This window comes from Callionymus lyra, chromosome 5, assembly GCF_982586985.1.
Source record: "Callionymus lyra chromosome 5, fCalLyr1.hap1.1, whole genome shotgun sequence".
Lineage (NCBI taxonomy): Eukaryota > Metazoa > Chordata > Actinopteri > Syngnathiformes > Callionymidae > Callionymus > Callionymus lyra.
Genome location: NC_141822.1, coordinates 19,818,324 through 20,386,857, shown reverse-complemented (window position 1 = coordinate 20,386,857; position 568,534 = coordinate 19,818,324). Strand labels below are relative to the sequence as shown.

The window sequence follows — 568,534 nt, the reverse complement described above, 5'->3', positions numbered from 1 at the left end:
AATAACATTTAAGAACTAAATAACACTTTTGAAATTATAACAATACTTACCAATTGAGAAAAAATATATATATTAAAAATAGAACCCAATTTCCTGAAGGAGATCTCCAGAGGGATTATTAAAGTTTATCTACTTGATTCCTATGGAACCTCGATGTAATACCTTCGCTCACCACAAGATGGATATGAGCGCTATTTACAACATATATGTGTGTGTCAGTTGATTCTTTGTGTAAACTGTTTTAAGGTCACCGTGTTTGCTAACCTTGCTCCTCTTCTTCAACTGCTGATCAAACCGTCTGCCTCCCACTTCCTCACTCGTCCTCCCGCTCCAAACACTGAGCTCTACCTCTCCATCTGCAATCCATCAGTGTGTCACTAACACAATAACATCCCGGACTTTCAGACATTAAAATCTAACTTACCAATGTTTAGTTAAGTTATAACTTTTCATTTAAAGGCGAGAAGACAATGATTCCGTCTGTTAACAGACTCCGAGTCACCAAGAGTTCCTGAAAATTTACCAATTTGCTAAGAGAGAGAAAGAAAGAGGCGACTCTGCTAAAGAACAGCTAAGTCTGCAGATACTGACCCCAAATAATTTCCTCTTTTTTTTGGGTGGAAATTGTCTGGAACATCTTCAATTCATAGAAATTTGATAACATTCCAGAGGAAGTGAAAATATTTCAGAATGGTTCAACAGATGTGGAGCGTTTCCTGGACGCCTTGGCGTCTTCTGATTTTCTTTTTTGCTGACTTTTCCATGTTCAAATAATATTTTTTTTTAAAACTCAGAGATGTGGAGTTTTCAGTTAGCAGCCCCTTTTCCGTGTCGCTGCAGCAGCTCATGCCAGACGTGTCTGGGTTCAACAGGAAGGCATGAGGTATATATCAGTCAACTGGAGGCTTGAACTTTTGCAGTAGAACAATAAACATTTAAACACACACACACGGTCACACACAGCTTCCTATGAAAACACAGTGAGTCGGTGAGAGGGATGTTCTCTACTCTACCGAAAACTCACTGCTCACTACCGCAGCGTCGATCACCCACTTGTAGAAAACTTGTCACATCTGCTTCATATCACAGCTTACATGCCTGAATGTAAAGTGACGACTAATGTTTAGTTTCAAGAGAGGAAATGGCTGAGAGTGCTTTTGGTTTTGCTTCTACATTTCACTCCCCTTCACCTGATCACTTAAAATAAGAAATAAATAAACACGAGTAAAAACTTGGACCAAGATAATCTAGATTTAATATTTGGTGGGATCTTAGTCATGTATACAGTATTTATTTTGGACTTTATAGACAATAAGAGCAAATAATTTATAATAATATAATTTATAGTATAAACGAGATACATAAACTAAAATTAGATAAAATACAAACCTCATATGATGATGTGGAAAATTAAAACAAAAAGTGTGTTAAAATATCTGAAATAATTGCTTTAAAACACATTTCTGTAATTTCTAGAGGTAATAAATTACAGAAACGTCATGTTTTGGTATTGTACTTACTGTGAATTGCAATTACAGTAACTTAAAATGGTTTTGTTTTCACTGAGATTTAACTGTAAACTTTAAATATTACAGTTAAACACTGTTTGTTTATTTAACGATTAAGAAGAGAACATGACGTTAATGGTGGATGAAGGGCGAGTCAAGCGCACGATATTAACCTAAAACTTTAAAATCAGTTTCAAGTAATAACAACATGCAATATTATTTGACCTGTTAGTTAACCTAAATCAACCATTTAGTTGAAGAAAATTCGTGATATACAGGTCTTTGCATATTTATTTTAGAAATTAAAGTTAAGTGTGTTAAAATTGAATAGAAAGCTGCGAAAACAAATACTTAGGTAAGTCTTACAGGCATTTTCTTTTCTGTTTGACTCTATATCGCATCGTTTTATTCATCTTAATGCTGTTTTTTAAGAAATGTTTATGTACTCCACTGCTTTGCTAGTGTTAGCAAAGAAAGCGGTTAAATTAAGCTAACTGAAGTGACGACCCAAATTAGCTCACACTGTACTACATTTCCTGTAATATTTACACCAATTACAACAAGCAGTAGCTGGCCGCCACCTTCTCTGCTGGCCTAAACAGAATCCGAAAATACATTTAATCCTTTCATCCAATCATATTTGAGCAGCCGGTCATGTGTTACCCGAGGCCTTCAGTCGTGTCAGAGATGGCCCTTGTTCGTTGAAATCAACGGCAGCCGAAGGATTGTGTTAACCAATCACATTTGAGTTAGCGACACAACGTACGCTACCCGCGTCACAGCTTTCACGATGCTGAATGCGTTGAACACGAATTCATGTCCTCTGATTGGATAGCACTGAGATTATATACTTGCGGATATACTTGCAAAGCCATGAGACAAGAGCCAAGATGGACGTTGCTAAGAAGTTATGCTAACTCTGAGGCGAGTCTTTTACGAGCTTCAAATTATTTATTTATTTCCTCCATGAACTAAATGAGTAAATGCATTTTTTTCTAAATTAAAATTAAAGTGTGTGTGTGTGTGTGTGTGTGTGTCATGGCCATGGAAACCACACAGACTGTAGTGGGAGTGCCATTTTGATATAACTCATTGATGTTCATTTGATGATAAACGTCTTATTGACCTATAACGGTACACGTTCAGATACCTGTGGTGTATAAACAACCTTAAAATGGTTATTGAGAGGTGGATTCATTCAAACGTGCTTCACTAAAGGCCTATCAGTGAAATGCACGGCCCGCTACTGACAGTTAAGTACTGTATATTGAAATTAAAAAAACTATTACAGTAAATGGCTGCAATTGAATTACAGCAAAACTGTAAAATAAATGTACCAATAATCATTCCAGTAATTTACTATAATCGTATTAGTATTAATCTCTTTGTAGGGAAAACAATACAGGAATACTAAATAGGAAATATAACACCAGGAAAAAATGTAAGACATAATAAAGACATTTTTAGAATGAAATTATTATTGAAAAATATAGGAACAGCAGGACATAAAAAAAATAATTCTAGATCATTAGTTTTATTCCTTGAAACCATTGTCACATAGGCTGAATATATACAGGGCCTCATGTGGCTCTGAGCCAAGTTTGCCCATGCCTGCTCTAAATTGTGTTTCAGTAAACAAAACTGTTAACTCTAGTATGTTGGTTTGCTAATTGAAAATTTAACAGAAAACTATACAAACAAGCCCTGTTTTTTCTAGAACAATGCTGAGCCAGCACTATTGCAGACGAGTTGTAAACATAACTTCAACCGCAACTTTCTGTTTAGGGACATTCTCACTGCACAAATAGATGCGTCACTACGGATGAAGACCGAACACCAAAACACAATTTTATTCAATTAACACTGAGGTGGGACTATTTATTATTTATAAAAACCATATTTTAACAAACAAAGATGCTTTCAAAGCGTAATAGAGACATTTGACTGCAAGACTAAATTGTTAGAAAGAAGGAAGGCACTGCAAACTTCATGTAAATTAGGCAAAAAGTGTCTACAACAACATCACGATACAAAAAAACAATGGTTCACACATAATACAACACATCAATTTACACACAAAACACTGTCCCTTTGGTGATTAATCTGGCAAATATATATGTATATACATTCACACTGTACAGATATACTTACATTGGTATACAAGAGTGACACACTGGTAAACGAGCATAAAACAGTTTAGTTGGTTAGTTACATAAGTTACACAACCTGATGATTTGATAAGTAATGGTTACAGTGGAGGTCAGACGTGGTCTCCTGCACAGAACATATTTTAAACACTTCAAGAACACGATACAACTAGCAAACAAACTCTTCCGTTAAAGCTGATGACCAAAGCAATTGCAGTGCATGTTTGCGATCATCGCGTGACAACCTTCTTTGTCGTTTATTCTAGCGAATGATTATTGACATTCTGGGTTTTATATTTTCGTGAGATGTATCCATGATTCGGAAAACCCGAGAGTCTTCCTAATGGGTTAAGGATACACATTTTTTGGCTTTGAGAAAGACAGAAATATAGCTCACAAGATTCTACCACTGTCTATGTTGCAAAATAACTTGGTGTCTTGATGAGTGACTTGGACACATTTCTGACCCTGAACTGTATTTTCAGGGGACTTTTCGGACCAAAAACTGAAAAAAACTAACCATGATTTTTAAGATTTTCATGTATCCAGGAGAAGTACTTCATTTAAAACTGTTGTCCCTCTTGCTTCTCATTGGATTCAAATACATTTCCTGATCATGATTAATCTGAAATTCAATGTTAAAAGACGTGGCTCTTAAATGAGAACAGCTGTAACTGTTGCACTGACTTGCTGAAGAGCACTGGGTGTGCCGACCCTTAATAATGGACATGAACGTATTATGAGGGTTAAAGGTTTAGTTCACCCAAAATTCAAACTTCACTAATTTTCTACTCACCCTCATGTCGACTAAGGGTTGGGGTTTTTTTCCCAGAAGAATCTGTTCCTTTTTAGAGTTATAGGCAAAAATGCATGTTCATTTTAACGTAGCGAATGATGCTCAGTGGTCTTAGTCTTCATCATCCTCCAAAATAACACACTTAAAAACATCCAAATACCTTCATGAGACCATACAGAAGAGCCACATTGGATTATTTGGGGGGTGAAGACGAAGATAACTGAGCTCCAAGGTCACCACATTCAAATTTATTAACATTTTTGCCTATAACTCTAAAAAGGAATGGATTACTCTGAAAATAAAACCAACCCTACGTCGACAGAAGGGTGAGTGGAAAATGAGTGAAATTTGGGCGAACTAAGTCTTTTACCTAATATGGACTCTGTTTTGAATTAAATGCCAGATGGAATCCTCTGTACAATCAGTTTACTTTCATTGTATTTTAAGAGCTTAGATAAAACAAGTCTATTAAAGTCCTGGTAGACATGATTTCTTCTTGAAGGTTGGCTGTTTAAACTGGCCATGCAACAGTTAGAATCAAACTGGTGAATACTCTCTGGAAAGAGATATGTATTCAAGCATCATAAGTTCCTCTGAATCCATCTGGTACTTCTCAGAAGAAAAGTGAGGATTTAATGCTTTCACTTGCGATTTAGCTCGACTGTTTTCCATATGCCAACTCGCCGAGAAATCCAGTAGCCAGCAAAGAGTCTAATCTACCAGCCTTCCTTCAGAGGTTATCCCGCTGGAAGTGGATCCAAGAGGAGATAAAGACCAAATGGGAGGAATTATGTCTCACGGCTGGCTCTGGAAAGTCAGGAATTTAGTGTAAGACTTGTGAAAGTATTGCTACCGCCATGAAGCAACACGACTTTCTTCGATATGATACTTTGAGAACATCATTAGAAATCTAACACATTGTGTTTGACAACCGGACTGTTATACAAAGTGTGGAAGTTATCGCTACTGATGAACAGAACGTTCTTGCCTTGGCGCGCAAGGAAACAAAAACAAGAGATAAAACATCGGAGGAGTCAGCATATCTAATGCAAGCTGATGGTCACAAGATCGACCCTCGCTTTTTTTCTCCGCATAGCTCAGAAACAACAAGTGAAACCTCCTCTTCCTCCCATGTTTTGGTTTTTATCTCTAGAACAACTTGTCATCATACATGAAAACAAAAATGCTGGAATTAATTCAATGAGGCGTTTTTGTTGCAAAAAGAGTTTCAACACTCCCAGTTGGCCAAATGATTGATAAAATACCAGAATTACTTAAAAACAGATGTTTGGATTAAATAAAAGTTTTAGGGTGGGTTAGAAATTGACTCTTTCACAAGCTATTCCATTTTAGTGGTGATCTGCAATTTCACCTTTTTGTAGTAAAGGTTTCATCATTACTTGTATGTATTTGAAGCAACATCTGATCTGATTTGGTAAAACATAGGATATAACCGACACGCTGAAAAAAATAATTAAACTTTCCTGTGATTGTGGTACAAAATATATTGTCATTGTTCATCCGACACTGCTTAAAACCTTGTTTTAATCTCTGGGTCAAGGTGATGTAATGTTCTGAGAACAAATATGCTTGAGTTATCCCTTGTGTTGCCTCCGGGTCAAGGTGAACGGACTACCGGGTCACCTTGACCCAGAGGTAACACAAGGGTTAGAAACACCTGGAATGCACCAGAGTTATGCTAAAGCTAAGTTCCCAGATTAGTGAGCAAACACATTCATGGAAGTCGTTTTAATTCATTAAAGCGTATGTTTTGTTTTAAAAAGTCCTTCTAAAAATCAAACTCCTTGGCAGAGGTATGCACTGCGTATTCCTACTCACTTTTGCTATACAGCAATAGCGGCCAGATTGAAATGAAAGCACTATAATGTCAGATATTCAGTTTTTGCATTAAAGCTGCAGTTGCTTCATGTCCTCTGATACCACGTTACGGAACAGAGGTCAGTGAAAGGACGAGGCATCATGTGTGTTATTGTAACCTTCTGTCATGATAGTGTGGATGTTTATCTTCCCAGCAACAGGAATAGGGCTTACATTTTTGCTCATGTCAGTGAGGATCAAATTCGGAAATTTTTACTTTTGTCAAGAACTAAGAAATGTAAAGTTTATGTACAGGACTGAACATTAAAAATACTGGCACAGTCCGTTTTTTTTTTTGCACATAAATAGCTCACTGTCGCCACAAAGACGTGTTGAACACATTAAAAAATAATAACATCTATGAATACTGCCGGCAACCTATTCCTTCATTTCTGGATTTACTCCTTTATCATCCCCCTTCATTTTGAAATTCTTCATTACAATTCTCAATTAAAGTGAAAGTTCCTATTAAACGACCGAATGTTCATTTTTGTGCTGGTGGTGCGCCCCCCCGCTCAGCACCGTGTGGTTGATGGACGAAGCGGATCGGTCGGATCCCTCGGCCACCGTCCCGTTGACGTTCTCCTGACGCTGGCAGCAGAGGATCTGCCTGAAGGTGGCGCTCATCTCTTTGTCGCGGTAGGAGTAGATGATTGGGTTCATGGCCGAGTTGAACTCGGCGAGGAGCAGGAAGAACTTCTCGTACGTGAGGACGTTGCAGTTCGCACAGAACACGTCCAGAAGGAGAATGACGAGGCCGGGGGTCCAGCAGATGATGAAGGCGCCTGTTAGGGCAAAAGAAATAACGTTTTAATACAATCATGGGATCTATTATAACTTTTAATAGACCGGTTGCTAAACTATCTATGCTACTTAGAAGATCTATAATGATTTCCTGTAAGTCATAAATTATGTACGTCAAGCTCTTATCTCAGTAAAAGACTGTGGTGAATAATACATTTCAAACTTTTCAAAGATGGAAATATTTAATCAGAAGGAACATTTAAGAGAGCATCATGGGTAATTTGATCTTAAGCACTAATGACAACAATTAACATCCCACTTCCATACAGTTCCGAAACAACTGTGATCGGAACTTATTACTGTACATCTATTTGTTTCTCCTTAAAAGCTACTGAAAGGTGAAACAGGAACTCCAGGAGACTCTAACCGATTGAGTATCATGAAGCAAAGTTGTGTCCTCGCTTCAACCTCCGGTGGAATCTACTTTTTAAGTCAAACTAGAAAAAACATCTGCGAAACAATTGCTCATTAACATAACTTTAGGAAAGTAAAATTGTATACAAGATGCTTTATACTGTATTTTAAAACCTCTTTTCAAACAGCTTCTTCAAGAATTGTAATGTTTATTTTTTAACCTACTATTAACCATCACAATCTACATAGTATCTCAAAAATGTACATTAGGTCACCTATAAGCACTTATTAGTTAGTTTTAATCAAAATAATCTTTAACATTTGCATGAAGTTGATCGATTTCAACTTTGCCAGAATAAACCCAGAAAACACACAATGCAAGAGACTTAATACCGAAACTAACAGAAACCTGAGTCAGTAAGAACCACAAATACAGTTTTAAAGAGAATCATTTTACCGAAATAAAGTGACAATATCGTCACTATGTGTTGCTAATGTAGGCAGGACTTTTGTGACATCAGTGAAAAACTCAAATCTCCACAGGGTGCCTGAAGAAATCAATACCAATCTTAAAAAATACATTCACACTCAACACTTAAACGTCCATCGTCTTCCCATATATGTCCATTTGGCCGTCTTTGCTACATGACTTGTCTCTTTAATACTCTCATGTGCAACCTTGACACATTTAGTGAAGCCCAGTCTGAAAATGCATCTTGCAGGACTATCGTTCATGTTATCATCTGCTTGTTCTGGTGAAGCCAGCTGCAAAATAAAGACAACCAATCATATCGAAATAACTTTAGAGCCATCAATTTAACTCTGTATGAGCTAGGATATGGGGGAGGAAACCCACAGAGCCGGGGGGGTGACATACAAACTGGAAAAGGACAACGGTTCACACTAACCCAGAGTTCAAAGCAGTGACCTTTTTTGAATAGATTTGTTTAAAAAAAAGAAGGGGTGATTGATGCATAAATATAAACATTAATAATGAAAGCTTAATCCTTTTGATTTAGGCCTCCCAAAGGTTACCACGAGAGAAACACAATCACCTTCATGAGTTCATCTCCATAAATAACAGAAGACAGAGGGGTGACTTCAGCACGGGGGGTCGTGACTCTCAGGCGCCGTGTTTTAATTGTGGATTGAGACAATAGCCGTTATTCGTCTGCATGGAAGACAAGCGTGGAACATTAGACTCTGGAGACCGAGCAGCAAAGCGACTCGGTGAGAATGGAGGGAAGCGGAGACAACTGCGGGAGGTAATATTGACGGGCCGGTCTGTTATCTGTTAGTCTTCTGCGGGGCGGCAGCTGCAGGCTTGACCTCACTTCCCAGCTATGCAAGCAGACTCTCCGGAGCTAGATACATTGCTCAAATGTCTCAAAAGGCCGGCACGAAAAGCTATGTGAACTATTTGTCTTTGAACAGGACAACAATCAGCAAAAACTTAAAAGATAAAAACAAGTCATTTGACACTTGCCTGATGTAGAATAATACTCAAGATATACATTGTGTTTAAAAAAACATTAAGCAAGACTGAAGGGAAACATTATGACCTTTGACACAACTTCTGTTCCTCTGCGGAAATGATGGATCCAGTAACATGCTGCACTCGTGTAGATAGATGTCGCCCATTTATCAAAAGATTATGGGACATGAACAGTTACAACAAACTAAAACACCGATATATCACAATTTAATCACCTGAATCTATTTTTTATATTACTATTTAGATATTTGTTAATCTGGCTTCATGTAAGCCTCTTTAACCCGTATGTTATCTCAGGGTCAAAGTGACCCGACCTCCCTTGCTTCCATAGATACATATGAAGTGGTGGAGGTTGTTCACCTAATCCAGAAGCCAACACAAGCCTCCGGATCACCTTGACCATGAGATAATCACCATCTATGTTATCTTAGTTCAAATGGTGTGTTATCAATCACTTGTGTTAACATGATTAAACCCGTTATTAGACATTGAACACAGAAACTGACATACGCATTGGACTGCAGCAATACAATAATCTCAGGATGCGATTCGCTTTATGTAGCTCATGATACAATTTGATACACTTGTGTAATTTACAGAATGAATTTAGGTAACACTGAATTCTAGTGACATCTTGTGATTGTTCCACTTTCTTTTTGTTAAATTAATAGAAATTGAAGTTAAAATATATCCAAACATCAGCTTTAAAAGCAGTGGGAGTCGACTGTATCCTCTCGTCCTCAGTCATCGCATAGATTTTATTGTTCCTTCATCTGCGTAGGACATAATGAGTGCCGCCATCTAGCGGCCAGAAGTTTAAATCCAACACAAAAGTGATCAAACTCTGTATATATTACTTTTTTTACACACTTTATTGATATATAAACCATAAAATAACAAATATTTACTTCTTTTTTTTTCCCCACTCGCCCCATATATAGGCACTTTCTTAATTCCAAGTCCATGAAATATGAGTCAATCTTCTGGGGTCTAAAGTTAGTGCAAGGTCAAAATTGGGAATCAGAGTTTCAAAAAATAAGTATTTGGATGTTGTTGTCTCTAGGTTTTTTGTTTTAATCTCCTTATAGCTTGATGAATTCACTCTCTGAGCTCTGACTGGTTGTCGCCAAAGTTCTGATTTCTGAACTTAAACATTAGAGTAACTGAAAGAGTTGCTTGGAGTGCGTTTCTTGAGATGCCAAGGACCCTGTCAGCCAAACATTTCAGGTACCCCACCCCTCTCAAAAGTTTAACTTTTATTAGTTACATTTTCTAATGACAACTCCAGTCACTTTATAAGTTGGTCTTTTCATCTGGGATCTTAAAGTTAAACATTTCCGTTCAATCATTTGGATCAGATTTCTAACACCTTTGCATTAGCGATGGCTCTTACGCTCTCATGTGATATAACCGGGGAATATGGGAACACTTATGAGGAAATAATGAAGAACAGGCCACAGCAGGGACCCTCCTACAAGACACACACACACATATAAACACACACAAGGGCGGACACATAAACACTCACATATGGAGACACAAACACTGGCGGCCACTCACTTTGGTAATTGCACGTGGCACACATGCAGAGGGAGGAGCGCGAAAAGCGTGACGCGAAAAACATTTAGAAGATGTTGAGAAAGAACATCATGTCATCTTTAAAAAAGAAAAAAACAGAAACACGCACTTGCTGTTGTTGATTAAGAAACGCATCAATATCAGCTTATGAAGACGACCTTTTTCACTTAACCTCTGGTTTGAGAGTTATTGCGTGTCACTTCGCTCTAATGGTTGTCGTGTCAAGTTTCTCCTCCGAATACAATTGGCTTTGTGAGTTTGTTTGCAGAGTTCTACTCCAGACAAGGAGGCTTTATTTTCTTTTTGTTTTTTCTTGTAATGCGGTTCCGCTGTCAGTTAGTGAAAATTGCAGTGAGCGAACATAAACAAGTGCTAATATTGTGCATGTGGTGTGTTTTGCATGTTTTTCGAGCTGGGAAATGACTCGACTGTCACCAAGTTGTTTGTTTGCAGCTGTCAGTCGTTTAAATCACTGCAGGAAAACTCAAGTCGGAATTGCTTTACACACATCAAAACAACATTGTTTTGTTCTGAATAGAAAACAGTGTTGATTTTAAACTTATATAGATGATTCTATGGACATTTTAAAACACTTTTACTGCTTGAAGATTTATGGGATCTAGAAAATTCTAGAGGCATCTGAGAGCAGAGCTATCTGTCTTTAAATGTTGTAATGTCAGCTCTGCATCCCTGCTTTTCAGCCCAAACCAACCGATACAAAGAATTATCCATGGCATGTGCACCCAAAATAAGAATCCACTAAAGACACACACAGCTAGAATGATGAGTTCACTGAGAGGGAATGTGATAGAGAGAGTAGTGTTGTAAGGTCCTTAACAAGGACAATAGTAATTAAAGTTATTTTCTGTCTTCTCAGTTGGCATTTTAACATTTACAAATAAGCTTCCCTTCTTTTTTTTATACCAATTTTGCTGGCCTATTCTTTAAGTATCTTGTGACTGAAACAAGCATATATATATATATATATATATATATATATATATATATATATATATATATTTTTAATAAAACACCTTTCAGGCTTGATAGTAATATGGATCAGTGCTTAGCCAAGCCCTGGGGTTTGGGTGTGGTCTCTGTCGTAAGAGAGATTGTTGTAATTGGCGTATTAAAACTGAATAAAAAAAAAGGCTGGACATGAAATTTGAAATTGTGTATATTTCTGTTTCTTTTAACATCCTTAAAATCATAATATACCCAGACAACTTGTATATAATTCTAGTTGCAAAGTGGCTAAAATGAACCTTTTCTCACTATCAAAGATTTTTGTAGGATGAGAGAAAGAGGCATTTCTACACTGGAGTACATCGTTTCCTTTTAATACCATATTGTCTTTAATAGTAATTAAGTAAGTAAGTAAGTAAGTAAAGGTTATTTGTAAAGCGCCTTTCTAGACCAGGGTCACAAAGCACTTTAACAATCAAAAACAATAAACAGTTAAAATATGTACTTTAAAAGATCAAGACACATGATAAAAAGGTCTTAAGATGTTTCTTGAAGGAGTCAGTAGATCCATCAAACACAGAGCGAGAGGAAGATCGTTCTAAAGCTGAGGAGCAAAATCCTGGAAGGATTTCTCTCCTCTGGTCCTGAAGCGTGTTCAGGAACCATCAGTAGATTCTGATCCACAGACCTCAGAGCCCGAGCTGAAAATAATATAATATCTATCTTTCTATAATTAAGACCATCACAGCTAATCTGCTATAAAAAAAATGTTTACTGGAAAAAAACAAACGTACTTTTCAAAATACTCTTTTCAGAATAGTGCAGTATTCATGACATCATCCTGATCGATTCCACATGCCTGAACATTTTTCACTCATGACCAAACTGACATTCCTGAGTGCTGAATTTCTTGAATCATTTCTTGAATGACCACAGACTACTACATATTCGTCATAGATGGCATGAGTCATTTCCTACTCAAAAGTATCCTATCCCATGTGGCTAATTCTCCTTGTGTAACATGCAATATTATATTACCATCTCCATACTTCAGTAATCGTACCCATCCCAATCCCTATCACTCTTTCTACCTCAAACCTGATGTAACATGTGTTGATGTCGAGAACACAGAGCTTTAATCTCAACATGACTCAAGCAGCTAGAAACCACACGAAACAAATCATCATTTGTACAGAAAAGTAAAAAAAAGTTGTCTCAATTTAGACATGGTTTTAAAGTTTTTTTTTTTCCCTTTTAATAGAAGACAGGGTTTAATTAATGACTCACCATCTTTAATTAATTGATCTAATGAAACTCATTTTTAATCTCACCTACAAAGATCTGAGAAAAACCCTCTTTAGTTTTTATTTAATTTAAATTCATTCATCCTGGCAAATAAAAAGATTGATATACAAGAAAAGAAGTTATTCGAATGGACTTGAACAGTTGCAGTTCCAGTCATTTACAGTACATTCTTCTCTATTTAAAGTATATATGTATATAGTAGTATAAAGTGATGTAAATGAGAAATATTATTTACAGTATAAAGTATTATAGAAATCACCAGTTCAATCCACTTCAGCGCGTGACTAACTATTGTTTCCAACCGACTACTCAAGCACAAAAAGATCAACACAAAAGAATGTTTTAACAAAAAAAGAAAACTATAAAGTTATAGACTAAACAATAGAATTCTGTCATTAACAGCTCTAGTAGAAGAACTCACATTTCCCTGATCCTTAAAACTCTGCATTGGCAGCCAGTTTCTTTCAGGATCAATTTTAAAATTCTGTTTTTTACTTTCAGAGCTATTCATCCATTCATCCAACCTATCCCCTAAGCTCACTCTGAGCTGGTTGCTCCCTAAGCTTTGGAATGATCTTCCGCTCCCTGTGCGTTTGATGGATCTACTGACTCCTTCAAGAAGCTTCTTAAGACCCACTTATTTGTGTAGGCTTTCTCTTTTTGGGGGGGCTACTGTGTTTTGTATTGTAGTTTATCTGTGTATTGTTCTGTTGTTCAAGCACTTTGTGACCCTGGTCTGCGAAAGGTTTAACAATTTTAAATAACTTAATTACGTAACCAAAAAGCAGTAATTAAGATGAAATCATCTCAAATAACTACATAATGTGACATCTCTACAGTATATACTATCATATTCCATAAATTTCACATCTCCTTCTATACAACAAACACTGTTAAAGACATATGGTGCAGATTCCAAGAAAGCATTAAAGGGAGCGTTGTGTGATGTGTTACGCATTTCATTCATAAGCGTCAAACACATTGCACATATCAAAAACAGGTGACATATATTTCTACGCTGACATCAGAGGCTCTTGGCTGTGACTCGTTGCACAATTCGTACAACTGCTTCTTGTGAACATACTTGATTCTTTGTACAGTGTTTCCGGACACAAGCGCGGGTCAGGGTTGTGGCATTTCTGATTCCACCGCGGTATGTGTTGGAGCCCCATACAATGATGAAGTACACGGCCACAAGGGATTGGAGATAATCGAATCATTCACAGAAGCTCCCTTCATAAGCCGGGCACCTGACAAAAACATGTGTTGATCAAGGGCCGTGGTTAATTTGACGGAGCTGATGATGGACGAAGAGAATTTGTATAAGCAGCACTTGAGATGCCACAGCTGCCGCATACTACTGTAGAATCGGAATCTGCCAATTGAAGACAAGACCAGCGTTTGTCCAAGAACAGAGTCCAAATGGTACCGTCTATAATCTCTCATTTTATTTTTTAATCTCTTCTATCTAAACTTAACAATCAAAGCTATTAAACTTTATTCATTAGCCATCTAACGGTGTACAAAGATGGAGTTATTGGCTCAGGCAACAAATTAAAACTTTGATGATACTCTGAGATGATGGCCCTCCACTCAGAGTATCATCTCAAGGGCCACGGATAGCCAATTTGGAGTGTCTGTTCTAAAGATTCAAGTACATTTAGATATTAGATAATGTATTAATTTCTTATTTTGTTGTTTAAAGAATGTTAGAATCCAAAAAAAAACACATATTTATCAGTTCTGTTGTGTATAATTTATAGGTAAAAATATTGTAAAATGTGGAAAACTTATGTTACATGCAGTACAGTATGCACTGTAAGAAGGGTTGGGTACTTATACCCATGCCATAATAGCACCTGTTATGACACAAACAGAAGTGACCAGATCACAAAAAAAAAAACCTCAATGTCATGAATATCGCATCACTTGTTTAAGGTTTCAAGAAGCAGTAATCCACAGTATCTTATTTCTCTCCATACCAAAATCAAAGCCTCTCAAGTTGTGAGATATCATTACACTGACAAAGTCTATTTCAACAGAAACAAATTCCAAGTGTTTGTTTTAATTTTACAAGTATTGCTTTTATTTTAAAAAAATATATATCATAATGGAAAAACAGGACAAATGTTTTCGGACAAAAATTGCCAGTTTCCCATTCTTTACTCACCATTTTAGCCATTTAAATAGTCAGTGATCAGTATCGCATCAATTCAACGTAAACAATAGGACGAAACAAGGACGCTCTGTCACTACATTCTGATACACAGAGAGAAAAGTTGTCTTTCCTGTTTTTGTTTTTTTCTTTACCCGCAGCATCTTCCAGCACAGAGACTGGACTTTATTATACTTCAGCGAACTCAAACTGTCGCTTAGACTTGTTTTTGTGCTCTTGTGGATTCCGAACATCAACAGCTTCTTTGAATCAAGCAGCTGTACGGAGTTTTTCGAGTGCATCAACAGCTTGTTTTTCCACTAGAGTCCTGTACTCCTGAGGAGAAATCAACCGTAGCAATCTTCACAGCGTCCGGAAAAGACCTAACTAGAGGACAACAGGCAGCAGGGGAGCAGTGATGATTCTCATCTGCTTAACAGATGGGAGAGGATGGACACGTTTAGTATCTAGTCTCGTACAAGAAACACAAGTTCGGAGTTTCAAGCATATTTCTTGATACAGCTCCTATTGATGGAAATAGGAATTTGACCGTGACTCACGGGTTATCAGGTTTATCAGAAATAGGCTTTAATGTGAGGAAAGTACACTGAAAATAGATGTTTTTGAATCTTAAACTACTCTAAGTATCTTTACAGAACTAGATTTATTGGATGAAATGCATCCAATGGACATCAAATCAGTCTCACGCATATCCATTTACGTTGTTTTGTTTTTTTTCGATATCTGCACGAAACAGCCATAAAGACTCCTGGAAATGTTTTCAAAAGTGAACGAGAAAACAGCTGCGTGAACAAAGTAAGATCAAATAAACAGCCGAAAGTGAAAGGATATAAATTTGAAGCTGAAGTTAGGACAACAGAAACGGCAGGATGAGATAGCAGGCAGGAGACAAATCACATGAAATCCTTTGGTATGTTTTGTCTGGGACCAACACATCCTGCTTTTCTATGCTGCACCACACCGTTTTTCCCACAATTCACCCTGAAACACACTTATCACTTGGCAAGTTTTGGAGACATGTGAAGTGGAAAGCACAGCTTGGCTTCAGAATTGAGGCAGTCTAAACACAGCATGTAGGAGAAGCCTGCACATCATAGATAATTACAGTTCAGGCCATAAGTAAGTGGACATAAATCTGTGAATCAATAAAAATGTTGGGATCACATTAGGTAGCTAGTGAAGGGGAATTCTCATAATATAAACTGAGATAATTGACTTTGAATTTAATTTTACATATTTATAAAAACAGTATTTTTTTCTCACTCTGACATGTGTTTTTTCAGGGGTTTTTTAGCTTGTATGGTATGATTTGATGCAGTTGCTAAACCAAAAATAACCCCATTATTTCATAATGTATGATTTTAGAGCAGACTCAGACTAAAAAGACATAATGCAACACTACTCCACTGGTCTTGTAACTTAAAATGTATCACTACCTGATTCACTTTTTAACTAAACAAATCATCTCTAATGCACTTTGTAAGTGAATGCATGAAGAAAACTGGCTTGAAGTTGATTTTTTTTTTTTTTAAACCACATTCCGTTATCATTTACTTCTTTCAAAAACCATGAATTTGTCTTCTCGCATAGTTCATTTCGAAGTTATTTTTACTAAAAAAAAACATGTAACTACTGACTATGTAATTATACCCTGTTCATGGGCGGTTTGTAGTAGTAGTAGTAGTAGTAGTTTAGATAACCCATTAGATGTGATATTAAAAAATGTCAAATCAGGTTGGCAAGGAAAAAGTTTCAATTCAATTCTCAGTTCTGAGGTGTACATGTATCGATCATTGCCTTATGAAAGCCTTTCTTCTCTGCATTAATGCCTCTTTTTTAAGATGTTTCATGAAGATAGTTGATGAAAGAATACAGTATCAGAAGGTATCACATACTTTTTGACAACCTCACAAAATCCATGGTGGGGGGGTCAGTCATTGTAAGTAAGTCATTAATATTTGTAAAGCGCTTTTCCAGACCAGGGTCACAAAGCGCTTAAACAATCAAAATAATACCCAATAAAATATATACTTAAAAGGTCAAGATAACACCGAAAACAAAATATTGTGAGAGGGACATTCGATTTCAAATAATAGCAGACCATAAAATGTACGTAGGTATGTGGGTATGTAGGTACAGAAGGTTGGTAGATAGGTTTGTTTGTAGGTAGGTAAATGTATATGTGGATAGGTAATTGGCTGGTTAAGCAGTTGGTTGAATTGGTGGATGGATGGAAGAATGGATTAATAAATGAATGGGTGGGTAGGTAGGTACGTACAGAAGGTTGGTAGATCATTTGACGGATGTATGAGTGGATAGGTAGGTGGCTAGGTGGATGGATGGTTGGATGAAGTATGCATGGTTAGGTTGTTAGTTGTATTGATCGACCGATGGTTAGGTAGGGTTGGTTAGGTAGGTAGATTTTGGCTCATGCGCCATGAATTTTACATGATCTCCATTTAAAAGATCTGTATCCAATAGACCGGTAAACAAAGAATAACTACTTTCAGTGTTAGTTATAAATGTTAACAATTTAGAAAGACGGTAAGGTAGTCGGGCGGTGTGCATAAAAGAGCTATATTTATATTGCATAGGCGAGAAAATAATTTGGAGGAATCTTACCTAGAACAATCGCGACAGTTTTTAGCAGAGACATCATGGTATCCCGATTCCGTCGCGGTCCGGAGCTATGTCGAGACATTCTCATGGTCCTTTGGCGCACGTAAACAAATATGTGAGCGTACAACGTCACCATGACGACAAACGTCACAAGGTTAAAAACGGCCCAGAAGATCAGGTAGGAGTTGCTGTAAAGCGGCGCCATGTTGGAGCAGGTCTCGATGCTGCAGATACAGTTCCAGCCGACACTAGGGATCATCCCCATGACGATCGACATCGTCCAAATGATGACGATCACCACCACCACGCGCCGATTGCTCATGCGCGTGTGCAGCTGCATGCGGAACACCGTGATGTGACGCTCGATGGCGATGGCCAACAGGTTGGCCACGGACGCCGTCAGGCTAGTGTCGATCAAGCCCTGACGCAGGAGCCAGGTGGAAACAGTCAACCGCCTCGTGTTGGGCCCCGTGTTGAACATCAAGTAAAAGTAGGCCAGTCCCGCAAAAAAGTCAGCAGCCGCGAGGTTAGCCATCAGGTAGTAGATGGGGAAGTGGAATCTCCGATTGACGTAGATGGCGATCATCACCAGGAGGTTGGCGAGCATGATGAAGATGCACACCGTGATGCCGAGACCCATCACTAGCCTGCTAACCGTGTTCCAGTCGGTGGCCAGGTACTTCCCACTGCGGTTGTAGAAGAAGGCGATGGTCTCATTGTAGTAGCACTGTTCCTCATCCATAGTGGTAGAGGGTTTCCTGTAAGGAAAAAAGGCAATTATTTTATAGACCAAAATGGTTTGACCTTTCGGGTTTTAGACAATTAAATGTCTTAAAGTTTGAAATGTTTCCTTCATAACATTCAAAACAAAGATTGGCTTCAAAAAAAACATGTGATCTTAAGCCCTCGTCCATAACATAGAGGAATAAATCCCCTTTGACTTAACCTGATTGCTTGTATGAGCGTGTTTCCCGTAACAGGATCAGCAGCTTCACTGGAGCAAATGAACAAAACCGTAATTGTGCACAAAAGTGTGTAGTGTTTAGATTGTGTTTGTGTGCAGCTGTGGATGTTTGTGTGCACGCCTGTTTGTCTGCACATATGACTTAGTGAATAAAACCCAGTGTTTCATGAAGCTAAAGCATGTTTTCTCCATCTGGTGAAGTTTAACAAGGCTTCCTGTTTTGTTTCTCTGTCCGGGGCAACATGGATCACCTCTGCCGGAGCTTTGAATGAACTCCCACAAACAAACAAACGCACATGTAAAATCAATATTCTCGACAACATGGCTCTATGTTAAACACAGATGAGTCAGGAAACTCTACAGGAGTCTATGAAATGCAACGCAAGATAATGAGAAGTAGTTCCAGAGAAGCTTATAAAAACTAAACGATGCATTATCTACACAAGCCTACAAATATTCCAGTCGTAATTCATGGACTTCCAAAAAACAAACTATACTTGTTGGCAGATCTACATGACAACCAAACTGATTTAAAACAGTGGGTCAGAGATATCTTTCTTTTCTTTTTAATATTTTATTTCTGGGTGTTTTTATTTTTCTTCTGGTATATTGCTCTTGCTGTTTGTTAAAAAGAATTTCCCCTCGCGGGATAATAAAGGGATTCTGATTCTGATTCTGATCTTAATGGCTAAAGTACTGAGAGGACTCTTTGAATTTTCCGGGAAGATAAAACTAACCCTAATAGAGCCTTTCTCTCATTTTGCAAGCAAAACTGATGGAATTCTTGTTACATGTTTATGCAACTACATTGTAAAAAAAACTGGAGAAGCCAAATGTGAAACAAAATAGTTCAGCTCAAATTTAAAATTCATTCATTTTCTACTTAAAGTCGACTAAGGTTGGGAAGAATTTTCTGAATAATAGGTCCCTTTTGGAGTTACAGGTAGAATGGAAGGTATGTTCATATGATCAGTGGTCCCCAACCCACAGTACTGTTCCTAACAAACACAAACATGCTCACACATTGGCACAAAGTCTACAAAAGCTACAAGACACACACATACACAACACCATCGTCGGCATAAAATCAAATATACATAGATGCAAATACACAAACATCTTGTTGTAACCAGTCCAGAGCTCTTGCTGATTCAGCACTAGTCTGATTTTTTTCATGCCCATATTGGTAGTTTTTTCCGAAGGTCATGCTATCGTATTTCTTTATTTTGCTATCTGAACGTCGGTTGGTGAATATAATCCTGACATTTAACTGGTCCCGCAGTACAAAAAAGGTTGTAGATCCTCTGCATATGATGGTCATGAACAGGGCTCACTTTTCTTTGTCTAAAAAGGACTAAGGACTGAAATTTAAATTTGGGATGAACTTTCACTTTTGACAACATTTTTTTTGCTCTACCAGTGTTTGAACTATGTAATTATATGAAATTGTCAAAAACGCTCCAGCACTTCTTCATTACTTTTGTTTTTGAAATAAGTTTATTGGGGTTTGTTTTCAGTTAAATTTTCCTTTCAGTACTTTTGCCAATTTGAAAATTCTCTCAACCCTTAGTTAACATGAGGGTGAGAACAAAATGAGTGAAATTAATCTTTTGAGTGACAAATAATTATACAATATTTACAGTTTAAGAAGACAAAAAAAATTGTGAAATGCAGAAACTTTATCAACCAGACTGCGGGTGGATGATCGTTAAAGGAAGTAAAGCAAGAAGACAAAATACAAAGAGTTGGGTTGCACATGTCTTAAGTCAACTACAAAAGCAGACATGCTTACGGTCTACGAAAGTAAAAGAAGCATCAAACAATACATTACAAATTAAATAAGGAAATGGTAACAACTAAATTAATATGACTAGGTGATATATTAAGACATGCCTTATTATATTAAACAGTTTAATTATTTCTCTCAAGTTTTGAGGTTTTGTAATCAAGAATCCAGTCATGGAGTGAAACATCTGAGTCCTAGCATCAACCCCGAGGTCCACATAAATCCCCTAATGAGGAAGCTTCGCTGACAACGCGTGTAACAGATGAAAGCACTGACTCGTCTGCTTGTCATCTGTGGTTTACGGCTGTTATGCATCTGGACTCAGCCGCCACGAGGGCAGTCGACGCCTGTGAGTCAGTACTAGAAAGTGAAGGAAGTATCAGTGCCGTCTCTGTACACATTCCCGAGACTTTCATCAGAGTCTTGGAGCCTGCAGTGAGTGAACCTGTCATTGTAGGAGTGCTCTCCAGAAGTGGCCAGGGTTTTGTACCGTTAAAGGTTGAGTAATCTTGAGGACAGGGAAGGGGGAAAAAAAAGAGGGGGATTTGAGATTCCTGTTTTCTAACACCCAGGAGTAAAGAGTTCTTACAGGAAGACTTAGAATGACTAAGTCGTTAAGGCATTTTCAAGTGTGAACAAGAGAGCGACATATCGAGTGTTTGTGTGTGGCTACAATCAACAATGTGCAAAAACCACGGGTGTTGGAGGCAAAGAACAAAATACGCAGTGTGTCTTGGTGATTCAACGTACTTGCTTCATGCTTGTTAGCAATGTGTGATAAAGTCTGGCAGTTCAGAGACAGAGAATAAAGTATGCTTTGTGCGAGTGTGCCTTAACATCCAGGAAGGGACCACCCATACACCCTTGCACAAGCTGGAATGAGGTCATTATCCAGGATTTTAGACATTTAACCATGGTTCTATAGTACTTTTACTATGATTTCTATTAATAATTATAGCCCGACTCTAGGTTATGGATTTTAGTTGTGCTTTAAAAACCTTCAATGTGCTTTACAAAACACTTGAATTGTTGTACACACATGTAATTTATAGAAGTATAAATGGATGGATGGATGGAATGAGGACAGAAGTACGACTGTTTTGGGATTTCATAGTGGCTGGATGTAATTTAGCAGACTCGGCTTCCAAAGCTATTGAGATGCACTGACAGGTTTGAGCTTTTGCCACCATCACAAGACTTATTGAAAGTACTTTTACTGCTCTTTATTACATGAACTCCTACCAAATGTTATATTTTATAGCACTCAATTGATCTATAATATCAATTAGACTACCACAAATGTCTTTTTGCACTTTACACTGCTACTACTACTACTTCATGTTACAAATATTTTTACATTGCATGTATAATCTGCTTTTAAATTATTAGGATCAACAGGTGTTTTAATTGGTATCTGTTGTCCTTGTGCACCTCATCTATTGGGAACCATTTTCCCAGTTTTCTTTGTATGTCTGGTACATAACATATACATCAAAGCTGACTTTTTACTTTGACTACAATATTTCCAATTACACACTTAAAAAAATAATTATTTTCTGTGTATGATTCTTTTTTTATCTTGTGAAAAATTATTTAAAAATAAATTAAAAAAGCACAACCTTTGAATGTAGAAGATTTGAATGTAGAAAGAGCTAAAGATCCTGTAACCAATATTCTGTATTAATTTGACTGTTCAATAACACATGGTTCAGTCCTTGGTTTAAACTAACAATAAATTGACTGGAAATTAACTTTAAAAATGTGTGGAACAGAGAAAAATTAGTGTTCCATAGTTTTTCAAATTGATCCGTTGATTGACTCTTTTGCATAACGTACGAAAACAATTGTTTTAAAAAAAAGAAAACAAAAAAGATGAATCATGCAGAAAAGCGAAACACACATGGGTTTATTTAACCCTGTTTCATCACTGACAGCCACAAACGTTCCAAGAAACACGTGAAGAAAGGAGACGCCTTGAAGTGCACACCCATGCCAACTTGCCTCAAACAAAACAAATTGAAAAACACAAACACAAATACTGTCCAGAGCAGCTTTGAAGACAAAAAACAATCATAACCTAACTAAACACACAACAGCCTTTGAGCAGTTTCCAAGAGAAAACACTGAGATATATACTATTTGAAGAGAGATTTATGCTGAAAAAACAATAACACATCATATTTAAGTCTCATTTGAGGATTAAAAAAGACTAAACTTGGTGTTTGATCTAAGATATATTGTCGAGGAGTGAAAAAGTGGGAGTCTGACATACATTTTCCCTTTTAATCTTTGAGATTTAAGTGAAATCTCAGGAAGGTCAACACGAGGCTCATGAATCTACAGTTGCAGTACATCATCTATTAAGATAAGGAAAGCTGCAAGATTCAAAGGCCATATATTTGTATCTGCTTTAAGCTTATTTGGAAGCTTTGAAGAGGAACAGAAAGTTTTAAAAAAAATGTGCTGCATTGAATAATGGGTTTTTGATGCACTCATTTTTCAGGCTTGTAGTAAAAAAGTTTCAAGTAATGCTCTCTGAATCATCAAGTTCTTGCTCACTAATATTTCAGAGCCTATGAGGCACGAATGAAACAAGTACTTTGATCTCACACACACAGAAAGGATTGGCATTGGGCTGGGCTGAGCACTGGCATTTGTCGAGGGATCTTTGAAATGCCAGCGAAAGATGCCTGTACTCAGATGCTCTGAGACAGCTCCCTCTAAGAAACTGGTGAAAAATGTTGGGAGTGCTGCACTGTTTGTCCCTAGCACTTGTTGACAGACTTTCTTTTTTTTCCATGCAACAAATGTTTGATGCGTTTTTTGAATGTCCTACAAACCAATGTGACCAGATGTCCCCCAAACCATTTTAGTCCAGAAAACAAAGCAGCTGTCCCGAATAATTCTAGTATAACTAGTCTTGAGCGAACACTGAAAGTAAATGTTGCAGCAGATGCAGGTTTGTGTTTTATTCATTGATTTAATGACGCGAACATTGTTAAAGGGCAACTACTATGTCGAATTTAGTGTCTCTTAAATAGATCTTGGACCTCTATTTTATCATCAGTATGTGTCTGTTTGAAGGGGGAGAACTTAATAAAGAACTTCATAAAGTAATAACTTGTGTTAGATGTGTCACTCATTTGTGCATACAAATCTTAGACTGATTTACAAACAGGAATCTTGGTTAATATTCCCTTTTATTTGGTCTAGTTGATCCGATTTTTGTTTTTATACTGTGGCAGAAACAAAAACCATTTCAAATTAGAACCAAATATTTTAATGAGATGAGTTGAATCCATATTGTAAAGAGAATAAGACCGTACAAGGAAATCTGGACGCCATTGCTAGAAAAAATGTCCAAATTATTCTGATTATAATCACTCAAAGGAAAACGTTTCATGTCTGACTGATTGTTAACGGTGCAAGATCAAGGTAACAGGTGTTTGTCTGGCTCAACTGCGAATAAATATTTCTAATAATGTTGTTTCTTTATCCGTTCATTTCCCGTCCTGAAGTTTCCCCACATTTTCTTACCCGACCTGCTCTTTTCCTCTTTTCCTCACCTCTTCTTTCAGCTATTCTAACTCTCGGTCTGTCATGTTTTCCTCTCCCATCACCTACTATTTCTTCTCCCTCTCTCCTTCTCATCTCCCTCGCACCTCACTCATCCTCCACCTCCCCTCATCTTTTTTTTTCTTTCTGCCAAGTCCCCACACAATGTGCCCATTGTTCCCTTTTCCCCCATCGGAGAAGAGAGGAGCAGCCTCTCCGACCAAAACTCTGCATCACACACACACACACACATAAGTTCTCTGAGACATTCATGCACACTGGCTTTCATTCTCTCCCCTCCACCTCATGCACGCTCGCTCACACACACACACACACACACTCCAACAGTTGCTGCAGTCAGTGGATTGGGTACAAGGGCTGGATTGAGAGTCGGTGTTGAGTCATGTGTGACAGCAGCCGTGATGGGATTCATGGCTCGTTAGTGGACGACACCCGACAACCACTTAAGCGCTTCCATTTCAGCGCTCACGCATCACTCACTGCGTAGAGGGGGTCCATTCCATTCCAAAAACCGGGCCGATGTTCTGAACTAAACACGGTTCTCAACAGCACCAATGAACCGGACAAAGCTCAAGTATAACTGTCAGTATTAAAAAAAAGGATTGGTAGAGATATTCATGATGCGTTTCTCTTGTTTATCATAAGGGGTTACGTTCCAGGACTAGGGCTTGGTAGCGAACTTAGGTTCTTTCATGTTTCAGTGACAATTTTGGTCCCCCACGCAAGATCAAAACTTAATAAGTGGATCTTTCTGAAGACAAACTAAGACCCCGTTCATACTAAGCCTATCGTAACCGATTGAATAGGCCAGAGGTGCTTAACTGGTTGAAATAAGCCTACTATGAACGCAAATCAAGGTTAAAATCCGGTTAAACACCTCGGGAGTAGTTTTGGTAAGGGTTTTCAGGGGTTTGCCGTGGCGAAAACCCTGGTGTGAACGCTAAGGACTAGTTAGCCGGTTCCGATTCACGTCATACTTCCGGAGTCAGAGGTCAGCATCCGAGTTGTGTGGAAAACTCTTGCACGTATGCAATTCCCGCCAACTTCGATCTTGATCTTGAGATATTAAATAAAATAATCTTGTGCTCTCCACTTTCGATTTGTATCAATGTCAGGCAATTCTGTACTCGCGATGGAAGCAGCGTACACGAACTGGTCTGAACCTGAGACAAGGCTCTGTATATATTTATTTGGGGCTCAGGATACGCAGAGAAAGCTGGGGGGAGTGTATAGGAACAAGAATGGCATCTAGCCGTTTCTAGTTAAACTACATTCAAGACCACAGGCTTCATTGTAGCCGGATATGTCAATTGTGTATGAACGCAAGAGGTTTTAGCCTGTTGAACCCCGCTAATTATGCAGAGACTTTTCAACCTGTTACGATAGGCTTAGTATGAACGGGGTCTAATTACTTAACTTCTTTTGCACTTGAAATTCATTGTTTTTATTTCTGTGAGAAAAAGGGCTTAGAAAATAAACCAAAGCTCAAGTATAAAACTTTTGTTAGAATGGATCTCATGAAATTGGTTTCACAAAAAGTATTGCTCAGTTAAGGTATTATATAAGTTCCAACATCGCAAATTTCCAGCCCTATCCAGGACCTACGGCATTCGGTGAAATCCACAAAGTAGTGGCACAATACTTATATTGAGCCCTGTACAAGTACAATAAACATTGGTTCAAAAAGTAAATTGGTGTGTTTGCCATTGAAGACTGCATTGAAACTTCAATGATGGTCAATTTGTTGTCAAGTCTGATGGGGATTAAGATGCCGAATACTGCACAGGGGTATGTGTTGCTCTCTTAGTCAATCAGCACCCAGGATACATAACTCAAGCTCCTCTGTTAGCCAATAGCATGGCGCCTTATATAGTCATGGCGCATCCCACAACCCACAATATGACAGAAAATCCATAATATTTGGAGACATCCATGAACTCGAATAGAATCTGTGAAGTTTTGATATGAACCGCACTTAAACAAGACATTTCATTGTCAAAACATCTACAAAGAAGTACTTCCCTTCTGTTTAAGTAGAAACATATATTCTACATTTTTTTGTTGAAAACAATTGGCAAGAATTACAACAAGGCTTGTTGTCAAATGCAAAAAAAAACAAAAACTGTGCCCCAAGCCAAGGGGCGATAACTTCAAGATTTTGTGAATATGTTGGAGAACTTGATCTTTTCAAAACATGTATGCAATTAAAAACCCTGACAAGCAAAGACACAATTTAAATGATGTTTCTGTCTAATCAAGTTGCTGATTTATCTCCAGTTTGTTTCAGGCCAAATCGTAAATCAAGAATGTGACTTTTTCCAACTCAAATTTGGAACAGAGTCTTGATCGTAACTTGGAAAAGTCTGCCTAAATCCAGCTCACGGGTTATTATCCGAGGAGCATGTTTCACCCACCCTTTCATTTCACAAATGACCATCCAATGAGCTTATTTGTTTTAGGTTCCGTCGGCTCTGATCTCTTCCACATGTTGGTTTTGTGAGTAAATGACTGGAACAAGAAATGCATATATAACACTTAAATGGAGCAGAAAAGGCACCGGACGGTCTTTAAAGGCTAGAATAAGTGGATGTTGTAAAAGAATAAATAGATTACTTTATAGCTACATGATTTAGGAAGATGGTTAAGTTTTATTATGATACATTTCCATACTATAAATGAAAGTTATAAACAGGAAAAAAAAAAGAAGTAATGGTCGATTTCCAACAAAAAGAGTAAAACGGTTGAGATATTAAGAGGAAGATCAAGTCAAAGCTAGAAGTGAGAGGTGTTTGTCGGGCGTGTTCCATTATCTCATGAAATCATTCTATTGGAAACAGTTTTCACACATTACATCACCGAAGCGAGGTTACATCAGACGTTGCTCTGTTGTTCGGTTCAAATGAAAGCTGCTTACATGAGGTTGTTGTGCACTTATCCTACTAAGATTACATATGAACCATCCTGAACTATGCTCCAATCATGCCAGCTAAACTTCTTCTTAAGGTATGGAAAGAAGTTCATGAATAAACTCGGGGGGGCAATGGTATAAAAAAAGCGGATTGTATATTTTTTTTCTATTATTCAATCATTTGAGGGGATTCTTTTGGGACAATGTATGAACTTCTAATGGTACCATGAGCGCCAGAGAGTTAAGGTTTCTCTTTGCTCACTCTTAGTGTTGTTTCAGTGTCCGACGCTCCTCTCAGAATGACATTAAGTTAGCGAGGAATGAAGCAAAACTGAGACGACTTGAGAATCACAAGTACATGCACTCAGACACATAGTTGCTAGGTGTACTGTGTTTTATAAACAGTGCTCAAATGTCAACAGTCATGACACTTATGTTAGAAGGCAGCAGAGAAATGAACAATTACACACATAAATTAAAGGGACACAATCCAATAAACATGGAATTAGTTGAATTACAACTCTAAAATGGTAAAAGAATAACATATAATCTGATCGTTTCTGACTATTACATTCCCCCAGAATGCACCTCGATTGTGTCGCTGATCTGAGGAAGCCTTGGATGCATTAATGTATTGAGGCAAAGTATTTGGTTGGTTCTTCTAGTTTCATGTAAAAAAAAGAAGAAGATTTTCTTTAACCCTTGTGTTTTCTCAGGGTCCATGTGACACAAAGGCCCGCAAATAAAAGGTGCTTGAGGTATCCCTTGTGTTGTCCCTGGCTACCAGAAATACATATGCAGTGGTGGAGGTTTTTCACTTTGACCCAGAGAACAATGAGTTTTCTTATTATGCAGGTCTGCCAGTAACTCAGTGAATTCATCATTCAAATATTCATATTTTGTATTTTTTTTCTTTCTGTATTTGTTCCTGTTTTACTTCTCTTTTTTGTCCGTGGTCTAAGCTACTTCCCACCATTAACCAAAGGAACTCTCATCACATGAAAGAAACGTTATACGAGCTGGCAAGAAAATAAAAAAGGGTGATGACTAAGTCTACGTGTCGTCAAATGTGTTTTATATACAGTATCATCTGATGCATTGTGTCTGTGACAATGTGTCATTGTGGTTGTCAGTCTCGACAAGTCAGAGTGTGAGTCACTCAGTGAGTTTTCAGTCATGGCTTTGGTAACCATCAGCTGACTAGAAGTCTGGTTTCAAACGCAAAGCGTTGATATTGAAGCTTGAAACACTTACACCTGTACTAAAGGTCTTTAAATAATCCATATAACACCCTTTTTTTTTCTAACAAAATTCCTCCCACACTAGACAAAAGTTTGGTCTCAGGATGAATGACCGTTTAAAAAAGCTAACATGTAGTGGGAGTTTGGAAGAGCAGGTTGATCAAGAAGTAAGCATTGAACTCGAAGTTGGACATCATAGTGTTATATCTCAGCAAAGTGTTAAACTCGCCACAATAACTCTCAAATGCAACATTGTTACCTGGATGGATGTGGAAACAATCTAGACCTTGGTGGAGGAATGGGAGGAATGTGGGAGCAGAGACGAGGGGGAGGAGTAATCGCACTTTAAGTAATCACAACACAGATGTTTCGAGACCCCTTTCTTTGACGGATGTCAGAGTTAGTGTTGGGAAACCCAAAACACTCTTCACTGAGTGATAATAACTCTTTGCTGAGGGGGGATTTGTTTGGGGCGGTTTTCAACTACGCCGTCAAAACCGGGACCATCAAAGTCCCTGTTAACAATTGAGATGACCACAGAGAAGGATCCTCACCATCATACACAGCCCTGTCAAATCCATCATGTTTATAGTGCCATGATTCATCAGTGCTAACCGAGTGGTCTTATGGTCGCTCTGGAAACCACTAGACGCTCCCGAAAACCAACAGCCCTGTTCATATTTTAACTGATGATGTGCCATACACGGGATGACAGGGTGGTATTAACCCAAAAATAACATTGTTAATCACACTTTTAGTTATTTTTTTGGTAGATATATGGATTATTTAAGATGTCAAAGTATAAATCCATGTTTTTTACTACAATAAAATGTCCCTTTCTTGTTTGTGTATGCATTATTCCAGATAGTTTTAAGGTCTTTTTAAGGTCCTTGTCTGAGATTTGACATGTTTTATTGCATAAAACAAGTAAAGAGAAATATGGAATGTGTAACATCATTTATAGAAATAAAAACAAAACATTTTTATGCTATACAATAATTCTATAATAACAGCCAACTTGGGTGTTGGAGTTTGTTTAGTCTTTTGGAGTAATACACAATATCGATGTGTGATACAATCTTTATCCATCTGATCAATGGATAGAGGGATATATATATGTTGTTTTTGAGGCTTCACAGCTTCAACAATCTTGGCTGGAAGTCAGAGGTCTCCCAGGACATCCTACCGTACAACGTTTACACAAGGCATCTGGATTGGATTTGAGCTTGCTGAAGAAGGACTTTTTGTCAAAGTGACAAATGAAGAGCTCATATACGTTAGTCGTCCAGTAGTTGTCTGACCTTTTGGTGTGCAGATTGAACATTTCCCCTTTCTCTTATAGTAAAGACAGTCTGATTTAAAAGACAGCGTCAGTGTCAAAGATTGGCTTGTTTTGGGGTTTTGGACTTGAAGTCAGGACCATTTAGCACCTTCACTGCCATGCAATGTATATTGTTGCATACTGTAGCTGAAGAGAAATTTATTCAAAGTTGAAATAAATGAACCAAACATAATTTATCCATTAATTTATATATTTATTACTTAATCCATGCGTTCATTTGTTCATCGAGTTATTACTACAATTACATTTTCCTGGTGATGTTATTGTCTCTATAGATGATGTTACATTTTTCTTGGTTCTCTCCTTTTTTTTAAAATTTAAATCGAACAGGCTTTTGTTCATTAAAACAACAAAAAATTAAATAAAAACGAACAAATTTCCAATACAATACAAGCATCTGCCGAGTTAAACCCGAGTTGATTTTGCCAATTGAACGTTTACTACTGCTGCCTCATTATAACAGGTTCCTCCTTTGTTTCTGTGAGTTATATAATCATCATCTGGTAAACAGTGTCATAAAAAGGAGAAATGATCTGCAAACAAAATATTTTTACACATCAAACTTAAATACCTATTATTAGTGGTCTAATGCAGTGGTTCCCAAGCCCTGGTACGGGCACCGGTACCAGTCCATGGGACATTTGTTGCCGGGCCGCAGAGAAGGAATAACAATTTGTATTGTTGATTATTATTGACTGAAATGTGTTTTCTTTTTATGGAAATGTGGCATTTTCTCCAAAGTAATATAAGCTTGTGGCTCTTAACATGTCAGGACACCTGGTTAAGTTTATTTAAAAAGATAAACCTGTAAACTTATGAAAATTAGTAAAAAAAAAATTTACCGCTTTTATCTGAAGGTCGTCTGTGAATATAAGGTAAGGTAAGGTAAGGTAAAACTTTATTGATCCCTCAGGAGGTCTCCTTTGGGAAATTGTTTTTTTTACAATAGCCAGCAATTTTTCATAAACAATAAAAAATAATACATAAAAAATAAAATAAGAAGAACATAAAGAGGAAGAACAAGATGACACAATCTAAGTCTAAAGACAAAGACAAAGAACATAGGTCAAGGAAAGAAAAACAACAAAGACAAAGATACAAAGACTAACATGGAACAGAACATCCAGATACTCTCACTCCACTCCTGCCCCCGAACTCAGAATTGTACAATTTAATAGCCCGAGGGATGAATGAGTCCCTGAGTCTATTTGTTTTGCACCTGGGTAGGAGCATTCGTGCACTCATTCTGCTTCTCTGCTCACTGATGACAGTGTTCAGAGGATGACTGTCATCATCCATGATGGACAGTAGTTTGTTCAATGATATCCTCTCAGCAACTGTCACCAGTGAGTCCAGCTTCATTCCAACCACAGAACCAGCCCTCCTGATCAACCTGTCCAACCTGTTGACACTCCTCTTGGACACATTTCCACCCCAACACACCACAGCATAGAACAGGAAACATATAGTCCCCAATAAAGGTTGGGGACCCCTGGTCTAATGGACAACATTTATCCTTTTTTTTTTATGTTTTCATATCATAAAAATACTTACCATTGAATTTAATACTATCAACATAATATATTAAAACTGATCACCTACAGTATTAGTGTAACATGAAACACATTTTGATAAACATTTGAAAGGGGAAGTTCACAGTCAGACAGATGTAATCTTACAGAATTTTAATTAAATTGATAAGAAATTAAAGATACACAAAAAAATAATTCAAAGAAATTTACCTCAGATATGACTTGTTGACTAGCAAAGATGGCAAAGAATATATTCAGTTTAAATACCCTTAATGTCTACTGAAATGTTCCTGCTAAGGTTTGAGGGGTGTATCTTAAAGAAACAGGGTCTTTGTAATTGTTAAAAGGTGCAACTGTTTAAGGGTGGTACATGCTGAAGAGGCGTAGATGATTTTTTTATTTTAGATTATATACTTTGTTTTAAAAAAAAAAAGAAAGGTTATGAAATAACTTAACGTTAAGTTCAAAGATTTTATTCATTTATTTTTCTGATAAATCGTCTGACCACTATAGGTTCGGTAGAATGACCCAATAATAACTTTTAATATTGTTTTTTGACACACTAGGACATATCTATGACTCATGCACACAGATGTGCTGGGATGCATACGTTTTGAATGGATTCAAGACCCCAGTGAAGAAGAGAAAATTCCAAGCATGTTCCTTGACTACGGGATCAGCGTGGAAAATCAAGACAGATGCCAAACGTCGACTCCCACTTGATCCTACCTAAACTCTGCGAGACTTCACTTCTCTTATCCTTCTTCCTGCAGACGTTTTGCGGTGCATCTGCTTCTTCTATCGCTTTTTTTTTTATCGCAACCAAATGTGCAGAAGTCGACGTGGCAGGTAAAACTTTGATTATGTAAAGATGTGCGAATGAAACTTTCCACTCAGGACCACAGAGACGCGTCTTTTTAAAACAGATCAGATACTCACAGTGTTTTTCCCGATCAGAGCAAAAACAAACAAAAAAAAGAGAAAAAGACTGTTTATCCTCCCTGGCTGGTCCTGGAAAGTTCCTGCAACGGGGGAAAATCCTTGGAACTTCAGCTCCGGTGTCAAAGTCGCAGAGGTGCGATGACAGACTCCAAATCCAAAATGCAGCCAGGTAACCCTTTCATTTTATCCCCAGAGTCAAGAAGCACTGTTGCTCTCCTGAACACGCTGGTGTTCCTCTTTTGACTGAACTTTCTTTCTCCAAAAAGAAAAGAAAGGGCAGCTTGTGAAGGAGTCTTGATGCTGATCGAGTCTGGGTCTGCTCGCGCTGGTGTCAGACTGACTTTGACACACAAGCTGTGCAGGAGAGGCGCTTTGTCTGCCTCTGACGTCACACACCCCACACCCCCAACCCTTACACTCTCTCGCACACACTCCAATACATCCTTGCAACGCGAATTTAAAGACAAGAGCAAACTCGAACAACTAAATAAAACATGGTAATTAGTTGAGCATTACTTAATAAATAAAATCATAAAGTTCCCTTTAAAAAGAAAGTTTAACTATGACTGCAAAAAAAGGAAAAACAGGTTCCACATAATGAGTGACAGTGGTGAGGAAGAAACATTAAGTAGAACCAGGCTAAAATAAAAGACAAATATGTATTTGGTCGATATGATTTGACACCTTTTTGAGCATTTGAAATACCATCGCTAGTAATGAGCTCCATGAACAGCAGGAGGCAGTAGTGAAAGCAAGAATGGGAACCGGAGCTGCAGGTTCATCTGCACCACAGAGAGTGATCATTATTGAAGTGATCAATTAATCAATATACTTTATTGATCTCCATAGAGAAATCTCAAGATTTCAGGAAGTAATTTGTTAAACCTTTAAGGTTAAAAGAGTTTGTTTATTTCTGCCCTTTTATCAACCCATATTTGTTTCTTAAATCCATTTGTCCGTTTTTTAGTTATTATGCTTTTTCATAGAAAAAAAGTTTTAAAAAAATAATTATTTATATAATAATATATAAAAAGTGGAGGGAAAAAAGTTTGGATAATTTTAGGAAAACAAAAAAACTGTTTGCTCAATCATTCTTTTAACAAACTCAAATTCTGACTTGTGAGAATAAAACAAATTAAAATATATAATATAAGGTCGTTTTAACAGACTAACGGCGGTACATTAACCACCAAAAACCAACAGAAGACACAACAAGAACAACAGACTAGCTAACACAGTTGCTAAACGCTCAAATAAATGACTGTGACAAGAAATGTCTGTCCAACCATGAATAATACGATCGATAAGATGACTTTTACTTAATTATTAATTTAATCTGAAGATATGAGCAACAAAGTCGAAATTAGAGTCACACATGACCAGGAATAAAACATTTTAAATCCAAACATACATACATATATACACTTAAATTATCAGTGAAGCATGTATTGAAAGTGTAACATGTACAATAAACATTTTACTGGGAATCAATGGAGAAAAATTGTGATAAAAAAATTATTTAAAAAAAATTCAGTCAATAATATGGCGTTGCAGAAATAATAATAGATATTTTCAGATCCAAATGATAAAAAAAAACTGAAAATAAAGCAGACGGTGACACGCGATGACTAACTTGTTGGAACATACAGTTTATTGTTTGTCTCGTTTTACCAGAGAGTCATCAAATTACAATCCTTAAATTGCAGTTTTCAGATCGGTGGTCAGTCGTGCTGGATTTGTGTGATTCAGCGAGAAAATGTGTTGAAACTAGAGCTGAATTTCATCAGATATCATGAAGTGTCCGAGCGTCGCTCTTCTGCTCCTAATTGGAAACATATTTTTTTTTCTGGTTCTCATAGAAGTTGAGGAACAGGAAGGAGAGGGATTCAAAGACATTCAGTATCGTGTTCCTTAGTGATTAATAATTGGAAATATTTCCTGCTGTCGATGCCACACATCCAAGTACGGACAAATGTAGGTTCTCAGGTTATGGGAAAGAATTCGGTCCGGGGACATTTAAGTCTGCCAACGTGGGTCCATCTGTGAATACTTACTGAGGTGTTTGAACCCACAGCTGCAGCCTGGTAAAGTGTTGAGGCCTCCCCAAACAATCGGCCTTCTTTGTCGTGTCATTAGGAGCCGATTGCTGTTTACAAAGAATTAAGTCCACAATTGGTGATCAAGTGGGTTGCACGCTACATCAGGCAAGAAGGTGAGGAACATCCTAGAAGTCGCACACCAGTGCTGTGTCTCAAATCGCATACTAATCTTAGTATGCTAGAAGTTAGTATGCATCAGTTTAGTATGCATACTAACTAGTACGCAAATTCTCCGCAGATAGTATGTCTCAAATCAAACCCTGAAGCTACACACTAACCGGAAATCACATGACAGCTTCTTCTTCTACTTCTATTTAACGATGTTTCAAGCAGCTGTTTGAACGCTATCGCCGACATATTGCAACTTTGGAAAAAGAAATAAAGAAAAAATATGAGAATCTAAATAATCGCGAGATATTTAAGCTGGTATCAGCAGCGAAGACGTGTTTATCCTCCTACTGCTGCTGAAAATACACATTTAAGTATATGCATATATATGCATTTATATATGACGTAACTTCCGTTTAAAACGTCACTAAAATGGCGGCTGTTTAGTATGGTTAGTGTCCATCGAACCATGCTAGTTTTGTGGGCGTGTTAGTATGCCAATTTAGTATGCATGGCGCACTAAATTTCGCATACTAAGAATTGAGACACACTAACGTACTAAAAATACTAACTTTTAGTACGCTAGTATGCGATTTGAGACACAGCACAGGTCAGAGTGGAAAAACAAAGACTCTCTCACACACACTTTAAAGTTTGAACTGTTGGAGGAAAGCTGAGGGAAACCTTTAAGAGAAGCAACTTTCACACACAAATAAACCATTTTTACAAAAAAAACAGAATACTTCAGACAAGGCTAGTGTACTCTATTCAAGCAAAGGTACATTTTTGTGTGGATTAATTCAGTTTTACTTGAATGTCTTGCTTCAGACCATCGCTATCAAATCACACTATTTATGCTCATTGTCTCAGTGTTGTGTCAGAACTAGTTCATTGAACAATAGTACATTCATTTCAGACGAACGTGAACTGACCATAGTTTTTCATGTTTACGTTAATCTTTGATAAATGGGTTTGCAAGATTTCTACAGAGACTTAAAGGCAGAAACGAATGAATACAGCAGCATGTGTTTTCATGTGAAGTACACAGACTTTTTGAAGTTACCAGTTAAATAAAAAAAAGAATAAAAACTGACACAACAAAAGCCTTCATCTTGTTTTGTGAAAACAAGTACATACTGTTTATTGAATCTGAGCTTTCACGACAAAGCAGTTACACCGTTTCGACAATTGGGGGAGCTAGAAACATGTTTTTTAATGTTATATATTACTGCTTTAAGAGAAAGCATAACATATGTTTGTGTGCTCCAGATCTGGATCCACAATTCTTGTGTGTATCTATTTATTAATGTTGCTCCAGTCAGGAGGAACATTTAACTCATATTTGACATAGTGACATTAGATCATTTTTAACATTTTAAAGAAAAGTCTTTAATTCATCAAGTCAAATTTCAGGTAAAATTGTATCTTTAGAATTTCTCTTCAGCAACCATTAAACTCTTCGCAAAAAAGCCCCATAATTTAACATTGATGCTAAAAAAAAAAAGTTGCTTTTCACATCCGCAAAGTTTGATTTGTTTTTTATAGGGTTGTGTGTCGCCTCAACCCCCTGAAAGGCCTCATCTGTTGCTTAAATGTACTTCTTCATTCTCAGGTTCACTTGAGTTTTTGCCACCCATGATGATATTTAGCGGTGGCGGTTGTCATACATGCTCGCGGTTCCTTCAGAATCCCTTAAAGTGGAGCGCTCATAATCATCGTAACGTGGAGAATGTCATGTTTGTGAGCGGCGTCTTGTAATGCCTTGCACGCCTGAGGAGGGGAGAGGACTGAGTGGAACCACACGGAGCGTGGCGATGGGAAAATCTGTTTGCTTTGAGTGACTTGTCCAAACACTTGCACGACCGCTCGGCTACATTTGTGCTCCTGTTGTGATAGAAGCAGCACTATTTCACACGGACCTGTCGGGCCAAATTTAAACTGTGGCGTCCCACAATGGAAAGCAAACATTTTTGATGGGGAAGGTGACCTCAGGTCAATGTGTACTCACTTGTGTGTGAGCAGTTCCATCACACAGTATTGAGTAAAGCGATCTACTCCGAGTCCCAATGATGACGTCTTTTGTTTTCTTTTAAACAAGTTAGAACTTTACATATTAAACTTGAAATGAGTGTCTTCAGTGTGTTAACCTACTTTAAAAGATATTTAGAATATTTATTTTTGGACATGTTGGGTATTTAGTCATGTTAAAATATAGATGTGCAATCAAATTGCAAAACAATTAAATCTGTGAAACTGAGCATATGACTTATGTTTCATATTTTTCCTCCCCAGATGCAACACTAATAGACTCAGGGACTCATTCATTCATCGTACTACATCCAGCTCTACTGCTCTTTTGATCCAACTGAGCCCCAGAGGCTGAACAGCTTAGTCAATTGTTTGCTAGAAATCAAACAATGGCTGAGTGAAAACACTCTACAGCTAAATGTGTCCAAAACTGATACTCTGGTTGTGTTATCAGTTTTATCTTGATCTTTAAAATATATACTTTATTGAATATTTTTTTGATTGTTTAAGCGCTTTGTGACCCTGGTCTGGAAAAGCGCTATACAAATAAAAATTACTTACTTACTTAGTATTAGACTTTATTCTCTGAATTTGGGGGCAGGAGCAGAGTGAAAGTATTATGTATTCCATGTTAATCTTTGTATACCTTTGTGTGTGTTATTTCATTTTGATCTACAGTATGTCCTTTATACTTGAACTTTGCAAGCCCCTGCTTAATTTACTTCACCAACTAACGTTATTGAAAATGTAGCTTATTTATTTATTAGTAATCGACTTATATCTGCCAATAAAAAAAAATACATAACTCATTGTAAAAAATATTTATGATGACTATCACAAGTTCTATTTTTTAGAATTTTGTAACCCTGAACTACATTATTGGCCTTTTAACATGTTTTTTCAAAAATTAAATTCATTGTCAATCGTTTTAAAAAGTATCTAGAGAAAATCAACGTTAAAAAAGAAAGAGTGAAACCCCAAATTTAACATCACATTATTCACTTAAACTGGAAGAGAGTCGTGTACCTGTCGGACAATGCTGGGTGCTGATTGGTTGGCTGACCCGGAAGCGATTGACTGATTCGGTGCCAGATTTAGTACCAAATTATTAAGACTTCATCCAAAATTAACACCTCATCCCTTTTGTTTTTCATTCAACCCTCAGGGCCACCGTAGAACTGTGTATATAATAATAGACTGTAATTTCCAATGTACTAGAAACTACCATCACTGGTTTATGAAGTGCTGACCAAGTCAAAACATGTCTGATTTACTGATGGTTCTGGAGCAGAGCTCTGGAGTCCAGACTCATGGCAGACTAGTGGCAGCATGGTACCAAATTGAAGCCAGAAAGTGAAAAAGAGTGAGGGAGGGTGGGGGTGAAGTGCGGAGAAAGAGAGGAAATGGAAGAAAAACAGTAGATAGGGAGAAAAGGCTCCACAAACAGCCCAGAGGCAGGGAGGTGGCGTCATGAGGAGAATACCACTTGAGGCCGAGGGATATAACAACGGTACACTTCCTTTCAGCGATGATACGGACAGAGTAATAAAATAAATGTCAACAACTTTTGTGCCTGTGCGTGTGTGTCAGCGTCACGCACTAGAGAGCAATGGAAGAGGGAGGACAGATTAACTGTGGTTACTTCCTTGATTTCAGCTAAAGAGAGAAGATAACAACTCATCTCTGCCAGAAACGCTATCAGTCGGTAAGTATTCTTGCGCTAATGGATGATCGTAAACTTTACGGGCCCTCCTGTTTTATTCCATGGATTGTTTTGATACTTGGCAAGAACATCTTTATTGAAAACATTGTATTAATGATCAAAAACGACAGAAACTAAAAACAGGTGTGTATTGGCAAGAATCTGGCGATACGACACATATGATGATACGACGATACAATACATTGTGATTCTGTAAAAACAAAGATATATTTGTAGTATTGTCGAGTACTTGACTCTGGCGTTGCACAATTTACAGGCTGAATGACTCTGGACAAAATTTTGTTTCAAAGTAAATAAAGCAGTTAAGCCTTCTCAAAACATCAAACTTGCTGTAGTCTACTGTATCCTCTTGTTCTTAGTCATCATCGAACTCTTACCAGATTTCAAAGGTAATCTAGCGGCCGGAAGTATTATAGACACCGAAAAATGACCATGATGTTTATAATAGCATTAAAAAAAGTTGAATTATTTTACCCTATAAATATAAAAGAGCAATGGAAACATATGAAATGATTCGCAGGCCAACATTCTTTTGTTTTTATTTCTTAATAGAGTACTGTCAAATATTCTACAGTATATTGGGGGGGATAATTGGCGATATATCGCCACATCACTATTTTATCACCCTTTCTAAAAACTTTAAAGTAAATATTACTTTTCTCACAACCATCATTTTCAGTTTCTTTCCAAGAAAATTTTGGTTTCTAGCAATCACATGTCATCATAAAAAAGGATGGTATCAACTTTACTGGTTCTGACAAAGACAGAAAATAACAAATATTTTGGTTTCACTTTTATTCTTTCTTAAAACCATTTATCTAAACATACACGTATAGAAGAAATAAAAGGTTCTGAGAATCACTGATTGGTCTTCCTTTATCTCAAATACCTCATGCAGATACGATTGGGACTCAGAAAAACACATACAAACACATGAAATCTGCTACATTAAAAGAAAATGAAAAATAATGTCTTCTTAAAGTATGCTATTCTTTAAAAGCCATGTATGTCAAGAATTATTTCTCTATTCAATACTTTTTGCACTGCTATCAAACCAAACTTAAACTTTGTCTATACTGATTTTTTCCTTTCTTCAGATATTGTAAGATTTTGTGCAGAAGTTAAAAAGAGCAGATAAATATTTTATAGAAAGCAAAATAATCCTTCAGTAGCAACAACACACATTATTGAGCCTCTTGGCTCTGCTCGACGTTCGGGATCCATTTCACAAATGGTATTACAGTTGCTCACTGGATCTCTTCTAATCGTTTCACACCAGCTAATTCACCCAGAATTGGATTTAGAGGTTTAAGAATCTCAAAAAAACTCCCCAGAATGTAGATTTTTGATACCAGGCGGGTCAAGAGTGAGGATGGTATGCTAATGTGGACCCCTCTTAAGTAACTCAGCATGGAAAAGCCATTACAGCTGACAGAAAGGCCTTTTTATTTGGAAGAGTAAGTTCAGGTTCACATCAGGAACCAATTACATTCAACGACTCTGCTCCGTAAGCAGCTGAAGACCACCCCCCACCCCAATACATACACCTACCTCCACCGGTCTCCATCCCCCACCTTTCTTCTTCACTTTCCCCTCTCTCTCTCCATGGCTCTGATTTATACGCTTCCCTTTCTCTTTTTCCATCCCATCAGCAGCAAACTCGCTTTTTTGGCCAACCTTCCTTTCCTTCCTGTCTGTCTGTCTATATCTGCCTTCGCTCCGTTTTCTCCTCCACCCTTTCCTGGCACCTTGGCTCCAAAAACTAGCGGCAACCAATTCCACTAGTGAGAAATGAGGTCGGTCACTCAGATTGTTCCTTTAAATAATAATGTCAATAGATATGTTTATTTGATACGAATACCTTTTCACAGACATTCTTTGATTTGAAATTCTGAGGCATGGTTAAGGGAAAAATGGAGTTAGCATAAAATAGCATGTAAAGGTTCCCAATCGAATTTAGTAAAAACCTTTCAAAGATTTACCGTCTTCCTTATAAAAATCTAGCTTTCCAATTAAATAAAAGACAGAAATCAAACACACTAACAATATCTTAGGAGGCATTAACTTCAATTATGCCAATGCCAGAAATCAGATTAAAGACCATATCCCAGGTGAAGTCTAGGGGGCGCAACATCCGAGAGGGCTTAAGCTATAAAGTCCGCAGCACTGACCCCACCACTATAGCGGTCCAAAACAGTGGCCACAGTATCTACGATGTTGCATTGTGTCCCAGCTGAGGTTTCAATACATTAGTGCATCCTTTTAAAGACATTAAGACAGAAATTGGAGTGAAAACATTGGCAAAGATTAGCTATTAAAAAACACAAATCAAGTGAGCAATAACTCCAGAAGTAAATATGTTAGAAAGACATAACAGGTTGAATATCTAAAGGTGGTAGCAACTCATGTTCCACCTGTCCGCTCAACTGGATCAGCGAACGTTCCCCCACAAAAACGTGTTAGCGCCTCAAAATGATGAGTTTCACGTTCGACTTGATCCGCAGGAATGCCTGTGGTCAATGTTTTAGTAATAAAGAACACACCCGGCTGCTGCCATGCTAGTCCAGCAGTGCCATGTCTGTGGTTCAACTCCCTGTGGTGCGGCAGCATGTATACACACACCACTCAGTGGCATGGTTGTGGTGAGCCTCACACTTCTGACTCTGTGCCCTTTTCTTTCCCCTGTTCTTGCACCATCATGACAATCACTAAACAAACCTCTATCTCTGTGACCGACAAAACAAGGACACCAATTTGATGATGAGTGGGCAAGAAAACATTTTCTTAGAAAACGTCAAATGCAGGGTTATTTGTAACGTTTGAAGAAAACTGTGCTGCAGCAAAACATTATAATGATACTAGTACATTCATTTTCTACAGATTATTCCCTCATGGGGCTGGGACTATCCCAGTTTTTGTCGGGCGAGAGGCAGGGGTCACCCTGGACAGGACATCAGTCTGTCGCAGGGCACACAAATACACAGTACAATCATTCACACACACTCATACCTACGGACAATTTCCCAAACACGGAGAGAACATACAAACTCCAAAAAGAAAGGTCACCAGTTACCGCCCTCCAGACCCGGAAGCGGACCTGCAACCTTCTTGCTGCAAAGGGATCGGGCTAACCCACAGTAACCCTAAGACAATGTTGAATACGTTTTTGTCTCCACAGTTACAAAGTTATATCAAGGATTTGATGGAAATCTGTGTTTTGTTAAATAAAATTCACCGTCATTGTGATAGTTCTCGACAGGTTAGAAGTCATGCAAGTGAATGACAAATCCTTCAAAACGTCCTTGAGTCCAGATGGAACTATTCAGTAGTGATGGGCTAATGAAGCTTCATGAAACAGTGTCATTATTATAAGGGCTCACTAGATGAAAACCTCTGCTCTACTGGTTCTAACAGCTTTTCCATTAAAACCTCACGTCATTTTCAAATAATGATACTGCTTCATGAAGCTTCACCAGCCCATCGCTACCATTCAGTGAGGTGATCATCGGGATGAGTTCACATTGTTTAACCAAGACCTGAAGCTACACCTGTTGCAAAAATACTTTGGCGTTTCGAGAGTTGGCTAACATGTGTGTAACGCTGTTCGTATAAAACAGGTTTTATAGATAATGAGTCAATTTAAGAATCTCTTCCATGGCAGATTTAGCTAGTGAGAAAAACAAATCTATGAATAAATCACTACTTAAGTTGAAGAATCTCCTGCCCGGCACATGTATGCAGATGACATCCAAATGATTGTAGGAGCTTAGTTCAGAAAACAGATTTTATGTGTTTAGCTGGTTCCTCTAACTCTGTTTAGTTTTTATGAAGGATTGAATTGAATCTCATTGTTTTCCATTAAAAATCCTAATTGTGCATAAACCACTGCTAAAGAGTGCCAGATATCACAATCTATCTCAACACATTTCAAGGACATATTCATTGAGGATAAAAGAGTTGCGACTAATTGTGTGATGGCTGCTCTTTATCAAGGACACATTTTCCCCCGGAGGCGCACAAACACAGACGCTGTTGGATAAAAGCCTATTTGTTTTAATGGCTGAGGGGAGGATGTGGATCTACCACCCATCGTGACACTCTGCTGACTCTGGTTGTTCTCAAGGATTTTCGTGCAATAAAACTGCTCCAAAAATTGGGTACAGCCATGCATCAAAAAGTTCCTTTAAGGTTTCGCGAAACACTTCTGCGAATCTGAGAAGAAGCTAAATCAGATTGTTGTGTCATAATTTCCATATTGACACTGGAGATATTTAGTTTAGATAAAAGCCTGCTGTCAGGATTCGAAACAAAAAACTTAATCTCATGCCTGTTGTAGGAAAAGCCAGACTAAATATATGGAACTCATTAACATGAAAACAAGTACTGTGAAATCACTCTACAGAATCTTAGGACATCCATCTTTGGCGCTCTCTGCTTAAAAAGTGAAAAGGCTTCATTCAACGAGTCGTTCAGAGCCAAAGATTTTAGAGAAGCAAGTGTTATCTTTGACACTGCATCATGAAACCTTTAGCTGGTGGTCACCTGCTGTTTCATGAAACCTCGTCAACACTTTTCATCTTCAACTGTAAGTTGGCAAACAGTAGATTCAATAAATTGAATAATTAAATATACTTGAGTAAAAGAACAGTATAATTCCTAAAGGATCAGACATACTTTAATAACTATATCGCGTTGTGACTATAACTAGCTAATGTTTCTCTTCAGGTTTGCTTCTAGAGGAATAAGTTCAGCACGAAATGTTTCGTTAAAGTCATGTTGAGATGCTCGCCAAGACTTCGCTGAAGGGGTGAGAGAATATTTGATGCATTTCATTAGATCTCTCTGACATACAAACTTCAGCGACATCACAATTATCTTGCCTATGTTAGACTCTTTTGTATACAAGAATCTGGAACAAACTAGTACTGACAAGATCTCCAGCCCTGGGGAAATTAAAATGAGTGAAACGGCTTTAAATACTATACATAAAAATTAAACACTTTGCACAAGAAGAAAACACAAGAAGTACCAAAAAAAAAAAGAGAAAAAAGAATGTATTTCTTAGTCCAAAAACTAAAAATGTGTGTCGATTGAATGATATAAAAGGAAAATATAAAACCTCATTGTGACTCAATGATTGATTTCTTGTTCTCCAAATCCAGTAAACTCACGTCACACGGCACCGAAATATGGAAAAATTCTCTCCATTAAAGTCGGCATCAATTGCAGAATTTGGATTGAACCGTGGACCTCAAAGTTCCATTAATAATTGCAGCTGGTTCCAAGATCTTTAAACATATTCCTGTATTTGTAGTTGTTTTTTTTTTTTTTTATCAATATCCAATCGTATCCAAGAATATCTTGGATATCTTCAGGGATAAACCCCAACAGAGACACACAAGGTTCAGTTGAGAGAAGCTCCCTCTTAGCAGGTGGTTGACTCAGATCTTTTTTTTTTGTTTCTTAGACTCCCCGAGCACCTTCATAACTGATAAGACTTGATTATATAAAAGCCTTTTGGTGGATATGTGGTTCAATAGGGCTGTAAAACATTTGAGAACAATGAGTGCCTTTTTCGGTCTTACAAAATTACAAAAATGAGTTTATTGATTGAAAGACTTTTCAAACTTCAGTGGAACCACAGCACATCACCTAAAGTGAACCTTGTTGTTAAGATTGAAAACCTTGACAGTTTAACATTGACAACATAACTGACATTTGGAGATTCTACTGTAAAACTGATTTAAAGCCCATGACGTCTGAAAATGTGTTGAAAAACGTGGTGCCAGACACATGAAAATAAAGATGTTGGCAAGGCTGGTGATGTATACTAAAAGGGGGGATGAACATGCTTGTTTGGGAAGAGGAAATGAAAGATGTATGAAGTTTAAAAAAGAGATGGAGGGAGCGAGAGGGGGAGAGAGGCAAGAGGAAATGGTCCCAGCCCAAAGAAGTAAAAGAACCCCTTGTCTGCTCCAACAAAGTCACATTTCAGTCCTTTTTACTTCTTTATTTCAGCTTGATGTTTTACTTTTCCATCATCTGAACATTTCATGGACACTGAAAGTTATGTTACGCAGGGAAAGATTTTTAAAGGCAAATGATGTGCCAAAGAAAATATTTTAAAACTCTGCAAAGTGGAAAACAAGGGGTTTCCAGAACACATTTAATATATTAGGTAACAATAATACCTTGAAAGAAAACCATTGAGTTACGGTTTTTAATAAATTCTCAATAGGTGAAACAAGCAGGAGCTTTAAAATATGCAATAATGACACAAAATGGACTCTCAAAGTAAATTAGGATACTATAAGAAAAATGATATTATATAAAAGGAACCATTAAGGATTCTATACAAAAATTTGTACTGTAATTTTTTTTTTGTAAAAATCGAAAAAAAGGGATAAACCGAGATGAAAACTATTTTAAAAAAACACATGCAAAGATATAAAGTCATCATTTTATTTGTTCAAATATTTCTATTTAACAAGTATGTGCAGTGTGTCCTTTACAATGAAAGAAGTAGTTTTCAATGAATAATAATACACAATTATTTTGAAAGCAAGTAAGAAAAAACAAACACGCTATTAATTAATTCTATACAAAATGTACTAAACAGTAAACATGGCTTCGTAGTTATAATTCTCATGAGGGCCAAAAACATGAATGCAAAGGGCTGTATATTTCTCTCAAGTCGAACTTTCCCAAGCTGAATTAGTCCATCCATCCATCCATCCATCCATTTTCTACCGCTTATTCCCTTATGTGAGTAGTGGGGGGGCTGGAGCCTAGCCCAGTTTTTTCAGGCAAGAGGCTGGGGACACCCTGGACAGGACGCACAACCATTCACACACACACACACTCACACCTATGGACAATTCCCCAAAGTTCCCAATGAGACTCTGTATGTTTTTGGACTGTGGGAGGAAACCCACACAACACAGGGAGAACATTCAAACTTCACAATAATAAACGCATACACAGTTGATTTATTTTTAATATTATTAGAAACAATGTGGCAAAAAAGATAAATAAATGTTTTGCAATTAAGGTAAAAGTTCACAGTCCACGCTGCCCTTCACTTAATGTGTGTGTAAGTTGCAAAAACGAAATAAAAGTAAAGTGTTTGCATCCTGTTTTACAACTGTAGCACATTGAGATCTGTTGACCAAATGCAAGTAAATAAGTAAATAAGTAATTTAGATTTATATAGCGCTCTTCCAGACCAGGGTCACGTTTAAACAATCAAAACAATACTCCATAAAATATATACTTAAAAGGTCAAGATAACACTGAGAACAACACAGGAGTTCCAGAAAAATCAAGGAAGAAGCCTGCACGAATAAAAATGTCTTAAGATGTTTCCTGAAGGAGTCAGTAAATGTAATGTAAAGAGCAAATGCAAATAAAATCCATTATTATTTTTGGCTCACATCCGCACATTTGATAGTTATTATGGTTACAAAATTGTGTCGTATGGAAACAATATGAACCCATGACGCCCGTCACGGTTATTAAAGAAGTCGTGTTTGTTGGTGTCTGCGTGTGGTATGGAGGTTTTTGGGGAGTAGAAAGTGGTTTACCATGCAACCCCTTGTGGGCAGCTCTGTGTGACATTCTATCTGGCATGTCAAGAATGTATGGGAGAGCAAACGCACAAACACACACACAGGAGCTGTTGTGCTTTACATCAAAGTAGTGACATTTAGCACGCCGCTTCAATAGGAGGTCGAAGGCAGGGGATCACCCACCGTCAAAACGGGCGATGAGAACGCCACTCTTTATTACCGCGGCGTGCGCGGGAGATGCTGGAGAGTTGGGGAGTGAATGAAAGAGTGAGATGGAGAGAGCATCTGTCTTAGTGTTTTTTTGTGTCAAGAGGTCATGTGACCCTGTTAGCTTCAGCTGTCAGTGACACACTCGGAGACGAGTCAATGATCCTACCTGATGCTCCGACCTAGAGTGAAGTCACTGAACTTTGTGAAAGTTATTAAGCAGACTCACAACATGGGAATGATCACTCCCGACGTCAAGTCTTCAAGGGAAGTGGATGACATGTAATAGATGTGTGTGTGCGCTTAACAGCTGCTCGCACAAACGTGTAGTGCTGGAGGGAAGAGGATTTTTCTCAGTTCTGAGGAGTATACCAGTACATCGATACTAGTGAGTCAACGTTTTTTCAAATTGCCTTCACCACAATGAATATTTTGTTAAATTAAAATGTTAAATAAATTATATGTATGCTCAATATCATAGAATATTCAAAATATAGAAAGGGTCATTCAACAAAATCCCCAACCATTTCCTATTATTATTCTATTCTGAACAAATGTATATTAATATCCTTTTTATGGTGACCTAGGTGTCAAACTATAGGTTTGTAATTAAAAGGATGAATTAGATTCAAATCGTCAAAATATAAAAAGAGCCGATGGAAAAAACCTTGTCCACACATCAATTGTCATCTTTAACAGTTGGCAAAGGTTTGAAAAAAACAATAGATTAAGTAACTCTCTAGGAATTAAAAAGTTATTTTCAAAAATGTTTATTACTAGCTAAGCTAGCAAGTACACAATACAGTTATTTTTAAATGTAATTAATTCCTTATATATACAGTATATATATCACATTTTGTGGGATATTGAGGCTCCTGTATGGATTTGACTGAAGTTACCTGCTATGTTACACGTTGCGATACAAACATTACTGGTCAGCATGTAAAACCACCAACCAAGAAGTATCATAAACTATCAGTATCATGATTTTAATAATGAAATGCATCACATTTTGGTTAAATACAGGAATATTGAAAGAATATCTTATGTTCTAGTTGTATGTGGTCCTTTGAGAGACTGGGAAATTGCCCATGTTCTTTGAAAAAAACGACTAAAAGGTGTTGAATTATATTCACAATGATTTTGAAACATGTACTATGTAACACTTCAATTAAGAGTTTTACCAGACTTTTTTTTTTTTTTTTTTACAACTTCATAGCTTGTGAAATAAACAGAAAACCCATTGGTTTTGTCAAACAATGCAATATGATACAATTTTATTTTCCCATATTTATATCACTCGTTTCACTTTTTGATTCATCTGGCCCCTAAAAATAAAATATTATTTAAGAAATCGTTTGAAGTTTGTCTCACTTGTGAGGAAAACAGTTTGGAATATTTGCTGTCATAATGCTTTCTTGGTTTGAAGTATGAATTAATAAATGACTCACTGTTTAATGAAAATCATCTTGAAGGTCTATTAAATTAGTCCTGGCCACTGAATAACGTTGTTTATTGAGAATTGTAAAGCCCTTGATGTTCTTTTGACCTGAATGAGTGACCTGAACAGTAGGGGGCGTAACATAATTATTTACAGAGACAAATCCATGCTGACATTCCATTTTTGCAGCTTTTTTTTTTTTGTTCTTCCTGCAAACTGTGAGTTGTGTAAAATAATGTGAGATTTAAGTTTCAGGGAAGAGAAATCCCTGCTTTGAAATATGGTTTGTATTAGTTAAAGAAATATAACTGCGGGGAATAAATAACGCTCACAGATAAAGTGCTGAGTCGGATAAGAGGCTGTTGGACTTTCATAAGTCAAGCGAATAATCATTTTCTCTCGCCTTTGATAATGACTTCTTATCCATGTGAATCATGGTGATCTTATTATGCAGAGAAATTACCTTCATGTGTCAAACTGAACGTTAAAAATGGGGGTACGCTTTAGCTAGAAAACCAACATTTATTTAATGATTTTATTAATTTTGATTGAATGTTTTCCCAGCATCCTGGTTTGATCTTAAAGTTACCTGGAACATTTTAAAGTAAAAATAACCAAGTGTACTTACCTCAGTCAAATATGCTGCAAATCCCCGTTTAGCTAATGTTGCTTTAGTTCCATCATGGCTACTGTTAAATACCTACTCAGTGGAGTTGAGCTACTTCTTCTAGTCGGACTCGTCTTTATTGTATGAACTTAATATGATCAGCTTGACTCTGCTCATGTTGGATCATGAAATAACAAAATATAACACACAATAATTGTTACATGGTTATAAAAGTGTTCATTGTCAAGTTATTTGGGTAAAACTGAAGCTATGTTTATCTTTCAAAAGGCGGCTATGACGAGCATTCTTACTCACGGTTCCAAGATGTTGTTTTTTTTTTGGTTATTGTGCGGTTCGCTGCCTTTCATTGACTCACACTAAAATCAAAATGAGGTTTAACACGTAATAAATCACTCACATTATTCTCGTAAAATATAGTAATATTCTGTTGCGCATTGATTTCTGTATTTTATGGCGTTTACGCACATTTACAACTTTATTGACACTACACATTCACGCAGACGTTTGTGAAAGTCCAGCTGATTGGATCAGTGTCTCACGCCTTTGTCATCAGGTCCAACCATTGAGTGCTGAACAGAAAATCTTTGAGATTTATTTTTCCTTTTTTTAAAGGTCGGTCAGTGAATATAATGCTGACATTAAAACGGTCTGCGGTGCAAAAAAAGGTTGGGATCCCTGGCGGATTTAAATTAATTATATTATTCCATGTTACAAAAATAACCACTTTTGTTGTGAGTGAAACAGCCTTTCTGAAGTTTTTGCAGGGGACAATGGCAACTTAACTTAATTTATTCTTGGACTCCACAAATGCTTTTACTTATGGGGCACAACCACCAAATCCCAGAAATACTTATGATTATGTTGCTTATTATAACCAATACAATCTAAATAATACCGATTATGTGGGCCAGGCACGTATGGTTCTCATATCGCACAATATGAATTTCCAATCGTGAAAAACATTACCTAAAGATGACCTTATGACCTCGAGAGATAGTAACTGGCTGGAAGAGGCTGATCAGGAAATGTTCGTCTGTAATGGGGAAAAGTGTGAACTCTGTGGGAGCAGTGCTGCAGAAAAGAATGAAGGCTCTTATGCAGGGCGTCTGGAGTAACCCTCGACTCCCTCTGCATGACACTATGGCGGCTCAGAAGAGCAGCAACAGGCTCCTCTCCATGCACTGCAGAACAGTTTTAAGACACCCTTTGTTCCTTCTGCAACAAGATGCTACAATAGAACTTTCCCTCATGGTTCACATGCATTTTTACCCTTTGTTTTTACTTTTGAATTATTTATTTATATCTTTGTACATGTTTGTATGTATTTATGTATTTATTTGATTGTTTTTGCATGTATTTATGGATGTTTGTAAAGATGGATGTGTTATTGCTGCTGGAAAAAAATAATTTCCTCTCCAGGGATCAACAAAGTATCCATCTATCTTTATTTTAGTGCATTCTTGATTTACACAAACCTTACACATGGTCAGGAGCAGATGTAGATTTTGTGAGTTTCTACGACACGATCGGAGCCACTAAAAAACATTGATGAATGCCAAAGTCCCGTAAATTTCCCGTTTTATACACAAATTCGTGCTGCTCATGCTTCATAAATGAGATCCAATGTCTGCAGTCAAAGGCTTTCTTTAAACAGTGCAGATTTAATCCTCACTTGTGGGCCAACATTGTCGTAAACAAAGCTTTTGGAGGACATATGCTGACAATTTGCAGGCGTGTGAGGGCGTTGGTATAATTGCTTATTAGCTCCACTTAGAAACTAAACAGTAGAGAAAACTTGGATTTTGAAGTTACAACAATTTCACCTTATTTGATTAACTTAAAAAAAAGAATATAAAAATCAAATAACCAAGCAGGAGTTTGTGTAGATTAAGGAGACAACTTATTGTGTAGTGGTTGTTTGACTGCATCAGCAGTAAACATACCAGTGACAGAATGGTCGCATCCACAGACTTCCATATAAAGAGACATGAACAAGGAAAATGGGGAAAACAGACCAGTTATTGTGAGAATCTTCAACTCGTGACAACAACAGCTGTTATCAGTTTGCTTGCTTGCTATTTATTTGGCAGGATAACATTTGTGTTTGTTATGTTTCGTGGTGGTCAGCAGAGCTTCTTCACTGGTTCAATCTAGGGTCAGGATAAAAAAAAGTCTTGTTCTTTTTGTATTATGGTTTTCCTTGACATTTCTGCTTAAAAGCACATGATCCACGTGACAAAGAGCTGCTGTGGAAACCTGCAGACGAACAGATGTTTGCTTCAAATAAAATGGTGGAAAAAGTATTGGCAGGGCAAGAATGGGAAAATATATTTTAGTGTAACTCTATAGAATTTGTTAACAAAAAATAGGCTTCTTCTTATGTACAGATTTGTATATATAGGACCTGACTTTAATGTATTTGAAAAAAGGTAAATCAGTCCAATGCGTAATGTAAATATCAAGATAAAATGTGAATTTCCTAATCTTATGTCTTGCCAAAAAATGGGGTCCATGAAGTCGGTTATCCAACCGTTTGCTAAAAAAAAACAACTGCATTATAGTAACAGGAATTCATCGTGAAGGACATTTGTTCATAAAATCCAAAACGTGACCATGTACTTCGCAATGTGTCCTTTCCCCTCGATGCTGACGGTTCTGAAACCATGCCTTCCTCCCCGCCTGTTATTCCTGGCACTGGTGCGTCTCTGATGATAGCAAATACGATTTTCAAGAAAAAAAAAAAAAAAAAAGGTTCCAAGGAAGTGGAAAGAAAAACAACCACTGTCTTCTCAAATCTCTACTCTTTCATTTTCCTTCACCACCTGACCTCTTACACTCACACCCTTCTCTCTGTTTGAGCGAGCGGTGCGGCGCGGTAACCAGATACAACCACCGTGATGCTCAGACCTCCAATTGTGGCGAAGGGATCTCGGGACTGGTTTAGGGCCATCTTGGATTTGATGTATCAACTTCATAAACACATCAAAGACCTGAGGTCTATTTGAATTTGCAAATGATTGAACAGATACAGATAGTTACACCTATCTAAGTTCACTGTGTTCAAACCTTTGCATAAAACATGGACGTCTGTTAAACAGCTCATTACCTCCTTCATAACAAATTACAGATAATATTTTCCCTCAAACAGTAATAGATACCGCTTAATTTTCTAAATCTTTTTTACCTTAGACTCAATAGCTGAGGTTCCCAAGCAGCTTAGCTCGATGGGATACCCATTGATTGTGAATAATATGGACGTAGGTAGATAGTACAAATACTTTATCGATCTCCAAAAGAAATTCAATATCTGAGACATCACCCGCCAGTTACCGAACAGTAGTTTATGGATGCACTCTGACGGTTTTGCTAGACTCTGATAAACAGATTAAGATCGGCCAATGAGACAGCAGCTAATGCATACTCACTTCTTTGTCGACCACACCCTTTAATATGCAAATGAAGGAGACCTAATGAACAGATATATTACAAAATGGGGAATTTTGGAAAAATACCCAAGGGTTTTAAATACCAGATGTTGCCCCTTGTACAAACACTGAACAGATTGCCAGCCTATCGCAGGTCGACCCAACTACAGACAATTAAGAGTAAACTAACCTCTGTACTTTAACAGTGGGAGGAAACTGGATTGCTTGGATAAACCTATGCAAGCGCAGGGAGATCATAAAAACTCGGGACAGGGAGCACATTGCCTCATGCTGGATTGAAGATACCGCTGCCTTGGCTAGATTCCATTGTTAGCAGCTCACACAACCCAGTAGAACTCAGGCCAGAAAGTCAAGATGGTCGTTCAAAACCAAAATATAAATATCTGCCTGTGATCTCGTTCCCTTAATATGTAATTTGAATTTATCCATACCTTTCCTTATTACAGGGGGGACCCCTGTGACCCCAGTATAAGAGATCCAACTAAAGCTGTACACTGAATACATCCACACAGTCAATGTGTATCTGTCTCGGCTGATAATTCAATAACAAAAGGGTGAGCTAGGCGTTAACCATGGGCGTTTAAATATTAGAAACAGAAATCTGAAACTGAAAAAATGATCCTAACCCGTATTAAAGTCAACACGGCATAATTTGAACAAAATGACTTCATCCTTTATTTCTAGTGAGAAACGCAATCCATAAAATCAAATTAAGTTTATTGAATTCACTGCTGCTGCTACTATCATGTTTAAGATGGAGGGAGTCACACACACACAGACACGAGCAATATAAACCAGGGATTTGAAAACACGATTTCCTGTGGAAACGTTGATGTCATCACACGCACACGATCGCAGTGTAAATCAACCCGAGCGAGTCTGTTAATGTCATCAACCAAGCTGCTCACAATATCGTCCACTGAAATGATGCAGAAATAAATTTCACGGTGGATTGAGACCTTATATTTGGCTTTTCCACAATTCATTTACCATGTATCAACCTGTACATAGTCAAATTTAGAGAGAGAGAAACCATTTATCCATGTTTTTTTTAATGTAATCTAATACATCAGGGAAGTATCAAACCTAGAAAGGATTTTTTTATAGTTTTATTTATGATCACACTAGCACTAGTACCACATTAGTGCCCAAAAAACACTAATGAATGACGCCAACCTTGTTAAGTCATCGCCAATATGCTCATAGCTAAACTTCTGAATGGCTTTGGCTTATTTGAATTTTTTCCTGGAACCGTTTGCGATCAAATGAATACAAATTAAGCTTTTATTGATCGAATTGTCCCGATTTATTTACAGTTCGTAAACTGCCTCGGCCTAGCAGTGCAACATCTTAAACACATAGAAAGTCACAGACTAAATCACGTTTTAAAATGAGTTTATGTTGAAGTCATATGGTGGTTTCACAGCATTCTAGAGCACATCTTCGTCTGAAGCCTCCGTCCTCCAAGCGGCTCTGTTTTTTTCCTTCAGCTTTCTTGGCAGAGCTTCATTTCACAGGCTTTGACCTTTCAGTGCCCTTTTTTTTTGTTTTTTGACCACTTGATTCTGGAGGGCTTTCCATTTATATTTTTTCTAATGCCTTCTCATGGATTTCTCTCACCACTCACAGAAGAGTTCTGAGACAGGTTACTGTTCCAAACCTCAATTCATCGTCAACATCTACTACTTTGTATGAGAATGTTTATTTATGTTGTTCCACGCACTTAGACTTCTAGTAAACTTGCAGCTCCACCACATTTTTTCACGCTACAATATCTGGGAAGATATTACCATCTGAAAGAGTACAACTAAAGGCCCAGAATTGGCCAGTTCAGATGGCTTGGATGTCTTATCCTAGCATGTACATTTAGGAGAATAGATTACGTCTCTTTGTGGTTTTTGGAAACTCCTGAAAATCTCCTCAGAAGAGTCGACACATTTTGAACTACTGCCCCGAATTCGAAAATCGATTGAGGTTATAGGAATATAAAACCTGATCTTTAAAATATATACTTTATTGAATATTGTTTTGATTGTTTAAGCGCTTTGTGACCCTGGTCTAGAAAAGCGCTATACAAATAAGAATTACTTACTTACAAACAGAACAAGAGCCTTTGGCAAAAAGTGCAGCTGCAGTTACACCCTTCTGACACTTGGGGTCGCCATAAATAATGTTTCTGACGTATTGGGCTTAAAGCAGTCACCATTACTCCAATGAAATTGCTGAAGTACAAGTTAAGTAACGAGCTTAAAATATACTTGAGGACTATTGAATTGTACAAAAATTACAAAACGGAAATCTCAATCTTTCCTTTTTTATGTCACATAACACAAATACAATGTGTCACCGTCGTCGTGTTTGAATTAGGAACAAATTCTCCTTTTAATAGGAGAAAGTACTACAGGAAAGTCAAACTGTCATGTTTGATCTTTGATTATACAAATGTTCTACATGTCGGACAAAACTTTAAGCAAAACTTTTGTTATTTAATAGCACTGTGTCTGCATTTTCTTGCTGCGAACAGCTACTCTTTGCAACCAACATAAATCTCAGGGTCTCATCTATGGAGCTTTAAAAACGAACAACCCTTCTTCGTGAAGTTTGCCTGGTACTATTCCTTTATATCCATCCTGTCATAACCACATGAGGTTCCTAAGCCTGGGGTCAATATCTGGACATGTGCCACATTTCCATTGTCATTATGTCAATCAATGGTTCAATTCCCATAATGCAGTGCAACAGTTGAACCCATTGCAAAAGTTGTGTTTTTTGAGATGTAATAAAAGCTAAAGGAAAACATATTCTCTGTTTTAATACTTCACTCATCACTTCATTGTTTTCCTCCTCACTCTGTGACCTCTTTTATTCATCATCTTTTGTTTTCATCTCGATCTTCCCGAATCCACACGAGACAAAATGCAGGAGAACCACAGCCAAGTGAAGAATGTGGATTCTGCTGGCTGACTCCATGACATCCGTACAGAGAGAGTATTCAGGCTTCTCAGGGAAAGAACCGGATCGGGTTGCAACGTTTCGGTCGGTTTCAACGTGACAAAAATTAAAGATAAAGTCACTTCCAATGAAAATATAACAGTGAGACTCTTCACAGAAGTTCTGGAAGGGTCAGCACTGGACAGAGTTTTTTGGGAAATTTCACACTTGAAGTTCACACCCACTTCCACGTCATCAGGCGAGAGCGAGCACACACACTCTGTGGTGGTGCACGTTCATGAAAGCATCTTTGATCGCGTGTTTACGCGTGTATTTATTACTAGCATGCTGACCTTATGCTGTTGGACTGTGACTGCATGTGTTTGTTCACAGCGGGTCTGTGCATGTGTTTTGAGGGTACAGACGACGATTGTTCTCGCTGGGTGTTAGCTTTCGGTGCAGGAAGTGCACAGTCAGGTCAGGGGGGGGATCTAGGCACGCTCAAGTCTGCCCACATCTGTTCAAATACCAGAGACCCTCAAAGTCACACAGGAAATCTTTTTATGCATGTGTGCACTATAGAAGCTGATCTTTGTGTGAGAGCGATTTACGAAAATACCTGACCTTTTGGAAAATTGGTTCCCACAATAATAAGGTGGGAAATGTGGCACGAGGTGTCATGTTTTTCTAAAATGGGCAAACAAGTCTTGAGCGGGAAAACCTTCCTCGAGCAACAACATAGTGGTGATATTATGGAAGTATGTCAGTGCCATTAAAGTATTGAATGGTTCAGTTTAACATTTTAAATTTGTTAGACAGTTTAAGTATTCCATTTGTTTTAATTATCGCATTGAATAATTTGTATATTGAGACATTGCATTTTTTAATTTAAAAAATATCTAAATATATATTGAATTCCTTTGATTTTTTTTTTTATTCAAACAATTTTATAAAATGTCCTTAAAATCAAAATATTTTCTAAATTAAAGAATATTTAAGTTTACTTCAAAGGTTGAATTCAATTATTCAGAATTCAAATATTTAAATAAAATGTCATTCAAGTTAAAATATTTTTAAAATTAAAGAATATTTAAATTTACTTTAAAGGTTGACTTAAATTATTCAGAATTCAAATATTTAAATAAAATGACATTCAAATTAAAGAATATTTAATGATTAATTTCCATCATTTGTATATCGAAAGGTTGACTTTATGAAATGATAAATAATATATCTTCTAAATTAAAGTATTTTTAAAATTAAAGAATGTTGCACAGTTTGATATTTGCAAAAATTTAGAAAATAACATATACAATATAAATACATTTTCTAAATTTAATATTTTTCATTGTTATCCTTTTGAATTCAATAGTAAAATGTGGAGAAAACAAATGAATGAAAGCCCACACACATACTAGGTGTGCTGCAGTGTGGAAAAAGAAAATAAATCAACAATATCAATCAGCAAGCAAAATATATATATATATATATATATATATATATATATATATACACACACACACTTTTGCTACATGATGACCAGGAAATCACTGCTAAAACCATCACATGTGGCATCATGAAAATGGGACAACATCACAGATAACTATCAATGTGTTTATGAAACATTGTCCTTTTATTGGAGCCAAGTAAGCAAATTTAGGTTAGGTTTCAACAAAATGTCTGTTTGACGCAAAAATAATACCTTCTATTGTTTGGGAACATTATATGAAGCTCCTACAACCCATCATAAATAAGAAGAAAACAACACGATGATTAGGCAACTTGAAAAACTATAATTTTAAATTTAATTAGTGCAACACTACTTTAGAATTCTCCAAACTTATATACACATCAAAGCAGATTCCTTTTACAGCTGAAGGTTCAACTGCGCTGTTTAACAACAAAAACCTAAACAACCTACCATTCTTATCAATTTTTATCATTTGTTAATGTCACAAAGCTTTCATCTTCAACACCAGGTTTAGATGATTGACTATTTCCAGAGTCATGACAAAACAACCAAGAAAACTTTTACAAAAGCAACATATATTAAAGCTCAAGTTCAGTGAAATTAAAATCATCAGTCGGGTGCCAGACTGTCCAGTGTGGCATCCTGTTTATCCGGGTTTAGCAAGACCAAACTACTGTGTACACACACACACACCACTAACACACACATCATGGAGCCATGGAGTTTGACAGTGGCAATAAAAGCGGTCTGCTTCAAACACACCCTGTTGATTAAAAGTCAATTAAAAAAGTGTCTGAGACGAAGGGGGGGCATGAGTCGAGTGTTTGGGAATGAAGGGACTTAATGGATTTGTCTAAAGGCAAAGTGACGCTCACGTGAAGGAGGATGTGGTGAAGGAGAACACAAACCTTTCATGGAATAAGGAACTTGATAAACCACAAAACACACGAGGCGAACAACACAATTAGAGCCGCAACAACTGGGAGCGTTCCAGAAATGCAGCATCTCTTCCTGCATCTCCTTTCTCCTCAATTTATGGGACAGTCCCTCTATTCTTGAGGGAACAAAAGCCTTGAGAAACGGACCAGTCGGGGACTGCGTGCCACGTGAAGTAGCCGATATCATCTTGTAAACAACTGTGGAATAAAATGTGCTCTACGAGTCGTTGCGGTTCCATTTATATTCCCATATGACTTTGCCCTTTTGAGAAAAACACAAATGTTCACAGACATTATTAAACCCGTTTGAAGTCTGCGGAGACCCCAGACCTTAACCCCCTGATGCCCAAACAGTTTAGTTTTTTCTAAGACAGTGTTATATCATAATGTTTATGTTATCCTTAATTCAGAGTTGGAGGCACTGATCTTCATGTCTCTTTCACCATGACCAGTGAAGGGTTTAAATGATGTAAAAAAAAAATGTTGATTAAACCTGACATCTAGTGGACATAATGTGCACATACATTAGATAAACTGCAAAAATCTCTGAAATTACTTCTTATTCGTTAATTATCCGACTCGATCTCCTGGGTCAGAATAATAACACTAGACTTTATGATTTTATTAAAACATTCAGAGGGAACACATTATGAAGTCAGCAGTGAGACTGAACTATTGATAGAAATGGGAACAGAACTTGGTCATTTTCCGTTTTGATCAAACTTGTCATGTGTCAGTGTTATAAAAATGCTTTTAATGCATTTATGGAAAAAAAAAATGGAACTTAAAGAATCATCCAGCGTCACTTTCAAGAAAAAAATAAATGTACAAAATTACAATTTACTATTACACATACTTTACCTCAACATATCTTTCATGAATCGGATCAATCGTTTATTATTTATGCTTTTCTATGTGATAAAATATCGTATTTATTTGGACAATGCACTGACACAATTCATTTTAACACTAAATAAACAACAGCTAGATCATCATATATTGTCACGGAAGTCCAAAACAAGTGTACAAACTGATGGAACAAATTCATCTTTGAAAAGACTTAAATTGTATTAAAACAAAACGAAACAAAAACCTGCGGTTTTAATTGTTTTTAATACTTTGTAAATTTATTTCGCGCTTCCAAGGCACCGTAGTCATTGCTTCGTTGAGCCAGAGATCTATTAAACCAAATAAGTAATAATAAAACAAACTTACAAGTGTTTGCACATGCCGTGTGGATGAATTAGATGGCGGAAGTAGATGTATACAGGACAGGAAGTCAACCAGAAAACGAGGTTGATGCAGGATTTGTTTCAGGTGTGTGGATGCTTCTCTTCTCCTGATTGGTTGACAAGTGTCTGCTCTCCTCGAATCAAATTTGAAAGGCGTATTTATTTATTTTTAACAAAAACTTTCAAAAGCAGAAATTTTCCTTTAAAGTCTATATCATTCACATTTTCCCCCATTTTTTTGTTCTTTTCTTTTTTTTTAAATATATAAAATTGTGCTACAAATAAGCGTTTGACCCGGAAATGCATGCATTTAGCAATACTGTCCACTAGATGGGGCAAACATTTAAGGCGAAGACGGATATGCGTGTGTGAAAAACAGTTTAGTAATACATTTTGCTTCTTGTTTTAATCATTTCCTTCATTTATTTTTATGTTTATATGTATGTGTGACGTGTTTCACACTTTCGAGGGAATTATAAAAAATGCACCTCTCGATATCACAACACTTAGTTTATCTAAAATTAAAATTATTTTAAGTTTATCTAAAATAAAATAATAATCATGAAGAGAAACTGAATTGTTAATGGTTGTGTTTACTTGCCTGCTTGAAATCTTGGCTCTTGCAATGGGGTTATTGTGTCTTCATATAATATAAACATGTCAAGTTCATGTCCGTTTTTTTTTTTTTATTTCAACACCATTTTGCTCAGATTTCATTTATTTGTTCAAGATCTCGTGGGATTTAAAAAGCTAGAATTTATCACGCAAAAGTGGGACTAATAAGATAATAAAATAAAATAATTCCCACTGATCTGAACCGTGTGGAGCAGATTGTTGTGAAACTATCCTCCATTATTGACCCCTTTATCAGTGGAACCTTGATACCTGACTCAGCACTTCTGATAGTAAATCTGGAAATCGACATTTTATGAATGAATCAAGTTCCCCACGTGACGCTGTCAGCCAATCAGCTGCGCGTACCTGCAGCTCTGCAGCAACAAGAGTCCAGTCAACACGCACACGCACCAGGAGAAGCAGAAGCAGCGGCAGGAGGATCCGGATTGAGATCCTGAACCAGAACCAGAACCGCAGGCCCCTGCTCAGACACACCATGCCGCTGAAGAACAGCCTGGGCGTGGAGAGGCGAGTGGATCTGGCGTCTCTTTTCTGCATGATCGGCCGCCACGGTCCCGCCGTGGCTCTGGCTGTCATCGCCATGGTGTCGGTGCTGGCCGGGTTCGTCATCTACCGGAACGTGCGGGGGAAGAGGAGGAAGGCCGAGGCGGACGCCAGCGAGGACCGGAGCCGCGGAGAGTCGAGGGATGAGGCGGTGGCGCAGCAGGAGAGACGAGCCGCCGCGATGACAGGTACCAGAGGAGTTATGTCATTCTTGAATTAATCTTTTATTTCTGCGCCAGAACTGGACCATAAATCCGCAAATAGTTTGACTATAACAGACTATCTTAGTGGCAAATTCTGCTGGTTGTGTTCAACGTGACTGTGTTAATATTCAACAGTGAAAGAAGATCCCTTTTTTAAATGTTTTATATGGTCAGATTATCAATTAAATTTTAATATTGGTCGTGTTCAATATGAGGGTGACTTTAAATTGATAATGGGTCAAAGGTTACCTGTTGCAAACTGTTTAGAGAGGGACTCTAACTCTGACCCAGGTGCAGTTGGAATCACCAAGATTGACTCAAAATGAAGTCACCTGTGGCTCATCTGATTTTTGGAAGTACTTTGTGAAGTACTGGCCACTGCAGACTGGACACAAATCTACGGCTTGAGAAAATGAAATGTTTATTTCAGTCCAAGACCCTATCAGATCTTTGTGAACCAGGAGTAGGATCTCGACTGTCCATATGGTCTTTGGTGTCACTTGACACAAGGACTCAAAACTGACTTGGACGAGGCAATTCAATACCTGGGTTTCCCACTGAGCTCTATTTAAGTCGTCGTTTGTGCACATTTGTTGGGGCTTCATCTGTTAAAGCATTTTCTTTTTACATTTTTTACTTAAATGTGTTGAATGAGAGAACATTTTTATAGTTTTAATTAAAATTGTATTCATAAATTGCTTTTTATTATCTATTAAAACCATTTATTCATGAAGCGAGGGTCAAAAATGACTGAGGTTAAGGTTATTTCTTAATAATTTCTCATTATTTTTATTTAAGAAATGGTGAAGTCAATACAATAAAAGCTTAATTGTGTAAATATAGTTTATTTAGAAACCTTTTGCCGTATATTTTCACCCTATATTTAAATTTTGATGAACAGTTTTGCAAATCCTGAAATGTATTTTAAATAAAGTTTGTTTACATTTAAATGTTTTTTATTTAGCGTCAGCTGATGCTGAAATCTATTCATTGTCTTTTTCCAGACGAGAGCGACGACGACCTCTCTGACGTGGCGAGGAAAGCTCATCTCCTTCAAAGCGATTTCGCCTTAAGAAAGCGACATGCCGAGAAGAACCCGACATCTTATTCTGCTCCGGAGGGTGAATTTGTAAAAGGCTTTGTCAGAGCAGAAGATGTTCAGACCGAGAGTCGGTACTGTGGGGATCAGAATGAGGTGAGGAAAAAATGTGGGTCTATATCATTCCCTGACTAGCTTTGCTGTTTAAGCAAAATTGCTGCTAAACCCAACGTTTCTCTGTTGATTTGTGCTTTGTTAATGTATTTATTTAAAGACCAAAAAACGAACATTATTTAACTTTCTGTGGAAATGTTTTATGTGGTAGACGTGGGTAGAGTGCAGTCAAGGAACAGTCTTGTTGAGATGTTTACGACAGATCTTTTTTATTTTTTCATTTTGTGCCCATTTCCTCACACAAACTAACTTGAAGGATTATTGGAAACAATGTTGTGAATTTATTAACAAAATGTAATGCTAAATTATGTGAGTATTTAATGCATTTTTGAGACATCAATATCATACTAATCATACTAATCTAAGGGCTTGTATTCTAGACCCAGGAAGAAGAGGGTGTGAAAGAAGGCACTGATATACCGGATGACAAAGTCAACATGCAAGAAGAAGACAAACAAGAGGCTGTACCGGAAAAACATCTTTGTTTGGATCCAACAAATGATCTTAACCAAAAGATGATCACACCACAGCTCCTGCCAGACGAGCTGATCCTTTCCCCAAAAGTTGACGACTGTTTTCAGGATGAGTATAAAAGTCAGGATAGCTCTGGATTTGAGGAATATAATGGTAGTGCTGACGAGGAACTGAAAAGTAGTCTAAGTGAAACGGAAGAAAAGTCCATCGCTGATTCTCCCGCCAGCGACATTGAGATAAAGATCACGCTTGTTGAGTCGGAAGAAAGTCAGTCGACGTCACTCGAGGATCAGTGGGATCTCGTTGCGCCGTCCGAGGACGTTGAAGAAAATTCAGTGGAAATAAACGAACTGCCGAATGAATGTACAGTCAAGCAAGAAGCTTGTTGCTTTGATGGTGAACAAGCAAATGTTGGTTCATCAGGTCCATGTGTTCCTGGTCTATCATCAAGTATCACCTCGGCGGGAGCCGGTATCCTCCAGCCAGTGGAAGAGGTTCAAAAAGTGGAAGAGAACGCTGAGACTGAAGGAGGATCTCATGAAACGGAAGATGAGCTGGTTAATGGTTTAACTTATGTGTCTGATGAGGAACACGATGCACATGTGACGGTTCCATTTTGTGATCTTAGACCTGAGCCAGCAGAAGATACTCATGTGGTTCCTCCTGGATCTAACATGGATGCTACGGAATCCATTGCAAATGAAGAGGATAAAATGGACGAAACTGTTCTACAAATTGCTGAATCAGATAAGCCGACGGTAGCAAAGATTCAAAACCCTCCTGATGAAGAATCTCCAAAGATGGACTCACTCGAAACTGCAAACATCCAAATCGAAGATGCTCAAAGTTCTTCTCAAAAAGTGAAGGAGCCACAAAGTAAAGATTGTAATGTGATGTTTGAGGAAGAAAATGGTGTAATTTCTCCATCTTGTTCTGAGGACTTTGAGCTGAATGTTGACCAGACGAGTGACGTTGTTTGCACTGGAACCGACCCACAAACTGATGGCACAGGCTTGGAAACCTCAGAAAAGAATGTCAAAGTCACTTATGATTGTTCCGTTTGTGCGACATCTGAATTGAATGACGAGTCGTCTCATGATCTGGTTCTGGATAAGTCATGGGACGATACACAAAACCCATCAGATGACCCGGTGCTTGACGTGAAACCTGATTTGAACATTTGCGCAGAAGACCCAAACAAAGTTGATCCAGAACAGACGCATTCTCTCGTGGTTAAGGAGGTACCAGTTTGTGCGCCAGATGTATGTCAGGACCAGCAAGATGATGACATGGATTGGAAAACCTCTGAAACCTGCAGTGACGTTGCGGCAACTGATACGGCTGAGGAGCCTCCGAACGATAATTCTACGCCTCAATTACCGACGGAGGAAGACATCACTGAAGTTGTTACGGCTGAGTTTTCCACCCTGACTGTTGTTAACGATGTGCCAACTATCACCGTTATTCCAGACACAAAAGTTACTGAAATCGACCACACGGCAATTCAAGGGATGGATTGTGAGGCTGACACCCAAACCAGCCTCTATGCAGATGATTTAGTGGAGTATGTTGCCAAAGTGGAAAACAAATTGGAATCGTACGTTAATGAAGATTCATTCGGGAACGAGATTGAGGACGGCTACCACAAGTTGGTTGAAAAGTTGATGGAGCAGATTGCTAGTACTGTGGTTAGCTTTACTGATGCTAACCCCGTTGAAAAGAAGGAAGAAGAAAGTAGCGACAAGAAAGAGGCCAGCAAAGAGAAGAATGACGAAGAAGAGGTTCGAGAAAAGACTGAAATAAGTATAATGGAAGCTACAATGGATCATAATGAGTGGATCACTGACGGTAACTACCAAACTCTGCCCTGGATGAACCTTCCTATATCTGCCAAAACTGACCAGTGTCCAGCTATGGAGAAGCTAGGGCATTCTGGCACAGATGAATCGTCCATGGATGTAGAAACTACGTCAGATCTGAAGCTGAGCAGCCATCCAGGGGTTGTAGATGACGGCAAAAAGGTCGTCGCAGTCCAACCCATGCCTCAGCATATCAACGTCACCTTCCAGATCCACTACGTCACCCACTCTCCATACCACACGCTGGCAGTCACCGGGAACCAACAGGAACTGGGAAACTGGACGGAGTTCGTCCCACTGGAGAAGAGTAAAGACGGACATTGGACGATCGTTCTCAGCCTTCCGGCCGAGAGCCACGTGGAGTGGAAGTTTGTGCTGATGGACAAGGGTGAGGTGTGTCGGTGGGAAGAGTGCGGCAACCGCCTGCTCGAAACCGGGTGTGGGGAGGATATGCTGGTGCACAAGTTTTGGGGGTTGTTGTGAGGGCGTGGAACCAAAAAGTTGCTTTTTATATCAATATTTTCTTCCTCTAGATACACGTGCACATGCATTTGAAGCAACAATCTAACTTCAAGGAGAAAAAAATGGAGCTAGTTTATATTCACAACTAATGTCAAAGAATTGTTTTGGTACTTTTGCACTGTAATCCACAAGGGGAATATTCACATTGCTTGGTGATTCTAAATGTTTCTTTGTTTTACATATACTGAACATTCATTGGTTGCAAAAGGGTTTTGAGGTCAGTAATTGTAAGATAATGAAATTAAAGTTGAGTGCACTTCTTAGGATTACTGTACACTCTTATTTTGGTTATTTCACTGAAAACAAAAAATTCAAAATGTATTTCTACCAAATTATGTATTTTTAAACTGTAATTCAATGTTTTTTATGTGACCTAGCTTACTGATGTATTCTTTTAAACAATACACCCAATTCAATGTAAAAGAAAAAAGGCATGATATCATCATAAATATTTGTAAAAGGAATAGACACAATGACCTGTCGTTTTAACGGTGTTTGTAAATATGCAAGTTCACATTCACAACTCAAAGTTGTATTGATGAATGTATATATAATAGATACACGCACGGTTCACTCTTCCAACAGCAATAGTCAAAGCAATATTGTGTGAGTCGTCAGGTGCAATTCAAACCGTTTTATCTTGAGCTGCTTGTTTCCTGCAGGACTCTCTTTGCATGCAATATTGTCATGATGCTCTATCGATGTGCCTTTTTTAATCCAATGGTCAAATCTACTTATTTTATTAAGCATTGTAAAATGATTTGTTGTATTGTATTATGCAATATTGTAATGGTCCAGCTGCTCTGGAATGAAAAATGAAATAAAATAATATATTGTCTATTTCTTTGTAGATGACTTCATTCATTAACTCATTGTGTGTTTAATGTTAACGCATTACAATTAATGCCTGTTTCATTGTTAGAAATGAACATTTTCTTTAACTTATATTTTTTTTGTAAGGTTAAAAAGCTTAATGATCAAGAGAATTCCAAATGTAGGTCAATCGGTTGTTTTTTGTGAGCTGGCCCTTGGCAACGCCCTCCCTGCTGAGATAAGATATACCTGCACTCCCTCACGTAAACACAACTTGTCCTTTCTCACACTGACGGAGGAGGATGTCGTGGTTGTACAAGTATGATTTTTGCCAACACTTTTATAGCTTTTAACAAACGACATGATCGTCATCTACACCAGTATACTTCAGCAACCCTTCATGAAGGCCATGCACTGCAGTAAACACAGTTTTTGCTTCATTACAAGAAAACTAAAATAATAAAGTTTTTCTTTGAAAACCATAGTAAGTAATAGTTATTTGTAAAGCACCTTTCTAGACCAGGGTCACAAAGTGGTTTAACAATCAAAAACAATATACAGCTAAAATATATACTTTAAAAGGCCAAGATACATAAGACAAATACAGGAGTCTCAGAAAATCAAGGAAAACCTTCACAAATAAAATGTCTAAAGATGTTTTTTGAAGGAGTCAGTAGATCATCAAACACAGAGAGAGAGAAGAAGATCGTTCCAAAGCTTAGGAGCACCAGCCTGAAAGGATTTCTGTCCTCTGGTCCTGAACCTTGTGCGAGGAACCATCAGTAGATTCTGATCCACAGACCTCAGAGCCCCAACTGGGGTGTAAGGCTGGATCGGATCACTAATCTAAGGAGCCTGACCATGAATGGTTCTGAAAATAAGAACCAGAATTCTAAAATTGATCCTGAATAAAACTGGCAGCCAGTGAAGAGTTTTAAGGATCGGGGAAATGTGAGTTTTTCTACTAGTGGGCCAGAATTCTTGCTGCAGAGTTTTGTATTAACTGCAGGCGAGACAGCTCCTTCTTATTTAGACACGAAAATATACTGTTACAATAGTCTAAAGAAAATTTAGAACTACGGAAGTGTACTTAAAAAAAAAAGAAAATCTGCTTTTTCAGGGGATTTTAGTTTTTGTAGTAATGCCTTTTCTTTTTTTTAATGAATAAATCTATATTTATAGTTTGATATGCTTATATGTTTTATGGTAATTCCTTCAGTTTATATGAAAAATTTATTTTATGTTTTCCTAAATTCTTCCTTTTTTTTTTTCAAGCAAATCTTTTCAACCTGTTTTTTGGGAACCTCAGACCTCCTGGCAACAAGTTGCCATCCCATCTCCCGCCTCCACGAGATAATTCCCAAGGAAGCCCCAATACATTCACAGGAGTCGTCTGTAGTTTGGACGATATCCATGGATTGCAACAAATCGTGATAATTCAGGAAGAAAAATACAAGTCCAAAAATTGCACAAAAAAACAGAAAAGGAATTAATACCACAAAAAAATGCGTCTGTGTAGAAGTGATAAAAGAGGGCAACACTATAATAATATTTTTTGTAAAATAATCCTGTACCCTACCTTTGCTATTGGTTTTGTTACTAGAATAAACATTGATCAAAGTAAACAAAGGTGTTTTTAGAGGATGTTTTTCCAGACCTTGATGGTGGCACTGAAATATTAAAGTTCAATACAGCCTCAGTTGTCGACTCCTGCAGGGAAGATATGAAAAGCGGCAACGTTGTTTGATAAGGAAGTGCGTTTATTCTCCTTTAATTCCAGCTCTGGATGCAACATACCGGTGGGAATGTCTGCGTAACACAAATGCACTTTCTCTGTTTAATTTCAGGCACAGTCAAGTCCTGTAAATCATTCATCTGCACTGCAGTGCCCTGATGTTGATATATGAGGGTTGGCGGTGAAGAAAACCTGCTTAACTCTCTGTTTAAAGCCACACACATGTAAATATGAGCACCAGTGAAATAGGATCTCTCTTCTACTTCCACATTTGGCTGCCTCTGTCTGATCACACACACAAGCTGCTGCTTTCAGATATCGAACGCATGCTCTCTTTAGCCAAACAAGGCCTCGGGGACTCTTCTGACCCACATGTGAGGTCAATAATCTTGGTCCACTCGGGAGTCGCGTGATATTTTTGTTTATTCTTTTTGTTTCCTCACAAGAGTTCAAGGACTTTTTCAGCTTCAAAATAAAGTCATTTCAAGTCACACATAGATGTGATAGGTACCAGGAATCCTTGACAAATCCTAGAAAATGAGTGAGGATCTGGGAACATTGTCGCTGATAATGCGGCGACTGGATGCGTTTGCACTTTCTGAGGTTGAAGGTAAATCCTTTATATAGCCCAGCAGGCTTAAAGCTGACACCACTAAGTCTTTGCTTGCAGACAACACATGCACACCCGAGGCTTGTCGAACAACATGAGACGACGTTTGAGCTCCGCTATGGCAGCCGAATTAACGCTGAGTCATTATTCTAATTCAGGATCTAGTTGTTTGATGTGTAGTTTCCTTTTTTTTTTTTACTACTATTTGAAGCTAAACAGGCCCCAGGGCATGAAGTTTTTTTATCTGAATGTCTTTGACAAATGCGATGTTTATTTGGTTGTTTAATCTTTTAATGACTTTTTGTTCCATCTTAAAGTGATTGTCACCCGCCATCAAGTCCATTAAGGGTTGGTATTATTTTCAGAGTAATCTGTTTCTTTTTAGAGATATAGACACAAATGTATGTTCATTTTAATGTAGAGACTAAAGTTAATTCGTCTTTAACTTCAAAAAGACACGTTTAAATGATCCAAATATCTCCGTGGTGCTCGTCTGTAACGTCTATTTTCTACTAAAGCCTTGACGAGAGGAATGGTTCAGAAAACTTGGTTTACATTTTTGCTCTTGAAAGGATCAGTTACTTTGAAAATAATCCCAACCCTTAGTCGACATGAGGGTGAGTAAAAAATGAAGTTTGAATTTCTGGTGAACTAATCCTTTAACTATATAACCAAAGCTATATAAATGATTTGATTTGATGTGATGATCTTTATTCCTTCACCATCTAACGGTGAACATTAAATGGAGTATCTTGCTCTTCCAACACTCATAGAAATTTAACAATAAATGGAGGGCCACAGAATGCTATCTCGCGGGCCGCAAATGGCCCGCTTGCTGCAGCCTAAATGTTATTACGTTTAAAATTTTTTGAATGATCTTTATTCCTTTCCTACCCCTTCCCCCCTTTTCTGTTTTCCTGTTCTTCAGCCTACTCTTTAAACAAGTAATGCCTTTTTTCATTTAACATTTTGGGAAACACTTCTGCTTCCTGTAATTCAAAAAGAACAAAAAGAATAAAAATATGCTAAAAAATAGATTCACTTTTATTCGAGTATATGAACATAATATAGAACGGAATACCATTAAAGGTTTATATTAAAAACGTTGTTGCAGACTGACTATTTTTAATGATAGTAATTCACAATTTTTAAGGTATTTTTCTTTATTTTTTCAGTCTTTTGGTTTGACGGTCCCTAATAACAGTCACAGTTCAGAACACAAGTGTCAAACTCAGAGTAATGTTCCTGTCGATGATATATTAAGATGCCAGTACAGAAACTTTCAATAAGTCATGTTGAAGGAAAGTCATTTAGTGGGAGACACTGATTGTCCCTAAATTGACAGACTTTTAAAACAACCTTTAAGAGTTGAATTATTGATGAATTAAATTAGTTTTGGTACAAAAGCGTCTTTATTGAACGCTGCTCACTTCAGATCAACGTGATTTCTAATCTCTTTTGGACCACAGGGTGAGAAAATTCCCATCATTCACTTCATGTCTCATCTTACAGGAACCGTCCCATCGGATCAAGCTACACTCTTCGCTTTCGACCTTTGCCTCAGTGAGGATGATTAAGGACAACATCGATGATCGATGAAAATTCTGGACGAATAAAGCCTTTTCTAAATCTGTTTCATAGAAGTCTCCACAATAGAAGCGTGTTCCACCTCTGATCATCAACGAATCTGTGTATTGTTTATCTTTTTGTTTCTTATATTGTCAGAGTAGTAGATATTCAACACATCAGGATAACATCTTCTCTTTCATCTATAAATAATTCTCAAGGTTTCTATTTCGAGCTGCTGGACTATGAATAAGTCATCGCTCTGACGATGTCATAGCTGTGGTTCCCACGTGGCTATTTGTGACGCATACCAGCTTCGATATGCCTCGACCTTCAGCGCAGACAAGTTTGCTAGCTTAGCAACAAGAGGAGAGACCCGAGTGAATATCTATTCAGAGCTTAAGATACTGGCTGTATGACATTAAGAAACAATAAGCTTCAAATGTTGGTTTACGGTTCATCAATACATGTACACTTCTTTTTGTTTAAACACAGACAAAACATGTAAATATGATACAAAAGCCTTTTTTTCTGGAGACTGGAAATACAGCAGACAAAAATGTTTTCAAAAAATTACAGAAAATCTAGTCTTGTAACAAAGAACATTTCTGCCATAATTTAATTTTAAATTAATCTCAGAAAGAAGTAGTAGTTTGTGTGTACCTTTGTCCATGTGACATCTTGTAACTTGTATTTTCTCTGGTAGGAATTTTTAGCCTTTATGTTTTTTCCGTTTTTGTTCTTGGAGGTCAAAGTACTCAATCACCACTACATCCCCATAATGCACATGTATAACTAGTTAAAAATATTGTTTTTTTTCCCATTTTCTTGGGATATTTTAGGTAGAATCTATGGTTAGAGGGGATTACTACATGGATCTAAGAATTGTACTTGGTGGTAAATACATTTACTCAGTTTCAATTGTAGATTTATTTTCAAGCACCTGCAGACAAATTTGTGATTTGCATCCTTCACTTTACAAGCACATTTGTATTGTTTGTCAAACTTAATTTAGTTTCCTTTGCAGGACATTTTAATCTTAATGCTGGATGTGTTGTTGAGACACTAGTGGTCACCACTGAGTCGAAGGTTGTGGGTTCCTAGTGTGGGCCTGTTGATCCGAAATTGATTTTTGATTAGAATAAAAAGTGTCCGATAAATGATAATGTGAGCAAAGAAAAGTCTTTATTATTAAAAACATGAAGAAAGAAAATCTTTGATTTTTTTTCCAGGGATTGTAATGGAAACAGAGTTTGATGAGAATCAGCTGATCCGTTGACACCATCATTAACGTGACACTCAACACGTGAAGTCATCCTGAAGTCTCCGGTCTAAGGTCTGGTCTGGACCTCCTCCGGCTCCTCTGTGATGGTCCGGTACGTCTGCGGCTGGTTCTGAGCCAGCGGGGAGTCTTTCCTGGGGGAGAAGAGCGGTGCCCTCCTGAAAGGCCGTTTGTTCAGGTAGTTCTGCGAGGTCACCAGGTTTCCGTAGCCCTGGGCGTGAGAGAAGGCGTAGCCAGACCGTCGAGTGCTGATGCGTCTGGGTCTGAGGCGGCGAATGGGCTGAGCCTGAGGCAACTCTCTTCCCAGTTTGAGTCTCACCTGGGAAAGAAAATATGGTTTGAACTGAGGAATACATGGAGTGAAAACAAAACTGAGAAGACCTCAAGTGCAGTTTCTCACCTTGTCATTGATTGTGGGCTTCAGCTGGATGAAGATGAAGCGCAGCGCCACCACAGGCAGGATGCACAGGAGGGTGGTCACGAGTATCGTCAGCCACACATTCGGCTGATTCAGCGAATTTCTAGCGGTGCCTATTAAAATTCATCATACTAGGATCAAAATTAAAAAAAAAACAACCCTGGAGACACATATTAAGCAATAAAACAGAACCGACGTTTGCACATATGATGAATTTATAAAAAAAATATTCCACCTCGGACAACTTTCGGTTTCTGGCAATACTTAAGTAAACTTAAACTTAAAGAAGTACCTGTAACTAGTGATGGTCTGATGAAGCTTTATGAAACAGTGTCATTAGTGTCACTAGATGGTGGTCTCTGCACTATTTTCCTTTGTTTAAATGTGAAGTCACATCATTTTTTTAAACTGATGGCGCCACATACTGACCTCTTAAAACATTACACTGCGTTCTGAAGCTTCATCTGCCAAACACTACCTATAACCAATAATCGACCGAGTTTATTTTTACCCCCAATATTTACTATATTTTTGCAATGCCAACGTTTCGCCACAGGGTGACACAAACCATTTGCATGACCTTCGCTCACGTTTAAGACCATTTAAAATGAGAAATATGATAGTAAAAAAAAAGAATAAGAGTAGTACCATGAGTGAGATATAAGTCTGTAAATTGACTCATAGACCACTTTAGAAAAACCTCTCATTGAGATTTTTTTTTTTTTTTTGGCTTCTGAGAGAAGTAATTTTTCAAGAAAATTGCTGGAAATCCAACTTGACGATGCAGGAAAACTTGCATAAAGTCTTTTTGTGCTTAAAAGGGATTCCTGAAGAGGGAATATTATGAATGAAACGCCAAGCCGGAAAAGGCTTTGTGACACTCTCGTATAGATTGTTATCCTTTGAACTTTAGGCCAAGCTCAAGGTGAAAGTCAATGAACTGCTCAATTGCTGAACTGTCATCACAAGTGCAAGGAAAAAACAGCTGTAAACTAACTTTAACTTAAACAAAATATTTCATAGATCTCAATACATTTTGTAAGTTAATTTCTCAAGATTTCCTTATCCCCCAAACTTTTTCCTGCGAGGGCCATGTAACTTTTCCCTTTTTTTATTTGGGGCCGGGGTCAGTTTTTAAGAAAAAGTTTGTCGATTGCAGGAAGCCACACATAACCAAATATCCGTTTCCGGTTTTTACACAGAAAAAAAGTCCCATTTTCATCCATTCCTACTGTGGCAAAGGGCGCAGTGGACTTACCGACGAAAGGAAAAGCGGAAGTGAAAATGAGGAACATGCCGTTGCTGAACATGGTGAATGTTACTGCGAAGTAGGCAGCCAGACTCCCCCAGACAAAGAAATGGTTGATGGCTGTCCAGTAGTGAGTGTCCAGACACAGCTGGTCGATAATAAAAAAAACGTTATTATGAGATCTAAAAATGTGTCAAACCACTTTGTAGTGATCCAATAACAACATGTTTTTTTTTTTAACATCCTTCCTCACCTGTATGCTCACGACGACAAGTAGCGACGTCTGGGCCAGCAAGGCGAAGGATTGATAATCAGTGATGTCCTTGCCGTCGTCTCGAACCGTGTCCACCATGGCGGCCCAGGGTATGAAGAAGACGATGAGGGAGCTGTAGCAGCTGTGCATCATGCATTGCACGAAGATTTTCTTGCTAAAGTAGCGGTTCAATGGGCCCGGGGCGTACAGCTTCGGGTACTCGAAACTCACTCGGTCATTCACATCCTGAAGACACGTGGACGGGTGAGTTTGCAAGGACGGTGTTTTAGCACAGTCGTCATGATTTCCATACCTGATCGAACATGCCCATCCCGAGGACAGGCAGAGCCGTGTAAAGTAGGTTGTAGCAGGTAATGAACCATTCGTCGTACACTGTCTGTGAAAAAAGCAAGACATCTTCTCTCGCTGTTGATATAAACCCTGAGATCTTCTTCTTCTTGTCAAGCGAGTGAGTGACTTCGACTCCAACAGAAAAATAGTATTTTTAGAGAAAAACCATAAGAGCCAGAAGGCGCCATTATGGCAAGTCAGCAGGTCGGGGGATCTACACAAAAAGGTCCAAACACATTTCTAAGTCCAATAAACTCGAGATCTGAGCTGCCTTTTATTTTGAGTAGCAAGCTGGCTAACCACCATCCAATAAACACTTTGTTATGACAAACTATACGTCTGGTGCAAAATAAATATGGACCGTTATTAAGATGATAATAGCCAAAATATTGCAATTCCTTATGGATTCTTCTATACTGACAGTTTTAATTGTTAAATAAATCTAATTGATCTACCTTGTTAATAGGAATTGAACGAATAAATGATACAAATGGATTATTCGACCAATTTCAGGATTTTCCATTTCCTTTCTAAAAATTCCACTTTGAATCCTACCACCTCAGTCACGCTCATGACGATCCATTTTTTTTGGATCAAAGTTATCCAGATGTTCTGGACCTGGATCCTAATGTAACAGTAGGTTTAATCCAGATTAAAACTAGGTTGGGATTACAATCCGATAAGAATTGTTCTTTCCCTTTTCAACAACAAGATTTTTCCTATCTAGAACTGGTAATCGAACCAGATTACCTTTGGAAAACCGACCCGAGAAGATTAGGTAGTCAGAGCATGTGCGACTTTGGGCATTTATGATCATATTTTTATAACCTTGGCAAGTTTCCCCATCTCGTCACGTAAAAATTTGTGCCTGTCAGATGGAAAATATGGGCTGGAATTTTTCGGAAGCTTCATAGTTTCATCATATATTAGCATTTATTCCTAGACATACAGTTTATGTTAAACAGAACTACAACATATATACGATTCAAATATAAAGTAAAGTTCAAAATGACATTGTTTTCTTCATTTTTTGTAATTTTTAGGTCTGTTAAGCGTCCTATGGTTACTCTGTGTTACAAATTGTACAACATCTCGCAGAGTGTTTAGTTTATACTTCAAAAAGCTGTATTCAAATAATGGACCAGATTTAATTCCACATGACTGCAACACCTACCTGAGCAGAGAAGCCGCAGAAGAAGGCGTACCAGAAATGCACAAAGGTGAAGGTGAAGTTTTTGTAGAAGAAATAGCGCAGGAACTGGCACATGCGCAGGTACGACCAGCGGCCATGAACCAGCAGAAGGCGTTGCAGGTAACGAAACTGTGCGAAGGAGTAGTCGCTGGAGAGAACCGCCTGCATTCCTTCCTGACCACTGATGCCGACACCGATGTGAGCAGCTGAGAGACACATCCATGAGCAAAAGTCAATGTCGAAAAATCAAAAAAGTTAATTTTTCGGTCGTGGCTCACCTTTAATCATGCTGACGTCGTTGGCACCATCGCCGATGGCCAAAGTCACAGCCTGCTTGTACTTCTTCACGAGCTGGACCACCTGAGCTTTCTGCAGGGGCGTGACTCTGCAGCAGATCACAGTCTGACACATGCAGGCCGTTCTTAACAACTCCAGCTCCAGGTCTTTCTCCAGGCCATAGGCCTACAGAGGAGATGGTTTAAATTTTACCATTTATTTTTTAAATAAATCTATGGCTAAAGTTTCTCACCAGACTATGTCCATTGATGACCAGTCCGTATTCTCCCTCCACCTCCTCGTCGTGCACCGACTGGGTTTTCTGACTCCAAAACAGTCCTGATCGAGATTTGGTGACCGTTGGTGTCTCTGGCCCTCCGGGGTTCATGTCTCGCCTCGCATTTCTATGAGAATGAAGATACAGGTTTAAAACAAATCCATACATTTGACTTCCAGTTATTGTCATTCATCTTTTTACATCTTGACACTGTAGGAGTTTTTCAAAGTTTCCTCTTCATTGTTTTCAAGGAATTACAAATTTTAACAAACATCACTTAAAAAAAGATTAATACATTTGATTTTGGTCAGTTAAAAATGGTGGTGGCACTATTATATTGTATTACATAATTTAAAAATATATTTTTTAACGTCAAAACACTGTCATTTATGGTTCCAACATGCTCCAGGGATTTCCAAATTAGGAAAAAAAACATCTGAAAGCGACCAAGTTAAATGAAGAATACAAATCATTGTACTATCATTAACAAATCATTGACTGTTGCAATGCATTAGGGGACATCATGGACAGAAGACATTGACATTATTGCAGCATAAGAATCTGGCATTATAAAATGAAAATATTCTATTCCAAACCACTTTCTGCCAGATTTGTCATGTAAATTCAAGGGTAAAATCGGGAATTTATGAGCCAGTTGTTTGCCGTATTGTTTGCCAGAGCATCACATGTAAAGCCTACTCAGTGTTTGTGTAGAGTTAAGATAAGCTAAGTCAAGATAGTCCTTTATTCATGGAAGGAAAATTGGAGTTTAAGTGCCGCTCGATCGTGTACACATCTGGACAAGCTTGAAAAACAATATATTTTCGAGAAAATAGTCGTTAAAATGTCAGATTGAGAGGTTAAAATGAATCCTCTTACTGTAACTCCTCCCTGACTCCTTCTGCAGTGTTCGCTGCCACGATGAAAATTTTCTTCATCTCCTCCCTCAACATGTTGCAGGAATAGCCGATATTTTCTGCCGTCTCTGCCAAAGCATAATATTTATCACGGGAATTTTTGCTTCAAAATAGTGATTTTTAATTGCAATTTCAAACCTTGTTTGTCTCCTGTCAACACCCAAATTTTGATCTCGGCTTTGGCCAGTTGCTCAATAGTTTGCGGGACTCCATCCTGCAGCTTGTCCTCCACAGCAGTGGCGCCCAACAGCTGAGGAGCAGAAAAATGCGTTGATGATACAACAAAAAACTTCTAAAAAGCTTCAACAAACCAACCTGTAGATCTTTTTCTATTTCCTCATAAAGCTCGTCAAGCATCTCCTCTCGGCCGTCCATGGCAGTGCTGGCCTCATGATGGCGCTGCATCCACTCGCTCACGTAGTCGTCGTCTAAATCTTTGTAGGCCAAGACGAGGGTTCGAAGGCCGTCTCCAGCGTACTCCTGTTTTCGGTTGAGCATGGTTTTGTGTCACACAGGAAAGAAGGGGAGCGTTGAAATGCTCAATATCTCACATTGAGGTGTCTAAAGGTCAGACCCTTGAGCTCGCCACAGGAAGGATCCAGTCGCTCACAGATGATGGTGTCGGCTCCTTTGCAGAACAACATCAACTTTCCTTCAGGGTTACGCACTGAAAAATACAACAAAGTACAATTGTTTATCGTTATCCCGGAATCCATATTATGATACTCGGGATTAGGAATATGTATCTTTGTGTGTTTTTTTTGTCACACACCTATGACTGACATTCTCTTCCGCACGTTGTTGAAGTCCAAAACTGCCAGCAGGTCATAGACCACTTTTTGGCCCATTTCAAACACGGTGATGCTCTCTGGCGTGCGAGAGCGGAACACAAACCCAAAGTTTCGCGCCGCGGTCACCAGAGCGCCCTCGTCTGGAGACTGGGCCTGATAGAACAGCTCCCCTGTCAAATAAAAAGGAATGAAGATGAAGTTGCAAATGACTCCCTTCATGTATATACAGAAGATAAAGAACATTGTTTTTGTCAGTAATGCAAACATAATAAAAACAGGAATTAATAGAAAACAAGCAAAAAATTAATTAAAAATGATCATAAACAATGGTAAATAAGTAGTGATGAAGCTTCATGAAACAGTGTCATGTTGTTTTGAGGTCAGTAGGTGGCACCATTAGTATGAAAATGATTTGACATTTTATTAGAACGGTTGTTAAAAAAAATGGAAATAGTGCAGAGACCGCCATCTAGTGGACTCTGAAAATATTGACACTGCTTCATAAAGCCTTAGACCATCACTATGAATAAGATAGGAGACAGAAATAAAATGTAAAAGACGACGTAGTTGGGGCAAGGGAAAGTCTGGGCCTACTTGCTGAAGCTGCTGCCCCCGCGACCCGAACCCCGATAAGTGGAAGAAGATGAGACGAGACAAGATAAATATCTATGTTATACTATAATAAATTAAAACATTCTGGATCTTTAGTAATACCTGATTCAGGACTTTCATGTATGAAAATCAGCTGTTGTCGCTATTATATAGTGATACAGTGTTATCTGAACAGCGATAACGCTGTTAATTTGACACTTTAAATAAAATGTTATTGCTGTGTTTACTGAAAAAGTGATTTTAAAAAGGTCTATTGTGCAATTAATTATTCGACTCAAATGTGTTGAAATAGAGTAATACACCAGTTATTATAACTCATCACTTTTTTTCCTCCGTCTTTGTGATGCACTAAACCATTGTGTTTGAACTTTAAAATATATATATTTTTTACATATAAATAATAATATAATGAGTTGAAATAGATATAGTTATACACCAGTTATTATAGGTTTGGAGCTGGAAAGATGTGAGTCTTGGAACAAGATCGAATTTGTCACGACAAAAACCGTATCCAACACTAAAGAAAAGTGTGTGAGATAATTTAATTTAAAAAATACCTGCAATCCACAACCTTATAGTTGTTTTTGTTTAATTATTTAGTCATTTGATGCCACTCACCTTCTTTCTTTTCTTCAGGCATGACTGTGTGACAAAGGGCGAGCAATCTGAAGAACTGATGAGCTTCCCTGTTCCCGTCCTTCACCGTTTCCAGCAGACTGTGATCGTGGAAATTGAACTTTGGATCGGCCAGTTGGTTCCACCTAAAGTCAACTTTGGGAGTCTCCTGCAGTAATACATGAAGGAATAAAAGAATAAAATAGGAGAGACATTTTGGCGTGAACTAGAGAAGTCTACAATAATGTTGTCACCTCAGTTATTTCCACCCTGTGTCCAGAGAAGTCAAACACGTCTCCTGCAGGAAAAACACAATAAGCTCCCAATTAAAAAAAAAAAAAAAAGATAAGTTCAAAACTCTTACCGTACGCTTTCCCGTTGATGGAACACCGATTAAAAGTCATGATGTTTTGGGTCAGAGTGCCGGTCTTGTCGCTGAAGATGTATTTGATCTGACCCAGCTCCTCGTTGAGCGTGGTGGTTCTGGCCTGAGCGGGCGTGTCGCTCTTAGGGTAGTACATCTTCCTGTCCCAGTCGATGAAGAAGCTGTTTCCCAGGCGTATGATCTCTACACTAACACACACACACACAGGAAGAACGTCTCACACACACCATCACAAACCACACCAGAGGCTGTTGGCTCACCTGACGTAGAGAGAGATGGGGACCACCGTGTTGAGGACGATGACGTACGACCAAAAGGTGAGGAAGATGGACAGGGAGGTGTTGGCTCCCGGGGGTCGAGGCATGAACGCCAGGAACACCGAGCCTTCCATCTCCTCCCAGATGGCGTTGCCAATAACGAGGATGGAGCACATGGTGGCCAGGAAGCCGAAGATCTGATCATGGAAATGTTGCGGATAAACTGACTTTGTTTGATACACTCATAGTGTTAATGAACATCTTGGACTTTAACTCACACACAACACCAGGATGTTCATGAGCTGATCAATCCTGGTTCTCTTAAACGTGGTCTTTCCACTGTTCTGCATCAGTTTGGTGTCTGGACCTGGACAAGAACATGAAGACGGTTTAAATACAGATATTCGTGTCGTCAATAAACGCCCTTCGTTTCTGATAAAAGTAGAGGCAGTTGATCGAGTCTACAGGAAATTGTCTTTACTCTTAGAGAACTATTTTGGTTATCCCCCCCAAAAAACTCTTTTAACCACCCAAAATTCAAATCTTTTACTCTGAAAAAAGTCCCAACCCTTAGTCGACATAAGGGTGAGTAGAACACAAGTGAGGTTTGATTTCTTTGGGGGAACTTTTCCTTTAACATATGAACTATGGGTTCTATTGTTAACCTAATATTATAGTATTTGTTCCAGGTCAAAAAGTAACACAACCTCCAATGTTTGTTTATCAACATCTTTTTCATTTACTGGACTAGATTAATGATTCAAGTTAGTAAAACGCTCTGAATCTTTTATTGGTGTTTATTACAGTGTCTAGATCATGAACATGTGTAATTATTGTGGAAAATATTTCTCATATCTTTGCTAAATTACAACGTTGGCTGAGAGTGACAGTTGAACCAGTGTTTAAAAGAAACTACAATTATAATCTTTACAATATAACTTTAAACTTTATACGATTTATACACTTATACTGGGTTCAATATTATTATATATTTTATTATATATCAGATAACACATATTATATTGAATTTAAACTCAAATTCAAAGATATATTGCTTCACCTAAACATTGTAATTCACTTGTAATCATTACTAATCACCTTCAACACTCAGTATGTAGGACCTGCTAACAAAGAAATTCTGAGTGTGCATTTCCGCCATTTGTCTTAGTCTCTTTTGATAGAAAATGTTTCCTATCAAGTCTTGTCATTATGTAATGACCTCCAATCCTCGCCCTGATCATATACCAACACTTTGCTGCTTTACCTCCAAAGACCACGAGGCCGAAGCACCACTCGGTATTTCTCAGCGTACATCCTCGGAGGAGGATTTTGTCGTTATCCAGAGAGTATGTTTGTCCGTCCAGAGTCAGCTTCCCTTTAAACTTGTCCAGCCGGTTGTTTGGAGGCTCACAGACAACTTCACCTGCAGAGAATGAAAGTCGAAACAGAGAAATATCAGTTGAGAAATAATCTCTAGTCTTTTTTTTGAAGTTAATATATAAGGAGGTAAATTATATTTGTAGAGCGCTTTTCCAGACCAGGGTCACAAAGCGTTTAAACAATCAAAACAACACTCAACAAAATATACACGTAAAAATATTGTTTAATTCATTAATAATTTATTTAATTTAAATATAGTTGAGATGATGTTAATAAATACATCTGCCGTCATTAAAGCTCAGCCAATTTAACTTATTTAGGTCGATTTATATGTAGTTTAAGTATTAAGTATTAAATGTAGCAGATTATATTAACACAATCCTCTGAAATTTAATTTACAATTTCTATGGTACATAACATCCAATCTATTAGAACTAAACTCATCAAAACATTGTATTTATAGAAGTCAACACTAGTGATGGGCCGATTCACGAAGCAGTGTCATTATTTCCAAGGCCACTAGATGGCACTCTCTGCTCTATGATACATCTCTTTGAACAGCTATTGTATTGGAAATTGTTTCAAACAGAGGGCGCCACCTTCTGACAAAATATGATACTGCTACATTAAGCTTCATATCTAGCTAACTAACACTTTACAGCAAGAAGGTTGCAGGTTCTATTCCACCTTATGTGAAGTTTACTCTAGTTTCTTCCCATAGTGAGTGAATATTATGTATCATTACATCACCTTTAAAACCGGCTAGAGCCTCGATAGAATCTCCGATCTCTCCAGTCACAGTCAAGGCCTGTTTCACCTTCAGGTTCGTTTCCCTGAGACACACGGAAGCTAAACTGTCAATCACGCAGAAGCAGGAGATCCTACTCCAGGACGTATTCACGTACCCGTCCAGTTCAGCGGTCTCCACGTAGACCAGGTTGAGAGGCTCGCTGCTGGAGAGCAACAGGAGGTCGGCCTGAGGACGATCACGAGGAGATGGTGAGATAAGATCCAAGGAACTTTGACTCGGGTTAAGAACCTACCGTGACAAACTCGTTACTCTCCAGCCTGATTATGTCTCCGACTTGAACGTTCCTCCATTTGTCATCCCGTAATCTGTAAGAACACGGAAGAATCCAAATATGTTCTACGTCTGAAAAGAAACAAGAAGACTCACTCTCCATCCACCAGGACGTCCACTCTGCGGTTATTCACCTGCTTGTCACTTTTGTGTCTGTTCTATTATACAGAAAAAACAAGGTTACGCGTTTAAACACTTTGATAAAACTGAAGCGTTCCGAAACTCACGACATCATCTGAGGCGTCTTTCACCGCCGTGATGGAGAGCACCAAAATAAGAGGCACTGCTGTGGTGAACCAGGAGAGGGAAGACACTTGAGGGATCAACTGTTGACACAAACACACTTTATTATCTCGTATCATAACTGACTGTATCTGGAGATCGAGACTATTCAACGGTTCACCTGCAGCATCATAAGGAAGAGGAAGTAGGCGTTGGCGAGCCTTCGAAACTGCTCGAAGAGGTTGAGCGGTAAGAAGGTGAAGATGTTGTACTTTGACGTGTTGATGGCATTGTTCTACAGAGGAGAGAAACACAATGTAATGCTACAGAAATAACTAAATTTGCACAATAGCTCAATATATTGAGAGTATTTCATGGTTTTAGTCAGTTGGTGTTAGCAACATGAAGCTAAAAGTTGCTAAATAAATCAAATGAATGACAATAGAAATGCATCCACAGTTAATGGTATGACATAATATTTGGCAATACAAATGAAAATGAAAAGGCAGGTATATATGGTGGTTTATTGGGATTACATTAAAAATAATTGTGATTAAATAACAATGTTAATAAAGTTTAAAACATAATACTTCAGCTCAAAACAAACAAATTACATTATATTTCAATAAAACAACTTCCCTTCTATATATCCATCCATCTAAAATATAGATTTTTGTTACTTTTAATAAATAGTAATGACCCTTAAGAAGAGAGTTTTTGTAACGCCTTGAATGTGTCAAACAATTTTGTGAGCAATAACCAGTGAAACATACCACAACTAGATTTTTAGAATATAAATTAACAAAATATTAAACACATTTGTTTTGGTAAACTAACATTATTTTATACACCACAAGACTGACTGCCAAGGAAGGTATTTTCTATTTATTTGTTTTTGGATTTAAGAATCCTGCCAAATTAAGAGTTGTTTTCTGATTTAAGAAAAATAATAAAAATGAAGATCCATCTTTGCAACTTTCGATGGGTTGCAAACTCACAGCATATTGGTAGGACAAGTTGAAAGGCCTGTCGTTGGCTCGCAGAAGTCTTTCTTCCTCTGCAGATCAATAGAAAAAAAAGTTGAGAAAATACAACTGATAGAAAAAAAGATCAACAGTTGGTCTTAACCTCACCTTTCTTCTGCTCCTTCCCACACAGACTCCCAAAGTATGACCCCATCTTTAGCTCAGCGTTTCCATAGTTTGCACCTACAAATTATTTTCAGTTTTAGTCAGAAAAATTCATGACAAGTTTCCAGATTTTCATGATCAATTTAACTTCATTCACATACTTTATCCTGTCAAGTAGTAGCAGCTTATAAATATATACCTATAGGCATAGCACTAATCTTTATATCAGAGACAAATTTAACTCATATTTAACCAGTTCATCCTCTTCCTCTTCATCTCTCACTCAGGAGGATTTTATCTACGACTGCTCTCTGCCACTCCCTGTTCAACCTTATGAACCAAAATAAAAAGAGTTTAAGATAAACAATAACCGTAAAGATTTCACCGTAGATATGGCCTTTACAGAAGTGGTAAAAATGATAAAAAATAAAACTATGGTCAAAATGCATGTTTCGTTGCCATCTTGAATCAATGACTTGGTTGATATGTTTAATTCAAATGTTTATTTTCAATAAGAATAACATGTTCGGTTTGAACCTGTGTATCGAGTTTGAATGAGAAGAAAATCAGGTACATACCTCAAACAAAAGTGTTTCCTGAGTCTTCACAAAAACTCATCCACTGGCTTCCATTAAAGCAACATTCCATAAACACAAGTTTTGAAAATCAAGTAAAATAAATGGATAATTCAATATACCAGGATGAAAGTCGTCGAGCGGTCAGCTTAGAAAAGAGGAGCACAAAGGAGGATTCAAGTACATACAGGAAGAGCTGGGATTTCACCCCCCAACCCCCTCCAACCCTACTACAGCCAGCACTTGAGCAAACACAGTCGCGATCTTTGGACCTGTATGGTGAGACGGTCGTATAATAACAGCACAGGTGAAGAGCAGCAGCCAATCACAGAAGAGCAGTCGTAGTTGTGTTGTTAGGTTGAACTACACACCTGTTGTGGATCAAACTTCACATTATCGTACCACATTATTATGACACATTATTTATTTTTATTAAGTGATTAAAAACCGTCAATATGAAAATCCTTTGTTTCCGTCCAAACAAACAAAAGTGTATGAAGCAATGATGCATGGATGATCATTTAATGATTAAATTGATCTTATTGCTTTTAAAAAAAATCTTTATAGACAGTGATGACTGTAGTACATTTGTAGTTCATTTCACATAAAAAGAGAAGCTGAAGTTTGAATAAGGAAGTCCATGAGGCAGAGATGAATGTGAAAGTAGAGACGGAATTAAAAGAGGACAGTGCACTTTCTATACTATTTGACATAACACCAATATCTTGATTATCTTCTTGTAAAAATGTGCACAAAACAAGAGAAAAGAAATGTCAGATCCAGGAAAGCGATGTGGAGTGACCACTAGTTGTAAATAGTTGTAAAGACAACTAAATTGGACGGCGCCACCTACTGAGCTCTAACAAAAAAGAAAGCACTTCACTGCTCCGGATGAGGCTCCGATTATTGGTGGTGGGAAAATGTTCCATAAGATTTTTAACAACTCTTAAGGTTATAAAGCTTTTGTTATTCATGTTTATAATCTTATAATATATAGGCCTTTGGAATTTTCTATATCAAGTTCTTTTATTTGTCTTATTTTGATGACCTATGTATGTATTTGCCTAAAATAATTAAAACAAAAACAAAAAAATAGTGCTTTTATATTAATATTGACTTGTTATTATATATTATTTAAAATATACCCAAATTTAAATAATATACAATGATATACAAAAATGTTTCAATAACGTCACACGATTAAACTTTGAAATACAGATTTTATTCCTCTCAAGGTAACTGAAGACTTACTAAAACAGGCTTGGTCTACATGCAGGAAATTCATTTTTTATTATGTTATTTTATTTTTAATTTCACTCTTTTCCTCAAAAGTAGGTTTCTCTGATTTGGAGAACTGGTGGCGCCACCTACTGACCTCTTAACAACATTACATCGTTTCATGAAGCTTCATCAGACCATCAGCAACTGTGATGTCACTAGCCCTCGTGTTATCTGAGAGTCAAGGTGACCCAGAAGCAACACAAGGGATACCACGTACACATTTGTTTTCGGACCTTCTGGGTCACCTTGACCCTGAGACAAAACGTGGGATAGAGGTCCAAGACTAATTGGTAGAATGTTAAATTATGCATCTGAAGATTTGGGTGCCAAAAATAAATAGATGAATAAAGTTCTCCTTACATTGCTTGTTTCTGTTTATGTACATGGAATTTGAAGTTTTCCTCATAATCGTGCTGATACTGATGTCCCTGCAACATGGCAGCACATTACAAACATTACATAAGACAGAAAGACAACAACATATATTTAAGATGCAAAGTTTATGGAAAGAAATGTTCGAAGGTAACAGTACAGCTGAATTTTAACACGGAAAATCTAAATAATGAAACACAGACATGAAACTTCAATCCATCAGTGACAGGTGAGGAGGTGTAGAAATCAGTGAATAATAAAAAAACAAAAAAACTTGGCACAGGGATAGAATGGCAAAAAGGTATTTTGGAAACAGTTTGTGAAAACATTAAGTAAACTCATACAGTGGTTCATAGATCCGCACACACAGTGTAGTGTCATAGGAAAAAATATACATTATTCAACAAGAGTTTATTCAACATTTAACTGGCATTAATTGCACTGATCAATATAACAATCAAAAGATTTTACAACGAAATCTAAAATCTGCAAAAACTATTACGCAAGATCACAGAAAGAATTTAATAAATGAGAGGAGAATACTACTCTGACAAATTAAGGCCACTATTAAACAGTATAAAAGACATTAAAATGGGTGAATGTACATTATTATTCTCTTAAATATATTGTGTTCTCATACGCACTCTGGTAACTTTCAATTGAACTGAACTTCAGCAGCAACATGTTCTGTCAAACACTGTGCAAAGTCTCAACATGCTGCTGTGACAAACGTCTAAAACAAGTAAACAACATCATACTGGTGCTCCTGGAAAGCACTAAGATCAATAAATATCTTTATAAAAAATAAGTTAAATGGCTATAATGGCTGTCCTGGTTAGAGTGTCGTAGTTTGCTAAAAACAAGATTAATGGACCTTTTTTTTATTTTGGTCCTGTATTTCTGTAAGTCTTGAAAATGGCTGACATTATTACTGTAGTGTAAAAACCTCACAGAAAAAAGGCACACGTTCATTTACCACGTGGATCGAGGGATAAAAAGGACTACAAAGTACCTTTGTTGCCAGGAAACAACGGAGTTCTTTCACAGCTTGTTAAGGCATCAAACACATGGCCACATCTGAAAGGGTCTACGAGGCTCTATTGCACAAAAAAAATCATCAGGCCGGTTCGGGACTTTATCAGGACTCGAGATGAAGTCTTGGCAACCAAAGTTTTCCATAAGTCAAGAAAGTGAAGAGGAACAAGAGGTGAAGGCAAAGCGAGTGGCGTTAACCTTGTCAAACAGGCGTCGAGATGAAGGTCGAGTGAGTCATTCCAAGGGGGGGGGGGGGGGGGTTGTGGTGGCGCCACCTAACAGTCGACGGCCGCTATGACGAGTCACAGGTCGCTTACTTTCCCTCCTCGGCCGATCTCGTCTCTGACTTCAGCCGCACGAACTCTTTGGCCACGTCGTCGTTGGAGCGCTGCGAGAGGATTCTCATGGCGGTGAGGCCGGTGTCGTCCATGAAGATGGACTGACCCAGTGGACACCAGCAGGCGCAGTTGCCCTTCTCCATGATGTCCCTCAGCTGGATCACGGTTAAACCCACCACTCGGTCCGCTCTTCCGAAACAGTAGTCTTTGACACAGACTTGCAGCTCGTAGCACTCGAAGCCGTCCTGTTTGCCCAAAACACTGTTGAGGAAAAGACAAAAAAAAAAGAAGTATATTTTATCTCTATGGACTAATAATAAAATCCATCAGGAAGGTTATAGTATATATTATGTTTAATTTGCAAAATGAATAAAAAAAAAAACAGAAAAATTATCCATAATCTTTTTTACGATGTTTCGAAGTAGCAACTGGATCCAAAACTCTCTAGAGTTTCCTGAACTCTACTGCTTTTTACTGTCCCTTTAAGGTTATGATTAGCAACAATATCTCAAAAGTTCAAAAGATATCAACATATACAACTATAGAATATATAGAATAATTCACAACATTAGTAAAAATGTGCAGCTTGGCATTGATCACTGTTTGTCATTTAATGTTTAATGGATTTTTGTGTGTTTTCCAGTGTGAGTTTTGGGCCATTTTAGTCTAATTTTATTTGAACTATCTGTTAACAATATAAGAGGATCCGTATAAACAATAATGTTCGATGTGATGAACTTGTTCGTTAACCATCCGACGTACAAAAAAACCTTTAAAATCATGAAGATTTAGAGCAAACACATGGTTCATTTGGTGTTTATTTATACCTAAAAAGCTTAAATAAATATATGAATAATTTCTAGTCCAATTCCAATAAAGTAGACATTACAGCATGTAGCATCCGGTTTCTCTAACTTTGTTTCTCAAAACACAATTACCAAGAATGTTGGTGAAGTTGCAAACCAGCTCGGCTAACAGAGAACAACAAAACCTTCACAATATTTATGGATCCAGATGTAAGTAAGTAAGTAGGTAAGTAAGTAATTTTTATTTATATAGCGCTTTTCCAGACCAGGGTCACAAAGCGCTTAAACAATCAAAACAATACTCAATAAAATATATACTTTAAAGGTCAAGATAATACTGAGAATGTCAACTTACTACACTGAAATGAAATGCATTCTTCAATTTGAATTAAATTATTTTGTTAACAGATCATTTAACCTCCTCTGCAGGCGTATACATGGACAACATGCGAGTGTGATGTCCCGCTTACAAGTGGAAGGTCTCGTTAAACTTCGGGGACCAGCTGTTGTTCTTGGACTTGGTCTGGAATCTCCGCTTCTTGTCCCCCAGATGAGGCCCGATGATGGTGGTCTCCACGAAGGGGCGGAACATGCCGGACGTCTGCCACTTCAGATCGCTGGCTCCCATGACTGCACGTGAACACACAACACAAAAGATGCTCAAGAAGGTACGTGGAAGAGACGCAAGTACATTGGAACAGAAATACATACTTTTAGCTGTAACTTTACGTTCTCCATTTTTGGGGTGAGTGTAAAGCTCGATCTGAACAGACACTTCACCGATCGGCTTGTCCACGCCGGAGCCTGCATTGATATCCAACAAAATAGACATTATTGAAAGATAAAAAAAGAGTCAAGATAAAGCTCAAAACCACCAGACTGAGAGCAAGACCACAGTATGACATGCACAAATAGAGGGCAGTCATTATCAGACAACCTACCCCTGCTGGGCTGTATTTTTTCATTGGGAGTTAACCTAATACCCTTTCCATTGTGCACTGGCACAGAGGCAGCACAGGGAATAAAGAGAAGACAGTTCATGTGATATGTATTAACAAGTGCTGAAGTTATGCAGTGATCAGAGAGTCAATACACACAAGTGTCGTCACCAAACTCTTTGAAATACCTTGTGCATGTTGAGAAGTCACGAAGGTCTGGATCAGCGTGTCGGTCGTCTGAGTGTACAGCGACAAAGCATGACGAAGAGATGACAGCTCAGCACTTTTCTCCAGGAACGTTTTCTTCAAACCATTTCCTCCAGCATGGAAATATTGCTATAAAAAGTGACATCAATGATTTACAAAGCTTTATATAATGCTTTCAATAAACACAAAAAAAAGTGTAACAGTGAATAATTTTGAGTTTTGTTGATGTTAACATGATGTTTCAAGCAGAGTAGACTGACTTTGATGGTGTCCAGGGCCACGTCCATGACGGCACACTGCCTTGGCGAAAGGCTCTTGGCTTCCCCAGCCATGTGATCCTGAAGAAAAAGAAAATAAATGGGCAATTAGATACAGTACATATATATTGAAAAAAAAAGGTAGTGTTTACCTTAAGTTTGGAAAGTTGGCCCAGCTCTTTAGCAGCAGAGAGAATCTGTGCTCCCTGCAGTGGAAGCTTAGGTTAGTACATCCACTTTTCAGATGTGAAGTTAAGACAGAAGGTTTAAAATCTTACAAATGTATCGTTTCCCTGAGGCAGCACGATGGTCTTCTCCAGACTGCTCATCACAATCCTCCACAGCTCCTTCAACACTCGTTTCAGGACCGTTTTCTCACACACGGTGGCGAACAGAGTCAACCTGCACACACACACACACGAGTTATAGAGAAGGATGCGAAAAGCTCAAAGAGAGACACAGCGGGAAACTCACTTTCCGTCCAGGAAATCCATAAGTGGCCGAAGCATGTTGTCGGAATCGGCCTCGACTTGGTTCTTGTTGTTGGCGTTTAGCTGACCTTTGATCTGACAGAGCAGAGAAGCCATCTGTCTCATGCACTCGTTGATTCTCGTTTGAAAACTGAAAGAAAAAAGTGACGGGTCCGTAAATAAAGGTCAATATTTAAAAGTAGTGTTCGAGGCGCTTCACCTGTTTCCGAATGTGCGGCTGAGCTCATCCAGAACGTTGTTGAGCTTCACCTGCAGCTCGTTCAGCAGGTCGCTGGCCTCACCGTCCATCTGTGACAGAACGAAGACACGAGAAAGAATTAGAAAACAAGCAGATACAAATGTAGAAAAATACAATATGATTCAAGCAGAGTCATTGCAAGATTTGAGTAAAAGTCATAACAGTAATCATAGGAGATAGATGTATAGGGGGAAAAGTACAACGCATGATAGTTGACAGTTTTACTTCCTTAAAGCCATAGAAAGTATTCGTAATTGTTATATTATGCAAGTAGTCACATGTAAGTTGAAGTGAACATGTTTCTTAAAACAAATCTATCCAACAAAACTCACCTTCTAATTTCCCATTAGAAAGGCATAGAGAAAAAAAAGGGTTGTATCATAACAGTGTTCAATGTTGGTGAAATATTTAAAAAAACTTTGAAAGTCGGGAAACTTGGGAGTTTAAAAAGGATTGTAAGCAGGATTTGTTCAATGAGGAAAAATAACTTATGGTATATATAGGATTGAGGGAAAGATTTGGGCAAGAAAACAAGCATAAATCTATTAATTATGTTGGTCTGGGATGGCTGGGGTGATAAAAGTGTTTAGGAAGGTTAGGGTAACTGGCGTTGGGGAGGATTATATGTTACACCATTCCTACCTTATCTAGTTTTGCATCCACCTTTAAACGTTTGAAATTAAAGGAGTTTGAAAAAAAGATTATTAACAGACTTTTCTCAACAGCTTTAATGACAGAGGAAGGTTGGATCTTTTGATCCGAATGAGCAGTGTCACCCACCTTTTCTTCATTGGTCTACGACACCAGAGCAAAAATGCAAAAGGAAGACACAATATTTAGAAATAACCATTTGCTAGTTTTTGACTAAGGACATTTGGAAAAGTTTGGGAAATTGAGAAAAAGGGGTCGATCCAAAGAGGTTCAATTACTGATTTCGAACCACTACAGGAAAAGATTGAGGATTTTTTAATCACAAATCACTGAGGTGCTGGTTTAGGATAAAACAAACCTCATTTGTCTCTCCTAACTCTTCCTCCTCCTCCTCACTCTCCTCATACTAGACGTGGCATTGAAAACACAAAACACTTGTTCATAATATATATATATAATGGGTGGTGTTGAGAAGCGTATATGCAAGCATGTCTTCAAACATGGACGCATATACAGAAAACTTGCCTGCCATGCTAGCAATCTATCGTTTGACTGGAAAAGAAAAGATTTCAAGAAGTACATCAAAGAACATGATTTACGTGAGGAATGTTTGAATAAACACAAGATATCTCAAGATATAACTTTTTACCAAAACTTTACTATTTAATACTAATATAATTTAATAATTTAGCTTTAATATTTGAAAATGAACCATTTGCTTTTGATTGTAATGAAACCATCAATAGACTTTCAAGTGTCCAAAAGATCTTTTTAGGAACAATAAATACACAAATTATCAACAGAAGAAGAGACGGTTTAAACATACGCATTATTGACCATGATGTGGGTCTGAATAATTAATATAACAAAACCAAATCCTCTGAATTAATTTAACATTTTTTCATTTTATTTTAAGCATAGACAAAGTCTTTACAATGTAAAAATAACAAATGATTATTAGCTCTGTATTAACTCAAATATATTGCTTGATGTATAAAAGTGTCTAAACTAAATACTAATTCTCCAAAGAAAAACCTTAAGAAACCTTATCATATCAGGAGGGTATTTGTCTTGCAAATTTGGTACAAATACAAAATATAAAACAATTTTAAATGGTATGTTTTTCAATAAATAATGTAAGAAAAAGGGAAACAAGGGGATTTTAAAAAACACCACAATAGACAGTGAACAGTTAAATAAAAAATATTTCTATACTAATTTCTCTCCATCTACTTGACTAATTACTAACTAATCTAACACATCTTTACTATGATCCAAGTACGCACCATTGATTTCTTATCCTCAGCAATGACCTGCTGGGCACCACAACAATTCATCAAACTAATGTGACACATTCCAGTCAGTTTTGACTGCTATATAAGAGAAACCTACTTCTTCCTCCTCCTCCTTCTCTTCAGGATCTTCCACCGACTCATGACGCTTCAGTTATAAAATAAACAAACTAGTTGATATTAAGAGAAACAAGCTTACAATCTTTACATATATGGCGCATGTGCCAAACTACATTCGTTTCACACACTTGAGCTCCATGATAAAGACACTGAGAGGGTGAAGTTTGCGCCCCCTATCTAGAGTTTGTCGTAATTTCACCACAAATGAAACTGACTGCAGGAGTTCATTCAATTATGCTTCCATGTTAATGCTTTTCAGCCTATCATGAATGGAAATTTAAACACAATGGATTTAGGATTTGAGCGTTTCTACAGCCGTCACCACTGTACGTACCAAAGCTTCCCCTCGTGTACCCAACAAACAAAATGATCGGTGCAAATGTGACTTACTTGTTTGGCACCCATGGACTCGAACATCCTTTCCAGTTGAATTCGTAGCTGCTGCACATTATTCAACAGGACACAGGGCTGTGCGAGGGGAAAACTCGTCAACAAAAAAACAAAAACTACTCCATCGTCACAGATGAAAACCATGAACACATGTAACTTACTATCTTTTCCTTGTCAACGTAGGATGGAAAACTTTTAGTCAGAATGGCACTGTACTTCAGGAGAACTTTCGCAATCGTCTGTAGACATAAAACAGAACGGAAAAGTAAGAAGAAAAGAAGATTTTTATTATTCTCAATTGGATGTTAAAAGTTAACACATTTGACTCAATTGACAATGAACCATATATTGACAAAAACACTTTATTGATTTATCAAAAATTATTATAGCAACAATATCTTAATAATAATTGAGCTTTCCTTGTTTTTATAATTAAAAATAAATAATAAAAATAATTATATTATCACATCTGTTGCTCCTATGCTTTGGAACGATCTTCCTCTCTCTTTGCGTTTGATGGATTTACTGACTTCTTCAAGAAACATCTTAAGACATATTTATTTGTGCAGGTTTTTCCTTGATTTTATGGAACTCCTGTGTTGTTCTCAGTGTTATCTTGACCTTTTAAGTATATATTTTATTGAGTATTGTTTTGATTGTTTTAGTGCTTTGTGACCCTGGTCTTGAAAAGCACTCTATGAATATAAATTACTTACTCACTTGTGTCAAATAAAATAAAATATATATATATATATATATATATATATATATATATATATACAGTACATAAATCATGATAATAAAGTATTTATCCATCAAAGATATCCCTTTCCTAGTTGTTTCTAAATTAATTTCACCTCATATTATGGTTGTTGCTTTTTTTTTTTTTAAATGTCTTTACAATATTCTTCACCAACTAAGTCTTGTTTTTGACAAAAAATTATATATATAAATATTAATTATAAATAAAGTAAAGTCATCTGCACTCACATGAACTTACACGTCAATCACTTTAAGCCTTCCTATGGCTTACCTTCGAGAAACGGCGACTGTACTGGGCCATGACATTTGGGTCGGGACATTCCAGCTTCTTGATGATCTCAAAGCTCTGGTTGAGCTGCGTGAAAATGTCCACCACCGAGCATGAGAAGAGGGCGTGCTCGGACGTCTGCTGGAACTGAAAGAAACAACGGTAAATTAAGCTTAAATGTATACATCTGATGCTGACAAAATAAATTGGCGTGTCGACTCACTCCGTCCTTTTTGTCTCTCTCCAGGGCCCCGTGCATGAACTCCACCGACACGTCCTCGTTTTCATCCAACCACTGCAGCACAAACTGCAGGAACCATCTAGATAAAGCAAGAAAGCATGACATTTACAACTGCTTTTCTATGAAGTGTTTTAATGCTTTCTACACCAGAATGAATTAAACGCTTTACTCACGATGGATAATCAGGAACAATACTTTGAAAGTTTGGCAGCTCCTTCACATATTCATTATAAAGCCACTTGACTTTAAAGTGTAGGTTCATGTAGTCTGTGCTTTTACACAGTCTGTGCTTCTCGTGCTCTGCAGGAAACAAAACAAAAGTGTTTCAGTAGGTTCTGATGAAGCAAAACATCTTTAATAATGTTTAATATTTTAATCAAATACATGACACAATAAAGAAACTCATAATCAAAAGAATTGCTTTGAATGTTGCGAGACATTTAGTATAGTTAAAATAAAAGGTCTGAAATTAATAGGTAAAACGTTGTTGTATTTACATCTATATAACTTTATATCCAAGAGACAAATTGACATTAAAACCTGAAATAAATCTGATTGTTTCTTACCCTCCATGGCATACTTCATGTCCTGAGCAAACAACGTCCACATGACCTCTGCGGAAACTTTTCCCACATTCAGTTCTTGAGGAAACCTGGATTGAAAAGAACATTTTACAGGTCGGCTTCTTTCCGTGTTCGTAGAGTCTAATCACTCACTGGTTTAGAACAGACGTGTAGGAATTCCTGTCCTCTTCAATGATGGAGACGATGAGCATGATGAGTTTGGGCCAAAAGTCCAGATTCTTTACACTTGGACCTTGCTCCTCAAACGGGATTTCTTCTTTTGTCTTAAAAACGATAATAAAACGTATTATAATTAAGACTCTAAAATAAAACTACACGGCATTTGTTCAACATCAGTACAAACTCCTTACTGCGTCTAAAGGCTGGTACTGTCGGCTGTAGAGCTCGTGGCAGTTGTTGAAGATGTAGTCATACGTGGAGTTGAGGCAAGCTTTCACACAGTCTCTGACCACTTGACTGGCTCTTGGCGGGGACTGCAGTTCTTGAACCTGAACACCAGGTAGAGCCAAATACATTCTTTCAATCTCAATTCTCAAAGTAATACCATTTTTAAAAAAAAAATCATACCTTCATCCTGAAGAATGTGATACTGGTGAGAAGATCGACTGTTGACTTTAGGTCTTGCAAACGATCCTTGTCACTGGCTGGGAAGTGGTTCTACCAACACATTTGTTTAAAATCAAATGAACGAACATTCATTTTGTATTATATTATATATTGATGAAGCTTAAGAAGAAGCAGTGTCAGTGATAGTGCTCGATAGGTGGCCCCCTCCCATTAAAAATTATGTGAGGTTTTTATAGAACAGCTGTTCAAAGCAATCATTAAAGAGCAGAGTGACATCTAGTGGGCTATAGTAATGGAAGTTTTAATCAACATTTAATAAAATGTTCATGATGAACTAGCTCCAACTAACATGCTTTAACTAACTACTACTTAGTTATTAAGGCTTTGTTGATATTTAGAAGCACTGTAGAAATTGTTACATTTTTGATGTAGCATGTTTTCCCCATATAGGCTAAATGTACACTCTACGGAATGATAGAGGAAAAATAATCATTAAAAAGCTGGAAGATCATTATTTGAGTCTGGTTCTGCTACAGGTTTCTGCCACTGTGATTCGCTGGGACCCGTTTTTCTGTTCTTTAAATTAAAGTGATACTTAAACTTATTTAAAGGTGTCTTGAAAATTGTGAATTTTGATGTTAAATGAAAATGTATTAAATTGAAAGATTTAAATTTGATATTTAATCACAATTTTTTTCCATTTAAATAAGTTAACAAATGTAAAATATAAATGCAGATAATAAGGATTTCACCAATCTTACCCTGTATGTGGAGAGGTCAATGCGCAGAGAATTGTGTAATTGGTCCAGAAGTTTCACAAATCGTTCTTTCTGTAATAAAGACAAAATGTAAAATTTTAAAAGAATGTCCTAGGCACATTCTTAAGTCTTTTTAGCGTGTGTATATGGGCACAAACCCCGAAATTGGAAGCAGCAAAGCGGTCGCAGGCAGACACATTGGTGGAGGCAGTGGTGTGGGCGTAGAAGGCGTTGATGTTGGCCAGCAGGGTGCTCATCACCGCAGGAACACCAGGACACATGTACTTAGAGGACAAGCAAGCGAAATGCCTGGATAAAGAACAAGAGATGAAATCTTAATTAGGATACTGTTCACTCAAGTGTGACCCATCACTGTTGTATTTCACCACAATCTATTTTAAGAATTATAACGTTATCCCCCCCCCACATCACTAATTTATCATGTTCAGAAAAAAGCAGGTCTCATTTAGAGGTGCTAAACATGAACTATGGTCTTAGGGACTAGTGTAGACCCTGACACTTCCTGCAGAGGAATCCATCTTCAACCCCTCTAACCATTGACTTTCTACCGTTTGAAGGCTGACATGATGAGATAACACCACTGGGAGCAGGAGGGTGAACGACCAGGACGCATGAAGGAGTGACAAACGCACACGCAATCTGGAGGAGAGCATGGTCATATCTGACTTACGTCATGGCCTGATAGATGGATTCGATTCCGTAGCGCATAGCAAATTCATCCACGACGTCCTGTGGCACATCATCGTAGTAGACCTTCCATCCGTCGTCTCCACGGGACTCTGGAATTTTTACCACTCCATGTCCATGCACATCAGTCAAATAGTGGAAAAGATTCTAACAGGAAAAAAAAAAGTGAGAAAGGTTGAGGTTATTTACATTTTTAATTCAGGGAAACACAAAGAAAATCAGTTAACTACAGCTGCCTTAAAAGGTTTTTTTTATTATTGGTGGATTATCTGAAAATGGGTTAATTTACAACCATATTTAATTGATTTTTTTGTAATTATAGTGCATTATAACTAAAATCTAATGTTTGAAACAATAACATTTTGCAGAAAATATGTAAACAACTTCTGGACTATTTGGTTCTACTACTCCAAAGCTTAAAAAATATACATCTTAGGGTAAACGTCCTTCAGGAGGTGCTCTAGCAGAAAGTGAAAGAACGAGACAGACAGGTGGAAGAAATAATAGGCAAAAAAAGACATTGGAGACGGCAGCGTAAAGAGTTCACTCAATGTAGAACGGTGATAAAATCTTAGAGGAATGATTATTATTTATCTTCTATATATAGCCGTTTTACTGCACTGTTACAGGCTGGGCTAAAATTAAATAGCATTTGTTAAATTTAAAAAATTGATCACATGCCTGTAAATCCGCCGTTATATAAGTATTATTATTTTTTAAATGTTGGTGTTGCAGCTTATAAAATGTTTATATATGCAGCAACAGGAAGTAAATTGTCTTTCCATTTTTGTCTACCATAATTATTATCATAATTAATGTATTTCCATCAGATTGTTTATGTTTATTTGAAATCTTTATAATTGTTGGCATCAATAATATTTGTCACGTAGATCATCAAAATAAAAAAAACAAGTGTTACAAATAAATGATTATTACTATAAAATACCTCATGCAAACAGGTGTACTGCACGTGATACGGTGCCACCTTCTCTTCTCCTTTGATTTCCACATTGATCTGAAGGCGAATGGCTCCTGACACAGCAGACTTGTCCGTCCTTTTCTCTATAAACATAGAAAACATTGTTGAAATTATTCAGCTTCATCACCATATTATTCATTCATTAATATATCTTAATAAAGTGGACACAAAGGAAACCTTGCCTGTTAAAACAACAGTAATTACAGAGAATTAACGCTGCCACTTTCATTGTCGTTAATACGAGTCTTCCAGCTGAACCTGCGAGAGACAATGGCAGTGGGATGCACAGATTTCCGCCTAATGGCCAGAGACACTTGAAGTCAAGCTCTCTTGGAGGTGGAGTGCTTGGCGGCCTAAACCTACCATTTCCCTCTGACAAGCACACCATTGTGGGTAATTTGAGCATCTTAAGCCTGGTGTATTCCTGACTAGGCTGCTGCTTCTTGATAATCACACATCGGAGTGCAATAAGCCGAAGAGGGAGGTGTTTAGAAGCAGGCTCGAGGATTGTAAAACCAATGCGGAAAGTTGAAAAAAATTTGGCCCACTAGTAAATGTAATAGTACATGGAGTGAATGACACACTGGGAGTTCAAGGATAAGTAACCAAGTAATGTATCCTGGACCCTCTTATGACATTCACCCCCCTCAGGAGCCTTGAGTTGAACCAGCTGACATAACGTAGCATTATGTCCAGCAAATTGTGAAGGGAGAACTTGAACTGCTGATTGCTTGGTGTCAGGGAGACGGCGAAGGCTCGTGCCATGTAATTTAGAGGACAGCGACAAACAACCTCTTATCACAACTGAGACGCCACAAATGCACCTAAAGAGATCCATTAACCCAAAAATGTATGTAGAGCAGACTTAGAGCGTGTAATGTATGAGACATTTGTGACGCCAGTGGGGACCTCATGAAACAAACATTTGATCCTGAGGCCATTTCTAGATTGAAAAATTATGGAAAGTGAGAACCTATGCAGCATTCTAAATAAGGAAATAACACAATAAATCAAACATTTGTGAGGATAATGTTGTATTGTTTATAGAACAAAAGAAAAATGTAACAGTATTTGACTACAAGGCTAAATGAAACTTAAAGAGCCACTTTAATGCCATACTTTGACTGTATTTATGAGGCCCTATAGAGATTAAAGTAACATTATAAAATCAAAGATCATGTGAAAATGTTTCCAACAGCTTACTTACATTTTAATTTTGTATAAATTTGTATAATTTATTATTAATTTAATTTTAAATCTAACTTAAAGTATGAATTCATTTACATTTTCTTCCTAAAAATAATTTGAAAAAGTTATACAAGTTTGTCATACAGTAAATCACGTTTACAGATTTTATATATATTTTTATACAATAAGAATAATAAGAAGAATAAAAATACATACACCACTTTACTCATCATCTGAGGATATAAACATTCTTAATAATGTGTGCAAACAAATACGAATGCAACAGATTATCAAGAACAACTGACCTAGATTGTACCAGACATCCATTTCCCCGCTTAGCGTTCGAACTTCGATTATACTTTGACCCAGAAAGTCATCCGATTCCCTCTTAAGCCTCTGTTTCACCCTCGATTTTATGTCGTCATCCTCATCCCACACACGCACTTTGATACGGTCGGATGAATTATGGCATTCGCTATATAAAAGAAAAGAGATGGTAAACAAATCAGTTTAATCTTTCAAAAATAATAAATAGTATAAAATACTCACAAGTGATATTTTTCCTCCCAGACAGGGTTGAGATTGCCATAAATAGTTTTGGTTCTTTTCTTTGTCTTGCCGACTTGCACGGTTACGTAAGGATCACTTGATCCTGTTTTGTCTTTAGCTTGAAGTCCTTGTGCACAAACGACTAAAAGAAAAGAAATAGTGAGGATGAAAAAAGACAACAAATGAGTAAAACCTTTTTGTTCCTGGAGATTATTTGCAATTACCTGTGATGGTGATCTTGGCAGACCACTTTGAGGTACCGTCCAGCACGCTCTGTTTGATGGTCTTCATGTGCTGTGCGTGTATAGTTTTACTGATGACAAACACTTCTCGGATGAGATCAAAGATTTCGGGTTTATTTCTCTCTCTGATCTTCATCCTGTCCTTCATGGCCATGATGATATTCTGAGTCCTGTCTTCAGCCCCGTGTTTGGAGCTTTTCTCTGCAGCACCTGAGTGAGTGAGTTTTAGTAAAAGTTTAAAGTTCGATCCACCGTTTTTTTGGAAAGTGTCAGTTTTCGGAAGTTTAAGGAAGATCTTAAAAAAATTAAACAAGTCTAATACTTTTTGTCCAAATGAAGTAAACTGAAACTTTATACAGCTTTTATATATACAATTGTTTTTCATTTTAGACAGTACCCAGGTGGTACCTTGTCTCTGATTCTGAATTTAACACATTTAACAATGACAACAGAAATAAAGATTGTCCATAATGTTGTTCAAATCGAGAAAATGTCCTTGGAATATGTGTTTATGTGGCCCTCAAGAGGTCTGAGTAAAACAAAAAAGTATTTTTTGGAAACTTATGTGCAACTTAATACCAGTTCAATATATACAACATACAACTAATGGTAACAATAGTGTAGCTACAGAATTTTTAAAGAGTTGGTTTTGCCGATTTAAAGAATCTGATCTAAAGCTCTGAGCATCAGCAGTGGGTTAAGACTGTTTTAAAGGTTTATTTTCATGTCTAAACAAGAAGCATTGGAGTTAATACAAAACTCTGCAGAGAGAATTCTGAGCTGCTCTAGTAGGAGAACTCGCATTTTCCTGATCCTTAAAACTCTGCCTGCCAGTTTCTTCAGGGTCCATTTTAAAATGTTGGTTCTTACTTTCATATCTATTCATGGTCAGGCTCCTCCTTACATCAGTGATCTGATCCAGCCTTACACCCCAAGCTCTGAGGTCTGAGATCTTAAGACCTTTTTAAGTGCAGGCCTTTTCCTAATTTTCTGGGGCTGCTTTGTTTGTCCCTATGTTGTCTTGGCCTTGTCAAATTTTTAAATTTGAATGTACTTCAACTCTGTATTGCTTTTGACTGCTCAAGCGCTTTGTGACCCTGGTCTGAGAAAGGCGCTTTACAAATAATGAGTAATTACTTACTTAACCTATTTTCTTCAATTTCACCATTCAGTCATAAAATTACAGACATTTAAAAAAAAAAAAAAAATGCAATAAGTTAGATTCTTATTTCATTGAAAGGACTCACGCTGCAAGCAGTCGGCATTGAGCAGCTCTTGGCACTTTTCATGACACTTGACCCCACACTCGGAGCAACGCATGCCCTGCCGGGCGATTCCCCACAGCAGCCCTTCACACTCGTAGCAGTACGTGGGTGTCGTTGCCGTCCACACCTCGAAGTTATGGGGTGTGGTGCAAGATATCGGGTATATAAGTGCCTGCAGAGTCTTCTTGTAGACATGGGTTTTCTACAATGACAAAAAAAATGGGTCAGTCTTAGATAAATGGAATTTGGAAAATAATAGAACAGTTTACACACCAGCTCTTCATCCTTGATAGAAGACCGGGCCGCCATTGTAGATGCAATTCCTGCCTTTCTGGCTTGAACAAGAGACTGAGAAAACAAAACAAAACAAAACACATAGTTAAAACTGCACAAATAATCTTTGGCTTTTAAAAGCTTAAAAAGGTGAGTTTCTAGGGCAGCTACAAGGATTCTTACAGCAAGGTGAACACCATCTGCACTAATAAGTGAAAGGATATTGTGATTAGAAAGCCAAAAACCAAACCAAAAACCAACATGTGAGTGTGTTATCAGTGTGTGCTATTCTAGCAAATTTAGCTTGATGTAAGTCACCAAACAATTAGGTGAAAAGTCATTAAACATTAAGACAAAAAAAATGATGTAGGTGTGATAAAAGACTGTTAGTGTTATCGATTTTGTTTTGTGTAGTGATTTACAATCAAGATCTTTGTGCACAGTCCTTTATCATAAATACAGAAAACAAAAGAAGAAAACAGTGTATTAGTGAGCTAATGCATGCATATGTTGTATAGGATTGCTGGTAAAATGAGTGACATGCTTTAAGGAAGTTTGTTAAAATCTCTATTTGGTGGTCTGGAAGGAAGTGGAGGGGGGGCTATTACTTCCAGTCACTTACCATGGCCTGATCAGGCACAGAGAATGCATAGAAGAGAGTTGTGGAAAATTGTTTTGGGTTTAAAAGAGGAGGGAGAGAGAGATTAGCAATCAGATGTTACGTCGTCTCAATGTATTGAGAACATTTTCATCCTATAAATGTTAACTTTTTTTTTTCCCAATCAGAGAACCTACAAATAAACACAGATATAAAGTCAAGGTGATACTGACCACGTCGCTGACCAAGGGGATGGGCTTCCTTTTACGCAGGTCTGGCATGCTGTCAATTCCATAAAGACCGGATCCATCACTACGACACAATACAAATGTTTAGTCAATTTGTTTGTTTTTGGTAACAAATCCTACCACTTGTTAAAATGCATGACTCTAAACACTTACCTAGTTTTGATCCAGGCATGTCGTACATTTGTTTCTTCATCTCTAACCTGCATTGTTTTTAAAATAAAAATACATTACAAGTGTGCATATATAAAATAACACATTTACAATAAAGAAAAAACAAAACAACTTTGTTGAGTTTAACCTCTCTTATTGATAATATTTGTCCTCAAAACAAGGCATTTCCTATACAAGTATTCATACAGTAATAAGAGAATTAAGCAGTTCAAAGATCCACAATGTTCATATGAAATCAAACGTTGAACAAAAATATGACACACACAAAAATATAACCGCACAACAAAGGCTGAAAGGAAAACAGTGGTGGATGCAATACAAGTCCATTTGCATGCTGATTATGTATACAACCAATTCAATGACCGTGACAAAAACAAGCAGAGAAATGAAGTAAACAAAACTATCAGACAATGCAAATAATTGACTTATTCTCAATTAAAAGATAATAAAAGAAAAAGAGCTTAAGGCAACCTGATTTTCCTCTCTCCAGGTCTCTGTAAAGGCAATGAGACAAAATGTTGTAGAAATAGATTACATCCAAAATATGTTCATCCATGGAAATGCACATTTGCAGTAGGAAGACTGATTTGTACGAATTAGAAAACAAATACCTGTGATGTATTCGTCTTGAGATTGGTAGGCCTGTGACCCTTCAGAGCCATTAGACCCAAGAGATCCCAGAGCAGACTGAGACAGTTTGTGGCGTGCCAGCCTTTTTTCTCTCAAAATCCGTTGAAATCTTGCTATACGTTCTTTGTGACCATTGTCAGTAGGCATTTCTACGACCTCCTCTCCTTCATCTCGGATTGTATTTAGTTGCATCTCATCCGTCTCAAGTGCTAATCCTTGACAGTCGTTAGTAGTGGGACATTGTTGTGGCTGACAGTTGACCTCGAGATCCTGGGTACTCTCTCCCCAAGAATCCTTTGCTGGTACATAATCCAAAGAGGTAGATGGAGATGTTTTACTTGGAGATTTGTGACAAGAAGAGTATTCAGGTGGTTGCCCACAGTTCACATGGAGAGAAGCCTCTTCATCTACGATAGGGGAGCCAAAATCTGAATATGAGGTCTCAATGAGGCTGACATCTCTAGTGCTCTCTCCATCCATTACATCTGTGATGAAATTATCTTCATTGACAGAAAAACATTGCTCGGAAAACATGTCATCTTCACAGTTTGGTGTTTCAAACTTCTTTAAGGCCCCTTTCAGAGCCGATCCAAATGAAAACACAGCCTTGCTTAACGTGGCAACATCGAAACCAGAGGTGGCTGTGCTTTCAGGATCAAGTTCTGAAGAATCTATCGAGAAGCAGTCCCTTGACATATCTCTGGAAATGGTCCCATCTGTCCATTCTCTGTCTAAACTTTCTTCAGATCCTAAATCAAGGGTGTCCCCAGAGGAAGGAAAGTCGTCACACAACGAATGAGTCCCAATGCAGCCATATTCACACTCCGTCAACAGAACAGTGGAACAGCTTCTGGATGGTCCACTGCTCTCCGGAGTCATACAGGTGGCTCTCATGTAACCTCCAGGTAAAAAGGCACTGTCATCAACAAAGCTGCACTCCAAATGTTCTTCATTGTTTTGGTGAATGGTGACAACCAGGTCAGGCTCTGACGAGGCCCCTAGCAGAGAGTTGTGGCGGCTAGACAGCAATGAGGGATGGTCAGAACCATTGCCTTGACACTGTCCATGTCTTTCCTCAGGAGTGCAACCATTCCAATTAGCAACTAAGGTTTCTGGTTGTCTTCTATAATTTGTGCAAATTTCATTTGCTCTTGAAAGAGAAGTGTTGTTGTGATGTAATTCAGGCTGCCAGCCGATACATGCTTCAACACCAGATAGTAATCCAACTTCCAAATATCTGCCAGGGGGTTGTTGATTGTTCCAGAGGTAAGGCTTGTTGTAGCCAAGAATTTGCACCTTTGAGCTCAACAATGAATTGTCTTGGTACTTTAGATCATCTGGAAGCGGGGTATTCCATGTCCTGGGTGATTGAAAGGATTCTCCATATCTTACTTTTCTCTGATCAACTGTTGAGGTTGAATCTGCTTCATATGGAGACTCAAGGGCATCCTGTCTCCCTAAACTTGCTCTTCGCAAGTGTGAAGCTTGAGAAACTTGTGCCAAAGCTGAGGCTTGTGTACCCCCAGAGTAAAGCTCTCCAATTTCACTGAGGACAGCATCCACACAACAAGATACTTCATCCACTGAACCTCGGACGGATGTGAGGTAGTTCCTTAGGTCGGAAATCTCCTCCTGTATTTTGTCAATCCCATTGAGCTCCTTTAGGATATTTTCAACAGAGTTGCCTGAGCCATTGTCAACAGTCCTATTTTCAATGTCATCGTCAACAAGTGTTGTATTTTGTACATTTCCAACGTTGGCCTGAGAGTCAGTTGGATTGTTCATTCTAGATATGACTGGAAAAAATGGGGAAAATAAATGGTACGGCTTTTATGAAGGCTTGAAGTTCATGAGGTGTTATTAGGCAGTTTTTAATGTTTTTCTCATGCTTAAGGCAAAGCAATGATTTCCCAAAATGAAAAACTTAATAGCAAAGAGATAAAGTCGCATTGTTGTAGAGAGTTCATCTTGTTCATTTAGTTGTCCTTTGGTGAACATTCCAAGAGAGATGGGCCCTTTATCAAATCCCATGGACAACCCTATGGCTGTACTCAAAACATCAATAAGACAATACCTGCATTATAACAGACGAGAGAAAGAAAGTGAGTAACTGACATGTGGTTGTATTTGCATAAAATTGTATTAAACAACGATTACATTTTTCTTTTTTGTTGAAAAAGTAATGAAATACTTTGAAACTTCAGAGTTTGCCTGTGTTATTACTTTTATATATACTAATAAGTAACTGAATTGTTGGAAAAAGAGACTTCTTTGTGGTCACTTGCCAAATAAAGACTCTGCAGCTGTGCAGATTAGTTGCATCTGTCGAGGCAACATAGCAATTACACAACGGAAGAAATCTCTTTTTTTGTGTTCTAGTGCTTAATTAATATATAGATGCCATTTGTCAGCTGCATCAATACAAACATACAATGTTTTTTGTTTAGTAACACAATTAACTTTTATACCTTATCAGTTTATTTTTCATGTAAATGTACCAATTAAAAAAATAAAACATCTTACTACTGATGGTCAATTATTTAAGATTTTATAGTTTTAATCAAATTTTACTTCTTAGCTAGTGCCTGAATTAGACATTTTAGATAAATCATTTAGATATTTTTGAATAAATTTGAATGTATACCCAGAGTAGAACAAAAATCTAAAGGCAATTTCTTAAATCAAATGGAAAAGTATTCCTACCTTTTGTGAAACACATGCAGATTGCAGAGTCAGCTTCCACTATCGACGGAAACCTTTTTTTTTTGTAAAAATTAAAGGAATTCCTACGCAATTAAACTGGATGATTGGATCATTTGCTGTCCATACCCATGTAGTGACAAACGTTTTTGAGGATCCATCTATACACCACTTGTAGGTCAGGAGCTGTCCCTCCCTCTCTGCTTTCTTGTCCCTCTCTCTCCCCGTCTTTCTCTCTCTCCCTCTCTTTTTTCCCAACAGACATTTCCACATGGCAACAAAAATGTTTTTACTCAAACATGACAAATAAAAATCTTTCGACTCATTCGTAAAGTGGTATAGTAATTCTAATGCTAATGTGGGCATACATTGATACATAAAAAAAAAAAATTACAAAGCGGAAAAAAATACAGTTTTAATCTCAAGCATTTTAGGGAAGTAAACCTCTATGTAATTATCATTGATATGCATGTTGTAAACTCAAAAGCTGAAAATGGACAAAAAACATACATTAAATCCAACATCTAATTAAGACAAGAAGCCATTTGTGTTCAGCCATAAAATCTCATGGAGATCATAAACAACGTCCTTTCATTCCACTACTTGACAAAACATGTGTGCTCTGGTGCTGTGACTCGAAGGAATTCATCAAACTGATCAATGGTGCTGCTTGACAAGTTAACGACCAATTTTTATGCATTTAGGTTCTTCCTAGTATTGGAGTAGTGTCGTCATGTTCCAATAGAAATCGAAGGTGGACAGGTTTTCACCTTGCCTTCCATTAAAGTGGTCATCTTGAATCCGTCACCATTTGTATCTCTGGGTGGTTTCAACCAGATCAAACTAATCATCATAATGGAGCCAAGTGAGAGCTTCACAAGCTCCTCCTTTACTGCCATACCATAAAGGTTGACCCATAGGACATGAGCCAATAAGAGCTGTAAGAACATGACGACTGTTCGTTATGTCAGCCATCTATGGATTTATGACTAGCCGAAGATTCTGGGGTAGATGTTTGTATTAAATTCTCAAGGGGATTTTTTTTTTAGAAACAATATAGGAGTTTGGATCAACAATATATCTGAAACTGCTGCTGGTAGAAAAGTCCTGTGGAAATCTCAAACTTGGGAATCTCATCTTCTTAAGATGAGGAGGCATGGAAAGTTGTTCATTAGTTTCTGTCTAATATGCTTTATGCTATCGCTTGTTTACAAATAAATTGGATTAGTAATAATGAGCTTCAATAATGCCACACAATGAGTTCCTTGGAGGTGGAGATGTCCTGGTTGATGACGCGCATACCTTGATGCTTGATTAATCACAGCAGAGTAGGTTATGGCATCTCCAGAAAAAAGCGTTTTCAGAGGAAGGGGCTTAGGCACATTTTCTAATGTAAATATTTCAATGAAAAAAAGAGTTTTGTACAAACATAAACATACTGATGGGTACAATACATGTTTTTACACCTGGCAAAGTAATACCAAGTGGTTCCTAGTCAGTATGTACAACCAGAATTCACACATAAGCCGTACGGGACTACAAGGCGCACTGTCGTTTTTTGAGTCGCTTTTAAGTGCGCCTTATAGTCCACCACACTCAAGAAATATGTAAATATTTTAAATATATTTAATTGCTTTGTGTTTCAATTAAATGCTCAACTTTCAACCAAGATGTCCTAAGATTCATTGGACTGCAATGCATTGTAATGTATGCAAAATACATTTAGATTTTGAAAAAGAGAGGTTATACTCAACAAGAGTTGCACAACAAGGAAAATCAAAAAAGTGAAATTACAGCCTACCTCTCGCAGCTGAACCCTGACTTTATTGATAGCCTTGAGCCAACGAAGTCTTGACGCAGTGAAAGGCAATGGAGGCCCGTCATCATGAAACCTATAGTAGTGGAGTTAAAACGCAATGTACAAGTAAATTAGTAAAAATCATTACAACAACATCTGATACGTTTTTAAAATGCATTACCTTTGAAGTTTAGTGAATCCTCTTTCAACTGAAGTATCACTTTTTGTTTTAATATCTGAGAAGATGTCTTTTCCAACCTTCTCTTTAACTGGTGTTTGGCGATTTGTGCGAGAGTTGCCATTTATATTGGATACCACATTAACAGATGGGTGAGAACCGGCACTGTGGTATGCATGGAAAGACTCCTCGAGTTCCGACCCTCCAGTGCTCTCCTGGCCAGTCTCACTTAACTGGGAGCTGGTCTGACTCAGATTTCCTGATGACCCAAAGCGACTACTTGCCCCAGGACTACAAGTTGAAAAAGAAGACGAGGAAGTTAGTTAGCATACTTTAACAGAACACACATGTTGATGAAAAATGTTGTTTCTAATGTTTATACTACATTTTAGACATAAAAATATTAATATTTTAAATAAAAACAATGTTCTTACCAGAGATAAAATAAAAAGATACACCCATATTTATATTGAAAATACAAAAAAAAGATAAAGAGAATTTAGGAAATAAATACGTCAACAGTCAATAAAATTACCATTTATGACTGTACTATTTTATCTGATGCTTAAAGTGTATAGCACCTAATTTAAATATGCACTTTTGCTAATAATACATTGGAGATTAAATAATTAATTTAGCATTTCAAATGCACACCTTACATATTTATACGACTAACTACTAAAAAGACTGAGTATTCAAAGCAGTAGTTTTTCTTAAGTATATTGGATGAGTACTAATCTTTTTGGACAGAGACATGATGTTTAGGGCAATATTTTAGGCATACATATACTTGACCACGATCACATGACCACACTCACAAAAATACAATAGGTATAGTATTCTAACTCAGCTAGTTAGGGAGGATTGCAGAGCTGGACAGGGAATGAGGGGAAATTTTATAAATGTCAATGCATCATAAATGGTTATGGGAGATACCATTTATTATGCTTTTACTGGCCTTTTCGCAATCAAATGATCCATCTTGGACTGCTTGTCCAGCTGCACTTCAGGGGTAGCACCTGCAGAGGGGGTTATCTCTACGACGGTGTCCTTCTCTTTTGGGGTCTGGGAAGCTGACAGGTCTACTTCGGGAACAGAATTTGGAATCTGGGGGGGATCTATGCCATCTGTTGAACCTACCAATTCAGGTTTTTGAGTATCAGTTGTAGGAATAGTATGCACTGGTTGAATTTGATCACTTGTTGGCGCTGTGGCAGTTTTGGGTTGTGATGTTATCTTTGCCGATGATGTTTGCTGCTGTTGTTTAGGTTGTTCAGCCTGCCAAGGAAAACTTATTTTTGTCCCTAATATTGAAGTGGGCAGTGTCTCTGGCTTTCCAGTATTTGGTTTCTCTTCCTGAAAGAGGCCACCAGAAAATGTTTTTAATCCTGACAGGAAAGAGCTTCCTGGATCTTTCTGGGGTATTGATTGGGTGCCTGTTGGCAATGCAGATGAAAATAAGGATCCTAGAGACTTTCCTGAATCAGCTGGGGCTGATATGAACCCAAAAAGTGACTTTGTTTGAGTTTGCTCTGAATTGACCTTCGACTGATCTACTGGAAGAACAACACCAGGTTGAGCAGTTTTTTCTTGATCAGTACTACTTTTTTCAGTTTTATTAATCATCTGGTTATCCTCTGTTACCGATGTTTTTTCTTTTTCAGTTTCTACTTTAGGGATGCAATCACTTAAGGCACCTTTAGTATCCTCTGCAACAGACGTGATAACAGTTTTAGAACTTTCCTGATCTCCTACTGAAGTTGTATTTTCAGATTTTTCTTTAGGAACATTTGGCAAGATTGAATCCACAATTTCAGTGTTAGATGGAACTACTTCTGATGATGCACTTGGGAGTTTTGGTACAATGGGTTCTGGTTTTGGTTCTCCTGATGGCTGTGATGTTGGTCCCATTCCTCGGAATAAAGACCCACCTATACCACCTATACCTGAAGATCCTGTCTGGGAAGGTGCAGACTGAGCTGTGATACCACCAAACATTCCTCCCAGTAAAGATCCTCCAGCCTGTGATGCTGTGGATGACCCAAACATCCCACCTAGCAGAGATCCCCCAGTCTCAGGTCCTGGAGATTTAGCAGGAGGTCTGCCTCCAAACATTCCACCTAGAAGTGATCCACCAGTTTCAGTGCCTGTAGACTTTGCATTTGATGCACCACCAAACAGTCCACCTAATATTGAACCTGTGGTACTGGCTGCAGAGGGTTGATTGCTAGGCTGTGATTCTGGTCCTTTAAATAAACCTCCAAGTAATCCGCCTTGCTGGGAAGTGGTTGTCTGATTGTTGGAACCTCCAAATATACCTCCTAGTAAAGAAGTACCCATCTGTACTGGAGTTGTCTGTGGAGCATTTCCCCCAAGTTGAGAATTGTTGGGTTGCTGCTGTGAACTTTCAGTGACAGTAGATGCTGGTTTAAATAGAGATGTCATGAAGCCTGTAACTGACTCTGCCGTTATGTCGCTGACATTTTTATTGTTCTCCGGCAACTTCTCTTGCTCTTTGACAACAGGCTGTGGTAAAGAAGGTAGGGCAGATTTTTCTAGATCCATGGGCTCAGTATCTTGATTGGATTGAGTATTCTGTTGATCTTGGCATACCATTTTTTGGTCGAGCTCTCCTTTAGATTCTAATGATTCTGATAATGTGACAGCGATCTGTGGATCTTGACATTCCAAAACAGCAGAATTCAAAACGTTTTGGGAAAGGTCTGTTTCAATGCAGGGGGTTTTAGGGGTTGATTGTTTTAAAAGCCTTTCTTCGCTTGCCATCGCCACATCAAAAACACCCATTTCATTAGTGTCTTCTACAATGTCCCTAGGCTTTGGTGACACATCAATTTGCATTGAATTTAATTCTGTTGTTTTTGTGACATGCGTTTCACTAGGCCGACAATCTCTTTCAGGTGGCACAGCCTCACAAACATCGGCCAAACCCGTTAATGACTCCTTCTTTTTCACTGATATACCCATATTTGCAGAAGTTGGTTGTGGTGCCGACCGACCCAAAATGCCTCCCAATAAGGAACTGCTGTCTTGAGGTCCTGGTGATTGAGTAGTTGTCCCACTTAAAATTCCACCCCCAGTTACAGTTGAGTTAGGTGCTGAATTTGTAGATGCTTGCGTTCCAAAAAGCCCACCTAAAATGGAAACACCAGTCTGACTTCCAGTGGACTGGGGAGGTTTTACACCAAACAAACCTCCTAGTAATGTTGCACCTGTCTGAGGTCCTGCAGATTGTGGAACAGTGCTTTCTCCCTTTATAGGAGCAGATTGTGGAGGATTTGGCCGAACAGATCCTCCAAACAAACCACCCAATAATGACCCTCCAGACTGGGATGTGTTTGCTTGTTGTGAGGAACCTCCAAACACAGCCCCTAACACAGAGCTGCCCGTTTGAGCATTGGACTGTGTCGCAGAATTTCCAAACAATGAAAACAAAGAGTTACCTTGCGGCTCCTTGTTGTCAGATGTTTCAGGTACTGGCGAGTTTGTTGAGGATGTTTGGTTGGCATTAGGTTGAGCAGTTGGCCCAGAAAATAATGAAAGCAAGCCTTTGGAAACACTTTCTGATATTGATGATGGTTCAGGTTTGGCTGACTGTGTTTCATTTACAGCCTTGTTGCTTTGAGGAACACCAACAATGTTGGTCTCGTTTGTGACTAGGGACTCACCATTGGAGACATTTGTGGGGACCCCCTTCTGGGTCATTGAAAGTCTACTTGATTGTTGAATACAAACTGTTGTGTCTGGAACAGGGCTTCTGGATAATGATTCTATTTGAGAAGCACTGCCATTTATGGAGCTGCCTGGGGGCTCCTTATCAGAAACAGTAATGGGTAATGTGTCACTACGTGAGTGAGGGACCGGCATTTTACTTTTTAATTCAGCTGTAATATTCTTTGATCCTTCTTTAGCAGGTGTAGCCCCAGTATTGGGCATTCTTCCGCCAGGTGCTTGGGCTGATGGTGTATTAGAACTTCCAAACATGGAAAATAAATTCTTCCCCTGGCCTTCACCAGAGGACGATAATCCACTTAATAATCCACCAAACAAAGAGGAAGCTTGCGGTTCAGGAATCTCTTGCTTTGGTTTGCCTTGTGTTTGCGGAACACCATGAGGGTGAGTGGGCGGGTGAATTTTCTGTGGTTGAGATTCAGTTCTTGGCTGTGATTGTGTTGGACTGGGATCACTAAACATTGAAAAAAGCCCCTTGACTGGGTTCTCAGTTCGATTTGAAGACCCGGGTAGGATTCCTCCGAGCACCGATCCTGTCTGGGATTGGCTTTGTTGATTGCTGGCATTACCAAACATAGACAGAAAACCAGAGGTTTGTTGGCTTTGGTCTCTTTGAGTATCTTGTTGTTGGACAGGAGTAACAGGCTTGGGTGGTTGAGGGGGTTGAGAAGGACTTGAAACACCAAACATTGAAAGTACATTTTTACTAAATGACTCGGGCTGTTGGGAAACACCTGGTATGGATCCCTGTTGTGGTGCAGTTTTATTTTGTGGTGGATCTGGCCCACTAAAAATTGATAATATGCTTTTACCAAGAGATTCTTCCTGTGGGGGGGCAGTTGACCTCGATGCTTGGGATGCACTTGGCTTTGTTCCACCAAACAAACCAAACAGTCCATCGGTTGGTTTATGTCCATCCTTTGAATTTTCCTCAGTAGGACCTTTCTCAGAAAAGCCTTTCTCTGGCGTTTGGCTTTGCACCATGCCTGGAGCACCGGTTGTGGAAATTGTTCTTTGTCTTTGTATACCCTTTGGTCTGGAACATGAGATATCAATTGAAACTGGTTGTTCTTGTCGTTTTTCTGGTTCTGTATTGAAAAGATTTGTAATGGAGCCAAATATATTTGTTACCCCAGAGTTTTCCTTGTTTGAAGAAGTTTCAGGTAATGAAATACTGCTGACACTTTTATTTGGATGAAAAGATGTTTTAGAAGCGGCCGGTGGCTCTTTAACGTCTTCTTCAATTCCTACGGCAGATTTCAAAAAGCCCATAAAGCTGGACTGTGCTTGTGTTGTTGGTGTTCTGTCCAATGTTTTTTCATTCTGTTTATTAGCAACGATTGCCATTTCTTCAGGTTTCTTTTTAGAATCCTTTGGTTGAGATGGCACTTCTACATTCACTTTGGTTGACTGGGGATATTGTTGTGCCATAGTTGCCTGGCGAGCTAGCCTTGGTTTTTGTGATTGCATTGGGGTTTGTGAAACTTGTGTAGTTGTGGGAACTGTGGGTAGAATTCTGCCAGTCTTTACAGGTGCTTTACTGAAATCCTGCTTTTGGCTGCTATCAATGTCACATGCTGCAGTGGAATTTTCTTCTTTGACAAACTTTGACTTCAGGCTTTGGAAACCTGAGGAAATCACATTCTTTGGACTTATTTCTGCCGCCTTATTTTCTAGCGATTGATTACTAGAAGTGAGATTAGTTTTCTGTAATTTTGTGTCAGCAAACGAGGACAAAATAGAAGAGAGCCTTGCTTTACGATTAGGTTGCTCCTCTCCTGGGGAGACCATCTTTCTCCAATCTTCTTCCGATACTTCGTCAACATGCTTAACAACGACGCCAGTGGATGAACGCCGCCGCTGATTTGGCTGGTAGCAACTGTACAGAACTTGTTGATTTAGATTGCCGGTTGGAGAGGAGTTTAATGAAACTGCAACCTTATGGGAAAGGAGAGCCTTCATTTCCTGGTTGTTCCAACTTGGTCCGATGTGTTCTTTTTTTTGACAAGAAAGGTCCATTGCATATTTGCAATCATCTTCTGGTATATAACTAGGGTGCTGGTTGTCCATTCTAACTTTATTTAATCTGTACGATGCAAGGTCCATGTCTTGATGGCTTTGTGTAAAAAATGAGTTTTCAAACATGTGTGAAAACTGTTCAAGATTCAAATTCATAATCTGATTCCCTTTTCTATATGCTGCTGACAGATCCAACGGTGCGTTAAGAAGTTGAGGATCACTGTTGTCATGCCCAGGCAACCATAAAAGCTCATCCTCATTATACAGTGGCAATTTAAAGCCACATACAAGAACAGTGTCATTGTACAGAAATGCATTAGGAAAGGCATCAGGTTCCTGTCTATTCTGTGAATTTTCTCCTTCAGGGGCACAGGTATAAACATATTCCCCTGCTGCATCTGTAAGTAATGCGTATATGTACTCATGATCTGTATAAACAAAGTAACCACAGTCACCATCTTCTGCTGGCCACCACATCCCTTGCTCCAACAATGTCAACCATTGTTGATACCATTCTGTGTCTTCAAGGTATAACTGGTCTTCCATCTCCCCACTGGGATTTAACTGGGAATTGGGAAATCTATTTTTTTTCAAATTGTAACTATGATCTATCACACCATCTGTTTTGGGTTTATTTGAGATTGAATTGTCGCTTCCATGTTGCCAGTTGGCTGAATAAGATAGACTTGGTGGAGTTTCTTCGTAATAACCTTCGTGATACGAAACTCCATTTAAGCTGTAACTGCTCTCATCAACACACGACTGCCATTTCCCAAACCTTCCGCTGCATTGTTTGGTGGACAAGTTTAAAGCGCCATCTGCATCAGAGTAATATTCAGGCTGTCTTATCTCTTCGTAACTGTTCCACAGCTTTTTCTTGGGAAAGGCACTTGGTGTCCTGTCACCTTCCAATTGATAATCCAATTGTGCCGGCTCACCAAAAACACTCGTCATTGAATAATTCGAGCCAAGCTGCTGGTTGTTTGAGTAACTTCTGCTTGTTGGTAGAGGGGTAAATGCAGTTCTTTCATTTTGTAGATTCCCCTCATTCATTTCAAGGAAATTCTGGTACATGGATCCATTCTGAAACTGTTGCCAGATGACACTTCCACGGATCCACTGGTTCTCGTCATAGGAAGAAGTTGAGCCATGAGGTGATAACTGACTTTGGTTTCTCGGTGGTGCATCGTACAAGGAGGTTGTACTACCACTATTATTAAAATCTGTATTGCATGTAGAAGCATTGGTCTGGGTAATAAATGGAGTATTTCTAGAACCAAACAAACTTGGTTGTAGTTGATAAAATTGAGATAGATTATCAGCACTTATGGAAGAGTACGCTGACTGACTTTGAAAAGATCTGCTCAAAGATGCAGAGACTCTTAAGTCTAAACTTTCAGAATCAATTGATACAGGGACATTAATACAAGCATGTCGGCTCTTTTCAGGAATCCTAGTATCTCTGTGACTCCCATCACTTCTTAATACCAGATTAGAGTCCGAGTACACATTTTTTAATTTATTCAAGTGTGTACTATATTCCTTTCTCTGTTCAATCTCTGGTTGTTGAGTTGTTCTAGAGTCCTCAGTTAGTTTTCTTGACAGCATACCAGACAGAAATCCTTGCCGGACAGATGGTATCTTAACATCATCATCTCTTTTATGTGATTGTGAATATCTTTCTTCAACATGTGAGGGTGTCTCATGTTGTGTCTTTGATGGAACTGAATAATGACTAGTTTTATGATGCATTGGTTGGTATGATGATGTCTGGCAAGTTGCTTCATCTGGCTGATTTGAAAACCTGCTAATCAAGCCAGAAAAACCATCAGACTGACCTGATGAGTCTTCATGTGATGGAGTACTCTGGTTACATTGACTTTGAACCTGTTGCTGATACTTATTTTGAATTGTGTTATGTTTTTGGCAAGTATCATCTGTTGATGTGAATAATCCAAAAAGCCTATTTCCATGTGTGGGTTTTTCATGTGAACTACTTTGAGGAGTACTTTGTTTGACTGGAGGGATATTTTGAACCATCATTGAATCAATATGTGATTTGCTAGAGCTAATTTCTGACTCGCATCGCTGTGTATTTATGTTGTCTGCGGAAGCAAATTTAAACAGACCAGATAGAATGCCACCTTGGCGGGATGGTGTGTTCTGGGCCGGAACAGTTTGCTGTCTGGTAACACCTGATTTAGTTGTGTCCTGTAGGTTATCGTTTCTTCTTACATTTTTCAAAGACTCCTTGCTGGAGAGTTGTGTTGTTTGGTTGGGAAAATGTTGGTTTTGGTCTCTATCGTGGTGCATATGGCTTGAGATACTGTCAGCAGACTTGTATTTAAGTGAGCCAGAAAACACTCCCCTCTCTGGATATGTTTGCTCAGATTTTATAACTTCTGAGGGTGATTTTTGTGTCAAATTGTCAGCAGACGAAAACTTTAATAACCCTGAAAGAAGGCCACCCATTTGCGTTGCTTGTGTATTTTGCTCTGCGGGAGTTTGACAAGGTGTAGCGAATGTATTGGTCTTTGTTAGTGATGGATTTTTGTAAGTACCCTGCTGTTGTGAATTAACAGTCAAGTCACTGGCAGATCCAAATTTAAGAAGACCAGATAAGAGTCCTCCTTGCTTAGCTTGACCACTACCATGTTCAGAAACATCCTCGTTGGATCTCCCTTTAAAGAGGCCGGTCAAAAAACCCTGGGCCTCTGGCTGCTTGACAGGATGTTGTGTTCCATGGGAAGGTGGCTTTGGTTGAATATTTTGCATGTGTAAACCAGTATTTTGAACCTGTGGATTTACATTTCTGACAAAACCAGACGCCGTATTTTGCTTTGAAAGACAGGCATCCGTTGAAGCATGTGACTGCGTTCTATTTTGTGTGTTTGATGGAGAACGGACATCTTCACTAGATGAGAACCTTAGTAAGCCAGAGAGAAAACCTCCTTCTGCTTTTGTATTTTGCTGGGTGGCCACATTATCCGAGGAGAGAAATGGAAGCTTGACTTTTGTATTGAATGATGTTTCATTAGGTCTTTCGATCCCAGGTTTGTCTGATGGTCCAAACACTGGGTAAACTGCTATAGGTGGAGGGCCATGTGGTGGAATGAGGGAAGAAGCAGTGGGTGAGATCAAAGAACTCAACGACTTCTTGAAAGGGTTAAAGAAACTTGAGCTTTCTGTTTGTTTTGTATCATTTGGTCTTTCAGTGACCACACTTTCTTGTTTGCAATTATTAAATGTATCTTTCCCATATTCAGCTTTGTCCAGATTTTGCCTGAGCTTTTCCAATGACAGATGCTCATTGTTTGAACCTCGAGCCTCGTTCTTTGGTGCCGTTTTATCTTTGTGAAGTGTTGTTTGCCTGGTATCTTGGTGAGGAAAGTTTGATTGTGGCTCGATCTTTTCAGTCGAATTTACCGTTTCACCACCTGAAAACAGCTTTAATGGATTGAATTTTCCAAATCCCTTATTTTCAGGAGACTTATGGCTGTCAGAAGCACTTCGGCTAGGATGCGAATCCAAAGATGGAAGATACAACCCACTATTATTAACTTGTGTCTTGGAATCATGAAGTGGCTGGTTAGGAAAGTTATTAAAGACATTTTGAGGCGTTTCTACGGGCGATACTACAGCAACTGGTGCTGGACTTGAAGATTTTGGACCAAAAGAAAACAGTTTAGCTATTCCAGATTGTGAAGATTTAGTAGATGGGGCTGGTGGGGCGGTTGGTTTCGGGCTCACACCAACTTTGTCAGTGAGATTGCTAAACAGGGAGCTCATTGCATTTTTCACCCCTGCAATGCCTTGATTTGAGGAAGTGTTTGGGTCGTTTTCTCCTTTTTTCTCCTTCAAGCTATTTGGATCCTCTCCCAGTGAATCTGTTCTCATGCTAGCTTGCGATGAAAGTCTTGATTTACTTGATTTTGGAAGGGAGCCATACTTGCTAATTTCTTCTTCCTTTTCCGCCAGATATTCTGAAACGGTTTCTACGAGACATTGAAGTTCATCCATGGGGTCAACATATTCATCACTGGGTTCTTCCACTGGAGAGAGCATCGCGTCCCCTATCCATCCACCACTTTTGTTTTTTCCACCCCTTTTGTCTGGAAAACTGTGACAATTCTCCATACTGTCATAGGAGTAAGGATACCTTTCTTTTAAATGTCCTTTGAATGAAAGCTCTGAGTGAAAATCATCTGCTGGAAAATCAATGTCTTCCATATCGTCATAATTTCTTAGTGAACACTGGGGATTAGAATCTACCAAATCAAAATCAAAACGTGATCGTACCCGAGCTTCTTCTTGCTTTTTGTAGGCTACATAATTTTCCAAAGTGCTATCAAGTTCGTTTTTGGCCCACATTCTAGTTTTGTATAGAAGCCCATCTTTTTGTGGCGTTAGGCATGTTGTCATTCGCTCTTCCTCTTCTTGCATCTGTTTTACCTGCTGCATAAACATTTCCCCTCTTCTGTCATGAAACAACGTTGGGTCAGAGGGATATGTATCACTTTTCGTTTTGTCTGCATCCGTATTAAGCAACCCACGAGGATCCCAAATCTTTTTCTTCCTCCTGCGATCGATGGTGTCATAGCTGCGAGGGTAGGTGGAAGGTAGGAAACCACTTTGATGACTGTTTTGTTTAATTGGGATGCTTGATGGCTCAGTTCGTCCCATTCGAAGAATAATGTTGTTCTCGTCTTCATCTAAAAAGTCGCTCAGTTGAGGCTTGCCTCGCCTTTTGTATTTTGTTTCCCAATCCTCAAACCCCATCCCTGAGTCTACGGGAATAATACGGACCCTCCCCTTTTGGTTTAATCTAGTTGGGGTTAAATAATTCACAATGGAAAGACATTTTATGATGGGAGGCAAGGAAGAAAAACAAGGTGAAGAAAGAAGAAAAAGATGGATAAAAAGAAAGAAAGAATTAAATAATAATGTGAATCACAGCAAGCATTTCTCAGTATACAAAGCAACAAAACAGAAAAAGAAGTGTAATGGTAAAAATGGTGAAAAAAATTGTAAACAAAAGTGATCATGCTATGAAGAATAATCATCTGGAATCTCAATGGTTTTGTTTGTGTCTACCTGGCTCCTCTCTGATCCCTGTAGTCCAAGTCAAAGCTGTGCACCGAGTCTGTGCACGAATCTGGATGGTGGTGTGGCCTTGAGCTCATTGGATACTGGTGCATGGATGAGTTTGGCTGCGCCGTTGTGTGGTAACGTGGTGGCAGACTATTACTGGTCTCGCTGCGGTAGTCACTGTCCCGGTCATCTACCGCACTGTCCTGGTCATCCAGTGCTGTGTATGAATCACACAACATGATCATTACTGGACCAAGTGCAGTTAGGATTCCATAATAAAATAGACATTGAGATGGTACAAAAAAAAACATGACATGAAGAGCAACACAATTGGCATTTGTGTGATACAATGGCAAATATCTTGGTAATATAATGGTAAAAATAAGGCCAAAAGGTTACGGATAGAAATAGGGTTAAATGATTAAATGCATTTGGAAATGTAGGGAGCATAAGAGAAGGAACCGGGAAATCATTGAATCCAAGTTTGTTTTACATACTCAGAGTTTCAGTCCATCCAAAATAGTTGCCTGATGAAAATGCAGACGTAACATGAGAGATGTACACTCATAGGAGCATCTGTATGACTTGATCTTTAGATATATTAAACTCAATCATCAAATATTTGCAAGTAAGGTTTAACATCCTATATCAAAAGGCACCAGACTTAAAAAAAAAAAGGAAGATGTTTTTCTCATGATATAATCTAGCTAGTTAGTTCCATCTAGTGGTAGAGAGTGACACTTACAGCACTGGGAGGCAGCCAGAGGGAGCATGTGGCCTTGACCATCATCCTGAACCGAGTGAGATAGGAGAAACATGTATTAATCATTACTATCATTAACAATTCATCATGCAAAAAAACATTTGACCAACAACATTTTAAGATTATTTATTTAAATAAGAATGAAAGAGAAAATATTTAATATACATTTTTCTTTACCTCATCATGTATTCTCATGGTGTTAATGCGGTCCAGTTTACCAGTCCAGTATTGTGCCTCGTCATCTGGGATTTCTGGAATAACATTAATGTAACCATTAAATCAAAAACGACAATGTTCTACTAGGAAAAAATATCAATAAATACATTTAATTCAGCAAGTTAAATTATAAGTGATACACGATGTGGAAAATGAGCAGTTTATAGTGTTTTATCTTCTTTATCATTCATGTTTGTCGTCTCTTGAGGTGAAGATATTAAATATAACTGTTGTATTCTTTTTACTGTCAATCATATTTGGATGATATTTACTGCTCTTTACACATTAAAGGGCATTCAAAATGATTATGTCTTCAAAGACTGAGCAGCACACAGGTTGAATAGAGTCATGGTGACCTCCTGCCACAATGAAAGGCATATGTTTACCACAGAAGAAAGGTTGCATCCACACAGTGGACAGATGCCTGCTTTTACCGCTAAGCTTCATAATCACACACATTTTCTGTAAGGATCAACATGCTTCAGATTTATATTTCATGACAGTACATCTATAATTTTGGGTGTGGATTTCAGGGGAAATCTATGTAAATGTGATAGTCTGTATAGTCTGTATAATCTAAACTGAACCTTAATTGTATATATTTATTTATTGTTGTATAACATTGAAGATGTTTTATACATACATTTGAATCCCTTCTTTCACCAAATTGCCAAAGATCAGAAAAGTAATACCCCTAAAAACCCCTTAATACTCTTCTAGAAGCTACAATGATCCAAAACAACCTGAGATAACTGGTCATGTTGGAAAAAGCTATCATTACAGTTCAAGAAAGCACTTTATAACTTAAACAAAGCAACGGGAAACTGTTTCCCGAGCATGACAATTTTGTGTGATTTTCAAACTGATTAATCTTTTCAGGCAAATATGAAAAAAATAAAATAAATTAATACGGAAAAATTTCTTACCAAAAGGCATCTCAAAGCGAGTGTCCAGCAAGACTCGGTGAGGCGTTGGATTCTTGGTTCCATAGATCTCATCCGCTTTCATCAGGACTTCAGCATCCAAGGGAGTCCATTGACCAGATCCCTCCTAAAGAAGAATCAGAAAAAAATGCATCTTTAAGAATCAGTCTGAAGCCAATTTACACAAAGCATAAATAAAGGATGATGCTTATAAATGACTATTTAAAAAAAAAAAAAAAAGATAAATTATAATGTATTGTTATCAATAATTACTAAGAAAATGTAATCACTAAAACGGTTAATAACAAATCTAAATAGATGATTAAATTATGCATAAAAAATTTAATTAAATAACAGGGACAATGCATATACTGTATACCATAAAAACCAAAATAATAATTATATATATAGTGAAATGCTATGCAATATTTCTCCCATTTGGGAGAGTGTTTATTTTAACTTTGTTCTAAAACATAATTCAACCAAACACAAATATAGAAAGAAATTGTGTTGATGTTTTCCTTGAGCCATCCTGCTCAAATATATAATAATTGTATTATTTTAAACACAATCGAATATAAACTAATTGATTGATATTACCTCCTCTGAATGATGTACACATGTAAGGGGGATCCATGCTGTCCCCACCATTGTGTCCCAGATGAGACCTTTGTTCCACACCTCCACGATGAGACCGAGGTCCAACCTGTTGATCTCACTGGAGAAAAATACATTCAATTATAAAATATAGTTTTGATCTTAAATTAATTTGTACACTAAGGATGTGAGCACAGATTTAAGACTTTTAGATTTAATTACATTTTTTATAGACACCTGAAACATTTTATTGTGTCATTCTTTAATAGTTTCACATTCATTTTCTCTGTCACACACAAGATGTCACGTTCCTCCCCGGCATTGCGTTTCCTTTCTATATCCAATTCAAAAGGCTCAAAAACATCTTGATGACGGCATAAAAATAGATTAATTATTTGAAAGGAGCAGCACAACAGGAGGATTTGCATATTGTAATTTGGAGCGATTCATAGCTTTTTAAAATGGCGGCTAAAAAGAGGACAAATAATCAAAGGGATTACTTAATATGAAGATCCAAAAAAAAAAAAGGGGGAGAATGAAGCTCATTTAGAATCTCCAGGTGCAGACAACAGCGAACAAACCAGGTCGGTTAATGAGGGAACAATGATCATTTTAATAATAATAGTACATTTTAACATCATTAATCACGGTTTGTCTCATTAAGAAACATGTTTTTTTATTGATAAAAGTTTGATAGAACTCTTAAATTGGTGGCTGACTGATTGAGGAGTGGAAATACAAACAATGTCATGACAAGGGTGTTTCTGAAAGACAAACAATTCATGCGTGTTACAGCCTCTGTCACCATGGGGACCTTTCACATGGAAATTGAAATGAGGAAATTAAACCAATAAATTACAAGACGGAAATGTGGTGTTTGTCTTCATCATTTCTCCGAAATAAAGCTGTCCAGGGATTATAATGTTCTCCCAGACCCACATTGAGCAATACATAATTCATATAATGATAATAAAACACATTCATACACATCTTGTTAAGATACAAACCACAGTTCGTAAATCAAACAATCGGAGAAATCCTTGGATAGTTACATTCATTAATGTTATGTAAAAGTGTGATACTTACAACATGAAGTCCTGCTCCCAGCACGGCTGGTCACCGCGGACTGTGATTGTCGTGCTTTTGACATTTTGCACCTTAAGTGTCACATAGGTGTTGTATTTGTCTGAAACAACAAGGTTAATCCATTTAAACGATGCACTGTAAATGCCCTTATAGTATTGTATAGTATTATAAGTTACTGATTTGGATTTGACTTCTTTACCATCAATATAAAAGTGAAGCACTCAGAACTTCTGTTAGCTTATTTTTTAACTTTATAAATAAACTTTACACAATAAAATGAATAGAACAACTTCCACAATTCTGCTTGATAACTTTCACAGCTTGAACAAAAGCACATTTTGTCAACCATTTAGCTACCAGTGACAGGAGGTTGGGTTCATTTTAAGGTCCTGGTACCTTAATCAAGTCTCACAACAATTGGAGAATTTTCTCACCGAAATCACATGATGTGACACTTGTAAATCAAGCAGGAACACTACCAAAAACTGACATTCCTTCTCCCATTATCAATGTTTTCAGAGAGTTTTATTAAAAATGTTTATACACGGTTAAGTTGTTTTCATTGGAAAAAAAAAAGTCATTCACCAAAATGAAATTATTTTTAAAATAAATAGTTTCTTTAAGAAAGCAGTTGATAGAAGCCATATACGTGAATTACACATCCTTTAAAACACGCAGGAACACTACCAAAAAATGCCATTCCTTCTCCCATTATAAATGTTTTCAGAGAATTTTATTAAAAAGGTTTATACACGGTTTAGTTATTTTCATTAGAAACAAATATTTTTGTCACCAAAATCACATGATGTGCTTTTTAAAAATAAAACAGTTTCTATAAGAAAGTAGTTGATAGAAGCCATACAAGTCAATTACACATATTTTAAAACATTTGTAAATCAAGCAGGAACACTAACAAAACTGCCATTCCTTCTCCCATTATTAATGTTTGTGGAGAGTTTTATTTTAAAAAAAATGTATACACCGTTTATTTATTTTCTGATAACATGACTTTGCAACTACATCCATCAGGATTTTGGCCCAATTTGGTAATAGTTCAATTTTGGAATATAGCGAGAGTGTTAAAAGGACAATTGATATCCACCTGTAAAGACAAATATATTATTTTATTTTTTAAAGTAAAATCAATCAAGAAATAAAACAATCTTCACTATTAATTAACTAAGAAATGTCCCTGCAGTCCTACAATAAGAGTTTCTGCGCTGGACACGAGTGACCTTCCGAAGCCCAAAAGAAAGGTCTCTGTCAGTATTTGTACAATCAAATAGGAAATATTGAATTATTATATCATATATAATAGGAGTTACCTGTTCTTGTTTTCATACGAATACAACGGGATATATGATTTTACATTTCTAACACTTATACGTTATGCAACTCTAGGACCTAGTGAGTGACACTAGTAAACATCGCCTGGTGAGAATGGTGTTTCCTAGCCCAAGTCCTGTCTGCGCCAGCTGTCACCGCTGGGTGGAGTTTGGGGGAGGGGAGAGGAAAAAAAAGGGGGATTAGACGGCCTGACACAGCCACCACTTCCTATCTCCGACTGTGGTGCATGAGAGTAGTAACACGTGCCAGCTCTGTCATTCTTAGCTCAACGTTATTCTAGACGTCAAGCTTAATACAAACATCAAGTGATCTTAAGTAAAACAAACAGTGGGAAGAAAAAACATGATGATCTGAAACTACTCCTCAAAGTTAAAAGGAAGGAATAGGAAAGAAAACATTATAACAAATGTACTTTTAACTTGTATTATCTGTACTTTCGTTTCCTCAAACCTGGACGAAGAATTAAACTCAATATAAAAAGGGTAAATTGCCTTTTGGACAGTCATTTTAAGTACTTAATTTACTCTCTGTTGGACTTCAAATATGGATGAAAGAATGTCTAAACTACTGTGCATAATGAGATTATGGAGTGCGAAGGTAAAATGAAAACAAAACAAACAAAAAAAAAGAAAACATCTGGTGTGCTGGCCACTAGATAACGAGAAGAGAAGAAAAAAAAAGATTGTCCTGGTTGCTAAGGCAACATGCAAAAACAGTTACCCTGTATGTCATACGTCAGACAGAAGAGCCAGATAAGCAAACACAACGGTTTTTACAAAGAGACAATAAAACGCTGACCCCGGCAACACTCCAATAACACAGGATGTACAATTGTTTAAGCACTACAGGATGAAATGAGATTAGGCCGTAAAGATAAAACAATAGAAACCTCAGTGAGGTTTCTGAAAGCACTCTCCACTTTCAGTCCACTGACCCAATTAGTATCCAGTTACCATTACAAAATCTTAAAAACACAACAGTACCAGAATACAAAAAGAAAGCCAGGGGGGTGTTCAAACCTTTCACTAATTAGATAGTCCAAGTCCTGTGCCATACTTAGACCAGCAACCATTAATAGACTGGGTAAAAGAAGATGTATAGATTAGATTAAAGTCACTTAGTGGTCGTGGGTGCATGTCAGGGGGTTTCTACAGATAAATCAAGCTGAACTGTTGGGATGGATGTCATACGTGTAGTTACTCAAATGACTCTTACTCACTGTTGAGTAAGAAAATTAAATAAAACTGCATGTACTTGGTTATATGACTTGGATGGCTATACTACACTTTATAATCTATAAGCCTCTGCATTTGTTTTTAATAACCGATGACGCATAAGAAAAAAATGAGGTGGTTCAAGACAACAGGAAAGAGAATGAATTTAGAAAATAAAGGAAGCAACTTCAACTTATAACAAACACATGCATATAATAATAATAATTAAAAATACAATTATAATTATCATTATTAATATTATATGTTTCAACTCATGCATTTCCAGCACACATTTGGGTCATTACTTTAGGTTTGGATGTTAGTGCTTCATTTACTTGTGCGTCATCTCAACATCCAGTAATACGTCTGTATTATTGAACAAATCTGTTTATGTTTTATGTTCCACAGTATGGAAATGCATTATTTACACCAACTTGTCAGAGCATGTTTCATCCATTATTTAGGACTTCTCAAAAATGGGAATTTGATGTGTGTGTGTGTCAATTAAACATCTTAACAATATGAACAAAACTCACCTTTTGTGAAATGTTAAAGAATATAGAGTATATTTCTAATTATTTTAAATGCAATGCATACTTATTCAACCTATATTTTTGTATTTTCCTTCTCAGGAAGGAAGTGTGCCATTTCTAAGCAATTTCCTAAATCCTTTTGGTTTGTTTTTTTTGCGTTACATATACATAGTAGGTACATGCTGCTACCATAACTATGAATATGTAGTTTCTTATTTAATTAATAAATTGACCCAAAGACAGTAAAAAATAAAAAGAACGTCAGAACCTTCAAAACTAAATACCAAAATACATGATGTAATCACACAGAATATAATAATCTTTTCCTTGTCCCACTAGTTTACGAAAGATTCTATTGCATTGTATTAATCTGTGGGCGGACAGACAAACAGGACGAAATAACCTCCTTGGATTATGAAATGAATTGAATTGGTTCTGGAGTCAACGTTCCACACATGTTGCAATATCCGAGAGCACACTTTGAGGTGAGTCAGTGAGTCCAGTCATTGTTTGGTGAGGAGGAAGAATCAGCGAGACAACATGCTCTACTGGTGTTTTAAGATGCACTGCCCTTCCTGCGAAGAAGTCACTCGTCCCCAAGACCCATCTTCATCATCCATTATTGACACGAAGAGCCATATTTTTCAAAAGATTACTCAGGCGGATGCAAGACTGACATTTCCAATTTAGAGGCACTCATCAAAGTTGCATTCAGCAGAGGACACACACACACACACACACACACAGATTTTTATTCATTTGATCTCTCCCTCTCAAGGTCTACATCAGCCAGACCTAGTTCTTAGAACCGTACCTCTTATCAAGCTCCTATTAACTTCAGCAGAAATATGGACAGCTGCCGCTGACTCATGCCACACTTCTGTATTCTCCCGGAATGGCTCTCCACAGGTTTTTCCAGGAAGTCAAAAATTCCGTCGAAGTCCCCTTACAAAAGGTGTGGTGAAAGTGCACGGCAAACACCCACTTTAGGCCGACTATGATAATCCACGGACCCACCAAAGGACAACATCGGAAGTAAACAGATGCAGAAAGCGATTTACTTCCTGACACTTATCATCTCTCATTACAGCTGCAAAATATATATTTTGAAATACTACAATAAAATGTATGCAGCATTTATAAATCCACCTCTGCATTAAAGCCTTTTTATAAGAAAATATAGTTAAATTATCCATAAACAATGAACAAGTCATATATCATAGATGGCAGGTAAATCCATGGAGACTTCTGGATGTTGCTGTGCCTGCTGTGCAGCCATGTATTTTTTTTCCAACTAATGGCTGATATTTAAAGTAGGCTTAACTAAATTACTACTGATGTTTGCTTTGCAACAGGTGCTCTACGTAATGTGGTGTGGGCGAGGGAGGGGCCGGCACAGACAGGAATCAGAAAATCTAATAGATTAATCGAGGACAGCAGAAGCGCCTGCAGCAAAACAAATCACAAGACTACAAAAGGAAAAAATGGGTTGATGTAGTGTACACGGAAAAAAAACAAAACACAGGGACCTGACCTGACAACCAGTTAAAAGTCACAGACAGATCCAGAGCTTACTCTTAATGTACTGTGTATGCTGAAGCCAGAAACGTCACAGGGCTTAAAAAAAGGGTTTGGTGTAAGCTAAACACCGGCGATTAACTCAGGTGGAGAGTGTGGGGATTCACCTGCAAGTGATCTAAAGATGACCCGGCAAATGAGGACAATGTTATATAACGCAAAATCAATTAACCCTGTCTGGGAGGGAATAAGCTTCGGGATCTTAAGTCAAATGCTCACTCAGGCAAGAAATAGCAAAGTCACACTGCATTTGTTAGAATCAATGACCGTGCAAATACACAATAAGTGATAATGATCTGATATTTATCAATATTTACCCAAATAAATATATATACATAAGATTTACAACAAAAAAAACTTGATAGTTTAATTTAAATTTTACTCATGTTCTACTCACCCTCGGGTCGACTAAGGGTTGGCATTACTTTCAAAGAAATCTGTTTCTTTTTAGAGTTATAGGAAAAAATGTACGTCCATTATAACGTAGCAACATGTCTTCGTCTTCGTCCAAAAATGGCACACTTAAAACATTCAAATACCTCCATACTGGCCACCTTGAATTAAAGTCTTGACATGACATGAGAAATTGTTCCGAATAAAAAAAAAGCCTAAAATATAGAATGATTAAATGTATTTTGGAAGAATTGCTAATGTCGAGGCTTCATTACAAGATGGCCGTCACGAACGAGCACCATGGATGTATTTGGAGGTTTTTAGGTGTGTCTTTTAAGACGAAGATGATCAGCTCAGCATGTGTCACTACATTAAAATGTACTTATATTATATTATATAAGAACTCGAAATGATTTCATTCTTAAACAACCCAAATCCTTAGTCGACAAAAAGAATTACAAAACTGAACTAAGTTAATTCAGAAAATGAAATGAATCATGAAGAATGAAATCAAAGATGAATAAATATAAGGACTGACTCACCTGGATTTCCTTGGAGCTTTGCTTTTTTAACTGAAAAACAGTAAAATGATGAATTGATTAGAGCAGACCATCAGAGACAAACTTCCCTTTTTTTTTTTAAAATGTATAATAATAATAAACGCATGTGACATAACATAATATAGAACTTTGTACTGACCCCACGTGAAAAGAAAAGGTATGCAAGTAATATCGTAAGCTTTGATGACGTAACCCAGCGGCCATTCGTTAACAGAAAAAGGAAACGGAAAGGAAATGTAATACATTTGGATAACATGGTAATATCATTTTTTTTAATACAACAATAAATGGGAAAATGGGATTGAACATGTTGGCATAATGTGTTTGGTTTATATTTAGACTGCCTAACCTTAGTTCTCTCAACCATACAATATCATTTATGGGATTGGGGAGTGCTTAAGAGAGGATTAATTGTGATTGCTTTGCCGATGTAGAATCAGCCAAATCCCTCTAGAGCAGTATAAGGCAGATGGACGAGTGATGGGAGAAGAACAAAAGAGACTGATTTCTCTTTTTTTTTTCTTCAGAAAACTAGAAATGTCAACTTATACGTTTGAGTCTCTTCATGCTTCATTACATCTAAGAGTGTTTCTGTGATTCAGTAAAACCTAAATACTGAGCACTTCATCCAAGTTTCCCACCTGGAAACAATGGAAAGACACCATTTGCTTTCACTGCCTTTTCCGTTCATTCCTGTTCCTTTTGTTTTTAGTGTCAGAAGGAAACACTGGGAGTAGCTGGAGGGAATGTAACTGTAGTGTGGAAACTGATGCTTATCACGTCCTGTCCATGGTGTTACAGGGAGGTAATTAAGCTTTCTATAAAGGTCACCTAAGTTAAAAAGTCTTATTTTCTCTTTCCACTGAATTTCCAGATTATGCTTGTATTGCATAGTTTACAGCTCAATTACTTTCCAGGAAAAGTATTACAACTATTTCCTCAGTCAGGTCGTCAACAAGCTCGGAATAATTTGAATCTTATTCAATTTCAACTTTTAAAAATGTTTGCCACCAAAAGTCTCAGAAACAGAATAAAACATGCATACAAATGTTAGGTCCATCTCAAAATAACTATTTATATTATTGGGTTGTAAACATGAACCATAATTAGGGAACTATTACACTAACTCTATAAAGTGTCCAAAATCCACATTCTCAATACAATTAAATAAAAATTCTCTCATGTTTGTTATTGAAGAGGTACATTCCTGGACTTTTAATTTGACAGCTATCAATCATGGTAAAGAAATAAAAAAAAGGGACAAAATCATAAAGTGAAGGGTATGGAATAGCAGTTGTTTGTGCATTTGTAAACCACCCTCACTAGATATACTAACGCAGTCAAATGCAGTGACACATGCACTTCTACTCTGTCCTGGATTCTGGAATTGATCAAGTAGAGAGACAGGACGAGGTGGGGTGAGACAGAAAGGGTTTGAGAGGGAAAGAGACCGAGCTGAGCGAGAGAGAGAGACAGATGGCCTGGGGATTACCCTCCAATCGCTAAGCACTCTCCATCTCTGACAACCCTGACTCTTCCACCCATAATTCCACAACTCCACCATAGCAATTCAACTTAAAAACAAAACATACATGTGATGTAATGAATGTAGTTCAATGCTGAATCTACCAACAACAAAAAAACAACACGTCAGATGGTTCCAATATTTCCGGAATGCACCTCACAATCTCCAGTATCTAGACATTCTGCTCTTAAAAGGGATCCAAATATTTTTTCAAGTAACCCCACAACCCTAGTTTAAAACTAGCATCAACTGGCTAGATGCCTTTTAACATGAAGGTATGACAGAAGACATGTTTAAACATCTACCTAGAGACTGATATTTGCCTTTTTGCAAATTCAAAGAGCCATGCAAATTTGCTGACTAGGCAAGTTGCCACTATTGTATCTTTAATGTTCTACGTTGTTCTGCGATTTACATTTTAAAAGGGGAAGAAAAGTTTGTCTTATTGTGAAATATACATGATGCACTGAAGGTTGATGGTTTGCATCCAGACTGAGGCAACCTGTAGCCTTGTTTGGTGTTTGTATGTTCTCCCTGTGTTGTGTGGGTCTCAAGGTTTACTCTAGATTCCTCCCACAGTCCAAAACCATACGGAAGTTGATTCAATTTGTAGTCATGTGTGTACGAGTGTTTTTTTTTCACTGTGTGCCTTGTAATCTGCACAAGTTTGTAAATTCCCCCAAAATAATTTACCGGAAGTAATTCATACGACATCAAGGTATTCAGGCCAAATCTACTCCGCCTCCTCCCCCGACCCTATTACGCCTGATATTAAATAAAATATTTCTGAATGTATTAGTAGTTTTGAAGCTTAGAAACAACCGTTTGTCCAAGTTTCTTAGAAATATACTTATACAGTCACAAAAATGTCAAAACAATTGAATGCTCTTATAGGTCAGTGGCCAAAACACTTCTACAAGTCTCATAAAATCACTCTTTAAAAAACTTATCTTTAGAATCAAATTTGGAATTTCTGACTACTCAGAATCAGTTTGGGAAAATCCAATAAACGTTAATCCTGTTTGGACAGTGACTTGTATTTTTCCCTGGCCTCCCTCTCTGATTGATGTTGACACATCAGATTTGAGACCGAGATTGTATTTTCAGTAAAAAAAAAACAACTTCTGTATTGTTGCCCTTTTATTGACCACATCAATCCAAACGTGTTCAAGCCATGTAAACGCACGTCAGCCTCATGATCGAAACCATGTGAGCCACACGGATCCTTTCAGCCCTACATGACTGCCAGCGGGAGACCACCTCACATGTCCTCTTCAAACTAAAAAAACAAGCACTAATATGTTATATAATGATGTTGCTATGGAGATGTATTCATATTGAGTAACAATATATTAGCAACATTGTCAAGCCGTATGACCAGAGGATGACTCACGTATTCAGCTAATCACACCAACCTGACCCCAAGTAGGCATTTCTGCTCTTATCTCTGGGCTCCATGCTTTCATTTGCCGGGTTATCAATTAATGCATGCTGCACACGCTTACTCATCAAAGGCTCTGTTATAATACAACAATATACAGTCCTCAAAAGCACCAGGAAGCAGTAGATATAGTTATTATTCAAAAAATACTCCCATTATTCTTATTATTAAAATGGCTTGGATACATCAGACACTATTGTGTCAGGCTACTTGAAAAATATCTTCATCATTTATTTATTGACTGGAATTTAATTAAATAACAATGGGAAATACAGATGTTGGCGTTTATTCTTTTTTTCTCCACATGAATTTGAGATCCCCAATGGGTAAAATAACTTTTTCTACTGGGTATCTATGTTGAGAAACTTGAAACTTTATTTTACATTGTGTTTTGTATAAAATATGATGAGGGTAGCGTCCCAAAATGTGGTTGATAAAATATCATGATATTTAGGAACAAACATACAGAATACAGATATTGTATGAAAATCCCATGGTCTTGGGTGGTAAAATGCAAATATAATATTTTTCTTTCATGTTGCAAACAGAAAATAATAATAATAATTTTTAAAAAGGTAAAAGAATCCAACTTTTAAGCTTTAAAAATACAATTTGAATTAGTCTCCTTTTGTTGACGTTGAATCCATGTTGTGTAGTTCATGTCCACATCACATTCAATTCTTATTGTGGAGCAGGCGAGTTCTTCCTTTCTGGTTTGATTCCAAAAAAACAACAACTCATGCCTGTTATTTTAACCTTAAAGGGTTTCAGCATGGCAATGGTCAAAATGAAAAAAGAAAGCACCTTTTAAAGTTCCCTTTTCACTCTTCAAACAACATCTAGTTTGATTTTCGTTCACTCTCAGTTGTTTCAGTGAAAGACTAATAGAACAAAAGATTTAATTTGGCACAGGTGTCTATCAACAGATGTCTTTCTATCTATACTCATCCACGTTCTATCATACTGGACTCAACTCTGAATAAAAACCTATTAACAAAAAGGTCACCCTTGCCACTTTGACCCAATTCCATCTTGACTTAAAGCTTAATATTATATAAAAAGCTTTGTTGCATCAAAAAATGTGAGTCTTTCCCTTGCCCCCACCCAAAAATAAATAAATAAATAAATAAACTTCACACAGCCGGTGCTTTGAAAAACCTGTAAGAAACAACTTGCCTGCAAAGAAAAAACGGATTAATTCGTGTTTTTCTGCCCTATCCTGTGTACTTATGAAGTGAAACATTTTCTTGTAGTCTTACATAATCCATGGCTTTCGAACGATGGTTATATTTCAATGCGTTATGAATTCTTCAAATAAAGTTGAAGTTAACCATTATATTCAGTTGTTAAATTAAAGACGTGTCTGCGATTTACACGACTCCTTCACTAAAGTTTAATATGGTGTTACACGTCTGACAAATGTGTTTGTTTGGTACTTCAGCTAAACAAACATCTTAATTTCATCTCTTTGAAGAAGTCACAACACGGTGATTATGAGTTAGAAAATAAATGCATAAATAAGCAATTCATTTAAAACTATAAACTGTATTTTATGAGTTTAATTGATATAATAATGTACTAGAATTAAGATGTATTGTCTAAAAATACTATTTGATATACATCATTAAGACACTAATAATGAAACCACATTTTATCTTGTACAACAAGGTTGTGTTTCATTTATTGTATGGGCTTATAAACAATGATGTGAACATTTTATCGATTAATGAAATAACAAATTCACTACGTCATAGGTGAGCGTTTCTTGACCAGATGGTAGACATCAAACGACTTCTTTCGGATACATACTCAATTATTGACACTAACTAATGTCTGTATTTTGATTTAAAAGAAAAGGACAATGTAGTTTTAGTTGTTTTTTATTTTTATTTGATATATTTAACAGGAGTTTTTTGGGTTTTAAAAATACATATAAATCACGACCAGTGGACTCGTGTTTTCATGAGGGGGGAGATCTGTCGACAAAACCACTCTCTGAGAGCTTTTATTGAGATTATCAGATTAAAGTATATATTTGTCAGGACAAGTTAAAAAACACAGAAAAAAAGAAAAAACCTACCTCTGACACACAGTAAAGACATGGCACGGCGCGTCCAGCTCTTACAGTCCCAGTAGTTTGTCACACACTTTGCAGCGAACACAAGTGGAGGCGCATCATAAAAGTCTCATGAAGTCCGTGTTCTCCCGTCAAAAGATGCCTACAGGTGGTTTCCTGACGACACGTTGAGGTGGAGAGCAGCGGCTCTCTTCATCGGACACGCCATTATTTTTAGAAGAACCCTCCTTCACACAGGTCCGACCGACCTGAGGGGGCAGGGAGGGCGTGGCCAACCACCTGTCACCGAGAGATGATGTGGCCAATGAGAACGAAGAACGGCTCTCGTGGGGCTGGAGTTGAAGAAGAAAAATAAAAAAAGTGAGGAAAAACAGATCGGATGGAGGTAAAAACCTTTATGAACATTGCAACACATTTAATCAAATCCTTTTTTTTTTTTTGTATTTTTCCCCCCAAAACTTGAAACTTTAAAGGGCAACCAATAAAAACCCAACTTTCCTGACTTACTCTAGATCACACCTGGGGCCATATTCGACCCTTTGACTGTGTTTATGCGGCCCTTGTAATTTGATCATGTATAAATGGTTCTAATGCATTAACAAATGTATTTTTGTATTTATTATTCATTTACATTTTCACATAACACTTCCCTCCTTTTTGTGTGTAATTGTTTGTGTATATATTAATCCCTCAAAACATTTTTTTTAAGTTAATTGAAGAAATGTTTTGAAAAACAAACTCATCTATACAAGAATACAATTGCAGCTTATTTAGCTTAATAAATGAAATGTCCTAATGACGCATGTCCTTTTTTTTCGTCTTTCTTTTTGCTTGACGGCCCCTAACAACATTCACAGAATTGAATGTGGCCCTTGAGGAATTTTAAATGCCCACCCCTGCTCTAGATGTTTCAAATGCTGAAGTCTTCCTCTCCTCTGCAGTAAGTCCCTCATCATTATGATTCTCCGCTCTGAAGTTCCTACCTAAATAAAGTTCTCCACTGACGGAAATCTTGGCGAACGTAAGATTACAAGAGTAGGTTCGACGTAATGATGGTTTTCACTCCTCCTCCAGCCAGCTGTAATAACGCCCAACTTTCTGTATACAAGGAGTCCATTGAAGGTGGGGGACTTCTGAGATTGATGACGCTGTGTGACAAACCTTGACGCTTGGGCAATCACAGCAGAGTGGGTGTGGTTATAGGAAACAAGATTTAATCTCCAGAAAAACAAGGTATTTTCAGTGGGCGTGGCTTAAGCACATTTTCTAATGTAAATATTTAAATTAAAAGAGAGTTTTGTTCAAACAGACACACTAACACATTATTTGCCATTTATGTATGATGTATAATGCTCTTGTAGTTCATGACATTTGGAGCCATGAAATATCATCTATTGAGCACATTTAAGTTTCAGAATGCATACTTTGTTTTCCAAATAAAAGTACTATTTATGTTGGAAAAAAGAATGACTATAACCACAACTACTGGGATTAATAAACATAAAATAACATGGAATCATGTTCCATGTCTACTCTTGTATTATATGTATATAAATTATATACTTATGAGTTTTAATGGCTCTACATATCCATTTTAATATTTAAGTTACAAATATGATATGATTGAAGTCAAATGAAAAGTGCTTTTATGAGTAGATAAATAACTTGAACATTTTCCCCAAAATAACCCCCTTCCAGCTTCTAATAGTAAACTGGTAATATATATTGACGTATTTAATTACTTAATAACATCCCCTCTATATTCCCCTCATTCTTTTGATTTTAATGTGACTCTACCTTCACAAATAATATGAATGTATAAAAAGTTATTGAGAGATTCTACACAGCCCATCGAAACAGTTCCCCCCTCACAGCTTCCAGAGACAAAAGCGACCTCTAGCGTACGTGATGTTGAATAGCATGCTTAATAATATCAAGCAATATATGAAATATTTCGATCAAATAATTTTTTTTAATAAGAGTCCCTATAACTATAACAAGTAGTGATCCGTTTTATAAAAAATGATATACATGTAAATATTGATGTGGTAAAAAGCGGCTCAAATGATATATACAAATAACTTTAAAGTATACTAATATATCAAAGTCATATTTTCCAATTATAATAATTTTAACAAAGCTCCTGAAATTGTAAAACATTAATAAATAGATCGACACATGTGGGCTATGCCTTAGTGGAACCGTTTCTGCTGATCTTGTTTCCACTACGGCTTTCTTCGTTGCAACAGCGTTGACGCAACGTTCCGTTTCCTGCTCTAGAGGGGTCACACATGATTCTGAGTTCCCCGTGGATGGAGATCGTTCTTTGAGTGTCTAAAAAAAAACCATCTAGATTTACAAGTAGTGATGGCGAGACGAAGCCTCCCAGCCGAGTAGTTCATTTTTGGAGCAAAGCCTCGTGAGGCTTCATTTGCACTACTATGCCATCATGTGGACAATTGGGAGCATTGCATATTTTGTGCGCAAATGATTCTGATAATAAAAAAATGTGCTCGACTAACTTGTTTTCTGAAATACTTATTCGTTTTTATAAAGAAAAAACAAAAACAGTGCTTTGCTTCAGTCTGTTTCTGTTTTTAAATTATTTCACCAGCTTTGGAAGTTCCCGAGCGATTACCGAACCGGTCACGTGACTTCGACACACGCTTCGAAGCCTCGACACAGTCGGACACATCACTATTTACAAGACACAGAGGAAGAATGCTTCGAACACTGGTTCGTACTGGTGGCGCTCTTTTGCGGGTACTTTTAAAATAAGTGTACGTTAATACAGAAGCGTTGAATAAAACGACAAACGATATATTTCCATATAAGACACATTCATATTTTTTTATTTTCTTTTTACAGTTGGTCCTTGTTACACCGTTTTTATTTCGTGTGTGAAATGGCTCGGTTAAACAAAGCACTGTTAAGTTTTATTTGACGTTAAGTATCTTTATGAAGGGACTGATTTTCACACAAATGTTTATCCATCGATCATAATCTCGCTATGGCATAATCTCGAACAATGGATATGTGTCATGTATGGATTCCCCTGTTGATCAATGAGTTGCAAACATATGAGGTCATGATGGATCAATTACTGGACGCTGTTTTACAACTGTATTTACTTTTTGCATTGGCATAACATTTGAGTGAGGGAGAAACGACAAGGAAAAGCATCTCTAAAGATTTGAGATCCAGACAACGATGTGCATTAATCCAACATGATTAAATGTTTTTTTAATTCACACTTCACATTCACACATTCACTCACTCATTCATTCCTCAGGCTATTAAGAAGACATCAGGGATCTGATGTCTTTTCAATGAGATGGTAGAAACTTTTAGATCTGATTACATCAGACAACTGGTAGCAGCAAATAAGAAAAACCCCAAAGTGTTGTTTGACACGATTAATTCTCTCATGTCTCCTGCTCCTCAAATCACGCCTGTTATCTGTGAAGCTGACAGCAATGCATTGTTGAGATTTTTCATTGACAAAATTAAATTGATCAAAGAGAAAATCTCTCCCCCTTTGTTTGGAACCCCTACTGTCTCTGAGCCCCTCTCCTCCTCTTGGTCTTCCTTCACTGCTCCTTCTTTGGGGGATATTTCGGCACTAGTGAACAAGATGAAACCCTGAAGTGGGACTGTCTGGGTCTGTGTTAGAATGGTTCTCATCTTACCTTTCTGGGCGCAGTTTTAGTGTATCTGCCAATCAAATGAGGTCTGAATCGGCAGATCTGTTGTGTGGAGTCCCTCAAGGTTCTGTTCTGGGTCCTTTATTGTTTTTGCTGTACTTGATTCCCCTTGGTAAAATCATTCAGAGATTTCCAGATGTTTCTTATCACATTTTTGCTGATGACATCCAGCTCTACTGCTCTTTTGACCCAACTGAGCCCCAAAGGCTGAACAGCTTAGTCAATTGTTTGCTAGAAATCCAACAATGGCTGAGTGAAAACACTTTACAGCTTAATGTGGACAAAACTGAAACTCTGGTGATTGCTCCTGATGATAAGATTCCAGGGTTGAGTCAGTACTTGGGTGACTTAGGTCAGTCTGTCAAACTGAGCCTGAGAAACCTGGATGTTGTATTTGATAAAGACATGTCTCTTGTTCAACACTGCAGAAAACTGACCAGAAACTGTTTCCTTCAACTGAGAAAAATCTCTAAACTTGGGAAAATGTTGTCACAACATGATCTGGAGCTTGTAATCCATGCGTTTGTTTCTTCTCGTCTGGACTATTGTAACAGTTTGTTTTCATGTCTTAACAAGAAGGAGCTGTCTCGTCTGCAGTTGATTCAGAACTCTGCAGCGAGAATTCTGACCCGCTCAAGTAGAAGAACTCACATTTCTCCGATCCTTAAAACTCTTCACTGGCTTCCATTTTCTTTCAGGATCAACTTTAAAATTCTGGTTCTTACTTTCAGAGCTATTCATGGTCAGGCTCCTCCTTACATCACTGATCTGATCCAGCCTTACACCCCAGCTCGGTCTCTGAGGTCTGTGGATCAGAATCTACTTATGGTTCCAGGCACACGGCTCAGGACCAGAGGAGAGAAATCTTTTCAGGCTGTTGCTCCTAAGCTTTGGAACAATCTTCCTCTCTCTTTGCGCTTGATGGAGTCTACTGACTCCTTTAAGAAACATCTTAAGACGTTTCTATTTGTTTAGGCTTTTCCTTGAATTTCTCGAACTCCTGTGTTGTTCTCAGTATTATCTTGATCTTTGAAGTATGTACTGTTTTGAGTATTGTTTTGTTTGTTAAAGCGCTTTGTGACCCTGGTCTCGAAAAGCGCTATATAAATAAATATTACTTACTTACTTACTTACCCTCTTCTTGCTCAGATGACGTCCTTCCTTGTAGGCTTTTTATCAAAGTATTTGATGTAATTGGCCCCTGGTTTACCAATATGTTGAACCTCTCCTTTTCCACAGGGGTTTTTCCCAATGCATTTAAACATGCCATTGTAGAGCCTCTGCTCAAAAAGCCAGGCTTAGACCCAACTGACCTCAGTAATTTCAGGCCTATTTCTAAGCTCCCTTTCTTGTCCAAGATCTTGGAGAAGGTGGTGTCTGAGCAGCTGTCTTTGTTCCTGGATAAGAGCGACATCCATGAGAAGTTTCAGTCTGGCTTCCGTAAACATCACTCTTCGGAGACAGCTTTACTGAAGGTGTCCAGTGACATCATGATGTCGGCTGACTCGGGTAAATTCACTGTTTTGGTTCTTTTGGATCTGTCCTCAGCCTTTGACACAGTTGATCACCAGATGCTGCTGAGAAGACTGAGGGCAGAAGTGGGACTGTTTGGGTCTGTGTTACAATGGTTCTCATCATACCTTTATGGGCGCAGTTTTAGTGTACCTGCCAATCAAATGAGGTCTGAATCGGCAGATCTGATGTGTGGAGTCCCTCAAGGTTCTGTTCTGGGTCCTTTATTGTTTTTGCTGTACTTGATTCCCCTCGGTAAAATCATTCAGAGATTTCCTGATGTTTCTTATCACATTTTTGCTGATGACATCCAGCTCTACTGCTCTTTTGATCCAACTGAGCCCCAGAGGCTGAACAGCTTAGTCAATTGTTTGCTAAAAATCAAGCAATGGCTGAGTGAAAACACTCAGCTAAATGTGGACAAAACTGAAACTCTGTTGATTGCTCCTGATGATAAGGTTCCAGGGTTGAGTCAGTACTTGGGTGACTTAGGTCAGTCTGTCAAACTGAGCCTGAGAAACCTGGTTGTTGTATTTGATAAAGACGTGTCTCTTGTTCAACACTGGCCATCATTAAGAGCAGCATACCAGACACACTGGACCCCCTACAGTTTGCCTACCAGTCCAACAGATCCACCTCAGATGACATTGCTGCTGCCCTCCATTATCACCTCCTCCACCTTGAGAATAAAGACTCCTATGTAAGGATGCTCTTCATTGACTACAGCTCCGCCTTCAACAAAGTCATTCCCCACAAACTGTCTGCACTCGGTCTGCACCACACCCTCTGTGACTGGCTCTTGGACTTCCTGACAGGCCGACCCCAGTCGGTCAGGATCGGAGACAAGACCTCACCAAGCATCACGATAAACACCTGTGTGCCACAGAGATGTGTCCTCAGCCCCATCCTCTACACCCTGTTCACCCATGACTGCATCCCACGAGGACAACATCATCTTTAAGTTTGCGGATGACACAGCAGTGATAGGATGCATCACTGGCGGGGAGGAGGCGGCCTACAGGAGTGAGGTGGCCAATCTGGTGGGGTGGAGTGAGGACAACAACCTCAACCTCAACACCGACAAGGCGAAGGAGATCATAGTGGACATGAGGAAGAAGAGGAAGCCTCATCAGCTACTATATATCCGATAGCTTGAAGTGGAGAGGGTGAGCAGCTTCAGCCCTCAGGCCGCAGGTACAGGAGTGTGAAGTGCGGAACAACAAGACTGAAAAACTCTTTCTTTCCAACCGCCATCAGACTCCTCAACAGTTAACCCCTTAACGCTGAGTGTCGCCATTTCGCAACAAACCGCTTCCATTCAGAATGCAGCATAGATCGTGCGCGAGTTCACCCAAAGTTGGTTCATGCCTCTTCGATAGGAACCTAGGAATGTTTTGCAATCACTAGTTTCTCGTAGGACCAATCAAAGTTGAAAATACGTCCGGTTTACGATCTCGTTTCTTTCCGGGTGTTGCGCAACCCATTCAAAGTTGGAAGTAGGTAATTAGGTAGGTAAAACTTTATTGTTTTTTTTCCAGTAGCCAGCAATTTTTCATAAACAATAAAAAATAATACATACAAAATAAAATAATAAGAAGAACATAAAGAGAAAGAACAAGATGACACAATCTAAGTCTAAAGATAAAGACAAAGAACATAGGTCAAAGAAAAACAACAAAGACAAAGGACACAAAGACTAACTTAGAACAGAACATCCAGATACTCTCACTCCACTCCTGCCCCCAAACTCAGAATTGTACAATTGAATAGCCCGAGGAATGAATGAGTCTATTTGTTTTGCACCTGGGTAGGAGCATTCGTGCACTCATTCTGCTTCTCTGCTCACTGATGACAGTGCTCAGAGGATGACTGTCATCATCCATGATGGACAGTAGTTTGTTCAATGATCTCCTCTCAGCAACTGTCACCAGTGAGTCCAGCTTAATTCCAACCACAGAGCCAGCCCTCCTGATCAACCTGTCCAACCTGTTGACACTCCTCTTGGACACATTTCCACCCCAACACACCACAGCATAGAACAGGACATTGGCCACCACAGACTGGTAGAACATGCAGAGGAGCTTCTTGCAGATGTTAAATGATTGAAGCCTCCTCAGAAAGTACAGTCTACTCTGAACTTTCTTATGTACATGGTCTGTATTGCAGGACCAGTCCAGTTTACTGTCCATCCACACACCGAGGTACTTATAGTTGTCAACTATCTCCACCTCGTCGCCTCTGATGGACACTGGACGTGGCTTTGTCCTGGACCTCCCGAAGTCCAAGACCAGCTCCTTGGTCTTTGAGGTGTTCAGCTGCAAGTGGTTCCTCTCACTCCAGTCCACAAAGTCACGTATCAGACTCCTATACTCGTCTTCGCTGTTGTCCCTGATGCATCCAACAATGGCAGTGTACTTCTGGACGAGACTCAGCTCTGAGTTGTAGCAGAAGTCTGAAGTATAGATGGTGAAGAGGAGAGGGGCCAGTACTGTCCCCTGAGGTGCTCCTGTACTGCACACCACAGTGTCAGACTTGATATCCTTCAGCCTGACATACTGTGGTCGATCAGTAAGATAGTCCGTAATCCAGGAGACCAGACCAGGGTCCACATGCATCTGTGTCAATTTGTCCTGCAGCAGAGTGGGTTGGATAGTGTTGAAGGCACTAGAAAAGTCCAGGAACAGGATTCTCACTGAACCGCTTCCTTTATCCAAGTGGGAGTAGGTCTGATACAGGAGGTGAAGGATGGCATCTTCCACACTAACTGCTGGCCGGTAGGCAAACTGCAGGGGGTCTTGCGCGTGCTGGATATATATATATATATATATATATATATATATATATATATATATATATATATATATATATATATGTATGTTTATTTTTTACTGTGCACTTTTGTTGCGGGTACAAAGTAAGAATTTCATGGTACGTAGTACCAATGACAATAAACACTTTGAATCTTGAATCTTGAAGGCTGAGCTAAAAGTATATTGTAATATTTACCAACCTCATATATTATTGTACTGGATCACTGCTTTTTGTGTTTTTTTTATTACTGCTTGTGTGGTTAAAGGGTGTGGGGAGAACAGATGAGTTTGTGCCAGGTCCCTGAAGGAGTGAACACTTACCCCAACCTTGAACGATAATGGCTCATTCAAGTTTGTGTTTGGTTGAAACCTGTGAAGTAAGCAACAGCTGGAGTTGGAGGGAACAAGAGAGGCTGCCATTAATGTGGCTGAAGTTTCTAAACAAGCTCAGGTTTTGGCCTCGCAGGCTGAAAAAATAGAGCAGATAAATAAAGCAATAGGTAAGGCCAAATTAAATGCAGTTTTTAGTTCCATACAACCTTGTTTGCAGGTCTTTTGCATGAAGTAAAAAAAAAGTTTACACGTTATGGTTTGTGTTCCTCAAGGTAAAGCCCAAGCAGTTACGGCCAAAGCTGAGGCGAAAGCAAAAGCCATCTGTATGCTCTCTGATGCACTGACTCAACAGGTGAAATACTGCTTGGTTTTATTGTATTGAGTGTTGCCGTTTTTTATATTTCTAAAGTTTAACAATTAAAGTTGTTAATGACTAAATTATCTTTTGCTTCCCTCAGGCAATGGCTATTTACGGTTCATTGGCTTAGAAAACACAAACCCTGCCAGCGGTTGAAGAGAAGAGTAAAGCGATGATGAACGGCAAAAAGAAACACCTCAATGATTTAGAAGCAAGAAAATGAATTCAATAAATGTAAACGTGAACCAGATGGAGTCATTTATGTGAAGAGAGTGTCAGTTTGGACTTTTTTGGACTTTAATACAAGTATGCAAACGGTAGTAAACCATGTTTAGAGCGTATTGTAGCTGTGTTGATCGGTGTATGTTGAGTTTAATGAACTTTTTACGACCACAATTGTAAGCGGAATGCTAAACGTGCTAGCAATGGTCAATACAAGCGATCTATTTACGTGCTTCTTTGTTGTTGTTTTAATACAAGTATGCAAACGGTAGTAAACCATGTTTAGAGCGTATTGTAGCTGTGTCGATCGGTGTATGTTGAGTTTAATGAACTTTTTACGACCACAATTGTAAGCGGAATGCTAAACGTGCTAGCAATGGTCAATACAAGCGATCTATTTACGTGCTTCTTTGTTGTTGTTTTAATACAAGTATGCAAACGGTAGTAAACCATGTTTAGAGCGTATTGTAGCTGTATTTATCAGTCGTTAATAGGTTTACCATCTCGCTTACATAAACCTGAAGTTATTTGAACATATTTTGAGCAGCTTTTACTCAAACTATTTTATTTGGATGCACATTTCTAATGTTGTGTAATTTTCCTCCTCAGACTGGTTCTCTCTCAGTGTACTGCAGAACCAACTTCAACTTGCCCATACTACGGTTATGGTTCAACGTGGAAGCTGACCTACGGAATGATTTCCGCCTTACCAGAAGGGCACTGACCAGTCTGCAGAGGCTTCTACGAAAAGATCAGTCACATGGCTGGGGAAAAGATCTAGAGGTTCTCGTATACGTCTACTGGCTGGCTCATGGAGTGTCCTATAAAGTGGTGTGCAGGATCTTTGGTATTCCGAAAACGACCGTCCATCGAATCATCCACAGAGTGGCACAGGACATCTTGGAAAACTTAACCAGAATAATTTCCTTTCCACTACCGGAAGAGCTGCAATCAGTTGGTCAGGGTTTTGCTGATTTGTCCAGATGTCCTGCATTCAACAATGTGGTTGGAGCAATTGATTGTAGCCACATACGGATCAAACCACCAGAGAAGCACCGATTGGACTACCTGAACTATAAAGGGTTTTATTCCCTGAACATGCAGGCAATTTGTGATTCTCGTGGCAGGTTTCTGGACATTTTTGTTGGTTACCCTGGGTCTGTTCATGATGCTAGAATCTTGAAAAACAGCCCATTTTATAGGACGAGATGCTATCCCCCACCTGGCTACATCATTCTGGGTGATGGTGGGTATCCTTGTTTGGAGAGCCTCTTCTGTCTGCTTCCACCCTACAAGGAGCCGGTGAATGGGCCAGTCCAGCGGCGGTTCAACTTTCATCATGTCAGGGGCCGAAGCATTATAGAGAGGGCCTTTGGTATGATGAAGACAAGGTGGCGATCAACTCTGTTTAGGACACTGGAGGTGAAATCTACATTTGCTTGCGATGTAATTACATCATGTGCCATTTTGCACAACATCTGCCTGGACAATGGGGACACACTTGAGCCAGAGGTTGAGATTGTAGATGTCCTCCCCGAACCTCAACCTGAAGCACGCCAAGAAACATCTGGGTCAGCTGCCAGAGACAGACTGGCTGCCCAAATGTTTGAAGATGTTCCTGAGTAAAATTGTGCCCTTTTGTGCAAAATTTCCTTGAGTTTAAAATGTTGTGAGTTTTCAAGTGTTTCTCATTAAAATGTTTATATTAACATTTGTATTTGCTTTTATTGTACTAATATATAAATATTAACATTTAATAGAATGTACATATGTATTTAAGAATGACACAACTAGAAATTGTAAAAAAAAATCTTCATTACATCACAGCAAACAAGCAAAATCAAAAAGTGTTCAAATTAAATATATAAAAAAACAACACACAACGACCACACAACACTCAGGACACTATGTGGTCCACAAGCCTTTCTAAAAGGTTACCAAATCGGACATTGTGGGCCTCTGTTCTTTCATTATGTGTGTCCTCCTTTGCGGCCTGCTCATAGAACCGCCGTTCCTCGCGCAGGTTTGCTTCTTTTAGGTATTCCAGAACAGGATTTCTTTTTCTTTTCCTCATGGGTGTTCCTGGGCTCCTTGCTGGGCTCCTTGCTGGACCGGCGCCGCCAGATGTGCTGGGACCTGGGGAGTGTGGGCGAGGTGTCCGAACTCCCGATGTGCTGTGACTTGGGGAGCGTTGTTGTGTGTCGGGGCAAGCTACGGAGGTGCTTGGACCCGCTTCGGAGGATTCAGCAGCATCCTGTAGAACATGGCAACACAAATTATAATCCAGACATTCAAATAATGAAAATGATCAATAGTGTTGCTTTTATGAGTGAGCAGCATTACTGTGGGACAAACGACCGAGGCTATCCGGCGGGGGGGGTCGACCGACGGCCTGCCACCTAGCACTTCGTGCATTAGGTCGAAATACTGCCAGTTGGCAGCAGTCGTCTCGCCCCTGTCCGTGCCACTCCCCGTCTTCGGTGTCCGTAGTTCCTGCCGCACATGCAAAGAAATGGAGACACAGGGAGAAAGGACAAACACATTTTTATTAATATAGAACTAATAACGATCATGAGTTTTGTTTTTATTGTATTTATAAGTCATGAATGAAACTACTACCTTGTATTTTCTTTTCAGGTTTTCCCATTTTTTGGAAACCTGTTGGGCCGTGACCTTCTCCTCCAGGCCCAACTCTCGCAACAGTTCCCTAAAATAGACACAACCAGCAATGTAAACTTACAGATTCAACAGAATAAAAGAACATGCTAATGAATTATTAAACTCACATCCATAGTGCTTTAGAGGTGTACTTGGACTTCTTGAACCGGTCCTCATTTTCCGTGCGGAAATTTATTAGCCTCCTGGTTTTCTCTGGCGTCCCTGTGTAATATCGGATATGTTTTTTTTTTTAAATATTTTTAATGGCCAAGTATAGAGTGTATAGTAAAGAGTGTACAAAAAATACACATAATACATACAAAAATACACATAATACATACACAAATACTTTGCTTTAATTAAATACAAAAAGAAATAGCAACTTCACTGTTATCTCTTAAAAGTTTATTAGCATGGAATATCGTCGAAAGAATGCTTAAAGTAGCGTCAAAAAACATTGTTTTTACGTGTAAAAAACAACAATACTTTTCACATGAAATACACAAACAACTAATGTCTTCACTGTTAAAAGTTAACAACTTTTAAACGTGTATTTTAGCATGGAATATCATCGAAAGAATGCTTAAAGTAGCGTCGAAAAACATTGTTTTTACGTGTAAAAAACAACAATACTTTTCACATGAAATACACAAACAACTAACGTCTTCACTGTTAAAAGTTAACAACTTTTAAACGTGTATTTTAGCATGGAATATCGTCGAAAGAATGCTTAAAAGTAGCGTCGAGTAAACATCGTTTTTACGTGTAAAAAACAACAATACTTTTCACATGAAATACACAAACAACTAACGTCTTCACTGTTAAAAGTTAACAACTTTTAAACGTGTATTTTAGCATGGAATATCATCGAAAGAATGCTTAAAGTAGCGTCGAAAAACATTGTTTTTACGTGTAAAAAACAACAATACTTTTCACATGAAATACACAAACAACTAACGTCTTCACTGTTAAAGGTTAACAACTTTTAAACGTTTATTAGCATCGAATATCGTCGAAATAATGCATACTCAAGTTTACGAACAAACAATTGCTAACGTTAGCATCTTCACCGTGTGTTTATATTTTAGCAACATGGAATATCAGCAAAAACAATGCTTTCACATGAATTTTATGAAGAAACACTAGTTTTAAAGCAAGAATACTCACATTTATGCACAAGGTTGCTCGCCATGGTTCCTTCTCCGTCAGCACACGGTTGCGAAGTGTGCCTCCGACATCACTACCTCTAGTAGGGAGACCTGGCACTACCTTGAACACTATCACTACGCCGAAAGTAGAATTGGGACTCCACTACACTTCGCGGGCACGCGCAAACCTAGTGGTAGGGCGTAGTTGTAGTGGTCAAACTGAGAATTGGAATCGAGCCTAAAACTACTTAATATATGTGATTACTTGGCGGAGATTGTGGAAGCGAACCACCACAAACCAAGGGTATTATTTTGAACAATAGACTCTGTTTTAAATGACCCCCAGTCTGATGACTTAGATGCATCTCCTGTATTGTGTAACCGCTTCCTGCACTTGCACTGGGTAAGGGCCATATCAAATGCAGTTTTTAGTTCCATACCACCTTGTTTGCAGGTCTTTTGCATGAAGTAAAAAAAAATAAGTTTACACGTTATGGTTTGTGTTCCTCAAGGTGAAGCCCAAGCAGTTACGGCCAAAGCTGAGGCGAAAGCAAAAGCTATCCGTATGCTCTCTGATGCACTGACTCAACAGGTGAAATACTGCTTGGTTTGTGTTGCCCTTTCCTATATTTCTAAAGTTTAACAATTAAAGTTGTTAATGACTAAATTACGCTTTGCTTCCCACAGGCAATGGCTATTTACGGTTCCTTGGCTAAGACAACACGAACCCTGCCGGCGGTTGAAGAGAAGAGTAAAGCGATGATGAACGAATGAAGTCCAGAGAAAGCTGGCACAAATGTAACTTGTCGAACTCCAGGGAAATACCAAAGCAAGTTTTCAAGCCCCCGTGGTGGAAGCCACGACACCATCCCTGCCCCCAGAACTGCTAACAAATGCCGCACAAGAGAGTGAAAGTTACCCACAACAGCCCTATGGTGGCCGATATAACCAGCCATATAACCAGTCAAGACAAGCCCCATACCGCCCATCACAGAGAGGCGCGTACAGACAGTCAAGTCAACCTACAGTAAGGACATGTTATAAATGCCAAAGACCGGGGCACATAAAAAGAGATTGTCCAAACAATGTTCCTGAAAGGATGGACGGAGGAAGAGGAAACCGACTAAGGCCACGATAATGGGACGGTACTAGAGGGGCCCAGAGAATCCTAAAGGGGAGAGTCAACTTTTAATTAAATCACTCGCCAAATCTGGGCGAGAGTCCAATGGTTAATGTTAAAATTGAAGACAAACAAATTCTGATGCTGATAGACACAGGAGCAACATACACATGTGTTACACCAATTAATGCTACAGACCTCCCCATGTCCAGAAAATGTGTAAAAACAATAGGATTCTCGGGAACAACACAAATCCTCGAAATGACCGATCAGTGAGACTTGCCACAAATAATGACAAAGTCCGTATACCAATTTTGGTGTCGGACCAACCACCCATAAACCTAGTGGGACGCACTGTGAAAATTCAGAATCAAGATTTGGTGCACGCCTCAAGGTGTATATATTGATCACAGAGGAGTGGACCATCAAATGTTTCAACAAATTGAATGCGCGAAAGTGCACTGGCTTGGTGATGTCTTGGAGCCAGTGGCTGAGACGCTCAAAACCTGGGAACTGTACATCAGAGCTCAGATTCTACAAGCGACCAAACCTATGACAGATTATCACTGCACGATGTATTACTAGGGGTAAAACAGTGGAAATAAAAACAGACAACATTATCATTGGAAGACAAGGGGCAGCCCTGAGTGTTGAAAATAATGATTTCATCAGACAATGGTTTAATGTTACAGAGTCAGAACCACACATTACCCTATTTGTAAATGAGGGATTCAAATCCAAAGATGTAGGGCCTAGGTCGAGACACACCCGACTCAAAGTGTCAATTCGTGATGACACGCCTCGCTTGGCCATCACTGGCTGCAGATGATAACGTTACATTGCTTGGCCAATCAGTGCTGCGGGGAATTTAGTGTGCTCAGTAGTCAACGTGTGACAGTCGTGGTAGTATGTTGTGTGATTTCTTTCTTGATATTTTAATCCATGCTAACTATGTCGATTCACATGTATCACGGAACGTGATGGGACCTAGCATCCTATCTGCATGATTTGCAATGCCAAGTTGAGCAACTCTAGTCTTGCATCGGCAAAACTAAAGGAACACTTCTTGAAGCTGCATGGAGATGGGGAATACAAGAGCACAATGCTTGCTGAATTCAAGGTGAAGAGAGCAAGATTCGATGAAAAGGCCACTCAGCCTGCTTTTGGATTTGTACCCCTTAACAAACAGTTCCTCACAGCATCGTACGAAGATGCTTACCTGATCGCAAAGCAGGGCAAGCCACATACCATTGGTGAAACACTCATGAAACCAGCTGCGTTAAAGATGGCGAATCCGATACTCGGAACAGCGGCCGAAGGTAAATTATCCCAAATTCCTCTTTCAAATGACGATCAGCGACAGAATAGAGAATTTGAGTAAAGACATCTTGGCTCAAGTAGTCGCAGATCTGATTTCAAGCCCGGCAAAATTCAGCCTTCATCTCGACGAGTCGACAGACTTTTCTAATCTAAACCAGCTTGCTGTTTTTGTGCACTATGTGAAAGACGACAAGAATATTTTTTATTTTGTAAGCCTCTTACAACAACAACTAAGGCAGTCGATGTGAAGAAGCTTGTGGATGACTTCTTCAGAGACAACAATCTTTCCTGGGATATGGTTTCTGCAGTTTGTACGGACGGAGCTCCAGTCATGCTGGGAAGAAAGCCTGGTTTTGGCGCGCTAGTAAAAGCCGATGCACCACACATCATTGTTACGTATTGTATTCTGCACAGGCATGTGTTGGCAACAAAAACCTTGCCTCCAAAAATGGCATACGTATTAAAAACTGTAGTGGAAAGTATGAACTATATGTGCGAAATAGTGCTCTGAGGCACCGCATCTTCAGTGAGCTGTGTAAAGAAATGGGCTCTGAATTCGAGGTACTTCTGTACCATTCTAATGTTCGGTGGTTATCCCGGGGACAAGTGCTGAATCATGTTTTTGCAAGAGCAACAACATTGTCATGCAGATTGCTTCAAAAATTCTGAGTTCATTCTCATTTTAGCATACATGGCTGTTAGATTCAAAATTATTATACACCATACGTATACGCCATACTTAAATTAATGCTAAAAGATCATCAAAATATAAAGTATAAATTACTAGCTTCATCTAAGAGCTTAAACGTTTGAATACACATTCACAACCAACATTTCACTCCAGACTGATACACTGTTTCAAGAAAAGCTTGGAGCAGACTTAGAGCCATAACAGCGATTACTTGAACATCTGTCCGTCTGCCCGTTTCACACCTGGGAGCGTGAAACAAAGAGCAAAGCACACCCAAAAAAGGGGGGCTGGAAGACAAAGGCATCCGCCCACACAACAGGAATGCAAGGAAGTTACTCTCCAGGTGACCCGCGACATGAACTTGAAAGAAGCACTGCCCCAGAAGAGACGACCCCCTGGACAGTAAACTTTCCCTTAAATATAGCGATGCTCTATAGTACTGGACCGTCTTTCCCGGAGCTATTGAAGTGTAGAGCTGCCGGCAAAGAGTGTTTCAAATCGATCGTAAAAGTTTGTATCTTTGTTTGACTTGAAGCGGCGAATAAACGACCCGTACACTCTGCATTTGACCTTTTCTCTCCATAAAGCAAAGTATTAAGACCCGGAGGTGACGTCGTGTAGGGGCGACGGAAACGGACTCCAGTTTTAACCGTTTTATGGCTGATATATTTGCAGCTCTCAATCATCTCAATCAGCAGATGCAGGGTGGTGGAGTCAACATCATGGAAACGGAAGAAAACTACCTTTCAAAAAAGCTACCATTATGGAAACGACGAACATAGAACAATAACTTCGCAAACTTTCCTGTTCTGGACGACTGTGTACGTAAGATCGAAGATGTGTCTGGAATCGGAGACATTTCTGTACCCATGGAACTGAAGCAAAAAATTGCTACGCACTTAGATGAGCTTGCAAAGTCTCTAGACGGATACTTTCATACAAGAGAGTCATATCCAGCATGGGTGAGACAGCCGTTCACGTTTGCTGTTGAGACAGCAGATGTCAATGATGAATACCTCGACGAAATCATTGAAATTCAGCAGAGCCAGGTTCAACAGCAACTCTTCAGAACAACGTTTGGTGTCAACAAATGGAAAGTGTCCACAAAGTATCCAGTTATTGCTAAGAAAGCCCTGGAATTTTTTATACCATTTGTTACAACATATCTTTGCGAGTGTGAGAAGTCACACTGATTTGCAGGTATGTAATTTGTTGTGAGTTCATGCACTGTGTTGGTTTTGTTCTTTGAACAAGGTGATATTCATGCACGGTTCATTTTGTGCACCAGTAAAAAAACATATACCTATGTCTTGAATTTGAAAAAAATCACATTTTATTTTTCACTAAAGTAGGGTTCGGTGAATGCGCATATGAAACTGGTGGGGTTCGGTACCTTCAACAAGGTTAAGAACCACTGACTTAGGCAGAATAATTGCACATGGAACTGTCACGATCACACAGACACAATTAGAAGGTGTAAGTAAGGAACCCCGACCAAGAACAAAAAGACAGATGATGGTGTTCTTGGAATTACTGGATTTAACTCAGAGTGGATTGAAGATTATGCAAGGAAAACTGCGCCACTAAGAGAGTTAATAAAATAAGCAGGAACAACAATGCTAAAGGCACAACTGCAATGGACAAATGAAGCCAAAGAGGCGTTCGAAGAAATCAAACAAGAGATGCAGAGAGCACCCTCTCTAGCAACTCCAGACTATGACAAACCATTTTTACTGTATGTATCAAACAGACACAACATGTACGCGTCAGCAGTTCTGATGCAAGAAACATGTAATGGAAGACAAAACAACCAATTGCATACTACAGCACGAAACTAGACAATGTGGCACAATGGTGGCCACCATGCTATCAAGGGTTAGCTGCACTACACTATGCCTATGAAAAAGCATCCACAATCACAATGGGTTATCCAGTAACAATCTACACACATCACAAAATTACTGAAATGATAAACCAAGGAAAGATTGTGGTAACACAAGTGAGATGTTTACAGTTCATGCCACTGTTGACAAATCCAGACATAACAATTAAAAAATGCAGCACAACAAACCCAGCAGATGTTATACCATTTGAGTTTGAGGGAGAACCGCACGAGTGATTGCAGAAACGTTGAAATACACAAGACTAAGACCAGACCTTGAGTCCATCCCACTAATGAATGCAGAGGATATGTATTTTGTTGATGGGTCATGTTTCAGAGACTATCGCAGCAATCATGCAGGATATGCGGTTGTAAGACAGCAAGGAGATCATTTTAAGACTGCAAAAGCAGAGAAATATGACCAACCATGATCAGCACAGTTGGCAGAATTGAGAGCCTTGACAGAAGCATGCAAACTGGCAAAAGGAAAAGTGGCTAACATATTTACGGATTCATTATTGTGACATTATCCTATTATAGTATTCCTGAAAACTGTGACAATTATGAAACTGATATTGATTGTGTATTATTTGAACCAAGAAATGACAAGTATATGTTCCTGTGTTTTTGAAGATTCATGTTTATGTTCATTATTCCTTGTATTATATGTGCCTGAACTTATTCTATTGAATTTCAAGTGTTCATTCGAGTGTTATAACGAGTGTTCGAAAAACTATTACAAGTTATGTTTAAATTGAATATGCTAAAGTAGGAGCTAACTGCTAATCATTTTCTTGTTCAGTCGTACATCACGGAATTAACTTTTTGTCTTTGGCACTTCCGGAAGTGACCTACTAAACTTTCCTGCGACGGTACTAACATTCCTACGGGGTATACACACATTTAAAGGTAATTCACAAACCTACTGAAAGCTAGTCTTTGAACATACACACGCACTTAAAGGTAATCCACAAACCTACTCAAAGCTAGTCTTTGAACATACACACATTTAAGGTTACAACCTACAGACAGTTACTCTCGGTCATATAACATATACATAATCTAAGACCAATATAAACATTATCAGTAGTGTTAGTTGAAACTAACAACGGCTGGATATGTTGTGGCGTAAAGGGTTATTGGTCCAAGATCACTGACATCATCCTAATGACTTTTCCATCTACTGGAGAAACCAGAAACACACACACACACACGGAGAGACAAACATCTTATATAATGAGATTGGGAAACATCTTGTGAAATCACCTGGCCGACTGTCCAGACATCGTCATGCCGAGGAGTGTCCGGAGGGCGGACCCCACTGTGCACTGTATAAAGACAATGTGAATGTTGTAAGACTTTGATGGTTTCTGGATTCTAAGCTTGTACGGATTGCTTGTGAATTATCTGCTGGGCTTCGACCCACAGTTAATAAAATCCATCATCCCGTTGACCTGGTCTGTGTTCACTCATTTCCAGTCGACAACCTCTGGTTCCTTCTTCAATATTTTATCCACCGGGTCTTCTCCGGAGTCCTCCTTATCAAACCCTATTAGGGCTTTCAGGTGCTCTTTTATTTCATGCAAGGTTCTCTCCGTTGTTAGTGCGACTTTTATGCACTGCCTTTTGTGCCACCACCTGCTTGGTCCTTTTCCCGGTATCTCCACCTTAACACTATAATCAGAGGTTAAGATTACCAGAAAATGACCCATCCACCTTGGTTCACTCCACAGCCTGCTGTGGATCCCCCTCAACACCCATTCGCCCACTTCTACGACCGGTGGCAGTGTGGAAGGTGGTTTTGGAAGAAAACACTCCTGTACTCCTTCAGAGAGACACTGTACAGCTGACTTTAGGCGTTTCATATACTCACCCATCTCCTTGGAAAAATCTTCCAGATGTGTGCCAACATCCGGGCCGCAAGATTGAGGCGTACGCATACATCGTCCAGTCAACACTTCATGAGGTGAGAGGCCATGACAGACCGACTCACCAGATCGCATGCCCAACTATGCAATTGGAATAGCATCCACCCAATTCAAATCTGTACCTTCCATGATCTTTGCTTCTGTTGGCTCTTTCAACAATACCCTGTGAAGAGGAACTATAAACACTTCCAAAATGATGCGGCAAACCAAAGTATTCTTCAACTTTTTTCAATTTATCAACAGTGAAGTGGGTGCCGTTATCTGACCTGACCATTCTGGGCAAGCCGAACTATGGTATCAATTGCAGCTCCTACTGACAGGAAGCTAACTACTGAGTGTCGAGTATTTATATTAACGTCACAGTCAACAGTAATGTGTGATACTCCATGCAGTGCCATGGCTATAGCACAAATGATCCTTCCACATTGGTTAAGTCCAAGTTGATGCAATGCTCGCTTTCTGAGTCGGAGTCATTTTCGAATCCTTTGTGCGTCACCACTTTGCCTAGGAAAACAACTCTTTTCCTGCACAATTGCATTTTGTCTTTGCTCACCTTCAGACCTTTTTCACCCAACCATTTCAGCAACTTGATTGTCACATCTGCCACCTCCATCTCAAATTCCCCAGCCAACAATAGATCATCTACATACTGTCAACATAATCACTTTCCGTTCTTTCACTTCCTGGTCTGACGACACACATGACTTTGAGACCAACGGAAGTGTCCGCGCTACATGTGACGAAGCCGCTGATTGGCTGAAGCTGTTTTACTATTAATAAAGCACAACTGTACAATGAAATACAAACATTCGAGTTCCGAAATAATTCGCTTTTCAAATAAAAAAAATGTTAGGTTGAATAGTCCCCTTTCAATAACTTGTCTGTAGTTCGGATCATAAACACCTCAGTAATTATTTAGGTTTCATTTCGATTTTTTTTTTAAATCAATTAAATCAATTATTAAATGTACATATGCCCACTTTATTGAACGAGTCATTTTATTTATTTATTTTTCATTTGTATAATGTATGCAATACAAAAAAAAATCTTGTTTTTTTTAAACACTACTGGCAATAAACATTTTCTAATTTTCATATTATTGAGATTTGTTCTCTAAACATAATACTGTTGGAATATAACCTCCTACATTGCTTTTTGTTCTCAATTGTAAAGGGGCTTGTAGAACAATGGGGAAACATGTTTAGGCTGATTTTTCCAGTTGCATAATACGTACAATTCTACAGTTAAGTCTGTTTATTAACACTTCAACACAAACAATTAATAACAGAAACAATGATGAAATGACAACAACATTTAATAATTACGACCTTTCAGTATATTCATGAGCATGTGGCCTCTAGGTCACAACACTCAACAAACAGTAATAAACTGTCTGACCACCAATGGTTCATAAAACGATCAAAACAAGACACTTCCGTCGCCCCACCACAAAGAGTGTAACGGGTCATTTATTCGCCTCTTCAAGTCAAAGAAAATACAAGCTTTCAATTCAATTCAATTTTATTTAAAGTGTCTTATCATAACAAAGTTATCTCAAGACACTATACAGTTGAAGTAAGACTATAGTTGATTAAGGAAAAACAGATCCCAGCAATTCAACAATGAGCAAGAAGCAAAACACGGTGCAGTGAGCTATGGCGAGGAAAAACTTCCTTTTAGAAGGCAGAAACCTCGAGCGGAACCTGACTCATTGTTGACGGCCTCCTGCTTGACCAGCTGGGAGGAAGGATGGGGGGGTAGACAGATGGATAAGGGGAAGAGTTAGGGAGGATATAGTGAGAAAAAAAAGAGGAGAGTGTAGGAGAGTCCATGGAGGTGCTGGAGAGAACTCGGGATCTGATGACGTGGTGAAGCTCCTGGATCAGCAGCAGCTCTGGAGGTTGAGCCCTGGGGCTCCGGGAGAGAAATAAAAAGGTGTGGGTTTAAACTGCACAGGTGATGAATGTAATGAAGAAAAGAAGGATATACAGAGCTTGGTGTCTAAAACTCTTCCAGCATTCTCAGCCTATAGCAGCTAAGATAAACAGAAAGATTCAGGCAGAGCCCGAGTCAGTCGAAAAGTATGGTTTTAAGATTGTTTTTAAACTTAGAGAGGGAGTCTGCCCTCCAGAGCAGAGGGGCTTGAAAAATGAAGGCCCTGGTTCCAAATCTACATTTAGAGTGGTATAAGTAATAGATCTGAGTTTAAGGATCAGGTCCTAGAGGGTTGATAAGTTTGGATTAGATCTTTAATGTATGTTGGTGCTAGACCATGTAAGGCCTTAAAGGTTAAGAGAAGAATTTTAAATTATATTCTAAATTCTACAGGAAGCCAATGTTCAGACACAATACTCTCCTGAATCCTCCAACTTGGGAACAATTGGAAAAAAGCCACCTTACCAGAATGGACAATGGAGACTGGATGTGTGCCTATAGGCAAATAACTGTGAAGGCAGAGATACATGGTAGGGAGTGCAACTATTCTACACTATGAAAATCTAAAAACAACTTACTTTTGCCTATGGCATTAGACTGCAAAAATGACTGCAGTATTCGGAAACTTCTGAGTAAAAGGCCTGCAGATCTCCCCTTTTTCAGGTCCCAGTGTAACCTATGGAAATTAATATAAAGGTTATCCATTTTTATGTTCAAAGAATGACCTTAATGTACAAGTGTGAGTGAATCTAAGCAATATAATTGAACACGTTTACCTGGTAAACTGTTTTTGAATTCCAGGCCACACCCGCTGCAGGAGTTGATCGTGTACATCCTGTAGAAGTCTTTTCTGAAGGATGCAGAGTTTTTGCTCCAGGTATTAATGCCTCAGGAAAAGTAAAAAGGAAAGTTGTAAGAAAAAGGTGTTGGATAGGATTTGTGAATACATGCATGTTGTACTTACTATCAAGCCAGTGAAAATGTGTCCGTATTCTGAAGAAATCTGAAGAAACAGTGTTTCTGAAAGTGGTGCACACCAGGCTCAATGTTAGGTATGCACCATCTCCCACCAGTAGGATAACATCAAGGAGGATTTCTGAGAGGATCTCCTTTAGCAACTGCAAAATAATGGTTAGATGCAATCCAGAGATTGAATGTTATTGAAAATCATTTTTTTAAATGACATGAAACAAATACATATCTTTTTGACATGAGTGACATGAAGCATCAACTATGTTTTTCTCTTTGTAATATCTGTTTTTCAGAGCAACATAATATGAATTACAATTACCTCCAGTATGAGACACCTGTCAGCCTTTTCAGTCCGAACCTTTAAACAGTTTTAGTGAATCAATGTGCAGAAAAACTAAAGTTGAATGCAAGTCACTTTTCTATTATCTTACTTACCATGTGCATCTTCTTTTGGGACTTTGGGACCCTGTATATTGGTTTCAGTGTCCCTTGAAGCAGAACTCTTGGCTTCATTGGTCCAGTAGGCAAATATTCGTCCATGGTTTTAAATTTTGATAGAGAGCAGAGATAGTGGAATTAGGGTTCATTTATTGAAATCTTAGGAAAAAAAGGTATTCAGTCTTACCCTTCAGTCTCAAATCTTTGCATCAGGGTTATACACCACCACTTTCTGATACGTGGTATCTCATCCTATTAATATAACATTTTTGTTATACCCATTACATGTTCAGTACTAATCATTTTAATATCATATTTTATACATAAAATCCTGACCTCAATAAACCAGAATGGAGATCCGGTGGTTAGATGGAGTGCATACTGTGAAGATAATAGGTCAAGTTTCTGATAATCCAAAAAATAAAATAGTGATACTAGTTTACCATCAACATGAAAATTCCACAGGAATTCCCAGAGGTTTCTTGAGGAAAGCCCTGTAAGACAATAGATTAAAAGTTGAGTGCTGTTGTTGGGGGTTATAAAATAAAATACTAGTGACAGAAGAAATGCACCTCTAGGTCTCGTCCAAACGTTCTTGTCCACTGGCCAGGAAAAATGTGTTGAGCAAGGTTACTGTAATTATTACAAGAAATAAAAATTATAAAATAGTCAATAGAATGCAAAAAAAAATATCAAACAACTTATGTAAGCCTTTCAAACGAGGCACACGCCTTTGAAACGAGGCATCAATTAAGGACAGGGCCGTATTTATCCTACGTATGACTTTATATTTATAAAGTTATGAATTATTTTAATTCTTTAAAATTGACATGCAAAGCAAGCCATTGAACACGGCTTCAGTAAATTTACGAAACCTTATAATGCTCTGGTAGGAACTGTCACCAAACCCATCGGGTTTAATGGAGTCAAGAAAGAAAATCTCTTCTTTGCTGGGTTCAGGACCTGAAATCATTGTGAGAAACAAATGGAATTTCATGCATTCTGAAGCATTTAGGTAGTATTAGGTAGTATAGTAGCAAGTAATAAGTATAGCAGGATTACAATAAGATTAATTAATACATTTTTAAATTGACTCACTGCCAGCAAATAGTGATCTGCTCTTCCTGGCTGTCGGCTCCAGGCAGGAATGACAATCATATCTTTTAAAGACAGATCATCCTATAATTGTAAACAACAGAATTAGATATGCCATGTCACAGGTAAAAACAGGACTGTGGATAACTTACAGGAAATGCACTTTTTCCTATCTTCAGTGTTGGCACCACATACAAATCCATATCATGGACATGTTTCCCCTGTTGATTAAACACACATTCAGTATTTATGCTGCTTAAAAAATAAAAATAAGAAAACACAAAGGAGAAAGGATTAAGTGGCCTATGTCTTTCTCAATGAGAGTGGAAAAACCTACATGACGTCGAGCAGCTTCCTCAACAAGCTTAAAGCATGCATTTCCAATCTGTCACAGGGTAAAGAAAAAACAAGTGATGCATTTGTCAAGAATGCAATACAATTTTAAAGTCCGCCTACATTGGCTTCCAAACATTTAGGAAGGGCCAAGTTCCAAAAATCCTCACTGGTAAGGCACACAGATTGGTCTGAGGTCATCCAGCACATAGTCAAGCTAGAAATAGTAGTTTAGGGAAAAAATCACACATACATCACAATATAGATATATTGCAAATGTAACATTTTCATACATACCAGTAGGACTATCCAACACCTGACCAGTAATCATGCTCATGCATTGAACCTGGTGATGGTGAATGCTCCGATGTGGATACTTTTGAACAAATCAAAATATAGCAAATATTTGTTATTCCATATTCTTTACATACACCATCTCACCTAACCAATACATAAAAATGTATTAGTTAGTCTTATTGTAACCTTTGTTAACCTGCTATTCTTATTACTTGCTACATATTAGCTAAATGCTTCAGTATGCATGAAATTCCATTTTATTAAAAGTAAACTCCTTGCTTTTATAAATGTACCTTGTATGTGTTCCCTCTGTTAATAATTCAGACTGTAACTACTCTTGTAATAAAGAAATTACTTCTACCTCTTAATTCTGGTGTGATGAAGGGTTTGAGCTGGGAAATGTTAACACTCTGTTTCAGGAGAGATCCTGCAGTGTTCGCCAGCATTGCCACACCTTTCCCTGAAATGGAGGCAATAACATAGGGTCCAGACCAGTTGCACTCCAAACGCCCTCCTTTGCGGCCTTCCTTCCTCTTGTTTGCCTTAAGGACCTCATCGCCCACGTCGAATTGGAAAGACTTCACGTTTCTTCCTTTCCAAGCCTCATATGCCTTCTTTTGGCTCTCTTGGGCTGTCTTGATGTTTTTGTGGATCTAAAAAAAACATACAAAACCAAATGTTATTGGATACTTGACATTCTTTGCTTCAATACATGAAGTTTTCAGATGATCATTAAATTAACTTTGGCAACTCTGCAACTGTTGCAGCCTTTGCCTCCAGGTTTTCTTCTGAGATTTCAACAGACACGGATGTAGTTTCCATCTCACTTGGCATAGCAATAATTACACCTGGAGTACGGGGGTTTCTTCCAAACAGAGCGTAAAACGGTGTGTACTTGATTGACCTCTATAAAAAAAACATTTGATCTATTTAGATTTTTTTTTGTCCACCAGAGTACTTTGTGGCATGTTAACTGTTTGGATGTGTTAATGCCCGGAGATGAACATCCCAGTCATTCTGTTCATCTCCACAGTATTTGGCCAGCGCTGTTTTTATGTTTTTGTTTGTCCTCTCTTCCTGACCATTGGCTTGTGGATGGTAGGCAGAGGTGATGCAGTGCTTCACGCCAAGAGCCTCAAAAACACTGCTGTTGAGCTGAACACAGATCAACATAGAAACATTGTAGGGATGATCCATTACTCACATTAATTGCCATATACAGTATATATATCACGTACTTCATTGACGAATTCTCTGCCTTGGTCTGTAATAATCTTTTCAACAAGTCCAAATTCCTGAAGAATGTTCACAATCTTCTTGGACACTTCATGGGCACTTTTAGTATAAAGTGTTTTAGCCACCACCCACTTGGTGAATAAATCTGTGGCCGTCAATATGAACCTACAAGATAAATCAAACATTTTTAGTAAGACATGCTGAAGGTCGTATGGCAATTACTCTTATTTGTAAGTATCGGTTTACCGTTTTCCCTTTGCGGTGGTTGGGAGGGGACCAATCAAGTCTATCCCAAGAACAGTCCATGCCTCCTTTACTTCAATGGGATGAAGTACTGGAGCAACAGTCTTCAAAACCTCATGATGCTGGGAGGGGGGACAATCATCGACCTTTGGAAAAATATGTTACAGACCTATCTTATGTTGAGTAAAATGTCACCAATTCTCAAAAAATCTCACCCATTTGTCCACATCTTTTTGAAGATTAGTCCAGTGGTATGATGCTGTAACCTTTTCATAAGTTTGGCGTTTACCTGCATGATCAGATCATTGAGTGTGTCACTGGTATGAGAGTTAGGCATGTTGGAGAAATACAGAAGGAGTGGAGTAAGAAAAACAATTAGGTTAAAGAATATTGGACATACAAAAGAATAAGAATAAAATATATACTTGGGTGACCCCCGGTACCAAGGTCGTCATGGCACATCTTCAAGACTTCACACACCTGGTCCCGTGTGAACAATACCAGGCTTAGAACATCATTGTAGCAGTAATACAACTGGCCATCTTTTAGGTAAAAATAGATAGTAAATGAATTAAGGTGAATATTAACAAATGTAACCATTTTCTCATACATATACAATAAAAAAGCAATCAGATAAAACTTTTTGGGTGAATTAGAAAGATTTTCCCTACATGTATATTTGTTTATTAGAAAACAAAAATTAAACATATATTAAAATCATTTTCTCATACATATACAATAAAAAAGCAATCAGATAAAAACTTTTTGGGTGAATTAGAAAGATTTTCACTACATTTATATTTGTTTATTAGAAAACAAAAATTAAACATATTTTAAAATCATTTTCTCATTCATATACAATAAAAAGCAATCAGATAAACCTTTTAAGGGTGGTTAACTAAGATGTTCACTAAATTTGCATCTATTTATTAGAAAAAAAATGCAGATAACTTAAAATCTAGTCTTTAAGATACATATAATTAGTGCTTACCTTTGATGGTGTAGTTCTTTGCTGCTCTCCTAATTATCCTCCTTCTGTTCTTAGAATTATCACAGTCAAGAGTAAGGTTGTTGTAGTCGTTATTGAGCAAGAAATGGCGAACTTCATCGTGAAAGATTTCCATTTTTCGTTCGGTACTTGATCACTTAAAAGTAATCAAGCGGGAAGAATTTGAATTTCGCCTATTTTTCTTATTACTTGCTACATATTAGCTAAATGCTTCAGTATGCATGAAATTCCATTTTATTAAAAGTAAACTCCTTGCTTTTATAAATGTACCTTGTATGTGTTCCCTCTGTTGTTAATGGATGCTGCGGACAAAAAGACATTAGGTCAATATGTAAATATAATTCAGACTGTAACTACTCTTGTAATAAAGAAATTACTTCTACCTCTTAATTCTGGTGTGATGAAGGGTTTGAGCTGGGAAATGTTAACACTCTGTTTCAGGAGAGATCCTGCAGTGTTCGCCAGCATTGCCACACCTTTCCCTGAAATGGAGGCAATAACATAGGGTCCAGACCAGTTGCACTCCAAACGCCCTCCTTTGCGGCCTTCCTTCCTCTTGTTTGCCTTAAGGACCTCATCGCCGACGTCGAATTGGAAAGACTTCACGTTTCTTCCTTTCCAAGCCTCATATGCCTTCTTTTGGCTCTCTTGGGCTGTCTTGATGTTTTTGTGGATCTAAAAAAAACATACAAAACCAAATGTTATTGGATACTTGACATTCTTTGCTTCAATACATGAAGTTTTCAGATGATCATTAAATTAACTTTGGCATGTAACTCTGCAACTGTTGCAGCCTTTGCCTCCAGGTTTTCTTCTGAGATTTCAACAGAAACGGATGTAGTTTCCATCTCACTTGGCATAGCAATAATTACACCTGGAGTACGGGGGTTTCTTCCAAACAGAGCGTAAAACGGCGTGTACTTGATTGACCTCTATAAAAAAAACATTTGATCTATTTAGATTTTTTTTTGTCCATCAGAGTACTTTGTGGCATGTTAACTGTTTGGATGTGTTAATGCCCGGAGATGAACATCCCAGTCATTCTGTTCATCTCCACAGTATTTGGCCAGCGCTGTTTTTATGTTTTTGTTTGTCCTCTCTTCCTGACCATTGGCTTGTGGATGGTAGGCAGAGGTGATGCAGTGCTTCACGCCAAGAGCCTCAAAAACACTGCTGTTGAGCTGAACACAGATCAACATAGAAACATTGTAGGGATGATCCATTACTCACATTAATTGCCATATACAGTATATATATCACGTACTTCATTGACGAATTCTCTGCCTTGGTCGGTAATAATCTTTTCAACAAGTCCAAATTCCTGAAGAATGTTCACAATCTTCTTGGACACTTCATGGGCACTTTTAGTATAAAGTGTTTTAGCCACCACCCACTTGTTGAATAACTCTGTGGCCGTCAATATGAACCTACAAGATAAATCAAACATTTTTAGTAAGACATGCTGAAGGTCGTATGGCAATTACTCTTATTTGTAAGTATCGGTTTACCGTTTTCCCTTTGCGGTGGTTGGGAGGGGACCAATCAAGTCTATCCCAAGAACAGTCCATGCCTCCTTTACTTCAATGGGATGAAGTACTGGAGCAACAGTCTTCAAAACCTCATGATGCTGGGAGGGGGGACAATCATCGACCTTTGGAAAAATATGTTACAGACCTATCTTATGTTGAGTAAAATGTCACCAATTCTCAAAAAATCTCACCCATTTGTCCACATCTTTTTGAAGATTAGTCCAGTGGTATGATGCTGTAACCTTTTCATAAGTTTGGCTTTTACCTGCATGATCAGATCATTGAGTGTGTCACTGGTATGAGAGTTAGGCATGTTGGAGAAATACAGAAGGAGTGGAGTAAGAAAAACAATTAGGTTAAAGAATATTGGACATACAAAAGAATAAGAATAAAATATATACCTGGGTGACCCCCGGTACCAAGGTCGTCATGGCACATCTTCAAGACTTCACACACCTGGTCCCGTGTGAACAATACCAGGCTTAGAACATCATTGTAGCAGTAATACAACTGGCCATCTTTTAGGTAAAAATAGATAGTAAATGAATTAAGGTGAATATTAACAAATGTAACCATTTTCTCATACATATACAATAAAAAAGCAATCAGATAAAACTTTTTGGGTGAATTAGAAAGATTTTCCCTACATGTATATTTGTTTATTAGAAAACAAAAATTAAACATATATTAAAATCATTTTCTCATACATATACAATAAAAAAGCAATCAGATAAAAACTTTTTGGGTGAATTAGAAAGATTTTCACTACATTTATATTTGTTTATTAGAAAACAAAAATTAAACATATTAAAATCATTTTCTCATTCATATACAATAAAAAGCAATCAGATAAACCTTTTAAGGGTGGTTAACTAAGATGTTCACTAAATTTGCATCTATTTATTAGAAAAAAAATGCAGATAACTTAAAATCTAGTCTTTAAGATACATATAATTAGTGCTTACCTTTGATGGTGTAGTTCTTTGCTGCTCTCCTAATTATCCTCCTTCTGTTCTTAGAATTATCACAGTCAAGAGTAAGGTTGTTGTAGTCGTTATTGAGCAAGAAATGGCGAACTTCATCGTGAAAGATTTCCATTTTTCGTTCGGTACTTGATCACTTAAAAGTAATCAAGCGGGAAGAATTTTAATTTCGCCGATTTTTATATAGACAGGTTCAGCCAATTCAGTGCTAGATGTGAGAATGATTGGCCACTTCAATGTTACAATTAAGACCGTAAACCCCAATATATTACAACCGTTTTTCAATAATATGACAACAAATCTCAATAAAATGAAAATTAGAAAATGTTTATTGCCAGTAGTGTTAAAAAAACACGATTTGTTTCTGTTTATATTTAAGTTAGAAATATGATATGATTGAAGTCATATGAAAAGGGTTTTTATGAGTAAATAAATAACTTGAACATTTTCCCCAAAATAACCCCCTTCCAGCTTCTAATAGTAAACTGGTAATATATTTGGCGTATTTAATCACTCAATAAAATCCACTCTATATTCCCCTTATTTTTTAGATTTGAATGTGACTCTTACCTTCACAAATAATATGAATGTATAAAAAGTTATTGAGAGACTCTACACAGCCCATCAAAACAGTTCCCCCCTCACAGCTTCCAGAGACAAAAGTGCCCCCTAGTGTACGTAATGTTGAATAGCATGCTTAGAAATATCAAGCAATATATGAAATATTTCGATAAAATATTTTGTTGTTATTTAAAAAAAAAACAAGAGTCACTATAACTATAACAATTAGTGATCCGTTTTATAAAAAAAAGATATATATGTATTATTGATGTGGTAAAAAGCGGCTAAATACAAATAACTTTAAAGTATACTAATAAATCAAAGTCATATTTTCCAAGTATACTAATATTAACAAAGCTCCTCAAATAGTAAAACATTAATAAATAGATCGACACATGTGGGCTATGCCTTAGCGGAACCGTTTCTGCTGATCTTGTTTCCACTACGGCTTTCTTCGATGCAACAGCGGTGACGCAACGTTACGTTTCCTGCTCTAGAGGGGTCACACATGATTCTGAGTTCCCCGTGGATGGAGATCGTTCTTTGAGTGTCTAAAAAAACCATCTAGATTTGCAAGACACAGAGGAAGAATGCTTCGAACACTGGTTCGGACTGGTGGCGCTCTTTTGCAGGTACTTTTAAAATAAGTGTACGTTCGTACAGAAGCGTGCTACTTCTGGAGAATGAAAATCGTTACTTTCACTATTACGTGTTACTTCCTGTCGTCTGGCTGCAGGTTAAAGTTTGAATAAAACGACAAACGATATATTTCCATATAAGATATTCATATATATATATATTTTACAGTTGGTCCTTGTTACACCGTTTTTATTCCGTGTTTGAATTGGCTCGGTTAAACAAAGCGCTGTTAAGTTTTATTTGACGTTAAGTATCTTTATGAAGGGACTGATTTTCTCACAAATGTTTATCCATCGATCATAATCTCGAACAATGGATATGTGTCATGTATTGATGTTGATCAATCCGTTGCAAACATATGAGGTCATGATGGATCAATTACTGGACGCTGTTTTACAACTGTATTTACTTTTTGCATTGGCATAACATTTGAGTGAGGGAGAAACAACAAGGAAAATCATCTCTAAAGATTTGAGATCCAGACAACGATGTGTACTTTGGTGAAGTCAGTCTGTCAAACTGAGCCTGAGAAACCTGGGTGTTGTATTTGATAAAGACATGTCTCTTGTTCAACACTGTAGAAAACTGACCAGAAACTGTTTCCTTCAACTGAGAAAACTCTCTAAACTTAGGAAAATGTTGTCGCAACATGATCTGGAGCTTGTAATCCATGTGTTTGTGTCTTCTCGTCTGGACTATTGTAACAGTTTGTTTTCATGTCTTAACAAGAAGGAGTTGTCTCGCCTCCAGTTGATTCAGAACTCTGCAGCGAGAATTCTGACCTGCTCAAGTAGAAGAACTCACATTTCTCCAATCCTTAAAACTCTTCACTGGCTTCCAGTTTCTTTCAGAATCATTTTTTAAAATTCTGGTTCTTACTATCAGAGCTATTCATGGTCAGGCTCCTCCTTACATCACTTATCTGATCCAGCCTTACACCCCAGCTCGGGCTCTGAGGTCTGTGGATAAGAATCTACTGATGGTTCCATGCACACGGCTCAGGACCAGAGGAGAGAAATCCTTCCAGGCTGTTGCTCCTAAGCTTTGGAACGATCTTCCTCTTTCTTTGCGCTTGATGGAGTCTACTGACTCCTTCAAGAAACATCTTAAGACATTTTTATTTGTTCAGGCTTTTCCTTGATTTTCTGGAACTCCTGTTGTGTTATAGGTTTTATCTTGATCTTTAAAGTATATACTTTATTGAGTATTGTTTTGATTGTTTAAGCGCTTTGTGACCCTGGTCTGAAAAAGTGCTATACAAATAAAAATTACTTACTTACTATTAAATTGTACAATTCTGAGTTCGGGGGCAGGAGTGGAGTAAAAGTGTCATGATGTTCTGTTCTATGTTAGTCATTGTATCCTTAGTCTAAAGATAAAGAACATAGATCAAAGACAAAGATTGTATCATCTTGTTCTTTCTCTTTTTTTTTCTTTGTTCTTATTTTATTTTGAATATTTTTTATGAAAAATTGCTGTATTTGCTGTGGATAATTTGTAAAAAAAAAAAACAATTTCCCGAAGGAGACCTCCTGACGGATCAATAAAGTTCTACCTAACCTAACTTGCATGCTTGCAGCAATCCCAGCGAAGGGCACCAAAGTTGTGGGTGACGCCGGGTCAGCAGCGATGGGCTTCCGGCTTGCCCATGAATACGGTGGTGATGTTTGTGCCACAACAAGAAGCCTGGTTGGTGGAGCGAATGGGTCGCTTTAATCGGATCTTGGAGCCGGTAAATATTGTTTCTCACTTTACAAATGGTTTATTTCTTACTGGAAACGAATATGGATATTCTTTGTCTCTTTCTAGGGATTAAATTTCCTCATTCCTATAGTCGACAGAGTCCGCTATGTGCAAATTCTTAAAGAAATTGTTATTGATGTCCCAGAACAATCTGCTGTTTCCCTTGGTAAGAACAATTTTGTACTCTGTTTTGATTAAAATGAGATGATCAACAAATTAATTTCCTGTTGTTGTTACAGATAACGTAACTTTACAGATTGATGGTGTACTTTTTTTAAGAATCCTTGACCCCTACAAGGTGAGCATGTGAAAGTGTGTTTTTTATATTTTGTGCGATTTCCCACTTTCTTTTTAATGGTAGTTTTTCTTTCCAATCATATCAACAGGCCAGTTATGGTGTTGAGGATCCAGAATACGCTGTCACACAGTTGGCACAGACCACCATGCGTTCAGAACTGGGCAAACTAACGCTGGACAAAGTGTTTATGGTAGGTCACTATTATCTTCTTATTTTGTATCTCATTTATGGTGCGTTCATATCTTACGTTTTTTATGTAGGAAAGGGAATGCCTCAACGCCAACATCGTTCACTCCATCAACCAAGCAGCAGAGGACTGGGGCATCCGGTGTCTTCGTTATGAAATCAAAGATATAATGGTTCCCCCACGGGTGAAGGAGTCCATGCAGATGCAGGTGCGTTTTAACCCATGACTTCGAGGGCATCACAATACCATCAACCTCTTAAATGTAGCTTGCCGGAGTATTACTGATGGGAAGGCTGAGCTTAAAGTATATTGTAATATTTACCAAACCACATATATTATTGTACCCGATCACTGCTTTTTGTGTTTTTTTATTACTGCTTGTGTGGTTAAAGGGTGTGGGGAGAACAGATGAGTTTGTGCCAGGTCCCTGAAGAAGTGAAGGCTTACCCCAACCTTGAACGATAATGGCTCATTCAAGTTTGTGTTTGGTTGAAACCTGTGAAGTAAAATAATTAACATTTGTGTAAATGAAAGAGGATACAGCAACAGCCTAACGGCTTTAGAGAGAGATCGAACAGACTATGTTCTGTATTGCTCTCTCCTTCTGCAAGTGAAATGATTCTGACTTTAAACAAAATCAGATATCTTTTCTTTGATATTCAGCTTTAATTTAGTTTTTTTTAGCCAGAAAAGTACTCAAACATCTGTGTGCTTTGCGTTTGTTCAGGTGGAGGCCGAACGTAAGAAGAGAGCCACTGTGCTGGAGTCGGAGGGAACAAGAGAGGCTGCCATTAATGTGGCCGAAGGTTCTAAACAATCTCAGATTTTGGCCTCTGAGGCTGAAAAAATAGAGCAGATCAATAAAGCAATGGGTAAGGGGCCATTTTAAATGCAGTTTTTAGTTCCATACAACTTTGATGCAGGTCTTTTGCATGAATTAAAAAAAAAAGTTAACACGTTATGGTTTTTGTTCCTCAAGGTGAAGCCCAAGCAGTTACGGCCAAAGCTGAGGCGAAAGCAAAAGCCATCTGTATGCTCTCTGATGCACTGACTCAACAGGTGAAATACTGCTTGGTTTTATTGTATTGAGTGTTGCCGTTTTTTATATTTCCAAAGCCATGTCAAATGAAAGATGTTTGCGAAGTTTCATGGGTTTTGCTTCCTTTTCTTACAGAATGGAAATGCTGCAGCATCTCTTGGTGTAGCTGAGCAGTACGTGGCTGCTTTCTCTAACCTTGCAAAAAAGGGCAACACAATCCTTCTACCATCCAACTCCGGGGATGTCACGGGCATGGTCACACAGGTCTGTATTTGAAGAAAGCAAGAATTTTTAAATGTGTATATATAATTGAAGTTGTTAATGACTAAATAATGTTTTGCTTCCCTCAGGCAATGGCTATTTACGGTTCCTTGGCGAAGACAACACAAACCCTGCCGGCGGTTGAAGAGAAGAGTGAAGCGATGATGAATGACAAAGAAACACCTCAATGATTTAGAAGCAAGAAAATGATGTCAATAAATGTAAACGTGAACCAGATGGAGTCATTTATGTGAAGAGAGTGTCAGTTTGGACTTAAAACATTTTGTTGGGTTTATTATTTGGGTTGAATTTTATTTTAAAATAAGAATGAAGTCATTTAAAGGGTTACAGTTTTCAAAAACTGTTTTCAATTTCCCCTGCTCTCTCTTAAACTTCTTAATAACTGCTATCCGGTCTTCAAAAAGTTCATCCTTTCAAGTAGAAGAGGTGTCAATATACATGCTATGAATAATATCAGTAGTATCTTTTCCATATGTTCCCCTTGTCTTATTTATGTTATTCTGCATTTTAAAGAAATCCTAATGAATTTCAAACGACAGACCCTTTATATTAAAAAAACAAATTTGAATCTAGATTTCCTTTTATTAATGTATGTGGCTTAAAAGATCTGATGAAGGTATGAATCGTTTTAAATATTTCTGTTCTTAATTATTTCTCAAATAAAGACGTTCCTTTTTTTTTTTTGCATCTGTGTCGTGAGTCATGGTACTATCTGTTGATAGTTATGTATTAACAACTAATAATACGAAATGAGGAGGAAACGGTAAACAAGTAAATGTTAAGATTAAAGTTATCCTGCCTTACACCCCAGCTCGGGCTTTGAGGTCTGTGGATCAGAATCTACTGACCAGAGGAGAGAAATCCTTCCAGGCTGTTGCTCCTAAGCTTTGGAACGATCTTCCTCTCTTTGCGCTTGATGGAGTCTACTGACTCTTTCAAGAAACATTTAAAAACATTTTTATTTGTTCAGGCTTTTATCTTTAGACTTAGATTGTATCATCTTCTCTTTGTTCTTGTTCTTATTTTTATTTTGATTATTTTTTTATGAAAAACTGCTGTATTTTCTGTGGCTATTGGAAAAAAAAAACATTTCCTGAAGGAGAACTCCTGAGGGATCAATAAAGTTTTTACCTTTTACCTTTTCCTTGTTTTCCTGGAACTCCTGTTTTATTCTCAGTACTATCTTGACCTTTAAAGTACATACTGTATTGAGTATTGTTTTGATTGTTTAAGCGCTTTATGACCCTGGTCTGGAAAAGCGCTATATAAATAAAAAATACTTACTTATAAGTAGTGTAACATTAAAAACGGTAAAAATAATTCGATTTAAACTCGTGACCTCTAACAAATGTAACATTTAAATAATAAGATGAAGTGAAGTTCTCATAGTAGTTTCAAATATTGTTTTTATTTATTGTTTTTTACTTTTGACGCGAAAAGTTCATCCTTTAAATAATATAGTTATATATAAATAAAAACAGTGAGAACAAAAAATAATCACTCCAGACTGATTTGTTCTTGTTCCGGGGAAGGCATTCATCCTGGTCCTTCACTGAACGTCTTCCGCCGCGTACTTCCGCCGGCGCACTTTTTCGGTTCCTACCTGACACCCAATGAACCCGAGTCCCAATGAAGGTGAGCTAGATGTCCCTGTCGGGGTGTGTTTCCACGAGAACACCTGCACCGAGACCTTACTTCCCTAAACCTGCCCCGTGCCCGCCCCCTGCCCGAGAGACGAGCAGCCCCGCTACAAGGTCAGTGGTGAAAAAGAGCTAGAACGAGCTAACAGAACCAGAATCCCCCCCACAAATGCTAGTTTATAGCCGCTAACATTTGAAGTTTCTTCGAAAGGATGAAGCGTCTTCCGGTGCTGCTCCTGCTCCTGTGGATGTGCTCCGTGTACTTCGTGGGAATCTACCTGTTCGTGGGCGGGTTCCTGCTGGTGCGGCTGGAGGTGAACCGGACCAGCACCTGCGGGGACGTCCTGAAGCCCGGCGAGGAACCGGGCGACTTCTGCGGCATCGAGCCGCGTTTCCAGCGGGCGGTGCTGCTCATCATCGACGCCCTGAAGATAGACTTCGCCCGGTTCGACCCGAACAACACGACGCCGAGACCGTACCAGAACAAGCTGCCGGTGCTGGAGGAGACCGCCGCGTCCCGGCCGTCCCACGGTCGGCTGTACACGTTCCGCGCCGACCCACCCACCACCACCATGCAGAGGATCAAAGGGTTCACCACCGGGTCTCTGCCCACGTTCGTGGACGTGGGGAATAACTTCGCGTCCAGTGCCATCCTGGAGGACAATCTCATCCATCAGCTCGGGCAAGTGGGTGAGTAAAGAGAGCAGGAAATTTAGACAAAAACTTTGAAGACATTCCAAGGGACGCAGTGTAAACAAAACGTGGAGTTGTAGTCATCACACACACTTTAGTCAAGGTCACAGTGTCCCCTGTCATCGAGTCATAAGATAAGTTAAAGATCAACTAATGTGTTGATTTAAAAGTCTCTTAAATAGATATTAAACCTATATTGTACTCAGTGTCTGTTAGTTCAAAACTCTCTTTACATTGAAATATTTACCTTAGAAATTTGCTTCACCGAAAACACGTTTTTCAGAAGATACAATCTTGTTTACCATAACCACAAACCCCTCTGCTGTGGTTAGTTAAACATCGAGGTTTGCCACCGCGTGTCAGCAATCCCATAAAATCTCCACCTCCGAAGGACTTGTTGTATAAACAAAGTGGGGTGTGATTACGGCTGACTGGAGGAGGAGAGTAAAGAGCATTTTTACGTCATAATAGACTCGGCTCTCGTGACCTTGTTTACTATCCTCTTGTTTTACTTTGAGCTATGTTTTTTGTCTTTATCTTTAGACTTAGATTGTGTCATCTTGTTCTTTCTCTTTATGTTCTTGTTCGTATTTTATTTTGATTTATTTTTATGAAAAATTGCTGTATTTTCTGTGGCTATTGGAAAAAAACAATTTCCCGAAGGAGACCTCCTGAGGAATCAATAAAGTTTTACCTTACCTTACCTTACCGAGATTTCTGACGGGCAGCAACTTTATAAAGTTATAACTTCAATACATGGTCATGATGAGGGACTTACTGCATCTTGGAGAGTTTAAAGAATATAAATTGCATATTACATTAAATTACATTTAGTGTAAACTGGAGGTATTAAGAAAATGTGTTCAAATTAAAATTTTGTGTCATCTCTAGGTCAGGATAATATGATGGCCCGTAAACAAATGTGTTTGGGGTATCCCTTGTGTTGTCTCTGGGTCAAGGTGACCCGATGGCCTGAAAACAAATGTGTTTGGGGGTATCCCTTGTGTGTTTTTAGGTGTAGTAGAATGGCTGCCCAGGTTTCTAGAAATACAGTGGCAAAGGGATAACAAACAAACAAGTATGTTTTCGTGCCATCGGGTCACCTTGACCCAGAGATAGGAGAAGGGTTAAAAAATAGATGTCTTTCGTTTTATTGTTGTATGTAATTATATTATTTACAAACATTTCTTTGGCCTTCAAAGATTATTCCCCTTTGGGAATTGTATTCATTTCTTTCTTGGTTATTTCTAAAATGAATATTGATATTTTAAATTCATAACATTTTCCTTTTTTTTTTCTTTTCTCAGGCAAGCGTGTGGTATTTATGGGTGATGACACCTGGGAAAATCTGTTCCCCAAGAAGTTCTACCGTTCTCTCCCCTTCCCATCCTTTAATGTCAAAGACCTGCACACTGTGGACAATGGGATCCTCCAGCACCTTTACACAACCAGTATGTCTTTGATTTTTGCTTTGCATTTTTCACGATAACATGGTGCCCCGAGTGATGCAACTCTTTTATCTGTCTTTTGTTGTTGGTTTTGACAGTGTCTGGTAACGACTGGGATTTCCTGGTGGCCCACTTTCTTGGTGTGGATCACTGTGGTCACAGATTTGGCCCCGACCACCCTGCGATGGCGGACAAGCTCACGCAGATGGACGGAGTCATTCGGTAAGAAAATAGAAAATGTTGATTCTTTAAATTTTTTTATAGATTTTGTTTCTATAAAAAAGTTTCTTTCAGTTTACTTTAGGTACGTAACTCTTCATTAAAAGATCAATAAAGAGATAATTAAGTTATAGATTAAAAACATTTTTTCAATAGTAATAAATAATAGAACTACATGATTGCATTTGTTATTTGGCTCTCGGAAATATTTCTAAATGATCAGATGATTTTATTTTGACGTTATTGGAGTCATAATAAGTCACAGTTTGACCAGGTCTTGTTAACAGAGATTGAACCTTAATTTCAGTTATGGCAGCTGACATGATTTAACATGATCCTTTCAAATTAAATTCAGATTTTGTGTAACATTTTTCACATTTTCTTTTAATATTTTCTTCTTTTGGAAGATAAAACCAAAAATTGACGATAACAAGAGCATGTCTCACATTTTGCAGAAAAGATCCACTAGTGGTTTGTTGCAACGACGCAGCAGAGAAGCCACAACATTAACATTGCACTTTCCTGGCACTGGTGTGAGCCACGAAAATATTTAGAATCTTATTTTGCTCTCAATGATTTTTCCTATCTTAACCATCCTGTGGTCTCTGGGTCAAAATCATCCAGAAGCTGAAAACAAATGTGTTTGGGGTATCCCTGGTGTTGTCTTTGGGCCATGGCAGGTTGTAGAGTAGTTATTAAGTTTGAAATTTGTTTAAAAGTAATTTGGCTTTTTTTGCTTTTAAGGTAAGGTTAAGGTAAGGTAAAAGTTTATTGATTGATCAATATTGATTTTTTTCTCTCCAGGTCTGTGATTGAACGTTTACAGAATGACACACTTCTGGTGGTGATGGGCGATCACGGCATGACGGACACGGGAGACCACGGTGGCGAAAGTGAGAAGGAGACGGATGCCGCCATTTTCCTCTACAGTCCGGCCCCGCTTTTTCCCGGACCACCGTCACAGGTTTGACTTCACCATAAGATAATCCGCTTGACATATGCATGGTTTCACCGATCATCGAGCTTTCATTTTGTTTCATTTGTAGAGCGAACCAGACGTGGTTCCACAAACGGACCTCGTGCCGACCCTCGCTCTCCTGCTGGGAATCCCCATCCCGTACAGCAGCGTGGGGCAAGTTCTTCTTCCCTTATTCCCGTCCCATGGTCACGCAAAAGGAAGAGGGGATGGTCTGAGCCAGTTGGAGGCGCTGTGGATCAACGCAAAGCAGGTGCTGCCGACTTCCTCAGAAATAATAAGAGTGATTCAATCTTGAAACTACATATTTATTTTCTATTTCTTTCTATAGGTGAACCGTTTCCTGGAGACGTACTCCGTCATGGCCAAGGACATCCCCCCGGATGTCCTCGCCAAGCTGAAGGAGGACTTCTCCCGCCTCTCGTCGGAATACCTCTCCTTCGTTCAATCCGGTCGCTCTTCCTCTCCGGAGCTGACCGCCTCCGTGCAGGCCTACCTCACCTCGGTCCGGGACACGTGCCGCGCCACCTGGGCCAAATTCAACCCCCTCAAAATGGCGGCGGGGTTAATCATCCTGGCGCTGGCGTGCGGCATGTGTTTCACGTTATCCGAGCTGTCGCTCTTACTGCTGAGCGAGAAAGGACCCAGACTGAAGTCGTCGGTCGCGACGGCCGCGACCGTCGGCGTCGCCGTGGCTGCCGGTCAGCTTCTCTCGCAGGGCTACACGGATCTGCCCTGGTGTTTCGCCGCAGCTACTCTGAGCTCCCAGCTCCTCTTCTTCTACAAGGCGTATCATTCCAGGACGTTTCCCGTGGTGAGGAACGGATCGAAGGCGCCAAAGTTTTCTAGCTTTTTATCCCCCCGTCACTTGTTAGTCGCCCATTTCGCGGTGTTGTTCCTGCGCTGCGCCTCGCTGCTCTCCGACAGCTACGTGATCGCCGAGGGACGCGTCGTTACCTTCCTGGTGTTCTCGTTTGTACTGTACATCCCCCTGCAGCTCAACTGGGACGGCTTGTTGCTGCCGCCCGGGCCCGACCTGTCCAAGCCCGCCGGGCTGCTGCAGACCTCCACGTTGTCCGCGTCCACCATGAGAAAAGAGAGCGGCACGCTCCTCACCTGTGTCGCTCTGCTGATAGGCAGCGTCTCTCTCTCGCTCTCCTTCCACAACTGTCGGGAAGAACAGGGCGACTGCCAGCCGTCGTCCTTCCTGTCGTCGCTGTCGCGCATGCAGGACAGTCGGCTCAAGAACATCCACTATATCCTCTCCGTTCTATCGCTCGGTTTGTGCGCGTATCTCCTGAAGCTCTGCCTGCGCCACTATGGGAATCTGAACTCGTCGGGGGCGACGGTTTTCACGGCCCGCTGGATCCTGCCGTCGCTGTCCGTGTGTCTGGGCCTGCACTGGGCCGTCGGGGCGACCCAAGAGGACAGCTTCAGGAGTTTGGCCGAGCTCATCGGCGTGGCCCAGCTCGTCCTCCCCAGGACCGCCTTCTGCCTCCTGGGTTTGGCGCTGCTGCTCATCTGGCTGGACCCTCTCACCGTGTTCGTGAAGAGCCGGGGCGCCGCCTCCGCCAAGGGTCCGTCCCCCCCACCGCCGAGCTACCGCGCCAGCACCGGCATGAGCCCCCAAGCCGAGCTCCACCACCTCATCCCCCAGATCTACCAGCGCATGAGGCAGTCGCTCAACGACGGGGAGGCGAGCGGGAGCCGGGAGGACGACGGGAGACCCGCCGTGGAGGCGTACGGACTGGGAACCATCTACTCGGCGCCGCTGCTTCTCCTCTGTGGCGTTCTTGCAGTGGGTCTCCTGCTGCTTCACCCGGAGGGCATGGCTCCTGCTTTCCTTCTGCTGATGCTGCAAATGGGGGCGCTGTTGTACATTCACGCCTCCTCCACAAACCTCAACAAACAGCTCGGGACACAGTCTGGTGAGACATTTCCGATGACTCTTATTGATCGGCTGATTCATTAAAGTGATAGATCATATAAAATTCAAATTTAAGTCGTGTTCTACTCGCCCTCATGTCGACTTGTTGGGATTATTTTCAGAGTAATTTGTTCCTTTTTGGAGTTGCAGATAGAAATGTACGTCCATATGACTATGATTTAAAGTGAGCCACGACTGTCATACAGACGTACATTTTTGCTTTAAGTCCAAAATGTAACTCTGAAAATAATCCCAATCCTTTGTCACACACAATGATGTTGGATATAGATAAAATTTGAAATTTTAGGTGAAGTATCCCTTTAATTCACCTAAATTTCTCCCACAATGAAGAAGCTCACAGCAGTTAATAAAATTGATTCAACATACATACACATTATATTAAGACAATACACACAACGTGATGAAATTATAATAAATGCAATTATAAAATGGATTACATTTTTTAAATTAGTAATAAATAATATTAATAAAATACAAAATAAATGAAATGATGATAATATAACAGTAACTACAAACACACCTGCAAGTACTAAAGTAAGTAAGTAAGTAATTTATTTTTATAGAACGCTTTTCCAGACCAGGGTAAAAAAGCGCTTAAACAACAAATGTATACTTAAAAGGTCAAAATAACAAAAGTGAAAGTAGGAAAAACATTTAAATTATTATTAAATTTAAACACAAATTAAAACATTTTAAAAAAAAATGAAAAATTGTCAGCAGTCGGCAGAAGGAGCGACGGAATCTCTTTTGTCTGGCACTGAAGGTGCGGTTCAGTGCCATCATCGTGTCCTGTTTTTTTTATGTAGTTTAAAAGAAATCTGATGTATCCTCCTGTGTTTTTCCTCACTTCCGTCAGGTGGCTTTAACGTTCCCTGGGTCCCCATCGTTTTGTGGTCACTCGCTGCCACTCAGTTTTTCCACGCAACGGGTCACCTTCCGACCTTCCCGTCCATCCAGTGGAGCGCCGCGTTCGTGGGCTTCCCTGACGGACACACTGGAACGACACTGCCAGCCACGCTGGTCACTTTGAACACCTTCGCATCGTACATCCTGTTTGCAGGTACGTGATGCCACTGATAAAGAGGAAGATTCAATGCAGTAATTACACGTTATTTCAAACATTTCCATGCCACCTTTGACCTCATTAGCTGTTTTAATAAAACCTCATCAACCCAGCTCTGACACAGGGTTCCAACTGAGGCATTATATTCATGAATCTATATAAAAAACATCCTTTAATTAGAATAAAAATGTAATAAACCAACGTTTAAGTTTTTCCAAGTGAACACATGATAAGTAAGATGTTACTATATCTGGAAAATATGTATTTAATTTTTTTTAGTTACATTTCTAAAGATGATTCACACATTAGCGGAACTAATTTAAACAATAAAACCAAGTTTTACTACAATGGTGTTCGCCTAGAAACTTTAAAAAAAAGGGATGTTTGCTTAGGGCAACATGAAGGTGTGAATTCAACATTATTCTTCATGGATGTACACACGTACCATACAGTTTTATTTATAAAGCTACTAAGATCAACACACGTTGGCCACCAAGTGCTGTACAAAAGTAGAAAAATCAAACAATAAAACACACACAAACAATAATAACGTATCTTAGGCACAGTTGTTTTGTACAAAACTTTCATCAAATTCATAATTAACATGCGTTTTTTTATTTTTAATACGATTAAGATTATTATTTAATTTCCAATGATATTAAAAAGCTTGAGAAATATTGAGTTTAACTTAAAGCCATAGGAATACAATACAATATATGTGACAAAAACACTTGTGTTTCCTGCAGTGGGCTGTCCTTTGCTTTTGTTCTGGCCCCTGGTGTGTGAGGTGCGAGGGGGCCCCAGCAGAACGGCGAGGGCCTGCGGGGACGAGAGCGAGGATGCTGTGATGGAGATGAGACTCCGGGAGAACCCTCAGCTCTTCAGCGCCGCTCTCCTTCAACTCTCCGCACGCTACCTCTTCATCCAAGGAGCTCAGGTGCCGACTTTTGTCGTCCTCGCCACCGTTGCAGGATTGTTTATCAGCCAGACGTCATGTCGCATCAACTCAGGATCCTCGTCTGCTCCACAGGTCTTCGCTTCGGTCTGCGCCGCCGCCATTCTCCGGAGACACCTAATGGTGTGGAAGGTCTTCGCACCCAAGTAAGTGCATGTTCGGATTTTCCGAATCACAGGTCGGAAACCATCAGAGACGATGGAGTCGATGTACTGTGATAAAAAAAAACCCAAATGTAATCTTTCGTGCTCAGGATTGTAAGAGCGTCTGCTTTCTTCTCGCAGGTTGATGTTCGAGGCGTCCGGGTTCCTGGTTAGCAGCGTGTTTCTACTGGTGGGTGTGACGTTTGTGCTGCGAGTCGACGTCGCTGTCGGCCGCTGGTTTAAGAAACTCATCCCAGACGCGTCGAGGTAGCAGTTCCTCGTGCGGCCGCCAGGGCGCAGTGTGCCACAGACGGAAAGCAAACTCTCAAAGTAAGGACTCATTAAACACGTGGAGTGAGGGTTGGTGACTCCCTGTGGAGGGCGAAGCTTTAAATTAAACGCTGACATTATTTTCAGCTGGATGTCAAATTAATATATTTTTAAACCTGCCTTGCTGAGCTGGAAAGGGCAAGGGCCTGAAGTTATGTGTGTTTTGTGGATGTTTTTCTACAACAAACCAGATGGTTTTTTTTTTCTGTGGCACTGTTGCAACTCCTCACCTCACACAGTTTACATTCTCTGCTCCAAACATGACGATAGAAGGATTTATAAAAACAATTTGAAGAGTCTTAGAATGTATTTTTTACTGCGTTTAAATTGTGTGGCAGACTGTTCAAACTGAAGTGAGCCATCTTTGTTGTCTTGTTCTTTATGACAAAATGGAGGCTTGAGTGACAATGACGTAAGGATCGTAATACCCTGTTGTAATTTAATGATGAATACAATTACGACATCCGTTTCATGCAATTTAAATGAATTATTTAATATAAATGGGCATTTTATGAATGTTTTTCTTCATGATATTTGAAATGAATCAGCTAATCGTTTACCCTCCTGCAGGGTTACTGTAATAATCTAATGGTGAAATATTCTTGATTTTAAAAATGTGTCAAAATGTATCTTTTTCTCTTAATGATCAGGTTTATTTTTCAAATCCACATGAAATAGTATTTAGTATCCATAAGTCTCGGGTACAAAGATAAAAAGACAAATGGTTCCTCATTTATCTGCTTTTCTTTATTTGCCTTATTCTTTCCCCGACGCCGACCTGGTTCCGCTCGACTTTTTTCTTTTAACAACCTGTTAAAATGTAAATTTGTCTCAAATTTGTATTTTAAACATTGTTAAACTGAACCAACGGGAAAACGACAACTCGGTGCCATTTCATGAGTAATTAACCCTCACACTGTGGCCTGAAGTGTGTGTATGTGTGCATCTGAACATTAATTCATTTGACGACCACGGGCAGTTAATTCATCCTCGCAGGATGTCTGAGTCAGTGTCCGGTTTGAAACCCGTCACCGTAACGCGGCGGTCGTCTGCTGCTCCAGCTCATTAAGTGATGCTGACGCTGGTCTGGAAACCACTGCTGTGATGAAAGAATAAACATGTGGATGAACTGCTCCTGATCTTTGTTAGTTTGAGTGATGATTTGGTTTGTATCATGACATGTTGTTGTTTTTTTTAAACAAAGTGATTAATTTATGAATGACTATGTTACAAACTGAAATAAAACCTTTTTACACTTTTAGAAGGTTTTCCTTTTTTTTTTTTGTCCAATAGTTGTGTCGGTCTAAATAAAAAAATGTGTTGGTGAAATAAACTGTCAGACAGACAAAAAATGTAGACTCATAAAATGGAAAGAAAAATCAAGTTATCCACAGTATGTACTGTAACATTCATTCAATAATTCATTTTCTACCGCTTTATCCCTTGTGGGGGTCACAGGGAGACTGGAGCCTATCCCAGTTTCATTGGGTGAGAGGCAGGGGACACCCTGGACAGGATGCCAGTCTTTCACAGGGCACACAAAGACAGACAACCATTCACAATTCACAAATTTCCCCAAGTTTTCAATCAATCTGTTTGTTTTTTTTGGACTGCGGGAGGAAACCGGGGTACCCGGAGTTAACTCACGCAACACAGGGAGAACATACAAACTCCACACAGAAAGGTCACAAGTTGCCATGGCCTGGAAGCGAACCAGCAACCTTCTTGCTGTGAGGCGACCGTACTAACCACACCAATTCACGCGTTGAAAAAGCTTCATGAAGCACTGTCTTATTTTGTGGAGCCCAGTAGGTGGCGCCTTCCATTTCATAATCCTGCGAGGTTACAATAAAATAACTGAACTGCTTCATGAAGCTCCATCAACATATCACTGTTATTGAGGATATAAATAAGTAACATGTAAAAAGAAGGTTTTTTGTTTTACTTATAATAAACATATGAATTGAATGTAAAACATTAGAAATATTGCATGGTCACCTACAGAGTTGTCTTCCTCCCAAGCTATTTGTTGCCATGGAGTCGACAGTCGCGGCAGTGACTAATCTAATATTCTGAATTCATGCTCACATCACTCATCAGGGGCCAGAGATCAAGCGAGGAAATGGACTAATAGGTGTCGCAGAGCAAAACATTACGTGACAGGGAAGAACTGCACTTCAATGATACACAGTGTCACTTTACTGACACACTGAAAATGCATGTAAGTGAAACCATGGATGTAGGTGCATGATAGGATTAAATAGTTTTTCAATATGAAGTTTTGACTGTAAAAGAAGCACTGTTTGAACATTTAATAATTTTTAAATGGAAGGGCGCCACCTACTGAGCGTTACTAAACATGACACTGCTTCATGAAGATTCATCAACCCGTCATTAAATAATACTTCATTCAGAGGTGGAGTAGTTGGTAGAGTTGTTAGTTTGGGTCGATACCGTCTGTGAAAGGCACGGATGCGCACACGAGAAGTTATTACTTGAAAGCAATTACAGGACAGAAGCGAGGCAATGGTAGCTCGGAATATAAATGGCTTATTACACATAATGTGTCCATATCAGGAGTCCTTGAAAATGTTACATTAGTCAAAATGCTTTGTCAGTGTAAAAATTCCTTATTACCAAAAATACGTGCAACTTTGTCGTGTCCAGAGAGTTGAACTTTATAACTAAATGTAAATGTCTTAAAATATAGATACAAAAAAAAACACAAATTTGAAATCACCCAAGTTTAACCAAATTAACATTATTGAAAAGACAACTGATGTATTGATTTAAGTCTCTTAAACAGATTTGGACTCTATTGTACTCATCAGTATGTGTCTGTTTGTACAAAACTTTTCATTTTTTTACATTAGAAAAAGTGCTTAAGCCCCGCCCACTGAAAACACTTTGGTTGGTCAAACATCAGGGTTGGTCACGGCGCGTAAATCCCAGAGATCTCCACCTCCTAGGGACTCGTTGTATAAACAGAGCGGGGCGTGATTACAGCTGGCTGGAGGAGGAGTGAAGCCATTATTACATCATAATGGACTCTGCTCTCATAACCTTTCGTTCGCCCAGATTTCAGACGAGGGGGGAGAACTTTATAAAGCAATACATTTACAAGTGAGCAGATTGATACACAAACAAAATGGATCTTGTCGTTTCAGACTCTTGCACAGAACACCCTGTGAATCCTTGTCTATTGAAAGACTTGTCGCTGACTAAGGAGTTTTAGCTACAACCACTATTTCTTATTTTTGTTGTTCATGAAACAGCCTGCTCGGTGGGAGCATGTAAACTGGAGCTGACATCAGAGCACCAGGTCCCAGGAGAATTGAACTGTCACACATTATATCTCTACAAGTGACTGCACCTTGACTGACTTCCCAGAGTGCTATTCTTCAGGTGAGCCAGGCTCAGTGAGCCGCATGCAAATTTAGATTCACTCTCAACATTTGTCATGTTGGAAGAGGAAGTGTTATCGCTTTTGCTGATGCTTTTATGTCAAAATCTGGTAGAGAAATATTAGTGTTATAAAAAAAAAGAAAAAAATGTATTAAATAAATCAAGTCTCACAGACATCATTTATTTTTCAAGAGGCTTTGAGGCAAAATTGAATCATAAAAGTGTCTCCAGTGACTGTCAACTGAATTTTCAAACTGGAACCACCGAGAAATGAGTCTTAATTTAAGAAGAGGCAGAAATAAACGAGAGCAGCTGCTGATATTTATGTTGCTTCAGTCGAGTCAATTTCATAAAGTAGGAAAACAGACAGAGAGTGAATTAACGCAGCTGCAGCCAGTTCCAAGAAACAGCTAAATGTCATATTTGTGACGACATTATTGCGCCGTATTTGCATTTTGCCTCAACATGGATGCTCTCGCCGTCAGCGCCATCTGTCAGAAGAAGAAGTCTGGGCGTGAGTTAAGATCGACAACATCTTTTTTAAATTTAGACCAATACAACTATTGGACAAAAAAAATGAAGAAGACATAAAACATTGTAAAAGTTTAAAAAGATTTGTTTTCAGTTTTCACTCTTACTTCTTCTCCTCTGATGATGTTCATTGGCAGTGATTTCCTCCAGTCATGGTATAACAGTGAATTGGACAGAGATCATAACTCTACGATCATGAATGGTTTATTTATTTTATACACCATTCACATACACGTAGCACCGAACAAGGACTTTGTGTCTGTCCATGCATCCATCCGGCTGGACAGCCCTCTGTCCGTCCAACCATCTATCTATCCATCCCGCTGTCTCTAAATTCATCCAGCTGGATGTCCATCCATCCATTATCCATCTGGCTGTGTGTTCGTCTATCCATCCATTTTTCCATTTGCTTGGACGTCATTCCATCCATTATCCATCTGCCTGTATATCGTTCATCATCCATCCATCCAGCTGGACGTCCATCCGTCTCTCAGTCCTTCTATTCATCTCTCTCTCCATCCATCTATTCATCTCTCTTTCCATCTGTCCATTTGTCCTTCCATACATCCATCCAATCATCTGTCAGGGCATCTATACATATATTATCCATTTTGACTGTGTATCCGTCTTAAAGTTTATCAGTCCATCCATCCATCCATCCATCCATCCATCTGGCTGTGTGTCTGTCTAACAGTTTATCCATCCATCCATCCATCCATCCAACCATCTATCCATCCACCTGGCTGTGTGTCTGTCTAACATATTATCCATCCATCCATCCATCCATCCATCCATCCATCCATCCATCCATCCATCCATCCATCCATCCATCCATCCATCCATCCATCCATCCATCCATCCATCCATCCATCCATCCATCCATCCATCCATCCATCCATCCATCCATCCATCCATCCATCCATCCATCCATCCATCCATCCATCCATCCATCCATCCATCCATCCATCCATCCATCCATCCATCCATCCATCCATCCATCCATCCATCCATCCATCCATCCATCCATCCATCCATCCATCCATCCATCCATCCATCCATCCATCCATCCATCCATCCATCCATCCATCCATCCATCCATCCATCCATCCATCCATCCATCCATCCATCCATCCATCCATCCATCCATCCATCCATCCATCCATCCATCCATCCATCTGGCTATTTGTCTATCATCCATCCGGCTGGAAGTTCATACGTCCATCCATCTATCTATCCATCCGTGATTCCATCTAGCTGGACTTCAATCCATCCATAAGGCTAGAGGTCTATCCATCCATTATCCTTCCACCTGTGTCTTATTTATGTCTCTGCCTCTGCATCCAACCATCCATTTCTGAGGAATATGCCAGAGGTAAATCTTCACTCATTAGTTCTGCTGAAAGATTAGAAGCAGGACTCACAGCTGAGGTAGAATCCTGTAGTGACATCAGGTGTGATGACTGTTGGTGGATTTTCGATGGCTCCAAACATTATATAGGGATAAATCAGAGAAGAAGAAAAAATAGTTTACTTTTGATAAGAGGATATTTCCTGACAAACGGTTACACACGTGGCAATCATGACAGGTCAAACCAAGCTGGGAAAGCGTGGCTGGCTAAGCATGTCTGAGAGAAACATGAACATGTGCAGTGAGGCGTAAAGGTCAACTTGCATGTCTGGTGTCACATGGGAAATAGAATAGTCAACATGAAACTCCCTTTTTAAGCCTTCACTAGTGTAAATACAGAACTCCAGTTGGCAATGGTTTCTTACTCAATCCTGATGAGCATCTAGGGTGGGATTTGTGAAATCTAACTGGATTTTCAGTCACAGAAGGCATTTGAAAACCTTCCCCCTCACATAAACACAAACACAGATTGTTGGGCAAACAAACCATTCCCCTCCTCTGCACATGGCGTTGAAGTATTCTTCTCTGTGTTTGGGTGATGTAAACCAAGACAAAACAAGACGACACAAGCAACATACCAGACTCCGGCCTACTTTTTCTGACTTGGGCAAAGAAGTGTGACCGTCAAGCTACCTGAGCCCCCTAGCTAACAATGTTTCCACTCAATGAGTAACATAGATGATGGAACATATTTACGGATCCAACGACAAAGAGTTTGAGAACTTAGTAGCATCATTGGTGTCTGAAACATACAATCATTTTAGTACGTTCAATAATATAACTACGTCAACTACAAATTGTTTCACATCTGCAGGAAACCTGTTTTATGCTGTGGTGTCAACAGGTTGGACAGGTTGATCAGAAGGGCTGGCTCTGTGGTTGAAGCTGGACTCACTGGTGACAGTTGCAGAGAGACACAAACTTCTGTCCATCATGGATGATGACAGTCATCCTCTGAACACTGTCATCAGTGAGCAGAGAAGCAGATGGAGTGCACGAATGCTCCTTCCCATGATGTAACACTAATATACTCAGGGACTCATTCCTTGTTCTATTAGATTGTATAATTCTGAGTTTGGGGGCAGGAGTGGAGTGAAATGATGATGTATTCTACGTTAATCTTTGTATTCTTTTACAATCTTTGGTGTTTTCTCCTTTCATCTTTGGCCTTTGTTCTTTTTATTTGCACTTTGTTCTTGTTCTTGTGTTTATGAAACTTCTGTACCGTCTATTGTCTGCTGTGAACTGGAAACCTAATTTCCCGAAGGAGATCTCCAGAGGGATTAATAAAGTCAATCTAATCTAATATAATCTAATATTATAAAACTGCAGGGACTGGTCTGGTGTCACGATCCAAACCAAAAGCCACTAATCCAAAATGCTACCCTTATCAATGTTCAAAAGTACATAAAGAAAAGTATTAATTACAACTGATGAAGCTTCATGAAGCGGTATTATTATTTTCATCATTCACTCTATGCTCTATAATCTATTTTTTTTTGAGCAGACATTCTATTGTAACCTCATATCATTTCTTAAACGGAGGGCTTAGTGTGTCAAATGAGCCCTAAGAATTATGACAATGCTTCATGAAGCTTCATCCGCCCATCGTTACCTATCACTTAGTTACATTACAAAAACCTTTATTATTAATTTTTAAGTAGCAATTAAATATTATAATTTATAATTATAATTATTATTTTACTCTAATATTCTTTCTATAGCATATGTAATAACTATGGGTTAAGAAATGAGTAATAACATTTTTTTTATAATAATTCTCTATTTTATTTTCCATAAACAATTATCAATTCTGTTTTGCCAGCAGTGTTTTATTTTATTTTATATTTTTCAAACATCCCACACATGGCAGCAGTTACATTCTATATGTTTTTAGAAAAGTCAAAAAACAAATAAAATGCTCAATCAACTTTAGTTCATTTGGTAGTTGAATCTCTTTATTTTTTAATATTGTTGTTGTTATTATAAGAAATAATGATCATTTTATATATGATGAATATATGGTTATTATTTAAAATATTTGGGTCATTTCTGGGGGTATTTGTAAAGATTAAAAAACATAGCTATGAAAGACATATATACATACACACATACCAAATAGTTTTTGGGTTAATTTACCTATTTTATTTTATAATATATCTCATTGTTCTTTGTAATTGATACTGATAATAAAACAACACTCTTTTTACACTTTTTCCTATTTTCAATTACCAATACTGTTTTTTTATTTATCCAAGTACGTTTCCATGACAGCAGTCGCATTCTAGATGAAAAAAAAAATCACTTAAGTTGCTGTCAGAGACAGACCTCTGTTCCCAGATGAAGATAGTTAGGATGATTTGGTAAATGTCCGTCACAGCAACACAAGAGGCAAAAGGTTGAAAGCGAGGTCGGCTGCTTCCGGTGCTTCATCTGAGAACGTGTGGCCTGTGAGCATGTAAAGTCAAAATGTAATTGACTCTTATGACACTAGAAGTGGGAGAGAGCATTCATAAATGTGCTAGTGATCATTTAATAAGTGACAGCAGCTGCTCTTGAATAAACACCTGCATCTACTCTAGGATCCCCCTCTGATCTTTGAGCAGTGAACTCACAGTAGAAACAAAGCAAAAAAAAGAGTAGGTATCAGTCAGATTGAGGGAAAAAGTTACCTCCTTGGCAGAGGCAAAAAAATACAATTTTAGCATGCTTTCCTGATTAAAGATATGATATTTGCTTTTCCTCATAAAGCACCTCCTTATATTCCACGATTACTCTTGTAACAACACAAGCTGAAAGCAATTTATTCTTCAGTCGTTGAACTACTTTGAACTCAGTTTCCCCCTGTGACATTTGCCTTCGAGGCATTTTGGCAGCTGCATCGTGATTTTCAAACCCAATGAAGACACATCAGAGGGCAAATTGCCTTCTGCATATTTACAAATACAATATTAGACACCACTGGAAACTGATTAATGTGTTTTTGAGGATATTTGAACACTGAAGTGTTTGAATTTACCATCCATCCATCCATCCATCCATCCATCCATCCATCCATCCATCCATCCATCCATCCATCCATCCATCCATCCATCCATCCATCCATCCATCCATCCATCCATCCATCCATCCATCCATCCATCCATCCATCCATCCATCCATCAATTCATCCATTCATCCATTCATCCATTCATCCATATGTCAATATAATCATTCATTCATCCATACATGAATCCATCCATCCATCCATCCATCCATCCATCCATCCATCCATCCATCCATCCATCCATCCATCCATCCATCCATCCATCCATCCATCCACCCATCCAATCCATCCATCCATCAATTCATCCATTCATCCATTCATCCATTCATCCATATGTCAATATAATCATTCATTCATCCATACATGAATCCATCCATCCATCCATCCATCCATCCATCCATCCATCCATCCATCCATCCATCCATCCATCCATCCATCCATCCATCCATCCACCCATCCAATCCATCCATCCATCCATCAATCAATTCATCCATATGTCAATATAATCATTCATTCATCCATACATGAATCCATCCATCCATCCATCCATACATGAATCCATCCATCCATCCATCCATCCATCCATCCATCCATCCATCCATCCATCCATCCATCCATCCATCCATCCATCCATCCATCCATCCATCCATCCATCCATCCATCCATCCATCCATCCATCCATCCATCCATCCATCAATCAATTCATCCATATGTCAATATAATCATTCATTCATCCATATATGAATCCATCCATCCATCCATCCATCCATCCATCCATCCATCCATCCATCCATCCATCCATCCATCCATCCATCCATCCATCCATCCATCCATCCATCCATCCATCCATTCATCCATCCATCCATCCATCCATCCATCCATCAATCAATTCATCCATTCATCCATTCATCCATATGTCAATATAATCATTCATTCATCCATACATGAATCCATCCATCCATCCATCCATCCATCCATCCATCCATCCATCCATCCATCCATCCATCCATCCATCCATCCATCCATCCATCCATCCATCCATCCATCCATCCATCCATCCATCCATCCATCCATCCATCCATCCATCCATCCGTTCTTCCATTCATCCATACATACGTCAATATAAGCATTCATTCATCCATACATGAATCATCCATCAATTCATCTATTCATACATCCATTCATCTACCCACCCTGCCATCCATTCATCCATTTATCTATTAATTTATCCATAAATTCATCCATACATCCATACATCAATTTAATAATTAATTCATCCATATATTCACCCATACATGAATGCCGCCGTCATTTCATCAATCCATCCATCAAATCAATCATCCATTTATCTATCCATTCATCCATCCATCTTTTCATCCATCCATCCAGAATTCTCTCTGGCTTCATACACTCTCTTCCTAGTCTGAAAAGTGTTGACCTTCAATTTCCTTTTAATAATTAACAGGGTCTCTTGCCATTTACTAATCACATCATTTTTTTTCAAGCTGCAATTAATGAAAATTGGATATTGTTTTTTTTTTTTCAAGGACCCACCAGCGAAATTTTCGCTGTGAATGCTAACCAGCTTGAAAAATAATGAATCCACCACCTTGTGTTCTTACAAACACACGAATACACACACACTAATAAAACACGTCTCGCCTAAGGACACACAGTGTACCTGTCACAGGAGCCTCGATGAGGTCCTTCAACCAGCTTTCATTGCCCACAGATGAACACATATTGAGCGTGACTCATCCGATGTGCATCACGTTTGTCCAGACGGAGGAGCGGCTCATTGTTTGCTGTGTGAGCGACGTTGAGTAGAAAAAAAACACAAAGGCACATGTCTGCAGGGAGGATGCTTGAAAAAGATGGACATCTTTGAAGAAAGGCTATAGAAGGTCAAATAAAAAGAGAGCGCTGGGGTCAACAAACCAGGGGTTGCAGAAATTCTGTATAGTTGAAAAGGAAAAGTAAGAGATTCAGCCAAGAGACATCCCTGCAGGGATTTTCTTTTTCTTTTAAAAATTTGTTTTGAAAAGGTTTTTTCCGCTAAATGATTAGTCAGTGGGTATCACTGTCATCAAAATGCATAAGATTGTGTTGTTTTCATCAAAATAATTTGAAAAGGAAATTAAGTAGTTGCCCTTTAATATAATTAATAAAATATCATAAATAGCATACTTTTATTTTCATAGTTGAATATGTATTTCTCAAAACAAAAGTAAATCTGTTCAAAACTACCTTTTGCAACTTATTTAATTTAAACTGTTTTGCCTTTTATCCTGTTTTTTTATTGTTGCTTCTTTTTATATTTTGATATGTTTTAATATGCTTTGATATGTTTATGATGTTTTAAATATATATACATATACATTTAAAACAAATGAATGCATGCATTTTTCATGTCTTGATCCTTAAGCCATTGAAATGCTTTTATCGTACTTACTTTTTCTAATTGTTGCTTTAATTCAGGTGGTAGCCTCTGGATCCAGAAACTTCATCAGGATCTGGTTGATAGATTTTATTCTTCCAGCTCACGCTGCACACATTGACAAGGTGAATCAGAGGTCAAAGTCATTGTTGTGACAGAAAAGAAAAATCTCACATCATTATTTTTCCCACTTTGGTCTTTTTCAATTACACTAAGTCATTTTTTTTCTTCCATAAAAGAACAGCCTTGAACATTTCACAATAGAATCATGTTCTGTATGTCAGGTCACACTCTTGCCTGATGTTTCAGCAGAATCCTTGAAGACGGTTCAGACGTAACGCGTCATTTAATAATTTTAAAACAAAATAAACAAGAGAGAAGAGAGACAGGCGTCTATTCGGGGAGTCCAGCATCACAGCGTCTTTAGCTGCAGACATGAACTCTCCTGACTTACTCGCATGTTACAATTGTTGAAGTCTTCCTCTCCAAAATCCGTCCGAAATCTTCGGCGAACGAGGGGTTATAAGTGTCAAGCCTATTATGACGTGAGAAATAATAATAATCACTCCCTGCTTTTTTTCATACAACAAGTCCCTTGGGGTGGATACTTCCTGAATTGATGACACGTGGTTATAAATCTCAATGCTTGACCAATCACATTAGAGTGGGTGTGGTTATGGTGAACGAGATTTAATCTCAAGAAAAATAAGTGTTTCGAGTGGGACATTTAGAACATTTAGTTCTAATGTAAATATTTCAATGAAAAAATAATTTTTTACAAACCGACAGATACTGATGAGTACAATAGAGGTCCAAGATCTATTTAAGAGACACTTAAATCCACACATTAGTTTAAACTTTAAAGAAAAAGAATCATCAGTGCAAATGAATAAATAAAGATAAGGACAGTGAAATAACCTAAACAAATATATTCTTTATGGTCCTACGTTCTTATTTTCTACTCTCGCTCTCTCATTCAATCCTCCCTTCGACAAAAAAAGGCGTTTCATCCTTTTGAAAGAAAAACTCATTTTCTTTTTCGAACGGTGATCTCGCCTGTAAAATAAATTGTGCACGCTTGCTCACGAATTTCAAAACGAAAGCAATCCTTCAGGAAGGGAAAAAAAAAAGAGTTGGTTGTTTGGCTTCTCTTCTGATATGTGATCCTAAGAATTAGTCTCAGCTGTTTTTTTGCTCGACTGATCCAGGATGTGTTCTTGACTCATGAGGCACGTGGACTCAAATCAACAGATGAGTCCTCTTTGCCTGGAGCCTGAATATACACTTGAAAGACGAGGAGAAGCTCTCATCAGACCACAGGACATTTGTGTTGAAGTTCATATGGATTCTTGAGGAGGGGATGTTTATAACACAAGTATAGCTATTGTATCACATGTAGGGCCCTTGAACCAATCAACAGTCAACAAATTAGAATTAATGAAAAAAAAAAACGCCTCATTGGATAAAGTTGTTTGCACTTGCCAATTACAACAATAGCAACCATCTTTAATTGCGAACCCAAAATATTCGCTTTTCTTGATGTTTACACGACATGGACCTTTCAGCAGCCTCGACATCTGTCTTGACATCTGCTGCAGGGACGGCAGCAGATGTGTTCTGAGGCGGCGAATGAATAGAGGAGCAGAAATAAGGCCATCCATCTGACTGCTCAGATGTTAGAGATGGAAAGTATCTTCTATGATATTTGGAAAATACTGTAGGTCACTCAGTGCATCTTTTTTTTTTCAAGGGTCAAATCAAATCAATAGAACAACTTCGGAGGTTTATAGTCACCTTTGATTCTGGAATGAATGTCAAGAATTGTATATATTTTTCCAGAGAGAATAGCACACATGAGCAGCAGTGACTATACAAGTCAAAGATGGATCTGTATAAACCATAGTCAATATATAATATGGATTTAGAATCTGTGACATTGCCTGTTACTAAACCATGCTTTTGAAGCGAATCGTTGTTCATGGCCATCTTAGTAATTCAGTGAATACCTGAAAAACAGGAATATATACAGTAAGTAAGTAAGTAAGTAAGTAATATTTATTTATATAGCGCTTTTCGAGACCAGGGTCACATAAGAGGAAAATGCTTCACCAGTCTGTGATTATGTTTGTATTGCCTTAAAATTCAGTTGTATTTGCTGTGTGTGTCCATGACATCCAGTCGTCCTTCAGCCAGCCTCAAGTGGACACTCTATGAACTGCATATTTTTGTACTTCTTCATTGGTTTAAAAGCAGATGTGCCATCCATCCATCAATCCATCCACCCATATATACATACATCCATCTAATATTCACAGTGAAACTATACTACATCCATAAACAAACTTTAAACAACAAAATATAATTCAAATCTGTCAAAGATGTACAGAAACAAAACTGCTTAAAGACCCCCCAGCCTGTGGCCCAGTCTCCGCAAGAATCGACCTTTAGTAGTCCCAGACCCCATGTCTAAAGCATTGTCAAGTCAATTTAAATTAAACCATTTGCAACGACAGCACCAAGGTGTATTGTCGTGGGAGATTTCCTCTTTCTTGTCTTAAAAGCCTCCTGAATAATGCAAGAACGATGGTTATCTGACGTGTGTCCACTTTAATCCATTAAACAATTCCTTCACTCACAGGTCTGCAGTTAATATCCCATTTATGTGGCAGGTAAGGATTCCATCATTCAACCTTAATGCACAACTAGTTTCAAACTGCACAAAGCCAAAAGACTAACTCACCACACCTGTGTTAGTTCACAAAAAAACTCCATCTATAACTGAAAACATACTTAACATCAACATCCCACTTGACTCATAATGAAATAAATACATTTTGAACCAGATTACTTATGATGACTTAAATATGAACTATGATGATTTTTGTATTTTACTCTTTTCTTGATCCTGTTGGATTCTGGATTCACCAGCTAAGAAAACAGATAAACAAGTCACAGGGTGGAAGAGAATTTCATGAAGATGAAGTATCACACTTTCAAAATATACATGCACTTTTTCAATTTCATCTTATCAGCAGTCTTGTTATTGGACATACTTGTTGCTCACAAATAAAAAAGTATGAACTGTTTTTTTTTTACAACAAACTAATGTGGAAAAAGGTAAAAGGTTTTTACTTTGCACCACTGTTTTAGAAAAAAACATCTCCCTAGCTTCACTGACGAGACCAGCAGTCACTACGGTTGCGTGGAGAGAGAGAGAGAAACACACATTAGCCTAATGGATGGAGCCAAGGTCTAGTGCTCCTCTACCATCACAGCCTCCAAACTCGATCTACAACCTTTTTTCCACTAATGTATCAGGCATCACAGACATTTTTGCGCTTCCTGCTTAGGTGTGTGTTAGTAAGTGAATTTATCACCTACAGTTATTGGTGTTCAGGAACGATAAAGGGTTAACTGGAGTCTGTATTATTAGATAGTGCTCTAGGAGAGTGGCCACTTATCGTTTATCATTTGAAAATTAGGCAGCACACGTGTTGAAAACTATTGTTGAATAATGAACACGTAGACAAAATAAGCTTGTGGTGTTCCTCCTTCCTAACGTGGAGGTTCTTATGTCACAATCTCTTGCCTTTTTTTTCCCATTTTGAGTTTAACTGGTGAAGATGTGGAACAGGGCTATTCAATTAACATTTTCTGAGGGCTTGATTTTCAAAGGAATTTCCAGTCTGCGGGTTGGTCAAACCCTTTACCACTATATCCTGTTGAATGACAATGGATACAGAATGGTATACATCAGTGGTCCTCAACCAACGGTACTGGACCATATGGTATTGATGGGGGCCACAGAGGAAAATAAAATAAATTCTTTAATTTTATTGATTTTGTGTTGATTATTACAGTCTGAAGTATGTTCTAATATTGAAAGAAAGGACCAGATTTTCTGATATAAAGTCACATAAGAATGTGACTTTTGAAATGTCGAGAAGCTATTTAAGTAAAATGAGTCAAACACAAATTCTATACGGGACCGTCTTGGGGCTCCTGCCAACTCAGCGTTATGGTGAGATGGATTTTGATGCTCTAATCTTGTTTTTTGCAGGTTGTGCCATTTTATTTCTGATGTTTTTATCTGTAAAACCCTGTCGTAAAAAAAAAGTTGGCGACCACTGATATACATTATTTAGCGCTAGCCATACGTTGCATAACGGTGCAGACATCGTGAAACAAGATAAATGTTTTTCAGTACATTTGTCATTAAATCTTCAGGTTTCTGTGTCAACTTCATGCCATGTTGCATTATCTAAACTGGAGCTGCTCTGCCTACTGTAATACACAGTATCTGCCATAAGCTACACAAAAGGTTGCAAAGTGAAACTACATTTATTGGCTTTTTAATAATGCATGTATTTTTTATAGGCGAGTGGACCACCTTAAGTGGAATATCCCTGATATAGAATACTTGTATTTCTGAATAAGATATGATAGCGACACAGATGTAGCATTCTTCCGAAAAAGTGGACAGTGGATTAAGGTGTATGAGGCTGACTTGCTAATGGAGAAAGACAAAAAAAATGTTTTTTTGTTCACTGGACATGTGTTGTATTATCTTATCCTTTAAAGTCGTTTGTCTTCATTATAAATGTAGATTATTCTTGTGTGGGCGGTCCCCAAGTTCTCACCAAGCAAACACTGTTTTTTTTTTTCCTTGGAAGTCTGGAAAATTATTCAAATCATTTGGACACAACAAGATGATTCATTCGTTTCCATCTTTTCTTTGAATTTAATTGTCACTTATTCTCTGAACGTTTGTCTTGTGCAGTGTTAAACTTATCCCTGGTTAGTAAGAAAGGCTGACAAGTAAAGGTTGAAGGACGACCTCTTGTTTGTTGGTTTTAGTCGATACTTGATAAGAAATGATCCTCCTTGTAGCTGATGGAGCTCAGGACTGGAGGAAGTACTTGTTGTCAATTGTGCGGTAAATAATCTCTCTGGGCTCAGATGAAAACGGGTGTTTGCTGTGTTTCCTGTGGTGAGAAGTCGTGACACAACCCTTGACAGAGCTGATCACGGTCCCTGAGACCCTCGGGGACTTTAGCCATAATAAAGTCCTTCAACTGGGCCGATATTGTCAACGTCTGTCCATCAGAGCTACACGTGGAAGGCAGCGAGGAGATGGATGTGAGAGTTACGGCGGATGCTCTCTCACCCTAGCCACTCCTGTTTGGAGGGAAAGATCAATAGGCTTGCTGAGATTTATAACCTCGGGACAGGATTATTTACACTGGAATAGCTTTCTATCCCACTTTTGTGATTTGCCCTTTATCTGCGACGAAAATAAAGCAGGAAAAAAAATCTTCTCTAAGCCATCTAATTAATACTGCCCCTTTCTATGTAAAGAGAGGGACGGCTGCTTAGTCATCTGGCTGAAATGTCGCACTAGCCTTCACCGATGCTTGTCGTCCAATCATATCTCACCTGTTTATATGTTTTAAAAGTATGTTTTTTTTTAATTTCCTCACTAGAGCATTTTATTGCACTCCTTTCTTTGATGATTACTCTAAGAATTTACACACAACAGCCTTCCTTGATGGCATAGACACTTATTTTTCGCAACAGTTATTGTGTCATTTTCACAGGTTCTGAGAAAAAAGAGCATTGTTAAATTATCTTAATGCATGCAGTGTCAACTGCTAGCTGGCTGTTTAAAATCAATTGGAAAAACTGTGTTTGTTGTGTTTTTTCAAATCAAAATCAGTACTATTTAATTAATATATGTTACTAATATATATTATTTTGTCTTTATTAGATATTTATTAAACGTAATGTTGTTCACATTGCATCCATCTATTTCTGAGTTATTGTCCTTGATGTTTAATTTAATATATTGAATCAATTATTAACATGAAAGACTACAGCAATTTTAGGTAGGATATTTAATATTTCATTATGGAAAACCTAATGTTGGGAGTAGCTTTTAGGACTCTCAGGAATCAAAATCAGTTTATTAACATAAAAGTATTACTGATTAATACAAGGAGATGGACAATGGACAAGGTTAAATTTACCTACAGTTTTTACATTGTTTAAAACTTGCAAACTTAACATTGCATATCAGTTTCCATTCCTCTCAACAACTGGGTCCTTAACAGCTCAGATGATGCTTTGCCGCCCAGCCAACCAATTGCAGCCCAACATCATATTTGACATAGCAACATGGATTCTAGAAATTAGGTACAATAAATAAGTAAAAGAAATAATAAGAACAACAATAACAATGGAACCTAATGATGCTTAGTTATCACTTGTTGTTTCCTTTCCATGTTAATTTAAACACACTTATAAGTGACTGAAAAGAGGGGTTTATGGGATGTATTCAACTAGGTAGCACTGGTTGTAATAGTAACTTTTTAAGGTCAAAATATTTCCTGTTATTATTTTATTCTCCTACAATCTACTGCTTCCTGCTTAAGACCATTTTACGGCGCATTACACAATCTTGAACAGCGATAATTGTTTATTCACTCTCAGTGACTTACACCCTTGGGAGCTTGTGTAATATGACATGAAGAGAACTCTCCTAAGACATATTAGCTTGTTCAGCATCCTGACAAAGTACCCATGGAGAAAACATTACACTCGGGGGACTTAAAAAACCCATGGAGACCAAAACTGTCCTCCTTAATGGATTTACTTTCTTGCACAAGTGCAGACTGTTTTTTTCTGCTGGAGACTCAAAAAGTCAACCTTTTATGCTTCTGGCTGTTTGCTGAAACAAAAGTATTATTTTGATCCCAGGTGTATTTCTCAGCATGGTGTTCCACTGTGACAATTATGCTGCTACGGTCAATAGCCATGAACCTAATTACACTCAGCTCCACAAAAGCTGGTTGAGATGTAAGAGGTTTGAGGACATTTTATGTAACATAGCATGTAAGTTATGAGGTTACAAATGCCCATAAAAACCTATTTAGCAAGTCCTTTGTTATGCTAACTTAAAATAAAACAAACCCAATTTAATTTTCAGGATTATCCTTTGGTTATTTTGGAAAGGGAAACCTAAATTTATAGGAATAAATAAATAAATAAATAAGAAAATATGTATGAAACCTTTATTAAATGTAATATTTGCTTTTCTGTCCAATCAAGAGTCTCCTTATTCATTGTATGGCTTCTAACTGCTGCTGCTTGTGTGACTAGCTTTTGTCAGAGGAACCAATGAAAACAATGGCTTTATTAAAAACATACTTCACACTAAAATCGCCAAAATAAAATAAGACTGTCGTGTGTGAGTGTCAAACAAAATGTGTTGTTCGTACAACTTTGTTTCGGGGTCGCTGGATCTAGATGACATCTTCACCATTCTTTGAAGACATTTGTTTGATTTGATATAATTCAGGGGTCTCAAACTCAACTGGTAAGGGGGCCACCGGAGGTCCATTCTTGTGGAGACTAAGGATAAGCTGTTTTTGACTGATTTGACTTGATTTCATTAATGTTTTGTTGTTTTGTATTTTATGGATTTTTTTGGTCAAATGTTGATTTGTTTAAGAAATATGTTTAATTTTAACTATATAATAAAACTTTATAATAATAAAATCAAAGCTATATAAATGATAACATCGATGCTCTGCATCCACTCATAAAAACTTACAATAGTAAATATATGAAACCATTTTAATTGAGGCCCTTAAAGGACTTCTGTTTCAGTGCTTTTGTAGTTTATTCTATATACTTTTAAGTATAAGCATCACATTGTTTAATAACTCAATCTCTTATTGAATTTGAGATTTGAGTTATTAATTAAACACTATGCACTTTTTATTTAGCACTAACCCCGCAGCTAATAATCTGAGAATCAAACTTTTATTACTTTTTCTTCGCCCTCTTCAGTCTGGCTTTTTTTTAATCACACTTTCTGTATCACCACTTCGGCCTTTTGTGGCCCTAAGGCTACAAGGGCCATGGATCTGACTCAACTCAATAAAGAATATGGACTGAAATGACTTGAAGCCATTAAAGATTTAACAGTCATGGTTCTACGTCGACATGTTTTTCCTTTTTTCTTTTCTTTTTTCTATTGACAAAACTCAATTTAAGTTAAGGTGAGCTCATGGAAGGCATTTTATAATCACATTTCTCGATAGCACTTGTTATGATGTCCATTTATTAAGCCTCCATTTTAACCTTTTGACCACCGAGTGCGTATTTGGCAACTGCCAGAGCAGCTTCACACGAGACATCCATAACAGCCCCTTCTTCAGTAAGTGGAAGTCCATTTCCTCTCACATTAGGCACCGGCCAGAGGGAAATGTTTTTCCGCCTCTTATTGCGCAGAGCAACAACACCATCTCCGTCTTTCATATGATCCAGTGACTCGATCAATTATGCATGCAAGCTAAGCACGTCGTTCCTGCTCAAGTACACGACGGCATCACAGCTTGTGTAGTTCAGAGGCGCCAAGGTGTTTGAGCATAATGACCAACTTCCATTATTCTCTTCTGCCAAAGTAACCTGGTCTGATCTTTCTATTGTTTTACCACAAAGATGCTGATGCAAATCAATATATTTAAATAAATAAATACAACTTTAAAAGACTCATTTTTTCGCCTAACAAATAAATTGTGGTATTATTTGAAATTAATATCCTATTTTTAGCCTGGACCATGGACTCTGTCAATTCCAGTTGAACACTCTTGACTCTAAACTAAGCCACACAAGAAGCCAATATGTAAAGGAAATAGTAGTGATGGTCTGATGAAGCTTCGTGATGCAGTGTCATTATTTTCAGAGCCCCATTAGATGGGGGTGTCTGCATCATTTTCCTTTTTTTGGATCAACCGTTCTAATGAAAAATTACATCATTTTTTAACTGATGGCACCACCTACTGACCTCAAAACAACATGACACTGCTTCATGAAGCTTCATCAGCCCATCACCAGTTAATAGTCAAAAACTATATTCAACATCTGTTTTTTTCTTCCTTTGTCATACATTTCTTTCTATTATTAAATCCCATATAAACGTAATCAGTTCATTTTCTACTTCCTATTCCCTTCCTATTGGGGAGAACATAAAAACTCCACAGGCTGCCTCAAGCTTTTATTCAGGTTTACTGTAGGTCTAAATTGTATTTATATTTAGTTTCTTTATAGCAAACATTCACTGGGTTAATGGAAAAAAGGTCAAAACTGTAAGAGAATGTTTTCAAAGGATTCATTAGTGTTGGTGATGCTGTTCATCATTGTGTTGATACATTGACTAAAAACTAAAAAATATTTAGCTTTCTTAAATTATTTGATTTATTTACATAACTTAAATCGGTTGCTTTTTGATTACAATTACAACAAGGAAGCAGTATGGTATTCTATAAATTCCATGATCTGTTGCGACCTACTGTGTGAAAGCATTGATACATTTGCGAGTTAAAATCAATTGTTTTGGGCTTGGCGGAGCTTGTTCATAAACGAACTAAAAATACATTTTGTAAATGTTTCCACTATATACAGTTTGTCTCGATATAAAAATAAATCTTTAAATTTTAAAGGCCACTAAGGCTGATGTTGTGAAAACCGTGTGAAGTGAGTTTTGAAAATGTGTTAGATGGATCAAAGATGCCGAAGTTTTTCTATAATTGGAAGGGAACCAGCAACCACTTTCCGTAAGGATTTAGCACTAACCACATTATTGATACAGTGTCCTTGTAGCTTTCACAACCTTTGATGAATATCTTATATCTCCAAAAATCCTGATTTCACAGCAATATATATTATTTATCTCTACACATTGCAATCTGCTCGTCTCAGCTGTGTTCACTTTAGTCCGTGTAAATAATGCATCAGCGTCAACTGAGTATTTTTTAACTAACCACACAAGTCTGTTACCAGGTTGATTGTCCCTGATTCCATTGATTCTAGCTGTAATTTAGCTCTCGTCAACACCAGCACCATCTATTATCTTCTGCTGTGTCTGAGGGGACGAGGAGGTTGGATCACATCCCAGTTACACAGGGCCAGAGGTTGCCGGTGCCATGTAAAGCTTGCCAACACAGACAGACAGCAGGTGAGGCAAACAAACACAATCTGGTTTGAAGCTCAAAACCAGTGCAAAACGTGCTCTCATAATATTGAAAATAAACTAATATTATACTTAAAAAATGAACAAATATCTGCTCAAACAACCAAGTTAATATCGTGTTCTCTGACAGATGAAAACCTTTGACTGCATTTTGTCTGCAACTTGTTTTTCTTTCTGCACTATTCAACTGTTGCGCAAGATATTTACTTACTCTATTAACCCAGATAGAGGTCTTTTGCAACAGCTGTGTTGTAATTGTAGAGGATGTTCGGAGGAAGGTAATTGGATCAGTGTGACACTACCGATTGCCTTCAGCTTTCGGTTTCCTCTCCCTGTGCAAGACAAGTGTCCTTTTCTCTACTTTCACAACAGTTCTATCGCTTCTATAGTCGGCTCCAACTGTTCAATCACACCTTTTTCCACAATAGCTTGTTTAATGCCAGGATTATCCTCACACAACAACAACAATGTTGTATAACAGCAGTTATGAATTCACTCGACGTGTTGCATCTATCCACTATTACAGTCGTTTTTTTGTTAAAGAAAGTAACTCAAGGAACATTTACTGCTAAACTTTCAGACCTTGACATTTTATAAATAGCATGGAACACCTTTAAAAAATGGTATGAATTACACACTCATGACCATGATGCAATTAAACAAGTGTCATGATTCAGAAAAAGATCTATAAACAAATAACTAAAAAAATAGCAAATTAATTTACATCTAAAAATGTTAACATATTTTTTTTGTATATATATTTGCATATATTTCTTATTTATTCTCTGAGTTATTTCTGAATGATGATACTCCTACACATCTGTACTGAAGCTGTTATAAAAATGAAAACTGCTGCAAATACACCAAGCGAGTAAACCAGTTATGTCCAAATTCCTGCATGGGTGCCATTTGTAGACCTTGAGTATATTTCAGTTGGTCTGCAGACTTTCTTATAAACCGTATTACTCAACAAAAGGATGTAAAATACCTAATACTTTTGTAAAAACAACACTTTTTATGACAATAGTTGGATGATTACACCACTAAATTGATCCGATAATCCGTGTATTCATTAAAACCTTTTATGTTGAGCTGAAAGAAGATATAAAGCTTTTAATTTTTACTTCAGAATGAGATAACTCCTCTTTTTACTTCAACTATAATTGCTCTCTAATCAAAAAAAGGTTTGGACGCCCCTGGAATAAAAAATATTGACCCCTTTAACAAAGTAACGATGGTTATCAAAATAAACCTTATTAAAAATATTACTTTGGCTTTTGGCTACAATTTTATGAACCATTTGTGATCATTCTAGATTTTTATCATTTATTATCAAGATCAATTACGTCTGCTACCATTCCCATAATGCATTGCCAGAGTTTTATTTTACCTTATAAAGAACCTCAAGGTTACAATGATACTTATATTCCTGATTTTACAACTGATTTCTTTCCTGTTTGGCCAGCCACTGGGTCTTTTTTTCTTCAGTTTGTTTGGACCCCTTCTGTGATCATGTTTGATGAACGTGGTGTAAAAGGAGCAAAAGATAATGATTAACTGCTGCTCTATGTCCAGGGATTGAGACGTCCTTGAGCAGTTTTATGCAACCATAAGATCACTGGTCAATAATCTTCTTAAAAATTCACAATTTGTAGTTAAAGAATTCATGCACAAGGTTGCAAGACATCTCTAAGCGGATCTAAAATGTGAACGGAATGATAATTTAAGTTCACAGACAGCATCAAATTATAGTCTGTTTGGTATTATAAAAAACCCCCAAAAAAACCCATTAATTATAATAAGCATATATGGTTGTTATTATTATTTTTTAATTAAATAAAGAATAATACATTATTGGCTTATACATGAATATTATGCTGGCTTTAATTACACAACTTTTCAATCTGAGGAACTTTGCTGTTAACTACAGCTCCAATATGCTGCGCTGATCCACCACCTAGGAAATGGACTTGTATTTATACTCAAAACATTACATTGCTTCTAATTTCTGGATGACTCTGCACAGGCAATGTTCTTGGAAGCCCAGCTAATGGCTTTTCCTTTCATTACTGTCTTCCTCTTGAGTGCACACAATGAAGCTCCATATTTTTACGGGACGACGCGTATACAAGGTGCGGAGACGCTCTATAAAGTTCGTCCTGACTCGCACCCCGGCTAGAAGTTTGGGTCTGGGATGGTTAAAGGATTCAAGGATGGCCCACTCTTGGTCACTTTGAGGTGGTGCGAAATCATCGGACTTAGGAAATATCAATGTGGCGATATAGCGCAATGTTTATTTTTCAATTTCAAGATACTGTATTTTTACTATTCTTTTTAAGGTTTACGTCAACATGTTAACATTCACTGTGCCTGTTCATTTTTGTGTTGCAATGAAACTTTTGGCCGCTAGATAGCAGCAGTCATTATTTCCTCGGCAGCTAAAGGATCAATTAAATCGGATCCCGGCGATGACTGAGGACAAGAGGATGCAGTCGACTCTAGCAACTTCTGAAGCTGATGTTTGAACATATTTTGGTTTAAAAACAAAACCAGTTATGCGGTCTATACATTTTGCTAAGCCAGAGTCAAGTAGTCAAGAAAAAATAAAATACATAATTATAGAAAAATATCCTTGGTCCTAAAGTTTTGCAATATAACTCAATGTATCATATCGTTGTCCCTGTATCATATTGCAAGATACACATCCCTATGTGAAAATGGATTTAAAGCATGACTTGAACTCGTATACTATAGTCTTCCATAAGGGTATACAAATCAATCCAAAACAACTTATACTGTTGATAATATTGTGGAATCCAACAAAAAACAAACAAACAAGATAAGGCTTAGTAAAGGTATTTTGTCTCTTTTTGCGCTTTAAATGGTTATTTATAATCATTTCAATGCATTTTTACAGGAAAAAACTTACTTTACGCAGTTTTATCTAAAGTTCTGACAGTCCACTGTACAATCTGACTAATTGGAGAGTTGTGTCAAAAACACTTTCAGCTCATTGCCTTAAAACTTCAATGTCTGTGAAATCAGGGCAACTATATTTAGGTGATGAAAGGATGATGATTAGGCACAAATATTTATCTATCAACTGTTAAAAATACTGGATGTTCAAAGTGTGCTATTTCTGCCCTAAGCTTTTTTAGAAGCTGCCAAAACTGAGGAGTAAAAACCTCTTTAAACTGTTGGAAAATAGCGCTTCAGCTTGACCTGGACCATCACAGCCATTCATTTCTTTCAATTGTAAATAAAATCACCTTTTTTTTTTCTTTTTTTCTTGGAAGGTGCTGATTATTATAATTCAATCATTCACTCCGCAGCTCAGTCTTCTGCTGTTTCCATGAGCACACGGCAGGTTTTATAACATGAGCTACAACACCCACAATAACTCTGACATCCTCTCCTCTTGCTGGTGGTCATCTCTGTATCATAACAGAAACTGTTATTCCCTTTAGCCCTTTCTTTCTTGCTTATCAAGTTCTGTCCAGCTGACAGAATTGCCCACAGTCATTGCTTACCATCCTTTACGGCTCTCATGGCAATTATTCTGATGTTATTCATCTTGTTAGTCCTCTTTGATCTCTTATGTGATCTCATTTCTTTGTTGAAACCATGACGGTTTCTTCTGCTGTCAGCTCTCCCAATTTGTCTTTAGTGTTCCCTTGTTACGCTCCCCCATAGTTCTCCCTTAACACCCCTCATTACTTACATCCATCAGCTTTTAAATGTTACAATATATCATCAACTTTCAAGTAGTGATAGTCTGATGATGCTTCACTCAATCTTTTGTGTAATAATCTGCATCACACTAATAAGCTAAGCATTTTCAAGAATTAAGCACATTTGTTATGTCTGCTTTTTCAGTGTTGCCTTTACAAAAAGATCAACAGTACATCCCTTTGTGTAATATTACCTTTTAGCTACTAAATTCATGGTTTCTCGATGTCAATTGCACCAGGCATTCAACAAAATTACTTAAACATAATTTAAGGTTGCGATATTTTGTCGCTCTCTCTTACAGGTTTATCAAAGCAGGGTGTTTTTTTGGTGTTGAGTGAGGCCGTAATGCAATATGAATTCAAAAAACGATGTACATTTGGCAGGAGAAGCAGATGTGTCTCACATAAAGAAGGTTAAAATTATTTTGAACTAATTTATAATTCCATAGAATCCATTAGAAACCAATGAGGAAGCAGCCTTTGAGTTGACTCACATAAGACCTGAACCCCATACAAAACGCACAAAGTAAATTTTACGTATATTTATCGACCTCCTAACCTTCTTAGGGAATCTTCAACAAGTGTTGGGCCGTTGGAGCTTCATGAAGCAGTGTCATTGTTTTCAGAGCCCACTAGATGGCAGTCTCTGCTTTATAATATTAGCAGAGATTTTTGGCCTGAGAGCGCCACCTGCTGAGATCTAAATACTGATTCATAAAACGGCCCATCAAGATCATCTGCAAAGATGAAATGCTAGGGTTGTGATCTATTGACGTTTAGATGTAATCTTTGATCACTTCACTTTGACGTTCCATTTTTTTTTTCTTAATTTATTCCTATCTATTTATACATTAGTGTAATACTTTTGTCTTCAAACAGCCCCAGTGAAACCGTTTTATCTACTTATGCCCCAACTTTGATCTTCCCCAGACGTATCAAAAATAGAAAATGGAGCACAGCACGTTTCAAATCGAATTACACGTCCTAATGTATTCCACTGTAGAGAAACAAGACGTGAAATATCAGTTTAAAACTGAATTATTCAGTCTGGACATCTTGGGACAGAATATGTTTCAATCAGGGATAAAAAGCTTTCTGTGCTTGAAATTAGCAAGACAAATGTGCATTTGTCTAAGAATAGATTCATTATTCCAGCCAAATTATTACGCTCATTTCATTGCTAATCTCTAACCCAATTACTACTACAAAGATGGGACATGAATCATGTTGAGGTCTCCCGATGATTGGCTCTCATGTTACTATCCATGACATTTTATTTATTCTTAAAAGTTGTATTAGTTCTTAAATAAAATGGAAATTGAGTTGTAGAAAAGTATTTGAATAATGCTTTATCAAAAATTGGTTTTGTTTATTTATTTACATATTTTTAAGATGAGGGATAGACAGAAATTGGGTGAAAGATGATCTTCTGTTTCCATTTTGGCTCTTATCCTTTCTTTTCTCATTCTTTTTTCTTTCTTTATTGGATATGCTGACATTCCAGAACAGCTTCAACAAAAAGAAAACAACTTTTTACTGTCACTATCTTAACCCGTTATAATATTATTATTTGAAATAAATATTTTCGCCACAATTTTGTTAGCAATTCACAAAGTCAATGATTAACCATACAAAATAATGTCATTATAAACATGCAGTATATGAACTAAAAATAATAAACAAAACAAAAAGAGAAAGAAATATATATATAAAAATAATAAAACCCTAATAAAAGTATAATAAATAAACCAAGAATACAATTTATAATACTGAAAACAAAATAGTACAACATAACAACATGTTGAGAAAATCTGTTAAAAAATATATTGTTAAAAAAATAAATCAAATAAATTGTGATTGGGAGTAAGTTTAGGGACTTTACTGCGACCTTTCGATAATATCATAAGATGATGAAAATATAACTCTCTGCGATCTCCTGGTGCTTTTCTACATAACAGTATGCTGCAATTTATTCATAGCACAAAACTCCTGAGAAAAAAAAATCACTGTATTCTTCCTAAGGGATCTTGTGATTCTTAACATATCCTGTGGCGATGAAATGTGTTTTGTTTTCTTTTAGCTGATGGCTGCAGTGTTTCTTGTGGGCTGTCTAAGAATTGCTGAATGGTGGTAGTTGTCATGACACTCCATCAATCTGTAGTGCATGAATAATTTGTCATATTTTCTCAGTAAACCACAGCAAATCAACATCCATTAAATCGTTGTGAGAAGGAATTACATTTCCATAGCTGTGTTTCACCTGACACGGTGTTAACACCAGAACTTTGACTGGAACACAGCAGGTGGGAAAAGAAAAAGCTTACTTTGACATCGCTACTTAGCGGGTACAATTAAGTTGATGAGAGCAGCAACAAAGAGCTGGATGGATGAAGCAAAAACATGGGGATGATGAACAGGTAGATAAGCACCCAATAGACTCTAATGGATTTTCAGTGAGAAAAGAAAAAGCAATTACCACTTTATTCAATCATGTTTTGAAGGCATATTTAAGTCCATAATAATAAGTTGGAGGAAATACTGTATATCATAGAGCTTCTATAAAAAAAAAAAAATGTATATGCTGGACTATAAATGAACAAAATTGAGACACGGTTAAATAATATTAAAAGGAACGTTTAGCGTCACAACATTTATGTAACTGTGGTTATTACTACTTATAATGAGATTTTTGTTTTATTTGTATTGTTTAAATTGTTTGTTTCACATGTGTGACCATTCGTATTATATTAACATATTTACTTTTAATATTCTTTAAAGTTTTCACAGTGGATATGGAGAAAATACCATAAGAGCTCACACATTCCAGAGAAATGACAAAATAAATAAACTATAAACTTAAATTGTACGTTTTAATCACAAATAAATGGTCTTACGTAAGAAACAAAAAAAGAGGATTTATAATTGATTCAAATTTATAACTAAAATGATAATAACGACAGATACTATTTCTATTTGTCCAACTTGATTCTTTAAAATGGAACAAAATCAAATATTTGTATCAGTAAGTCGTTCTTTCAGAGAAAATCTGTTTTCTTTTTTCCAAATGAAACACATTTTAGTCAGTCATACTAAAAATAAAAAAAAATTTCTACATCTAGTAAAACATTTAGAAGGATTGCCATTTAAAGGAAGAAGTTGGGAAAAGAGCGTCTTTTAAATGATAGTATAAATCGACGAGGGTTTCTTTCAACTCCAACCTCTGAATTACTAAGGTCTAAGAGTCTTCTTCTCCAAGTTGCAGTAAGTCTCTCATCATGACGATGTTTTGAAATTTTTACTTTATAAAGTAGTAGTCTGAAATATCGATGAGCAAGAGGTTACGAGAGCGGAGTCCATTATGGCGTAATTATGGCTTCACTCCTCCAGCCAGTTGTAATCACACCCTGCTTTGTTTATACTATGACTCCCTTTGAGGTGGAGTCTTCCAGGATTAATGGAGCTGCGTGACCAACCTTGATGCTTGACCAATTACAGAAGAGTGGATGTAGTTGGGGTAAAAGAGAGTATCCAGATTTGAGAAAAAAAGATGTAATATCACTCTTGAATCTTGGGAAAATCTAAAGTAGTAAAATCTTCATGTCAATTATGCAAGCATTTAAATAAAGCCTAAAGAAAAAGAAAAATAAAGGATTTTTTAAAATATTTAGTAAGCCTATTCCTGAGAATAGCATTTCTTATTAAGTCTATTGAAAGAAATGATGTCTCAAAGCTGAACAAAAAGAAAAATGTATTATTCTTTAGTTAGTTATGTAGCAGAGTTACCAACTTGCACAGCTGTTCTGGTTCTGGGGACGTGGGCTTGTAGGTCGTTAGAGCCTTTGTTTGCCACGGACACATTAGTCTCAGCTTTGCAGACAGAACTCTGCTTCTTCACGACCCCGGTGAAAACAAATGTACTTTTTTTCACATTTCGTCTGTAAAAGCGCAGTTGCATTTTTGGCATTTCTTTCTTTTTTCTATCTTGAATTAATACACATCCATCAGTTGGATGTGTGTTTCCAAATGACCCATTGGACATGTATGGTAAATACAATGGCCTGTGATGTGGAAACACTGCAGAAAGTAATAACCCATTTGACATTTGAAGTATTTTCTAAACTCCAACAAACAGTTCCTAAGAAAGGGTGTCCAGGTAAAAGAGGACCTCAGGCAGGGGTGGGCCGTATTATATTCAGCCACTGATGTGAGGGGCTGACAAAAGAAAGACAAAGAATAAATGATTGGAAAGCTTAGTCACAAGAACAAAAATAGAACAAAGAATAATGAACTGTGTTACAGAGAGTAATTGTATGATGATTAAAAACAAAATAAGAAAAGAATATGTATTGGGTGATAATAATAGATTTTAATTTAGATTTAAATCTAATGGATAGTACCAATACACTATGCCTTAGTGTTTCCTGTTCTGATATTAATAGTTTAAGGTTTTATGTGTCGTCTTTTTCCAAAATATTTTTGTCTAAATACAAACATTTGCCATGTATCTACACATATAGTTATGACAGTGGTTCCCTGCCACTTTGGAACTCTTCTGGTAAAGCCCATCATGCACCATGCCTCAAGCTCACACAATTTACTCCACAAATTCCCACAAAATTTAAATACTTTTCACATTTCTGTCAAAAAATGACATAAATATCACTTTGATCTTTGTAATTGGCCAAGTTTTGGCCCATGCTTAAGCATTGATACTGACATTAGATACATCCTAATCTATACCCATATCTAATTACCAAGTGAATATGATGTAAAAGTTGTTTAATTTTCTCAGAAATATTCATAAATAACAATGGATAAATAAAAACAGGGAAAGATATATGAAAACAAACTGCTGATATATATATATTTTCTTTCAATGTAAACTGAATTATAACAATTAAAATTAATACTAAACATTTTTGAAAAATCAACTAGCGTTGGACAGCAGTGACGCGAGGCCACGCTTATTCAAAAGGTATCTAAATTATTGCTGATAAATGAGAATTGTGACGACACATAGAAACAAGAGTGATGTGTGTTTATTCAATAGTATCAACGAAGCGTATCCAAGATCAATCTGCAAATAAATGGTTGATCAATATGATCATTAAAATGAATCCCTGAGGTTCACCGAGCAGACCTTGTGTGTAGCAACACCACATTATTACCACTGTGTTATCTCTTAAAAATGTGCTTCGGATTATTTTTGGAAAAACAGAAACATCTCTCCTTAAGTGTTTTACGATAATGTGACTCAGTGGAGAAGGTTTCTGCTGTTAATTTAATGGCAAAGCTAAAACAACAGGGCGGATTAATTCAATCGCCTGAGAAGGGCAGAAGCATTTATTCGTCTGAGACAATGAGTCTTTTATTTCCTTGGAACTGACTGGGCAGCAACTTAAAATCTTAATCCCACTCTCCTAATGTTGGAAATCATCGGAAAAGCTCATCTGTTTCCTAGCAACAGTGGTGTTACTGTTGGCATCTAGTGGTTTGACAAATTGCACCAGATCAATCATGTGTTTAATGAGGTGCTGAATATCTTGAGACTTAACATAGCATTTAAATATGTTGCTCATTTTTGTGAGAACTATGTTCAAATAAACTCAAGGATAATTACTATTTTTCTGTCCTTTAAAGGGAAACTAATGTGTTTATTTAAGTGTGTCTTAAATAGATGTTGGACCTCTATTGTACTCATCAGTATATTTCTGTTTGTACAAAACACTCTTTTCATTCAAATATTTGCATTGGAAAATGTGTTTGAGCCTGCCATCTGAAAAAATGTGTTTTTTTCTGGAGATTAAAACTTGTTTACCATAACCACACCCACTCTACTGTGATTGGTCAAACATTGAGGTTTGTCATCAGGTGTCGTCTATCCCTGAAGTCTCCTCCTCCAAAGTACCCGTTGCATAAACAAAGAGGGGCGCCATTACAGCTGGCTAGAGTAGGTGTGAAGACCGTTGTTATGTCATAGTTGACTCCGCTCTCGTAACCTCTCGTTCGCTGAGATTTCAGACGAAGAAGAACTTCATAAAGTACTTCAAAACATGCTCATGATGAGAGACTTACTGCATCTTGGAGAGAAAGACTTCAACATTTAAGATGTGAGTTAGTTAGAAGAGTTGGGTTTTCACTTTAGTCGCTTGTAAATGTCACTTTTAAGGCAAAATATGTCGAAAATAATGTCCTAAAACAGATGACAAAATAAAGTGGCAGATTAATTTTAGCAGTTTGTATTCATTAAAACATGTGCCAAGCTGTTTGCTCACACTAGTTCAAATATTACAAAGGTTTCAAACACAATAATGTGCACTAGTTGGTATTTTCGCCTGCAAATATATCTTTTTTTTTTTTTATTATTTTTATTATGATGTTTCAAAAATACATTTACAGTTTATGTGCAGCATTTTTTACGCAAAAAGAATATTTCTCTTGTTAATTTTGATTAACAATATAACAAAGTGCTGCTATAAATACAGTATGTTGACACACAACTCGATTCATATGAGTAGCAGAGAATTGGAAGCAGTAATCCGGAGTATATTTCTGTGAGATGCCAGTAAAAATGTCTCTGAGCTTTCGCAGATCGCTGACATCTACAGTTTCAATGAAGATCAGGCGTCTCGGATTTTCTTTTCAAAGTACCACACCAGGGAGCTGCCTTTGGAGTGACGGTCTCTGATGTGTGTAATAAACCATTTTAACGCTTTTTGTGTCTATGTGTTTGTGTTTGATGACTGTGTCTACGGTTTGTCCTAGTGAAGAATGTTGGGAGCCTGACATTCTATTAAGGCCCAAGAATTATGTCCCAAAGATGTATGGACAATCTGAAAAAATGAGGCAGCTATTCTGAATCGTTCCTTTTTCCTGAAGGGGAAATGTTATATTATCATGCATCAGTTTTTTTTCTTTTAGTTTTCTTTGTATATAATCAACTATCATTTTTGTAATTTCCTTTGATGTGTTGTGGCCAACACTTTGCTCTTTGTAAATGGGTCATTATGCGTTGATGAAGTGTCATTATTTTCCCACTAGACTCTCTGCTCTAAAATATTTAGCTTTGAACTTCTATTCTTTTGAAACACTTTTTTAGTGAAAATTACAACCTCAACGCAAACATATAAAGTATAACATTTTACATCCCTTTCAAAACTTAAAAAAGATTAATACATATTTATTCGGAAAGGCAAATATTTAAATATATATGGCCATTTCTGTCTGTCTCTGAGATATTAAAATTTTATCAAGAGTTACATTCAATTAATTTTCGCTTTCATCAGAGAAAAACAGAGTCCATAAGCGAATTAATAGTATTCAGTGGCGCTCACTTTTTTTGCTACATAAAAGGGGATTTAAGATGACCTCTGCAGCCTCGCTGTGCAAAAACATATTCAACCTCCTTTCATGTCAAATCTGACACAAGCCCTTTCGTCAAATACATTTCATCGGGTACAAAGAGTTGGGTCGTAAGATCATCGATGAGTGGTGTCGGTCGGGGGAAATAAGATTCTCTCTACTCAATGAAAGTCGGACCTGAAATTAGAGTCACCATGACATCATGAATGAAGCATAGAATGAAAATGGTAATTGCTTACATTAACAAAAGTATATTATAAAAGGACAGTCTGGTTTCACTAAGAATAAATCCAGAATATCAATAAAAAGAGGCTTAAACATACATTTACACCTAAGACATCAAAGGATACTAGCTAAAGGAAACAGCGTTGCACTGGTATAAAAATAAATTATAGGAATCAAATAACCAAAATAACTCTGAAGAGAGATTGATCATTGATTAAAAGTGCACTGGAACTTTGCTTTATACTTCGTGAATTTAAACGTCAACGTCACTAAGATGGTGGCCGTTTAGGGTAGAAAGAGTCCATAGAGCGGTGTGTTAACATGTCGGCCATCTTGGTACAGTGCCACTCTCTCCTACAGTGAATTACGTCTATAGAGGAATGCTGTCTTTACATTATAAAAGTGATCATAAATCTCTCATTTGTCAAGCTTTTTTCACTGGATTTGTTTTTTAAACCTCAGACCAGGTAGACAGATATTATTATAAGGAGTATTTTTAAAATATCCAAGCACCCTGTATCATAGCTACATGTATGACGATTTGAACGGACCAAACCGTCTGTCCAGAATTCAGCGAATAATTGTATTTTAAGATTGAGATTATTTACACATTCGTCTACAGTCGATGCGGTGTCTATGTATATATGTCTATGATACTATCCATGTGTATGCTAACGCTAGCTGTATGTATGCTAATGTTATCCTTGTATATGCTAATGATAGCTGTGTGTACTCTAATGCTAGCTGTGTGATTGCCAAATTAACTGTGTGTATACTATGATAGATGTGTGTATGATATTTCAAGATGTGTCTATGCTAATTCTAGCTGTGTGTATGCTGATGCTAGCTTTATGTTTGCTAATACTACCCATGTGTATGCTAATGATAGCTGTGTGTATTCCAATTGACAGCTGTGTGTATGATATTTTAAGCTGTGTGTATGCTAATTCTAGCTGTGTGTATGCTGATGCTAGCTTTATGTTTGCTAATACTACCCATGTGTATGCTAATGCTAGCTAGGTGTATGCTAATGACAGCTGTGTCTATGATATTTCAAGATGTGTGTATGCTAATTCTAGCTGCGTGTATGCTGATGCTAGCTTTATGTTTGCTAATACTACCCATGTGTATGCTAATGCTAGCTGTGTGTATGCTAATGTCAGCTGTGTGTATGCAAATGATAGCCGTGTGTAAGCTAATGCTAGCTGTATGCTTGTTAACATGCCCTGTTCCTCAGCAGATTTTAAGTCTGTAATATTGTTACTCTATAAATTATAAAGTTATGGAATAAAAAGACATGACTATAATTGCCATAACCTACCGTCCAACAGAGTTAAGGCTTAGAGTTGCGAAAAGCAAAATGGTGGAGCTACTGAGCCAGCGCAGACCTTATTCCTCCTACAGTCATCTGGCTGGAAGCAACAGTGTCTTAACAAGAGCAGATGTCTTGTGTCTAATTGGAGATTATTTACTGCAATATGTAAACTTTTCTTTAAACACAAAATGTGTCATCCATATATAAAATGCAATTTCCGTCATTTCCTTTATTGTTTTTGTTTTGTTCATTTTAGTGTCTCATCAGGAACAGTCTTCATTCTATTTGCTGGGCAAGATCTTGATTTCAAGATTTCCTACCCGAGCGTATTGTTCTCTCCTATTTTACCACAAGGAATAATTATGGTCACAAAATTAAAGGTACTTATTAAAGTCCTTTTTCTTCATTGCTCTCTGAATACCTTATTATGCTGATAAGTGCAGAGATATTAAAAAGCTCTGACCAGGTAAAAAAAAGAAAAATGGCACCACAGAAGGGAACAAGGATTATCATTTAAAAAGGCTGAAAGATAACAACTAACATATACCTACAGATCTATGCAGACACCGTCTAGCAAGCAACCTGGAATGTTACTGGTGACGAGCTATTCCACAGAAACTATTCTTCAAGAACCCGACTGCTGTTTGGATTCGCAAGTAACGGAAGTGGTCACTGTCTTTATCGTTTAAAACCTTTGACAGTGAGTTATACATTTTTTTTAAACTGTGATTTCTCTCTTTCTTCATCCCAGAGACTACTCTGCCTAAGGACTGAGCTCTTCATTCCGATGATGCACTCATGTGATTCACACAATTCAGAACTTTGTTTTAATTTTTGTTTTTTTTTGTCACCCAGATGTCATATATTTACCAACCAGTATCAGACAAGATGCACTTTATTTCAGACATAATGAACAGGATAGAGAGGTTTAGAGAGGAATCATTACTGCAGCCCACTACTTGACATCAAAGTTTAGTGTTTCTGGCCACCCACACATTTTTTATTTTCTTTTATTTTTCCACATACACCTGAGCTCTTCAATGTGGCCCTGGGCTTTAATATTTTATGACTTTTCAGCTCAGGTTCGTGACAGCCTTTAGTGATGTTTAATGTCCCCACAAAATTTATTTTCAAATCAGCAGTAAAATAAACTGCTAACACTTCTTTGGTTTATAAACTTTACCATCATCAATATGTAACTTTGAATGTATTAGCTACAATCTACTTATGCTTATATAACAGTAGGGGGCGCTATCAACTTTTTTTTTACTTCACAACCTTCTGTTATTACAGGTTATCAATCAAGTTAATTAGTATCAATTACACATCAGCCCAACTTGTTTTACTAGCATATGTTGACAGCATACAACCACCAAAATTGTCAATTTTTAAATAGCTGATGACCACTTTATGTTGATTATTGTCAATGTTTTACGATAACAACAGGGACCACTTACTTAATTTCTCCAAATAATCTGCCTTTTAAAGCAAAAAATCTGTTTCAAAAACAATAATTCCTCTATCGATACAGACTGTACAAGGTGTTTTTTTTTCCAAGTAATATTACCATTCTGATTATTTTCCATTTCATAATACGGGGCAGGGTTGACTGGACTGATAAGAGAGGGTGAATTAGCTGCTGTAGCCTCGAGCTAAATGGGCGAACATTCATCATCACCCCACCTGAACCCGGCCACTTGATCGAAATCTTTCTGAACAGGAAGACAGCATTTCCAAGATGGCCGTGACCTCAAAACTGGCTTCCTCAAACAGGTCACAGACACTACACCGATATTACAAACCGTATTTGCTAACACATAATTAAATATATATGTAGAATTATATATATAAAAATATTATATACAGTATATATTATTCAGATGACAAAAGGAAGATCTACTCATAGTTAGGTTTCTTTTACAACATCACAACCGACAGTTTCAGAGCATTTCACCCTCCTGCTGAGAATGGAGGCCAAGCACCTTCCAACCAATAGGTCAGAACACACTTGCCTCTTCTTTAATAATTCATCAATTTCCATTGGAACCTGGGGGGGGGGGGGGTTGAGAAACAACAGACATATGGACATATAGCAAGCACTTGTTCATATATTAACCATGGACTGGGATGGACAAGGGAACATATGCCATTTATAAGTATTCACTCCAGTGTTACCTTCGAACAGAAAAGTACATTCAAATATCTCGTGTTTTTTATGAAGTCATGCTGATACACATTCCTGTTTACTGATGGATCACAAATAGTAAAGTCAGAATTTTTCAGTAAAACAAATAATAATACAGGGGACAAAATAACCTTTTTTATTATTACTCATAATCTTTTCTTATCATTTGATGATATACTTCTACACAAGATATCTCCAGGAGAACCTTAGCAAACTTAAGGGGTTGAGTCAGATATATAGCATTATTTATACAATTATTTTCCTCTTGTGTTCTCCTCAAGAAGCAAGTCATACAAGCGCTTTAATATAGTTCATCTGGAGTGCCATGGATTCCTCTCTCAGGAAGGAGAGGCTGATACAGTTATCAGGAGCTCTTAACAGAAGCTTTTAAGACGATTCTTTTTCAGCTGTCTCTAAGAAATACAAATAAAAATCCAAACGACGCCTCGTCTTTACTTTTAGCTTTTTCAGTCCTCTTTGTCTGGAAAGTACCAAATGAAAAGAAGACATACTCATGGTGTAAGATAAGGAATGTATAGATTCCCAAATATATCCCAAGGACAAGATGTTTAAAAAAAAAACAGACAGAGCTCCTTTTAATCCGGAGCGCACATCACATCATGGTGGACGGGTATGGAGTGATATTACTGCCACCGGTTTGAGCAGGTGTGTCTTGGTTATTGTACACTCAAAATCACTCTGGTGCTCAATCAGTCATACACGTGTGTTCAGCATGTCATATATGCATGCTCTAGCTGTCATACACTTGCTCAACTTCACTGCTGCTCGCTCAACATTTGTCTGTTTACAACACCAGTCTCGCGCGTTGCTGCTTGGAGCCTTTCAAACATCATTTGAACATTGTTACCATGGGAGTGAACGGAGTTGTCAAAACGCTTAATAAAGTTTGACTTTATATGACTGTTTTGTTGACATTCATTTTAGCACAGCTTTATTTAGTAACCCCAGTCAAACATTTGACTGTATCTTTCCTTATTCGTGCCTTATAATCCGGTGCGCCCTATTTATGAAAACAGTCCTAAAATAGGCCATTCATTGAAGGTGCGTGTTTGTTTTTTTTAATCGGATTGAAAATATGTTTTTTAATGCTGTAAAAGTCAGATTATTAGGGGAAATTACGAATGTGTTCCCTAAAAGATGATGGGTTTAGGTGTAATTGATACTGATCAACTTTATTGATAATCTGTAACAGAAGCAAAGGTTGTTGAAGTAAAACAAGTTAATAGAAAAGCCTACTTATAGTAGCATAAGTACATTGTAGCTAATACGTTCAAAGTAACATTGATGATCGTAAAGTTTGCTAACACTTTTTTGTAAACCAAGTGTTTTTGAAAAGGATAATAAATGTTGTGGTGACGTTAAACCTTACTAAAGGCTCTCGAGGACCTGAGCTGAAATATAAAAGCCCAGGGCCGACATTGAAAACCTCCGGTGTATGTGGAAAAACTCAAAATAAAAAAACGTGTGGGTGGCCAGAAACACTAAACATTGATGTCAAGTAGGGGGCTGCAACAATGCTACCTCTCTCTCCCATATTTGCACCTGCTAGATTTGTTGTGAAAAGAATAGAAAGTCTTTATGTTAAAGTCTTTAATAATTATTTTTTCCAACACTAACTACACACACAAATGTGTTGTCAATTTCTTACCACCCTTTATCACCCACACATCAGTCCGTGGTTAATTGATTAGTTGATTTATGGTCACTAAATTTTAACAGTTTTCTTATTTAATATGTGTTGTGTGCTGGTCAGGTTATTCTTAAAACAGAAAGGCATAAGAAGGAGGATAATAAAGATATTGCACTGTCAAAACAGTGTAAGATAAATGCTGTGGGTCCTCTGTTGCGCCACATATATTTGTTTATACAAAAAGAGAGAAAGGCAGTTGCTGAGTCAACTTTCTGTTTTACCTTCCTGGATACTTAAAAGTCTTCTCAGTACTTCAGCCATTTGAAAATGCTGTTGCATTTCTACAACCGGTAAAGGTTGCATGATGAGCTATTTTAAAATAGTTTTACTGAACAAGTCAAGACTGCTTAAAATAAAATCGTATCATTAAATATGGTAAATAAATAATCAAACTACCAAAAGCAAATTGTGTCTGCGATTACTTTTCTGTGACACAGGCTCAAAGGAAGAGTTTGAGTGATAGCGCCCCCTGTCTATGATGTCATTTAAAGAAACAGTGTCCTTTGTGCATAAGCATTATGTGTATGTTAAAGCGTGGGAAAATGATGGATCATAATTTCAATCAAACCAATTAACAAACAAAAATAAGGTATATTATCAAGAGTGTTGTCGTCAAATTTCAAGAGGCAGTTTTTCCTCGCAACAGTAGTGTTATCGCGAGTTTACGTTATTAGAGCAAGCTTACAAGCTTACTAACAATCTAAATAATAAACCATGAATCCACAGATTCAATCTTAGAGTAAATGATACAAGGATCGCTCACTTAAACACATACAAATGTAGGCATGTGCAGCTCAGGTCCAATATTTAATGTACCTCAACAACAATAACTTAGCTTGAACTTTAATCAAAAAATGCTCAAAAAATGCTTTTGAACAACACCTCACCAAAGGATAAACACAATACAAATATGCCATTTTTTTGCATTTATTTTACATGTTAATATAATCTTATATATATATATATATTATAAGATTATATTAACATGTAAAAGAAACACAACAAAATGGCTTATTAGTATTGTGATTAAGTTAAGATTTTATTAACATGTAAAATATGCATATATATATATATATACATATATATATATAAAGTTAAGATTATATTAACATGTAAAAAAAAAATACAGCAAAATAGCATTGTGTATATGTGCATATATTTATATATATGTTAAAAAAAATATATTTAAAAAAACATTAAAATATGTATTAAATAAGTGAACGTTTTTTTATTTCATTTTATTTATTTTTTTAATTCCTTTTTTTTCTTTCATCAATCTTAGAGAGCAAATGTAATGGCTTTGAGCAGCACCTACATATTTTTATAACATTCATTTTTGCTAGAAAAAATAATAGTATTGGTTTTAGAACTACAGGTAATGTATATGATAAAGCGATGTAGTTCATTTACAGCTTAAAGTGTAAACAAAAAATAAACCTGACGTCCATCGTTTATTTTCAGTGAGTTAAGTTATTTTATTAATTTTTTTTAACATATATATATTTTCTGTCCCTGACCAATGATTCGCTGCGATCCATTGACAACTAACTGGCTGCTGATCAGAGACACGTCACCAGCATCTTGCATGAGTCCACAAGTTCTCCAGCCCCGAATGATCGAGCCTGTGTGTCCGGAAGAGGCGTGGTCTGCGTCCGAGGAATCGCTGGGTGATTAAACTTGAGTGCTCCGTGTTTTTGTTTTTTTTTGTGTAGAGAGAGAGAGAGAGAGAGAGAGAGAGAGAGAGAGAAAAGCTTCTGCGTGGCTGAGACAGGAGGCGTGTTTTTTTTTCAGCACCGGAGCTGTCCACTTCTCTAAGACGAACTCTCCATCTTCGACTGTAAATATACTGACCGTGGGGATAATAAACAGCCGTGCCATCCATCTCTGCGAGTGTGCGCGCGCGCGTGTGTGCGCGTCCTCCGGCCACACACACACACACTTTCTTTTCGGGGCAAAAGTCTTGCCATGCTGGACGGACGGGATTGAGGCAGATAAAGTCCCAGCATCACCGCAGACGGTAAGGTTTTTTTAATTTTATTTTTAATATATATATATATATTGTGTAACAAGTTCATGGTTTAAACGGTCATTTTTTGTCATATCTTAAGAGAGAGAGAGTGGATGGATTTTCCAGGAAGTCTCGTTAAAGATAAATGAGAAGCATATTTAGGTCACATGGGTGTGTATGTGTCTTTCATCAAACTACAAGAATGTGGATTGGTTTTTAAAATGATGTCTTACACAAATTAAAGTAGAATGACCATTCAATTCCAACCAATTTTTCAAATGTTTTTTTTTTCTTCTTTTTTTAAACTAAGATAAACTACATGCTCAAACAAGGCTTTAACCTTGGAGAGAGTCCTGGTACTCTCCGTCTGTGACGGATCCCTGCGGCTCGGTTCCTGTTCTGTGCTTATTGTCAGACGGTCTCGGAGTGTTTGGTTGGCACAGCATTTCTGCCTGGCAGCTTGTGAATGCATCCAGTCTGACGATGCATTGAGATTTAGATTCCCTTCTCTCTGAGGGAAGGCAGCTGAAGGGCTGAATCAGAAAGCTCCATATGCATTTGGGCATGTTCAGCCTTGCAAGGATTGTGGCAAATGCAGGCAGAAATTGCAAATGTGATTCTGTTTCTGCAGATTTTCACAACCAATTACTATAAAAAGGGCAAATCCAAATTGTTCTTTTAAACATTGCATTTATTTTGTGTACATTTCACAAGCTCTTTCAAAGGGAAAACCAGTTCCAAGTTGTTGGATTTTTTTTCTTCTAAATAATATTGACAATATCCCTATGTGAAGAACATCTCCATATAAGTTGAAGTTAACATATTAATTTTAAAATAACAATTAAATGATAAGTGGCAGTTTGATATAAAACTATGCGTTTGATACTGTACTATTATGCTTTTGTTTTACCTTAAAGCAAAAGTTGCTCACATCAGAAATCCGGATTTGTTTTTGTTTTTTAACAAAGCCCCTGTTGGGCTAACATAGAACTCCTATTACAAAGACGCTGTTTCTCTGAGTACGAACACAAACAGACAGTTACTGACATCACTTAATCTTTTGCAAGAGACAATGTCTCAAGCACAAAGTTATTACTTTTGCATATCGTTATCACCCTTAAATAGATCTTTAGAAACTGTTACAACAATGCATGTTTTTAAACTGTTAAAGGAAATTGAAACAAATGTTTATACTTCCTTACTTATCAAGTATAATATACTACCTTGTAATACTTTGTATTTATTTATTTTGATGATTAAAATCTAAAGTAAAAATGTATATGATTAAATAAAGACGGCAAAACACAAGATATTTTTTTTTGTGTCTTTGATTAAGTAAATGTCTTCGAATCTTTTTCTTTTTTTTCACGAGGAAGAAATTGAGGTAGCCAGACAAAATAATAGTTGTACGCTAATCATCTTGATGTTCATTGGTTCAACTGATTCATCTCCATGTGTCCCAGTGCACGTACATCTGTGAGTCGACAACATTTGCTAATGATTCCACTCGGTGACTGTTGGAAGGCTCCGGGTGAACTCATTAGTGTAATTAGTTCCAGGTCTTTGCCTCTCTAGTCCGTGGGTGAGCTCCACGACTTAGAGGGGGGATTCATTCCCATGCTTCGTGATGCCCCATTCTGAATTCGACCCCTGTTAGTTGAACAGGGGGGGAAAAAAAAGGAAAAGAAAATGGGCAATGAAAAGGAAAGGAATGGTTGGGATTCTAATCAACACATGCCAGCGACATCACACGCCCACTGGAAGCTGTAAACAATGTAACATGACTTGTAAGGTCTTTGAGGGAAAACATCACGGAGGAGTTTGGTATTAAAAGTCTGGATTTTGATTCGCATGCCTTTGAATTATTGAAAGAGAAGAGCTACTCTTACATGTCATACTAACAGTAAGACAAAAAGAGTTAAAAAACCTTTACAAAATCTTTATAATATCTATATTTTCTGTTTTTTAAAGAGCGAAAAAACAAGTGCCTGACTAATGAAGCTTCATTTAAAGCAGCTCTGGGTAGTTTTGGGTACCTTAATATTTTTGTAGTAAAAAAACTTGTGACGACACATCAACTTAAAACTAGTTGAATGACTCATATACAGTGATTTGTTTTGTGTGATTTTTATTTACACTGTAAAAATTCTTCGGGATGGTGTGAACATGCTACATAGTGCGCTGGTTGTGGTGATGGGGGGGTTTTGCTTAAAACCGGGACATGACAACTTTTGCAACGTTTAGCGAGTGCTCATGGGAAACGTGGTCTCCTGTCGGGCTAAACACTACCACTTTAGTCCACTGGTGTCGCTCGACTTAAACTCGCATCAAGCTGCTTTGAGCAGTGTCATTATTTTCTTAGCCCACTAGATGGAATTTTGTTTCACCACAATTTAGGGCGCCACCTACTGAGGCCTAAAAGTCACAACACCCCATCAACCTAGCAAGAGTAAATTGATCAACCTTGTGCAAAAAACAAAGATTTCACACCTTTTCAATGACTATAAAATGAGAGATTGTGTGCAGTTCTTTATTCCTTTTACTTCTAAAGGAATGAAAATAAAAAAAGAAATGTATGTATGTAAGGTTGAGCCTCTGGAATCATTAATAAAGTTAATCCTGGAACAAATATTGATTGAAAAAACAAAAGTGCTGGCATTTCTCTTTTTCCACGCTGCAGGATAAAGAAGTCATTCAACTGCAACAATGATACATTCAGCACGTGCTGATTCTGGATAATATAACACATGAAATACTTTTGAGACGTCACTGATGAGGGGTTTCTTTCAACAGAGATAGTCTGTGGGAATAAAACCATATTCTCATAAAATTTTCAACACTTTTTATTTCAAAGTGTGTCATCATCAGTCCCATTTTGAATGATTTGGATCATCGCGAGGATATTCTCTTTCCTAAGTCAGGAGATATGAGATGAAATAAGCGTTGGGTAAGAGCACATCTGAAGCAGGTTTGAAGTCGCACTGGGAGTGGCGTGACCTTGACACTACGTCTGACTAAGAGTAGTACTTGGATCCTAGCGGTTAATGCCGACAACCTCACAGCAAGGAGAAGGTGATGGGTTCAAATCCCTCTCGAGACGATGGCTGATGTCTGTGGTGCGCAGCCCAGAGACGCCCGACCTGAAGATCAATTTGCAATCACACTTTTTCAAACCTTCTCTGTGACATCAAAACCTCGCCTTCATTTCAAAAGGCAAAACAACGTTGCAGTCGGAACCTTTCAACTGACAGTGATGGATGTGGGTGTGTATCAACATGCTTGTGTTTCAAAAGACAGGTAAGATCCGGGTAGACTACAAAAGAGATTTACAGCGCACCCACAGGGGGTTGGATGGGGCTGAAGGATCGGAAAGAGCACAGGGGGCTTACCGGCTTGTAAATTATCAATACTCTCGAAAGAATTCCGATGACGTGGGAAAGAAATGTTTTGAAGTCGAGATGGTTCGTTAAAGTCAGATAATTGAATAAGAATACGTTGACGTGGTTCAGCTTTAGCTTCTGATTAAAATAGGCACTCGTTTGCGGGCTTCTTTTTATATCTTGGGGTGTTTAAATGATTTAAAAGGGTCTGCAACGAAGAGATGAGGAGCGGCAGTAGTGACAGTTCAAGCTTGAGTGGCCTCCAGATATAGAAGGATTGGATGATTTGCTAGCCTCACCGGAGTCTTCTCTGTTCGTTGCTTTGGCCTTTATTGCAGGCAGCGATCTTGATCTCCGGGCTATCTGAGTTGACATTTAAGTGCGGAGTCAATGCAGAACAGGATAAATACATTTAAGATAGGATGGGATATGTTAGGAAATGGAACAGATGTTTGATTTCAGAAAACAAGGGCAACGAGGTTGGTCGGCTTTTAAAAAAGAGGCATTTTGTGCTCCGGTATCCCACTGAGGAAGGTCATCTTGAAAAAGTTATCCATAAAATATCAGGGGAGTGAGCTTATAGCTTAAAAGAATTGACTGAAAATAACTGTACAAACATTTACAAGTCAAGGTTGTGTAACATTTTTTCATTTATTTAAGACAGATTTTGATGATCTTCCACCTGTTTCATAAGACTTGAAGAGGCAAACAAAAGCCATGGTTTTAATCTTTCTTGGAAATTATATCTGACGGAAGCAAGAGAGAGAGTTTTGTGCGCATCTTTGGTTGCCCAGCCTTGCTATTGACTTACTACACACAGTAAAGACAGTGTTAAATAAAGTATATTATTATTAGAAGATTTTTTGGTGGGTGTACGTGTCCGCATAAAAAACAGATCTCATCATAGAAGTAATTCAAAGGAATCCGGCAACATGCATTAATTGTTTTTTTGCGATTTGTATTTTTTGTCTTCTTCTCAAATCAGGAAATATTACCTGGGTTTCCTTTTCCCAAGTAATTGTGAAAATATTCAAAAGATAGTGTTAAAAAAAAAGGATCTTTCTTTATTGAAATATATAGCAAAACTCTTTTTATGGAATGAAATGTCAGAGTGTCACGTGACGGTTTCACTCTGGAAAGCATGGCGTGATACAACATACCCCACCAAAACAAAACCGCCTTGTCACAGCTGTGTTATCATAAATAGGTAACTTTGACATGACTTATTAAAAAGTGGTTGGTATCCCAAATCAATTATTATTATACATTTAGAATTCTGTTTTATCTTTGGTTACTTTAAACCGTTTCTGCTACAATTATTCGGTCATTTATTCTGCTGTTGATCAATATTTCGACGGAGACCAGGAAGCAGGAAAGGGTTAATTATAAGCAACAGTTCCTGTTGGTGGCAGAGCTCTTCATCCATCATCCCCCAGGGAAGAGGCCAAGCCTGGCCAGGAACCTTATTTTAGTTTGTTTGCGATCTAGATTTTGAGATCATGCCTCATGAGTGCAGCTGTTAAAAATTGATTGAAAAAAGAGAGCTTCTTGTCGTCTCAACATGCCACGCGGAACAAAGTCGCTTGTGAGGTTGAACCATTGATAGAAAATATCTACCTGTTTTTGTCGGGGAAACAAAGAAAATATTTAAATTAATTTCCCAAAGTGTGTTTCTATTGATAAGGGCTGGATCCTCGTAACCCTTATAAATTATAAATCTCTTTCCACAAGACCTATTTTTGAAAATCAAAAGGTAGCAAAGGTTTCAGTAAAAATCTTTTTCAGTTTGATAAGAAATCTTTGCAAAAACACATTTTAATAGAAACTTTTCCTTTTCAAAGCAGTGAATGATGGGCCGCGAAGGTTACAGCTGTTACAGAGTGTCAGAAGAGATGGACATGATTAGTTTCTGAAGGTGCTGCAACCCTTCTTTATGGATAGAGTTGAGGGAGTGGCTCTCAGTTTTGTCCCTGGTCGTCCTTTCCATCACGTAATCCTTTTTCTTGCTGGCCTTCTACACAACCTAGTCCAGCCTCCTTCAGCGAGCCACAGCCTCCTGCCTTCAGATCATCGACATTTAGTATAATTTCTAACTACACTGCTTGACTGAGGGAGTCTTTTTTTAAACTTGAATCTTTGTTTGACTGGCCTGTCTCACCGTCAACTCCTCCAAGTACATGTTATTATTTATAGATGAACCCTTCATACAAAAATAGACTTCTAGACTCCATAAATAAACATTTCAACCTTCCCATTTCTCTTTGTAGCGACTACATCTCAGCACTGCTCAGTCGGGATGCAGGTGCGGAAAATCACAATAACAGACACACGAGGTTTGACAGATTCTACAGTAAGGATCTCAGAGTTTGCAAAGTGATATGACAGCCTCCTCATCGTCCGCAACATATCAAAGTGTGGCATTGACCTATTTGTGTCACAGGCAACTTCAACATTAGGGGATGAAATAAACATAAGGTCCCTATTTAAAATGCATGAGGTAACCTGCAAGTGACAAGGTCTTGTGAGTGCGCTCATTTCTCAGCTCCATGCTAATATTCCCCTTGCATTCATTGTTTATCACCCATCTAATTTCCTCCTACATGCTGGACTGCCGCTCGTCCCATTTGTCAAATTATGCAGGGAATTTAATAAAAGCTTTGTTAGCGTTTATCAATATTTTCCATCTCTTCGTTTCATCATCATCATCATTGTAATGTCTTTTATGGCTGAAGATTATTATGCTCCGTATTTGTCAGCGCAATTATTTTATTTGGACTCTGAAAAGTATATATTAAATATCACATAATTCCTATTTAAAGTTTTACATTTTCCAGCTTTCCAGCTATATTCCTCATTTTCTAATTTTAGTCCTAGACCCTCTGCTCTAGATCCTGTTGTACTTTAACTTTTCCCACTAGAAACGTCTTTTATATGTTAATGGAATACTTGACCTTATTTTCTGGAGCGAGGAGTAAAAAGAGTGTTTTCTCCCTGGGTGTCAATGAGGCGCTCAAACACTATTTTTCTCCACACATTGCCTTAACCCTTGTGTTATCTCAGGGCCAAGGTGACCTGAAGGCCTGAAAACAAAAGTGTTTGTGGTATCCCTTGTGTTGTCTCTGGGTTAACACGAGGATTAACGGTCTTGTTGAATTTTTTTTATAAATATGTTGATAATAGAAGATGATTATCTTGCTTTTCGGAGGTTAGTAAATGGTGTTATTGATTTTAAAAATGGTTAAAAGTTATGTTGAAATTGTTATTAAAAGCCGAAGATCATTAACAAAGTGTTTAATGAGGCTTTATCAGCAAAAATAAGCAAAGATACATTTATCATTTTCCTATTTTTTGTATTGACAGTGTCATATATAAAATAAATGTCTATTGGTTGTTTTTCTCTGCTACTGATATGCTAATGAAGCTTCATGAAAAAGTCTTTCTTTTTTATCAGAGCCCACTGGATGAAACTTTCTATTTTTTCTGTTAAATTTTTTAAACAGAGGGTGACACCTACTGATCTCTAAAAAATATGACCCTGCTATATAAAGCTACACCATTCCATAACTAATTATGGCTACTTCTAAAAAAAACATCAGCTAAAGTTTCTCAATGTTGTTGCTTTTTATTCCATCTACCTACAGTTCCATTAAAATGCATTCTATTTCTTCCTTTAATGTTTTTTTCTGCATAAAGCAAACAATTGTGCAGTAGTCAGCTCGCAGCTTTCAAACAATCTTTTTTTTCTAAAAACAATACCTTTTTACCTTCATGTTTTATGTGTCTTATAGTGTATTACAAAATTTCCTACAAAATGATTTGTTCCCTTCTATTTCTTGATAAAAGAGATTGAGGTCTATGTGGTGAACACAGAACTAACCAAAGTGTGTTTAATGACTGATGCCATGGAGCCTCTATGCTGCGTGATAAAGTTTAAAATGTATTAGAAAAGTATGAAAAATAAAATCAATGAGGTCACTTAACAAAATACACCACACAGAACTAACTGAAAACAGAACCATCATAGAAGACAAGAGGGAAAGTAAGACACCACGGACTGGAACTAAGATGCTTCTGTACTATCTGAAGCAACATTCAGGTACAAGGAGACAAGTGACCAAATGAAAGCAAACACAAACACAAATCATGATACTTATGTAAGCTTCCTGTTGGTTGATAAAGCTTCCATATATTGACCCACTTCTGTTTGGATAGTATAACCGAGACTTCACAACAGTAATATTCTAATGACCTAGAATGGATGTGTTCTCATGCTCATAATCATTATGTTTTCAAGAATTTGACAGATCAAGGTCACATTACGAGACGCCCTTGAGAAACACTATTTGTGACCATTATACCATAAATTGAGATTAACATAGCTTTTCCATCCTCGGTGTTCTCAATGAACACAAACGAATACTTTCATACTCTGTATTCACACTGAATCTTCTGCAAATAACTTTTTGTTTTGGCTGAGTTGACCCTTTGATATCCACTCAGAGTTGTGTGTGCTGTGTGCAATGTTTTAATCTGTGATGATTTAGAATGCTTCCAACCATTGATGCATGCCATGAATATAAAACATAAACTCTGCAGCTTTAACCTCCAACTGTTCCAGGGATACAACCTTTTACATCAGTACTTTCTTCTGGATAGAGTCCAAAGCAAAATATAGCCTTGTTTACGTGTGGGTCATACAAATGAGTGTTGTGTCCAATGCAGTCCGTAAATGAGAAGTTCAGAGCTGGCAGACGGAGACCATGAGACCTCAGCAAGCCATTAGAGAAGCCAGGGAGAAAAAAAAATAGTCAGGAAGACTCCGATTTCACTCCTTAGGAAAGACGATAGAATTTCACGCACTTCCAAGGAGCGAGGATGGATGGTTTTGTGTTTCACTGTAAAGACACTTATTAGACCTTGTATAGGTCCTGTGATGTACCTTTCAAGGACAGTTATTATAAAGATGAATTCTTATGTTAAGAATATGAAAGGAATAAGATTCCATTGTCGTTCCTTTTACGCTGGCGTCCGTCTTTTTCTTATTAACTTCATTTGCCTTTTAATAATATGAGGTACGTCGATCCTCAATCAAAGCACAAGTGGCCTCAGCAAAAATTGATTACGATAAAAAAATAATAAAAACAAAGAGATGTACACAAATACTGTTTGAGTTTTCTCGTCAACTTAAAACCATGAAAAGTTTTAACCTTCCATGAACAGCTACTACTGTTCACACAAATGAAAAACATCATTGATGATAAAATGAAAGTTAATGGCTGGAATTTAAATTTTGCTGAGAAGGAAAAAAAAAGAAAAAGTAATACATTCCCTTAAGTACGTTCCCATCATTGACTGAAATGGAAATGTAGGAGATTACACTTCATATTAGCCACGCTAGTTTAAGTCCTGCATTAAACTATAATATTTTCCCGTCGTGACAGAATGTGGCTCCTACCGTTTCCATTTCTATCCTCTCCGCTGATGCTTTTTGGAGTTTGTTGGCAGGTTTTAATGTCAGAAAACAGATTGTGTCTCCATGAAAGCATTACATTCAAATACTGCACAGCACTGAATTTACAGTGGGGACTTGTGAGAACAGAGCGAGGCCAAATATACCCAGAGGATGATGCATGTTTGGAGGCGACAACTTGTTTGGAGAGAAATATAAACTCACCAAAGGCAACTTGATCATATATTATATCTTGAGCACCTAAAGATACAGCATATCAGTTGTTTTTATTTTCTTTTTGAAATATTGGAAATGGAAAGCAGATCATGTACAAGACAACTTTCAGGCACGTCTATTTATTTCAATGAATTATACACCAGACAGTCAGCACAAAAGTTAGTCACTTAAAATGTCATAAAATAAGTACAAGAACCACGGATAGAAGTGAAGCTTGTAAGAAGCAAGGTACCCAAAAGAGTGTCGAGACAGTGCATACCTCTGCTAAGGAGATAATTTCAATTGGCTTTTTTAAAACCTAGGTACATAAACGTCCTTATTTCTGGGAATCAAACCTGCACTGCTAGTGTGATTGGGCTGTGTTGTAACCCTAAGACCACCGGAGGGTCAGTAGTAATGGGTTGATGTAGCTTCATAAAGCAGTGTCATTATTTTCAGAGCCCACTAGATGTCACTTCTTTCTCTAGTATCATTCTCACCGAACAGCTATTCTACTGAGACCTCACAGCCATTTAAACTGAGGGGCGCCACCTACTGAGCTCCTAATATATGACACTTCTTCATGAAGCTTCATCAGACCACCACTAACATCAGGTAAGTGTCATTAGAGTTTTAAAAGCTCAGAAAATGTAACCATTATTTTATTGTTTAAAATAAAGAAAATAATAATTACAAAACACTTTACTAGACCAAAAATAAGTTGATAAAGATCAGGGCAGGGTGTTTTTACCACTCTTCTTAATCAGTAAACATCTAGGAATTCTAAAATCTTTGCCCTACGTTGCATGATAAATCAAAATATGAACTATCATGTGTCAAATTCAACCACAGAAGTTGCCAAAATATTTTTTAACAATGTATTTGGGGGGCAGAACAAAGTAAATAATATTAACCAAAATGTCTGTAACAGGAAGTGTGAATATTGTCTTTTCCTTTTTGGAGGATCAATTTATCTTTATCATCTTCATATTTTTAATCAATTCCTAAACAAATGTTCTTCCTTTGAAGACAGTTTTAACTCTGATGTATTTTTATATTTGTATAACTGTAGCTATGAATAATCTCTGTTCCCGATCTTATATTAAACAGGGCTGGTCAGTTCAGCGATTACTACATTATGTACGTATTAACTAAGTATTAATCTAAAGACACTAATGGTTCTTCGTCCAGCTACAATGCAGGCCAACACAATGGTATCAGACTTAAAGGAGACTCAGTTGCAGATCCTGGACATGCTCATAGGAATTCATCTATTGACTTGCCTTAAAAGAAAACAATAGATTCCAACAGAGAAACTGGAGTTCTTGGTCTCTTTGATTTGACTGCTGCCATCTGCCAATTAATAAATGAAAACGATTAATTAATTTAGCTAATTTATCAAGCTTTATTTTGTCACCAATAATTCCAGGTTTGGTTTATTGTAACTTTCCCCTGCAGAGTATCATGAACAAGCGTTTGTTTTTCTTTCCCTCCATCTGTCCGCAGCCATGGGAGTGCTCATGTCAAAGAAGCAGCAGGTGGAGAAGGTGCAGAAATGCACCGCTGTGGTCTCAGCCTTCCAGTCAGGGGTCAAGGAACGAACCGCTATAGCCAAACTGTCAGAAGGAGATGCAGCTGAGAGCGAGGTTTCTGCCAAAACATCGACCAGCCCCGAGGAAAAGAAAACAGAGGAAGGAGGGAAGGAGGAAACGGAGGGCAACGCCGCGCCGTCAACCTCTCAACAGGTCTCTGGGGGGACCAGGGACAGTTGCAAGGTGAACCAGGAGGCCTGGTCCAGGTTACGGGACGGAAAAGGAGTGGAGCCCGAAGACCTGGACAAGACCCATCAGCTGACGCCGCCTGCTTTCGTGCGACCCAAAAGGGAAGCAGACGATGATCAGCCTGTCGCGGTGGACCTCGGGAAAAAGGAACAGGTAAATGCATTAAAGACACTGTATTCTTTCTCCATAGCAACAGTAGACAGTAGCAACATTTTTCATCTGTAAGACTCTCAATGTGAGTTTAGATCTGTACTTGATTATAACACAGTGTCTCAGGAGCAAGTTTAACAGCCATTAGTTTACACTCTCGCTGTGAACCGATGTGAGAGGACGTCTAACAGGGAGCGTCCTGTGGTCAGATTGCTTTGGCCCTCTGGGGAAGACGACTGGAATTCAGGATGAAAGACAATAAATGTTCACAGCAGGTCTGCACAGACAAACACCGCATGAGGACGAGCCACTCAGAGCTTCTAATGAGATAAACAGAGAGCGGGTATCAGAGCCGTTTGTGACTCAACCCCGCAACCATAACTCTTGTGTTTTACAACACACCAATGGCGCGTCGAGAAATCATGATTTAACTCCTTCCACGCGCGGCACAGAAAAATCCTGAGAAAAAAAAAGGGACCAAACATCCTAATGGGTAAATGAGTGGAATAGATCGTGTTTATTCACTAAAACGATTACATAAACGGTTCCCACATCTAATTATGTTTTAAGAGGGCTTCAGTGTTAAAACATTGCGAGGGGGAAACAGAAAGGCACCTGCTGTGAGAGTGCCAAATGACTCATGTCCACTCCAGCTCATTATTAGTGCCGGATTTCTTGTGTGTATCCTCGTGATAAGACATGACTGTGACAAGGTCTCATCTGTGCTCAGTGGCCGTCGCTGTAGCTGAAATGAAGATAAGAGACAGAACAAGTCCATAACAAGAAACGACAATTGTTTTTTTTTGTGCTTCTATCCAGCTGAGCGTCATCCTGGCTCGACTGTAGGAAACAATCTGGACTGGAAATAGAAGCGATTGAAGATAATGACAGCCGCTTCAAATAAATAGTGTATTTTCTGTTGTAGAAACACATTTTTGTCAAATACATATATCATTCTTAAACATTTGTGATCTGACCTATTCAAGTCATTTTACGTGGCCCACTGGTTGGCGGTCTTAAACCCAATGTAGATTAAAGTCCATGTTCATATAGTGACCTATAAAGATGTCAGTCTTTAAAATAAGATAAGGGACATAGATGATGGATTTCTACCAAAAGAGTGAAACTAATGTTAAATCAAAGGGATTTGTTTTTGAGGAGAGGATAAAGATGCTCAGATGTACTTTAGATTATTTGAGCCTCAAAAAATGAAAATGCAATATCACAACCATACTGTCTGTTAACCCTTTTTTTGTCTCAGGGTCAAGGTGACCTGAAAACAAATTGTTTTATTCCTTGTGTTATCTCTGTCTTCTTCTGATTCAACACAAAATTGAGAAGGTCTTCGCCGAGAGACAAAGATAGATCCATCGTAATGTTGAAATATACTGTAATGTTTAAGTGAACTGATTCCCGGAAAGGTTTTATATTATTAAGACTTCTATATTATATATTGTAAGTAATTACAGGCAAAGTAAGTGGTCTAAAAATGGAATGTATAATAACTAATACATAAGATTGAAAATATAGTTTCTGGCTCAAGCCTGTGTCAGAAGTCAAACTGCAATTGTGTAGCTCTGTCGTTGCACTGTTACCAGATGCTGCATGTAGGTTGTTTTTTTTGTTTTTAAAAAAGCTCAGTTGTCCCCAAGTTGTTCAAAAATACAAACTAAAAATATAATGTCCCTCTAATATTGAAGTCTTGGCATGAGGAATTGTTCAGGAAAAATGTCAACAAGTCTGTTTTTTAAGCCAGTTTGCAGTGGAAGTTATCATTCTCTCAGTTCTTTGCAAAATTTAGTCTTGTTTAACAATTGTATATGTTGCGTCTTCAATACAAGATGGACGTTAAAGACTAGAAATTCCATACTGGTATCCATACATGGATGATTTTAATTGTCTTTTTGGACGAAGACAAAGATCAAGACAACTGAGTTCAAGTCTCTACATTAAAATCGACAACATTTTTTAACCTATAACTCTAAAAATGAACGGATTACTCTGAATATATTCATACACTTGAAAACATGAACTATTTCTTTAATAAATGAATAAAATAAAACATTAACCAATGAGACAGCAGGTGGCAGGAGCGATATTCTTGAGTTCAGCAGTGGCTCATTCTACAGGATACCTATAGTTAATTAGAAAACCACTGAAATTAACTAATGATTTTTCTGTACCACCTTAAGCACAACCGCCTTGAGAGTAAATTAAATATATGGTTCAACTTTAAAATGGATACTGCCACCTGGTGGTAGGAGGTCTTCATCTTCCCACAAAATCAACAGCTACTGTCGGAAATCGCTGTAATGTTCAATGTGGACTTTAAATTAATATATAGTGTTCTTTCAAGCCAGACATTTTAAATAAAATATAGTGCTGGACCCAATGTAATAAAACAGCTGCCTGGACCAATGTGGATGTCATACCTTGTTACCCAGCGTCATATTCTACCAAATTAAGATCAACACTCTGACACCTTGTCCGTTTTTGTGTTGCTTCTTTCACCCCACAGCCAGCAAGTGACGAGATGTGTGACGTGTGTGAGGTGTGGACAGCCGATGACCTTTTCCCCTGCAGGATCTGCACTCGCGTCTTTCACGACGGCTGCTTGAGAGAGCTGGGCTACTTGAGAGCGGAAGCTCTGCAGGAGATGAGAGATACGGCGCACACTGTCACCGGCTGGAGCTGCTACTATTGTGTGAGTAATTATGGCTGACACACATCTCTGCGTACATCTGTAATTAAAGGAGCGTTCGGAGAAGCAGAGAAATCCATGTATGGATCAAACCTTCCAACATAATGTGGCAAACTTGCACATGATAGTTAGTATACCTCAGATAAAATGACGACCATTGTGACGGATGTATTTTTAGGCCGACAGACAACAGGATCAATTGACTTTCAAGGTTTTTTCCTGCAAGAACAGAAGACATTCTGTCCACAGTCACCATGGATACCTTTATCTAGGACATTTCAGGAGGGGTTTGTGTCGGTCCAATTGACAACATACCAACGATTATTCTTCACTTGTGATGTCGTGTCAACTCAGGAAAAAACACTTTTCATCACTTTGTGCACAAGATTATTTTTAATCCTTTAATCCCTTTGATGTCAGCTTTTGATTAGAAGTTTGTGGACGGGTGGTTTTTAGTTTATTAGTGGAGCACAAACATAAGAACATTCAGGTGTATTTAAGGTTTAGGAAAGGGTTTTTAAATTAGTATCAAAGATGAAGCATATTTTTTAGTTCAGGCTGGTGGATAACTTGCGGTTGAGTTGGTTCACTGCGTTGGCGTTTCTCATTCATTAAAATTGTTTTCTTTGTTTAATGGATTAATGTGTTTTGTCACTTTTTAATTAACACAGATGTTTTTATAAAATATTATAATAATAATAATAATAATAAAATAATAATAATAATAAAATAATAATAATAAAATAATAATAATAAAATAATAATAATAAAATAATAATTAATAATATAGTATAATAGTAAATACATATAATAATGTAATATATAATAAACAACATCAACTTTATGGCCGAATTTGTCTATTCTCTTTATTCATAGGAACTTGTTACATCATCTTAGTAATATGATCAAAGCTATACAAATTATAAGATTTAATAATAATGATGATTTTAATTTCTCCATCCATGCCTTCATTCGAATACACACTTTCTTATTTACTTACAATTTGTTTGAAGCCTGCAGAATTGAATCCCACAGAATGCCAATTACCCACTATGTTTGAGACCCCCTGCTCTTGTTAGATACATCTTGTTTAAGCCAAGTTTTAAAGATTAGCTGATATTTTGGCAGAAGAGATGTGTGAGTTTGTGGCTAATGGTGGCCAAGGCAAGGGTATATCCTAATGGTGAGTGAAGCAGTATCAAAATAAGAACCCATTAGATGGCGCTCTCTGCTCTGTTACATGTTGCTTTGAATACAAACTCTATTGAAACCTCAAACATTTTTTTCAAATTTGGGGCACCACCTACTGAAAACAATGACACTGCCTCATGAAGCTCCATCAGAGCATCACTACAAGTGGGAAATCTCGGATGTTAAAAAAAAAATCATGTTCACAGCAAGAATTGTTTAAGATTACTTTGGTTCTATCTGTGTTGTGTTGTATGTTCTCCACCAAGTGAGTGGGTTTACTAATGGCACTCTGCTTTTACTCCCACGGTCAGAAAACATAAAGACGTGGTGATTATAAAACGTCTGTAGGCGTGATTTTATGTGTATAAATGGCTATAAATGGCTGTATATGTCTTTTGATGGACAAAAATGTCATGATTATTACAACTACAGCACTTAAAATAGCTTAATGTTATTCAAACTAACTTTGATCTGGAAGAAATCACTTTTCTGTTTTGTCTTTCGTTCGTAGAACAAATGTTCGGCATCTCACTTGAGTTCGCAGCCAGAGCCAAAAGCGACATCTCTCATGATCGCCGTGCTCCTAGAGGAACAACTCTGTCTGTACAACTTCCAGCCTGCTGCGTTTTAAGAGTCCTTATTTCCTGAAGAGCCCTCCAGTGTGAAGGGCTTGTGCTGGATTGCTGTGGAGAACTTGATGAGAATTCAAATAACTTGCCAAACTTTGTGCCTTTCACACATTCTGGGAAGGGAAATTGAAAGATCCTTTTCAGTCTGCCAGGCCCATTCAGTGCATGAGAAGAAGGAGATAGAAAATGTTTTATTTAAATTGTGTCCTACAGACACCAGGAATTTCTTTCTGGAGACAGTCAGCTGTTACAAATCCTCCATTTCTGTTGCATCTGACATTTAATTTCACACAGGCACCAAAGACTGCTGCTGGCAGGAGGGGGGGTTGGGGAGTTTCTTGAAAATGGATTTACAACGAGCTCTCAAAACAGACACCAGGGTCTCAATGACAGCCAATAAACACATGTTTATTTTCAGCTACACACCAATTCCGTAAATATTTTCATATGTGAACGACCTACAAAAGCCTCAAAAGACATTCTGCTAGGTTATGAAGGCAGAAAGCAGCATCTATTTGTGATGGCATTTCATGGGTAAAAAAAGACCATTATTTAAATGTAAACATAAATATTATAAACCACTTATATTTGCCTCATGATGAAATAACTGGTAATGGATTATTCAAGAGACATTCACACTATGTTAAATACAGAAAAGTTCCAAACTATTCTTTCCTAATTAATAATATGCTTTTTTATTAATACGAGTCACTCCATTAAACACAAAATGCATGCCTTTTTTTTAAACATATATATATTTTCCTTTCAGAACAATGTTCACAATTTGATAACGATGATATTGTTTATACAAAGACAAGAGTCATGGGTTAATTTCACCTCAAAATGACTGCAGTCAGGATTTTTTTTTAACCCATCACACCATTCGTGGTCAAAAATGATTCAATAAACATTTTATTTGACAAATAATTAAATAAAATGAAAAAAAAACAGTTTTTTCATCTCTCATGTGTTACAGTTGAGCATTAACAAAACATATAGAAGCTACAAGTATCTAGGATATAATTTTTTGGGTTTTTAAAGATCAAGCATGTTTTTGACATGAGTGAAATAAATCCGAACGTGTTATTAAGATTTAAACGAATTAACTTGCTGTGAAATTGTTGCTGTTTTTGTTAAAAATGTCCACGTGTCCTTACAACATGTGACCAGGTAAAGCTAGACAGAGAGCAAACCAATAAAAAAATGTAAAAAAAGATTTGACGCGGTTTAACTGAAAGGTACAAGTGTACAAGTGGTTTTAAGTTTATTAGTGGAGCACAGACATTCAGGTTTGGGTTCATTTTGAAAGTTATTTTTAAAATATATCCCATCCTAATCTGGGATAGAAGCAAAATATATGTACAGTATACGCTCGTATGCGTGTTTGGTGTGGAAATTGAATGTAGCAAGCTTATGCAAAGGTTAACTTCAATTGATGTTTAAATTAAATACATCTGTAACCTCAAACTAATGGACATATAAATTACAAAATCAAACGATCCCTGTGGTTTAAACATTAAGAGCACATAAAGTCTCATTTATTGATGTGTCATTATCATCCTCAGATTTTTTTACACTGTGATGCTAACCTGAATTTACAAAGAGAGTTTATCTCACTTTTACCCACAACATATCATTTGCACTATGAACCTAATTAAATGTTTTAACTTAATTACTTGATGAAGAATGTATGCATTTCAGGCCTGAGAGATTTTATCTATAATGACTGTTACACTGCTAGTGTTTGTGTCGTTGACTGCTGCTGTAGTAGAAAAAAACTTTTATTGAAGTTGTTATATCATCCTGTATGTTATATAGAAAAGTGTTCCTTAGTATTTTAATCTTTGTATATGATTAAAATCACAGACATCCATTCCAATGCTTGTTATTTACCATATTTGAATTTCTATAACCCTGAAATAAGATGATTGATGGTATGATGATATCTCACTAGAGGATTATGGTTGGCCTTTCCGTTCAAATTTAAAAGAGATATCTTGCCACATAAATCAAGATTCCTGACATATATTTATATCACTGTTACATGTGTCATTCAAACTAGCCTTATCGTACATTAGGTGAATAAAGAAATCGAGTTTGTCCTTCACTGTCACTCAGCTTTGTCACCTATAAATTCAAACTTTAATTAAGATTAATGAGGACGGGGTGACCCAGACTGTGCACTCCAGTAAATATCGGCAGAGCAGATGTGAGTGTCTTATTCTGCTCCATTGTCCTGGTCACACATCCTTGAATTCAAAAGTAGAAGAGTGGAACTTTATTGAATGAATACTATTTATCAAGCTTCATAAAAAGTCTGAAGGACTCTGGTAGATGTTTTTGTAGGACAATAAGTGGAATAGAATACAATGTATCACAAAGATGGGCTCAGAGTGAACTGCAAAATAATAGAGATAATAGAGATAAAGACAATACATCCTGATATCAGTTTTTGTTGTAAGTTGATACTAGAAAGTGTTTTGCTTGTTCAGCAGCTAAACACTGAGAATGTTGTTACATAATAGATTGGTTTTACCAACAGCCCTAAGGGGGATCAAGCAAAAGAAAATGGGTGGACAGGTGCATTTTATATAATAACTGTAGTTAAATAATCACCAATGACTGGGATTTCGACAGTGAAAAATTGTTAGGCATCCAAAGTTTGTGCTGAAGTTTTTTCTTTTACGACCACAGCTTAGTTGAGATTGATACACTGCAGAGACTGCAGAAGCAGTAATTCCAAAGCTTTACTCACTAACAATGTCAACAACAAAACCGCAACAGAGTTTAATGTCTCAAAAACTTCACACAAAAAATAAAGTTCTTGCATGATACCTTTCACGTTAAAAGGCATCCTAACCCTAACCCTAACCCTAACCCTTCACTCATGCATTTCAAAAGGTTGTGATATATATCCTTCCTAAATTAGAAATGATTGTGGGCTGATGATTCTTCATGTATAATGTTATATTATTTTATTGCGCACTAGACCACTCTGCTCTTTGATCTTTAAACAGTTGTTCTTTGGAACTTATGTCATGTTTAAACTGAGGGCAAGTCTTGGTACACGAGGCAACAAGTAATTGGCTCTTCTTTTTTTTTGTTCTCCTGGTGAAGAGTTAAGTTATTTTAAGAAATTGTAGAAATTGCCTAACCCTAACCCTAACCCTAACCCTAACCCTAACTATAACCCTTAACCTTACCCTAACCCTAGCCCTAAGCCTTACTCTTACCATAACTCTAAGTAGGACAGCAATCCAGGGCAGACCCAGGATAACTGGGGATTTTTTATCTCTCTATACAACTGAAGGAGATTTCTGTGGAGAATGAAGTGGCTTTAATAAAAAAAATGTGCCTTCTATACCTCATATGTGATTGTATTTCTTATATTGAATGCTCTGATATAAGACATTATTGAATAAAACTCATTTTATTTGACTTTTTCTGTAAGCTAACCCTGAATAAATTTACACTTTACAAACCTTAACTTCTAAGACCTGGAATACAGCCCTCATTTGTACAATCATATGTTGAAAATAAAAGTGTTTCTTCCAGAGAGCTGACAACGCATGCTTATTTCCTGCACATCCATTAAATCAAATGTGCCTCTACGTGGTTAATCTGACGTGACGATTAGTCAGCAGGACGAAACTAAGCAACTGATTCAATTAGCTAAGTAAAAGAAAGATCTGGTTGAAGGATTCAGGACTGAACCTATTGAGACTGTGCAGACGAGGTCCAGGACACGCAGGAAATTACACATTGAGTGATTACTTAGACATAATTACTCCACAAAATATGAGGCAGAATTCTCAACTTAGAACTGAGGAGATGGCTACACTTGGAGAACATCACACTAAAATAATATTAAAGACTTTACTTTTCTTTACAAGATGATTAATGAGTGAATTTGTCAATTTTCTCTTCTTTTCAGGACAATTTGAATCTTCTGCTTACAGAAGAGGAAATGTACAGTCTCATGGAGACATTTAAACAGTGCAAGATCATCCCAGGTAAGTTTTATCACCAAGAATTATAATTGCATCCCAAAATGGAAACTTATGGGTTTAAAAGATAATTGGATCTCTACTTCCACCATCTGCACCCAATGGAAAGAGCTTCTCTCTAAAGAGCTTGTCTGTGTATATTATCCTCAAGTTAAATGAATATTGTTCATGGAAACAACAGAAACTTATATCGCTGGGATAAATTATTAAAAACTCTTTAAAAGGAAACGTTTAATATCCCTTTCATTTCAGCTCAATTTATTCTCTCCGTGTTCTCTTTAAAGTTAATTATATTCCCAAAGATATTTGATTTGTTTTACCCCACGGTGCAAATATGAGGAAAAGAAAGATATAAAGGTTTATTAACATTTTTCAAGCAGCTTTGCCTGCTGGGGGTTTTCTTGTGCCTTCGCCGATTAAATGTCTATAATGTTTTTTCTCCGTCTAGAGTCGTGCCTGGTGTCAGACGAGCTGCTGCAGTATCATCACTTTGTGTCAAAGCAGCAGTTTGACCAGGACCTGACGGACGAGCAGGAGGAGGAAATTCTGGCCCAGTTCGCGGCTTTAGACCCGGAGAAGAAGGGCCAGATCGAGTGGACAGACTTTCTTTATTTTGAGTCGTTGGCTGTGCTGAAGAAGTTCCGCACGGAGGTAATGGACGACGCCGACTTAATCTTTGCTCAATTATCTTGAAAATTGTTCTCCGTTTTGTCAAGCAGCCCTTTCCGTTTAATGAGAAAATAGCTTATTTCTGTCCTCTTTCCAAGAACTCGCTGGTACGGCTGCTGACTGCTAAAGAGAGGGACAATGCTCGGTCAGTGTTCCAGGGACTGGACCTGGATAAAGACGGCGTCATCTTGAGAGCAGAATGTCGCCAGGCCCAACCGTCCTGGTTCAACAAGCTTAGCAAAGATTCACAATCATGCAACGTGAGGTGAGACCTGTCCATGGATCTATATGCAATCAATCTAAACTTTATATATACTGTATATACAAACCAAAAAAACGTTGAAACAAATGTAAAAACTTGTGAAACTGCTGAAACATTATACATTTGTTTGATAAGTAAATTTGTTTCACAATGTTATACATTAGTTTCAGGTTAAGTACAGTATTTATTTGAATAATTAAAGTTTGTAAATTTGTTTCAATAGTTTCTTCAATATATAGTTTTTTTGTTTCCAATAGTTTGTGAATGTGTTTCATGAATTTCCAAATGTGTTGCATGAGATTTTAAATTTCTTTCTGATTCAAGACTATAAATTAGTTTGTCACTTCCCAGCCACTGTAATTTTATTTTTATTTTATTTTTGTCTTCTTCCCCAAAAACATTTCGCTCCCCCGTTCATTTCGCATCCACTCATTTCCCTGCCGATCATTTAAAAAAATTATACAAACATTTTTGTTTTGATCAAATAATACCCGAAGAGAAAGGATAGTTTTTATATAGTTTTTAAATTAAAGTGTTTGCCTTATTGACCACATACAGTAGGAGCTTGGAGCTTGACGTTTTGTTATATATATATATATACATGTATATATTTTTTAAGTAGGCTTTAATGGGATATGGACTTTAAATTTAAATTGTTATCACAGTCATTTCAGTAAGATAATGTTTCCACATTTTGCTTTGAAGAGTCAGTATCAGAGTGAAGAATCAGAATTGGATAATTCTCCACACATAATGCAATGGAGTGTAACTCAAGATTTAGGTTCAACTACCATCATAAATATTAACCAATATCCGTCTTTTTCAAGTCAATCTGGGTCCTTTCTGTGCAAACGTTTGCATGTTATCCTTCAGTGAATGTTTCTTTACCATCCACCCCAGTTTCCTCTCCCAGTCTCAATTCCTACAGTGGTTATTGGTGTTTCCCGCGAGGATCTGGGATGATCCCCCGCAATCATGTTAAGGGATTAAACCGCGACATTACGACTAGTTAACATGCTCTCGTTTTTTTTTTTTTTAATAGAATGCAGGCTTATGTATATATAATCAGCCTAAATGATTTAGTTATTATTGTACACCAGATAGTAACACGTTTAGAATACAGAAATTAAAAATTAATTGTATATATATGTGCAATATTCTTTTATGTCTTAAAAAGCATTCCAACCCAGGGATTAGTTGATATTTTCATTTCAAATTCCAAATGTACTTTTTCAGATTTTTCTTTTTTAAAAGACAAAAATAGGAGCTCATCGCTGTTCATGAGTGTGATTGTCTGCTTCATCATTTCATCTCTCTCATTCATTCTACATGCCACACCCCTCACAGACTCATGGGGTTCTGCTCTCCTCTGAATTGTGGGTGAGTGTTTTTTTTTTTTTTCTCCCTCCATCCTGCTTGCTTCTTCCATTCCGCTCACCCTTTCAACATGTGGGCCACTTTATCAAGGAACAGCAATCAGCTAGTCGTGACTGTGAATGAGGTCTGATGAAAAGAGTCTGACGTGTGCGCGATCGATCGACTGATGTGTAGTCAGAGAGAAAATCCAGGATTCTAATTTGAAAGGTTTCCTAAAGAGAAGCTTCATCTGGAGAGGCATGTTTGTTGCACAGGCTGGATGTGTCTGTGTGTCTTTCTCACATCGTTCTGTCACTCAGCTCAGCTCACGTCAATCACTCGACACACTTGCATCTTAAACTTAGAGTTTATACCTCAATAAAATATAAATAAACTGGATTTTTGGGTTTACAATTTTAGTTAAGCTTGTGATCAACAAGTGACTCTTGCAGTTGCAGGAAGTAGTGTTTTTATTTTTGCATCATTTATTTCCCTTTAGGCTCCTATCAATACACTGTGTCCCTAAAATGTTTGAATCCATTTAAGATTTCCTTATCAGTGACTACATGAAGAAATTACATTTTTATAGCGTTTTACGTTTTAGACATGTTTCTTTTATTTGACACATTTTTAATGAAAAAACGTAATTTCTTAATTTTGGGGAAATTCCCCTTTTAAATGATAAAATAAATGAATAAATACATAACTCTAGAAATGTAAATAAACCTGTGAAAAATATAAAAATGTAAGAAAATGTATAAATTACTTCTGATTTTTCGTCAAAAGAAAGGTGCTAATTCTGTGCATATCTAGATGTATTAATTCCTACATTTTAACTTCTATTTATTTTTATGTTTAATTATGTATTTATTTCATTAGTTAAACAAGTATTTATACATTTATTTAGAATACATTTATTTATGTCGGCATTTGGATACATATAAAAACATTTAATTATACATTTAATTTATTTTATTTATTTATTTATTTATAATCATAGTGATGAAGCTTCACGAAGCAGTTTCCTATTTTGTAAAGGTTGTTTTCAGTTTCAAAAGAAAAGCTGTTCATAAAAATAGGTTATAGAGTAGAGTGCCATTTTGTTGACACTGCTTATGAGGCTTCATCAGCTCATAATAATTACAATTTAAAAAAACATCTTTGTTATAATAAACAACATGTCTATTCCTTAAAGCAGAAAGATCCCATTTTTATGAAGTTTTTGGGACTCCGTTTGTTTAATTCTCATTTGGATTTAGTATTTAAATAAAGTCATTTAAAGTGATTTCAGTGTAATTATATTCTAGACCAAAATGTTCAACAGCTTCCTTTCATTTAAAAAAAATAATTTCCGTTAAAGGACAAAAAACTGTGATGTGACATTATCAAGCAGGGCAAAGATCAGGAAAGGTAAGAGGAGTTTTCAAAAAAACAGACCTAAAAAAAAACCCTGAGGGAAATGAACAATGGAACAAACTCATAATTGCTCATTTGGATGAATATTCGTCCCTTTCTTTTGTCTACAGCATTAGTCATGTCGGACCGATTTGTGAGAGCAGTCCGGTCAGCTGCAGCAGTGAACGCAGCAAAAATGACGACAACAGGTCAGTAATGTAAATCAATTTTATATATATATATATATTGTCTTTCTCACTTATTACTGCTCGTGAATATTCCCAGTTTTCCTAGGGAAGTGGGTCAACATGCAAAGGTTTGTCTAAGGCAATGATTATGGCTGATCTGTTTAATTCTACTTGTACTCTCAGGATCAGTCTTCGCAGAAAATCTTTGGTAACAAGGTTTCCTGTGTGTGTGACGATCGAAAATGTTGATGGAAGATTACAGAGTGCATTATTTTTGAGAAAATGGTGAAAAACACATGAGTTTAAAACCAAAAATAGATTTATTGTATTATTGTATTATACCCTTGTTTATATATCTTTTTTTTTTAAATAGATGATTTACACCCATCAATACTAACCACCAATTCACATGTCCTGGTTAAGAATGAATCTGTGCTATAAACAAAACCTCTACATCACGATGTATGGAAACAAATGTGTTTGTGGTATCCCTTGTGTTGTCTCTGGGTCAACCTCCACCACTGCACATGTATTTCTGGAAGCCAGGGAGGCCGTTTTTGACCCAGAGACAACCCAAGGGTTTAATGATTATATCAAGATCATGGTGGAATTATGTCTTTTTTTTGGATAAAGTTGATTAGTGATGGGTTGATGAAGCTTCATGAAGCAGTTTCATTATTTTCCAGAGCCAACTAGATGTACCTTAGACTCCTGATCTCCAAAAATTAAGGATACTGTATCATGAAGCTTCAGTAGTGCCATCGCTACTATTTGGGAAGATGCATCACTCCTTGGAATTTCCTGCAGGAATTTTGTAAACACAAGACAAGGAATTTATCGTGGTGTAGTAGAAAAAGACAAACAATCACAAAGGCTGCCATTTGGGCGTCAAAACCAAAACGATACTGCCACCTGCTGTCCCATAACCATTTATTTAGCAATAATTCATCTTTTGCTTTTAACAGTTAATCAATTTACTGTGTTAAAACCGTTTTTTTTATACATCTTGAAATCTTGTGAATGGTTGAATAAATTCAACAAACTTGCATTTGGGTCAAAAAAAGAATGATCTACATTCATGTATTCAGTTCATTTATAATCTTACATTTATTTTCCTTTCCAACAGGCCCACCACCTGGGCAGACTTCTTGAAGGAAAGTGCCATCTATATCCTTGCGGCACGTACCAACAGCTCCGCCATGCACATCCGTCTTCCCCTATAGGACCGTGGAGCGACCCTAACGGAGCAGAGGGCGAGAGGGTGTGTAAGAGCTATGGCCGACGGATGACGACAACAGGAAGTCGACAGGAAGCCGAGAACGTGAAGACGCACACGACACGTGCCGATCAAGCCATTGAAAACAGATAATCTCCTCCGTGTCTCCTGACGACGACGACTGACGGAAAGAAAGTGACCGACATAGAAATTGCCCCAAAATCTGAATGTGAAGCATAAAAAAAAAAAAATCCAGTTTTCAGAGTTTTGAGTGAAAAAGATCATTTAAACGCGCCGGCTACATGTGGACATATCCGTGTTAAACGTTCTTCTGGGGGTCCATTAAAACCCATGAGAACTTGTGATACTATAGGACTGTGTTTGTTTGCCATTTTGCTCGCTACTGGTTCATTACTGCTATTGTTTGACGAGTGGAAGCCCTTCTGTGAAATCGACCGCACTGCTGCCAAACACTTCACTATCCTATGTGCATTTATTAGACGATATCCAGCCACACTACACATTATTATCTTGCATCATGAAGCTGTATTTATTCCTGTACTCCCCGGGTGTATCCTTCGTTGTTCCGTTTTGGGTCTGAATTTCTCTGTGAAAAAGTACGACTGACGCCGGATGAACCGTGACCCCGATGATAGACGTGTATATATCATTATATATTAAATTGCTCCTCGTATGCTCGGACGTGACCAGCCGCCTTCTTTCCGGCTCTTATTATTTGCACCTTATCGTGTTAGACGAGTGGCTTATGACGGTGGAACTTTAATGAGTTTGAAATTTTGAAGACGCGACGGAAGAAGATTTAATTCATTATTAAAGATTGTTCGACAGTTAATTGCACAAAAATACTGACTATAGAATCACTGAAGACATACTTAAACCACTAGAGCAACTGTAGTGAATATGTCATGTACTGAAGGCTTTATAACAGGTCCACCTGCTAAACTATCAATGTGACATGAAACGTGATCAACTGAGGGATTTGTCACTTTGCTAAAATAAATGCATGGCATTGACTCTCCTTCGTTTGTCTGATGTTTTTATTGATCCAGCCATCCATCCATCCATCCATCCATCCATCCATCCATCCATCCATCCATCCATCCATCCATCCATCCATCCATCCATCCATCCATCCATCCATCCATCCATCCATCCATCCATCCATCCATCCATCCATCCATCCGTCCATCCATCCATCTGTCCATCCATCCATCCATCCATCCGTCCATCCATCCATCCATCCATCCATCCATCCATCCATCCATCCATCCATCCATCCATCCATCCATCCATCCATCCATCCATCCATCCATCCATCCATCCATCCATCCATCCATCCATCCATCCATCCATCCATCTTTCTTATACATCCATCAATTCCCCCAACCCACCAAACTCCCTACCTAGGGATCCAGCCAACTACCTACCTACACATCCATCCATCCATCCATCCATCCATCCATCCATCCATCCATCCATCCATCCATCCATCCATCCATCCATCCATCCATCCATCCATCCATCCATCCATCCATCCATCCATCCATCCATCCATCCATCCATCCATCCATCCATCCATCCATCCATCCATCCATCCGTACATCCATCCATCCATCCATCCGTCCATCCATCCATCCATCCATCCATCCATCCATCCATCCATCCATCCATCCATCCATCCATCCATCCATCCATCCATCCATCCATCCATCCATCCATCCATCCATACATCCATACATCTATACCTACCTACATTCTTACCTACCCATCCATCCATCCATCCATCCATCCATCCATCCATCCATCCATCCATCCATCCATCCATCCATCCATCCATCCATCCATCCATCCATCCATCCATCCATCCATCCATCCATCCATCCATCCATCCATCCATCCATCCATCCATCCATCCATCCATCCATCCATCCTATACCTACCTACCTTCTTACCTACACATTCATCCATTGAACCATTCTCAAACTCAAAGGAATCCAGAACATGTTGCAGGGACTACGTCTAGATATTTTCCCTGAAGAGCTGGAAGAGGTTGAAGCTAAAAGAAATCTGGTCCGTGCACAGGTTTGTATTTCACGCCAACGGTGTGTATTATTGTCTGAAGTTTTAACTGCAAAGAAATCAATTTTTGGGTCATCTGTACTATCTGGTCGAGCGGGCATTGAGGTTAGTTGGCAGGACCCGACTGAAATGATTGGAGGTCGAGCTGCTGGCAGAGATACTGTCGACTGGTCAGTTGCTACTGTGGGCAGAGAGTACAGAGCGTAAACAGAAGAGCCAATGTGGCTGTGAGCTCTGGGGAGGCAGCACCAGAATGATGCCCTAGTAAAATGTCAGCCGGATAAGCCCAAGCAACAGATTTCCAGCCTATTGTCTTGCTTGTGATAGCCAACATTTTTAAAATCCCAACCATTGCTTTGAAAGTAGACAGGAGACATTAAAACAAATATCTCGCTTAACTCACACTTTATAGCAGCCTTCGTGCAGCTGGCAGAAGTCCAATGCCATAAAAAGCGTCTGACCTTCAGCAAAATAAGCCAGATAACATAAATAATTTGACCTTAGCAAGTATTAATAATGGTCATTAGGTTGAGACAATGTGTCGCACTTATCAACGGAAACTATCTATTGAGAAGCCATTTTTGAGCTGCTATAAACTACACAGTGCAGTCTTATAAAGAGCAATTTATAGTTGTCTTCTCACCCTTACCGCCACTGTTCACACTTGTCAGGCGGGCACAAGTTTTTTTAGCTCATAATTATGTGCAAAAAAAATGAACAGTACCCCCAGTACCCCATGAAAAAGTTCTGTTGAATAAATTTTAACGAGGACAATTAAAGATGGTCACCTTAAGACTGTCATAATCCTGTTTTAAATCAAAGTGAAATTGATTAAAGTTTTGAAGTCTGAATAGAATGCAATATCAGTCTTTGTTTCGATTCTTGAAAGATAAATATAGCATTAAGCGTCTCTTTGGTAACAAAGGTCGACACTGTTTTAATTATTATTGAACAGAAACTAAAACATTTCCATTACAACCTTCAGCAATCAGAGACATTACAACAAATAAAAAATGAAATAATAATAAGAATAAAAAAAACACAGAGCATTTCCTCCTTAAAATAGTGTTATTAAATGAACATTTATGAAAAGATAAAAACAATAAACACTGTTCTATTCGACCTCGATCTATTCGAGTCCAACTTTGACAGGCACTACCATCTAGTGGTTAGTAAGTAGTATTACATGATATATTTATTTTATGTAATCAGCCTTCCGACGATTTGACTGTTTATAAATAAAATAAAAAGTCAAATTAATAAATAAACGAACAAATGCGGTGTCTTTCTCCAATTTCTAAAATGTTAAAATGTATTTTAACGTTTGCTCCAATTGTGACGTCACGTCATTTCCTCTGTGGCGCATGCGCAGAGGGCGGGGACTTCAGTGTGTTTTGGTTGAGATAAGGACCTAATGGCAGCTACAACTGGTCCCAGAAGAAACTGATAATTCCTATCCGAGGTAAAAGACTGCAAACTGTTAAACTTGCAACAGCGATTCTAATAATGTTTAAATATTGACACCCATCGACAGATCAAGCAAGCGACACAAACACTGTTAGCTTGTAGCTAAATAGTTAGCTTCATGAACCTAAACATCGATTTCTTATTTCGTTGTTTTTTTTAAACTCAAATTATTGAATTAGCCTTCATTTAGTATAATTCGTCAGCTAACACATGTTTCACTTTTTTTAAATGTATTATTAAACAGAACCGCAGCAAAGTCTCTTAAGTTCTACTGTGTGTTTATTATTTATTTAGCATCACAGAGAAGTTTGAATGTGTTGATCCACTTTATTTTGATGACATCAAGAAGTTCACATGTTTGTCTGGAGTCACAGGAAAAAAATACACAAAAATACTCACTTAAAGCCCAATCCATTGATGCCCCAGAATCCATGTAGAATTTGAAATAGAACCATCAATGCATATTTCTTAAATATTTGTTTTTATCAAAGTGTGTTCCTGTTATAAAAATAAATTATCCATTTGTCACAATTTTAAATTGTCCCCCCCAAAACCCTACTTCAATTGTTTGTATAAACGCTCAACAAAGAACAGTAATAATTATTGAAACCACTCAAGTAATTTGTCAATTGTTTTTATTTTTTATTTAACTAATGTTGCACAAATAATCGAGTTTCAAAAGCATTTGTTTTTTTTAAGACAACTACTGCTGCATAATATGCCTTTACTTATGTCCACAGATGGAAAATGTGTAGATTAAAAGTAATAACATTTTGTTAGTGTAATATGAGGCACTTTCTCAAATAAATTAAACCGATTCATTCCATCTCATGTCTTTTAAAGTTGGGGTAACAACAACACACTGCTCAAGAGTTTGAGTTTGGATGTATTTTACAGTAATTACCCATATCTTACTAAATACACACAGACTATTGTTTTATTTATTTTGATAACTTGATCTTTCTCATGAATGCATATAAAGTTGACCCACGATTTCAGCATTTAGTCACTCGCTTAATTTGTTGATCAATCTATAATAATTTGTACAACACTAAAGCCTGTAATGCTTAGAGTAACAACAATAAAATCACCTTATCGGATCAGTCGTAGCGTCCACATTTAAAGAGGATTACAATACAAATTAAAATATTGTTCCCAACTATGCTTGTCTGGTAATTGTTACAAAGTTGTCTTTGTCAAGATAAACAGAATTAGAACTATTTAATTAAAATGCTGTCTTATATAACCAGTTTCTTCATGTAGTAAAATTGAACAATAATATATTTCAACTTTCAGTTGCTACTATAATACAGGAAAAACTGCTCTTGAAAATAATACATTATTTCAGTAAAAAAAAACAAAGAAATTGTGTCTGCAACTGTTATGACAAAATTTTTTTAAAAGGTGCAACTTTTCCCCCTGGATTATGTGTGTCAAAAAACAAACTAATGATTTTTATTTCCTATATGGACATTTCGATTAGTGCTCCCTGTGTTTCCTCTCACACTGGAACAAACGTTTGCCTGAGGCGCCCGTCTGCTCTTCGGAAAGGGGGGAAACTGTTTATGCAAATGTGCGGCAAAGATTAATAATGTATTAAATGTCAAACCCTGTACAGGACTTTTTTCGATTTTCTGATTTGTTTTCCAACTTTTCGTGACAGTCACCTTGAAGCTGACTACCAGCGCACGCAGTTATGGGGAACACGAGCAGCGAGAGGGCTGCCATGGGCCAGGGGGAGAAGGCTCAGCGTAGAGACAGCAGGGGCACCAAGGAGGGCGAGAGGCCAAAAATCCTGATGGATAGCCCAGAGGACACGGATATTTATCACAGCGAGGACATGAAAGTAAGTGACCTTGAGAAGTTGTTTGTTTTGTTTTTTTCCAGTCGGATGATTTTAATTGAAGATCTGCAGTTTATGTTTGCTTATTTTTTTTTGCTTTGTTTTAAAATTTAGGCTCCGTTGGAGAAAGAAGAGTTCCTCGCATGGCAGCAGGACTTGGAAGCGGAGGATAAAGGACCCACTTTGGATCGGCCGACGGTCTTCCGATGGACCGGCGATGGTAAGGAGGTCTTCCTGTCGGGATCCTTCAACAACTGGTCCAACAAGATTCCTTTGATTAGAAGGTGAGTTTCCCCTTATATACCTGTTACTTATTCAGACCGTACAGGGGTTCGAGTTAAGAGGAAACTCATTTTTCATTATATTAGATTGACTTTCAGTTGTCTTGCCCTGACATGGGATAGAGTTACTGTTTCCGCAGGCGCAAAGTGTCCGTTACGATGATTCTTATTCTATTCTATTCTATTAGTTCTTCCCTTCCTTTCCTCTCCTCTCCTTTCCTTTCATGACGTATCTTAACTTGTGTGAGATGAATAGGTTTTTCCTCTAGGGACATGCTTTTTTTATTGTCTTTTATTTTTAATGTGTTTTCACCGTCTCAGCCAGAACACTTTTGTGGCCATTGTCGACCTACCCGAGGGTGAGCATCAGTACAAGTTTTATGTCGATGGCCAATGGACTCATGATCCCGCTGAGGTAAGATCGTAACAGCACTTATGAAATACAACACTTGCACAGAGTCTAGACTCTCTTTTTTAGAGTTTCTGTCTAGACTCTCTTTTGATAAAACATGTCAAATTCTTTTTCTTTTTTTTTGTCTGTGATGTTCAATTGTTTCTTTTCATCAGCCTGTGGTAACCAGCCAAATGGGAACACTCAATAACATCATTCAGGTGAAGAAAACTGACTTTGAGGTCTTTGATGCGCTAATGGTGGATTCACAGAAGTGCTCTGACATGTCAGGTAATTACTGACATCTTCTCTTTTGCTTGTTCAAACTCTGAAAATGCAAAAGAAAAGCTCAAGGATTAATAGTATTTCTCATACGGCGTTCATCATCAGATCTCTCCAGCTCTCCTCCGGGACCCTACCATCAAGACGCATACGTTTCAAAGCCAGAAGAGAAGTTTAAATCACCTCCAATTCTTCCCCCACACCTGCTACAAGTGATCCTCAACAAAGACACTGGCATTTCGGTAAGTAGCCTCATTTTAATTCAATTCAAATGTATTTAAAGGGTTACATCATAGCAAAGTTATCTCAAGACACTATCAAAAATAAAAACAGATCCCAGCAAATTAACAACGAGTGAACCCCTAGTGTGACAGTAATGAAGGGAAACTTATTTTTTGGAAGGCAGAAACCTAGAGCAGAACCAGACTCGGTGTTGATAACTGTAATACAGTATTGAAGTTATGTTAGCTGAATAATTTCTTCTGGCTTTACTGACAAATACAGTTGAGTGTAATCAGCATAACGGTGAAAGTTTATAGAGTGTCTTCTGATCAAGTTGCCTTATGAATAGGTTTGGACCAAGAACAGAACCTTGTCGGACACCACAGCTGACCTTAGTGTTTTTCGATAAGAGTTGGTTGACATGTGCATAATGATTCCCTTTGAGAGATAAGATTTGAACCAGTTTAAAGCAGTTCCACTAATGGCGATTTGGTTTTCAAGTCTTTTTAATCGTGGGCCAAACATTTTATTGTCCTACATGTAATACTAAATCAAATCAAAATAATCTAATACCTTTATAAAGAAAGGGAACTTACGCTGAAGCTCTTTCTACCAAAGAGAGTGACAAATACTTCAAATGGTTTGTGGCTCCAGGTGGTAACCAGGAACACCACCAGCAATTATTTATTCTTCTGCCCATTTGACATTTTTTTAAAGACAAATACTAAACCAAAACATGATAACGGTGTTTATAAGTTTTCCTGTGTAGTAATTAGCCTTTTTTTTTGTAGTGTGACCCTGCACTGCTTCCTGAACCAAACCACGTTATGCTGAACCACCTTTACGCCCTCTCTATCAAGGTAAGCCTAATTTATATACCATCATCATGATTTTTATCTTTTGTGTGTGTTTTTCATCCTTTTTTGTAAAGCGTCTCTGTGTGTCCCAAAAAGTGCTAAATAATTCTGATCATTATATAAACAATTTGCCAAAGCAGACCTCCAGAGGGATCAATAAAGTTTATCTATCCATCTATCTTCTATTAGGCTTATTTGCAAATGTCAGATTTCAATTTATGATATGAAATTAAATGAAGCTTTATAGCAAAATAATAACATTTTATCAGGAACACTGGACCTTGAGGAAACCCTGGAGACTTTACTACTTTGATCAAGGAACTGCTTACTAAAAAACAAAAACACAATTGAGTAGTTTCTGTCATAATAGTTTTCTAAAATCCTTAATAACATAGTTTCAATTACAAAATGCTGTAGATTATATTTACCCAGCATCCTTTTCAAACAGAGCAACAATTAACTTGCTGTGTAATTACTTGTCTTTGTCTATTAAAAGTCTCACAACGCATTGTGGCCCTAATGTTTCTGTTGTGTTCACCTTGATAAATCGAGGAAGATCAACTCGTCTCCAACAGGTTCTCGCTGCCAAGTCTTTCTCCGCATTTGCATCTAAAAACACACGCGGGTCTATTTTTACCACCACTTGGCGTCGACCTTGTCTCTTGTCTCCAAATCTCATTGAGAATGCTTGACGGCCCATTCCTGTGCCATCCCTCTCCTTCGAGCCGCTTCACAATAAAAGCCTCTCGGTGGTGAAAAGTAGCCGTAATCATTCAAGAGGACATTTATAATCCAAGTGGGACACTGATGCCCGTCCACTTATGTCTAGTGTAGTAACGTTTTATTTCCAGATCCCTTTCTAATTATGTCGCCGGGCCGTAATTCAACTTCAGCGGATATTGTCTCTCGTCTCTGTCACAGGATGGAGTGATGGTGCTGAGTGCGACGCATCGCTACAAGAAGAAGTATGTCACCACCTTGCTGTACAAGCCCATCTGAAGACTTCTCTGTGTGGAAGAAAACATTCTTTACTATTGTTTTGAAGAGCTTATCATTGCACATGACACGGAGATGCTCAAGCTGCTGAGAGCGATCTGTTCATTTCACCATGAAGGACTCAAAAGTGGACAGGTTTTTAGATTGATTGTTCAATTTCGGTGATCATAGTTCACCGTCTTCACTTCTTGATCTACTAAATGATAGAGTCAGCAGTAGTTTTGAGTCCTTTAGTTTTGTCACTGAATTTTTGTAGGCTTGAATGTTTGATAACGATGCGATTTATTTGTAAATATAATGTCAAATCAGACAAGAACTGAAAGTGTTCATTTATTTATTTTCCGTAGGCTAGACGACAATCAAAGGTTGTTTAAAAAAATGCACTCCAGTAGTTTTTCACTGATGTTAAACAATTGTTAATATATTCAGTTTATCGTATTTATATCGTTTTATTTCTTATGTTAATGTTTTTGAACTGCAGCGAGAACACGCTCTAAAATACAAATCATTTTTCTGATGTCATATCAGGACTTGACGTGTTTGATGAGCGTCACTTTTGCATATGAAGGGATCACACTTTAATATTGATTTATTAAAATCACTTCAGTATTCACGCCTCAGACACTTGTTCATACAAGACAAACACTAAATAGAAGCGAGCTCATATCACTACAGGATACATAGTTTAGACTTCATTATGGCGTTTCTTTCAACCAGTCTGTTTTCTGTTGTCTTTTATTAACAATGAGGAAATCCATTGTAACATGCTGTTGACTATCTGACCTGTATTGTATGTTCTTATTTACAAATATTTATAATAAACACGACAGTCTCAAACCTTCTTTTTGTATTTCATTTTTTTTTTCCAGTCCTCTGAGTCAAACAGGATGTTGAAAGAATGTCCTACCTGAGTTAATACTTAACATCAGCTTTTCTGTTCGTGGGATTTTCCATCTCTTCAAACACCTGGTTTGTTCCCGAATACATATCCGTCGGTGTATTTAATGTCTAAATATACCTGTTTTATTTTTGTAACACCAGGCACATGAGTGATATCACAGTCTGTCTATTTGCTCTCGAGTTAAATATTATTGTCCTCAAGAACATTTGCGGATGTTTGTGTTTCCACTTGTTTGAGGACCTTTTTTTTCTCATCTATTTCTTGCCACTTAAAATAAATAGAAAATGTCAAATATTAAAAGAAATTAACTACGTAATTTAATTATTTAGTTCTTTAGTTCTTAAGTGATTAATTTTTTAATAAAACAAATGAAAACAACGAATAAATGGGTTTTCTAAATGTATTATAAAATAAATTATAAAATCCTTACTTTATTGAACATTATTTCATTATATATATATACAGTTTGTACCGGTATATATACAAATATTACTGACTTAAGAGCAAGACAAAACAAACAAATTATTAAAATATATAATTGACCTTGTTTTGCTGTGGTAAACCTTTTTACATGATTAGTTATATATTTAGATTAGTTATAGTTTTTCTCTGACCTCACAAGGACCACATAAATACAGTTAAAAGCCAGTCTCTGTACTATTTTCATTTGTTTTGAAAACATCACATCATTTTTTTTACCGATGGTGCCAACTACTGATCACTAAACAATATGACACTGCTTCATGAAGCTCATCACTATTATATAATAGTGATGGGCTGATGAAGCTTCATGAAGCACTTTCATTATTTTTAGAGTCCACTAGAGGGAGGTCTCTGCACTATTTTCCTTTTTTTTTTTTAAACAACCGCTGTAATGAAACGTCACATGATTCTAAAAATTATTGCGCCACCTACTGACCTCTAAAACACATGACACTGCTTCATGAAGCTTCATTAGCCCATCACTAATATAGGAGCTGGCCCCTAATGAAATTAGTAATATGGACGGACGGACGGACGGATGGATCCCTCTGGAGATCTCCTTCGGGAAATTTGGTTTCCAGTTCACAGCAGACAATAGAAGGTACAGCAAGTTTCATAAATACAAGGACAAAGTGCAAAGGATGACAAAGTGCAAGTATCAATGTGAGAACTAAGTACTAACTAAATAATGAATCATAAAATTCAGAAGAAATAAAGAGAGGTCAAGTGTGTAAACGTTTCCTTTGTCAAAAAACTGCTGGTATGAATAAGAAATATCTTCTTCACATTTTCACCCTGAATTTTCTTTTTTACTTCAGCTCTTTAGGGGTCTCCAGTACATCAAATATTTGTACACACACATCCGTGGGTTCATTGAGTTCATAGTGTGAGAATTGGAAACCTTTCTTACACATGTTGTTCGGATGTTTTATTAAGTTTAAACTGGGCGTGTGACCAAGAGTGCTCTCCACAGCTGACGGCTGATTCCAAGGTCCCAGAATTCTGTATAAAAAGTGATGCTTCTATCGAGAAAGTATTCCTGAGCGGATTTAGCATTTCAGTGGAAGCATGAGAAGCCTCCAGGCTCTGGTTGTCGTGGCTGCGAGCCTCGCCATGGGTGAGTACTCCCGTGGCAGGGGGGTCAATAGAACGACTTTGACAATCCTCTCCTCCTTCAGTCAAGTCCTTGGACTACCACGCTCTGAACCAGTTCAGAGACATGATCGTCTGCGTGAATCCGACCAGCTGGCCCATCCTCGACTACGCTGACTACGGCTGCTACTGTGGACTGGGAGGAACCGGTGAAGCCGTGGATGAGCTGGACAAGTAAAGCCTCTATTATTCAGCAACTCATCGATCAGTCTGATTTTATTCCCGTCCTCAGGTGCTGCCAGGTTCACGACCAGTGTTACACTGACGCTATGCAGCACGACGAGTGCTGGCCCTTCTTTGACAACCCGTACACCGAGTATTACGCCTTCCAATGTGACGAAGAAAACAACAAGGTCACATGTGATAGAGGTCGGTGCGACATTATTCAACTTCCTGCCGTATTTAGACGGCAATTGAACATAATTTGAATATTTCTGGCAACTTAAAATCATATCATCAACCACAGATCTTGCTGAGTTCTCTGCTTTGCAGATCAGATTCTAAATCTTTACTTAAATATTATTTAGAAAATCTAACGATCAACATCTCATCCACAGCCAACAACAAGAACTGCGAGCACATCATCTGCGAGTGTGACCGCAAAGCTGCCGAGTGTTTTGGCAGAGCGACATGGAATCCAGAGCACGAGCATCTTCCCAGTGACCAGTGTGAATAAACATCACGCACATGTCCCAAAACTGAATCTAAATAAATCGTATTGTTCCATTTCTTGCTCCTTCATCGGCTAATGATGCCTTGCCTTCATTTTTTTTAAATTATTTGTAATTAAAGAAACACATTAGGTCCAAATTACGGTGTAAAACAAATTATGGTTACACATTTTCTTTCTTATATCTATTGAAAAGCAGATATTAAAAAGTATGGTTGACGTGAGTAAAAACGCCTTTTTCGCCCTCCATAATCCTTAAATGGAAAAATTTTGGGACGACCAGAACTCTTCTTAGACCTGGCCGTCCAGCCAAACTGAGCCATCATGGGAGAAGAGCCTTGGTAAAGAAAAACACAAAGATCACTCACGGCTGAGCTCCAGAGATGCAGTGGGGAGATGGGAGAAAGTTCCTGAAAGTCAGCTATCACTAGAGGCCTCCAGCAATCGGGGCTTTATAGCAGAGCCTCTCCTCAGTGTAAGACATATGAAAGCCTGCATAGAGTTTGTCAAAAAACACTTGGAGGACCCCCAGACTATGAGAAATAAGATTCTCTGGTCTGATGAGACCGAGATTGAACTCGTTGGCCTCAATTCTAAGAGGTATTTGTGGAGAAAACCAGGCACTGCTCATCACCTGCTCAATACTATCCCAACAGTGAAGCATGGTGGTGGCAGCTTCATGCTATGAGGGTGATTTTCAGCTGCAGGGACGAGGACGTGTTAGGTTTAACGATGCTGAACCCAAGAGCAGACAGAGGCGATGTTCCAGGGAATACAAAAAGGGGTTTATTGAACAGGAGGGGAGCAGGTCGTGGATGAGGAAGCCGGAGGGAGAGCGAGGTCGGCGAGCTGGAGTGAGTGATCCGGGTTACAGCAGGCAGAGGAACAAAAGTTAGGTGAGGTCCAAAAAACAACAAGAGACTAGAGTACGAGAGCGAGGTAGCAAATAAACTGAGCCAGGCACGTATAGTTACCACAGTTGTGCGTAGTACGATCTGGCGCCGACGGAGAGAGCTGACGGAGACTGGCTTAAGGCGAGAGACATGGAAGGTGGGTTGTACGCGCATGGCTGGAGGCAGCTTGAGTGTGACAGCTGAGGGGTTGACGATGGAAACAATGGGGAAGGGACCAACAAAACGAGGGGTTAGCTTCTTGGAGCCAGTCTTTAAGGGGAGATCCTTGGAGGACAGCCACACCTGTTGGCCCACCCGATAGGCAGGAGCGGGAGCCCGGTGGCGGTCGGCAATGCGCCGGTTATGCTCGGCGGAGCGCAGCAGAGCGGAGCGTGCGACCCTCCACATCTTGCGGCAACGGCGGAGATGGTGTTGAACCGAGGGGACGGAGATGTCCTCCTCCTCGGCGGGAAACAAGGGTGGCTGGTACCCCAGGGAATACTCGAATGGGGACATGCCGGTGGCCGCGCAGGACATGGAATTGTGGGCATACTCAATCCAAGAGAGATGGTCGCTCCATGCAGAGGGGTTGCGCACAGCCACACAACGAAGTGCGGTCCCTAGGTCCCGGTTAGTTCTCTCAGCCTGCCCATTCGTCTGTGGTTGGAATCCTGAAGACAGGCTGACAGAGGCTCCAAGCCAGGGGTAGGGAACCTGGTCCAGAAAGAGCCGCAGTGGGTGCAGGTTTTCGTTCCAACCATTCAAGAGGACACATTTATCCAATCAGGTGTCTTAGGAGTGTAATCAGTTGATTGTCAGTCTGGTGTTGCTTGTTCAGCTGAAACCTCATTGGTTAAACTGTACATGCTTGATCGGTTGGAACAAAAACCTGCACCCACTGCGGCTCTTTCTGGACCAGGTTCCCTACCCCTGCTCCAAGCGCTCGGCAGAAAGCCTTCCAAACTTGGGAGATGAATTGGGGGCCACGGTCAGAGACGAGGTCAGTGGGAATCCCGTGGAGGCGGACGACATGCTGCACAAGCAGCCGGGCAGTCTCTGTGGCAGTGGGGAGCTTGGGGAGGGCAATGAATTGAACTGCCTTCGAAAATCTCTCCACCACCGTGAGTATCACAGTGTGGCCCCTAGAGGGAGGAAGACCGGTCACAAAGTCCAGGCCGATGTGAGACCAGGGCCGACCAGGAACGGGAAGGGGACGTAGCAGACCAGCAGGAGCTTGATGAGACGACTTGGCCCGAGCACAAACCGTGCAGGCGAGCACGAATGCCCGAGTGTCAGCGTCCATCGCTGGCCACCAAAAGTACCTCTTCAGGAGGGACAGGGTGCGGACCACGCCAGGGTGACAGGCAAAGCGCGATGTGTGGACCCACACCAGAATTTTGGAGCGAACCGCACTGGGGACGAAGAGACGGTTAGGAGGACCGTTACCCGGATCCGGTTCGGTGACTTGGGCCTCCCGGATGAGGGACTCGATCCCCCAGGTGACGGCAGCGATCCTGAGGCAGGAAGGGGAGAGGATAGTGTCAGGGGAAGCTGGTGCGTCCTCAGGGTTGAACTGACGAGAGAGGGCGTCAGGCTTGACGTTACGGGAACCCGGACGGCAAGTGAGGGTGAAATTAAAACGCCCAAAAAACAGGGACCATCGGGCTTGGCGGGAATTAAGGCGCTTCGCAGCCTGGATGTAGGACAAGTTCGGTCCAAACCACGAACGGTTGTTCAGCCCCCTCAAGCCAATGGCGCCATTCCTCCAACGCCAATTTCACAGCCAACAGCTCTCTGTTACCCACATCATAGTTGCGCTCAGCAGGTGCCAGCCGCCGAGAGAAAAACGCGCAAGGGTAAATCTTCTCGTCAGAGGCAGAGCGCTGGGACAGGACCGCACCCACCCCCGTGTCAGACGCATCGACCTCCACGATGAATTGCCTGGAGGGGTCAGGTTGGATGAGAATGGGGGCAGACGAGAAAAGCCTTTTAAGATCCGAGAAGGCAGTCTCCTGGGTGACCAGGCAAATGGGAGGGCAGGAGAGGTGAGACGAGTGAGAGGGGCTGCAACCCTGCTATAGTTCCGGATGAACCTCCGGTAGAAGTTTGCAAACCCCAGAAACTGCTGCAGTTTCTTGCGGGAATTGGGGATGGGCCAGTCTGTCACAGCACTGACCTTCTCGGGGCAGGTCCTCACTTGTCCGCTCGCTATGATGAACCCAAGGAAGGATACAGAGGTGACACTGAACTCGCACTTCTCGGCCTTTACATAGAGTTTGTTCTCCAACAGCCGCTGAAGAACTTGTCGGACGTGCTGGCAGTGCTCCTCCTGGTTCAGAGAAAAAACAAGTATGTCGTCCAGATAGACAAAAACTGAGCTGTTGAGAAAGTCCCGGAGGACGTCATTTACGAGGTTCTGGAACACAGCAGGGGCATTAGAGAGACCGAAGGGCATGACCAGGTATTCAAATGGCCGAGGGGGGTGTTAAAAGCAGTCTTCCACTCATCCCCTTCACGGATGCGCACCAGGTGGTAGGCATTGCGTAGGTCCAATTTCGAGAAGACTGTAGCGCCCTGCAGTGGCTCGAATGTGGAACTGATGAGGGGCAGGGCATACTTGTTCTTGATCGTAATGTTGTTGAGTCCCCAGAAGTCGATACAAGGACGAAGAGACTTGTCCTTTTTGGAGACGAAAAAGAAGCCAGCACCAACGGGGGAGGAGGAGGGTCTTATGAGGCCAGCTTAAAGAGAATCTTTGATATACTTCTCCATGGCCTCCATCTCAGGCCGGGACAAGTTATACAGGCGACTACTGGGCAAGGGGGCGCCGGGGATGAGATCAATGGGACAGTCATAGGGGCGATGAGGGGGCAGTGTGAGCGAAGGACACTTGCTAAACACCTCCCCTAGGTCATGATAGGCTGGGGGAACCAAGGAGAGGTCGGGGAGTACCTGGGGCGAGGGAACACCTCCCTCTGATGGAGGCAGTGCAGATTGAAGGCAGGTGGAATGACAGAAAGTGCTCCAACCCATCACCTTGCCAGACGACCAGTCGAAATGGGGGTTGTGCCGCTTGAGCCAGGGGTAACCCAGGACCAGAGGGGTAAGAGGAGACTGGATGACGTGAAACTGAAGTTTCTCATGGTGATTACCAGAAACAATTAATTCAAGGGGCTTGGTACGATGAGTAATAAGGGCCAGGTGGCGGCCATCTAAGGCGTTAGCGTTCAGGGGCGAGGGTAATTGTTCGAAAGTAATGCCAACCTGAGATGCGAACTTGGCGTCAATTAAGTTTTCGCCCGCTCCCGAGTCCACCAGGGCGGATACCGGCAAGGGACGTCCGAGGAACAGAAGAGTGGCATCCAGGAGAGAGCGTGAACCGAGAGGAACGGGGACGGAGGGGGGGTGGCTCAGCAGGGCCCCGAGTCTCACTGCTGGGCCTTGTCTTTTGGCAGTGACGAACAGGTGGAGATGAGATGTCCGGGTTGTGCACAGTACAAACACACCCCGGTCTTTAAACGACGGGACCGCTCAGCTTCGGTGAGACGAGTGCGCCCCAGCTGCATGGGTTCCTCTTCGGGCAAGGCACATCTCACGGGGGCAGAGGGGGTAGCTCTCGGGAAGTGTGGGGAATAGGAAGTAGAGAGTGCTGGGGGTACGGAACTCCCTGTCTTCTCCCTACGCCGCTCGCGTAGGCGGTTATCCAGCCGGATGGGAACGGAGATAATTTTGTCCAGAGTCTCAGCCTCCTCCCTAGTAGCCAGCTCATCCTTGATGGACTCACTGAGACCGGAAAGAAAAAGCCCACGTAGTGACTTATCATTCCAGCCGATTTTGCTGCATGGGTCCTGAACTCTATGGAGAACTCAGCTACACTGCGGGAGCCCTGGCGTAAGGAAATAAGGCGTTTGGTGGCATCCCCTCCCTCCACGGGGTGATCAAAAACCTTCCTCATTTCCGCAACAAAAAGATCAAAATTATCCCTGACTGGAGAATCACTGTCCCATACTGCTGATGCCCACGCTAAGCCATTACCCTTAAGTGACCCCATAATGTAAGCTATCTTAGCCTTCTCAGTGGGGTAGGTGAGGGGATGTTGACTGAAAACTAGGGAACACTGGATCAAAAAGGCCCTGCACGTACCCATGTCCCCAGCGTAGCGTTCGGGCGCAGGAATGAGAGGCTCTCGGGCTCGTGGCAGGTGTGTTGGGGAAGTGGGGGCAGGCGGAGGAGTCGTAGGCAGTGGGGGTTCCGGTGTGTGGGGAACCAATGCGTCCAGTTGTGCGGCCATCAGAGTGACTCGGGTAGCGATGTTTTTGAAGGCTTCCATAGCGTCCCGGAGGGCTTGGCTGTGCTCGGCAATCTGAGTGCCTTGAGCTGCGAGAGCTTCGTGGACTTTGGCCATGTCCGCTGGGTCCATCTTGGCCAGATCGTTCTGTTAGGTTTAACGATGCTGAACCCAAGAGCAGACAGAGGCGATGTTCCAGGGAATACAAAAAGGGGTTTATTGAATAGGAGGGGAGCAGGTCGTGGATGAGGAAGCCGGAGGGAGAGCGAGGTCGGCAAGCTGGAGTGAGTGATCCGGGTTACAGCAGGCAGAGGAACAAAAGTTAGGTGAGGTCCAAAAAACAACAAGAGACTAGAGTACGAGAGCGAGGTAGCGAATAAACTGAGCCAGGCACGTATAGTTACCACGGTTGTGCGTAGTACGATCTGGCGCCGACCGCGGGGAATCCAAGGGTTTATGAAGGGGTTTGATTGGGGATCAAGACCGGGTGAGCGTGATTGATGATGAGGACCAGGTGTGAGGTGAGACGACAGGGGGAGTGGCAGACCAGGAGGAGGAAAACACAGCAGACTGCTGTGACCACAACAGGACGACTGGTTGCAATTGAAGGAAAGATGAATGAGGCCAAGTACAGAGATATCCTCGAAGAAAAAGTTCTTAAATGATTGATCTTTTAATAACACAAATAAAAACAACGAATAAGTGGGTTTTCTAAATGTATTATAAAATAAATAATAAAATCCTTTCTTTATTCAACATTATTTCATTATATATATACAATTTCTACCGATGTATATATACAAATATTACTGACTTCTAAGCAAGATAAAACAAACAAATTATTAAAAGATATAATTGTTTTGCTGTGGTAAACCTTTCTACATGATTAGTTATATATTTAGATTAGTTGTAGTTTTTCTCTGACCTCACGAGGGCCACATAAATACAGTCAAAAGGACTTCCTGTTGCCCGAGAACCATGCTTTGCCATTGTCAGGGTATAATCTGACCAAGTCTCTATATTATTTTCCGTTGTTTTGAAAACATCACATCATTTTTTATCCGATGGTGCTACCTACTGACCACTTAACAGCTAGAAGCTTCATTAGCCCATCACTAATATAGGAGCTGGCCCTTAATGAAATTAGTAATATATATGGACGAACGGATGGATCCCTCTGGAGATCCCTTTTGGGAAATGTGGTTTCCAGTTTACAGCAGACAATAGAAGGTACAGCAAGTTTCATAAAAACAAGAACAAGGGCAAGGAACTAAGTAAATAATGAATCATAAAATTCAGAAGAAATAAAGAGGGATAAAGTCTGTGTAAAAGTTTGCTTTGTCAAAAAACTGCTGGTATAAATAAGAAATATCTTCTTCACATTTTCACTCTTAATTTTCTTTTTACTTCAGCTCTTTAGGGCTGACCAGTCTGCAGTACATCAAATATTTGTACACACACATCTGTGGGTTCATTGAGTTCATAGTGTGAGAAAAGGAAACCTTTCTTACACATGTTCGGATGTTTTATTAAGTTTAAGCTGGGCGTGTGACCCAGAGGGCTCTCAACAGCTGACGGCTGATTCCAAGGTCCCAGAATTCTGTATAAAAAGTGATGCTTCTGTCGAGAAGGTATTTCTGAGCGGTTTTAGCATTTCAGTGGAAGCATGAGAAGCCTCCAGGCTCTGGTTGTCGTGGCTGCGAGCCTCGCCGTGGGTGAGTACTCCCGTGGCAGGGGGGTCAATAGAACGACTTTGACAATCCTCTCCTCCTTCAGTCAAGTCCTTGGACTACCACGCTCTGAACCAGTTCAGAGACATGATCGTCTGCGTGAATCCGACCAGCTGGCCCATCCTCGACTACGCTGACTACGGCTGCTACTGTGGACTGGGAGGAACCGGTGAAGCCGTGGATGAGCTGGACAAGTAAAGCCTCTATTATTCAGCAACTCATCGACCAGTCTGATTTTATTCCCGTCCTCAGGTGCTGCCAGGTTCACGACCAGTGTTACAGTGACTCTATGCAGCACGACGAGTGCTGGCCCATCTTTGACAACCCGTACACCGAGTTCTACGCCTACAAATGTGACGAAGAAAACAGCAAGGTCACATGTGATAGAGGTCAGTGCGAAATTATTCAACTTCCTGCCGTATTTAGACGGCAATTGAACATAATTTGAATATTTCTGGCAACTTAAAATCATATCATCAACCACAGATCTTGCTGAATTCTCTGCTTTGCAGATCAAATTCTAAATCTTTACTTAAATATTATTTAGAAAATCTAACAATCAACATCTCATCCACAGCCAACAACAACAACTGTGAGCACTTTATCTGCGAGTGTGACCGCAAAGCTGCCGAGTGCTTTGGCAGAGCGACATGGAATCCAGAGCACGAGCATCTTCCCAGTGACCAGTGTGAATAAACATCACGCACACATCCCAAAACTGAATATAAATAAATTGTATTGTTCCATTTCTTGCTCCTTCATCGGCTAATGATTTTCTTTGCCTTAATTTTTTAGTTATTTGGAATTATAGAATCACAAATTAAAATATATTAAAAGGTTTGGTTGACGTGAGTAAAAAACGTATTTTTCCGCAAAATATTGCTGACAAAAAAAAAAAAAATCTTTTGCTAAACTTATATTAGACAAAAAAGTACTATGAGAGGGCATACCCCTGCCAAGGACCACAATTAAAATGACTTTTTTTTAAATGCCACATGAAATCTAATCAATAAAAGATCTGTGACTTGTGTTGGGTACAAGTGTGACAGTGATATTATTGTATGCTTTGTTCCATTTTCCTTTCTTCTTTGGTCATAGTTTTGAGCATCAATATAACTTATTGTGGTCCCTGCAACTCCTTAATGTACAATTATTGAATGAAAGTATTAAAAAACAAACAAATAATAATAATAATAAAACGTGAATTACCTATAACTTTTTAGTTATAGGTAATTAACTTTTAGTTATAGGTAATTAACTTTTAGTTATAGCTAATTAATGAAAGGGTCTCCAACCGTTTTTCCATGAGAATAAAAAAAAAGAAAACCAAAATAGCATGACCGAAAAAAAATAAACTTATTGTAAACACATAACAATTACATCTCACAATAAAGCTGAATCAGCGAAATCCCTGGGCTGGTTGCTCTGAAACATGATGGCCTCATATAGATTTGTTGTTTTACTAATAATATACTGTACATTTTTAAAGGTTTATTTTTTGAGTACGCTTGACCAAAATGAAGGGTTTTGAGTCACAGGCTAATGTTGTTTTTATTCTAAATAATCACCTTTTGGACAGTAATAACTTGAAAAATGAATATTCTTAAGGCTTATGGTTCAATAGTCTATATAAAAAGTGGGTATGGAAAGTAATCAGACCCCTTTTGATTTTTCACTCTTTGTTTCATTGCAGCCATTCGCTAAAATCATTTAAGTTCATTTTTCTTCCTCATTAATGTACACTCCCATCTTGACATAAAATATAGAAATATTTTTATTCATAAGTATTCAGACCCTTTGCTGTGACACTCATATGTAACTCACTCATCATGAGGTCGAATGCCTGAAAGAGATCAGGGACAGAATTGTGGCACAGATCTGGCCAAGGTAACAGAAGAATTCATGCAGCACTCAATGTTCCTAAGAGCACAGTGGCCTCCATAATCCTCAAATGGAAAAAGTTTGGGACGACCAGAACTCTTCTTAGACCTGGCCGTCCAGCCAAACTGAGCCATCATGGGAGAAGAGCCTTGGTAAAGAAAAACACAAAGATCACTGTGGCTGAGCTCCAGAGATTCAGTGGAGAGATGGAAGAAAGTTCCTGAAAGTCAACTATCACTAGAGCCCTCCAGCAATCGGGGCTTTATAGCAGAGCCTCTCCTCAGTGTATGACATATGAAAGCCTGCATAGAGTTTGTCAAAAAACACGTGGAGGACTCCCAGACTATGAGAAATAAGATTCTCTGGTCCGATGAGACCGAGATTGGACTCTTTGGCCTCAATTCTAAGAGGTATGTGTGGAGAAAAACCAAGCACTGCTCATCACCTGCTCAATACTATCCCAGCAGTGAAGCATGGTGGTGGCAACATCATGCTATGGGGGTGTTTTTCAGCTGCAGGGACGAGGACGACTGGTTGCAATTGAAGGAAAGATGAATGAGGCCAGAGATATCCTGGAAGAAAACCTTTTCCAGAGTGCTCAGGAGCCTTGACCTAAACCCAATCCAGCATCTCTGGAGAGATCTGAAAATGGCTGTTCATCAACGTTCAGCATCGAACCTAACAGAACTGGACAGGTTCTGCAAGAAAGAATGGCAGAAAACCCCCAAATACAGGTTTGGAAAAACGTATTCCCAAGAAGACTCGTAGCTGTACCAGCTCAAAAAGATGCTTCTACTCAAAACTGAGTAAGGGGTCTTAATACTTATGACCATGTGATATTCTTTATTACATTTTCAAACATTTCAGTTTTTTTCTGTCAAGATGGTGGAGTGTACATTGATGAGTAAAAAAATGAACTTGAATGAATCATGAAACAAAGAGTGAAAAATCAAAAGGGGTTTGATTACTTTCCATACCCACTGTACATATAGATAGTTAATTAATTCATGATTAAAAAAATGGGGGGCACGTCTTCCGCTTCCGGGGGATTTCTCGTCGTTAGAGGAAAGCGTTAGAACATCACAACAGTTTAGTGTGGATTTGCCGTCATGTCACTCATATCCGCGCGTCACTGCAGCTGCGAAACAAATCCGTCTGTGGGCTGTTGTTCAGGCGAGAGCACCAGCATCTGGTGACCAGCGGCTGGATGGCAGCCAGATGTGATCACTCCGGGGGGCACGGGGATGATGAACGACCCCAAAAAAACTGAGAAGAAAGGAAATAAAAGAAGGACTATTCGGATTATTCATGGTGTAAACAACAATAATAATGATGATGGAGACGATAGGAATAATAATTAAAAAATTACAAAAACAACAACGACACATATAATTCGTTAAACACGTTAGAACAAGCATGTCACGTTTCGAGTCGGTAGCAAACACGTACACAAACATGTGCGCTCACCGCACGTTCGGTAAAAACATCCTGTACTTTCTCAATGACGTTACTGCACTTGGACGTCTGACAGAGACGTGCAGCAAAGGTAGAAACCGTCTTGACAGAAGATGAAAAGCGAGTTACCGGTCCAACTATAACAACAGTAACAAAAGCGCCGCACACACGATCTTCTCACGACCACACCCTGGCATGTGAACACAAGCCTGAGAAGAATGCAGTTGTGACGCTGCTGCCATGACGACCTCCTGTTTTTCCAAAGCGAATGAGATGTTGATGGCTTTGTTCCGGGTCACGATGTTCCCAACACTCTCACCCTCCCTTGTTTCTTTTAGCAACATGTCGCTGCTTTTGAAAAAAACAAACCAGATGTTCACTAGGTGTGAGACTTTGTTCAAAGTCGAACTGGGTCAAACATCTATTGACCTAATGCTTTGAAGAGATATAGAATTTACTTTTAATTTTTATCATTATTGAATTATAAGAGCTTTACAAACAATATTGGTGAATTTAGTATCACTTTTTAAATGTATTTCTATCAATCTGTCTCACTTAAAATTAGCTTTCTGTCTGTCCATTCGTTTTTTATTTATCTGTCTGTCTCACTGTCCATCGGTTCAATTATCCATCTGTCTGTCCATCTATTGATCTGTGTGTCTGACCATCCATCTGTTAATCTGTCCATCCTTGCATTCATCGATCTATCTGTCTGGTCATCCGTGTCATCATCGGTCTGTCCATTCGTCCGGTTATCTGTCTGTGTGTCCATTTACCTGTTTATCTGCCTGTCAAATCCATGAATCTTTCTGTCTGTCATCCATCTGTTTATCGGTCTGTCTGTTTTCGTAATCTGTATGTTTATCTATCTGTCTGTCTCTCTCTGTCCATATTTTTTTGATGACCTGTCCGTCCATTCATTTGTTCATTTGTCCTTCCATCCATTTATCTATCTCTCTGTGTGGTCTTCCGTCTGTTTCTTTTTCTGTCTGTCTCTCTGTTGGTTTGTCTCTTTATCAGTCTCTCCATCCTTCATCTATCTGTCCCACGGTCCGTTTATCAGTCTTTCCAGTTGTTCCTCTGTCTGTTTATCTATCTGTCAGCTTATTAATCTGTCTGTCTGTCCATTCATTATCTCTCTGCCCATCCTTTTTATCTACCTTTCTGGCTGTCTGTCAGTCTATGAGTTTACAGTTCTGTCTGTCCGTCCAAACGTTTATTTATTTAAATAAATGTTGCCGTTGTCTTTCAATCTATTTATCTTCTCATCTTCTCATATTAACAATTCACTATAGTACCGGTAGGTTAATTATTTAACTTTTAAGTTTAGCCTCATATTACCGCAGTTTTTAAATAATATTTTCTATATTTTTATTATTTTCATTCTCACTGAAGGGTTCTCACCATAAGTTTAATGTCAACACAGGACTCTGGCCTCCATCTACAAATAACGTAAAGACATTGGTTGTAGCATTCTTTTACATATTGGTCATACTTTTATGACTCTTTTCTTCATTATTATACAACTAGTTAAAGTGTCATCAAGCAGAATTGCATCATTTGTGGACTATTAGTCATGCTTGTAACTCTTAACCTATAAGAATACTTGCTTCATTTTTCTGCAGCATTGTTATTGCCACATGAAGGATGATTTGTTTCCTATCATCAGCAGAGGCAGCATTTTTTAAATGAGAACGTGGCTGTATTGATGAGTCTTCCACAGATGGATGGTTCTGTTTTAGCAGGGACGCAGTACATTAAAATCTCATAAATACCTATTTAATTTCACAGATTATTCACATCTTTGAACTGAAACAACTCTTCATGAGACCGATGAAGTGAAGAAAAATATTTATTTACACATAAACAATATATTAAACTATTTGAAGACCCAATCAGGTGGCTCAGATGGTGTATTTGGCAGCATAAAGTCCTTCAAGTCTACTCGAAAAACGAGGAAGATACAGCATGTCGGCGGAAACGTGGGGTTGCCACGACGGAGTCTGCTTTGCAAGCATTGAAAATTGATAGTCGCTTGGTGCAATACTGTCCACGTGCACGCCGTAGTTTTGGCCTCTGTTGTCGTCCCAGTGGACTATGGGCGCGTCAGGTCCCGGCTTGTAGGACACGCGAAACTCAATCTTCTCGCCGGGATCCACGTCCTGGGGCAGGCTCACGTCGAACGTGAAAACATCCGACCCGGTTGCGCCGCATCGCTCGTGATACAGGAACGCGCACGGTATGTCGTGATGGCTCCTCCAGGAGTCAAATGTCACCTGGAGGTTGACGATCTTCTCGGGGCTCGTGTGGGACACCCGGACTCGGCCGCTCAGCAGGTGCTCGGAGAGGCTGCAGCTCTCCAACTGCACGTTGGTTTCTCTCAGGCGAGCCAGGAAGCTGCTAATGTCCGCCGCCGGCTCAGAAAAACCCAGTCGCAGCTTGTATTTCCGCTGAGTGCTCGCCACCTCGGTCGTGCGTGGGAGTCGGAACATTGACGGCTGCTGGAGAAGTGTGGACACGGGGCCGTGAGTGTCCGGGATGAAGAGGCGAACCGCAGTGAGAGCCAGACCTCTGGTGTCGGCGAAAACCACCCGCTTCTTGTTCAGACCGGTGTTGTCGCGACGGAAACAGCTCCTGGGCGAGGAAGGGCGTTGGTGGTGACTCTGAGCGCCTGTGCTCAGAAGGCGGTCCATCGGCTGATAATGGCGCACTGACGCTTTCGGGGGAGCTCTGGAGGTCAAGCGGGGAACCGGTCGCCGGCGGCTCAGGCTCATGGCGAAGTCAACAGTGGCCGCCGCAGACGGGGGGCAGCTGCTCAGAGCTTGAAGGACTCTGGAAATAAAAGATAGATTTGTGAGTTTACTCAACAATATTGTATCAAACTTTGATAGTAAGTCATGAAATTACCTTGTACAGCTCATCTTTACAGATTCTTTAATCTCAGTAACACCTAAAGGCGAACAAGAAGAAAGACACAGTCAGAACAAAACTTCAATGGATCAGGTCTGATAATAAAAGTTGCTTAAATACTCACACTTTCAGAAGCTCTTTGCACCTCTTTCCGCAAGGATGAGGTTTCAGTGCCGTCTCTCTGCTGATACTGGAGATAATGTCTGAGTGAGTTTAGAAAAGAAGGCTGTACTTATAAGTCACTCATTGCAGGAGTCGAGCCAATAATGTGGGAAGTTCACTCCCCAAGTCCTGCCCATCGAAGGAGTGCACGTGTGAACGGTTTCAGACTGAGCCAGGTTTTAGAGCAAATGGTTGTTTTGGACTGAATTGATGATGCTGTAAATCAAGAAAAACACTTTTTTTTTTTTTTTGATAACAGATTTTTTCTACTTAAGATGGAATAGTTTTTTGAGAAAAGTAATACTTAAAATATACAAAATGGCCCAGTTTTGGTCTGTGTTTATTATTTGTAAATATCCATTTATTTTTTGTAATGCTACAAAAAGTTCATCAAAAGAATACACAACCATCTATAGATCAAATTTTGATAAATAACTTCATAAAACAGCTTAAAAGATGGTCTATAAAATGTCCTCCACAATTGACATGTTAAGGCCTCTTAGCCTGTGGCCCAGACCCCAAGAAAAATACTTATTTTACTTCTAGAGATCTGCTTCAAATGTTCACAAACTATAATATAATTTGACTTTTTGCAAGCTGGTGATACTTACTTTTGAATTGAAAAAAACTAACACAACAATAATACTTTTATTATATGCTATTTACTTTTAAAGCTAAAACAACAACAAAGAATAGCTTTAGGTATCCAGGCAAATGACCTTTAAACAGCGATATTACTTCTAAATCCAACCCTAGAATTTAAATCCCTACAACAGGGGTCCTCTGGATACACTGGCTGGGGGGTCAACTTGATGTTAGTCCATATCAATACTGGGGCGCTTAGTAAGGGTTATATCGTATGTCTTTTTCTGCACACCATTGATCCAAATTTAGTGTAGTGTACTTTAAAAAATAGGAATTATGTATCAGGCTAACTTTATAATCAAAGCTATAACATTGTAAAAAGATGGAGACCTTCGCTCGGGCCGGCTCGCAAATTGGTTTGAGACACCTGCACTTCTTCATCTGACCCACGTAACCTCATTCACAATCTGTCACTCTGTCTGGAAATCTGTCCCATATTTTAAACGTCTGGTATTTAACCTTATGTCATCTAAACCCTTCCATCAACTATGAAACACACGAAAAATATGATAACAAATCCCAAAACAAAAGACGGATGATATAATCGGATTAAAGGGATTATTCACATTTATCACGACGGCTGAGCCCAGCTATTTTGTAGTCCGGTTCGTGCGAGGACAGGCTTGGGAGTTGCCTCCACTCTCTTCACAGAGAGAACATTTGCACGTCTGGTGAGTGGGAAACAGGTTCCGACTCATCTGGGTGACATACATCCAAGTCCTAGGACATCCTTTTACGGTCTCAGGATTCAAAAACACGATTGGCTAATCCTCGGTAACCATGAAAATTAGGTCACTCAGTGAGTAAGGTCTCTGACATACCCGGGATATCAGACATTATATCAGTCGCTCGGTTTATTGCAGCATTTGTCAGCCGTGAGCTGGAACATATTTTACGGGGCTTCAGATTGTGTCACGATACATTTTATATGCATTTTGTAATCCAGGTGGAATGTCTGGAGGTATATGAAAGGGAGAGGGTGTTCAAACATTTGTCACTGAAGTCAGTTTCTTTAGAGAAACTAAAATCTGAAACTAATCCGAAAACTTTTTAACAGTCTTGGAGTATTTTTTGTGGTGACATTAAAGAATAAACTAATGAAATAATATGAATTAAATGAGATGAATCTGTGTGTTTTTAAGTTATAGTGTGGAAAGAAAAGACAGCATCACAAGTCAGTTGTGAATAGCTTCGAGCGTTAGAGAATATCTCGTGTGCCTAACTGTCGGCGGTGCCAGTACACGTGCTGTTTACAAACGCGTGGCGACAACTCTGCCAAATTGGCTTCTTGGGTTCTCGCTCACATGTTTGAAGTTTGCAAAGGCCTTTTGTTTTTCTCTGGCAACTTGCTGGAGCACATGCAGGAAGTAAGCAATGGATTCACGTGAAATAAAATTGAGTGAGCCAGGTACAACCTGATAAGGTAAAGCAGGAAGAAAAATATGACTTCACCAAATGAGCAACAAATGACTCCGTCCAACCTTATCTTGATTAGAAGTCTCAAATATCTTTTCTTTTTTAAATTATGTTGACGTTTGAGCTACAACATAAACTTATAAAAAAGTTTTGGGAATTTATTTATATATAATCTATATTCATTTTTCACAGATTATGTTAAACTACACTTGGGGACTGAAGCTTTAATCTAAAACAAACAAAATGTAACTCTTCTTTTGGGCAAAAAAAACACCCAAATAATATACTTGCATTATATCATGATTCATCCACTTAGAAAAGCATACAGGATACATTCAATTAAATATCATGAGGGTTAAGATTTTGTGAAATTTGGTCAGTTTATATAATCGAGCCTTTTTCATTTTTATATTATATTTTTTTGACTAAACTAAACTAAACAAGTTTATTTTTCTTTCAATTCCGAAATTACCTTTTTAATTTAAAAGGCAATATATATAGATATAGATATCTATCTATATCTATATATAGCTATATATATAGCTATATATATATATAGCTATATATATATATTATCAAATAAAATGTATTTTCATTGATTAACACAGTATGAAAGATTTATATTTTGTGTTAGCAGTACCATTTCACAGGAAGAAGGTTGCAGGCTTGCAGCCTTACACGTAGCACTCTGGTTTCCTCCCGCAGTCCAAAAACTGTACAGAGGTAAATTCACAAGTTGGTAGGTATTTGTGAGTGGTTTGTCTTACAGGCTGCTTAGGGTATCTTTTGCCATATAACGCAAATAAACAGTAGAAAACTTATGATTTAATATTTGGTAAAACATTTTTTAAATATTGTTGATTTATTGAAGGTCTTACTTATGCATTGTACGTTCCAGAGAGTGTCTATATTCATGAAAAACAATGATAAAAAACGTTGTATTTATACACAAAATTACATTGAAACCAGAATCAAATATTTACAATAATAAGTAAGTAAGTAATTTGTATTCATATAGCACTTTTCCAGACCACGGTCACAAAGCGCTTAAACAATCAAAACAAAATTCAATAGAGTATATACTTTAAAGGTCAAGATAACATTGAGAACAACACAGGAGTCCCAGAAAATCAAGGAAAAGCCTGCACGAATAAAAACGTCTTAAGATGTTTCTTGAAAGAGTTGTAGAGTAGACTCCATCAAACAGAGAGAGAGAGGAAGATCGTTCCAAAGCTTAGGAGCAATCGCCTGGATTTCTCTCCTCTGGTCCTGAACCGTGAGCGAGGAACCATCAGTAGATTCTGATCCACAGACCTCAGAGCCCGAGCTGGGGTGTAAGGCTGGATCAGATCAGTGATGTAAGGAGGAGCCTGACCATGAATAGCTCTGAAAGTAAGAACCAGAATTTTAAAGTTGATCCTGAAAGAAACTGGAAGCCAGTGAAGAGTTTTAAGGATCGGAGAAATGTGAGTTCTTCTACTTGAGCGGGTTAGAATTCTCGCTGCAGAGTTCTGAATCAACTGCAGGCGAGACAACTCCTTCTTGTTAAGACATGAAAACAAACTGTCGCAATAGTCCAGGCGAGAAGAAACAAACGCATGGATTACAAGCTCCAGTTCATGTTGTGAGAACATTTTCCTAAATTTAGAGATTTTTCTCAGTTGAAGGAAACAGTTTCTGCTCAGTTTTCTGCAATGTTGTACTAGAGACATTTATTTATCAAAAACAACACCCAGGTTTCTCAGGCTCAGTTTGACAGACTGACCTAAGTCACCCAAGTACTGACTCAACCCTGGAACCTAATCATCAGGAGCAATCACCAGAGTTTCAGTTTTGTCCACATTTAGCTGCAAAGTGTTTTCACTGAGCCATTGTTTGATTTCTAGCAAACCTGCAGGCCCTGTTTTCATATTATTTTCATTACTAGTCCGTCTTTCTCGGCTACTCTAATGTAACAATTGTGTTTAATAATAACACTTTAATAACAGCTTTGCTATTTTTAAATGTATTTATGCATTTGTTTTAGAGCTCATGACCCACACTTATTTATTTATCTTATATTAAACTTTTCCGAGCTCGAGACCTCATACCCAAATCTCACACCGAAGTAACATTCTATGTATGGTCATGTTTTTTGCCAGTGAGACTAAAACCAATCAGACTGGCTTCCACAGGTGGCAAATGTTTCACAAATGAGCTCACCTAGACTCACCCAGAGTCGCTCATGAATCATAGTCTCTTGCGTCTGAAGGTAAAGGTGTGTGTGTCTCTGTCTGCATCAAACAAGTTAATGTGTCAATGGCTGGGTGCAATTTTTTTTTTGTCTGGGAAAGTGTTTAAAATATCCCAAACACAACAGATCCACTGTATAAATCATTTAACTCTCGATACTATTCATCGCCATTAGCATTGGAAGATGCATTTTCTGTCGAGATCAGCTGGTGCTTACACATCAGGGAGCTTCAGAGCCTCACAGAGAGTAATTTCATTAAATTAGGCCTCCATTAAAATTCTTTGAAGGATGTTTAAAGAAGCATTGGCTCAGGAGCAAGTGAGGAAAAGAGCTCAGAACTTGAAAAATGTTGCAAAAATATCCTCAGTGTAATCAAGATTCGGTGAGACAACATACTTTTTCACAAGCAACCACTGCATAGTCAGAAACCTGCAGGCCCAGTTCTCATATTATTGTCATTACTGGTCCGTCTTTTTCGGCCACTCTTATGTAACAATTGTGTGTAATCAAGTACATTAATAGTTCCTACAAGCTTCGACATGTATTCGCATATGTACGGGTGTGATGGTTGTCATAATAGCTCCTGGGTGTTTCTGCTGGGTAATGAACCAGCATTGTTTCTGTTGCATAAAGAATGCCACCCAGAGGAATTAAAAGATTAGATTACACAACATTGTGTAGCTGTTAGACGAAAACTATGACGCCATGTAATACTAAAATGAAGACATTTTTTACAAGTTAGGCAAATATATTTAAGTCTTTCTAGGTTTGGTCTGACAAGCATTGAGTAAGTGATACGTTGGTGAAGCTTCTTGAAACAGGGTCATTATTTTTAGAGTCCACAAGATGGCACTCTCTGCTTTACAATTCATTACTTTGAACAGCTATTTTATTACGAGCATTTTTTAAACTTAGGGCACCATGAAGCTTCATCTATACTTTGAATATCACCAACTTTAATTGGATGATTCGATGCAGTGAAAACAAGCAGTGGCCAAATGTAAAGTGACAGTGATCTCGTTCAAAACTTCCAAATAAAAGCTCTTTAGTCTTCGACCATAAAGAGAAGAAAAAACATTTTCAGTGTTTAGAAATGAGTAGTAGTTCTAGAAATGAAGCTTCGTGAAGCAGTGTCATTATTTTCAGAGTCAACTAGAGGGCGGTCTCTGCACCATTTCCTTTTTTTTGTAACAGCAAAAAACCACATCATGTTCAAACTGATGGCGCCACCGTCTGACCTCTAAAAACAATGGGAATATATAGTAATTAAATTATGATTTAATATTTTATATTCTCTGGTCAAATAAAATAGATTATAACAAAGACAGGGGCCGCATATAAACCAGTTTAAGGGCCACAAATAGCCACCTTACTGTGAGCGACGCAGCTTCATCATCACATCATCTTTGTAGGTGAATTCGTAAAGGGAAACAAAAATTTTAAATCTCAGAAGACTCCTAAAATGTAATGTAATAAAACAGCTAAAAGCCATTTAGAAATCCGCATTGTCTCGGTCAATGTGTAAGTCATTTGGAAAAAGAAGTATATATTTTAAATATACAGTATATATTATTATTTACTCGAAGGTTCAAAGCAAAACCTTCGTGAAAAATGCATAAAGATAATCACATCTTCAAAGACTTTCTGCCAGCAGCTATTAGGCTTCACTCCTAAATGAAGCGATGAAGGAGCTGGTGTGAGCTTACCCGGTTAGAAAAGCAAATTGCTGAGTGCGATCCCCCATTACCACCCACCGGGGGGTTTGTGCCCCACTGGACCTCCGTCATCACTGTGCAGCGGAAACAGCCATGAAGAGCAGGGGAGGGTTGCCCCCTGGCAGGTGGAGGCGGTTCCGGGATGTAAGAGTCATAAAACAAGCTGAAAGGGAAATGGCTTTGAAATTCTCATCTTGAGATGTCTGTGTGGCAAAGGTGTTGAACACCTGCTATTTTCGTCTCTTTGTTCTTCCTGCATAGAGAGAAACAGTCTCAGCGAAGGATTCGGTATCAAGTTGTTCACGTGTTCTGGTTTAAAATGTCCCACTTTTAGATGCAGAAAGAGCTATTCAGGGAGATTACTGCAGTGAAATAGATAGCATGTCTATCGGAAATACAATATTATAAAAAGTCAGTGCCGGGCAGTTACGTTTCCCCAGGCGCCATATTTTATACATTGACTGTTGTGAGGGATGGTCCCTCAAGAAAAAGCAGTGAAACGCCTGAAGTTACAGAAACAAATCCAATAAAATTATGCTAAATGGTCAAAATTAATTAACTTTTATTTTCTTGTATTTAATATTAGCTTCATTTTGTTATTATAATCTTATGTAAAAGAACACAAATCAAAAACAAAAGCCCTATAGTCATATCTAGAGTTAAACTATTAATAAATAATACTCAAATAACATTATGTTTTCAAGAAACAACATTTCTACGTGATCTGTCTGATGGGTTTTTCTTTGATGGACACAATCTCTTTCCTACTTCCTGCTTTGCCTGTTGCCTCATCTGATGTGGTCACAGGTGCATTCTTACAGGGTTTGGCAGAGACACACGGCGATCATACAATCAACCGAGCCCTATTAAAATGCTGGTTTTTCTGCACACCATCGTCAGGTCATTTGCGGTCACACCCTCTTTGCTGTTCCTGTTTGCTGCAACTCCCTAGTTCCTTTGACCTTTGTACTCCTATATGATTTCTATTTTATTTTCCTTTTTTCAGTTAGTGTTTTATTTGACTTTGTCTTTGTTTCCTCATTAGTGGAGTGTGGAACTTACTTCCTTGTTTTCCTTTTTGTTTCATTGGATTTATTTTTGAGATAAAGGAATGCTTTGTTGTACTGTTTATTGTTGTTAATTTAATTAAATTATCACTTGTGTAGCTTTCACATCACTCCGGTGTATCTTCAGTCTTCCGAGTGTCACATCGTGGTGAGGTCACTTGCCCCTCCCTCACCTGTCTGTCATCCCTGATGACCTATTGCTTCCACCTGTTCCCTATGTCTTGCGCCAGAGTGTTTCAACTTGATGATTCACCGCAGCTTGCATTCATGTCAAAGCCACAGCATTGCTCGATCACGTAAGCCTGTTTGTTCCTCGCAAAAAGTGTTTTTCTTTTGACAATTCCTTAGCCGTTAGTTTTCCTCCTCAGGAGTGATTTACATTTTTGTTAAGATCACATATTTCACCATAGCGCGTCGGTTTTTTTCAGGAGTTTTTGTTTTTCTTAGTTTTTCTGTTAAGTCAGGTTTTCCTCCAGCCTGAGAGCAGTTTGTTTAATGTTTGTAGCCTTTGAGTTTTTCTCCCTTGGAGTGATTTTCAGTTGTTTTTTTGAGACGAATAAAGCCTGCCTTACTGTCCTCCTCTGCACCTGAGTCCTGTTTTAAGTCCCAGACTGACACTGTGTTTAGTTTATGTCGCATCAAGACGAACGTGTTGCATTATCTAAGGCACCTCATCATAAAACACAGCCTTTGCTGAAAATGGATGTTAAAGGGCAAAGTGTCACAAAGTGACGCAAAGTTCAGCCTGATAAAAACATTATTTATGGGTGGGTCAGTCTAAAATGTATCCAGCCTCAGTTGAATATTAGTGCCATGGAGTGTCACGACCAAGACTGAGTCAAGGAATAAGTTATATCAAGACCTCATGCACTTTAACCACAACCACATTGTTCTAGTAGAAGAACTCCCATTTCCCTGATCCTTAAATCTCTTCACTGGCTGCCAGTTTCTTTCAGGATGAATTTTAAAATTCTGGTTCTTACTTTCAGGGCTATTCATGGCCAGGCTCCTCTTTACACCTGTGTACACCTTTGAGGTGTGTGGATCAGAATCTACTGATGGTTCCTGGTTCAGGACCAGAGGAGAAAAATCCTTCCAGGCTGACTAAGAAACATCGCAAGTCATTTTTATTTATGCAGGCTTTTCCTTGATTTTCTGAGACTCCTGTGTTGTTCTCTGTGTTATCTTGATCTTAAGTATATATTTTATTGAGTTTTGTTTTGATTGTTTAAGCGCTTTGTGACCCTGAACTGGAAAAGCACTCTACAAATTTAATTTACTTACATTGTTGTTTGTAATGACTTTAATAGGACAGTGGGTGACAGTAGTTTTCACTCACTTACTCGAACAAAACAAAGCATGCAAGAACATGAAAGTGTTGTTCTGCTATATAGATAATGATTATTACCTACAGATGGTAATCTATAACACCACCACAATTTATTAGCTTTTTTCTTAATATATATATACTTCTGAAAGTTTAACCAAAAGCCTTTAAATCAATCCCGAACTTCCAGGAGATTTAATTCAAAATAATCAAGAATTATTTGCAATGTCATGACAGAGTAATATAGTATACATTATAATCGAATTCAACCATTTTTACTTTGTTGTCTCATCAAATAACTAAATACAAAGCAGCTTGACAGATGCTTCAAATGATATTGCTTGTTCAGCTGATAAAGGACAATTTAAACTGTTTTTTTGTGACTTGACAAGGTGTTAAAAGTCTTCCTCTGACATTTTGATGTATTTCTGACCTCAAGTTGTGTTCGGGCTTGCGGTTGATGTTGGGAAAAGATTGCAAAAATGTCTGCTCCGTAGGCGGTGTACCGCGAGCCTGATAGATAGTCAAGCTGAGAGCAAGTGTCAAATTCACAATATTTCCTCATGCTCCTCAGCACGAGGACTGGAATGCTCTCTTACATCTCTCTTGATCCAAGCTTCACTCCGTCATTGTGGAAGCATTTATCTAATAATAACAGAATCAAATGTTTTAGAAAGATAGACAACTATCCAAAAGAAAAACTAAAATTATTTTTTAATCTTAAAAAAAATGCAAGAAGCCTCTCAAAGTATTGCCATTATTTGAGAGACCACTAGATGTCACCCAGTACAAATATAAAGAACAAAGTTCAAAGGATGACACAGTGCAAATAAAAATAATATAGATCAGAGAATATAACACAAAGGAAAAAGGATACAAAGATTAACATATAACATCTTCTTTCTCTGCTCCTGCCCCAAAATTAAGAATTAAAAAGTCTAATGAATGAGTCCCTGAGTCTATTAGTGTTGCATCTGTGTTACATTAAGTAGAGGGCGCCACCTACAGAGGCTTGAAGGTTTAACTTTATTTCCATATAGTTTTTCTCTGATGCAGCGTCCAAATCTTTGTTTGGTTGTTACGATATATTTTTTTCAGAGATTAAAAAGTACATTTTTTTTAAAGAGTGAAAAATCAAAAAGATACAAAAGTGATATTGCTGACTGCACAAATATTATAGTATTATTCATTCATCATCCATTAATTTTCTGATGCTTTGTCCCTTATGGGTTTCACAGAACTTCACACAGAATTGTCACTATCGGTTGTTTAGATGTTTTTCAGAAGGTTGTAAGAAGTCCACCTCTTGCTGTAATAAATTATTCAGACACCAAATGGAGTTTTACTGACAAATAAATCCAATGATTGTACTCTGTTTTTACAGTACTGAACATTCCACACGGGACTTAAATGTGTTACTAAACAATTGAAATAATTGGCTGCTATCAGGGTGTCAATATGATTTAAATGAAAATAATAAATGTTTCATAATGAAAAGAAAAACAAACTCCTTTTGTACCTTTTAAATCGGCTAATGAGGCTCTATGAAGTAGTGTCTTTATTTCTACAGCTGACTAAAGAGACCTATATTTGAACCTTATTTTCATAAAGGTTTTTTCACCCATCATTACTAAATGTGGGGATAAGACAAATGTATCATTTACATTTATACAATAATGTCATTATCATTTTCATTTACATGTTACAATTTTCCTTTTTTGGTGTGTACATCATTTATTTTTCTGCCCACACATTCATACACACACACAAAGACAAAACAGGTTTTTATATTCATATTTAGTTTGTATTTTGATCCTCCCAGTATTCGCCATTCTATTTTCTAACCCATCAACTTTTATTCCCCCTTTTTTTTATTCCATTTTGTGGATATGTTCTACTTTATTTCTGTAGTCAGTCTGTAAAAGGCATTCTTAAAAATATTCTTAAAATATATTTAATTTCTTATCTGCAGAACCCATGTGTACTTTGCTCACCAGCTGTTTGGCGTATTTTCTGCAGCTGTCTGGTAAATGGAGCAGTCAGGTGAGTCTATGTGAGCGATGCACACATCACCGCTTCCACCTATTTTTAACCTTTAAATAAAACTGAATGTCAAGACAGTTAGAAAGATTGAACAAAAAAACGATCACAGCTGGACTCAAAAGCAAAAATGGACTACATTAAACACATTTTCTTCACTCGAAAATATTCAATCATCGTAGATAAATACTCTTCAAACTATTCACAATGGCTTTCTACTGGTGAACTAATGTGCAGTTCCACCGCGCTCCACTTGAGGGCAGTAGTGTTTCACCCAGGGCGCCTGCGTCATTAAGGGGCCACATAATCCATAGGAAGAATCAAAACGACACCCTCTTGAATATGGGTAGCATAACCAGACCTGACTTGAAGCCCGCAGATGTGTTTGTCGCAGTCATCTGACTCAACTTTATAAAAGGCTCCTGAAAACCTTGCACACAAAAAAAAACAAGTTCACAAAAGGACTTAGAAGCTTTGTGTGGAACACTACATAAAGACAGGCAGTGACTCCCAGATATTCTGTAGAGCATTGGGCGATTTCCTGTTTCCGTTTGAGAAACGTTTGATAGCCCTTGGGTTAAAAAAAAAAGAAATGACAGAAGAGTGAGTACACAACTATTTTTGTTTGCAAAATGCCATCAGGTTTTCATCTAAGAAAGAAATAAAGATCAATAAAATCTTCAGAAGTGACAATAGAATAGAGGCGTCTTCAGAAATAGCAACATATTGTTTACACAAAAAATAATTATAGTTTAAATGACATTTCATCGTGGTAATACTTTTCAAATTCTTAAGATTTTTTTTTTACTTATAATTGACAACTTTTTGTTGGATATCTTACTTTTAGTAAATGCAAAGTTCACTCTGCAGTAGTTCTGTGATTATTTTCTTCCAAAATGTCTAATTCAAATCTCTGTCACCTTCAAAGAAATCCTACATAATATAGAACCATCAGAAAATACTTTGATACTGTGGTAGAGTGCTTGTCACTTTGAGTACATATGCCCAGTCTGATTTCATAACGTATCACCACAGATGCTCAATAATATATTGTTCCAAAGAGCGAGTCAAATGAAACCTCACATTATTTTTAAACTGAGGGCGCCACCTAGTGAACTCCTAAAACAATGGCCTTTTTTCAAGTGTATTTCTAGCTCCACTCCAATGAGTTACCTTATTAGTAGTACGTTATTTTACGACTTTTGTTGCTTAGTTTGTTTGTAAAGGTGTGACACCCCTTGTATAGTTTCTTGTAGCTGCTCCTGCACACAACTGGTATAAAAAGTAAAACTAAAATTTGTATATAACATGACTTTCGGTAAATGAAATATATTAAAATAAATCAATTTTCACGTAACTGTGCTGGCAAAATGCGTAGGTTTCACTCAACAGTTTGCTGACAGACTTAATATAGCTTTTACTATCAACATTCAACTCCTGTTGAATATAAAAACTTATATTATAAACAGAAATACAAAAAAACACATTTCCCTTAAACCTTTATTCCAGTAAAGCATACAGTTGTGCTTATAGAGATGAAACAAGTATGCTCAGACATTGTGAAAAGTTTTTTTTGTAGGCTGTCGCAGCATGTGTCCTCAACTTTAACATCTATGAGCATCATCGGATGTCTTCCTCTCCTCCTCAACATTCTTCATCTGTTCTCTATTCACTATACGATCCCTTCCAAACTTCTCCTAAGGAGCTATAATAAAAAGCTATATCTATTTGTCAATATTTTCCATTGGTTTCCCCCTGCTGGCACTCTCTTCTTCCCCTCCCTTAGTCACTGATCTTAAGTCTTCAATTCAATGCTTGTTTTTGTTTTTTTTCTCTGTCATTTTCTTGTTTTTTGTGTGTAATTATTTCATTTTAAAACACTCAAAAGGCTGCTTTTTTGTAGTGACGGTCTGATGAAGCTTCATGAAGGAGTGTCATTATTGTCAGACTCCACCAGATGGCGGTCTCTACACTATATTCCTTTGTTTTGAACAACTGTTCTAATAAAACATCACATTATTTTTAAAACTGATGGCGCCACTTATTGACCTCTAAACAACATGACACTGCTTTATGAAGCTTCATCAGCGCATAACTACTTTTAAGCTTCACTCTATAGTGAATGAAGTGGAAATACACGACAATAAGTCAGTTTCTGAAGGTTAAAAGATAATGTTGTCTCTTTATTATTTTCTAAGACATACTCCATCCATAACCAGAATTAGTTACGAGTAGTAGGTAATGAGCGGGTGAAGCTTCATGAAGCAGTAGCATTATTTTTAGGGCTCAATTGGTGGCGCCCTAAGTTTAAAAGTGATGGGAGGTTTTACTAGAATGATATCTGAAAACAATGACACTGTTTCATGAAGCTTCATTAGTCCTATGCTGGATTTCTAGCTCAACTAAGTACCAGCTCAACACTGAGGCTGAGTTCCAAACTATTTTAAAGTAGATTTATTGTTTATTGTCCAGGATAATGAGCTACTAAACTGCATAATGAGAGGGAACATATAAGTGAACAAATTGTGAAATTATGCCGAAAAGAAATATCCTGTAGTCATTAGTAGTCCCACTTGAGTCAAACCAAAATTCACTCTGCAGTATGTTTTTCCCAAAAATCTTTAAAAGTTAATTATCGTCAAATACTGGCTGAGCTGAGGAACATTCTGTCTTCTTAGAGATCAGAGAACAGGTTGATGTGTGAAAAATGATTGAAAATGATCATCTATTTCACCTTCACTGCATGAAAAACATTTTTAATTGACAATACAATTACATTAGTGTTACTGGTCGTCAAGTAGGGAGATGGATTCTATAACATACATATAGCATGTATCATAAAAAAAACGTTTTGCTTAAAGATAAAAGCCATTTTGAAATCCAGTTATTGGCTGGGATTCATCTACTGAGTGAACAGATGAGCAAAACTTTATAGTCCCCTGAGGAAAGTAGAGAAAGCAAGGAGGAGAAAGAGAGAGAAAAAAAAATGCTTTTGACTGCATGATTTTAGTGAAATGAGTTTGAGCTCCCATCGTTGTGAGAGATTTCTCTGCTCAAAGGTCCTTTTCAACTCCAGACCGTGTTCAGGCAACCTGGGAAGAGATAAAGCAATTGTGTGGCAAACGCTGAGTGTGCACTTTCTGTTTTAATTAAAGCCTGAACTCATCAATGCAGATTGAGAAAGAATTTTAAAAAACATTTTATTTTATTTCAATCCTGTCACTTTACAATTGATGTAGTTCTTGTTGTTTAATACTGATGATTGTTATTAGTTATTACAGTTGTGATTCCTGTTTATAGATCCTGTTAAATTGTTAAATTATACACCAACAAAAATCAATTAATCAAATAAAAGAAAATGGAATGCTTTGATTTTTTTACTTCTTCATTTTATAAAAACAAAAGATGACTCCACCTTTTCTTGGTTCTTATTTGCCCTTTGTTCTATTATTCACCCTTTGTTCTTCTTTTTATAAAACCATCGTTTGCTGTGCACTGGAAAAGGAGATCCCTCCAGAGGGATTCATAGAGTCTATTTTACCTAATATAATTCTAAACTTCCAAAGGGATCTGGAGTTATGGTCTGATGAAGCTTCATGATACAGTGTCATTATCAGAGCCCGCTCTGTGCTCTATAATCTATTGCTTTTAACAGCTTGATTATTAAAAATCCCATTGTTTGTAAGTAATTAAGAAAATAGTTTCTGGTCAGTTTTCTTCAGTGTTGTACTAGAGACATGTCAAATACAACACCTAGGTTTCTCAGGCTCAGTTTGACAGACTGGCATTAGTCACCCATGTACCGACTCAACCCTACACCGAGGGCGCCCCCTACTGACTGAAAAAAAGGAATCATTATCCTCATTGTGATAGTAAATAAGAGCTTTTTAGTTTCTACTTCACCTCCATTGTTATCCGATTGTTTCTGTGAATAGACCAGGAGAGCAAACCTATTCCCTCAGTGACTATATGAGCATATTCAAGACAAAGAGTTTTAGTCACACCTCTTTGACATGTACGACTTTGAAGTGGCTGATGTAAGCCCCAGTCTCTGGCTGAAAAAGAAAAAGAATAATGGCTTCAAGCGGTAACTCCTGTGACATCTCTGCCAGTCCAGAGACCTTACAAATGATCACACAAAGGTTTTTCTGTTAGTTCTTCTCATAAATCCAGGCAGTCGTCATTTCGACTTTAGTTTCAGGTTCTTTACGTGAATTATTGATGTGGCGATACAACTGACAAAAGACCAAAGCTGTACTCTGTTCAACATTTGCTTAACGCAGGTTCATAGCTGGTGATTTTTAGAGATCTTTAGTTTCATGAACACCTCATGCCAGGCCAGCGTGGAACCTCCCACTCAGGTGCCTTTTTCTAACACATTCCGGTGCTGCAATATGCTGCATTCAGGGTGAGTTCGGGAATAGAACTATATTATTTACAGTAGTGCCTATGTGGCTGGAACAACTGCCCATAAATAATAGATTATTAACCTGTGAAGCACGGACAGGAGCTAAAAATCTCCACTGATATTCCTCACTTTGACCCATTTTGCCAGTGTTGGTTGTTGACCTTGGCGCAGACGGATCAGCCTGGCTTTATTTCAAGCGATGCCCGTCGCGATCCCTTCGGCATTGCATGGCAGAAGCTCATAGAGATGCGGTGGATTTGTACATTATTGAAATGACTTGCATCACTTCATTTCCGGGGCTGATGGAATGCGATGGTGTTAATTAAACAGTGCATTAACTCTGAAGAGCTCTATATGGAGCACACCTTAACAGTTGGTCCCAGAGGAGCATGTGACAGAAACCTTGCTGTTATGAAGGATGTTAACTTCTGGAGTCACATCAAACGTTGACGCCACTTCAAAAAAACGCATCAGGATCAGGGGGGGGTGGGGGGGGGGTGTCAGAACATGATCTGAGGAAACGTGTGTTTAAATCAGACAGGCAGATTTTTTACTGCAGTGGAGTGTTTACTGGCTTGTCTGTGCAAAACTTTATCAAGAGAACTGTCGACATCTCCATATCTATATTTAACATTTCCAAAAGTTTTAAAATATATTTTTTGGTAAACAACTACCCTAAACTTATTTCTAATAATAATTTCATTAAAGAAAAATATTGGTGAAAATAAAATAATGAAATTCATATTTATTAACGTATAAATAATATATATTATTTGAGATGTAAGACTTGGTTTGTGTATTAGTTTGACTTTAAAAATGTGATTATATTTACAAACCCTGACCCTGACATTTTGTCGTCCACTAATATGATGTAGTAATAACCTATGATGGGCAGATGAAGCTTCATTAAACCGCGTCACATTTGTCATGTTCTCGCCATGCTGGAGCACAAACACCCTGAAAAGATCATTTTTGCCTGCATAGAACCAGGGATACATGACAGTTGGAGGTCATTAAACCGATGGTGTTGCCGTGTGGGAAACGTTGGATAATGTACTCAACTCATCATAGTGTGAAAGAAACTGTTGTTCACCCGTCACAACCATGATATCAAGCCTATTCACGTGCTAAATGTAAGTAAAATATGCATAGGCTATTTTGTTTATTAGCTGTCCTTCTTTAGAAGAATATATTATTGTAAATAATGGAATAAATAATAATTATCTGGTGCACTGACTGGTTCCAACAAGAGAAATGATGTCTAGAGGCCAAAGAAAACAGAAAACAAAAATTATATTAATGGATATTTGCCTCAGCCTCACACCAAAGACTATGTGGCCCATGGAAATGGATCCAGTCGACAAATGCAGTGTCTAATTTAAAATTTGCTGATGCATTAGGTTTCGACAAGCTCACATTTGAAAATTAGGAATTGTGGAGAAGAAAAACACTCACAGAAAAACTAGAATAAGAAGTGGTAGAAGATGGATGGATGGATGGACAGATGGGTGGAGGGATAGGGATACAGTAGGAATGGACGAATGGATGGGTGGATGGATGGATACATGGACGGATGGATGGATGGATGGATGGATGGATGGATGGATAGGTGGATGCATGGATGGATGTTTGGATGGATAGAAGATGGATGGATGGGTAAACAGTCTGGTTGGATACATGGTAGGGGTGGAGAGCTGGATGGATGGGTATTTGGATGTAAAGATGGATGGATGGATGGATGTTTGGAAGGATAGATGGATGGATGGATGGGTAAACAGTATGGATGGATAGATGGAGATACATTATGGATGGATAGATAGACTGATGCATGGACGGATGCATGGATGGATGTTTGGATGGATAGATGATGGATGGATGGGTAAACAGCCTGGTTGGATAAATGGAAGGGTTGGATAGGTGGATGGATGGGTATTTGGATGTATAGATGGATGGATAGATGGATGGATGGATGGATGGATGGGTAAACATTCCGGTTGGATAGATGGAAGGATATATTGATGGATGGATATTTTGATGGATAATTGGATGTATAGATGAGTAATAGATGCATGTTAAATACATAGATCGATGGATATATGGATGGATGCTAGATAGACTATTGATATACTGATAAAAGGATGGATGATATATCGATAAATGAATGATGGGGGGAAGGACAGATGGATGGATGGATGAATGTATGGAGAGATGGATGGATGGACAGATGGGTGGATGGATATATTGATGTATGGATGTGTGAATATACTTTAGACAGCATAAATGAAAGTCACTTTTAGTTCACCACACTGATGTCTAAACTCACATATTAACATCTAATATTTGTTTAATTGTCAGATGATGTGTCAAAGGATCAAAGGAAAGCAGAGAGGTCGGTCGAGGACATGATGACGACTTAATGTAAAAGGTGTGACCAGGGAGGATGATAGAAAAAAGTTCAGATGGTCAAATCTCACTTAATATGATTACCCATGGTGGGAAAAATGTGATTTAAGGATTCAAGGTGCACGACAAAAAAAATGCATGCATCGACCCAGTTTTCCAACACAAGCAATGCTGCAGAGACCGAAGCATCTGGCCACGAGTACTAATGCAATCTGTTCAACTAATCTATCAGATCTGACTTTTCTCCATGTCAGTGTGAGTCAGGCGTTCTTTGGCTTGAAGAGATACAGTTGGATTTAAGTCGCCTTCTGGTTAGAGAGATGGGGAGCGAATTATCTACGGGGGCAGGCAGAGTGGTATTCAAATTCCCTCTTACTGCCTCATTCCCTGTGATGCTGTTTGATCTATTTCCTCCACTTTCTTTTTTAATCGCTCCTTGTTATTGTATCTTCCTTCATCACTTCAATCCTTCTGACGAAAACAGTCGTAATGATATTCACCGGAGTAATGCGGGTGTTGTTGGTCGTTCATTTAATAATTTAATTACTTTATTTGTTCGTTTATTTTCAGCAGAAATCAGTTGGCTATACAAAGGCGAAAGTCCACGGAATGTTTTTGACCTGAAGGTTTGGTCCGTGTTAGGAGATAACAAGATGTTTTCATGAAACCTTTGAAGTAGCTGACTTGCAAATAATTCAAGAAAGTCGGCTAAAATAATTTGTTTCACTCAAACAACATCCCTGTGGCTTTTTTTTCCCGCCTGCTTTAGGTCTGAAAACTTATTTCAAAGAGGGGTAGATTTTTAAAAAATGAAGGGGGAGACCACTGACATTTTGAGATGATCAAAATATATTGATTTAATGAATATCCATCCTGGGTCAGAAGTGATGTTTTCGTTAATGATGGTCTCATAAAGCTTCATGAAGCAGTGTCATTATTGTCAGAGTCCACTAGATGGCGGTCTCTGCACTTTTTTCCCTTGTTTTGAACAACTGTACAATTGTTTGTACAATTTGTACAAACAACTCATTTTAACTGATGGCGCCACCTACTGACCTCTAAACAACATGCCACTGCTTCATGAAGCTTCATCAGACCATCACTAGTTTTCGTCCCCTAAATTTAAGTAAAACTAAATATATATATGACAAAATACATATACTAAATATATACTCGAATACCAAAAAAGCAACAAAAAACAAACAAAAAAAGGTTATATATATATAGGTACAGTATACTGTATATATTTTATATATATAAACTAAATATTGTTCTGAAAATATATATAGAATCATATATTTATTCATTTATATTTACTTTGGGGGAGTCTGGAGCCTATCCCGGTCTCTTCAGGTTAGAGGCAGGGGACACCCTGAACAGGACGCCAGTCTGTCAACCACAATTTCCCAATTAACCTCTTTACGTTTTTGGACCGTTGAAGTGACGTGAAGTACGTTCTTTAAACGCATACAAATCAAATAATTATTTGTTTATTTTGTCAATCCGTTTGTTTACTTTAACAAAGAATAGAAACCAGGTTTAGTCTCACATTTTACTTGCAAGTGAGAGAAAAGGACAGAGTTAACTTGTCTGTTTGAATTATTTCTAAAGCTTCCTTACTATGCTGTTTTATCTTTGTTGCAGTTTCACAAGCCGTTGATTATCTTACTCGAAAGGTTTCAACCAAACACAAACTTGACTGAGTTTTTTTATCATCCAAGGTCGGGGTTTGAGTTCACTACTTTCCCACAGAAGCAGTGATGAAAACGCCAGGATTGATACAGTTATAATAATATCATAGATTGGTAAATATGATAACACAGTTTTAGCTCAGATAGTCAGCAACATTGTTTAGTAATGGGGCTCATGAAGCTTCTAGAAGCTTCCTGTGTTTTGTTTCGTATAGGTCAGTAGGTGGCGAAAAGAAGTATACTTTAAAGAAAAAGGTGTGTAGGTAGAGATGTGTTGATTAAGCTTCATGAAGCATGTCATCATTTTCAAAGAACCACTAGATGGCACTCTCTGCTCTCCGATCTTTGATCAGCTTTAATATTAAAACATCACATATTTTTCAAATTAAAGCTCCACCTACAGAGCTCTAAAATAGTGCTTCATGAAGCTTCATGATCCTCTCACAAGTGTAGAAAGCATAATTTCTGTGACTTCCTTCATGAGAAATGTTGAGAGAAGAAGAGTTTTCGAGGATCCATTACATACATAATGTCACTGCCAAGGAGATTAAACTGGTGGCTAACACATAAATCCATTTTTTGAGGACCAGCAGAGAAACTCCAGCTGGCTTTGAGTGAGAAGACAGAAATAACCCATACAAATCTCTGACATAACCTTTACTTTTTTTTTTGCCGCCAGCATCAATTGTATTCGAATGACAAGCATCTCCTAATTTTAACCATAGAACTTTATCTGAAACTTAACATTTACTCTTTTGTGGCTCTGACTCCATCTATTAAACTGTCACTGATGTTTCACCTTTTTACATGACACTTTAATAATGTTCCTGCTTCCGTTCAAGGAAAGTGAAAGAGCAATTGAAGTCATTCTTTAAATGTTTTTTATTAACGTGCATTTATTATTACTTGAACTTCTTAGAAATGTATATGTTTATATACTGTATATATATATATATATATATATATATAATCAGCCCATTTTGTGTCTGTGTTGTACGGTCTTCACTTTTTTTCACTGAAGCTACATTTGCTTGGACAAATATAGAAATAAGAATATATAAAATATAATAATTAAATGATAAGAACAAAAATAGTCCATAGTTAAATTAAGGAGTTGATATCTAGACATTTTCCATGTTTTTTTTTTAAATAACCAGTTCTTAGATGAAAACCCATGACATTTTCTAAAACAGATTTTAGTCATTACATTATATTTAATCACATAATACACACAAGTGTAACTACTTGTGTCGAGGATTGTCCAACATGAACCACAAACATTTATACACGGTAAAAAAAATAAACTTCTCCTACAATGGATGATGAGTTCAGCTCTGTATGGGTGAACCAGCCCTTAAGTATATTTATCTGAGGCTGAGAAATCTAAATCTCGGCTCTGGTTTTCAATTTCTGTGTGGCATATTGGCATGACATACATCCACGCCTCCATCTTTTCTCCATCTGAATTTCCCGGCGTCGGCCTAATCAGTCAGAGGCAGAAATGATCTGCTAACATTTCATTTCTCCATGAATATTTGATTGTCAAAAATTGCCCTCAGGGCTGAGACTGGGTCGAAGGTTCAGTTTTGATTTGCGATTAACCTATCAAGAAATCAATTTGAAATGCTTTGAATAATTTAGAGATAATGGGATGGGAAATGGCACGAAAAAAAGGGGCATGGGACGCTCTCATGGGTGTGAGGTGGCTGCGCTTGTGTAAGAAGGGACGAATGGTCCGGCTGGTTTTTAAACAAGTAGTACTCCTGTCAATCATAACATTATTGTTCACTAATACAGCCAACTGTTTTCTCATCTTAAGCATTCAGAGTGTAAATAAATGTAGCTTTGCTTATTATTCAATTTTAGAGTTGATACAATTCCTTCTCCTAATCATCCGTTAAAAGGTTTCTTGATTTGTTTTCACAGAAAAATAAAAATCGCAATTATTCATGATTGTCTACAATAAAGCCAATTTAAGTTTATTTATTCAAGACATTTTGGGAAATTATTATATTAACGATTTGTCCTGACGCTTACCTTAATGCTAACCCTGTTTTTTAATTAAGAATATTTTTTTTAAATTACGTCAGGTTTTATTAGAATAGCTGTTCAAAGCAAAATATTGTAAAAAACAGATAGTGTCACTAGTGACATCTGAAAATAATCAACCCATGACCAAATGTATATGGAACTTATGCGGAAAATTAAATGTCATTGTTTAAAACAACTTATTATTTTGTGAAACAAATGTATCAACCTGTAACTCGTTTTTCTTTCCACAAAAAGAAAATAAATTAGAAAATGTAACTTTAAAACTCGAGACTTCAACACACATTACCCCTGAAAGAAAAATACCTGACATAATAATATTGATCGTGAACAACTAGAAAAGTTATTATTTATCAGTAAATATATGTATATTTTTTTTAACGTACTCCACAATGTTTTTGCTTTCATCTTTAACCCTTTTGTTATCTCAGGGTCAAGGTGACCCAAAGGCCCGAAAAGAAATGTGTTAGAGTTATCCCTTGTGTAATCTCAGGATCTAGGTGACCCGAAGGCCCGAAAACAAATGTGTTAGAGGTATCCCTTGAGTTATCTTCGGGTCAAGGTGAACTTCTTTTTTTTTTTAGGCCTTCGTTAAGAACATGCTGTTGTTTTTATTCAGGTGTCTACCTTTTTTGTCGCGCAAAAGAATGTTAAGGAAGAGGAGATTATTAAAAAGGAAATATGGAAGAAACTTTTTGATGTTTTTAAGATTTGTTATTTATTTAATGATTATTTTTCCTTTTATTTTTGATATTCTTAATGCATAACTTTATTTTTTTTGACATATTTAAGTTATAAAATATGCGATAAAGGATTTTAGTTACATAGTATAGATTACAGTTTTGTCCCTAACGTTCAGTCTAAGGCATTTTCATTTTTAAAAACAGTTTGAGAGTTGATATACTCAAATATAAACAAAGTTCTATCTGGAGACTGGCCTTTATGATGCATCCTATAGAAGATATGCTGGTTTATTAATTCATTTTTATTTTAAACAAGCTGTTCAGCTTCCATATCAGTGAAGAAATCTTCACTATTTAATTGCAGCTTAAACATAAACAGTAGCTCTTGTGAACTCAACTTCTTCTCTCTCCCAGGAGTGAAGCAAGTTTAAGACCATCGTCTGTACTCAGCAGCGATCCTTTTACTGTGTGCCCTGCTCAGCTGGTCATAGAGAGAGAGATGTGGGCGAGCGAGCCCATACTGGCAAGTTATTGAATCTGTTTCATCTGGAGCTTGTAAGTACTGCAGTCAAACCCGATAAAAGATCCTTTGTAACTCGTTCTATATGTACTTTGGGAATATGGGAACAGCATAAGACAGTTATTCCATGTATATTATCCTTAGTATATAGGTGTAATATGAAACGATATGAACTTAACAACCATCAGTGAAACTTAAACTTGCAAGCACTATAAAAATACTCATCTGCAGTGCCATATAAAGGATATATACAAATATAAATCTTGAAAAAACAGTGACATTTACTTCCCCTCATTGTTTCTTTTCCCACCATAAGTAAATTCTTCCACTGTTGTGAGACTTTAAAAATACGAACATCTTACGAAAGCACCACAGAGTTTTTTCTCTATTTTGATTAGGTTCATATGTTTTTGACTATACCAGGCACAGGCGGTCAGGGGAGGCGGGTGAGGCAGTGCCTCACCTCTCAATGCGCGATCCATCACAAACTGCAATTGACAAGCGCTGGCTGCCGTATCTCTGAATGTCGCCAATAGAATGCTCACAGATATGTTCATTTGCCTTGATTTGCCACAGTCTAGCTGATGTTTTTAACCATCAAAGTTTAATGTTTGTAAGCGTCTTATCAATAGTTTGTGATTTTTCATACATAAAGTATTTATTTTGAAAGGACCTTAAAAGCAAAAAACACAAAAACAGACTAAAGCGAACAGTCTACAAAAATCAGCATGTTGAAACTCATAATAAAATGATTGCCATCACTCACCAATGAACACCAAATTAAAACCCTGAGAGTTTTAGAATGTTAATTTTAAAAACAAACTTTTGATTTTTTCCCTCAAAATGAATTCTTCACCGGCTATTGAGATTCAGAGAACGAATGTTACCTTCAGAATGACAAGAGAAAAACGAGACACTGCTATTAAATATTAGATCAAACCATGTCCTCTGTATTCTTGTTCAGCAGGTTTTAAACCATAAGTAACTGTGGACTGTGAACATTATTGTTTTTATACCCTGTAAGTACACTGTATATAATATATTACTTAATGTAAGCATGATATACTTTCGTTCATACAGTATAATGTAGCGATATGTTTGAAAAACAATAGCTTGCAGCAACGAAATGACTATGAACTTGTTTTTTTTTCACATTTGTGAACTTAGTTTAAAATTTAATTATGAACGATGTTAGTTCATTTTAAAACTTGAACTAGTTCACGTAGAAAGTGAACAGTTTTTTTCCATATAAAAAGGGTTAGCGTTCATTGCTTAAAGCGCAACTTATTCTTAACATCTAAGCTTAGTTCCAATGTGTTTTTTTCAGGGACCCTCTAAGTGATTTTAAAAGCAAGGGTTCTATGACAAGAATCTAATCTTTCCATCTCCGCGGATGATTGGCCTCATGGCCTCATCTTGCAACGTCAAATGCTAACCAGGAATGAAAGCTTTTTCCGAAGTTGATGGAAATAAAAAGGACGCTCGAGGGATTGCATTGAATCCTACATCAGAAAGGGCAGAATCGTGCTCATCTCTCGCACAAACGTAAAAGGCGAAAGGTTCAAGAAGACCCTTTGATGCCGCCTCGTTGCTTTGAACCGCCTCTTCATCCCGGAGTGGTTTATGAGATCTTGTCGCCGCCTGCTCCCGTCCGAACCCAACAAAAGGGTGGCACTGTTGTTTCTCTAAGACACACGGATAACCAGACCCGTACTGCAAGCTCACGGCACGAGCCGACAGTCGGTGAATTAAATCAGCGGATGTGTTGTCACAAAGCAAAGAAGTTTGATACCCAACTAGAGCCAGAAGCCGAGGTGGAGCCTGTCAAAACAATCTGAGCACTGGAACGAAAAGTTTTCAAAAAAAAAAAAGAAAGAAAAAAGCACGGCCACTGTTCCTCCGCCGTCAAAGTTCCCTGTTCGACATTTGATCTTTATTTTGGTTAACCTTGAATCGGGCTGATAAAACGCGTCAATAGTGTCACTGGCACGGAATCGTACCTCAAGGGCACGTCACCTGTTTGATTAGTGATTCTCTGACATGTTCTACCTCCAGATGTATTTTTGAAAACATCATCGTTAGCGTATTTTGCATCTTATATAAAGCACGAGAACTTTTTTTTTTTTTAATGAGGGGTATGTTGTTAAAAAAAATAGGTCAGGGATTGGGATTTTACAAAATAAAAACCTGCCCAAACTAAAAACTAAAAAATACCATCTAACTTGGCACTCAATAGATACCATCATTTTATACTTTCATTTTTTTTTGTCTTTTCCTCAGATGTGTACTACACAGTGATTAGTTTTCTTGGAAACTGTTCATATAAAATGTACATTTTTTAGCTTTAAAACAGCAGCAACACAATATTTTGGATGAAATTGTAATTTAGTTTACCAATGTAATTTTAGTTTTAATATGAATCACTTCATCCTGTCTTTGGTTTTATACGATGACTATTATTATCTCTTTTTACGTGAGTGGTTGTTCAAATGTTCTCTGCGACAGACTTGTGAACCGTTGCTCACCTCTGAGATTGACACTTCTCAAGTGCAAACCACATCGATAACTATGTGATTCTCTCAGTGACCCAACAAACAAATAGTGACACTGTGGTTCCAGTGTAGTGTAGCATGTAGAAGTAAATAAATGTTTCATTTCTGATTATTTTCCTTCCTGATTTTAGATCCAAACAAGGCTTCTTAAATCTGTGGACGAATGAATCCTGACTAGAAATTAATTGAAAGATAATTACTTTTTCATTCTTTGCATTGACAGTACATAAACAGTATTTATCTTCCTTATTTTGTTTGTTTCTTCATATCTATACTGTATATTTTGTGCGAACAAAATGCAGCAACAGCAACAGCACATTTAGAGTTAAATCATGGGTGTTATTGATGTTACTTGTTTAAATCTTGATCAAAGGTTTGGATGTGTGTGTTTTTTAAAAATTTATATTTAATGCAAAAAAATTACATTTTGGATTTTATTTGAAAAATTGACCAAGAAGATCTTCAGACCTTTGCCCTGAGAAACCTTTGCAACCTAAAAAAATCAGAATTTGACTTGAAGACCCCTCATTTCAACTTCATCTTCAGTTTAGATGTCTGTTTTTTTTTTATTCAAGTTTAATGCAAAAACAGTACATTATGGATTCAATTTGAAGAATTGACCAAGAACATCTGAAAACTTCAAGTTCAAACCTTTGCCCTAAAAAAAACCTTTGCAACCTCAAACTTCAGACTTTAACTCGAAGACCCCTCATTTCAACTTCATCTTCAGTTTGGTGGAGGTTTTGATGCAGTGACCGCGGGGCTTATGAACCAGCATAGGTAATAAATTAATTAAACACTGGGTATGAATGCAAAATTGATATTGCAGCTCAAGAGTAGTTTGGGTCCGAAAAAGCCTGTCGAGAAGTGTTGACACACCATCAAACTGAGACTGATTGCTTGAATAATTGGTTCGTACCTAATTATATTAGAGTGGCCTCTCGGGTGTGTGTATGATTATATGTGCACAGGCTTCTTGTGCTCCTCTATGGTCGGCGCTATGAGCTAGCCGAGGGACTCGTGCTCCAAGGAAACTGCCGGATTAGTTCTCGGGGCTGAGGCTTTCGATCAGATTCAGAAAGCAATTCTCCTGGACCACAATTAAATCTTTTCACTTTACAATCATATTAGCGTGTCGTGTGGAGAGCGAAGGGAAGTGCTCGGAGTGTGACCTGATGGTGTGTTTCTGAGCCGGTGATAAGAAGGCAAACCGGTAAGTGAGTTAATCAGAAATAACATTGGCACAGCTGTTGTTCTATTAAAGACCCCTTGAGGACGGTTTTTTGAGGGTCTGTGAGGGGTCTCGTTGCATCTGTGTGCCAACAGACTTGATTGCAATTGTGAGAACTTAATGGTTAATCTGTAGATTGTGAAAACAACATAGAATTACCTACATATCTTTCAAGTGCTCATTACCATGCTTTAACAAATGTTTTTTATCATTGCTTGCTGTTGTTTCTTTTTCACAATTGGATGATGTAAATATAGCAACTAATCTCAGGTTTGGATCTGGAATTTGGATTTAGAAGTACAAGTCTTGAAATAATTTCAAAAATCTTCTTTCAAATGCAAGCAACAATAATAAAATGACACCAACGAACGACAAAAATGCACGTTGAACATGCACTTGAACGTTTTTAGAGTTAAAGACAAAAATGTATTTCCATTTTAACGTAGAGCCCGTCTCTCACCTATCTTTGTCTTTATCTTCGTCCAGAAAGACATTTAAAAACATCCAAACACCTTCATATTGCTCGTCTGTAACGCCACTCTTCTATTGAAGTCTCGACAATTGTTCCAGACAAACTTAAATGATTCTATATTTTAGGTTTGTAAGTTATCAGTCTTTCACCTCCAGCTAGAAGTCTTTCCTCAGCCAAACACATTAAAATATAGATTTGTTATACAGTCTACATTTGTGGAACAATTCCTAATGTCGAGCATTCTATAAAATATGCAGATTACAGATGAGCGTCATAGAGGTATTTGGATAAAGATTTGGATTAAGTTTGTCATGTTGGACAAAGATAACGATGAAAACGATTGAGCTCCAGTTGTAAATTAAAATGAACATATATTTCTGCCTTTAACTCTGAAAAAGAAAGGATTACTATATAATCCCAACCCTTAATCGACATGAAGGTGAGTAGAAAATGAGTACATTTTGGGAGAACTAACCCTCTAAGTGCATGAAAAATACAACACAGTATGACGATGAATCAGCGAAAACTCCTGGGTTAGTTTCTCTGCAACAAGATCGCCCCATATAGTTTTTACATTCTACAAATGTTTCGCTTATTTACTGTCTTACATTTTTGAGTACATTTACTGGAAACAAGAGTATTGTCAATGGTCACATGCTAATGTTGAATAGCCTATCTTTAAAAAAAAAAAACACCTATCAGAAAGTGTTAATAAATAACACAGATATTATATAAACGTTACTCTGTTTATCACAGAGGTTCCACATCCACTTGTGACAAGTAAAAATCCTTAAATTTCATTTACAAAAGTTAATCCAATTGTTGACCGTGATGAAAATTCAATGATGATGCATTTGGTGTGAACTAATGGTGGCGCTGAAGATGATGTTTATTGCACAATGAATTAGATCTTCACTGCTCCTGTGACGGCGCCGTTACATGAGGCGTCAAGAGATGCATGTTCCGTAATTCACAAAACCTTTGACGAAAGTAAAAACAACAAACACAGACTCGTCTATTAGCCAATAGCATGGAGTTTTATATGTACACGGTGCTTCCTGCAATACTGCAATATGGCAGGATAATATTAAATGCCTCAAAGGCCAGTAACGGGGCCAGGATCCAGTGGTTCTGGACTCCTGTCCTACATGATAAGGATCATAATTATGGCTTCTGTATTTCCTAGTTAATGCCACTATAATTATTCCAATGGATCTAATGCGATACCCAGCAGGGATGTAAATATATGACCAGTGGCATTGTTGTAAGCATCTAATTTCCAGGCCTTTATAAAATGGTATATGTTGTCCACATAAACTTCGCTTGTTTACTCGTGTAATGACTCGCGCTCTCTCTGGAGTCAAGTTGAAAAGCGGTGGCAGGAAATTACATGTTTTTCTTTGCCTGACACTAAGAACTTGTAGTTAGAACTCTCCCAGGTCATGCAGAATAATGCAGATTTGTACGTGTTATGCTTCATGAATATGCCATCGTTAAACAAATACAGGTTGATTCAGATCAGGTCCGATGGTTCAGTTCTGTCTATAGCTGTACTGTTAAAAAAAGATACATTAACAAAGCCTCAATCTTAGCTTGTAATCTGACATCTAAAAATTTCAGATCTACTCCTCTGCTTTCAGATTTCTCATCCAATGTTTTGTCACTAAAGCTGTAGAGGGTAGAACATTAATCTCATGTTACGAGTCATTTCTTTGTGGACTCCTTATCTTGATTTGCACTAAAGTTGAAATAAAACACTGAGTGCAGCCTTGGCAAAAAAAAAGAAGAAAAAACTAAAAGTATAAATTATATCTGACATTTAAAAGCCTTGGTTCTACATCCTTTTATCCTTAAGCCACTCTTAGAGTGATAAAGAAATACTCCTATTTCACTTTCATTATTCCAATTTTGCTCTGCTGTTTTTACATTTCACCAGAGGAGAGAACAAAAGTGCACCAAGGTTATGTGTTACATCTTATATCCATGATATTCAGAGAAAATATTTCCAACCTAACAAAGTGGTATGATTTATATTAAGTATATAATTATTATTGTTAAAGAAAAAAACAGCTCAGTCTTTTGTAGGCAAGTAATGACGATTTCAAAAAAAAGGGTATAAAATGAGATTCTGATGACTTTCAGAATTCAATTTTTGATGCTATGCTTTGTTATTCTATTCAAACTTCAAATCTTTTTTAAAGAGAGCGCCACCAACTGACCCTTAAAAAAACATGACACTGCTTCATGAACTGTATCACGACAAAGCAACCCATTGCACGTGCATAAAAGATTTAAGAAAAAAATAAATGCATAAGCTAAAATCTATCATCAGTCATATTACATCAGTAATATTATTATTATATTTTTTACTGTATTGTAGACCAGGCCCTCTTGCACAAACGTATTGGACCAGCGGTCTCAAACTTGTCGCTTACAAGCCCCAAATTAAATCTGCAACCTTAAAACTATGTATCTAAATTGAGCATGGCACTTCCTATATAAAATGGTTGGGATTATTTTCAGAGTAATGCGAAAGCAATAGGCAAAAATGTTTTTTCATTTTAATGTTGTGACTGGAGTTCAGGTGTCTTCGTCTTCATCTTCGTCCAAAATTACGCACTTACCAACATCCAAATGCCTTCATGGTGCTCGTCTGTAACGTCCATCTTCTGTAGCGAGTGTTGATATTTACAGTACTATTTAAATACTTCCTGTTTGTGTAGAATGGTTTGCATTATAGCACTTGTTTAATTTTTCTGGAACAATTCCTTTTGCCGAGACTTCAATACAAGATGGAAGTTACGGACGAGCACCATGAAGTGAGTCTTTTTGGAGGAAAATGAAGACGACTTAAAATAAAATGATCTTACATTTTTGTCTATAACTCTTGAAATTGAGTAAAGTTTGAACTTTTGGCGAACTATGACTTTAATGTGGTGTGTCATTTTCTACGTTGATTTTTGTGCAGCGACAAACTACATTGCGCTTGTGGTCAGACCAGGAAGTAAAGCGTACAGAATAATGAAAGTGATCAAGTTAAAACAATACGAAGAGAAAAACCTTTCTTTTGATATTAAAAGCCATCAAATCCTTTATTTTAAGTGCAAGTTTAAATAAATATATAAAAACAATTGTAACTACATGGGGTGACGTCATCACTAGTCGCCAAACTGAATTCAGTACAGTGGTAATAAATGCCTCATTGACCAGTACTGGACCAAATGCCGGAACATGTTAAATTAATTTTTACTAATTTTATTGTACTTTCTTCCTTGTATTTAATTCAATAATGTGAAATTAGATTATTGGTAGTGTTTTTCTGGGGCTTCTCTAAACACTGTTGTCCATTTTGAACTTGGATAAAAAACGGCGAAACCCAAACTTCCTCATTCTTATGATACAAATTATTTTCTAAAAAGAAAGGAAAGACAACAAATTCCCAGGATTCATCTTGTTTGTAATGTGGACACCTGTATTGTTTTCAAACACACAATTACTCAAGTGGTACCGTTGTGATCGCAGCAGGGGTGGCACGTCTACCTCCCGACCTGGACCTCCTGATTGGCTCAAGATCACTAAAAAACCACCGCTCGTGTTCCAGCGCGATGCAGCCGCTCGCCAAGCAGACACGTTTTGGAGACAGATGGAGTCAGAGAGCGTGGCGGGCCTGTCTTAGATGAGGTTCACATCTGCCGCTCAACAAGAAACCGGGCCACAGATGGAGGGGCGAGGTTGGGGGGGATTACACAGTGGAAATGAGGGAGTCAGTGAGAATCTCGGTTCAACTTTCACCTTCTTGACCGAGAGGTATAAAAGAAGGCGAGCGACAGAGCAGGAAAAAACCAGAGAGACAATCCACACCCCGGAATGAGAAGATGCATTCATGCAGGAAAGGTGAGATGAAATCTGTCCAACTTGCAGATGGATCTTAACAGTGGTGTCTCTACCGTATCATAATAAGACAAACATCCAAGACGATACTTCACGTTTTCCCTTTATACGACCTCATTAACGCCGGTATTAAATAATTAGAAGTGATGTGCTCGCAGTCCAGCGGATACTTTGGTGTAAATTGTTTTAAATGCATTCATCACACGAATGCTAATTGCATGACAGCCGCAGTCGTTGCGAGGGCAGCAAATCATGACGTACAATTATGACTGCGTGAAATTTAGTTAGTTATCCAAAATCTCTTCTAATTATTCCATGTTAGTCTATTTAATTATCCGTTGTTAGCTTCTGGCTTCACACGTGGAAAAAACGAAAATGTGGGCTTCATGGCCAAATAGTTAAAATGGGTCACATTATATAACACACGTTTTAACACATTTTGTGAAGTATGCAGGCAATGTAAGAAAAATGAGATAGAGTAGACTACTTTTTATTCCCAGAGGAGTCGCCTCCTCCAGTTACAGTGAATTACAGGACATATAATCATTATTTGAATCTGAACTATATGTTTCAACTCAAGCAATCAATTATAATATACATTTCACATCATCATAAATAAAGAATATATTTACTCAATATAGTCTGATTCATTTGATCATATTTTGCGTTTATCCAAATATCCTCAAAAAGGCAACAATGATTACATGAATGATCCTTTTCTAGAAAAGTGCATCTTTACTGCAGCATTTTATAGAGCCCCGGAAGCTGAATGAAATCACTGCTGCGACACAAGTGGCGTCCAATCTTTCTGTGCAATTGAGCAATAGGTGACATTCAATAGTAGGAACATGTCAGAGCGACATAACAAGACAATTGCACGAGAGAGCTGTGAGCACTCTAAGATGGTGTCATGCTTGGGCTCTTTGTAATGCAATAAACATCCAAGAATATCAAACCAATGGAACAGTGAACTGAATATATATTTATCGTCAGTGTTAGTGTAGTTAGTATATATATATATGCAGTATATAAATTACTGTCTTTGGTTCCACATAAATTTAAGAAAAAATACCAAATATATACTTATAAAGATTGACAAAAACAAATCGCACATTATGTCTTTGAATGCTTTCGCACTGAGCCTCAATTAATCAAGTAACATGTTGAATGTTGAAAATAAATCGCTGTTTTTCATTCGAGGAAAAGATCCGCGCAGCATTAGCCAACTGTTGCGTCTGCTAATAATCCACATTGTTACTGGATTAAAAAACAAAACAAGCGTCATGGTTTCATTGAGTCTCCGAGACATATTTTGAAGAGAAGAGTTGGAGCATAATCTCACCAAAGGAGGCTTTTTACTGCGTAGATAAGCAGTCAGAGAACTGATTTGTACAGTACACAGTGAACTATCACCTCAGAGTTTTCTGTACTTCTTACTTTTTCGTGAAGCCACGATTTGTTTTACTTCTGGATCTCCATAGGAGGAGAGCAATGAAGACGTCAAATGCAAACTCATTGTGACCAAGACAGAAAGGCTTTCTTTGCATAGTGTGACAGGAACTAAATGGAAACGTCAAGGGGAAAAAAAAAGTTGAATGTTAGCATAAGGGAAGCCAGACTAAGATGGATCAGCCACGTTGGGGAGGCAGGGGACATGTTGGACACGTCCCAGGTGAACAGGGAGATAAACAATTCTTGTGAATGAAGGAGAGTAATGTTGGATTAGCAGCCAGATGGATACAGCATGTTCAGTGACAGGGAGCCATAACAAGAAAGTTATTTGTTTTAGTTGAAATCATTTGATTCATTTCGACTGTCCCTGATGCTCTTGAACTTTAACTGGTGACACAATGAAGGCGTGTAGAAGCTCCGTGTCCAGTTAGTTAAATGGGTGGAGATCTCAGGGCAGAGCGAGGACGGATTATATCATACTAATGGTGGTCTTTTGGGAGAAGGATGTCACATTTGCAGCAGACTGGGGTCCTGTCCAGGGTGGCCCCTGACTCTCTCCCAAAAAAACATGGGATAGGCTCCAGCCCCCCTTCGACCCCTGGTTTAAGCGATAGAGAAAATGAATGCATTTTCAAAATCACATAATTTATAAATTTAGAGCGCCACCTATTGAGCCCTAAAATGATGACATCCTTAGGGAGTTTCATCAACCCATCAATACCTAAAGGTAATATACAATATTTCCTAATGTACTAAATATTGGACACATAATAACTATAAAAAACTAAAAAATGATGGTAAAAAACGTTTAAAATGCAACCCTCAACCCCCGAATCGAAAGCAAACACATTGCATTACTGGAGGTCATGAAAGATTACATACATTTTTCAGTCTCAATATGTAAAATGTGGACTCTTTTTTTTGAAAATGAAGTCATGAAATGAATGAGAAAACACTATAAAGAGAAATGATCATACCAAACCTGCATTTTTCTGCCTAAATAAAATATTTTCCTGTTGATATATTAATTTACAGTGTAAATAGGGTACCACATTTTTTTATCTACTTTTTTCTGGGTTTTTAGTCGCTAATTAAGACGTACAAGCAAATATAACTTTCAAATAATTTTGGTGGGATTGAGGAAGGATTCAGAGGAAAAACTCTCCTTCAATCATGCTCCAGTATACAGTTTTGGCAATGCTTTAATAACCCTCTAGCATCTTAAAACATCTGATTGATTTTGGAAGAATCTTTAAACATGATCTTTAAAGCTTCTAAAAAATATCTGATATATTATTATATGATAGTATCTCAAAACTGCAACTGTTATTTATTTTAAAAAATCCTAATGGGAATGATTAAAAGAAACTCAGTGGAAGTTTAATTATAAAAGTTCAATGGCTAAAGGGTTTTGCATTTCAAATAAACCAATCATCGCACTGTACCTGAGGTTCCAACTTATATACAAATTATATAAAACATTAACAATGGATGTTTCTTTTATTTTGAGCTCTCACTTCCTGTTCGCTCATGTCCCTGAGGTCAACTAGTGGCACAGAGCTGGACCTCATGAGTAATCAAGAACCTTCATCTTTTTCAAACACTGAGTCCAGACTTGTGATTTCCTGCGCTGAAAATGTACTTATATACTTTTTTTTTTTTATCTGGACCCTTTTGTATTTTTTCCTTCTTATGCCCTTGTTGCCTGAATGTGTTTCTTATTTCATGAGTGTTTTGACCCTTGTGTTTACTGATCTGTTCCCAGTTATTTTATTTTGTTCCTGTTTGCTCCTCAGTTCAGTTTGTTTTTATTGCACTTTGTTTTATTCATTACATTTTTTTTTTCTCTGTAATTTTCTGGAATTGTTGTCTGTTGGTTACAATCACTTCACCTCATGGAGATATAGACATTTTAATCAATATTAATTTATTCTCTGCTTTTTAAGCTTACAGGATAGAATGGATACGACAAAATACAATCGTCTGGACAGCATTTGATTGGCTTGTTTGGCTGAATATTTAAAGCAGATTAAAAAAAATAAAAGTTAATTCATTCATTGTCTACCTCTTTATCCCAGGGTCGGGGTTGCGGGGAGGCTGGAGCCTATCCCAGTATCATAGGGCGAGAGGCAGGGGACGCCAGTCTGTCGCAGGGCACACACAAAGACAGACAATCATTCACACACACACTCTCATAGCTATGGGCATTTTCCCAAAGTTCTCAATCAACCTCTGTATGTTTTTGGACTGTGGGAGAAAACCGGAGTGCCTGGAGTAAACCCACGTAACACAAAAAAAACCCCGGTATTGTTATATTTCTTTGCATAAAAGATAATATTACACAATTCTACTGCAATATAATGTTTCTGGCAAACAAAGAAGCTGGTATTGGACTCAAAAACAGTACATTTTAAGGTCAAACAGTGTTTTATTTAAATTTTATATTTTACAGTAAAATGTTGAAATGAGCATTTTGTCTAAAATAAACCAGCCAAAAGTTAATGACAAAGTGTTTTTTTCGCCATTTAGCGGTAGAGATTCAGCAACAATTGCTTGCACTTGTTTACATGCTATTTTTGGATGTTTTTGAACAATATGCTGATGTCATTTTCAGTCATTTAGTGTTTTGCTTGTTAAAATTAAAATCCTAGAAACTATATAATGAACACAGTTTATTTTCAATGAATTAAAATAAAATATAGAAGCATTTGGCAACAAAATTACACATTTTCAATTGTTCTTACACAACCAACTGGTCTTAGCGAGATTCAGTTTCAACGCATTTTAGATGCCGTCCAAAATTGTGCTGACATACAAAGGATCCTGTTGGTGTTAACAACATTTTTAGGAGTGCATAATGAACCAAACATGAACTTGTGAGCATCTGTAGTTTCATCCACTTTAACTGACCTGATGTTCACCCAAACAAAAAGAAATTGGGATTAGGACGGATGTCCCATTGAATATTCTGTTGAATTACACGGATAACTGCTCAAATACTTTTGGCCAAATGCATGTATCCATGTGAACCTTTCCTCAAAATGTAGAGTTCTACCTTACCTTACCTTACCTTACTTACACCTGTTCATCAACCTTGCCACACATTTCATATTGCAGTATTCTCGCTAGAGTCTCAGATTTAATGAAGTGCATTGTGGCATGTGTATATTTTTCTTACGCTGCAAGGATATGGCAGCGGAGGCTCATAGGGGGAATGGAATAAAACGGAGGGAAAACAGCAGGACTTGGCATTCATTCATAGCAGGGCAGCACAGAAGAGAAAGGGCAAATAAGGAATCCTAACAGTGAAAAAAGAAGATGGAAGAAGAAATGAATAAGTGTGGGCAGTCAGCGAGTCGTCTGATCAGAGGGACGAGCTCCCATCACACACATGCTGTCGACGCAGGGAGGAGAGGGCCCTGATGGATTCGGATGATAGATGTGTGGACGCTTGGATCCTCGGCCCCAGCTGCTCAGCTTAATGAAATGTGTCCCACTACAAGATAGAGCGCTCAGATTTAAACACTTCCTGCTATGCTATTCCTCTTCTGCCTAATACAGCCAGAAAGTGCAGACGCCACCATCAGGCCCTTTTCTGTTAGTCTTCCTATTTGAAAGTTAGCTTTTTTTCATTTTTTTTTTTTCATTTGGATGCAATCTGCCGGCCTCACCCTGGAATGATACTTTTATTCCATTCCATGAACCTGGAGCTCGGTGACGGAGCTCTCAGAGACTTTAATTGGATCAACTTTCCCTGCTCTGCTTTGTAAATTGAAATGGTTAACATTGACTTGAATTGAATAATGCAGTAAATGTAAGTTTCTTTTAATATCCTTTCTCTGTCCTTCATTCTGTGTCACACTCGGCAGGTTAACCACACACTCCTGGCACCCATCAACAATCAACACGGGCTGGCTGCTGCACAAGCTTCCTGGTTCCAGTCCGTGGTGTCTGATCATCGTCATTCGTATCCTGGGAACATTGACCTCCATGTTGATCTCATTATATTAAGTATTCTTATTTTTTTTTTTACCTAGATACGTTTCATGTTTCTTTCTAGATTTATCTCTTGCCTTCAATTTCCTACATGTGCCCTTATTTTTCATTATTTTGAACTGTATCTATTCATGTTTTCTACCTAGGTCAATAAAAAACAAAATGTATATAGGGATTCAATTTAATACTCAAACCTCATTTTATTGTATTTGTTGTTTTAAATCAGATCTTCCAACAATTAGTCCCTGGCTACAAAAGGGTTCAGACTTCAATCGCTGAAAACATAATGTCTAATCATAGATTCATAAGAATCATAGGAATATAAGGAACATTAACATTTTTTGTTATCCCTAATTCAATTATCCATTGCAATGCTTCCCATGAAACTAAGGAGTACATTATTTTAATCCTTAAATTCTGGTGTTACTAAACGTTACATCGATATGGTGAAAATCCAACTTTTCTTTTTCCATAAAGGCCTGGTTTGAGAAATGGTGAAATCTATCATCAGTGATGGGGTAGTTAAGCTTTATTAAGAAGCGTTTCAAGCGTATTCAAGTGCTCAGAAAAATATATATTTTGGTCTTGTTTTCTCCCTGGTTCAGTGGACGTTTAATTTTTGGACTCTTGAAGATATTGGACTCTTGTTTACTTTGTGTTGGACTACATGTCAAAATCCCTTAAATTGTTGTACTCCATAAAATACAAATGAATATACAATATGTCTTTGCATAAAATGTAATATTTTACTCAAATGAAATGGTTGAATTGACATCTTTTGACACTTCATTGTCACTTTTTACGATTCATTTTAATCTACACAATGGATTTTTCATGGTAAGGTTTTAAGGTTTAGAGCACATTTTTAAAATGTAAAACATAATGCAACAGTTTTACCTTGAATGACAAAAATGTTTTAATTTGAGTTTTGACAACCATGCCAGACCTGTATATTTACTGTAAACAGAAGGTTGTTTTTTTTATAGGTTTCAATAGACTACCTAGTGAAAAGTTTAAAGAGCAGAGAGTGGCATCTAGTGGCCCTTAAAATAATTTATAATTAGTCTTGATCAGTTCTACTATAACATGGTAGCGCATGCTATTTAAACTTCAGAAAAATCAGATGTTGAATTTTAATAAAGGAAACAATTTCTTAAAAAAGGCAGGACATCATCGGTCAAACCACATAAATTAAACCATAAATCAGGCGATGAACAAAAATAAATAAATAAACGTAAATCATTCTATTCAGTTTACCTGTCTAGCTGTCCAGTCTACCTGAAAAGAACAACCTAGAAAACACCTTTTTCGGTCAAGTTACCTTGGCCTGTCATTTATCTTTATTCCATTACTCCCTTTGCTCTTGGATATATCTCTCTCTGTCACTTCACTCCTTCTTCTGCCTCCTTTTTTATCTGTGTATCTTGTCCCCCGGGGCTCAGGAGTTGTGGTTTCCTGCAGGGGTCCAGGGCGTTAGGCCAAGGAGAGTTCTCGTCAGTCGAGTGTTTACAAAGCTTTCTGCCATGTCAACAAGGACAGGTCCGCTTCTGCCTTCCTCCGAAAATTCAAACAGCACTCCGAGTCGTTTCATCTCAAGGTCGGCGGGCATCTCAGCAATCATGGCTGTTCTCTAACCTTGTGCATATGTGAGCTTTGTCAAGCCCAGGGATTTTGTTCATGTGTGAATTGGATCCCGGGACCCCCAACCCTCCTGCTTGGAAAATTGATTTCACAAATTGCCAACTATATTTTATTCTTAGGGAATGTCGCGGGCGTAAAAGAGGATGTGAGAGCCAAGAGATTCATTTTAGGCTCAAAGTCATCTTCATGAAAATTAAATACCTTCTCTGATGATAGCCTTTCCCCATTACTTGGCTGAGCTGCGTCCCTTGAGCGTGATAAAGAACTGGGAATCCTCCAAAACATTGCAGTGATGACTGTTTGCTCCAGAGCTCCTGCACCCACACAGAGCCCTCTAGCATTGTCAGCTCCAGCTCCCGTTTACATGGGTGATGTGTTTTCGCCTACATCATTGGGAAGCTCTGAACCCAGAGAGAAGACATATGCTCCCTTAAAACAATGCTCAGTCATCTTCCAGAGGCTACAATGACTCTCTTTTTTTTCCTTTTATTCTTTTTTTTTTTAAATAATAAGCCTTCAAGTGTTCCTGACTAGTCACTCTCTGATACTCTCGATGAAACAATTGCTTTTGAACGTTCTCCCGAGAGTCATCAAATACTTACAGCTATTCACGATAAATATAAACTGACAGATCGTGTGTGATTGGTTCAGAATAGACACCTTTGGATAATGAATACAACAAATTGTGTTGCTTTGAGTTGAAGGCAGACAGACATAAAGCTCAGTAGAAAGCCTGGAGGAGCACTAGAGGTTTGTTATGTCTGGATTGATCCGATGTCCCTTTATGTCTTAATTACTGGCAGTTTGTTCATCGACGTCGTCCAGTTTTTCTCAGTCTGTGTAGATGTTGTCGTGAGATGGTCACTGAGTGAGTTAAAACAACTCGCTTCATAGCTTCAGGCGGCTTTTACCAGGGTGAACTTTATTTGATTTAAGGGCATAAGAATATAATCATGACATGTACTGGCAAATATTGAGCTCTCTACTGATTGGCAGTGTCATTACATTAAGAGCGCAGTAGGTGGCGCCATCAGTTTAAAGTTGATCGAAGGATTCGTTAAAATTGCTATAGAAGCAAAACTTTTATAGAGAAGGGAGAGTGCCATCTAGTGGGCCGTGTAAATAATGACACTGTTTCATGAAGCTTCACCAGACAGGCAAATACATTTATTTACGATATTTCATATTCAATTATTTAGGTCACTAACCAAAGATTGCAGCTGATCAACTACCTCATTCAAAACGTTGTCTTTTGGCTCAACTCTCTCTTCATCTAGTCATGAACTGATGAAGCTTCATGAAGCATTGTCATATTTTTATTCATTAGTAGGTGGCACCCTTCAGTTAAAAAAAAAAAATCTGTATTTCAATAGTATAGCTGTTTAACAGTTAAGAAAGCAGAGAGTACCATCTTGTGGGGTGGGTAATTAATGACACTGTTTCACAAAGCTTTATCTGCCATGCAGTGATAAATCATTATAATCATTTTTTATAAAAATTATTTGGGTCACTCATCAAAGCTTCTTTTGGTTCAACTCTCTATTCATCCAGTTATACACTGATGAAGCTTTATGAAGCAGTGACTTATTTTAGAAGCCAGTAAGTTGCGTTCAACAGTTTAATAAAAATATTATTTCAATAGAATGGCTGCTCAAAGAATCACGGAGCAGTGAGTGCCATCTAGTGGGTTCTGAAAATAAGAACACTGACACTTCATGAAGCTTCAATGGCTAATGCACATTCAGCGCATGGAAATCCACAAATCTTACAAATGCCAAAAAAAGGCACCTAGATATATTATTTTAACACAATTTTGTTAGTAGAAATGGCACTATTTACATTATTTATTATCATAAGTGTTTATGTTTATTATTAGAAAGAAAAATACATATACAATAATAATAATAATTTGTAAAAAAAAATATATTATACAATAGATAAGGGGTGTGTTGTATCATTTTGCAAATAAACTATCCACAGTTATCCAGGTACTTGCAATGCAATATTAGTCAAAGAAGTCTAATGGGATTTGAGACAGCAAATAGCTCATCCCGTGCTCATAAATCACCCATTAAAACATTGATATTTGTTAAATAATGTCCATTAAAATTCTAGGTTCCCTTTGCAAACAGTCAGAGAAAAAGAAATATAGATTAAATTCGCTGTGATTAATGATATCTACACCGTCATTTTAATTTAAAAGCCAGCACTTGCACCTAATTTCACTTAAATCTAATTAATTTTTTGGAATGTGAAACACCAGACACATCAACCCCGGGAGGCCATTTAGGAACGTTTAAAGCTTTTAACTTATGGAGGTGGATAAAAATCTTTGATCCGGAAAATGTAGGTCAAGGTGTTCGGGGGACACTATAATGAAGTTACTTACAAATTACCACAACTCCCCTGGGGGCCGTTTACACTTTTGCATTTCAAGGATTTTTTTTTTCTCCCTCAGTATGACCTTTAAAACTTTATTTATTCACAACAAAGGCCCTGTGGTGCTCGAACTGAAGTGTGAATCTAGACAAATACACAAAAGCCAAAATAAAGTACAGTTTTAAACTTTAGTTTCAGAAACTTTTATAGACATTTTAGAGAACAAGGTTGTTGTATTGTGTACAATCCCACTTACAGTAAACATTTATTTATTTTTTAATATTTTAAGTAAGCAAAAACATTAGCATGAGACAAAAAAACAACATTATTTAAATTAAGGAAAATAAAAGAAAATAGAGACATTACAACAACAAAAAAATAAATAAACAAAATAATATTTAAAAAATAATCCACATAAGAAAACTCCACATTAGTATCAGTTTGAAGTGGGCAACAGAACACATTTATATGTTCTTTTTTTGTTCTTCTCCTGCTTCTCTTAACCATAGTCACATTGATTGTATCCATGAACCTCTTCATCTATACCAAGTACTATTTCTAAACAATAACCAATAGTTATACACACTCATGTTGCTCTTTTATTTAGAAACTGCTCATGGAGGTTGAAAAAAACCCTCACGGCCACTCACTTCACTTAATACTAAGAGAAGGCTTCAAGTCCAGAAAAAAAAAAAAAAAAAACTCTTCAACATAAGGATTCACTTATAATGCAATTTTCCATAAATAAAAAAAAAAAAGCCTCCCTTCTCAATCATATAAAAAAATGAATGATCAAATGAGGGCAGGGTGATTATTTTAGGTCACGGCTGTACGTATATTCTGGTTCAAACAGATGACAACCAAATTAGTGGAAACGCATTTTATCACCATTCGGACCTTCCGGGGGTTTTTGCGATCCATGCCAGAGTGTGCCTGGGGATTATCTATGCAAAATGTCCATTAATGTTAATGGTGAGCCCGCGTGATCGTGCAGAAGTGGAGAAACAGAGGGCTAATTAGAAAAACCATCATTACACCCTAATCATCTGGGGTTGCACACCGAGAAATGAAAATTACGACGCCGCCGTGTTTCTTTCCCGTCCCCCGGGGTCTGCGGCGACTGTGCCTCCCAAGCTGTTTCTTTTTTTTTTTGTGTGTGTGTCACGCTGTTGTTTCTTCTAGCACCCACCCCCTTATTTTACTGTATCTATTTCAATTTTTCCCTCACCGTTTTATTGTCCCCCGCCACCCATGAGCCGTTTTGGAAGCTTTTAGAGGTTCAATTTTTCCTGGGGTAAATCAGTGGTGTGACAGCAGACAGGTTGGAGAGACCCTTGGGTACGGACGCGAGGGGGAGAAACATCCCACGGTACCTTGTCGAGCAGAGCTCCCGCTGCTTTATTTATTTATTTTCCTTCTCCTGGGTGGATTAATGGTTTGTGTTGATACAAATATAGACAATTGGACGGGATTCCGAGTAGATAAATAACTAACTATAGATTTCTTCTCAGTGAAACCTTGATAAAAAACAGAAAGGCTAATATATAACTAAATGCAATCATACACACTCCAACATAGATACTGGACACATACATTTTTTATACACCTGAACGTTTTCACATTTGAATAATGTATACATAAAATGAATAAGTAAAGACTCTATATAATTTGAATTAAAATGTATTATTTAACAAATTTGTTTTCTTCAATAGTGAAGGTATATTAAGATGACCGCGATGGTGTTCATTTATTTTATTTAGTTCCCTTTCCTTGTTCCATTTCGAGTTTCTTGGGCTTTGTGCAGGAGGACAGCGTACGTTTCTGGAGAACACCGGGACCTGCTTAAAGAATCAGGACCGACAAGAATTTTAAGTCCAGAGAACACGCAGTTGGTTCAACGGTTGACATGTAATTGGCCCCTTGTTCAAAAGAAACCTGACAAGATACAGCACAAATCAATGTTCCCTGCCTTATCAGTATGACGCGCCACAGAGAGCGTTTAAAATACTGATGGGCTGAAGCTTCATGAATTCGGTGTCACACTATTAGCTCAGTATGTGGCGCCCTCAGTTTCATTTTTGGAAATGTGAAAATTATTCTTCTTCATGAGCCTGTCTCATGTTCTACTTTTTATTTTCTCCCTGAATTTTTTTTTTATGTGTTCTTTCCGTATTGACCATCACTTATCTTTTCAGTACAATGAACATTGTCAATTTGTTTTGTTATCCTATGTTAATTTGTTTTTAATTTTTTACTCAAGACTCTGATCTTTGAATTCTGGTTTGTGTTTGGTTTATTATATTGTCAAATCCTATTTTAAATTGTGTTTTTATTCCACGCTGTGTATGTTTTGCGCAACGACATGAACTTGAAAATGTTTCATTGACTAGAGCTGAAAAGTATGTATCTGTAATAATAATAATAATAATAATAATAATAAACCATTTTAATTAAGACAGCTTTTCAAGGCTCTTAAGGAAACTGTAAAGGTAAAAGAGTTATAATAAAATCACACATAGACAAGAGAAATGTGTTTTATTCAAAGTGTTTGATTGTTTAAAACATTCTAATTTACGGATGAGAAGGACAAGATGAGCTTGAAATATTTAAACTACTACTACTTATACTACTATAATTGTGAGCTTCCTTAATGATGTTAAATAGTCACTTAACTCACTTTGACCCAGGACTCCCAGGAACAAATCCACCGTGTTTCCTCTCTTCTTTAAAAAAGATCCCCCTGGTTCACAGCTGATGTCTGTGCTTGTGAGAAACACATTCGTTGCGGACCTGATCAGGGCTCAGGTGAAAGATTACAGAGCGGATGTCTTTGACACGAGTTAAATGAACTCACCAAGTCAGGATCCGAGCTTTCTTCTCAAGTTAAGTGTCGAAAAGAAAGACTTGTCATCGGGAAACGGAACTGTATTTGTTGCGCAACACTTTTTTCAGAGAGAGCTCTCCTTGAAAAGCAATAAATATAGTTGGAAACAGAAGACAACTAGTGAATAACTGCTGCCAGAACGGATGCACCAAAGATTACAAGGACAGCCAAGGAGAGAGAGAGAGATAAGAGACGAAGGGAAGATGGGCAGATAGAAGAAAAAAGGGAAACTCAACTGTTTTGACCTTCTTCAAAGTAGGGCTCGATATTAAGTTCACGACATAAGAACAAATATAGTAGCTTTGACTTGTGTTCATTTTTGATTGATTTGGGAAATGATCTCAGAAATGCAGTGCAAATACAGAAGCGAACAAATGTGCAATAGGCTTTAAAGTTTTGTCACTCGATGAGAATTTATCATTAAAAAAGGTACCAATAATTTACCCATATTTTTTGCTGTACTGTGGTCCACCTTTGTGTCAAACCAAGGTCTGACAATCATATGTTGTTCCCTGTTGTTGTTATCATTTGACCTACAAAGTCTCCGGCTCGACAGGAAGTACACACTTTTCTAATGATGGAGACAAAGACGATGTCGTAAATGTCACTGCCTTCTTGTTCACTAAAAGGTCACAGTCATTAGACTTCATATATAGATCATGGTACCTTTTAGTGTATCTACCTTTTTTTTCTAAACCTTTTTTTCACTTGCTGTTTTTGTTCTGTCCAGAAAAAAACAGTTTTCCTTCCATTAGTACAAATGCTTAATTATTTTCTGCAGGTTTTCCTTGGCGTATACTTCTGATGGGCTGAAGCAGTGTCATCATTAAAGAGCCCACTAGATGTCACTCTATGCTCTTTAATATTCCGTTTTAACAGGTTTCTTTTTTTTTTAAACTGAAGACGCCCCCTATTGATCTCTAAATATATTACGCTTAATGAAGCTCCTTTTGAAAACTCGCGCTGGGTCATATTTCTTTACTCCAACGACTCCAACATTAACTTGCAAACAGTAAATTCCCTGCACATCATGTTTAACAATAAATAATAATAAGATTGAGAAATATATTTTTTTACTTTTGAGGCATAAGGTCACATTTGCCCCTATGTATGTTTTGAAAGGTAGAATGTACATTAGTGTAGGAAACACCGTTTTTTCCCTTTAATACAAAAACCATCATAACATATGCCAGATTTATTCCTAATTTAACTATTATTTTTAGCTGAAATTGTATTGAAACCATCTTTTGTAATGAAAAAAAAACATGTTTCACTCTCATATATTTGTTTAAGCAGCAAAGGTCCTGGTTTAGATATAGTTTTCCTTAATAAACATTGAAAAAAAAACTCACATGAATTTGCAGTTAAAACCTGCTGCCGTGGGCTGAACTTATCATTAAAAAAGGTATCAATTCTTCAAGAGCTCTGAACTGTGCTGATTCATTCACTTTGGTCCATCTTTCTTTCCTTCACACAGATTTAGAGTCTCTCTCGGGATATTCCGGATTGAGATGTGATGAATTACAGTCATATATATTTTTTAATACACATTTTGATATATGGCTTCCATGTAATCGGTGGTGCATGTTGTGCGCTTCAGCTCCTACACACAGACAGCCATGTCTTACTAGTTATTGGTTTATGGTTTTAAACATATTTATTCGTGGGGCACTTAATACCTATTTAGTGTGAAAAAAATAACTTTTTTTCATCACTAAAGGCAAGAACAAGGGTTCTTTAATCATGTACCAGCAGATTAATGCCTACGTTCTTGAGATCACAGAGAATATTTTGTTTTAAATTCGTCCAAGTCTACCTTTGACTCACTGCTTTAGCTTTAAACACGATATAAATTGTCCACCTGGGGTTATCATCTGATGATGATTCATGGAGTGGTTAAGTCGTGTTTCCTAGGAATGGGTGGGAAAACTCAATGGAGATTCTAACACAAGTCTTGTGACACTTCTTGTTTTGTCTCTACTTGATTGAGTTTGTTTAGGGCTGTCTCCCAAAATCGCACACTTCTGCACTTACACTTAGTATTTTGAGTACACAAGTGCGTCCCAATTAGAAGTGTGGGAAAATGTAGTGCGCAATGAGCACCAAATTGCCGCACTCAATTGAGTGTGGATCGATGGACTCTTTCCACTCTCAACGACCGCCATCTTGGTGACGTAGATGACGCTAAACCGAAGCTATGTCACCGACGACGCGTCTTTAGAGCAGATACCAGCGTAAATGTCTCGAAAAAACACTAATTATACCACAAAACAACACGACAACAATTTTAACACAATGAAACACAACTAAATAATTTGATTTAATTTGCAAAAAATACTGTCAAGTATTCCAATATCCGGTTGCGTTAAAAAGTAGTAGAAGAAGAAGCTGTTGAGTCATTACCGGTAAGTGTGTAGCTGCAGAGTTTGATATAAGACAGTACTATCTGTCGAAAATTTACACACTGGCCAAGTACGTGCACTATCATAATGTGTACTATAAACCAGTGCACTCGGAGAAGTGCGCAATTTTGGACACATCCCAGAACCTCCGCCTGGTTTATGGTGCGCTTTAAATTATATTGGACTATGATATGGACACTGACGATTCTGGACAATTCTTCTTGAGATTATCTTGACTGACAATCCGATGAAGATTTATTTGGCAGTTTTGTACTTTTTAAAGCTCAGTTTAAACAATGTTTGAGAGATCATGCAAAGATCACTTTCTGTATTTAGTTGTGTATATAGTTTTTAAATTAGTCAATGAAAATATTGAAACATAAACGTATACCTAGTTATTTGAAATAGTTATACTAAAGTACCTTCACTGTTTTCTTAACATTTCCTTGTTAACAAAATGCATTCCAGAAAACCATTTAACGGATTTGCATGCAATAAGTGTTGCAATCATCTGAAGCAGACATTACTGCGACTTGAAACACTATTTCTGACTCAGCCTGATATCAAATTCAACTATGAAACGAAAAAGACACAAATGCAAAGTAGAATGTTTGGAAAGAAATGTAACACATTTAATGGATTTTTGTCACTCAAGAGGAGAAAAAAAGCAAGACATATTAACATAAAATTAAATTCTTGAAGGGCATATTGGATCTGGGAGAAACAATTTTCTCTATTAATTTCATTTCTGTCTCCTTATTATTAGTCCAACCATGGAACCCAAATGAAATAACCCTGTCAGGTCTAATTCCAGTAAGACATTGCTCACATAGCACAAAGGACACATATATTACTGAGGTGTGCTGGAGAAAATATCCAATCAGGATTCCTGGCGTGGTATTCCTGCAAAGCTTTCAATACAGCAGGTCTGGGGATGATTCACACAAAAGCAGTTGAACCATCATATTCTAGTGTATTTTCTTTGATCCGCTGTAAACATTTTCTAGATTAAAATGTTTGCTATCACTCTGTGTTCTGAGGAGGTTGGCAGGTCTAAGATATCCTCTCATCGATGAAGACCAAATCGCATCGTACTGTAATGTATTCCGCTCTTCCCGACTCATTAGAATGAAACGAGGGCACTTCTTATTAATATTAGCAAAGTGCCAGTCGCCTCTTCTTTTTTTTTTTCAAATCCCCGAGGTGGGAGCAAATCTCTTTTAGGCAGCTCAAGTCCTCTGTTCCAATGCAGGACAAAAAGGAAGGTAAGACATGAGGGAAACTAGGTCAGATCTGTGACTGGGAAACATCAGTAGTTGTAACTCTATGACATACATTACACGTATTCATCACCGATATATACAGTATTTTATCTGCCAGCTATGCCAGAAATCAGTAATATGAATACCTGAAAATGCAATTTTACAAATGGTATTGGTATGTACATTATATTCTGATAACCTACCCTATTATATGATATATATATTAGGTAGATAGATGATCTTTATTGATCCCTCTGGAGACCTCCTTTGTGAAATTGTTTTTCCAGCACACAGCAACACATCTGACAAATCTGGGTATAAAGAACATACAGTAGATCAAAGAAAAATAACACAAAGAAAAAGGATACAAAGATTGACATGCTCTACTCTATCTCTACACACTATTCTCTAACTCAGAATTATACAACCTAATAGCACGAAAAATTAATGAGTCCCTGAGGCTATTAGTGTTGCATCATGGGAGGAGCATCCGTGCACTTCATCTGCTTCTCTGTTCACTGATGTCAGTGTTAAGAGGATGACTGTCATCACCCATGATGGACATTAGTTTGCCATCTTTTGCCAGACCTTAGTATAATAAATGCACATATAGTTGAAAAAATGTTGATTCACTGATAAAATTAAACAAAAAAAAGCAAATAAAGCTATTTGTCTGTTAACTATAGGTTTAATGAAGCTTCATAAAGCAGTACAATTTTTAAATGGCACTCTCTGATCCCAAATATTTTGCTTTGAACAACTTCTATTTAAACCTCACAACATTTTAAAAACAAAGGGCGCCACCTACTGATCTCTAAAAAATATGAAGCTTTGAGATGCTATTGTCACGTCCCTTTTCAAATGGCTTTTATTTTGTATCATGGTTTCCTGCTCCTGTCTGCTCTCTTTCTTGACAGTCAGCGAGGGCGGGGCTCTGCGAGAACCACAGCTGCCGACGATGAGCAATCTAGTCTCCGGCCTGTCTTTTTGGACTCTGCCTTGAACTCTTGTTGATCGTTTTCCTGACCACAACGCTTTTTGTTCTCTTTGGTGAGTTGGATTTATTTTTGGCTTGAGACTGGCAGCCACACCCGCCTAAATCGTCTCTTTTATTTACTGACTAGAAAGGACTCTAGTTACACTGCCACCATCTGCTGGACATTCGTTGTATTTGCACTGTGTCTTTGAATCAAATTTGTATTTTTTGTCATGTTAGCCGTTGTAATTTTTTTGTCTTCCGCATCTGCGTCACTTTGTTAAGTATTCTTTGACAGCTATCTCTTATTTCCTATTATAAATTGCCACATAAATGCTTTTAAAAAATATTATTATTACTGGAAAAGGCAACGATGACATCATATTGATACTGCTGCACATACACACTCCATCCAAGGAAGACAGACTCTAAAGTTTGCCATCAAGATCTCTGGGCCGCATTAAACCACAAACAAACTTTCTTCTCTGCTCTCCGATGACTCTCATGCTGTCTTCTTTCCACTTTTTTTTTCTATATCGCTTTTACTCACCAGCTCATTATATCAGTGTAAACAGTAAAAAGTCTGTTGCCCAGCACTCCAAATAATTGGTTTTCACACCACAGTGTCCTGGTTGATTCCGACGTTATGCTCACATTGTTCGTTATGTTTCAGCAGATCCATTAATAACATCAATGTCTTAGGTCTCTGTCAAGGTAAGTAGAGACTCAAAGATGAAGGTGAGCTTCCGTGTTAAGATGTCGCAGTGTGAAAAATCGTTCTTTTCTTTACTCGTTTGTGACAGAACACAACTCAAAAAAGTTGCAATACTATGGCAAGATTTTCAACGGTAGTTCGTTTCTGTTTAAGTTTGGTAGGTAAAAACTTACCTACACAAAACTCAACCCTTATTATGATGTATGGTTTAGAGAAAATTGCACTGATAAAATTAAAGATAAAAAAATGCTCATGTTTTCATTGGGAGTGACCAGGAAAAAAAAGATAAGAAATTAGTATATAACAGGGACCATAAATAAAATAAAAGCTTGTTCATTTCTGTAGTTGGGGAACAAATCGTACAATTTTGAGATGCTTCATTGTCAAGCAGATATTTCGGCACAATGAAACGATTTGTCCTTCTATCCCACACTGACTCCAACGCGTCTCTGCACAGATAAGAAACGTAGGCTTTTTTTGGGTGCATCCAGCTCCGTTTGCACAATTGTCTCCAACAGACTGTAACCCCTGAACCACCCACTGATAAAATAACAATAGGATTTGTGAAATCTGAGATCACTCTCAGGCAAATCCTATTTGATGAATGATTTTATTACAGATAAGTACACTTGGTTTTTCTGTGATTTAAGTGGAAGTCATAGGGCGTGGACGAGAAGCGGAGCCTGAGGCTTAATTTGATCTCCTACCTATCTTTAAAAAAAATAATTAACAGTTAACCTTCTCATGAAAGCGAGACTATTAAACTGCTGCAGTTATTTTCATCCGACCGACCAGTCAGTCCCGTGGCTTCATGCTTAGGAATTTAAAATACTGGCAGCTCTATTCATACTTTATAAACCTTCGAAGATTACAACCACCACCAACCACACATTCCTGTTGTTTCCATGAATATGAATTGAAGGAGTGACCCACTCATGTTTGTATTTATTTTTCTGTAGATTCCAGTGTTCATCTTATTGTCAAAAGTAGCAAAATGCTTTTATTGTATTACTTTGCCATACCTCCACCCACGCCCATGCTGCACTGAGCTGAATTGATTTATTTGTTCTGTAGCTGCAGCATAAAGATTAAAGCTTTACTCGCCCCCTGCTGAGAGCCTCAGTCGCCGAGATAGATCCCAGACATAGTCGTTGTAAATTACCACTTAGATTAGAAAAGGTTGCAAATTGGCTGCATCTTCTTTTACGTAACAACGTAGACGCATGAAGTGTTACATAGGCCTTTAGAGAGCCCTTAATCGTTCTATTATATTTTATTTCTGGACTTCTGGACCGGCACGTGAAGTCCTTGTATGTCTTACCTTAACAAAAGCAGAAAAAAGGCTTTTGTCAAGACTCCTTTACCTTCTGCACTTCAGCCATGATTGAAATGATTGAAATTGCTATCTCTGTTGCACAGATTTAACCCTTGTCTTGTCTCTGGGTCAATGTGAAAAACCTACCTGGCTTCCAAAAATACAAACGCAGGAGCGGAGGTTGTTCACCTTGAGCCAGAGACAATTATCACAGAAAATATGAAAAAGCATTGTGATGTTCCATAGTGTAATCTTGAGTGTATTCAAAAACGATAAAACTTTTAAACAATATGACATCATCAAACCATAAAGAACAAGCTTCCTTTTAGTTGACATATAAAGTGATCAGAAAATAGTTTTTAGTTAAGGTGGAATTGAAGAATAGATGATTGCAACACATATTTTAGACACTATACAGAGTCCACTGATTCTGTTTTTTTTATTGGATATTTGTTCCCTGGTATGTTTGTTCCCCAGCATTCTGGACATCAGTGCTCTAGAGATGCTCTCTGTTTGCATAATGAGGAGGTAAATGGGCGCTGGATGCGACGGCACTGGAACTTAACGTCTTTAGACATAGTGTGATGCACAATCTGAGTTTAAGCTTAATCTGCCTGAGCTTGATGGCCTGTGTAGGCTGCTGTCTCGCTGATGGGCTATAAAAGGCCTGGCAAAACTCTTGCTTTATGAAATATTAATGTCACAATATTTCTCCGGTTGCAAAAACAAAAAGCTTTTACTTAGGCCGTCACTAACAATAAAAATGAATGAGCACAATTCAGTTCTGAAGAAAATTGATGTTCGCACTTAATTTGATTAATTGGGGTTTTGTTCACAAGTGAGGGAAAGATGGAGAGTGGAATTTACAGATGGATCACTCGCAAGTACACTTTTTCAGAGAAGAAAACCCAAATAGAAAGACAATCTTTAATTTTCCATTACTATGATTAATGATATAACTATTTTGAAAAATGTCATTAACACATGATTTTAAATCTAAAAATGGAGCATTCGATTTTGTTCAATCCTACGATCCAGTCTTCATATTAATCACAATCTCATGATAATTACTCTCTGCTGACCTGATCTAATTGCAATTTTAGGGTCATTTTCTAGTAACCCCTAATTAATGATGATGATGGAGGAAATAAGTTTATGTTTATGACACCCACAGCTGCATGTGTAATGAGGTCTAAGTACGGTCAACAATCATCAATTAAGCACCATTTCAAATCAAAGAACTTTGGAAAGAGAAGCAGAAGAACGGCTTGAGAATAATTATTTTTACAGTTATATTATTGCTGCTTTGAGAAAAATGTTAAGCTAATCATGAAAACATGAATCTAAAATATTTATTTTTCTATATTCTCGTCATCCAATTGTTGGACTCGTGGAGGAAAAGTCAACGAGATTGGCTCATTTTTGGTTTAATGGTGGAGTCAGGACTGTAGACTTGGTCTTATAAGTCAGTGCATCTTACACTGTCTTCATAGCTGGTTTAAAGGATATTTGTTTTTTAACTAGTCGCCAATATTTTATTGTCCCTTTCAAAATACTTGTGTGGACTTCAAAGGGGGCTAGCATCATTTTTTTTTTTTTTGACGAAAGTGACGCCTTCCAAAAAATGATGCGGAAGCTGCCAAGGGCTGAAATAACGTGTTTCAAGCAAACTAATGAAGAACTTGATTCACTACAGTTCTTGGTCTTTTTTTCACCTTTGTGGACGTCAAAAAAACTGGCTTATACGGGACACAGAGCCATTCATGGCGGTCATTTTAACCTGAGAAGAGTTGTGTAGGACCCCTGTGGCACCAGTGAAGATGTTACCAAGCTGTTTCTTGTTTTTCTATTACCAAGTTTTTCTGCCTTTTTCTCTTATAATAAGACTGTCTTTCTGACCATCTGTCAATAGCTTTTCAAAAAGCTGACTGTTATATAGACAAAGTTTTGCATCCCACGCTTTTCCTGAACTCTTGAAGGTCAAGTGTGAGTCTTTTTTATTTTATTTGTTGTATTTGTCAGAGCAGTGTACTGTATGTGTGAGCAGTGTTCCACAGCTGAACCGTCCCCTGCAGAATCTTCACCCGGATCCTCGGACTTCCCATAACGCTGCAGCCTCTCATCCAAGTTTTATTTTTTTTAACATTCAGCTCATGGTTGATTCCCCACTGAACTGCCACTCTCAAGTTGATAAATCATTCAGCTATCATTCACCACAGACAATGTCGGAATTGCCCTGTCTGCTGCTCGGAGGCTCCTTGTTGGAATTACTTTCGATGAGTCAGCACTTCTGATAAAGCATCCTGGTATGGATTTGCTCCCTGACCCGCTGTGAGTGCTGCTATTTAGTTAAATCCGAACACTGTTGGTGTCCTCACCTTTTCCAACAGCATTCAAAATTCTATCTGGCGTGCCGCTCTAGGCCTTTAAGGACTGGAGACAGCTGTGGTAACACATCGCTGTGACTGTGAGTTTGTTTACTGCAAACTTTACCACATCGCACAGACTGTTCCGGCTCAGTTGCCGAATACTAAGATTGAAAAAGCAACAGAATAAAAAGCTTGACTTTGTTTCTCCTTGTTTAAATCTGATTATATGTGGGGTTGTACTTTGTTTTGTTCTCATAAACCAACATATTTTACATAAATTCTTGCTGCAGATTTTTCATTTTATTGTGTTTACTTTGTTTACTTTAATGTTAGAACTAAATATACCAGCTATTTAGATGTAAGTGCAGCTTTTTAATTGTGGCTAAAATATATTTTAACCTAAGTGCGAGAAAATCTTTCTTCCAAGCTGTCAACACTAGGAGCTGAAGCAAAAACACCACATTGGCCAAAATTCTTTCTGTACGAACTAGGTTATGTAATCTATTGTTGGAAAAATAACTTTTACTAAATGTTTAAGACTGGGGAGAAGTTTTTAAAGTAATAACTTTAAAACATCGCCATTATGAGGGACTTACTGCAACTTGGAGAGGAAGACTTTAACATTTGAAACGGGTTAGTGAGTTAGAAGAGTTGGGTTTTAACATTAGTTGCCCTTTAATGCTTTTACTTCCCTGTATTTCTGTCTAAATCCTTTCTGAAGCGCTGAGCTTTTAGTTCGCTGTTATATCCTCATCATATCATAATTATCACTCAAGGTCAGGGGTTAGTGTTCACTCCTAGAAAGATTGTACCTGGCTCGAAGTAAGTGATACATTTATAATAATCTGATGAGCATACTTTAGTTTTGGTATTAGTTTAGGTCTTGGGCTTCTTTTTAGGATGTGTTCTGAGCATGTCTAATTGAAATTCCGGACACAATAGGAAGACTATATTTGCTGTCGGGCATGAGAATGCCTCGGTATCCTCCCAAAAAAGCACAAAGATGCTTTAGCTGTCCCCTGTAACCTCAGATAAATAAATAACTTGATCTTTAATTAATCAAACACTGTTTATACTGTTGAGGAACTCGATGTTCTTTACTTGGTAAGTCATAAACAGCCTGTTATGAATCATACTCTATCTTGGACTTTCACACTCACACATGCATGCAAAAGTTTTAGGCAGGTGTTAAAAAATCCTGTAAACTAAGAATTCTTTAAAAAATGATTTGAAATGAAATGTTGATAGTTTATTTTCATCAATTAACAAAATACAGTGAAGGAACAGAAGAGAAATGTCAATCAATATTTGGTGTATCCACCCTTTGCCTTCAAAACGGCATCAATTCTTTTAGGTAAACTTGCACACAGTTTTTCAAGGAACTTGTCTGGTAGGTTGTTCCAAAGATCTTGGAGAACTAACCAAAGTTCATCTGTAGATGTAGACTTTCTCAAATCCTTCTGTCTCTTCATGTAATCCCAGACAGACCATTGAGGTTGAGATCAGGGCTCTGTGGGAGCTATACCATCACTTCCAGAACTACTACTACTTCTTAACGCTGAAGATATTTCTTAATGACATTGACTGTATGCTTGGGGTCATTATCCTGCTGCAGAATACATTGTGGGCCAATCATGCGCGTTCCTGATGGTATTGCCTGATGGATAAGTATCTGCCTGTATTTCTCAGCATTGAGGATGCCATTAATCCTGACCAAATCTCCAACTCCATTTGCAGAAATGCAAAGGAACCTCCACCCTGTTTCACTGATGCCTGTAGACACTCATTATTGTACCGCTCTCCAGCCCTTCGGCAAACAAACTGCATTCAGCAACAGCCAAATATTTCAATTTTGATTCATCTGTTCAGAGCACCTGCTGCACCCCAGTTCTTGTGCTTTTGTGCATAGTTGAGTCGCTTGGCCTTGTTTCCATGTCCGAGGAATGGATTTTTGGCTGCAACTCTTCCATGAAGACCATTTCTGGACAGACTTTCCGGACAGTAGACAGTAGATGGGTGTACTTGGGTCCCACTGGTTTCTGCCAGTTCTGAGGTGATGGCACGGCTGGACATCTTCTGATTTCGAAGAGAAATAAGCTTGATGTGTCTTTCATCTGCTGCACTAAGTTGAAAGACTACTGCGTCTACATTCCTCAATGTTGCCTGTTTCTTTGTGCTTCTTCAGAAGAGCTTGAACATCTTGAAACCCCAGTCTGCTTTGAAATCTTTATCTGGGAGAAACTTTGCTGATGAAGTAGAACTACTTTGTGTCTTGTTGCTGTGCTCAGTCTTGTCATGGTTTAATTGTTTTAAGTGTTTAATGTTTTCAATGTTTTGCATCATTGGTCACAGAGGGCCACAATTTCATTTATGCTGTATGTCTCAATACATGCATATTTGACTATGAAAGAACTTGACTTGTATATTTAGGAGGACATGGGAGGGGCTACCAGGGGACCGCCCAAGTCCGGAGCCAGAAACACGGACATAGTGTGTAGGTAGGTAGGAACATATGGCAAATGCAAATTGTCAGCTCTTGATTGTGTCCTTGGGTGGGTATTCCCAGAATGTGGAAGACAGGCGATTAAAGTAAAGAGGGGAGATGACTCAAATACATTTTTTTTTTTCAGATTAAATGAGTAGAATATATTTTATAAAAATATGAAGGATGGATGGAAATATTGTCAAGCTTGGTGGCCTGGAAGTTGACTCCACAATTCCTAAAATAACCTGGCTCTGGGTATCCAAATATTGCTTGGTGTTCAAAACCCATTTGTTGATCTCCTCTCTACAACTTGGAATAACCGGTAACATAGGTATTAAAATGAAGTTTGTTGTTTGTATCAGTAAAGAGATCAAATCTATTTCCTATTAATGATCTTTTGCCAATTCCCTTTACAGTATAAGGGGTCGCTGATGCTGTCATGCATTTTGTCATTAAAAGTTGGATTTCACTTTGCATGGTAAACAGGTGTCAATAGAAGATGACGACTTTGAATAAACTTACTGAGTAAAAAAAACAAAACATCGTCTCATCTGTTCAAGGTTTTTTATTCTTTCTTTTGGGTAAAGGAAATATGTTTGGGTTCATCTATGAAAGGCAATGGGTTACGTCAAGTATTTTCCAGTTGTTGCTAAGTAGTCAGTTGTTGCTAAGGAAACCTGTTTTCATGGCCATCTCCTTTGACATTAACAATATTCAACACATGCAGAGAAAGGAGATCGTGAATGGAAAATAGACTGCAAGGTCTCCAATCAGAATCTATCAGAATACTTACTTGTGTTATGGTTTATTTTATTACATATATTTGCCACCGTCACATTAGGGATTAATAAAGTTGAATCTAATCTTATTCTGAACTCTCAAGGATGCTTGAGGGTCGGTGTTAAAATCAGCAAATGGAGGTGAAAGAGGTCTGTTCTCAACGGCCCTATTTGAAGTTCTGAATGTGATGACAGAGGACAGTCTGTAGTTGAAAGCTGTTAGAACAATTATTACAACAAATTACACTATACGACATGACATGGAAGAAGAACTCTGTTTTCAACTAATGTCCCTGTATAGCTTCAAGTTTTAAAACTCCTTAAAAGCAATGTCCACCCCAAATACTTTATGCTGCCATCGTTTTTTAAAAAGAGGAGTTCAAAGTAAAGACTTCCTTTTGAATCTTTGTCTTTCTTTGCTAAACACAGGGTCGCAGGGATCCTCTCTGTAAAAGGAAGCTGCAGGAATCAAACGTTAACAGCGAATAGGGCAAAAAGTTGTTGCTAAGGCAACTGGTTGTCAAGGTCAACAGATATTCACAAAATGTCCTGCGTATTGTTTAAATCATGCAACAAAACTGGCAAACATGCATCGACAGACTCCTACGGCAACTCATTTATTTGTAATTGCGCCCATTTACAATTAGTCTAATTATATTTGAAGGAGCATCTATTTTTGTAACGAGCCAGCATTAACATTAACAAATTAAAGTAACCATTGTCTGTTCTAGAAGGGTCCATTACAACATCTTCTTATGGTGATGAGCTACGTCACATACGGTTAAGTCTCATTTAGTAGCAATTTGCAAATTACAATCCTTGTCTGACACCAAAATAACTGAAAAATATGAATGACAAGTCTGAACCAATTGAAAATAAAATTATTTTTACATTTATTCTAAATGACATATTACAAGCATTATAAATCTTTTACCATGTTCCGTTTAGATATGTATTTCATATCAGGAATGTGTTTGTATTCCCATGCTAAGGAAGCATGGTAGCAAGTTAGAAAAAAAAACAAAAAACATCAATGACACCAGCTAAACAGCTTTTGCGGTATTTACATGGGAATTTAGTAGATTATATAAATCCTTAAGCTCTGTGATCTTATGATATTTACATAGAAATTATGAATTTTGTAAACACGGTTTTGCTCACTGATGTTAATCGTCCGATGTGGTGATGTCCAGAATTACATGTTAGATAACATCAATAATTTGAGTCAAAATGCAAAAATGAATATACATCTTGATAGAAGTGTTTTAATGCATTGCAACCTATGTATAAGAAAAACCAAAAAAATTGAGTTTGAGTTGAGGGGGAAAAAAGAAGTAACGTCCTCTCCCTTTTCCAGATTTGAGTGTGTCAAACACTAATTCCTCTGGATAGAAGCTCAGCTCAAAGGTATTAACTCAAACATGGACGAATAATACCGTGGGATAAAACGGCTTTCAGCTCCACTTATAGAGAAGCGGACACTCCCACAGGATAACAGGGGGGCCAGGACACAAGGCATTAAATTGTCATAGGCTTTGATACACGAATGATGGAAGCATATTTGAAAGACACAACAATACAGGCAGATATAAATCATATACACAAACTGACGTGAGCATCATCTTTCTTGATCTGAATCCTGGTATTCAGTAGTGATGGGCTGATGAAGCTTCATGAATCACTGTCATAGTTTTGGATTTCAGTAGGTGGTGCCCTGAGTTAAAAAATGATGTGAAGTTTTTGAAGAATATCTATTTAAACCTTACTATTGTAGGTCATAGAACTACCATAGTTAGAAGGGTATAATAAGGATAGTTCACTTGGTTGTCTGCCCTCACACTAAACAACCTAAACACTTCTCACGACTTTTTCTGGAGACAGTAAGTTAATGTTGGCAAGTAAAATACAATTAACTTGTAAGATCATGTTGGTTAATCTTTGATTAACCTTCTGCAATATTTAATTTGTCTTTCAAGCATCATATGCCATTTTGAGTCTCCCATTTCAGGCTACAACACTATTAATATTTATTGTGTGTTTTAGTAACTTTCTTATGGTTCACCTCTCTCAGAGTTTGTACAAAACTCTTTTTTTAATTCATATACTTGCATTAGAAAATGTGATTTTAGCCCCTCCTACTCAAAACACTTGTTTGTCAGGCAGCCTCATCGATCCAGGAAGTCTTCACCTCCGAGGGACTCGTTGTATTAACAAAGCGGGGCGTAATAACAGATGGCTGGTGAAGCCATTATTACGCCATAATGGGCTCTGCTCTGTTAGGCTCTCATTCTCCGATTTATACATAACAAATTATACATAACAATTTTACTTAAAAAAAAACCCAAAAAAACTTACTGCACGTTAACAAGGAAGACTTCAACATTTGAAACATGTAAGTAATTCAGGAGAGTTGGGTTTTCACATTAGTCATTAGTAATCATTTAAAAGTATTTTCTTTGAAATTACATTTAAGTAAAATGCTTCCTAACAGTTGACCTGGCAAGCATACATATAGTTTAAGTATTAAGGTAATGTTCTCTTGATTGGAAATGTCACCGACTAGTACATTTTCTAATGTAATATAGTAAGTGAAACCCATGATAAGGCTAATTGGGTAACAGGCAAAGAACAACCTGGACATGTTCCCTGTTCACACCATCCCCAATTTGGGACTACAAATGAGCTACTTAATTTATGGTGGGTTGGAGGAAACCAAAATGTCAACTTGCAAACTCCAAATAAGCAAAACTCTTCAGAATTGGGCTTCATTACTACCTCTTCTACAAGTTTTTATAACAGTAAGTCTCCATGTTTGATCAAGGCATGATATTCTCAAGCATTGTTCCAGACATCATTATAAAAGATTGTTTTTTTTCTAAAGAAAAAAGGCATAAAAAATACTTGCCACTAACAAGAATAGATATGTTTATAAAATAAAAATAAAAAATTGCATTACATAAAGTCGATTGATAATATATCGTTTCATCTAAGAGGAACAAACTGACATATCGACTCTTTTCTCGACTGTAAATAATCACCATGTGTCTGCAACCATTATAATCGTTGCTACTGACCTTTCTTTATCTCACTAAACCTACTTCCATTACCGTCTTTCACTAACATACCATAAATTCCCCTGAAAAGCTTGACAACCACGTCCATAAAAACAACCTGCTGTCAGATTCTAACTGTTATAAACCAACACTGTCTGCATCAACATCCCCCGAATACCCTTTTTTATTTATTAGAAATAATTTTCCAGATCATGTTGTCTTAAGTGGAGCCAAAAGAACATTATGTAGGTGTAATCGTCTACACGGACTGGAGCATTGATGATCTTAGTGTCTTCGTCTAATATTTCTCGCTGTGGATTCTTTGGCAATTCTCATCCATAATAATTGGGAAAAGGTCACAGAAACTCTGAATCACTCCCACTGCTAAGACTCCCACCTCTGTCGTATTCGAGCCTGAAGTTGTGTACACCAGAAGAACATTTCCATCCTTTTTCCTAAATTTGCATTTTAATGCAGTCTTGGTTGGTGCCTAAAATATAAAAATGAATAGTTTGGTAAAGGTTAATAGGACAAATGCTTTCAATCGGAAGCTTAGAAAGATCTGAAGATGGAGTTTGACCATGAATAAATATGCAAATAAGTTATCCCATAACCAGTGATGATGCAAATGGCGCTTTAGTGTTTAGCTGTTTATGTCAGATAATTCCGTCTCATATTTCTTTGGATATTGCTCAGTGTCCATTAACAGACTCTGCATTAGATGTTGGGTATTTAAACATTCCCCCAAATATCTGTTTTCATGGCAGGCTTGAAAAAAGGACATCATGTAATCTCCTAGAGAAGAGTTTAAGGACACCGATATTTTCCTTCATTAGAGCAGATAATAGCGTAGTTGGCTTTTGGCCCTAGAAGTTACGGGTTAAATCTCAGCTCCGGGTGAGATCGAGGCGTTGTGTCCCTGAGCAAGACACTTGAACCTGTTATAGTAATAGCTGAGCAGGCGCAATGCGTTGCAGCCTACTCCCATCAGTGTGCGATGGTGTTTATAAATTATAAAAGGATGAATATGTAATATTAAGCGCTTTGGAGGCTAGAAAATGGGTTAACCCTAACCCTAAGCCATTTAAAGGGACATTTCACCCAAACTTCACTCATTTTCTACTCACCCTCATGATGATTATTTATCGCGACTTCTTACAGAGTGCATAGAGTCTACTGTCTACACTGTAAGTACTTTCTATATTTCATTATTATATATACTATATTACTATATTTATATTATTTTCGTTATTCTTTCAACGTCTGCCACAAACAAGCCTAAAATATTGACTTTTTAACCTTCTCCGGAAGAATTTTTTTTGTCCAGGCCTCAACACAAGATATTTTTAAGCATATTTTTTAGAGGAAGTTTTTCCCTGGGCACTCAGTTGCTTTGTTAAAATGGATGTAGATTTTTATCTACAACTCTAAAAAGGAACAGATTACTCTGAACTCAACTTAAAGACATAAGGGTTAGTAGAAAATAAGTAAAGTTTGAATTTTGGATGAACTATGACTTTAACATTATAAAAACACTGAATATCATGAAATGACATTTTTATATGAACATTCATCACAATGTAAAGTTGTTTAAAACTTAAAAAGAAAGAAAGAGATCCTTAATATTTACATGCAAATCTTTTCAGACCAATTGCCTGAAACACTTGAGTCACATCAACCTTTTTGATGTTATATTCACTCTGTTTACATCTGTTAGTAAATGTGGGTTTGAGGTTGTGGTGGGTGTGCCTGTTTAAAAGTTTATTGAGACACAATATTTCACAAACCAAAAGCATGGTGTACATTTCTGCTGCAGCCTGTAACCTTGCAGTGATGGGATAGTGATAGACAGTCTAGAAGGTACTTTAACACCCCTTGAAACAAATTGTACTAGACTGTCATTATAGTTGTTCCATTTCACAGCTTTCTGGAGGGTCCTATAAAAACCTTTGTAGTGGCGATTGAAAGAATCTTCTCAAAATACAGGATTGTTGCCAAAAAGCAATATTTGAAGTGCTCTTGAGCTGTTATACTTGAAGTACCATCTGCCCTATTCTTAGTACTGTCACGATCCGATAAAGACAGAAGACTCAGATGCAGAAGCAGAGAATAGATCCACAGAGGAAGTTTTTTCCAAAACAGTCTTTAATAACTCCAGAACGGTCCACAAAGGGGAAAATAGAACAAACAAAACAGGCACTTGGGACAGAGGCAGGGCACGGCTGGAGATCAGGGTCTAACCAGCAACTTAACAAAGACAAAAACTCATGTGAGTAAAAACAAACGCTGACAATGTCAAGAACAGTCCACAAGAGATTCAAAAATGACGATCCAATACGAGCGAGAAAGTGACAAAGCCAACCCTGGTCAGGAGACACAATACTCTGGCGAGTTCTTCCGGGTAGAAATGCTCTTTATCAATGGTCAGAAGCCGCAATTCAATCATCCCCACCCGTGCCTGCCAGCGTCTGTCAAGTTAAGCAAAGGAAACATAAAAACAGAAAAACACTATCAAAATAAAAAACGGTAAGAGCAGAAACAAGTATACCACTCACCCATGGCTTTATCCTACCACAAGCAGCGCCACATGTACCGAGATTGTATACACACAAAGTTATATGGTTGTTTTTAGAATACAATGAATGAAATAAACTCTGATCCCTTTAGACTATTTGAGTTGTTGTTGATGTAGTCAGAAACTATTCTCTTGTACAAATGATGTCAAAAGAGTGTGTTATCTGTTCACTAACATCACTCAAAAAAGAAGAAGCGGCACAGAGCAGTGGAGCATACAGTATCATCATCATCATCATCATCATCAGTATACAGTATCTCTTTAGCTGTTTCATGCCGTTGTTGTTTCTGTTGACGGGAGAAGGAGACATTGGGTGTCATTCCTGAAGTAAATCCCTGTGCATATTCTAAAAGTCTCCACAAATTTTAACCTACTCCTGATTCATGAACCAGTCGTAACCTTCATATATCACCGTAAACACTTGTGTATTTGATGAATCCACAAGTAATAGTTCTGGACTTGTGACAGGACAGTCATGTGACAGATGGCATTGATGATGCTAACATGAATGTAATATCATACGATAAATATATTGATGATCCAATAAGATCCCTAACATCCAAAAAAGCTTTTGGAAGTTCCATTGGCAAATATTGGACAAAAACTCGGCTGGTTACGGAGTTTACCTGTTAAGTCATGCCTCTGTAAAACTAAGAACAAATCACGGATGAAAGGAAAATGATTTGAGATGGAACTGTGGGAAAATAAATGCACAAAACACTTATTTGTGTCACAGGAGGAGCGATCTCATGAATCAAAATGTCACCTCCTGACGTGAAAATTGCTCTTATTGTTGAGGAAACCCGTCGGTCAGGAAATAAACCTGACTATTGTGGACATGATATGTTATTGTAGCCTATTTTTACCCCTTTTTCTATGTTTTATTATTATTATTTAATAAGCATTTATCACGTAATCTAATGAGTCGATTTATATGGACAATTCACATTCATGAACATAATCTAAACCAAAAGTAATTTAACTAAATTTAATATATATTTTTTAATTTTTGTCAGGCATCCGAGTATTGTTAAGGTAACAAAGAGTACGAAAAATAAATATGTCCAATACTGACGAACATTTGCGTTCTTGACGTCTTGAAGTTAGCACAAATTTCCTGCTGTTAAAAATGTACACAAATTTGTTGTTTCTGCTTCATGATCTCTTTTTTGGTGAACTCTCTTAATTAAAGTGAAAGCTTTCCATTTAGTGCGCATGTATGAACATTATTTTAGCAGATGAGATATTTTCTTTGACTGTTTATTTGCTGTCATATTCGGAAAGAATGCGACAGTTGACAGCTTCATGCTTATTTACTCTTGCTGATGATTAAATGAAATATTAACAGCATCGTAATATTTTATTTTGACTTTGTTGAATGTTTAAAACACATGGAATGATTATTATTTGAGGGTTCTGCTTCTCTTTCAGTTTAATGAAAATATTATTTCACAGAGAACGTAATGCAATTAAGTGTAAAACTATTGAGTTTAAGAAAAGAGATCCACACAATTCCCTGTACATTAGGCCCCTGATAAATACATATCATTGCATTAGATGGTGATGTTCCTAATTACCATCTGGCTCCAAATACACTTTTGCAGGATTCGTCACTAACTTTCTCTGCAATTCGTTACACTCGGAGAAAACCCAAACAAAAGATAACATGCATTACTATAAAATTCCATATTAATAAATGATTAATAATTAATATTAAATGTATTATATTGTTCAAAAATGTAAAGTTTTATTTAATTGTATTTAATTTTCATAATTCTTTTTAGTTTTTATTTACATGCCATTTTATGTAAATGTATATTATTTTATTTTAATTTTCAATATCTTTTTTAACATTAATATATATATATATATATATATATATATATATAGAGAGATATTATATGCTGTTATGCCACCGCCACAAATTTGTTAGTTGTGTTAACGAAGCTGGCAATAAAAGTTTTCTAATGGTCTTCTGATTCTGATAAAAAGGATAGCAAAATGTGAGATAGTGTATAAGGGAAACACGCTCAATTTTTTAAAAGTACTAAATGATGATGCAAAAAAAAATGATTACAAAACATTATTATTTTGCACAAAGGTGTAAAGATTGAAAACGGTCAATTTCTTTGCCTCCAGTTATCGTTAATTACTATTGATGCAATTTGCTGTTGATGCAAGTCAACACAATAGCTCAAGTGATATAGACATTGTTGTATTGAAGCATGATATGTGGCTGTTTACATCACCCAACAGGATGAGCCATCCAACGTAATATACTGCAATATTTGATCCTTTTTATGGATTCCTGCGCTGAGGCGGAACTGTTCTCAACAATATCTCAATGGTTTCGATGTGTTAAATTGATTTTTTTTTTTTTTCCTTTCCCTCTCATTCATTTGAGCTCACGATGAGAAGCAGATATTATTGTATGTTCACTCTGAATCCATGTGCGTGTGTGGTCTGTGTTCTAAGAACATCTTGTGTAATGTAAGTGCATGTACACAACACTCTTCTGCCAAGCATCTCTGCTGTGAGTCATAATATAGAAACAGGTTCCCCTCCTCAAACCAGCCCTGCCTTCTCTTCCATGCACAGCTCTTAGAGCTGCTGCATAAATCACCTCTAAGTCGCCTTAAGTCTAAATCCTTGTGAGCTTTGAATGGCATCTCGCAGTAGCACTGTGGGATTGCAGGAAATTGAATTTTAGTTCTGCGTATTTACTTATTGTTGGCGAGGTGATCATCCATGCATTCGCTTTAGTTTCACTTGATTTTTCTTATTCCATTTTCGGGTGGTTATACAGAGATTTACTATATGTATGCCGAAGAGTGAACCTTAACCCTTCATGCCGTTGAATACTTCCAGAGGCTTTAAAAACTCCATTTCTATTTTCCCTCAAAGATGGAGCCATTGACAAAACAATTGCATGTCAAATCTTCTTTATCACCCTTTTTTTTAAAGTTCAACTTAAACCTCATTTTCGTGCTTGCATCAAAATAAACCATTGGTGACTGTTAACAATAGTACTGTGGATATATATATATATATATATATATATATATATATATATATATATATTTATTTATCATTAGTTTCACAGTTATTGTGATTTTCTTTTTTCTGTTTTACTAAATGCAGCAATATGGAACATTTTGACATTATTTACACCTTTTCTACCGGTAGGTCAAGCATCAAGGTATGTCACCAAATGTTATTAATCCCAAAAGTCTCCACCTCCAAGGGACTCATTGACCAATCACAGCAGAGTGGGTGTGGTTTCAAGATTTCTTCTCCAGAAAAACAAAGTGTTTTTAGTAGGCGGGGCTTAAGTACATTTTCTAATGTAAATATTTCAATATAAAGAGAGTTTTGTACAAACGGACACATACTGATGATTAAAATAGAGGTCAAAGATCAATTAAGGAGGAGGAGAGGAGAGAGGAGTTGCAGAGAGGACATCACTGGACAAACTACGCTCCATCATGGATGATGACAGTCATCCTCGGAACACTGTTGTCAGTGAGCTCCTTCCAAAATGCAACACTAATAGACTCAGGGACACATTTATTCCTCGAGCTAGTAGGCTGTTTAATTTGAGTTTGGGGGCAGGAATGAAGTGAAAAGATCCATGTTAATCTTTGTTCTTTATCTTTAGATTTAGAGTGTGACCATCCATCCGTCCGTCCGTCCGTCCGTCCGTCCGTCCGTCCGTCCGTCCGTCCGTCCGTCCGTCCGTCCATCCATCCATCCATCCATCCATCCATCCATCCATCCATCCATCCAAATCAACGCAATTGTTGCCTTTTAAACATCAAGGTGAGTATTTACAAATATATTATAAATATACTTTTATAAACTTAAAAAAGTTCAAATTTAATAATTATTATTATATTATAAATTTAAATTAATATGGTATTGCAATGTGAATTTCTGCTTACGAATCATGTTTTTGCATCATGCTATTTCCTTGGAGGAGGTAACTAAACACCATTAGTCGATAGTACATTAGATGTAAGATCAAGAGGAAAAAACACGTTTTTAGGAAGGTTAATTTGTGACATGTTGCTCTAGCAGCGAAACACCTTTTGTTCCTGATCCTAAACACATCCAGGTCAGTCATGATGATGCATTTCAATGTATAATAATAACCCAAGGCATTACACATATTATTAAGTTGATGAAAAAAAAAAGAAAAAAAGAAGCTTGGGCTATTGGTGAGCGGGTGTCTGATAATCCCCCCCCCCCTTCTTGTAATACGATACTTATTTGCATCGTCAAGGACCCACAGGGATGCTTGTAATCATGGTTCCTGCTTTCTGCACAGCAGCGCTCTGTCAAGAAAATAAATTGTTATTAGCATAATAATTCAGCAAACTGTCATAGCGGAGACATAGGGGATGATTTGGCAGGTACTGTCTATTGACTGGTGCATGCCCATTGGCAGGGCCTTTAAACTGCCTCCGGCAGGACGTCCATCAATAACTCGATAGGTGTGCCAGCGCAAAGGTAAACAATGGCTGTAATTAGGGGAGGTCTGCAGTGTGGACAGGGAGATTAATGAAAGGCCAGTCATCTCCACTGGTGTCCAGAGACTAGAGGTCTCTCACGATGACAGAGGTGCACGCCAAAAGTGTGTGTCCGTGTCTGCAAGAACAACACCCGCAGTACTTTGATTCATCCGAGTCGGTTCATTAGATAGATATAATTATCAGTACGTTTGTATGTGTCTGTAACATTCTATGTCAATTGCACTACATCATTATTTTTCCCCCTCTCTGGGTCTTCATGAATGATTGATCATGGTGCTTTTTTTTTTTTTCCTCACATTTTTTAGCCATTACTACTCATTTAACTACATCTTCAAGCTATTTGTATTTTCTTTCGTTTCCAAAAGGAAACAGCTTACAGAGCTTTTACATAATTAAGGAAAAGGCGTCTACGGTGAGATCCAACAGCAGTAGGAAAGCAGCAACGGAGGAAAAATGTTTGTCATCATATGAGCCTTTTTTTTAGGGAGTGATGCACATCATTGCTCAGTCTTTCCCTTCTTCTCTTCCTCCGCATTCATCCACCTCTCTGTACCTTCTTCCCACCTTAGCCCCATGAAAAGAATAGCTTTCAGTTGCCCTGCTCCCAAATTCTGAAACACTCAAAAAAACTGTGAATCTATTCCTCTCTTAAAATCAAAACTAAAAACACTGCTCCATCTAGGATACCCAATTCACTTTTACTGCCATTTTAATCCTACTGACTTCATGTTTTTTAACTATCTGATTTTATCGTATTATCTGATTTTAGTGTCCCTGTGATTCCTGAAAGGCAGTGCTGCAAAAATCATTATAATTATTATAATTATTATTAATAAATGTTACTGTTGGACAATTATATTTCACATCGATTGTGATTTGATTGTTTTTTTTTAATGTGTCTTTCAAAAAAATAAGACGACTAAGAAAAAAAACCCATGTGTTAGATTTCACTGTTGCACTCTTTATAATCTAAAATGTTATAAAACAGAGTTATAAAGCTAAAAAAAAAAATGGCGTTTCAATTTCTGACAATAGGTACGTTTTTCCTTCTCCTACATTAAACCTGGATGAGAAGTTTGCGAAGCAGTTCTCAAAACTCATTAAGCCTGCTTCAGCTGAACGCGTGCGTGGGCTGCAAAAGAGGTGTTTTGGGGAATGCCGGAAGAATGAATAGAAACCCTCTTAGAATTCAGTTTCACATAAACACGAAAAAAAAAAAAATGTTTGGTCCCTTTTGAATATATATTCCAGGTTCATATGTTTGTTGCCATTAGAATGCATTAGAGTACAGAGTGTAGATGTGTTTTATAATGTTTCGGTTTTTGCCAGCTCATTGAATACCCCTCGTCCACATTTATCCTTTTGAAGTTTTTCTTTCTGTGCCACAGTCATTGTTGGGAAAGTTCACTTTCTATGTGAAGTAGTTCAAAATGTAGCTCACCTATTTCAAAGAGAAATAGCTCAGTTATTGTTCAGTATTGAAAATGTTCAAAAGTTCAAGGCTCCAAGCTTTACTAGTTCATATTCATTTTTTTCTATATGTTGTACGAGCTCCTTTCTTTTTTAAATTATTGCCAGAGTCCACATATATAACTAAAGTCAGCAATTATTATGTCTGTTTTAACATTAAAATGATCATAAAAAAATTAACATTTATTGTCATTATTGTAAAACAAAGGGATTTGATGTGTCGTTGTGGAATACAGTATATAATATATTGAAATAAATAAAGATACATTAAACAAGATGGAATACAATAAAATAAGTGACTAACACATTAACATGGGCATATTAGATTTACAGTCATGAGTCTTGACATCCTATTTTGAACCCTAAAGAACTATAGGTTTACTTTGGGACAGAATTTCTGTCTATTCAGTCACAGAAGCAGTGATGCGTTCGCTGTCCTGACGCGTCACTGGACAAGTCTGCAAATAAATATTACGTTTACAATCCTCGTCGACCTGGTCATGAGACTATCATATATCTGTCGACCACATGCTGCCATAGCCTCGCCGTTGTTGCTCTTTATTTTGAAGGCGTAAGTGTTGGTGCGCCTCTAGGGGCTAGTGTTGCCAAATTTGGTGCTTTTATCCGTGAAGCTTTAAGACCTGTTCACATTGTGTTTTAGTGTTTTAGTAAGGCTGTGTAGACATCTGGCAACCAATTAGACGAAGATGAACAGAGAGACGTTCACAGACACCAGGATGAAGGTTTTTTACCACATCTTTACTCTGTCAAATCTAATCTTTTATTGATAAATTACTCAAAATAGTTTAAGAGATATCAACAATATGTTTTTTTTTAAACTGACAAGTCACAGGTTCAAATTTATTTCACATAGCTCAGCTCTCCGACGCACATCGACATGCATTATTGAGTTTATTTTTTTATTCAACTGCAGTGTAAAATCAGCCATTTACATTAAATGTATACGATTGGAGTAAGGTACATTTTATGTTGTTAAAACAATATAAAAATAATTGAGTGTATATATATGTATTTTTTAAATGTAGAGAGTCACAAAAAAACGTTTTTTTCTAAACTGTTTCTAAAGTGTTCAATGCCATACAGATCTAATTAGTTGTCTTAAGCTTTTACAATGTGTTTTCCGCTTTTGAAACGAGCAAAAATAGCGACGGTAATAGGCAGCAACACCTTTGAGTTGCCAGACAGGGAGAAGGGGAGTTGGTTGAGTAGGCTTATATTTGTAAATGTTACCCTTTAAAGACCTCATGGTTTAGCTGCCGCCTTAGGTGGCGGCACCAAAATGAGAAGAGACACTCACACAAAGCCATTACATGTATATCCCATGATTCCGTCCCCGGCTGCAATTTGTCAGCCTTCTCCCGCCGGCGATCATTCATCATGCCGTCACAGACAGAGCAAGGTGGAGCGGCGCTCGTGTATCTGGGCTGCACGGCGGCTTGCTGGAGCTGGCACGGGGGGGCACTGCATAATCATCCGGTTTCTTTTTCTGCCGACAAACACCTCATCTGCATTAATTTCAGTGCATCTGATTAATCTTATCTACGGCGAATTGATTTACGGAGAATCACGGCGATTGTGCTGCAGATGTAATCAGGTCCTCTACAAAATAAGCTGAAATGCCTGAAGTCAAACATTCGGAAGACTTATGGAGATTGTGGTAATGGGTGAAAAGTCCACTTATTGCTGCATTCCGCTTGGAATCTTGGTGATCTCGACAAGCGTAACAGTACACAGCCTTAGACTTGTGGAATGAATCAGGGAAAAATTAAATTATATTTGTACAGCCACCCACGGTTCACATTGCCATTGGTGAGAATCGGAAAATAAACAGATTAATAATGATGTTGGTGGGAAAATGACTGAGAAAGAACATTCTTCAACCAGGAAGCACTTGCAGAAAACATTTTCTTAATATTTGTATTTCCACAGCTGCCACATTCGACCTGATTACCTTCACAAATATGCTACAAACTCGTATAGAAAAACAAAACCAAACATAAAACATGATTACAGTTGGTTTATTTATATGGAACTGACCGTATTGTAGCGATCACCATATTTGGCTTTTATAACGTCAACTATAAGAGCTTTAATTATCCGACAGCATCATACAGTGAGGGTGTGGGAGTGCTTTCAGCTGTCAGGGCGTTAATATCACATCATCAGTATATATAGAATGCTTGGCCATATGCAGTATGATTATATCTCAAGAGTGATTGCATTAACTATTCCTCTTGCTCCTCTACCAACACAATTTTCATTAACAAGTCGCTGTCAAAGATGAATATATGCAGTTATATATATATAAATGAAAGCCCTTTATAGCGGTGGTCTGGCCCCCACTATCAATTCTTAATAGCATGCTAGAATAAAACGGATTCAATTAAATATAAATAATTCTACATCTTTTGTGCAATGGGGTGATACAAACTAAATCCGATTGTTATACACATAGGTTTCAAGTCCTTACAGTCACCAAGTTATTTCCTGATCAAGTCCCACATTAGATGGGACATGGACTGATGGACTGAAGCTTAAGAAGGGAGTGTTTGTATGTTTAAAGATCAATAGATGACACAATCATTTAGTGCCATCTATGGGCTAATGTCACAGCTTCATGAGGCTTTATCAGGCAGTTAATATATACAATAGGTATCACTCATTCTAACAATATATAATAAGTAAACTACCTTTCCTTGTTTTGTCTTTAGATTCTTCCACCTCTATGTGCCAGTAGCAACCTGCTTACGGAAAAAAAAGAAAATAAGTTTGTTTTGTTGTTGATGTTGTTTTAATTGGCCTCGGCAAAACTAAAAAAAGAGGACACGGATCGAGGCATTGTGAAGATGTTGTCTCGCTTATGTACCAACAACAACTAGCATGTCAAGTGAACCGTGTAGTTAGACAGTAAATAGCAATGTGAAACTACCCTAAGATCCGATTCATATTTAAGTTCAAGGGCAAGATATTTCTGCTTATTTAGACAACGTTTGTGTAAGATTCCCTCAGAAGATTAAGTTTTATATTATGGTTTAAATAGTACCTGTTCTTAAACTACATGTTAACAAGGCTTGAAGTCAAGGACTGTGATGAAAATGTGTTCTTCATATCATATTATGCATCAATTGGTCTAATTCCATTATCGTATGTAGGCCTGGGAAGAAGAGTTAACGCTGGTGGTTTCTGTGCTTTAAAATATATTCTATACATTAGCATTACAGTAGCTAAGTGAGTAAGTAAAGGTTATCTGTAAAGCCAATTATTACACCTACTGCCTAAGAATAGACTACACTTTACTCCATAATAATCCATCACTTAGACTCATTCATTGTCCACTCACTCTTATCTCGAAAATGTACACCGGGTTACAGTATATTAATACCTGATTTGTATACAATGGTTATTATTTTTGCTTTCATTGATGTAACTGAATGCTGACTGCTTGTACCGTGTGTTCATTTTCAATGTAACCAATAGCTATGTGATCAGTTATAATGCTTCATGAGTTTAATCGAAAATCCTCACGTTATGTACAGTGTCGTTGCCTACATTTGGTTGCTGATGAAGCTTTGTGAAGCATCGTCATTATTTCCTGAGCCCACTAGATGGCACTCTCTGCTACATAACTGTTTGCTTTGAACAGCTATTGAAATCTACCATTATATTTCAAACTAAGGGTGCCACCTCTTGACCTTAAATTTAATGAAACTGCTGAATGAAGCTTTATTAGCTATAAGGACTATTATTTGGTTTATGTTTAATTGAGTTTAAGTTCAGAAACTACCAGTGCTGTCCTGTTTAAGTCTAAACTCGAATGAAGTGTTGGCATTCTTATTATTCTTTGTACTTTAAGCTGGTTCGTTTATTTTTTCGTGAAACACAAGGTGAAAGAAATTAGCTCGGAGCGATGCTAAAATTATACGGTAAACATTAAGCTTTCCAAAATTTAACAGTAAAAAACTCAATTGACTTTTAAGTCTTTTTTTTTTTTTTTTAACTGAGCTGTCAGCACCCGACATTAAATGCTTCCACTGGTTATTTCTAGCTCTTTTATTTCCCTTCGTTTGCCTGGGGCAGCAGTTTTATCTATCGAACGGCTCCTTTTTTGGCGTTGCACCGTGTTTTTAAGGCTATTTTAAACCACATCTTAAACTGTCCCCACCAAAGCAATGTGTCAAGCCTCATTCTCACACCCTCCTGGTTGCTGTCGTTGCTTGATGGGTCACCAACAGACGTATTACCCAGCACTGGTTGTTCTTGTCGCTGATGTACAGCCCCGAGACATCGCCTTCCTTGTGTTCACAGCTCCTCAGAGTGTTGTGTGCAGTGTAATATGAGTGTACACCTTGTGTCTAGGCCGTGTCTGGAAGGGACCCTTGAGATAAAGTGTGTGTGTGTGTGTTTGTGGGAGAAGAGGGGATAAGATCAAGGCAGCTTGTCTGGTCCCTGAGAATAGTCCATAGCGTCGCCCCTTGACGTCCTCACGCGTCCCCAGATGTTTCCAGACCTCATGCGGCCAGAGGAGTTGACGGGCCCAAGAGACAAGAGCGTCGTAGCATGATTAATCACCACACACACTGCTGCATGTGGCTCTGCACCCCCTGTCTCGCTGCCCGATACCCATTCACCGCTCTATAAAAACATACAAGACACAATTCATTTGTCTCGGAGGAGAGGGTTTTCAACGCTGTCCCAGGATACAATTTTATAAAAACGAATAAAGGCATACGTGTAGAAAGTTCTGCAGTCAGTCAATGGAAATAACTTGAATGCTAGTGATGGACTGGTGAAGCTTCATGAAGCAGTGGCGTACATTTAAGAAGTCAGTAGGTGGCGTTTTAAAATGATATGATATGTAACATTACAGTAGCACAGCTGTTCAAAGTGAATTATTATAGAGCAGAGAGTACAATCTAGTCGGCTCTGACACTGCTTCATGAAGCTTTATTAGCCTATGAATTATAATATATAATATAATACATTTTTAATTGTTTTTTCCATTAACATGTGTAGTACGTGCTTTATTAAAGAACAAGAATATGTTTATTACAAAATGAAAAACAGGATATTGGTAAAAATCACCAATTGATAAATTATTGTTTTACAATATTTGATAACGGCTCTTTTTGTGTCTTGGTTTTATCTTCCTGTTAATTTATACATTTCTCATGATAAAATGTTGTCCAAATTTGGAAGCTTTTAGTTGTAACTTATTTTTGGATGTGGTCACCAAGGCAAAGACACAATAAAGTACTGGAAAAGTGTGTATTTACCAAACTGTCTCTAACCAGGATTACCCAATTAAAATGAGTTTGACTGAGTGTGATTTTAGCATTTGACAACCACTTTTCGGTATGTATTTTTAAGTCAATGTTTTCTTATCTTACCTCGTCCTCAGAAATACTTTTCTATATACAAAGAGAAGCGTATAACACCGTTTTGAACATTTCTTTTACATTTGTATCTCTGTTGACTAAACTTAAAACAACTATCATCAAAGTATTGTTTTAAACGAGTAAACGTTTCTGCTGTAAGCCAACAGGACATTTCATCCCCTATCGCTCCATGATTTATCTTTATTGTGCCAATGTCTTAATAAAACATCTAATTGTATATTCACTGTTTGCATCTTAAGAATGATCCAAACTGAGAAAACAGCATTCCTAAATGGAGTTACAAAACTATTAACTGGCTCTCCCATTGATCGCCCAACGGGAGCTTTTGATGAGCTGTAACCGTTGAAAATCCATGTGCAAGAATAATGTTGACTCGGATGGTACATGTTTGTGGTTTATACACACATATATTAGTTCACACGATTTGTCATATGAAGAACAAAGATAGGACTTGTATTTAAAATCTTTCAAAGCCAAATTATATTGTAGTCGCCCAAAAATACCCTTTTTTTTTACACAACTTCATGTTGGTTTAAAAGCGAGTTGGTGAGTCATTTACATGAATGAATAAACCGGAAAAAAATAATCTAATAATCTCTGAGAAAACAATTGCGAACGCATTGGAAAATCCATTAGTGCTCACTACATCAAGGAATTGCCTGAAGGTCCAGTTCTGTGGCCATGAAATATATATATTTTTTTGGTTTTGTTTTTTTGATACTTTTAGTGGGTTTCTAATGATTCAATTTAACGGGCTGATTGTTGGTTCGAGATGAGGTCGGGGTTGGCTGAAGCTTAAGGAAAGTATAAGTGTACAAAAATACAGTTTGTTGGGATAATGAGTTCCCTCTGGCATAATGAACTTTGAGTGAACTCCCAACACTATCGTTATCCACCAGGTTATACTTATGTACAGTAGATAAAGATTTACAAAAGAAGATAAGAATGTGTTTGAAGATTATTTCCTTCACATTCATCTTAGGCTGCTCGGAGGTTCACGAAACTCCTGAGCATCACCCAATAAAAATGCACGTTTGCTCTTCTATCTTCAAGAGAACATGTGATGACATGTAGGATAAAACAACGCAACTGGAATTTGTAGTTACATGTACTTCAGAAATGGGTTCCGAGAATCTTTGCTAAGTAGAGGGCACGGCAAGGGGGTCACTATGTAATTAGATCCTTAAGCCCTTTGACATTTGAGCGCCGCGTTGGTCTGAATGCCTCACAAGCTTCGTCTTGTATTGTACTGAGCAGATTGAGAAAGTTCATTAGCGTTGCTAGTAGACGCCGTTGTAGATGTGCGTCGTGCCTTTTGCTATGGAGACCGTTTACATGCGAGTCAACATCCGGCTTTGCTTCTACGGTTCAATACCTACTTGGTTTAGAATTCTAGGGAGACGTTTCACCTCTCGTTTGAAAAGTTTCTGCAGTTCAAAATCGGATCCTGGGATGAGAGGTCTCCACTTGTCTTTGAACCACTTTGGATAACCATGACCTGGATTTTTATTCATTTTCAAATGCTTTCTCCTGTCTCAGGCTGCGGCCTATCCCAGTTTCTAACAAAAGGGCAAGGGGCAGGGAACACCTTTAGCAGTTTGCTAGCCTGTCAATCATGTATGCATACAATCACACCCATACAGTCAATGTACACTACTTTACCTCTGGCTGTTTTTGGACTGCGGGAGGAAACTGGAGTGCCCAGAGTTTACCAACACAAGCATGTACAAACTTCTTAGGAAAAGTATAGGAATCAGAATTCTTTATTAATGCCATCATTAGTCCACTAATTTGGAATTTGTTACGGTAAACTTTCCAACGTCAAACATTATGGAATAACATACTAAACATAAATAGAAAAACAATTTAGAATGGGGCTATAGATTCAGGTTTCCTTAAGCTGGAAGCGAACCTTCTTCTGTGACGTGCTAGCGCTAAACACTGTGCGTCCCAGTTATTATCTTTATTATTTAATTTTTAATTAATTACTATTATTGTGAAATAATTTAAAAAATCATGCCTGGTTATACAGATTTGTGCCAAAAGATGTTGCAACTAACACAATTCCTGAATCATTGAATTCGTTTCATTGATTTAATTGAATTTTGCATTTTTATCAAGACATGAAATTACTTATTTGGTGTATTTATTGCTGTCTCATTCAATATCATTGGATTTAATGAAAAGTCAAACAAATATCCATCTATATATAATCCGGTCAAGTTTTATTTATGCATTTGTTCTTTATATGCACCCTGAGAATATCGTAACAGCGCCATATAAAGACTGTCTCTAAGTATGTCAGTTTATTTGTCGCCGTTCTAGATAAAGAAAGAACACTAGAGACCAATAACTCACTCATTTCATTTACTATTTACATAATCCCCCGTCTTATCATGATTTCAGTACATAGAGAATTCCCAGAGGTCTGGTGAATGGATTTAAAGTGTTGTCAGATAATAGCATATCAGTGACAAAACAAATAAATCACACAACACAACTCTGCCTATAACTGGCAGCTCAATAATGGCTCATTATTCAGGAATCCCTTTACGAAAAGCTTATTTTTTTTCCAACAGCGAAAGCCATGTCAATGTAATAAAGCGAAATGGAAGGAAATGCAAATATTTCTGTCGACAAACTGCCACACTTGCTCTCGGTCTTTTCCTCTCCAACGAGGTCAACCTCGGCCTCTTCTGTCAGAAAGCTGTATGACCAATTAAAATAGAAAAAATACCACTTTGACTTTCATGCCCAGCATTTGTTTTCATGTTTAGAATGTTTTCCACCACGATCAGTCGTAATAAAAAAAAAAAAGACAAAGGCAATAATTGACTCTTGCCCTGTAGCTCTGTTTCGCAGAAGTAGGTGCTATTTGATGTCAGTGTTCTGGGCTCAAAACAAACATCAAAGCCGTGTTAGGAATGAAAGGAAGTTGATTTCTAACAGCCGCTTCCTGGATGGTTCCTGTTATAAGTGTTGCAGATGAAGCACTGAAAGGTGAGTCAGAATTCGAAGGGAAATGTCAGGCTAATTTCTTTGGTGTATCGTCGAGAAAAGTTCCACATAACCTAACGTTCCTGATCAGGTCAGTGTCTCAAATCGCATACTACTCTTAGTATACTAGAAGTTAGTATGCATCAGTTTAGTGTACGTACTAACTAGTACGCAAATTCTCCACAGATAGTATGTCTCAAATCAAACACTGCTGCTACAGACTAACCGGAAATCACATGACAGCTTCTTCTTCTACTTCTATTTAACGATGTTTCAACCAGCTGTTTGAACGCTATCGCCGACACCTGCTGGCAGCACGTTTTGCAACTTTGGAAAAAGATATAAAGAAAAAATATGAGATTTATTCGCAAGATATTTAAGCTGGTATCAGCACCGAAGATGTGTCATCCTTCTACTGCTGCTGAAAATGCACCTGTAAGTATATTAATATATATGCGTTTATATATGACGTAACTTCCGTTTAAAACGTCACTAAGATGGCGGCTGTTTAGTGTGGTTAGTGTCCATCGAACCATGCTCAGTTTTGTGGGCGTGTCAGTACGCCAATTTAGTGTGCATGGCGCACTAAATTTCGCATACTAAGAATTGAGACGCACTTACGCACTAAAAATACTAACTTTGAGTACGCTAGTATGCGATTTGAGACACAGCACAGGTCTGGAACTAGCACAGGTCGCTAGTGATGGGCTGATGAAGCTTCATGGAGCAGTGGCATGCTGTTTAGAGGTCAGTAGGTGGCGCCATCAGTTTAGAAATGATGTGATGTTTCATTAGAACAGTTTGAAACAAGGGAAATGAGACTGCCATCTAGTGGGCTCTGACAATGACATTGACACTGGTTCATGAAGCTTCATGCGAACATCACTACAGGACATCTTGCTTCATGTTGAATTAATTCATACAACATGGTAAATATATCCCAGAGCAGCACACCTGAAGCGTCTGCCGAATAAATGATCGGGACAGAAGTTGGCGGTAACAAGCACTTTCTTTTCATTTTTTTTTAAAAATTGCAAGAGTGTGTTTACTGTAACGTGAAAGCAGGATAGTCTCCTCTGATAAATGTTTTTTAAAATTACTATCATTCTCCAAAGAGAAATGCTTCCTGCAATCACACAAATAACATCTACACCAAAAAATAAGAAAACATCTTTAAGTGGGAAAAATGTTTGTCAAGGGTTTGTTGCACACGTTTCAGTTTAGGCTTTTTATATTGGAATAATACAGGTAGAATAAAACAACTAAATAAAATCACATAAAAAAAATAAAATAAAAAAAAACGGTGTAACTTGATAAATACAATTTCAATTTTAACTATAATAATTAGAAATTAGATTCTGCATTATTAGAAGAAAAAAAAATCCTGTAATAAAATAAATATACCTTTTAATTTGCCATTCTTTACTGCTTTGACATGACAGGATTTACTTTCATCTTTGATAACATTTGGGTGTCTTTTAACCTAATTTAAGGCAGGAAAAGAAAAAAATTAACCTGGCATACAGACAATAAATCATAAATGCAATTTTACATTCTTTGATATAATTTCATTTATACATTTCAATAAAAAACGATTATAAACCAAATAAAACATTTAAATTTAATTATTTTATTTTCCGATTAAATGCTTCATTCTGGGATCCAAATGGGTTTATAATCTTAAGTATAGCAGAGTAAAGTTAATTTATAAACGGTAAGCTGATACACGTTTTTGTTCAACTAGTTGAGTTATTCTCATTTTACTGCTGTGTCACAACTTTTACCTCGTTTTTTTTTTGGGAGCTCCATCGATTTCACGGTTGTCTACAGACTCCCCAGGAGGGAAGTGAGTTTGATATGCCATGATAGGGTCGTCGTCCCCTCTCTCTCACCCACACTTTGTTGTGCTCAATAAGCCCCGCAGCTGTATCCAGCCAGATGAAGAAAACCGCGTTGAGTCCTAATCTGTGTCGCCCTGAGATCTTTTCCACACCTCAGCAGCAACATGAACCAGTGAGTGCAGGCGTGGAGGGCGGAGATGATCCGTTTGTTGGCTTCTTGTCATCGTCGTGGCGACGGGCAAGGGAGTCGCTCGAGAGAAGGGACGACATAATGTCGGCTTTTTTATTCTTCCGGCGTCCGGTCCAACCTGCTGAGCTTTTTTACCTCTGTACTCGTAGATGACCTGGTACACTTGTGTTTGTTCGATTCAGTGTGTGCTGGATGTTTTTGTTTGAGTTTCAGATGTCGAATAAAAAAACATTTTATTGAAGTGGAAAACATACACACAAAAAGTAAGCTCAAAGAAAGTTCAAATCAAAGCTAACAAAATCAACTTTGAATTCCACCCCAACATCCACTTTCACTCTTGAAATCGAAAATAAATAAACACATATTTTACAACAATTTTATCAGTTTGTTTGGCAGCAACCAGAAACTTTGTCTTGAGTGAATTTCAGTGATCGGATCGACAAATCGTGTTTACATTTGTATCTTCTCAATATGTTCTGTTGCTGTCTGGCCATTAAACAGTAATCTTTTAAATTACTTGTAATTTGAATTGAAATTAATTAACTTAATTAATCTCATTTGTGCATAAGGTCCCCAAATAAATAATTTGATTTCTAGGACAAAAGTGACACCACTGTCAAGTACGGGTGCTGCCAGGGGCCAAGTTTAAAACACACGTGTCAGTTTAAAGTTTGCATTGAATTGCCAATTGATTTTTAATCTGGGTTCATTTGTGTTCATCAGTTAATAAATCTAATACATAATCTCAATGTATTTATGTATATTGAATTGTTGAACATTAGTTCTGGCTGATAAGAAACAATGAACAAATTAATAATTACATTTGACGTTTTTTGACTCAATATGTCACTTGATTCATTCTTGAGGGGATCACTGTTATAATATTTTGCATACGGGTAAGGTAAACATTTGTTTGCTATACATTTGCTGAAAATTAAGTTATAATTTGCTTTATTATGCTACAATGCATTATTAATTTATTAATTACATGTTAAATGCAAACCACTTCCTAAACAAATGTTCATGCAGTTTACAGCACTGCAATTACATTATTTTGCCGATAGGGGAACCATAAACACGTTTATAAAAGTGATGGATAGCATATTAATTGACAGATACAATTCTTATTAGCCTTCTATTCCTATTAAAATTAAAGTAACAGGTCACAGGGTCAAATTATTTTATTAGAAGATGTGATTAAGTTGAATAAAACCCAACTAAATTACATGATTATAATTATTTAATGGGACAAATTTTTGATATATTAATTTGTTCATTGGTTAAAAAAAAAGAAACTTAAATTGTAATGGTTACAAATGTTTCAGTCTTAAAAGCATATGAATTACTTCCTTTTGCATGATACGGACAAAAAGGCAAGCATAACTATTTTGTGTCGGCAGGAGCCGTGCTAGTAATCTGAGCAAATCATATCTTGATGAATATGACATCACAAGTTTTCCTTCACCGCACTCATTAACAAATCATGTCACACCCCCGAAGAGTTTAACGTCTCCCCCTCGGTGCGGCTGATGAACCCCAAACTATAAATTAGGCATATGCATGTGATGTGTTGGACATTAGCACGTTATCAAACATGCTTCATTTAGTTTCTACTTAATTTTAACTCCACCATGAGCTCTTGTTTTACTACCTCATTATTTGCATTATTTCTACTCCGTATGCATCTCCACATGAATTTAATCTCCTGAAGTGCAGTTTTTTTTTTAATGTGAGGCATTTAACTGAGCAAACACACACGGTCAAAAACAGAAAATGCTACTAAAAGTCCAAGCAAGTCACTGTTGGTAAGATTTTTATCAGGAAAAAAAAAAAATCTAAATCCTAAATACATTCTCTTATAAAAATGTAACCTGTTACTATTGAGAAAAACATAAAAATAACGTTTATTTTAACCAACCATTAACAATATTAAAATGAACAAATACAAAACGTGCATCTTAACTCAAATCAAACTCATTACGTTTATGCGTCTCCCTCAGTTTGTGATTTATACGTCAAGGATTTCCAGTCAGAAAAATCAGCCCCCTGCTATAATGAAATGAAGCGAAAAGTGATCTATGGTGGGAACTTAAAGGAACAAGTCCTGACCCTCCACCCTTTAATCATTTTGGACAACCTACTACAGCATAATGCAAGAACCCCCCTTACCTTTTACTTTTTTTTTCTTCTATATTTTAAACTGATTTTATTATTAAAGGTCACTGTTGTGGAAAATTGCATTCACTGTTACATGCCTCTCAGCTAAACGTATATAAGTTTAATTAGGAATGACTGTGATGCCTGTTAAATTCAAGGCAAATGATTTAAACCAGCGAGAGATAAGGTTGTTAGAAAACACAAAAACACAAAGGAGGACAGGAATGTGTAACTAATGTTCATTACTTGAGCATGCAATTATACCATCTAATGTCACGATTATCCATGCATATTTCAAACTTGTTTTCCGAAACTGCCTTCAAAGATTATTTGCAACTAATTGTTTTATTGAGTCGCTCGATGGAGAGAGGCTTTGAGGACACAGAGGGACGTGATTAAGTGTCCAAATTTGCTTGAAAAAGATGTCAAGAGCAACTAATGCGCCTTAATTCTTCAAGCACTTCACAAGCTCTCAGTGATGCGTCCGCAGTTTTTAACATTCATAAATATATCAGGATAATTATCAAACTTAATTTAATGTGCGAGTTGATAAATAGTTTCACTAAGTCATGCTCGTATTTAATTATGGTATGCTGGGAGACTTGAAAATATACTGAAGTTAATCAAAGATGAATCAGATGAATATAAATGTTTTTTTCTCAAGTATATGTTCATATATTAATAATTGATCATTAATACTTTTGTTTATTGGATTATTATAATTGTTTTGCTTTCTAGTTGTTCCTTAGACATTTAATGGATGATACATATCTTCTGATTATTATATTATTATTGGGCTGATGAAGAAGCATCATTTTTAGAGCTCAGTGGGTGGAGAGGGTGAGAGTTTTTCAATTAATTAGCTGTTATTAAAGAGAAAAGACTGCCATCTAGTGGGCTATGAAAGTAATGACCCTGCTTCATGGAGCTTCATGAAGTGTGTGTTTGCATGTGTGTGAATGTTGAGTACACAATTGGTTACATGTGTTTTGTTTAGGCTGTATATATATATATATATATATATATATATATATTAGTTTTCCTTCCATTATTTTGTAACGTTTTTAAAAGTTAAATATTTGATTTTTTTCAGTTAAAATAAGCAAGATAGATACAGTTAATAGATATTACTTTATTATTCCCTTTGAAATGTTCCTTATTTAACAATGTATTTAATTGTTAAGGGGGAAATAAAAAAACAAAACATCTGTTGTATAGCTTTTAACCCTTCGGCACTGAGGGAGAATGAACAGATTGAGGTGACCGGTCAGTTGTTGATCAACAATTTTAAAAAGTATTAGAAAAATAATGCAGAATATTCTGCAAAAATATATATAGAAATATAATTGGGCAGGATTTCAAATGTGTTAATTTAACATTGCTCTAAATATTTGAGACCTGAGAGGAAAGAGAGGAAGTGACAAGAACAATGGAGCATAAATGTAATTTGTGGAAATAGAGGAGAGCAGGATATATGGGCAGAGAATCAATAGGATAAGAGGACATTAGCTGGGAAATGTCACTTGAAGCATTGATCATCATCTCCATCGACTGCCGAGGCATGTGAATACATGAGGGGTCACAGCGGCTTATCAGTCATCACTGATGGAACACTCAAGTGGAGAGGAAGAAGAAAGGGAATTCTTGATTTGGGAATGATGTACTATACAATGGAAATAATGTTGAGTATGCATTTTTTTTTTTGTTTAAGTGAATTAAACTAGATGGAATTTAAAACAGTTTAATACATGGACAAAAAACAATTAAAGCATCCTTAAATGACCCTGACAGCTATCGTATTAAAACATCACATCAATTTAAAACCTAAAAAAAATAAGACACTACTCTGTGGAGCTTCATCAGCCCATCACTAGTTTTAATCTTATCCTAGATTCCAAGAGTCAGCAGGGATCAGAGGTAATTCATGTCACTTCTTGGCATGGCTGCTCTGAGCGACCCCCACACACAGACCAGTCAATGCAGGCAATAGATAACGGGACAAGATTGCTCAATAAGTTTGTTGCAAGCGAGAAACATAAAACTACCTGACTCTGAGCAGCTGGAAAAAAGAAAAAAAGTTACATTTCAAACTCAAACCAAGCAAATGAGTCATATTGCTGCTTGAAGTAACAGCGTCTGATGATTCCAAGAAGCTGGATGACTGGAAAAAAAAAACAAACATGCAACGCTCTAGAAGATGAGAGACGAAATAGACATCAATGATTTCAGCTGTCAGATGTAAGTGTTCTCTAGATGAAGCTCCTGGATTGGGAAATCACCAAAAAAACACTTGGTAGTTAAAGTGGCTCATAAACGGTTTTAACTTTCACCTGCATCAGTCAGTGCTTGCTCACGCTCACCTCTGGCTGTCTGCTGTACGTCACAGATAAAGAAAAAGAGCCTCCCTCTTCCATCCAGTACAATAAAGTGTACAGGTTAGGATTAAAGCCGACCCTTCTTATCCTCCTCACTGTCAGAGATAACAGCTTCTCTCAGTCCTGAGGTTACAGAAAAGGTGAGACGCTTTTTTTTCCAGAAAAGTTGCTAATTAATAGTGTACTCGGGCGTCTTCCGGTGCACTTTCACAAAGACAAATTCATTCCCGCATTTCACACGCATTAGTCTACCTGCGAGATTGCAACCTCCTCTAGAATGTCATCCCGATCATCCAGATACAAGAGAGGAACGTGTAGCAGGAGAAGAACAGGATGAAAGATAAGAAGGTTATGATTGGATGGAAATGTCACGGGCACATTTCATTAAGCATCACTTAAACAGAAAGCTGAACTATATTAATGAGAGAGGGATAGAAAAGAAAGTCACAGCCCTGCTTTCTTTCCAAGATTTTGCAATAAAATAAAATAAATGACAATAAAACAGTCGTGGTTGGTGATTTCTTAGGTTAATACATCTGAAGTCGAAGTTAGCATAGATACATGTTAGCAAGTTAAAGACCACCAGCAGAGGCTAAGACGAGCAACATTCATCACGAAAGTAGCGTGTTAACCACAATTAATTATCATCTTTAATGCAGGCTACAACTCAACTATCACCCGTTAGTTTAAAAAAGTAAAGTAAGATATCACAATGAATTTTAATAGCCTGTAAGAATTAGCACCCTCGTATTAACACCTTTGCAAATTGTAATCATTCCGAATATGGTGTTGGGTACTTTTCGGAGTAGCAATAATTTAAACAACCCTACAATTATATATAATAGTAATATGTTACTGATTTGCTAAGTCCTCTTGTGTGCACAGAAAAAATGGTCAAACTACTTATTGTTTCATAAATTATCGGTCATGGACGAAAATGTAAAAGTTTTCTTTTTATTGAAACATCTGTACTAAAATGTTGTAAAAATGTGACCGAAATGGTAAAGAAAATGCAAGTTATTAATTTAACGGCTTTATTGAATGAAAAGCGGGTATTAAATCTATGAAATCGCATAAAAGATTTTTAATTGTGTGTCAATGCTCCAACAGACTTAAACACAAACTATTTTTAACAAGGTTGTATAAGGGACAAAGTTTAAAAGTACTTGTTTTTCCTACTAAATTGTTTGATAGGTTGATGATTGATTTAGTTGATTCCTTACTTGCTAGAGATTATATTAACAAAATGTATTCTTCCAGCGCAGAGGTTTTACCTTTTCGAAACACTCCCTTTCACCTTCACTTTTTCATTCAGCGGTGGAATAAAATGGCTGACATGGATGGCTGGAGTGGGAAAATCACTTTTTAATGGGAACCAGAGTGTTTTTGTATACAGTCAACAATTTAATCACACAGTGTGAAGCCACATTTCTCAGTAATCATCCCTATGTGCATTGTTTTTCGTGCAACCGAGTGGCACTGTTGCTAAATATCGCGACCCACATTACTGCAGTGTAATCCATTCTTTGATTATGATGTGCAAAGCCAGCCAAGCAGGGTGCTTTAATCAAAGCAAGTGATCCATTTCCTGCACCATCCATCAGGCATGCCAGCAAATCAAGCTTCAGCAGTCCCACACCAACCCAAAATGATACGAAAGGGTAAAAGTGGGGAATGAAAATAAGTAAACCAAGGTCAGTTAAAGTGATAGTTCTCCCAAATTTCTAGATGCATTTATTTTCTACTCATCAATGTCGACTAAGGGTTGGGATTATTTTCAGAGTAATCCAAGTTATGAGAAGAAATGTACGTCCATTTTTAACATAGCGGCTGGAGCTCAGTTGTCTTCGTCCCAAAAGACACACTTAAAAACATCAAGATACCGCCGTGGTTCTTGTCTGTAACATCCATCTTGTACCGAAGCCTGTATTTTGAGATTGTTTTTAGCAGACGCTGCTACACATCCTACACAGACAGGAAGGAAATATCGTGAGTGCTCCCTACTTAGATGCTTAACATTTCATTTTCATAGTGTTATGAGAACAAACCTATAATTCCTGCATGTTTTATTGCATTTTGAAATATCCTATAGAAACATGTACAACAGAATTAAAAAAATATAGAAATATTTAATATAAAATGACTTGCGAATATGCATCGCAAGACATCCATGTGAAACCACTGAAAGAGATTGAGATGAATATGTGGATAAAGAGGCAGAGACAAGGTATGTGTGTCTTTCCGACTATTTTAAAAGTACAGACGGATAGTTGATACATTCATTTTGTTAGTCCCAAGATACACACAGTTTATCAATTTTCTTTAGCTGTAATCCGATTTGTGTCGATGTAATGTCAGGAGTTGTCTAAAAAACCGGGGTTAATATAATAAACAAACCTTGGATTGTCAACTCAGGAGTGGTGAGGATTCTTTGGCTTTTAGATTTAGTGGGTGTTTACCCAGGGGGAGAAACGTGGAATTACAGATTTCCAAGTACAACCAGGCATACACCATTATTGTCCTACATTTATTTTTATCCCAAATCTTATCCATAAATTATTAACGTTGATAATGTCAAATTAAAATGAGCCAACAGGCAGCAGCAGTGTTTCGGAAGTAGTGAATGTTCCCTCAAAAAGTTCATTGTCCCACTTGTGGTGTTTTGGAAAGTTTAATTAAAATTCATTCATCATAATCATATTTGTTAAGAGATAAACAGACCAACGACCACATAACCTCATTGGGAATTTTTAATGTCGACCCATATACTGCTTAACTTCCAGATTAGAATTGAGAGTTGATCATAGGAAAAAATGGAAGTTGTTGTACAGAGGACTCGCTACGAACTATGATGTTTGCTGACAGTATAGTGATTTGTAGTAGAAGCAAGAAGGAGTTTAAGAGGTGGCAGTATGAGCTTGTGAGAAGATGAACGGAGGTCAGTAGAAGCAAGACAAAATGCATGTAAATGAGAAAGGGGTAGTAAAAAAAAATGGGTTCAGTCATCCTGATTAATGGACACATGTCAAGGGCGGTGAAAACGACAGGCAGAGATGGTGACAGAAGAGGAGCAGTTAGAGTGAAAGACAAGCTCTATAGGACGGTAGTGAGGCATGAAGTATAGGGTTGGTTACTCTGAAACAAGAGGAGCGAAGATCAGTTGAGAAATAAGCTTGTGTTCGTACATGATATTACACAAAATATTTGTTCCGTTACGAATTAAAGTACAAGAATAAAGTTGGTTTAACTAAGTTTCTAGCTATACATGATCTTGCTTGAAAAAAATAATCATGTAATATACATGTAAAGGTTTTAGAAAATTCTCCCCTCTATCAACAAGTGGGTTTCGGTAAGCCATACTGAGAGTATTGGGATTCGGTTCCCCTTTTTAAGTCCACCCTGCAGGAAAACAGGATTCCAGTAGAGATCAAAAGACCGCCCAGAGTGCCACTGAAAGTGCAATTCTTCCTCTTTCACTTTTTATCCACTCCACTTTGTTGCACTGACACCAGTGCAAGCTTGCACTCCAGCTACATTGTTCATCAATCTTGCTCAAGTACGCTAGTGGGAATATATGCCTGAATCCAAATTAAATCTAAGTTGGTTAAATAGTTTAGCCTTGAATGTGCCAAATGTATGTTTTATACTATTCATACTGTATTTAAAGGTATTTTTAAGGTATACGTTATATTGGCTCTATATTAGTACATTTTCTCTTCCAACACTGTAGCTATATGTTTTTATTTTTTATTTTATCTCCTTATTAAAATTAGGTACAATGAAAAATATCTCTAAACTTTGACAGAACTTCAGCAGCATCACTACCACGAGGACGGGAAATGTTCTCCATGAGCTTTTACTTGTTTTTAGATTCCCATTTGATGGTTTTATAAAGCTGTTAAAGTCCCTTTTATTTTATTAATTAGATCTGCGTTAAAGTTATCTCCCATCTCTTACCATCAGTTTCTCATTCCACATAAATCTTCTTAAAATGTAAAAGCTAAAGAGAGAACCCGGAAAACGTCCAAGGCCCAGAGTTTTCCTGACATGACAGTTGCAGTTTAAAACAATAAAAGACGCATTCTAAGAAATTTATATTGAGAAACATTAATTAAATGCATTTTTTTTTTCACTTGGAATCTTGGATTTATATTTTGTGTTTGCTTTATTTATATATCTTTAAATACAAATATTACTATAGAGACAGTTGACATCTTAGAAAGACAGTACCAGTGTTATCAAGGGTTGTCAACTTAAACTTTAAACTAAGGTTAACAACCAATTGCGATAGAAAACAACTAGCAACGCTATGTGTAGGTGAAGGAAATCCTGTAGGAACAGCTGCTGCCTGAAGATCCACAAGGTCAGGTTGAAGTGTTTGGAGATCCTGCATGAGGCACAAGAGGCGTCTCTGCAAGAGGGATCTTAAAGGAAAGCAAGAAGAATGAGGTGGGAGATGTGTCTCGGTTAATGTGGAAATAGACCTGCATCTCCAAAATAACCTACAGATGTGCAACAGGATTCGCTCCTAATGGATCCAAAAGGGTGAGCTAACTCTGCCCCTCGACCCATTGGCACCTCTTACAAGGACTATTAATACTGTTCACGTTTTCGCAAGCGACTTTCGATCTTAAGAGTAATCTGGAAGAGTGAAAAGGTTGTGGAGTAGTGGATATATGTGTCAGCTCCTGGATCAAAGAGAACTATTCCAAAAATACCGACCAGTATTGTTTCACTGCTGAGCCTGGAAGGGAAAGATCTTCTTCAGCATTATAGAGAGACAACTCTCTTCCGAACAAAAAACTTCATCTACGTCTCAGTGCCAAAAGAGGTCATCTGTGGAGTATTACAATGTCTTGAACCTACAGGAGAGCCATGAGCAAGTACCATGTGCTATGCCATGTTGCAGAACCTGGATTATGATGATCACTTTAGGATAAGAGTCTTGATGGGGAAGGTAACATCTGAGACCTGTCAATCTAGAGTTAGAAATATTAAAAATGTAGACTATCTCATTGGTTCTGTTTACACTTGCAATTCAAATTATTTTAAAGACAGGTGGGCCAAAGTGCTGTGGACACCTGATCCTAGCAGGAATTTCGCCAACCTCCAATGACGGATGGATGACAAAACAGTCACCACCGAATCAGTGCCTGGTGCAGGTGATGCGGTGGAAAGGCAGTTGAGGATTCCCCAGCATGTTGTGAGCACCAATCTGAGACAAGACACACTCCACTATCCTTTGGATGATGAGAGGAGGAGAACAGAGTATGAACATTGAGGGTAAGCTGCAGGGGATTCATAGGGCACTCGCTCTACAAAGCCCTCACTGCTTTGGGTTGTCAAGATAAAGCAAGAAACAGAGCTACAGTTTCAGCTGAGAAGGCCTTAAGATGTAAGATTGTGTGGTCTTTAATCGTAGGTTAAGCAGTTAAAATAAATACAAGGACAAATTGACCAGGGTTACGAAAGCATTTCTCTCAATGGAGTCCAACTGAGCCACTGTATGCGACTGTGGGGTTTTCATCAATGGGCATTGACGAATACAGAATCTTCTGAAGCCTTTTTCAGTGGAACGATTATCGCTCTGTAATTGCTATGGTAACTGGTACTGAATCTGCAAATGCTTGTTTGATCTTCTGTTTCTTGTTCTTTCTCTTATTACTTACAGGTCATGACTTATGTACCTTCTTCTGATGAACTCCACAGGCATTATGTAACCGCACCATTGTAGTTTTTCTAATTGCTAAATATTTTATTAAAAAATAAAATGGCCTCATTGCTGCATGCATGAAAGGAAATCTTAACAAAAAAAGAAAGTTGAATTACTACTGCGCTCGCTTATTCTGGTTTCAGGGACATTTCATGAACCAGAAAATTGGTTTTAGTATTTCAATTTGATTTTCAATCAATCAAATCCTGAAGATACAACAACAAATAATGGCAAGAGATCACGCAGGACATGTTGTCTATTGTCTCTATTAAAAGATTGAAGTGTATTCAACTGTTCGTTTTAAAAAAGCCATATAAAGCCCTTTTGACTGTTGTTGAGTCCAGACTCAGTAGTTATGCAACCTTCAACTGTACGCTGATCCTTTATCATTGATTTGCAGTGGGCGCATGGTGCGGACAATATTTATGATTCCATATCATTTCGTTCTCAGTTTCAAACATTCATTTTAGGAAAGGACATAAACAAAAGATTTTTCTTTTTAACAAATGCATTTACAAGGTTTTCAGCAAAAAGGAACACACACTGGACCTGACCTCTCTAGCTGAACGATGGTTCATCCAACCCCTACCTTTTCTTCAGCCACTCAACCAGCATCTAATGATCCGATTTTATAACCAATGTTTTCACTTTAGTTTGTTTTTATCCACCAGACAGCTTAACAGCAGCCCCCATGTTGAAAGCAACGTTCTTATACAACAGTGTGTTTGTCTAATTAATGGCGATAGTCTCCAAATAAGAGTTCAACAAACAAATGGCTTCTTTTGCAGATAATTAACAAGCTAATTAGCAATCTTTACAATTCATATATAAACATTCTCAAGGCAAACTAGCTCCTGTGGGAATAGTAATTCAGAGTTCATCTAGCAAATATGTTCTGCATTAGGGCTTTAAGGGATTATTCGCCAACAATTAAAAACAATCTCAGTATTTGTTTAAGTACAATGACACTCAGGCAATTGCAGGAGCAGGCTAGTTTAAAATTACAACATCCATTATTTTCTCTTTAGAATAAGCAATACTTAACATATATATTAAATATAGGCCTTTTAAATACAAAAATGGATGTTATATTTTATGATGTGAATATTTTTCTATCCATTTTTATCTCCAATCTTGTACTTGCTTTAAAGAAAAGTAAATATGGCTTGCAGGACATCCATATGAAACCCCTGAAAAGTAAAAGAACGGATGTAGTACATATGCCAGGCCTGTATGTGGCAATGTAACTTAAACGGTTCAGTAGGTTGCACATTAAGTTTAAAATTATTAACAAGTGTCAATGGCAAACCTGTTCAAAGCAACACAATATTATGGCGCAAAGAGTGACATCTTGTAGGCTCTGAAAATAACGACTGCTACATGAAGAATTGGACAATTATTTTTGAGTCTTCAGCGTCAAGAAAACATGTCATTAATTTCAGAACCCACTAGGTGGCAATCCCTGCTCTACAATGTTTGGCTCTGAAGAGGTTTTCCTTTGATAGATCCATTTTTTTTGGCATGAGCTTCAGCCAGGAGTATCTCATAATTATTCAAAATGAAATTCATTGTCTCTTGGCGCTACAATATGTTACCTTTTATTATTGCAGAAATAAAAACCACTGTAAAATAAAAGTATTAAAGGTGTAAGAACTTTTTATTTCTTGAAATATTGCTACCATTAGAAGGCAAAAAGGCATGGCTGTGCTCTTTTATATTCTTTTTTTCCTGTGTGTTGGCAGTTGTTGAGCAACAACCATGGTCAGCAATCATCAGTGTTGAAATGTATGTCTGCAGCTCAAATTTAGTTGATAAAGCATATACATCTCAGGGTCATTTTCAAGGACATGTTTGAAGATATAGTTAAACCAAAATTTTAATTTCACTTATCTTCCACTCCTCCACCCTCATGTCGACTAAGGGTTTGGAATATTTTTTAGAGTAATCCTTTTTCTTTTTTTAGTTATATTCAGTCATGTATGTCCGTATGTTGGTAGCGACCAGAGCTAACCTTTCTTCGTCCTCCTCGTCTAAAAGGACAAAACATCCAAATAACTCCGTCCTGCCCACCTTATTGTCCAACTTGTATTTAAGCCCCAACATGGAAAATTGTTCAGAAGAAAATTTAACAAATCTATATGTTAGGCTTGTTTTGGAAGAAGCTAAAAGGCTAACATGCATATACTGTCTACACTGAGAGTGTTTCCTGTATGTGTAGTATTTTAGCATTTTAGCTGTTGCTGCGAACTATAATATTGACTCGTCTTTTTTTTATTTAAAACATTTTCACTTTTCAGGTTATGATTAAATGAAGGACATTACGGACCAGCAGTATAGAGTTATCTTCATGTTTTTAAGTGTGTCTCTTTGGACGAGGCAGCGAAGAAAAGTTAGCGACATTTGCGACCGCCATCTTGACATACATTTCTGGCTGTTACTCCAAAAATACATAAATTTCTCATAAAATTCTACCTGGGTGAACTATCTTTTTTTTTCATGTCAGTAGAAAGGTTTTTTTTTTAAGTGGAAAAGATAGGAAATAAATCTACGGAAGCTATTTTAGACAGGTAACTGAGGCGGACCCATTTTCCCCTCTTGACAATTTTTCCATCAAAATGTAATCACAGTAGTTGGTGTTGTCCAGCTTGACCTTTGAATGTTTGTAAGGACAGAATCCAGACCAGTGATTGTTTTATAGGGGAATTCTGCAGCCGCAGACACAAACTTTGCAGGGTGGGTGAAGGGATATGAAACGTCAGATAGGGCTTGGCCCCGAAATGTCAGGATAGTCTCTGCAATATTGTTTACCCGTGTGATCTTAAAAGGCCAGACACCGGTCATCCATCAAAGCAATATCCTTCATTTAGGGAGGACTATTAATGAGATTTTCTGCTGAAATCCAGTATTCATTTAATTGAGACCTGTCAATGGACGCTCAATTAATCAGAGTTCTTTTGCGCGACTGAGATGGAGGAGATAAATCTAATTGCAGAAGAGGGATTATGAAAGTCTAGGAAATATTAAAATCAATAACGGAGAGAAAAAAAAAACACAGACTAAGCCAAAAAAAGGCTTGATGTTCAGACTGCTTGCGTTGCTGCTAACACAACCCATTTAGGGACTGTGGGACACATTATAATTCAAGCCTGCTGGATTATATTCTGCATGCTGTTCTGCGTCCTGAGGCAGCACACAGGTCAACTCCATCCCTTTTTTTCTTTTAACTATCATCTTGGGAGGTGGCCTCGGCTGCTAAAACTTACATGTCATTCTCACACTGGTCGGTGCCGTTTGCTGATAGCGGATGCTAGTTTGAGGCGAAAATATCCATGAAAACACAGTGGGCAACTTAGGAAATGAAATTCAACATGGATCTATCTCGTCTCATGCTGAAAACGCCTGAGGTAAGTAAATGCAAAATAAGCTCAGATTTGCTGCTCGAGTAATATCAGTATGATTGCAAGGCTGGAGGATGGATGTGGACAGTTTAATACGAGACGTTTTATACTCAGCAAATCTCGCAGGGGTAAGAGAGTATGAGGAATAGGATGAGCATAAAGCATGCATAAATGCTGTATAAGTGTGAGCGGTGTTCATGGTTAAGTTGTGATTTGATTAATTGGAAGGTTTGCTTGTCATGCTGAGTGACTGGAGAGGCAGTGAATCCTTCATCACAGGTGAATGAATCATTCATTCATTCTGAATTGGAAAGAGGTTCTTGTGCCCCCATGGAACCAGAAAAATGGTTTCACTGTCAAAACACTGACAATATGTTGCTAAGCATTTAACCAATAAGAAGGGTTGAGGTCATTCAAGGAAACGCAACCCTACCAGTGGGCCGCGCCCCCCTGTACCTGTTTGAGGCATACGTTACCAGCTAAACAAAATAAAATATATATATATATTCTTTTATATATTGATGAATATGGAATTTATATTTTTATGAGTCAAGTTTATTCCAAAAAATAAGCCTGTAAACAAGTGAAAAGGGATACTGCTGATTCAGCATTGTGTTGAGAAGTGATTTTCATGAACTTAACATTTGTTTATAGCCATTATTTTTTGTTCTGTTTAAATGTAAGAGTTGGTATGTGAAATAACTTATAATTATAGTATTATTGTTAAAGTTCATGTTTGTGTTGTGATTGAACTTCACGCGGTCATTATGTCATCTGGAAGGGTTAAATCCTACGAGATCCCAGCTATGACTGAGGATGAGAGGATACAGTCTACTCCAACAGCTTTTAAAGCTGATGTTTTAACATATTTTGGTTTCAAAACTAATGGATGCAGTTCGATTTCAAGAGTCAAGGGGTCTGTAAATTCTGCGGCAACAGAGGAAAGTACTCGGACGATTCTACTAATATATACTTGTTCCTGCTGTGTAGTTATATGTTGCAATACATAGTCTCTCCTGTATCGTAATGTGTATTGTATCAGAAGATTATGGCCAATACACAGCCCTACATGACTAATTGTAACTTTAATTTGCCCAAATCTCTAACCAGAAAATATAAATAACAGAAAAATATATTAAATCAACTTTTTTTTACCACGTATATTCTACCATTTTTGCCCGGCAGTCCTCGTACTCAAGCGAGAGGCGTAAAAATATCCACCAAACCACTAAATATGTCAACGGTGCTCAAGCTTTTACTGCAAAAGTTTCCATGTTAACATAGTCCTTTAAACTATCCTTGTGCCAGCCACGGTCAAGTGCATCCTTTTGTTCCACTCATGTTGCGGTAAATATTCTAATTCCCAACGTGAGTCATCAGGGGAACAGCACCCTGGAGAAGACTAATAATCGAGCCGCCTCAGGTCACATGCTTGCCTGAAGATTAAGTACCTCCATATGGCCATGAAAGTTGTTTTCCAGATATACAGAGTTATTTATTTACCATGATAATTAAGGGGAAGATAACATAATCTTGTTCTTTCAGTCACTACCCACCAGTCATACACATAGGTGCCTTTTGGCTTAGCTCTCTTTTTACCACGACAGATCGGTGACCCAACCTTCTTCCTCTCTTGTGGACAAGACTTCATAGTAGCAGTCATTTGAAATAAGGTGGGGAGCCCTCCACAGGCAGGCGATGAGATCTAACTCCAACTGGTGCAAAAAAACTACCAAAAATGAGAAATAAAAGAGACCACATATTAAAAAAAAACATATAAGTGGATACCGATTTTATATAAAATAGAAAAAGTCATATGTTAAAATGGTGTCAATAGCTCATTGTCAAAGACAGTGTGACGACAGTGACAGTGATGAGGGAAGCCTGAGAAACACTTTAATTGAAGACAGTGGGTTGACGGATAGAAGGTGAAAAGCAGTGTCAGATATAAAATGGACAGTGAATGAAAGGAATCCTTCTCGGGTGGTGGCTCAGTTCTAGATCTGGGCAGGGAAAGTCATTCAAGCAAAAGAGACAGCGTCTGCTTTCCTTCTCGTCTTGAAGCTGACACTTCTCTCCACTGCGAGGTCATAACCCTTTCGCACTTCACTGCCTGCCACTCACCGATATCACTTTTAACAATCTGTACTTCCACCTGCCACGAGGACATACGCAAAGCCCCTGAATATGAATCCTTGAGAGAGTTTATCTTCACCTACATAAACTAATAAATAAGTAAATTTGTTGGCTGAAATAGCAATACATGTCCCATGTTTCCTGAAGCTTGGTTAATTGATGGATTTCATTAAGATGAGTGGAAAAAGCAGAAAAATAGTGATGGGCTGATGAAGCTTCATGAAACGGTGTCTTAGTATTAACTCAGTTTTATGAAGGATGTTACATTGTATACATTTATATTAAGTTTTAAACACTTAACTAAATTTGTAAATAAATATGTGAATACATGTCAAATAAAAAATAAAATGTGAAGCTGACAGCAATGCATTGTTGAGATTTTTCATTGAAAAATTTAAATTGATGAAAGAAAAAATCTCTACCCCTTTGTGTGGAACCCCTGCTGTTACTGAGCCAGTCTCCACCTCATGGTCTTCCTTCAGTGCTGTTTTTCTGGCTTATATTTTGGCACTGGTTAGCAAGATGAAACCCTCCTCTTGCTCAGACAATGTCCTTCCTTGTAGGTTCTTCATCAAAGTGTTTGATGTAATTGGCCCCTAGGTTACAAATATGATGAACCTTCCCTTTCCACAGGGATTTTTCCCAATGCATTTAAACATGCCATTGTAGAGCCTCTGCTAAAGAAGAAACAGGCTTTGACCAGACTGACCTCAGTCATTTGAGGCCTATTTCTAAGCTCCCTTTCTTTTCCAAGATCTTAGAGAAGGTGGTGTCTGAGCAGCTGTCTTTGTTCCTGGATCAGAGCAACATCCATGAGAAGTTTCAGTCTGGCTTCCGTAAACATCACTCTACGGAGACAGCTTTACTGAAAGTGTCCAGTGACATCATGATGTCGGCTGACTCGGGTAAATTCACTGTTCTGGTTCTCTTGGATCTGTCCTCAGCCTTTGACACAGTTGATCACCAGATCCTGCTGAGAAGACTGAGGGATGAAGTGGGACTGTCTCGGTCTGTGTTACAGTGGTTCTTGCCATACCTTTCTGGGCGCAGTTTAAGTGTATCTGCCAATCAAGTGAGGTCTGAATCAACGGATTTGTTGTGACTAGACTACTTGGGTGACTTAGGTCAGTCTGTCAAACTGAGCCTGAGAAACCTGGGTCTTAGTATTGGACAAAGAAATGTCTCTATTTCAACACTGCAGAAAACTGTTTACTTCAGCTGAGAAAAATCTCTAAATTTAGGAAAATGTTGTCACAACATGATCTGGAGCTTGTAATCCATGCGTTTGTTTCGACTCGCCTGGACTATTGCAACAGATTGTTTTCATCTCTTAACAAGAAGGAGCTCTCTCAACTGCAGTTGATTCAGAACTGCAGTGAGAATTCTGACCTGCTCTAGTAGAAGAACTCACATTTCTGCGATCCTTAAATCTCTTCACTGGCTACCAGTTTCTTTCAGGATCAAATTTTGGTTCTTACTTTCAGAGCTATTCATGGTCAGGCTCCTCCTTACATCAGTGATCTGATCCAGCCTTACACCCCAGCTCGGGCTCTGAGGTCTGTGGATCAGAATCTGATGATGGTCCATCGCACACTGTTTAGGACCAGAGGAGAGAAATCCTTCCAGACTGTTGCTCCTAAGCTTTGGAATGATCTTCCTCTCTCTGTGTTTGATGGATCTACTGACTCCTTCAAGAAGCATCTCAAGACATTTTTATTTGTTCAGGTTTTTCCCTGATTTTCAGAGACTTCTGTGTTGTTCTCGGTGTTATCTTGACCTTTTAAGTATATCTTTTATTGAGTATTGTTTAGATTGTTTAAGCGCTTTGTGAGCCTGGTCTGGAAAAGCGCTCCACAAATATAAATTACTTACTTACCTTTCTCCGGTCGTCATGGTGCGAGGTTTCAATAGAATAACGGTTCAAAGCGAAACATCATAGAGCACAAACATGTAGGCGGCTTTGATAATATAAACAGAGCTTGATAAAGGTTAATCACTATACATTACATATACATTTAATTGAAGATTATCATGTTTAAAGGTTGAAAAACACTACAATTATAATTCAGGCTTATTTGGTAAATCATGATTATTTTAGGTGGAGCGAGCCTGTGATTAAACTAGACAGGCACTTTTATCGCAGCATGAATTTCAATGTTAATTATGGTTATTTTCCTTTGAAATCTGGGTCTAAATAATTTATCAAATGCTAGTTAGTTCCCTGTGAAATGTGTGGATTAAAAAAAATCAGAAATGTTTTATGATTGTTTTCGTAATTAGCAGTATTTGCTCTAGTCCAAATGAATAATAATGAAGAAATAAATCAATAACATCACATAAAATTAAGAATGATTGAAGTGGTGAAGTTCGTGTCAGGTTCTAGGTCAAATTCCCATGAGAGCTGCTGCTTAGAATGAGAACTGGATCGGTTTATAGCTAGAGGTTTGGTCTTAATGGACCGCAAAAGGGGGAGTTCAAAGTGGTATTGTCCACAGGAAGAGAGGTCAGCTGTGAAATGTACCTGCTTGCCTTAAGGACCTGTGGGTGTGCAGGTCATGAAGAGATGGGAGAGAGAAAGATAAAAACCTCATGGAGAGCAGGATTTTAAATGTTTAGTTACAGGATAAATTGAAACTTTTAGATACACACAGAAAGTCAACACAAACTGTGATTTCAATTGTTATAATATATATGGTATATGTTTGTGTTCCCTCGCCACTCACTTATCTGTTGCAAATGCAGTGAAGGAAAAAAAAGCTGATAAAAGTTTTTGTTAATTTTTGGGGTTCATTGCACAGGTTAATTAAGTGTTTTTCACTGCAACCTAAAGAAAACCATTTCTTCATTCCCAGCTACATATTTTTTTTACCATTAGCATTCGATATATTTTACCGCAGATTGTACCATGTCTGTGGCAATTTTTTGGAACATCATAAATGTATCTACTCAAAACCTACCTTTTAAAAGCACTTTAATATTTTTCTAATTTAAATCTTATTATATTAAATAATGTTTTTATTTCACTATCAAATATTTGTGTATGCTTATGCAGTATTTTTACGTCGCATTCAACAAAGCAACTTTATTGTGAATGGTTGTTTAAGTTTTCACACCAAACCTGAATTAAATCTTCACTTCATCCAATACATATATATGTTGTTTTTTATATAAAAAAAAGTATTTCATTAGAATTACAACAACTTTCTGACCGTTGAACACACTGTAATATAAACTATAAAAACTTTAATATGCACCATGTTTTCAGATCCACGTGTTCAAGCTTGTAACACAGGCATACTAACACCTAGATAAAAACAAACCAAAAATCTTACTTTAGCAGGACATTCAACCAACATTGCTGTTGTGCGTGTATAAGGAAATGTTTGTTCAGTTGCATGCATCTACTAACTACTATCTGATCGGGCAGGTTTCTCAAAAACCTAGTGTTTGTCAATGAATCATTACCTATAATGCAAATTTGATTCAGAATTGATCAAAAGTTGTTCCTACTACCAGTAAATAAAGAATAGTTGCGGCAGTAGGTCCTCTAGATATTAAAAAAATAACTGGATCATTCATTGTCAAGTTCAGGCCATCTGCTTTTATTATCTTTGAAAGTTTCCATTGTCTTTTTTGAATCAAGTCAGTTCTTTACGCTGCCGTCTCCCACCTCTCCACAGTAGTAATGCCAGGTTTACGTGCAGCATCTCCATTCCTTTCTTCAACAACCAAATTTCTACTTCATATGCATTACACTTTGTGTTTTTGTATTTTGGCGGTATGAGCATGATGCACAAGTTGACTATTCAAATGCTAATCAATGTAAAGTTTTTTTCTTTAACTGCGTCCAGCTTTTGATGCATTACCGCCACCTCTTGTTTCTGAAATTATCTTCTAAGCTTTGCACATTATTGTACACTTGTCAGTGTCATTTTAATGAACTTGTAAAAATCTGGAATAGTTCTTCTTTGTGAAAAGTTTCCATCACTTGGGTAACTCATTCGATGCTATTATAGGTGCATCAATTAGGGGTGGGTTTATTTTTGAAACTACATGCTCATAAAAAAAGAAAAATGAGATGTTTGTGGCCGTCAACCAACACCTTTCCTTAACGTGTCATCTCTTGAGGCGTGCAGGCACTGGAGCGTGAAGGCGAGCACCGCTACCGTTCTCATCTGAGATGCCAGACATCTCCTTTGGTGTCCTGCAGGCACAGCAGCAGCCGACAGACGTCGGGGAGAGGCGAACACGAGAGGACAGTGAACTTATACCAACAAAAGTGGCAACAAATGCGAGACATGAGAAGGCACAACGATCGCAATCACTCCATCGCTGACTCACAACATTGGTAGGGCGGGTCTGTGGGGGTTGCTGGGGCAAAGGTCACGGTGAATGAAAATGGCAAACTGAAAGTCAATTCTCACATGAGGATGTTTCTCCAGAATCGCTGCTTCTCTTTCGATGATATCCCTCCCTCAAGTCGAATCCTTCATTTAAATAATTGGGTGTGATGAACTAGAAACAGAGAATCACAGGCCCGGTATTCACTTTGATAGGCAATCCAAACGGAATTATAAAGTGACAGAAATCACACCACTCATCTGATTCTCACCATGTACATGTGGGGAGCTCATTGAAGATTAAAATGTTGACTCAAAGAACATTTGAATTATGGTGTAACGGGTCTAATTCATATATTAATCTTGTACTCCTAATAAAAAACAAAACAAAACAAAAAAAAACTTAAATGACTTAAACATGAACCATTATTCACATTTTTTTGTGAGTGAAATGTTGTTTTAATTGCCATTGTATGAGTTCCTGTTCAATATTGTGGCCTCAATAAGGTGTGAAGCTTCATGAAACTGTAAGCTATTCACAGTTTTTGCACTTTTTTAAATGAAAAGTTTGTGCTTCTAATCCACTCCTCAGCACCATCTCAAATCGAGTCAGGAAAGGATTGGGAAGGATTTAATTGTGTTTCCCCCGCTGCCTGATATCTAAGGGTTGTGTTTTTCGACTGTGCTTTAAAACCCACTTTTCCTTTCTCGGCTCTTGGAGGGATCAGTCTAACATGCCAAAACAATGAATCTGCAATATCTGTTTTCACACTTCACACTGTTTTCTTTTTTCCCACCTTCCAAAACCAAGAGATTGTGACTGTCGACAAGATGGGAAGTGTACCTGGCAATGTCAAAAACTTCTATCGATTTGTTCTTTTTTAAGCACCCGAGATAAGTCTAAGTGTTTCTGCTTTCTTACCAGATTATTTGTTTCTTTGGGACACAATTGAAAAAAGTTTTGGAGTTTCTTATCCACTGTTATTTTTAGTCCTGATGAGACAAAATGTATGTTATTTTCTTATCTTTCCTGTTCTTTGCGACAGGGTGTGCGTGTCTGCCCCAGTAGGATAAAAATACTTCTTCCACCTGCTTCTCTTGTAAAAAGCTGACCTCAGACCATAAATTTCACTTATGCTTTGCACTTTATCATGAAAATTATTAATTGTTTTATTGGAATAAACATAAATCAATGGAACCTTATCCAAAAAAAGTACACACATATTTAAGTCTTATAGGCAAATTTAATTTATTTAGTTATTTTTAAAAATGTTTAAATGTCCTCTTCTGAATCAACCAGATGGTGGACAAAGTTCAATTTAGTGTTCAATGAGATCCAGTTAATAATGATGTTTCGTTATCAGGAAGCGAGCGAGAAGCCTCAGAGAGGGCTGAGAGGAGAGAAGATAAAGGGATAGGGATGGCTGGGCATGGGAAATTAGATGAGCTTCAGGACAAGGTGATCCAGACTGGATTCCTTAAGGCAGAAAAATACTCAACAAAAAAAGAGGAAGTGGTAGAGGAGGAGGAGGACGAGGAGGAGGACGAGGAGACAGTGGCACAAAGCCCGAAGCCTCGGGTCTTAAAACATTAGTAACATGGATAGAAGCTCTAATTCCTCATGCTCTATTTTTGGCCACACTTGTACATGTTATGTGTATGGCTTCATTCATACCCTCACCTAAAAATATAAGTAATGTGTGCCCTTGATTGTGTTTATGAAGACACTGGACTTGCGTCACTTTATGGAATGTAAACTGGTGCCATTGTTTCTTGGAATGTTTGGTAAAATTAAAAATTAACACTAATGTTGTAAATTCTCAGACTTGTCGTTTTCAATTAGCTGCAAGTACATAAGTGAAGTAAGCTTGTTGTTCTATCTTAGTACTTCATATAAAAAGCACTCTCTCCGACCCACTGATAAAAGACCGTTGGTGGTCACATGACACTCTCATACTCTCCAGGTGGGTACGTCCAGAGAAAGTTACATAGTGAAGAGCATCATTAAAATAATAGCGAGAAAGTTCTACTACATAAAACATGACTGGTATTATTTATTGCTTTAAATCGATTAAAAAATTTTTAAAAAAAATAAAATTTGATTCGTATTATGACAATGCCATGATTGAAAAAGTTTGAGAGTGTTCAACTTATCGACTAACTTACCAACAAATTATATTTAGGATGAAACTGTCGAATCTTTTCTTCTCCCGGAACAAATATGTAAATGTTCAAATATTTTTCTCCCTGGTTTAATATTTGCTTTCTTCTGATGAATCTTGATTCAGTTCATCAAACACGATTGCTTGATGTGGGATACATATTCATGCTGACTTTGAGTAAATCTTTAGCAAGGCATGGTGCCATGTACATAAGTAAGTAAGTAAGTAAGTAATGTTTTCTTGTAAAGCGCCTTTCTAGACCAGGGCCACAAAGCGCTTAAATAATATTAAACAATATACAGCTAAAATAAATGCTTTAAAAGGCCAAGACGCATAAGACAATGCACAGGAGTCCCAGAAAATCAGGGAAAAGCTGCACAAATAAAAAGGCCTCTAGATGTTTCTTGAAGGAGTCAGTAGATCCATCAAACACAGAGGAAGAGGAAGATCGTTACAAATCTTAGAAGCAACAGCCTGAAAATATTTCTGTCCTCTGATCTGGAAGCGTGTGCACTGAACGATCAGTAGATCCACAGACCTCAGAGCCCGAGCTGGGGTGTAAGGCTGGACCAGGTCACTGATGTCAGGAGGAGTCTGACCATGAATAGCTCTGAAAGTAAGAACCAGAATTTTTATATTGATCCTGAAAGAAACTGGCAGCCAGTGAAGAGATTTAAGGATCGGAGAAATGTGAGTTCTTCTACTAGAGCAGCTCAGAATTCTCGCTGCAGAGTTTTGTATTAACTGCAGATGAAACAGCTCCTCCATGTTAAGACAGGAAAATAAATCTAATCTAAAATGTTACCACAGTTCAAATGAAAAGACACAAACCATGGATTATAAACTCCAGATCGTGTTATGACACCATTTGCCCAAGTTTAGAGATTTTCCTCAGTTGAAGGAAACAGTTTCTCGTCAGTTTTTTGCAGTGTTGTTCTAGAGACATGTCTTTGTCAAATACAACACACAGGTTTCTCAGTTCTGTACTGACCCTGATACTTTATTGTCAGAAGCAATAATCAGAGTTTCAGTTTTGTCCACATTTAGCTGCAAAGTGTTTTCACTCAGCCATTCTAAAGTCGCCATGGTATTGCTGTGCACTTTGTTTTGTCTGTTATTGTCTATTAATAGATCAACTGCGTACTCTTACACCCATATAGAGCTACTTAATGTAAGGTTTATGTATATAGCTAAATCGTAAATTGTAAATGTTATTGTATTTATTTTTACATTTTTATCCTATAATATTTGATGTTCGTTGACATATGTTCAATTCAATTCAAGTGTTTTATCATAACACAGTTATCTCAAGACACTTTACATTTGAAGTAAGCTATAGTTGATTAAGGAAAAACAGATCCCAGCAATTCAACAATATGTTGCACAGTTGACAAACAAATTCCAAATAATGGCACAAATAAAGAATTCTGATTTGACTTTAATACTGAATAAACAGGCCCTTTATGTCTCTTTGATGTATTGTTCATTACATTTTTTTTATTTTTTTTTATGGAAGGACAACATAGCTAAACTATGCAGCAGGTTGCTTGAAAAGCAACATCTAGTACATCCACAAGGTATCATTATATTTGATTTATTATTTAGAATAATAATAGTTTGTATCACTGTTGGAAATAACATGGAAATTGGTGATGTGATGATGAGGCTTCATGTAGCAGTGTCATATTTTTTACTGTTCAGAAGATGCCACTCTAACTAAAAAAAAAAGTGAGATTGTTTTGAAAATTATGCATTATTATTATTATTATTTTATATTTGAATATAATATCTCTTCAAAGTTATGGGCGCATGCCACTTAGTGAGCTCGGAAAATAGTGACGCTGCTTCATGAAGCGTCATCAACCCATCACAAGTGAAAATACAATATGCACTTCATCACGTCTACAGCAAGTCCTCTAGAGATGAGCGGCATCAGCGAAAGAAAAGTAAAAGATCAAAAAAACAATCAATTTAAAATGACTGAGAAGATGATCGAGGCAAATAAATGTAGGTGTCAATTAACATGACTAGAAAAAGCACCTGTTCATTTATTCATGCAAGTTCGTCCGGTGAATCACTGACACTAACATTAACCTTTAATAGGCTTCCAGCCCATGCTGGAGGGTAAATGTAGCTCACGGAAGATCAAGGTCGGTCAAAGGTGAGCAGGGTAGACACATTAGTTTCACCATCTGAGTTATGAAAGGCTGATGGCAGGACAAGGTTGGTCCTGCCAAAGTACACCTTCTACAGATATTCAATTATTTGAAACCCACATATATAATATTGTGTAATATTAATCAATATTAAATAAACATAATCCATGTCTGCGAGCACTGGATAATAAAAAACTAATCTGTAGTTTGGTAAATAGTAACACAGCAAACTGACATATTATCCATCATAAAATAGATTTAAAAAACAATGTGACCTACTCTAACATGCTTCCTCTTAATTTGATGGCTTGTAAGAGTCCATTGCAGATCACAGACAGCAGCAATCTGTTTCCTTTTGAGTCCACAATCATTACCATCCTTCTTGTTTTTTTGTCTACACTGGTTTTAATGCAACACAGGGACAGAGCATTAAACTTCCAGAATTGCACTGGTGGATAGAGATTGCTATCTCAGATGAAAGTTAATGAAACATAAGCAAAAACACTTCTCTTTAGACATGACTTACAGGAAACTTTTTAATGTACTTTGGATAAATGGTCGCTATAGATGCATGGAAAAAGACTATTATGTCTGAATGAAACGATTTGATACGAAGCAAAATGACACATAAACCTAGAATAAACTGCATTACGTAAACACAATGAGGGTAGAATTCTAAAGTCAATGTATCATACTCCACAAACAGAGGATTGTGTCAGAAGCTAATATGGACATACAAATATATTATATTATTAAATATTAATTTTAAATATATATTATATATATATATATATCAAATCATATGTTTTATAAAACATATATAATATATACAATAAAATGTATGTTTTCAAGATCCCATCCTTCATTGTACTGCCTTTTGTACATTCAATCCAGTGGAAGCTTTTCTTTTTTTTTTAACCGGTATATACCTTTACAAGGTAAATGCTTTTCTAAAGCTACTTCATGAGCTTATTCTATACTTGACCACAATGTTTGACCATCTCTTATATATTGGTAGTTGTGTACTTCAAACAAGAACTAAATCTATATTTCATTCTGCTCACTTTTTTTTTAGGCAAGCCATGCTAGCATACGACCATGAGTATTAATAAGTGTTTGTTGTAAAAAAAATAAAAAAATAATTGCAGACCTTGTCCTTTGGCAGTATAGCTGCTGGCCACTGCACTCTTAGACACATTTTATGTTCCATAAAAACATTACATGATTAAAGTGATAGCGGGGCTGGATAAAAATGGCTGCCTTGGATTCTTAAATTGTAACTTCGACTACCCAGGAAACTAAATGTATAGTTGTTATTGAGTCTCAGTCTTTTTTATTAGTTATTAGTTAGAGATTATCGATCGATGTGCCAAATACATACTGAAGGTGTGCTTTTATTTTTGCATCGATTAACATTTAATCTACCATTCTTTAAAAATGTCCAATAAACCATTATGGGGACATCAACGGACCGGGAAATTGTTTTAATTAACAGTCCTTTTTGCAGTTTCATTTAGGTTCACATAGTCCAGGTGTTTAGAATAGAAGACTTGGAGACTTATTTAGCTTTGTTTGGATGTCAATGCATAGAGCTTTCTACCAAAAGGGAGAAGTAAAAAAAAAAGAAAAAAGGATGTATTCTTGAGGGGGTGCAACAATATACTGGAAGCCTGTACCAGGAATACATTTTTTTTGTTTGTTTTTGAAAGCATTCAAGCATGTAAGATATAAGTCCAGCTGTAGCTTTCTGGCAAGCTCAAGCAGGTAGATCAGTCGAATTGAGTTTCATCAGCCTGATGACAAATGTCTTGATCAGACCTATCAGTTGGAAGGAGACATATCCAGGCTCCAGATGTTGTGTAGCATAAATCTACACAATTAAAGTGAATTGGTTCGTGTCATTGAGTTGCCAAGGATGATCTCAGTTTCTTTAGAGAAAAAATTGACCTTATAGCGTGTACTATAAATAACTTCTAGTGTGTTCAAGGTTTTACCTGAATAATTTCACCTGCCACCTTAAAAAAAACATGTTAACTCGAGGGGTTTCTGTATTTTAACTTTAAAATTTGAAATGTTGACATACTAGAGTTTTGTAGTTGACTCAACTTGTATTTGTATTTGAAGTTACCAAAGTTGATTTAAAGTTTTAACTCAACTCAACTGGATTCAGTCGACAGAAAAATTAATTGTCAAGATATTTGACTGCTAGGGCTCTGAGGTCTGTGGATCAGAATCTGCTGATGGTTCTGCATACACTTCCGGACCAGAGGAGAGAAAATCTTCCAGACTGTTGCTTCTAAGCTTTGTAATTATATTCCTCTCACTCTGCGTTTGATGGATCTACTGACTCCTTCAAGAAACATCTTTAGACATTTTTATTTGTGCAGGCATTTCCCTGATTTTCTGGAACTCCTGTGTTTGTCTTATGTGTCTTGACCTTTTAAAGTATATATTTTAACTGTATATTGTTTTTTTTATTGTTTAAGCAACACAATAGATTATCAGATTTAGTAGGATTAAATGATCATCCTTGTTAGCATACATTTATATTTTTTACATTAAATCACTACAATTATTTCCCAATTAATTCACAAACTTGATTGACAGTTTGTGTTAATCTATCAAATATCTAAAGTAACACAATATCATCATTTTAAATATTGTTTTATTTACATTAATCACTGCAGAATTTGGTGTTTAACCTGTTGTGAGTGTGTAAAAAATACTGATTTTAGTTGATTTGTTTACTTCATTTGTCATTGGAAGTTGGATCTTTTTTGCTGTAGCCTTGTCTGACATGGTTGTATATATTAGGGGCAAATAATCCATTTCTCTTGGGCAGAATTGCTGAGAGACACAAACTAACCCACCAGTAATGTATCACTTTTTTTCACCCATTTGCTATCATAATGTTTTGTCAATTTATGCACATTAGCCACGGAAAGATTGACATAAATTGTGTAATCGTCGGTTACGTTGACAATGACTCAAGTGTTCTAAGCACAGAATTTTCTGACACTCATTCCATCAAGCGTCCTTAAATTTGGAAGAAATCTAAAGATATGAAATATGTTACAGTCATTATGGCTTCCGTTTATATCTGTGTGTCTTTGTAGATGCTTCACGTGATTAAATAAGATACATCGAACGATGAAAATATATGTAGACCAATTTATAAATCTGTCAAAGAATGTGTTCATATATTTAAAATAAAAATCGATTACCATTTTCTATCCTCTAATCTATACCTCTGATACGAAGAGAGGCATCGATCCAATTTCAGTGAAATTGAAATAGAATTTAATACATATTAAATAAGGATGATTTCCATAATTTCAGATGCCTCCTCCGAAATGCATTTGGGTCCGCCAAGCAGCCAGACCACGCTGCTTGAGAGCTGCCGGACTGCTACACACGAAGCGTTTGACAGGATTATGCCGGCATCCCAAAGTACACGGCTCTTAGAGAATCAGGTATTTCACTAATTCATTTTAGTGCTGTGAGACACGGTGACGCATATGGCCCAGATTTGGAAGAATAAGATCATATACTTGTCATGACGCATTCTTGAGGTGACCGCATACGTCTTGTCATGTTAAGAACACGGATAATGGAATGGTTCCAGGCTGATACGCTCACGTATGAACAACCTAGCCTCAGACGTTCTGCCTCAGCCATTGAGTCACATTGTATCGAGTCGACGGGAATGTGGCTGCTGGGCTAAAGTGTTGGATAAACGATGTAACCGCTTGGCCAGGAGGCAAAAAACGAGGTTGTGACATTGTCTGGAGAGGGCCTGTGGCCGTGTCAACACACTCACTTCAGGCTTTTTCCGCTGTACTTCCAAAACAGCTGGCTTTCAGGTGCTTCGATTCCTCTTCCCCCTCTCTGTCCTCTCATTAAGCTGCCTCTGGGGACAGACTTCTGGCCAGCTCTTTTTCATGCCCACAATGATAATGTTGATCCTCTAGGCTTCCAGCCAAATGCAGGAAACTTTCTATACTTGGATGGAAACATCATAGGGTTTGCACAGAAATAGCCTCTACATAACCATGGAAAATAAGGCCGGGCAAAGAATTTAGGGGTTATTCAAGCTTAGTGAAGTAGCAAGCATCTGCTGTCTGATATGTCTTCGAGCCATATCATATCAAAATAATGAGGCCAGATATTCTCCAGACTCTGCCAAGCATCTATTAATATATTCCCTCATACAATTCATTCAGGGACTTGCAGTAGATTGTAGAAATCCTTTCAATGATAGTCAAAATTAAAAAATCCCCACATGCATTAAACATACACAGACGCGTAATAAATATGCTCTGGAGGTTAATACAGTATTAACATGTCACTAACAGAAAGATTTTAGAGATTAATACCCTCTTGGAATTAGGTGTCAAGTGACACCCAGAACAGCAGTGTGAAGAGATTAGCGGCTTTCTAAATGCTCAGACTTTATCTGATCATTTACTTGTTTCTAATATTACCACGTTCATTGTAGTACTATCACGACAACATCTATACTCCCCCTGACGGACATCAATACATGGAAAAATAAGTAGGTTTTAACCAATAATTTCCTAAAACTAACACTTCTGTCAGTGTTTAATAGTGACGTTCATTCCTTCAATCAGCACTCCATCAATCGTTTCCTCTTGGACTTTAACATTTTTCATTATTTCTTCATACTCAACAAAAAATCCAGCTATGACAGAATTCATTCATAAGTATATATCAAATGTTGTATTCATTATTTGAGTAAAAATTAAGAAAAATAAACTTGAAGAAGACTATAAAATATTCTTGTGATAGTTTTGAAAATGTTGTTAGTAGTTCAAATGTTTTTTACAAACATGTCTGGTGACTCTTCTAATCTTCAACTTCAATATGTTTCTCCTAAAGAACAATTAGAACATTCTTCCATAGAGAATTTAGCTTCAATGATCCTCTGTCTTTAATCAAAATCACCCAAAAAAGGCCAGTGGGTTTCGATGAAGTTTAAATTACATTTGTATTAAAGGTCAAGAGATAAATTACTAAACATATTCATTACTATATTAACGGAGCCTCACAAAGAATATAAAATCTTCAATTTGCAGAGAGTTTTGTAAACATCATCACCAAAAAGCTGAGTATTTTGTGGGTAATTTTTGAGGAAAAATAGGACAGAGTGATTAGAGTTGAACAAAGGACTTCTGCCGTATGACTCACAGATCCACAGATGTTACTTTACTTTTTTTGGATGAGTTTTGACAGTGCTGGTCCTCTGTTGTTTTTTCTAAAGTTTCCCTGAGATGTTTGTTTTTCATTTTAGAGAACTAACTTCAACAATTACTTCTCTACTTCTTCTGTAGAGAAGTAATTGTTGCAGATGGTGTTAGTTGCCAGCTATTCTTTGTTATCTGCTTCATATTAAAAAAAAAAAACCATGATATTTTTTGCGAATAAGAACACGGTTATATATTCACAGGAGCAATTGGTACAACCAGCCACCTTCCAGGTATCAGCATTACTTTGCTTGTATGTCAACTTAACTCCTCGTCTGCATTAACATGAATCAATTTTCATTTATCTAATTTAATTTAGGCACATCTCACAGTATTGTGTCATCAACAACTAAGTCAATTGTACTTTTCTAGAGTTTCGCACTTGTATGTGATTCAAATTCAACAGAAAAAACTATTAGATACTTTCATAATTCGTATGTGTACATAGTTCCAGCATCATATGATGTACCATTTAATGGTATTAATGGTGTGCCAAAAAAAATTCCTGATTATGTGGATAAAATATATACTGTGTGTTACACAATAATATTAGGATATATTTTTATTTGATGATTACTGAAGTATTAGTTTATACTTAAAGTTTCCTGTATTCAAGAAACATTGGAAATATCAAACATTGCAGAGGAAAATGTGGACGCAGGATTGCTTTAGGTTCTGGCAATCCAAAGGTTGCCGAAACATCACACTAGATATTGTAAAAATCTTTTTAATGTTCTCACACACAACCGTGGATGAGATACCATTAAAGCAGACAAATGCAAATAACATGTGTCATTTTGCACCTTGTGTAGAATAAATAAAAGTTTGAAAAAAGATGACCTGTCCTCTTATATATTCAAGAGAAAAGTGAAAGTACACAACAATCCCTTTTATAAGTAACAATAGTTTCTCCAGCGGTTGCAGCCAGAGCTGACTTTGCTAAACTATTGGAATGTTGGACAATAAGATTGTTTAAAGCAAGCTTGCATTGTTTTCCTGAATAAATAAGAATGAAAAAAGAAGACATATCTCATGATCATGCAAGTTCATACCCTTCACCTTAGCCTCCTCAAACGCCGAGGCAGCCCTTTGAATACGATTTGATGTGAAGAAAGCAACAGTATTTCAGCAGCAGGAGGTGCTTTGGCAGGAGGAGACCACATTTTACAGAGTGCTGTGCAACTTTGTCAGGTAAACGTGACTGCTAGGGACAAGTGAAGATTGATGGAATCTTTTTTCCCCTTGGCTCAGCAGTCTTTGATATCCACGGCACAAGGAGGGGAGAAGGGTAGTGGGAGGAGAGGAAGAATGATAGATAGGAATTCATGTCATTTATAACCCTGGGTCCGTTTATCGCACAAGTGACTTGGGAAGGGAGAGTTAGAGAGCGAGAAGGAAAGGAGAGTAACGTAAAGCATTCTATATTTAAGTTCCAAAGTGACATTGGCATATCTTTATTAAAAAAAAAAAAAAATGTTAATACATTAATACTTTACACTCATATAGGGGTAAAATAAATTTGAAATGTGTTCAAATGAAATATGTTTATGTCATACAACCTAGTCTTAGACAATACCATTTAAGTTTTAACAAGCTTCTAGACCAGACTTGATGAGCGGGAGCCAAACATAAACAGCAACATTATACCAAGAGTAATGTCATTCCATTATTTATCTGGTTAAACAAGACAGTTTAGGAGAATCTAGGGCCGGAATTGACAACTGAGCCTTTTATTTTAAGGCTTATTTTTTGTCGTATTCTTTGGTCACTGGCCACCGAAATATCCATTGGTGCGAGTTTCTGAGTGATGTGCCAATGAAGCTTCACGAAGCTGTGTCTTAATTCCCAGGGCTCTAAAAATATGACACCCTAGAGGGCTTCATAAAGCTTCATTAGCCAATCACTTCTTCTTCTTCAGATTCCGAACATTAGCCAGGGATAGTGTTGGGCTGATGAAGCTTCATGAAGCAGTGTCATAATTTTAGAGCTCAGTAGGCGGCGCTCTTTATTTTAAAATGATGTGATATTTCATTAGAAAGCTGTATAACACGTTGGATCATAAAGCAAAAATGTTTATCTAATGTTTTGAGTTGAATCAGAAAATAAAATAGAGAAGCCTGTTATCAAGTGTCTATGCAAACATTTGACAACCGATATTTTTCCCTTCACAGGTGAGTCCTCATTACTTTGATGCTGTTATTAAATTCAGCCCTCGCATGAACACGCCAAAAAACGTCACCGGGTTAAGGCTGCACTTATACTGTCCGTATTTCAGTTTTACTTAAACTCTTAAAAACATAGTGACAGCTTTAACAAGGATGTCATTCTAAAATTGTTCTTAGCACATTTTTTTGTCCAACATGGCAATTTCCTTATGGATAATCAATAAATGATTACAACTTCAAATGTACTGCAGAAAATCCAAGAAAAATGTTACTGTACATATGATCTGCATGTGTTCAGGAAAAGAGTCGGACTAATTCTAGGTAAGCACATCTGTTGGATCTAACTAGGTTTAAAAATCCCTCTGAGCTACATTGGCTTGTGGTTGTCTCAGAGAATACGTATTATTCATCTCATTGTGGACATCAAGTGTTTCTCATAAGTGAACATTTTGTTCATATGCAAATTCAGCCCATTTAATCCCCCATAATTCTGTATTTGCATGCGTTACCGCAAATGCCTCCACAAACCCTTCCCCGAACCCGCCTTTCGTCACTGAAAATAAAGGTGTTTACACAATTCAGTGCAGCAAATGCGGCAAGACACACGAGGCACTGCGGAAATGCAAATTAGAAACCGGTGGAAGATCTGTTTTCTTTGCTTATTCACCAATTTTGCTAAGTTTCATTACATTCAAATCTAGTGATTTCTTTTAACTTTTATATATCAGTTTAAATATGCCAACATATGTGAATTAACTAACTAATTTAAGTAGTCATTTAACCATTCACTCAAGTGAAGAGTGAAGATATATATTCAAATATAAAGTTATTTTATGAACATTTGGGAATGTTCCAGTATGATGCTGATGTTGCAGTTTATTGGTTTATAATGTGACACTCGGCTCTCTATTGACTGAAATGACTCTCACCAGGAGATGAGGCATGAGAGTGTTATAATTGTGGAGACACTCAAATGTCCGGCAACCATGGTGACCAAAGCCCTCCACTTTAATAAAGTAGTCATTTTGTGATCTGTTGTTACCAACGTTGGGGTCATTAGGAGAGTTCACCAGCCTTAGTTTTGTCTATTTTTCTAGGATTTTATTTCTACCTTCAGACACATGCAGTGTTCTGTTTTAGCAATTCTGAAGATCAATGATGCCACGAAGAAAGAGGAAATTGATTCCTCAAACTTGTAGAAAATATCTTATTTAGAAATAAGTGATATTCAGGGAGAGTCTTCTTGTTTTTGTTATTTTGTTATCAACTTTAAAAACGCATATATGGCTGTGAACTCTGGGTCATAATGTTTTGGAGGACTTTAAAATGTATCAATAGAGAGATGGCGAGATTTAACGGATTCATATAAGAAACGTTTTGGCACATCAAGGGTACGTTCGATACAATTTAGGGGACAATTAACTCCAGTAAGTAAGTAAGTAAGTAATGGCTACTTGAAAAGCTTATAGTCCAGGGTCACACAGCGCTTTAACAATCAAAAACAATACACAGTTAAAATATATACTTTAAAAGGCCAATACACATAAGACAAACACAATGGTTCCAGAAAATCAGGGAAAAGCCTGCACAAATAAGAATGTCCTAAGATGTTTCTTGAAGGAGTCAGTAGATCCATCAAACACAGAGGGAGAGGGAGATTGTTCCAAAGCTCCAGAGCAACAGTCTGGAAGGATTTGGTCCTCTGGTCCGGAAACGTGTTCAGGCACCATCATTAGATTCTGATCCACAGACCTCAGAGCCCAACCTGTGGTGTAAGACTGGATCAGATCACTGACGGAAGGAGGAGTCTGACCATGAATAGATCTGAAAGTAGGAACCAGAATTTTAAAATTGATTCTGAAAGAAAAACTGGCAGCTAGAGAAGACTTTTAAGGGTCGGAGAAATGTGAGTTCTTCTACTAGAGCAGGTCAGAATTCCCACTGCAGAGTTTTGTATTAATAAGAATCATAGGTGATTAAAATAATAAATAATAGAATTAATTGAATTATGTCATTACAGTTTTTGTCAGACTAAAGAGCTTCTGTATCTATTAGATAGATCTATTAGAAAGTAAAGAACAAAAAAAGAAATTACTAGTTCCCCATAGATTACTTATCTTAAATAAACCTTTAAAGATGAGTTAACATCTATATGACCCTTTTGTTATTTTAGGGTCAAGGTGATCCAAAAAACAAATGTGTTATCCCTTGTGGTGTCTCTGGGTCATGGTGAACGACCTCCCTGGCTCCCATAAATACATATGCAGTGTTGGAGGTTGTTAACCTGGAAGGATACCACATACACATTTGTTTTGGGGCCTTAGGTCACGTTGACACTGAGATAGCACAAGAGTTGAGTAATCAGCCTATCCCAGCTACTTGGGGCGAGAAAAGGACCTCTCTGAACGGGTTGCCAGTCTGTCGCAGGAAACACAGAGCGACATTATCATTAACACACACACTATAGACGGTTTGAGGTTCTCAATCAATCTCTCTATCTACACCACAGGTGTCAAACTGGTCCAGAAAAGGGCCGAGACGGTGCAGGTTTTGGATCCAACCAGTCCAGCACATATGGTTGAACCAATCAGGCGTCTGAAGACGGTAATCAATTAATTGTCAGTCAGGTGTTGCTTGTTTAAGCCGATGCCTGATTGGTTAACTCATGTGTGCTTGACTGGTTGGACCAAAAACCTGCACCGTCTCAGCCCTTTTCTGGACCAGTTTGACACCCCTGATCTACACATATTAAGATGTTTAAAATCATCTGGAAGTATGTTTAAGAACCGTAAAAAGTTCAAGAATATTTTTTTCAAATTAAATATGTTGTCTGTGTGGAGCAAATTTCATAGCCTTGACTTAGGTTACAAAAGATTTTACAGCCTCCAGTTTTGTCAGTTTACAACTAATCCGCCAGAAGCACTTCTATAAGTGAATAACAACATCCAAAATAAGAAGGAAATGCACGTTCTTCCAAGCTTTAAATCCATCTATGTTGTAGGTGATATTCCTCATGTTGTTGTTAATCCAAGACATCTGTTGTATCTGCTGTCTGAGCTTCAGCGCACACACAAATCCAGTCTAACTGTCCGACTGTGAGGGATTTCATAGACTCCAAAATGCATAATTCGGTTTTTCAGAGCGTCAATAAAGTTCACACAGCAGACACAAACAGCCGTCTGACACAAAGAAGAGATTTTATTTGCCATTTAAGACTAAAACCCCACTCCCAGAATTCTCCAGAAATTAAACATCAATTCTTAAACTAAAATATGTTTCGTATTATGTGTTAGCAAGCAATCAATTTCCATTTTAAAAAGCACCTTTTAGTCATGGAGGCATGCAGTTCTGATGATGAGTAAACAAAAAGAATAAAAAAATTGAAATAAAGACAAAAGGCATCTTTCAATCTCCTCCACACAATACACCATTATCCAAAACAACAAGATATTTTTTTCAGTTTCAATAAAGAAGAAATAACAATGACCGAGCTAGGGAATGAAATCTTCGTTTTTTGGAAACACAGGAGGAGAGAGTAATGTCAGAGATAATAATAATAGGGGGAAATGTACCTGAAATGTTTATTGTAGAAACAAGTGAGCCTCTTTGTTGCACTTAGCTCATGGTTTGGTGATTAGAAAATGATGCTTCTCACTACCTTATACTAAGATTGATGAGGCTTCGTGAAACATGGGTCATTAAAGAGCAGAGAGTGCCATCTAGTTTGTCTGAAAATAATGACACTACTTAATGAAGCTTCATCAAACACATCACTACTTTAAAGAATCTCTAAAATCAAGAAAATGAATGATTTTTGTGTCTAAACAAATAAGGTGTCTCGCCTGCAGTTAATACAAAACTCTGCAGTGAGAATTCTGACCTGCCCTAGTAGGAGAACTCACATTTCCCCGATCCTTAAAACTCTTCACTGGCTACCAGTTTCTTTCATTATCAATTTTAAAATTCTGGTTCTTACTTTCAGAGCTATTCATGGTCAGACTGCTCCTTACATCAGTGATCTGATCCAGACTTACACCCCAGCTCGGGTTCTGAGGTCTATGGATCAGAATCTACTGATGGTTCCCTGCACACATTACCTGACCAAAGGAGATACATATTTCCAGACTGTTGCTCCTAAGCCCTGGAACGATCTTTCTTTCCCTCTACGTTTGATGGAGTCTACTGACCTTTTCCCCTTTTTTTATGTGACTCCTGTGTTTGTCTTATGTGTCTTAGCCTTTTAAAGTATATATTTCAACTGTGTATTGTTTTTTAATGTTAAAGCGTTTCCTGACCCTGGCCTAGAAAGGCACTTTTTAAATAACCATAACTTACTTACTTACTTACACTATTGCCTAACTTGCTACACATTAAAACAGGTGGCAATAAGAACCAGTTGAAAATATTGTTGTTATATGGCGGATACCAGGTTGCATATGTTGGCAATAACTTTTCTTTTGTTGTATGTTAATTATATATATAGATGGTTTTTTTCGTCAAATCAATGGAAAAAAAAAGCAATTTGTATTCTCTGGCAGTTCTTCTCAGCAGGTGTTGCTTTGTGTTCCGAGCTGTAGCTTCCTGTCTTGACAGCTGAGAAGCCTTGACAGGAACCCCCCCAAAAAGGGAAAAATCAGAGAGTCGATTTGTCATGCTCCTTGTTCCACTCATCTGACTGGATTGAGGAAGGAATGGTGTAACAAGGGGAATATCTCTGACACATCTGTTTAACATACTAATTGGAAATGACACGCACAGTGGCGCGTTCAACCCTGCAGGGAAGATCAAAGATTTGCAACTCCATGAGACAGAACAGTATGGATCAGAACCAATGTGATTGCCTTTCACCCCGGCTTAGCACCACCTGGCTTTTATCAGTCAGGTAAAATCCATTGGCATTCCAGAAACGACGAAGAGAGTATTGTTGGGAAATGTGTAATGCATTGTTCGATTCCATTTTGCCACAGCAGTGCAGTCTTTTTTGATACTAAACAATCCTACATTATATAAAAAGTACCACATCACCATGACACACAACAAAGGGAACATGAAAGCGGTTTTCATCAAAGGGAAAAAAAATAAATAAGGGGACACAACATTCAGGTCATAAAATGAAAGCCCATTCATAAAAATATATATTTTCAATCTAAAAGAAGCTCAGACTTTAGTCCTTATATTTTTACATATTTTGAAAAAAATATTTAGTTTGTATACTGGGTTTACAAGTTATAATATACAATAAATAAAGACCATTTAATACCATGTTTCCCATAAGGATCATGCTATGAAACTGGTGAATTATTTAAGCAAAAACTGTCAAAATCTTTTAATAATTATCTAAATTGTGCTTAAAGGGGTTTTTATTCATTAATTTAACCAATTTGTATGAATTCTATCGGTAAAGTTGTGCCCTTAATAAGGAACTCAATATAAAATAAAACTATAATTTATTGTCTGAATACTATGATGTAATAATGGTTTTCATTCCTCCCCCGGGCAGCTGTAATCACACCCGCTTTGTTTATAAAATGATTCCCTAAGAGGTGGAGACTTCCGGGATTTATGCCGCGTGGTGACAAACCCAATTACAACAGAGTGGGCGTGGTTATGCTAAACAATATTTAATCTCCAGTACAAAAAGTGTTTTCACACTTTGCATTATTTATATGATTCCCTTGATAATAAATTAAATATAATATAAAACTATAATTTCTTATGTAAATACCTTCGTTCATGGCTGTCCTAATTTACCTTCACATTTACATATTTTTCTTATTTCCACCATATACACTTTGTATGGATGTATATTTTAAAGATTAGAATTCAACTTCTGTAAATGTTTGATAAATAACCTCGACTGAAACGGTTAAAAGAAGAGAAACTTTGAGATGATTAAGATCAAATAAGTAGAATATCATGTTGCTATAGGTTCATGCATGAAGTATAAAAAATAATTATGCAGGCCATAAAAAGGTCCTCTAGCAGAAAAGCTAAAAAATAAACATATCCATCGTATTTATGAACGGAACTCTACCATTTGCACAACATTAGTCAATTATTATTACTATCATTGTTAAAGAGAATAATGTGTTCGTGAGTACAGAAGGTAGTCGTTTTGTTCATTTAACGAGCAAATAACTTGATACACACACGCACAGTATTGTAAAAGTGGCAAATAATGACTCAGCCAGTAAGAAACTCAATATCAGTCTTCTCCGTAATGTAACTGTGGCATTCATGTGAGGGCTTCAGAGATTCTGATCTATTGTGCTACTGGTTTCAAGGGCTGATTATCGAGCAGCACCATTGCCTCCACAAATGCACCGATAGGCAAGTGTGTTATAGATTCCAGCTGTAGAATTCAGTGCGTGGTCTGTGCTGATTGTGTAGCTGATTCAGTCCTAAACTGCACTCAGAGTTGCGCCAGCAAAAGCACTTTAACCGTGTCGGTCTGCAAAACAAGCTATTCATGTGTTGCTGCTGACATTTTCAAATTATGGAAAAGTTTGTTTTTATGTGTCTCATGATGTCAATTGTATCAAATTGTGTGAGATTGAGATTGCCATTTTCAATTATATTTACACTTTACAATGGGGAACATATATTAACTATTAATAAGCTACTTAATTGTATCTTTATTCACGGAAAATCAGCTACTTCTGAACCATTATAAAAAACCAAGTCGTACTTTGTTCATTGTGAATATGCAGATGGAGTGCACGGATGCTCCTCCCAAGATGCAACATTGATAGACTCAGGGAGTCATTAATTCCCCGTGCTATAAGATTGTTTGATTCTGAATTCGGGGGGAGGAGGAGAGTGAAAGTATGATGTTAATCTATGTTAATCTTTGTATCATTTTTCTTTGCGTTATTTACTTTGATCTATTTTCCTTATGTTTGAACTTTGTCATTCCTTTCCCTTTGTTCTTTATTGTCGCATTTTGTTCTTGTTCTTGTTTTTATGAAAATATCGTCTGCTGTGAACTGGAAACCCAATTTCCCAAAAGAGATCTCCAAAGGGATGGTAAAGTCTATCTAATCTATTCTAATCTAATTTAATCTAATCAAATCTAATGAACTACTTCTTTATAGCATGATAGTTGGGAGTTAAAGCTGAACAACACTTTAATAAGAAGCAATTATAGATTAACTTTGGTGAAAACTAGCCTCTCTCCATTTACCCCCTTATAATGTGTAAGCACACGGGAGAAAGCCTTCCACTATTAATAATACTGGGACTTTAAGTAAATAAGTAACAAATATTCTAGTATTAGTAGCATCCATAACACTCAAAAACAAGTATTTGTAGTTTAAGTTGCTAATTTGCTGTTAATACACATGTGAACAAGTAGTTTATTAATGGTAATATGGGTGACCCATTGTAAAGTGTTACCCATTTTTCAAATTATTTTAGATGTGCTCATAAGAATAGATACATTCTTAAAGAGTTTTCGACGATTTTATATATTTCTTTGTTTCAAATAATCTATGAAGCTCTGACAAAGTCTCCATTTTGCCATCCCAGCTAGTTTACCACCTGTTATTCGACTGTCTGCTTGAATCCATGCACTTTGACCACAACTCCTGAACCCTTTCCCCCCTCTTGTCCGGATAAAATCACAAAGTTTAAACCGCTGGTGCTCTCTTGCCCATGACCCAGATACTTAATACTGTTTTACTCCTTGTACCCCCTGTTTGTTAGACCTGACATCTGATGTCCACCCCGACTGAAAACTCTCTTTGACTCTATGCTATGTCGATTTTTTGTTGATGTTTTATAAAATTGAAGCAACATGAACCATTTTCAAAAGAGCTCAGATGACAATTTCTTGCCTCATTCAAATAATCATGAGGACATCTTTTTCTTTTTTCTTCATCTTTTAATTGGATTCATCATCAGCATTTATTCGTTTTGATGACTGTAATCAGCAGCTTCCACTTCTTGACAATATTTTGGTTCCCAGAATGTTTTTTTCTGAGGAAGAAACATAATTTTAACATCATTATTTACAATACAATACAATACAATACAATATTAATATTGATATGGTGTGATACATGCATTTGTCTTCTTGTGCACACATGGCTGCTGATAAACATTCAACTATGAACGTGGACGTCAAGAGCTCAATAGATATCCTTATTTTAAAATGAAAAAACAAAGTGATTTATACTCAACAATTTTACCTAAAATATAAAATGTACTAAACTCAAGAGATACAAGTTTTTATTGAACTGAGGAGCCTGATTTCATAGATTTTTTTTTATTTCGTTATGTTACATACATATACTTACTCATATATATATATATAAAAAAATCGAGTTTATGTATATATATATATATATATATATATATACATATAAACTAGATTTTAAAACCCCCAAACCCTGCTCAGAAGGATTATTGTCCTTACAATGGTGGAAATAAGCTATAATTCTTAAAATCATGCTTATTTAATACGTTTTAAATACTGTATAAATTTAATTGGAATTAAAGCTACTTGGTCATTTTCTTCCCCTTGAGCAACAATAAACAAAAGGATCTGAAATTTTGAAAACAACCTATTTTAATTGCACATGTAAGTGAATCAGCTTCGATCCATATTTCTGTCACCTGTGATTGAGGATACCTGAGTACCAGAGAACCCTATATGTTTTTTCTTTTTGGTTTTTCTTTGTGTGGTTCAATTAAAAACAATAACATACGCTTGTTTTCCTATAATTCTGGTTTTGGTTTGGTGACTGATGGCACATGACACCACAGTGAAACCGATAATTGGTGGTAATTCCCCCTTTTCTGTATCTCTGCTTCTATTGAAGCTTGTGTTTTGCCTCTTTGAAGTATACAAGTTGTTTTTTGAGAGATTTTTGATCTTCGTACTTTCTGTTTTATTTTCAGAATCTTTATCCTGTTTAATCCATGAGTTGGTGGACTTTTCGTGTGGGAATTTTGGACTCTTTTTGTGTTATGAGATATGGAATCTTGTTCGTTTTCTTATCTGGTCTTTCTTTATTAAAATGATAAATTTTATATAACTCCTGTGTTCGGCTTGAGAGTCTCACACATGCGTTTCATTATATACAGTTTGTGACAACAGTGCCCATAAGTCTCTGCTAAAATTAAGTTTATCATTTGTCCATGGATAACCATGACCCGAATGAATGAGAATCTTCACGGTCTGTTTATCGTTTGTGTTTTTACTTACAGGTGATGGTAAGTTCAACAACAGGTTAACCAGTGCTTGAAGCTTCTTCCTGTAAATCCTAAATTGTACATGAGTCTGGTCCTGGCTGCGTGAAACTGCTCGGGACTGAAAAATCCAAACCACTCCTTGAAGGAACATTTGTCAATGTATCTGAATCTTTCATAAGTGAAAAGACCATTCTATTTTTTCTGGGTTCACAGGAAAGAAGAGTTAAAATATACCTTAAGTTTTAATAAATTAACTTTTCAAAGCAAAATATTGGCTCCATCAGTAAGTACTGTTGCAGTCCAGTCCCCATATTAGTAAAGTCAATATGTGGCTCAGAAAAGATGGCAAATCTCTGCTTTAAGTATTGAAACATCTGCTGCAAAAACAGATAAACCATGATACGATGTTTAAAATTGTCAGAGTGTATCTCGGGCAGTCCCTATATTTGACAGAGGTGATGTGTCTGAGCTTTGTAGCTGCTATATTAAAGTTATAAGGAGGGAGTTCTCCTCTCAATCCCGAATCATCCTGAGATTCAGATCTTAAATCAGAGTCCTTGATGCAAGGAGCTACGCTAAAAATAGCACATGACAAACTTTCAAAGTTTTCCATGCTTTCTTTTTCATGTAGATCTATATCTAGAGTTGTAATCAAACACGTTTTAATAATACAGCTGCTTTTTCAGTTCCTTTTGATAACATAGCAGAAGAAAGAAACAAGAAGATCCAGAGAGTTTTATTGGCTGAGACAGATTGAGGGCGATAGGGGATTTGAATTCTTTTGTGCCCAGGAAAATGACCGTAAACGACTGGGAAAGAGCTGGGGCACGTTTTCTTTTATTCCACTCAATCTTATATCTGAAATATAAACCACGTGTCATTCTATTTGATTCTCTGATGCTTTATGTGGAATTCATGCATCGATAAATTGAACTTCTGAAATCATTAAAATGTCACGCTTGAAATACTTCTGAAAGACTTTGCTGAGGCGACATTCACGTTCTTCATTTTGATACATAACCAATGAGATGAACCTCATTTATAGATTTATATTAACTTTTTAAGTGCTCCACAAGGGTCTCAGGGGTCAGGGGGCAATACTGTGTGCTCGGGGTCTTCGATGATTTACGACCGATACACGGTGGGACCTCTGCCTTGATAAATGTAACCTTGCATGCCAATAGAATATTGGTATTTTTAGAAAAAACAAACCATATAGCCTGTGGCTATGAAATAGATTTACAGTTATGTCTTCAGAAGATCAGAAGATAGACAATGTTGAAAGTTATTTTGGCTTAGATGGTTGTTGAGGCCTAATTTGAGTTTTCCTTAACATTATTTTTGCCAAAAACCCAAACTATTGATGCTATCTTGTTTGTTTAGGAACCTCAAAACTCTTTTAAGGTTTTAGAATGTGACCTAAAATATCGTAACTGTTATTTGTAGACCCAAAAAACAACAATATCTTGGTGTGAATGTATGTACTTGATGTAAAAGCACTGCACTTGAACAATGTCAAGTTGGTTGGACAAGTTAGTTTGGCTAAGATCACCACAGGTTTTCTTATTTTTCTTTCCTTAGAGAAATTTTCTTTTGTACCTTCACAATACTCACAGTTTAAAATAAGGCCCTTGAAATCATATAATTACAACCCACTGGTTAAAAAATACATAATGTTATTTTGGTTTTAAAGGCTAATTAAAAAGCTTTGATGTTTGAAGTATTTTGTTCACCTGGTGTTCCTTTAACAAAGTATAACTTATCTTTAGTGCTGTCGGATGCACATTTTGTTTTGTTTTTTGCTTGTTTTTTTTGTTTTTTATGAGAAAAAAAACACAAACAACATTATGCATGTTCATGAAAAACTTTAATGTTATGTTTGTTGTAAAAAAAAAAACCTCCAAGATAAAAATTTTGCTACGAGATACAAGATTTGAAAATAGGATATTATGTTAGTCTTGAACATAAGATACTGGTTGATGCTGATTTTTTTTTTTAATGTCATGTTAATATATGCAACAATACGTAGACATTAGTAGCACATCCGTGAATGAACCTGCCTTTTACTCCCACAACACAAGTCAGTGAATATGTAGGAATGTGTCATGGGGTTTACTTTCACCCCATTTATCTTCTGCTGTCAATCCTGCTTAATCTTTATACAAATCAACCACCAATTAACCTGCTGGAAAGGCAAAGATAAAATATTTCATACATGCTTGGAGACTTGAAAATCCCAGCCTTGTTTAAGCATTTTCATTTAAGAGAATAATCATTTTGACAGAGTTCTTACCCCTCGCCGTGATACGCCTATTCAGCTTTTTCTTCTTATACCAGAGACAAATTCCATTAACCCTTAAGAAATAATGAAAAAAGATTCCCACACGTGTATAGTAGATTTTTTATTTTTCAGCGTAGCCATAAAGAGTCAGAATTTAGAAACTACATTTGCAGAGGGAGGCAAGAGGGACTTGCAGTAGTCTAGACAGCAAGAGTCTTGAACAGAACTTTCTGGGTCAGAAAGAGACAAATCCTTGTGTTGTCGCGCCGCATACATTTGCAAAATTAAATGATCAGTCTGCAACAGTCGAGAATGACACCAAGTTTCTTCACCCATGGAGTTCTCCTATCTATCCATGGAGGCCTGTATTGTGAGGTCCCAGTAAGGAAAGACCTGAACTGAATGGAATAAAAGTCTTGTCTCGGTTAATAGTAAGACGATAGTAGGTCATTGAAAAGTGGTTGTGGGGTACTCTGATACTTTATCAGAAAAGGAAAAGGACATTTTGATGCTGAATTTAATATGGTGCATAGTTTTGTACTATGTTATAAAAATAAAATATACCCTTTAAAATGACGTAGGGAGTATTGGGGAAAGATAAATATTAATTTTGATATTTGTTTATTGAAAGATAATAAATGGTTGATGAATGATACATGAGCCGTTTCTTCTATTGGAAATAGTTTTTTCAACCTCCACTCTTCTAAATGCAGCACTTACCCATTGTCTCCATGTTTATTGTCCCCCTGAGGAAAAAAAAAGGCCGAAACTGTCTGCATTAGAAATGAAACATATAGTAAACAGAGTGTAAATATGGTTTCCTTCATCTTTATGCCTTTTAATATTCCTTATTTATCACATTATGCTAGCAAACCGTACACTTGGGGCTAATATTAAGAGGAACTGAGGAATAAAATAGATTTAAAGTTGTAAATAAGACAAAAACATAAAACTAGTTCTGCCTTTGCTTTGGTAAACAGGAGCTGTTTCACTCACCAGGGTTTGTAATGTAGTCAGTAGTTCAGGGAAGAAAAAAGTTAGATTTACAGTTAATGTTAATTAAACCCATATTTACAATATATAAAACAATTATTGGATTTCATTGTGAATGTATTTTTAAAACCAATGTCCACAACCAATCTTGTCTAATTCACGGTAAATGCGGTAGACTATATTGGTCTACACAACCGGTGGCTTTTCCGAACGATACTTTTCAAAAATGCATTATTTTATATCTGTATATGTCTGTTTACTATTTTACATACACATTTGCAACTTACCCGTTCAAAGCAATATATTATATAGCAACTTGCTATTCATTTTATCATCTGTATTCATTAGACTGGTCTAAGAAATGGTCAGTTAACCTAATAATGTCAAACTCTAACTCTCCTGACTTACTCACATGTTTCAAAGTTATTACTTTATAAAGTACTCCCCCATCTGAAATATGGCAAAAGAGAGGCTACTTGAGTTAATCCCATTGTGACGTAATAATGGGATTCACTCCTCCTTCACCGAGCTCTAATCACACCCCACTTTTTTTATACAACAAGTCCCTTGGAGGTAAACACTTGATGCTCAGTGACCTCAATGTTTGACCAATCACAGCAGAGTGGGTATGGTTATGATAAACAAGATTTCATCTCCAGAAAAAAAAGTTTTCAGTGAGTTTTGTACAAACAGACACATATTGATGATTACAGTAGAGGTCCAAGATCAATTAAAGAGACACTGAAATCAACACATTAGTTTCCCTTTAACTTTAGCCATTAACCAGTTTATCACCTTAAATAACTGGCCCCCTTTTTCTTTTCCTCTAGTGAAGGTAAGAAACCTTGTTTTCCGCTTTTCTTGACCTCTATATGTAGTAGCGAAACCCTCAACATCGATACGTATGAAGAGAACATGGATAAAAACCTGGAGACATGAATAAATATACCTTCCCAAAACATATGTGTATATGTTTATAAACTGTAAACAATGTGCGTGAAGAAAATGTTATTTTCAGAACTAACAACTCAAGATAGAATGGGCGTCAGGGTGTCAACCAATGAGGTTCATGGACATCCTCAATGAGGACATGAAGAGGATAGATTGGACATGGAAGGATGTGCAAGATAAGATAAGGTGATGGAGGAGGACTTGCTGAAGCAACCCATTAAGAAGAAGACAGCACTTTATTGTGAAGGACACGAAACAAGAAAAAAGAAGGATACATGGAGAAGTGGAAATGTAATCATGCGCTAACATATAAAACAGGGTCATCAGCGTTTTGAATGTGGATTAAGTCATACTTCTTCTCTTGAACCAGAACCAGGACTTTCAGGTCTTCACACTTCAAATAAGTAACTCCTGATATGGGTTCTTCGTTGAGTATATATTGTTATGAATGAATAAATAAAACATGCTTCCTTTTTTTCCTTTACATTCGACTCTTTACATCTGAGTCTTTATTTTGTGGTGAAAAATGAAAAGAGTCTGTAAAAAAAACTCTCCTGGGATAACATTTTATAGGATCCCATCACGGCGTGCTAATGTTCCGACCGATAACTGACTTCAAGGAAGCTACCTTTTAATGGAATTTTGACTAAGGGTAAATGGACGCTAACCTGCCAATTCATTATGGACTGAGATAAAAGCATTTCGGTATTATCTGAGACTGCCGCAATAAATCCTTCCTCACGGAGAATTATAGGTTTTTATCAACTCTTCATTCACAGACGTCTAAATGAGAGAGACACAACGTTAGCAGCATTTCTCAGGAGAGAAAAAAAAAGATTAGGACTTTACAGTGTTACAACGTCCAGCCTCTAAGATCATTGTTCAAATAAATCACGTTCCCCCTGAGATAGAAATTTATAGTGCAGTTTGTCATTTCCAGCGTTAATTTGATCATGAGGGACCTAATAATTTGGCGAGGGAGTGTAAATGGCAATGTGACTGATTATCAGACAACATCAGCAGGAGTGCAAGACTCTCATTGCGCAGGGATAGGGTTGTGACATCAAGAACTTATTTCATTTGTCAAAAGAACATTTGTGTGTTTACATGAGATCCAATCAAGGTTTTTATTCATAAATAAAGAGAATTCACTTAATTGTCCTGGTATCTCCATGGTGAGCGTAGGAACATATATCAAGCGGTAAATTTAGAGATTTGCATTCTGGCTCAGCTCTCTTCTCACCGAAAAATATTGATAAAGAATCCTCATGATTGAGGATACCTATTTCACCTCATTTCCTCAATGGTGAACAAGGTCATCACAAAGATAAATCGCAACCCAACTGAGAAAATGTCTTCCATCCATTTTAAATAGATATTTCAACTAAGGACCATGATCTGAGGAAGTGATTTCCATCCAGGATGCTTGCCAATCAGGACGTGAAACGGCTTTCTTATCCTCCACATTGATCCGCATGTTTCAAGAATGAGTCATTGTGGACTCCCTGGTGAGGCACTTGGACAACTGGGAGGAGGCCAAGGGCTTAAATGGCCTTGGATAAATGGGGAGTAATGGATGTATTAATAAATTGATTAAACTGGTTACGACGATGATGGTGATGATAATAAAGATGATGTTTGTGGTAGCAATGATGGTGATGAAGGTGATGGTGAAGTTGATGATAATGAAGTGCATTTAGATGATAATGTAGATTTTGCTGGTGGTAATGATGGTGTTGAGGATGATGATGATAACAATGATGATGATGATGAAGTTATTGTTTCTAATGATGAACTTGATGTTCATGATTATGATGGTGATGGAGATGCTACTGATGATGTGGATGATGCTGATGATGACGATAACAATGACGATGATGATAAAGTTAATGTTGCTAATGATGAACTTGATGTTTATGATTATGATCGTGATGAAGATGCTACTGATGATGTGGATAATAACGATTGTGATGATGATGATGGTGATGATGATAATGATGACGATGATGATTATGATAATAAAGATGATGATTGTGGTAGCAATGATGGTGATGAAGGTGATGATGAAGTTGATGATAATGAGGATGATGATGATAATGATGATGACAAAGTTAATGTTGCTGATAATTAATTTGATGTTTATGATTATGATGATGGTGATGATAGTGATGGAAATGCTGCTGATGATGATGACGATGATGATGATAAAGTTAATGTTCCTGATGATGAATTTGATGTTTATTATTATGTTGATGATGATGTTTATGATTATGTTGATGATGATGATGATGATGATGATGGTGATGGAGATGCTGCTGATGATGTGAATGATGACGATGATGATGATGATGATGATGGTGATGGAGATGCTGCTGATGATGTGGATGATGACGATGATGATGATTATGATAAAATGAATGTTGCTCATGATGAATTTGATGTTTATGATTATGATGATGGTGATGGAGATGCTACTGATTATGTGGATGATGACGATAATGATAATGATGATGAAGATAAATGTTGCTGATGAATTTGATGTTTAGGATTATGATGATGATGTTGATGATGATAGTGATGGAAATGCTGCTGATGATGATGATGAAGATAATGATGATAAAGTTAATGTTGCTGATTATGAATTTGATGTTTATGATTATGATGATGATAAAGTAAATGTTGCTGATGATGAATTTGATGTTTATGATTATGTTGATGATGATGATGGTGATGGAGATGCTGCTGATGAAGTGGAGGATGACGAGGATGATGATGATGACGATGATGATGATAAAGTTAATGTTCCTGATGATGTATTTGATGTTTATGATGATGATGATGATGATGTTTATGATTATGTTGATGATGATGATGATGATGATGATGATGGTGATGGAGATGCTGCTGATGATGTGAATGATGACGATGATGATGATGATGATGATGGTGATGGAGATGCTGCTGATGATGTGGATGATGACGATGATGATGATTATGATAAAATGAATGTTGCTCATGATGAATTTGATGTTTATGATTATGATGATGGTGATGGAGATGCTACTGATTATGTGGATGATGACGATAATGATAATGATGATGAAGATAAATGTTGCTGATGAATTTGATGTTTAGGATTATGATGATGATGTTGATGATGATAGTGATGGAAATGCTGCTGCTGTTGCTGCTGCTGCTGATGATTATGAAGATAATGATGATAAAGTTAATGTTGCTGATTATGAATTTGATGTTTATGATTATGATGATGATAAAGTAAATGTTGCTGATGATGAATTTGATGTTTATGATTATGTTGATGATGATGATGGTGATGGAGATGCTGCTGATGAAGTGGAGGATGACGAGGATGATGATGATGATGATGATGATGATAAAGTTAATGTTGCTGATGATGTAGTTGATGTTTATGATGATGATGATGATAGTGATGGAAATGCTTCTGCTGCTGATGATGATAATGATAAAGTTAATGTTGCTGATTATGAATCAGAATCAGAATCAGAAATCCTTTATTTGTCCCGCGAGGGGAAATTCAGTTTAAACAACAGCAAGAGCAATATACCACAAATAAAACACCCAGAAATAAAATAATAAAATTAAAACATCTAAATAGAATAGAATATAAATCTGCACCATATTATATATACACAACATATTTACAAAAATAACAAGAAGAAAGGTGCTGTTAAATATTTATCTGGCTGTGTTCTTGTTGTGGAGTCTGATGGCAGCAGGGAGGAAGGACCTGCGGTACCTCTCCCTCACACACCTGGAATGGTGCATCCTATCACTGATGGAGCTCCTCAATGCCCTCAGTGTGTGCTGGAGAGGGTGAGATAAGTTCTTCTTCATGGAGGCCAACTTGCTCTGTATCCTCCTCCCAGACACTTCCTCCACAGGATCCAGGGGGCGCCCTAGGACGTAACCGGCCTTCTTAATAAGGCTGTCCAGTTTAGCCCTATCCTTTGCTGTCATGCTGCTTAGTCATTAGATGTTTATGATGATGATGATGATAAAATAAATGTTTCTGATGATGAATTTGATGTTTATGATTGTGTTGATGATGATGGTGATGAAGATGCCACTGATGATCGTGAAAGTGACCATTGTGATGATGGTTATGTTGATACCTTGATTATTATTATTATTATTATTATTATTATTATTATTATTATTGTTATCAACAACAACACACCATAAAAGCTGTACATCTGCTGGGAATTCCATGTATTTTTAGCTGTCCCACTTTTCCACTCTTGCTGTTAATGTCCTCCTGCTCCGAACAACAAAAAAAATGAAAAGAAAATCTAAATTCCATGCTCCTATTCTATGAAGTTATATGCCATGAACTATCACAGATGAAAACATCTTTATATTTAGAACCTTTCTTTGGCAGTCTGGAAGCATTCAACTAAGGATAAATAAAGCAAAAGCTAAAAGGTATCTTTGAATCGTTGACTGCTCATTTGAGGTCAATGGAAAATCACAAAAAATGAAGGAAAAGTGCCAAGGGGAGTGTAGGCAAATATTCTCTACAGAGAACTTTTGTAAGAGAATTTCTGAAAGCTCAGTCTTGGATCTGGCAAGGGGCGTATAAGGACAGGCCTCTTTCATTGTGATATGCTTTGCTGGCAATGCACTGATTTAGTTCAATACATCGACACAAAGTCAGATGAGCACTTTGACATTTTTACAACAATAAGGGAGCTCATTAATTTTTTTTCCTTCCAGTCATGGATTTTAAATAACAACACCAACATTATTCTCTTTTAAAGGTCACCAAAAAAAACCCAGAGACATTACATACTTACCATCTTCCCAAACCAAACAATCAACCACCAGCCACGGGCTTTCTTCACACCAAGTGTCGGCTGGTGGGCTGTGTTCAATCAGCTGGAATAGGATGACGTCTCAACCATGTCAGAATCTCTTTTAACCTTTCAGTTCACACGCCCCGCAGAAACATATGCTCACACTTAAGTCAAAGGAGGGATTGATTTTGTCACATTAGTGTGGATGTGAAACTAACAAATGTACATAACATATTACGAGATGAGGAAGAAGTTTCTTGCCACTTTTAAAGAATGTATTGACAAATCTAGATTTAAATTATTAAAAGAAAACGAATAGACTAATTGTTGCTGTATCTGAAGACTGAACATGGTCACTGGAGGGGGAAAGTAAGAGATAGCAAGAGTTCATGTCCTGAAACATCGCCGCGAGCATGTCATGTCCCTCCATGGCGGTGAAAGTGTGATGCCTACATCAGAAGTGACAGCAGACTATCACAAACAGATCCTCGGTGACACCGGTGCTACTGTTTCAACAAGGCTGCAGAGTTGACTCAGATGTTTGTATGATAGCACCAAAGTTCAGAGTCGTTTCCGAGCGAAGAGAGACCATTGTCAATTTGGGGGTGTATAATTAGACACAATGACGCAGAGACTTAGATGACTCACATAAACATTCTCAGTGAGATTTGTACAAAAGATTTGACTTTATCTACGTCGTATCGCGGCACCAATATGGAAGAATTCTTCTTGTCGAGGCTTCAATACAGAATGGACGTTAAAGAAAAGCACCATGGAGGTATTTGAATGTTTTTAAGGGTGTTGTTTTGGACGTAGATGAAGAAAAAGCTAAGCTGGCCGCTAGACTAGCAGCTGGCATAGCAGCGTCCGCTAAAACAAGTTAAAAATAAAGGCATGTTAAAGATTTTTTTGGACAATTTCTCGTGTAAAGGCTTAGATACAAGAAATTCGAAATTTTGGGTGAACTATCCTTTTGAACTCATAAGATGAATTCATAACCGATGCACAAGGGCTCCACAAATATTACTTACCTACTTACTTACTTACTTACATGTGCAAAAGACATCCATACAAGAAGAGAGATTCACCATGGATGAAGGAAGTTTTATTTTGTAGGCTCATACTTGCCAATTGTTGGTTCATTCTCGGACCAAACCCCAAACGTGGTTTACGAGACCGTAAAGTTATAACTCATAAAATCTCAGGCATCTGCCACAAACACAATGTTTTTGAGCAGCTGACACCATCAAGATAGGATGCATTACCCAATCAGATTCCAGACTCCACGATGAGCTCATATTCAACATCGAGGAATCACTCATAGTTGCTGGTATCTGAAGGTTTTATGATCTAACATGTCTGTTTTATTGGGACTATGGTTGGGACAATACAGTTGAGTCGCGATTGTAGTGCTGGGGTATTTGAGCCCGTTTCAGTTTAACAGTAGATGCATGAAATACAAGTAACATAACAATTAAAAGAAATATCAGGCACATATCAGTGTGCATGCAATCATGTGCAGAAGTTGCAGAACATTCTAGTGCTTTGGCTCAAACTGGACATATGAAGGGATAGCAGAAAGATTCAGTGAGGTCTATGCTATCCGTTTCTGTAAACTTGGGCCCATTTGACTTATTTCAAGAAAATAAAAATAGATGAAATCCTGAGCTCATTTTAGACAGTGTGCCTTCACCGTGATATTTGCTGTCAGTGTATTGATTATTTATTGCTACAGAGAGCAAAGCAATATATTGCAACACCACTTTTTATCCTCTTCTATACCAGACACAAAGGCAAGTCGGTGAGACAGTGGCTGGTGAGTTTTTTCATTAATCTATCTGTTTTCCTGGTATATGAGCTTTTATCTTGCTTTTTTGTCTAGCTAGTGTGATATGTAATTGTTGTGGTAAATTTGTAAAATAAGGATAAGGGCCTCAGGAGCAACTTACTTCCTGCCTAAAGGCTCTATTTCGATGTTGTTTTGTAAAGTAATTGCATCATATCATATCCTTAAACATTTCTAAACCTGTTATAGTTACAATATATTGGATACATTTTGATGCTAATGATACATCAGACAACTTCTTACATCAGTAATGTACAGTAAAACCACCAGGCAGTATTGGTCCATAAGGCATTTGTTAGCTGGCTGCACAGAAAGAAAAAATTGATTTTATTCATTTTATTTGTGTTCCATTGGTTATTACTGATGTGTTTGTTGCATTTTTTATTAAGTAACAAAAGCTTTGTGATTATTGAAAAGTGAAGGCATTTGTTCTGATCAAGTTTACTCAAAAATAAACATATAAACTAGCAAAGATGATAAAGAAAACCTTTTTATGTCTTGTTGCAGAAAGGTACTACTGCTGATTCATAGTGAGATAACTTTTTCAAGCACTCCATCTTTGTTTTTTTTGTTTTTTTTGCTGGCCATCATATGGTCATATTAATGCCAACATTTAACTGGTATGTGCTGCAAAAAAAAAAGATTGAGGACCCCTCGTCTACAAAGCCCTTTTTAATCACAACTGGTTTGTTCAGTTCCCGTCATTTTTTCTAGATTAAATGCTACTAAATTATGATAGTGTTTCTTTGGCTCTGTTATTTTTTCATCTATCTTGTAATGAACAAGCTAAAGCTTAGTACAGTAAAACAAGTTGGCAAAGTCTTGACAGATCGCTGGACCAGAAATACTTAGACATTTAATTAGCAGGAATGCATTACAATTGTGGGAGGAGTTATCGAAGAACAAGCTCAGGAAAATATTGAATCTCCACGCAGTAAACAAGTTAACAAATATAATTAAAGAGTGTTAAACATGAATACAAAGTGATAAGTGCTTGTTTTGTAACCAAATTTCAAATACCAATTGCCAAAAAAATGATCTAACAAATTGGAAAAGATTGAATAAATCCATCCAAGCATGGTAAGTTTAAATATTAATTTGTTCATTAAAATAATACAGTCAGAGTCGCTCGTTCTTTTATGCAGGCAGATTCATAATAACTGCTGGTTAATGCAATTAAAAGATCCAGTGAGAGTATTGTTCTCCGCTAATTCAAAATCACTTGTCAAATGTCACTTTCATTCATTTACTCCAACATTTCAGAAACTAAATATTTGGATACAGGGCTTAGAATGTAGATGGGAAGAAACTAGTTGAAGAAGTAGAAACTAGTTGAAACAAATTAAAGTGAGAATGAAAAAACGGCATCATAAAATAGCTTTCAACAAATGTTTATGTTCTCTTCTGTGATTACAGACACTACATTGTATGCATTACTAATGTTTCCAGACATTCATATACGGCTCACTGTATACTGCTGGAAGAAGTTCAGGTCACTAAGGTGTGCTGGTATTGGCAATTATTTCGATATTTTAGACCTGGATTATTGCTGATGGAAAAACATAGAAGTCAACTGCAGCTGAGGTTTGTTGATGACACTGTTTTGCCAAAATCTAAATTCATAAAATCAGCACTATGCTTTTGGTAAAATGCATTTGTTATGACTCATGAACTAGATTTTTTTCTAGCTTACCAGAGACATAAAAGGATAAACTGACATAGCAAAAACCTTTATTTCGTTTGGTAAGCAAATAAACATGTGGTAATGTGAATATTATGCACCGAGCAGTCAGGGCTTTGGCATACATATTTCTGCTTTGATTTATACCTTATTTATTGTTCTCCTCCTCCTTTTCCTTTTCATTGTCCTTCATCTTCTTCTTCATCTTCTCCTTTTACTTTTCCTTTTCGTTCCTATTCATCTTCTGCATCATCAGCTCCTCTCTCTTATTCTCTTTTTCTTCTTTGTCTTCTTCCTCTTCCTCTTTGTTTTCCTCTTCTTTTTTTCATCTTATTGTTATAATGATGATTATCATCAAAATAAGAATTTATATTACTGGGTAACACTTTATAATAACTATCCGTTAAAACTAGTTGATTGTTTAATAGTACATTTTTAATGATGAGTTATTAATGTCTTCTTAAATATTTGTTAATAGTTTTTAGAAAAAAATTTACCTTAGATAGATAACAGATAATTAATAAACTGTAAATGGGTTATAAACCACTTATTAAAAAACTGTGCAAATAAATAACTCACAAGTTATATATTTATTGGTAACTGTAACAAATGTTTTTTTTTAAACTACACTTTATTAATTAGTAAAAGATCATGAAAAAGTGGTAATGAATTACTAAGTACCAGTTGATAGGGACGTTAGTCTAAATTTTCAGCTATTATTATTGATATTTTTATTATTTGTATTAAACTTCATATCATTATCATTAGTGAAAGTAGTAGCAGCAGTCATATAATCTTATAATGGCTTGTTTTTTTATAGTGTTTTTCATTTTTATATAAAAAAAACAACAACACAATGCTCCCATCAGTAGATGTTTATTTCCGATATCATCATCAAAATTTTTACAAAACATTTTTCTGACAATAATATACTCCAAGAAGAGCCATCATTTTGCGCTTGGAACATGTTTCCACAAAATATTTGAATACAGTTTAAAAAAAATAAAAAACTTAAATAAAAACAAAATAAAAAAAAAAAAATCAACAACAAGCTACCAAAGAAAACAACGCAGCACATATTTACACCCGACAGAAATTGATATTCTCTGCAGGGAATGGATGAGAAGGTCGCTCATGTTTTGTACAGTATATAAAGAATTTGAGATGAATACAAAAGAGTCTGCACGGAACGCTCACTTCTGTTATTGCTCACAGTCAAGGCCTTACTTTTACTTGCACTCTGGTCTTGAACCAACTGTGAGGAGTCAATGTTAGCTATTTAAATAAACACCTTCTTTACTTCAGTCTGAACATTAGGTCCATTTAGTGATACAAATTGGGCTTTATTCAGACAAAGAAAGTCCCTGACAGAAGCTAATGAACATACCCTTGTCTTCCTCTGTCCACTTTGACAAAAGAAAAAAAAAAAAAAACAGTACGGACAATACAGGCCGGAGGTTAAAGACCGATGATAGTGTTCAGCAGGACGGAACAATTGCAGTCAATGTAGATCAGTTGGGTTTAAAGTGATGGTGGCCAATAGCTAAAGAGAGGTAGAGGGAGGAGGAGTGGCACGCGTGATTATACAAACAAGTGCACACACACACACACACACACATACACACACACAACCTCTGATAACATGCAACTTATGTCCTACCAGCGTTCATCTCATGTTCATGCCTTTCAACAAGGTTAACAAATGGCACCACTGTCATCATTGCAAATGTATTTTCAAACTTTAACACTTATTAAATAATTCCAAACAGAAACACTTGATTGTTGCTTACCTTAAGGCGATCATTAAAAATATTTTTGCTTTGTTTTAATCAATTATGTATTACAAGACTGAAATGAAGGCCTCGAATCCTCGCGTGTGCGGGGAACTAACTTTTCCTAATACGATTATCAGGTGATGGATTCAAAACCACTCGACCATCACAAATGGCCTTTGGTGACCTTAACACTGTTGTCGATGCCTGGTGTGATATCTGTTATCTGCTTGTGTGTCTGTTAACATAATATCTCAATATTGACGCATGTAGGCAATGTATATCGTTCAGGATTCTTGTAAGATATTTAGTGACCTTTACTGTTAATCCATAGTGTGTGTTTGTGTGCATGCATGTGTGTCTGTTTAGGTGTTCATTTGCCCACCAGCAATAATTTAAAAAATAAAATAAAAACATCTTTGCCATAGTGATGTTTAGAATAAGTCTGTAAAATTTGGGATTTAAGAATTAAGACACTGTTTCATGAAGCTTCATACGCGCATCACTAATCATAATCACACCAATAATTGATCAAACTAATATATAATAATGTTAATTGTATGACCATGTCACATCCAGATCTCCTCGATATTTCCTCTCAAACAGACACTGAATACACCATTTTCTCCTCTCTCGGTGTTGTCAGCCTCTCATACAAATTGGCTTGAGAAATCTGCGGGAGTTTTAAGCAAAGTCATTTGTTTTCAATGTGTTTTGAAATTTGCTGGCAGGTAATTACACCGGGAACATATTTTGATAACAGATCAGTTTCACTGCTTCCATTTCTGTCCAAGCATCACCTTAACTCAGGGATGAACAGCAAAACACACAGACAAAATACAAACACTGAAAAATACATGGAGAATAATTAGGGCAACACAAAGTAAGACACAAATATGACTGTGAACACAGCGTTCCTTAGCTGTCTCGAATACAGAGGAGTGATCGTCACTCATATGGCATTAAAAATAAAAAGATATTTCAAGCAGCCTCGCAGACAGTTTTCTAGCAATATTTCTCTTAGCAAACCAGCAAGACCACATCAAGATTTTAAGTTTGAATACATCATTTTCTATTATGGTATTCACCTACTTGGCTGTCTTTTCTGGCAGAGACTCAACCATCAACATGTGTAACAAGTGGCAAAATCACTGAACAAAGAGAAATTGCCAAACATGTCTATGATTTGTTACATTTTCTGAAGGTTTCAAAGTAAAATTGCGCTTTTTTTGGACACACGTCGTGTGAATCTATTCCCACAAGACTCCTTGCCAGGGAAAAATGACACTCCAATAATTATTATTTACTATCTCAGAATAAGATGCTAAGGTGTGGAGAACAATCTTGAATTCTGAAAGCAAACTAGTACAATGACTGTGAACGTCACAATCTGCATCTTGTGTTCGCAGAAAAAATTGTTTTGATTTTGCGTTGGTGATACATTTTTGCTCCATTTTAATATCATATAATAGAACATCCTCCATAAGGTTTCCAACAGCTTAGTGACATTTGAGATGGTTTGGTTTTTGTCCAAGGGTAATCAAAACACATATTCATCATTCATAATCAGAAAAAAAAAAAAAAAGATTTAACCCTCGTTTGAGAGCATTGACATTTGCAATGCATTATGGGACTGTGTGGTTTGAGTGCTTTGGCTGTTATCAATTAAAGATTGCTTGTTCATCTCTCCTTTATCATGACTTGGCGTCTTGTCGTACGGTCAGTTGCTTTAGCAAGAAACCCCTGACCAGCCTCTCCCTGTCCACAGCCTTCTGGGTCCATGAGACATTCCCAGGCCAGCTGAGAGACATCGTCTCTCCTGCGTGTGTCATGAAATAATGGCCAACCATGACTATATTCTTTGTCAGCTCTGGATGAATGGAGTTAGACTTTGGCAGCCCTTCATATTGTGTTGTATATATCTGACTGGGATATATATATATTATTGGTTCATGTTCTCTTTATATTCCAAACACAGAATGAGTCAACACAAATGACTGAAGCGGTCAAAGAGGAATGTTTGCTTTCAAGAAAACAATACTTTGTTTTTGCGTTAATTTCCCCAAATATCAGCATGCAGACGAAAAATCATTAACAGGTATAAGTGTGGAATCCAGGTCAAAGATTAAGAATGATACAGAGCAAGGCAGACAACACGTGGAATAATCAGGAGATCTCAAGGAGTAAAAAGACATTGTCACGGCTGCTGTTACATTTGTAAACTCCACCAGCACTATTAAGCAACCATACGGAGCAAACTGTAGTTTTTAATGCGTCGTCCTGTACATGAAGGGAATCGGACCATCCTAAATCCTAAAACCATCAACACTGGCGATTTGTTTGCATCAACGCAAACAGAATTGTAGCACGTTAAATAAAACTATATTTTCTTTCAAGTACAAAAAAAACAAAAAAAACAAAAAAAATGGTAGCACAAACTTTTTTTTCCCAAAATGTGTTAAAGATTAGTCAGACAACTGGCTTGGGATGCATTTCACAAGACAAACGGTGACCACTTGCACAATGAGCTCAAACTTTTTTTTTTTTTGGTTTTTTTTGTTTTAATTTGAAAAATAATGCGAGGACCTCTGAGGTTGGACAATGCGCCACAATAACAGGGCTCCTGATCTTCCTTCCTTTGCACGGTAAGACACAAAACCAAAAATAACGTGTGTTTCATGATTGAAAAAAAGGTGATGGGAGCAAATAGAAAAATATTTATCATCAATAAGCAGAGCACTGTTTGAATCTCTTCATCTTGAAAACAGATATCCACTGGGAAAATGAATAAGGCTCCTCTTCTCTTTTTAAAAGAAGATTGTTTTTTTTGTTTTTTTTTCCAGATTCACTATTTACACGATAAATAAGTTCCATCCATTTGTTGTCCTTTTATAAGTCCTACATAATTTCATGACATCATCTTGAACATCTTGAAAAGCTTTCTCAAGTCAAACCAAGAAATAAAAATAATCATCTCTCTGATCCAAGCAGTTTTCGATCCTTTGAAATGTCTTTATCTGATCAATCAGTCTCTCCGGAGAAGGTGCAAAAAAAAAGAAAAAAAAAAAAAAAAAAAGAAGACCCAGGTCAATTATCGGTGACAGTTAGAAAATTATCCCATTGCATTGCGTGGAGTAAGCTGGAATGGATACTTGACAGGCCATAACAGCCTTATCTCTAATCCTCATCAGCTCTATAAGTCAATAAGTAGCAATGCTTGACAAGTTTGCCAAAAGGTTATCAAGTGAGTTAGAGTCTCTCTGCACTGCAGACAGGCTGTTCCGGACAAAAGAGGATGGCAGGCAATATTCCCAGCGCGTTATGGGTTCATACAGAGGTCAATGTGCTGGTTCAACAAGGCCCCACTAGGCACTCTTTGCATCTGCAGTCGAGGGAAAAAACGAGAGCACGTGGCCAAAGACTTTGCAAACACAGCAAGATGGTTTCAGCTCGTTGTTCGCAGTTGAGTCTCACATCGTTTTGAAATACCACTGTTGGGGCAGAGAGAGTGGTTTGTCCTTCAGTGAGTGAACTCCTTTAGAATATGTACAATAAGTTGCAATCATGTGTACTTTTGATCCACATCGTTTCCCCTAAAGCCTTATGTATCTCACAAAATAAATCTTTAAACAAGCCCGAATATGTGGAACATGCCATAATTGCATTTCCTCAAAAGGTCATTGTCTTTTTAGAAGCCCAGGAACAGAAACACCGTCCAAAAATAAACTGCGGTGAAGGTAGCTGTTATATAGTTAGCTTGCTAATGTGGCAGGATAACTCCTGCTCATCAGAGACCAGCAAGAGATGATATTTGAATTTCGAGTTCGGCAATAGAATCCCCCGCCCAAGCAAATACTTATTATGTGCATTAAAAAGTGAGCGAACTCTTTGGTTTGACATGCAGAACTGCGTCTTTTCTCACAGATAACCAAAGATAATCTAGTTTGTCATGTTTAAATGAGATTGTTGATGAAGATTCCGCTCTGACTTTCCCTTGTTGAAATGTCCTGTCGTTGAGAGTCTAACACTATTGCACGTTCCCCTTCAATCCTGAAAGCGCCCCAAGCCTTAAAACATAACCTTTTTTGTTCCCTATCATTTGAGATTAAAAACAAAAACAATGTTCTGGGTCTTTTTCTAAAATTTTGTTGACCGGTGTGTTGTAATGAGGACCGATGGATTCACCAGCTCATCCTGCCCCCTTCTGTTCAAAGTCACTGTTTGTCAGATGGCCTCGTCAAGCTCCTCGCAACCAGCCCCAACTCTTTAGGGTCCAATTTCGGGTGGGGCGGAGCTTTCAGTGTGTGGTAAAGACCGGTGGGGGGGCCGTCAGTCGGTGGTCTTAAGGGGAGAGGAGGAGATCGTGGCCCTGGTCCAGGGGTCACCATGCTTGCAGCGGAGGGCACAGCGGGAAGTGCGACTGTCTGTATCGTGGCCCGGTCACACGGGACCAGGTCCTCCAGGCCCTCCATGTCCCGTGGCGGGCCCTCGTAACCCATGTTTAGCCGCAGGGGTTGATGGGCTTGGCAGTAGTCTACAATGGGCTGTTCATAGCGATAGAAGGTCAGCGCACCCATCTGGTGTGGAACCTGTGTAAAGAGACAGTAAGAATTGAGGATTTATGAAGCCAAGAGTGTGAAGAGAATATTAATGGGTTGAATAAAAGGACAGGAAGAGAAGAACAGCATGTGGGAGGGAGAGGAAAGCGGGAACAAAAAGAAAGAAGAAACATATAGATTACTTTCATTGTTTATACAAAAAAAGGAGCTGCAATGTGAATAAAAACAAGCAGATAAATAAGCCATAATTCAAAGACATCTTTATTGCTTATCAATCTTCGAATGAACGTATACTTCAATATGTTCACCCTGCATTCTTAAAAGAAGGAAAATTACATGTTTGATGGGAAGACAGTTTCTTACAATTGTGCCACATTTTTGTCTCCATCAGGGACTGGTAATTGATTTTATTCGCACCACAGAGCAGAGGTGTCAAATTCAATCAAGCAAGCGGGTGAGATGTCACACACAGTCACGAGCTGGACATTCATTGAAAGGTCTATAACTGTCCGTCCTTTAACAGGATCAGTATCTGTTTTCGATTGTTGTAGTCTAATTTTAGCATGAAGCATCTCTGCTGAATTTGTTACGATACATTAAAAAGTTTTATATTGCCTTCAACATTACCTGATTAAAAAGAGGTTTAAAACATTGTCTTAATAGAAGCTGCCTTGATTCTTTCCAATTTTAAATGGGTTGAAATATCAATATACTGGAGATTATCCAGAATTGTTTTACTTAATGTTTACTATTTAATTCAATTCATTTTACCAATCTAAATTCATTAAAAAAAATAGTTCATGAACCAGACCTGACTTTGGTACACGTATAGGAAACCACCGCTACTTTATTGAAACCAAACACCATTTTAAACACTGGGTACCACAGAGTGAACTGTTAAACTGATTCCACTGTTTTAAGAAGCTAGGTCTGCCCATCGCAAGCACTATGTCCCATTGAAACCAACCAATCTTTTCTGACCATAATTCCATCTAAAAATTGGGATTGAACAGAAAAAAAAAGACACGTTAAAGAGCTGCAACACTAACACTGAATCTAAAATAGAGTCTTGAATTATAAACTGTTTTTCAATAACAAATGGAGTCATCAAACTTCAAAATAAATGTTATGCATTTGTTATAATGGTTAAATGAACCCAACTGGAGAGTAAATATATCCCTAGCTGAAAAATAAAATGAAAAAACAAATGATGGAGTGTATTCATTTATTTTCTGTGCCGCTCATTCCCTTATGAGTGTTACGGGGGTCTGGAGCCTGTCTCAGTTTCATCAGGCTCGAGATAGGGGACACCCTGGACAGGACACACACACTCATTCCTATGGACAATCTCCAAGTTCCCAATAAACCACTGTATGTTTTTGGACTGTGGGAGGAAACCAGAGTAAACCCACACAACATGGGAAGAACATACAAACTCCACACAGAAAGGTCACAAGTTCGCTCCCTCACGCCCTGGAAGCAAACCAGCAACCTGTGAGGCGATCACACTAACCACTGCCCCACCGTGCGCCGTTTAAAAATTATATTAATTCAAACAAAAGTTTTTAGCTATAATTGAGAATAAATCAGTATTATATTTTAAAATTATTATTATTATTTTTTTTTTTTTTATTTAGCTGATCAATAAATAAAAAATAAAAAATAGAGAATTTGTTTTATTTGACGTTGCATTATGCCTGTGTCTGATTTGAGGAAATTAGGCTGGATAAAAATGACATCATCATGCGATGACCACCTGAACCTATGGTCAGCCAAATACTAGGACAAACACAACTTTTTTTTTAAATCATCCTGAGAGAATATCTAAAAGTAATCTGTATATTTTGTAAACTATGTCCCGGTCTACCTGTGCACAGTTACATTTGGTGAAAACATACCTTCACACTAAACTCACTGGAGCAAATAACCCTTGTTGTCAGTTACACTTACGTGACTCCCAGAAGTTCCTGTCACATCTGGCCGAGTGTCTGGTCTCGTGCTCCGTATGCAAACCCTAACACGTTGCCAAACAAACACATGAGGCCCGGTTGAAACTCCATCCATTTTAACTTTAACAGCCACCTCCTCTAACCCGTGTTAAAATAATCGTCTACCATCGTAGGGATCATATTTAAAAAATGAAAAATACAGCTGACCTGGATGAAACGCAGGCGCCTGGCACATGGACAGATTATCAGATCTTTTCACGCAGGCGAGAGCAAGCACACAACAACAGCAGGAGCTACAGATGTGACTCTGACATGAAAAAAAAAACATGAATAATACAACCCCTGACAGCGAGGAGAGGTTGTCAGCAAGGCAAGTGTCACAATCCCACCTACTTCCATGCAGATCAGGAAGAATCCATTATATAACCTCACTAATCACTGTTCCATACTGAGGGAACACGATTGGAGTGTAGATGTGTCGGGGAGATTCTCTGGTACTAGACCTCAGCAGCCATTATTCAGCAGGAGATGACGGTAACATTGTATTTGGACTTTTGGTTATCCATTTTCTGTGAACGTCCATCATGACTATTTGCTATGGGTTTAGTTAATTGTTTTAAAAAGGTGTATCTGTATCTTTAATTACGTGATTAAATGCGTTTTATCCCACCTAAAATTGTTTATAAAGCGGAATAAAAATGCATTATTGTTCCGGATCAAAAGATTGATATATAAGGAGAAAAGTGTCTTCATTTTCAAAGTGATAGATAGATAGATGGATAGATGGATAGATAGATAGATAGATAGATAGATAGATAGATAGATAGATAGATAGATAGATAGATAGATAGATAGATAGATAGATAGATAGATAGATAGATAGATAGATAGATAGATAGATAGATAGATAGATAGATAGATAGATAGATGGATGGATGGAAAAAAAGCCATCTTCATAACTCGATTATGCATCTGCCTGTTAAATAACTCAAAAAGACCTTATTATATTATGATGAAAACTTGAAAACCAAGAGCTAATAATAGAAACAAATGATTTCTGTGGTGTTCTGTATTACCATCTGGATCCAAGACAGTTATGAAGGATTTGTCACTAACTTATATCACCTTATGCGCCTTTCTCTATTAACAGAATTTATGATTTACACTAAAATGAGCACTTGAGTGGCTCCTGAAAAAATGTGTTGATGTTATTCCTGCAACAGTGATTAATGTGCTAATTAAATATGTTTCATTACTTTTGTTTTGTTGAGTTGTTGGCAAGGGAGGATAAATATATCTATCTTTTAAATACAACCTGGAATCATAGAAGCAATTTATCTGTTTGATTCAATGATTATTGTTTGCTAAACACACGACTCTCCTCAGAACTAGTGTAAAACCAATTCTACATTAAATGCTGTTGTAGCCTCCAGCTGAACCTCAACATGAGGCTATGATGCAGCGCCGCGATGGAAAATAGCAACTGAACAAGGTTGCAATCATGTATTCATTAAAAAAAAAAAGAGAGCCTTATTAGAGGTGTTAAAGTGCACTGCTTCACAAAATCACCTCTCAGTTCTACATCCCAGCCCAGGAACAGCAGCTCGGTTCTTTCCCCCCCTTGTACCTCCTTCCTCCTCAGATGAACTCCATTTAGAGGCCCTGATTCATTACATTATGGCCACTAAGTGGATTGCTCCCCTCGTTCGCCTTTCAGTTTAAACCTTTAACCAACCAGTTTCGCTGCACCACCACCCACTCATCTCCTGTCAAGCGCTGAGCCCACCTCGGCTCCGCTTTCAGGTCAAGGTTCCGTGTGATGAAATAATTAAGCAATATTAACTCATAACCAATTCGATGGATTCTTTTAAATTGTCTGGGAATGAATCTGCTCCGGTGGTTTCAAACGGATTCTGAGACAGAGAAAGACATTTAAGTGTAGCTTAATAAACACGTTCCTTTAAATTCTATAAATACTTGTTTTCTAATGTTGTGCTCACTAAGAGATTATATTAGCAGTATTCAGCTCCCGCTTCTTCATCGTACTAGAAGATCAAACTCCTGTCGTATTAGATTTGCGTTCTATTACCAAATAAAGGAATCGTGTTGTAACTGCCTGTGAAACAAGCAACACCTCTGCAATATTTATGTAGAGGGCTGTTCAGTTTCCCAGATACATTGAATACGACGTATAGTTGCTGTGAGTTTGTACGAAAACATGTGTTACCCATTACCTATTTTAAGATGTATACAAATAAAGTTATTGAATTCAATCTAAACATTATGTATTTGAAAAGTGATTTAATGAATCTAAAATGTTTTTAGTCGTTGTACTAACCTCGTTTCTACTTGTAAACACCCACTAAATTGTATTCAAAATCAGTTAACGTTCTACCTGCTACTTCAAATTACTAGCTATGGGCTAATAAAACTCATAATTAAAAGCAGAGACATCATTTTAAAGATCGGTGGGAATCATGTTTAAAAAGTGATTTCAATAAAATACCTCCTGACTTAATCATCTATGGTATAATAAAATAACTGTAACACTTTTGTTATCTAAGGGTCAAGGTGACCCAGTGTCTGAAAACAAACGTGGTTGTGGTATCCCTTGTGTGGTATAACACATTTGTTTTCAGACACCAGGTCATTTGTACCTAAAGCTAATTTTTTTACCTAAATAGCATCAGGGATAATTGCACCACAAGCGGATTATACGGATCAGCAAAGATGACATTTTCAAACTCAACATACAATTAAATCCATGTTTTTTGTTGACCAGGCTTTTTTTTTTCCTTTACCCTGGAATCAAACCTGGATCTCAATGAAAAAGCCAAACCCTTAGCTCTGACCTTTTTACACAAATATGAGCAATCTTCTTTAATATTCCTAAAACAATGTGGAATGACCAATAACAATACATGTTTGTCCAAACCAATGGAAATTTCTACTAATTGGAAGGAGAGTAAAGAATAATTTCATCAACATTCAATCACCTTTTTTTATGCATTTGGAACATTTCCTGAAAATCTCATTGGAGTGTATTGTTTGTTTTCCATCTACAGTCAACACATTTCTTCTCATCCCCTATTTAATTCTAATTAATTTCATGTTGCGAATTGGCTCGAGAATTTCACTATGTTGTAGGAAGTGTGAAATAGTGCGTGTATCATTGTGTATTGTTGCTTCGTCGTCTGCTCCTCTTGTCTGGCAGCACTTAGATGCTCAGAGTACTGGCATCATGTTCCACGACTAGATTCTCTCAGCAAACACATTTCTCCAAATCGTCTTCCTCCATGTTATCGAGATCCAACAGATAAAGAGTATCTGTAGCTTAATATGTGTGTAAGAGGTTATTTTGTTGCTTTCACACTGTGACTGATAATGTTAGTATGAAGTATCAGAGAATATTGATTCTTATAGTATTAACACAGATGTACTCAAGTTGTTCACACCCTTACCTCTTGACTAAATAGAGGTCAGTCTAACTCCTTCTGCGACTGTATCTTGTTTTCCATTCTCGTTTCGTTCAGGGACTCGTACTCGAGATGAAAAAAGCCAATATTCAATAAATCATCCTCAACATTATTTCAGTGGCTCAAAGAATTTGTGTTTCTTTGTTCTTTTATGAGCAACTTAGGATGCAGTAACTCTGCCAAAGTCAACAATGACGGTGCAGCCACGGGCGCCGGGATCATTACAGTTCAAAAGTCTTCAGCCTGCCAAGCTAAACTCTCCGGCTCACTCCAGTTGCATAACGCGGACATAAAGAAGCTGAGAGACCACCACTAAACACTTGGAAGGTCCTGTCAGAGTGAGTTATGCGTTCCTCTCTCACAATACAAAAAAGAAATGTACATCCGCTTGTTTACAAAAAATGTGACTTTTCTTTCCTTAGTCACAGCACAGGTGTGACTTGTTACATCCTCCACTCTACATGTCACTCTCTGTTCTCTCTGAGGGCGCCACCTGCAGAGCGTTAATAATATGTGACGCGGCTTCATGAAGCTTCATCAGTATGAACGTAGACTTGAGTCTTTGAAAAAATAAAACTAAATAATCAATTTAAGAGATTTTACTCAAATATATACATCAAAGAAAACTTTTTAAATTAGAAAATAAGATACAATTCATTTATTTTAGGCCTCCCTGAGTTATTTTTTTTATCTTTCATAGTTTTTTAAATATTCTTTTGAAGGGAGCTTATTTTTCTTACAAATATTATTTTTGATTACGGACATAACACAATGGACTAATGTCATTGAAAACCTGTTAATTATGGGGACTCTTATTAAAAGGAAGAACTGTTTTTAATGGAGAAAATATAAAGAAAGAAATGTATAACTATACAATGTAAAATGAATGTATAATTGTTAGCCACACAAATCTTGTTTGTTTGTTTTTTGAGTTATTTTTCATTTACACGACGCATGCTGATGCAAGTTGATGGACTTTTTGGAGATGTCGCTCGATGACAAGAAAATGCAAGTTATGAAAAAACAAAAAAATGTTTTTTTATTGAAGCTTCTTTTAAATGCATTTTTATTTCTATTGAAGCAACAAGGAATTATAGACAGGAATCAAACTTCAAACATCAGCCCACTTTCATCCATCAACGTAACATCCAAGCTGCTTGTTCGACTATGATTCATTTTGAATCTCTGACACATATTGTACATGCATTTTGTAGGTCATTTGAAGTCAGATTTCCGTCTTAATAATGCAATAAATCGTTTTTCTCCACTTGTCCTGGCTGTCAGAAGAGCTTTTATTCATTGAAAAGGTATCAAGTAACCTTAAGAACTGTTTGCTGTGCACGGCAAATTAGTGGTGAAGCTTAATGAAGCCATGATTGAGCTCGGTAGGTGCCGCCATGTTAATAGATGGTATGAGGTTTCAATATTATAGCTGCAATAAGCAAAAGGTTATAGAGTACGCAGGGAGTGAGCTCTGAAAATACTGATATGATATGAAATAATGATACTGCTTCATGAAGCTTCATCAAGCCATCATTATTAAAAGTTTTTGCAATTCTCAATTGAACTTGAACTTTTTTTCTTTACCTTTCTCATGTGTTACTCTGTTTAATGAAGTACAACTGTGTCCTTGCTTAAATAAAGGTTATCTGTATTAATAAATTATATTCAAACATTTGATAATTATTATAATGTGTTTCTGCCTTACCTTGAAAACTCAAATAACCTTCTTTTCTCAATATGTGTTGTCATTTTTTTTGACAGTTCTGAGATACTGATATTCATTGGATTTGAATTGAAAGCCTGCTTTAATCGTCAACTTGTCTTCATGGACTGGGAAGAATGTATAGGAATAATTCATCATGGCTCATACATCTTTAAATCCCATAAATATTTGATGTTTAGGTTCAAAGCTTATATTGTCAAACTTTCTAAATCTATCATTGACTCCAGAGTACACTGTGAAGCTGTATGTGTTCAAAGCGAAAAGAGATTGATATCTCCAGGATAATATCTTTTTTTTTTTTTTTCTATTACGACACTATTATACAGGTATTACAGTGGCAGATAATATAACAGATTTTGAGATATGATATGGAACGGAGGCAATTCCTCACAGTTCTGAGGGTTTCATTGATTTTCCTCCGTCTTGATTAATCAGTTTATTTACCGTCATACTGATGTGGCTCCACTCTGAGTCATGGCCAATGAGGATAGTAGACGAGCCTGTTAGATGTTTTTGACAGAAACTATTAATACGCCATGGATAGTGTCAACATACCAAGAGTTTTTTTTTTTTTTTTCTAAAGCGCTGTAAGACATTTGATCTGGGAAGCGAGAAAAATCATGTGAGTCATAGTTTCATTATAGTATTATAATAAAAATAAAATCTTTAAATTAAGTCTGAGGACAATTTATTGTGATAATCTGCGCCAAGCTCATTTTTTTAAACAAAGAAAAAAAAAGAATGACTTTAACCTTTTTATATTCCACATTGCTCAAAGTGAATCACTTTTTTAAATGTATCTAATATTTTGACTTACATTTAACAACACCAACATGTCCTCTTTTTATCCTTCCCTTTTTATTGATGTTAACACTGAATTGACGTTGTGTTTTAGAATTAAAACCAACATCTCATAAAAACAAACGTTGATCAAAACACATTTTTATGATTAAAGAATAAAACCTAGAGGGGTATTTTTTGGCGGGCTTGAACTCATTATTCTTCAAATGTGACGGCTTATAATTGTAGAGCTTAACTTAGTTGTTTTCACAATATATGCTCTATATATGCTATATAAGTTGTATAGCGATAATACAGATGGCACTAAGCAGGGATCGGTGACACGCGGCCCACCAGTCAGGTGTTCAGTAGGGCACGTATGCGTGGACGTGCCGCGGGCGCTGTGAAGCTAAACATTATCAGTTTGTTTTCAGACAGCTGATCCCGGGAGAGTGTCAGCACAGCTGCATGGGTAATGCAAGTGTCTCCGAACCATTGTGTCAGCATAACAGACTACGTTGTGAAGTGGTGCACATCTGTTAACATCTGTGTTGATTGCAACGATCCAAATGAGTCTAATTTAAAGAGGGTTTTTTTTTTGTCTTGTTATAATTTGTGTTGCAACAATATAACATTGTTTCGTCAAAGGAATATACATTAAGAGGCCCAAGAACATTTAGTTTTTGTTTCCGACAATCAATTGATTCAAATCCTGTTGACTTTAGACATTCTGTCGGGTTAAAAAACGACCTTGATTGGGATATTTCTTGTAACATCCCATAATCTAAGAGACTTCCCCCACATTCTTAATTTAAGGCAGTATTTTAAAAAGTTTGTGCAGATTTTAGCCGTGTTGCTAAAGAAGGCCATGTGTTTTTTTGTGTTATCCATTTCATGAGTTAAAGTGTTAAAATCTAACAAATATTATTTAAAAGGATGAAAACATCATGTCATGTCATTGTCATTATAACAACATACTTTTTTATCATACTTATACAAGGTTTAAATTGCTTATAATTAACCCAAAATCAAGTGCAGTTACGTTACAGATTATCACTTATTTCAGTTCCATACACAAGGAAACATTGTACAATTTATATGCGATACGTGATGAAATCAGTGTGGTCATGTGTGTTGTATCGTTATTGTTTCAGTCTATGACAATTGTAATTCAAAGTCTGCCAAAAGTGATTTATTTTTAAAACTAAAAAGAAAATGTATGAACTTTACTTTTATAACTTGTTTCCTTCCTAGTCGGTCAACAGCTGTGCAGCGAGATGACGTGAAAAAAATAGCATGGAAAACTTTTAGCGGCGCTTCCAGATATAGTGTCTGTCTCAGGTAAATATTACACCTATTCGGTTTTTAGGTAATTGAGAAGGAAAATCAATTGTTTAAGGTCAAATCATGTGTTGAATGAAAGTATCTTTAATTGATCTTGGACCTCAATTGTACTCATTAGTATATGTTTGCTTGCATAAAACTATTTTAATTTACATTAGAAAATGGGCTTAAGCCCCGCCCACTGATTGTTTTTCTGTTTACCCTTACCACACCCACTCTGCTGTGATTGGTCAAGCATCAAGGTTTGTCACCGTGCGTCATCAATGCGTTAAGTCTCCACCCAAGGGACTCATTGTATAAACAAAGCAGTGATTACAAAGTGTGATTACAGCTAGCTGGAGGAGGAGTGAAGACATAATTACATCATAATTGACTCCGCTGTCGTAACCTCTTGTTTGCCGATATTTCAGACGGGGGAGAAATTTATAAAGTAATAAATTCAAAACATGGTCATGATGAAAGACTCACTGCATCATGGAGAGGAAAGACTTCAACATTTGAAACATGTGAGTCAGGAAAGTTTTTAGTTTCCCTTTAAAGAAAAGCCTGGACTATATCTTATTATTCTATGCAAAGTGTAAATGGCTCTTGTAGTGGAGAAAGACTTCAACATTTGAAACATGTGTGAGGCAGGAGAGTTGAATTATCATTTAAAGTTTTGAGCTTTTCAGCTAGTTCTGATGTGTGTTATATATAAAGTGAGTTTAGAATAAAAAGCAAAAGAAAATCCATGACCCAACAAGTCCCACGTCGAGCGACTGTGAATCTAAGACTGAAACAATTTTGGCACTTGCCTGATCAACAGTGTGTACACCAGGCCCACATTTAAATTAATTGATTCTCTAAACAAGCCGTTAGCCTCCCACTAATTCCTTAATGACCGCGAGTCCCTTTGTGTCCACTGGCTCTTGATTACAGGTCTTTGACACAAGGTTAGAGAGAGAGCACATGCTCAGAGGCGGCTGGTGAACGCACACACTCGCTCTGACTCACAAAGGTGGCTCACACACACACTAAAAAGAGCGAGATTAAAGTTAAAAAAAAAAAAGAAGAAGGGAGCAGGACCAAGGCCCCCTTCACGCTCCACTGATTACCCAGAATTCTGCTCATCATCAACGCCTCCTTTTCCAAGATACGTACAGCATAGGAGCTTCGGTAGACCACGGCAAATGAGGCATGAAATGTTAGTCAATGCTCAACACGTTCCTCAGCCCGCTTCACTTTCACACTAACAAATCCAGCACAACAGACAATTACCACACCTAATGAAGGCGGGGGCTGAGAATTTGCAGAACAAAGGATACGAGACAAAATGCTCGCGGTGTTGAGTCCGTGTTCGCAGTCGTTCTTATCATTTTTCTAGCAGGAGAAGCATTATGAAAATGTACCGGGAATATGTGTTGCCAAGCTTGTGATTTTAACATGACAGCAGGGATTCTCTATAAATTACAAAATGGTTTGGTGCTTAACTTAAGCCAGTCATGGGTCAGTAAAGGGGCCGGAGCCGCGTCAACTGGATTTGTTACAGAAAAAAGATGGCCACTTAAATCATTTTTTGTTTTATTAATTACCCAATCCTTATAATGATAACATAAAACCGGGTTTAATGGGATGTTTGGAGCGCAACACCAAGATTTAACCCCAGGATTTCCTCGACAGGTGATGTAGTGATAACCTTAACGCACATGTGTCAAACTCATTTATTTTCAAAGGCCTGAAAACAAAAGTGTTTGTGGTATCCCTTGTGTTGTCTCGGGATCAAGGTCATCCACCTCCCTGGCTTCCATAAATACATATGCAGCGGTGGAGGTGGTTCACCTTGACCCAGAGACAACACAAGGGATACCACAAACACTTTTGTTTTCAGGCCTCGGAAGGGTAAACAGAATCTATCAAAAAGAGTAAAAGTGAAAAGTGAAATAATTTTGATGGGGTTGCTTTTTGAAGGGGAACCCCTTTATGTTAATGTAGGCCTTGCTTTTGAGAATAATAATATATAATTGACAAGTGAGTCGGAAAAACACGTTTATCATGAATACACGCTCACTGTAGTGCTAGCCATGTGCTGGTGAAGCTTCCTGACACGGTGTCATTATTCCCAGAGTCTATATCGCTTCACATTGATCTAATCTGATGAGATATGGACCGTAACTTTTCCCTCCCACCAATTGAAAAAAAATCTTCTAGGCTCTGTCATTTTATATATTTTTCCCCCACTTTCCTCACTATATTATTCTACCAGATTCAGGTTGACTTGCACGCACACATGCATGAGCGCATATGTAATCTGCTCACATGTCTTCTAGTGTAACCCTACATTATACTCTTCTCTGACAGCTGCGGAGCTGCTCATGCATTTCATACATAGGAATTATGTGCAGTCCGTGTACTTGTTTATGTTTCTGTCTTGCCAGTAATGCACTTTGAGAATAGAGCATATGATATAAATGAAGCTAATAATATTGTTGATTGAGTTACGTTGTTTTTAAGTAAACATTTTTTTTAAAGCTTTTAATTCAAAAACATGAATTCAAGGACAAGATGTTTATTTGATTATTGATAATCTTAAATGTTGTTTTTTAAGCATCAACAATAGCATGTGTGGTTTACTGGTTCTGCTCATTAAACTCAGCTAAAATAAAACATCCATAATTAAACAATTATAATAACTAGACAATTACCTGCTGGGAAATCGTGAGACTGTGTTGTGCGCTTTACCCCGTAAAGAAAAAACTATGAAAGCTACAGAAGATTCGAATCACACATTGATAATTTGGACTTTTATCTAAATTTTAAAGTTTGAATGGTGTTTCTACGTGGACGTATGCTAAAGCAGAAGATGGTTGAAAAACGTCTCAGATTTTTGTGACTTTTTCCCCCTCGTCCCATTCATTCTTTATGGTAAATTTATCCTGATTTACGTCGTGGCAAATGTTTATTCTGGTGAGAAAAATAATGGATAAAAAATGCTTTCCTATAAAAGGTACTCATGAAATTGCTTCAAAAATATCAGTTTAACATGTAAACCAATCCCTCCTTCATCTCGATGCTCAAACTGCACCAGTCAAATTGTGGGAAACTGCCTTTGATCAAAGTCTGTTTGTGCTTTTTTTTAAACGCTGTGGAGAAGCATCTGATAGGAGAAATCACTGTAACGCATCTGTGGCTTGGCACAAACATGGGACTGAAAATGTTAAGGCCAGATCTTTGATGGCTTGATGAAATACTATATACTATACTATACTATACTATATATATATACTGTATATATACAGTTTTCAGTACTTTTAAGAAGACATATTATTATTATTATCATCATTATTATTGTTGTTGTCATTAACTGTAACTTTGTGCAACAACTTGTACTGTCCTTTTGTACTTTGTGTTAGAAGCTGTTTTTCTTCAATTTCACCATGGTCATTTTAGCTTTCTAGCTAATGGCTGCTTTGACGGTTTAAAAAAGAACAATAACTGGGCTATAGAAAAAAAAAGAAAAGGAAAATGGCACTCCAAGGAGATGATATACTTCACTCCCTATAGAAATATTCTTACTGAGACTCTTCAAATGTCTAACTACGCCCTGAAGGAAGTACAGTGTATAAAGATGAACAAAAAATTCTTAAACGATCTCAACTTCTTGGATCTGTTTACATATCGTTAGATACAAAGAGATGGATTTTTTAGCTTTTCCACGCCTCAATTTCAGCATTCCTGAAATTAAGATATGTGCATTAACTGGAGCTTGAAGCGACAGCAACACTGGCAGTGTGTCTGAGTAATGTGCATGACCCAACATAAACAGAGTGTGTGGCCAACTTGGCTCTGCACTGGGAGCGTCAGTCGCACTTTAATCAGGAGTATTGGGGAGGAGTGTGCCGTGGAAGGCAGGCCAAGGCTTTTAAAGACCTGACTAATAACACATGTCAAAGGGAGCTGGAGAAATGCCAAGACAGATATACAGACCCCCCCGCCACCCTCCTCCTTGATCTCACCCTGCACTTCCATATATTGCCCAAAATGCATTTGAACACCGGACGTGTTTCCGGAAAGCTGTACACACTCATGACGATGTGAGAAGAGGATCTCACAGTGACCTGTGGTTGAATTGTTGATTGTTTTGTTTTTTTAACCAGTTCCCTCTTTTGGCTTTTTTAACATTGTATGAATGATTGAAGTTTTTAAATAAATCACCACAGACTGGGTCTTGTTAAATCATCTCCCACTAAGAGTTACGAGTATTCCTGATGTCTTCAAACTAATAAAGACTTATTCTGCTGTCATAGCCTGAATGTTGATTGTAGGAAGTGTAACACTTATTATTTTTGAATGATTGCTGCAGTACATCCTGAATCTGAATCAGAATTATAGCCAGATATAACTAGTGACAGTGACAATACCGACATCACACGCATGATCAATCACCTGGTGGACTGCAAGTAAAAACAAATAAACAATGTTGAAATAATATTCAGACATAGGCGCATATTTTGCAATTTTCTTTTTTCACGTTAATTGTGTTTCCCAATAAACCACAAAGAGACCCATGTCATGTTTTACCTAAACTTGTTTTTGTTGTTGTTTATTTCATTACTCAAATGAATCACATGGTTGTTATGTGAGCTGTTTATATTTCTATGAATCAGATGATGACATTTTTTTATTTTTTTTTATTTTTAATTGTAGGGCTTGAAAACAAATGTGTTTGTGGTATCCCTTGTGTTTTCTCCGGGTCAAGATGAACTACCCCCACCACTGCATATGTATTTATGGAAGCCTGGGAGGTTGTTAACTTTGACCCAGATACAACACAGGGGATACCACAAATACATTTGTATCCAGTCACTTTGAACCTGACATAACACAATAGACCCATTCAATTATGCACTGATGAAGCTTCAGGACCCACTGATCTTATTCTAGAGCCCACTCGATGTAGCTCTTCACAGTATAACTTGTTTATGAACAGATATTCTAATAAAACCGTAATTAATGTTAAAGTAAGTGTGCAACCTATCGAGATCTAACATGATGAAAGCATTTAATAAAATATAAATAAAATATATTAATTTTCATTTGACTGTAAGAATAAATGTTATTGGTCATTTAAAATGTCTTGCTGAATTCTCGAGAACTTACATCTAGGTTTAAGATCCCATACATGAATTTGAACAATTTAATTTTTTTTATTGAATGTTTTTTTTTTTTCGTGGATTGAACAAATTTGTGTTGCTGTATAAATACTTTTAAAATACTTTTATATTAAAGAGATGCAATTATTTTATAAACAATGTTTATTCCCCCTCCTTAAATGTGCATATTTAATTTCATAAAGCTGAATAACATTCTAGTGTTCAGTATCTATTGCTTTTTGTTTCAGAAAAATATTAAATGCATGAACATTTCCTCTTTTGGAAACTTTGATCATCAAATTTTCAATTTAAAGTGTTAAGTGTTACCAAGGCAGTTACCGAAATCCCCAATGTCCGTGGCCAAATGGAAAAACCAATAATCCACTTATTGATTTTTATTCATTGTATTAATAGGGATATTCTTTTGTTTTATGGTCACTTAACAAAATCAGTGGGAAGAACACACTTTCCTGCCTGCATAGGTTATGAGTCCATCACCACAGTTTCTCTCAATCTGTTGTGAACTGGTGCCTAAACTTCATCAAAATAAAATAGATATTAACACATCATACTCGAATTTGATTCATTCAATGTCATGTTTTTAGAACCATGCCTGTGTAACTGACAGCCGCTAATGTAAAATGAGGTGATATCAAATTATTTAGCAATAATTATGATAGATAGCGTCGAGCTGAATTAATGAACGGGCTTATGTTTTCATCTGAAAAGGTAATTAGCCATAGGGCTTAAATAATCACAGGAATATCCAGGTCGTTGCAGGCGATCCCCGAGGAGACCCATTTGCATAGACGCGGGGCAGAGAAATTTCTCCAGAGACAACCTTTTCAATGAGCTGCCTCGAAGACACAATACCTCTGAGGAACTTTTGGCTTTTAATTTAAATATAAGCCAGTTGTAACAAAACCTTTCAGAAATGAAACTCTTTTTGTAGAGTGTTATAATCTTAGCCTTGTAATATGTATTAATTTGAGGATTAAGTCAATTGCCAATTTAACGTTTTTGTGTTTGAAGTGCTTGAGTTTTTTTTTTTCATCCCATGACAATTGTAGATTATTCATTGCTTTATGCTGAAGAAGAGAAGCTTTGTGTGTCAATTAAAACCATCACATGTTGTCATATGGCTTTAAAGTGACAGTATCTTTAACTCTCCAAAACAGACTTGATTAATGTTTGACATATATTCTAAACATTAAAAAAAAAGATGTGTTAGGTTAACAAGCAACACAACAACGAGAAAGTCAGATGGAAATATCGGGCTAGCTAGTAAATGCTAATTAAAAACCGCCTCAGTACATGATAAATATTTCATCAGTTGCTTGTCAAGATTATTAAAAAGCAAAACAGGCAGCGAAAGATGTCTCCCACAGCATCCATCTCACCGTGAACCCACGCGGTCTGCCCTCTAGGAAAACACACATGAACTGGAGTAAGACAAACATGCACTTTCGTTTTGATTGATGACTCCTCCCTAATGTTATAGGAATTCCCCACAGATGCAGAAAAGATAGATGAAGATGAGATGGGAGATCACAATATAGAGGCGCCAATGGTGAATAAATATGTTTTCTTCACAATTCAATAAACTCCATGATCATCTATAGTGTCAAGTCAGCGTTTGATTGATCGCTCTCTTGAACGCTACAGCGGAAATCTGAGGTCAAACCCATAAGAAACACTATTACTGCTCCGAGAGTTTCAGACTGTAGAGCATCACAGCTGATAGCAGATACAATCAGCAGAATAGGGCAGTCCAGCAGAGGATCACATTTTTCCTTTTTTTCCTTTTTCTTTTTTTTTAACATGCTTCGACCCGAAGTGGTTCCATCGCTTTATGAATTTGTTTCTTATTTGATCACACCCTTGACGATCTTTACAAGGTTTAATGTCACCTTCAGCCAATTATTTTATTACATTAAAAAATGCAAAACCAATTTATCTTCAAGGTATCTTTGGTGTTGCATCTGGCTCCGACCTGGCTTCCAGAAATAAATATGCAGGTGGAGGTCAATAAGTTTAACTCAGAGATGACAAAAGGGTTAAATTATTACAATATCATAATTGATTTGAGAGATTTGAGAGACAATAACACCATAAGATGGTGCCATTATCCACTTATTAATATCCATAGCAATTAAGTTTTAAGTTAAGATTTGTAAGAGCTCATTCAAAAAATGGATTTTTATTTTTTAACACATAAGAGAATGGCTTTCAATGCTATAATGTACACCCACAGCGAGCCATTGTATGGCGCTGTCCATGGTGCTGAAGTATGTGACGCTATATTCTGCAAAGACCTGTCACTATATGTAGCTCAAAAAAGCTTTGTGATTTTATTACAACATTCCCCTCATTAAAAAGTCACTTAAAACATTACAAATGCACTGGTAACAATGACCATTGTAAAAACCATGTTCAGGGCTCTCCCAAATTTCAATTGTTTTAATTAGTTAACTGACCATTCAATGTAATAAATATGATGAAAGGTAAAAGAAAGAGCAGACAATTGTACATTATATTGATGGAATTTAGCATTTTTTCCTATTAAAAGTACATCCTCTTTTTCAATCTCTTAAAAATTGGAGCTTAAAGGTTCTGATTTAATATTCCGCCTCTGGCTGACCGCTGGGAAATGTGAAACAGTAGTGGGACTGGCATCTGCTCTCAATCTTGTCTTGCCCTTTTTGGTCTTGACAAAGTAGTCTGCCTCATAATGTGCCTGCCGAGGGAGTTAACATCCCACACAGCTACACAAACTGAGTTTTGGTCTACCCACGGCTCCCACAGCAGTTACTTCTGCAGCATCGGGGAGCGTTTTGTACTAAAAGCACATGTATATTCATAATGCTTCTAAACCTCAACCAAGATATGGATAGAACTTTGTAGGACCTCATAACACACAAAAATGACACTCGCTGACCTGAAGTCTAAAGTTATGTAAAGTGCGGGTTTTAATTACCTAACACACAGTAAGAGTGTATTTTAAATAGATGGTCAAAGATCATCACTCTCTGTTTTACTAAAACGGTTAGACGCCTACAATTCATCCCACATTTAAGACTTATTTTACCGTTTTCTATTGCTTAAGTTAATATCATGAAAATAATGTCAGTGAACTCATGTTCAACCTTTTATAAAACAATTCTTACTGCGTTATTATTACCTCCCCAAAGGAGGTTATATGATAGTATGTTTAATAAATTATATTTATTTTTGGGATTCATTTACTGACATGGCTTCTAACTGCTAGTATTAAGTGCTAGATTCATATGAGAGTCATGACCAAATATGTTATCCAGTGGACCCTGAAAATAATGGGACTGCTTCATGGAACTTCATCAACCCATCACTACTAGATATGGTTGTCGTTTTGATAACTTTATACTTACAAATTAAAATCACTCCTGGACTATCTAAGTAACACATCTATAGTTGATCATTTAATTTGAGTTGATTGTACTCTTGTACACTTTTTTCAGTTTGTCTTAAGCTATGTTAAGTTGGCTTCTTCTAGTGATACAGGCTATTATGAACTTACAACAAAAAATGAAATACATATGCAGTAAATGTAATGATGGTATCATGAAGCTTCATGAAGCAGTGTCATTATTTTCAAAGTCCAGTAGATGGAGGTCTCTGCACTATTTACCCTTATTTTAAACCACTGATCTAATGAAACATCACATCATTTTTTAACTGCTGGTGCCACCTCCTGGCCTCTAAACAACATGACACTGCTTCATGAAGCTTCATCAGACCATCACTAAGTAAATGTGTTAGTACAGAGACAGTTATACTCTACGTGTGTTCATGCCACATTGACATAAGAAATCTATTTCTGATTTAAATTTGTGCGTCGGACAAAAAAGACATAATTTTATCCCAATTCATACCTTAAAAAACACCCTTAAAACCTTTTACAATATGAATCATATAAGGAAAAGTGAAGTTTGTAGATTGGACAAATACATATTTAACTCTCATGAATGGGTCAAATGTATGAAAACAGTCCTAACAAAAACCCATTCATTGAAAAGCTGAAAGACCCTGGGGTTTATCTCATCCTTATCGCTTCACCATACACACATTTCTGTGTTTATGGATATTAGAATAATTTCAAAACGTATCAAAGCAGGCAGCCCTCATCAGTGGCAGCTTGGCTCGATAAACTTTATCTGTCCTCGTGTGACGTGCGGCCATAGAAGAAGCCAGTAAATATTGTATTCACAAGTGAGTTTGTGTCTTTCAGCCTCGGCAGCATGTGTTTTCAAATTGTCTCCACTGGATCCTTACAAAACCTCTTTTTTGAAGACAAGCCACTTGATTCTTAAAAATAGAAGTTCATTTGAGGCTGATGAAAATTCTGGCAACGATCATTTGACTCTTTTGTCCGGAGGGCAAATGTAAATGTCTACAAGCCGAGTTAATGATATGCAGTTGACAACAACAGTGGAGACATTGCAGCAGAACAGTCTTTTCCCTCCAGTGTAACCCAGATTATTTTTGGGGGGTTTATGTTTTAATGTTTTAAACACTGAAAATGACGATTGATTGCTAGTAACTATTAGTTTGCATTTTTTAAATCATCACTAAACTTGAAAGTCATATCTACCAATTCATTAAGATTATAGATTTAAAGCAGGGGTCTCAAACATCTCCAACTTTGATATATATGTCATTTTCTTTTGTTTTGTTTCACTCTAAATGTAGGGGAATTTTTCTCCCAATTCTAAATGTTATACATATATTTTAATCTTCTCCTTATTCACTTCATAAGCAACGCTTTATAAAACCCAATGAATGGCAGCAGAATATCATCTTTTGGGCTGCAAATGGCCTTCAGGTGAAAAGTTTGACATCCTTGGTTTGAAGTTACTTATAAATGAAAGAGTGAAATACAAAGTTAACTCTCTCAGTAAAATAAAAAGCAAAATAAAAAGAGCAGATTTTTTCAACTTCTTTTCAGTGCTTTTATGCTAATACGTGGGATGGAAAATTAACTTCAACCACTTCATCAACTGCTGTTTCAAGTTCCATGTGCTTTGTGTGAGTGTCGCGCATCTTCTTAACTGAAGGGTCTTTTGTTGTATAAAATAATAACAATGTCAATTATAAAATGAAAGGAAGATTGTGTTATTGTTGCGTTATCACTCTCATTAGTTGTTGTTGGATTTGTGTAAAGAAAGAGCTTCTGTTTTTCCTATTAAAGTTTTAATTCATAAACATCTCACTCAAGATCCGTTTATGAATCAAAGTTCTCTTTAAATAAAAATGGATTTAAGTTGGAAACATGTCAAGTTCATATACACTTCTCAATTGCACCTCATCTTTTGTTGAATTTAAGAAAGCACCTAGAAGGTAAAGAGTATATATACAGTACATATAATGTGGCTGAATGTCCTTCAGCTGGATGAAAACATAATGCTATATCTGCGTGAACAAGAAAGATGGAGAGTTTATAAAGTGCGGTTTCCATATCAACTCAAGAAATCGTTCTGGACCTTATAGCCTTTTATTAGGTGTAATAAGCTTTTAAAAATGTATATATTTTTCTCCTATTTGAGTCACATTTTGTCAAAACACTTCAGGGCATATCAAGGAAAAAAGAACAAAAAAAAAGCTCTTAAAATAATTACTTTGTGTCCAGGCCTGCTCACAGACAGTTGGCTGTAGACTTTTACTGAATATATCCCAAGGTAATTGCTGCTTCTTCCTTTCTTTTAATGCCCTGTCAGTCCGCCCGATCTAAATGGCAGGCTTGTGGTAACTAAATTACAAAGAGAAGAGGGAGCCAGGCCATCGGCTTCCTCTGATTTTCTCACTTGATGCTTTGATTGCATGGCCATGTCCTGGGCATTAAAGACTACAGTTTCCATGGCAATGTTACACAAATCAAACAGTTCGAGAAACTGTGTGATGGAAGGTAATTCAATTATTTATAACAAGGAAAAATCACAGAAGCTTGTAGCATGTATGTCTCGATGCATCCGGGAGGATATGTTTATTCATATATATATATATATGTTATAATTGTGACAAAACGCTTTTTCTATTCAGGCCACTTAAGGATATTTCAATTAATGTCTGTATCTAAGTGTTGCATATGAAGACACTTTTGAATGAACCATCAAACATAATAGAGGAATTAAAAGATGAAACCTGACTCTCACATAAGCCACTTTTTTTGTTTTGTTTTATCAGCAACGAAGCAGGATTTTATTTTTGTTTAAACACATCAAGACCAGATTTAACTTTCAATGTATTTGTTAAATAAATCACACTAAAGATACCTAACAATTACAATAACAATTAAAAAAGATATATAAATATATATATATATATATATATATATATATATATATATATTTAACTCAAAAGTAAAGATAAATAATTAAATACATTAATTTTAAGTATTATTTTCACCAGTGACACATTGATATAAAATATAGTCACAGGGTATAACACTATTGTGTAGAGGTATGCCAACAACATATTTTGTTTTTTTATCAATAGTAAGTTTAATCTTGGTTGTTGTTGTTGTTGTGGAACATTGAATATTGGACCTGATAGAACCCGAGCTGCACAACATTTTTATCATTTACAAAGATTTAATCTTATTATTAATTCTTATTTATCTATTATTTGTAATGTTAGTTTAAACTTGCTCTATACTACCAGTGCATCGCATCACATTAGCTACTACTAACCAGGAGTACAAAATGGATTTCAGTTTAGTAAAAGATGATCTTAAGGTGCACTGGTAATTTTTGGCTCATACAGAAGAATAATCACGTTAGCTAAGATCAATTTAGCTCAAGTCAAGGTGAGATGAAGAATTAGAGCTATAATGGTTTATTTGAACATCACATTTTCTGTTTTGACTCAGAGCTACATGATTCTCATTTTTTTAAATTGGAGCACAGAGAGTCACTTAAAATTCAGCCCTGAAGAGGTGGGTGGCATCTCTCGCCGCTGATTGGTGCATAATGTATGCTGTTACTGCGCCGACGCTCGTGTCTTTGAGTTCACTTTAATCAGAAGAGTTTAAGCTGGAAGATTTCACATCCATCGGTTCCCCCGCGACAAACTGTATCGGCAGGATTGATCGGTGTTTCTATCCAGCTTTATTAAAAAAGTTAAATGTAAATGGTGATGATTGAATCATCTGCTATTATTTATGTTATTGCTATGATATATAATTGCAAAATGATTTCTAGTTCTGTTTATGTGGTTTCTTTTGTTAGCAGACACCAACAAAAACTGAAGGTCACATGACTACTTAAAGGTCATAAAGTAAGTAAAGATATTCACCTACTGTTTCAAGCTAAAAACAATGCAATCAATAGTTTAGGACGTTCTCTGCCAAATCCTTTAAAAACACGAACACGTCTTAATAATCACAATCGCTAAGATTTGACAACAGTAAACGGAGCTTGCTTTCATGCTTCATTTAGCATGTAAAGGCATCTGGAAATATGAATAAAGAATGAGGATAAGCTGACTGTGTGGGAGGAATGAATTGATACACAGCAACACTGAGAGATGGAAGCGCAGCGATTGGTAGAAACAAGATGCTGGGACATTAAATAAAGACAAACCATATTGGGTACTAAGAATCTTCCTCATGATTTTATTTTTATTTTTTTTAAGACAGTTGAGGAAGACAAAAGAGAAGGAGACAAAAAAACACAGTCATGCACTTGCTGAGGAATCGTGCTCGAGGCTGGGATGGAGCGCTTACTATTGAAGGAGACTTGATTAAAACAGACGGGAAACAAAACCGAGAGGACGATCTCTAAAAAAAAAAGGCAAAAAAATCTCCAGACATCAGCATGACATCTCAGATCGCCAATATTTAATCTTTAAAGTGATAGATCACCCGGAATTCAAACGCATTTTCTACTCACCCTCACTAAGGGTTGGGATTATTTTCAGAGTAATCTTTTCTTTATAAGAGTTATAGACAAAAAAATTGTATCCATTTTAATGAAGCGACTGGAGCTCATTTTCGTCCAAAAATACACTTAAAAAAACATCCAAATACCTTTAAACCGCTCCTCAGCAGATGTTTAAAGAATAACAAGCGATGCGGGCAGAAAGTACACCGAGAAAATATTGTGAGCGCCTCCAATGTCGATAGTATAGATGAGCGCCCGTAACATTTATCCAGGATACTTCCTGTCTGTAACGCTTGTTATTCTTTAAACTTCTGCAGTTAACGATCTTAAAATATAGACTTTTTTTTTTTTCCTGAACTTCAATACAAGATGGAAATTAAAGACGAGCAGACAAAAAATAAATTGTGTCTATAACTCTGAAAAGGAACAGATTATTCTGAAAATAATACCAACCCTTAGTCGACATAAGGGTGAGTAGAAAATGAATGTTTGAATGTTGGGTGAACTATCACTTTATCACTTTAACCGTTGCGTTATAAAGAAAGACCGAAAACAAATCTGATTGTTTCATGCCTTGTGTTGCTTCTAGGTCAAGTTGAACGACCTCCACCAGTGCAAATGTTTTACTGGAAGAAGTTTTTGTTTTCGGCCCCTGTGGTCACTTTAAGAATGTTAGTTCATGAAGGTGCCAACTTTTTGTTAAGCCATGATGTTGCCCATGTGTTCATCCACAGTTGTTTTTTTCACTCCATTATTATCTACTTTGATACATTTTCTATACATTGTTCCATCAACATTAAAATTGAGTCCTGACGCAGCTTCTATGCAAATGCAGACACTGACAGTCGTCGGGGGGGAAAAGCGCAGCATTTGTACGTCTCACTGCCACCTTATGTTTTATGCACATAATAATATGTTTCCTCGCGCAGACCGGGCAGGTGACAAGTCTGTTTGTGGTCCAGTCTCATTAAAACGTTGGGACTCGATGTCTTGGCAGCAGCTTCCTGAACACCCGTATCGGTGTAACTGACATCCCGCGGAAAGTGCATCCCACAGGCAGATATAGAATAGGAGTCCGCCTGGCAACAGACCAGCACAGCATATTCCAGCACCAAGGAGCGTGCGACAGCGGTGGGAAAACTCCCTTCGGGGCTTGAAAAGTCTTCCATGCAGGACGCATGAAGCGGGATGGATATGAATAAGACCTCCTCTGTGCCAACTTGTCATTTGAACGATGAAAGTGTCAGTAAGATGAATGATTTTTTTTTTTCCTCCCTGGATTATTCTTGAGTTTTCTCTTTGCAATTTTTCCTACTTTCTCTGTCCTACATCTCTTCAAAAACTTTGAATTCTTGTTTTACAATGAAGTAGTAGAGCGTGTCTTTCTCCCAACAGTTACGACGCTGTGAAGTTTCCAATAGCAACATCAACAAACGTGTGTAAAAACAAGTACAAAAATCCTTTTCACTGACCAAATGTCAACACAAAGGAAAAAAGAAATACTGCATTGCTTTCACATCTGTGTCGCAACTTTCTTCTCCTACTGGTGCCCTGCCTGAACAAACGTGTCAGATGTGTAAAAAATCATCGCCGTCTGTACTACAAACACAACACAGTGTATATTTTTAGATCAGAGTAAGGCCAGCAGGACATCGCAAGTGTCGTGATGAAGGTTGTTGTTGGACTAACTGAAGTAGCTGCCTATATTTGGACTCTATTTTTCCATCAGCCATTTAATTTGTTTTGTTTTTGTTAACCTAGAGTGTGTTGATTCTACAGCATGAGGTTATTTAATTCCATCAATTAATGTCTCTTGAGATCTTAATCAAAAGTGTAATGCCTCCACAAATGATGCAGTGAAAGCAAACTTTACTGAAAAACTAAATCTATGCTAACCTTATGACCTCCCAAGTACTTTCATCCATTTTATCTATTACTTTCTCTATCTGTTTCTCTGTCTGCTTATCAAAAATAACTTTAAATAAGAAAAATAAAAATGACTGATTTCAATAGATATTCTAACGAAAAGGGAAAGGGTGATCATGATAGAATAACATGATAACATTTTTGTGGTTTACTGATCTCATCTGGATCCACAAATCAGTTAAAGATTCTCAATTATCTGTCATGCAGGGGCTACAGCTCTAGTTGACATCTACTAAGCACAAAAAGTATAGCAATGAGGTCAATACTAGTAATTGGATGCTCTAAGTTTGAAATCATGTGATTTTTCGTTAAGGCCACATAGTGGGTTTTAAAAAAAATGACGATGCTCCATGAAGCTCCATCCACCCATCACTAGAATTGGACTCATATACCCGAGTAGAAGAACTCACATTTCTCCAATCCTTAAAACTCCTCACTGGCTTCCAGTTTCTTTCAGGATTAACTTTTAAATTCTGGTTCTTACTTTCAGATCTATTCATGGTCAAGCTCTTCCTTACATCAGTGATCTGATCCAGCCTTACACCCCAGCTCGGGCTCTGAGGTCTGTGGATCAGAATCCACTGATGGTTCCTCGCACACAGTTCAGGACCAGAGGAGAGAAATCCTTCCAGGCTAGCTCCTAAGCTTAGGAACGATCTTCCTCTCCCTCTGTGTTTGATGATCTACTGACTCCTTCAAGAAAAATCTTAAGACATTTTTATTTGTTCAGGCTTTTCCTTGATTTTCTGAGACTCCTGTGTTGTTCTCTGTGTTATCTTGACCTTTTAAGTATACATTTAATTGAGTATTGTTTTAATTGTTTAAGTGCTTTATGACCCTCGTCTTCAAAAGCGCTCTATAAATATAAATTACTTTCTAACTTACTATATGCTAACTATGTATCAGATTACAAAAAAGGAAATAAATGAATGGTCATAATATCATAAAGGAAAATACAATGCCACTGGAAATGACAAACATGAGTGTTCTTGATGTATGGTAGACGTATGGATAATTACATTAAAATGGTCTGCTTGGGTCACATGTCTGCTTCTGTCACGTTGGATTTTATTTCCCTCCACTAATAGGATTTTTCCTCTATGGTGGAGACATAACACGGGAGTGACTGCAACCTCTCTTGTGTGCTTCGAGCATTTCCCCCCACATTTTCCCATTATGCTGTCTTCGGGTGTTTCACATGGGCTGTTTTTGACTCTCTTTCACCCGCACGTTGCACAAGAGCGAGTTCTGTTTGTCCAATGAATAAAAATGCCGTGTCAACTGCGCACGACGAAAGAAAACCTCCACTCCGTGTCGTCTGTGATTTTCTTTCCCGGGCCTGCGCCATGGGAAGTGAGTAAAAAAGTTCACCTTCCTTACGTAAATTGGCTAGGAGATTTATTTCTCCCCTGACATTCTCTCTAGAGATGCCTCAAGACCTGGGCATCCGATCTTGGGAGAGAGATGACAAGGCTATTGTTAGGGACAGCGCTGGAGGAGAGTCGTTCTCCTCACCTTATTTCGTGCACCGTCTCCACTTCTCTCCTTCTCTATGGTTTAATGAATCCCGGCACAGTGTGATGCCCTCCACTTAAAAAAGGTGAAGGCCAAAGCTTTTACTGGTTTATTTTGCGGCGTCTATTTTAAATATCCTATATATGATTGTAATATCATAAACCCCAAGGATGCTTGGCTGACTGTCACAGGGGCCCCTCTGTTGACATGGGACAATCTGAACACCTGTGCTTTTTATCTGCTCTGGGATTACTGATATTAAGTCATTATAGGAGCGCTATTATCTTTCTCTGACAGCACTCATGCTAGCCAAGGGTGATTTATTTTATTTTTTCATCAGCCACACAAACAATCCACCCAATTGCGATGTTGACAAAGCAATTACAATTATTTAATTCTTTATGAGTGAGAAATGTCGACAACGAAAGAATGATTCCCAGCTGATTAGCTCTAATTGCATTTTTAAGTTGGTGTGGCACTGTGGTTGTCCAAGACTGTTCAAGTCCCGCCGTACCACTTAACACCTCTTTCTTCACTCTGTCTATCTGGACGGTGACTCTTTTCTTTCCTCACAGTATGATACCTGGTTTTTGAGCCACAAAGAAGAGTCCCTCTATCTATCCATTCCAAACACATATTATAATCCAAAAATTTGGTCTCTTTTCCATCATGATGTTTTGTTTAAATCCATCAGCTCATAGAGAGACACTGTTCATGTAGATAAACAAATTAAATCTCTGTTATTTCTGCATATTTCAGTCCACAAATTGATATTTATTCATCCGTCCAAAAAATAGTTTTCAATAATACTTAACAGTCAATTTTTGGTTGCATAATCCTTTACTACTCACCCTTATGTCGACTAAGGATTGGGATTATTTTCAGAGTTATCGTTTCCTTTTAAGAGTTATAGACAACAATCCAAGTCAATTTTAATGTTGCAACTGATGCACTTCATCCAAAAAGACACTTAAAAACATCCAAACACCTCCATGGTGCTTGTCTGTAATGTCCATCTTGTATAGAAGCCTACCCTTTTAAATAAATAAATAAAAATATTTTTTTATATAACATCAGATTTGTATTAGTCAAACACCAGCTAAAACACCCAAACTCAATAACAAGTAGATTCATTAGTAAATAAAACGAGTTTAAATCCAACTAGTGATGATGATAAAGCAGTATTTATATGTCATTATTTTTTTTAAGAGATTACAAAGTAAGTAAGTAAATGTAATCTTTCAAAAGCTATTCTAATGGAACCTCACATCATTTTTAAACTAAGGTATAAACATTATGACACTGTTTCGGGATGTTTCACTAGCGTATTACCACTAAAAACCTCATTGATGTGTTATGTTTTTGAAACAGGTTTTCATTAGGGATTAGCCAGGAAGTACAATAAAAAAATAGGTGTAAGGGGAATTTATCCAGAAAAGGTGTGGGTGAGGAAAGCAAACAATAAAGTTAATAAATACATCAGCAGTGAGCACATAAGAAAGACACAGGGAAAGGTTGAGGATTCTGACTAGTTGTGGAAAAAAACATAGGTAAGATATGATTTGAAATATATTTGAAATAGCTTGATTTTGTCTTGTGTTTTGTAATCTATGATTTAGAACAAATAAAAATAAGAAGTTATGGTAATGATGGTAGGATTTGCCGAGTGAAAGTATGCACAACTGATACTTATTAAGAAGAGTGCTCTCCAGCACCTTTCACCTAATGGGCGGGATGAACTGGAACCGAATCAATCTGAAGAGAAGCCAACATTTGGAGAGTGTGCCAACTATTAAGAAAACAGTTTTTGGAAGTGACACCAGGACTAGGATTTGACATATTGCAGAAAGGTATCCACGGTAGAATAGACGGTTTCCAGTTTCTCTGGCACCACTTACGTCTATAACTGAGCCCCTTATAACCGAAAATATATCACAGGCTGTTCTGTATGAGCCTCAGCACAGACAAACATATCAGAAGGGGATGAAAAACTATTAAGATACAAAAACAGATCAAGATTTGTCTCTCTCAAAATGGCAGGGGTTTGATTCTGGCTGAAATAAAGGTAGTTTGTAGTCTATGTGACTAAACAGGCAGCCTGAGTTAGTCCTTTTATGGAGAGTCATCTTGGTAGTCAATAGATTTTGATCCCTTTTTTTTAGGAACACACCTAAGATTGTTGCACTTCCCCAAAATACTTTGTCTCTCGCCACAGCAGCGACACTTGCACTGTTCTTCCAGCTTCGACTTGGCAGCAGTGACCACCATTACAAGCGTCTTGATGAGCTGACGGAGGATTATGTCTCTGTGGCTGCCTGGTAAACACACATTTAAAACATTAACATCATGAACGAGTGGCTGTTTCGCGGTAGTTCACGTAGTGGCTGCGGGTAACCGAGGGTTGAGGGCGACTGTTGCTCATGCATTTTCTATCGGGAGAGATTATGGTGGTGAACAAGAGAGTTTTAAGGAACAAAAGAGAGGGATAACCAAGACAAGAAACTCAATGTGAATCTTAACAAGCTAAGGGAAGTCAAATGCAATATTTAAACTTTTGCAGCCATTAACTGAAAGTCTGTAGAAACGGTGGCTGCTAAAGAACAAAGGGAAACCGAGAGCATGTAAAGTACAGCGTGTTCCACATGTGTGCACAGATGACAAAGTAACAAGGGCGATATTGAAATGTAAAATCCCGAGCCTCATTTATGCGCCGAGATTCCCCGGGCCATGACTGCAGACTGACTAGCCTATTGAACCTTCTACATGGAGTTATTTGTGATGCAGCCGTACAGTTGAAGGTGGCTTAAGGCCACGCTCTATTAAGAGAAATGGTGGCAAGCGGCATCTTGAACAGTGAATAACAGATCAAAAACACTCCAACGGAGAAACACAAACGCCAGCGGCATAAATTCAGCATTAATGTGGCATAATATTGCTGGTCTGACTTTATCGATTACTTCAAGAAAACTTCCTCAGGTGATGTGGCACTGTTTCAAGTTGTTGTATATATATATATATATATATATATATATATATGTGTGTGTGTGTCAGACTCGTGAACCATAGCTAGACCTACTGTACATAACAAACACACAACAAATATAATAAAAGAGCTAAAATATATCAAATAAATCTATAATTTTACATAAAATTGTTTATAATAAAAAGAGATTAACGTGAAGTAGTGGGTAGGCACAGTAATTATTATTTTTTGATGGGCATACATTGAGTGTTGTGTTATATCTATCTAAAATAAAGGGGATACAAAGGATACTACAACACATTTGTTTTCGGGCCACCGGGTCACCTTGACCCAGAGATAACACAAGGGTAATTACCTTTTTGGAAACAGGGCCATGTTATAAACTTTATTTCATGCTAACTGGTGTAGATTCATGAATCAATGTCTTGTTTGTATAAAGCTCAGTAGGTGTCGCCCTCGAAATGTGTAAGTAAATGTGTTTCAATGGAATATCTGTTCAAAGCAGTAGGTTACAGAGCAAAATGTTTCTAGTGGAATTTGAAAATAATGACACTGTTTCACGAAGCTTCATCAGCCCTTCACTAACCAACAGTGTAACCATAGGTGATGACTGTGTGTTTTTAGATGGAGGAGGCATGCGAAAAAATATAGTAAACAGTTCCCTTTTTATTAGCTAATTGTAGTCTTGGTAGCTAATCTTAGGTTGGTTCTATCCTTTGACTCTTTTGTCTCACTTCATGGTTATGCTAACACATACTTGACTCAAGGCTAGTGAAAAAGATTTAAAAAGATAAAACTTAAGACAACAAAATCCCTATAGGGAAAGGTAAGGTAATAGAGAAATGCCTTAGACTGTTTTGGGCTGACACATAAACAGCTCGTACACTATATGTCTTTTTACCATCGTGGATACAAAGCTTTGATTAATTATATTAAAACAAAGGAAACAGAAGTGCGCTACGGGGAAAGACAAATCTATTTAAAGCACAGCTTGGGGATTGGTACGAGGAGAAATGAGGAAAAATAGGTTTTAAGGAAAGGTTTTGAACGTACAATACAGACTGAACAAAGAACATGTAAATGGGTCAGTTTTTCAAAGCCGGCAGGATGGTTTAGATCGCTGCTCTATTGTCCACTGGAATAAATTACTTCAAATTTTATGAAATCACTCTGTATTGTTGGGTTCTAGAGATTTACTGATATACTCATTACATATCCTCATGGTACATGCAGTACCACCTTTCGGTTAAAAGGTCATTAAATGATTAAAAACTAAAAAATAACTTGTCTATTAACAGAACACAACGTAAGAGATTACAGGAAGGGAAATTATTATCATATCCTATTGTATAATATATGATATTATATGCTATGCTATGCTATGCTGTATTTCAAGAAACATCTTAAGACATTTTTATTGTGCGGTCTTTTCCTTGATTTTCTGGAACTCCTGTGTTGTTCTCAGTGTGATCTTGACCTTTAAAGTTTATACTTTATTGAATATTGTTTTGATTGTTTAAGCGCTTTGTGACCCTGGTCTTGAAAAGCGCTATATGAATACAAATTACTTACTTACTTACTTACAATACGATAGGATAGGATAAGATAGGATAGGATAGGATAGGATAGGATACGATACGATACGATACGATACGATACGATACTATACTATTTACTATACTACTACTACTTTGTATCCTTTTCTGCGCATTATTTCCTTTTGATCTGTTCTTATTTTGATCGATGTTCTTTATACTTGCAGTTTGTCAATTTTGTTCTTGTTTGCGCTTTGTTCTTGTTCTTGCTTTTATGATGTCTGTTTTGAAGTTAAAACCAACTTCCTGAAGGAGATCTCCAGAGGGATAAACAAAGTCTATTTTATCTAATCGCTTACTATATTATATTATAGTACATTGTAGTATATTTTACTAGTATATTATGTAAATAATATATGTATAAAATGTAAAACTATTTTTATTCATGTAAATAGCAATTAAAAATTCTGGAAATCTCCCTAACTTTGTATGTAATAAATATGCAGTAAATATCATCCAAAATGAACATATTTGAATTTTATTGTATCCTCTTTCCTTTGACCTCATTAAGTGGCCTCCCCTAAAAACCCTTTGCTGAGAGAACACATGCACATTTCCCAGATATTCTGCCTACTGCTTTGTAAGTTTCTAAGACGTTAATCCTCAAAGTGTTTTGTTGCTGATATCTTACTGACTTCTGTGTGACTCCAGTTTTACAACTACACTGACTGTGGATTCTGTTCCCGCTTCGTTGGTAACACTGTCTATTTTCACTTAACATAGAGATGCAGGAAAACTGATTGCATGCTCTTGTTTTTGTTATCTTCCTCCCAAAAACACTCACAAAAACAGGGGCTAATAAAAAAGTGACTCCCAGACAATGCTGCTAGATCGTTCATTCTACAGTACATCAGCAGGCAATATCCTTGAGCAACAACTGTGTATCTGATAAGTAGCAACATGCAGTCTTTTAGTTCCTCCTCCATTTCCTATGATAGCATTGCGGTGCTGATAAAACTCCCCCGGCCTTTGATTTACCTGGTGAAATATTGTCAGCGTGTGCGATCATTGGCTGACGATTGTACAATTGTGAAAGTGAGATTTGCAGCCGGATGAAGCTTTGACAAGTTTGTAAGACAATAATATAGTCCTCCAAATCACCACATCTGTCTAGACTGTCAGTTCATACTGCTGTAAAAGTCACTGTTTTATGTCAAATAAATACACTTTTGGGCTTGGAAAACAAAAATTGAGTTGAATTTGCTCTCAAACTCATTTGACTTACGAACATTTTAGTAATGTTTATTTAAATAGTTAAATCACGGGAAACAATTCATGGTAACCATATTAGTATCTTCTTGAGAAAACGTTTAAAAACAAACTTTAGAATCTAAACATGACCACTTGTATTAAAAGTAAAAATTTGGACACATATTTCTATTAAAAGTATTATTAATTATAATATATCGTCTTAAAAAGTAAGTTGTAAAAACTTTAAAATAAAAAGAGTTTAAAGAGCTTATAAAAAGTTGATTTAATCTTATATTGTAGGTTTACACCAGTTAAAGTGCATATTATGTTTACATCTAATTGTTCTAACCTTCTAGTCTTAACTTATTTTGTTAACCTTTACTTCATAGCTACCTCATGTTTATTGATGTAATTTTTAGTGTTCAGTAGGTGGCTCCATCAGAAAAATAGTGCCATCTAGTGGGCTCGGAAAAAACTAATGACACTGTTTCATGAAGCTTCATCAGATCACTTCTTTGTTCATATTGTTGTTTTGTATTATATTCTTTTTTATCTTTGTAAGTTGTGCTAAGGTTGAAAATTATCTATAATAAATTAACTATAGTTAAGAATTGTATTTAATAATATTTATGTTTGTAAAAGAAAATTTTACAATTTTTCCTCTAACACACAAAAATAAAATTCCATTGTGAGTCACTTATTTAATTTAGAGTCAAGCTCGACTTGACATTCAGCACCACATTGACTGGACAGCATCGTTTGATCAGCACTTAATGACACTTAACACAATCGCTTGAAGACAGCCTTGCTTATTAGGAGTGGAACAGATGTTTTACCAACGCACTCTTGCCGTTTTAATTACACACTGATACTAACTGCATTAGCCCAAGCAAATAGCGCCGTTTGATATATATCCGTGTTCAGGAGGAGGTGGAGGAGGAGGGTGTAAAGGATTGCCATGGATTTTCGGGGTTGAACGCGTAAAGGAAAACTATCAGTGTTTGCTGCAAGGGGAGCAGAATTGTGGGGCGCTGTCACAACCAGTGATTTGACCATTTCCGTGTTCCGGCGTCCAAGGATAGGTGGTATATCTGCGATGATTCATTGTCAAATGCGCAGCGCTGAAACATATGTCAGTTTTATGGTGTGGAGAGGGCTTCATGCTGTGCCACCGGAGAATGTCGCTGAACAAAACAATCACCATTTCTTTCTCTGTATGACGCTTCTTCGCTGCACAAGGTTGCAACTGATGAACAGGTTTGAGAAGAAAAGAAAGCGTGTGCATTAGTGGAAACTTAGAATGAATCCAAGAGAGTAGATAAACACAACTCAAACTCTGAAAAAAAAACAAAAAAATAAGATATTTTCACTTGATATCTTGGTGCAAAATAAAATTTATTTAATCTGATGTTTTTAGATTTTAAAACAATATGAGTTTTTTAGCTTTCTATTTTATGACAGTGTTTGATCACCAATTCAAATTTCCAATTAAAACCCTTTAAGATATTTTTTTTTTCTTTTACCACAGCACATTGTATTAAAAAGAAAGACCAAAATAATAATTCTTGTCAAAAAAACAACAAGCATTAGAATAAGAATAGAATAGAAGAGAAGAAGACCTAATACTTTATCTTGTTATTTGGCTTTACTATTCTTTATTATAGTTTTTTTTATATATATATATATAATAATAATCATAATAATAATAATAATAAATTATTATTATTATCTTTTTAAGGAGTAGTAGTAGTAGTAGTAGTAGTAGTATTAGTAAAAGTTGTAGTTGTAGTAGTAATAGTAGTAGTGCTAGTAGTAGTACTATTATTATACTATTATTATGATTATTATTATCAACATTATTATTAATATTATAAGGTCAAATAAGATAAACCTTGGTTGTAACAATCTGTGAGTAAAACTTACTTTCAAAAACATTTAGTCATGGTAGCAGCCTAGCTTAAGCACTTTTTTACCTCGTTGTCGAGAGCTTTCTTTTTTTTATATATTATTTCAAATGGCCTCAACTTTTTCAACTTTGTATCTCTTCAGTTCTGATGAAGCTTCACGAAACAGTTTACATTTACATTTACAAGTACATTTCTGCTCTATAAAGATTTGCTTTTAAACAACAGTTTTAAATTGAATCCCTCATATCATTATTTTTTTAACTGAGGTACAAAAATATGACACTTCTTCAGTGTTGGTTTCATGCTACAAGCTAATGTTCCCATCCTTTCGTTCTCTAGGGAAATACTTAGTCTCCCAAACTTTATAATATAGAGTGTATATTATATACTTGTTTAGAAATCAAAATCATGTGAACTTAATTTGACCTTTAACATTGTTGTTTTTGAAGCACAATTATGACAATAATTTCAAAAGAATTTGTCACTAAATGCCAGTCATTGAAAATGTATTTTGTATTTATTGTTTTTGTTGCATTTCAGCCAAAAAAAATATTTAATTATGAATCTACTTTAATAACATGTTTATCTTTCCCCCCAAAAAAGTGAGGTGGTAATGTTGCAGAGACATTAGCCGACACACTGCAGTGGCCCTGGTGAACTGTTGCTCTTTTACACCAGGTACTCACATCAACTCCTATTATTGATGGCCTTCCAGTGCATTTAAGCAGTTAGATTTGGAACATTTAACAAGGTTAAATGAGTGTGCTGCATCATTAGGGAACACAGGGATTGAGGTTGACGACGGGAAACAACAAAGCCGCGTGTGTGGGTGGGATTTATGTATGAATTGGAAGAGCGGGATGGTGTGTCATGAGGCTTTGCGAGCACATCAACACGCCCGCTCACACCACAGGCAGCAAAGGCAGAGCAACAGGGGAGCGACAGTAAATGCAACACATACAGATCTAAGGCCATTGGATGTTCACATGAAAAAAGCTGCCACAACCAAAATGTCTCCATTAAAGAACATTTCTAAACGAACTGACGATCCCCCAAATAAAAACCTTCAAGCTATCCGTGCTATTTTCTGATGAATACAGTTGAATTAGCCTGAGAGCTTTGATATATTGTTCCCTACGTTCTCATGTGAGTCGAACACAATCAGAGGAAGATGGACTTCCTTGAACGATTGATCGTTGTGCTTCATGTTATTGAAGGCTCGGAGATTGTGAATGACACATGTTTGTATCACTGTCGATTCAAAATAAAGATAAGTAGCAGCAGCAGGATCAGAAATGACACTTTTGTTGATTATTTGTTAAGGGAGCGAAACTCTTGTCATTGTATCCATTATAAGGCTCACATGATTGTTTTTGGAATGACAAACATCCTTAAACAAAATGTAATACAATATCTGTGTGTGTGTGCGTGCGTTTGTTTGTGTGTGTGTATGCTTGGATGTGTGTGTGTGTGTGTGTGCGTAAATGCATGCATGCGTGCACCTATGTGTGTATGCCTGTGTGTGTATGTTTTGTTTGAATAAATGCATGCATGTGTGCACCTTTGTGCCTATATACATGTGTGTTTTTTTGTGGGTATGCACGTGTGTGTGTGTCTTTGTGTACCTGCATGAATGCAGGTGTAGACCTGTGTGCGTATATACATGTGTATGTCTTTTTGTGTCCATATATAAGTGTGTGCTTAATGCATTTGTGTGTGATTTTGTGTTCGTGCATATACGTGTGTATCTTTTTGTGTGTGTACATACTTTTTGTGTTTGCATGTGTGAGTGGACCGTTGTGCGTATATGGATGCATGTGTCTGTTTGTGTGTGTGAATACAGGCATATTGCACCGGTCCGTATATATATATGTGTCATTTTCTATGAGTATATATGTTCACCAGGGTGTGTACATGTGTGTGTCTGTGCTCGTGTGTGCATTCCATATGCGTGGGCCCGGTGTGTGTGCGTGTATTTCTCGTACGTGCGCATGTTTTCGAGCGTGCGTGTGTGATTGGGACTGATTGTATTTTTTTTTTTTTTTCTCCAGTCCCCGAGGAAGTGACATGGTTGGTATTGTAATTCCACTCTCAATTCCTTCGTGGCAGTGGAGAATGCAGACTTGTCACTCAGGAGGGGCAGAGAATGCGCCTGCCAATCAGCCGATGATCCATTACTGCTGCAGAGTCTTAAAAGGGCTCCCCCTCCCCCCCCCCCTCACTTCGTCGTTTAGCATAACCAAATCCAAACACTTTCTGCATAAATTAGTTGGATGAGGCGAGTGCTGAGAAAACAATTAAAAAAAGAAACTAGTGAAGGAAGAAACTAATGGGAAAAACTAGTTGTAATTTGATGGCATGTTTCTGACAGACCAAGAGGAACGCTGCACAGAAAGAAACATGTTTTAAAACTGAGATGAACCAGAGGTAAGGCATTTTGACATGAACAGGGTGCAGGGTACACGGCAGGTGGGACGGCAGGTGGGACGGCAGGTGGCGGTGTGCCTCTCCCCTGCTGCGCTTCTTGAAAATAAAAGCGCACAATAACCAGAAAATAAAATATACATAAAAGAATCACACACAAGTGTGACAAGACAGGCGAGAAGGTTCCCTGTCAAAGTTGGAAAACTTGCTCAGGTTGTGATATGGTACAATAGAATTGAATAATAACTTGAGTTTGACACAGTAGAAAAAACATTATAAGAAGCGCGAGAGGGAAACTGTGGTTTTCTATACGAAAATAAGAATTTAAGGGTAAAAAAGGGCCGTTTCTAAAAATATGTAAAGAAAATCAATTCCATAACAATTATTGTATTCAGTGAAAAACAAAAACTTGATGAAGTAAAAATTTAAGATGTTAATATTTGGGGTAATTTTGTCTCATGTTATTGAGGTTTTTTATTTTTAATTAAACCATATTTTTAGTTTATTAGCAGAAAACAGTTAAAGTTAAACAATTATAAATCTATATATATATTATGTATATAATTGTTATATTGTAGTATAAAATTATAAGTTAATTCCAATTTAATTTTTTAATTATTTGAATTTAATTGTATGTAATGCCTCTTATTGTGAACTACAACTTTCACCATGGAAAGGAAGATCTTCTTAAAATACATCATTTGCACCGACAACCTTTGGCTGCTAAAAAGCATTTTAGGAGAGAAAAAAAAAAACCGTTGCCGCTTCGGTTCTCAAACACGAGGGTGAAAAAGGTACGAAAATCAATTTAATGGTGGGTGGATTGAATCCTTGACATAAGCCAGTGTGCAGATTGTAAACCCTTAAGAGAGTGAGAGTGAGCTCACAGCCCTGTTTTGAAAGGTCCATGTCTTGTTTTTATTTATTTTATTTTTTTATTTCTTAAACTTTTTCCTTTCAAGGTCATTTTAACCTCCATTTTATTCTCTGTCAAATCCCAACAAATGCCTTTTGCGTCGGCACAGCAGAGAAGTGAAAACAAGCCGGAATAAAAACAGGAATGTGTAATTTCAAAAGAACAGAAGAAGTAGAATGTCAGTGCCGAAGAAAAAAAAAAAGACAAATGTTGCATCTGTGTGTACCCGACTGAATGAGGCCACATGTGTAAGGAAGCTCTAGTTTGTTCGTTAGGGGTGGTGGGGAAAAAAAAACAGGTGAGGGGTGATACACGCTAACCCCCTAGAGGCCAAGCTCCGGGAGCCATTTGGGACTGGTGAGACAGTTAACCCTTTCATTAGATGGGTGTGATGTTGGTATGCATCACCCTCACTTCATTCAACATTCTATCTCCTTTGTACTCCCTCTGCCGCTGTGTTTCATTTCCCTTCTGCTCTTTGCCTCACTTCGTCTCCATTATTCTATTCCCCCACCACAGCGCGGAGCAGGAGGGCTTCACATGGGACCAGTTATTGATTGAACTGAGTCAGCTTTGTCCACTTTAATTCATTAAGCTCTTGCTGTCAATGCCTATTGGGCAATTCCAATAATGTACAGGAACTTGCCAAAGCCCACATGCCGGTTATGCACAGAGCTAGTTATGAAGTTAGGACGGGAGAGAGAAGGACGAACACAAATAAAGAAAGTTGATGTTTGTTTTCTTCAGTACACACTTATAATAAAATCATATGATTTGATTTATTCGCCAGAGGACAGGCTACATGAGATCATTTTTATTACATGACATTATTATTTTGTATTACTCACATGCATTGGCAGAAAAAAATCCATTGACCATTTGACCAAATCCACAAAACACATCTTATATGACTATTACATTTTTTATTGTTTATTCATCTTAGTTTCGAGAATTTAAGATACATTTTGTTTCTCCAAAAAAGCTGCCGACAGCGGCTCATAGGTCATGATGACTATGTGCATAAGACCTTCTGGCTGTGAGTTAAGGTCAACCTGGGAACCTTTTCTTTTTTTTGGGCTGAGAAATAAAATCTTTTAGTCACAGGACATGTTTAATAATTGTGTTTTTAAGCAATTTCTAATTATATCTACTGCTGAAACACCCTTCATGAAACACAAAGCTATTATTTCAGCACAAAACATATAAATATATAAAATAATTTGCTTTACACTATGGATGATTATATTAATGCTTTTTATTTTGTATAAATCTCCCTTTGTGTGAGGACTGTGTCAGAAGCCAGAGCCTCCACTCAAACACACAAAGAAGAACATAAAATGCCGTATAGATTTGGACTAATAGAGTCAGAAAAAATGGGTTTCATTTAATGTATTTTTTTTGCAGTTTTTGCAAATAATTGTATTAGGTTCGTTGAGTGTAATACTAAATAATAAAGTACGATATATCTATCCCGCTATTTACAATTAATTAAGATATAATTTCAACGATAATTATTACAATCAACTAACCATAAACAATTATTTGCAATAACTTACCAATTAAATCTACTTTTCTTTCAGTGCTTGTGAAGCTTTATGAAACAATGTCATTATTTTTAAAGCCCACTAGATGGCACTCTCTTCACTGCAACATTTTGCTTGGAACAGATATTCTATTAAAATGGAACACCACTTTTAAATGTATGGCGCCACCTACTGAGTTATATGAACTATAACACTGCTTCACGAAGCTTCATAAGCCACTAGAAGTATCAATCTGAGGCGGTCGATTGTGTCACGATTCCTGATCATAAGGAACTCGTCCGCATCATGTCAGAGCTACACGGAGGTTCGGCACTTCTTTGATAAAACTAACGCTGCGTCCCATCTTCTATCAGGGAGCCGCGTGCTATCTCCCGGTTACTAAAAAGGCCACGAGATATCAGCACCCGCTCTCGTCCCGAACACATGCTGCGAGAAGGAAAGGGGGATAACGAAAAAAAAAGAAAAAAGAGACACCAGCACAAATCCTATTTCACACTTGTCAGCTTAAAAGGTCACTTTTTTTTTTGTTTGTTGTCGAGTGATGCATGTCATATCACACGTATAAATACATTTTCCCCAAAAAAAATCTGGTTCAGTCCTAGACGCATGACTCAGTGGTTTGGTAAGTAACAGACAAGCGAGCCATTGTTCATCTTGACTCGTGGGTGGTTTTCTCCTGGCTGTTAACAAATCTGCTGTGATGTTTCTCTGTAGTAAACTCCAACGACTTCCTTCTGAGTGTGATGTTCTAGGTTTGTATGAAAAGGGGGTCGAATAAGTCACGACTGACTTCCTCTTCTAGTGTGATTTAAAGCTTTATTCTTCTGCTTTCAATCAATTCTTTTGAGATTTCTTTTACGGAATCTTGACGGATCTCTAAACCACATACATAACTGGCCTTGCTTGGCTCGAGAGACCATCTCCTCTTCCACGCACACGTTTGTGTGGATGTGTGTGTGTGTGTGTGCGCCTCCCCAAGGGGGATAAAGGAGTAGTATTCACCAGCCCTTATTAAAATGCGAGGCTGACCTAAGAGAGTAACTGAAGGCATGGCCGGCTGTCCTTGATTTTTCCCATTACCATCCAACTCCTGCGCACACCCATGTGACCGGCCTTAGCTCACACGCCCGGAAACCATCTTGAAGTATTCACCTTAGACCAGGTCAAGATCTGACAAGCCACCTCACGCCATGTTCCAAGTCGAGCTTATCCTCACATCAGTGCGAAGAAATAGACTAAATAAACTAAAATGAAAATAATTAATGCTTTCATGTCAGACTGTGTGTTTTCATTCAATCATGTTCTATGTCATTTAATCCCTTATGGGTGACCGGGTGGGGGGCTGGAGACTATCCCAGTTTTGTCAGGCGAGAGGCAGGGGACACCCTGGATAGGAAGCCATTCTGTCGAAGGGCACACAAAGACACACAACCATTCACACACACACACAAATTGTACAATTCTGAGTTCGGGGGCAGGAGTGGAGTGAAAGTATCTGCATGTCTTTGTTATTTTTCTTTGTCTTTATCTTTAGACTTAGATTGTGTCATCTTGTTCTTTCTTATTTTATTTTGATTTATTTTTTATTTTTTATAAAAAATTGCTGTATGTATTGGCTATTGGAAAAAAACAATTTCAACGATCAATAAAGTTTTACCTTACCTTACCTTACCTTACAAATAACTACGGACATTTTCCAAAAGGTTCCCTATTGACCTCTGTATGTTTTTGGACTGTGGGAGGAAACCGGAGTACCCGGAGTAAACCCAGTCAACACGGGGAGAACATACAAACTCCACACAGAAAGGTCACAAGTTTTGACCTGGAAGTGAACTGGCAACCTTTGTGCTGTGATGCAGCGTCTAACCATGAATTCACTATGTTTATATCCTCAAGCACTCCTACAAAAACAAAAATAAATATTTAAACGATCCCTTTCTGAAATGTGCCTTACCCTCTTGCTACGACAAAAAAAAAAAAAAGGAATGAAAAAAAAAACCCTACACAAACCTCTTACACCCGCTTCTATCTTTCAGGCAGTCACCGAGAGAGGGGAGCACTTCTACAGCCTGACAGCCACTCACCTTGAGAGCCTAATGAACATGTTGAGATTCAATGAATTTTAATTTGTTTTGATATAAGGATGAGAGAGAAGGGCAGGGGGATTTATTAGAGGCAAGATTGGACAGAACTTATTAATTTCCTGCACAGTCCTCGTGAAATAGAAATAGAGAAAGTGTTCGAGAGGGGAAAGAGGAGAGGAAATAAAAAGCTTTCGTCAAGAAAAAGTGTCCAAATATATATTTACGATAATACCTCCATTTTGTTAAGCATGTAGTTAATCTCTGAAGCGACACCAGATAGAAATGACTATACGTGATGCATTTTTCGACAGATTGCATTAAGTTGAGAGCATTAGTTTAATGATAACCTGACGAAGCTTCATGAAGCTTCATTATCTTCAGAGTCTGCTAGATGGCGCTCTCGGCTCTATAAAATTATACTTAAAATCGCTTTTCCTTAAACTGTATTTGAACTGATGGCACCTAATACTGTCTTCTTAAAAGATAGATTTACAAAGTGATAGATTATAGAGCAGAGAGTGCCATCTAGTGGGCTTTCAAAGTAACACAACTGCTTCATGAAGCTCAGTCAGCCAATCATGACCAATAAGAATGTTTGTCTTTTTTTCATTGTCATTTCTAGTCAATTCAATAAGTTTAGCTATTTAAGTTTAAAGCTCTGTCATTCAACAAATGGACCACAAAGCTAAAATAACTGTCAAGTAGAGACTCTATACACTCCAAACCTGCAGAGGGCGAACATGTGCAAAAGGCTCTGGTGGAAACAACATTCTGGCTTGTGTTGCTAGTGGGACATAATTGACCTGCGCACCCACAAGAAAAACATGGCCTAAATGTTTGGAGTTAACCCTGGTAGACTTTCTCACCTGCTCCTGAAAACAGGACATGACCACAACTCCTGATCACCACGAAGATGCAACTGGTAGGAGAAAGACTATGAAAAATGATGTTTTGCTCCTGATCGCTAATAGTTGATTTAGATACTTTTGTTTAAGCTCATTTAAGCTTGCAGTATGTCTTTCGTTTACACTTAAACCCGAATGGTTAAGCACTGAAATAATTCTGAAAACTTTGTTTGAAAAGCAAGTTTTATTAACATCAATGTATTGAGACTAATGCATGTTTTTGTTTTAAAGGTTATCAACCTATTCTATCCTGACTATTATATTCCGAACTGAAATGATCATCAAGAAAATAAAAAAATAAAACAAAGAACGAGAATCAAGTTGTCCTTTGCATCCTTCAACAAGTGGTCAAGCCGTTTTTAAAGTTTGGCCAGAGTTGTGGTCCGAAGAAACGCAGAACTAACCATCAGTCTATTGTAAAGTTTCAAAAAAAGTAAAATAAATAGACCCTTTGCTTATACAGAGAGCGAGGTGAGTGTAGTGTCAGCTCTATAACGGCGCTGGAATAAAGTGTTTACCTATGTGAAAAAAGTAGCTGAGCTGCAGCAAGAGTTCAAGTCAGGATCATCTAAACCCCTTCTTCCCTTCAAGTTGAGAAAAAACACACGAGAGAGATTTCAAACACCTAACCTGACTTTTTTTTATTTGTCTTGCATCCTGCCTCTGGATTCATCCGCACTTGAAAATAATTGAAATTAATACTGAATACACGCTTTCATATGGAGGTTTAATTTATAATAAGAAACTCTCCAAGTAGTTGAAAAGGAGAGACACTTAGATGTCAGCAGGTGCTTGCCAGAAGGCCAATACATTAAAACATGAGTGGGAAGTATAAGTCCCTTTTTTTTTTTTTTTTTTTTTCTTCATGCATTTACTGAAACATAAATGAAAGGCATCGGAGTGGATTATGTTGAATTAAAAACAGCAGAAACTACAATTTTTAACTAATAGCATTTTTTTGTGACATAAAAAAAAAGAAGTAAAGATTAAAAAACAAACATTAAATGGTCAAAATCTACATCAATTAATTAGAGAACTGGGATGAAAACAATGTTCAATAGAATAAATATAGTGCAAGAAAGAGACGGACGGTACAATTCTACGGCACTCTTGCAATTATGTTTTTTATGGCTAGAAAGGAGCAGGCCGGAACACTTAAAACAATCTTTTCAAACTGCTACAAGACCCAACAACATCTTGTAAGTGTCAGTCAAAAGCTCTTGGGTCATTGTAAAAGTCTCAAGAAACGCAGCGATACAAGTGGACTTCATGTAAACTGTTGTTGATCTATTTGTCCCGACCCTTTAAACTCACTGTAAGGTTGAACTGGTTTTCTCTGATCTACAATTTTCTGAAAGATTATCCCTATTTAAAAAAATAACAAGTCATGTACTTTAGGGTTTCAGAGCAATGAATGGCAATAACTCTCGCATTGATTAGGAGACAACATCGGTACTTGTATTAAGTAAAGTTTGTTTCAGTTATTCTTGTGGTTTGGTTTAAAAGAAATAATTGAAGTACAGTTCCGGATGGTCAACTGGTCAATAATCTAATAAACAAGATAGTTGAGGTCACAAAAAAATATCAATTCCATTTCTTTTGTACTTATAAATACTGTCTGAAATGTGTTTTATTTTGAAAAAAGGTCAGATTAACCTGAATCCTTAGAAATGTGCGAAAAATAAATTAAACACAACCTCTAAATGGGATTATCTTGTTGCAGAGAAACCAACTCAGAGCTTGAACGTTATGGTGAGTTACAATTTAATGCACTTAACGTTCATCTTTTTGATGTGTTGTACTTCATTTGATTTGGACATCACTCTGCAACAGCTTGATTATGTTTGATAGGTTCATTTTTTGGTCAGCTGGAACGCAGATTTGCAGGTAAGAAGGCATGTAAGAAATGTTAAACCGGTGCAAAATGACACGTTTAAAAGTATAATAAGTAACTGTCTTAACAGCTGAGGGGAGTGTATATATATATATATATATATATATATATTTATCTAGATTTTTTTTGGGCCTGCGCATTCCTGACTGCACAATGTTTTTAAGTACCATCTAAAGTGCTTGATGCAACATCCAAATGCAATGACCTACACATTATAATTGGAATTATCTTTTACATTAAAACACTAAGGTGCGTATGAATTGCAGGAAACGTAACCAGAGCACCTCCTAGTTCACGTCTGTGAAAGACAGAAATCAGTGTGTGCTTTAGATCCATTGTTTTCTAAGAAGGTTATTTAAAGCTGTATTACTTGTGACCAATTTAAATCTCTTAAAAAAGACAAAGCATGATCAAATACTAGCTACTAGCAATCCTTTAAAAGAAACAAGACATCGAAAATCAAAGAATAACACCAGCGTCCTTGTATTTTCTATCCGTTGTGTTTCAGCTGAACACCATACCTTCTCTGATAGTGGATGGGGGGGGGGGTCAGTTTGTAACAGAAAAAACAGTGACGGTCGTAGGGGAGTCTAAACGTAAAAATGTGTTGTTTTCAAGAAAGCCACACATTAACAAATAACCCTCCCTGTATTCTTCACAGAAAAAAAGTCAGGAAATATCATTTTAGTGCCAGGAATTTGGATATCTTTCAAACCAGAACTGATGAGAGAGCACAACATGTAGGTAGGTGTAGAATATAACAACAAAAAATCATAAACAATGGGTGGTGTTAGGGCTTTAGGGACGACTGATATAGAAGATGACTCTCCGGAGCATTAAACATAACTCCAACTACCTGTTTTCTCACAATTACATCCTTGCAATGCTGTACTAATGACAGTACAAAGTATAGTCCTTATCTTCCATTGTGTTTCCATATATAACTCTACATTAGGAGGCTATGTAAGAAAATATATCTGAAATGAGTTGGTGATGATGATGGGTCATACATTATGTGCCCAACCACAGCACGACACATAACTAATACAATAAGAACACACCGCTGAAGGTAGACACTAAAATAGAAACCTGCACAGACCAACTTTGCACCTTCTGATTTATCTAGAATGGGGGCTGAGCCCAGATGACACGAAACCACCTATATCTCATCCTCCTACTCCTCCTCCCTCCTCATCCCTTCTGTGGTCAAATTGAGCCAGTCCTCCCACATATCACGCAGCCTCCCCTCCTTCTACGTGCTCCTCATCCTCTGCTAAACATTCCCTCACTCCTCAAGGAGAGCCATAAATGTGGTCCTCTCTGTACAGACGGCGTCCAAGATAACACACCTGACTGTACACTTGGGTCATCGCTGCGATATCACCGGCACTGGATAAAGTCTGTAGGAGTTTTCTTTTCTTTTTTTTTTTTTTTTACTGGAAAGATAGTGTTTGCTGAACCAGGAAAAAGAGTTTGAGGTACAGAAGAGAAAGAGAGAGAATGTGGTTTTCTTGTTGCCTGGATACAGGGGAGTTCATCTCAACTCTTTGTGTGGGAACTCATACTGAAATCAACTTGCACATGCATTACACAGCACAGCCTCACAAGTCAGATTGTAGCCATGACCACGGATCTGTTGGTGGTTGCGATTGATTAAAAACTTTGGGACAGGAAACTGAAAATATTCCTGCTTGCAGACATGGTGGGTCCAACTAGCTACAAAAACACTGCAGTGCTGACATGATACGACACGCAGAAATATACTTGGAGCAGGGGTCTCAAACTCAACTGCAAAATACAGAAAATACAATGATAACCGCTTCTTTTTGGTACTGTAAGTACCGAATACAAGTTTTTGGCAGAACCGACGGGGACATTATATGCATGTGTGCAGTCTTAAAAAAAACAATTGCTTCTGACATTTGGAGGAAAAACGAGAGAATGTTTGAATGTATAATTGTTGTAGGTTTTCTTATTTATTTGCGCATACATAAGACAAATGTGTAATATTCTTAAAGGCTGATTAACACTGTTTGAACTTAAAATGTACTAAAAAGTAAAGATTTGTTTTGTTTTTACCATTGTATCGAGAAAAGAAAAAGGATTTGTATCGACTACTGACATTTGTATCATGACAACCCTACATGAATACTTGACGTATTATATTAAGCGTATTACCTACACTTTACACAGGTGTGTAGTTTGTAATGTTCCATGTGTTAAGGAGAAAACATAATGGTGTCTGATGCTGTTGGTTTTAATCCATGTGCGATAAACACACTATTCTCTGGAGATTCTCTAGAGGTTTGAATTGTTCACAGATCTTTGAGCAGACGCACCATCATCACTCCACCTTTTTTATATACGGTTGATAAAACCCCCAACTGTGATAAAGCTTGTATATCATCTACATACTTTTTAGACAAGCTTTCTTATTGGAGGCAAGCAAACTTCAACTCACATTAGTAGTTAATACGACACATTAATTCTATTAACCATAAAATATACCATAGAAAAAGAATTGTTTTTTCCCCTCAAGGCAATTATAGATAAACATTTTAGCATCATGCTTGTTTATGATATTTGCAATATTGGAGCAGCTTAAAACTACTATGAATAACGGATTAATAATATATGTAAATGCTCTCAGGCAATATGTAAATATCACTTATGAGAATTCAAATCTAATTGAATTATTTATTATAACAGAATCTCAATGACATGCAGTACATCATAAATTACTTCTACAATGCTTTTAGTTTAAATTCACCATCTTTGGTTTGAAAATTGCTGGTTTCCCGTTGCAAATCCTGGAGAAGTGTAGAGCATCATACTGTCAATTTACTGATACTTGATTTAATCTGTTTATTTCTGAAACATTGTATGAATCAAGTGACTAAAACACAACATAATAATGGGATTATAATTTGATGCCTATTGAAAAATGTGGCAGACACCAGTTCCCCAGTAGCATGAGTTGGAAATTAACAGGGATTTAAATCCGTTGTTAAAACGCCAAATTATCATCTAAAGTGCAGGGTCTTAGTTCCTCATTGTCAGGTAAAAATGATGACTTCTTATCTTGTCTTCACTATTTTACCATATTGTGCTATTGGTTTAACCTGTTTAATCTGTTTGGCTAAATAACATGATACAGTTTGCAGGTACAAAATGAGAGTTTGCAGTTTATTCGCACTTTATTCGTGACACAATTTACTTCTGAAATCAACTTTTTCAAAATGGAATAGCAAATTATGTAGCGCATGACAATAGGAGTGAGGCAATCAAAGTGTCATCAAACCAGCGTCAAAACAAAACGTTTAACACCTGAAAAATGATCACTTCACTTTCATCTGTATTCATCCAATGACTTTCGAAGCTGTGTTTAAGTTATGTTTAAATTGCCATTTTTGCAGTCAAATGGTTGCTTTGCTGGGGAGAATGATGTGTGCACAACAATTGCGACACTGTCTCCCACAGGGGCCTCAACATAAACAGTATTTGCATAATACGTTAATTCTAAACAGCATTTATTTTAAGGCTGAGCAACAACTTATGTTAATTTAAATTGTTGCAATAATGACTTGCTCCTTGTGCCCCTCTCGAGGGTTTTAGTATTCTTTTTAAAGTTTAACAACAAAATAAAAGTAAACGTTTGTTTTATGTTGGTTTCTTTAAACAAATTATAGAGCAACATTATTCCGTATTACTGGCTTGGTCATATTATCTATCATATGTCTGAACCATTAAATAAACAACATATGGTCAATGTGCAGATGAACCCTGATGAAGGAGTGTTCTAGGAGACTGAAAAATGATGACACTTTTTACATAGCTTTATTAGCCCATCACAAATTATTACCTGTTTTCTTATGCTTTGCTGATCTACATTCCTCTTAAGGGTTTCCAGACCAAGTCAGCCTCCACCATTTTAACCCCTCAATGATATGTTGACAGTCTGGATCACAAGTAGTTCTAAGTTAGCCTCTTGTTTTTGTGTTTAATATCTCTAGCAGAAAAGAAACTTCTATTTTAGTTTATATTTTGCTAAAGTAGTCGTCTAGGTTACCTCGTTTTCGTGCATTCCTTTATACCTGCACTCTCTTCACTTCACTCTTTACTTGTCTTAATAGTGGCAAAAAATGTGATGTAGGTTTTCATCCTAATGGAGAACAGAAAATGTACCTACCTAAAACTAAAATCATTTTAATAAATTATAGTCCAAAAATGTATTTAGTTTAAATGAAATAAACAACAACTATAAAGATTATGTAAAAGTCCATCAATGATCACAGGTTAATAAATAATCGTGGCAGAAATGTTGATGAAGCTCGATGTAGGATGAGTGAGGAAAGGAAGTGTTGAGAGAAATGTTATAACTCAGACTCGCCCTCCGAGGTCCGGCCTGTAAATTACTTGAGATGTGGACAGCTTGTCAATGTGCTGGTCTGAGCCAGAACTTCTGCAGAAGAACCACACACTCGCTCAACTGGACCGGTCTGACTCTCAATTGCGGCGTCTGTCAAGATATCTCAATTTTCTGCCAGCTCCCACTGCTTTTGTAACCACCAAAACATGGCTCCCCATACATTACCGTTCACATGCACACACACACACACACACACACGCATGTAGGCGCCCACACACACACACTCACCTACTGGAGCAGAAAATTGAATTGCCCATTCAAATTCCAAGCTGGCGACTTTCCCTTTGTGCAAAGTGCTGGTGCACTAGAGAAGCTCGGCCTTTTATGAAAAATCCAAGCTGGTTAGAATAACAGTGTTCTGTCCGACACTTGATGTGTAAAAGCAGTTCTTTGAGCTATCACTTGAGCAAATCATCAGCTATCACATACATGCACATTATTATTAAAGATTTTTTTTTTTTTTTGAAACATCCTGAATGACCGTCATCTTGCTGAATCAATTTGGGAAGGCATTGCTGTGTGAATGGCTTGAATGAATGACATTTTTTCCCCACTGAGGCAGCTTACATCAAATCAATAGGATGACCTCCGCACAGACATTGTGTATCCACTGCAAATTAAAATGGATATTAGCTGAGGATCAGATATTTTCTTATCAGCATTACGCTGGAGACGAACGCAATGCAACGCTTTGATTGTCATCGTTCCCCAGGTGAGGAAGTTTTGGAGTAGCTGAGGGATGAAAGTGAGGTTTTTAAACAAGCCAGATTGTGTTTCATGGCGATCACATGAGAATATAATACCTCAAATACCATTGTCATCTGCTAATGGACACCAACAAAGGGTGTGAATTTATTTCTCGCTGCCACAGGTAGTGATCGACGGGTGAAGCTCATCATATTGTTCAGTCTTCTAGATGGCGCTCTCTGTTCTGTAATCTATTGCTCTGAACCACTATTCTATTGAAACCTCACAAAGATATAAAATGGGGTCCCATACTCGCTCAAAGAAAATAATTGTAAAGTGTAGGCCGCCTGGGGGCGCTAGAGGGAACCGTAGAAGACTTGAGACATACGAGACATCAACCGTCTTGATCTTGGTTTTCCTATTGAACCTAATCTGCATCGTTACAAACTAGCCTGTAGCTAGCTAGTTAGCAAAACATAGATTCAGCTGAGAGTTCAGTAAATTCCTTCTTAAATTCCAAAATATGAGCAAAAAAAAAACTACACAAAAATTGCCACAATAGCCAAAATTATTTTTTTAAATTTTAAGGAAATTTACTTTTAAAGTTGATTTTCCGTTAAATATTTTTAAGTATTTGCTTTGTTTTCCACAAGGAGTCCCAAGTCATGGCCTTAAGCAATTTTGGGAGCACCTGCACTAGAGAATTGATACTGAACGGTAAATAATAATAATGTTGATGATGGCATGTTTACAATCATTTTCATCTTTGGTGGGATTATATTTAGCCGGGAGTACTTTTATCTTTTGGCTAACGGCTATTTTCAGTCGGTGCGAAAATTAAACCTCAAGTTACAGAATAAAAACCATCAAATCCATTTTCAAAGCTGGAATAATTCTAAATGAATAACCCACAATTCTTCCATCCCTGCGACCTATTCCAAAACTTATTCAGCCTTTTATTATTTCCTTTTATCAATTTCACACTGCACTGCCATTTTTTATCCTTTTTTTTCACCTTGAGAACATTTCCTTCCTTGCCCCGACTTAAAGACTGAGTCACTCGAACTTAAAGTATATATTGAGGAAAAAAGATCAACAGTTATATATGATGAGTAGCATTTTCCTTGGGTTAATACATGCATTACCTTTTTATTTTTATTAATGCGCAATCATTTATTTTTTAAAGCTAAATCAATTGCAAAAATAGTCATTTAAAATATCAAATGCTGTCAGCATATTCAATAACTTGCCAGTCTTAGCCTTTTTAAGACGTAACATGAGAGAAACCTTAATATGCAAAACAAAAAATAAAGTGTTTTCGTCTCCCCCCCACACAGCAACACACTTTGAAATGAATGAAAGCCTCAATTTCCCAGGCCTACGCTCATTAGAAAATTGTGGAAAAAATATGCAGGGATTTATGTAGCTTAGTCACAATGTAACGTGGCAGGAAAGCTAAACAAGCTTACAGACAAACATGGTGGAGGGAGATGCAGGGAGAGGAATGGATGTGGAAACAAAGCAGAAGTAGATCATCCTGATATACATGAGTTACTAGTGGAGATACAGCACTGCAATATAAGTAGGATTTTTTTACCTTATATTTATTAAAGGAGAAAATAATTAGCGCATTTGAGAAATCATCTAGACATTGATTTAACAATGTGTATTTATGTAAAACAAGAAATACATGTCATTCCTACTTAAGGCATAAATCCTTACTCATATTGTGACCCTGTCAAGATTTTTAGCATTATTTAAACCTTTAGCCCCCTATGCCAGACAACATACACTCTATTCAGGAAATAATGCTATAGTTTATTTAAATCTTTAAAATGTTAAACAAAAAGGTAAAAACACACTTTTACCGGTTTGTACATTTTACCCAGGAGTAGCTTTTATCTACTGATGGGCTCTGTATAATAAATCACTTTGAATAGCTATTCTATTGAATCCTAACATGCTGCTTCACAAAGCTTCATCACTACCTTTATCCACTAATTTAGCAAATACAATTTTCATGAAATTTCCTTATATATGAATTTTAAAAGGTTTCCCCTGTCAAATATGCGTTACAGTGTCGGCAAGGTTAAAGTTTGATGACCTTAACCTCTGGAAGAACACATAAATAATCAACTATTGAATTGTGTGAAAACTTCCTGGCTTGAGATCTTGGTTCCTACATAGGTTTGACTGACACCATCTGCTGTTTGTATCATTTAAAAAAAATGGAACATGTAGGGGTTGGTTTGTGAAACATTCAATTCTGAAATATTAAATATATAAAGCGATGTAATTGAATAAAGACGTGGGGGGGAAACGGGGGTTTAAAAAGAATAATAACAATATGTTGTGCTAATTCTTTGTGGACTAAAATGTTCAGATCAATAGTTAGAAAGACAATATAAAGTTGTGATCCATTCAAATACATTTTAATGTATTTAAATATTTCTGAAAAGTTTATGAAATTGACTTAACATAAAGACCCACATATATCAATTAAAAAGTGTTTAGATGACACATTTGGATGGGTTTCATTACACAGGTGAAAAAAATTGCTGATCGGTAAAGTAATACTAAAGAAAACATGTACTTAAGGGTTCAACATGTTAAAAGAAATGTATAAACAGGTTGTTTAAGTTTCCATGTCTACAGCATAACTACTATTTACGAAGATGTCACTTAGACTCGCATCACATTTGAGCCTGTCATAACCAGAACTTCTCGGTGGCGGCGAGGCCCGGAGCCTACACTGTGCTCCCTCACACCTCACTAATGGCTACGTGCGATCATTATAGCCCACCAATGAGTCATAGCAACGCTCTTGAATGCTGCCTCTGGCCCACGAGTAGCGGTGCCGTGAATTTTCTCTACCTCGTACCCGCTGCAGCATCTGCTACCTTCCGCTGCTGTTGATGTTTATATTCCCATTTCAGCTTGTCAAACACACCCTTCTGACCCAATAGTACGCCTCCAGCCACGGCTGCTTATTTGTTGGGCGGAACAAGGGAGGGACACTGACACATGGGTCATCTATGAACCTTAATGGAGCAACCTCTTGTTTTTCACCTTTAACCTTATAGAGAAACAGCTGGTGTTTTCTTTAGCAATTTCCAGATTCTTCTCAACGTATTTTCTTATTTATTGAATCCTGCTGCATCCCACACTTATGCTCTGGTTGCAAATTATATTCTGTAAACAGTAAGACAGTTTAATAAAAACAATAATTTGTCACATGAAATATAATGGAATGAAATTGGGGTATGTGGATTCGGCGGCTGCTGCCTCCCTAAGATTTAATACACCTGCTGCTAGAAGGCGAAATGCGCAGGTGGCTGCGTGGGGGAGGGATTTACGAGCCTTGACCTGAACTACTGGCAACTTTATCTGTTTGGCGTGATGAGGGTGAACACCTTCCCGCTACAGCCCTGCTTTGCATGCACACGGTGAGCCGCTGTCCGCCATTGTTATTTATGACGATTCAACGTGTGGTAATAACGTCCAGACGTGTGTCCAGACCTTCATTTATTTCAGTGTGCAAGACTGAGAAGGTATAACCATAAGCCAGCTGGTATTTCACTTCCCTTCCACAAGTGGGCACTTCTCAGCATGTTCTACCCGCAGCATCATATTGTAGGGCATCCCTGTTGCTTTTGTAATTACACCTCCCATCACGAAGAATAACGATAGAAGAATATCAATGACCGGGCAGTTTTCAATGGATACATTTTTGTTCCTTCTTCAAGCTAAAACATAGAACTGTTTAGAAATTTAAATCGCCTTAAGTTTTATTTGATATAATGACACGTGTATTATTACAAGAATAATCATTGTAGCATGAGAACAACGGAGACCACAAGTATACATATTTATTTTATTAACTTACATCTTTAAAACAACTTAAAAGACATCTGCCTGGCTCCAATATGTTTATATAGCTTGATTAACCAAAAAGAATACACATGGAAATGAGAAAAAACATCTCCTTTGAGGAGTTGATTTGCATGCATTGTTTATTTTCATTTGCATATTATTATTTTTATTAAATATTTAAAAAATAAATAAATGACTATTTTATTGGAAACCTGCAACTCAGGATGACGGCGCTTGTGCGACCACCAAACAATTACAAACTTTAGTACGACAACATATTTGTATCCTTTTCTTTGTAGAATTTTATTTGATCTGTATTCTTCATACTTGCACTTTGTTCTTTTATTTGAACTTTGTTCTTGTTCTTAAGAAATCGTCTGCTGAGAACTGAAAACTCAATTTATCGAAGGAGATTTCTCCAGAGGGATTAATAAAATCCATCCATCCATCACTCTTGTTAAATTTAAGCGAAATTTAGTGGATTTTAGTGACTTGATGGTAGAAGATATTTCATCAAGTCATAGTTTCCGTGTATTTAATTTAAATTTGTTTTGTTGTAAATTTGTTTTGTTAAGAACATTTAAAACCTTCTAAAATCCAGATAAAATTGTAGAAAAAATAAAAATTCAACCTATGTTTACTTCCCCCGTTATGAAGTTTTCCTAAAATTCCACAGGACAAGATAAAAAATGGTTCCTCTTTAACCTGGAATGGAGTCAAAGCATTGCATAGGGCAGCTGGCTTTTGGTGTAGAGGTCAGAATCCCAGACACAAGAGCAGAATGATCAGACGTGTGCAAAACCTTGATCCAACTTCAAGCACTCAGGCCTCGTGGGATTGTTAAAGACTGAGGTCTAGTTAGACAGGCCATTATCTGGAGCAGATGCAGTAACTCTCGCGGCACTGTGGTAAAAAAAAAAAAAAAAAAAACTTCCCAGAGGAGGATGGAAGGATACGGACAAATGCCCCTTCCCCCGCGAAATCAGAAATATGCATCCTCTATGACTGAGGGTAAATACTGAGCAATTTGTGAATTTTCATTGATGGACGGCTATGAAAAGGATGAGTGAGCATTGTGTCGCACTCTATCATGCACACAACAGTATCTTTCTCAGGGACCTCTTGCCGTTCCAAGTCCCTCTTCTGGCTTTCGGCTTTGGACAGATCTGCCAATCCGTCTCGCCTGAAGACGCCAAACTGAGAATTTTCCATTTCTTGCTCACTGTTGTGCACATTTGCTTTTCCCCATTTCCCCCTTTTTTTCTCCTATCGCTCTTCTTCTGTTGAATGAAGCAACTGACAGGCAGATGGGGAGATGGGGATCGACAGTGTACCTCAGGCTGAAAGCTAATTGGTAGAGACTGGGAAAAGATTTGGTGCTGCTGAATACAACTGAAACGATGAGAAAATCAATGCACATGTCGGTTGTGTTTGCATCAGGTTCCACTGATGACTCACACATCTAAACCATCAATCGCTATAAACGGTATGTTCTTCTCTACTGCTCGAAAACTAATTGAATCACGCATCCATGATTGTAAATCCTCAAGAGTTACTTCGCAGAAGGCTGACTTTGAATTCGACAGCCAACATCCTTATGGTATGAACTTGATAGCCCCGGCACCCCCTTATCGATTATTTCAGTTCGAGTTTTATAAATGACGTATACTTAAATAGTTCACGAATTCTTCACAGATACAAGATGGTCTAGAAAGAGTCATGGTAGCTTTCGATTGTAAGTTGGTATTAATGCTCAAAATAAAATGTCAACTTACAGCATAACTTTCTATCCATAATAATATTTTATTATATTATTTCCCAGAATTTCTTAATATTCTTGAAAATATGAGACTAAAGTCTTTGTGTAATTATATTCATTCACACATTTAAGACAAACCTCAAGATAACAGATTGCATCCTGAGTATCAATGATATATAGCCATTAATGTATGGCATAAAAATCTCTTTTTTTCATCTGGATGCGTTTCATCGCTGATTCATGTGACAAAAAATATGCCAGTTTCTCACCGCAGCTATTATTCAGTATTGCTAATATATGGATTCTACACGCTTAAGGACATACTGAATGAAAAGGCAGTGTTTTGATACCACACATAATAACCTGCTTCACTGAAGGTGAAATGGACCTTGGTTATTACCTCCGCAGCAAATAGAACTGGAACTGTTAACGTAATGTATGTGAGTTTCCTGAAGAAGTCACTGCCTATAAAGTATGAGCGTAAAGATTCTGTGATTCAGTTTAAAAAAGCCAAACTGATTCTTGGAAGAGACTCACAATATCGATGTACCTTTGCACGACTACAGAGGGACAGAGGGACCGTTTCTACTTGAATGGAATACATTCTTGCCATCATCTTCAGACTACTTGGTAGATAAGATCTAAGTGTGAAGAATTAAGGACAATAGCAACCAACGATTATACAATCTGTATCAAGCTTTGCAAGAAATTAAATCGCTATCAGTGCAGTTAAGATAAAAAAAAAAAGGCTTTGAAGACGGCTCAAAGTAATGAAAAGAGAACACTTAAACAAAAGATAAAGGAAACAATTAAGATGATTACGTCGGTAACGTTGAATCTATCAAGCAGTTTCCCAAACCACTGGGTCCGAGTCTCTATCCCATTGGATTATTTGCCTGTGACTCTCCAGACATCAAGACAAAGGTTTTGGTCACGATTACTCAGGAATTCTTTTTTTTCAAACTAGTAAAAATGAATAAAACAAAAACTCTATATGGTACCTTCATGTTGCAAGAAAAACCAGCCCAGGGCTCCTGCTGACTCGGGAGTTTGGTGAGATGGGTTTTTTTTTGTATCTTGAGGTCCTCATATAAGTTTAGAGCTTTCATTATTTTGTATTTAACCTCCAATATTAAAGCTGTTCATTATTTCTCATTTGACTTGGAAATATTTTTTTCTCAATTTATTAAAAAAAATTCACTGATAAAACTGTCAAAATACGTAAGCTCAAAGTACATATTGTATATGGTGTGTCGCATGGTATTATTCTTTGATCAAAAGAAGACTTGAATTGCTTCAGTATAATATATTTATCTAATGATTATATTGCAAGTGATGAGCTGAAGATTCCTCATGAATTATTCTTGTTCTTAATCTTGTCCGGATATCTTATTAAAAAAAATCTCTCTTAATTATCTGTCTATGTATGCTGTCGTCTCCAGACCACTCCAAAATCACATTTGCTGGACTGTGATCAGTTTCATGTCTCTCCACCGAAGCGAAATGTGCATTTTGAAAATATTTCCTATGATGGAGTCTTTTAGCCCCTGAGTGAAATTATGCTGCACTTAATTCAAGCATATCTTCTTAAGGATAATGGCTCTGTACTTCCTCATAAAATGAAAAAAGAAAAGTCGGTAACCATCCATGATTGCACTGTCAGCAGTCCTTATGTTATCTAGATCCCTGCTATTGTCAGTGATACACTGTCTGAGGGAAGAGATCCACCATTAACAAATCAATTCCAACACTGAATGAATTCATTTACCCTTTCAAAAGTATGTGATTATAGGGTCAAGGGGGTGGGGGGGGGGGGGGGTTTAGCCTGGACAGTCCACTCAGCATTTTATTTTAGAAAGTGAATGATTTATTGAAAACCAGCGGAAGTGTTTACGGCTCAAATGTCTTCTTGTGGGTATTAATCCTACCCTGCACCAAAAAGTGGGACATGCAAATCATGCCAAAGTGGCCTGAGGACAGAGAAAGCCATAGAAATTAAGAAACAGTGGAGGGAAGGAAAAAAAAACCTAGGGAAATAGGCCACAGTGAAACAGACCCGGGATGAATTCCACTTCCAAAAATAAAAGCTTCCTTGAGAGGTGACAGCAATGCTGGCAAATAACTAAAATACAAGAAAAACTTTTGGACATAGAAAGACAACCGGGTATCTGTGGCGTCTGTTTGGACATAAACTATAAGAGTCTGAAACCCTAAAGTTTGAGCAGGTTGTTTTGCAAACTACAGATGTGTAACGACGCTATGGCTGAATATTTGTCGTAACTTTGTCGGAAGCTCCTGGTCATGGAATACATTAGGAAGAAAACTGACACTTTCTATAGGCACAGAGCAACATTTTGAGGATTTAAAAGCTAATTGTGTTTTATGATGCGGTTCATCTTCTTGACTTTAACTTCATAATAAAAAAAAAGGATTGAAAAGAGTTCCTTATTGCTTTTCTTACATACTTTTTTATAGGTTTTCAGTTGAGTCAATTAATTTACAGACAACTTTGGATCTGTCTTTATTATGCCCATGATGAATCTAAATGTTTAAAGAGACCATATTTTACACACACTTTCAAATCAATCTTCATTCATTTACACGGGATAAACTGTATTAGAGGTGGAGCGACGAAGCTTCATGAAACATTGTTAAAATTGTATTTAAAATGATGTAATGTTTGAATAGAAGAACGGTTCTAGGCAAAGATTATAGAGCAGAGAGTGACATCTAGTGAGCTCTGAAAATAATGACACTGCTTCACGAAGCTTCATCTGCCAACCACTACAACCAAAGCCTTCCTTTATCCCCCCCGCACTATAACTCTTCTTATTCCTGTACTGGAAATACCTGCTCTTTTAATATGAAGGACAAAGCCGAGAGACGATAATAGTGAACCCTAAAACGACTGTTGATGATTTAATGATGATCATTGAGAGCAGGGATGGCAAACCATTTGCCGCCTGTGAGATCTTTAATGAGTTCAGGCGGAGCAACAAACTTAAATTTGAGTTTGAGACCCCTTATTTAGAGAATAAGTAACTGTGAAGTATTCTTCAAGCAGGTGTAGTATGTATACATAATGAATAGTGCAGAGATAAAAGCTCTGGTACAAAAAGAAGAGTGAGATGAGTCAGAGTTCAGGATGTTCGCACAAATGTATAAACAAAGTGGATCAAAGCAACAGATAAGATAGAAAATATTTCTGGTCAGAACAAGATGGTGAAAAGGGGAAAGGGGACACCTTGGACAAAGATGCAAAAACAGAACAATTGAGTTTCATTGAAGATATTAAAAGACAATTCATTGAATATTTATGATGCATTTTAGCTATACAACTTCCAAGAAGAAACACTGATAACTTTTTGGGAAGGGTGTTATAAATCCACTGTTTAGTCTCGATTACAACGATACTATTTTTTGTATTGTGTGTCTGGACAAGCCTTGGCTACACACACCGTCGGTATGGTAAACGGAGGAAGGGTTGGACATGTGGCTGGACAGCTCGCCGTCGACTCATGTAGGAGACTTTCAAGCTGTGAGCAGAATGTAATCTTCAAACGGGATGTGCACCGCTTAGGGCGACATGCCATCCAGCAGCTGTAGCCACCTACACCATTAGTATCTCTAAGGACAATGTGGTTTAGGCCATCTCTGGTGCCCACAGCTGGGCTTTTGTTTTTGCCCTTTCTTGTCAACACAAGCGAACGGCATAGACTAGTTGCTTGAGCTGTATTTCACTACAGCTTGTTATCGCCCAGAAACAGATTGTAGCTATTTGGTCAAGGCTGGAAAGATGGAGGGATTGACGGAGCCAGGGAAAGGGAGAGAGGGAGAGAGAAAAACATATTGGAGGAAAGCAGAGGAGGAAGTGTAAGCATCAGAGGATTGGCAAGTGTGTCATGGACGGGAGAGGGACACTAATTAAGAAAGCCTGGATTAATTAGGCTTCGTGCCTGTCTGCCTCTTATACTCCCACGAAGCTCTGTGCCAGAACCAGCCGCGGACAAACTCCCAGACGTCTGCCCATGTATTGTTCCACAGACTTCACTTTGATTCAATGGAATGTGTATCCTCTGATTCCCAGCCACCGTTGAGTCGTTGGTTCTAATGTAAAAATCTCTTTTTTTTTAATTGCTTGAATATTTGTGAATATGTTCATTAATTTTCCAAAGTATTAACTGATCAAAAGTACAGAAACTGTCTTTAAAAACATGTACTTTTTTAATTGAATTTCAACTGTCTATTTGCAGGAAAATGAGAAGAAAATTGGATGATGTTGAATTAACTGGCAAAGTAATTCATTCATAATTAAAATAAATTTGTTATGACTTGTTTTGTTATGCTTGCATGTGAAAATAAATGAATTTCATCCATTAATTTTGGTTAAAAAGTAGCAGGTTCTTATTTACCAAAACATTTAAAAAATGTAAAAATTAGAGTAGACAAAAAAAGGAGACAACAGGAAAATACAGCACCAAAAAGTAATAACCATCTTTTCTCAATCTTATTAAGGTTTTTATTACAAAAAAATTAAAAATAAGAATAATAAAAAAAAGGATATATATATGTGTGTATATATGACTATACTATGACAAATATATGAGTAGAAAACAGGAAAATGCAGCACAAAATAAACAAAAACTATATTGGGTTCTTATTTACAAAGAAATAAACAATAATAAAAAAAAAGATGACAAACGCAAGTAAAAAACAGCACAAAAAGTAATGAGGATCCTAATAATTGGTTGAATACTAACCATGAATATGCATTAATTATGTTTCACCAAAATACAATAAATAAAGAAAATATAATATGTTTTTCATTTGTATAATGTGTAGAATATTGAGGTAAAATATACTCAACTGTTTCTTTGTTTGAAACCTTTCAAGATCAATACTCTGAAGGTTGAAGTATCAATAGTTCAACTTTACCATCATCCTTTTATCTTAATTGTGATCATTTGGATCGCAGCCCAATTTTAATGTCCATGTTATTAGGTATATCTTCTATCGCCACGTCCAATTGTTTGATGAATGCTTTAAGCGAGCTAATCCATTTGGACGGACGGATCCTTAATGGTTTTTATCGGAAGCGGAGTGGTTGTGATGTTTCCAGCTTAAAACAGATTGAAATCAGCCAAAGAAAATTGGATCTAAACAGTTGATGGATGTAGTAGGAGGAGTTATGTGAGGAAAAAGTGATGAGGAATGAATAAAAATCATGTAGAAATAAAGTTATAATTAAGAAAATACTTGCCAGTTTATACTGTCAAATAAATTACACTTGAAATACCTAAATCTGCTATTTTATTGTCGCTCATGTTATTATTGTTAAATATTTTAAAATAAATAAACTTGCATGGATATAACCATATATCGTCAAATAACTTCTTGGCCTTTGTTTCCCAGAATACAATGATAATTTAATTCGACCAATGATAACATGGCTACATTTTTTTTTAATTTACTTTAAAAAAGACATTTTATTTTAATAATGGTGAATAAAAAAATTAAAATGTTCCCTTTGAAAAAAAACCCCAACAACTTCACAACTGAAGTTCAGTCTGGAAAAAACAATTGAAAAAAAACATCCCTTAACATATTTTTTTATATTTGTGCTTAATAATTATCTAATGGTAAAAAATATGTTCACTTTGGAAGTCCTTCCTTTCCTCATTTCGACCTGTTTTATTCTTGAAATATATCCTTTCATCAACTCTACTCTAATAAAGAGGCCGTCTGAAAAGTTTCTCCTTGCCCCGTTTCTTTGTCCTTCATTGGGACGACTTGTTCCGATCTTGGCCCTCATCCCTGTTCTTCTGCACTCTCGTCACTGACTGATGATCTTGCATTCTGTTCACCGGCACGGTGGAATCATTTTATGGATCCCGTTGCATATTTCCTTGAACAAACCGCCATCCTTGGGGAGTGCACTCATGAAAATGTTGCCAGATCAGCCCATCCTCAACATAAGTAAATCTGAATTGCAGTCGTTTGTGAAAGCTGTATGCAAAGCAGCATCTTCGCGTGAACACAACGGCCACGATTATATTCCAAAATAGAGATTCATTATCTACAGGAACGTGGCTCTAGGTCAGGGAAAACAAGAGCTACCATTTCAGTGGATGGTCATTCAGAAATCTGTGCGACATGGAGTCTGACAAGACATGAATTGAGCTACAGATATTTATAATTGAAGAGTGTGGTGCTAAATATAATCTGGGTTAAGGGTTCAACTCCGATGCCAGGATTTTTTTTTTCTACTTTAATACCACAGTACTTATAACCCATTTATTCAACATAGATTTCCTTCGATATTTCCAAGAAGAAAAAAAATGATTGACAGCGAATCCAGAAAAGAAGTCGTTTGATCTTTTCTGACATGCAGGCCAATGACGTGTAGAATAATGAGAGAACACCAGAACACTTCCACAGCAATGATGATGATGATGATGACGTGTGTGGGCTTATAGTGAGTGCCGAAGCATACGGACGGAGCTTAATGCATCTCAAGACGGTTTAACTGCCCTGGTTTTATTTCACGTGATGATTATCTGTAATTAATTTTGGAACGTGAGCGGCAAATGACGGAACGGGGAGAGGTTATGTCATTCATGGAACCATCAATCAGCAAGATAGAGCGAGCTTCGCCAATTTGAACGTATATATCTTCGCTCAAGCGCGCCCGAGGATTGATTAGCGCCTCGTGTATGATAACCTCTTGTTCTTGTTATCTGCCAGGTTTTTTTTTTCTTTTTTTCTCACGTTATTTTAGCGAGGACATCCGGAACCATTACAGATTTGGACTTGATTCTCAGGACGTGTGTTGGTAAATGTTCCTTGGCAGCTTGGTGGGACCAGAATACCAAAGTGCAGCAGAAGTGATCAATCAAAAGACGGTGTAGAAGTGGGAGACGGCTAGCAGGCTCCGGGGTTGATGCACGGGGGCCACAGAGTGGGCCGAGGTTGACAGAGACACTTAATTAACAAAAAAAATAAAATAAAAAATAGATGTGCTTGACACAGACGGGGGGGGGGGAAAGGGCTTCAAAACCAAAAGGAAGAAAGCCTCGGAGAATAAACCGAAGCCATAAGATGAAGCACACTTTGTACAATAGCAGGCACCTACATGCAAGAGGAAGAACAGACTAGAAAGCCGGCGGAGATATTTCATTAGATTTACAACATCAGTCTATTCCGCACCAACAGTCCTTCATCTGAGCTCACAACATTAAGGGAAGCATCAGGATTTGATCCCATGGCAAGACTCATGGTTGAGATTCCCATTTGCTTTTAAAGCTTCACTGTTTTTATTTATAGCTCGTGGATTAATAAAATACAATAGATAATTGTTTATTGGAGCATGTTTTAGTTAATCAGCATGAACATAAATTGGGAAATGTGCAATATTATTGATTTCCCAACACAGAATTTCTTTTATTTTTATATAGTTTTTTTTCTGCTGCGTTTTACTTTTTTTGTAAACAGCTGTGAGATGTAGTCAGATTTGCTGATATCAAGGCAGCATTTCTTGCATAAATAACCGTTAATGAATTCGTCCAAGCTCTTTATTTCTGTTTAAAAATAGTGGATTAAAAAATAATTCATTATAAATGGAGAATTTGGTATTTTGTCCTTCTTTAATCCTTCATTACCAGATATTTTTCTCCAGGTGAATTTTAAAGTTGAATTTATTTGTTCATTTAAATTATTAACAAATAATAACAAATAATAGTAAGTAAGTAAGTAATATTTATTTATATAGCGCTTTTCGAGACCAGGGTCACAAAGTGCTTAGACAATCAAAACAATACTCAAAAAATTACATACTTTAAAGATTAAGATAATACTGAGAACAACACAGGAGTTTGAGAAATTCAAGGAAAAGCCTGAACAAATAGAAACGTCTTCAGGTGTTTCTTAAAGGAGTCAGTAGACTCCATCAAGCGCAAAGAGAGAGGAAGATCGTTCCAAAGCTTATAATAATAATATATTGATTGTTGGTCTTTAAAGGTAAACTTACCTTAAAAACCATCTCTCCGGACTCACTCGCATGTTTGAAATGTTGAAGTCTTCCTTTTCGAGATGCAGTAAATCTCTCATCATGACCATGTTTTTAACTTATTACTTTATAAAGTTCTGCGCTGTCTGAAATCTAAGCAAAAGAGAGGTTACGAGAGTGGATTCCATTTTGACACAATTTCTTCACTCCCCCCTCCAGCCAGCTGTCATCAGGCCCCGCTTTGTTTATACGACGAGTCTCTCGGAGGTGGAGACTCCCGGGACTGATTACGCTGTGTGACAAACCTCCATGCTTGACCAATCACAGGAGAGTGGGTGTGGTTATGGTAAACAAGGTTCTTTTTTTTCAGCAGGTGGGGCTTAAGCACATTTTCTAATGTAAATATGTCAATTAAAAGAGTTTTTTACAAACAGTAACTACAGTTCAATATTGGTCCAAGATCAATTTAGGAGACACTTTAGTTGCCCTTTCAGATGGGACCTTAATCCCACATATTTTCTGTGAACAAATCCTTCTGCTGAGAAATGACTCATGAATATTATCAGAGATGGCCGTTATCACTCAGGAAGATAGACAGCATGTGAAAAGTGAAATACCTGGGTGTCTTTGTGCACCGACGCCTGCCAATCTAGCTTTCCCTTCTGGACCAAAGCCTCTTCTCTCTGGCTCTGTAACTGTCCGTCTTGTCCAAAGAATCCCTGCCATATCCTGCAGGGCTCACTTGCTTACTTGTCTTTGTGTTCCCTCACCCTCACAAACTGCCTCTTTGCTTGAAGGCCGATTTACCTGAACAATGGATGGAACATTATCGCGGCCAACACACCAACTTCTTCTTATCTCGGAAAGGGAGTGAGATTTACATAATTTAGACGACCATGGTTAGTGTATATTCTATTCCATGAGATTATATAAAAAAAAAGAAAAAAAAAAGTGATTGAACAAGATTGAAGTTAATCTCATTTGGAGTTTCTGAAAATCAATTTGTTAAATTGACCTCAACAAACTCAAGTGTCCTCCTCTCTGAAAGTGAGGATAACCATGTTTGCTTTCTCTCCTCTGTATCTGAATTAACGCAGTAATGTGCTGATCAGCCAGAACACTTAGCCCTTGGTGCCAGTGAAAGCACCTACGTCACCTTCCAAAGTGTCTTTTATCGCTCTGCGGGTGATTACTTCAGGTCCAGACATACAGCAATGTCTTTCTGAAGGGTTCCTAGAGACTCTCCCATTTTCAAAGAAACAACAGATTGAGAATCAGACTTTCATTCGTTTTGAACTCTCAAAATGTTGATGTAATATCATGTCAAGTGGAAAGATGATCTCGGTTGATTCGAAAAGGTGATCAAAAGAGTCAGAAAGTGAAAACACGGATGGGATTTTTATTCCCTTTGATTGACCATAGAGCAGCAACAAACCGACGTCAGTATTCCGATCAGATGAAGAGCCCAGGCCTCGCTGAGACGCTAGCTGATTTTAAAATATGAATAAATGACTGATCTGAATGAAAATGATAACACTGAATCACATCGAGAGGTCTGAATACCTATTGTTGAATCCATGCATATGTTTAGCCCACATTGTACAACGTCTTTCTGTTATAAGAACATCAGCTGGACTTGAACAGAAAAAGCAGGAGTCTGGAGTGAACGCTTTGACAATATTGTTATACTTCTACTCTTTAGGTGACATTGCTATGTTAGTGGTGAAGTTACGGTTGCAGCTGAACGAAGGGTTTATTCTTCTACACTTGAGGTTATTTTTTCGTCTGTTGTGACGAGGCTGTCAGAAAAGGTCATATCAGATTAAATCTTTGAGAGATTAACATTGACATCTGAATAGAAAACAATCGTTTTATGTGATGTAAACAGGGAAGATTTCGATCTAGGATCTAAAATGATCTTGTAATCGAACCATTCTGTTTTCTGAAACACTCCAGTTGGGACAAGAACAAAAAGGTATAAAAAAAAAACCTACTTCAATAGTTATGAGTTAACACAATAGGCATTTCTCTGAATGCCTATGACATTTGTTTGTTCATGCAAAACAACATATGGTATTTTGATTTTTATTATTTATATTTTTCGTCATTCAAATGCAATTGGAATTAACCGGATGGATCATGAAATCTATATTGCCTCAAGAGAATAATGAGCGCTCTTAATAGCTGGAGGGGACTTTCCGAATCAATTTAACTTTGTATTGTATCAACTGAAAATTAAATGGTGAATTTATATTCATTCAGAGCAGGGGTCAGAAATGACAATGATTGAGGATCAACCTGAGACAGTCTACAACCTGAATTTGATTTATATTATTAGTCCGTTATGTGTTGATTTTTTTTTTGGTGCTATGTCACAGTTAGGGTTGTTTCGATACCACACGGATACAAAAAAGACCTGTAAGTTAAAAAGTGATTAAGTAAGTATTTTCTATTTAAAAGAAAAATGCAAAAATAACCCGTTATTAAATGTTACAATCAACACATTTAGTATTTATCATTTAAAAAAAAAAAAGCATTGACGAAAGTGTAAAGACGATAGTCTAACAACGATAGTAAAAAACAAATGCTACTTTTGAAAATGAGTATCGTATCTGAATATAACGTTATAGTATAAATACTTTTGACAGCTCTAGTCACATGTAATTTGGTAGATTTCTACATGTTGTTTTCTAAAGTGATGGTCTTTGTTCCTTGACCAGCTGACATTGTTCTAAGATTGAGTCCATATTTCAACATGCACTCATAACATCTCATATCATATCATGTGACAAGCAACAAGTGGCCCATACATTTGTAACCCAACGATCATAAATCTTATTCTGTTTCTAGTATTCTCTACTAAAGTATGTTTATTCTTTACAAATCCCCATACATTGGTTAGCACACTGTATTTAATGATGAGGTTTTATATATATATATATATATATATATATATATATATATATATATATATATCAGATTAATTGTGCACTAGAATGCTGCACTGAGGTAGTGATGTAAGATATAAAAAACAGCATTCGACACAACATGCAGATCATTAAAGATGCATTCGGGAAGCACTGTGAGAATCCGAGAGAAAAGAGAAAGAAACCTGTTCCAGGTGATCTAATTGCTGTATTGGCGGTCTAACACCCTCATTAAGCATGGATCAAACAAGACGCAGGAAACAGCAGCATAGTACCAGAGCATGAAACATAAAGGATTAGGGATAAGAGGGTTGTTCACTTGCAGATCAGAACATGTTTGAAGTCTCCCTCATGGCTAATTGACGACTAACACAACATTGAGCAGTTCTGCCTCCCTGCTGACTAACAGATAACTTGCTCGACCTTGGCTGCCCTCGCTGTGTTTGTTGTACGTCTCTTTTTCATTTGATTAGTCACCCGACGTTATTACTTTGAGTGGAAAAACAGAGAGAGAGGGATTCTTTTTTATTGCAGTATTTTTCCACTTCCTTAAACAACCTATTTTTTAAGGGATTAATCACTAGCAGGATGAGCTTATCACTGCAGAGGTACATTCCTGTGAGATTGAAGTATGTTTAAGCTCAAACAAAGTTCTTGTGTTGGGGTCAAACGTCCTCTTCATAAAACATTTCCCTCAGTCCACCACCAAGCCCAGCAGGTATTGGCAATAAACCCTGAATATCCACTGACATAGTTAAAGAGTACAGTGGTAAATCATTTGTTAAACCCCGATATAGAACGACAACGTGAATTAACTACCAAGAATTGCAATACAAGCAGCGCTGAGAGTTAAATATAACATTGTGATTAAGCACAACAGTGCACCTTTAATACATCACAGAAGTAAATGGGTCACAATTTAGCCTCAAAATTCTATAATAAATGGAATCTGCGACCAATAAATAAAAAGATTTACAGTTGATCAAAATTTAAAAGCAGGACACGGAGAGGTTATTTTGCATGTAGTTACAATTTATCAAAGTACATTAAGATAGTTTAACGTTTTTATTTTGATCAAAAACTAACTTTCATTAAGTATCTAAGAAAACTAGGTAGACGTCAATCATTCATAGACATCATTTCTAAAACAATTCAAAAGAATATGTAGAGATTAGGAAAATCTTTGTCCCGGACTGTTTAACCTAAAGCAAGAAATGTAATTAGACTTAAATCATCCATCCACACAATCCCTAACACAATTCAAATCAATAAATGGGAGATTAATAAAATGTAGGTACAGGTACTTTTGACCTTTTAACCAAGTGATTTTTTTTTTTTTTAATATAGTCCTAAAGTTAATGCGAATTTACAATGTTTTTGTTTTAAACTTGTTCTTGAAAACAACAGGAATATTTGTCAGCTGTGTTGTATTGAGCTGTGGAAAATAGTTTTTCTGTTATTTATTGTCATGTATTAATCAATTAAAATACTAAAAAATATTTTCCTAATGCTAGCTGTACCTTTTGAACCCTTTGATTACATTCATATCCAGGTATCCTGCATTAACCTACCTACCTCAACCTATTTACCTACCTACCTTTTAACCTATTTTTTTTATCTAAACTATCTGGTATCAAAGGTTTCCAGTTTGGAGGCATTTGTGGCACATAAAAAATATCAAATGCAGTCAGAATCCACGCCATGAATATTGACTCCAAGAGTATCTATCAGGGGAAATATGATTTTTTTTTCACAGGAAACCTGATGATTTGTGGTGGGAATCACTGCTGTTTCAGCTTTGAATCAACTATTTTTAAAGTTGATTAAATTATGAGTTTGCATGTCGGTTCACAAGAGTTTGACATTGATGTAAAATGATTATAAATAATAAACCAGGTAGAATAAAGCTGTTCAGCTCATATGGGTCTCTCTGTTCTTTAAAGGTCAAGTTACTAAGGGAAAGCTGTCTGGATAATTGTCACCTTAGCATGCAGTGTCATGGATGTGTGATTGTGATTCTGTTTCCAGTAAAAGATGAATGACAATGACATATAAGATGAATGATTGTTATTAGCAAAGGTCAAAACAGTTTAAGGATGCAGACTCTGCAGAAAAAAACAAACAATAACAAGGATGTTTATTTTTAAACCGAAAATAAATGATGCTGCAGCAAAGAGCTGCCATGTTGTGGAATAAACTTCTCAGAAAAGAAGTCCCAGAATGTCACCAAATAGAGAATGAATATGCAAAGACATCCAACGATGATTGTAGAACACAGTTACTAAATAGTATACAGTAATTACAGCTCATTTTGATTTCAAAATGTAAATGAATTGATAAAACTTTGACTACATTTTCTCAACACAATGTTCATCTTTTGAAATTGGTTAAATGGAATGACGGATCTTTTAATGGCTGACAAAAGGGCCTATTCATGCGACAATAAGCACTAGTCTCAAAGAACAACCTTCGGCTGACGACGACCGTCATGTCAAGAGAATAATATGAAGTTGGAGAAAAAAAGACAATGAGCAAGACAGGTTGCGGCCCCAAGCGGGAGAAGAAGAATGAGCATTTAAGGTGGCAAGAATGCGGCGGTTGATTCTACCGAGTGATTTATGTCCACGTTGGTAAAAGAGAATGTTGAAACAAGATCGGGTGGACTGCTAAGATGAACTAAGGACTGGGCAGAGTGCAGACTGATAGCTTCTCCCCTCAACAGTGTTTAAGGATTAGACGAGGGGCAGATAAAGGCAGGAGGAATGCTTTTCCATGATTATCTTTAGGAACAAAATGGAGGAAAAGAAGGAAAAAGCAAGATATTGCTAAAGAACATGTTGGTAAATGGTTTATCTAGATAACTACAAATGATCAATCCTATTTGTGTTAAGAATAGTGTAACCATCACTTTATCCACCCTCATGCATTTTATCCAAGTTGATCCTTAGAGTATTATTATTTTACTTTTTGCTGAATAAATTAAAAAATGTTGACATTAATGATCACACACCTAGATAAATGCAACTGCTATAATTTGGTAAATTATTGGAAAAACTGTTAATTCTGAAATGAAATGACAAGGCTGCAAACAGTTTTAGCACTGATTAATATTAAAGTAAACTTAAACTTATTTTGGAATATACTCTAAGAAATCTGTTTTCATGTATTTTTCGTTATTATGTAAGTACGTAAGTAAGTAATTTTAAATTTGTAAAGCGCCTTTCACAGACCAGGGTCCCAAAGTGCTTCGACAACAGAAAAATACACAGTTAAAAAAAAAAACACAGTGACAAACACAGCAGACTCAAGATAATAACGAAAAAGCCTGCACAAATAAATAGGTCTTAAGATGCTTCTTGAAGGATTCAGTGGACTCCATCAAACGCAGACATTTACATTCATGCATCCAGCACTTTTCTCTAATGCCACTTACTATGATTTCTACCTTTTCACACACATAATCCCACACTGGTGGCAGTAGTCTGTGACCCATCACCCCAGCTAACCATCAGGAGAAATCGACCAATGACGCAATTATACCCGGAGCCTGGATTGAATCCGCAACTTCTTAGGGTTTAAGCGATTCCGTCCCGTTTTTGTGACAAATTGGGAAAGCAAAGAGCTTACCGAGCATATTTCACAAGTCTATGAAATGTTTTTTGGCTCACGGAAAAATTTCCTTGGCAAGTAACCACATTTTCGCAGTGTCTTAATTACTAGATCACTGTGTACTTTAATACATCACATGCATAACTGAGTTTTCTTAGACATTGACGATTGTAAAATAATCACTAATACATGTTGTGGATGACTAGAAATGGGATGATGAAGCTTTGTAAAGCAGTGTCTTATTTTTTAACCCTTGTGTTATCTCTGGGTCAAGGTGACCCAAAGGTCTGAAAACAAATGTGTTCGTGGTATCCCTTGTGTTGTTTCTGGGTCAAGGTTACCCAAAGGTCTGAAAACAAATGTGTTTGTGGTATCCCAGAAATACCTATGCTGTGGTGGAGGTTGTTCATCCTGGCACAACACAAGGGATACCTCAAACTATTTTATTTTCTGGTGTTCACGAGAGTTGAAAGGTCATTGGCGGCTGCCACTAGCTTAGAAATGAAGTACGGTTTCTATGCTTTATGAAGCTGCCAATCAAGAGGCACTATAAACTTGTCAAAACACTCAAATAAAAATGTATTACATTGAATCCTTTTACTAAGTCAAGTTTTCTGTTGTTTTTTTTTCTTTCTCTTGCTCAATAGAGCTTGAGCAAGCCACATGAGTAAAAGTAGTAAAAGCCATATTAAGGGAATAACAAAACCTGTTAATTGTTCATTAAAATCTTCTTAATTCTCAATGGAACAACAGCTACCAGTAAAAAGCAACATTACAATTTTCAGTATTTCAATTACACTTAAGGTACATTCAGTAGATACACTACATATACATAAACGGTGTTCCTTGCCAAAAGGTTTTACTCAGCATAGGATATAGAGTATGGTATCTAGTTTTCAAATGGTTATAAGTACTGTATTAATACTGTAAAAAAAATATCAGTTAAACTGATACAAAACAAGCCCCTGACTGAGTTTGAAAACATGGCTATAGATTGTCAAATTACTGTGGGTGCCTCAGGTGCCTGAGAATATTTTACACCACAGATTTACCTGGCTTCAGCAAGGGCATGGGTCACTAAAATATATCAACCATAATACAGCGGATCAATGACTTTTCTTCCTCTTTCCCTTTCAAGTGCTGCATTTTCAGTCATCACTACATAGAATCCAACATGATCCTCTCCACAGAAAAATACCCACAGAGAATCTGTCGGCCAGACCGACTTGTGAGTGGGCCGCTAATGTGAAAATATACAGAGGCTCCACCAACAAGTGGAACACTGGCAGCATTTTACATGAACAAATAGCTCGACTCGCTAGTCAACACAAGTTGGATGCAAAATAATGTCAAGGGAATGAACTGAATTAAAGCTGAAATATTCTACAGCATGTCCGCCACGCAAATGTATACCTGCGGAGGGGCTGAAGAAAGAGGATTGTATTCCCACAATAGTGTTCTTTGCTGTTTTAAAAACGGATCTGTTAGTAAAAGTTAAAAGTTAAAAGTTATTAAATTCCTCAAGGACAGGCTTGAAAATCTATGGTTCCTTTGTACTGTAAGAGTTTGTCCAAATAAAAGATCCATGTTTTTCTAAAATGTTATGAATGGTTATATGACTATCCCTCCACTAAAGTAAAAAAGGTTTTTGCAAATCTCTACAAAGATGTTTTGCTGTCAAAGCACCGTTCATAATTACCTCTCTTTGGCTTTGCTGTTTACAGAGTTTTGTTTAGAAGTGGCGGTGGTGTGGATCATACCTCGCATTCTCGGGAGCCTGAGATGGTATAGGTGCACGGTCCAGTCCCATTCACAAGCACATCCATGGCCTCTGAATTGGTGGGTTTGTAGTCCACATAGTACTCCTGTAGGGGAGAACTCAGAGTGCGTTCCGTCTCTCTGGACTTCTTACGCCGCTTGCGAGCTGCAGCTGAATTCTCCTGCAGCTGCTTGACACTGCTGGGGTAACGCTTCCAGGACACGTAGATCACCAGGAGAATCATGGCAACGGACAAAAAGAGAGCGACACTTCCGGCCACAATTTTATGAAATGACACGGGTTCCATTTCCTGCTCTGGTGGAACCGCAACAGATTGGGTAACACTTGGCATCGTAGGACCTTTGATGGTGCCATCTCCTCTCTTTTCAGATCCAGCAGGTGAGGTTTGCATTGACGGGCGTAGGTCATACTGTCCTGGGACGCTGTATGAGGTTGGACGAAAACTAGCTGTCAAGGATGTCCCAGTGTTTGATTGACAAACACCGAAAGCATCAACGGCATCCAACACTTTTTCACCTTGGGCTTTCTTTGGAGAGGCACAGATCATGGTTGTCTCCTTAGCACCTTTAAAGTTCCTCAACCACACTATCAGGGGACAGATTGCCGGGCTACAGTCCCATACATTCCCAGCCAAACTAATCATTGTTAAAGAGACCCAGGCATCCACAACCTCCTGGGTGACATTGGTTAACTTGTTGGAATCCAGATTGAGGGTCAGAAGGTTGGGCAAGTTTTGGTATACCACCGCATCCAATTCCGTCAGATCATTTCCAGACAAATCCAACTTCTGAATCGAGACCCAGGACCAGGTTAAGCCCTGACTCATTGAGCGAATTCGATTCCATTGCAGATACAGTGACCGGAGATTATAGAGGCGAGGGAAGTGGGAGAAATTTATTTTTGAGAATTGGTTATGCTCCAGATGCAACTCAGTGAGCTTCACCAGGCCCGTGAAAGCATTTCGGTTAATGCTTCGTAAACGGTTGTAGCCCAGGTCCAGGAATTCAATATTTCTGCAATCTTGGAAAAGACGTACCGGGAGGTTTTTTAAAGAGTTTGAGCGAACATGAAGACTCAGAAGCTTCCGTAGACCTTGGAATTGTCCCGGCTGCAGGGCTTCAAGTTTGTTGTACGAAAGATCCAGGTTTCGCAAATTAGGTACAGGGTGAAAAGTGGTGTTGTGGAGCGATGTGATCTTGTTTGAACTCAAAATGAGCTCTTTCAATCTGCGAACCCCTTGGAAGGCCACCGCATCCACAGTCGCAATGTAATTATGGTCCAAATATAGCCAAATGAGGTGATTCAGTCCAACAAACTGTCCCGCACGAAGACTCATGAGGCTATTGTAGCGCAAAGACAAACCCTCGCATCCTCCGGAAAGGTTCTTGGGTACATCTCTGAAGGCGCTTGATTCGCAGTACACAATTTTCCCATCACATCGACAGCTTTTTGGGCATGGGCGCTCACTCAGCGATGGGCTCGCGGCCAGCCACACCTGCATCAGGAGTTGGACTAGTAGCCAGCGACGCTGCAGAGCAGAGCCTAAAGAGGGAGAGACAAGGAAACGACAATAAGACGTTTTGCACTCACAAACAAAATCATGAAATCCATGGACAATTGAATCCCAAACTAGGCATATTAAGCAGATTTCTTCAATGCTGAAAACTGGGGTAAAAAGACATTTGGATGAAAGCTAATATAAAACCAGTGAGGTGTCGAACCCACTGCCTGAACTATACGGACCAAAAAGGCAGAACATGAACCCAGACTTGCTGACTACACGGTTAAAAATAGCACTCTCTGTACCTAGTTTTTGTTCAATTTTACTTTCATACCCTGAAGAGGTCAGCGACTTTCCCTCATATCACTCGTTGTTCCAGAGGAGAAAGAGATTTTTTCACTGGAGTCATTCCCTTTAACAGAGCTACTAATGATATGTCATTAAAATACATTGATTTCCCCTTGAAAGGTTGCTGTGAGGGTATAAAGGTTGTGCGAGGGTATCCACTTTCTGTTTTGCATTCACCTATTGTCGCGTTCATTTTCTCACAAGGCATTAGCTTAAAGTAAAGAACAAATTGTTTCAGAATGCGTTTGTATCTCTGCTTTAATAATTTAAGATGAAGAAAACCTTGCGTCATGTAGATGTCTTACGAAATCTCTTCATTTTAACTGTCACTTCACTTTGAGATTTGTTTTTTTAAAATGACTAAAATGGAATGGATAGAAAGATGGTACGTCTTTTTTCAGGCTGATGCTCAGTGCACGGAATGATGGTTGTAATTTGTGCATCATCAAGACAAACATTAAAATTCTCTACTAATGTAGGGAAGCTTCCCAAGCCCACTTTAGCGGTAAAACTGCATTTACAATTTTACACTCTTGTGGCAGTAAAGCTTGGACTACTTTTCTTGTTGTAGCTTGCGACTTCCTTGACTTGTGAATTAATATAAGCACGGAAAGCAAAAGTCCGTAGGAACATTTCAGGCATCATCAATTTTAAGATGGTGCAGCAATTTCTAAATAGGCGAGAGTAAAAAAAAAAAAAAAAAAGTAATGGTCAATAAATCTAAACTCTGAGGCAACGTTCAGCGTAATCGGTCTGATTTAAAAAATTAACTCAACCTCAATTTAAAACGACAGAAGTGCGATATATTATTTTGGTTATTAATGTGACTATTATAACTCATTTTTGTCTTGGGAAGGGCTTTTAAAGACTTTGAAAAATGTGGATATTCAGTTATGCATATGACCGTTTATTTTTTTTAAAATTTGGAAATAATTATTCAGACGTGACAAAAAGTGCTGTATCTAAACAACTTGACTGTTTATTATGCCTCACTTGAACAAGTCTGTGTCCTTATAGGGCTAAGATCATGACTATATCTCCTTAAAACAATGATTCATTCCTTCTTTCAGATGATAGAGAAAAACCCCCGTTGCTCCAATTTACCAAATGTATGATTCATTTGCTTTCGGGGTTGCATTATTTCTTTGAGTTCCAGCCTTCCCCACAAAAAGACACTTTACTCCCCTCACTGACACTGGATGTGGTCTAACGAGCGCTGGCGGTGCTAATGCCTCTATAAGCCATCTCCATTCCCGTCCGTCCTCTAATGCTATTCACAATGGCGCTCAACTCCCCCTCCGAGATGTCACTCAATGAGCTGGTGTCTTGATTTCCTCGATGCCTAAGAAGCATCTCAGTATGCATATATACGCTTAAAGCAGAAACGCTATTATCAATGCCCTTGACTCGTGGTCCACTGGATGTTTTCTGATATAATAGCCGTCGTATTATCAAAATTCAAAAGGCAACATGGACACATCATGAACTTGTCAGTAGGCAAGATGCAGATTCACTTACTGATGATAATGATGATTACAAGTGTTACGCACTACTGCACACTGTGAATTAGTAAATCATTATGACTTGTTGCCTATTGAATTAACTGGAAGAAAAAAATGAATAAAAAACTCAATGATTCCTGGGCTATTTTTGAGTAATTATTTCATAATCATTATTTTATCATTTTGTTTGCATTTCTATGTGTTTTTCAAAAAATATAAGTGTGAGGCAAGAGAAGGAAATCTCCACATATCTGCAAGAGGGAATTTCCTGTACGGACTTTGAAGTATCCCATTTGTCCGGGGAAAATAGTTTACACTGAAAAATATGGTTGAAAAATAAATTCTATTAAAACAGGAAAAAAGACACAAAAAAGGTTAAAATTTTGTTTTCAAAAAATGTAAAATAAATGACTGAAACAATTAACCCTTGTGTTATCTCAGGGTCTCTCGCTTCCAGAAATACATATGAAGTGGACAAAACATTGAATATGCCGCTGGATAAATGTATATAATTACCAGAAGAAAGAAAATAACTCCTTTAGATTAATTTACTTTTTACTTTGTTATTATGAAGTGTAAATATATATATATATATATATTATATATATATATATATTTTTACTATTCTTTCATTTGTAATTTATTTTCTGTTTTACTCACGCAACTTATTTGTTTCTGTTTTTCATTGAAATTTAACTCCCTGTTTATCATAGTAATTCAAAATGTTTAAGGCGACAGGGCAGGAGCAGGAAGTTGCCAAATATCCAGAAAAGGTAGTTGCATCCAGGTTAAGGGCCAAAATAAAAATGGGTTTGAGGTATCCCCTGTCGATCACCTTGACCCAGAGACAACATAAAGCATACCAAAAACCCATTTGTTTTCAGGTCTCCGGGTCACCTTGACCCTGAGATAACAAAAGGGTTACAATACATTACATATTGCATTCACTTTCAAAACTACCTTGGTGTTGTTATTGTAGTTATTTTTTTATTCATCATTACTAGTATTTTTAAATTAGTCATTTATTTTATGTTTTATATTTGTAATTCATTTTTCTGTTTTCATGGAAAAGGGCCAGACAGTAACAGGAGAAAATGTGGTTTCAGGTTCTATCAGGATTTTGAATTAGCTGGATAATTCAAGAAAAAAATAAACCTTAGAGTGGAAAAATGAAATGTGCATGAAACACATGAGAGAATACCAGAAACAAAATAGATTAATGACTCTTTTGTTCTTTGAGTGCAAAATACTACTGTAATATAGAATACAATAGAATATATTCAAAACATCTTTCATACTTTCTGCCTGTCTTTGCTGCAAGTTCTCCATTGAAAATGGTGTGTGTGCAGGGAGAGCGAGTGCACTTTACCACTGACCTAAAATAAAACCAAATGTAGCTTAATAATGTGGCAAATGGACTCACTAACTGGTGCAGTTTGAGTGCACAGCAGTGGCTCATTGCTTTTTGCTGCCTGCGTCTGACAAAAAGTGATTGCTTGAATCTTACCAATGAAGTCCACATCGATGCGGGACAGCTGCCTTGCTCATGGATAAAACACAACCCCATAGTCCTGCCTTTTGCTATTCGTGTCAAATGATCTTCTCATGTAATTATCTTGAGTCGATGACTCATTTTTTAAAATAAAAATACTGCGTTCTGTTTTTCCCGTGTACTCATGAGATAAACTGTAAATGAGAAATGCGGGAATGTTTTGATAATACTATGTTTGCAACCAACCACCTACACACACGCACCCACACACAGAATGTGTTCTGTCGCAGGGAAAGCTACAAAAAACGGGGACATCTTTTATGCTACATGTCTGATACTGAATTCTGTTCGTACAAAAATGTTCAGGGCAAAGAGTCTATACTGTATAAATAAGTACTGAAAAAGACAAACCTTTTTTTTGAAAATGTATTGAAGTTATAGCTGGACAATGTTATTATTTTTGCTTCTGTATTTTTGTGTAATCACACATGACAGGAGCCAATAAAAGATATGTTCTTAGTATATAGAACATATTTAAATATGATTGCAACCAAACTGCCTCTATATAAGTTCTGCTGCTTACTTTTCTAGTTTTAAAGCAACAATATCCACTAGTATTTTTCTTATTTAATTTTGTAAAACAATGCTTGGGTAACTTTGCCAAGTCTTTGAGAGTCAAACTGCTTTACCTTAATGGGTCAGAGACGGTGTTTTTTTATATGAAGTACTAATATATTCTTTTTAGTAACGGGGAAGAAAACACAAAACACAAAGTGAAAACACAAAAGTTTAGAACATTGCAGTCACACCGTTTGGACAGAAACGCATTTTTAAATCTTGGATCGGACCTTAAAAACACATTAAATACAAACCTTTTGTCTGTATAAAAACATTTCTAGTTTGAGTTTCAACTTAATCATAGTTATCTTTCTTACGAAGTCAATTCTTGACTTAAGAAAATCAGGGAAAAGCCTGCACAAATAAGAATGTCTTAAGATTGTTCTTGAAGGAGTCCATCAAACACAGAGGGAGAGGAGGATTGTTCCAAAACTTAGATGCAACTGGTATATTGGAACAATCAGCAGATTCTGATCCACAGACCTAAGAGCCCGAGCTGGGATGTAAGGCTGGATCAGATCAGTGATGTAAGGAGGAGTCTGACCATGAATGACACTGAAAGTAAGAACCAGAATTTTAAAATTGATCCTGAAAGAAACTGGCAGCCAATGCAGAGTTTTAAGGATCGGAGAAATGTGAGTTCTTCTACTAGAGCAGATCAGAATTCTCGCTGCATTTTTGTATTAAATGCAGGCGAGACAGCTCTTCTTAGTTTAGACATGAAAATAAACTACAATAGTCCAAACGGAAAGATAAAAATGCATGGATTATAAAATCAAGATCGTGTTGTGAAATAATTTTCATAAATTTAGAGATTTTTTTTTTTTTTATGAGAAAATAGCAACATAAAGTAGTATGTTGTATTATTATAATATATCTTAACTATAATTTTGACCTAATTCAAGTTGATGTCTAATCTCTAAGAGTTATATACTATTTCTAAAAACAATTTTAATAGTAATTTCATTGGGACAAGGACTATATGATTCAGGTTTGTTGATCCTAAACCAGAAGGTTTGTGAAAAGGTTGCAAGCAAAAAGTCTGGTGAAAGCACATTTGTGCTCAAGTGGTCTTCGCTGTCCTGGTGAAACAAGAGCAGCTGTCCCTTTACTCAGTGGAGGTCCATGTTCTCTGAGGGCTCATCTAGTTATGTTGATGTGAAAACAAACCATTTTAGAGACTCCCACTCCAGAACACAGCGTTGGTCATGTTCGGGTCGACTGCTTAAGGGCTGACAGCCACCACTACTTCACTGCTCAACTTAATTACCTATTTCCGTCGTTGCCGACATGTTGAGGAGGCAATTAAACCAGCATCTTATTTTTTCTCGCCTAACTAAAGTGTCATCTAGTGTTCATAGTTGTGTCAGTGGTTGCAATTCTATCTTTTAGTATATTAAACATTTTGTCAGTTTCTGGAAAAATACAGAATAGTTTGTTGGTTAGAATATTAACACCAGAAAAATACTCTAAATATCCAACGTCTGTGCATTTAATACTCGGACAATATGTTTTGTTTGATTTCACTGGAGACCAATAATAGAAATTGATATTAAATAAAGATTTTGGACAACATTTTTCGGGAAGAAGTCACTTTATTTGTAAAATTGTGCTTTTTAAGATTAAAGCAGCAATCTGTAACTGGTTGAAATTGATATATTTAAAAAAATATTTTTTTGTTACAATTGGTTAGAAGTCTTTGATTATGTTAGCGATTCTCTACATCTCATTTACCGTCTCATTCTATCCTTAAAGACCATATTTTCACGATATTTTGGCTATAGTTAACCTCTAATTGCTTTTATAGCCAAATCAACAGTAGATGACGCTGCTGACACACTTTAGCTGGGATTACAGATGACCCTGTTCAGGATTACCTGTGTGGAATAATGAATTAAGAGAGCCACTTAAATACTTATCCAGGATCCGGCAAGTAACATCAACCGCACAAAGCTGCTTGTTTGGATTCCTAAATAAAGCCGATCCAACAATACTCTCACACAATAAAATAGTTTGAATCCACCAGAAGGCCTGCATTCAAATCATTCTCAACGCAGTCAGATAATTTTGGACTCTTTGCTGCAACAGTAGGAATGCCTTGAACTGGATCTGTTTCGTAAGTAAAATTGTGTAATTACCACTAAGATGTCTCTTTGTTCGGCTCCAGCTGGGGCTTCTTTCCCCATTAACAATCCCACCCGAAGGTAAAGCCAATCTCTAATGATATGCTCCATGAAACATTACTGTGTTGCATGCTGGTAATGAAGAGCATTACGGTTAGCTACGCGGCTAAAGGAATTGCCAGCATAATGCCGTCTGATCATAAAATAGTTAAGACTGAATTTAGTAAAATGTTTTTCTGCCCGTTTATGAGGTTTAGCATTTGAGCATCTTGTCGAAACAGTGAAAATTGTTGTTTTCATTTCAAGTGGAAATGTTATGGTTACCAGTGGTGTGGTGGTGAGCCACAAATAACACATTTGATGGTGGACGCAGAGTGCATTGGAATCTGAACACGCACCATAAATGGCCTCCTGGCCAGATTTATCCTGTTCCGGGAGGTCAGAGGGGTCATGGCTGATCAAGGCTCGTTGATGCTCAATGGCTTGTTCATGTGCTCAACTCTGAGACATCTAAGCGATGTGACGACTACAAACAAACGTAAAGGCTGTCCCTGATGGACAGCTCCAGGAAACCTATTCCTTTTATGACTTTTGATAAAAATTTGAAGACTACTATGTACTTAATAGGAAACGTTTTTTTCCCCTTTTTAGATAAACCGAACTGATAATGTTGGAAAGGGCTGGCTATTACAAAGACACTGCTCCTCAAAGTGAGGTATTTTCTCTTAAATTTAAAGTGAAGGAAATTGTAAAAAAAAAACAATCATATTCTTGTTAGCTTAGGCAGTTGATTACAGTGCTAACTGCAGTCATTCAAAGGTGAAATTGACCACCTTGTAACGCTTCTGTATTTTGCCGATTGTGATCTTAATACTGTAAAAGTCCAATTAAATATCACAACAATCATTACTAATATAAAAATTGAATATTTTGAACTATAGAAAACACGTCCCAAATGAAGTAACTATTGTACATTTTATATGTTATTTTTTTATTCATTATTTTTTAATTCACATTAAGCAAACACTGCCTAGAGTCATGAGTAGAAAAACTTACTTACTTACTTACAGAACTAAGTCTACAAGGTTAAACCATAGTTTGAAACGAAATATACGATTGACTAATCTCTTTTGGAGGAAGAATGGTGGTTATTATTGAACTTAATAAATCTATAAAAGCAGTTTTTTTCATTTCAATGTTTGTCCTACCATCTGCATTATTGTATCTACAAAAAATACATATGACTTAATTCCTTTTTTTTTAATGATTAAAGCTTAATTACTTGTTATGTGACATTTACCAAGTATCATATTGTTATTAAAAAAAGGGATTTCTCACTGTAATATCTTATTATTTACAGTCATACAAGAGAAAGATCTGGAGCAGCTACAGTATGTAAGACATGTGGCATTGCTTTTGGGACCAATTTTAATTTACTGTAGAGGCTTTTTTTTTTTTCAATCCCCATATGGAACCCTTGTAAGACAAATGTTCTATTTGCAAACCCGGAAATCTCCCCTCCATCTCTGTGCCGATTAACATCTGTTTTCAGCTTAAGACTGAGCACAACTTAGTCATGAGAATCATTTGCAAACCCCAAGTTAGAAAGTTTCCAGGGTATTTATGCGTGCATGTATACATCACTTTTTCTTTTTTTTTCCTTCAGGTTTGTGCACCTGCTGTAGGAGTCATTTTTCAGCCGCTTCTGTTGATCATCAAACTCGAAAACAGGAAGCCAGGCCCCCATGATTAACCATATATGGTTGGTTTGCTGTACAGATAAATTTCCGCCGGGGTCCAAGAGCCTTTACAGTTAGGCTTTGTGTGCTGTCGTTGCTTATATTGATGTGGTGCAGTAACCCACTGTGGGTCGATATATCATGCAGCTTTAAAATTAATAGCACAGCTCTTCCAGTGAACTTGCTTATATGTAGATCCAAGATTAGACTACCTAAAAACTACAATATCACACGAGAATAACAAGACGTTGGTTATAATTTAAAGGATTATAGAAGCAGTTTTTTTTTGTTTGTACTGAAACCTCATATTAGTCCTTAAAAAAAATGAATACATAGAAACCATTTTTACAGGTTGATTCTCAACCCAGATTGTGTGACTGAAATCTGGCGTTTTCTTAAGTCATGGTGAGGGATGGGGGGGGGGGGGGTCAGCAGTGGACTGGAACTGGGCAGTGAAAGCTTGGTACAGATGAACTACATCCCATGATTATGCAGAGCCACGCTTTATAAAGTTGACTGGCTTCCAACATGAAGGTGATTAGCATTCCGGTCCAAGTCAATGAGCCAGTCACCCTAACTAGTGAAGGGGGGGAAGAAACCGAATGATATTTCACATTTGTTTGGATGGATTTTGCAGCAAAAAAATCTCGAGCGCACGACGACGCACACACACCGGGAGTGTTGCACCGAACCATCCTTTTGGTGGAGATGAGGATGGAAGATCCATCAGGCAGATTCTTTTTTTTTGGGGGGGGGGGGTGGTTTTACAAGAATGAGGGGTGTGATGGGTGAAATGTGGGGAAGAGATAAGAAGAGAAAATAACTTACCCATATCCGCGTATCTGTCAGCTCCAGCCCACGGTTTTTTTGTTTTTTTATTGGGTCTTAAAACGAGACATTCGTTCCTGCATTACGCGTGCTTCCTCAGACAGGTACCGTCCCGATCCGCCGGTCCGGTCTCTTGGCGCAGACGCCAACTCCGGATCCTACACCTGCCCTTTTTTTTTTTTTTTTTTTCTTACTCTCCCGGACTTGAGGTGTGTTTATCCTGCGTTGTGAAGCAACAGAACCGAGTCTAACACCAAGTACATCCACTCCCGGGTGATGGAAAGAAACAATCCGGGGTCCCTGGTTTCTTGGCACCGGATTCTCGGTCCCGTTCGTTCAAGTTACAGCCGGGGGCGATACCGCAGTATGAGCAAGTCACATCCAAGTCCACCATGGCGTTGCATATCCGTCAAAATCCATCTGGCCAAAAACTTCACCAGCACATCACGAACACGAGCAAAAAACCAGAGCAATAACGTCGTTCCTAACTGGGGGGGGGTGATGCTGAGTCTGGTCCAAGTGGAGAGTCGGTCCTGTGATGTCCAGTAATATTACGTCAACTAACAACAATAAAAAACCCGATCCGAACGACCAAAAGCGTCAAATCCTTTGCTTATAATGTTTCCCCAAATGTTTTTCTCATCCTCGTTTCTCGTTTGCTTCTCTCCCTGACATGCAGCGCCAGGCTCTGGTTAATCGCGTCTGCGTGTCAAAGCAACTTTGACGCACAGAATCCGAATGCCCTCTTCTGGCGAGACTGCAACCCACTGCTGCTGTGTGTTCCACACAGACGGATTACATGGGACCACGACTCCAGATTTAATGAGGGATAGGAATTGGAGGATGTGGGGGAAAAAAAAGAGTGATTTTAAACAAGGAAGAAGAAAAAAAATCCATATTATCTTTAAAAAAACAAAAAACAAACATTGACTCACGCAAAGAAATTATAACAGAAAACAACTACAACAAAAAATAAAAATAAATATATAATACATTATTATTAATATATATTAACTGTTATTATTATTATTGAGATAAATCCATGAATGGTAATAATCTGAGGCGCCCTTAAGAATGAGGATCATCTTCTCCAGGGTTAAGATGGATGAGATGAAATGCAAACGTCTAAATTTACTACTTGTCTATAGCATAAAAAATAATTTTCAGGATAGTATCAGAGTTTCTAAAATATGATTGAGGTGTGCACCAGGTGCTCAGATGTTGTGACCATGTCTAACTACTAGGATTTTTTAAATATTGTGATTTAAGCAGGGAAGCAATTGTTTAACCCTTGTGCGTCAAGGGGACTCGTTGGCCAAAAAAAATAAATGTGTTTAAGATAACACAAGGGTTAAGAATGAGGATCAGCTTCTCCCTGATTATTGGTTAAATATTAAATAGCTTCTCAAGAGAGTGAAATATGGATGAGCTGAAAGACAAAAGTCCTAAATTAACAAGCTGATCCATGGCTTCAAGGAAAGAGTTACAGGATAGTATCAGAGTGCCTTAAAAATGATTGAAGTGTCGAAGACACCAGGTCGGGTTCGGCATGACTTTTCACTGAATTCCTTTTCAATTATAAATTATGTTATTTAAATAAGTCAACTATGGTTGACGAAATTATCACAGGGAAAAAAACGGCTTAAAGAGCCGAGAGGTTAAAGAGACCGAAGTAAAACCTGTATCAATTATTCTTTTAGTAGTAGCAACTCTTAGTTACTTTTGTAAACAAATATACAATTGAATTAATGACACAACTTGAACAGAAGTTCAAAATAAAAAAAAAGACTTGAATTTTTAACCAGTTCACCAAATAATTCAGAATTTCTTCAAGGAAAGATAAGAAAACGCTTTTAGGAATAAGCATCAATAATTGGTATTTTTAAGTTGTGTAGTTTTTCTAAAAAGCATGTGTGACATTTAAAAAGTCTCGCTTTTACAATAAAAATAAAAAAATCTGCATTTTACATTCTCTATTTTAATTTTACAGTTCAGGAGACTGTGGAATGAATTCTGCTCAACAGCTGTAAATGGTTCACATGAATGAGAGACATTTTAAAAATACAATACAAATATAAGTACTAACCGAACTGAAACATGAATTTCAAACAAAAGTGAAGGCATTGCATTGGTCGAGGAATTTACATATACCCTGGAACTTTGGATGAACAGGAGCTTGTTGAGGCGGATTGGGAATCCTGCAGGGATGCCACCTGGTTGAAGACCCACTGGGATCTTTCAGGCTTGCCCAGATTCAGGAGGTCACCGGCAAACCTGGTCGCAAACGAATTGCTCCACAAGGAAGTAGATATACTGTGCATCTTAAATTAAATGCTTGATTGATACAATACAGCTCATATACAAGAGCTGCAACTCACTTTCTCAGTTATACCTCCTGGCATTTGACAATACTTTGATGTACAAAAAAAAAGAAAAGAATTATAGAGCTCATAATCACCTGTTTGTTTTTCCTTCAGTTTGAGTCGTGAAGTATTAAACTCTACCTCACTGTCAAGACGATAAAACAAGCATTGTCACTGTTCTATTTCCCTGCGCCTTGATGTATAAATAGGAGCAGAATGTCAAAAAACTACCAAATAAACATAAATCAAAGGCTTGATTTTTGAGGCTGCATTGCACAGGTTTATCAGTTGAACAGGTCGAGACGGTTGCAATTGCCGTTTAGCAAAGCATCATGTGTGGGAAAAACCAACAGTAGCGAATCGACAGTGCCACCATAACGCCCCCCTGCTGCTTCAACCCAGATGCTTTTTTTTATTTTTTTTAAATCTTCCTTTAATAAGGGAAATATGTTGAATATTTAATGTGCATTGCTAACTAGAGAACAAGACTCATTTTGCCTTCAGAATTCATGTATGGTCTCAGCTCAGAAGAGAAACGTTTTGACCCTTATGTCTGACCGTAGCTTCACATGCTTATACATGTTATGTTATGGCTCTACTCTTTCCCCTGCAGCTGATCTTGCAGGTGTGCCCAGCCAACAACTGATGCCTCTGCCACGAAACGCGCCTCCTCATTTTAACTGATGGTTTATTATACCCGGTAACAGCGAGCCATATTGTAGATGAGTCTTAGTCAGACCATCTGTCATATTAATGTCAATGTCAATGTGATCCTGTCGAAAGAGCGATTTTTCATGATACCAACTGTCTGACTATTTACTGTTTCACACATTTATCATCTCACTGTAGGTCGAGAGGTTCTGGCTCTGAGATTATCCGACACCATTAGACTGACACCTTATACAAAAATACCTCTCAACACCTGTTTTTTTGCTTCCAAACTATTTAGCTGCTGATTTTTAGTCCGTTCAACAAGCTGAGGCCTTTTCGCTGATGTTGCGGAACCGACTAATTCCCACTGAATTTATGGTGATCCGAATACCTTCAGCCCATGGGCAGAAAAATGTGATATTCAAGAACTGTTTTTTTTTTTTATCTCTCTCTGTTGAATTCCCTGACAAAATATATCGCTCTTCGTTCCCCAGTGTGTTTGTTAGCTTGGCTATATCAGTACTGATTAAAACTAATCTAAAAGATAATTGTCTTTCAACCTTTTGCCATTTGTTGCTTGGCAACACATATTTGTGCTCACTGTTGTTTCTATACGTTTGTCTCTTGTAAAAACAAACTAAATTGAATGTTTCAGACTTTATTGAAAAACATGGAAATGCATAATTTAGAGAAGAGTGTTTGTTGATCTATAAAATTACACAGAAGTGCCGCAAGTATTTAACAGGTGCACGGAACACATTTTTTCTTGCTTTGTTAGTTAAGCCAAACAAAACCATTGTTGACGGCGCAGACTCGTCTACAGATGCAGCTCAACACAGCTCAAATGTTGAAGCTAATTTGCTAATGCTAGCACAGGATTACTTACTATAGTACTTATATTATCTTTGAAGTTTTTCGTGCATATCTTAGTGATTTATTTTTGACTTCTGTCATTTTATATTACGTTAATAGTTTATTTTAAATATCTCAATATTGTTATATCTTCAGTCTTTATCCAGCGTGTTTATTGTAATATGTTATTGTATTTTTTTAATTCTATTTTTTGTTACTGTTGTTCTTTTTGTTTATTCCCAGAAGTTTTATTTTTGAATTTTGTTATTTTAAGACATGTTTATCTGCAACCAGTGTTAAAGTAACTACAGTATCTAATTAGACTTTCTGACCACGTTTTTACAATCTCGTTTTCAAGTATTATTCTTGGTAATAATGCATCGTCGATAGGGTTGTCGCCTTTAGCTTGTCATACTCTGATGCGAGTAAAGATTTGCCTGTCAATACAAAAAATACAGTGTTTAGTCTAAAGAGAAACGTCAGTTAAAATCCGTTTTGACTTGTTTCATTTGCACATTTAGATTCATTCTACTGTAAATCTCACCATTCATGTGCATATAAAATAAATGTGTGTCTTTATTATTATTTAAATAAATAAAACAAGAGAAAGACCAATTTTTATTTTAGATAATAAATAAGAAATATAGTCTTTTGATAAAAAGGACAATTGTATTTAAAACTAAAGGATTACAAACATTAAAAGTTGACTTTATTGGTAGTTATTATATAAGAATTTAAAAGGTAATATATACACAATGATGAACAAAAATACACAGGTTATAAATGGTCTACATTAACGCCCAGGTTCCTGTCACAGGATGTATTTTTAGTGTCTCCAGGGTGTGCGACCTCTAGGTTCAGTCTCCTCCATGTCCGCATTCGACAGGGCCGTGTTTCGAGGATGGTCTTTTCTTTTTTCGATTTCCTCAGATCTCGAGCCAAATAAAATAATCTAAACTTGCCTCAAGGAGATGTTCCACCTGACACTGACTTCCCTGAGTGGACGCTATGAATGTGAATCGTTCCGTGACTACCAAGCAAATGCCAGAGATAGACATGGATTGAAAAATAAAACTTTGTCTCCGTCTGCTATTTCGTTCGCCTTTTTCGGTGACATTCCTCTGCAGAAATCGACTCTTAAGGAATAAATAAATACAAAATTACGAGCAAACCTTTAAACATAAAGTGTGGGTGAAGTCTGTTTTAAATGCCTTCAATCTATGATTGGCGGGTGAAGCTCCGTGTGCAGTGTGTTTTCATAGCTCACTGATCTACGATAAATTGCTTTAAACAGCTGTTCTTTTAAAACCCAGCATCATTTTTAAACTCAAGGCACAACCTACCAAGTTCTTAAAACCATGACACTGTGTCATGATCCATCATTGGAAGCCACACAAAAAACATGTTTGTTCTATGTAATAAGAAGGTATGTTTTAAGTATATATATATAATTTTTCAGTATTTGCACATGTATGACAACTCAAATCTTAAATTTCTTATTTTAAAGAGGACTTTTTCAAGCAAAAAATATAATATTAGACAACATCCATACAAGAATTCATAGTTGGAGTTATTGGAATTTTGTTATTAAATTCATAGGGCTCATGCTTTCGCCAACATGTTAAATATACCAGTACACTTTGGCAGCGTTGATACACAAGCTCTGCCAACCACTGAAAAAGAGACATTTTTCATGGCACTCACCATCACGTCGCTGCTATAAGAATTACCATTGGTCTGCAAACCAAAGTGAGAGGTGACATTTTTCAACTCAAAAACCGTGATGAAATATTAAATGCAAGTGTGTTGGGTAGAAATGGATCAAATAACACATTTTCCCATAAAGTGCTTCATCTTGTTGCGGTGTAATGGTCGCCATCAGTTGTGCTCTTCTGTCGGCATACAAGCTCCCTTTTGAAAATCACTAACATTATTTTATTTTGGTTCACTGTCTTAATGTGTTTCTTTTTTTTTCAAATATCTTCTTTCAATGTAGCCTGCTTTCAAAATTTGGCTGGTTTGAACAATGCAGAAATATCTCAACCCTTTTACTATGATAATAATTTGGATTTTACCAGATTATTTCAATTTTAATCATTGCAATGATAGTTTAAATACCAAGAATATAGGAGCTTTTACATTTTTTTGACATCATGATTCGATAAATAGAATGTTAACACTGAATTTTACAGGATGAAATGTAAAAGAATGTGAATCAAAATGTTCAGATGTCAACATCCACACAGCAAATACAGTACAGCAAATAAATAAATAATGTAAAATAATTAATACAGTAACATGCATAATGCTGTATTTCCCCATTCTGTTCTAGTGGACTACCTGTTGTTTTAAAAATGTTATTTCTGATTCACTCTGGTCCACCAGGCAGTGAAGGCAGGGAAAAGGATTGTTAAAAAAAAATAGAGGTGGTTTCAAGCGAAGGTCTCACAGCGAGAAGGTTTTCGGGGGTTCGCTTTTAGCTCAAGGCGATCTGCAGCATTTCTGTGTGAGTTCGTCTGTCTACCTGTGTACATGTTGGTTTTATCTGGGTACTCCAGTTTCCTCCCACAGTCCAAAAACATGTGAAGGTGTGTGAAGGATTGACTACCATAAGTAAGGTGTGGGTGTGTGTATGACTGGTTGTGTGTCTCTTTGTGCCCTGCCAACAGACAGGGATTGGCTTCAGGCCCCCTGTGAACCCTTCAAGGGAATCTGTGGTAGAAAATAAAATAATGATGAATACAATAAGAATGTTATGTATTGTAACTTAAATACAAATGCACAACACGGCTTGAATACATTCCCCTGCGATTCACTCAAAAAAATATAAAACAATAAAAAAAAACACCAATATATTCTTCATTTTCTTGGATCAAATTGCATTTGTCTCTGCAGCTAAATAATTGTAATGTCATTGAATGTTTATCTGGAAACATGCACCACTTGATCAAGCCTGTAAATGCCCAAAATGTATCCCATCCATTTGATCTTATCTTACGTTTTCAAGGCCAGTGCAGCCTGTCTCTCAACAAGCCTGAATATTTCCCTGATCTTCCCACAATAATGCAGACGTATTTTATTACTGATTAGACGAGCTGCATGTCCTCACCATACAAGTGTCTCTTTCATCCATTTCTCTCCCTCGACACTATTGCTTCACTGAATTTTTTTTTTCTCCCTGCAAATGCTTGATTCTATGCCCTGCCTCGTGTGTTTTGTCTTGGCAGGGATGTAAAAGATAAGAAGTAGGCATCTGTGAGTGGCAGTGCTTTGCCATCTGTCAACTGCCCATGGGGTTTTAGTGGATATAATCTCATATGGGTGAAGCATGGACGGGGAAACACTCAGTAGCTCACATGGAACCCATTTTTTACCAACAACAAAAAAGGAAATATGCTTTGATGAAGGGCCTACTGGGGAGATATTGTAGTCTCAAGGATTTCTTCTTCTCTATGGGGTATAGCCATGGATGAAGAAGATTGGAATATGAGACGTCCATCCCCGCAGACCTTTTGTCCCGAATTTGTGTAAGAACTGTCACTGTTAAGCTCGGTCACAAAACTAATTATGGACAAAACCGGTTCAACTTTGCTTTAAAAAACATAGAAACAAGACATTTACATTATGTAAGGTATTAAAAGTGTTCTTTTTCAATTTGACACTCGTTCTACTTTTCGAGGACCACATAATAACAGAAATAATGTGCTTCATTTTAGACATGATTGACAGAATTTCAACATTTTCTTATGATTAAATGTCCTTTATTTGATATTAAAAAAGAAAAAGAACAATTAACAAATTAAGACATCTTTAAAATATTCATAGATAAAAATGTAAGTTCTATTCAGGTTTGCCTTTTAGTTTATAACATGCTTTTTCACTTAAAGGTTTTCAAAAAAAAGCTTAACAACCCCAAACTAGCCATTAACACTGCAAAAAAATCAAATTGTGTTGAAACGTGTCTGCTTTGGATCACATTTGAAGGTTTGAGTCATCTGCTGCCAGAAATATTACTTAAATGTATTTCATTTTCTATTTTTTTGTAATGGAAAACCATTAATGGTTATTACAACATGAGTTTAAATTAACAGTATTTAATTTGTATTATACATTAAACAACAACAATAAGAACAACAACAACACAATTTGTAATAATCTTATTGAAAATGTGGTTAAAATCTATATTTCGATACTTTACATTTTAATATTTTAGGTGCTATAAGTTACTGTCCGTTTATGGGTGAATTCTCTTTTTTGTAAAAATAACAAAAAAGTGTAGATTTATGTTCATAATGAGAATTGGACATATATTTGTACAAAACATATTTACATTCGGCAGCTCATGAATTAGACTAGGCACAGAATTTACATTTTTTGATATTTAATTCCAAACAACCCATATATTACATTGTAGAAGGTCAAAGGTGAAAGGCGTGTCATTTGATAGGGAGTCATCTGCATAAAGCGATATGACAAAGGTTGATAGACTCGGAAGATCAATGAGGTCCAATTACGAGCCACTGGAGTTGCTTATCTGCTTCGGTTTAACTTTGCGATGCCTTGGGTTCTGTGCTTTCATTAAATCTCTGATGTGATTAGAGCGGCTGATTGGCACCAGAAGACGATTATCACCAGACACCATCGCTGGTCGCCTGCTTACGGTTGTGTTCAAAGACAGGATAGAAGCGTCCACAAGGGCAACATTAATGATATGCATTTTTTTTTTATGTGTTCATGCCATGGCACTATTGTGTCGTCTGTTGCCATCTAATTATTTTCCATGTAGCATAAAGTCAATAAGTCTTCAACTTGAGTCCTTTAGCTTGACTAATACGTTATTATCATGTTTATCAGTCGTAATGCTAGTATTAAGATTTAACCTCGTATTACAGTTTAATTCCCTACTCTTCAGAATAATCACTTGTTGTCTCAGGAGAGACCTTGCTTGTAAAGAATCTTCCATTAGCACTAATAAAAATAGAGAAAATGACGGCCAGATAAAGAGGAGAAACCAGCCCAAATGAAAATGCATGTCTGCTTTAATTTGTGAACCTATGAGGGGTTAAGAATCCTCGGAGGTTTCACCGAGGAGACGATCGATATGAATAAGCTAGAACAATAACGGCATCTATAACTTTACAGCAATCCGTGTTTTCTTAATTATAAAACGCATTAGATCCACGGTGGAGTCATGGCAACATGCTGGCGGATTTTAGCTGGACTCGGAACAGAAAGCTCTCTGTGACACAGCACATCCAGCCAATTACTCTGCTCTCAAGAAGCATTCCGGGTTTCCTGTGTCCTCACACCGGCACGCCCACTTTTTTTTTCTTTTTTTTTTGCCACATTTTAATTTGACTGTCCCCCTCTTTTCACTCCATCCCCTCTTTCCTCCATTTCTGACATCTGAGATTCCGGGCACGTATGCCTCAGCACAATGTAAATTATTCAGCCTGGCTTGCCAGAGGCTGGGAGCGAATCATAAATTGCAGATGGTCTCAGGCTATTTCATGCGGGTGACCGTGGTTAAACACCAGTGCACAGAATCATTCTCCAAACCCACACAAATACTGTATAAGGTTTCATTACTGGCAGAGTATTTCCTCAGAAGGCGTGTGATGTGGATCTTTTTGTCACACATGAAAACCGACTTCATCCACTTCGCGAGCCGCTAAAGTGCACAAAACAGTATATTTTATTTCTTCCTCACGAGTGTGAGATTTATTAGCTTGTTCGTCTTCATTATGCTAACTCATTTATTGCGGGCCACGGTGTGATGTTTGATATGTACACAATCTTTACATCCCTCAACCAACATCATGACAGAAGATAGAGGAATTTTACTTTTATTACCAGAGCTTTAAAGCAAGCCTGACATTTCGATCAGAAATTAATCTAAAATAAAGTTTAACAAGTAGCTTATAAAAAAAGGATAGTTTTTTTGTTTTTTTTCTTGGTCAGCATGAGTTCCTGATTTATATCCTGTCAGACTGATGTGGTACAGCTCGTTTCCCCTGGTTTGCTTGTTGACTTCTTCGTTGACAGAGTGAGGAGAGCCATGAAAAATGGGCGAAGTCAGTCGGACCAATGTCGGGGCACAGATGCCAGAACTCAGTAGGGCTGCATCCATGTTTAGTGAGCGAGTTTGCAGTCTAATTAAACGCAATGGGAGTCACCTTCCTCAGACCTTTTTAGTGTGTGCACTTGGAACACTGGCAGATTATTCATCTGTATTCACAAACATCCTTTAATAAATACACATAAAGGGATATCAAATGTCCAGGTGCAGTTTCAATGGGTTAAATCTGCTGGAAGGAAAGTGATTCATTACGAAACGAATAAGGAGCTCACTATTGAACCTGGTTCACCTGGACCTTTTTTGTCATGTCTTTCAGCTCAATTCCAGGCCACTTATTGCTCTCTGTGGCATCGTGGCAGCTGGAATTGAAGGTCCCATTACAGAATTAATATGGTGTAACCTTCCCTTTTTCACTTTGCTGAATAATTGCGTATTTTAAACTCACCACTGTCTTCGCCCAAGCTGACTTGAATGTGAGAGGCAGAGCCCACAGACGAAATACACATCAAATAGCATGTTATTATGATTATCATGTGCGACAATCACGCAGCTAATTTGAACAGAAAATTTGAGTTGCCCGCTTTGCATAGAGGGAAGAAAAAAAAAATCGTCTTGGAAAGCATCACAAACAAAACATGAAATGTAATTACGACACAACTGAGATCAATAGTTAGTTTTAATGGGCTATGTTCCAGACTCGTGGACACAATAGAGAAATGTTGAGCATACGGTAACACGCACATATATATATTAAAATGACACTGTATTAATTGAGGAGCTTTGTGATGATAATGGAGATGAATTAAGGAAGTGATTATGTTAATCAATCTTCACGTGTGATTGATGACTCTTTCTTTTCTGGGTTAGCAGAAGAAGCATAAAAGTCCTTTTTTTATGTATATTGGCTTTAAGGGCAAGTACGACTGAGAGGTATACTGGGCAAGTGAACAAAACCTGAGCATTTCACCTTGAATGAAACACTTGGAATGAAAAAAACAAATCAATAAATCAATAAAAAACGACTTTGTTGTAAAAGTAGATAAGCTAACAACAAGGATACCGTTCAATTTAAAATTGAATTCACTTTAAATTAAGTAACAAAAAAATTATCTTAACATTATTAGACCCTGCTTCCTGAGAGACCAGTAATATAATCTGTCAGTGAGTACGGTTAATGGCACAGCACCTTTTATAATAGGCAGAACATTCATACACAGTTTCACAAGGTGAATATATAAACCGTGGGGCATAAAGAAGAGTCATATTACATGGGAAATCTATAATATAATATTGTTAAATAATATTATGTTAGACTTTATATTGAAACCGAATATAACTATTGAATATTTCCAATCTTGATGTAATTCAAACCATTAATACAGTACATATTACAAACAAAAAGTGTCAAGGGGGAGGGAAGTACATCGAATTTTGAATTTCTGAAATTGTAGCCATATGTATTGCATGCTTAACTATGTATTACATACCATCATTCTAGCTCTTCTGTCAATTATAAGAAGGAAATTTCAATTCAATTGAAAAAAAATGTTTATACCATGTTAAAAACATTTAATATAATGATTTATCCCTAAAGAGATATGTGTTTGCGATGTCGCTTGAAAACTGCATGAGCGAATTTGACTGTGGTGGTTGAAAGGTGTGAATTATGCTGGGTAGGTTCTAACACATTTTTAAAATTCACAAAAGCACAAACAACATGGACTGGACCTAGAAATTACCAGTTTAACAGGATTGACTCTACTTGCGTCTATCTACCAGATGCTGGATCTATAGTGACGGTGGTTTGTTTTGCATTACAGAGTCAATTTGCAACCAGTTTTTTTTTGTCCAGGGAGTTTTGTATCTCATTAATTCTGTGAGCGCAAACATCTCTTTAGCTCACGTAATGACTCCAAAGTCCCGTTCCACCATGTTACAGCTCTTGTCTTCAGGCTGATTGCGGTCTTCCCCAAGCTGGAAACATAATTGATTAGTTGAGTTCACCTCGAGAGCTGTTCTCTCATTACATCTTTCACTCACTGCTCTGCCATGAACGGATGCAGCACTCGCCGCTTCAGTCGCTTCACCTCCCTTGTTATCAGTTATGAATTCAGAAGACAAACAGCAACACCCCACATCAAAGAGAACAATCGTCGACTTTAATCACAGTCCATGTGGCAGGGGCTACGAGAAGTGATGATTTGATTACATTGGTGGAAATGAAGCTCGTTTTACTGAAAGAGATTCTAAGAGACGAACGTGCGTCAAAACACAATGTTTGTGATTCAAGAAGATGCCTGCCTAAAGAAACACACAACCAATCAATATTACACTCTAGGGCAAATTATTGTGTTGGTAATTGTGTAGAGGGGATTAAGTAATTGAAACCAGAAAATAGATTGATCCAAATCTTAATTCTCAATGTGTCCTCAATACACCTCGAGGGATTTTTCTCCTCATTAGCCACTTTCACCGACATGCCAATGTACCCAATATGATCAATACCTCATCAAAATGATCTTCCAATTTCAAGGTGTTTCAACAATCAATTCTCGCTGACTACTAAAGGTCAGTAAGAAAAAGTAAAGATTACAAGTACAACATGTCGGGCCTTTTGAATAAACTGCTTACACTATAGCAACAAGAGAAGGATCAAAGGAAGGTCAAGCACATGATAGAAATACGCTTACAAGTTTGAAGATTTTCTGAACAAGTACTTTCTTCTTTACAAGATGTTTTCCTGGTATGTGTGATACGATCAACACAGAAGAGCCATGTGAGGTGCTCTCAACTCTCCGTTTGCCTCACATAACATCCACAATCGTGAGTAGGCACATCATCTCCTCCAACAATTAGTCAAGGATAAAGATTCCACAGGCCTCTTTGCAAACTGCAGCCACAGCACATGGATCTCACCCCACAAAGACTAAAGCCAGGTGTTTTTTGTGCTCTGTGGAGAGAACACCAATAAATCTTCATTGATGGTAGCGCAGTGTAATTATCACAGGGCCCGGAGGCAGAGATCAAATCACCGTCTGATATTGACAATGTTGCTAAATACAAACAAGTAGGGTGGATCAGAGGCCATCAGAGGAAGTGTTGTGGAGTTTATCAGACTGACTTATCAGTCCTTGAAATCATAGCTGTTGCCAAATCCAGTGCTTTTTTTTTTCACTGAGCCGTTTCGGTATATATTGCATGTCTAAAATAAAGTAGTATTATGACACCTTTAAATGAACATGGTGGTGTGAAATCATCAATGCATCTACATTTTAATATCATTTTTTAAATGTAGTGCTGGAATTTCAGGCAAGTATGTTACATTTTGCTTTTGTTGTATTATCGAAATTGGTGCAACGGTGAAGACCTTTTACCATGTTTTTTCTCCAAAAAAAAAGCTTTTAGTTTAAACATCATTTAAACCTTTAAGTAACATCCACTGCTACACTTTTACGCAAAAGAGTGAACAACAATCAGTTCTGATAAATGAAGACTACAGAATCTGAAGGAAGAACAAAGCAAGACATATTTATTTAAATAATAAAATGAAAAAGGGCCATTTTCAAAGGAAATAATACAATATATTTTTTGTTTGCAATAAGGTAGGTAGTTTTGTCTTATACTAGTGATGGGCTATTGAAGCCTCATAAAGCAGTGTCATATTATGTTGATCCTATTTGGTGGCACAAAAGATTTAGAGTGAATCGTACCTAGTCGGCACTGACAATAATGAAGCCGCTTCATGAAGCTTCTCATTGCTATCCAACGCAGGCCATTAGGGTCATCGAATGCAGTCTTCCACTCATCGCCTTTGCGAATATGAACCAGGTAGTAGGCATTGCGGCCAAACTGGTGAGAAAAATAGCCCCTTGAATAAGCTCAAAGGCAGTGGCAAGGGGTAGTGGTTCTTGACTATAATGTCAGTAAGGCCATGGTAGTAAAGAAAAGATAAAGAAAATCCAACTTTAACAAGAGAGGAGTATGCGCAAAAGATCCCTGCAGAGAGTTCTGATTGGATGTATTTATCCATTCTCAACCAGAGAGGGAGCAGAGGCGACCCTTGGGTAAAACTACCACAGAAAGGTGCTTGTAAGAACCGTTATATTGGTGATGGGCTGGTAAGGACATGGCTGGATTATGTTGAAAACCTCTTTGCAGGTCAAGCTACATGTGAGGTACCCTCCGCCGATAAGCAAAGACTCATCCAATGGAGTCTAAGAGTGTAGTGAAAAAGGGACTGGTGTCAGTGAGCATGCAGGGTTGGTGCCAGCAGAAGAATGGCCCAATAGTAGGCCGTCAAGTTACTGGTGGTCCTGGGGTTTTACTGTGCACTGGGCAAGGAAGTCGCCAGATCCCCCGCTTTATAGGCATAATCCATCACGCTGGCAAATGGCTGTTCCTCATGTCTAATTCTGCAGGACCAACCTCTTTTTTAGATGGTTAGAGTCTCAATGAGATTCTGACCACAGGGGGAATGAATTTGTCATATTGCTACCAGCAATGACTATCATCATTGTCCAAATTTCCATGGAGCTGCCGAGTTCCCTTTCAAAGTCTATAGAGAAATTCACAGTTATGGGACAATTTTAATATCATCAGAAAGACTGAGGTAAAACATATTTGCCAGTATTTAAGTCATCATTCAATCTTCTGCTAAGGTGTCGAGACACCTGCCTTGCCTCAGCTTATCAAAGGATTTCTCACGACCTGTGAATGACTCTCCAAAGTTAAAGCAACTGAAAAAGCAGTCACTGGTTGGTGACCACCTATCCCACTCAGCAACAGCCATTCACAAGCCCGTTCTGCTAGAGTCCAGTTAGTAAGTAAGTGATAGTTATTTGTAAAGCGCCTTTCTTAGACCATGGTCACAAAGCGCTTTAACAATCAAAACAATACACAGTTCAAATACATGCTTTAACAGGTCAAGACAACATAGAGACGAACACAACAGTCCCAAGAAAATTAGGAAAAAGCCTGCACAAATAAAAAGGTATTTACAAGCATGTTTCTGGAACCATCAGCAGATTCTGATCCACATACCTAAAAGCCCGAGCTGGATCAAATCACTGAGGTGGAGCCTGACCACGAATAGCTCTAAAAGTAAGAGCCAGAATGTTATCATCCGGAAAGAAACAGGCAGCCAGTGAAGAGTTTAAAGGATCGGGGAAATGTGAGTTCTTCTACTAGAGCAGGTCAGAATTATTGCTGCAGCTTTGTATTAACTGCAGGCGAGACAGCTCCTTCTTGTTAAGACACGAAAAGAAACTGATACTGAGTTAAGAGATTTTCCTCAGTTTCTGGACAGTTTTATACAGTTAGGAAGATTATTGAATCAGAATTCAGTGCTTATCAAAAAGGAGACAACAAAGACAATCTGCTGGGGGCGATAATTTTGCTGAATTTGCTAAATTGCTAATCAACTTCTGGCTGGAAAAAGGATAAAGATGTGGCCAAAAATAGCAGTAAAACAAGACTTTCAGATTCTGTTATTTGTGGTGTAATCGCTGTAAATCGTTTTACTTTGTCAAGCACTAGTTATCACACCAGAGAGGGACCATTCAGCCTTCATTCTAAAAGGGCTTAAACTAGTCAAAGCTTGTGATCTCACAAAAGATTTGACTCAATTATATTACAACTGCTGCTCTTATTGCATAATACTCCATAGAGAGATAGAAAACCTAATTGTTGGTTCTCAAACACACATATTTTACTGTCCACTGAGAATGTTTCATCACAGTTACCTCACATTGTGCACATAATCTGGTTATGCTCCTCATAGCACCATAGAATACTGTTTGTAAAGAGGTTAAGTGGTTTTGATTGACAGCTGTGCACAGAAATCCAAGCTTGGTGGCTTGTGCGGCAGTGAAGAAAAAACGAGAACAAGATAATCTCTGAAATTCATGAAATATTGAGGGGTGAGAATAGCTGGGAGAGATAAACAGACAGAAAAGCAAAAGAAAAACAGAAAGGAATAAACAGGCAGTGAAAAGAAGGAGGGAGATTCAATTTTACACATTGTGTGTGGGGGGGTGTGTGTCTTTGTGTGTGTGTACTGTATGCATTTCCCAGCCTCGAGAATGCCCAATGTTTGTGTGCACACCAATGATTTTGACAGCTGGGCTGTATCAGCAGAAACAAGGCCTATAAATTGCAATGGTTTTAGATGGCTAGTGCAAGTATTGACTGCTAATATCTTGGCCGGGCCTCAGTGGAATTACACAAGAACAAATCAGACATGAAGAAATATCTGCTGCTCTGAGAGACACCATAATTCCACTGGAACGCCAAAACTGTGCAACTTAAACATTGCGACGTACAAATGCATATCAATATATGCGCCTATGAATCTTCCACCTTGAAGTTAATTCCTACACACGGGCGCCATCAACGGGGTATTGATATTTATACACTCCATGTCTGTGTTTTCTTACACCGACCAGGAGTATAAATCTTCATCTCACTGACATATTTCTTACTCCCTTCTTTATTAAATATTCAAAGATGCCACACACTTACCAGGCTCCCCCGATGCTGTGAAAATGAACTACTACACAAACAAGAAAATGTAATTAAGATTGGAACACAGCAGCTGTTTTGATGGTGTCAAGATGAATTGAGTGCCATGTGTTTTAGGAAAACAAAAACAAACGATACAAAAACAGGTGGCAATTGTGCAGCACAAACTGCCGAATCATGGTGCGATCTAAATATAATTAAAATAACAGCTCAAAGACTATTTTAAATCAAAGAATATTCAGCCATTCTGATTAAAAAAAAGAAAAAGAAAACTCACTACAACTTCTTCCTTTTGATCATCCTCTTAAAAAAAATCTCCCTCTCAACTTCAACTGGTCCAAAAAAAATCAGTAGCTCAGCTTTTAACAAATGACTTCACTCCAGTTTTATCTGCACTTCATTGGCTTCGGGTCCATTTAATAATTAATTTTTACATTTAAAGCCTGTCTGTGTCTGGCCCTCCAGCTGCATCAATGGGGTGTTGACCATGTAAGAGCTCTGATCCTCGGAAATGTCCTTACAAGTGGTTGCAAAGTCGAGGCTCTAATCAAAAGTTGATCAAATTTTTTATTCCAAACAGTCAGCTTTAGGATATTTAAGGCTAACGGACTCTGCTTTTCCCTTAAAAGTTCCTTTATTATCCCCTTTTTCCCCTGTTTATTCGATGTGGTTGAACTTTCTTTTGACAGACATCATTATGCCTTGCACTGTGTTTTGAATAGTTATCATTTTAAGTTATTTGTTTGTTTATTCACATAGGTTTTTTTAGCTTAATCATTAGCGATAACATCAAGAGATCAACAGAGTTGAAGAGGAGCGTGCTGCCAAGATAGAATTTATGAATACAACTGCTCAACACGTTTTTCTGGAGATTACATTTTGTTTACACTAACCATGCCCACTCTGCTGATATTGATCTAGCATCAAGGTTTGTCAATCCTGGAAGTCTCAACCTCCAAGGACCTTATTGTATAAACAAAGCGGGGCATGATTAGAGCTGGCTGGAGGAGGAGCTTAGCTGTTATTATGCTATAATGGACTCCGCTCTTGTAACCTCTCGTTTACCAATATTTCAGAACTTTATAAAGGAATAGCTTTAAACAGAATCTGGGCCATTTTGTAAATGTTTATATGTAACTTTGTTTTTTAAATATGTTTCAGTTTAAATAAATAAGAAAAGTTATATTAAAGACAACATTTTATCTGATTAACTTATTCCATAAACTATCAAAAATCAAGTCCCTTGCTCTGCCAGCACTCAACTGTAAACTATAAATGAAGGGCCGCAGAATATAATGCCATGATTTAGAATCTTTCGCCTGAAAGCATTTTATTTTCTGTCGTTCCAACAATATTTGTGGCACCATTGGAAATAATCTTGGCAAATCTATTTTACAATTATGGCAAAGTAGCTCTCTTCCTTTTCCTAGCGGTAATCCATCCTAGGCTTATTGTTACCAACCCTAATTCTGGTATCCTGGCAGAGCCAAAAAACGTCTTAATTCCTGAGGACTAAAACCAATGTTTATTGTAGGAATATATTATGTAAAAACCTTTATTTGGACACGTATCATATCCCGATGTTTCCAGAGAAACTGAAAGTGGGTTAATAAACAAGTAAACACAATCAATAACCTTTGGTTGCATGATTGTCTGTGGTGTGTAAATCAGAAACCTCCAACAACCTGTTAGCAAATCATATTTCCTTTCACTGTGTAATTACCAGTAAATAAATGTAATCTACCCTCCAATTCAAATATGCATCAGGCTGAAGATCAAATCCTTTGATTGTGGTTTCAGAAGTCTTTCTTTAAATCTCATTAATGGGATTCCCAGGATTACACTTAACACTGATCTAATTACGGAGTTGTGATCCTAGCCGGACAAACAAAGTCGGTTCTTTCCGGTGAGTCCATCTGGGGTTTTTTTTTTGCATCATTTTTCAACGTGTATCTACAAAATGAATGATCACTATTGCTTTTACTAATAATATTCCTATTTTACTTATATAGGAACAAACCCTTATTAGGTTTTAAATACTGAATCAGGCGCAGGAGGAAATGAAGTTGCCAACCTATTTGTGTGCACGCTAACCTAAAGCTGGTCATTAATTTTCATTAAGTGCTGTCAGTAAGCACCATTAACCAGACTAGAGAATAATCACCTCCCCAGAGTGGCGACCTGCTTGTGGCACAGGTAAGGGTTAACAGAAGCAGCCCACCTTGTATGTAGCGACGCTGTCATGACACATATCTCTTCATGCATGCCAATTTGAATAAAGAAAAAAAAAAGATTAGGCACATTCTGTGCAAAGGTTGATAGTTAGCGGACAGGATGTATTGCTATAAATAGTGTATGCATTATAAACAGGCTATTATTTTTTGGAGTTGCAATTGTAAACTACAGCTAAAGGAATGATGTATGTGTTGTGTGCTTCTCTCTGTGACCTGTTCAATTCATAATGCATTTAATATATTTACAACTTTAAATTTAAGTACATACTATAGATTTGTAGAAACAGTATACACTTCATCATTTTAACCATGTTAAAATTATTGTTTTTATGAACCAGTTCCCATCAGTTTAACTGGAAGGAACCAATGCATTTTATCATTTCATTATCATGATACTATATTGGTTCCAATCATTTTTCTTTGTAACTGAATTCTTTTGCTCCTGGAAATTACTTAAACTTTACACTGTTAAGAAAAAGACCACGTTGTGATCTGGCTTCACACTGCTGTGATAGAAAACATTTATCTTGTGAGTTTGAAAGAACTGGTTATTTCCAGCTGAGGTAATAGAAAACTCAGAAGAGGGACTAGCCGGGAACAGTAAAGGTCAAGTCTCAGTGAAAAAGGAGAGAGGCATTTCTAAGTCACATTCTTGGGAGAAAAGAATTGCAAAATAAACATTTCCACACTTCAACTTGGACCTAAAATGTAAGACCTTGAACATATTCAGCTCTTGATAACAACGTTTTGAAAGGGTAAATAATCTGAGCTCTGTTCATTCTCACCTGAGAGATTTCTTTGGATTTATAGAGAAGAAAATACTTTCTTTTATCGCCTTGAAAACACATCGCATCATAATTCTTATTCCTTACAGTGGGATAAGATTTTTTTATTGTTCATTTTAGGTTCAATTTTACTACCCACACAATACAAAAAAAAAATCAAATTCAATTTTAATCAATTCAATGAAGTTATCTCAAGACACTTTTAAGTTATAGACTATAAATATAAATACAAATACAAATAATGGAATCATTTTCCTTTACATTTGTAAAATACTTAATATCATCTGAAATTTAACCCACACATTAAGTTGCATGCATTTTTACATGTTTGATTATGATGACAATAAAGGCTGCATTTAGCTATAAAGCTACAGCGACTTAAGTGAATTGAAAATGTTGACCTTCATTTAAGTAAGTAAGTCATTTATACTTGTAGAGCGCTTTTCCAGACCAGGGTCACAAAGCGCTTAAACAATCAAAACAATACCCAATAAAATATATACTTTAAAAGATTAAGACACATAACCCAGGAGTCTCAGAAATTCTAACAAAAGCCTGCACGAATAAAAAGGTTGACCATTGCTGGCCCTGATACAAATAACAACATTTCAATTCATGGCAATAACACTTTGTTCTTAAAGAGGCAATGCGTGAGATTAAAAGAAAATATTTCTGCTCCCCCTTGTGTCAGAACAGTGTAACTGCAGTGTTGTCAAACCTTTGCTACCACATACTACATTAGTTTGTTTACAAAATTAGATAACTCTTGTCTCTGGTTTTTACCTTTGGTAATCCATCAAATTATGATAGGAATTAATTCACTGATGAACGTTCATGAAGCAGTGTCATAACGTTAGAGCCCTTTAGATGGCAGCATCATTTTTTGCTATTGAATTCTCACAAAATGTTTAAGCTCAGGGCGCCACCTAGTGAGCTCTTAAATGATCACACAGTTTCATGAAGCTTCATCAGAAACATCACTACCATAAAACTCGGTGGTGGTCACAGGACACTCACGGTTTTGTCGCATGAGTCGTTCGTAAAAGAGAGCATTGTTAAAATAATAGATAAGATTTTTCTACTAATACAGTCAAGATTGTTATAAATTTAAAAACAATAATAATTAATTAAAATATGAAAAAATAAAGCAGAGATACACAAACATTTTGAAACAATTATTTTATCACTGTAGGCTGTAGGTCCCTTTTATTGTGTGGGATGCGTATTAAATGGGTTTTCCATCTTTCTGCGGCAAAGCCCCTTACTCATCAAAAAAAAACCTTATTTGAGCAGATTAACACCCTGCTGAGCTTTGACTGTGTTGTTAAAAGAACATTAAAGGCATTTTATTTTAGTACCAAAACGATTCCGATTCGCAGTGTATGATACTGTCGTTCAAACACGTGTTAAATGCATCTCAAATGGCAGCATACATACGCAGAACACACTGTATATTAACACGTGTCTGAATTAAAGAACAAGGATTAATGGATTACAAGATTTTATGTAACAACGTCTTGTACCAGAAAAAAAAAATGGGCCAACCATTCTTTGACACATAAATCAAAGAATTTCTATTTCTGCATAGATTACTGGACATTAAACCCATCTCCTATAGATGTCAACATCGCTTTCAAAGATTAAGCCTTATACAAGCAGTTTCGCAGCATTGGGGTCCCCGCGGTGCAGCACCAATTATATATTGACAGTTTCCACTGCAGGAAAATGAAAGATGCATTCAAAGGCGGCAAAAGACATCTAACAGCGAGACCTGAAGGGCTACTTTACCACTTTGTAGGCTTATATGTGTTTAAATCATGTCAATTTATAAACCATAGATGGATCTAACTCACGTACATGCAGTAAAAGAAGTAAGGCAGGGAATAATGCTGACCTGAATAGAAATAAAACCCCAAATCACCTGAGGTCAGATGAAAGTCTAATAAATAAATGATATTCAAAGGGAAAGGATTTGGAGTATCAACCCCAAAAATAAGGTTTTTAAAGCCTGAACAGAGGATTAAGGTGTCCTCGAACGATGAGGCAAATTCGGCAATGGGATACATTTATTGGTGACTCATTTTAAAAGCATCCAACAACCAAAAAATGTTGTTTTTTCAAGATGCTCTGGCCAAGGCTGGTAGATGAAGTAAAGAATGTTGAAAAATGCCTAAACCATTAGGAAGGTTCGATATCACATCCAAGCCCCCCTTGAAAATAGAAGATATTTCACAAAAAGAACAGTTACATGACCTTCAAATGCAACTAATGACAACAAACAACATTACTACCCAGGACACACTTCCTCTGTCTGGCACCCCATTTTCAGGGCAGTTTGGTCACAAAAATAGAGTAATAATAGAAACACATATCAGTTGGAACGAATCCTATATAAGACTTAAAATAGTTATACTCCAATGTATGGTTTTTCAATGCTTTTACATTACATATATTGCAGAGGTGTTAATCAAAAAGGTGCCACAATCATACATTTAAGATATGGGAACTGAACACGTGATTTTACTTAGTGCAAGTGATGGGCTGAGCAAAGTTTTACTTAAAGAATCACCTTCAACCAAAAGTTTTAACAGGAAATATTCGTCTGATTTTTGTATGCAGAGAGGTTTGTGGGCGGAGACTCCCACAACGACAGCAGAATGAATCAGTTTTATAATACAAATAGCAGACCGACAGACGAAAAAATGAGCAGAAAAGAGGAGTCGCCGAACAGGTGATGGAACACAAGTATTGAAAGGGAGGAAGTCTTGAACACAAACTAACACAAATTAAATCTAAAAACATGCGGCTGGTGGGCCGAACATTTTTGGTAATTATTGATGAAACCTGCTTCCCTGCATGTTGATGAGTTCTGACTGAAATAAATCGAGTTACCTTCTCAAAATCATAACCAAACATACAACACCAAAAAACATCCCTACATACAACAATTAATGTGTCTTAAATAAATGGTAGACCTGAAATATATACAGAATATATAGAAAATGTGCTTAACACTGGAAGTCCCAGCATTTTGCTGTTCTACCTAGGATTTCCACACTGTAGCCTATTGGCTACAAAAAAACCCTGTGGATATTAATTTTGTTATGTAAACGAACTGACCATTGTCATACCAAAGAGGGAACATACTGAGAGAGAGTAGGGCGGGGGAGTGGGCCCCGAGAGCTTATGGGGGAGGGGGTGGCTGTTCAGGTCTACCTGGCAAGGTAAATCAGGCCAGTCCTTGTTTACCATAACTACGCACACTGTGTTGTGATTGGTCAAGCAGCCTTATCTTAAACAACAACTGCATGATTTTTCTTGTAAAAATATGACATTTTAAACATTTTTGTACAACTGCTCTCATAAACTGCACTTCTGACACTGCGATCAAGTCTTGTTTTTGAGCAAAGAAAGCATAAGGAACTGACAGATACACACCCAAGAGGGTAAACAGTATTTGTAGGGCATGAAATTGATTTACAGCTTTTTGATGGGAAAAAAATAGAAGAGGGGAAGGAGAGGACAGCACCATTTAGCAAAACCAAATCAACTGTGTGACCAGAGAGCTCTCAAGTTTGTACCAAAGCTGCTGTGTGTATGTTCACATAGATATGCTTCTCTGCCTTCACTTCAGGATCACAGATGGATGATCAACTAGTATTAACTAGAAATCCGACACGGGAAGAGAAAACAATTGTTTAATACATATATGAGGTTGGGGATTCCTTGACGCATAGCAGGAGAGTCTGAAAATCCTCTCAAATAAGTCGCAGGCGCACAATTGACTTCAGCTCTAATTAAATTATTATTCTTCCTGTTGTGAAGAAACAGATGAAACATTCTTTAATCGGCCTTAAATAATGCTCGCCCCATTTACTGAGTCCCACGAAAAAACTTTGCGGGTAGTTCTTAGCATAATCGAGCTGACATAAGTGCACTTGGGGATTGCGAGCCTCAACTAGAATCAACAGAAATTATTAGCTATGACAAATGTAGTTGCCAAAAAATTAATGGGTTTTTCCTTGGCTCATGCAAACACTCCTAAACTGAGCTTATTGCCAGCCAGAAGACAAACACATTGACAAACAAAAGAGAGGATTTTCACAATTTATCCGGATGTGCTACATCCATTACTGGGGATTTTGGGAACTACAGCTGGTGGATAAGTTGTTGTTAAAAATACGAATAATGTTCTGTCGACCTCAAACTTTTGATTATACTACACGAGATCTAGTGGGAATAATAGTTTAGAAGCTAATAAGTGGATCTGGTTTGGTGGGTAATTTCACATGACCCTATTTTCTGAGAACACACTGATCAATAAAAGCCACAATCTTCCTAGTTTCTTGCCGTAACATACATTCAGCCCCGGCCTTTGTTTCTCCTGCAGCGCTGCCACTCTCTTTTATTCCTCTCTTTGTCTATCTCAGGCTGGGAAGACTTCCAGAGATGGGTTCAATTTAAGATACAGATTCAGATACTGGATTGTGAATCCCTCTCTTCAGATGTGGTTTAAAAGATGTGATTTTGATCGCTACCACGCAGTGGCGAGGAAGACATTTGCTATGGCAAAGTAATCCTGGATATAACATCGGGTCAAAGAATCTTAAACGCATCTGAGATGGCTCATTTCCTCGTCCACGCGAGCAGTGAGTCAAAAAGTCTGTCTGTGACCTACTCTGAAGCAAAGTACTGCTTTTTACCTCTGGGGGATGTGGTTGACCCTGTTGTAAGTAACTTCCTTTTCAGAAGTAAAATATTGTTTTCTTGAAATATAATAATCATATTAATAATAATAATAGTCATTAGGGAACTTGGGTTTCTTCCATATATGTACTGGATTGGATATCTATACTGTATACCAGTGGTCCACAACCCCCGACCCCGGAACCGGTACCGGTCTGTTGAGGCATTTGTTACCTGGCCGCACGGAAAGAAAAAATAATTTATACAATTTTTGTTCTGTAGATTATTACTGTCTGAAAGGTGAAAACAGATGCTCTTTTCTCTAAAGTAATAATAGACTGTGACTGTTGATGCTGGTTTTAGCCTTGAAAAAGTTTTAAAATGCTTTTAAATGAAGGTTGGTCTTTGAATATAATGCCCACATTAATCAAAAAATGTTGGGGACCCCTGATCTATTCCAGTTCTGACATACAGTTAGATAAGACCAAAAAGCAACGCAAATATCTCTGTGTCACATTTGGTTTTGGTGTAATTTCTTCCTCATTTTTTGCCTAAAAAACACATCAAAGATATAGTCATGACTTTTGTCTATAAGTATAATTCTATGAGAATGAAAAAAATTCTGTTATACCTGACAATCATCAACGCCCAAAGTTTACTGAGAGAACGCAGCTGAAAGTGTATACCTACATAAACACATTCAAGGTTTCCTTATTATTCTTAATTGTATTTAGAAAAATTCTTTAACCATATTTACAGGCAGCTTGACGACCTGGTGATTTTTGAAACAGTACAGGTTTTACGATTCCCTTCTCCCTATGTGTAAGTGTTTTTTTGTCTCTATGTGCCGTACGGAGGTAGGCAACCTGTTCTGGAACTGAACAAATAATAAAAGAACATTTTAATGAAATTCATCCATCCCAGATCTCTCTATCACTAATTCCCACAATTACCTCTTCAAAACATTGTCAGTGTTTCGAAAACCCTCTGTTTTATTGCTTTCTACTTTTAAATAAAATGTTCATCACCACTTCCTGCTTGCTTTAATTTGGCGTTTTCCTTACCGTTTAAATCATGCAACAATTTGTAATCACACAGCTTTTTTTAGGACGTCTGGACCTAAGGACACACGTCACATTGTTTAGCTGAAGGTACTTTCACCAGTTCCTTCTCTACCTGTTGTCTTCTGCTCCTAAAGGATTTTCCTTTTGATTTACTATTGCCCTTTTGATCTTCCTGTTTGCCCTGTGCCTCTTAGCTTAGTTGTTTTTTTGTCTATCCTGTGGATTGGGATGACTTGACCTCCACTTCTTTTCTTTCTCACAGAGCAGCCGGTGATTGTTTCTTCCTTTGCAGACTTTTTTGAATCTTCTTTGTTCGTGCTGCTTGGACCACTGGGGAACTTTTTGGACATTGCCCAGTCTAGTGTATTGATTTTTTCATTTCTCAATCTTGTGAATCTATCTGCATATAAATCGGAGCAATTTTTGTAAATGGCTTACGCCCCCTGGTGTCTCCTGACTGCTCTGATCGTGACACAAATCGGCTCATTGGAAGCTACAACTGGATAATCTGGTGGAAGAAGTTATGTAAACTTCAATTTGCTGATGTTCGAAAACATCTTCTGATGAACTGTGTCCATCCCGACTGAGCAAAGGTAAAGTAAATGTCCTCATGTTCAACATCAAATCGTCCTGGAACTTCTGCCGCGCTTGAGCATGTGCGCTCTGCAGCATCTGTATTTCTAAACACGAGGAAAGAAAAAAAAGAAAAAGTAATCCCACTTGCCACATGCGGCGAACGCACTCACCGGGTACCCACTGCGGCTTGTGTTGTAAATCACTGCCCTCTTGCTGGACTATTAAGATATGGGAACTCAACATGGGATTTATACAGTCAATCTGTTTTATTGGTCTACGGTCTCAGCGCTGGCATCAGGTTGACTCCTCCAGTGCCTTATCAGTTTAATGCAGCTGTGATTAACCGTGTGTTCAACTGCAAATGCAAATGTGACTTTAGTGTAAATAGGAGCTCACAGTTCACTGTATATATTGCAGCAAATTAATCTGCAAATGCACACCCAAGTTATACAGAAGATTTTTAATGAGTTTTCAAGTTGGGAAATGTCTGAATTGGTTAAAACTTCTGGTGAACCGAAACAACACACTGGCTTAGTTGAAGATGATAATGAGATTATCTTATTAATATTGTAAATGTATTAGAATATCTATTTATGTTAGTAACAGCGCTGAGGATTTTTGGTGTACACTCATAAGAGCTACAACTGCTGCAGTGCGTTATGAGACTTGTAGCATAAATGGTGAAAGGAGCGTGATGCGAGGTTTCAAAAGTTGTTGAAAGCAAAATATTAAGGAGCACAGTGACAGATAGATAGACTTAATAAACCTTTATGGAGATCTCCTTCAGGAAATTAGATAATTATAACTCTGCTTTTTCAAGCTTTTTAAGCCCATCATGATTGGTCGAAGCACTTTCAATATTTGCCATATTTAATCATTCTCTGTTTATTCTTAAGAAATCTGTAAAAGGTCTTGATTTGTCCTCCAGTATCCGGACAGACAGTTAAGAAATCTCACTGGAGAACACAGATATCAATGATTCAGCAAATAATGTCACCAGTCCCACTTTTGTTCTCGGAGTCCTCGGGTGACTGCCTGCACTACAACAGATTTACTGAGGCATGAACGAGAAGAGTGGTAGTTTTTTTCTGTTTTACCACTTATGCTACTGTTCTTCTGACATCCTTTTCACTTATTTTTGCACATTTCGAGGTGTTGCTATGCACTGAGAATGTTGCTGTTGATATTTAACCAGGCGCCACATCGAAAAACCTCCCAAATACTCTCCATTAGTAACTGGAAACCCTTAAATCCTCCACTTTAATCCTTGTTATCACTGTGAGGAGAAGTTAATGGAGAGAAGGACCAGTGTGAAAAGCACCCTGACCCGTTGCATCCACTCCATGATGAACTGTGGCAGATGGAGAGCAACTTCAGCCAGACTGATCACCCCCAGGATTAGGGCTGAACGTTGCAGACGCTTCGGATGTTAAAACTTCACTAGCTTATAGTTTACTGCTGAACATAAGGCTAAGATTATGACACTCTCTCTCTCTCTCTCTTTCACTGGAGAGGGACTGGCAGAGACATCTTGTCGGTAAAGTGAATACTGCCTCCACCAAGATTAAAGGAAAGGCAAAAATTGAATTAATAGAATAAATATATAGTATTTATATACAATTTCACTTTATAAACACAATATTTATTGAAAAGAAAATTATTTAATTACTGTTCTGCCTTGAAGAAAGGCTAATTTTTTTCCTTTTTTTCTGGATGAATGTTGGATGTTACATCAAAATCATGAAATGGAAGATTCATAAATGTGTGATAATATTTACTTTTATAACTACAAGTACAGGATCGTTATAATTGTATTTGTTTCACATTTCTCTACTTATTTTTTCAAACTATAATCGAGTTTCTACTTCTGTAGTTGTGTGTTGCAAATATTCCCATATTATTATTCTAATTGATGTTGTTGTTATTCTTATTAACTGTATATCATGTTTAAAATAAGCGCTGTGGTTCTTTCTTTGGGTAAATATGAATACAAATGTTAGAAAAAAAAAAAAAAGAAGAAAATCTATTAAAACATTTTGGAAATTGAAATTTCCAGGAGAAGAATATTGCACTTTACTGTATATCACAGAAATAATTATAATTTCATGGTTGAGTTGATTTGGCTGGACAGGGAAATAAAGAATTAATACAAAGCAAACTTTAGTTCACACTAAATGAATACAAGTTGAAAGAAACAGAAGAGTTTCAAATATTCAGTCCATTGTCTGTATAAAATTGAACCAAAATATCATTACCAAAAGCAGAAGTTTGCTAATATTAAACCATCTAATCACCTACATCTTCAGACCTCAGGTATTGTTTCATGTACAGTTCTACAAAAGCCTGAATATGAACCCCAAAAAAAAAGTTTAGCATAATATATACATTTTCTAAAAACAATAATCTCAACAAAATCAGTAGTTCTCAAAGATTACTAGTTGAAAACAAAAATAAAATGTTGTTCTTGTAGTACATTTGGATTACTTAGATTGCTATCATAATAGCATGTACATCTGTGAAACTGCTGCAACTCTGAGTAAATCAATCTTCTTTTTTTATCCTATCAATGTGAGATATTTCCAAAAGAAGTCGAAATGAGCAGAAGCTGGCGGCCGAGAACATCGCAGCTATCTCGGCAGGACGAGGAGCTTGGAGGAAAAATAATAAACCCCTCATTAAACATGCTTATTCACGGTTTTGCTCGGGCAAAGAGGGATTTCTCCACACAGAAATGAGTAATACTTACAAATGTTTTGCCCTCAAAATACTCAATTTCACTTCTCTCCTCACAGCTTTCCCGGGAGATATCAGAGATATTCCCAGAGACATTCAACCTGAGATCTCTCAGTTAGAATGCCTGTCAGTACTTGAAGGAAAAGAAGAGGTGAAGGGGACAGAGAAGTGTATTTCCCTGTGCAACAATTTTGAATAAAGACAGTTAAATTCATTTTTGATTTAAGGGTAATGCACATAAGTGCCTGCTTTGCGTCACTAAATCCCATTCCTAATTCACCTGAAAGCTTTAATGTATGCTGTTTGGTCTTTTATGACTTGTTTTTTAAAACAAAAGTTCTGACTTGACCTTTCAGGGTTATCAGTAGAGACACCATTCTTTTGTTTCTACAAAAATACACTTGTATATTAAATAAAACGATTAATAATTAATAATGCTTAAATGTTGGCTATGTTTAGATTCACATTCTACAGATTTACTTTGGATGACATTATTCAGTTTAAAATACAAAAGTAGCAAGCCTTGTCAATATTAGAAGCTACAAGCTTCGCAGCAAATCCAATTTATTTTGATTCCTAAAGCTGTGAGGTCAAAGTTGTTCAAGTTTACCTTCCTGTTTTCTTTGCAGCAGATAAACTGGGCTGAGGACAAACAGAGTATAAATCAATACCCCCATTTACAACATGAAAATTACCTGCAGAGAGAGAAGAGAAAAGAAGAAAAAAAAAGAAAAACCGATAATCTTCAGACTTCCATTCCTCTTCTGGAGAAGAAATCAATACAGTGAAACTTCGGAATCAAAAACATGCATCGCCAAGGGTCCACTGTTGTTGGGAAATGTGACGCAAGAGATACAAGCAGAGGTGAGGCACCGTGTTGTTAGAGACGGTCTACAGTGGCACTGCTACCGCGTACCAACTTAAAATAATGAACAAGTAAGAGGCAGGCAACAAAACAGGGAGGACCCCCGCAGGCTTTAAGAATAGACTAAAAGGTTTTACTTCAGAGAATCAGGGACTGCATCTTTAGTGACCTGGTCACACAGAATGTTCACCGAGCAGGGGAGTGCAGGTCATTCTTTGTCGATAAGTGACTTCGTCTGAGCCAGAAAAGCCTAACAGGGGTCAAGATGACCTACTGAAGCCTCCCCAAGTCTTTCCTGGGAACAACACAACGGATCAGCTTGAAGACCTCGACAAGACGAAACACAGAAATGCCTATAAATATTAAAATAGCAATACATGATTATTGTTTTAATGGTTAACAGAAAGGCGGTAATCACATGGAAGTTGTTAATACGATTAAATGGGATTGGCCTGGAGTTACAGTGAGGAGACAATGATGGAAAATGTAAGAACAAAAATTATTAAATGGTCCAGATGTCCAAAATGTTAAGCAATACATGTTGTTTAAGAAAAATAAAAAATAAAAAATATAAAAACATGTAATTACAGGCTTCTGTCTACGTATCATCATGTGCAACTTCAAACTTGGCACAATAAGTAATTTATTAAGATAATCGAGAGGAACAAAAAGCACATAAATACCAAATTACTAAACCTTACCAGCAAGTCTGAAATATATCACTTATGATAAAGTTATTAAATTATGAAAAACAATGAATATTTCACTTTTAAGACATGTCTCAAAAGACAAAGACTGTTGTAAAACATAAGTGGTATGTCGTAACAATGAATAATTTATAATAATCATCCTCATCAGTCTTTCGTCGTTGTCTCCTTCCTACAACAATCACTGCAGCCATGTGTGCACATTTACACTTTTACACTGCCTGCAACTGCATTGGAGACATGCTAAATACACATTGCAATTATTACAAACCTATTAAAAATATCAGATGTGGATCGAAGCATGTAATATGTGTTCCATCCAGGATTATCGACTGTAACCTATGACATACAATTTGCAGAAATGTAAGAGAAATAACTAAATGCATACATAATAAAACATACAAATAAATAAAAGTTACAAAGTAACAAAGGTATATAATGTATTTCAACATTTTGATATTTATTCCCGCATTCATTTATATTTACACACGCTTTTCATTCAATGAACAGAATATGTCTAGCAAACCTTGCGGGTAAATTCAAATATATTGTAAAACAACTTATTAAAAGGCATCATTTCATTCTATTTAAATTGTCTAAATTGTATTCTGAAAAATTCTCACTGATATTTAATTGTTTAAGTAAGGATCTCGTTTCACTGAGGCCCTCTCTCCACCATGAGTCACATATGTCCACTGCTGCAGCCTGCAGGGAAGATGTCATCCCCAGATCCAGAGAAAAAGATGTGACATGCCAACATCAGTCGCCTCCCACTCCTCCGTCTTTACTGCTGCCTTTTCTCTTCTGTATGACTGTATGAAATAGTCTAATATGAGGTCTGCCACTGTGCAAGCTCCGTTTCGCCTCTGCAATAATGGGAGCTGCTCCTTTGCATGAATGACAAGACACTTTTTTACAGAAATCAAACTAACAGTGAGAAAAGAAAAAATTGAAAAATTGTATCAGTGATTCAAAAGGAGGTCATAAAAAGTGCTTTAATTGCTAGGGCTAGTAAAAAGCTGTAAACAGTTTTGTTTTAAAACACAGTGGTTATAAATGCATAAGGGACAAACATGTAGGAAAATTGGATTATATATTTAGTAAAAAAGGAAATCTTTACATCATGATGAATATTAGGGACACTCAAAAGTGTTGTTTATTTATGTATTACGAGATAAATTCCTAATTACATTTATAATAAGATAACAGTTGAATATATTACATGAATGACAAGATTCAAATTGTATATACACTTAATTAGGGGATTAATGTTGTATATATTAAAAAAAATTACCAGATCAAAGTCGTATATATCAAATCTTTTGATAAAAATATATACATTTGAGTGGCCCTCGACATACATTTTAAATTGCATCCAATGATTTGGATTCGTCGAGTAAAATAAATGAAATAAAATACATTTCTTATGTGAAATCCCTATTTAGGTCTGCTAGGCTTTTGAAAGCTACTTCTAGCAAAAGTGGACACCCTGGAGTCCAAGAGAAGAGCAGTATAGACAGACAACTACCTAACAATTAACCTATGAACTGGATATGTCAGTCAGTAGGAGGAAAACCCGTGACACTAGATAACCTGTGAAAGCCCTGAGAGAATATATGGGCTGAACATACATACTATTAGCATTACTGATGCACCTTTATTCCATGCATTCATCTTCACATTTATAAAAGAATTACCTTAAACATCTCATTAATCAAATAATCCTGTATGTGATTAGAACAGATATTTTTACATTCAAATAAACACCAAACATTGCAATTAAATCAAGGAAAGGGTAAACATATCTTGATTGAATACATATTTCAGTGTAAAGCATTTATCTACGATTCATTTTTCTTTTTTTTTTTCCTCCAGGATTTGCATTAATCTCCCTGCTGTGCCAAACAGTTTTTCGGCAAAGAGCATACTTTACATCGCAGTTAAGACTCCTCCAGCTGGAGCTCCACATCGATCTGACTTGAAATGTCAAACAAAGTAAACAAATCTTACGAATGGCTAGAACATTCCTGACAGAAACAGTGGGGGAAGTATTTCTGAAACTCTGGCGAGGTAAATGTCAGAATGGATGAAAACACACCAGGGCTCGAGGGAAGAATCCGTCAATCTCGCTGTCTTCTGTCTGGAATTAACACATATCGATAATATTGACTGCAAATAATGATTATTTAGGATTTAGTCTTGCAAATAATTCCCTCTCATTTGCTTCTTTGGAAGGCAGTCACAGGTCACTTTATTAGGTACACCTGTTCAATTGCTTCGTGACAAATCAATGCATGTAGATTCAAAAAGGAAGGAAAGTGTAAGGCCAGCATTGGAGTGGATATTCAGGATAAGTTTTGTATCACTACCCTATATTTTATATTACATCTATTAAAAGTCTAATACAAATTAAAATATTGACATTTTCCTCGCTCAATCATCCCTAAAGAAATTTTTAGGGTGAGTGGCAATTGTGAATACATTGCTGATATAAGAGAGAACTCCCCATCAAGCGTCAATGACTACCACATAGACGTACACACAGTGGACAAAAACAAACAAATGACTGCCAGTATCATCATACACACAACAATAAAATTGACTGAACCACTTTATATCACTTTAAATAATATGTATCTCACTAGCCTCCGCTGCACTACCGTGAATACTATGTAGACAATCATACTTTGCAGTATGATTCAATTAATACTTGCATTGCCTAACCTGTCATCTTTGTATATTCATAGTCTAGATTTTCAATATTCATAACCATATGTTCAAGCTTGTATATTCATGTTTATATATTCTCCTACTGTGTTAATTCAGTATCCATATTCTTGCTGAATCATTTCTGGATGGAGGAAAATTGCATTTCATTGCCTGGTACTTGTGACATGTTGAATTCTAATTTAAAATGGCAGCACTGGTTCAAGATGAGAGAACAGATCAACAAATTGTTCTCATAAATGCTAATATGTAATGCATTTTGTAGATATACTGTATATACTGTACATAAATTAAAATAGTAATTTCCAAAACCTGTATAACCTAAGGTAACTATCGTGTAACCGATTACAAACAGTTGCACTACATATCAGTAGAGATTTTGTCTCCATTTAAATACCTCCTAATCCCATTACAGCTAGGCCCTTCTAATAGCTATCAAAGAAAACATATGTATTCTTATAGACCCACATTAAAACTCCAAAATAATCACATCATAATCATGTTACTTTATTAACCATATTTATTTGGAGTTTTTGAAATCCTTACATTTTCTCAAAGACTGTGACTGCGCCTTAAATGTGTTAATTTGTGTTTAACTTAGACTTCAAACTGATTCAATGTGGTACACAGCCTTAAAATAATCTGTCAATATGTTATCTTCAAATTACAAACCTACACAGCGAGTCATCTTATTTTTGTAATGATAATACATTTTGTAATTTACAAACATTATAAACCATATACAAATACTGTGCAAAAGTTGTAGGCAGTTGTGAAAGAATGCTGTCAAGTAAGAATTCTTTAAAAAATATAAATAACAATTATTTATTTTGATCAATTAACAAAATGCGAAGTGAGAAATCTAAATCAAATTAATATTTGTTGTTACTACCATTTGCCTTCAAACCAGCATCAATTCTTAATGGTACATTTGCACAAAGTCAGGGGTTTTGTAGGATTCTAGTGAGCCAATGATACCAAACAGGTGATAATGATCATCAATTTCACAAGTAGGTTGAACACAGTCATTAAGTAAAAAGTGTAGGAGCTTAAAACTGGGTGAGGAACAGTTAAACTCTACTACCAAGCTGAGGTTGTGGAAGACGGTTTCATGTCACAGGTCATACACCATGGCAAGACTGAGCACAGCAACAAGATACAAGGTAGTTCTACTGCATCAGCAAGGTTTCTCCCAGACAAAGATTTCAAAGCAGACTGGGGTTTCAAGATGCACAGTTAAAGCTCTTCTGAAGAAGCACAAAGAAACAGGCAATGTTGAGGAACGTAGACGCAGTGGTCGGCCTAATTTAGTGCAGCAGATGAAAGACACATCAAGCTTATTTCGTTTCGAAATCAGAAGATGTCCAGCCATGCCATCACCTCATAACTGGCAGTGGGACCAGTGGGACCAGTGGGACCAGTGGGACCAGTGGGACCCAGGTACACACATCTACTGTCCGGAGAAGTCTGGCCAGAAATGGTCTTCATGGAAGAGTTGCAGCCAAAAAGCCATTCCTCCGACATGAAAACAAGGCCAAGTGACTCAACTATGCACAGAAGCATAAGAACTGGGGTGCAGCAGGTGCAGATGAATCAAAATTGAAATTATTGGCTGTAGCTGAAGGCTGTTTTTTTGCTGAAGGGCTGGAGAGTGGTACAATAATGAGTGTCTACAGGCAACAGTGAAACAGGGTGGAGGTTCCTGGCAAGTTTAGGGCTGCATTTCCGCAAATGGAGTTGTAGATTTGGTCAGGATTACTTGTATCCTCAATTATGAGAAATACAGGCAGATACTTATCCATCAGGGAGACGTATGGTTGGCCAAAAAAATGTATTCTGCAGTAGGACAACGACCCCAAGCATACAGCCAATGTCATTAAGAAATATAGAAGAAGAAGTAGTCCTGGAAGTTATGGTATGGCTTCCATGGAGTCCTGATCTCATGAACATCATGGAGTCTGTCTGGGATTATATGAAGATACTGAAGGATTTGAGAAAGCCTACATCTACAGAAGATCTGTGGTTAGTTCTCCAAGATATTTGGAACAATCTACCAGCTGAGTTCCTTGAAAAACTGTGAGCAAGTGTACCTAGAAGAATTGATGCTGTTTTGAAGGCAAAGGGTGGTCACATCAAATATTGATTTGATTGACATTTCTCTTCTCTTCATTCACTGCATTTTGTTAATTGATGAAAATAAACTGTAAACAATTCCATTTTTGAAAGCATTCTTAGTTTACAGCATTTTTTTCACACCTGCCTAAAACTTTTGCACAGTACTGTATACATTTACAGTAAACAACACTATATGAATTACAATGTTGTACTTGTCATTTCCTTAAACAATATTTCATAAAAGCTTTTGAATCGTTGCTGTCAAGTCTTAAAACTGACACCAGCGACCGAGCACCGTCTCACACCTCATTGGTCAACAGCTTTTCTGCGTCACTTTCAGGCAAGTACATATGGTGAGAAATGGCAAAAACAAAGGTTTAAAAGTTAATGGATATTATGTTTGCTAAATGTTTTGGATTCGTTATCCATGTAAACATTTTCACTTGTAGATGTCGACACCCCTAGTTCACAATGCCTACGATGTGTTTGCTGACATCTACACAACACAGAGACAAGGTAGCTTATTTCCACTTTAAAACCGAAGGCATCCCAAGCAGCTGTCTGAAACCATGTTGGACCCATTGTCCACAAATATGCTTGCTTGCACTTACGCTTCCATTTACACCGTCGTATTCGGCCAGGGCTGCCGGTCCACTCTGTCGCACTTTAAACATCCAAAGACTTTTAAAACCCTAAATGGAGAGGGATGCGAGAGTTGTTCATGTTCATTAAGTCTGCTTGGTTTCATGCACGGAGTTGTGGCGGCCCACAGGAATGGTGTGGCATGAAGCTGAGTGGAAGTGAAATGTGGGCACAGGCTGTGGGCGAGATCCACTTCCTCCGTCTCCGTAGAGATGACAGACAGACAGGAAGGCCTCCCGCACGCACGACCGTCGCTAACGTAAGGTGGCAGCTACAGTCAGAAGAGCTGGCAACCAATGATAATGTGTCTGAGGAGGTCATCGCTGGTGACAAGAGAGCAAAACATCTGTTTGTAGCATCTTTGTGAAATACCTTGTTTCATTTTCCGCTTGGACGCATGTGTCTGTTGCCATCTGCTTTAAATACGGAATTTCTCCTTCGCACCCTTTGTGCGAAACCCTTGTTGCATTTTGTACCTGCGATGTACCCACTATTCCGTACAGTAATTATCACAAGTTTATTAAAACGCAATGGATATTCATGTAACAGATAAATATCAGTAACCTGGCAGAGCTTTTTGGTTGACCGTGGTAACTGTTGAACTTTTCAAATATCAAGCGGTCCACTCCAATGGCTGGGGAATAGTTTGGCAAAATATTGCTTCATCATAGAATGCGCAAGGAAAGAACTCTTTGCTCTATAAAATGGATTTCTCGGCTTCCAACTACTTAACTTTAAACATTATGAAACTGCCTCATGAAACTTCATCAGCCCATCACGACTGTAAGTCTCTCCGTAGTTCCATAATAGCATCGATCCTCAGAATATTAAATCCCTCCACAGGTTATTAAACCAAAACAAATTATATATATTCATCATCTATTGACCATAAATTGATGAATACAACTATGGCAAAACATTTTAATCAGAATATTTATCCCACAAAAGATAATAATGAACTATGTATGGGGAACGATGTAGCTGGAGGAGGTGACAGATGACAGAAAAGACAAGAGGTGGCAAAGGCCGGTCCAGTGCAGCAGCAACAGGTGCACATCAAACAACAAGTTACAGCTTTCTGAGAGCAACAGTTTCATTTTTTCATGTTCAAACCATTTGCCATCTGTACAATATCACCACAGTTCTGTACTGTGTATGGTCTGTGTCAGATTTCGATACATTTAATTAATATATGTCAATCATATTCTTAATCCGGTGGAGTTCATTACGAACCAAAACAATGTTACTAATGCAACCTCAAAATAACACGAGGTTCTATTAGAGGAAAAATCAACATCGTTCAGGGTTTGTTTTTCAATAATCATCCTGAAGAGAATAAAAGCATATAAAATGGACCAAAAACACAAGTTAGAATAACCCTTTCAATGAAAGCTTAACACACCGCCAGTGATCTGGTCATTTAGTTGAACACATATATCCTAAAACAATTGCTATGAATCACCATCATCTGAGGATCAAATTAACCGTGAGTTGATTACATGAACTAATTGTCATTAAATCATTTTTCAATTTGGTGAAACCAGCACATCTGGTCTTGTAATAGCAAAGTGTTGTTTGGGAGGATGTTCATGCCAACTATTATTAAGCTGAGAACGATGGGTGAATTGTTTTGTTTTTTTACATGGCAAGCATGTTTGTGAGAGCTAAAACAAAAATACATCTATTAAAGTTTAATCAGACAAGGTTGACATAATATGAATAAATCATAGACATGGATCTTGGCTGCCTAAATTGGAGCATATTCAGAGGTAATGTTTGGACTCAGACACCCTGCAGTGCTCTTGTCTCGTCCTGGGATTTTGCTCACTGATATGCTGTCTGCTTTTATAAATAGGCACCTTACCCATCATTAAGTGGTCTCCTTTCTCATTTGAATAATGTGCACTTCTCTTTTCTTTGATTTTCTTTAGAAACCTTCTAGATGAACACGGTCCAGGTCAAATATATATTCATTAGTTGTCGTGAAGTATCTCGGACTATTTGCCCGTGAGCTATGTTTCCAAGTATGTGCTGGACTTTTAGCTGGGTCACTCTGACCTAGAATCACGAGGACATGTTTTTGCCAAAGCGCCCGTTACTTAAGGGTTCTGGGAAGGTGCATGACGTGAATTGAGAAAGCCCTTCATTTCCAGAAAATCATGTAACACCTTTAAGAGACAGCCCGCTGTAAATGTCGATAAAATATGTCTGAATATTTGGAGGAGCTGATGTTGCTTTGGCGCTGCTAAATAAACTGGTGCTCTGTGTGTTTAGAGAACTTTGAGATGTTCTACAACCATGACTGTCATGTGTGTATGTACTTTGTTTTTACATATTATTAAAAAGTTGAATCATTAATGACAGTAACAAGGACGAAGAGCAAGAAGGGAAGAATATATATACAAATATTCTCCCCTTTTAACAATCTTTAACTTTACTGTTTGTTTGTTTTATTTTTATATGAAATGTATTTGTGTGTGTGTGTTGTTGGACGAAAAGAATACAGAGGTATTCACCCCTGTTGGTGGAAACTAAAGGCTCTATTCAACACTTTGAGTCTCAAATACAGAAGAATATAAGTACCTGTATCCGTTAAAGCCTGTTTAAGACAACAAATGACTTTATAAAGAAACTTTTATTTTTCACATATATCAGTCTTTCTTTCGGATAAGATAATAAATGTAAAAGGAAAAAACAATAAGAGATTTTCTCAGTAGTTTATAGGTAATATTCAATTCAATAATATTAATTTGATACATTCATTACATTCAATACATCTCACTTTTTAGTGGCCGAAATATTTATAAACATATCATATTTATATATGTGTGTTGTTACTACCAGTAACTTAAGAATGTTTGGCTCTGTCAGACAAATTTAACAAAGTATATGTACTTTATCTATACGGTGGCCCAAATACAAAGGTGTTTGTGGTATCACCTGTGATGCCTCTGGGATATTGTGACCCCTATAAAACAAGGGTCAAATATATTTTTCAGCTGCATCTTTATTAGGTTATCACCCATTAAATTACAATTAGTAGAAATCCAGGTGTCATGTTAGTACGTTCAACATCTATGTAAATGCAAGTGTCCTGCATGACAAAGTGACTCAGTGAATTCATCAAAAAGAAATCTTTGCACACACTTATCCATTTTCAATGGGGAATGTAAATAGCTTCGTCTTGTGAATATCCTCCTCAGGCTGTCTTCATCATTCACATTATGAACAAGGCTATCTGTCATCCTACCTGTCAATGGTACATCGTCGAAAGGGCCCGACTGTGGAGCATTGTGTGTCTGTTTATCAGATTTCATCTTGTCCTTGTGTGCTTATCTGTCTCTGGGTCGTAGAGGAAACACTTTCGGAGCTCTAAATGTTTTCTCCCTGCCATGTTTTCGCCTGCACTCTGTGAACTTATCAGTGAAGTTCCAAGGATAGGATTCACCCACCTCGTCTTAATGGAGCGTCTGATAATTCTCTCGGGCTGCACCAACTTGAAAGCTTCTAAGGTGGAGATATAGGATAGAGGATTTAAAAGAGAAATGAATTAGGACAGGAAGGAAGAGAAGTTATTTGTACACATGCTCACTAGTTGTGCTCTACTAAAAAACTAAATAATAACGAGCAAAGAAAGTTGCAAAACACCAAGGTTAGGAAATATAAGTTCTAAATCTGTGTGATTTTTCTTTTAGACTTCACAGTGAACACATTTATATTGAGGATCGACTGGCTTTTTATCATGACAATACATCTTCTCTCACTACCATAATTAATGGTTGGGTTTTTCTATCCTGATTTTGTGCTGTTAAATTGCCCATGTTGGCTTTTTTGTCTTTCCAAAATTACCATAAAGCAAACCATAATGCTCAACCGTGATAGAAACAAATCTGTCTTTATGTTGAATTTCCCCTCGCGGGACTAATAAGGGATTCTAAAAAAAAAAAAAAAAAAAAAGTCTCTGCTCTAAGGTTTTATAACAGGTTGTCGCAAACCAAAGTCCAAAATCCTAGACAAGACAAAAAGTCAATACACAACTATGGATCTTTCTATTAGTTACCAATATGTCTGTTTCTGGAGTTCTCAAGTGCATTCAACACCATCCAGCCCCTTATGCTGCAAGATAAATTGACAATATTAGAGGTGGACCACTGCCTGGTCTCCTGGATCTTGGACTTCCTCCCTGACAGACCACAGTACGTCATGCTGAAGGACATCACATCTGCCACTGTCATCTGGGACTGTGCTGGCCCGTTCTCTTGTTCACACTATACACATCAGAAGCTGATGACACTGTTATAGATGACCGTTTATCCATTCTCGTAACCTCTCGTTCGCTGAGATTTCAGACTTGGGGGGGGGGGGGGGACTTTATAAAGTCATAACTTCAAAAAATCCTCATGATGAGCGACTTACTGCATCTTGGAGAAGAAGACTTTAATATTTCAAACATGTGAGTGAGTCAGGGGAGTCGGAGTTTGACATTAGTTGCCCTTTAATTAATTCATTTCATACAACTTATTCCCTAACCTGGGACTATGGCAGCCGGAGCCAGCTGCATTAGGTGAGAAGCAAGGGACACCTTGAACAGGTTACAAGCCTCTCTTAGGACACAGAGAGTAAATAAATCAAGCCATTAATTCTTGAGGACGGAACTATGGATATTTTAGTAATGATTCTCAACATATGTGCACGTGAATCATGGATCACAGTGCAACACTAGTGAAGCTAATTTTGCTTGGAAAAAACTTAGACGACCAACTCATTTAATTTTAAATTAGTTTATTTCCCTTGCGGCTTGTTAAGCTAAAATATATCAGTAGGAAATATATTAATCATAGTCTTAATCTGAGTATTGATGTGCTTCTAGTCTTGTAAGTGTATCACACTGCAAATATTAATTTTTGGTTACAGTTAATACCTTTTATCAGTTTATTTAGTTTGAGCTCTATAGGAACATTTGTTTCTGCTTTGCAGAACAAAAATGATCTTGTATAATGATGAGCAAAAATGCCAACAAAGAGCTAATAATCCATCTGTTTTCTCCTCTTTTGTTTATTATTTGGGCTCCTTGCTTCTTCCAGAATAATAGAAGAGCAGAGCGCAGAGAGGGGGGGGGGCACACGGCGACATTTTTATCTCTGCTGTGCTGACTCAACTGAACTCTCCCTCTGAGAGGTTGATGAGGAGGAATAGCCTTGTAGAGCAACCAAGCGGGTGCATCGGTAGCTGTCATCATCATCTGAATCCAGGACTGCTGAGTCGGCAACTTTGGCCCCCTACGTGGATGGGAAATGACCTGTCTGAGCTAGCCTGACAATCCCTCCGTCTCTGGCATAAGCACTTACCCACCATTTGCAACCAAATAGAAACCCAACCAATGAACGCTGTCTTTGCAGGTTTATATATGCATTGAGGTGGATAGACCTAATATAGATCTTTAAAATCGTTTTTTCGTTCCTGATCTATGGTACAGATAGAAGGAGGTAAAAGCAGGTCCTTGTCTGGTTGTTTAAGAAAAGTTTGTGTCCATGAGGCACTTGTAAATATACAAGTAAAAGTTAAATGATATTAGTCTGTGACTTTCGATATAAAAATCCCCTATACCTGTTCTCTTCCTTGTTTTTCCTTTTCTGTCAGCAGATAACAGGGTGGTTCCATTTGACGTGTGGCGGGACTCGCAGCTGCTGGCAATCAATCATAATATATTTAAATCCGCCAGACTTTCCATAGACCGGCGTTGGCTTGTTCACTGTTCTGCCTTGAACATTGACTGTCCCTCATTTCTTCTGGATTCATGATTTCTTGGAATACTTTCATAAGTCCTGATTATCTTTTCTGATTTTTTTTCATTAGCCCTTCATCTTACTAATTGCTTCCCCTTTTAGTGTTCCTTAAAGTGGACCTGCTCTTGATATTTGCTTGTTTGATTTTGGGCTTACTATGTCTTTGACTTGGACTGAGAGAATGCACAGTATTTGTTTTGCTGCCATCTTGATAACCTTTATATTATTCTTTTTTGTAGTGTATATTAAATCATAAGTTGTCTTTTCTCATGGGTCTCTATGTGAACTTTTATGACACATGACACGTTTCAGATGCTTTTTTTACTCAAGTTTAGGAAAATCAGTAAACCACAACTCTGTAAAGGACAATTTTGATATGGTGAAAACCAGCTTAAGGCTCCCAATTTTACTGTGTCCTATGGCCTACAAACAAGGAGTCTGTGACTGAAAATAAGTTAACCAGTGCTGTGTCTCAAATCGCATACTTCTCTTAGTGCACTGGTGGTTAGTATGCATCAGGATAGTGTACGTACTAACAAGTACGCAAATTCTCGACAAATAGTATTTCTCAAATCAAACACTGCCGCTACGCAGTAAACGGAAATTACGCAACAGCTTCTTCTTCTACCACTATTTAACAATGATTGCAACCAGCTGTAGCAACACTATTGCTGACACCTGCTGGCAGCCCGTTTTGCAAGTTTGGATCAAGAAAAATTTGAAACTAAATATTTGTGAGATATTTACGCCGGTTTTAGTATCGAAGACATGTCATTCTCCTACTGATGGCTGAAAATGCACTCCATTTGAGTGTTGGTGACATAACTTCCGTTTACAACTTCAACATCACTAAGGTGGCGACCGTAAAGGGTGTCCATCGATCCATACTCAGTTTTAGTACGCCAATTTAGTGTGCATGGCGCATGACATTTTGCATACTAAGAATTGAGACGCACTTTTATATGACAAAATCTGTTGGTCAAGGAGAATCACACATCAAGTGTATGTGTTACTGGTTTACTTGTTGCTCACGTAGTCACCATAACTTTATTTATTATTTTTCATTTTTCATTTTTTATTGTTATTTATTTTCAGAGTGAAAATCAGAAACTTTTTAAACACAACACAGGAATTTGTTATGGTTGCATTACACCTATAGAAAAATGAAACAAACCACCAATTTAAATTATTATTATTTATTTACAAGGGTTTGCTCCTTTTTCTATGTATTAAGTAACTGTAACTATTTGTACATGTGTATTGTTTTTCTTTATTTAATGTGTTTTTTATGGTATTTCTTAAAGACAGCAGATCTTTACGATCACAATGAAAGAACATAAGTACAACCGATTCAGGACTAGGTTGACAGCAGTTTTATTTGTCCAGCAGTCAAAGCTAGTTGGAACCATCTAGTAAAGTGAATTATTGGTTTTAGCCTTTGTTTGGACAATATGAGCAGAAAATACTTTCTAATCTCTACCAAAAATAGTTGGTCTCAAGAACTGGATCAGGTCGAACAACAGCCTTAAAATGATACCTGTAAATACGACTTCAGCTTTTTATCTGAGAAATTCTTCTGGTGTAATTTGTAGCTCTTTTAAAAAATGAAGCTCTTCCCCTCTCAGATGTCTGTACCAAGAGAGATAAAGGCTTTGTCATTGTCTGTGTCACTTTCACTTACACAGCGTCTCGCAGCCAGTCCACCGTTCTGACGTCAAAGAGGTATAAACCCATCGGTGCTGACAAAACGTAGACAAGCAATGGCAGAGTTGTGAGGAAGCATTGGCGACAGATGTATGGCGGAAAATAAAAATCGTGACAGCCAAGCCTGGTCGAAGCCGGTGAAGAAGCACGGCCAGCGAGTCCTCATCAGTTTCTATTACTGCGGCGCTCTTGCTGCGCGTTGTCGCCAGTCTTCTGAGCCAGCTCGGGGGTAATTAATGGCCTGGGTCAGACAGGAGCAGGTGAAGGCCAGCCAGATGAATAAAGGTGAGGGATTGGCTCTCTGACGCTGCAAGATCGAACTGGCTTAAATGGTTATCAGCCGGTAGATTTTGATTTATTTCACCTGGCTGACACTGATGCAAGATCACGGAGCCGCGCACAAGCCGAGCACGAAGCTGCTGTATGTCACCCCGTGTTTGGTGACAGACGCCCCGACACCATCTAAAACATGTTGCTTGAAAGCTTGTGTGTTCACACAGACTTATTCTTTCTATGGAGAAAACAGCTGGCATGATAGGGATGCTGCGATGTGTGAGAAAAATAGACATAATACATCAAAACACCCTGTTGTTACATGAGTTAGGTTTTTACATTAGCTGCCCTGTAAGGATTCTTAAATTCATAAAAAAAAGGGATTTTTGGAGTTTCATCAGCCCATCACTACTGATAAAAAATATATAAAAAAAATTCAAGAAAGGATATATTTCAGTGTAGCCTGATTTAAAATATAGTTATCTCTTTGGGCTAATAAGTATCTTTTCAGAGGTAATTAAAAATAATTACCAAGGCAGCTGTTATTTACATGCAATACTTACTCACATGCACCACTTTATTTTATTGAATTTTATTTGTTAGTTTTTGTAATCTGCTTATACTCCTCCAACTAACATCTGGAATGAAGACTCAACCGTGATGGTCAGGTCTGTGATTGTGGGAGGCCAAAAGGATGCTGGGAGGAGTGGAGCAGATGGTGTTGAATTCTCAGGGTTTATTTCAGGAGAGTTCAGTCTTTACGGCTCATATACTGACTTAATTATAAGACATAGGGGAGATTCAACCCCGGGAAGACGGATTTAAAAAGGCAGGGAAATCTTCATTAGGCAGAGGAACAGACCATAAAGAAATGAAAGCCGAATGAATAATAGCAAGGGTCGGTGGGATATTGATCTTCTTGGGATGGAATTATCTTTATTATGCAACACTTTTTTTGGTTGAGTGCTGCTTGCATATAATACAATCTAGAAAATTGTAGTTCAAATAGGTCTCAAAGTTTGGGGATGTGACAAGATGTTTTAAATTCCGTTATTGATGAGTGTTTCCTTTTATAGGTAGAACTTCAGGTCGAACTTTAATGACCCCTCAGGAGGTCTCCTTCACGAAATTGTTTACAGTATACTTGATTTATACAGTATATCCAAATAAATATTTATATATACAAAATAATATTTTTTTGTATTGAATTGTGTTGAATATGTTTATATATTTGTTTTTTTCAAGAGACTTGTTCTGTAAAATCTATTATACAACATGTCAAGGAAATAAATTGTAAGCCAAAAAAGTTTGGGAAAAGTTGTAGAATTTAATATCATTTTTTTATCAGGTTTAATTCATATGTGTGAATAGCAACTAACTCTCCTTATAAACAATCAACTACTGTTTTTTGGTAACATAATTAGTAATAAAGTAAATATGATTTTTTTTTACATATTAGTAAATAAACATAGCTTAAACATATATGTATTTAAAGGGCTAATTGAGAAGACAAGAAATATCTCACTACTTAAATTCCAGACTAAAAGATGCTACATTTTTTCTGCCACTAGTCTAAGGATTTCTTCCTGATAGTGGCCTCCGGGAGTCACTATCAAGAAGAGCGAGACAGACAGGTTGAAGAAAAAGAAGATGATCCAGAACAAAAGAATGCAGTAATGAAACAAAAACTGGAAGCCAACAAAAAGTTTAAAGTTATATTAAAGCATTTGTATATGTCATGCTCCCTCTGTCATTGTGCGAAACACACAGATAATTGTTAAGTTAAAGGTGGATGATCTGGCTGTTGAAGAAAAAATAATGCTGAACCTAAACCTACCAGCTTATAAACATGTGGTGTCTTTTTTTTTGTTTGTTAAGGTAGCTGGTGTATCTTGTATTGAATTGCTTTCCATTATCCACAAATCATTGTAAATCTTCAAATAATTTGAAAAGTACTTAAATTAAAAAGTACAGATACCATTACATTACCTATGGACCCAAATAGTACAATGTTTTAATGTCTTAATTTTCCCCTGCCTTGCTTTAAGCGCTGACTTTTTGACAGGAGAAAATGTATTTTAACTGGCACCCGGACCCAGGCGAACAGGCTGGGTCTGCGAAATGATTCACGTCGTCTGTCTTCGCTTAAGCAGTCACTTAGAGAAGGGAATTAGAGAATGTGTGTCATTTTATCCTCAGTTCAAGCACTGGTTGTCTTAATCAAGAACAGAAAGAATATTGTCTTTCTGCAACACGTATCACACGCTGGAATCTTTCCAGTGCAGACAATAATCACCTCAGATGGTTGACTTGATTATTGTCGCCTGGCTCCCTTGGTGTTCTTGTGATAATAGCTAACCTATTATTCTTCCCTGTGTGTGTCAGCCAATCTTGAGGGAATCTTTGAGGTTCAGTTGAAAAAAGAAAATCCTAATCAGAATTGATGTTTGTACTTGTTGCTGATGAAATTGAAGGTCTTTTGGAAACTATAACATACTTGAAATTACCTACTTGGTCCCAGATCCTTTCATCTATTAAAATCCACCACCTCGTCCCCCCAATCAGGTCCTGCCTAATATTTCAACTCATGGTTCGATAGGTATCGGTTTTGCAGTTACGCTTCATTTCCAATGAATTTGGAATGAGACACAGTTATTATTTAATGAGTAAACGTTGCTGTTGGTGCAGTTCACTAATTTAATATTGATTTGCATGACACGATGCATTAAATAATTATGAATAATTACATAACATAACAAGCTGCAACATAATAATAATAAAGAAAGTCAAACTAACTGGGTTGCCGGCTCAAAACCTTTATGCCAAAGTAGCTCTTTTGTTAGTACATGCATGGAAGGTCCCTCTCACTAAAATATTTAAGTGAATTGATGTCCCTTGCATGGTTGACTGCGATTTTGGGGGACTTATTCTGTTTTTGTCTGTTTTGTGCTGACTTTTTTTAGTTGACTGAATATCGGGAGGTCTTTTTTTTAGTCTCACTATCATCATTTATGTTTTTTTAGCACTTGAACTTGAGCAGTCTCTTTCTATTATAGTTCAAAACCCTTTGACATCTGGCTAAACTGCCTCTATTGGTCTATTGATTGCACTTTTGTGAAAACATTCCAGGGCAAGTGTGTTTTACTTGGCACTACAAGTTAGCAGACAAAATACTATGTATCTAACTAGTAACTTAGAGTTAACAATCATTCAAATACGCTTCTATTTCCCTCAGATGTGAATGTTTTTTGATGGGTTAACAACTGAGGCATTTTGACTAAGAGATTTTTGGAATATGGATTGAATGGATAGCATTTGAAAAAGGCATCTTTTAATTGTCCATTTTTTTGTCCAACCAATCAAATGGATTGTATCAATGAAGTAAGTTTACCTTAAAGATGCAGAGAACCTGAAAAAGATTCAATACATTATGTAGTATAAAGAATTTAGTAAACAAAGTGCTTAATTTGCCATCTCTCTGCAGATTTAGAGATCCATATCCATAAAGTTCTCCCCCGTCTAAAATCTCAGCGAACGAGAGGTTACGAGAGCACAGTCCGTTATGACATAATAATGGTCTTCACTCCTCCTCCAGCCAGCTGTAATCACGCCACGCTTTGTTTATACAAAGAGTCCCTTGGAATTGGATACTTCTTGGATTGATGTCACGTGGTGACACACATTGATGCTTGACCAATCACTGCAGAGTGGGTGTGGTTATGGTAAACAAGATTAAATGTCCATTTTCTAATGTAAATATTTCAAAAAATATAGTTTCGTACCAACAGACACATATTGATGAGTACAATAGAGGTACTAGAGAGACACACTTAAATCAACACATTAGTTGCCCTTTAAAGGAAAAAGCTGCAGATTTTAATAATAGTAAATATTATTCAATTTATAAGTGGACAGTGAGAAATATTAAAACTCTAATAGTATCACAGTTGAAGGACAGTTTTATCTGAAGAAAATGTTCGTATTTACATTTAAAATAGGATACGAACAGATTATTCTCATCAGCTTTTGTGCTTATTGAATGGCAATAAAATGGAACGGCGCTCTCCAATATTTCATTTTCTTTCTCTGCCCACAGATTACAGATATTGTTGTCATATATTGATTCATAAATCCTTTCACCGCAGTGCTTCTTGCAGTCAATTCCGTTCTCAAGTTCTTCTGTAGCTCAGAAGGTCGCAGCTTCCTTTCTTTCTTTATATTGAATAATTACTGTCAGTACGCCAGCTTTAAAGTCATCACAGATAGACAGTGACTGACGATCCCCAGATCTAAATGTTTTTTTTATTGGGCGTGTTATGTCGACACCTTAGACAAGTTGCTCTAGAGTCAGGAAATGTTTCCTCCCTTTAACGACTACAGAATACCGGGATATAAACTGTATTAGGGTGCAAAATATATTTGCAGAAAACTAAAATGTGTGGATGGATGGATGGATGGATGGATGGATGGATGGATGGATGGATGGATGGATACGTAGATGGATAGGTAGATGGATGGGTGGATGGAGGAATAAAGGGAGGGAGGGAGGGAGGGATGAGATGTAGATGGATAGATGGAGGGAGGGAGGTAGGGAGGTATGGAAGGAGGGATGAGGATGGATGGATAGATGGATGGTGGGATGGATGGATGGATGGATGGTGGGATGGATGGATGGTGGGATGGATGGATGGTGGGATGGATGGATGGTGAAATGGATGGTGGAATGGATGGATGGATGGATGGATGGATGGATGGATGGATGGATGGATGGATGGATGGATGGATGCATGCATAAACAGATGGATAGGTAGATGGATAAGTAGATGGATGGGTGGATGGAGGGATAAAGGGAGGGAGGGAGGGATGAGATGTAGATGGATAGATGAGGGAGGGAGGGAGGTAGGGAGGTATGGAAGGAGGGATGAGGATGGATGGATGGTGGGATGGATGGATGGATGGATGGTGGGATGGATGGATGGTGGGATGGATGGATGGATGGATGGATGGTGGAATGGATGGTGGAATGGATGGATGGATGGATGGATGGATGGATGGATGGATGGATGGATGGATGGATGGATGCATGCATAAACAGATGGATAGGTAGATGGATAAGTAGATGGATGGGTGGATGGAGGGATAAAGGGAGGGAGGGAGGGATGAGATGTAGATGGATAGATGGAGGGAGGGAGGTAGGGAGGTATGGAAGGAGGGATGAGGATGGATGGATGGATGGATGGTGGGATGGATGGTGGAATGGATGGATGGATGGATTGGTGGTGGGATGGATGGATGGATGGATGGATGGATGGATGGATGGATGGATGGATGGATGGATGGATGGATGGATGGGTTTCTAGTACACAGTAGATGATAGTTTCATAAAAACAAGAACTAGAAGAAAGTTCAACTTAAATAACAAAGTGCAAGGGATGACAAAGTTCAATAAAAAAAAAAAACATAGCTCAAAGAAAATAACACACAGAAAAGGATAAAAGATTCACATAGAACTTATTTCCCTATATTTATGAAATGTTTTTCAACAACCTTCAATCATATTATGTTCTGCAGAGCAGAGTAAATACATAAACTCTTGGGAAACTTCTTCAAATGGCAATATGCGAAAAAAGGGTTTGGACAGATAAAAAAAAAAGGAAACTTTGACATAGATGATGAAAGGCAAAAAAAAAAAAAAAAAAGCTAGAATAAGAGATGTGACATGAAGAGACAGAACCCAAGCAAGTTCACCGCACTGAATCGCATGAGCTTGAATTCTGTTCTATTATTTATCGAGCTCAGCAGACAACAGTTACTCACCAAGATATGTCAGGTCATTGCTGTCTTTAACTCCAGACCTAATGCTTCTCAGCGTGGCTCACTCTCTGTCAAGTCGCTGGCTGCACACTTTGGTATCGTTACCTTGACGTCTGTCACTGGGTCAAATCGGAATTCCTTCACCCACGTTTGGACTTTCCAGGGAGCAACGCACAAGCTGTGAAGAGAAACAAGTTTTTTTTCGTACAAGGAACAAGTATTGACACAAAAACAACTGAATAACAAATTATTTCAAATATTTACTTGGGTCACCGGGAACCTCCGGTTAAGACTTCACTCCCTGAAAGCTACAGTATTTAGTTATTCTTGCCTCAATCAACACAACTCTTGATTCACAAAATGTGTTTTTATATCATTAAATGAGCACCTTGTCTGACATATGCACTCAATAAGTGTTTTTTTTTCTTCAGTTTTCTCTGCTTGTGTGCGAGAAAATCATGTTTTTTATCTGCATGTCACCAAAATCCTCAGGAAGACGCTAACATTCATAAGATGGGGAATCAATCTGATATAAAAAGGTTGTGTTTGATTCACAGGTTTTCTTTTCTTTGTTTCAACAACAACAAGCTTTTATCTGTGAGCAATTTCCTCACCTGATAATATAAGTAGGCCATGTGTGCTTCTCAGACGTTATTTATTCAAGCGTAAGTTTCATATTTAAGTGCTTGATTGATGCACTTAAAGGGTAATCAATTAGGCTCACTTTAGAAATAACGCACCTGCTCGACACTTAAGTTGCAGTATTTAATAGTAACATTGATTCGCTTTAGAGCAGCTGATTCACGTCAAAGCTTGGTTTTGTGTTTTCTTTCTGCTCTGGACTGATGACTAAGGCTGGTAGAGTCAGACTGACACCTCTGGGAGGAACTAATGTCAAGTATATTTAATACTTAATGGAACGCTGCAACGATAAAGTGGCATATGTGTATATGTGTATATGTGAAGAGCAAATATCAATCGTAAACTTTATTACTTTGGTCTCGAGGTATGTTTGCATTTCGTCATGAATAAACTCTAATAAATCTTTCATTTGTTTCCTTAAATAAATATATAATGGTCTTTGGAATTGTTACTCTGTTCTACACTTTGGGGATTATTTTCTGGAGTTAGGAAAGTAGCACATGAAAGTAAAAATCAACTCCCTGATATGAGTATATATGTCCTGAGAATTAATTTCATAATGTGTAATGAAAAAACAACAAAAAGAGAGCACTTTTATCACACTTGGTGAGATTCCAACAAATACATGGGTTTTATGAAGTAATTGTGGGCAAACGGTCGGTAATCTGGATTTTTTTTCTTATATATATACAACCAAATAAACCACAACTACAGACATATTCCGCGGAAATAAAGTCATAATATGGCCATTGAGCTCTATGACGTTAACTTGAAACACCAGCCTTAGCTAACGTCAATGCTAAATATTATGCTTGTTGTGAGTCCCATTATGTACCGAAAAAGCTGATGATCCTACATTACAAGTTGAAAAAGCCAACGTCTTTATTCAAATGTTCCATATTTATCGGTGACTGACTGTGGAATAAAGCCTTACTCATTGTATTTCAATGCATAATGCAATTAAAATCACATTTTTATTTTATTAAAATACACTTTTCAACTACAGTGAGACTCAACATGTAGCCCAGCCTCGTCGATGCCTCCTGATGTCATCCTTCAGTCAGCGTTATATGTAAGAAAGCGGAAAGCAGACAGTCCTCAGAGGCAGGTCCCTCTGTGGAGTTCTACGAGAAAGGTCACTTGTGCTCTCAGATAAATTAAACAACACCTGGCTCTTGGAAAAGCCGCCGGCACCTTGCCAATTCCTGCAGAGAGACAAGAGTCCCAGGTGCCAAGCCAACCAACCACTTTGAGCTGCCTTAGGCTGAACATCACACCCTTTATCCGGAGGACAGGCAGCGTGATATTTTCCTCTTTCCTTTGTTCAAAGTTAAAACAACAAGTGAAAGAAAAAAAAAGCCCAAAAGACAGCAGAGTGTTTTCTTTGAAACTATGGAACATACAGCATGAGTGAGAAATGTATTAAAACAAACTCTTGACTTGGTAGTGGTTTGGCCTTCAACCCTCCACTCACAATGATGTTCGGAGCTCACTGCATGTAACAGTTACAACAATTCAACTAAAGGGTTTGGCATTCTGCCCTCCAACTGGATCTTTTCAAATTAGAATTGAGATGAATGCAGCATTTAGAGCCAAAATACTCATTCAATTAATTTGTCCCTTTCATTAAATAATGTAAACCATTTTCAACTGTGTAGCGAAAATATACAGTATATAACTAGATGCCCAGCCTCTAATGCTATTGGTGGAAAATTTCATTGAAAATGAATGGACAAATAACTAATTGAATATGATAGGAAAACTTAAAACAATAAAATGGTAATAATTAAAGGCCACTCTTATGTAAATGTATCTTAGTCTTAATTTTATTTTTTAAATCATTGTTTTAAATTAATTGTATTTAAAGATTCAAAAGAAATATTTTATATTTTATACTACATATATTTCACGATAAAAGAAAATGCAAAACAAAGTTTAATTATGCCATAAAATACATTTCATTAAATACATGTATATAATTGTATTGATCTTTTTAATTTTGTATTTTTTTTTTTAACAATGAAAATATATTTCATTAAATACAATTGATATATACATTTTATTAAAAATTAAAATGCACAACAAAAAAATATAAAATCAATGCCCTTAAAAAAGACTAATAAAAAAGGGGTTTTAAAAACTAGAACTTCACCGAAAACCTTTCTAATTGGTTATAATAGTTTTATTGTATTATTTTGACTTCATGTGGGCCGCACAGATGGAGTCAGAGGGCGGCTTGTGGCCCCCGGCTCTTTTCCCAGGTATGCCCTTTTCTTGGCACAAGAGGCGGTGGTCACGGAAAACAAAGACAAACAACAACTCGAACACACACTCATATGGACAATTACAAGAATAACAAGCAAAGGGAGAAACTCCAGAATCCACAGAAAAACTTCATAGATAGATAACATCATGAGAAACACCATAACTTTCCTCCATCAGCAAGTGCTAATTACAGCAATAACCAGTCAATTCTTCTCATGTCAAATATTTTCTATACACGCAAGTAGAAAGAAAGACGTACATGGAAGCACGTGACTCTGTTGACTTGATCCGTGAAGCAGAACCAGCTGTCAGACACGTGGAGGCATTACTCAGTGGTGCAGAATCATTATTCCTAACAAGCCAAAGGCGTTCAGGTGATAAAAGAAAGCCCTCTGCGTGGCCATAAATGAATAACGAGAAACAAAAAGAACATAAATAGAATGAGGATGACCACAGTGTTAAATCAAACAAAGTAGGCGCCGGTGTGTGTGTGTTGATTTCAAGGGTTTGACAAAAATGAAATAAGGATCCATCATGTATGTAATGATGCTGTTGATTTGAAAGACCTTGAGGCTTCTTTTTTTCTTTTCATTAATTTGATGGCAGATTGCATGAAATTAAATCAAGATTCATTTATTTCCCCTCCGTGAGTTGTAATTTGAATCACAACCATGAAAAGAAAAACAAACAAAAATAATGAAATGAAAAACCAATTCTTGTTGAACAACAAAGACATCATTGAACTGCGTGTTTTTTGTCTGTTGGTATAATTTTACATACAATTTGTTACTCGAAACAAAAACAATCTTTTTTATTCTTGCCATTTTGTTTTGTGTTGTATCAGATATGTTGATAATGTCAATTGTTTTTTAATTATTTGGGAGTTTATTTGCATTCAATTTCGTTTTATGATTATACAATTAACATTTTACTGGCCATATATATAATTTTCTTGAGTATTTTACGAGAAAAATATACATTATGGAAACATGATATAAACAATAACTTTGACTAATGAAGGTATTTGTTAAATAACAACAGTAATGATAATAACTCCTTTTATTTAACAGAGTCTTTAATGTGTACCTTAAAGCTTAAATAGATAGTCACACACCATCATTTGAACCACTTCAGAGACACTAAACCGATCATACACTTGGATACTTCGCCACCAGCAGCTACCTCACTAGATCTCCTTCAGTTTTATATGCAGTTATATGACAAGAGGTGATTGTGAGAAGAATACGCCGCGAAGCTGTTCACCGCGAACACACAACAAGTCTCAGAGGTTTACAGTCCCAGTGGTCTGCTGAGCCGCCAGTTTATTAGAGTAATTGAGAGACTTTTTAAAGACAAGCCGGAGCAATAAATCACATGTTGTTGATGGCTATTATATGTTCACGCGGGAGTGTATTTCATTTCAAATTAAATGGAAAAACTGCACAGCAGAAACTGAAATCCAGGCAAGAGCTTATGTCATATGTTTTAAAAGAAAAAAAACGTCATATTACTCTTAACAAGCTGAGATACTCAACACTTACAGGGTATAAAAAACGTTAATTTGAAACTTTGTGTAGAGAGCTTAGGAAGAGAGAAGGTTCAGGTGTATAATGGGCTGAGTCTGAGCTGAGCCAAAAGCCTGGAAGAAAATTAGATTATTGAAATCATGCTTATTTAAATATCTAAATATTGTTTAAATTTGTTCAATACAGGACGTATTGTAATTGTCATAGGGGTTTACTACATTCTTTTGTACCCCCTTACAATTTGTAAGTGGAGCTGCAATTCTGGAAATCTAACTTTTTCAGTATGAAATACATGTTGTATACATTTAATTAAAATTGTATATATATTGGAAATGTGTTGTTTCTCCTTTACCTTGACCTGATTGAGTTTCCTTCAGCCTTAAAAACAAAAATCATGTTAAAAAAAACATCTGCCAATGGGGTAAAAACATTTTCTTGCAAAGTTTCTCAAACCAAAAATTGTAGTAAAGAATTTTCTCACACTATTGGGATTCATTTTGAAGACAAAACGTTAACAAAAAAGTATTTGTAAAGCCTGCAGAGCACATTGTTTGGTCTTCGGTCAAAGAAAAATGCCTGTAGTTTACAGTGGTTATAACATAAAATAGAAGAATGTATCTTTTAAGATAAACGCATGCTGGTGGTGGAGGTTATTTGAGGTTAAAGTATATATATATATATTTTTGAAGGAAATGTGCATTTAACTGGCTGTTTTTTCCACATCCTTTATTTTTTACCTTTTACATTAAAATAAAGAATCAATCATCAATGTAATGGACTAGATATGAAAAAAGCAGCATTTATAGTCGAAAAACATTTCAACTAGATAAATGCCTGTTAAAGTGTACCTGAAGAAAAAAAACATCAGCAATAGCTAATTATACTCGAGCAGAAGTGCAAGAAGAGCAGAAAGGTCAGGGCTCCTGTAAAGCTGACAAAAGCAAACATGTGAATCTGTTAAGCAACCTTAGACAGAAAAAGAAAGATGCACAATCTTGACTAATAATGATGTCAAGAAACTCAAGTCCTGCCGGCCAGCTTTGTCTTACAAAATCATTTGTGATGTGGTCCACACGACAAATTTAATGGCGATGAATGTCATTGTAATACTACATTAACCGATATCTGGATCACCCCCAAAGCGTGGCCATATTCTGAGAATCATACCATTGAAACATTTGCCAAAAAATGTTTGAACAAGCAGAGATGATGCATTTTAAGTACAGTTTACAAAAGTAGACACACACACACACACACACACACACACACACACACACACACACACACACACACACACACACACACACACACACACACACACACACACACACACATATATATATATATATATATTTTTTTTTAATATAGAATGAAGGAAATGAAAGTGGATTTTCTGGTTTCAGGTTTCTTGAGGTGTCTCTGGTAAACGAGGACATTTTTTTAGTTTTGACACCCTTGTGTTGTCTCTGGGTCAAGGTGACCCAGAAGCCCAACCACTGCATATATATTTATGGAAGCCAGGGAGGTCATTCACCTTGACCCAAAGGATACACAAGGGATACCTCAAATTTATTTTATTTTTTTTCAGGCCTCCGGGTCACCTTGACCCGCAGATAACACAAGGGTTAATTACGTTTCTTACGGTGTCTCTGGTATAGAAAAACATAATACATTTTTAGTAACCAGAGAAAAGCTTTTTTAAGCTTCCAGGATTTGAAACAAAGTACTAGTTTCCGTTAGATAAAAGCTTGACCCATAACTCGTATGATGAGTTTGACACCTCTGATTAATTGTATAAGACAATTACTCTTATTTTCTTTACCAAAAACATACATCTATATGTCATAATTATAAATACTCCCAACATCGTCACAGTTGGCGATGTTCAGATTAATGGTCGAATGTGAAACTCTCCTTCTCTAGAGACCCCATAATATATCATGATACTGCGACCAACGCAGTCCTCATGCCTCTCAGCAACAAAAGAAAACAGTAATAGGAATGTCAATATCGTCAAAACTTCCAACGGGTTCACTTGGGAATGAGTGTAAGGACCTGTTTTCAGATACACTGAGTCGCACTTACAAAGACATTTAGCATTATGTGATGACCTTTATGTTTTCTCAGAGTACCCCTTAATTTACCCAAACTTAGTGATGAATTGGTGAAGCTTCATGAAGCCATGTCATTTTAAAATATCAGTATCACTAGAAAAAATAAGGTGAGGTTTTATTAGAATAATGTCCAAAGCAAAATATCATGGAGAAGGGAGTGACATCCAATACCTGATCTCTCTGAAAGTCTAAATGCCAGGTGCAGTCACAAAGAAAACAACCCAATAATAATGAAAGAATTCAACGGACAGACGTAGAAACATGATGCAACTGGTTCTGACTTGAGCCTAATTTTTACACTCAGCACCTACAATTCAGCAGCCAAGGCTTTAAACTGGTTAGTTTAGCCCCGATCCATTTAGAAATTGATTATAAGATTATACTTATTACTTTTAAATCCTGTTTTGGTCGGGCACCCGGCCTGCATCAATTACATGCTGACCAGCTCTCAGCCTTAAAGCCACAAGTGGCTCATCGCTCCTAATTCCAAAGTAGAGGCTCATGGCCATGATGCTGAATTTTTTTTGTATGTATTTTCCCCTTTTTCCAGGTTCCAGGTTTGCTCGGGCACTCTGGTTTCCTCCCACAGTCCAAGAGCATACAGATATCGATTAAGCACTCTAAACTGTCTATAGGTCTGGAGTGTGTGTGTGTTTGTCCAGAGAGCTGGGATTAGCTTCCAGCTAATGGAAAAATTAGCATTACAATTGTCCTATATTACTGCATTACGTCTATACACATAAACACCTGTTTATTGGTTTATTCCAGTGCAATTATATATTTATTATTTGTACTAGTAGTAGCTTTTCATTTGTTTTCTTGTAGTTTTTAAATGATTTAAAGAAGAGTCATTATACTAAAGATTAATATTAATATTGAAAGAAACTAAATATATAGGTTTTGTAGCCAAATTCCCCAAATTCCAGAGAAAACATACAAAGTAGATTTAAACAAATGAATGACTGAAAAAAAAAATTAAATTGTACATCGTTATTCTTTTATTTGTTTCTCTATCAAGACCATCCGTGTTGCTGAAGTAACTCTAACACAACAGTCTGTTTCCGTGTTTGTGGGCCGGAGCTCTGAAACGTAAACCCGGGAGTACACATAAATCAGCTCCACCCTTTTTGTTTTGATGAGACGTTTTGCGCTTCCTCACCGTCACTGTGATTTCCCTCGACAATTCAACACACATTTTACAAACACAGCTATTTGACGAGCGTAGATTGGCTCTTAGGTACACACCACTGGTGGTGTTTGGTTTATCTTTAAAATCCTTTTGTAATTACCTTAAAGCCTGAAGAGTAGTTTTAATCCACTGCATGTGTGCTTGAGATGATATTGTGGTTCAGAAAAATGCTGCTGGCACCTTGCCATTGAACACCGATACTTACTAAGTGTGTTCAATAAATGTGTTTATTCTGTTAATTAAAAACCAAAAAAATAAATCTTTCTTCTTCTAAATTTTTACTATTATTACAATAACACAATGTAGTTGAGCAAAGTAATTTTGATATATCAGGCTTATGTTTAACACTTAGGGGCCCTCGTTATATATAGTGACTGTAAGGGGCCGTCAAAACAAAAGGGGAAATAAAGAATTTTATATGATGGGAACATTTTAAGATAAATAAATTAATAAAAGGACTTCTTTTACTTATTTAAAATAAAATACATCAAATGCAAAACAAGTGTTTTCATGCCATCATTTAATTCAATTTTATTATTTAATTCATTATTCTTTCGTTTACATTTTATAATATGTATAAAAGCAGTAAGAAAGCCAGGGGAAGGACAAATAAAAGGCAGAAAAGACAAGAAAAAAATGATTCAAACAAAGATCTTTCGGAAAAAATTGAGTATGTAGGGTTAAACTAGTGATCGTTTGGATAGATAACGATTTTAAACATTTCTAAATGGTCAGTTTTATAGTAACAATTTAACTTCATGCGGGCCACATAGGTGGAGTCAGGGCCGCACTTTGCCCAGGTCTGTTGTAGAGGATTAATATTTGAATTGATTTCACAAGATAAATCCCAAAAGACTCAAGCATTGCTTACTAAAATATACATAGTCTTAATCAGGGTAAGAAAAAAAGCTCCGTTCAAAAAATACTAGATAATGCAGAGGAAGCAATCATGCAAATGTATTCACTTTTGTGCCCCACAGCTTGTTTCTCATATTATAAATGTTGTACGAAGGTAATACATCTATCTAATTTGAATTTTTAAATATTTATCTTTGTGTTTGATTGTTATTTTCCTTGTATTCTTTTTTTTTTGTTCAAAGGTTGACACGGTTGTGCCTTTTATATTCAGCGTGACCTCCCAAGCTCAAGGGTTTACAACTACAAGGAAGGATCAAATGCCTTTTCTTTTCTATCCCATACATCATACATATCATATTTTTACAATATGAACTGTTCATGTAGGAACAATAAAATGGCTGTCTAGTTCTTTTGATGGGGGGGGGGGGCAGATTTCTTTGAAAGGTCGAAGGGTCATGTGGCATTATTGCATTTATCGGCGACTGGGTCAGCACAAAGATTAAGTGGGTGCTAGGACTTAACAGGCGAAAAAAAATGTCTTGGGGTGATTTTATTTCGTGATTATGAGTCCAGAGAGAAGCCTCCGAGGAGCGGAGCGGTGCTCAGTCCTGCTGGCAGGTCTCCCAAGCTTTGCATGGGTGATATAGGACCCGGCTCTCCGCTATGACAACTGCTTATTAAAACCTAGTGCGTCGGCCCCCACCCCCTCGTCTGTACCTCTCTTCCAGTATTTCCTGTGTTTTCTCCTCCTCCTCCTCAACCAAGGGACTAGAGGAGTACATAAATTTACCATGGCGCTCCAGGCAAGGTCTTCATCAGTAACTCATTTCTCAGCATTTTACCTAAAGTCAGCATTATGCCTGATATAATTACACCCGCTTGTGGTGGGAACGTCACGGGTGCCCACTGCCCACCGTTGAGTAATGTCACACGATCATTGCTACAGAGAAGAAGAAGGACTGGGAAATCAGGACTATTAAGGAGTGCACTGTAGATGAAATGGTGGATAATAAAAGTATAAATTGTTAATGAAAATGTACGTGAATGCCTTTATGGAATTATTGTAGACGCATGCACGACTTGCTGTGTAAAACAATCATTCTTCATCACTTTGACGATAGTCCATTATGTGAGATACGTCTGTGGAGATTGTATACTTATGGTACATTGTGTGAGAGCTTTTTAGTGTCATATGATTAAGGCGGAACCCAAGGTGAGCAGGAAAATATATAAAACAAATCCAAAAAAGTACAATAAAAAGAGTCCAATATCACCAATAAAAAGAGTCCAATATCTCAAGAGTCTAAAAACGAGAAACGTCCACCGAACTGAGGAATAAACATGAATAAAAAATACAAGGATAAGGTACGGATGCAGGAAATACTTTGATCTGGCACACGTTTGGCCTCGAGCAGTTGAAGTAGGTGTCAGGGCTTGATTATAGATGAGGTCCAGCCGTGTTCAATGAGTCAGACTCAGGGGAATAGAAAGAAAGAGGCAGGAAATGAAGAAACAAAATAAAAGAAAAATTGAATATTATGTTCAGGTGAGCAAGGGGCATCTGTGTGTTCAATTACGATGACGATTGACTTGATATTAAGATATAAAACACCAGCAAATGTAATAAAAGTGATCTGATAAAATGGTATATACTGTAGCAGATAATTGTTTGGATGATAGAAATCTGTTTTTGGTGTTTAAGTCTTTGTCGGAATCTGTGTTAAGAAGACAAACCTGATCTCAGAATTGTTGACGATCATGATGACACTAATTGACGTCATAAGTTCTCCTCTGTAATACTGACACAAAGTTATTTATTGGTTTGAGGAAATGGATTTTAATTAATTTTTACGTAAAATAGACCACAATTACTTTCGGGTGCAACATACTAATTATAACTCGGAGTAGGACAACTCAACTGATCACATTACATCAATAAGTAATGTTGTAGTTCTCAAGTTCGCTCCCGGTGGCAAGATCACCTACTCCTGGTCCAAACAGTCTTTGGTTCTTTGTTCTCTCATCCATCATCATAGAGGTATTGACGTACAAAAGACCAATTTTTGTTTCACGTTCCATTAATATATATAAACCTAGGCCTGAGTCGTTACAGTAAACTCCACAGAGATCACTTTACAGAAGAATGTCCTTGAAAATTGACTCTGTAAGTCTTGGGCCGAATCCCATTTACCCCCTTAACACTCAATCTCAACACTCAAAATCCGAGCTCCAGCGAAGACTGAGTGTTGTCGAAATACTCTAATCGAAAGTTGAGTGTGAGGGCTGTATCGCCCTCAGTTTTAAGTGTCTACAGGACCTCACTTGATAGTAAGGGGTATCCCAGAATGCCTTGCGTGTCAAGTCTAAACTCAATGGCGACGAAAACAAGTAAATAGTTGAGCTACAAAAGTATTTTCTCTGATAATAGAGATGTAAAAATAACCACGCACTTTAATGTCCTTTTATAGATTTCAGGCCTCGTCAAAGCTTAACTTTATTAAGAATTTTATGATCTTTAACCGGGTGCGGACGATCCAGCACTGAGCTTCAAAATGTCTTTTTTTTTCTCTGTGGTTAAGTTGTTTTATCAAGTTACAGCCCACATTTATTAAATAAGTAACAATAATAAGCTGTGATGAGTCGTGTTAACGACAGTTACAGCTGGTGTTTATCTTTAACGTCAATGATCATAATGGGCATGTTAACATGATATTTCCGCAGAATACATCTGTAGTAGTGGTGTTTTTAAAGGTTATTTGGTTAATATCTACTTATAATAACCTAAACTATATGTAGTCTATAGGAAGAAACCCTAAAAACTGAAGGGTTTGACTACAACTAATTCATAAACCCCATATATCTATGGTTGTGGGGTATGATTACATTGTCAGGCATAGAGTTATTGTTTCCTGAACATTTCTACTAGATATCAATGAACCACATACATATTGTTCATCATTCTGCTAGAAATGTTTTCTTGTTTATTATACAGGCAGTTCATCAAAAAGGGCTGACTAGGAGGGGACAACGGAACAAGGTAATGATAATGTATGTTTCTTCTTTATTTCTACTGCAATACTCTTTTATTTTTCTCTTTTTGTAAACCCTCGTTTCTGCATTTTTTTTCTCGTATCTTTTCTTCTCATTCTTTTCCTGACATCCTCTCTTCTTTTACTCATGATCTCTTTTCCTATAATTTCATCCTCTCCAAATGTATTTTATGTGCTGCTCTTTCATTTTCTCTCTCTCCAAGTCATACATTCATCCTCTCTTCATTTTGTGCATTGCAGGAACTGAAAAACCCTGCATCTTTTATGTAATCATAGTAGACTCAAAACAAACAAAAACAGTACTGTTGATTTATATGAAAATTATTTATTTGACAAATAAAACAAGTAATCTTTGACAAAGAACTGTAATAACAACATTTGTTTATCTGAAAATATATACACATCACTCATAACACTGCAAACTATATACAGACCTCCATATTTTTTGGGATTGCATAATTTCTGTTGGTGCACAAAGACTTTAGTTTGAGAGCATCAGCAATGGTCCTGGTGTCTTTGCAGAAGTCTTTGCAGACCGTACATGATTCTCCTGCTGAGACGTCCTGTTGCATCTCAGCCTCCACACTGAATCACATTTCAAGCATCAGAATGTCCTGGTTCATCTTAAAGGAAGTTGTTGAATGACCAATCTAGTAAGATCACATGAAAGATTTTACTAGATTTTTGAAAATATAGTGTATAACATAAATATGGTTCTAAGGGGTGTCCCTTAAAGGTTTAGCTTGAGTGTTAAGTTTAAGTGTTAAGTGGATAAATGGGATTGGGCCTCTTGGTCATGACCCTCAGTCTAGGTTTTGTTGTCCTGGCTAGAAGTCCAAAAATTGAAAACATTGGAGATTAACGCACACCAAGGATGAAGTGAGTACTCACTAACACCATGAAACAAAATATAACTTCAATGGAAATAAATGTTCTGTTCAGTGAAATAAAATATAATTAAACCGGTGGAGAAAAAACAAGTTTTCTTTCTCCTCTACGGCGTATGAAAATCATAGAGACTGATGACCCTCCACATCCCCCTGGAAAAGAGCCGCTATGCCGCACTACTCAGTGTGTATGCTCCAACTCTACCATCTTACAGTGAGACTAAAGACCGCTTTTCCCAAGCTCTGGATGAGGCTCTTTGTTTGATCCTAAAGAGAGATAAGATCATTTTGCTTGGGGACTTCAACGCTCTAGTTGGGCGGGATAGTGGTATTTGGAAAGGGGTGCTTGGCAGGCATGGGATTGGTCAGGTCAACTTAAATGGCATGAGGCTACTGACCCTCTGCTCCGAGAACAACCTGACCAAAACTAACACCATCTACCAACATCTACCAACAATATTAAACATCATGGATGCACCCATACCCAAACACTGGCACCTTATTGATTTCATCACTGTAAGGCGCTGTGACATCAGGGACATTCTCCAAACCCCGGCCATGAGAGGTGCAGAATGATGGACAGATCATGGCATGATATTGAATATTGAAAGTGCGTCCCCCCATGCAAAAATGCGAACCCAGTAAGAGGAGCTTAGACTGTTCCCACATGGAAGATGCCACGACTAGGAATGAGTTTCCTCGCTCCATGGCTGAGAAACTAGGGGAGCTCCTAAGTGGTGACAGTGCCACAGAACAACAATGGTCATCTGTTACTGCAGCCCTTCAGGAAGCAGCAGCCCAATCAATTGGATTCAAAAGCAAGAACCATTAGGACTGGTTTGATAACAACTCAGAGTACAGCCATAACCTGCTAGGCAGCATGCAGAAGGCACATCAGGAAACCCTGAATAACCTCTTCCAGCACCGCCAGACAGAGATGACAGATGAGAAGTTCAGAGAATTTTGCGGACCATGCAGAACGTATGGTGGTAACTCAGTGAAATCTATCTACGGCCCAACAAGTGACTGCATCACTCCCCTGAAAACAGCACATTGGCTTAAAGCCCTAAAAGAAAAGGATAGTATCCTAGTAAGGTGGGCTGAACATTCCAACACCCTCATAAATTTAGAATTGCAGACTAAACCATCTTGGAAGAATTGCCTGAATTTCCCCCTATGGACAACCTTAGCCAACCTCCATCCTTCCTAGAAGTTCTGTCAGCTGTCCGCACCCTGAAGAATAACAAGTCTCCTGGCTCTGATAATATCCCTTAAGAACTTCTGAAACAGGGAGGGTATTTGTGAACCAGAACATTACACCGCTACATCACCAAGGTCTGGGCTGAAGAGAACATCCCACAGCAATGGAGAGACACCCAGTTGTCTATATTTTGTCGACCTCTCCAAAGCCTTCGACACTGTGAGCTGAGATCTCTTGTGGGACGTCCTACTCCGAGTTGGTTGCCCCATGAAGTTTATAAACATCATCCGTCAATTCCATGATGGAATTCTAGCTAGGGTGCCAATAAGAGGTCAAGAGTCCAGTCCTTTCCCAGTGCGTACAGGGATCAGACAAGGGAGTGTACAGGGAGCAGTACTTTATAACATCTTCCTCTTATGCGTCACCCAGCTTCTCCACAAGGATATTGAACACAAGACTGGGGTAACAGTAGCATATAGGCTGGATGGTAACTCCTTCATATTAGGAGGCTGCTGGCAACAACCAAACTGTACAAAGTGGGGATACTTGAGTTGCAGTATGCAGATGACTGTGCTCTTGTATCTCACTCCCCACAAGATCTCCACTCGTACTAGATGCAGTACCTAAGGCATACAGCAGGCTGGGACTGACCATCAACACTGCCAAGACAGAGGTAATCTGCAAGTTGAGCAGCAACATCCAGCCCACACCCCGTGTCTTCACTGTATCAGAAGAAAAAATGCCAGTGGTTCCATCTTTCAAATACCTGGGGAGTATTCTGTCTGAAGACAACAGCATTGACATGGAGATCCAGAACAGAATTAATCAAGCATCAGCTCCCTATGGGAGACTCAGACATCGGGTTTTTCAGAACAAAAAACCTTTATTTAAGCACAAAAAATTCTTGTCTATCAAGCAGTCTGCATCACCACCCTCCTCTACAGCTGCGAAGCCTGGGTTACCTACAGCCGTCACATCAAGTCCCTGGAACAGTTCAACATCCGTTGTCCACCCTGCATCCTTTGAATCACTTGGTGTGACCGAGTGCCGCACACAGAGATCCTGAGAAGAACAGGCTGCAAAAGTGTGGAAGCCACAAACGCTCATCACCACTGCGATGGCTGGGGCATGTCACAAGGATGCCCCACAACCTGTATGCCCCGTAGAGTGTTGTATGGCCAGTAACAACAAGGACAGTGTTCTGCTGGAGGCCAGAAAAAAAGCTATAAAGACCAACTGAAAATGGCACTCAAAAAATGCAACATAAAGCCTGGAGACCTGGAGACTACAGCTGGTGACCGCAACACCTGGCGGCAGCTGAGTTTAGAGGGGATCAATACACTGGACAAAGAAAGATCTGCCAGGAAAGATCAAATAAGGCTCAGGAGAAACACACCCACACCCATGACTACCGGCAACATCATATACATGCCCCACCTGTTATAGAACGTGTGGATCCAGAATCGGACTATTCAACCATCAACAAACTCACCGGTAGAGGATAGAAGTGGACGTCATCATCGGAAGCTCAGACCTCAGAAACAAGCTTAAATATTGTGTGACCCTGGCATACCGCATAAAAAAGAGAAAATAAAAGATACATTTATATAAATAAATTATCAATAGTGTTTAAATTTGAAACTAAACTTGAAAGTTGATCTAGCAATTAAACCACGATTGAAAATACGTGTGAAAAGAAAGTGTGATTATTGTTTTAAAAACCGTTTCACAAATCCAAATCTTGACAGCAGGTGGATACATTGTTTGACTTGATCAATGGTCTAAATAAACAACACGTTTGTGTGGGTGTGTGTGTGTGTGTGTGTGTGTGTGTGTGTGTGTGTGTTGGTGAGCGCCACAGCAGTGATTAATGACCTCAGTCCCTGCTCTGCGCACAGGAGATAATGCGGAAGGCTGTGGCCTTTGTGTTCTCAGTTTGTGTTAATGTCTGCACCTATCAGTACGTTTTAAAAGGCTTTGAATCTCATTTCCCGGAGTCAATTCACGCCTCAGCTGCTGGCAGCATGTGCGACCGATTGTACAACGAATTAAGGTAAAATGTATTCGTCCGACAACAACGAGAAGAATGCAGGCTTATTAGTTGCCCATTTGCCAACCACAGCTGTAACTGGGTTTTTGTGGAAACTGACTCCAGTCATACTGTTGTCGGTCTGAAGCGATATAAACATAGAAGAAAAGCTACACTACACTAATCAATCGACTGATCTTAAAATGATAAATATACATATTATTTCACTTGTACTGTATGCAAGTTGCCAGTCAGACCCTGAAGTTGACATTGATTGGTCCGGTGAAAAAAAAACTTTTTTCCATGTGTTAAGAGCAATTTATGTAGACCTGACTACTGTAATTGATCAATATTTACCGTGCTGGTGGGAACTAAAGGTTGCAGGCAGTGTGTTGTGTTAATGTCTGCACCTGTCAGTACGTTTTAAAAGGCTTTGAATCTCATTTCCCGGAGTCAATTCACGCCTCAGCTGCTGCCACTATGTGCGACCGATTGTACAACGAATTAAGGTAAAATGTATTCGTCCGACAACAACGAGAAGAATGCAGGCTTATGACCAGTGTCTCAAATAGAGCAGGAATTCAATGACTAGAACTGCATCTGTCTAAAAAAAAAAAAGGATTGAAACAAGACATTACTTTAAGAAAAAAACTTTTATTCTTATAAATCAGTATTTTGATTGGCCATAGTAATTCATTTTAACTATTTTCTGAGCAAAGTTTTGGTGATTTATTACACTAATTAATAACAAATCATGATTAGCGATATTTTTATCTCTTGATCGCAATAGATATTTTTTTTATTATTAATGACGCGAAGTGAGTGAACTGCCCGCCAGTTTCTGCCGTACTCCCCACCTCCGTCACCACTCCTAGTCAACCATGTCTATATATAACTCTGTACTTTCAAATCTACCTCAGTCTCACTGCTACGCTACGAAGGGATAAATTGAAACAAACACTTCGATCGGTGTCTCTTGTCTTCTCAAGGAGCCGTCTGTTCACCTCCACGATTGAAGGTTCGACGCGCTGAACAATTTACCTCATAGCAAAGACTAAAGGTTTTACTGGGCTGTTTGTGAAGCTGCGCACCAGAGGCAAGAGAAACAAACAGCCTAGAAAGTCAATCGAGCTCTTTAACAAGAGATATGATTAGATCTTTGCAAAGATTCCATTGGGGTGTTGTCTTCGAAGTGCTTAAGTCCAACTAAAATCTACACTAAGGACCTGAGGGGTCCACACTTCTTCGAGGAGGGTCTAGATTTGTAGATGGAAGGCAGGGAAAACCCTAAACATAATAGATGCTCATGACATTTATTAATATTTTTTTAAACATGATTTGATTTCAAATAAATTCTTCCATCAATTTTTTGAGCAAAAATAATCCTGGAATATTATAATTTGTTACCTGGAAGGTGATTCAGCAACTATTAATTCAGTTTGGTCTACTGAGCGATGTCGACAAATGATTTCAAATACCTCTTTTAAAAAGAAACCGTTCAAGCAGTTGGAAGAATAAATAAAGATCATCAGTGATGAAACTCGATGTTTTCATTGCAGAGCATGTAAGTAAAAGAAAGATTTTCTTCATTTATCACTTAATTTAAAATAAATTGCCCCAGAACACCATTTTATCAGTAAATGCCATGCTATATATCTCAATGCCTCCACGATAGGCTACATATATTTGATAAAAAGGTTGAAAATGCTAAACAGCAAAAAGTTTAAGCCAACCGAGTAAACAAAACTAAATTGTCTGTGAAAAAAAAAACCTAATAGAATCCTACAATGTGAATGATAGAAAGGGACACTGGCCGAATGAAATTTCAACACTGATCCTGACACACAAACCTTTTGGGACAGAAGGCAGGGAGGGAAATATAGCTTGGAACAAAATCGGAAGAAAATTAAAAGAAGGGGTTGTGAAAGGTGAGGTCTATAAGCCGTCGCTAGCGACTCCCTGTAGGCATAACCCCATTTTCATATACAACTAATTTAATCAAGGTGACTTCTCTGTCGTGCCTGTCCCTCGATAGAAGCAGGAGTTTCCCATCCCCTCGAGCCCTCAAGCCAACATATACTAAGATTTGTGTCAGCGGTTCATTTCAAGTGAGCTCAATGTGGCCCAGTATTATCTTTGCCGTGTCTCTTATTGAGGCTTGTTATTTTTATGTCTAGACTTAAAGTCCTTTCCTTCTCCTCTCTGTGGACTCTGTCCACTCAGAAAGTGAAGGATTAAGTGTCAAAATTGATTCAGAATCTTCTTTATTAGTAAAGTTTCACCACTACAGTTTCATCCATTGTGACTAGAGCAATTACCATGAACAAATTATTCAAATTGTCTGTAAACTTTTACTGCTGGGGACCTTGGCTCCTGCAATAGTTTTAACGACGTTGACTTGTTGTATCACTAGAATGTCATTACTGTAGCCATGTTATTTCTAAACATATGTAGTAACAGCAAAGTGACGGGTTGATGAAGCTTCATGAAGCAGTTTCATTATTTTTAGAGCCCACTAGATGGCGGTCTCTGCTCTATAACAAATTGCTTTGAACATCTGTTCTTTTGAAATCTCACATCATTTGTAAACTAAGGGTGCCTTTTACTGAGCTCTATATATTATAATGCTGCTTCATGAAGCTTCATCCATATGGGTTAATGATGTGTCATGAAGCAGGAAACTTCAGTTCTTGAGAATTCAACTGTAAAGAAAATTGGGCAGAAATTCTTAACTACTTGGAAACAGAGATTTAGAGGCTTATCAAAAATATTTTGCCAATACAAGTACCACGGAGGAGGTTTGCTTATTAGATTAGATATTTTGCTGCCTTTCAAAAATATATTTTTCCCTTTTTCTTATACATCATACCCTCCAAAAATGCTCTCAATGCTGGATTTAATCTTTCTCAATTATTGATTTATTTTTGCAATTTGTCTTTGTTATTATTTGAAAGCACATCTCCCTGTCCATCTGTTCTCGATTAATTAGTTTTTTAGTATCCCAAGTTGTATTTGTATTCATTATAATAATACATATATGTGACTTTCCTACATTAATGCATGTTGACAATGTTTATATAATAATAAAAAGTAAGGTTTTCCATGTACTAAAAAAAGCCAGTTATACCAATTAAAGTACTTTAAATGCAACCATGAAGGACATGACCACAGCACTAGATGTTCAAAAGCATCGGAACATCGTTCGCAAATTCAAGCTGAGAAAATGAGCCAGCAAATGGGGACAAAGCAGCGTTGGCGTCATCAGATTTAGTCACTCAAAGACATAATAAAGTGCAGGCACAAACCTGTGACCTCTTTTCAACTCAAGTACAATGTGCAGCTGAATGCTGGCTTTCAATAATATCCTCAAAATGTAAAAAATGAAAATTAAATCGTTTTTAAGGAATGCTTTATTATTTTATGAATGGCTGTCTCCTTTCAGATTTTATTTCTATCACCCGATTGTGTTTTGGGGGCATTTTTTGACAGGCTGAAATTTTCTTTGTCTTTTTTTCTAATGCAGCTTCAATTGTCTTAACAGTTAAGGGACAACCGAAGCTGAGACACCGGCTTTGTTTTGGCATAAACACGATCAGCGTGTGTCCCTAAGAACGCAGATCTTACAAGGCTGAGAAACATTTGAGCAACCAAGTACGAGGATCAATTTCCTTATCTTTAACTAAACCCTCGTGTCTGAATAATGAGGAGTTATGACTGATTCATGGGGCTGCAAAAAATTCGTTTCTAGGCACCAAATGTTAGAGGAGACATTGATTTGTTTTCAGCCCTCAGATCAAAACGGCTTTGTGAAATGTGAATGTGAGAGCTGTTGATACGCAGAGGGAATATTCTGTTCGTCCAGACCTGACACGAAACACTAATACATGTTTTATTATTTATATATAATAAAAGGCTTTAAAATGTTTTTTATTTTGTTGGTTCTCCAGCTATCAAACGACCTGAATCAAGAAAAAGATGTTCCTCTAAATATTGTATGTATCTATACAATGGTGAAAAAAATATAATATCAGAAGTAAGTATGTAATTTACAGTTATTTTTAAAGCGCCTTTTTAGACCAGGGTCACAAAGCGCTTGAACAATCAAAAGCAATGCAGTTAAAAATACATAAACATTTAAAAACCCTTGATGGCAAAGACAACATAAGACAGACACAGGTGTCCCAGGAGATTAGGAAAAAGCCTGCACAAATAAAAATGACTCAAGATGTTTCTGTAAGGAGTCAGTAGATCCATCAAACACAGAGGGAGAGGAAGATCGTTCCAAAGCTTAGGAGCAACAGCCTGGAAGGATTTCTCTCCTCTGGTCCGGAAGCGTGTTCAGGAACCATCAGCAGATTCTGATCCACAAACCTCAGAGCCCGAGCTGGGGTGTAAGGCTGGATCAGATCAGTGATGGAAGGAGGAGTCTGACCATGAATATATCTGAAAGTAAGAACCAGAATTTTAAAGTTGATCTTGAAAGAAACTGGCAGCCAATGCAGAGTTTTAAGGATCAGGGAAATGTGAGTTCTTCTACTAGAGCAGCTCAGAATTCTAGCTGAAGAGTTTTCAATTCACTGCAGACGAGACAGTTCCTTCTCGTTTAGACAAGAAAATAAACTGTTACAATAGTATAAACGAAAAGCACAAACGCATGGATTATAAGCTTTAAATCGTGTTGTGACATCATTTTCCTAAGTTAAGAGATTGTTCAGTTTTTTGGCAGTGTTGTACTACTATGTACTACGTGAAGGTAAACATACCCCAATATTTGAGTAGGCACGGACTACTCCAGACCAAAGCTGTGACCGAATTCAAAACTTCTTCAGAATCTTCTCTCAAAGCTGCTGTGTAAGAAATAAAGAAACAGAAGTAAGATGTTTGTTAGTTCACTGCTTTACTGTTTTATTCATATTTTAATATCACGATATGGTTCATACACTTCTGACACCATTAATTCCAACTCATGTTTTAAACTCTGGGGAAGATGAAAAATGTGTTCCCTGTAGCCATCGTACAAGATCAACGGCGATGCACCCCATTTGTGATTCTGTTGTTTTGAGGGCAGCACTAATCATAACAGCATGGAGGTCAAACTTGATGTTTTTATAAGAGTGACTGGGTAAATGATGTAACCCAGAACCTGAGGCTTCATTTGTTGTTGTTGTTGTTGTTTCAGCTCACACGGGATCCAAAAAGTAAGAGAGTGTAGCAATTTATGGAATCAAACTTGACAGCCCTTATTCTTCACATTTGTGTCTGTAATGTGGAGGAAACTATTCTCCTTTTTCAGATTTGACAAAGGAATACTTTCAATTTTGAAATGATCAATGTTTGAAGTGAACTAAATATATTTAATATTTTCTCAATTATCTAAATGTGATTCCTTTTTTTTTTTTTGAACATTCAATCCGATAAGTCATACAGGATTTGTTAATTTAAAAGAAATACCTTTTTAATTGCGTTTCATCTTTTGATTAGTGACCATATGATAGGTACGAGATCGATTAAGATTATATTGATTCACTTAGAGTTCTTGGAGAAGGCAGTGGAAGTTTAAAATGTGCAAAAAGTCAAAATGTCCAAATCCATAATTCATAATCAACTTTTGTTACTTGCTGAGACTGATCAGAAAGGTCTTTATAATGTTCTTCTCTCTTCTATCAAGCACCTTTGTTAGATTGTGCCACAATAACAATAAACATGAGTCATTTTTGGTTTCTTTTCAGTTAATCATGCTCAATTACAATCATTTTGAAAGTGTGATCCAATCTGAATTTTTATGAAGTCTGTAATCTCTGAATGAAGTGTTCTTTGAAGGAATAAACAAATGCTTTTAAGTTACATCATATATCTATGAACACAAAGAAACCTACATCGGTTAAAGTTCAACCCCTGCTGGTAAAGATTTTCTTTTGGATTAATGGAGAAAAGATGGTTTTCCTTTGAGAGCCATAATTTCTGGGCTGTAAGCCGCTGCTTTTTTTTTTTTTAAACTTGAGAAAACTGATGAAGCTTCATGAAGGTGTCTTTATTTTATCTGCACCACATAAGAAGTATAAGATTCTTCTCATTCTTGCATTATTTTGAAACAATGTGTCACCTACTGAGCTCTATTGCTACTTTTAAACCTTGTTATACAATAATACCTTGTTCTACAATAATAACCTATTAACAGGGAGCCAGGATGCTTTCTGTAAGAGAGCACAAGAGTGAAACACACAAGTAGACCAAGAAGAGATGATGGACTAAATAATAGGTGGATGCTCACCGACAAAACAAAATTAAAAAAAATAAAAATGTAGTTGAATTTGGTTTTGAACATGCATCATGCACACAACCCTCATGATGCAAAACACACAGAGAAATGCAAATGAAGCAACTTTTAGGTCAAAGGTGATCGATCAGACTGTTGACGATGGAAATTGAGATGCTGTACGAAAGCCTGGCATCAATGAATCGATGGAGAGAAATTAGAAACTGACTCAACAGAAAGATGGAAAAAAAAGGCTATCAGAGGAAGACAAGCAGATGGACCCAACACGACAACAAATGTTCTCACAGTCTTTTTTTTAACGACATCGTTTTCTACTGCTGTGTTACAAGGATAATTGGACCAACATATCGTGGAAAACCATGACTTATAGGCAGTTGTGGTCCTCATATGAATGTAGAATATATTTTATTTTTTACATTTATTTTGGCGCGTCTTATGTTTAGTCCGGAAATTTCGGGTAATTGCACTTCTTGTCCTTTTCGTATTTTGGATATTAACACTTCACTATTACTTTCTACTGGAGTAAGCCAGTCGAGCAAGTGACAACCAAAGTGAGTGTGACTTCGAGTAATGCATCTTGATCTGACCCTGCAGCACTGCAGACTCGTCCACTTCTGGATTGCAACACTGCATGAAAATTATTTTCCCAACTCAGCTGACATAGATGCTGCCACATATTGCATCTCACAAATGTTCGGAGTATAATGAAGCAAGTTTATAAAAACAAGTATCTGACCCTGCAGATACAAAAAGAGGATGCATTCCCTTGTGTTAAGACCTGGAGCGCCGTGTCACCTTAGTTCAGCATCTGGCGACCCAGCTTGAAGAGTTACACGCTGCAGGCTTCACTTTTTCCACATCCTTTCCAGATCATTAACTTGCCTTATGTATGGGTTGAAAACAGATATCCAGAATATTAATGTCTCACTATGGCTTCAAAGATACATTTGTTTGTGTGTTTGTTTTGAACATGATAACATTATGAGCCTCATGGGAAAATACGTTTAAGTTTAATTTATCGTTACATACACAATGCTTAGATATATGAATAGAATCACAATCTGTATAGAGTGAAAGTGCGTGTGAAAACTCTCAAGAAGACACAGGAGAAGCACAACACAAAAATACAATCGACCAAAGTCTGCAATCTCATTAACCAAAAAGAGCCCATTATCTCATTCAAATAACAAGGAGTCAAATATCTCAAAAATTGGGGAAAAAACAGAAACGAAAGAATAGAACATGACGGATGTCAAAACATGTGCAAGGAACAAACAACTTAAATACTTTTTTGATCTAGCACACGGCATGGACTTCGAGGGTAGATATACTGAAGGTGATTTCTGATCACCTTCAGCTGTGGGTCATGTGGAGAGAACGGGAGAAAACAGGAAGTGACAATACAAAATAAAACCAACAAAAAAATGACAAATAGAAGTCCAAAAAGTTACTTAAACTACAGACAACACTTGTGTAGGCACCTTCATTAGTATTCATCCATCCATTCCATTCATTCAATTCAATTCAATCTGTCTGTTAAAAATACTTCCAATTTGTCTACAGAAGATGGAAACTGAGTCAGGGAATTTGCATAAAAAGTAAAATCCCTTGGTGTTCGCCATGGGGGTAAAAAGGGATTAAAGAAATTGGAAGTAACAAATCCGAGTTGCGGATCCAACAGAAGGCAGGTGACCAGCAAGGCTGAACAGCCGACAGCTCTGCAGAATTTGAATAAGAACATGTGACGAAGAGTTAACGAAACACGACGTTCATCGTACTGGGTTAATTGTTCTTTGAGCTCACTTTGCCGGCCACAATGAGAGAGAGAGCGCAGCTATCCCCGGGTTATTAAAGCACTGCAGTGTGCCATCCTTAACCAACCGTCTGCCTTTCAATTCAGGAACAACCTTCCTGATCCACAACAATCTGGCTTCAAGACAGAAACGACCCATTACTGAAACTCTACTGACTTACAGAGCAACAAATGTTTGCCCTTCTGTGTGTGACACACTGAACCTACTGATCCTGATCTCAACCTCTCAGCAACAAAAGGCAAGGGTTTCCTGTGTACTTGGAATAGTCGTGACCTTTTCTTTTCACAGCTACTCATATGAACTAGTGATGGGCTGATGAATCATCATGAAGCAGTGTCATATTTTTCAGAGCTCAGGTGGCGCCCTCACCTTAAAAATAATTTCAATAGAAAAGTCGTTCAGAGAAACAGATGACATTTATTATTGTCTATGAAACTATTAACCCCAGAATATGTTATGTAAGTAAGTAAGTAATTTGTATTTATATAGCGCTTTTCCAGACCAGGGTCACAAAGCGCTTAACAATCAAAACAAGAATATACTTTAAAGGTCATGATAATACTGAGAACAACACAGGAGTTCCATAAAATAGACTCCATCAAGCAGAATAGATCCCAGATTCTATAATAAACAACTCCTGGTTAAGTCTGTACAGCATGTTAAAGTTATAGTTCACCAAAAATTCAAGATTCAGTCGACATGAAAAATGTATAATTGTTGGGATTATTTTCAGAGTAATCTGTTCCTTTATAAAGTTTCAGGCAAAAATGTATTCATTTTAAGTAGGACTCGTCTTCATCTTCGTCCAAAAAAATAATCACAATTAAAAGCATCCAAATAGCTCTGTGATGTTCGTCCATAACTTTAAGCTTGACGTGAAGCCTCGACATGAAATATGGAACTTAAATAGGTCAATATTTAAATCATGTTTTACCAGACGTTGCTAGGCCAACATTGTACACAGAAACTAAGTACTCGGGACAAATTTTGCGAGTGCTTCCAGACTACTGTCTACACTACTGTCCTCTGGAAGCGCTCGCAACATTAACCCGTCCAAGAAATGCTTGTTTAAGTTGTCCTGGAACAATTCCTCATGTGGAGTCTTTAATACAAGAGAGACATTACAAATGAGCAGCACCATAGGTATTTGGATGTATTTGGATGAGTTGATTTGGATGAAGACAACTGAGCATCTGTTGGTACATTGAAATTGACTTACATGTATAATTTCAAAAATAGATTACTCTGGAAATAACCCCAACCCTTAGTTTATATAAGGGTGAAGTTTGAATTTTGGTTAATCCATCACTTTAAGCTTGAAATGATCGAACATGTGTTTCCTTCAGTGATTCTCTACTAGTGCAGCCAATCTTGCGGCTGGTACCATTAGAGCGCCTGCAGAATGTGAAATGTAACAGCTCATCTGGTCTTCAACAAACCCTAATTCCTCCCACTGGACATTACTCTGTCGCTCCCTTCCTTGGTTTACAGTAGGGGGGAAATGTCTGTTAAATGACATGTAATGGGATGTAACCAATTTTCGTAAATAGACACTTAATCCTTGTGTTGTCTCTGGGTCAAGGTGACCTCCCTGGTTACCAGAAATACATATGCAGTGGTGAAGGTTCTTCATCTTGAACCAGAGACAACTGTAACCCCTTGGAAAGCATTTAAATTCCCGCTTGATCAAGTCATCGTGTTTACAGTCACGTGACGAAGTTGACCAATCAAGGCACGCTTTTAAAGCCGGTAGCGTCGAGCTGTCAAACTGAGAGTGAGTATGTACATAAACAGGTATGTCAAGACTCATCAGTGAAAGTGTCACAGATTGCTCTGTTTTAAGAGCATTCATTGGAGGAGCCGACCACTAAATGCGGTGCTTGTTTTGAATGTCTGGATCGCGCTATTAGCTCAGCGTTCATTCATTTCTCCGTCAACAAATCAGTTCCTTTTAATGCCAAACTTCTTACAATATAAACATCTCCGTGATCTGTCTTTATATTGTAAACCACCTCTCTTAATAGATCTTTTGTTAGGAGTAGTTTATATCGTATATATAGTGATGTATATTTTTAGAAATGATTAGAAATGAAAAGATTAATCATGAGTAGAATTGAATGGATAATACAACCTGTGTTATTAATGAATGAATTGTGTGCACACTGAACTATAAAAATAAAATATAAGATGAATGAATATAAGATTGAGACAATACTTAAGCCTGGAACCTGTCTTTTGTACAGGCCTTGATGGCGAGCTATTTGGACCTCCCCTGCTATGATCAGGCTGGTGGAAGGCTCCTGTAAAATCCTGTATAATCCTGTATACTCCTTTACTCTCCAAAATACTGTTGATGTTTGACTTTGTGTCCTTGCATCATGAAAAAGAACTCTAAACTTGTGTCCACTCCTGAACACAGTTGGACTGTATAAAGAGCCTTGAACTATTGTTTATTTTCCTCGATTTCCAGGAATGAACTGAAGTAAAATGATTATTTTGTCGTTATACCCGGCCATCCTTATTTTTGGGTATTATTGGTAAATGTTGTATGTGAATGTCTGTCTATTTCACTTAAATATATAAGGTAAGGTAAGGTAAAACGTTATTGATCAGAAATTGTTTATATGTGGTACCACCAAACCTAAAGAGTGACTTTCTTAATTTCTCCACTCCCAGAGCTGAACTAAAATTATCATTAAAAACCAGTTGCACATTTAAAAAGTGTAGTAAGGTACATGCTACACAACACAAGGGATACCATAAAAAACTTTTTTTTTTCGGGGCCTCTGGGACACTTTGACCCTGAGATAACATTAGACTTTAAGGGAGAACACCAGTGCAACTGAAGGAGAATTCAAACTAAGAGCGCAAAGTGCCAGAGAAGTGGAGTTATGGGAGAACTATTCTCTTGAGAATTTCACATGTCTCTCATGAAGAAGTAGTAAATGGAAATCATGTGTTATGACAACATTGTTTATCAATTGTAATACGATATGATGAAAAAACGCTGATAAACAATCACCTGAATATTCTTTCACAAAGGCAAAACAATAATAAATCAAGCAATGTATGTTTAATATCTTTTTTCTTTATATACCTCATCTATGCAACACCATTTCAACAGCATCTGGCTTCTATTTGATTTCCTCAGAGAAATGTGTTATATTTATGGAAATAGAATGTTTTTTTTTTCTCTCTGGTTTTGCCATTTACAATTAGGTGCATGATCCCAGAAGACTCAGCCTTCCAAATAACATTCATTGTGCTGAGGTTGCTTATGTTCACTTTGTTTGTATGCTTTGATATGTCCTGACCTAAGCTTTTCATTCCTCTCCGGAGGACACTTCTGCATGATAGAGGTTGGCTGATGCTAAAGTAGGTCTGAATTAAATTAGATGTTGAGAGAAACGATGTGGCAGCCAGAACCATCTCCATCAGGTGTAATAGAGAAAAAAAAAAAGTATACCTCCGGGAGCCAACTCTCTGCTTCAGACACTCAACAAATTTACAATGAAGAGGGGGAAAATATTAATTACACAAAGATGGCCAGCAGAAGGAAGAGAGATATTCAGACATATTCTGAAGGAGCACAAATATATTTGATAGTTTTCATTTTTGTGATCGTTTACATTTAAATTTCAAGTATAATTTCGGCCTAGGATTTGGGGTGATACAGGTAATGATTCAAAAGACTTGAAGGTTTGATACTGTGGCAATTTTTTGGCACACGATAAGAAACTGCAAGAAATTTCACTATATAACTATATAACAATATATTGGCTTAAGAATAGAAAATACCTAGAAACAGGAAATCGTCTAATGTATGACCATGAATAGCTCTTAAAGTAAGAACCAACATTTTAAAATGTATAAACTGGCAGCCAGTGAAGAGTTTTAAAGATCGGGGAAATGTGAGTTCTTCTCCTAGAGCTGTTCAGAATTGCAGGTAAGACAGCTCTTTCTTGTTTAGACACGAAGATAAACTGTTACAATAGTTCAAACGAGAAGACACAAATGCATGGATTATAAGCTCCAGGACACTGATTTCTGATATTGAAAAGTCAGAATCAATTTAATGTAAACCTGAGCGCAGTTAAAATAAAATAAAGCTAAAAAAGATGGTAAAAATGTAATTAAATATTGGGTTCACCCATCCAGTACCTGGGAAGCACAACATTTAAAAAGTGCTTTGGGTCAACCTGGACACATGAAGGCACATCAGAATCAGAGGAAAGAAAATAAAATAGAGCTGGAAACATTCAAATATTTTATTTATTTAAATCACTGATTGATTTTGATGCATTATACATTTTACATATGAAACGTATAATGGGCCACAGTAAGAGTGAATTTTAACCTTTCCAGTTTAATGAAATTAATGTCTATTTACCACTTTTGTATTTCAGTGTTAGATTGATAGTTGTTGTCTTCCTTTATATTCAACTATGATGTGTGCTGCTGCTTTTCTTTGCCACGTCGCCCTTGTAAAAAAGATCTTGATCTCAATAGGTCTTTTGTACTGTTAAGTAAAAAATAAGTGAGTGGCTTCAAGGATTTCCAGTCCAGCAAAATAAGTCTTCTGACCAACTGAGTAGCATATTCTACTGTGTCCTTTGTATTCATTGGGAGTGTATGTGCAAAAACTACACCAAATAATGTGGATGAAAAAGAGAAAACAAATGTTAAAGACAGAGAATCAACAAAGGTCAGACGAATACATATTTAAAGATGGATTCGTTTAGATTTGTTGAGTCTGCGTAGATGTTGTGGGTGTTCAAGTAAATCATTTAAATTGCTCCTCAGTTCCAAAAAATTACCAATGTCACAGTCACGGGGGAAAGGGATGGAAAACAGCTTGTTAACAAACCGGCAGTCCTGTGCGTACTGGAAAGGTAAAGAGAATACATGTTATAAATCAACTGTTGACATGAGGCAAATGTTCGGTTGATAAAAAGATCTCTTCTATTTTCATGACCACATCAAGTTGTTTCCAGTAGAGAAGGAGAAAGGAAGTGATAAGATGTCCATGGGTTAATTTCCTGTTAATTTCACTTTAGCTCAATGTGATTCCGTGGGTTCTGTTTTTCTCTAATTTAGTGTTATTTAAACGGGAGGTCACTCTTTTATGATTAGAAACTATAACTTTATCCATTATTTAATTTCTATTATTAAGGGTAATCCATTTTAATAAAGTACATTTTCCTAAATTACTTTTAATGGTAGAATTAATGAGAAGCCATACAAGTCAAATATTCGGTACTTTTAATTAGTAATATTAAAAAAGAAAAAAAAAAAGTAACATGGTGACAAGCTATCAATAAACCAAATAATTCAGGAGACACCATTACAACAGACGACCCCAGACAATATATCTTAAACTGTTACGTCTGTAATCTTATTGACATGGAAATAGACATTAAAAAAAAGGGTTGACAAAATGGAATATTGATACACTGCCCAGAGCATAAACTTATGTACAAGAATACTTATAGCATAAATAAACATAATATTCACCGACTACGAATAGATTTGCGATGAGCCTGCGGGTTGTAATAGTTATGAATTGCAATGTATATAAATCATCAGTACTGTATGTATTTCTCCTTGCTCGTGATCAACTAAAATAACATGCCGAGGGCATCTCCTAAAGGCCAAATAAGAAATAACGATATTTCCGCTTGTGTTCCTGGCCTCGCTGTGAGAAGTACTTATGTTATGTTCTGGATTCAGTAATTTTACCATTGGGAGTTTATTATTTTTCTTGTGTTCCTACATGCGGCGGTTCTGTTAGTGAAAACTGCAGTGCAAAAAAAAAAAAAAAAAAACCTTGGAGTGATTAAAACTGCTTTTTGTTTCGGCTGCTGACCTTGATGGTCCAAAATATACCCAGTGGTGGCTGAAACCCTCTTGAGTATCATAAATAACCTTGAGCGAGAACTACACTCTGATCCAGTACGCTTCAGAAAAAAACATGTAGTGGAATAGAAAGGAACGCCACCTGCTGAGCGACTTTTAGGGCAGCTCGGCCCCCCGTGGTTTTCCGTCGCAGTGAACAAACGTTTTGATAAATTCAACAAATGTTGGCCATACAATGTAAAAGTTACATGACTCCCCCAATTGTGTGTCCACAGGTGGATGGAAGGGGTTGTTTCTTTCCTCACCCCATCATGTAGGTGTGTAAACAACAACCAGCGACCCACAAGGTGATGTAAAAAAAAAAGATGATAATGATGAGTAATGATGAGTGAGGAGCACGGTGATGAAGACAGGAAGTGAGTCCGCCACAACAGTAAGTGACAGTCTCGGTGTGTCACGGGCCCCCCCGGCTCGTCATATCGGCATGCATGCCCTCCTCCGGGTGGGGACGGGGCACTGGGACTGTCTGGTAAAAGGCAACATAATCAATCAAAGCAGGCACCCTGACATTCAACGTAACAGAACCGAGTCAACGGGGAAATCACAACGTGGGCTCTCTTCCTCTTAGTCTCTCTCTGTAACAGTGAACACACTTGTCAGCCTCAGCCAAAAATCCACTTACCTGAAATGTGAAATGTTGCTCAATCAGTAGAACAAGTGCCAATCGCAATCATGGGCTCTTCATGAATGAATTAACAACCCTGAACATGTCATTGGAAAACTGTGTTCCAACATTATTTGACCTCACGTCTTTTGAAGTCTTCGACCAAAATTGTACATCCAAGTGTGAACGGTTCTCAAATGAGTGCGATTCTATCAAGAAAATGTATTATTTATTTAACTTTAATAGATGAATATTATTATTAAAATTGTAGTTGTTTGTATTTCTTGTGGGCGCCTAACCATGACCCTAACCCTCACACTAAAAAGGTTTGCTTCCAAGCCGAGCCAACTTTTGACCTTTCTGTGTGGAGTTTGTATGTTGCGTGGGTTTACTCCGGGCACTCCGGTTTCCTCCCACAGGCCAAAAAAAAAACATACAGAGGTTAATCAGAACTTTGGGAAATTGTCCATAGGTATGAGAGTGTGTGTGAATGTTTTTCTGTCTTCGTGTGCCCTAGCGACAGACTGGTGTCCTGTCCAGGGTGTCCCCTGCCTCTCACCCTATGATACTAGGATAGGCCCCAGTCTCCCCACGACCCCGGTAAGGGACAAAGCGTGAGGAAACGAATGAATAAATGTATTTCTTGTGGATTTTCTTTTTTAAAACATTAGATTTAGAGATCATCATTATTAATCACAAACAAAAATATGAATTATTTTTTTATCGTTTAAAGATAAAGTGAATACGACATTTAAGTCTATGTCTTGAAAAATGCCATCCTTTTTGAAAATATTATTTAATGAAAAACGAATTAAACTTTTCATTTTTTGTATTAATTAAATTAAATTTTTCAACATAAACTAATTTTTTTCTTTCAATGTTCACGTAATTAAATGAGATCAATCAATAAATATACAATATACAACCTTTTGAATATAGACATTTTTAAATTGAATGATTCCCAAAAAATAGTCATTGCTTAACCCATGAGTTATCTCTTGGTCAAGGTGAACTGGTAATCGTTCTGACACTGATCTACTCACATAACCCTGGCAAAGACTTTACAAATACATTCAATAAAAACATTATAAAACTAAGTACAGTTTAAAAGTTCATGCTAACAGCTAAAAGCCATAATCACGAAACAATGCTCAAGAACAAATCAATTAAATCACCATCTGCACAAAGACTTCAGGCAGAAGAAGATGCTCTTTTTCTTGTTGGTTTAATAGTGGATAGTGTAAATCAGAGAAAACTACACAATCACAAGTGAAGAAAACGTGTGTATCCGCTCGCCTTCTGCTGGAATAAATGCTTGGGGGTGAAGTAAACATGTTCTGTCTTGAACATCTGTGTTGCTTTGCTTTTAGATCAGAGAAGAGGCTCAAGTCAACTGCTTCCTTTTCTTTTTTTTTCTCCTTTTTTTAATGTGATGCTATCCATGGATTTGTTTTGCTGTATCATGAGGGGGAAATAAGAAGAGGGTCAAAACAAAAATGGCACAAAAAGGCTTGTATGATTCCACATTTCATCACTGTTTGGTTCCACACTTGTATTGAAGTGCTTCAGTGTGGGAATAACTTCAAGCCATCGCCAACGGTGATTTAACCTACAGCTAAAATGTTTGCAAGAAAACTCTTGACTGCTTCTTTGATGTGTTTCTTTTTACTTTTTTGAGATCCGCCCTTCTCCCAAAAACATCTTTCAGCCCAGTAGGCACCGAAGGCAGAACATGAACTTCCATCTGATGTTAGTTTGACTGGGGATAGCAGGGCATATTGTTTTTTATAACTGCATTATCATCTCCTTTGGGCGAGAAACAGGTTTGGTGTCAACATCTGCAAAGAAAGAGGCATTGAAATCTCTACAGGAGGCCTCTATTCACGTTCAAAATAAAGGATGAAATGCTCTGAAGCGTATGTTGAAATGTTATATTCAATTGTGACCAAGTTTTTGTGGCGTTACAGAAGCAATCAGAGTTCAAGAAAAAAACATTTCAGGAGTTGCAGAAAACAACACCAGAGGTTGATGAAAGATCAATCACTTAGCAACTGTGGCAACAATAAAACCTGGTCTGTCTGACTCTTGATGGAGCAAGGCTCGAGGCAGGTGGTCTTCATTAACTTTGTTTTTGTTTGTTTTAAGAGATTGCCTGAAAAGGAATTGAAATATAGAGACATCAAGGAACAATAGCTTAAAAACTTTGTTAAAAGTTAAAGTTAAACATGGATTTTAGGTCGAACATGAAGATACGTACATGTTAATACTAGATCAGATACACCTGTCTTAAAGTTCTATCATTTTAGTATAAAGTTTTTATATTTTAAATTATTAAATTGGTTTCCTTTTATGATTAACAAAATATGTTCTAAGCCTGTATAATATGCATGTGTGCCATTGTATTCTTGTATGACAATTACAAGAAAACAATTTATGAACAATTTACTTTAATAAAAATGTTATTCAAAAAACGTAGAAGAAAAGAATCAAATTCTATGGTAAATTCACCAAATCCGCAGGGGTAGCATCCTTGAAGGCCTGGCGTCCCATTTTGAAAGCCAACAAATGTGTTGATTTAAGTGTTTCCTCAATTGATGTTGGACCTCTATTGTACTCATCAGTATGTGTCGGTTTGTACAAAATCTTTTAATTTAATTATTGACATAAGTAAAAGGTGAGCTGCGCCCACTGAAAACACTATCTGAAGACTCAATTTCGTTAACTATAACCACACCCACTCTGCTGGAATTGGTCAAACATCAGGTTTTGTCACCAGGCGTCATCAATCCCGGACGTCTCCATCTCCAAGAAACTTGTTGTATAAACAATGCGGGGCGTAATTAAAGCTGGCTGGAGGATAATGGGCTTCACTCTTGTAACCTCTCGTTCGCAGAGATTGCAGACGGAGAAGAACTTTATAAAGTAAATACTTCAAAGAGGATGATGATGAGGGTCTTACTGCATCTTGGAAAGAAAAGTAGTATATCTGGTCGGTTGGAGTTTGACATTAGTTGCTCTTTTAGTCAATGCAACAAAAGATTTTAGGACCCCTGTCTTAAAACATAGGACATTACTCCGTAGCTACATAATGTGCTGAAGTACAGAGTAGAGTGTGTTTAAGTACCACAGGTTTACTTCCACCTTTGCCCTAAAAAAGAAAGAACGCCTTAAAAATTAACAAGGAACAAGAGCAATGTATTTTAATTACCACTTCCAAGACGAAAAAAAAATTAGTTTTTCATTATGTTTTTGTTTTGTTTTTTCCTGGCCACATAATTGGGTGAGTATTGAACTCACTGGTGCTGATTTGTAAATCTGAATCATTGCAGCAATTACCTGCAGTTTTTCTCCCCCAGGCAATGCTGGACACATCAAAGGTAATTAAAGAATTGTAATTTATTACTCCCACCACCACTGCAACCAGTACATAATGTCTACTTTTAAGTCACCAGCTGACCTTTGTCTGGGTGATCATTGGTTATCCATTTGAATTCTCAATATTGAGCATGTCATTGTAATGCATCAGCTGGAGTAGAAACAAGCAGCAGAATGAATCGGTGCAAGGGAGTACAAACAAAAGACAAAACAGAATGCCCTTGTAGCTGTGATTATTTATTGTTCCTATTATTGTTTCTATTATACAGTGGTGATTTGTCTGGGAAGGCAATTGTGTGTCGCCACAAATAAAAAGTGTCTTTCCATTATGGTTTGAAAAAGAAAACATAGCTCTCCATCATATATAAACACATTTAAAGTTTCTTAACTGAAGTGAGATTGGATCGCAGATATGAAAAGACTGGTCTCAGGGTGGTATTCAAAGTAGAGTTGGTTTCTTATTTAACTAAAGCTAATGCATATAAATGTGTTTCAATTACGATTTAATAGCCTGGTCAAGCGCCTGATAAGAAGCTAGCTGGGAAGTAGTTAGGAAAGGTATAAAGTGTTCTCATTTGTTTTACTTTAATATCGTTTGGCAAATTTACTGGTAAGCCATGTCTACATGGGAGAAAACATGGGCAGAACAGAATCATCACTGGAGTCAGTAAAGGGGTCGTGATTACTTGACATTCAAATGGGAATTATTGATGATGTGTACCGTTAACTCTCGGCCTCCTAATTACATTATCTGAGCTGTTTATAGTTTTATTGTCTTTTTTTCAGCAGTGGTGACACATTATGTCCCATTGAAGGACATCTCTTACCTCATCAAAGCCTACTGAAGGGGAATAATGCTTATTACCGCCGCCAAGGAGAGAAGCTTTACACGGCAGGAATGGATTGTCCACCACATTAACTGAATTACTTGGATCAGAATACAATGGTTTTAAGAAAAAAAAGGGGGTACATTCTGAGATCTAAATAAAATGACACTAATTCATGATCCTTTTATCAGCCCATTACTAACAATTGGACTGCCTATGTGGGGACTACCCGGGCCTTCTCAAAATTTACTTCTGAAAACATATGTACTTTAGTGCAGTGGTCCCCCAAGATTTATTTCTGGGCCGCAAAGAAAGAAATAAAATGTTCTTTTTAGGATAATTTCATTAAAAGGCAACTGATTTTATCCAAAATAGAATTAGCCCGAGTCTCTTGACTAGTGAAAATAAGTATAACTCAACAAAAAAATTCAGATTCCTCATTTCATATAAATACTTGAACACAAACATAATCATAAATTGGCACAAAGTCTCTAAAGAATGGAGGACACACATACAAAACAACGTTGTCGGCATACAATAAAATATGCATAGATGGAAATACACAAACATCCTGTTGTAACCAGTCCAGAACTCTTGCTGATTCATCGTTACGGTGAGATTTTTTTTTTTTTCACGTACTATCTGAACATCCGTCCATAAATAAAACACTAACATTTAAACAGTCTGGGGTACAAAATATGATTGCGGACCTTGCTTTAGGCTACATATTTGAAGTTGAATAAACACGCCTTTCAAAGCTATGAGGGCATGAATAACCCATCTGCAAAAATAGGTAATGCAGAACCAATCTGAACAATTTGTCCCTTACTCTCCAAAAATGAATAGTTTTGAAGTCATGATGAGGTCTGTATAAAGAAGAGCAGCTGCCAATTATGACTGATAAACATCCTGATATTTTCCAATCAACATTGTCTGTCAGGATTAATGGCATAATGCTTCCCAAAAATGGATTAAATATACTATATCACATTGTAATATATATTTATTTGTTACATTTTCAGATCTTCTCTGTAGGCGTAGAAGGCCCTGAGGGTCCCCCTCTGGCAGCAAAGGGCACTGAACAAATTGTATTCAAGTTGTCACGGCGTTTCAGACAACAAAACGAAGAGTAAAACAATTATTTAGAAATAAACCTCTGTTGACAGCCACTTAAGAACTTGGAAAAAGACAAAGATGGGAGATATCGAATTACAAGATAATAATAAAACATATAAAAAGTCTTCACATCTTGTGATGTTTGACACACTAAAAATATGTATCTTTGATATTGTGTCTTGGATAAAGATGTGAAAGCCTCAACCATTAGCACATATTTGCATTGAAGCTCCTGACAGTTAAGAAAACTACCTGACAGCTGCTTTGGAATAGTGGGAAAAAAAAATCATTTTCTGTCAAATTCAAAGATGTTAAAGGAACCAACAGAGGTTTATACAGGTTTTCATTTAAACTATTTGAAGGTAGACTGGGGAACAAAGCTGTGATGTCAAACAAAAGCCTAAATGTCTTCTAGTGGGAGTTACAGGACTCCTTGGCAGTTATGATACGTTTACTTACTCCTTTAAAAAAAAAAAAAAGCCATTTTCTTTTATCTCTCTCTCCGCCTGACTGTGGATCAGTGGGATTCATCTCTACCTGTTTGAAAATTCTGTTGTCTGGAGACTTGCTACTGGGCCGTCACACTGAGCTTATTTAATCCACTGAGTTTTATGTCAAGTGTGACTGTTCAGGCAATGCATCAAATCCAAGTATGAGCAGGAAGAAAGGTAATAAAATATTCTCTTAAAGGCCATTAACGCTGCTCTCTGTTCTGATCAGTGTTAGTCAGTTAAGTCAAATATATTTTAGTGGGAATAGTTTCTTCAAGATAAATCTAGTACTATTTAGAAAAAAAAAATATACCGTAAATTCCGGACTACAGAGCGCACCCGATTAAAAGCCGCATGCTCAAATTTTAGAAAGAAAATCAATTTTGTAATTATACAAGCCGCACCGGATTTTAAGCCGCAGGTTTAAACAGCCAAAAAAATGAACTACCGGTAATTTACGTCCATTTCTTACACTTAAATAAATAAAGCACTGTGTTATTCTTCTTAAGCATTGTTCAGATATTTACAGTCCGAGGAACCAGCGACAAAAGCACGAGGCAGGTGGACAAACTGGCAACACGGATGAGTAGTTTGCTTTTTTCCACCTGATCGTAACGCAGTGATTGCGCGGATAAACACGACTTCACGGCGGGCCGTCCTGCGTCTCTGCGCCTCACCTAGGATTCACTTAACGCAGCCTTTTTTTCTGGACAATAATGGACTTGAACATTGGACACTGATCGCGGGGATTTGACTGTGGGGTGTCGTGGGTGTTCGTTGTTTTGTTCATGTTTGATTGATCCTCCTTTAAGGAGCGCTTTTTGTTAAATGTTATTAAGTAAATATATTTTGATTAACTTCTATAACGGCTTCATGTGTGGTCAGTGTTGTTATAATTAATGCCGTCACTCTGGAGCGTCACCAAGTCCGCACCAGAGCTCCGCCCCATGAAGAATGTGTGTGTGGCGATCTCTCGAGGAGTTATGTGAGAAGGTCCGTTACAAAACGTCAGAGGTACTTCATCCATATTTATGATTTCATCTGGCCCGATGGAATTCTCCGCTATCTTTGTTTGAGTGAATGTGCGGAATGAAGTAAGTTTCTCCTCGTAGTCGGGAGGAAGCTGCTGACACAAAGTTACTCATTCATTCTATTGGTCTACTGTTGCTGAGCAAAATGTTTTTCCCGCCACGAAAAAAAAAAGAATAAGCCGCACCGTAGTATAAACCGCAGTGTTTAAAGTGTAGGAAAAAAGTAGCGGCTTGTAGTCCGGAATTTACGGTATATTTTTAAATTATATACAGTTTATATTAAAACATTTAAAACATTGCATTGTGTTTGACTAATAATATATATATATATATATATATATATATATACTGTATATGTACTCTCAAAAAGTTTTACTGAAGTCAGACCAATGTCATCTCAGTGGTTAGAGGGGAGGATTTAAATGGAAGCTAACAACAGTGCTGTTGTGGCTATCTCGTTGGCCTCACCTTGCAAACAACAAATGGTAAAAAAAAAAAAAGAAAAGGAGACAAATGTCTGAATAATAGTTAAAATAAAAAGATTTAAAAAGTGTGTCTGAAAAGATCAACCAAGAATCTTCCGGATTCTGGGGCACGTCGGCGAGCATTTTGCTTTATTTTAATATTTTTTATTCGACCTCAACGATGGAGCCAAAATGATCCCTACCGTTCAGAAGTTGATGATGAATAGTTTATTTTTTGTTGCAGAGAGTTTTATTTCAGAGCAATACATCTGTCCTGCTCTTTCTTCTCTTTTTTTTCTATGGACGTAGGAACGGCCAACTGTCAAGTCGATTTCTTTGTGTTTGTATTCATGTAACAAGAGTGGTCCTCATGAGAAGACTCTTTGGCGATAAGGACCCGGCAATCGTATCCAAAACAAAGCTAAAAAGGGAGTTTGATGCTTGATTGCAGCGGGATTTTTTCGTTTTGGCAGTTTACACAATCCCGTCTGTATCATTCCCTGAAGGCAGACGCAGGATTTCCTACATAGTAAGTTTTCACAAGGCAGGTGTTTAATAGTGTGAAAATGAAAGATGAAGTACAGCTGAGAAGATGATTGTAACACACTCCGAACAGAGGGTCTTTAAATTGGATCCTTAAGAGGGGTTTCTATCATCAAATGATGTTCCACACGGCGTCTTCACTGAAGCTACAGGAAAAGAAAAATTACGCCGTCAGAAATTTTTTACTTTGATGTAAATTTGAGGCTGCGAGCTCCAAGGTCACTCAGGCAATTATTGGAAGCTGTTAAGGTCCCTCCATCTCATTTTCGTTTGTTACATAACGCTGCTCATCCCGCAGACACAGTGGGTCCCAGGTGTCAATATTGTTTGCATATTTGTAAATAAAAGCGTGGCCGCTCAAATCCACCGTGCCATTATCAGCTTTGCCCGGGCCAACGGAGAAAAGGTAAATCCCCGAAAGGTCAGTCTGCTCTTGAGCTTTTTTTTTTTTTTTTATCACCCTGGCAGGTTTATTCTCAGTCACAGGTCCTGGCTGGGAGTTGAACACTGCTGGTCTGAGCCAATTAGATCTTGTTTATTTTTCCTCTGCCATCTAATAAATGCCAATTTCTTGTTTTAATGGCTTGGAAAGGGAGTGTGATTAAAATTCAGGCCCTCGGTGTGACTAAATGTTCGACAGAGAGCTACATCAATAGGAGCTCTTTATCTTGTCGGATAGGTTTTGGCGCAGCATAGTCACGAAAGGTTATGGTAAATGAAATATTTATGACAGCCAGATGCCCTCTGTGTTGAGCGAACAACCATGAGTCAAGCGTGGCAGATAAATAAGATGAAGAAAGCACCTTGAGTGGCTTGATTTTTTAATCGGGCCGATGTAATTTCGAGAATCAACATGCAGCAAAATGAGCGTTTTATAGTCATTCCAAAGGCTGCATCTGCAAATACAAACATGATATGAATCTGCAAGCACAGGTATTAGAGAAGACGAGATTAACCAGAAATATTTATTTTCTATAATTAGCTCTTCCTGCTTTTCTTGCTTGGGAAAAATGCTGCTGCTGCTGCTACTCAGTTTTTTTTGCCAGTCTCATTAAAATGTTCGCTGTTGTTTGTATGTCTGTGACATTTAAAAATGTCACTGAAACCTGCTTCATTTAAAAGGTATGTTAATTTAGCAGCTGCCTGCCCCACACTTATTAAATGCTCAGCAGTTTGCGAAACCATCTTGTTTCAGCGAACTTTTGCCACGACACAAGCTCAGCACATTTTACCCTAGATTTATTTATTCTAGTTTAATGTGGCCTTTTAAGTGGCAGTTTGCACTGAGCACACACCCATCTGAGTTAGTTTGGCTTGAAGTATATGAATTTGAATAAAACATGGCTGCTTAAGGTGGAGCTACATCCTACTACTGTATCT

The 568,534-nt window shown here is 37.4% G+C and overlaps 12 protein-coding genes and 1 long non-coding RNA gene across 15 annotated transcripts; 8 read left to right on the top strand and 5 right to left on the bottom strand.

The window, feature by feature from the left end:
• Nucleotides 1–3,994: 3,994 nt before the first annotated feature.
• On the bottom strand, nt 3,995–32,255 carry lpar1 (lysophosphatidic acid receptor 1). Its single transcript, XM_087791369.1, has 3 exons — nt 31,915–32,255; nt 17,630–18,384; nt 3,995–7,114 (listed from the first exon to the last, which is right to left on the bottom strand). Exons 2-3 carry the CDS (start codon nt 18,366–18,368, stop codon nt 6,798–6,800), a joined length of 1,056 nt encoding a protein of 351 aa, XP_087647495.1. The 5' UTR covers nt 18,369–18,384; nt 31,915–32,255; the 3' UTR covers nt 3,995–6,797.
• Nucleotides 32,256–58,771: 26,516 nt separating this feature from the next.
• Nucleotides 58,772–64,027, top strand: stbd1 (starch binding domain 1). The gene is made up of 3 exons (XM_087791368.1): nt 58,772–59,104; nt 60,124–60,314; nt 60,713–64,027. The coding sequence occupies exons 1-3, from the start codon at nt 58,849–58,851 to the stop codon at nt 63,146–63,148; spliced, it is 2,883 nt and encodes a 960-aa protein (XP_087647494.1). The 5' UTR covers nt 58,772–58,848; the 3' UTR covers nt 63,149–64,027.
• A 5,050-nt stretch (nt 64,028–69,077) lies between these two features.
• On the bottom strand, nt 69,078–81,370 carry atp8b5b (ATPase phospholipid transporting 8B5b). The gene is made up of 28 exons (XM_087791367.1): nt 81,178–81,370; nt 80,603–80,677; nt 80,468–80,526; nt 79,651–79,764; nt 79,475–79,573; nt 79,344–79,405; nt 79,210–79,282; nt 79,072–79,142; nt 78,917–78,999; nt 78,051–78,209; nt 77,065–77,153; nt 76,790–76,983; nt 76,509–76,717; nt 76,399–76,442; nt 76,148–76,313; nt 74,899–75,087; nt 74,678–74,793; nt 74,442–74,606; nt 74,265–74,376; nt 74,089–74,194; nt 73,186–73,336; nt 72,935–73,118; nt 72,639–72,862; nt 71,427–71,510; nt 71,114–71,359; nt 70,870–71,008; nt 69,594–69,724; nt 69,078–69,512 (listed from the first exon to the last, which is right to left on the bottom strand). Exons 2-28 carry the CDS (start codon nt 80,646–80,648, stop codon nt 69,243–69,245), a joined length of 3,585 nt encoding a protein of 1,194 aa, XP_087647493.1. The 5' UTR covers nt 80,649–80,677; nt 81,178–81,370; the 3' UTR covers nt 69,078–69,242.
• A 1,569-nt stretch (nt 81,371–82,939) lies between these two features.
• On the bottom strand, nt 82,940–129,589 carry unc13bb (unc-13 homolog Bb (C. elegans)). The gene is made up of 44 exons (XM_087791366.1): nt 129,414–129,589; nt 124,350–124,379; nt 118,743–118,842; nt 117,660–117,777; nt 117,063–117,186; nt 116,098–116,171; nt 115,903–115,948; nt 115,161–115,374; nt 104,301–104,588; nt 104,123–104,213; nt 98,974–99,020; nt 98,806–98,884; nt 97,975–98,049; nt 97,684–97,903; nt 96,419–96,646; nt 96,195–96,336; nt 95,951–96,120; nt 94,425–94,540; nt 93,462–93,625; nt 92,929–93,079; nt 92,774–92,842; nt 92,013–92,102; nt 91,796–91,933; nt 91,578–91,708; nt 91,428–91,513; nt 91,035–91,161; nt 90,844–90,940; nt 90,624–90,767; nt 89,752–89,829; nt 89,591–89,668; nt 88,314–88,340; nt 88,147–88,194; nt 87,918–87,932; nt 87,780–87,800; nt 87,099–87,187; nt 86,883–87,029; nt 86,687–86,810; nt 86,561–86,614; nt 86,412–86,489; nt 86,133–86,280; nt 85,948–86,004; nt 85,718–85,810; nt 85,477–85,636; nt 82,940–84,461 (listed from the first exon to the last, which is right to left on the bottom strand). Exons 1-44 carry the CDS (start codon nt 129,433–129,435, stop codon nt 84,176–84,178), a joined length of 4,884 nt encoding a protein of 1,627 aa, XP_087647492.1. The 5' UTR covers nt 129,436–129,589; the 3' UTR covers nt 82,940–84,175.
• A 16,934-nt stretch (nt 129,590–146,523) lies between these two features.
• Nucleotides 146,524–397,897, top strand: LOC148079696 (uncharacterized). The gene is made up of 2 exons (XR_015711334.1): nt 146,524–146,565; nt 397,821–397,897. It is a non-coding gene; the product is annotated as an uncharacterized LOC148079696 (long non-coding RNA).
• On the top strand, nt 160,208–164,596 carry stoml2 (stomatin (EPB72)-like 2). The gene is made up of 10 exons (XM_087792529.1): nt 160,208–160,359; nt 161,946–162,098; nt 162,176–162,275; nt 162,349–162,407; nt 162,496–162,597; nt 162,668–162,802; nt 163,322–163,466; nt 163,574–163,653; nt 163,769–163,897; nt 163,984–164,596. The coding sequence occupies exons 1-10, from the start codon at nt 160,318–160,320 to the stop codon at nt 164,083–164,085; spliced, it is 1,047 nt and encodes a 348-aa protein (XP_087648655.1). The 5' UTR covers nt 160,208–160,317; the 3' UTR covers nt 164,086–164,596.
• pigo (phosphatidylinositol glycan anchor biosynthesis, class O) lies at nt 165,557–174,570 on the top strand. The gene is made up of 11 exons (XM_087791362.1): nt 165,557–165,669; nt 165,767–166,245; nt 167,556–167,699; nt 167,795–167,918; nt 168,720–168,879; nt 168,962–169,144; nt 169,223–170,819; nt 171,696–171,899; nt 172,649–172,839; nt 172,933–173,003; nt 173,142–174,570. Exons 1-11 carry the CDS (start codon nt 165,560–165,562, stop codon nt 173,269–173,271), a joined length of 3,393 nt encoding a protein of 1,130 aa, XP_087647488.1. The 5' UTR covers nt 165,557–165,559; the 3' UTR covers nt 173,272–174,570.
• phf24 (PHD finger protein 24) lies at nt 212,372–238,359 on the top strand. Of its 2 annotated transcripts, XM_087791361.1 has the most exons (9): nt 212,372–212,739; nt 223,282–223,709; nt 226,225–226,410; nt 232,162–232,240; nt 232,683–232,885; nt 233,002–233,168; nt 234,513–234,545; nt 236,048–236,125; nt 237,231–238,359. In XM_087791361.1, exons 2-9 carry the CDS (start codon nt 223,284–223,286, stop codon nt 237,325–237,327), a joined length of 1,269 nt encoding a protein of 422 aa, XP_087647487.1. In that variant the 5' UTR covers nt 212,372–212,739; nt 223,282–223,283; the 3' UTR covers nt 237,328–238,359. The 2 variants fall into 2 exon arrangements, with proteins under 2 accessions (XP_087647487.1, XP_087647486.1); XM_087791360.1 differs by lacking the exon at nt 234,513–234,545 and having other exon boundaries at nt 212,374–212,739.
• On the top strand, nt 240,799–246,600 carry prkab1a (protein kinase, AMP-activated, beta 1 non-catalytic subunit, a). The gene is made up of 8 exons (XM_087791359.1): nt 240,799–240,882; nt 242,551–242,733; nt 242,845–243,014; nt 243,333–243,426; nt 243,579–243,693; nt 243,793–243,926; nt 244,698–244,766; nt 245,685–246,600. The coding sequence occupies exons 2-8, from the start codon at nt 242,584–242,586 to the stop codon at nt 245,760–245,762; spliced, it is 810 nt and encodes a 269-aa protein (XP_087647485.1). The 5' UTR covers nt 240,799–240,882; nt 242,551–242,583; the 3' UTR covers nt 245,763–246,600.
• LOC148079699 (phospholipase A2, minor isoenzyme-like) lies at nt 248,182–249,021 on the top strand. Its single transcript, XM_087792528.1, has 4 exons — nt 248,182–248,260; nt 248,322–248,469; nt 248,528–248,664; nt 248,853–249,021. Exons 1-4 carry the CDS (start codon nt 248,212–248,214, stop codon nt 248,969–248,971), a joined length of 453 nt encoding a protein of 150 aa, XP_087648654.1. The 5' UTR covers nt 248,182–248,211; the 3' UTR covers nt 248,972–249,021.
• Nucleotides 255,800–256,622, top strand: LOC148079698 (phospholipase A2, minor isoenzyme-like). Its single transcript, XM_087792527.1, has 4 exons — nt 255,800–255,861; nt 255,923–256,070; nt 256,129–256,265; nt 256,454–256,622. The coding sequence occupies exons 1-4, from the start codon at nt 255,813–255,815 to the stop codon at nt 256,570–256,572; spliced, it is 453 nt and encodes a 150-aa protein (XP_087648653.1). The 5' UTR covers nt 255,800–255,812; the 3' UTR covers nt 256,573–256,622.
• Nucleotides 261,047–262,323, bottom strand: ppp1r3c2a (protein phosphatase 1 regulatory subunit 3C2, duplicate a). Its single transcript, XM_087792526.1, has 3 exons — nt 262,247–262,323; nt 262,120–262,162; nt 261,047–262,044 (listed from the first exon to the last, which is right to left on the bottom strand). The coding sequence occupies exons 2-3, from the start codon at nt 262,131–262,133 to the stop codon at nt 261,117–261,119; spliced, it is 942 nt and encodes a 313-aa protein (XP_087648652.1). The 5' UTR covers nt 262,134–262,162; nt 262,247–262,323; the 3' UTR covers nt 261,047–261,116.
• LOC148079695 (leucine-rich repeat transmembrane neuronal protein 4) lies at nt 393,866–480,675 on the bottom strand. 2 transcript variants are annotated; one of them, XM_087791364.1, is made up of 3 exons: nt 479,761–480,675; nt 469,590–471,151; nt 393,866–399,366 (listed from the first exon to the last, which is right to left on the bottom strand). In XM_087791364.1, exons 1-3 carry the CDS (start codon nt 479,762–479,764, stop codon nt 398,992–398,994), a joined length of 1,941 nt encoding a protein of 646 aa, XP_087647490.1. In that variant the 5' UTR covers nt 479,765–480,675; the 3' UTR covers nt 393,866–398,991. The 2 variants fall into 2 exon arrangements, with proteins under 2 accessions (XP_087647490.1, XP_087647491.1); XM_087791365.1 differs by lacking the exon at nt 393,866–399,366 and having other exon boundaries at nt 469,512–471,151.
• Nucleotides 480,676–568,534: the final 87,859 nt, after the last annotated feature.

What these genes read in the sequence shown, in the direction of transcription:
- lpar1 (XM_087791369.1), bottom strand. Translation starts at nt 18,368, where the DNA reads ATGGATGAGGAACAGTGCTACTACAATGAGACCATCGCCTTCTTCTAC. An exon ending in AACTGTCGCGATTGTTCTAG is followed by an intron (nt 7,115 to 17,629) that starts GTAAGATTCCTC and finishes TTGCCCTAACAG; the next exon opens with GCGCCTTCATCATCTGCTGG.
- stbd1 (XM_087791368.1), top strand. Translation starts at nt 58,849, where the DNA reads ATGCCGCTGAAGAACAGCCTGGGCGTGGAGAGGCGAGTGGATCTGGCG. An exon ending in ACGAGCCGCCGCGATGACAG is followed by an intron (nt 59,105 to 60,123) that starts GTACCAGAGGAG and finishes GTCTTTTTCCAG; the next exon opens with ACGAGAGCGACGACGACCTC. An exon ending in ACTGTGGGGATCAGAATGAG is followed by an intron (nt 60,315 to 60,712) that starts GTGAGGAAAAAA and finishes CTTGTATTCTAG; the next exon opens with ACCCAGGAAGAAGAGGGTGT.
- atp8b5b (XM_087791367.1), bottom strand. Translation starts at nt 80,648, where the DNA reads ATGGGGTCATACTTTGGGAGTCTGTGTGGGAAGGAGCAGAAGAAAG. An exon ending in AGAGTAACGAGTTTGTCACG is followed by an intron (nt 79,143 to 79,209) that starts GTAGGTTCTTAA and finishes GATCGTCCTCAG; the next exon opens with GCCGACCTCCTGTTGCTCTC. An exon ending in GTTGACAGGAGACAAACAAG is followed by an intron (nt 74,195 to 74,264) that starts GTTTGAAATTGC and finishes ATGCTTTGGCAG; the next exon opens with AGACGGCAGAAAATATCGGC.
- unc13bb (XM_087791366.1), bottom strand. Translation starts at nt 129,435, where the DNA reads ATGTCTTTACTGTGTGTCAGAG. An exon ending in TGCCAAGATCACCATCACAG is followed by an intron (nt 96,337 to 96,418) that starts GTAATTGCAAAT and finishes CTTTTCTTTTAG; the next exon opens with TCGTTTGTGCACAAGGACTT. An exon ending in TGGCCCTGGACACCATCAAA is followed by an intron (nt 86,281 to 86,411) that starts GTCAGTCTACTC and finishes CACTTTTTATAG; the next exon opens with CAATATTTCCATGCTGGAGG.
- stoml2 (XM_087792529.1), top strand. Translation starts at nt 160,318, where the DNA reads ATGCTTCGAACACTGGTTCGGACTGGTGGCGCTCTTTTGCAG. An exon ending in ACAATCTGCTGTTTCCCTTG is followed by an intron (nt 162,276 to 162,348) that starts GTAAGAACAATT and finishes TTGTTGTTACAG; the next exon opens with ATAACGTAACTTTACAGATT. An exon ending in CGCTGGACAAAGTGTTTATG is followed by an intron (nt 162,598 to 162,667) that starts GTAGGTCACTAT and finishes TTTTTTATGTAG; the next exon opens with GAAAGGGAATGCCTCAACGC.
- pigo (XM_087791362.1), top strand. Translation starts at nt 165,560, where the DNA reads ATGTCCCTGTCGGGGTGTGTTTCCACGAGAACACCTGCACCGAGACCT. An exon ending in TGTGGATCAACGCAAAGCAG is followed by an intron (nt 169,145 to 169,222) that starts GTGCTGCCGACT and finishes TTCTTTCTATAG; the next exon opens with GTGAACCGTTTCCTGGAGAC. An exon ending in TCTTCATCCAAGGAGCTCAG is followed by an intron (nt 172,840 to 172,932) that starts GTGCCGACTTTT and finishes TCTGCTCCACAG; the next exon opens with GTCTTCGCTTCGGTCTGCGC.
- phf24 (XM_087791361.1), top strand. Translation starts at nt 223,284, where the DNA reads ATGGGAGTGCTCATGTCAAAGAAGCAGCAGGTGGAGAAGGTGCAGAAA. An exon ending in ACCTCGGGAAAAAGGAACAG is followed by an intron (nt 223,710 to 226,224) that starts GTAAATGCATTA and finishes TTCACCCCACAG; the next exon opens with CCAGCAAGTGACGAGATGTG. An exon ending in TGAAGAAGTTCCGCACGGAG is followed by an intron (nt 232,886 to 233,001) that starts GTAATGGACGAC and finishes CCTCTTTCCAAG; the next exon opens with AACTCGCTGGTACGGCTGCT.
- prkab1a (XM_087791359.1), top strand. Translation starts at nt 242,584, where the DNA reads ATGGGGAACACGAGCAGCGAGAGGGCTGCCATGGGCCAGGGGGAGAAG. An exon ending in ATCACAGCGAGGACATGAAA is followed by an intron (nt 242,734 to 242,844) that starts GTAAGTGACCTT and finishes TTTAAAATTTAG; the next exon opens with GCTCCGTTGGAGAAAGAAGA. An exon ending in GGACTCATGATCCCGCTGAG is followed by an intron (nt 243,427 to 243,578) that starts GTAAGATCGTAA and finishes TCTTTTCATCAG; the next exon opens with CCTGTGGTAACCAGCCAAAT.
- LOC148079699 (XM_087792528.1), top strand. Translation starts at nt 248,212, where the DNA reads ATGAGAAGCCTCCAGGCTCTGGTTGTCGTGGCTGCGAGCCTCGCCATG. An exon ending in GGCTGCGAGCCTCGCCATGG is followed by an intron (nt 248,261 to 248,321) that starts GTGAGTACTCCC and finishes CTCCTCCTTCAG; the next exon opens with TCAAGTCCTTGGACTACCAC. An exon ending in GCCGTGGATGAGCTGGACAA is followed by an intron (nt 248,470 to 248,527) that starts GTAAAGCCTCTA and finishes TCCCGTCCTCAG; the next exon opens with GTGCTGCCAGGTTCACGACC.
- LOC148079698 (XM_087792527.1), top strand. Translation starts at nt 255,813, where the DNA reads ATGAGAAGCCTCCAGGCTCTGGTTGTCGTGGCTGCGAGCCTCGCCGTG. An exon ending in GGCTGCGAGCCTCGCCGTGG is followed by an intron (nt 255,862 to 255,922) that starts GTGAGTACTCCC and finishes CTCCTCCTTCAG; the next exon opens with TCAAGTCCTTGGACTACCAC. An exon ending in GCCGTGGATGAGCTGGACAA is followed by an intron (nt 256,071 to 256,128) that starts GTAAAGCCTCTA and finishes TCCCGTCCTCAG; the next exon opens with GTGCTGCCAGGTTCACGACC.
- LOC148079695 (XM_087791364.1), bottom strand. An exon ending in CAGGCTCCCGAGAATGCGAG is followed by an intron (nt 399,367 to 469,589) that starts GTATGATCCACA and finishes CTCTTTACACAG; the next exon opens with GTTCCACACCAGATGGGTGC.